At 37.3% G+C, this 510,639-nt stretch overlaps 1 protein-coding gene across 5 annotated transcripts; it reads left to right on the top strand.

Annotated features, from left to right (window-relative positions):
- The first annotated feature begins 178,059 nt into the window (after nt 1-178,059).
- Nucleotides 178,060-486,747, top strand: LOC108699497 (type II inositol 3,4-bisphosphate 4-phosphatase). Of its 5 annotated transcripts, XM_018231625.2 has the most exons (25): nt 178,061-178,366; nt 178,458-178,682; nt 186,653-186,697; nt 269,622-269,740; nt 284,488-284,604; nt 344,562-344,600; nt 362,952-363,031; nt 380,877-380,988; nt 387,875-387,941; nt 394,546-394,693; nt 403,945-404,075; nt 405,465-405,569; nt 414,716-414,824; nt 417,256-417,433; nt 424,706-424,915; nt 435,344-435,479; nt 437,838-438,010; nt 439,875-439,998; nt 450,736-450,853; nt 452,519-452,659; nt 453,830-453,927; nt 458,951-459,063; nt 465,660-465,814; nt 477,013-477,132; nt 485,319-486,747. In XM_018231625.2, the coding sequence occupies exons 1-25, from the start codon at nt 178,357-178,359 to the stop codon at nt 485,449-485,451; spliced, it is 3,006 nt and encodes a 1,001-aa protein (XP_018087114.2). In that variant the 5' UTR covers nt 178,061-178,356; the 3' UTR covers nt 485,452-486,747. The 5 variants fall into 5 exon arrangements, with proteins under 5 accessions (XP_041445636.1, XP_018087114.2, XP_041445644.1 ...); XM_041589702.1 differs by lacking the exon at nt 284,488-284,604 and having other exon boundaries at nt 178,060-178,366; XM_041589710.1 differs by lacking the exon at nt 477,013-477,132 and having other exon boundaries at nt 178,165-178,366.
- The last annotated feature ends 23,892 nt before the right edge of the window (nt 486,748-510,639 follow it).

The following is a 510,639-nucleotide window of genomic DNA, read 5'->3' on the forward strand; positions in this document are numbered from 1 at the left end:
TTTATCAAGGGTCAAATTGAAAATCTGAATTAGAAATTTGAATTTTCAAATTTTTGTTATGGTCAAAACTGTCAGATTTGACTAGGGAGTTGTGAAAATTTAATTTGAGGGTTTTTTTTTGAAAAATTCGATTTTGATTTTCAAGATTTATCATACTTTGGGCCTTTAAGAACTCGAATTCAACTATTCACCACCTAAAACCTGCCGAATTGCTGTTTAAGTCAATGGAAGACGGATCAATTTGGTCAATTTGTAGTTGTAAAAACAATAAAGCTTACAAAATGCAGCCCAATGAAAAAATGTCAGTCTCTTAGATTATTTCTTGCCGACCCCTTCACAGTCTCTCAACTGTACATGAATCCAAAATCGAATATATATAAACCCCCAAAAGAGGGAATACGTATAGGGAGCGATCAGCGCCTGTGGCAACAGAAATAAAAAACAACAAAAATAGCGCAATACGTTTGCAATGTAGAATATCACCCCGTGCTTGCACTGGATGTTAAGTGGATGTGTTTTCCCCTTTTCCTTCAGGTGGCTATTAGTGAGTGAAAGTGGCAATTCAAGTGAACAGAGGGGCGGAAGAGTGCTTTTCCTGTAAAAATAGAGTATGTTCCAAGGATGCAGGTGCCTCCACCTTCTATATAAAATGCCTACTTACAAACCACTGGCGTGGTATAATGCGTTTAATATGAAGCTCTCTCGGGTTTTCTCCTCCAGTGTTCGACTCCGTCCAGGTTCCCAAAGTAGGAATACAAACCGATTATTTAAAACATAATTAAAAGCAATTAAAATTTACACTCACATTTCCCTTGCGGGTTTTTGCGCATTGAGTCCAACAAACAGTTTTTCTGGGGTCCCCAGAGGCAGTCCTGCCAGCTCGCTCCAAAAATCTTTTCTGCTCGCTCCAGGTGCCTTGGTCCAGGTTGTTGCGTCCCCCAAACTATGCCTAACGCGTTTCGCTGGATGCTACCAGCTTCCTCGAGTTCTTAAAGGCCCAAAGTATGATAAATCTTGAAAATCAAAATCGAATTTTTCAAAAAAAAACCCTCAAATTAAATTTTCACAACTCCCTAGTCAAATCTGACAGTTTTGACCATAACAAAAATTTGAAAATTCAAATTTCTAATTCAGATTTTCAATTTGACCCTTGATAAATCTGCCCCTAAGTGACTATTCCAAAGTCAATTCTGTTACTATTATACTGAAGAGTCATATGCTCTCTTTGAATTTACATAACTGATTCACTTTCTTATGTAGCAATACAATAATAAAAGTACCAGTAGAATGGAAATGCAGTCTACGTTGTATTGATATCATTAATTCTTAGAGCAGACAAAGTAATCAGTTTTGTTATACAGTTTAAATCCAAAAATTCAATGGAAGGCTCTGCTCAGCCAATAGTAAACATGCTTTTCTTAGTACATTGTAACTGTTCATTGATTTTTCAAATGTTTATTTTGTAACAAATACCATCTCATTTATATGACTGTAGCTGCAAAATAAGCTGATCTGTGTGTTGGCCAGAGCTGACAACATATTTATTACCTAACTTTTTTATCTAGTTCTCAGATGCCAAGATAGTATATTATGCCATAATCAATTTTTTTTTGTTCCGAACAGTTAGTCTCCAACTGTACAAGGTTGCAGAGCTAAATAAGAAACCCGCTTGCCTCCACACATACAAGCACAAAGCACGTGTGGTGATGCAATGTACGGGTTTGCACATTATTGTAATAAATAATACCTCTGTGTTTCATCACAACAATTACCAGCTGCCTCAAAAGGCCAAGAAACGCGTTAGGCATAGTTTGGGGGACGCAACAACCTGGACCAAGGCACCTGGAGCGAGCAGAAAAGATTTTTGGAGCGAGCTGGCAGGACTGCCTCTGGGGACCCCAGAAAAACTGTTTGTTGGACTCAATGCGCAAAAACCCGCAAGGGAAATGTGAGTGTAAATTTTAATTGCTTTTAATTATGTTTTAAATAATCGGTTTGTATTCCTACTTTGGGAACCTGGACGGAGTCGAACACTGGAGGAGAAAACCCGAGAGAGCTTCATATTAAACGCATTATACCACGCCAGTGGTTTGTAAGTAGGCATTTTATATAGAAGGTGGAGGCACCTGCATCCTTGGAACATACTCTATTTTTACAGGAAAAGCACTCTTCCGCCCCTCTGTTCACTTGAATTGCCACTTTCACTCACTAATAGCCACCTGAAGGAAAAGGGGAAAACCCATCCACTTAACATCCAGTGCAAGCACGGGGTGATATTCTACATTGCAAACGTATTGCGCTATTTTTGTTGTTTTTTATTTCTGTTGCCACAGGCGCTGATCGCTCCTTATACGTATTCCCTCTTTTGGGGGTTTATATATATTCGATTTTCAATTTGTAGTTGGTTGCAGCCTTTGCAGGTAAATTTTGACTTGTTAAATTTCAAATTTATGGGAGTTTTTAAAAACTCACATGAATTTGAAATTTGACCATTAATGTGCCCACTCATTAGAATTGTAATCCCCCTATTCAAATGTAAATTTCAATCTGAGATTTATCACACCTCAACCATGGAAACAATCCTACTCCTAATTCGAAAATATTCACCACCTTAAACCTGCCGAGTTCATGTACATGTCAATGGCAGTGGTCCGTTGAGCCATTTGGAGATGTTAATAGCCTTCCTAACATTCAAGTTTATTTTTCGGAGAAAAACTTGATTTGTACGATTCGAATATGATTCGAAAACTATTCCAATTTCCAAAATAGACATTGAAATTGTTTTCTTAAATAACCTCCCAGTCGAATTGTGAGTAAATTTGAATTTATTAGAGTAAAAAAATCCACATGAATTCGAAATTCGACCTTTGATAAATCGGCCTCTTGGTGTCTGGCCATTGGTTGCATACAGTGTCTTGGCCAACAGATGCATTCCGTAAATCAATAATAGGCTTTCGATCTAAAGATTAAATACTGCAGAAACCTTGGAGCAATGGCATGTGCTGGGCCAGATTCAATTTGATAAGCAACATAACGTAATTAAATTCCAGATTTCCCCATAGACTTCTATTGAGTTTTCATGAGATAAGTTTTTCTCATCAAATGAAATCTGAACCATTGTATTATTTCTCAATATTTTGCTCTGTAAAGAAAAGCAAACAAAGCACAAAAATGTGTGTAATGCATTCCATTACATGGGGATCACAACATTTATGGCACACATGCAATGGGCAGGATGCAAGAACAAGGCAGTCAGGAATGATTCAAAGGCTGTGGTTCATGCTGTTTTGGGGCACTACAGTTTTCCCTAGTTTAGCCACAAGTTAGTATATATATAGTATATCTCTATCTATCGATCGATCGATCTATCTATCTATCGAAAGGTGGGTACAGGCTGCACACCTTAAAGTACACAAAATGACCTGGGTGCTCTGGTTAGATAATAGATAAGAGCTGCACGTGGTACCGGCAATCACAGTATTTACATGAAAAATCAAACGTTTGATATAGTGAAATAAAAGAATGAGGTTTATTGAATCCGCCGTTTCGGTTCCTCACAGAAACCTTTCTCAAGGGCAAACAGTGCTCAACAGGAAGTGACAGTTTAAATACACAAAAAGGCGCCAAACAAGTTGCTAAGCAACCCTCAACTCCACCCCCACCCCCAATAGTTGTTGTAGAACCCTAATGTAACAATTCTATGTGAACCGAAGATAGTATATAAATATAGAAAAATAGAGAAAAATAGAGTGTAAATAATTAGAATATAAACAGTGGGATAAAAAACATGCACACTGGTCATAGCAACGGGCCTTGTGGTATGCGACTTTGATTGTAGGCCCATTCAAGCATAAAATTCAACGGCCAAAGCAAACCTTCTGGTGGATTCCTGGAAACGTACTACTTGTTCAAAGTATTGTTAAGGCTGCAACACTGGGCCTAGCCCTGGTACTGTAGCGGTGGGTGGGCCATTCATTCGAACTAGCCCAGGGTATAGGCAGTATACTCTATCTTAATTAGCTGTCTGCGTGTCCACCGCAGAAGCTTGTCAGACCACAGCCATATGTCTGCAATATATGAACAAACAATCCCTGTTTTATTTAAAGGGTAAGGCATTTTTCAGTAGCAGTATGCACAAAATGTCGCTGTCTTAAATATATTGATAATGGGTTGAGTGCAGAGGACTCTTGTATTTGACTATATGTATTTTGTGGTCACAGCCTCATTGCACCCCCGCCTAATGGTTTTAAAAAATAGTGGTGAGCACAACTTTCCCTTGTTTCCCTTGTTTCCCATTTGGACTACCTACTTTCAAGTGCATGGCAATCGACAACCAGCCACCCCTTTCCAGGGGTGGTGACCGTGACCATGCCCTCTTATGAAGGGAAGCTTGTTGGATCCACAGATTGAACACTTTGTCCCCTAGGGGACTGAATGAGTCCCTACCACTGGGTTGCTTTTATTGACTTATCTACCATACTATGCATTGTGGACACTGGAACGACATATTTGTTCTGTTGTAAGGTTTTTGCATTTGCCCTGGTTCACTAGCAGTTTACTTATTGTTTTTAATTGATGTTTGTACTTGCATACTCCACATCTCCATATGCCCAACGACTGTCTCGGACACATGTAAGTGGTCTCTGGTAAATATGCTAGGACTAGGCACTCAACGCACGGGATACGCTCACAATGACCTCTCTGGCAGTGATTGTTTCGTTCAACACAGTGGGTACTGGTATGTGGGTAGAGGTAGATGGCATGAATACTTTATCTTAAATCCCCATACCCCGTTATGTGCCACAAAGAGCAAACACGTGCCAATCCCGGCATTGTGGACTCAGGTGTTGCTGGTCCAGACCTGGCCCTTAGCTTTTGCGATGGTAGGCATTGGATGCTTAACACCTACTCAGGACAGTGGCCAAGGGGTAGGCAAATGGGAGACATATGGCTGTGGTCTGACAAGCTTCTGCGGTGGACACGCAGACAGCTAATTAAGACAGCGTATACTGCCTATACCCGGGGCTAGTTCGAATGAATGGCCCACCCACCTCTACAGTACCAGGGCTAGGCCCAGTGTTGCAGCCTTAACAATAATTTGAACAAGTAGTACGTTTCCAGGAATCCACAAGAAGGTTTGCTTTGGCCGTTGAATTTTATGCTAGAATGGGCCTACAATCAAAGTCGCATACCACAAGGCCCCTTTTTATGACCAGTGTGCATGTTTTTTATCCCACTGTTTATATTCTAATTATTTACACTCTATTTTTCTATATTTTTCTATTTTTCTATATTTATATACTATCTTCAGTTCACATAGAATTGTTACATTAGGGTTCTACAACTATTGGGGGTGGGGGTGGAGTTGAGGGTTGCCTAGCAACTTGTTTGGCACCTTTTTGTGTATTTAAACTGTCACTTCCTGTTGAGCACTGTTTGCCCTTGAGAAAGGTTCCTGTGAGGAACCGAAACGTCGGATTCAATAAACCTCATTCTTTTATTTCACTATATCAAACGTTTGATTTTTCATGTAAATCCTGTGAGTTCTGGTACCACGTGCAGCTCTATATATATAGTATATATCTATCTATATATATATATATGTATATAGGCTTTTTGCCCAAGAATGGAACCATATTAATGCAGGATTTAGTGAGTGGGTTAACTATGTCTTGTCATAGGTCCCTCTCAGCTCAGGGCTATTTAGCTAAGCAGTCTTGGGCACCACCTATGAGTGTAAGAGTGTCATTGTTGCCTAGAAAGGGAACCAGTGTGCAGGTTCTAGGAGATAACCTAACAGATTTTTTATATTCAATTTTGAAATCTGACATGGGGCTAGACATTTTGTCAATTTCCCAGCTGCCCCTGGTCATGTGACTTATGCCTGCACTTTAGGAGAGAAATGCTTTCTGGCAGGCTGCTGTTTTTCCTTCTAAATGTAACTGAATGTGTCTCAGTGGGACGTGGGTTTTTACTATTGAGTGTTGTTCTTAGATCTACCAGGCAGCTGTTATCTTGTGTTAGGGAGCTTTTATCTGGTTACCTTCCCATTGTTCTTTTGTTTGGCTGCTGGGGGGAAAAGGGAGGGGGGGTGATATCACTCCAACTTGCAGTACAGCAATAAAGAGTGACTGAAGTTTATCAGAGCACATGTCACATGACTTGGGGCAGCTGGGAAATTGACAAAATGTCTAGCCCCATGTCAAATTTCAAAATTGAATGTAAAAAAATCTGTTTGCTCTTTAGAGAAATGGATTTCAGCGCAGAATTCTGCTGGAGCAGCACTATTAACTGATTCATATTGGAATTTTTTTTTTTTTCCATCACAGTATCCCTTTCAGTTATAAGAACCACTGGCGCCCGTTCTTGTGAGATACATTGAGTCTCACCCAGAGCAGTTTAGGGTAAAGCTTTTGGGCAAGGGTGCAGCTTCATTTACTGTAGCTTTACATTGGAATTATGGGGGATTCTGCAGTGTGTTTCTGCACCTAGTGATTTACACGTTTGCACTACTGTGTGTCTTTGTAGTTCAAGCTCTTTGGAGTTTGAACCCTCTTTGAAATGTTCCAATCTCTAAAAATGACAAGCTCCACTCAACATACTTTCTCAGCGCTCAAAATGCATCCTGTGTTCAAAATTGTCTTTTATATAGGCATACAGTACATCACCATGAGCAGTGAAGGTTTTTCTTTAATATGTTGGTCTCTTCAGACTACATCAAGTCATTTAAGCATCTCTACAATAGTACAGACTACTGTAAAACACAGTGGAGTGATCTCTGCACTTTTCTGACTTTCCTTTCCTTTAAAATTGCCTATTGAAAATTGAATTTTAAGCATTACTATAAAATAGTATAATACCATCTTGATATTCTTGACATAGTTTTTATTTATCTGAGATTTAATCTAGACTGATATGCAGTACCCAGTTCAGAGCTGCTCATCTACAGTATTTTACAGTTCACCTATCAAGGTGTCTTTGTTTTCAATGTTAATCCATTGCTGCTAATTCTTTGCCCAGTATTTTAGCAGCACAGCACATGGGGCAACTGGGCCAGCACAGCATTTTTGTTGTTGCTTCTGGGAGGCCAATTTTTTTTTTAATCTGTTCTTACTGACATCTCCAATGAAGGTCACAAATATTGGGTTAAAAGTGAGAAAATAAATGTAACCATTTCCCAATTCTATATAATAACCCTAGTTTAGATATAAATGGTAATGGTTGCCACAACCTTTATTTAAAACCCCCCTTTAGTTTATAATGTTTCTTTTAAACTAGGCTGCCCTCAAATTCTTTTATTTAATGGGGAAATTTAAGTGAGTCTGTCTAGCCTGTGCTTTGCTGAAATCCTTGAATAATCATTATCTACATAGGACTAAACTAATATAAGTTGCTTTAATTATTAAAACGGCAGTACTGCACTTTAAGCTGTTAAAATGTAGAATAAAAATAACACTGTGGTAATTAAAATAACTGAAAACAGGAGGAACTCGGGCAATTTCAGTTTTTATCCTGTGGACATTTCAAAACTGTACTGGTACCTTGCATGCCTTTTTTTCTCAGAGTTTGTAACAGTTCTAATGTTTTTTTTCTAAAGCTTCTTGCACGTTGTCTGATTTTGCTATGACTCTTATCACCTTTTCTTGGCAGGTTGGATACTGTGTTGGCAGTTCTGCTTTCATATGGGAGTCTCACACATATCTCAGGGCAGCACTGGTACAGGGCTGTTATCAGGCTAAAGTCTCTCCATGGTGCTTTCAGAACTTCTGGATAACAGAAAATATATTTTAAAGACCCAGGAAGGCAGAAGCAAAGCTGCATTAGGGGATTTGGCTTCTAAAGAATTCCTTCCCTCTGGTTTCCTGAAATAGTTGGCTGATAATGCTTTTTAAGTGTGCTGCATCAGTGAATTTTTCTGCTGCTAGAACATCACTATTGAGTTAGTAACAAATACTGTTACAGCTTTGGGTTGGCTCTATTCGCATCTTAATGTTCTGCTTCCTACCACCTCCAGTATCAGCCTATATGTGGATTTATTTTGTTTCTAAATCAACTCAAAGTACTGTGGCTTGATTCATTTTTCTCAAAGTCACTCTAATTTGATTCTGTAATTTTAGGACAATGCAGATGCAGTTCTTATTGAAAAAATATGGCACCATGCAAGTTGAAAACGCTTACAGCAGAAAATGTATGAATAATAATAAAGGATTTAAAATGTATTTCAATAAAGGAATAGTTTTTGCATACATATAATATTAAAAACATTTAGATCAAAAGGCTAATGGCCAATTTTAGCCCATCCTGTGGTACAGTATAATTGTATATTTTTGAATTTTTAATTTTTCATTCCTTTTTTATGTTTTAGTAACTAATATGCAATAGTTATAAAGTTATGGTGGGGACAAGCCCAGCTGAAGGTTTTCAGTTGGGCTTGTTGTGGCGGTAGGACCTTGCCAGAGTACTGCACAGGAAATTTAAGAAGAGGGAGAAAGGAGGTTCTCTCCTGTGACTGCAAAGTGGATTGATTGATACAGACACTACTACTGCTTGTGCTAGGTGTCAGCCGCTTGGATTTCCTATAACTGAGACGCCCGCCGACAAAATGCACATGACAAGCCGGATGGAGTCGCACGTGTGAATATATAATTGACTGAATGACGAGTCGGAGTTAACAATTACACTGTCCGACTGTCGGATGAAGAAGCTGCTTTCTTCGTTCACATCCGACAGTCGTGTCGCGTCAGATGTAATGTAGTTGTTACTTCCCGACTTTTTCAGTCCAATTATATCTTCACGTGCGCAACTTCATTCAACTTCATTCAACTTGTTGCGTGCGCTTTGTCAGCAGGCGTCGATCTGACCAAAAAAACTTGTGGAATACAGCCCTAAGTGTAACATGTTAGTAAGGCATTTCTAATATACATAGCACAAAGAAGACCATCGTTGTACATTTTATTTTCACACACGTATCTTCATGCCTCAAGGGCACAGAACTGCAGGCTCATAGCTATGTATTCATATTTTGATTAATTCGTAATAGCATGGGCTGACAGTTGGACCTCGAAAGATCTTTTTGCTCCGATGTAATGTGCAGCAAAAAAACTTCTGGGTCCACAGCTGTGATGGATACTCTGTGTTTGCCTAATTGCAACTGTGGCGGCATCTGGTATTAGCACACATTGTTTAATTGCTTTAGGCTGGTCGCACCTTTATTCATATATTAGCATAATATATCAGCTGCTATAAACAGCTCTAAAATCTAAACCTTAATCATAGCGACACATTGTCTTCACCCAGTTGTTTCTTACTGTGAAATTTGCCATATTTGGTTTCTGAATTCTTGACCTACTGGAAAATAAGACATTTTGAATAATATCAGCAAAGTATCCTGCAGAACGTCTTATGTTTTCGAGATAGGATTTTTGTATCTAAACAAAACTCCTATCTGTCTGAAAGGGTATTTAAAATAATTGATGTCAGACCATGTCAAGGCAATTTAAAAAGCAAGAACAGAATTTGCTAAAAGCAGCAGTCAAGCAGAGTGAAAGCAGGTTTGAAGAACACGGCAGATCTTACAAGCAAAGAGCCCCACATCTACAACTAAAGAACAAAATCCATGACAGAAATGCTCAGTTTAATAAACATCATGCTCTTGCTTTGAAAATTAAGAAAGGCAGCATAGGTGAGCTGTTGGTATAAGACACTGTAATGTGCTTTATTCGTCAAAAAGAAATACTAATCCACTTGACATTATACACATTCAAGCACTCGTATTATACAAACATCTAATGATTACAGCTTCACAGAGTGCATTCTTAGAATTTCAAGGATTATATATGTTGCAATGCAATGCAAAAAAATTATTATTTAGAGCTTTTAAACACGAAATGGCCTTAAATGGAGATTTATTGACACAAAATATACCTTCATGTACATATAAGATTAAGGGGTCCCTCCATCATCTATTCTGTCCTTCAATGCATCCAATTCTTTCTATTAGAAATCTCTCTTGAAACTTGGCAAGTCAGGTTCTGAATATTTATTCTTAAGGTGTAGAGAACAGGCATCCTTCTGTTCCTAAGAAATGGTTCCCCCGAAAAAGTTAAAATGTGGAACTTTATGTTCAGTTGAGTGTTTCTCTGGGGAAGAAGAATGGGAGAGCTATCAGTTATGTTTATATCATGTGACACCTATGTCCTCCCAGTATACGAAGGAATGGGATTATATATATTAAATAACAGCAAAAGGTCAAATCACTGAGGGTTTAAATCACCAAAATCTTAGGCATTCCCATCATTCTAATTGCTTACCTGATACCCTAGGATGATGGTCCTGTCAGGAGAAAACTGCACAGTAGTGCATTTGTGGGTGGGGGCTGCGTCAAGCTCTTCTTCCTGCTCTCCCCGCCGCCACCTTGCACTGCCTGCTTCCGACTTCGAGTTTTATAGCAGCGCCTAGCATCTAGGTGCTTCTTCAGAAATACCCTGTGCTGGTGCTCCTATTCACTAAAAACTTTATTGGCCTGGGGTGGGGGGTGCATAATGGTTTTGTACCAGGCCAGACTGGCAATCTGTGGGTTCTGGCAAATGCCAGAGGGGCTGCTATAAGGTGCTATAGAAAGTCAGTATGTAATGGGCTGGTGGGGGGCTGGTGGGCCTCTGTGGGCTGATTGGGCCTCTGTGTACTTGCAATGCCAGGGCCTATTTTGACTCTCAGTCCAGACCTGTTTGTTACCCCTTTGTAATCTTACAGTTTGTTAGATTGGACATATTAGTGCTTTTTATTTATATAAATACCTATTTATAAAGCTTCAACTAACGCAGAGCATTCCCTTTGATATAAACCCCTGCTGATGCACTATTTATACAGTTACTATTTATACATATGTCACCCCTTTTTGGCCAACCCCCCCGTGCCAAAGGTTATACATCACATATTTCTTACCAATGCAGGTCCTGAGTCCCCTTTGCTAAGTGAAAGGGTACTGGGAATTACCTCTCATGGCAGTGCCCCCACCTAATTGGATCTGGGAATACACCTACGGGTGGCTCCATTAGCAAAACATTCAAACACACAAATTGCTGTGTAACAAATATAACTTTATGTAATATTAAAGGCAGGGTAAAATACTGTATATTACATAGCATGGCCAACTACCCTGGGGAACCTGTGACAGTCCCATCCTGGCACCTCCCTGCCAGCCAAAGTTTGCACTACTCCTTTGGGGGACAAAGATTCTCAGTCCCTTTTAGCCCAAAGAACACCATTGTCCTCAGGTAGCGCTACCTGCCCAAATACCTTTCCTGCTGAAGGTATTTGCTCCCACATAGCAGGCACACAAGCAAAGCATGTTTCACAACAGAAGACATGCTGGATACTTTGTTTTTCTACCCTCCCTTGGGCACCACTCACCCTGAGGATTCACTCAGATGGGCAGGCTCATCCAGAGCTGGAAAAGGCATCCACAGCAATGAAATTCATTCAGTAAAGCACAAGCAGCTTGCTTTAAATCTTCAGGGTATTGCTCCCAACACTATCAACAGTGTGAGCAAGACAAACCCCCTTTTTTCCTTAAAACACAGCTCCCTGCACTCTCCAGAATACGAACACAAAGTCTTCCTCTACTGAACTACAGCTCCCAGCACTCTCCATAGTGCGAGCACATAAAAAGGCACCAAAGTTCTAAACCTGCATGGTTGAGCTTACCAGGATCTTTATTACTCTACCCTATCAAACTCCTTTTAGCCCCTACAAGTTTGCAGCAATTTCTGTCCACCCTCTCTCATTGAAAGTAAAAGCAGCAAAGGCTGTGTGCACGTGGCTCTGCCTATATCAGAACAGTTACACAGCAGCGACATCTTCTGGCACCCTTCGTTATCTGCCAGACACGTTGCACAGGGACAAGGGTTCCTGCCCCTCCCAAGACTCTAGGTAGACCCTTTAGCAGGAGAAGCAGGGGATTTCCACCATGTGGTTTCAGACCACAAGGGAATTAACCCTACGGGTCCCTATACATACATACATACACCAGAATTATGCCAAAATAAAGTTCTTAGAACTGTATGGGATAAATCAGGTGCAGGTCTAATAACTTTGCATTAAAATTGGCTGAGTTAGTAAAACTGTTTAAGTTCTGTATCTGTATGACATGGGCAAGCAAAGGTACATTTAATCTTTTTTACTCTTCTGGTTAGTACTCGGCAGTTTTCTTTTATATAAATGTAACCCTATGCTGATACTGTAGGAAATCTAGTACTTATTTTCTTCCTTGTGGCGCAATAGGAGTCTCCGCTACAGGGGAAAGCAGGGACACTATAAAATGGCATGCCTCCACCCAGGGCCAGGACAGACTGGGCGTAATACCCTTCCCTGGGAACTTCCCTGATCCACAATCACACACACAAAGGAAAGGTTAATAGGCTTATTTCAGGACACTGTACCTTTAAATAACCGTGATACATACAGCCTTGCAGCCAGGAGCAACTTTACATAATATTTAACATGGCTTTACCTTTGAACTGCTGGGGCGGGCTTCCACTTCCTTCAGAGTCCTGAGAAGGACTCCCTTTGGTTTTCTGTGTCCTGAGAAGAGAATGCTTTGTTCTTCAGAGCCCTAACAGGGACCCCCTTTCCTTCTGCATCCTTAATAGAGAGTGCTTTTCTACCACTGGGGTTGACTATGAGTGAAATGAGCTATCTGTTAAATAAAGTCATCTGAAATATTTTAAAACAATATCATATGGCGTTTGTGTGTTTATATTTCTTAATTGCCCATTGTTCATTAAGCTACCATTTCACAAACATTTATATTGCCATTTTCTTGCTGCTGCATGTTAATTATTCATATCTGCGAGCATAAATAAATAATGCAATATGTAAAACTAAGCCTGTTTACACAAATAATAGAAATATTTACAGTGTTTATTTTTAGTGGAATAACTAACCCGGACCCCCATGCTGCATGGAACCTACAAATTGCTTTTTTTTTGTAGGACCAGCAGATCAGGAGAGGGGGGCCCACCAGGTTTTTTCCCAGTGCCCCGTTGGTCCAGTCCGATCCTGAATATGTCTACCTATGACTGGTTAGTAGGGAAATGAAGAATACAATTACCTTGAAATAATGTAGACGTGGTTCTTCAGTCATGCAAAAGTCTAAGCTCCAAAGGATCTTCTTTTTGCTATTTTGAATAATAAATTCCAAATTTCCATGTATAGATTGGAATCTGGAAGATTTACTAAAACACTTACCCACAAAATTTGAGTTTTCAATGGTAATTTTTTTTAGTCTAAACTTGAATTTTTGGGTAAAAAAATCCTCACATTCTTCAAGGTTTTTTTAAAATTTTTTAATGATTTATTATACCCCTGAGCTGGAAATAGCTCAAATCCAAAAATACTCCAGCTTAAAATGGTCGAGGTCATGTAGAGGTCAATGGCAGAGGTCCCTTGAACCATTTGAAGATGTTTGTAGTCTTCATGATGTTCAAGTTTTTTCTGGTGGGTTTTGCTCGAAAACTCAATTAATTCAAGTATTCAAGTTTTAAAATTATTCAAATTTTTTCCATTTGAGGTTTTTTTTATAATGAGAAAACATTTGAGTTGTGAGTTTATTCAAGGTATAAAAAGCATCACAAACCTCTAAAATGTGACCTTTGATAAATAACCCCCTTAATGAAGATAAAACCAGTAAAACAAATGAATTGGACCACTTTCATGCTTCTAAATGGGAACTAACAAAACATTTCAAGAGTAGGCTGATCTAATCAGTAGCATAACTACTAATCAAGGGTCGAATTTTGAATTCATGTGAGTTTTTTAAAACTCACATAAACTCCCATGAACTCGAAATTCGACCAATCAAAATGTATTAAAAAAAATCAAATTTTCTAAACTCGGTTTAATAGGATCAACCCGAAAACTCGAATCGAATTCGAATTGAATTCGATTTGAGTTTTAGAAACTCAATTCAAGCTTTTTTTCCGAAAAAAAACTCAAATGTCAGGAAGGCAACAACTTCAAATTGATCCCTGGACGTCTCCCACTGAGTAAAACAGCAATTTCGGCAGGTTTTAGGTGGTGAATATTGTAATTTGAGTTCTTAAAGGGCCAGAATATGATAATTCTTAACAATTTAATTTGAATTTCTAAAAAATCTGGAATTGAATATTAAAAATTCCCTAGTCAATTTGACAGTTTTGGCCATAATAAAACTCGAAAATTCTAATTCAAAATTAGAATTTTCAATTTGCCTCTTAGACTCACTCATAGGGACATAGAGTCTACTCTGGGGTCTTAACACAGCACTTCTAAAAGAGGGGTCAGGAACCACTAATTGAGGCCAAGCCATCTATTATTCATATGTACAGATATTGGATCCATTATCCAGAAACCCATTATATAGAAAGATCGGAATTACAGAATACACATCTTTCCCAGGCTACAAAAATAAACAGTTTTTCATCTGTAATAGTACCTTGTCTTCGATCCCAACTAAGAAAGCATTAATCTTTTTTGTAGGCAAAACAATCCAATGGATTTAATTAATGATTTAATGTTTTTTTAGTGGATGTAAGGTATGAAGATCTAAATTAAGGAAAGATCCCTTATCAGGAAAACCTCAGGTCTCGAGCATTCTGGATAACAGCTTCCCTACCTGTATTTATAAAGTGCCAAAATGAGAATTTTCATCCCGAACACTGGCGTCGGCATCGAACACTGGCGACTTTTCGTTAGCGTTACTTCAGCTGTGTGAGCATTTCATATAGAAGATGCGCTAGCATTCATTTGTGCCTAGCAAAACTTCGCTAGTGATCTTGCGCTTAGGTCAATTCGCATAGGGCGGGAAATTTAAAGTTGTATGGACGTCTTTATTATAAATGCTGCTGCAAATGGTTTAAGTTACCGGTTTATATTACACATGTCCAGTGAACCTTAATAAAGACAAGAAAGTTAATATAATGCCCTACACATGAGCCCACTTAACTAAAAAAAGTAAGTTAGAACTTTTGCAGCCAAAGTCGCCAGCGTTTTTCGAACTTAATGCATTTTCAGCACATAGGATATGATGAAAGTGACAGAAGATTGAGGAAGATAGCTGCTTTATAGCACTTCGTCTGGTCTGAGGTGGCAAAGGCAACTCGAAAGAGCTAACATTCAGTAAAATCCGCATTTTAGTGAATTTGCAGAGTAACGTCCGTTCGCTGGTGCGAAAAGTCGCCTGGAGATAAAGTGCGAATGACCACTAGTGACGGTCCCGTTCACTAGCGAATTGACGCCTGCGCCTGTTAGTGAATTGGCGATGTCCCTGTGAGTGGCAACTCTTTAGTAAATCTGCCCCCTAGTTTCCTTTCAAGGAAATTTCTGGTGACTGCAAAAAGCCAAAGTGCTGTGTATTAATTCACCACCAGTGATTTGAATGTTAGGCAAAAGTCCCATGTGCCATTATTGTAACTGAATGAGCCAAGGAAACAGTTCATATAGTTTACCACTTGCATCCATGGACAGTAAGAAACAGTTCGGGAATATTGTTAATTTAATAAAAAATAAAAAATAATCAGTTGTAGTACAGTAGTTAAGAAGTGTACAAGTAATGTACAACACTTAGTACATATACAGTAGCTGATGTGTGAATAAAGTAAAGCACTTTATGTAGGTAAAACAGTTCAACAACACTTGAAACTGGAAAAGTATTTGATTCCTAGAAATATCTTTTTTAAGGAGTGCATCACGGTCACTTAGATTATGTTCTTCCTTTATGTCTCTCTCGGTATTTATAAAGACACTTTCACTTAAGTCTGAAGCTATTGAATTGCTCGCTCTTCTCTTTTTAATACTGCCCAACACACACCTGGCAGAATGTACCAGCTTCCCTTGCACCACCTGTCTATTACCATACCTATAATCTTTCCCCTGGCATGAATCCTCTTGGAACACTGTAAATAAGTGACACATACACACACACACACACATTTATACTCATACCATATTGTATTTGTATTTCCCACTTCTATTAGTAATAAAATACAGATCTGTTCAACTGGTGGCCCATGGGACAGATGTGGATGTTGAGGAGATTTTAATGGCTCCCAGCATTTCCATAGACCTCTTTGCATGCTATCATTGTTTATAATAATTGTCCCATAGCATGGAAAATCTTGTATAGCCCTGCTTAAATAGCTAAGAACGCAATCTTGAGCTATATGGGGTGAGCATATGACAAAGAGCAACACAATTCTTCTGTGTTACATCATTTTATTGTACTTTAGGCATGTTCAATGCAGTATTCAATGCAAATACTATTTTTACATAAAAGCATACATAAGAGAAGATTACAGTCCATGGCTTTTGCCTTATAATAATCGACTTTATAATGAATTTGCTGAAGTGTTAAAAATATTAAAACCAAGTTAGCCTAAATAATTCATAGGAACTTCAGGTTAAATATTCCTCTTCTGCATATTTTATGTGATCCTGCTATAATTTAAATGTAAATTTTGCTTTTCCATTATTGAGTATTAGGGGAGGATTATTAAAGCATAATGCTGTAGAATCAATGTGAATAATTCTAACTTTTTTCTTAAAAATAATGTTTTGATGGTCCTATTACTAGTATCAAAATTTAATAACCAGACATTCTGAGTTGGTTATGTCAATGCTCATTACTGATGAGACACAATTACTGCTAGTTTCATAGTCATGGTTTCAGTCTCCTTCTGTTTCCCACGTTTGTCACTGGCACAAGGATGGTTTTGCCATTCTATTGCACATGAAAGATCAGAGATCAAGAAAAATGGGCCCAAACCAAAATCTTGAAATGTAATTAAAAAAATGCATCTGTTACCACCATGACTAAAGAATATGAAGCTTTCTAGAAGGTAGTTTTCATGTAAATACTATATTTCATATTATGATATATAATGTGATCAATGGAGTAGTTTCATCAAATCTTGAAAAGTACACACAATTATTCATCATTTCACATGACCTGAAAAATTTGTTTTTCTTCATGTAGGCCTACATCTGGTGAGAGAATATTTTTATTGGATGTGGAATGATCTGCTGTTAAGCGGATTTGTCATTTTCTATTTCAACTGATCATTAAGGCAGCCATTTAAAATTTTTAAAATACACAAAGCTGTTTTAATTTGAGTTGTATTCATCCCAGTTTGTTTTTCTTAGAATGAAAATCACATTTGTACTAAAAAAGTTAAGTAATCACTGGGGTTTTTATTTTTAATGGAAACTCAATTTATAGGCATATAAATTGTTTGCAAAAATAACCACGTAGCTATTCTTCTGCAAAGCATTCCCCGGGAAAATATATAGTTCTTATGTGACTCCTCTCACAAGTAATTAATTACAGGAGCTCAATTCCAACTTGTTCCCTTAGACTTACTCCTCTGGAAATTATCAGTAAATATATTGGATGTGTGGCGCTGCATCTTTCATAGACATTCATTTGTTTGTGTGGCAATGCAGAAGACAAGCTTATCAAATGAAAACAACATGAAAGAGAAACCTGATTTTTTCTTTTACAGAGAAATATCAGTGCCCACAAGGCAGGCTTGGATAAAGAGAAAGCTTGTTCCACATACAGTGGGACATACAGGACTGTCTAACTGAATGGCCAAATGTGATCCCCAAACAGTGGCTTGTGAGTATCATGTTGCTCACCAACTACTTGGATGCAGAGCCGGGCCAACCCGGCCAGGCGTCCTAGGCAGCCTGGCGGGCCAAGGCGCTGGCTCCGCGCGCGCTCGACTGCGCATGCGCGAAATGTGTGCGTGCATGCGCAGAAGCGCATTTTCGCGGAAGCTGCCAGTGCCAGCCGAGTAGAGACGGGACCGGACACGGGGTAGGCAACAGAGCAGGTACGTGCCTGGCGCCCCCTCAGCTTTGCGCCCTAGGCACGTGCCTACTCTGCCTACCCCTAGTTCCGGCCCTGCTTGGATGTTGCTCCGAGTGACCTCAAAGCAGGTGGTTATTTTTGAATGCCAGGCTTGGTTGCATAAAATCTAGTGATGAGCTAATCTGTCCCGTTTCGCTTTGCAGGAAAAGTCAACAAACAATTTGCCAATAGGCATTTTTTCTTATGGCGACTTTTTTTGTCCTAATGCTTTCAAGTCAATGGGCATTTTTTCTTATGGTGACTTTTTTTGTCCTAATGCATTAAATAAATTTTTTTTTTTTCTAATAGCAAATTTTTTTGTCTTAATGCATTAATGTCAAACGGCATTTTTTCTTATGGCAACTTTTTTTCTCCAAATACATTAAAGTCAATGGGCGTTTTTTCTCATGGGTGTTTTTTCGCGCAGTTTCATGAAAAAATTCGCACATGGAATTTTGCAGTGAATCCATGACTGGCAAATAAATTCGGTCATCACTAATAAAAAACTGGTATACTGCCAAATATAGAGCCTTTTGTGGGCTACCACACCACATAGGGGCTACCAAATAGCCAATCACAGCCCTTATTTGGCACCCCATGGACATTTTTCATGCTTGTGTTGCTCCTCAACTCTTTTTGCTTTTGAATATGGCTCACAGCTAAAAAAAAAGGTTGGGGACCCCTGGTATACTATTTAGAGCATGATGAACAAGCCTAATGTTATAAGTCCAAGAAAGGGTTCATACATAAGTATGTTTTTGTAACTCTTACTAGTGATGTGTGGGCCGACCTAAAGCCCATGGGATCGGTGGTTGTACCTGCGGATCAGTTGAGTTTGGGTCAACTTCCACACAAAGTTTGCGGGCTGCTAGTGACCTCCTAGTGCCCCACTTCCACTGGATACAAATCCTTTTTATATTATCACATGCCTCGCCCCCTTCCATGCAGCGCTGGCCCGCACCACCCCTCACGGGTGCACAAAAGCACCGGAGCACTGGGGAGCTGCGCATCCCTGGTGCTTCCCACAGAGCGGCTGGATGGCATGCCACCCCTAATAATCTGCCACCCTAGGCCATCCAGGATGTCACTGTGGGCCAGGGGCACAGGTATATAAATGGGAGCACATGGTGGGAGTCAGATGCGAGTCAGATGCGAGTTCTTGGGGGGAGGATTAGGGTCGAGTTTTTCTCAACCCGCACATCGCTAACTCTTACAATAGACCCCTAAACCATATGCATATGTATTGAGTTAAGTTCTAGCTAGTCCACACTAAGCCTGACCTCTTCTCTGTTTGTCTTCATATACACTGAGTTGTGCTGTGACATTGGTTTTCTTTAAAGGCAGATGATATACCACAGGGTAGAAAAGAATTATATATACTTTGAGTGAAAGTCTTAGTCGGGAATGGAGAGGATAAAATGTGCAAGTTATAAAGGCACAAATGAGAGACCTCTGAATCTATGATCGTACGATTTGTCTTATTCTATTTAGAAATTTGGATACTGTTGGAAAAAGAGACTAAAACATTTGAATAAACAGCAAATTAATTGTATATAGGGGGTAGTTGGTGCTACCAGCACTTATCCCTGGGACAATAAAACATTCTTTATTCTGTTTCTTACTGGTTGTTTTTTGTTGAAATACCAAATAACATTCTGTTACATACTTTGATCAAGTGCTTTTAGAGCATGGCTACAGATGAACTAAATAATGTCTTAAATAAAGGATTTTCTTTTTTACTATTATTGTTGTAGCCTCTGTGGATTTCTAGATCGCCCTTTACAGATTTCCATTACCCTGGCTGGGGCTGGTGCACTAGGACTACCTCTCTGTTTTGGGTTTCTACTTTGGTACGTTTCTTCTTTTTGCCACAGCAATCTGCACTAGGAAAAAGACAGAGGTCTTCCCCTCATGCCCACATTATATGTATTGACGGATAATTACATCAAATCTATGTAAAAATACATGATTTGGCTTGTGCTATTCACATATCTGATTAATTTGGGGTTATATTTGTATATATTAGTAATTCAGAATCATTTTTCTCCCTTTTCAAGTTTCTAATGGTGTACCTTTGAAATGTGTTTATGTTATGTAGAGACAGGGTTATCGTATGAGTTTTTAAGGCTTTTGAATGTTTGCTTTTTATCTTTTCTAACCTTGAACTTGTTATGTACAAGTTAGATTTTACCTTGTGTGACTTATCACATTTTTTCATCTTGGTTTACATCAATGGTGAAAACAGTATTAATAATGAAACATAGTTTATTCCATTGAACAATTCCCTTAGGTGAAAGTTACTAGCTTTTATCCTCAAAAAAAACAAATATACCTGACAGGCCTATTTCTGACTACAAAGAATAGGACCATGTATGAAAAATTTGCAAAAGCAACAGCTTTATTAAACATATAAGTATTGAAATTGTGTTTTCACCAGTGCCAGAAAAAACACAGATGCCATTATTATGCATCCTTGCCTTCAACATCAACCAACAGAATCAGAGCCTTTGCCAGCCCTCCCTCTGTCTAAGAAGCTGTTGGGGTGCTGTGAGAAAAAGAACAGTAGTAGCATAGTGGAAAGGAACAAGGTAATGGCAAAGTAATTGGTATTGCAAAGTTTAAAAAACCTGAACTGCAATATTATCTCACTTTCCCATTGACCCAATGCATTGGCAAAGTTTGGGGAAAATACAGTTTTGTGAAATTCCTGATGATACGGAATGGACCAGTTTTGATTATCACTAGCGACATGTTATCTATGCACCCTAAAAAATCAGATACGTAATATGTGAACATATATCCCTATCAGGTCTGAATCACCTAACCACCCAGAAGCCCTCAGTCTGATGCAGGGGATTCTTCTTATGTGAGCACTGTTTATATACAAAGTGCAAGTATAGAGGAGCATTTACAGATGCAAGTATCTTTATGAATAGCATTTGGCAGGCATGGATTCACGCCAACTTTTCATTTGGTCTTTATTATTTATATTTATAGTTTTTAAATTGTTTGCCTTCTTCTTCTGACTCTATCCAGCTTTTAAATGGGGGCCACTGACCCCATTTAAAAAAATAAATGCTCCGTAAGGCTACAAATTTATTGTTATTGCTTCTTTTGATAACTCATTGTCAGGAGGCCTATCGGCTCCCAGCGGAAGAAGTCCGGACCAAGGAGGAAGCCTAGTGGCTAAAGTCCAATATGTGGTACAAAAGGAATCATGAATAAGCGTAATCAGGATTTCAAGCAAAAGTTCAGAAGGCAGGCTGCAATAATCAAAGTCCAGAGTTCAGGCAAGGATCAAATGTCCAAGAATAGCAAAAACAGGAATTTAGGAAACCCAGGAATACGAAGTAGCAATTCCTATAATCGGGCATCGAACCCGTGACCTGGAAGTTGTTTCATTTTCAAAGTTCGCACCAGCGTCGGTCCACGTGTAGCATTGGCGCCGCCATCTTGGATAGGATGCCCTCTCCTATTCATATTCAAGTCTCTTATTAAAATCAGTGCATGGTTACTAAGGTAATTTGGACAATAGCAACCAGATTACTCAACTCACAAACTGGAGAGCCGCTGAATAAAAAGCTAAACCATACAAAAACCACAAATAAAAAAATGAAAACCAATTGCAAATTGTCTCAGAATATCACTCTCTGCATCATACTAAAAGTTAACTCAACGGTGAACAACCACTTTAAGAAAGGCTTGGATATCTTCTTGGAAAAGCAAATAGTTATAGCCTCCACCTTCCAATACAGCTGAATTCTAATTTTAGTTTTACATCAACATTATTAAAAATGTAGTTTCACATACTGTACTATGTACTCTGTAAAATGGTCATATGTGTATTTATTTATACAAATATGAAAGAACACAGAGGTGCATATTATTTATGTGGTATAAAAAAAACGCGGGATAATAATGCACCACACATCACCAGGCTTCGCAGTGTAAAAAAGGGTGTAAATATTTGTATGCATCTTTAGAGTGACTTCTACCAGAAGCAATGTAAAATAACGGCTGCAAATCTGGCGTTCGCATGGCACAAAATTAAATACACCATGATAAATTTGCCATGTATTTTACACAGCTTTTTACGCCATTTTTTCTGCAATTTCATTTTACACAGAATAATAAATATGACCCAGAATGTTTATGCGGTTACAAACAAACAGAGGAATAGGAGCAGATTTATGTTATTCTGACATGTTCCAAATATTTCATATAGCATTTAGATTTATAATGCAAATAAACAATACATTTATTTTAATCGGTATATAGTAATTGTACAAAATGCCAAACCTTGACTGTGCTCCGTTAATTCCTGTTTTCATACAATATGGTATTTATACAATATCAGTACATGACAAATGGGGTCATATGGCAACATTATAACATTTCAATAAAATTTTAACGAGTAAAGGAAGGTAATGAAAACCGCAGTCAGTTTTCTTCCTTAAAGGGTAACTATTGTGAAAATTAAAATTTATTATAAGCTTCATCATACGGAAATATCAAACTTTCTAAATACAATCAACTAAATATTCTGCACGGTTTCTGAAATAATCACGTTTATGTTCACTATCCCTCTCTCGGTATCTTATTCTCTTCATTCTGTCTTTATGCATCAGTTGGGTATCAGATATTAATTGACAGTGAGATCCAATATATCTTATAGGGGGGCATTTCCGTAAGAGAATGGTGCATCATTACTATAGGAATATGCATGCCTTTTACTGCCTTTTGCAGAGATTCTGCATGAAGAATCTGGTGATTTTAATAGAGTGAGCTCTAATACATCTTCTAGGCAAAAGGAACCCCCCTATAAGATATATTGGATCATTCATCTGACACCCAACTGCTGCATGAAGAGAGAATGAAGAGAAACAGATGCTGAGAGAGGGATAGTGAAGCTAAACTTGATTATTTTAGAAACAATACAGAATTTTTAATTGATTGTATTCAGAAAGTTTGTTATTTCAGTATGCTGAAGCCTATATAAAATTAAAATTTTCCCGATAGTTCCCCTTTAAGTTGTACATGCCATCAAAAATAACTTAATGATGAATCAATGAAGGTGATCAGTTATACTGTGCTTTAATCATTAGTTTGATCCTAATGTGCCAGTTGGTTACAACTATTCTGGCATCTCCTGGCATATTTTGAAGGCCATTTTCTCCATGGTGACAGATGAGCTACACTGGCTATGTTGGACTATGTTTAAGTCTATTTTTTTCTATCCATCGAGCTGTAATTGCATTACATTGCCAGTCTCCTGCTGGGTGTACTGATCTTCTTCCAACTTTTCTTTTGATCTGCTGATGAGGGATTAATAATGACTTCTAACATCAAAATAATGTCCTTTCAGAATCTGCTCCAATTTGAGTATATTGTTCGTTTCATAGACTTTGGAGATATTTGAACCAGCAAACAGTAGCCAAGAAATTGTTTTCAACAGCACAATTATATATTATTTGTTTAATCTGCACTTAAATAATTACCTGTCACTCATTAAAAAGCCCTCAATATATTTTAAGAGAGTGCCAGTCATGCATTACAATACTGATGTGCACCACATACAGTATAACCCTCTAGGCAGGATTTTCCTTTCTTTTCTGATTATTATTGTCAAAATATAAGTGAAATACTTCAATTCTGTTTTAACAGTTATTGTGAGATTTTAGTACTGTCTGTGTCGAATAATTCCAAAAAAAAAACCTTATCCACTAGTGCATTTTTTCTCTAGAAGTTATTTTTTATCCTTAGTAGTGTTTCCAAAAATCTTCTACCTTCAAATTTCCTTCCAGTTCTTCAAAAGATGGGAAAAGTTTGACAGAGAAAGCCAGTTCAGCAGGACTCCTTTTGCTTGGCCCTGCCAACACCAGTCTCACTGGCACACTTTGGGGCCCTGGAATTTTCTGCTGGGGGATTTACAAGGATCTTACACAAGGCAGAGATTGAACCAAAAATGCAGTACAGACTGAGGTCAAACAGAAGTGTGGTTGAGGTCAAGCAGAGGGTCTAGGCAGACAGCAAAGGTTCATGGTTAGAATCAGGCACAATGTCAAAAAACAGTGAAGCAGCAGAAGAACAAATGGATTCAACAAGGTGTGAGGATTCAGAGCCAGCTTGGGCAAGTAATACAGGCAGAAAGAGGCTTTTTACTTCAAATTTGTTGCCAAAGTGATATCACGGCATAGTGCTGTGCATGCACAGTTGGGAGGCTGCAGTAACCACATTCTCTTTATTGTTCACAGTCAGCTACAACGACAGATACTTATATGCAGGGCTCTATCCCTCAACCCTTCTTTTGCCCTCGCTCCTTACTAGTCACACTTTGTTAGGGGAATATTTGCTCCTCCACTCAGGCACCCCTCTTGGGTTATGACTGGATCTGTCCAGCTGAGCCTGACCTCCTGACAGGCAGGATTCGCACTTTACACACTGTGCCCACTACCTCCTTGTAGGGGCCACAGCTGCCCATGCAATCGCCTGTCTAACTTACACCCACTGTCTAGGCACAGTATCTTCTATGGAGGATGACTCAACTGCCCTTATGATGGCTGCCCTCACTTCTTCCCATGGCACATCTCAATTTTTTGGCTTGCAATTTCCTCTTTTATTATGTCCCTTTCTCCAGCCACTGGGGACTACAATCTAGCTCCCCCTTGTGGTTAACCTGAAAATACTTGTATTAAAGGACCAGTAACATCTCCTGAAGAGGAGAGCAAGCAGAGATTCAGTAAGATATTTCTATATAAAGACTTTGCGATTTTAAAGTTTCATTTGTGTTGGTGTTTTTTTTCGACCTATACAAACGTTTTTTTTTTTTTTAAATGATGTTACTGGTCCTTTAATACAAGTATTTTCAGGGGGCGCTAGATCGTAACTGTTGCTAGGGAAAGTCCCCAGTGGGTGGAGAAAGGGATGTATTAAAAGGGGAAGTTGCAAGCAAAAAAATTGAGATGTGCCATGGGAAGAAGCGAGGGCAGCCTCCTCAAGGACAGTTGAGTCATCCTCCATAGAAGATACTGTGCCTGGTCTTCAAGGACCCCTAGCGGTGTTGCGCATATTAAAGCTATACAGTTTTCATTAACAAAAACATTTATTTTTTCATCTAGAAATCAGTGGGCTTGTTCTTGGCTCCATGACCACAGTAAATGCACAGTTTTAAAGATAGCTAGAATTGCCATAAAGTATTCTAGGATTGAAAAAAAAAACAATCCCTTTACTATTCAATAAAAAAATTGTATATCACATGCCTTAAATTTGAGGTAACAGACATTTTTCAACCATCATGATTTTTGCACTTTTTGGAGATTTATGGCAGGAGGTAAGGATGGGGATCTGCACAATTTTGCTGGGTTTGTAATCCAGCCCAAGGTGCAGAGCACAGATTTCCTCTGGGGGCAAACCATAGTTTAATACACACATACATTTGTGTTTAAAAAGAATACATAAAGAAATGGCATATAATGCATATTGAAAATGGCAGTGTATTTGTGAGTAGTAAAGAAAAAAAACACATAAAAAATAATTAGTATGGGTAACTGTATTTCTCCCACATTAATAAAATAACTAACTTCCACATAATTGGAAAATAGACTGAGATTAAAACCTCAGTAGGAAAGCTGTAATGTAAATGTAAAATGTAAAAATTTTGTAGGTATAGATTTCCTTTTAGATCTAAGAGTCCTATGATTTTAATATTGGCTTGTTTATCTTCTGCTCCCAAGAATAGGAGATATTAACTGTTCACATCTGATTATTTGTTGGTTAGCTGATTATAGGCTGAAAACTGGCAGTAAGCTATTCTTAATTATGATGGCTTAGTGGGTCAAAAGAATCTTTATTTTTCTTCAAAGAATTAAGGAAATGCTTATCTGTGGCCAAGAACTTTAATTATTACTGGAAATTGAAACTATTAATATGTTTCCTTATCATTTTTAGCAGTCAGCATGTAGTTGAAGGAATTTGTAAAGCAGGGGCATTTTTCTGAAATAAGTTTATCATTAACAGTGCAATTGAATTCCGCTTAAAGGGATAGTGTCAATGGGAAATAATTATTGTATGCCAACAAAAGAGCATAGATAGGGCACCACTGCAGTATCTATATTCAGATGCCAATACCAATTTTAGAAAGTAGTGCTGCTTAAATGGTGATCTTTATGACTTTGTACTTGATTTAAGGTAAAATTGGCAGTATATAGAAAGAAACATCCATTAGTGTATATACAATTACAGATTTTGTGTGATGCGGATTCACCTAAAAACAAAAGAAGTTGAAAATTGGATTCAGCTGGAATATAATAATCCTCAACCCTTGCCCTAAACATCCGCGTATATGAGCTCACCAGGGGGTATACTTAGGGGGTTATTTAATCAGCTCCGAATACCCGAAATTCCCCGAAATTCCCGAAATCAGAAAAATTCGTGATTTTTTGTGTTATAATAGGCTTTTAAAAAAATCACAAATTTATTAAACCCCGAGGGCTAAAAAGCCCGAATATAAAAACACGGCATCTCAAACCTGTTGAGGATGTATAAAAGTCAATGGGAATAGGGGAATAGTCCCATTGATTTTTGTTTGTGTCGGGGGTTTCGGGCAATTTCACGATGTTTTCGGAGCTTTCGGGTGAAAACTCCGAAAAATGCAGAGTTTTCGGGGAAAATTGTCAAAAAAATCGTGAAAACCAGAGCTTTTCCCTCTAAGGCGATTTTCGGGAAAATGTAATAATAAATACGTGTTAAAAACCAGAGCGGCTTAGATCGGAGTTTGTAGCAGCCGATATTGAGATAAATTCAGACCTTGATAAATAACCCCCATAGTAGATAAGCTAGAACTTTATACGGTCAAGATATTTACAGGATTTCGTGTTACTTCATTCACATTTAAAGCATAGCAGCGTTCCCCTTCTTAAAGGACACTATAATAACAAATACATTTCTATTTTTATCTATACTTACTTACATTTGTGTCTTAATCAATATGAAATAATTGACAAATACATTATACTCATTTGTGTGCATCTGAATGGGTTATTCTCCTCCTTTCTCTGCTTTGTTATGCCTTATAAATGACAATCTAAAGGACAGACAGACAGACTGTATCAATAGCTAACACATTTAGAAATAACTTAAAAATTGCTGAATATGATTGAATATGAACAATTGTATATGTGAAAGTTTTCTGTACTATAGAAAATTAAATGTTTCGCTATATTCAAGTGGAGTTTGACATTAAGCTACTACTAAGGCATCCAGTTGTGTACTGTCACTACTACATTAATCTAAAAGGACAACAAAAGCACCCATTTCGGTTAGTGCTTAATTTAAATGCAGTGTAATTTCTCCTACCGCACACCTGTCAGGATGATGAAGGGTGGGTGTTTCCTCCCCGAAACGTTAATGTTTGGTGACTAAATAAAAGGGGATACTCCCCGACTGCATTAATCCGAGTATGTGCAGATCCGTCTTTCTATACATATAATTTAAATGCAGTACATTGCAAAGTTTATTCATCAAATTTCAAATTTGTGAATTTAGGAGTTTTCTTCCTATTCGAATAAACTTGAAATTTCACCAAACACGAATGAACTAAACAGTGGAAAAAAAACTTGAATGCATTGAATTCATATTCTACCCATCACTTTCAATGGGTCAACAAACTCTCAATAAAACGCTAAAAGTTTGTAAAACAGAGACAACCTTTGACTCCTACATGGACTTGCAAGCTTTTAGATACAGAGGTTTTATATTCGAGTTTTTCAGAATTTGTTTTACTTAATTAATTTTAGGCAAATATTGCTTAATTAATATTAATTAATTACAACATCGTTTTTTAACCATAATTTGAATTGTGGGGCAGCTTTATCAAAATGTGAGTTTAGATTTAAATAAATAAAAACTCACCCATGTTTTATTCATTACTGTGGCATTTTTAGAAGCGTATTTATCAAATGGTTCTTACTTTCATCCATTCATAAATACAATTCTAAAAATCCCAGAAGAATGAATAGAATGTGGGTGAGTTTTTATTTATTAAAATAAAAACTTACATTATGATAAATCCTGACCCTTAGGAGTTTTTGTGCAAAAAGATCCCCAAATTGTGGAAATAATTTAATCATCCCCTTAGTCTGTGAGAGCCCCATGAATATTGAGTTTTGAAGGGATAACTCCTATTTTAAAAGCTGTTTGATACCGCAGTCTTGTGTTTATGTGCAAATTCATGACAGATATTGCTTCTTGTTACTCCAGATGAAACTGAGCTTGGCTGTCTCCACTCACCCCTGGTCATTTGAGTATTCTTTTTATTATGTGCTGATCAGAATTAATTTACTTCTAATGGCAAGCGAATCTGCCCCGTTTCGCCAAAAAATTTGCCTAACTGATGAAAAATTTGCAAAATGGCGAACATTTTAGCAAAATACAACTTTTTTGTCACTGCAACTTCTTGTAGCAACTATATTGGAGTCTATGTGCAACTTTTTTTGTAGCAAAATATATTAGAGTTTATTAGAGTTTCTAGGTCACTTTATTTCTTTTTTTTTACTTTTTTTAAGTAAATGGGTGTTTTTTTCTGCAAATTTCTTTAGCCGTGAATCCATGCATGGAAAAAAATGTGTTCATCACTATTTGCTTCCCCTTAAATATACCGTTAAGGCAGCCACGAAAATATGCTGTGAATAGCTTGCTTAAAATATATTTTTTAAACCTTTTTTTAATTTTACACTTATTTTAGGTTCTTGAATTTCCTTGAAAAGTCCCTTTATGTACCTTTTGTAAAGGCACAACCTGCAGTGCCCAGCAGGCTGTCACTCAGGCCACCATTTAACAATGGAGCATTTGCAGCAGAGATTTTAGTTGCTTCACAGAAATATGTCAAGTAAAGTTTAATGCTTTCAGTGTGAATCACTACTATTATGCTTTTGGCAGATTTTTTGCATGTTTTGTTCATAATCATCAATAAATAAAAAAAAGGGCATGGGTAAAGAGCATTGTGTGTTTATGTGGGTAAGAAAATGACTAAAGGCTGAATTCGTTTTGGATAGTTTCCTACAAGAGTGACAAGTTATTGCTGGGTGCATCCTCTCATATAAGAAAGAGCTCAAAAAAGAAAACTCCTGTTACTCCATGACATTTAAATACAATAACACGAAATGCCAATATATTCTTTCCATATGCATCCATATTTATTTGACTTTATATATCTATTTAAAAGTATTGACAATCATCCTAGGGCTAAACTACACGGGTGCCACTGTTGTGCTTAATACCAGTCTAGCAGGTTTCTAAAAGAAGGTGGATTGGAAGCAATTGCTGAGAAATGACTGAAAACTGACATTCTAAATCAAATGCTGAATGCTGGGATGAAGTTACAGAGAATGTAAGGATGTTAGGAGAAAGGTACAGCAACTGCATCCTCTATTAGCTCCTAGGAAATGAAACCATCGGACCTAGAACTAACAATATCCTCTGCCAAATTTGCTGGGGTGATGTAGCCACAACAGCTGGACCTATCTTCGCATTTATAAGCAGTAGAAACAAAAATAGTATGCTCATGCAAATGATCATGTGTGTGTGTTGTCATGTCAGACCCAATTGAGGACCTGATTACTCATCCCCTTAAATTAAAGATTTGCTAGCATAGCATTGTGTGTTCAGAAGATGGAACCAAGGATAATGTGAAAAGTAAGGACAGACCAAGCAAATTCAACATATTATCATCATAAACTATAGACCAGTGATCCCCAACCAGTAGCTCGTGATCAACATGTTGCTCTCCAACCCCTTGGATGTTGCTCCCAGTGGCCTCAGCAGGAGCTTATTTTTGAATTCCAGGCTTGAAGGCAAGTTTTGGTTTTATAAAAACCAGGTGCACTGCCCAACAGAGTCTCAGTGTTGGTTGACAATCCACATAGGGGCTACTAAATAAAAAGGGTTTCACTAACTTTCTTTATTAAATTGTTTCGTAAAACTACAGTACACACAAGGGTAAAATTAATCGTAGAAGGGAGAAGAGAGGAAAGAACCTTGCTTTGTGACTGCAAATTGCCTTCAACGGTTAAAACCAACCCTCACCTCTGTAGACCATGTATTGATTCTTTCAGCGACCAACTTTTTCATTCACCATTCAGTTAGTGGAAATACATAAAATTCCTCAACTTATACCGAAAACGTAAAGTGCAGTGCTTAAATAAATACAACCAATAAAAAATCGATTGTCGCTACACCGACTCTGTGTATATTTTATCAATTGTTGATGCTAAGAAAACTCTAATGCTAGTTAATTTAACAATTCCTAGTATTTATATTAAAAAGGAGAGAATTATAATTCATTGATATACTTTGTAAAGTGCCTGTGCTCCACTAATTGATAACGGACCTCTTACATCATTTGTATCGTGATAATTGAGGTAGTAATATAAAAAAAGTGACTGGTGCTATTAATAAATTAATAATGATTGAGTAGATTTAAAACAGTGCTACTCAGTTGCAAATTAACCCAACCGCTCCTTGAGGATAAGAGAGGAATTGTGAAAAAAGATAGTTGGTGGAGTTGCTCCCAAGATTTCTAGTTATATTTTTTCTAAGTCCCTAGGAGCACCACAAAGTGGGAGAAGGCAGAAACTGAAGGGCTGCGGTCTCGTTGGTTAATCTTTTCTGTCTAAAAAGAGAGGCTATTTAACCCTAAAAAACCGCAGACCATTCAGTTCGTGGAGAGAAAACAGATTTAAGAAACAGTTAAGGAAGAGTTCCTATTCGTTTAAAAAGTGCAATATTCGTTCACCAAGGTGAAGTAATTAAAAGAAGATCAAGACTCTTATTAGAATTATAATTCTCTCCTTTTTAATATAGGAATTGTTAAATTAACTAGCATTAGAGTTTTCTTAGAATCAACAATTGATAAAATATACACAGAGTCGGTGTAGCGACAATCAATTTTTTATTGGTTGTATTTATTTAAGCACTGCACTTTACGTTTTCGGTATAAGTTGAGGAATTTTATGTACTTCCACTAACTGAATGGTGAATGAAAAAGTTGGTCGCTGAAAGAATCAATACATGGTCTACAGAGGTGAGGGTTGGTTTTAACCGTTGAAGGCAATTTGCGGTCACAAAGCAAGGTTCTTTCCTCTCTTCTCCCTTCTAGGGGCTACTAAATGTCCAATCACAGAACTTATTTGGCATCCCAAGAACATTTTTCATGCTAGTGTTGCTCCCCAACTCCTTTTACTTCTGAATGTTGCTCACAAAAGGTACAAAAGGTTGGGGATCCCTGCTATAGACTATCATTATAAAACTGGAATGGTAGGACAATTTAAAAAGAGGCACTCGTTTCTCAGTACAAAGCTCACCCCTGTATATCTGTATTCACCTATATTCAACAATATTTTTATGTGTAGTAGGACTAAATAAAAATGAAGTAGCCAGGGCTTTATCAGTAGGTCAGCGACTTGCTCTGTGTATATAGACATGAAAAATGAAGAAAAAAGGTGGAGACAACAGCAATGGCCTCAGAATAACCAGCACTTACAAAAGCAATAGGATAAAACAAGCCTGTGCATTACATCATGGGGCAAATTTATCAAGGGTCGAATTTCGAGGGTTAATAAACCCTCAAATTCGACCCTCGAAGTAAAATCCTTCAAATTCAAGGGTTTCAGCGCAAAAGCTTTGATCGAACGATCGAATAAAAATCGTTTGATCGAACAATAAAATCATTCGAAACGAACGATTTTAAGCGATCGATCGAAGGATTTTTATTTGACCAAAAAAAGCTTAGAAAAGTGCTGGGAAAGGTCCCCATAGGCTAACATTAGACTTCGGTAGGTTTAAAGTGGCGAAGTATGAAGTTGAAGTTTTTTTTAAAGAGACAGTACTTCGATTATCGAATGGTCTAATAGTCGAACGTTTTTTTCCTTGAATCGTTCAAATCATTCAATTCAATCGAATTCGATCGAATTTGACCAATCCGATGGTCGAAGTACCCAAAAAATTACTTCAAAATTCGAATATTTTTTATTCGAATTATTCACTCGAGTTTAGTAAATCTGCCCCCATGTGTTGAGGTGATACAGTATATGTCCCTGTTATACTAGAATCAATATACAATACTATAGAAGATAACAAAATAGACTAGAATAGACTGGAATCTGTTGACTTTAGCAGTAGCGAAACATGTTGGGCAGACAGTATAATTTAGCTTATTTAGTACAACTTTGGAAGTAAACAATATGACAGCTCTTATCTAGGGCTGTTTATAAGTGCGTTCTGCAGCAAACTGATTAAAGAGTTCAATTAAACAAGTCTTTATCACAATCTTACCACGACAACTTCACTAAATAATTAGCTTTTTGGAATCTTAATCACTTCTCTTTAACATGCAGAGGAAATTAAAAATGGGCAGTGTTTCCTCTACTCGAAGGCAAATCAATAATCTTTGCTATACATTCCTAAAATATTTTGGCTTTAATTACAGATGTGTTATGAAAATGGTTTGATTTAATTCATTCTGATCTAAAAAAAAATACATATACTTTCTTACAGTAGTAAATATTTTTAACAACGTGATATAATGCTGCATTTATACACATCTACATAGAGAATCCAGTTACTTTGCCCTACTTAGTTTTCACCACGGCAAACCCATCGTAACCAATGGAAAACCATTAGCAAGTAGTATTTACTGGCAAGCCATCAATTAGATGTGGTGCAGGCTTACATTCCATTAGGCCAAAGTTTTAAATGGAGGGTATACACCCATTTTCAACATGAACTCAATTAATAGGGTTTGAGTTGAACATACTTTTTGCCAATTGTTATTTATGACATTAAACAAGAATATGTTTTTATCCAGTTTACTTTTATCCAATACTTACTGTCACGTCCTGATCATACAGAACTTCAGGAGCTGATAAAACTAATTACCAGTCCTCTGAGAAGTCCCTGATAATGAGCTGCTTTAAAGCTGCTGCTTACAGAAGCGAGGGGTTTATTTGTTTATTTGTATAGGGAGCTCTGAAAAATTGCACTGTTTAAGTTTAAGAGAGTTTAAGTTCTATAACAATAGGTAGAAGAATTCACTGGCACACGTAGCAAATGCAAGCCCTTGCAATTGATTTGTGAAAAAAAAACACCCCTTTGTAAAACATGGCCATGGTGTGTGGGTTTTGGATACATTTTGTGTTCAATAAAAATAGCCCATATTTCAAATTAGTGCTTTATAATGGCACACAAAATATAAAAATAAGGATTTTTTAAAAAAAGAATGTAATTATAACACATGTCCTGTTTAATGTGCTCATTTAAGGTGTACGCTGCTCCTTTAAATTATGCCTTTTTAGAAACTGCCTGCATCTCTATTTAAGTCAAGAAAATTTGAATTCACTATGTTCAAGCCTAAGCAAGAATCCCTGGGTATTCGAAGTAAGATTGTGGCTTGACCCTTCCTTGATCCCCGGGGCCATGAATTTTAAACTCTTTCATTCTCACTTTCACATCTCAAGAGCTTATATTAACTCCTTTGCTAATTTCTGTTTGGAGACAAGTCCCTTTAGTACCACCAATTTAAGACACATGAATTCAGTCATTACATATTCACTCGTAGTAGTTCTACTACCCTACTAATTAGGAATGCACTGAATCCACTATTTTGGATTCGGCCGAACCCCCGAATCCTTCTCGAAAGATTCGACCGAATACCGAACCAAATCTGAATCATAATTTGAATATGTAAATTAGGGGTGGGAAGGGGGAAAATTTTTTACTTCCTTGTTTTGTGACAAAAAGTCATGCAATTTCCCCTCCCCGCCCTAATTTGCATATGCAAATTAGGATTTGGATTTGGATTCGGTTCAGCCGGGCAGAAGGATTTGGCTGAATCCGAATCCTGCTTAAAAAGGCCGAATCCTGGCCGAATCCCCAACCGAATCCTGGATTCGGTGCATCCCTACTACTAATTGCAAAGTGAAGAATGTGCAGAATTCAGAGCAGAGAAATACATCTTGTTTTTCATTTTTTAAGTCTATAGTTTATATAATGGATGTGAATATGTGAATATTTTATATAGCTGGATATTTATGTAGCATCGATATCCCTTTCTATTTTCCGAGAATTTAAAAATTATATTAAATGCAATTTAATTAATTTATGTAGCTGCAATGTAGTGAAAACAATCCCATTCCCCAAGCAAGTTCAAAGCCTACTTTCACCACTAAATCCCACAACATCTAGTACTTCATCTGTAACTAGTAATTCTAAATCGTGAAATGCAAATTAGATAATAGAGTGTGTGACCTTCTTCCTTGTACCCTCTTAGAGGTTTTCTGGCTTTGTGCTCTAGCTTAGACAGTGCTTCAAAAGCTGTGTTAATGCAGCATGCCTAAGCCTAAGGGATCCATGTTAAGTGGAAAGAAGCACAAAGGTGATATCCTGAGAGTGTTAAGTTGCATGTACTTTAGTAGAAGCACTGCATGCTGTGGGACATTATGGAAAACCAGCTTTGAACATGCTTGGGACGTGGGGACGCATTACTAAGTATATTTCTTCCTAGCTGTGTAATAAACAGGGGAAGGCATGTCATGACTGTTTTCCTTGCCATAACTGATGTCTGCACCTGGTTTTGAAATAAATGCAAATTGTAATGTTGGTATAAAACAGGCACGCACTTCTATTTATTACAGCAAAGGAAAAGGCATTATTTGTGTCTTTATTATAAAGTTACATTATAAGGGAAATTTGCAGTGAGGTTTTTTTTTTGAATGATATATCTACCTTTCTCCGTATGAAGTGAAGCTTATTTTTAGATTATTCATATTTCTGTCAATATGGCTATTTTTCAAGCTTGGCAATGACCACAGAGACACAAGAACCAAAGGCTGTATCCATTATTATTAAGTTGCCATTGATTGTATTGATATTGACACTTTGGTATTGCACATTACATTTCATTCTGTATAAAATTGGACAATGAGAATATATGGGGCGAAGTGAATGCTATAATACAGGTGTGGGATCCGTCATCCGGAAACCTGTTTCCAGAAAGTTCAGAATTACGCAAAGGCCAACTTCCATAGACACAAAATTCAAGACTTCTTTCTGCTTATATATTCCAAAAAAGGGGTTTACATAAACTGATAAGAGGTGCTCAATGTTAGCTCTGCTGCAGATAAGAGCTTCTGTAAAGTACACACAAAAATAGGAACAAAAGCACACTCATTTCAATGCTTCTGCAAAATTCCACGTTTTTTTTTTTTAATTTATGGTGAGATCTCAGCAAACGTTTCAGGCCTGTTTGCTTAGATCTCGCTATTAAAAAAAAGAAAAAACTTGGAGTTTTTGCAGAAGCATTGAAGTGAGTGTGCCTTTGTTCCTATTTTTTTGTGCATCTTCCATAGACTCCATTATAATTAAATAATCCAAATTTTACAAAGGATTTCCTTTTTTCTGTAATAATAAAACAGTACCTTCTACTTGATCCCAACTACGATGTAATAAATCCTTATTGGAAGCAAAACCAGCCTATTGGATTTATTTAATGTTTACATGTTTTTCTGGTAGACTTAAGGTATGAAATTATGGAAAGATTCGCTATCCGGAAAACCCCAGGTCCCGAGCATTCTGGATAACAGGTCCCATACCTGCACTTGTTTAGAAGCTGCAATGGAATGGTTCTCTACACATATTTTTTCACCCACCAGCCCAGACCTGTTCCCCCGCCTGGACCATACTTTCTCCTTTCCCACTGGCAAGACCATATCAGGGAAAGAGGGTAGTGTGCACCACCATAGCTCATGTGGGGGGTAGGTCTGGGACCGATGCAAGGCTAGGCACCAGTATGAGGCCCTTTAGTTTTCAGGGAGGGCCCTGACAGTCCCCCTCCTGGTGGGCCCCAGATGCATCAGTCCAACCCTACTCAAGTGCCACAAACAGGGCTATGGCCTTACAACACTGGCTGCTATTGACAGCAAGTAGTCTTATCTAGTGATGAGCAAATCTGTCCTTTTTGCTCCACCGAAAAACTTGTTGAACTGGAAAGATTTACAAAACAGCTAAAAATTCTCTTTACCGGCTGCTAAAGAGACAAAGACCAGTGATTAGACGGAAAACCACAATAACAAATACATATTACCCATAATCACCTGAGAGATAAAGACAAGAGGAGAGGTTTATAAAAGTAAATGCCAGAAGCAGAGAACAGTCCCACATTATCAAACACTAAAGGACAGGCAAAATGGAATGTCAATAAAAAGAGAGTAGTTGCACATTTGTCCAAAACCGGCCATACACGGGCAGATCTAAGGTGTCAATTGGGCCTGTTAAAAAGTCATCATCTTATCTGTCTGTACGGCTCTCCCTGACTTCCTCCCCTACAAATATCAGGCCAAAAATCAGCCAGGTATCTATTAGACAGCTTTGAAAATCCCATTGAGTAAAGAAGGCATCAAAGAGTTGATGTTGTGCTCTCCTGTCAAACCTGCATTGGCCTCTGCTATGATACAATCGTTGGCTCTGGGGTCAAACAATAATTAGATCAGCCTAATTTGGCCCAGCACGTAAGTGATCAAATCGGGCAAAGATCTACTCATCTGGTGATCTTGCCAAATAATGAGATCTTAAAGTGTATGGTCATCTTAATAGAAGGAGAGTAAGCAATAATTACCAATATTAAAGATGAAAAGGGACAGCAATGAATTGCATATTGGGAGAAAGACAAGAAGCTGTACTGCCAGAAAGCAGATGCTCATAATGAAGTTCCAGTGTAGGAAAGAACAGGTTTAAGACCTCACAGAAACAATGAACAATTACAATTAGCAGCTATTGAGCACAGTCATACACCATTAGCTACCATTTGCATGCGTAATGAAGATGCATGAACAATTTAAGCAATGATTTCTGGTGATACAATTGTCTTTAATATATCATCAGGGCAGTATACTCACTTTTCAACATGAGTGCAATGAACAGGACCTGTGCTGAACATACTTGATTGCTGATAATAATAATAATAATAATCTACCTTAAAAGGACCAAATATAAACCAATGGTTTTCCTGTCTGCCATATTTAGCTTAAGAAATAGAATTTTGGTGATTAAAACAGCAAGTGGTGCACTACTCTCTGTGCATGTTCATGCTCAAGAATAGAATATTGCTTTATTACCACCTTCATTTTCTCAGGAACAAGCCATGGTTTCAATTGTAGAGCATGCTGTATCTATACATTCCAAGTACGCTGCAGGCATGTACTCTCATTCCCATGTACTTAGTGTGTTAACAGGCAACAGAGTCAGTGACGAAGCATAATTGAGAATTGGCATTTTTTTTTGATAAATTCTCACTGGTAGAAATTTCCTATTGCTAGCTAATGATGATCACACTGAATTCAGCTCATAGTCTCCAGATCAGGTAACTGCTGCGTTATTGTTTAATGACAAAGCACAGCTAAACTGTGCAAGTGTTTATGCATCATATAGGAAAACCTTAAATGGGAAAACATGTTTTTACAAAATGCATCCCTTAATAGCACTCCTCCAGCAAAATCCTGTTTTTTTTAAAAATATATTTAATTTTAAAATTTGGCGAGGGGCTAGACATGTTGTTAGTTTCCCAGGTGCCCTCAGTCATTGTGCTCTGATAAACTTCAGTCACTTTTTACAGCTGCGCTGCGAGTTGGATTGATATCACCCCCTCCCTCCCTCCCCAGCAGCCAATCAACAGAACAATGTGAAGGTAATGTGGGAGGCACATTTATCAAGGGCCGAATATCGAATTTATGTGAGTTTTTTTTAAATTTGAATCGATTTTGACCAAATTCGATATCAAGTTTTTTCTCTGAAAAAAACCTTGAATGTCAGGAAGGCTACTAACATCTTCAAATTGGTCACTGGAATAGTCAAATTCAAATTCTTTAAAAAAAAAATATTTAAAAAAAATTTGAATTGCATTTGGATCATTCACTAGTCGAATTTGACAGTTTAGAACATAAAAAAATAAATCTGCCCCTTATTGTTTCAAGAACAACATTTGAAATGGTAGATTGAATTACTTACAATGTACACAGTGTAATTTAGTAATAAAAATTATGCCATAAAAATCATGACAGAATCCCTTTAATCAAGTTGAAACCTACCCTGTACCTGCTACTCCCTTTTGGTTTTCTCAAGTCAGCATATGACATTACAGTATCTCCAATGGATCTGCCAGGTGTTACCCATGCTAGCAACCAGAATTGCTATGTACTTTTTCTGTGTACCAAATGACTAGGGGCTTAGGTGAATATAATTAATATCTACCCCCCCAGGTGGGCCCTTGTAACTTAGTAGTATGGGGCCCTGTAATTCCCGATGGCTGCCCTGCACACTATGAGCAAATAGACCTTTACATGTAGACAAATTAAAGACCAACGTATTTAAGATACTGTATGTTTTGATTTTCAGCAAAGAAGGAGTTATATTCTAGCATTTCTGAATGTCACTATAAATCTAAAATGCAATTATATAGCCAACATTTATTTTTACACCCTCTCATCACTACGGTGTTAAATAATATAATTACTGTAGCAATGTGGCACATACTTGGGAGCAGATGTAGACATCAACATATCTGCCAAAGTAAAGGGCACACGAAAAACCAGCTTAACAAGCAGTAAACAGTTTCAAGCACATTCAAATAAATTCTATAAGTGTCTTTTCTCTGAAACTGCACTGGAAGGATAAACAACCATTATTTAATGAAGTTAGGGGATCTGAACCAAGGTGCAATGCTTAGAACCTCAGTATCTGCTTGTAACAGTAGCACTGGTTGCCTTTCACATTTGACATGCTTATTGTGCTTCTGCAATGGCCTGAAAAGCTGCTAAATATAGAACACAGAAGGGTAGGGGCTTGTATAGTTAGGAAAGTTAATACTGAATATAAGAGAAAATTTGTAAAAACACAAAGATCAAGACAGGTTCCAAGGATAAAAGCCAAAGTTACCACCTTAGTCTAGAGCAGGGTCCTTAATCTTTTTTACCTGTGAGCCACATTCAAATATAAAAAAAGTTGGGGAGCAACACACACATGAAAACATCCCTTGGGATGCCAAATAAGGGCTGTAATTGGCAATTTGGTAGTCCCTATGTGGATTGGCAGCCTACGGGAGGCTCTACTTGGCACTATACGTAATGTTATTCAATTAAACCCTGCTTTCAAGCCTGGAATTCAAAAATAGGCACCTGCTTTGAGGACCCTGCGAGCAACATCCAAGGGGTTTAAGAACAACGTGTTGCTCACAAGTTACTGGTTGGGGATCACTGGTCTAGAGGTTTATGATAACAACTAGAATGGAAGAACAACAATGGAACCAAAGCAGGAACAGGATTGAAACAGGACAAAAGAGCAGAAGGTGGTGGAACAACTGGTGTACAAAATTAGGGAAATCAAATCCTAATAGGGACTGTTACTGTGAGCAAGAAAGTGTTAAAGTGTGGCAGAGAGGTGCCACTCCATAGGAAACTGCCACTAGCACCCACTGTCCCCCATTTTGATATCCTATATACAATAGGCTGTTTTTGGGACATATTTTTTACATTTTTTGAAATAATATTTTATTTTGTTGAGACTCCAATACCAATGTAATAATTGGTCAGTCATTGCTGGTTGGTTTTATATGTATGAAAATCATTGCTTGACCTGACCCCTGGATCTTATTTTTTAATGCCTGCTCTTTGTCTGACTCTTTCTGGTTCTTGTGGGATAGGGATCCAAAAAAGGTGGATGAGTGCACACTGGTGCTTGTAGAACTCTCACAGGACAAGTAGCTGCAGTCTAAATCTAGTTATGTTACCTAGTACGTTACAGGAATGTTACAGGAAGAATTTATGTTAAGCATGATATTCTTTTATAATGAAGAAAATCAAATAACAAATCAACCTGAACCGTGAGGGAAAAAAGCACCTTTGCTATGAAAGTTTTCCACCATTCCCGAACCATCCTATTCTTTGCTCAGTTTTAATCACAAAATGGAACATATTTAAATAGTATTTATTGATGGCAGTTTGAACTGACTGTACTGTATCAAATGCTGGCTCTTTATATAATAACACAGAGGGAATGTGGGAGCACTTTGAGGCAATTTATGTAAGATGGAAGTAGCACTGATCTGAAAAAATTCTACCTGAACCCATGTTTATCAGTAACTCATTCTCTGAAAGTGCATATATTTCAAAAACAGGGATTTTGAATCACAAGATCTGTACCTCTGACACAGGTAGGAATACGGAGTGTGCAGAGGCTAAAATAGGCTTCTTCTTCTTTATAAAACTGGGGTATCAGGACCCTGTGATTAAGGATTAGTTATTAAAAGTAGCCCATGTCATAGTATAGCCCAGGGGTATAGAGATAGACAGGTTTAGCGAGCAAGGGCCACCCAGTGCCCAGTTTAGGAGAAATAGTTGGGTTAGTGTTCCCAAGACAATACTTGCAAAGTGCAGAGACCACAAGGGAAGGTGACCTAGGGTATCCTATATTATTCTCTGAATCTGAGTCAGGTTCTACACTCTTTGATGTGTTTTTTTTCTATAGTAAGTTTGTTAATTTGTACTGTTGTCCCTTCTGCTAACATTACACATTCAGCTGCATAAAGACTTCAAAGGATAACTTTATTATTATTTATGCTAAATCCTGATGTTGAATTTCCTCTTTAAAGGAGAATTCAACACTAACATTAAAAAAACCCTACCCCCCTACCCTACATAGACCCCCATCCCCCCAGCCTAAGTGTTACCCCGGGCATATGCCCCTAACATTTTACTTACCCCGCGGTGCAGATTCAAGCATCCAAGTTGACGGGCGCCATCTTCTTCTCTTCAAAAATCTTTAGAATGAGGCCGGTGTGGTGGCTCACGAAAATTGCTGAAGCACCGGTCTCATTCTGAAGATTACCGAAGAGCCTGAAAATGGTGCCCATGAACTCCAATGCCTGAATCTGCCCTGAGGCGTAAGTAAAACGTTAGGGGCATTTGTCCAAGGTAACACTTAGGCTGGGGGGAGGAGAGAGGGGTCTATGTAGGGTAGGTTGGTAGGATTTTTTAACGTTAGGGTTGAATTCTCCTTTAAAAGAGAACTAAAGCCTAACTAAAGAAGTAGCCTAGAAATGTTGCACACTATGTTTTTGGCTTCTGTACCAGCCCAAGGCAACCACAACCCTTTAGCAGTAAAGATCTGTGTCTTCAAAGATGCCCCAGTAGCTCCCCAACTTCTTTTCTGCTGATTCACTGCACATGCTCTGTGCTGCTGTCACTTACTGAGCTTAGGGATCCACTCACAATATACTGTGCACATAGAATAGAAATGTCACTATATAAGGCTGATTAGTAATTAATACAGATAATTACTACATGGCAGCACAGAAACCAGTGCAATTGGCATCAGAATTTAATAATCAGCCCTGTAGCATCAGCTTATATTACAGACCAACCTCATTTTCTGCTGGATAATTTGTGACGACCCCTAAGTTTAGCTTCTCAACAGCTGCTCAGAGTCCACTGAGCATGTGAGTGTCACAGACACTTTCCAAGATGGTGACCCCTGTGACAAGTTTGAAGTCCTGGATCATTGCTGCTATTGACAAGCTGAAACTTTAGGCTGGTGCAATAAGCTCATTATGTAAAATATGACATATTAATTTTTAGGGTTTAGTTCTCCTTTAAGGACCACTGCTGCCCAATTGTCTGTGTTTTATATGAGAGTCATAGTTAATTACATTACCCTCCCTCAACCATATAGCGAGGGCTCATCTGAGTACAAGACTTGTAAGTAATGCATGCTCTGCAAGGAGATGCCCCTCTCCAGGATGGGTTGAGGGCAGGTAAAGGTTAAAAAAAACAGTGCCCTTAGAGTCGAGCAGAATATTGGACTACATAAACAATGTGTTTTGATTATGTAAATGTTAGTACAGGTATAGGATCCCTTATCCGGAAACCCGGTATCCAGAAAGCTCCGGATTACGGATAGACTCCATTTTATCCAAATAATCCAAATTTCTAAGATTTTAAAATTTTTCTTTTTCTCTGTAATAATAAAGCAGTAGCTTGTACTTGATCCTAACTTAGATATAATTAAGCCTTACTTGAAACAAAACCAGCCTATTGGGTTTATTTAATGTTTAAATGAATTTCTAGTAGACTTAAGGCATGAAGACCCAAATTGCGGAAAGATCTGTTATCCGGAAAACCCAGGTCCCGAGCATTCTGGATAACAGGTCCCATACCTGTAGATGTTGTTATAGTATGAAAACAGTCAATTTATATGAACACTTGATCCTGTTTTACAACCCACCATTGTTTCCAACTTCTAAACTAGCCCTAACCATTAGAGTTATAAATAGAACCGTTTTCCAGAAATATCAATCATATATTGATTACATTGCAGTCCATCCTTAATGAATTGATCAAATCTGTTATGGATAGATCATTGTGTTTATAAATCGTAATGATTTTATTTAAAGTAACAGGTTTACTTAGTTTGGGTTTAGAAAAACATAAAAACTGTCAAAAAGCCTGGTATTAGCAGGAAATGCATAAATAATTGGAATCACTCATTCTGACCTTGAAAAAGACTTGCTGAGCTAAAAGCCTGGTATTGGCAGTCTAAAATTGTCTAAAGATGCTGATATCTCAAAAACCACTTAAAATAGAAATTGCAGAAGTGCTCAGAGAAAAACTAAGGGGCCAATTTACTAAGCTGCAACTTTTTCGGGTCGGGCTATTTGTTGTAAAAAAAACACTTATTTTCCGGGATTTATTAAGGGAAAACGATACCCCCAAACAATGTAGGTCTCTATTAAAAGATATTGCATAAAACAGCTCATATGTAAAACTTTGCTTCATGTAAAAAAAACATTTTCATAATAATATACTTTTCTAGTAGTATGTGCCATTGGGTAAACATAAATAGAAAATTGCCATTTTAAAAAATAAGGGCCAAACAAACTATACTTGTTAGGTCACATGAGCCAATTAACAGACAGAGTTCTATTTTTTGCTTCCACACTTCTTCCTGTTACAGTTAGAGTCGTAGTATTTCTGGTCAGGTGATCTCTGAGGCAGCACACAGAACATCACAAAATGGTGGCTCAATGCAAGAGATGTAAAAGGGCAATATTTACTTAAATATATAGACCAGTTTGGTAAGATTCTTTAATATGTCACTGAGGGGCACATTTTCTTTGCTCGAGTGAAGGATTAGAATAAAAAAAACTTTGAATTTCTAATGGTTTTTTTTGCTACTTCAACCATCGAATTGGCTACCTCGACCTTCGACTTCGACTTCTAATCGAACGATTCAACTAAAAATTGTTCGAATATTCGACCATTCGATAGTCGAAGTACTGTCTCTTTAAAAAAAACTTCGACCCCCTACTTCGTTTTTGGGGTGCTTTTGATGCCAGCTCTTGTGTTACAATTCAAAAAAGACGTAAGTTGTGCTTTTCACAAATTTTCTGTTACTTTTTCCCGTTTGTGCTTTTACAGTTTTGCTAATGAAGGTGAATTGCCCTTTAAGCTGTGAGACTAACTTTTCCCAAGGGACGTTATCTCATATTGTTACAATTACTTATTTGCTTATCTCAAAATTGTTACAAAAGTATCTGCTACTATGGCTGTTCTGGGCTCTCTGCCAAAAGCCAATTAAGTTAGAAACCTTGTTTTTTTTTCTGGCTGTTCAGTGCAGAGAAAAACTGTATTTTCCAGTACAAACGAGGGACTGCGGGTTGAGCTGTCAAAAGAGGGACTGCCCCTCTAAAAACGGGACAGTTGGGAGGTATGCCCCCAGTGTTATTTTGTTTGTTACTAAAGAACACACAGGGTTGCAGATACAGAAGGCAAGAAAAATTCTTTTTATTTGGAATTTAACACATTGTAGAAAGCAAATTCTCAATTTTGACAGTGTCTAGAGATAGAGGGCTGTGACCTCCATGCCTAGGGAAAGGAACAAATTGCTTTATTATCACGGCAAGGAATACACCTGGGTCCATGGATCTTGGGCTGTTGTCTAGATTTCACTCTGGAATATTGTTCCCAAAAGCATTGTAACAATACAAAATAAACTGTGCCACATCACTTGCTGTTTTGGATTCTGCATTCTTTGGGGGGTTTTTTTAACCATCCATTGCCGCACAGCTACAGACTTATTGGAATTCTACAAAATTCCCTTACAAGGACGATGCTACACATGTGCAATGTGGCAAAAAGATCATTTGAGGATACAGTATATGCTGAAAACTGTCCAGAAAGAGAGATTCTTTAAAGCCTTATTAGAGTTTGTTTGACTGCAAGAAGCACACTTTTATTTTCTCATTGTTCTGTCCTTTGAGACTTACCTTATTAGAGCTAATTGGTTTCTGAGTGCACACTGAACATTTAAAAGATGCAGCAAGCTGAAATGGCCTGTTTTCTGTACTCCAGACAGTAGCTTTCTTTTATGCCATGTTGCAGGATCATTTTTAGCTGTCACATAACTCCCTGTTTGAATTGGTAAAGCTGGAATTATTTGATTCTGCAGCTCATGTAAGCAGTTGAAGTATTATAAATGACAGCCGGCTGAATCCATCGCTTGGACATTTCCTGACTAAATGTGGTATATATTGCTGCTCTTTACTGCTTGCTCTTAGGCAGTTAATACATTATGTATTAAATCAGACATAATAACCTGACTTTGCTGCAAGTATTTACTTTGGGCTTCATGCCTTGTTGATCGGTGAAGTTATTAGTGACAGCAATTTGTTTTGCAACTATAATGGTAATTGTTTCACTCGTCTTGCATAATCCATTAACCCCAAAATAAATTTCCTTTGATCACTTTCCAGTTTGGGTGTGTGTGAGGAGAGTGTGCCACCAGTGTTATCATGCACTGATTTGTCTAGGAAGTTGTTTATTCATGAAATCTAAGGACTAAACATGAAATAATTTAATGCTGCAATAAACTGAAGATTAAATCTGAATTTAATCAAAAAACAAATACCCATTTTAGATAAGAACACCTGCCTTAATCACCAAATACGTGTTTATCTTCCTGTGGGTTTTGTTAATCCTGGCAGCTATAACCCATTTTTCTTTGTCTTGTTTATGTACCGGCATTAAAGAGAAATGTGTGTCAAAAACATACCTATGCCTAGATTATTTGGAACCACAGGGCAGCGCTTAACTCAATCAAACAAACAAAGAAAGTAAACAATACAAATCAAGGAGGAATTATTTTAGTTTCTCACTAATCAAACTTCCAGTCTTTAGTAGATACAGATATGGGATTCTGTGCAGAAATCTGTTTACCAGACTGTTCTGAATTACAGGAAGGCCATCTCCCATAGACCCCATTATGAGTAGATAATTCAATTTTTTAAAAATGATTTTCTCTTTAATAATAAGACAGTGCCTTGTACTTGATCCTAACAAAGTTACAATTAATCATTATTGAATGCAGAATAATTACATTGGGTTTAATGAATGTTTAAATGAGTTTTCAGTAGACTTAGATATAGAGATCCAAATTACAAAAAGATCCCTTACCCAGAAATTCCCATGTTCTGAGCATTCTGGATAACAGGTCCCATACCTGTAATGTAATAGCAACCCATAACAGCTAGGGATGCACCGAATCCACTATTTTGGATTCGGCCGAACCCCCGAATCCTTTGCAAAAGATTTGACAGAATACTGAACCGAATCCGAATTTGCATATGCAAATTAGGGGTGGGAAGAGGTATACTATTTTTACTTGTTTTGTGGCAAAAAGTCAAGCAATTTCCCTGCCCGTCCCTAATTTGCATATGCAAATTAGAGGTCTGATTCGGTTCAACCTCAGAAGGATTCAGCCGAATCCAAATCCTGCTGAAAAAGGCCGAATCCTGGCCGAATCTCGAATCGAATCCTGGATTCGGTGCATCCCTAATAACAATCAGGTAGCTGTTTCAATCACTAGACCTGGTGCAAAATTTGTGTAATTTGTTTGGTCGGTACATACTAGTGATGTGCAGGTCCAGAATTTCTGAACCCTTACCCAACCCGCACCAACCTGGCTCGGCTCCTCCATTTACAGACCCGCCTGCACCCTGAATGAGGCGCTGCAGGCGCAAATCTATAAATGGAGGAGCCAGACAAAAACATGTTCCTCTATGTGAGTTGTGGCTCAATTGTTGCAAAATCATAATTTGCTTAATCTAAGGTTAATCTAAGGTTAAAGGGGAGGTTGTTACTGACCAGGGTCGGACTGTTGCTCCTGCCTCTGACCTCCCTCTCTGGCCCTCTCTGCTTTAGTTGCATAAAAACCAGGCGTGCTGCCAAATAGAGCCTCCTGTAGGCTGCCAGTCCACTACCAAATAGCCATGCTTATGTTACTCTCCAACTTCTTTTACACTTGAATCTTACTTTAAAAATTTGGAGATCCCTGCAGTAGAAGATTAACAAATAAGTGCTGTTAATGAGATGTAACCACTAATAATGGGGCACAAAAGTAATTCAGCTTCATGTAGGGTTGCCACCTTTTCTCAACGGTAATATCAGCCTTCGAGTTGGGGGCAGCCTTGGGTGCGGGTAATGATGTTATAGCGTGCGGAAATGGGTGGGCTGGATATGGAAATGGTCATGGTGGTTGGGGAGATGGGTGGGATAGAGTTTGGCTTCTTCTTTTTAATGAGTGACCAACAGCAGAGAGAAGAGAGACAGGGCAGGACTTAAGGAGACCATACACACAGGGGCAGATTTACATAGGGTCAAATATCGAGGGTAAATTAACCCTTTATATTCGACTGCCGAATGTAAATCCTTCGACTTCGATATTCGAAGGATTTACCGCAAATAGTTGATCGAACGATTAAATCCTTCCAATCGTTCGATTCGAAGGATTTTAATCCATCGATCGAACGATTTTTCTTCTACCAAAAAAACATTAGAAAGCCTATGGGGACCTTCCCCATAGGCTAACATTGCACTTCGGTAGGTTTTAGGTAGCGAAGTAGGGGGTCGAAGTTTTTTTTAAAGAGACAGTACTTCGACTATCGAATGGTTGAATAATCGAACGATTTTTAGTTCGAAACGTTCGATTCGAAGTCGTATTCGAAGTAGCTAATTTGATGGTCAAAGTAGCCAAAAAAAACATTTGAAATTCTAAGGTTTTTTTTATTCTATTCCTTCACTCGAGCTAAGTAAATGGGCCCCTTAGAGATCTGCTCATTTGGTGATGTTGCCAAACGAGCGGATCTCTCCATGATATGCCCACCTTGAGGTGGGTGATATCGCGCTGATCCGATTGTGGGCCCTCGAATAACGAAGGGTAAACAGGCAGTCAGTGCGTAATCCGACTGTCCGATCGACATCTGCCCGACATTCAGCCAGATATCAATCGGAGAAGCCTGTTGGAGGGCCCAATACACGGCCAATAAGACCCAGTCTGTCAGCAGCTTTTATCGGCCCGTGTATGGCCGCCTTTAGTCAGGCTGGGAGCAGAGAGAGATGGATGGTAAAGTTAGTTAGGCTGGGAGAAGAGAGACACAGGGGAGGGACTTGGGCTGCTATTGCACAGTTCTGCTTGTCACTCAATGATCACCAAGTTATGCTAATGAGGAAGTGTCATGGACTCTCCTCCCAGACACTGCTAAAATCTGCACTTATTTAATTTTTTCTAACATGTAAAGTGATATTAGGGTAGGTGGAAATAAAAAATCAATACTTTATGTCCCTTTATGTCCTAATGTATCGCATTCCCTTATATATTTCAAGAGTGTAAATACAGTAGCAGTGTACTTGTGCTTGACATCAAGTGATGTTTTTACTCCAGCTGATTACGGAGACTATCATGAAGTCAGCATTGTATAGTGTTTGACTACACCACTATCTATCGGTGCAACAAATTGCTGGCACCCCTCTTTCAGGGTTTAGTTACTGATCGTGTGGGTGAATAAATTCACCAGGCATGGATTCACAGCGAATTTCGCCGCCCACAAATACATTAGCGAAACTGTGGCAAACAATTTTTCGGCAAAGGGACAGATTCACTAGTTACTGATGGTGGGGTAGGGTGCAATGTGCAAAAACCTTAAAGGAAAACTATACCCCCCAAACAATGTAGGTCTCTATTAAAAGATACTGAGTAAAACAGCTCATGTGTAAAACCCTGCTTCATGTAAATGAACCATTATCATAATAATATACTTTTTTAGTAGTATGTGCCATTGGGTAATCATAAATAGAAAATTGCCATTTTAAAAAATAAGGGCTCCCAGAGATCGTAAGATTCACTGTGCACACATACAAATCACATGTAAGGTCACATGAGCCAATTAACAGACAGAGTTCTGCCTTTTGCTTCCTCACTTCTTCCTGTTACAGTTAGCATTGTAGTATTTCTGGTCAGGTGATCTCTGAGGCAGCACAGATAGAGTCACGAAATGGTGGTTCACGGCAAGTGATGTAAAAGGGCAATATTTATGTAAATATATATTCCAGTTTGGTAAGATTCTTTAATATGTCATTCAATTTGATATAAACTATCTGTTGCTCAAGTATTCATTTTGGGGGTATAGTTTTCCTTTAATAGTGCTGCATGTTGCCAGCAAATGTATGGTATATCAAAAGCCATCTGGAAATCTGTGGTGCAGGCGAAATGTTTTTTTTCTGCAGTTGCTGTAGATTTTAAATTTATTGGCAATAAAGAGATGGCATGTGGATGAAAGCACCGTCCCCTTTTGTAGAATGTATATACTGGTTTCATTAACAACAGGTAAGTACATGTCCCAAGTTCTCATTTCTAACCAGCATCACTGCTGGGCAGTTCCAACATAGACATTATTTTCTTTTGTTTCTGAACAATGAAAGTAACGGCAGTAAGTAATCCGACATCTCCCTAAACCACGACCATTGATCAATTAATTCAGAATACAGATTTCTGTAAAACATGGTCTCCTTTTGAAAAGGCTTTGCTTTGGTCTTGCAGCATAGTTCAAAATATTGCAAAATTCATTACATTAAACCCTTTACTGTATATTGTTGCTAGGAAATTCAATGGCCAGAAAATGCCTTTGTAGAAAAGCTGATACAATACTTTTTTTTTTCATTTGAACAAAGAAGTATAATAGATTTGAGAATCCCTTGAGCAAATAATACAAACCTGCTCAAAAGATTCTGGGAAAGTCTGCAGGGGAAATTGCTTCGGATTGCATATATTTTTCGTAAATGGATAGACATGGATTTCTGAGTGTGTCCAATCATGTTTAAGCTTTACTTCATCACATAAGGTTGGAAATTTAAATAAATCAAAGAGTAATATAAACGCGTCGAAAAATGTATTGCTGATTGTTAAATCCAGTTCATTTTCAGATTAACTTGCAAATAGTATGCATATGTTTTATTGTGCTAAATTCGCTTTCCACCATTTTACACAATAACTCTTCATACCTCTCTATATATAAAATGAAGGGCTTACATCGATGTGCAACCTAATGTTTTATTCATACAGTAAATAGGCAACATTAAGTGCATTAACGAATCAGACATTTTGTCTCATCCACAATCTCAGATTCAATTACATTCTCATTCCCCTCTGTGTCATATGGTTCGATATATGCTAATAAAAGGAATATACTGCTTGGAAGGTGGGAAAAAAATGGTTGCAAGCAATATAAGCTCAAATATGACTCTCTCTTTTCCCCTTGAGCTGCTGATCATCACTGATCCTATATTATAAAATCAAGATATTGGGGGGAATTTACTAAAGAGAGTGGCCCTCGCTAGCGAAAATTTGCCAAAAATCCAATCCGCAGTGCTAATTGACTACCAGGTGTAGAGGACAATTAGCTAGTAAAAGAGTTAATCGCTAATGAAGTTTCGTGCCCTTTCACCAGAAGAATTTTTGCTCCGACTAACAACCATTACTCTTACCCTTGCCCCTTAATTTCATGGTTTTCAGAAATATTTTCCATAAAGGGGGAAAATGCTACTGTATGCTCCTACATGATACATTCCTAAAAAAGTGATAGAAAAATCCATCTCTTTGTGATAATAAAAGTCCATAAATATGACTAGAAAAACAGCATACGCATAAAATATAGTGAATGCTCATAAATTGGTTAATGGCAGAAGTGTTGTTTCTTTTTAAGACTCTGAAGACAATTTCCACCAATTTGTGCCATGCAAATGCCTCAGGAAAAATGTAGCAACAACAGCCCTCTAACGGCTCCTAATTTCAGATATGTGAATGTTTTGTTTTGTAATGACATGTACATCTCCTGTATTATACAGATTGTAGCCATGATTACCCTTAAGAACCAGGGTTCTATCAATAGGTGCAATTTTGTTCCACAGGTGGTTATTTGATTAGACCACTCAAGATAATCTCAATTACAGGATTGCAATTTATAAAGGATGAAAACTAGTAGCAATGTAGCCAACATGCAAAATAAAACATACCTAGATTTCGGGGCAGATTTATCAAGGGTCGAAGTGAATTTGAGGGAATTTTCGAAGTAAAAAACTTTTTGGATACTTCGACCATCGAATAGGCTACTACGACTTCGACGTAAAATAATTCAAATATTCGACTATTCGATAATCGAAGTACTGTCGATTTCGACTTCAATACTTCGCCAAATTAAACCTGCCGAAGTGCTATGTTAGTACTTCTAGAGCAGTTTTCTAAGTTTTTGTAAGTCGAAGAAAAATCGTTTGATCGATCGCTGAAATCCTTCGAATGGTTCAATTCGATTTTACTTCGACCACAAATTGCCAAATTCGATAGTAAGTAATTCAATTCGATGGTCGAATTTTGAAGTATTTTCAACTTCGAAATTCGACCCTTGATAAATCTGCCCCTTAAAGTAGAATGTTTCCTCGACCTGAAACCAACATTTTTTTTATCTTCTATCAAGGCAGTAACTTCTTCTTACCAGAATTGATAAAGATGCACCTTAAAACTGACTCAGAGAAATAATTTCTTCTAGGCAGCCATGACAGCTGACAGCTTTTTAACACAGCAAGTATAAATGCTTACAAGAATTCATTTAATCAAAGATAAAATGTTTGACCAGAGAGAAATTCAATTGTTATATTGGATACGGGAAGTAATTGGTTTCCCTCCTGAGGCAACATTGATTATAGCTTTAATGAGGCTTATTTGTAACATACTTCTGGATAAATAAAAAAGGGGTCTCTGCGACAAGGTAGACTTAATTGATGTTCACCATAATATTTTAGCCTTTAGAAATAATTAGACTTGAATACAATTCATTTATGCAGAATGTATTTATCTTAACTTCTAGCTGAAATATTGTAGCATAAAGTTGTATAAATATAGTGTATTGGAGAGGGGTTTAAAAGGTTTAAAGATATGTAAGAACACTTACACCGTGTAGAAAGATGTTGAGTAACAAGAAAGGCAGGGACCAGGGGGTTTAAAAGATTTGAAAAGGAAAGTGTCAGTGGCTAGGTTGGAATGTAGAATCCCTAAAGGCATTTCATTAGATATTGTCATCTAATGGCTTGATTTACTGACACTGATTGCTCTCTTCTTTCCTGGCAACTACATGTTAATACAGATTGGTCTAGTTATGGAAACTATGAATGGTCTTTTGGCAATGGCCTATTCCTTAGTCTCTTGGGAAATCAGACACACCCTTTTAAGGACATCTGCTCTGGAAGAATTATGTTATCATATTGAAAACATCTTTATTTAACTGTGGGGTTTAGGTATAGGTTATACTGTGAGGTTAGATTAATTACCATCTCTCATTTTATATGTTTAACACCACAATTAGCTATACAATACTGATTTATTCATTTAAATCTCAACTAAGATATTTTTATGGACAATTTGCTTTATAAAAATACCAGCCTCATTCTGACTGAATTGGTACTAAAGTAAAAGAAGAGCATTGAAATAACACTTATTGCTGACATCCTACTAGTTATGTCTAAAATACTGCCTGGAAGCACATTAAGGGGCAGATTTATCAATGGTCGAAGTGAAAATTCGAATTATGAATTCGAATTTCAAATTTAAGAATTCAAATTTTAGAGTTTATTTTAGTGTAATTAGACTAGGGAATAGTTAAAATTCAATTCGAGTTTTTAAAAAAATTAGAATTTGAATTTCAAAATGTATCATCTACTGGTCCATCATCCCTTTGAGAATTCAAATTCGACTATTCTCCACCTTAAACCTGCCGAATTGCTGTTTTAGCCTATGGGGGGTGTCCTGGAATCAATTTGGAGTTGTTTGCAGACATCCTTAAAATCAGGGTTTTTTTTGAGAAATTCGATTTGAATTCTATTCAAATTTGATTCAAATTAAATTTTGCGGGTCGATTTCCATTCACCCAAATTTGAAAAATGATAATTTGTTGAAAAATTCCGATTGGACGTTTTTTTTTTAAAATTTGAGTTCATGGGAGTTTATGGGAGTTTTTACAAACTCCCATGAACTCGCAATTTGACCCTTGATAAATCTACCCCTAATTATATGCAATATTGGTGACCATTTCTAAATTAATATATGAACACCAAATTGGGAAACCAAGCAAGTGTAATTATTGCACTAAACAATCACCTACCAAAATGGTTTCATGGATCTCTCCTGTTCTTTAACCATCACTTTTATCATACATGCATTTGAAAGATTGCTGATAAATGTGAATTACAACCAGTCTCAGACTGGGTTGCCAGTGACCCACCAAAACTCATAACACAGGCACACTCTGCACATTATTGTATCCCACTCCTCACTAAACTTCTCTCTCTCAGTTTCTTTTCTTTACCTACTATAATGTCTTGTTCTCTACATTGTTCTTCTTTTTTATAATACAGATTGCCATGGTATAGGCTAAAGTCAAATGGCTGGGTGAGGAAGAAAGCTATCTGACTCATGGGCCCACCAGGGAGCTTTCCTAGTATCCTGGTGGGCCAGTCAAATATTGACTACAACTCTTGCCATGGAAGGTTTGTATATATGTATATAGCAGCTTAAGATACTGTACAGAGATACACCTGTGACAATGTAGAGTTGGCTACAGACAACAGCTTCTACATTTACCCAACTGATCTGGACACCAACTGACTAAACTGTGCAAAATGATTTGATGGCTCTGCCCTGCACTTTATCATTTAGCTCACACACAATATTGTCACTGAATTGAAGTGAAAACACTCATCATGAATGATCGCATCTGTCCTGTGGTCAAAGCGCCGGTCTCTAAAGGCAGCCACTTGAATTGGAAATGAGATTTCTATGGCAGACAGTTCTTCCAGTACGAGGATTTTGCCTGGGAACATAAAAATCTTAAGGATAGTCATGGAATTCACAAATGCCTTTGTGCCATGAGACTTAAACCTATTCCATTAAACAGACTCAAAGAACCTCGATTTAAAATAAGCAAACAGAAGCAGCTATTTTTTTTTCTTTTTAAATCTTGGAACGTAACCTCTGAGCCCTTTATGTCCTAAAAACTACCAAACAACTACATTTATTTATAAATCATTTTTGTTGGTGTGTCTTTTTCCAGTTACAAAATGAAGTGTGAGCCAGAGATTGATGTAAGTCATAGTTACTGCCTCTCTAGTAATAAAATTGGAAGATTTATGCTGTATATCCTCACTCGCAGAAGGACAATGCGGTAAAGGAAAACATTGCAACCTTTACATGCAGAACAATATAAGACAAGGATATCGAATTACATTATTTTTCCTAGAGCAATATCATCCAGCAAGTGCGATGAAAATGTATGGCTAAACCTACAGTTCTGAACAATAAAACAAGTGACAGGCAGCAACAGCACCTTTGCATTAGGTAGGCTAGAAGAACAATGCATGGTGTTCAAATACATCAAGAAGGCAACTACAAATACAAGGGGGGTTATATAATATCAGTCGCATAGTTTGTTTCAAGAATGATTTGTACTATGCCCCTAGATATGCCTTCTATCTAATGAATAAACATGAACTAGAACAGCATAGCACATTTGCTATATGTTAAATATTATGGAGGGGAAACTCACATAGCGGGACCCTGTCCAAATATTCAGTAATAATTATATATCAGCTCCATTACAATGTACATCGTATGAATATGACAAATATATATTGTTGATTTGAAAAGAATGATGAAGAATTCGCCGCAAATTCGCCCATCACTATATATGATAATATTGCTGACAAATATTGGATTAATGAAGAAACTGTGAAGCTTGTAGTCTGTAGCCCACATATTGTATTAGCAAGTTTTCACTGAAAAGCTTTCAGAAGAAAAGTGCTTTACTTTTCTTACTCATAGACTTGTTATTTTAAGCATTTTTCCGACCTAATAAAAAAAAAAGGTTGTCTATCAAAAAGCATGCAGATAAAAGCAATTTTCCAGTAAAACTACATAACAGAAATGCTTAGAAATTATATTGTACTTTGTTCAATTAACATAGCCTTTAAACCTTTACTGTGTTATCTGAGTATCAAGCAGTGTTCTCATTGGATAAAAAAAGTTTATTTATTAAGTCATCAGTCAGACAATCATTCTGCATTTAATGTATAATGAATCTCCCAATTCCTTGAAAATGAGAGATCTACTTTCAGCTGAATGACCTATCATTTTCTTGGCAACTTTGTAAACAATATGCTCAGTTATCATGATTTATTGTAATTAGTTGCTGTAAAACCTTACCGTTAGATTTGTTTAAAGATTGGGGTCACATCCTAGACGTGTTGTGCCCTTTCTCCTTTAGGGTCAATTCCCATTCATATGAAGGCTCTCCTTATAGCAAATGTCAGAGGGGGTCATTGGAGAAATGAATCTTTTAAGATTACTGCATTTGATTGTTATTTCATTTGTACATTGTTAAAGTCATTATTGAGGAATTGAGTATGCTGCCATTTTATAGAAACATATAAATGCATTTTAATTAAAATTTAGTTTTTGGGCAAGCATTGTACTGGCGTGATTGAATATGGCAGCCATAAGCCTCCCATACAATATGAAGTGTTAACAGCGCTGATTGAATGTCTGCATATGAAATCTCATTGTGTGGTACGAAAACCCCATTATTTCTACCATCTGGGGAGCAAATTCACTCTATTCTTAATGACAATAATACAGGACTAATTGTGTTCTGTCAGTAGCCTCCCATTTCATTTGAAAAGGTCCTAATTTTAAGGGGGTGCTAGGAGCTAACTCATTTTTTCTATACTAATCTGTAAACACATATGCCCAAATGCTTATAGCAATGCTGCCATCAATATAATTTATAGAAATGTTCAAGTCAATGTATATTGTATTCAGTAATGATGAGCTATATCGTCAACTAGCACAGAATCATCTTCTTTTTCCTGTGTTAGGAAAAGTGTGCTTATGGCTTGACAAAGGGCCTGCGTTGCCCGAAACGTTGCCTATGGCATTTAAGTAAAGGTTTACAAATTTTTCAAAAATACCGGAGTGCTGCTGCTTTATTTACTACATGAAAAGTGTGCTTATGTTTCAGTGAATGCACTTGGAAAACTATTCTGAGATAATGGAATATCTCACTTAAAGGGATTCTGTGACAGGAAAACGTGTTTTCTTTTCAAAATGCATCAGTCAATTGTGCTGCTTCAGCAGAATTCTGCACTGAAATCTGTTTTTCAAAAGAGCAAACAGATTTCTTTATATTTAATGTTGATAAATCTGACATGGGGCTTGACGTTGTTAGTTTCCAAGGTGCCCCCAGTCATGTTGTGATAAACTTCATTTACTCTTTACTGCAGCACTGCAAGTTGGAGTGCTAACCCTCTTCCCTTTCCCCGCATTAGCTGAACAATGGGATTGTAACAAAATAACATCTCCCTGACGCAAGAAAACAGATCCTTTGTACATAAAATATCAATAGTAAAACCCAAGTCCCAGTGCAACTCCTTCAGTTACATTGAGTTGGAAAAATAGCTCAAATGAAAGCAGTTCCATCATGAAGTGCTGACTCTTTCTGAAAGCACAAGATCAGACAAAATGACCTGAGATGGCTGCCTACACACCAATATTACATCTATTTACTTGTTGGTTGTAATTAAGAAACAAAAACTACACCATAAAATCATAACAGAAACCCTATGTACCACCAATGTTTCAATCTGTTCGATCCATCTGTATCTGGCATATAATATATCTCTAAGGCTCATGGCACTTTACAAAAGTAAAGATCAGTTTCAGTAAAGCTCTTGCTTCTTCCACATTTTACAAACCAAGTCTTGAACATTACCATTTAGAAGCTGCTCTCAGCATGTTATATACACAATGTAATGAATATATTTTGGCATGGATCATATAAATATTTTTATTAAGTTAATATTTGCTGTTGAGAGTTGAGAATTTTAATCTTTTTATTCATTTTCAGTGGTTGCTAATTCACAGAAACAAAATTTCAGGCAATGGCTTATTCTTCTCTGATCTAGTAATAGGTGGTGTACATTGAACATAACTCATTATACATATAGTGCCTCTGTAGACTACAAGCTATCACAGGATATATGCATATGAACTATTGCACTTTCCAGCAAGTTATTTAACTTGTACATACTATTCTGCATCTGCTTTGATTTAATGAACATCTAATGGCTCCAAGTAAGACTCCCAGTGAGCAGTTACTGCGGACAGTAATTGAGTCTTAATTGATTAATGTGTTCTGGCTGAGGTCATATTTGACTGTTAACCCGGAGCACTGAAAGTCTACCTTTGCTTTATTCTATGTGCTAATCATTTAATAACCATTTTGGTTAAATGAATGTATTTACATCATTTATATTCTCAGTTGAAGCTGTTCCACAGTTTTTTTTAATGTAGTCAGCCTCAAGAAAATGAAGGATTATTATCTGATATGGATACAATGATTTTTAACATTCCAATTATTTTGACAGACCAAGCCACAGTTGAAACAACAATGCAAATAAGGTAAAGGTCTACATAGAGAATTTCAAGATGGTTGGCTGAAGATGCTGGAACTTCCATTTAATAACAGTTGTAAACCTAAACAACAGACATAATTGATCAAGAAAGCTAGGAAAACCAGTATGGTTACATTTGTACAAAAAGTTGTTTCTATAGGGGTGATTATTAATGTCATCATATAATTATAATTTAAATGAAATAATTTGATATGAATGTGGTTATTAATGTGAAGCCTCTCCAAACTATTAATTCATTTCTGTTTGATACTTTTATGGAGATTAATTATACATGAGCATTTTAGACCACATGGTGTGGTAATCTCTTTCCACCACAACTAATGGCTTTTGGTTTGCTGTGTTCTTCTTTAGGATACTTTAGGGGAAAAATTTTTACCTCTTTATTATGTGGGTCTATACGTGGGTCAAGGAGAACATCTGGGCCAATTTGATATATTGCCCTCACATTGAGTTGTGAGGGACGACATATGGATGATGTGATTATGGTATGGAGTGGACCTGAAGATCTTTTGAGGGAATGTTTGATATGCTGAATTCATCTCTTTTCCCCTAAGTTTTGTATGGAATTTAGTTCTGAAAAGATCTTTTTTTGTGTCTTAAAATTGAGATTCCTATATTAATTATGGGAGTTGTCATCGCCATCCGTGTATAGATAATATGCCCCTTGGGCAGTTTCTTAGTGTTAGAAAGAGCTGCTTAAAGGACAGTAATTTTGACAATGTAAAATTGTCTTTGTAGTTCATAGACAAGTTATCCAAAACAATGCATAAAAAAGGCTAAAGCTAAAGAAATTGTAGAAGAGGGTAAATATTTAAACCTTATCTACTTTAGTAGGAATGTTTAGATGGAAGCTATGGAGATGGAAATTGTATTCAAGAACTTATAACTGTAATGTAAACCATTCTTTGTAGTATATGGAGTGTGCTGTACATGCAACCTATACTATTTTGTATATAACTGTTAGACCATTTATGGTAAATCTGCCACAATGGCACAGAAATTTTTTCTCATTTCCAGTGTTTGACTTCAAATTGATGTGTGCCCCTGTTCTTTAGCTGCAAGCCCACAAGTGCACTGTGCCTGTTGACTCTGAGTGCAGAGGGAGCCTTGTAGCTACCACCTGGCCAGGAAGTAGTGGTAGCTCTGTGGTTCTTCTGCATCAAAGGGCGCCTTGCAGTGTCTGCAAATACAATTATACACAAGAAGTGCATTTTGACCCAAATACCTTTAATTTATGGGGTTTTACACAAAACTGATTGAGGGAAAATTTGTACAAACAACTGACCTTGCGGTCATACATGATCCCTTTAAGTAATAGGTATTTCATTCTAAATTCCCATGTTCCACAATGTATTCATTGCCAGACTGAATATTTGTACTTAATTCACCTTTAACTAGCCAGCATGAAATTACATTTTATTCTAGCCTATTTTACTTGAAAATATATGCCTTTATGAGGTTCCTGTTCCAAAACTTCCATGCCAGTATCAGTATTCCATCTTTTTTTTAGTAATTTTTGACATTTTCTTTTAAAATAGGAATCACCCGTAGCACTCAAATGGTTAATGTAGCACAAAAGTTTAGCCTACAGAGAAGGGAACCAGAATGGTTGAATGAACCAATCAATCAGTGAACAAAGGCTCAATTTGTGCTACCTGCAGTAATAATATTGAGCTACTGTAATGTTGACATTACTTTAATGAGTGCCATGCTGATACGTCAGGTTGGTGTACCTAAATATAACTAATAGTACATAGTAATTTCTTCCAGTATGCGATTTTTCTATTTCATGCTCAATACCAAATAATTACTTTACTATCCAATTATAGATCATTCTTATGACAAGGTAAATTGGATATCTGGTAATATGTATATTTATATATATATATATATATATATATATATATATATATATATGGGTCCTGTGGGTATCAGCACTCGATACTTGTATGAGTTTGAGGTGCAGGATCAAATTAATGATACAGGTGATACAAGGATCAGCACACTCATTTGTAGAAAAGCAAAGTGTATTTTATTTCAACACAGCATTGTGTCCTTTGGACACAATGCTGTGTTGAAATAAAATACACTTTGCTTTTCTACAAATGAGTGTGCTGATCCTTGTATCACCTATATATATATATATATATATATATATATATATATATATATATATATATATATATAGCTGGCCAACTACGTCAACGTCATCCCTGTGTTTTACGTGTACTATTTATAAATATTATGTCACAAAACTGTTTTTCCACTTTTGACCCTTTTTAAAAAATTTTGCCCAAAATCTTTAAACGTTATTTTCCATTTCTGCCAAAAAGTGTGCTTTTTTGAGAGTTTTAAGTGTTTTATAACAAGGACCTTTCTAAAAATTGCCTACATGCAAACCATTTCTGTTAGGTACAGCAAAAGATATTTTGGGGGAATGGAGTCTGAGAACTATCCCCTATAAAAGAATAGTCTCAGGCAGAATATCATAGAATGTAAATTAAACAATTACAATTAACTACCTTCATTTTATCAAATTAGAATCAAAGCTCAAATGAATATGCACACTTTTACCTAAAATTATCTGCTAAGCCCAATAAAAATATTTTTTTATAAGTTCTAGAAATACATTAAGCTTTCTAAACTAACACCAGATCAGGTCCAGGTGGTAGAAAAAGATATACTAGTTGAAGAGGTTTCTTTTTGCATAAAACATTTAGATATTAATAAAACTCCATCTTGTATGGCATCTGTAATATTTTTACAAGACATTTACTCCAGAATTTAAATGGCATTTAACAATTCTCACATGGGGTGAATTTTTACACCCTGAAATGTTGATTATCAAACACAGATTTACAAAACTGTAAAAAGTACCAGCCCATCTTAAAATGATATGGAAGATCTTGACCTTGAGAATACCCTCGACCATGATTATGCATAAGGGTATAAGACAATCAGATGCTTTATAATTCTTGTGAAAGTAACAAATTTAGTCTATGGTTCTTTAACTTGATATATGCAAGGTGTTTGATTTCCTTTATTGAGATTATATGTATTATGTGATATGGTCCTTGGCATTAATCTTCTTCTTTGTTTTAACCCTTAAGCTCGAGTTAATATGTATGTTTTCTCCTTAAATGCCTTCTACAGCTATCCCAGCACTAGGCAAGGTTGTCCACTGCCTCCTACCTTATTTGATTTGGCTATTGAGCCACTAGTTATGTCAAAAAGACCGAATCCCTACTGGGGACACCCATCATAACATTTTATGTAGATGACCTAATATAAATTATGTTTTTTCCCATATATAACCCATGATTTCCTGACATATATTTAAAGCTGACAAAAGGTAGTGATGAGCGAATCTGTCCTGTTTCCCTTGTTGAAAAATTTGCGAAACTAAATGCATTAAAATCATTGGGCATTTTTCTTGAGCTGACTTTTTTATCTTGGCAACTTTTTGTCCAAATGCATTAAAGTCAATTGGTGTTTTTTATTGGGGTGACTTTTTTGTCTCTGTGACCTCTTTGTCGTGGTGACTGTAACAACATCCCTCCCTGGTGGTCCAGTGGTGCGGCGGGGATGCTCGCCTCGCCGTCTTTCTTCCCCTGGATGCGCTGTTTACTAGGGCGTGCGTGGCGCGCCTCTCCTGTACTTATGGGCTCATACGCGTCAGGTGCGCTGGTGTTCTGATTTTCATTGCCCGTTATAGGATCTTGTTCCTGGTGCTTCTGTGCTGTTTTGCTGTTAATCTAATTCCCTGTTGTGACCCCTGCCTGCTTCTGACAATCCTGACCTTTGCCTGGTAACTGGCTTCGCTTATTCCGAATCCCTTCTGATTGATTTCCTGGTTTGACCCTTGCCTGTCTGACTCCGTTTGAACTCTGCCTGGCCCAACCTGGCCTGATCTGATTATTTCTGTCTATGCCTTGTACCGTGACCTTCTGCCCAAAAGACTTTGCATTACCGTCGTGCCCCTCGTTCAGAATACTTTGCTTTGCACCTCTCTTAATATGACCTGGCGGCATCCGATTAGCCGAGGGCTCCTCCCGAGGTGAAAGGCTGCTGTTAAAGGCGGAAGCAAGAGCCAAGAACAGGGTGCTTAGCATTGGTTCTGAATTCAGGGTGCCGACCGTGACAGTGACTTTTTCTGCACGGCAAATTTTTGTTGCAGTTTCATGAAAAAATTTAGCAGATGTCGGAATGGGGAATTTTGCCGCAAATCCATGCCTGGCAAAAAAATTTGCTCATCATAAGTGGCTAGTTGTCTAGTTATCTAGTCCCATCTCATATTGCTGGCTTCTTCCTCTCTGGACCCTGGGTGCTGTAGTAGTGCAGAGGAAAATGAAACTGTTTTATGGATGGTGAAAATGCCTTAGTGTTAAGATGTTTTGGATAAGAATATATAACTTAGAATGTTCAGTGTTTGGTATAGCAATTCCTAGATATCCTAGTACTGCATAATTATAACCTGATGAACTGAACATTACAGATAATGGGTCAGATTCAATTCTGAGAAAAAGTCATATCACAGTTTATAAGTGAAAACTCAGGTAAGAGATTCAATTTGTGTAGAAACCTTTCTCCAAATTCAGTTCCAGTTTTTGCACATAGACTTTTGTACTGGTCAGATTGTTAATATGTGTTTGATTTTGGCTGTCATAGGTGCCCTTTAAGTCACTGGGCATTTTTGTGTTTTTGGCACCGAATGCATTGGAGTGAATGAGCATTTTTTATCACATCAAATACATTGGAGTAAATTCCTGTGTGGAAAAACACTCTTTTTTCACGTGGCAAAATTACAACACAGGTTTGTGAACTTTTTTGGTACTCATGAAAATGTGAATTTCAATTATGAATCTGTATCGAGCAACATAATTTGTTCATCCATAGTTCTTATTGCTAAAATTGATTATTTAGGCAATGTGCACTTGTTAAAGATGTATTAACAAAAAGGTGGACGTCACCTTTATCTGGCATATTTATAAAGCTGTCTAAAAACCCAACCTGTACTGTGTTATGTTAATTGAAGGGGGTAAAAGTTGGCTTAAAACAGGACAGATTTTCCCATCACAATAAAATTGATTGATGATTAACTGCTTCAATTTGTCCTGTTGATTTGCCCAAGATTAGTTTTGATAAGATTATTTGTGTTTTAGAGCAGTGAAAATTATTACAGTATTTTCTGTGTTAAATTTAAGGACAACGCATCAATTATTATCTACTGCAGTTTCATTTGCATTTACACATTCTTGAAGCATGGCTTTAATTCATGTAATTGCTACAAGAGACTTTTTTAAAATATGCACTATGTACTACAATTCATGCTCTGTCTTTTAGGTATATAATTGTTTACACAGCTTGATAAATATGTCCTATATGATTGTTCATTTGAATGAATCTGTTACATAATATATGCATCTTAAATTTCAGTTGTAGTAAGCACCAGCACACACATATAATGCAGCATTTAGGTGGAAATTACAGAACAGATATCCTGTATTTCCTTTGTGCTCAACCAGTTGCCAAAGGAATGTCTGCCTGTCTTTATGTATCTCATGCATGAAATAATGTCAGCCACAGGAAGAACCATGTGAGTATGCTGCACTCTGCAAATTAAAAGCTGTCTGCCAGATAATAAATCAGAGATTTGGTATAAAGCATGGCTCCAGAAAAGATTTGCTCACAAATAAGATACATGCATAATTAAATCTGTATTGGGGAAATGTAATAAAAGCTGATAATGGAAAAACATATGCTGTGTATGAATATTTTTTCCTTTGTGCAACCAATTTATCTTTTGCACAAATGTAATAACCCCTAAAGTACAGTACTTAGCAATCTATTTGCCTGTAAAAAAAAAAAGTAAAACATATTTTTATCAAAAAGTCACCTTTATGGAGGTCTTAAAAATATCTTCTGACGCACGGCAAATTGCTCTACCAAGATACTGGCTATCACTTATATGCCATCCCCTTCTCCATGTTTCTGCTAGAGCATCTATTCACCTCTCTCTCTGCATTCCCTCCATTCCCTCTTTGCATGATTTCAATGCAACCGTAGACCACAAGTCTGCTGCTCTGAGTAACTGGATGGAAATAGTTGGTTTGTTAGAACTTTGGAGATGGCACTGGTAAGTTTTGATTTTAAACAATATGTTCAATCAATTGAATACCTTATTAGACCACTCGCCCTTACACTCCATGAACAAATTAGGTAGCATCACAGCTGCTGGTATCTCAGCCTACTATGATAATCTAATACACAAGTGCTAGAACATAGCCAGCAGGAATATAAAAAATACTTGGAGACTAATTCTCAGTCTCAGTCTCCACTGCTGCCCTCTGGGATGCCTCTATAGCTTTATCGCTAACACAATTCTCTAGAAATTATATATGCCACCCCTAGATATAAGGGAAACCAGTGTTACCCAAGGAGTGACAAACTGGTCTCATGCCTTTATTAATTTAACTGTGTACCTTAAAAATCCCAGAAGTGGCTGTAAAACATTCCATCATTAGAACTAGATGACTGGGAGAAGGCAACAGTTGTCTTATATGCATTTTTGATCTCTACTAGCCTTAATCAATTTAAATTCATTCAGCAATTATCTCACAAAATAATCTCACAATAATCTCATACCTGTCAAATTTAGAACATTTAGCTGAACTACTAACTGTGGTTGCCCTTAAAGGAATTGTACAGTGTAAAAATAAAAACTGGGTAAATAGATAGATGTATAAAGGCTGGAGTGATTTGATGTATAACATGTCAGTCTTAACACTACTTCCTGCTTTTCAGCTCTCTTGGTTTACACTGACTGGTTACCCTGGCAACCAGGCAGTAACAAATCAGAGACTTGAGGGGGGGCCACATGGGTCATATCTGTTGCTTTTGAATCTGAGCTGAATGCTGAGGATCAATTGCAAACTCACTGAACAGAAATGTACCATGTGGCCCCCCTTCAAGTCGCTGACTAGCTCAGAGTTATAGAGCTGAAAAGCAGGAAGTTGGATTCTGGCTGATTTATTAGACATCCAGTCACTCCAGCCTTTATATATTACATTTTTGGCTAACTAACTATATTAGAAACATTTTTTATTTTGCACAGCCTATTTACCCAGTTTTTATTTTCACACTGAACTGTTCCTTTAATGTCAGCACTCAGAAACCACATTCTACTGCATGGTCTGGGGATACCCACTGATCTTGAAATAGTGGATGGAAGTGGTAGATTATCTAAAGCAGGGGTCTTCAACCTTTTTTTTTACCTGGAGCCACATTCAAATGTAATAAGAGTTGGGGGAGCAACACAAGCATGAAAAAGTCTCTTGGGGTGCCAAATAAGGGTTGTGGTTGGCTATTTGGTGGCCCCTAATTGCTTCCAAGCCTGGAATTCAAAAATGGTACTGGTGAGGACATGAAGAGCAACATCCAAGGGGTTGGAGAGCAACAAGTTGCTCACAAGCTACTGGTTGGGGATCACTGCTCTAAAGGAAATTTTGGCCTTCCCTGGGGCCTTTAAACAAAGAGTGTTTACTGGGGTGGTTGAACATGTACTCATATTTGTTAATTGTAGAATTCTTATTAAAACTGCTCTCTTCTATGCTAAAAAATGATTACAATGAAATGGTGCTACCCAGGCCCCAATGATTCTTCATTGGCTAACTCTGATAAATAGTGTCTTATCTAAAATAAAACTGACATACAAAGAGGATGCCCAGCCAAATTTGAAAAGGTTTGGTCCCCGTGGCTGGAGATAAGCCCAGGATATGATCCCTGATTAATTGTTGATTATTCTCTGTTTGCCTCTCTTGACAATTGCTTCTACTTGACTTTTGTGGACTGCTACAGTATATACAATTTAATCACATGAACCATGGGCAACGCTAAGATAATGTTCACTTAATTTTGCTTTGTAATTACTTTGTTATTACTTTTTTCCCCTCCAGGCCTGGAATGGTAATTTGTCTGTTCAGGCACATGCCCAAGGGACCACTCAATTTATGATTAATGGGAGCAGAAGCAGAAGTCGATAAACGTGAGCCGAAGTGGGAGCTGAAGCCACCAAAAAGAGCAGAAGAATAAGCTGTAGAGAGCCCTGACCACCAATTTTTTATTTTTTTACTTTGATGGGGGACCCAATGTTGCATATTTACAGTATATGTGGGCTGCTTTGATTTTTTTGCAAGGGCTGCTTTTTACACCAATCAGGCCCTGCTTCAGTACATGGGAGGGGAAAATTGTTGTTTTGGTGTAGAGCATAGATTTCCCTCTTTTAGAGATGCCCAAAGCAGTTTGTAGTATAGTATTTGTGATATCTTAAACAACTGGTGTTATAGCCATGGGCACTTGCATCATCATATCCTGAAGTAGGTATGCTCCGAAGGGGACGGGAGAGGGTGGTTTGCTGGGGAGGGAGGACTGCGACTGGGGAGGAGGGCCCTTGGGGACTGGTACGGGGCCCTGATGTGGCTGCCCCAGTGGGACCCCCCAGTCTGACCCTGATTGTATCTGATGCACTGGCTCACCTGCTAATATGTGTGTGCCCAAGGCATGGTTTTGCTTGGAAAGTGGATAAAGATGGCTATATGGCAAAATATCCTTAACGTTAGGGACCAAATTAGGCAGTTCTGACTATTTTTGAGTTCTTCCTGTCTTGACTTTGACCACAGCCTTTGCATAAGTAATTGAACAGCACTATCTGACTCCTGCCTGCATCTACCTTCTTTTTGCCTGTTCCCCAGTACCTACTTTCTCCACAGTCCTCACTTCTGAACTCCAAGCGGCCTTGATAAGTATTTGTTTTTGGTCTAGACTCTGAAAGGTTAAGTATATATTTAAAGATATGGGGGTTATGCAATTAAAGGCACTATATCTGTCCAGGAGCATTAACCCATAGCAACAAATCAGCAGGTACAATTTACAGGTCACATGTTTAAAAGCAAGCATCTTATCATCCTATGGCTTACTGCCCTTGGGCAAACTTAGTGCGTTTTATTACATATGGGGGTATGTTTTTAACAAGGCTGTTATGGCCAGTTTTAAACTATTTTTTTCTAAACTGTTTTTCCAATTTACCTTCGGGTTTATGTATTCATATTAATATCCAGTTTGACAAAATGACAAAATACACAGTGTTAGTCAATGAAGATCATAACGCTTTGCAAATCGCTTTTATTGCCTGTAGATTTTATATTAAGGAATATAGCCAGACGTGATCTGCAAATACTTTCAGAGCCAAACCTAATCTCTGCTAGGAAAAGAAACATTTTCATTTTGGGTTTTCTACCCACCAGAAACGTGCTTTATGAAAAGAAATAATGATTTTAAATTTTTTCTGTATAATTCTATGAGGTAAAATGAATATTTGAAGAATGTCAAGTCATGTTTTCTTCTACTTCATATACAGTACTCCGTGTTCTGTCTTTGTGTCTCATTCGAAAAAAAGGTATGTAAGATTAGGAATTAATCTAATTCTCCACTACTAGCTCCAGGATAAGTGCGGAGAAATCTTCGTGTTTAGCTCTTCAATGAAGCTTCAAAATAGCTCCTGACATACTGTGGCGCTTGCTAATTTGATATTCAGTGAACACATATTAGAAAAGACTGGAAAGTATCATTTATTGTGTCCATGTAGAAGATGGAAAGGTTATTTATCACAAAATCATTTCACCGAAGCCAGCTCTTTTGTAGAGAGTAAGGGTGGCTAATGTAGAAATCACTTTGAAATAAACAAAAGAAAAGTTTTATTGTACCAGAACTTCCAAGTTGCAGTTAGACATTTTATACTGATTATATGGTTGGGGGTTTACCAATAAAACTGTTTTGCAGCATAAGCTCAAAAGGAGCTAATGAAGTCATTTGATTAACCTTGGCACAAACTGTACTTGCTGGCTACAAGTCTCTTGTAAAATGCAATTGGACTTGATTATTGCCTGCTAAAAGATTATTACAGCATTCCTGTAAACGAACAAGGTCTTCCCCATCAATCGTATTGAAACAACAATGATGAGTGTTATTGATTTTATTGTATAGCCTTATTAGGGATTGTTTCCCCACTCCCATTTCTAACTGCTTGAAAGTGAAGCTATAAACTAGTCTTTTAGGGCTGCTTAGAGCTCGAGCTTCTAATGGTTCCTTTACTTGCTGATTCCTAGCACATATTGGCTGTATGGTGGATCCCCATAGTGCAGTAATATGAAGCTCACAATAATATGTTGGAATTGAAGATAATGCTAACATTTGCAATATCCAGATTTCCTTACAAAACTAAATATGGCTGTTAAAAACCATTAATGTAATTAGTATTACAATGCTTGGTAACTACATTAACAAGTTTAGGCAAAATTATGATGGGAAATCATGGAAGAATAAAATAGGAAACAAAGAATGCAACATTTTCTAAGATAATAAGAAAGCAGAAAGCTCTAGAATGGTAGAATGGAGGGAGCTTAAACAGAGCTTAAATTGATCGCACTGTATATCAAGGTAGGGGATGCCAGTTAGACTGTGAAGAATAATATCAAATAAAACACAGAGGGAAATTGGATATGCAAAGTAATGGCTGCTGTGAATGAACTGCCTGAGGTTATCATTTTAATCTCATTATTGTACTTACACACCAATTTATTCTTACAATGTACTCATCACCCATCAACATTTCAACATAACTTTGAATAACAGTGAAAGATAAAAATGTAGAAAATACAAGAAATTCTGGATTTAAATAGTGCATCTTTAAAGGGATACTAGCATTTTTACAATCATTTACAGGAATGGGACCTGTTATCCAGAATGCTCAGGACCTGGGGTTTTCTAGATAATGGATCTTTCCGTAATTTGGATCTTCATGCCTGCCTAGTTTTCAGGGACTGTCAGGGCCCTCCCTGAAAACTAAAGGGCCTCATACTGGTGCCTAGTCTTGCATCGGTCCCAGACCTACCCCCCACATGAGCTATGGTGGTGCACACTACCCTCTTTCCCTGATATGGTCTTGCCAGGGGAAAGGAGAAAGTATGGTCCAGGCGGGGAAACAGGTCTGGGCTGGTGGGGCCCATGAAGATCGGGGTCCCCCAAGTTTTTTTTTCCGGTGTCCCGTCGGCCCAGTCCGATGCTGTTAGATGGATTGTGAGTACGCTATGGAACACACTGCCTATTCATCAGACACAAAATATTATGGACACTTCCAGTGCCAGAAATGGAAAGATGACCCCAGACAGTGGGTGAAAAAAATGTGTAGAGAACCATTCCATTGCAGCTTCTAAACAAGTACAAGTATGGGACCTGTTATCCAGAATGCTCGGGACCTGGGGTTTTCCGGATAGCGAATCTTTCCATAATTTGGATCTTCATACCTTAAGTCTACTAGAAAATCATATAAACATTAAGTAAACCCAATAGGCTGGTTTTGCTTCCAATAAGGATTAATTATATCTTAGTTGGGATCAAGTACAAGGTACTGTTTTATTATTACCAAGAAAAAGGAAATTATTTTAAAAAATTTGGATTATTTGATTATAATGGAGTCTATGGGAGACGGCCTTTCTGTAATTCGGAGCTTTCTGGATAATGGGTTTCCAGATGACGGATCCCATACCTGTACCAGTTTTTATGTGGATGACACTGTTCACTTTACCCTATGCATGTGTAAAAATGCAGGCATTTATAAAAAAAAACAGGAGGTCTCATTTACTAAAGTGTGAATAAAACACTGTCGGCATTCATCATCTTTTTTTAATCTGGGGCAGGGGGGTGTGTGACACATGGGTGATTTGAGCACTTGCATCTGGGGTCTTAGTAAATGACCCTTAAACTGTCATCTGACCGAAATCAAGTCCTGAGGATGATTTTCTATTTTTTAAAAATGGTAATGTTAACACATAGAAAGCATGAGCATAAAAATTCATAGAAATCATTAGTCAGATTATTAGTTATTATTCATACTTCTACTACTACTACTACTACTAAAAATAATAATAATAATAATAATAACAATTAATAATGATGAAATAATCTCCTAACATTGACAACAGTCACTGGCAGTGCCACTTTTCAAAACAGTCCTGCCGTAAGAAAACTGTGGATATTATTTATATTGATCTACAAGTGATGAACCAGAGATATATTTGAATCCAGGAGATTTGCATCTGGCACTCTATCATTGATTTGCTATATATCTCTGGATGCTCGGGTCCATCACTTAGCTAGCAGTGGTGTTCTACATAATATCTACAGTATGTGACTCACAAGAAATTTATGGTCATCCAAGCAAAGTACAGTAAGAATTATGAAGGAACCTTAAATAGTCTATAATTTATGTACTTGGCTATCCTTTATATGGACAAACATTAAAGCTGCATGTGACTCTTACCAGAATGTGTAAATGGAAACGCACAATACAATGTTGCAGGTATTATTCATGATAAAATTCATATGTAGTGCAGCTGCTTGTATGCTTTATTTTAACTGTTTATCATATGTAATTCTGTAGTTCCAACGTGAAATAAGAAAAGAAGGTTCTTTCATTCTAACAAACCCTTATCCTATTTTCCTCTTGACTACCTTCATTGACTACCTGATGCCTATGCCCATGCACTGGCTATATAATTAGATGGTGAGGAGGGAAGTGAAATGTGGAGAGTGCAGTGACATCTTGCAAGTGCAGTATTAAAAAAAGTGAAAGTAATTGTTGGCCGTGCCTCTTTTGCCTGTCCTTCCTCTGTGTCTAAGGCAATATATGATTGACAGCTGAGAATTTAAATGAGTTTACGATGTTTTCCTCTTGACTACCTTCATGACATGTGCAGAAAATTCTAATTAAAACATCCCCCTCTCTTCTTTCCTTGCTCTGACGTTAATCATCAACAAAATACATAATGAATGGTTTTCTTTGCAAGGCTGCAAACATAAAAAACGGAAGAAATGCAACATACAAGTCTAGGTGCAACACCAAGAAGAAAATACGCACATGTCTATGCAGTGATATAGTGGAACATGTTTATTGTTTTATGTACAGTAAAATTCTCATTTTATACTGACCACACATATTGACTTAAACATAGGGATGGGCGAATTTTTTCGCCTCGTTTCGCCGAAAAAATGACGCCCATAGACTCGTATGGCAGCGTGCGTCAAAAAAAAAGACGCGCGTCAAAACAGTTTCGCCGCGCGACAAATATTTTTTGACGCCCATAGACTTTAATGGGCGTCTGCGACATTTCGCCGGCGGCGAATTTTTGGCGAAGCGAAACGGGTCAAATTCGCCCATCCCTGCACATTTAAATGTGCATAATATTGTGTAAGTTATTGGAATGAGTAGCAGGGGAAGATTTGTATTACAAATCATTAAAGGGGACCTGCCTCACTAAGAAATAATTCCAAATCCTATTTTATGATGTTAGTCAAGAAATATAAACTTTACTTACATTATATAAATTGTTTAAATCTTGTTTTGTTCGGCCTTGGAATTCACAATTACATCAAGCAGGCAGCCACCATTTTGTTAACACTGTTATTAAGGCAAGCTTTGTAACATGCCAACATCTTGCTTATGTGCCAGAATGGGGCACCTGATGCCTATGCCCATGCACTGGCTATATAATTAGATGGTGAGGAGGGAAGGGAAATGTGGACAGTGCAGTGATATCTTGCAAGTGCAGTATAAAAAAAAGTAATTGTTGGCCGTGCCTCTTTTGCCTGTCCTTCCTCTATGTCTAATGCAATATATGATTGACAGCTGAGAATTTAAATTAGTTTACGATGTTTCTGTTAAAAAAATAATTGGGGGTTTGTGTTTAATTTGAAAAGGACATTTCATTTATTAGACAGCTTTTTATGTCTGAGTGACAGGTCCCCTTTAAAGAATACTAAAAACACAAATTTATTTTCACCATAGTAAGCGTGCTCTATTTCTTTCATATAATTTACTGCAAGCAAAAGCATTGAATGAGGCTGTCAGGTAAGATCTTGGCCAAGAGGTTTAAGAGTCTGGGCTTTTAGCCAAAGCATTGAGGCTTCACTATTTTATGGATTTTAGATCTCTCTTGCACATATTCAAACACACACACACCAACACACATATAACCCTATAACTAGGCATTACAAAATGGAAAACTATCTTTCCAAATATAACAGAACAAAGTATACCTGCTTGCTCTAGAAGGGACCAAATGAATAACAGTAGTATGTATGTATGTATGAATATTTTTATTTGTATAGCGCTCTTTGAGGGCATAACACTGTACAGCAAAACAATACATTTGGGGCAGATGTATCAAGGGTGGAAAATCGAGGGTTAATTAACCCTCAATATTCGACTGGCGAATTAAAATCCTTCGACTTCGAATTTGATCAATTCAAGTTTTTTTCGACGGAAAACTTGATTGATTTGAGTTTTAGGGTTGTGGGACTTGAACTCGCACATTCAGACTTTTGCCATTTCTTTTTTTTTCTTAAATAATGTACCATTCGAGTTTCAAGGTCATTCAAGTTCATTTGAGATTAAAAAAAACTCATAACACTCAACATTTGAGAAATCAGCACCTTAGTAAACACCAAATTACTGTATGTCCACATTAGAAAAATAAGGACTATTAAACACAAATATAAGCAAACAGCTGTCTCCTCACCTAATAATCATAAATGAGAAATCATAAATAGCACAATGGGATATCATTACAATACATTTATTGCTTTAACAGGTATTTTCAAGCAATAAAAGGCAGTGTTCACCTTAAAGGAGAATTAAACCCTTGATAAAAAAAACCCTACCCCCTACCCTACATAGACCCCCCCCCCCCTCCCTTCTCCCCCAGCCTAGCTGCTACCCGGCAAATGCCCCTAACTCTTTACTTACCCCTCCGTGAAGATTCTGTCCAGCGGATTTCACGGGCCAGCGCTTCAGCAATTTTTTGTGAGTTTTGGCACATGCGCAATTGTCGTGAACAGGAAGATTGCTCCAACTGCGCATGTCTCATTCTGAAGGTTAGCGAAGAGAATAAGATGGCACCCGTGAATTCAGCTGGACAGAATCTGCACCGAGAGGTAAGTAAATACTTAGGGGTATTTGCCCGGGGAAGCAGCTAGGCTGGGGGGGGGGTCTATGTAGGGTAGGGTTTTTTTTTATTAAGGGTTTGTTTCTCCTTTAAACTTCTTACTAACTGTTATAATATTTTTGTCAGAATTACTCTCATTAAACTATCCGTTAATTTGTGTTCTTCAGAGTTGGGTTCTTTATATTTCTCTGGGGTAGTTCTCCACCAGCTGTTCTTACTGCCTTGTTCAGTGTGGGCTGACTATAATTTGGACTCTATAGCTATCATCTATTTGTACGATAGGATCTGTGCGTCTATGGCCATCTTATACTTCACCAGTAAGGAGGTGAATTACTTATACAAATGTTCCGGTCTTATTTTTACAGATAAAAAGCAATCCTGTAAAAATTGAAGAATTGCTTGGTTAAATAAGACACTATGGCATATGGCAGTGTCGTATATCTGGACTTAACCAATAATATATCCCATAAATATCATGTGTTCACCACAGTTTGGATGCATGTTTTTTATCAATAACAGTACCCTTTATCTCTAAGCAGCCCAGTACAAAGGGTAGAAAATGAACATTCCTACTCAAAATAACAAAGTAAATTAAAAGAGTTTTTATTCCAATTCTTTACATTTCTTTGATCACACATTTCAAAATATGCAGTCAGGGCCGGAACTAGGGGTAGGCAGAGTAGGCACGTGCCAAGGGCGCAAAGCTGGAGGGGCGCCAGGCACGTACCTTCTCTGCCTCTGCTATCCCCTAGTCCGGTCCCTGCTCTGGCTGACATGCGTGTTTGCGTGAGTGCGCATGCGCGAAAAATACTAGTGCGCATTCACGAAAAACAAAAGTGCGCATGCGCACTCGTATTTTTTCGCGCATGCTCACTTGTGTCTTTTCGCGCATGCACACTCGCGGCACTGTATGCAGTATTTGTATACCTTGTGCCATAACTAGTAATTTCCATATTGTTTTTACAATTTATAGTTTTCAATAGAAGCTAAAATTAACTGTTTCAAATGACTTTCCTGCACCTTTAGGGGGTTATTTACTAAACTATGAATGCAAAAATCACGAAAAATTTATGATTTTTTTTTTTATAAAATTGGAGTTTTAAAAAATCGTGAATTTTCTGTATTTATTAAACCCCGAGGATGGAAAGTCAGAAAATCTGCCATCTGAGACCTGTCGAGGTTGCATATAAGTCAATGGGAGAAGTCCCAATGATTTTTTGCACTGGGTTTCATGCAATACCGCAAAGGTTTCAGGGTTTTTGGGCAGAGAAAAAAAAAGAAATTTGAGTTTTCGGATGAAAAATCGTGAAAATCTGATTTTTATCTGCAAAGCAAAGCAAATCTGTAAAGACTCTGGTGGTTCTCTCTCCATCTTGAATGAAATGACCAGGCTCCTCCAAAGTTTTCAGCAATGGTTTATTTCATGGTGGTAGCTTAAAGTGTCTGTTTGTAGTGATGGGCGAATTTGCGCCGTTTCGCTTCGTGGAAAAATTCGCGAATTTCGCGAAACTGCAAAAAATTTGCAATTTTTGACGCCGGCGCCCGTTTTTTTGACGCCGGCGCCCGTTTTTGACGCCGAATTTTTGCAGCGAATTCTCGCGGGCGTTTTGCGAATTTATTCGCTGGCGGCGAATCACGCAAATTCACAGCGAATTCGCGCCTGGCGAATAAATTCACCCATCACTATCTGTTTGTATTAGGATTATGCTTAAAAATACCTACAATGAACCATGGACCATGAACTATGAAGAACCTCATGGTCCATCACAGTAAATGAAGTACTATGAATGAAACGTTGGATTTTCAATAAAAACATTTTTGTTTTGTTGCTAAGACCTGTGAGTGCAGCATTCTTTGTTAATTGTTTACAATTCTTAACCAGCACCCATGCATTTGAATTCTCTAGGTGTGCTCTCCTTTGCCTTTTATATAGATATAATATAAATTTAATTGATGGACTATCCCAAATGAATATCTTAGGGTGGTGGCACATGGGGAGATTAGTCGCTCAGCGACAAATCTTGTCTACTGCGGGTGACTAATCTCCCCAAATGTCTTCCCACCAGTAAGAATGCGAATCGCCGGCAGGATGGCATAGGTATTGCTTCAGTTTTTCAAAGTCGCCCAAAGTTTTGCTCGTGAGGAAACTTGTACCAAAACTTGTACCAAATATTGATGTTCTTATTAAGTGACCCCATTCAAGCATAAATATAGGAGAAACTACAAGAGGCGCAACTTGGGCAAGAATTACCAAAACTCATTGCACAAAAATTTTTGTTGTGACTCATTTATGATGGAATTCTGGGGGAAAAGCTTTATTTTGAGTAAAATCATGGTTATTTGCAGCCAAAAAAACTGCACTTTGCATAATGTGCTATGTTCCTAATTAAAGCCCAATATATGATTATGATAATATAATAATAATAATTATAAGGTATGGGACCTGTTATCCAGAATGCTCAGGACATGGGGTTTTCCGGATAACAGATCTTTCTGTAATTCGGATCTTTATACTGACATGGGAAAACATGTTTTTTCCCAAAACGCATCAGTTAATAGTGCTGCTCCAGCAGAATTCTGCACTGAAATCCATTTCTCAAAAGAGCAAACAGATTTTTTTTATATTTAATTTTGAAATCTGACATGGGGCTAGACATATTGTCAGTTGACATATTGGCCAGCTGCCCCAGTCATGTGACTTGTGCCTGCACTTTAGGATGGAACTATTTCTGGCAGGCTGTTATTTCTCCTACTTAATGGAACTGAATCAGTCTCAGTGGGACTTGGCTTTTACTATTGAGTGTTGTTTTTATATCTACCAGGCAGCTGTTATCTTGTGTTAGGGAGTTGCTATCTCGTTACCTTCCCATTGTTCTGTTGTTAGGCTCCTGGGGGTGATATCACTACAACTTGCAGTACAGCAGTAAAGAGTGACTGAAGTTTATCAGAGTACAAGTCACATAACTGGGGGGCAGCTGGGAAATTGACAATATGTCTAGCCCCATGTCAGATTTCAAAATTGAATATAAAAAAATCTGTTTGCTCTTTTGAAAATGGATTTCAGTGCAGAATTCTGATGGAGCAGCACTATTAACTGATGCATTTTGAAAAATCATGTTTTCCCATGACAGTTTCGCTTTAAGTCTACTAGAAATCCATGTAAACATTAAATAAAGCCAATTGGCTGGTTCTGCTTCCAATAAGGATTAATTATATCTTGCTTTGGATCAAGTACAAGCTACTGTCTTATTATTACAGAGAAAAAGGAAATCTTTTTAAAAAATTCAGATTATTTGGATATAATAGCGTCTATGGGAGATGGTCTTTCCGTAATTTGGAGCTTTCTGGATAAAGGGTTTCTGGATAATGGATCCCATACCTGTAATATAATAAGCAGCAAAAAGGGAATATGTATCAACAGGGACAAGTGCAAAGCTTTAGTATACACTGGCGCAAAGGGGAGCAGAACTTGTATTCAGTGCCTTGTCAAAGGCGTGTGGGATGCTACGATTTCTAAATGCTTTAAAGTATCGCTTCCTGCACATTTGTATTTAGGGCAAATATTTATATATGTGTGTGTGTGTATATAGCCCCTCTGTAATTACTTCTATTGTGTAATTTTCTATTCTCTCCTTACACTGAGATGTAATGAAGGCCAAGTAATTACTGTGAGGCAACACTATGTACAACTGCCTCATACAACAGCAAATCACCTGCATAAAATATTAATATCTACTAATTAGCTTTGTCACTGTCAGTAGATAATCCACTGAAACACTAGGAAATGGAACAGACGTCATCCATATAAATAAAATCTTATATTATGTTGCCATTCTGTCTTATAATATAATTTGATGCCTGCATGAAGAGTGGAGCCGGCAACTGTAAAATAGAAATAGAAATGTGGGAGAAATCAAGGCAGCTGCTGAGTACACCATAACTTGATAGCCATGCAAACACACAAAAAACAAATACAGTATTGTAATTGTGATTAGAAGTGAGCAAAACATCCTCTTTTCGATTTGTCAGTTTCTTCCAAACAGTGTCTGGACAGCTCCTTAGATTAGATAGAGCGGGGAGGGCTCCGATAACATTGGTGCATAATGTGTTTTTTCTGTGGTGCAACAGACTGTGTTTTTTTTTTGTCCAAAACCAAATCGTGAACATTTTCGCTGCTGACGAAACCATTAATTCCTAAAAGATAAACTACACAGGAGAGTTTCATCAGTTTTTATCTGCTGTCGAAACCATTAATTCCTAAAAGATAATCGACACAGGAGATTTTCATCAGATTTTATCTGAACCACAAAATCAGCACAAAATGTTGTAGGATCCTACATTATCTGATCCCATAGCCTATAGGCTAGGGCTACATTACATGGATTTCTCACAGATGGAGAATCCACTGCCTCACTGCTCCCCTCCTCTTCTGCAGACACACCGTGTGATTTTTGCTTAAATCTGTGTGCCTACAGCTGAGAAGCATAGCATTCATCCAAGATGCTTCAAAAGCAGTTTTTAACGTAAGGTGTCCCAAAACTCAGAACTAACTTCACGATCCTGGGCACGGCTCACACTTCTGGCCTCTGCCTTTCGCTTCTGGAGGAGCCCTCCACTACAGTCCTGCACAGGTCCAATTGGAAGGACCCTGCCCAAACCAGACCCGCTTACCCCTAAACGGACCCACACCCAACACATCCCCAACCCAGAGCCTCTACCTGACCCGGACCTTATCAAGTTAAACTTCCCTTCTGACCCAGGACCCGCAAAACAAGAGGGGAAGTCATAGTAAACCAGAAGTGGCATCACTCTGGCACCAAATCATTAGGAAAGGTATTGAAAAAAAAATACCTACAATTCAAGGGAGAGTGGGTGGGACCAGTCCTGCACATTCGTCAGGTACCCGGGTGGGTTACTCACGAACTGTTCTCATGGTCAGGGAATCAGGGATTACCCAGAACCCTACCACTGGTACCTGACTCATGTAAAGGACTCTACCCTCTGCTACCTGGATGGTATCTTAAAGTGAGAGGACCAAGGGAAGAATTTTGGGCAGACAAGGGAACTGAACGTGTAAGGAAAGGACAGTAATCAAGGAGTGTAGTTGATAAAAATGTTAAATCTGGTTTTGGCTGTACATGACTTTGTTAAACTTAAGAACTGCTACATATACTGTACACAGCAGATTTTGCTTCGAGAATGCAACACTTCAATTTGTATTTCTAAAGATGGCTATTAATACACAATGCCTTGTAGTAGCTGAGCATGCTTATTTGTCAGTTTGATAGCAGGTCTGCAGGGAAGGCTGTTTAGGGGTTTTGCTTATATAGCATACACTTTGCCTGAAATTGATGTATAAAACTCTGCTGGAAATGAGTTTGTGTATTATTTGATTTTCTCATTTCAACATCTCTGTGCACATTGGGATATGCTCACATTTCCTTTTAGTCTATTTGTTACCTCATTGCCGTTTTGCAATACATTCTATATTGTGGCCTTCAGATTTTATATATCAGATGTTTAATCATTTTTCAGTTTTCTTAGATCCTTTTTTCAACTGTTTATTATGCCTGTAGCCATTGAGTATATACTTAAGTTACATGCACAGCAAGTTGCAGAACAAACATCATTATTCACACTTATTGAATCAGGTAGATACTACCAGTGTAGTCTGCAAGCGTACGAGTTTCTTTTAAAATGTACACAAGGACAGACTTACTATAATAGAGCAATATTCCAAGTCAAGGACATATCAAATATGACATCATTTTAGAGATGGATAAGTGCCATCTCTCACAGTTATTGCATGTGTGCCATTAAATATAATGCTGGGCTAGGTATCTGTAGTATGTCCCAGGGGTAGAGCAGAATGCTACAGAATTGGAGGTCCTGGTGTCTTCAGCTTCACAATTTTCACAATCACAGGGCAAGAATCTTTAAAGGAATCAGGCTTAATCAAATGCAACATTTCAGCTTTAGGATGTTATGTAAGTCTTAAGCAGAAATTGACAAAAATTACTGTTCAATGCAATTTTTTAAGACCAGCTTGAATTGTCCATAAAGCCATTTACTACATGTTAAATCTGCACTCATCACTCTGCACTCCTGCACTCTTAGGGACATTCATGTATTTGGGGGGTCTATCACTGGGTAACTATATATATATATATATATATGTACTAATACCATTGTGAATATGTGATGGAGCAATAGCTGCACAGTAAGCCTAGATATTGCTGGTTAGTGCAATGCATTTCATTAAAAGTTCCATGCAGCAGGCAGAGAGAATGGCAGGATCGTTGGTGCAGATATCAACTGATTGGCATCAAGTGAAATGAACCTAATTTGTTTTCTCTCCACCAGACCAACATGCCACTCATGCTTACTCATGTGTCATATTTAAAAGAAGATCTCTTTACATTAACGGATAATTCTTCTCATCAGGCTGCACTGACAACTTAAGTATACCTTGTGTGTCCCTTGTGTCATACTTCCCCCTTCTCTATTTCCTTTTAGTGCCTGCCAGAATGTCATTCTATAGGGCTCATATTTGATGAGCAAAAGCACATGTAAGCAGACTTGTGCACCCTTTACAGCTCAAGTACATAGCACTTGCATCACTGTTCCCCCTCCATGCGGCATCATTCTGCGCTTTATGCCAGGTTGAAAGACCTCACAACTTGGTCAAGGACACAAGGAAGCTCTGTATTGAACAGCTGCTGTTTTAAGAACAGCCTTGTATTTAAAAGAGCTACACAGCTTAGGTGTTCTGAATAAGGCTGTTTTGGGGACACCCATTTACCATTTACTTTCTACCTCTCCTGTATGCAGCACATACATTGCAAACAGAAGTGCAATTCTTTTTAAACTTTTTAAGGCTATCATCAAGGGGGGTACAGGTAGAACTGAGATGCCATTGTAGCACAGGAGGGCCCCCAGAGGTGAAAGTGGGCAAAGTGGGTGAAGCTTGTAGGAAACTGGGGAGGGCATAGGCAGATCATGGGTGGCAGTTTTGCATAATGAGGAGTGGGAGTTGGATCAGTGAAGGGACCATGCATGTTTCTTTATTGGTGCAGCATTCAACTTGTTAGCAGGGCCCAGGTAACTGGTGGGATAATAATTGGGTTTCCTGGGGAAGGCAACACAAGCAGAAATTAGAGATAAAACATTAGAATGGCCATTAGAATGAGTAGTGTCTGTATTGTATTCCTGACACGACTATGCCAAGGCAAGTAGCATATAATAATGGTGAACGTTGCTTAACACAAGCAAAAGCATCAGTAAAAAGACTGTGTGACTGTGGTCTTTGAACACTAAAGCTAGCCTAACACAGTGTCGGACTGGCCCACTGGGATACCAGGAAAACTCCCGGTGGGCCCAGGTGTTAGTGGGCCCTCTTGTTTCTAAATATTTGGCCTATTTCATGGTCATTCCCTATTTATTTATGGGGAAAAATGCTTAATAATGGGAGAATATATGAAAGACTAGGAGAATAAAGAGGTTGTGTGAGTAGAGGAGGAATAATAATTTGGAAAGGTCCACTGTCTATGGTTTTCTGGTGGGCCCAAGGTCTAAGGCTTTCTGGTGAGCCCCTGGCCTCCCAGTCCGACACTGGCCTAACACAACACAATATTGCCTGCTGATTCCAGGAAATGCTTAATCCCAGGCCCTGCAGGCATATTACTGGTCTGTAACAAAGGTTCTAGCAGGAACACATTTTTTACTATAGAATACAACACCACATCAATGTCATTTTAAAGCTGAGCTCCAGAAATGACTTCAAAAATTGTCACTGTAATTTTGTGCATTTTGATGCAGCAGGTGCAATTTCGTCAGCTGCAGTTCCCTTTACACTCACTATTATTATTGATGGGTGAATAAATACGCCAGGTGCGAATTCCCAGCGATTTGTGAGTTTCGCCTGAGGCAAATAAACTCACGAAACTGCCACAAAAATTCGTCCTCATCGAAAAATTTTGGACATGCGTCGGAAAAGTTGCTCGCGTCAAAACCGCGTCAACATTATGTGGATGCCCATTGACTTTAACGTCCGTGTCAAAAATTGACGCAAGCAAATTGACCTGTAAATGCTACCTGCTGACTGCTATTATTGGTTCGTTACTTTGTTTTATGCATTTTTGTTTGGATAATCATGAACATGACCTGAAAAAAGCTAAGCACATACCCAATTCTAAGAGGGAATGTTGCATCATATGAATAGTTATTCAGCTGTGACATAATGACTTTAACACATTTCATTTTATTTATGCAATGGTCGTAATAGCTTTCATAAAAACCCGATAAAAACTCAATAAAAAGAAAAACTCATGAAACAAAAAAGAAAAAAAAAAGATATGAGACATTTTGATGGCAGCCATTGTACAATCTCAGGTCAATATTTAATTATGTAGACTGGAAACGAATATCTCTCAAGCAACACATTTCATGCTAACTAATGTTATCGAGAAATGCGTTGCCTCAGAGACGTTAAAATTACCTAAAATTACCTTGAGTAGTACAGAAAGGTGAAGGCTTTTTTTGCAAAATACAGAATGCTTTTACAACTATGTAAGATCCCTTCTGTGCAGTCTATAATAATTGTTTATTGTTACAGTAAATATAAAAGAATCTTTTCCTATTTCTTGCCCATAAGGAAACAGTGAATATTATGTCCTTGAAATGTTAAATACTATTGTCCCTTAAACTTGTTTTTCATACAACGTCCTCTTCTTGTCAACTTTTAAATTGATCTTTATTTTTTTATATAGTTTATTGAATTATTTGTCTTCTTCTGCCTCCTTTTAGCTTTCAAATAGGGATCACTTACACAGGCAGCCAAAAACCTATTGCTCTATAAACCTACAATGTTATACAAAGATAATGCTGCTTTTTATTTCTTGTCTTTTTTTTCAAAGGCTCTCCTATTAATTTCCAGTCTCTCATGTAATCCACTGAATGGTTGCTAGGGTCATTTGTATCATGGTAACTGCTGTAGATGTTGGAATTCAAGCCTGTTAAACAACGAGCTAAATAAAAATCAATATAAAAAGAGCATTTCCAAATTGTCACCGAGTTTCATTCTCTACATGTGCTGTCCAACTTCTGTGGTACCAAGGACTGGAATTTTTCTGGCCTACTTGGTGGAAAGCCAGTGTTGACCACTCCCTGTTTTTAAACCACACCGCTTTAAACCACACCCAGGGCCATAACTACAGAGGAAGCAGACCTTGTGGCTGCAGGGGGGTCCAGAAGGTATAGGGGCCCCATGAGGCCCTAATACATATAGAAGTTAAATACATGTTGGTAAAACAGGTCAACCTCTACACAATTTCGGGGCCTGAAAAATAATTTGCTGTGGGGCCCATTAATATCTAGTTATGCCACTGACTACACCCATATTACCACAAGAACTTTTAAGACTATTTGCCCATGAGTTGTGGTAGCACACCAAAAAGCAAATGGTTGCTGCTCACTGCAGGGATATTACTTATCACTCTTATGAGAAACAAGTTTATTAAACCATATTAAGACATGCCCTTAAATCCATATGCCTCATCCTCCCCTGTGGATAATACATCAGTGGCAACAGTTGATTAAACATCTTGGGGACCCCTAACAAGTATTTCCAAATGCTAACAAACCCCCACCAGGTTCACCTCCCACAAGCAGAGTATGGTACACACAGGCAGCATAGGGCAGGTAGAGTATGGCACACATAGGAAGCATAGGGCAGACAGAGTATGACACACACATGGTGAATGGGGCAGGCAGAGTATGGCACATACAGGAAGTATAGGGCAGACAGAGTATGGCACACATAGGAAGGATAGGACAGACAGAGTATGGCACACAGGGTGAGTGGGGCAGGCAGAGTATGACACAAACAGGGAGCATTAGGCAGGCAGAGTATGGAAAACACAGGGAGAATGGGGCAGGCAGATTATGGCACATACAGAGAGCATATGACAGGTAGAGTATGTCATACACAGGGAGCATAGGGTAGGCACACACAACACTGATACCTTTTAATGATTACACAAAGGTAAGCAGTCACAGCAGGCAGACTTTCATGTGGGGGGCCACACAAGGGGCCAGTCCGTGGGTCGCCAGTTGGACAGCACTGCTCTACATCATACAAAAAGTTAAATGTGAACTACCACTTTAAAAGAGGACTCATTGCCATGTTCTTCAGTCATTTCTATTTCTTAACATAATATAATAGATGCACCTTTGAGTGATGGGCCATTACTTCACATTGCAGGTATATTTCATTTCAATTGGCTAGTGATGGGCGAAACTGACCCATTTTGCTTTACCAAAAATTAACGAAATGGTGAAAATTTGCCAAATGCATTGAAGTCAATGGGCACTTTTTCCAAACAGAGCAACTTTTTCAAAACTATAAATTAGTGTCTGTGGGAGTTTTTCTGCAGTGAAAGCTGGCAAAAATGTCACTCATCACTATGACTTTTATCAGAAGATGAACTCTTTGCAAGAAGCATTTGAACTGCTTTAAAATAAAAGGTAAAAAACAACAACATTTTGTTGCAAGTTGCCTGCTAAACAAGAAGAAAATAAACATATCCACCTTTTAATATTACACTGCAAAGAGAATAAATGGACTAAACTGTAGTCTCTGCTTTGACAATTACAAAGAGGGGAACAGTGTGTAAGATTCTCAAACATTGTAAGATTTCTGCTTTTCCCTGTTGTGCATTGTTACAAGAACAGTTAAGAGCAAGCTTAATGACCCTGCAGCCATTACCCAATTACCCAATGACTTCTAGATGTGGTAGGGTAGGGGAGTCACAAGCACGGCTATCTTCCTTGTGATCTTTGGCTATATAACCATGCAACAGGTATGAGCGTAGCCTAGGTTCAGTAAAACAACCAACCATCAAATTATCCCTGTTACGGAATTAGAAATGCCCACGCAGAAGTTTACAAGGTTGAGAAGAGGTTGCTTATATGTGTGCCTGACAGCACCCCTAATGTCCCCAAATCCTGACCTTAGTGGCCCAATTCATATATCTTTCATCGGAAGTCCTACTCCCCACCACACATCGGGCTTTTGACATGAGTTCTGTCTGCCATCTCCCCCTCTCTGTTTATATCCCTGGCTGAAAATGTGTATTCTACAATTACTCTCTCATTTAATATAAAGGAATACAGTCTAAGTTCATTACAACCAGAATGTCCCTTTGATAAACATTAAAAATAAAAATAAGAGAATTAATTATAATAATAATGAATGATATTTCAGGTAAAACGGAAATACTTAATTATACAGGTGTAGGACCTGTTATCCAGAATGTGACCTGGGGTTTTCCGTATAAGAAATCTTTCCATAATTTGGATCTTCATACCTTCAATAAGGATTAATAATATCTTAGTTAGAATCCAGTACAAGGTACTGTTTTCTCATTACAGAAAAAAAGTTTTTTTTAAAATTTTTAATTATTTTATTAAATTGGGCTCTATGGGACATGTAGGAGATGGGCTTCCTGTAATTTGGAGATTTCTGGATAATGAGTTTCCAGATAACTGATCCCATACCTATATGATTAAGCCAGTATTAAGACAGTAGATGACACATAAGTCACATATTACAATATAAATACATTTATATATATATAATATATAGAAATAAATCATCCCTTGGTTACTTTTTCAAACCATGCAGATTCACTTTAAATGGTAAGAAATGAGGCACCTGTTTCTAAACCCCACCTATCCACTTAAAGGGATCCTGTCATCGGAAAACATGTTTTTTTCAAAATGAATCAGTTAATAGTGCTACTCCAGCAGAATTCTGCACTGAAATCCATTTCTTAAAAGAGAAAACTGATTTTTTTATATTCAATTTTGAAATCTGACATGGGGCTAGACATTTTGTCAATTTCCCAGCTGCCCCTGGTCATGTGACTTGTGCCTGCACTTTAGGAGAGAGATGCTTTCTGGCAGGCTGCTGTTTTTCCTTCTCAATGTAACTGAATGTGTCTCAGTGGGACATGGGTTTTTACTATTGAGTGCTGTTCTTAGATCTACCAGGCAGCTCTTATCTTGTGTTAGGGAGCTGTTATCTGGTTACCTTCCCATTGTTCTGTTGTTTGGCTGCTGGGGGGAAAAAGGGAGGGGTGTGATATCACTCTAACTTGCAGTACAGCAGTAAAGAGTGATTGAAGTTTATCAGAGCACAAGTCACATGACTTGGGGCAGCTGGGAAATTGACAATATGTCTAGCCCCATGTCAGATTTCAAAATTGAATATAAAAAAATCTGTTTGCTCTTTTGAGAAATGGATTTCAGTGGAGCAGCACTATTAACTGATTCATTTTGGAAAAAAAAATGTTTTCCCATGACAGTATCCCTTTAAGCATTTATTAAAAGGAAAGAGTATACATTTTTAAATTGCTAAACACCAGCTTGCTGATATTGGTTATAATCCAGATACAGATCTTTGTATTATATTGTGTAAAAACTACTGCGGTCCGTAGCTTTGAATTTGTCCATATCTCAAAATAAAACCTTTCTATCGGTCAGTAATTTTCCTGACGAAAGAAATGCAACAGTTATTTAATTAACTTTTCTACAGAAATATCCAGAAATATCCAGTGACAAATCTCAGGACATTCCATGCAGATTAAAGGTAAACACACATTTAGTATGCTGGAAATTAAACTGAGAATATCCAGAATCATGTTAAAAATCCAGTGTAACTGAATATTATTGTGATAATTCATATGAGATATTTGTAGTGCTTTTTGTAACGTTGTAAATATTTGCAGTTTATAAAGAAACCTTAATCATAAATAATTATTGTACTATGTTGATTCAATTTGAATGTGAATTCCACATTAATATCAGACTAGAATTATAATAATAATAATTGTCTAATCTAGAGATTATGACAGATATAATAAGCAAAGACAAAGTCCCAGAAGAAGGACAGGACAAGGGGTCTGAGACTTCTACGAGAACAGAGTACTATCGTATGCCCCTTCTTAGCCTGAAAATGACAATAATAATAAAAGGAGAAACTCCCCTTAAATCAGAGGGATGAATCTGGAGACAGCTGTGTCAGCTTCTATCATTTTACCCTGTTTATAGAAATGTTCTTGTTTCTGACAATAGGAGGTTACTGTAGCCATTTGGTATCCAGTTATGTTAAATAGTCCTTAAAAATAATAGTAATTCACAGAAAATAAATACTGCATGCTACACAACTGGCTACAAATTTTAAGAGCAGAAAATGCAACTGCAATAATTCATTAGATTTAAATGCTAACATATGACATTTACTTTCCAAAAACTGGTTGTGACACACACTGGATGCCTGACAATTACCTGAAGCCTCTGGATCTACAGTAAGGGGGTTATTTACTAAACTCTGAATGCAAAAAATCACATAAAATCCGGCATCTCAGACCTGTCGAGGTTGCATATAAGTTAATGGGAGAAGTCCCAATGATTTTTTGATGTGTGCTGGGTTTCGTGCAATACCCTGAAGTTTTCAGGCAAAAATCTGAGTTTTTGGGTGAAAAATCTGAAAAAATCGTGAAAACCAGATGAAAAATCGGAAAAAATCGTGAAAACCAGATGAAAAATCGGAAAAAATCGTGAAAATCAGATTTTTTTCCTGCAAAGCAAATTTCCGGGAAAATGTAATAATAAATAAGCGTAAAAAACCCGAGCGGATTTGATCAGAGTTTGTAGTAGAAAATATTGAGATAAATTCGGACTTTGATAAACAACCCTCTAAGAGTGAATGACTAAATAATTAAAAGTAAATGGAAAATGTATGGTTAAAATGCTTACTCATATTTCTGTTATCTTCATTTCTAATATTCAATTGCAGATCTATGAAAAGATTGCACTGGGGATGGATTCTGGGGAGTTCCATTTCTTCTTCCCATTCACTAAAGTGTTAAAGAATTGACACATTTGTCATAATATTATTATTATTATTATTATTATTATTATTAATAATAATAATAATAATAATAATAACATATATTTTTATAGCACCAACATATTGCACAGATAATAAATGTGTTTAGCTGCTTTGTTAGTGGAGTGTTAGTGCTCAGCACAGTACAGCAACGAGCATTAACACCCATCTCAATTCCTAATGGAAATTGCACATGGGATGATTAGAATTACCAAAATCTGTTCTTTTCTCTCAAGCAACCACTAAGAAACTACCTGTTCCACTACGCTAGAATGCCCCAGCTCTCACCTAAGAAAGAAGCTGTCCCTGCAGGCTCAACAATTGCAGGAAGAAAAAATGGGTGTTGAACCTGGAGAACTAGAATATATAGAGGAGGCACTGTTAATGGTACACTTTCCAATTTACTTATCAGATTTATATTTCTAAATTGGCAACATCAGTATGGCTTGTATATAAATACACTGCAATAGCTTGCGGCAACCCATTATACATTCACTTTGTAAATTGCACTAGATTAATGAAAGCTGATTGCTTGCTATGGGTTACTGCATTGCAGCAGTTTATAAAGGTATTTTACCAGTTGCTCGCTGAACATCAGCACAGAATATACCAGTTCTTGGGTATTGTAGGTTCATTTTGATTTACTTGAGCAAAACATTTTGTAAGACTTGGCTCTAAATGGCTCAAAATGCAAAGGTGCACTTTATGAAGTATTTTGAGTTTATTTATTACCCAAGTTAATAAAGTTAGCTTCGGATAGGAGTGTATTTGGATTTTTTTTCTCCTTATGTAAAACACAATATGATAGAGACGTTGGACGGATGAGGCGCTTGCTGGGAGAGATTCTGATGCAGTCGAGTAGCTGCTGACAGCTACAACCTTTTCTGCTTGGCTCAAGAGTTTTGTTTTGATGCCGCTCTGTTGGCTCTCTTCACATATAAGATTTAGGATTGTTGTTTCTTAAGAGCGTCAACATTTCATTTTTGGATGTGATTCATCTTTTCTGTCAAACTTAGCACACCAGATTTTGTCAGGTTATTGTGATCCTAATGTATACCACCTGCCACAGGTTCTGTTTAAGTTGCAAAAAGCTTTTGTCTTGTTTTATGACTTTTTAAAGTAAAACATGTATTGCCCATTACAGCATGCTGGCCATATTATATATGTGTGTAGGGTTTTTGGGGCAATAATATACTACAGGTATGGGATCCGTTATTCAAAAATCCATTATCCGAAAAGCTCTCATCGGGGCAAATTCACTAAAGTGCGAAGTGACTAACACTAATTCGCTAGCGAAGAGCGTTACTTTGCACTCTAACGCCAGGTGAATTTTCTCTCTGGCAAACGGACATAACTACGCTAATTCACTAAAATGCTAATTTTTCTAAACGTTACGTCTTGCGCCAGAGTTTACTTTGCCAGCTCAGACCAGGCGAAGCGCAATAGAGTAGATAGGAGTTTGTTCAAAAATTGTTGAAAATTTTACTTTTTACAGGGTGATAGGCTGAAAACATATGGCACCTAAACTATACACTGGGCACATGTGTAGGGGAAAATAACAACTCTATTTTATTTTATTAAAGGGACACTGTCATGGGAAAAAATTCCTTTTTCAAAATGAATCAGTTAATAGTGCTGCTCCAGCAGAATTCTGCACTGAAATCCATTTCTCAAAAGAGCAAACAGATTTTTTTATATTCAATTTTGAAATCTGACATGAGGCTAGACATTTTGTCAATTTCCCAGCTGCCCCTGGTCATGTGAGAGAAATGCTTTCTGGCAGGCTGCTGTTTTTCCTTCTCAATGTAACTGAATGTGTCTCAGTGGGACATGGGTTTTTACTATTAAGTGCTGTACTTAGATCTTAGGCAGCTGTTATCTTGTGTTAGGGAGCTGTTATCTGGTTACCTTCACATTGTTCTTTTGTTTGGCTAATGCGGGGGGGGGGGGGGAAGGGAGGGGGTGATATCACTCCACCTTGCAGTACAGCAGTAAAGAGTGATTGAAGTTTATCAGAGCACAAGTCACATGACTTGGAGCAGCCGGGAAATTGACAAAATGTCTAGCCCCATGTCAAATTTCAAAATTGAATATAAAAAAATCTGTTTGCTCTTTTGAGAAATGGATTTTGTGACGAATTCTGCTGGAGCAGCACTATTGCCTGATTCATTTTGAAAACATTTTTTTTCCCATGACAGTATCCCTTTAAGGTTCCCTGGGCTTGTGTAATGTAATGTATTTGCTGCATATAACATATACGTCCATTGTGCTAATTAGGCATCGCTAGCGTAACTTCGAACTGCTTATCGTATTATCGCTAGCGCAACTTCACTAGCTTTCAGAAAACCCTGGACGCAACTTCGGATTGAATTTGCATTGTCCTGGCGAATCTACACCTGGGAAGTGTTGTGATGTGAGCAAAGCCGTCGCTGGCGAATTTCCGCAGGTTAGTGAATTATCACTTATTAGGAAAACCCCAGGTCCCAAGCATTCTGGATAATAGGACCCATACCTGAATGGTAATTGTGCGATTTCGAATACACTTAGGGGGTTATTTATTAAAGTCAGATTTTATTACAATATTTTCTCAAAAAAAACTCTGACCAAATCCACATGGGTTTTTTCACCTTATTTATGAATACACTTTCCCGAAAATTTTGTTTGCATATTTTTGCCAGAAAACCCCAAAAACCCCACGAAACCTAACGCAGATCAAAAAATATTTTGGACTTCTCCTATTGACTTATATGCAACCTCAGCAGGTCTGAGATGCCATATTTTCAGATTCTGACTTAAACACTATTCACAAAGGTACTTTGTCTATAAATGCTCCTTACAACTTACACTTTGATGAACTCCAGATAACCATGCAGGCACAAGGAGCCCTGGAATCATTATTTGCCATAGGGAGAGTAAATATTAGAATTAGATATTATGCCTAAAATAAAACTAAAGTTCCATTATTGAGACCACTGAATGAGCCAACATAAGCACACACATTGGCAATGAATGGTAAACCTTCACTCAATGCATCAGTGCGGATGCTATTTCGCTCCTTCATTAGTTCATACAGTTTTTTGGTTATTACATTGGAATTTTGGGAGAAATGCTGCACTGTGGATAAAAAAATTAAGATTTGCGTGCCTTTATGTGACTAGTAAATTACCACTTTTGTGTGCAAAGCTGTATATTAAAAGTGCATCATAAATATGCTGCTTTGACATGGCAGAGAGGAGTAGATACTGTAAATAAATACAAATGTAGTCAAATATATAATTGTTGCCAACTTGTAAAGGTGGTAGGGTTGCACATCACCCCGAACACAAATGGAATACACAGCCTGCATCACTAATTAGCAATTCATTTGGATGCATGCTGCAGACTGAACTGATTTAGGGTAGAACTACATGGACGATTTAGGTCCGATCCTATGCCACGCGACTAAACGAATATAAGGTTAGTTGTAGGAATGTCAGATGTCAGACTGTCGGATGCAGACGCTGCAACTTCTTCCGACATTTCTATTTCTTACCTTATGTCCGGCGCATCCGACTTGATGCCAGCATTTCGTTGCGTGGCATCGGAACGGACCTAAATCGCCCATTTAGTTCTACCCTTATGTGCAGCCATGCATCCTGCATCTAAGGGTAGGACTACATGGCCGACTTCGATGCATTTCCGTCGGATCCGACGCTGGGCAACAAAACGCATGCGTCAAGTTGAGTGCGACATGAACAAAGTAAGTAATATAAAGTCGGATGGTGTCACAACTGTGATCTGATGTGACATGACTGTCGGATGCAGACGCAGTTTGCAGCATTTGCATCCGACAGTCGTGTTGCATCGGATCACCGTTGCGACTCCATCCAACTTTATATTACTTACCTTGTTCCTGTCGCATCCAACTTGAAGCGTGCGTTTTGTCGCCCATAGTCAGATCCGACAGAAAAACATCGAAGTCGGCCTTGACCATGCCCATTTTACGGCCACAACTCCTAAGTACCACATCCATTTTACAAAATTTGGCAGGTTATCGAAGGTTTGAATACATTTCTGGGGGTTTTAGGGTCAGGTTTTATGTGTTATTACAGTTTAGCTAATGAAGGTGAATTGCCCTTTAAAAGGGGGTTTACCTTCAAACAACTAGTTGTTTTCAGATAGATCACCAGAAATGATGACCTTTTCCAAGGACTTTCCATTTTATATGTGTGACTGTTTTTCTAATATTAAGTCTAAAGTGTAATTTTTAACCTTCTGAAGCCGCTCTGGGCGGGGTCGCCGACCCTGTAAACTGTTCTAAATTGATACATTTAGTTGATACATTCCTTATCTTTGTTCCTGCTGAGCAGAATCTCTGAGTTTCATTACAAGCAGATGTTAGAATTGATACAATAGTTACTAATACTCCAGAGATACTGCTGAGAAATGTATCAATTAAATGTTGCAAAATTGTAACCGTTCAGAATTACTGAGCTGCCAGACTGAAACACCAGAGACAGGAACATTCAACTTTAAACTTAGATTTTGGAAAAACAGTAAAAAATAAATAATGGAAAGTAATTGAAAAAAGTCGTTATTTCTGGGGAACAATCTAAAAACAACTGAATTGAAAAAAGTGTTTGAAAGGTGAACAACCCCTTTAAAGGGGTTGTTACAAAGAGTGATATTGTGAGTCAATTTCCAAATTACTCTACCAACCATGCATTGATATGAATAAGAGACTGGAATATGAATAGGAGAGGGTCTGAATAGAAAGGTGAGCAATAAGAAATAGCATTAACAATACATTTTTTAGCCTTAGAGAGCATTTGTTTTTTAGATGGGATCGGTGACCCCCATTTATTAGCTGGAAAGAGTCAAAAGAAAAAGGAAATCATTCAAAATCTAAAAAAAAAAAAAATGAAGGCCAACTGAAAAGTTACCACCCCTTTAAGCTGCAAGTGACAGTTTCCCCAAGACACCTACTTATCTTAAATAGTTACAATTGTATCTTTGCTTATCCTAAATAGTTACGAATGTATCAAAGTGCAGGCGCTGAGTTTTCTGGGCTCTCTGCCAAAAGCCTCTTATTTAATTTCATTTTCATAAACCGGGACTCTGAACTGAGCTGTCAAAATCGGGACTGTCGATCAAAAAAACGGAACAGTTGTGAGGTATGGCTGAGTTTATAGCTCCAGGGCTTTCTTTTTCGCTAAATATGCAAAAAAGGGGGAGGAGGGGATGTTTCTACCTGCTCAGAAGATAAGGAAGTGAACTGCTTCTTCCCCTGGCATCACGTCCCTCTCTTTCTCCACCCCCAGCTCAGCTTTCCCCTGCCCTAACTCATTCCTTCTCACCCAGTCTCACCCAGTCACAGCTACATCTGATTCTGCCAGTCTTTGAACATAAACCAGTCTAATATGACTGCTGGCTGTATTTCTAATAATGCACTTATCGTTACTTATTGTTGCAGTGGCCCCTTGTTTGTTACGACTAATTTATTGTTTTGCTGTACAGTGTTTTTACCTCAAGGAGCGCTATACAAATAAAAATATACATAAATACTTACATATATGTTTTACGTTAGGTGATGACACTATTGTAACAGTTGATCAGTAGTTTTCACTCTTTGTATGTATTAAAAATGATGAGTTAGGAATAAGAGCAGCATCAGAGGATTCCAGCTAATGGTCTTCAGTCGGTCAAGGAATTCAGAGCAGTGTCCTTCTGTCTGGAATGCATTGTCAGTATTGGAAGACATAGCCTACCAAGTCAATATTGTCTGTACATTTAATTTTCATAATGTTACTGTATTTAGTTTCAGAGCACACAGTCATGGCGCCTCTTATAATCAAACTATTCACCTTATATAACCTTCTACTACTTCCAGTATCATTAATGTAAGAGTGACTACATACCATGAATTTTATAACAATAATTTTCACATAAACACCATACCTGTATATGTCTTCCATTATTCACATAATTGATTGCTGCTGAAGACTTCTAGACTTTTCTCATTGTTCAATAGAGTAAAGAGCGCAGACAAGCAGAGAACTGTTGGTGTCTTCAACTTCAGACACATTAAAGCATTTTTCTTATATTCCAGAATTCTTCAGTTAGAATAGATGTAAATGAGGTCTGAATATATATGCTGCAACACAGATGCGCTGGATGCCAGTGGTTATTAAATGCATACAGAGTTGCTCTACAGGAAGAATGGCTAAACTTCCATGGGGTTGTAGCACCCCACACCCACCCATCTATTTTATGGTGGCCTTATGTCTTTAAATATTGCTGGTGGTCTGGGTTATCTCTATCTTTAAGGAGAACTAAACCCCCTTTAGGCAAAAGTCCAGGGAATGTGCATTGATCAGCCCCCTCTCTTGTATGTTAGTAAATAAATACAATAACTCATTGTAGCCATGTGGGATCCAGAACAGATTCCCCTTAAAAGGATTATGAAAGCCATTTATAAATTACTAGACATTAACCCCCTAATGTAATAAAAGGCTCTAAGTTTGCCCAGGGGCAGTAACCCATAACAACCAATAAGATCGTCACTTTTAAACAGGTGACCAGTAAATGCTGCCTGCTGATTGGTTGCTATGCGTTACTGCCCATGGGCAAACGTAGTGCCTTTTATTACATTACCCCCTAAGCCCGTTAAATTAACTGGCGCTAGATGGTCCGTGGGGCACATGCGCAGTAGCGCAATCCCACGGACACAGGGACTGGACGCAGAGACACTTCAACTTTATTATATAGGATACTTCCCTGCCAGAGGCTCCTATCTTAAACCACAACACAAACTAGACAGAGTAGAGCTGCAGGATTGGTGGGGCTGTTTGATGTCTTGTCCTTATCTCTTTGGCAGACAGGAGCATGTGCAGTTGATATAGTACTGACTTTAGCTGTGCATGTTCCTGGCAGGCAATCAACATTAGAGACCTGGAGAAAATATATAAATCAGCCAGACTAGGCAGTCACCAAACCTGTTGCACCACTTTGCCTTTGATTGACGCTTATGTGCATAGGTGTGTGGGTAGTCCAGTTAGGGTGGGGGGGTGACCTTGTTTGAAAGCAATGTATTTTATTACAGGAGAACTCCTTGCTATTCTTACAGTGCTGGTTCTGATTCTTGAAACATAGCAGAAGAGTAACACCTCTATGAAGAAGAAATTTTGTATGTTTAGAGGAGAACCGACTTGTGTAACACTGACTCAAGAGGCAGAACTAGCAGTACAGACAGTGCAAGACAATCAAATACTGCAGTTACAATCTATTGCAATTACATTTACAAACAACTTTACAATCACTCACATTTTCTTTGATAAAGCAAACATTTACTTTTGGGTTTATATCCCCTTTAAGTTTCCTGTATTACCACATGTGCTGCACTCTTCAGGTACTGTATGGGATCCCTTATCCGGAAAACCGTTATCCAGAAAAAGCGGGTGAATTATTTTGAATCAAATAATTAATTTTTTTTTTAAAAATATTTCCTTTTTTTCTGTCATAATAAAACAGTACCTTGTATTTGATCCCAACTAAGCTATAATTAATCCTTATTGGAGTCAAAACAAGCCTATTTAATGTTTAAATAAGTCTTTTAGTACAGGTATGGGACATGTTATCCAGAATGCTCAGGACCTGGGGTTTTCCGGATAATGGATCTTTCTTTAATTTGGATCTTAATACCTTAAGTCTACTAGAAAATGATGTAGACCCAACAGGCTGGTTTTGCCTCAAATAAGATTAATTATATCTTAGTTGGGATAAAGTACAAGGTACTGTTTTATTATTACAGAGGGAAAGGAAATCATTTTTAAAAATATGGATTATTTGGATAAAATAGAATCTATGGGAGACGGACATTCTGTAATTTGGAGCTTCATGGATAACGGGTTTCCGGATTATGAATGCCATACCTGTAGTCATAATATATGGAGATCCAAATTACAGAAAGAACCTTTATCCAGATAACAGGTCCCTGTATATGGCACATACCATTTTCTGTCACACACAAACATTTGCGGCTGGCAGTTGTTGGGCACAAATACAGAGGAACAAAGTGCATTGTGCTAAACAAAAAAGGACTTTTGTGCATTTATTTGCACTTTACTCACATTTACTAAATGAGTCCAATAATCTTCAATACATCAATTTTCAGCATTTTGGTGTCTTATTGTGCTTCAGTAAATAGATTTTTAAGTTGGAACTTAATTGGTTTTCTGTCACTCCGAGGCCTCATCTAACAATAGACATAAAGATCTGTAAAAGCGGGATAGCAGAATATTGACACATGGAAAAAATGTATGACTAAACAGAACCCAGAGAAGGAATTCTGCAGTTCTTTAGAAATGCATTTCACAGGAATGGATGTTGAACAATGGTACCCGTGTGATCTGAATGCATTAATAGAAAGCCCTTTGACTTGACCATCTGTTTAGCTGTAGGCACAGTTAAAAGGTGAGTTTATCTTACACCTCTGCTTTAATCCAAGCCCTGTCTTCCTCTGCAATTGCCAATTACAAGTATTATATTGTCAGCATAATGCTACATGCCGGTGGCAAATGTACTCTGTGGTTTAATGAAGGCTAGGGCTGAATAAGATATACAGAATAAAACATTATTCTAAAAGGCCACAGTTTTTAAAGAAATTGGTAAGGACATTTGGGTTCCAAAAAATAAAGTTCTCAGCAAGACAGATTAAGGATGTTATTTATTAAAGAGATGTGTTTTCCAGAAACATTTGAGTTTTTCTAGGGTTCACTAAAAAACTAAAATTTTTCAGGATAAAAATAAAAAAATCAAATATTTGAGATTTATTATGCCCCGAAGTTCAAATCTGAAAATACTCTGGCTAAAACCTGCCGAGGTCATGTAGAAGTAAATGGCAGAGGTCCCTTTAACCATTTCAAGATGTTTTTTGACATCATGATTTTCAGGGTTTTTTACTGTGGTTTGCACTTGAAAACTCAATAAATTTGAGGTATTCAAGGTTTTTTAGCCTATAACCCGATGAATTAGAGATATTTGAGTTTTCCCCTGATTGCACTCAAGCTTTTTACATTCTGTTTTTTCATAAATAAGCGAGCATTCGACTTGTGAGTTTATTTAAGTTAGAAAAAACCTCACAAACCTCACAATCTCAACCTTTGAAAAATAACCTCCGAACTGTTGAATGCTGTGATTTCTTTTTTGAGGTAAATAATAATAATTAACAAGTATATGTACACATACATTGTCATTCAGAGAATTATTTTGGATCTGCTATTTTTTTTCTGATCAAGAAATAAATTAGCAGTAGATCGAACAGAGGATTACATATTTATTCTCCCTATATATATATGATCAATCTGATGAGAAGGCTGTGTTCTACAATGTAATGTTAGAGTTAACAAATTCCCTTAATACCTCTAAGAAGGTATCTTCTTGGATTGCAAATATATGGGGCTAATGAGTATTATTTTCCCTTCATAATAGCTTATCCTTTCTCACAAACAACTACTTAAAGGAGAAGGAAACCTAGTCGGCGCAAAAACCCTCCCCCCCTCCCGTGTGCTGCCCACCCTCCCTCCTCCCCTCTGGCCTACCCGTCCCGCTGGGCAAATGCCCCTAACTTGTTACTTACCCTTCTGCGCAGGTCCAGTCTACGGAGTTCACCGACGCCATCTTCTTCCAAGCGATCTTCTTCCTGCTTTGACCGGCGCATGCGCAGTAGGAGCATTTCGCCGGTACGATCTACTGCGCATGCGCCAAAAGTCACGAAGTGAAATAGGAAAACTTTGTGACTTTTGGCGCATGCGCAGTAGATCCATACCGGCAAAATGCTCCTACTGCGTATGCGCCAAAACGCCGTTCAAAGCAGGAAGAAGATCGCGTGGAAGAAGATGGTGCCTGTGAACTCCGTGGACTGGACCTGCGCAGAAGGGTAAGTAACAAGTTAGGGGCATTTGCCCAGCGGGACGTGTAGGCCAGGGGGGAGGAGGGAGGGTGGGCAGCACACGGGAGGGGGGGAGGGTTTTTGCGCCGACTAGATGTCCTTCTCCTTTAAACAGTTGTTCATTGCCCTTAATGGTCAAATCCATTATGGAAAAGAACCTTGGAGTCCTTATAGATTATAAACTTGGCTGTAGCAAGCAATGCCAGTCAAGGGAACATAAGGTCTTGAGCTGTATTAAAAGGGGCATAGAGTCAAGGGAGGAGGGGGTCATTCTTCCACTGTATAGAGCACTGGTAAGGCCCCATTTAGAATATGCTGTACACTTTTGGTCTCCATCACTCAAACAGGCTATTAGAGAGGGTGCAGAGAAGGGCAACTAAGCTGGTAAAGGGAAAATCTTAGCTATGAGGAAAGACTGGCCAAGTTGGGGTTGTTCACACTAGAGAAGAGGCGTTTAAGGGGTGATATGATAACTATGTATAAATATATAAGGGGACCATATAACAATCTCTCTAATGCTTTATTTACCAGTAGGTCTTTCTACCTGACACAAGGTCACCCATTCCAATTAGAAGAAAAGAGGTTCCTTTAAATATTTGGGAAAGAGTTTTTTTTACAGTGGAAGTTGTGAAGATGTGGAATTCTCTCCCTGAATCAGTTGTACAGGCTGATACATTAGATAGCTTTAAGAAGGAGTTGGATTGCTTTTTAGCAAGTGAGGGAATACAGGGATATGGGAGATAGCTCATAGTCCAAGTTGATCCAGGGACTAGTCAGATTGCCATCTTGGAGTCAGGAAGGTTTTTTTCTCCCTCTGAGACAAATTGGAGAGGCTTCTAATGGGGTTTTTGCCTTCTTCTGGATCAACTAGCAGTTAGGCATAGTGACGAGTGAATCTGTCTGGCGTGACAATTTTTCTTGCTCCAAAAGCATAAAAGTCAATGGGAGTTTTCTATTATGGCAACTTTTTTGTATTTTAGTGTGTGTGTGTGTGTATATGTGTGTGTGTGTGTGTGTGTGTGTGTGTGTGTATATATATATACATACATACATATATCTATATATATATTTATATATATTTATATATATGTATATATGTATATATAGATATATGTATATATAGATATATGTATATATATATAATTTAATATACATCACGAGCAACAATTGCCAAGCGATTGTACAAGTGCTTTCAGGTGAAGACCATAGAAGGCAGTGGGGTCAATTGCATTTGCATCACCTTCTGAGCTCGTAAACTACAGGTATCAAAGTTTCTGAAATCCATCTGTATGTCATTGTCCAAAAGACACATTTATAGCACATATAGTTATTTTAGCAGCTTTAGATAAACTGCAGCAGCAGTAATAAAAAGATATTGTTCCAAAGTGGTTTAGTCTCCAATTAAACTATTTATGTATACTTATTGTTTGTTATATTTACAGTATATATAGCTACAGTAATTTACAAATACACAAGTATTTGCACACATGTATATACTATATATTAAAAACTTATGACATATAAGACTTAGACAAGTCTACAGAGATGTATTGTTCTTAAGTTGGCAAATGACTAAATATCAGACAGGTGCTCTTATAAAATGCCTTTTTTTAAACTCTATTTTTCAACACAGGAGATTTAACAGTCCATTGCTGATTCTCACCATGACTTGAAATAGAGGACACTGTCATTATTCTTGAAAACCATCAAAGATAACACCCAACTGTGCCAACAAAGCATGAGCAGCCAACAAGCAACAGACAGCAGCTCAGAGATGGTACACAATCCATGAAGATGACACATTCACATTTTCTCTGATTAGCCTTACAGGGGGCCAGCAACAGACATAAACACAAATTCTGTAAGACCACAAGTCATTTGATGTGGTGACCCCAAACCATCTGCCGTGAAAGGCAATTAATATTTTCTTACTCGCAAATTTGTGTCACCTTTATTTTATGTCTTAAATTGATTAGTGATTAATTTAAATTCCCTATTTAATCCCACATGGCAGGGGTTTGGGATCTATTATTCCGAATGATTGGGACCTGGTCTTTTTTAGATAAGGATTTTTTTCATAATTTGGAGCTCCGTACCTTAAGGCTGCAAAAAAATCATTTACATTTTAAATAAACCCAATAGCAATGGGGTAACTAACTGGACACCTGGGTCCCTCTCCTACCTGCAACATAGTGGCGTGGATTGGGAAGTGCACCACAAGTGGACTGGGAAGGGGGGCAGGGAGGAGAGACTGTTTGTGTCAGGCCAGCGCATCTACTGCCCAGTAGGTTTGTTTTCCATCAAAAAGGAAATGGACTTTCTGTAATTCAGAGCTTTCTGGATCTTTTGTTGAACACTAAAAGGGAAATTCAATTAAAGAAGCTTACTATTAATTGAGTCACCAATTACAGCTAATCATTGAGAAGCATTTGCTGGACAGCAAGTTTATTGGTTGCTATGGGTTTCTGCACCTGTGCAAACTGTGTGCCTTTTATTAAATATAGAGGTTATAATTCATTTGTCTGAACATCACACCTTGATGAATGGGAAAATAATACACGTGGTACAGAAGTAACAAGAAGTTTGCCTCAGTGGGTCCTATACAGGTATAGGATCCATTATCCGGAACCCCATTATTCAGAAAGCTACGAATTATGGGAATGTAATCTCCCATAGACTCCATTTTAATAAAATATTTGTAGTATGATTCCCTTGTTCTCTAAAATAATAAAACAGTAGCTTGTTCTTGATCCTGCTAAGATATAATTAATCCTTATTGGAAGCAAAACCAGCCTATTGGATTTAATGTTTACATGATTTTCTAGTAGACTTAAGGTATGAAGATCCAAATTACAGGAAGAACCATTATCCGGAAAACCACAGGTTCAGAGCATTCCATACCTGTAGTGTATATGGCAAGAGTAGTAAGATAGGTTAACTATGTATATGTTTAAATATGTATTTTGAAGCATTATGGAGAATTAAGCACCATTCTCAATGAGTGAATCATTAAAGAGTTATTACAAAAGCATATCTACTATCCAGCACCAGTTCAGCTAGGAAGTTTTGCTAGGAATATCAGTACAGTATGCACACAGGTTTTCTTTTTGTATAACCTCATCAAATGAAACAAAGATAGGCACACATTATGGCCAACCTGTTACTGTTCTGATTTCTGCAGCCTCCTCATTCCACCATCTTACTTTGTGATTTTTGATTAATTGGTTAAACAATCAGGCCCTGCATCAGTTCACTATTATTAATCACTCTTAATAATGTTGTGAAATTATTAAATGCCAAGGACAAGATATATTTGATAATATGTAATATTTGAGAATATCTCTGTAAAGTGATATCACAAGCTAATAAGACATGATGACACAGAACTGTCTTATGATGTCACAATCTTCTCTAGTAGACAGTTTATGGAGAGTCCATTTGTTAACTCTAAGGGTCTTCATTTTATTCCTCACTTACAGTATGTATTTCGCTTGCAATACATTTTGTATTATCTTGGGAAAGGAGTAAAATGTCACGGACAAGATAGAGGTGACATCATATTTGAGAATATTTCTGTAAAGTGAAGTCGCAAGCTAATAACACATGACACAAGACCATCTTTTTTTTTTTTACAATTTTGTAGACAATGGATACAACTTATTACCATTAGCTAAACCTAAGGGGCACATTTACTAAGCTCGAGTGAAGGATTAGAAGTAAAAAAACTTCAAATTTTCGAGGTATTTTTTGGGTACTTCGACCATCAAATAGGCTACTACGACCTTCGACTTCGATTCAAGTAAAAATCGTTCGACTATTCGACCATTCAATAGTCGAAGTACTTTCTCTTTAAAAAAAACTTGGACTACAATGTTAGCCTATGGGGACCTTCCCCATTACTTTTCTAAGGTTTTTTTGATCGAACAAAAAATAGTTCGAACGATTTGGATGAAATCCTTTGAATCGAATGGTTCGAAGGATTTCGACTTCTATTCGAACGATTCGAAGTAAAAATCGTTCGACTATTCGACCATTCGATAGTCGAAGTACTTTCTCTTTAAAAAAAACTTTGACTACAATGTTAGCCTATGGGGACCTTCCCCATTACTTTTCTTAGGTTTTTTTGATCGAAGGAAAAATAGTTCGAACGATTTGGATGAAATCCTTTGAATCGAACGGTTCGAAGGATTTTAATCCATCGATCTAAGGATTATGGATCGATCGATGGATTAAAATCCTTCGAACCGTTCGATTCAAAGGATTTCATCCAAATCGTTCAAACTATTTTTCCTTCGTTCGTAGGATTTGCGGTAAGTCCTACGAATTCGATATTCGAATTTTTCTTCGAGGGGCGAATTCGAGGGTTTATTAACCCTCGATATTCGACCCTTAGTAAATGTGCCCCCCAGTGTCTTCATTTTAGTATTCGCTTATGTATTCCTTCCTCTTTACCCTCTGAATCAGCTACAATAACCCTCATCGTCTCCAATAACTCTGCTTCTACTATAGCTCCCCCCTCTAGTTTTCATTCATATTATCACCACTTCCCCCATCTAATTACACCATTAGCTTAGTGCCTTCCCTCTCTCAACAAAAACGTCCATCCTGTATGTCATTATCCTCAAGATGAATCCATATTTATCCCATGGCAGGCTACTTATATAGAAAGGGCAATTTATCTAATGTCATATAATCTGACCCATCAGAGTGTTATTAACACAATTGATATTGATGATAAACTGGAATATAGAATACTCAGGGTATTGTACAGAAGAACTAAACCTTTAATTCAAAATGTGTTATGAAATAATGTATGTGCAAACGCTCCAGGAACTGATCACATCTATACATGCCTGAGCAAAGGCTTTGATCAAGCATAAGACTATTTTTACCCCATAATGCCAAAAAAGAAGAATGATTTTGTTGCTAAGTATTCTTTCTAGCTGATTTTTTATACAGTATCTAGTCTGACACATGTGGAATATTATGTCTAAAGGCTAGGCTAGATGGATTTTGATTTTATGATTCTGGATAAGTGGCATTGGTAATATTTACAATTATAAATTATGTTGTTTGTGTGTGGTTAAAATTACATAAAGGCACACAAAAATCCAGGTTTGGATCCCTGATCTATTTTGTCTTTCAGCAGCAATTTCTGAGATATTCTTTCAAATTCAGAGAGGATTGTTATTTATCCTATGTTCTGTTAGTTCTCATAAGCCATTATTTCTTTAACATTCTGAGGGGGTAATAGCATTCCTTTTTACTGAAATCCCAAAGTACACTCAACAAATCTCTTCTTGAGTAAAGAAAAGAATCAAAGAAACGCTATTTTTCTGGAATAAATTGGTGCATACAAATATCTGAGGTCATGATGGAATATATCATACGCATCACAGACCCCAATAAAGAGAGAAAGAGAATGTTTTTCACATTAGAATGGAATGGACTCATCTGTGAGTGCATTTTATGAAGACTTCTATATTTAGCTGGATACTGGTAAATCTTTAACTGGCTCCCACAGGATTGCTAAATCAGGTGGATAATAAATCAAATACAAATACAGGCCAAATTCTGGCTGTGTGATATTGTTGCAGAAAAGGAACAATGGTTTATTCCTTCTATGAACAAATAACACATGCTCAGGCATTCATCTTGTGTTGTCATTTACCCTCTGTGTATTTTTTTCCTATCAAGGGAGAGGGAAAAACTGACAAAATGTGTTAATAAGAGCACACAGTATTACACAATTATAAGGTGGCTGTAATCACATCAGGTGGTGCTAATATTAAAATACATTTATAATAAGAAAATATCAAACCTTAGTCCTTAAATAAGATACAACATATGTGAGAAAGAGAACCAACAGATTCATTTTGCAAGCATTAAGGTATAGCAGGCATACTGCTTCTGTATACATAGTATGTCAGTACACATTGTTCATTTAGAATGAATGATTTTATTAAATAAAGGAACAAAGTGCACCAGCAAATGTCATTCACTATAGTTTCTTGGTCAGAGACATTGGTCTCTGGTACCAACACAGGCCATACAATATGATTAGCTGCTAGTGTTTCATTTACAACATGCCAGTCACACTCTTATCCTGGGGCTGATCTGTCAAATCTAATCCTACTATATCCGTATTTATTTTAGAAAGCCTTATATACTCATTTTGGTGTGGAGATTACATTTCATTATGTAACATTATTTAGAATATTTTCTTCTTCCAAAGATTTTCCATTCTGAAAATGTTAACCCCTTTGATTTAAAAATATGAGCCCCCTGTTAATTGGGTCCTGTCAGAAAATCACCAATCCCCTTTGACCAAGCAACTAGTTGGAGAATTCTAGAATCTGATAGCACCTGACTAAACTATGCAGAAAAGTTCTAGAAATCAGGGAGCCCCAGGCTTGAGCAGAGTACACAAAAAGTACGTGTTTTCCCACTGGCTCAAAAAAACTGATTTTTATTTTACACTAAAGTAAGAAATGCAATAGGGCACATTTATGTCCACAATTTCAAGCACATTCTCCGTTTTTTTCCCCACAATACAGTGTTCTTTTTCCAGAATTCCATCATTATTGCAGTCGCAAGGGGGCAATTTGCTTGCATCAATTGCACCTACTGTAATTAAAGGAAAACTATACACCCAAAATGAATACTTAAGCAACAGATAGTTTATATCAAATTGAATGACATATTAAAGAATCTTACCAAACTGGAATATATATTTACATAAATATTGCCCTTTTACATCTCTTGCCTTGAACCACCATTTCGTGACTATCGTGCTGCCTCAGAGATCACCTGACCAGAAATACTACAACACTAACTGTAACAGGAAGAAGTTAATTGGCTCATGTGACCTTACATGTGGTTTGTATGTGTGCACAGTGAATCTTATGATCTCAGGGGGCGGCCCCTATTTTTTAAAATGGCAATTTTATATTTATGATTACCCAATGGCACATACTACTAAAAAAGTATATTATTATGATAATGGTTCATTTACATGAAGCAGGGTTTTATACATGAGCTGTTTTACTGTGCCGATTGATGCTGGGGGCTAAGGGAACCCTGGATCTGCCCAGGGTTGGATTGGGCTGGTGGGAAAAAAACCCGGAGGGCTCCGTTATCCCAGACCTGTTCCCAGCCAGACACTTGTGACACCTGTGTGCTTCCCCCACCCTGGTTGCGGCCATGAGAAGAGCAAACAAGGTAAATATTTTGAAGGCGGGGCAACGGGGGTTTTAATTAGGGCGGTAGCCCCTTTGACAGCAGCCCCGGTGAGCCCCCAATGCTGAATCTACTGCCTGGTCCTGAGTTTTAAGTAGCAAACGGGTTCACCTGCATCAATACATGAGCCCTCATATGTTTGAACAAACAAATATTTACACAACACAGGCAAACAAGGGCTGATAAAAATGTATAAACATTTTGGTACAGAGTATAAAAGACATTTTGAGCTCTATTACCAATATATTTGTCTGAGGGCTTAAGACTAATCAGAATTAAAATTGTTACTGCATTTCTATCATTATTAAAGCACTTCAAATTAAGAATAATAAAACAAATGAGATCTTGCTATGCTAGCCTAACAAGGCAGGTGACCTTCTGGGGGTTTTATTAACATTTAAGATCAAGAGAAAGTGGGTTTCACATACACCTAAAAATATAACCAGGATGTAAATCTTTCACGTCACTATTTTACCTAGATGTATGTGCATGTCAATAACTGAATGTCTTGCCATTAATATACCTGACACACAGAATGCAAAGCAGGAGCCTATAGACCTGACTTATGACTCATAACGTGTATATCTAATAGATATCTTGACTCATAAAGTGTACAACTAATAATAAAGGATAACCACCCAGAAACCAACACTATATAATGGGGGGCTACAAAATTGTAAATCTTGTTCTTAATCATATATGCAGTATATATATATATATATATATATATATATATATATATATATATATATATATATATATATATATTTATACACTCTATATATTTATACACTATATATATATATACTGTACAAACAAGGGAAAGTTGTGATCACCACTAATTTTTAAAACCATTAGGCGGGGGTGCAATGAGGCTGTGACCACAAAATACATATAGACAAATACAAGATTCCTCTGCACTCAACCCATTATCAATATATTTAAGACAGAGAAATTTTGTGCATACTGCTACTGAAAAATGCCTTACCCTTTAAATAAAACAGGGATTGTTTGTTCATATATTGCAATATATTTAAGCTGGCCAACTACGTCAAAGTCATCCCATATCTGGCCAGTCCTATGCTCACTTTTCATCTGATTCATTAAGAATTCTATTGCTTCATTATACATTTTACAAAGGGACTAAGTTCTACCTGCAACTTACTAGCTGCTTTCAAAGTAAAACTCCCAAACTTGGCTGCCCTTTTATTAGACACCAGTGGGATCACCTGACTATAGTTGGGAAGGGTTATAGTTATACAGGAGCAGTGACCAGCTCCATGTTGTAGCTCCAACCCTTCCCAACTATAGTCATATGTAAAAATAAAGCAAGATTATTTTTCCAGTTTGATATTGCTTTTTGATTCTGAAAAAACATGGAATACAGTTTGTAAGAAAAATAGACTATTGAATGTAAAATCATAGATAATCACAAGTAGACTTGCTTTCATTCTACAATACCCATTTGGCTTTAGTTTGTTTCACTAGCATTCCAAAAACCCTAAGTTGAATTGCCTGGTGTTCATCAACGACTGAAAATTCATTAAGTAAAATTACTTAAGTATAATCACAACTAACTTAGTACTGTACAGAATGTAGTATGATAAGTAACCTTATTGGAAGAATAAAAAATGTACAGGTATGGGACCTGTTGTCCAGAATTCTTGGGACCTGCGGTTTCCCGGATGAGGGATCTTTCCATAATTTGGATATCCATATCTTAAATCTGCTAAAAAATATTTAAACATTAATTAAACCCAACTGGATTGTTTTGCCTGCGATAAGGATTAATTATATCTTAGCTGGGATCAAGTATATTGAACTGTTTTATTGTTACAGAGAAGAAGGAAATACTTTAACATATTTGAATTATTTGAATAAAATGGAGTCTATGGGAGATGACCTTCTTGTAATTTGGAACTTTCTGGATAAAGGGTTTCCGGATAACAGAATTAAAACATGTCCCATAATTACATGGGATCGAAGTATTAAAAGGCTTTTTGTAATATGGTTGGCCTCTTTTTTGCCTGTAACTTGGGTAAAGCCAAACTAAATCACTACTGAATCTAAAGCCATAGACAAAAAATGGGTAGTTAGAGGTTAGAAATAACTTCAAGATTTTGTCACAATTAACTGAATTTACCGCAAATAAAAATCACACAAACTTATTATATTTGTGGGATTTTGTTGGAACAAGTTTCTTGCATGCTGGAACAAGAATTGTTTTAGAAGCACCTTTTACAGCAGCATGCAAACGATGTAACCTTTTTTTTTTGTGCTTTTTCTCTTTACAAGTAAATGGGTATTGCAGTGTAATAACATAAGGCATTTTCCATCATTCCTATTCAAAGTAAATGTTTATTCGTTACACAGATTTAAATAGAAAATGTACCAGCTTCTTTAGCGGCTCCAGACACTCAAAAACAAATATGATCTATATCAGGCAAGTGTAGTGCTTCCCTTGATTACAGTTTTGTCATTTCATTTGTAAACACATTTCTCATTATCTTTATGTGTGCCAAGCTGTGCCTCTTATATATCATGTAGATTACAAAAAGTCCCAAAATAATGGGGGTTGTCTATCTCTGTCTAAGTGTTAGAATGCAATTCTTGGCTCTTATTATGATCATTTTTTTTTAATGAACTGAGCCATCTGTGTGGAATAAGCACTTTCTCTATTCCAAGGCTCATTGGCCAAGAGTTCACGAGGGGCCTAGAGTAGAAATGTAGTTGCTAGTCCCTCGTATACTATCTAGAGAACAATATGCAACCACTGCTGATTTTGTCCTGTTCTGCTACAGTGGTTTCCTAACTGCAGGTGTTGACTGTCATGCACTGGCAGAGTAACAAACATTCGGAGGCATTTCAGAAGTGACATAATGCTGATGTGGCCTGCTTGTTGGAACAAAATGTTACCTTAGGGACATGCCAACCTTTAAAACCAACCTGTGTAACTGCTAAGAGCCTAATGATGTATAACTGCTTTGGTGACAGTTCTGTCATACTGAAACAGTGACTAAGTGCTTAGGTGTCCCTAGGTTGGAGTGAGAAATGGAAAATCCATCAATGGCTAACTCCAAGTTTTACTGCGCTGCTAAAATAGCCCATGCCTTCATTGCACATTCTCTACCTTAGAATAACCTCCTTGTATAGCTTAGTAAAAAAGGATGATGATAATAGTAACAAAGAAAAATAAAAGTTATGGCAGCAAAATAATTCAAGCTTAGAATTCCCACCAATATCTGATTTGCTGCTGTTACAAAAAAATTATACTCATTACACAATTAGTTGACAGGGGACTGAGTCATAGTAACAACAAGAAACAAGAGAAATATCCTTAACCTTGAAGGGTTAATATGACCATACACTAATTGATACGTACAAGTGACTGAGTGGGTCTTTGTCCATTTTGCCACTCATATGCCAACTGTATTTTACCAGCCTGGCCAGCAAAAATTATATTTGATGCCAATTTGCTGCTTATCTTCACAACATCATTATATTTAGCTCAGATTAGAAGTTTCATCTTGTCCACTTAGACAAAGTCCTTTGTGCCATAGGACTATAGAATTGTAAAGGCAGTACAAGAACCCCATGTTCCTAAGACTAAAAAATAAGTTAAATCTCTCTTAGGACTGGAAGGTTATTACCACCATTGTATCCCAAATTTCTCTGACTTAGCTCATCTCAGTGATCTTACTAGAAAAACCAAAAGTAATGATGTTGAAGGACACCAGAGTGTGACAAAGCATTTAAAATTCTAAAATAAAAACTCAGCTCCGCTTTTGAGTAACCTAAACTTGTCACTCCTGTTTCAATTGCAGGTTGATGAATCAGAGTGAGATATAGGCGCTATTCTTTGCCAAGTACAAGAGGAGGAGGAAGAACACCCCATTTTATTTATCAGTAGAAAGTTGTTCCCTAGAAAACAGAAATATCCCACCATTGAAAGGGAATGTTTGGCCATTAAGTGGGCCGTAGAGAGTTTATGTTATTATCTTATTCATTTTGCTTTCTGATCATCACCCACTATATTGATTGAACCAAATGAGAAATAATAATGCTCGTTTAGCAAGGTGGTACCTGGCTTTACAAACTTACCAGTACAGTACAAACCAGTGAGTCAGCATAAATATGTTGATCATTTATTTCAGTTTAGTGCTCAAGTTCAGGAAGAGGCTTTGGAAGAACAAGCTGCTTCCACTTAAGCTGGGGGTATATTAGGATATGTATAGTGATTTATTGTGTCTGGCTTTATGTGTGGCATACATGCTTTTTCCCCTTTCTCTGTTGCTGGCCAGCAAACCTCTTTTTTTGTCCACTTTTCCCCTCTACAGACAAAATAATAAACTATGCTTTCCACATTTTACCTAGCATTACAAAAATCCCCAAAAATGTTACTTACCAAGTGTATCTGTTTCCGTTCGGTATAATAAGAGCTTATTAATAAAAGCTTAGCACTGGGTGTGTGCAAGATACATGCACTGAGCTTAATTAGCAATTGGTAAAATTTGCAACAGGTCACAGTCAAACAAAATGTGTTTTTCTTATATGTTGATGATGTTGATTTGTGTTGTGATTACGAAGATTAAAAGCTCTTTTTATAGGGAGATATAAACCAAAATGTATTTTTTGTTAATAGTTTCAACTTTGTTGTAATTAAAAGTGCCTTTAAGGGCTGGTAAAGGCAGACTCACATACTTACTAAGTAACATACAAAATGTTGTTCATTAGAACTCAGAGCCAGTAGGGTGCAGGATGGCTGCAAATAGGTAGTTGAATAAACTATTGTTTTATATGGAGTTGGGACATTGCTTTCTGTGAAAAGTTAGCAAAAATATTTTTCTTTTGATTTTCTTTTGATCTGCAAATAAAGTTACCTTTCAACAACTGTTAGCTCCTGATCTTTGATGAATGCAGAAGAACTCACACCTCAACTCACATATGAATATAATGAAGCTGTGGTGTTCTCTGATATATATACAACATTCAGCTCATAGATCAAATGACCAACAAAAAGCTATGGGCTGGGTGTTGTATATATATCAGAGAACACCACAGCTTCATTATATTCAGCTTGAAAAAGGAACTAAAATGTTCTGAAAGCTTGCTATGATTATTTTATTTAGCCAATGAAGGTATCACCTTAATACCACCTTTTTGTTATTTTTATGCTGAGTAAAAACAGCAGGATAATACACATCCCCAGACTTTGCAATGTAAAATATGGCATAAAAAACTGAGTAACATTGTTACATGTTTTTTTTCTTAGAGTGACTTCTGCCGGAAGCAAAGTAAAATAACGACGGCAAATCTGGTGTTCAGTTCAGTTCAGTTCAGTTAAAATTAAAAACACCTTGAAAAATTAACACAGCTTTTTACATCGGTTTTTCAGAGAATTATGTTTTATACAGCATAATAAATATGGCCCTGAGGGACACACTCTTGCACAACCTTTGGGCTCTTTTACTTCTTCCCTGGGACTTTGTAAATAACCCCTAAAATGTTGTAGTAATAATGGACCTTCATTTTTCCACTGCTGTAGGCTAAATGCCAAACTAAATTATGGAGTGTCAAAATTCACACATTCTCATTTTTTCTGAAATAACCTCCCAGTCGTATAGGGAGTATATTCGAATTTAAAAAAAAATCACTTAATTCGAAATTCGACCTTTGATAAATGAGCCTCCTAGAGTTGTGTATTTTTAAAATCATAATAATCCTGATTTCTCTAGAATTCCATGGTTTATTCTGTACAGAGGGGCAAATTCACTAAGATGCGAAGTTGCGCCAGGCGCAACTTCGCCGCACTTCGCCGCACTTCGCCAGGCGTAGTTTCGCCAGCGCTTCGCAAATTCACTAAAATCCGAAGTTGCGCACAGGGGTAGCGTAAGGTTGCGGAGTTGCGCTAGCGTTGTTTCGCTATATAAAGGGAAGTTGCACTAGCGAAGGCTAATTTGCATACGGCGCGGAATTCAAATTTCAATGGAGGAACACGTATCTGCACTACAAATGCCTAGAAAACCTTCAAATCTGCAAATAAAAATTTTATTTTGCCCTACACATGTGCCCACTGTCTAGGTAAGTTGCCATGAGTCAGGAAATGTAGGGGGGAGGAAGGGGAGCCCCAAAAAATTTTCGATCTTTTTCAGCCTATCAGCCATCATGTAGAAAACACGCCAGCGTTTTGACTTTTTGACTTTTGACTTTTTTTTAAACAATCCCTATCTACTCTATTGCGCTTCGCCAGGTCTGAGGTGGTGAAGGAAGTCTAGCGTAAAAGGTAGCGTTCGCTACACTGCGCAAGTTAGTGAATTTGCGTAGTTTCATCGCTAGCGAAGATTTGCCTGGCGTAAGGTTGCGAAGTAACACTAGCGAAACTACGCCAGCGTTCGTTAGTGAATTTGCACAGTAGCGAAAATGCCCAACGCTAGCGAATTAACGCTAGCGTTCGGCGCTTCGCGCGTTAGTGAATTTGCCCCAGAGGGTTTTAAGGCAAGGCAAAAGTGTCAAATATACTGTACAGTAAAGGTTTTTATTAAAGCTAAATTATTCATTTTTTACAAAAATGTTGATGCACTGGGTGGCTGTAGGTTTTGCTCAGTCTTTATTTAATATCTTTGCTCCTTTTAGAGTTATTACTTTAAATAAAGTAATGGAAAATGATGTCAGGTAAACCATTGTTTAATTGAATTTGATAAAACTTAATAGAAATATATTGTGGCAGATTAACAAAGTGGTATTCATATGGCATTGCTGGAATGTAAATGAGTGAATCACTATTTATTACTTTATCATATAATTACCTTAGTAAATGGGTCATTAAGCCAGGTAATATAAGGACTGCTGCTGTTTCAGCTAACATCACTTAGTAAAAACCTGACTTAATGGCCTCTAATGAAGTCAAGCCCTGATATGAACAGAAACAGAAGTGACTGCTGGTAGGTATATTTAAGCTGTTCATAGACAGAAATGGGCTACAGTTCTCATCTGAATTAGTATCAGTAAAATCATCCAGGTGCTATGAGCTACAATGCCCAGCGTCCCTGTTCCAAAAAGTATTTATTGCCCTATTTAAACTTAAAGTGGACCTGCCATCCAGACACAAAAATCTGTGTAATTAAAATCCTTTTCAAATTAAACATGAAATCCAATTTCTATTTTTTATTAAAGCATTCATAGCTGTTGGAAGCTCATTTAAAAATTTCAGCTGTCAATCAAATATTGTCTGCCCCTCCTCTATGCCAGTGGCATAGAGGCGGGGCAAACAATTACTTTCACTTTCCATTCAGCACTTCCTAGATTTCACTGCTCTCCACACATTCCCCACGTTCTCTTTACCGTTTACATGTGTAGCCAGGGCAAGGAAATGGACATCAGGTCCCCCATTCTGGTGCACAAACAAGATTCTGTGATGATGCAAGGTTTGCCTTAATTAAACTGTCCACAAAATGGCTGCTTCCTGCTTGCTATAATTATGAATTCCCAGACTGAAGGAAACAAGATTCAAATAATTTATATAGTGTAATTAAAGTTAATTTTGCTTGACTAATGTGATAAAATAGGATTTGGAATGTTTTTATTTGGGTGACGGGTCCCCTTTAACTAAATGAAAAAGTTTCATTATTTTGTTTCAAACCATCATTATCTGTTTGCGTTATTTAGTTTAAAGCTGATTGTTACTGTCTATGGCTTGGGAGGCTCAAAGATTTGCACTTTTTTAGTAGAAATACATGCAGCATAAGGTCTTCTGAAAACAGAAGTTATTTACTTGCCTTGTGCTATATACATAGCACTAACTTAATACCAAAAATCAGAGTGTAACTCTCACATAAGGCATTATGGGCGGAGACATGCAAATCACTACTTTATTTACCTTTGGCCAATTCTGCACCCAGAACCGCTGGTTTAATAGCACAGATACAGCATAATAGTTGAAATACACTCATTCACTCAGAAAAAACTGAAGTAGAAAAAAAGCTTTTTTTAATTACACAAATATCTAATACAAAAAGGGCTAATGGAGTCTAAAAAGACAGAGTAGTTTACAAGCTTCTGAGCATAGTCCCTATTGGAGTAATATAATAATTGTTATACAAGTTTGCAACAACTCATAGAAAAACAAATTTGTGCATTTTCCAGGATATTGAGCAGGGCCGGATTTGGCTCACGGGCGGTCCTAGGCCTCGCAGTCTTAGTGGCCGCCCGAGGTGCGACCGCGCGGTCCTAGCGCCCACCACCCACACCACCTGTACGAGCTGCGCATCCCCAGTGCTCCTCAGCAAGCGGCCTGCGGCATGCAACCCCTAATAATTTGCCTAGCCACAAATCTGGGTCTGATTTTGAGTAACAGTTCCAATGTGAAGATGTCTTTTAAAAGCTTTACCAATATCTCATTCCAAATCAGCCCCAATAATGTAGAACCAATTTTTTTATACTCTTTAAAAGATTCTGTTGTTAGGCTGGCAAGGGAAGGGGGTGATATCACTCCAACTTGCAGTGCAGCAGTAAAGAGTGAATGAAGTGTATCAGAGCACAAGTCACATGACTGGGGGCAGCAGGAAAACTGACAATATGTCTAGACCCATGTCAGATTTCAAAATTAAGTATAAAAAAATTAGTTTGCTCTTTTGAGAAACACGTCAGTGCAGCATTATGCTGGAGCAGCAGTATTAACCGATGCATTTTGATACAATTGTATCTTTGCGTATCTTAAATTACAATTGTATATAAGCGCAGGTGTTACCTATTCTGAGCTCTTTACCAAAAAGCCTTTTATTTAATTACATTTTAGAAACATTGTATCTTTTTCTGGCATCAGAGCAGGAGATCAAAGAGAAACTGGGGACATTTCAGTAAGAAACAGGATTGCTGGCTGAGCTGTCAAAATCAGGTCTGTCCCGCAAAAAACGGGATGTTTGGGAGCTATTTGTTATCTCATGAGTTGAATGGGTCAACTCATGAGTTGAACATAGAACACTCAGACAGTACTGTTTATGAGTAACAGGCATGTACTCCCCCTGACAAAACAATGTGACATCACAAGTACAGGTGCATGTCACTTACCCTACTATACTCTGAGGCCCTTTCTTTTAAAAGTGTATTCAGTTATTTACACTCCAAGGACCTCCCCCCCCCCAACAAGAGAGGCCCTTGGGTGCCTTTATATAGATACACCCTGATGAGTAAGTATACATTTGAAACAAGATAATATGCCATGCTCCCTAAGCGCAGATTTGTCACAGTTAAAGAGATTCTGTCAACAATAAATTGTTGCTAAAATCTCTGAAGTATTAATGTATGGTTATATTTCTTTCAGCTATACTTAGATGTTTTATTGCACAAATAAACCAAAAAACAGGCAGCCAACAATTAAAGGTATCTAGGTGGGTTGTTTGTAGAAGAAATAACAAGATATTAAACTTTACAAGTAATAAGTGGGGTAAAATAATCAATTATTAGCTCTTTTTTAAATCAGATATTTTTTTAAATTTTCCTTGCATATATTTAGGTTTGTGGGGTTTATTGTATTGGGGTGGTGGAGATGGTGATAACTCAGGCCTGGATTTGTGGAAAGGCCACCTAGGCCCGGGCCTAGGGCGGCAGGATTTTAGGGGGGCGGCATGCTGCCCAACCACACCCACGTTGGAATGTGCTGGAGATACAATAATTTTTTACATTTCCTATTGATGATGAACATTTGCACGAATAAAGGGGAGGGGTCAGGGGCGACGAAAGGCAGTGGGCCACTATGTAAATCCGGCCCTGTGATAACTACATACTGTATGTAGATTTACGCCTTGTGTAAATGTGTAGTTCAGTATTATCCATGGAATTTTTATGGAATTACTGTTCCCTTTTAAAACTGGATCAGACTGCTTGTCCAAATGACAAACATGTAAAATTGTGGAATGCTGCAGTTTTGGGGCCACATGACATTTTCACAGATCATATTGTATTTCAGCCAATGTGAGACTAAAATGGGGAACATCTAGGGGTAGATTTATCAAGGGTCAAAGTGAGAATTCGAATTTAAATATTTGAATTTTCAATTTTTTTAGTGTAGTTCGTCTAGGGAATAGTTAAAATTAGATTTGAGTTTTTTAAAAAAAAATGTAATTTGAATTTCGAAATTTATCATGTACTCGCCCTTTAAGAATTTGAATTCGACTATTTGCTGCCTTAAACCTGCCGAATTGCTGTTTTACCCTATGGGGGGATATCCTGGAATCAATTTGGAGTTGTTTGGCGACATCCTGAAAATTGAGTTATTTTTGGTGAGAAAACTCGAATCTAATTCGAGTTGAGGGTCGATCCCATTCACCCGAATTTGACAGATTTGATATTTTTGAAAAGTTTTGATTGGTCATTTTTTACGAATTTCGAGTTCATGGGAGTTCATGGGAGTTTATGGGAGTTTTTACAAACTCCCATGAACTCGAAATTCGTAAAAAAAAATTACCAATCGAAATTTTTCAAAAAAATCAAATCTTTCAAATTCAAATATCTGCCCCCTAGAGTAATCAAACTACTATACACAGATGACAACCTCCATTCTTTCATACAATAGCATAATGTCTTGTATACCGACCAATTTAACCTCCCGAGTCCCTCTATTGTACAATCAGATGTGCTGCCAGGAAATGAAATGACCAAATTAAACTCATTTGTCTTATTTATAATGACTGGTACTATGGACAGCCTGAGATTTCCAGATCTATTACTGAATTGTAACTCAGTATCAGAACACCTGTGAATGAGCAATCTTATCTGTAAAACACAAACTAATTTAAAGGAGAACTAAAGATCAACAAAGAATTAGGCTAGAATTGTCACAGTTTTATTTTTACATCTGTCCCAACCCAAACCTAAGATGCCCACTGTAGCTCCCCAAATTTTCTGCAGATTCAGAAGTTCTAAAACCAATGCAGTAAGCTCTATACACAAAATACAGCATTTTGTAGCCTTACTTTTTAGGCTTTAGTTCTCCTTTAAAGTGCATCTCAAACCACACTTTTAGTAATATACTTGAAAGCACAATTGATTTAAACAAGCACTTGAAAAATCATGAAGATTCATCTCTGCCAGTTTTCATCAATCCCTTAAATAATCCATGAACTTGCTTGGGAGAATATTGACTTCATAACCGCATGTCTGGTGACCAATTCTTCCTGCCTTGCATTGGTTATTACAGATCTGATGTTATGTTTTGGAACCATAGACAAAGAGCTTAATACAGTGATACAATGAAAATAAAATGTATCTGGCATCCACAACCCCACAAAGACAATATATATATGTATGTGTGTGTGTGTGTGTGTGTGTATATATATATATATATACAGTATATATAAATAACGAGAAAAAAAAAGATGCACACCAGGATTTGTGTACAAAAAATTAAAATTCCATGTTTATTAATTTACATTAAAAATTTGGCCAACGTTTCGGTCTGCTCCTAAGACCTTTATCAAGACCATATTCTTGATAAATCCACCATGTTTAAATAGCTAAAAACACGTCACTCACCCAGTCGTGCACACCCCCGCGATCATGTGACTGTGAGGAAACCCAGCACCAAGTAGATAAAACAAATTTGTGTTGTTGCTACAAAGTATAAGAAAACCTTGTTACACAAAAATTGACACAGAATAAAACAAAACATACAGTCAAATCATTGTGTAAACGTTTTAGAGCTTAATGGCAACTATGTAGCTAGTAGATCCTGATTATCGCTGATTTAAAAAGCATAAAAAAGAACAGTATTCATTCAATCCTGCAGGGGCAACAGTGTTAAGTTTACGGATCCGGTTTTCTTATACAATTTTTGTGTAACAAGGTTTTCTTATACTTTTTAGCAACAACACAAATTTGTTTTATCTACTTGGTGCTGGGTTTCCTCACAGTCACATGATCGCGGGGGTGTGCACGACTGGGTGACTGACATGTTTTTAGCTAATTAAACATGGTGGATTTACTAAGAATATGGTCTTGATAAAGGTCTTAGGAGCAGACCGAAACGTTGCCGAATTTTTAATGTAAATTAATAAACATGGAATTTTAATTTTTTGTACACAAATCCTGGTGTGCATCATATATATATATATATATATACTTAGTTCAGCCAGCACTCACGTAAAATGGTACAAATTATGCCTGGGTGCAGTATCAAAATATAATGCTAAACTGTTGGAATGGAACCGCACTCACAGGTCTTATACAAAATCAAACATATTTATTTAAAAAAATGGACTAATGTTTCAGCTACCAATCTAATCTTTCTCAAAGGGACAAAGATTAAAACCACAAAGCCTAATAAACCCACCATGGCAGGAAAGAAAGGGGAGTGGCGTCATAACAGCGTCACTTCTGTGAGACAAAACACATGCATAATACAAAATCAACACAAATGATACTAACATATATAACACCAGTAGTCCATTTTTTGAATAAATATGTTTGATTTTGTATAAGACCTGTGAGTGAGTTTCCATTACAACAGTTTATATATTTTTTTTTTTCCAGTGACATCCAGTAACATGAAGTTGCTTAATCATTTCACGGGTTCATCAAAGTATTATTAAATTAGCAATAGCATACATTTTTGGTACAAGAACCTTTATTTTTCTCACTGAGCATTTTTCCCATTAAAGGTCAGTATACTCCCTTGTTCAACATAAGGGCTTGTACTAAACATACTTTTGGCTCATTGTTGTAATTACAGAAAATCTACGGTTTGTTATTTCTTGAACAAAACAGGACAAACTGCAGCTACTCCATGTTTGCTCCTTGCTAGGTAGATAATAAGAAGAATAAGAATACAACACCCACCATTCACCTTTGTTGTGGCTGTTTTGTTAGCAGGAGTCCATTGTACAGGGGGATTATCTGTAAACTGGTAAACTAGTTATCGACATCTCAAAGACCAAACATGGAGTAACTTCAATTTTTTTAGCTCAAGAAATAAGAAAAACCATTGGTTTTTCATGATTAAATCAACAAGCAAAAAAATACTGTATGTTCAATTCAGAACAAGAAGGTATACTGGTCCTTTAATGATTTGACTATGATCCCACAAATAGAGTCCTGGCACAACCAGATTTCTGGAATAAGAACTTTTTAATTGCATACAGTGAAGTGTTTTCATGTTAACAATTACTACAGAGAACCTCTGTTTTAAATTTAACAACAGCTTTAGGACTGCTTACCTAATTACTATATCAATTAAGATTTACGTTAAGGTAGCATATTTCCAATCAGCAGTGCTTTTTTAAATCAGTCTGCTTAATGTACCATGACTTAATCACCTATGGGGGGTGGGGACTCATGTTTGATAGCTTTATCATCATTTGGAACATAACTAAATTGCCTCATTTACATAAAAGGGGGTCTGTCCCCTTGTGAGTGCTTTCCTTCATTGGAGAGAGTTGGGAGAAATAAACACTTGCACATCATCTCATTCATCTGATAATTTTAAGAGGGATCCACTTATCTTTAAAATTGTTTAGCAGAATTGATATTAAATTGATAGGATTTAATTCCCACCATCTTAAAATGCAGATATTTGCAGCATCTGTCAGATTTAGCAGAGTAGCAGTCATTAGACATTGGATAAGGTATGCCAGGTATATCAAACCCATAGCCATCTGCTAACTTTGTGTGGGAGCTGAGGGTGTTTTTGTATGTTAATGTTAGACTTGTTATGGATGGATACGCATATGCTGTTCTAAATATTAATGCATGCTAGAATCTCAGATTTTCCCCTGAACCTAAAAAAGGAACTATAGCGAAAATAAAAATGTAATATATGCTTTCATACTGAAATAAGAAAACTTCTAAATACAATCAATAAACATGATGTACTGTCTCTGAAATAATCATGTTTATCTTCACTATTCCTCTCTCAGCATCTGTTTCTCTTCATTCTGCAGGAGTTGTGTGTCTGATAATCATTAACAGTTAGATCCAATATATCTTCTAGGGGGGCTCCATTTGCCTAGAAGATGTATTAGAGCTCACTATATCAAAATCACCAGAAATTCTGTCTCTCTACATGCAGAATTTGTGCAAAAGGCAGTTATTTTGTTAGATTTTGTTTGTACTGGAATCAGTTATTTGAATAAGCTCTAATACATCTGCTAGGGAAGTAAGCCCTCCATATTAGTTATATTGGATTTAATTGTCAATGAATATCTGACACCCAACTCCTGCATGAAGAAAGAATGAAGAGAAACAGATGTTGAGAAAAGGATAGTGAACATAAACTTGATTATTTCAGAAATGATGCAGAATATTTAATTTATTGTGTTTATTTTAGTATGCTGAAGCTTATATTAAATTTTAATTTTCACTGTAGTTCCCCTTTAAAAGTATCTTTCATTCTAATATATCCTTTATATCTGTCTGAACTTCTTGGAACATTTATACATCTACCTGAAGCTTTAAGCCAAATACCCAGAAGCAACAGCCTCTGTAAAGGTAAAAACAATATTTGGTTTGAGAATGGGATGATCCTTATTCAGTTCTGTGACTACAACCACATTATACTCTTTGGCATAAAATGATCATTATGTGCACCACTTACAGTATATGAGTGTGGAGCAAAATTTAAAAACCATAAAACAACTCACGATAATTTGAAGACTCGTGGTATCAGTAATGAGATGTTCAGAAAGAGTTTGTCAAATGTGTGAAATTTTGCTACTCCTAGTTTTTGTACTGTTCCTTCTGTTGAATTTCCATTGTAACTATGACTTAGGTCTGATGAACTATTTGACATATTGGGACAGATTCAATGAGAAAATGTCATTTTATGGTTTATCACTTGAAAACGTATGGGCAAGATTTAATTTGAGGTGACACAACTTTTCTCCTAATGCAGGTCCTGTTTTTCCATAGACTTCAAATAGTTTTCATGTGATGAACAGCGACATAAGTTTTTCTCTATGAATGGGAACATCTGGAATTTAATTAGGATGTAAGCTTTTCGCATCAAATTGAAAACAAAGAAGATTTAGGGATATGTGTATCCTCACCACAAATAGATCATCTTCTTTGTATACATACAGTATAACATTATACATGTTTCAATAGAAAGCCGTCTATTAGCAGCCTCTCCAACCAAAAATGTCACCCTCCTCCCTGGTCTAAGTCCTTACTGATTCAGAGGGGAAGCTGATAAATCCTAAATAATAAATCAATATGATTTTTTTCCAGATCATTTTAAATCAATTGTGATAGGCGACAGTGATTAAAATGAAGTTTTATACATTTATAGTTAATAATTGAAGTCTACAGAGCAACAAAGCAATACCCAGCAGAAACATCAAAACTAGTTGTGATCATTTTTGGATTTTTTGCTTTGCAAGAAGCAAATCTGATTTGTTTGCGTGAATTACTGCACCAGTACAAATTTGCCAATTTTGTGAAAGTCACCTTACATATTAATATTATCAGACAGCACTACAGGAACATCAATACATAAGCGCCATGAAAATATGTTTCTCCCATTCTGCATGCAAAGGACATGTACTGTAAGGCAAAATGATTTTGCTAAAAACACATGAGTACAAGTACCAACTTACCACATACCACACTTAGGGGCACATTTAATATGGGTCGAATATCGAGGATTAATTAACCCTCGATATTCGACCATCGAAGTTAGATCCTATGACTTAGAATTTCGAAGTCGAAGGATTTACCGCATTTCGTTCGATCGAACAATTAAATCCTTCTAATCGAGCAATTGAAGGATTTTAATCCATCGATCGAACGATTTTCCTTCGATCAGAAATTACTTAGAAAGCCTAAGGGGAAGGTCGCCATAGGCTAACAATGGTCGACTAGTCGAATGATTTTTAGTTCGAATCGTTCGATTCGAAGTCGTAGTAGCCAATTCGATGGTCGAAGTAGCCAAAAAAAAACTTCAAATTCGAAGTATTTTTCATTCTAATCCTTCACTCGAGCTAAGCAAATGTGTCCCTTAATTGTACATTACATCAATTATATAACATTACAAGGCTTCATGCTTTTATACAGGGCATGGAACTCCAAGATGACTTCTATTTTTCAACAGGGGAAAATTATTATAATAATACACAAGTTTCAGTGAGTCATGTAACCAATGATATCATTAAGCACCCCTGATTACATCATTAAGCATTGTTTATAAGGATATAATTCATAGAATATTCACGGATCTTGTATAATATTGCTTTGCAATAATGAAATCTAAGACTGCAGTGGACAGGTGTAAAGCTTAATATATACTATTTTATAGTGATACAGAATAAAGAAAACCCTCAAAGTCAAACGATCAAGAATTTAAAGTGTGTGTTTAGGGAGGATTGAGAATATGAGGCAGAAATATTGTAAATTTGAAAAATTTGCTGCAGGTCATATGTTGGATAGATAGTTTACATAACTTACACAAAATAATATAAGAGCTGTTCAAAAGGAAAGCTTTGGGCGATAAAAGTTTCTAACTCACTGCAATGAGCTCAGGGTGTTTAGTAAAAAAAACATTAAGTTATATGGAGATAGAGGCAATGAACAGCCAAACATTTAGTTAAAACATTTTGCTCTAAAGCTATCTAGTTTTTAATTTCCTTGTTTTCATTTTACTGTGCTTCTGTACTAATTACCGTTTATTTTCTGCAAGGCATGTACTGTATAAGAGTATAAAAGTACAGCAGTGGTATTTGCAAAAGGTGCAGTAACAGACTGTACAAACAACCAAGTTGTAAATTCAGTTCACATCCTGAGCTTATAATTTTCAAGATTTATTCCACAAGACAGAGGTTGGATGTAGTAAAAGTCACAATACTTGCACCAGGTCTTGTTACACGACATTCGCATTCATTGGGCTTTGAAGGCAAAAGATAATTTGTTGGATTTTTTGCAAACAGGTCATCTTTTATTACATTAGGCCATGGATGTGGTAAATGCATATTGGCTACATTAATATCTATAAATTAATGTCTATTCAAACTCTTAAGATTTAATTTTACTTGAGGAGCTTGTCCGAGGGTACCTAAAATGCATGTGATGCAACCTGTTATTTTTTTTCATTTCATCAGATGTCTTGGTAAATTGATAAAATACTATAACTCTTGATATTGACATCAGTACAACACCTGCTAAACATAACAACAATTGTTGTTCCAGATTTACATAAAACCAACCAATAACACAGCACCTGTTGACTTTCTATACCCTATTTAATTGTTTTTTTTTTCAATAAAATCCTACAGTGCATCTAATTTAATCAAATTTCCAAACTGAATCGCTGTACTCCTCAAAAAAGGTTTTTTGAGCGGAAAAAAACTGAAAAATGAATACAGTGTAGTAAACGTAATTAGTATGGCACCAAACACGTGTTTAGTGTTATTTGATTAGTGCACCCCAAAGAGTCTCATTAATTGTGGTTCATTACGGGTGATAGAGAAGGTCTAGTCGATACCCATACTATAATCCACAGTGATCCCAGTGGTCTATTATACTCACAGACAGTAATTGGTTAAAAGCGCGTATCAAAGAGATATTCCATCCCTTCTTCCAATTCTCCCTTTCTCCTTCATGAGCAATAAAAGGTAGCATGTGTAGAAGCATAAAATATCTTTTAATAAATAAATAAAATTGCACTCACAAGCATATGGTTTAGGTTCACATTAAAATCAATAAGTAGCAGCTCTGTGGCGGTTCAGTGTCTCTTTTTCGTCTCTCCAAGAGCCATCCCACTAAATCATTTACCATGTAACCTGTACTCCGACCTTTTAAAATATTGAGAACTTCGATTTGTTGTCTATTTAAAAATACGAACCTCCGACAGTCAATTGACCAATACCAATATTGTCCTATTATGAAAATCTTTAAGAGTCAATTTAGGGATTCACCAGATCCAGGATTTGGAGTGGGACTCAGCTAAATCTTAGCACATTTTGCAGAAATCAGAATCTGTTAAATAGTAAGGGCAAGATTTAGCAAAATGTTAGATTAGAGCTCACCACAGTAAAATGCCACCGCTTTCTATTCATTCCTATGCGATTTTTAGATGCATACTTAACAACTGCCATGCCCTCTTATTTTTACATTTTGAGAAAATCTGGCTCAAACCAAATCTGGCCAGGATACTTATACTATCTATGTACAAATGAATGCAACAAAGGTTTTGTTCTCACATGATGCAATTTTTATTGTTTTCATAACCAAATATGCAAATGATGGTTCAGTATTTGGTTAAATCTTTCGCAGAGGATTTCTGTATCAGTGCAGCACTAATTTGCACTTGTGGTCAGAATAAGGATAAAAGACGGACTTACAGAGCTGCTAGCAATCCATGATTGAAGAAATTTAAGACAGCGACATTTTGTGCATACTGCTACTGAAAAATGCCTTACCCTTTAAACAAAACAGGGATTGTTTGTCCATATATTGCAATATATTTAAGCTGACCAACTACGTCAAAGTCATCCCATATCTGGCCAGTCCTATGCTCACTTTTCATCTGATTCATTAAGAATTATATTACTTCATTATACATTTTACAAAAGGGACTAGTTTTACCTGCAACTTACTAGCTGCTTTCAAAGTAAAACTCCCAATCTTGGCTGCCCTTTTATTAGCCACCAGACTATAGCTGGGAAGGGCAATATATTTTTTTCTTTCTTTAAAAGAGGGCAGTTTATGCACTTTTTGCATCCCTACTTTAATTATACATGTAATAATTGCATTATTAAAATAAATTATATTTATTTTTTATCTTCAGCTTTTAATCGAATCTAGCCAAAGATTCCACATAAAAAGATCTGTAAGACTACATACATACTATTATTAAAACTGCACTTGTAAAATGCATTTAAGGGACATAGGGGCAAATTCACTAACCTGAGGAAATTCGCCAGCTCCAGCTTCGCTCACATCGCCACACTTTGCCAGGCGAAAATTCACCAGGACAACGCTAATTCACTAAAATGTTCCATCCAGGGCGCCAAACAATAGCGAAGTTTCGATAGCGTTAGTTTGGCAAGCAAAGCCAAGTTGCGCTAGCGTTGCTTAATTTGCATACGGCGGGAAGTTAAATTTCAATGCACATATATGTTGCACAAATACATTACATTACACAAGCCCAGGGAACCTTAATAAAATAAAATAAAGTTGTTATAATGCTCTACACATGAGCCCAGTGTATAGTTTAGTTGCCATATGTTAGGAAATGTAAGGGGGGAAGACGTGTACCCTGCAAAAAATTCACAATCTTTTGCAGCCTGTCACCCTGAAAAACTGAAAAGACGCCAGTTAATTTTCAATTTTTTTTGAGGAATTCCTATCTACTCTATTGCACTTCACCTGGTCTGAGGTGGCAAAGGCAAGTCTGGTGCAAGAGGTAACGTTCAGTAAAATGCGCATCTTAGTGGATTTGCAAGAGCAAAAATTGGCCAGAGCAAAAATTTGCCTGGCATTAGAGTGCGAAGTAGCGATACAATCTCCTTCGCTAGTGAATTTACACCAGCGTTAGTCACTTCACCCTTTAGTAAATTTGCACCATTGTGTTTGAGTGTCGCTTGATTGTACCACAAACTGCTTATTGAAGGAACAATAACACCAAAAAATGTAAGTGTTTTAAAGTAATGAAAAAAAATAAAAATAAATAATATATATATATATATATATATATGTTTGCTTCAGAAACACTACTATAGTTCATATAAACAAGCTGCTGTGGAGCAATGGCGGAAATTGAAAAACGGCTAAATGGCACAGGTTAACAAATAGATAACAGATAACACCATTAGACAGACAGAGCTTATCTGCTATCTGCTGTGTAACTTGAATGAACTTTTTCTCCTTTGAATGGCTGCCCCCATTGCTACACAGCAGCTTATTTATATAAACAATAGTAGTGTTTCTGAAGCAAACACAACAGTTTTACCAGTGCAGGGCAACATTGCATTATATTTTCATTACTTTAAAACACTTTTATTGTTTGACGTTACTGTTCCTTTAAGCGAGACAGAGCTCTTGAGGCCAATCTTCATTCCCCATAACAAGTATAGGCCCCACATCCACCAAATGCAGTGTATTTTGAATGTATATTACAAGTGCAATATAATGCAGGTAGCCTGGAAATATTTGCAGAGGTTCTGCCACAGAACAATCCTTGAAAATAATGAATGGAATAGGATAAAATCTTCACCATAGCAGTGAAAAGCTTGAGCTGGGTAGAGGTTAAGATATCTCAGTTTGCAGCCTTAGGATTTCAGACGAGATGCAAACAGAAAGCTATGGGAGGGAGATTAAGCAAGCAATACACTTTCTTACATAAATGGGATCATTTATTATTGCTTTGAACCACTTTAAGAAAAAAACACATACAGTACTTCACAGACAGAAAATACAGGGGGGGGGGTAAGCAAAATAACAAAAAAGTCAATTTAAATCAAGGCTTGTGGTTTGAAGTATATAAATTACAGGTCTGTACTTAATTATAGAATGACTTTCTGCTAACATGCAGTACGTTATATCTGTTAGAGGAGAGTTAGAGGGCACTGATACTTTATTACTAGTGGTTGATAAGTGCTTTTTCCCCACAATACTGTTTCCCCAGAATTTCAGCATAACTGCAGCAATTGAACATGGTGCAAAACATGCAATAATACCAATGCAAAAATTGCATCTGTTTGTTAATGGAATCATTATGTTTGTTGGGTGGAGGACATGGATATTCACTTACACACCCCTTTATCTTACTAGTTTTTTCGGGGGGTGCAGTGTGTAAAGAGATCCTGATATTTGCCCCCTGGTTACTTGCAGGATTTCTTTGCAAGAACTTACAGTAATAGTCCAAATGTATATAATAACTTTATTATATACAATTCATCTTTGTTGGTTGAAAACAAATTAAATGTTTTTTCATTTTATAGATCCACCAATTTTCCCTTTTAAGGATCTTTTTCATGGTATCATTTCTCCAGCATGGTTGCATGGTTTTTAGTCCATATTTCTACAAACTTCCATTTGGAGTGTTTTGTTCATACATGACCCCTGTCCAACATGGCTCTGTTTGTTCTATTCCATAGCATTTGACCCCATCATGATTCTTGTCATGTACCAGCTTGAGATTGTTTTTACCAAACCATTCCTAATATAGGCTATATGTTTTCCTAACCCACCACTAATACATACTGTAGATGACACCATTGGCTTTATATTTGATACACGACTTTTCATCTGTTGTTTTAAAGCCCGGGTCTTAAACTTGTATGATTTACATAGTACAGAGGGATAATAGCACTTCAGGCTGTTTCCCACTGTTCTCCTTTTTGGGAGTGGGATACGCTATTAAATAACTTCTGTTTTAAAAAGCTTTTTTTAAATATAGCCTCTGTCTATTCTGGCAGTCCAGTACTTAACTCCTTATCTGCACTTAGCACATTCCAGTGTTTTTGTATAATTGTATTAATTTTATGAGCCTGTGGATTATATTCTGCCACAAAGCTAATCTTTCTTTCATATATTTCTTCCGATTCCCTATATGTTAACCACTCTCTTCCAACTGAGCTGCTTTCTCTTTAGCTACTTGTATAATTTCTTTATTCTACGTTCTTTCTTGATATTTCAGTCTTAATATTTTGTGCTCGTTCTTCAAATGCTTCACTATACCTCCCCCTTATATTGACTGTAGGGTATATTTTAATAAATGGAAGGACAATTTCCGTGTCTCAAGGTTTTGTGATATAGGTACGGCATCTGTTTTGTGGGAACCCATTATCAGGAAATCTGCAAAATATTGCAGGACCCGCAGTATCCAATTAACATTTTCATTTTTGACTCATTTGCTGTTCCATCAAGTGTCTTTCTACTCTTTAATCAGACACAACTAAGGTAAAAGTACTAGTGCCACTGCAACCATTGATCTTTGACCCTGACTTTCCTTTGCAGTTTTATTTAATCATATATATCATAATATTGGAAGTGAGGCAACTGATAAAGCCAATATGCATCAGAGGCATGATAGAACAGTTAGACAGAGCGACCAGTGACCAGTAATAGTGACATTATAAACACTTCACAACTGTTAGCAGCCCACATGCTCGGCACCTTGCTATACACGTACACGTAACCTGCTATACAAATAATGGATTACTAAAAAATGTTTGAGGTTACCTAATTCCCCTCTAAAATAAATATACGATCAGAAAATTGCTTGTTGTTTTGGTAATGAAATGTTACATTCTGTATTTAAACTTGTTTTATTAGCTATGCTGGCTTACTCCTTTCAGCTGGCTAGGAAATAAATAGTAAGCACTAGAGTAAATTAACAATCCATTTGTCACAATTAAACAGCAAAGTGTTTTTTTTATACATTTAGCCTTTTCTAACATTAATCTTTCATTTTGCTTCTCACTTCCAATCCATAGCTAATTTATAAAAGCACTTCTGTAGCCTGCGTTTATTGATTCTAGAGCAACCCTGTCTGTTGGAAGGCACAGTTTCCTGATTCCTCCTCCATCAGCCTTAGACATTTATAAACTATTATAACAGGTATTGAATGCAAATTATATAACCACTATTGACATTCATTTTACTTTTGGTTGCAGATAATGATATTATTGACGGCACTATACACCGGGGATACACGATATTCTGCTCCCCAGCTGTTGCAGGAACTGCATTTCCACAATGCTCTGAATATGAATTGTAACCTAACAATCCAACAGAAGTGCAGCTATTTTACTAAGTTCCTATCTGCTATTTAACATTATCTATTTAAAGTGTAAATCTAATGCCACACTGGGGTATCCCTGGCAGTCCCATCCATGAATTGATTTTTCATGGCTCTAGTGAGCCCCAATCTATGCCAACATCTGCCACAGGCAGAGAAGTTTCCATTCTTTTGATTAGGAAGCCATGATATGTCCTGTTTTGACTGCCAATGTCATATTACTTGGTCTGGCAAAGAACAGTGTAACTGGTTTATCAAATGACCTACGGCTGGCCATGAAGGGTAAATGTTTTTAAAATGATTCTCTACCATTTATATTTATATATCAGCAGACAAGTGAATGATAATGAGTTGCCTTTATTAATCATTCAAAATATAATCTTTATTATGTAATTCTGAAAATGCTGCATTGTGGGGAAGAACATGGTTAATCTCCTTGGTCATATCCACTTGGTATAAGTCTGTTTCTGTCTGCATGCTAAAATAAAGGTGAAATTAACTTTTTAAAGACAAAATTATTTAGATAATGAAATGATCACTGTTTTATCTGTATCATTGTGTGCTTTATGCAAGGATTACTCATCCAGCCTGCAGTAGAGATCCAAATGAACACTGTTGTATCGGCATCATTCAATGTGTGCTTAAAGGGCATGTAAAGTCTAAAATAGAATAATGCTAGAAATGCTGTATTTTGTATACTAAATATAAACATGAACTTACTGCACCACAAGCCTAATCAAACAAATAATTTATGCTTTCAAAGTTGGCTACAGGGGGTCACTTTGTTAAACATCTTTGCAAGACTAAGACTGTGCACATGCTCAGTGTGGTCTGGGCTGCTTAGGGATCGTCATAAACAAAGCTGCTTGAGTTCTGCATGGCTGGGAAGTAAGGCGAGGGCTCTCCCTGCTGTTCATAAGTATGATTGTTTTCCTGCTCAGCAGTTAGGGACCATCTGACAATTTCTATCCACAGCAGTAAATGATGGGAGAATTTCACTGCATGCAGTCAGAGTTCTTATAAAAATAGTACTCATTTTTTAATTAAAGTATATTAGAGATAGGTTTCTTTTTCATTAAAGAAAGTAAAAACGGGATTTTATTTTTTTGCCTTAACATGCCCTTTAATGCAAGGATTACACACCTGCAGTGGAGATCCAAATCCCATCCTCGTCACCATTTGTTGTATTTGCATCATTTAGGGGCAGATTTACTATGGGTCGAATATCGAGGGTTAATTAACCCTCGATATTCGACTGGGAATTAAAATCCTTCGACTTCGAATATCGAAGTCGAAGGATTTAGCGCAAATTCTGCGCTCGTACAATCGAAGGATTATTCCTTCGATCGAACTATTAAATCCTTCGAATCGAACGATTCGAAGGATTTAAATCCAACGATAGAAGGAATATCCTTCGATCAAAAAAACTTAGGCAAGCCTATGGGGACCTTCCCCATAGGCTAACATTGACTTCGGTAGCTTTTAGCTGCCGAAGTAGGGGGTCGAATTTTTTTTAAAGAGACAGTACTTCGACTATCGAATGGTCGACTAGTCGAACGATTTTTAGTTCGAATCCTTCGATAGTCGTAGTCGAAGGTCGAAGTAGCCCATTCGATGGTCGAAGTAGCCCAAAAAACACTTCGAAATTCGAAGTTTTTTACATTCGAATCCTTCATTCGAGCTTAGTAAATCTGCCCCTTAGTGTGTGCTTAATTCAAGGATTACACATCCAGCCTGCAGTGGAGATCCAATTTTTATTCATTGTACAGTTCTCATTCCTTCCACTGCTTACTCTCTCATGCCATACTCACACTTCCTGTTCCTGTCTCCAACCCAGTCTGCCTCTCTGCCTTAAGGGTACACTGTAACTTAAACAAGTGGAAAATGGAAATTATCACTGGGTTGCTCCAGGTTACATAGATACCATTATATTACTTGGGATTGCATTGTACAACTCCATGGGGTTCACATGCAGTAAAAATAGTTTAAGTATCTTGGCACACAGGCCTAATTTGTTTTTTGCATGTAATGTGAATGTGACTTGTACTTTTTCCTGGTTCTAGTTCAAGGAATCGAGGGCTCAACCATGTTCAAAAGGAATATATATAAGTAATGTTCAAATCAGATCCAGTCATTTCTGCAGCAATCATAAATGGGGCCGTATCCTTAACTGTGAAGATAAAGTTTGCCAAAAACATTAAAGACAGGTTGATAGATTATTCTGATTGTCTAATGATACTGGCCAAAGGCACTGCACACAGATATAAACTGTGCTATGTAGTACATAAATAATTAGTATAAAACATAGGTGCTTTCCAGGGGCACATTGTCCCAGAGCTGGTGATTCACTTGAGTCATTCTCTAGTAGGCATATTAGATCCTTAACTTCCTACAGGTCAAGATCGAGCTCCGAATTACGGAAAGGCTGTCTCCCATTTTATCCAAATAATCTAAATGTTTAAAAATGATTTCCTTTGTCTCTGTAATAATAAAACTGTACCTTGTACTTGATCCCAACTAAGATATAATTAATCTTTATTGGAACTAAAACTGGCCTGTTAGGTTTATTTAATGTTTACATGATTTTCTAGTAGACTTAAGGTATGAAGATTCAAATTATCTGGAAAGATCCAGACCCATTATCTGGAAAACCCCAGGTCCTATACCTGTATATCTTATAGAGTGAGGGCAGACAGAAAGAATTGATCTCTGAACAGACAAGCATAACTTATGTGCAAAACTCTCACCGGGACAGTTGGCAACATTAGCAATGTAAATGATAAAATTGTTGCCAAAAAAGGTAGCAAAGGTGGCCTGCAATTATTGCCAAAAATGTGGGTTATGGGCTACTCATGGTGGTCCCTGACCAAATGCTACAATAAAATAACCCTTTTAAATTCAGGTTTGCTGTAGTGTGGTGACAAAGGCAATGTCAGGTGTGGGAGCAGGTAAATAGTGTTTTCAGGCTATTTTATTTTTGAGCATTTTATCGATGGCATTCATTCACTCTAAACTTAATCTTAAGATGTTCAAATAAATCCATGATTAACACTATTTGGAATAGTACCACTTCAGGTGTACAGCATTAAGAATGGCATTAGCCTATTCATTTGGCACAAATCAGTTGCAGCTCTTGGCACAGCCTGACAGGTCCAAGCCCCAGTAATTGCAGGGTTCCCTTGAATCAGTCCATGCACTGCATGCTGAAGGGGAGCATTGGTGCTAGTTGCAAGTTGAAAGGTACAGCTTTGCTTTGTCTGTGATCTTTGCAAATTGCTAATGAGGTTTGAAATGTTTTTTAAATGAACGAATGTGCACCATTGTAGTTAACAGTTTCCTAATAAAACTAACTCTCTCGGGGCTTCTGGTTTAGTGAATATGTAGGTACATAAAATTCATCTGTTCCTTTGGGATTGTAGAATTGGCATAGGAAAGAAGCTGTTTCTCTCTAGTGCAACAAAGGTTCCTATAGGTCTGTAGGTCTCCTACAGCTTAGCAATGAGGTCTATTTAGCACCCTGACATCAAGCAATATACTCACTTAGGGGTATATTTATCAAAGAGTGAAGTTAATAGTGAAGTTCCGCCACTAGAGTGAAATTCCGCCACTCTCCATTCATTTCTATGGGATTTTTAAAGGCGTATTTATCAAAGGGTGAACTTTCACTTCACCCATTGATAAATACGCCTTTCAAAATCCCATAGAAATGAATTGAGAGCTGCGGAATTTCACTCTAGTGGCAGAACTTCACTCTTTGATAAATTTACCCCTTAGAGCCTCCATTTAGCAAAAAGGGAGACTCGTTCTGGGATAAACAAAGCAGCTCTTTTCTTCTGTCCATCAGCACAGCTCTAGAATTCCAAGGAGACACTGCCTGCATATTCAGATAGGTGCCAGTTTAGCAGTAGTTAACTTCTAATATTAATAATACAGTGCAAAATATAAAAATTAGCCCAACCGTGAGCATGTTTAGTTCACATATACTGCTGGGCATTAAATTACCTTTAAACCATCCTGTCTAATACTTCTAGATGGTATTAACTAATTCATAAATAGTTTTATTTTTATGAACCAATCCCTTTTATTGCTGGAAGAAAGTATAACCCTTTTAAACTCTGGCCATAATGATTTATATCTTCAACCACAAAACAGTATCTACAGTCACTGTTAGAATTAGACACTGTTGAAATTTACTGTAAACTGCTGCAGCTACTAATCAGTTTTCTTCCGAAGGAAACAAGAGCGTTTATGATATTCCATCATTGATTGATACATTTTGGCAGTTCTGCAAACTCCTGGTGGCAGTTATGAGATTACCTGCCATTATAATACGCATCCACATGGATGTTTTTCTAATGACTTAGCTCTGCTTCCTAACCCCCTAGACTTTTTACCCAATTTGACCCTTGTTGTTTGTTATAATCTTCTGCGGAGACCTGGCCTTATACCACAGTGCTGTAACTCTCAGCTCAGCACATGTTCATGCTCTGCTATTTTCTATCTTTATCTTACAGGCAACCAGACAGTAAGATAAATCACCTTTGTGAAATCGACTACATTTTAATTCAGTTATCCTCAAACAAACTCCACATCAAACTTACTTTCAAGCATAAAAGGGCATTTACTAGGTACATAGTTACAGGAGTGAGTTTAGGGAACAAATGCAGGCCTTATAATTGATCATATAGAGGAAAGTATGTACTGTACTAGAAGGCAATCACATGACATATTCCATGTGTTGTGAATGTATTGGCTTCTAATACGTCAAAGGGAAGATTTAAAGATATACTGCATTCAATAGTGAACTAGGGCCTCGCGTTGGCACAGGGATCGGTGCTAGGACTGTGTGGCCACGGTAGGGCAGACACGCATAGCATTGGGCGCTGGCCTAGGGGCGCCGCTCGCATAAATCTGGCCCTGCACATCAGTCCAAACATCCTGATATTGCTAGCAGTAAAAGTTGTTTTTTTTTTTTTTGAAAAGAAGACTGTGAATAGGGATGGGCGAATTTTTTCGCCTTGTTTAGCCGCGGAAATGATGGCCATAGACTTGTATGGCACTGTGCGTTAAAAAAATGTCACCATGCGTCAAAAAAATTTTGACGCCGATAGACTTTAATGGGCGCCGGCAACATTTCATCGGTGACGAAAGGGGTCAAATTTGCCCATCCCTAACTGTGAGATCTTAAAGGGATTGTTAACCATAAAATTTATTTTTAGTATGATGTAGAGAGTTGTACTGAGACAATTTGCAATTGGTTTTCATTTTTTTGGGGGGGTTTTCTGAGTTATTTAGCCTTTTATTCAGCAGTTCTCATTTTGCAATTTCTGCAATCTGGTTGCTAGTGTTCGAATTACTCTAGCAACCATGCATTGGTTTGAATAAGAGACTGGAATATGAATAGGAGAGGGTCTGAATAGAAAGATGAATAATAAAAATTAACAATAACAATACATTTGTAGCCTTACAGAGCTTTTATTTTTAGATGGTGTCAGTGACCCCTATTTAACAGTTGGCAAAAGTCAGAAGAATAAGGCAAATAATTCAAAAACTATAAAACAGAAATCATGAAGATCAATTGAAAAGTTTCTTAGAATTAAGTGGAACCTGCCACCTTGAGAAATAATTCCAAATCCTATTTTATGATGTTAGTCAAGCAAAATAAACTTCACTTACAAATACACTATAAAACTATTAAAATCTTGGGTTTTTTTTCACAATCATAACAAGCAGGCTGGTGCCATTTTGTGTTATTAATGCAAGCTTTGCATCATGCCAAAATCTTGTTTATGAGCCAGAAAGGTGGAATCTGATGGCCATCCATGCACTGGCTACACAATTAGATGGTGAGGGTGTGGGGTGAGCAGGGACATCTAGAAAGAGCAGAAGGGAAAGTGAAAGTAACTCACTGCCTGCCTTTATGCATAAGACATAGAAGAGGGACAGGGAATATATGATTGATAGGTTTTTTTAAGAGTTTGTAACAGATATGGATGTTTTATTTATAAAAAAAGAATTTGGGTTTAATTTTTAATTTGAAAAGAACGTTTACTATACAGTTTTTTTTGTCTGGCTGACAGGTCCCATTTAACCATTTGATAATGTATTAAAAGTTAATTTAAAGGTGAACTACCCCTTTAAGATTCTTATAAGACAGGTTCCCTTAATGAATGCAACTACCATTTCAGGACTTAGAAAGTCAATGACTTTATCAGATATGATACATACATTTACAACCTTTTTGTTGTTCAGGCTGATGAGATTAAGCTTGAAGATCTCCATTAGTGATGGGCGAATTTATTCGCCAGGCGCGAATCGCGGCAGGCGAATAAATTTGCGAAACGCCCGCGAAAATTCGCCGAAAAAATTCGCCGGCGTCAAAAATGTTTTTTCGAAAAAAAACAGACGCCGGCGTCAAAAACGGGACAAAGCGAAACGGCGCAAATTCGCCCATCACTAATCTCCATCCATAATCTGTTTCGCCTTCCTCTGAATCATAGTAACATAATAAGTTAGGTTGAAAAAAAAGACACACATCCATCAGGTTCAACCTTTTATGTCAATGTAACCTGTCTAATCAATGTAACTGCTAATCAAGGAGAAGTTAGGAAGGGAATATTGCTCATTAGGATGCTTTTTAATCAACCACACACTATTGGGGTTATTTATCAAGGTCTGAATTTATCTCATTATCGGCTGCTACAAACTCCGATCTAAGCCACTCCGGTTTTTAATGCTTATTTATTATTACATTTTCCCGAAATTACCGTTGCGGGAAAATCTCAGATTTTCATGATTTTTCCTTTAATTTTCCCCGAAACCTCAGATTTTTCATGATTTTTCACTCGAAGGCTCTGAAAACATTGTGAAATTGCCCGAAACCCCCGACACAACCAAAAATCAATGGGACTGTTCCCATTGACTTTTATGCAACCTTGACAGGTTTGAGATGCCGTGTTTTTATATTTTCTGGCTTTTTAGCCCTCGGGGTTTAATAAATTCCGAAAAATTTGTGTTTTTTTTAAAAGCCTATTATAACACAAAAAATCACAAATTTTTCAGACTTCCGGTATTTTTGGGTATTCAGAGTTTAAAAACCCCCTATGTAACTTTTAAAACAAAAAAAAATTAAAACATTAAAACAAAGAAATCATATTTTTTTAAATTGCATATATAAAGACTTGGGTGTGAAAATAGGTTCAACAGTACATCAAAAATCCAATCCAGTGTTAGAGAGGGTCAAACAGGTGGTCTGCTGGTGGAGCTTGATTTAGCAGTTGGCGATAATTCTTCACAGTTGCCTTTGGTTGGTAGAACCACCTAAAAACTGAAGCAAAACAACCCAAGCAAAGAAGTCAGTGTACATTTAGGGGCAGATTCATTAAGGGTCGAATTTCGAAGTTAAAAATACTTCGAAATTCGACCCTCGAATTGAAATCCTTCGACTTCGAATATCGAAGTCGAAGGATTTAGCGCTAATCCTGCGATCGATCGATCGAAGGATTTTTCGTTCGATCGAACGATTAAATCCTTCGAATCGAACGATTCGAACGATTTTAATCCAACGATCGAAGGAAAATCCTTCGATCAAAAAATCACAGGCAAGCCTATGGGGACCTTCCCCATAGGCTAACATTGACTTCGGTAGGTTTTACCTGCCGAAGTAGGGGGTCGAAGTTTTTTTTAAAGGGAAAGTACTTCGACTATCGAATGGTCGAATAGTCGAACGATTTTTACTTCGATTCGCTCGATTTCGTTCGAATTCGAACGAATTTAACCAATTCGATGGTCGAAGTACCAAAAAAATACTTCGAAATTCGAATTTTTTTCATTCGAATCCTTCACTCGAGCTTAGTGAATCGGCCCCTTAGTCAAGTAAAACCTTGTCATGTAAGGATGCTTTCATGTTAGTTATCAAACAAGACAGAATTATTTTTGAATAAGGCATTTGTTTTGTATAGATTTCAACCAGAGAAACCCCCAAGTCTTTATTGATCGTGCACGCTCTGTCTTGAAGCGAAATGACTAAACAATGGTAATGATTACAGAACAAGTTCAAAACAAGACTAGGTATTTCTCTTGGGACGCTCTCAGGCTACTTTTATCATTGTCCTGAATTCAGTCTTAGCCGAAGGCTACATTCAATTTGTTCATGTGAATTGTAAATAGGGCCATTAAGCACCTTGATACAAGAGAAGAAAAATGAGCAAACAATCACGCCAAGATGAGTCATTTTATAGAATGAATAAAAGGATCCTATTCTATTCATTTCAGATGTCTCTGTGCGTACTCTCCGAGGTTCTCAAGGGACATCAATTGGATGATAATGGCAACTTATTAGTTTACTCTGAACATTGTCAAATAATACAAAAAAAGACACTGGAGATTAAAAAAAAATTAATTAAATTCTTATCTTTGACTACAAATTTCCCTTTCAAAGACAGATTAACTCAGCATCATCTGTAACCACGGGACGATTACATCATTTCTAATTTGAACATGAAATGCATCAGCATACAGAATATAGAAAACTTAATGAGTCAGAGCCTGTGATGTCTGTATTAGAAATGTCCTACAGAAGCAATTCCACAATCAAAGCCACTCTAAATTGTGTAACAGCATATGGTGTTTAGATGTGTCGCTGCTTTGCATTTCATGGTGATCAACCTCATTGACATTCTTAACCATCTCCAACTGTCTAAGTAGATAATAAGACGCTCGTTTCAGCTTGCCAACAGGCACACAGTGAAATATTATTTGTACTCTCAGCTATTAATACCTGATATCTTGTTACAACCTCTTTCATTATTGAGAGGCTGAATAATCTGTCAATTACCACTTTTAACGCATAAATATATTTTGGTAGTTCTTTTATTTCACTGCCGCAATCATATTGGTTTCCCCTAATGAATAATAGTATATGGAATGAGTAAATTGTGTAGTGGAAATTGGGTAACCAGCAACCAGCCTTTAATAAGAGCCACATTAAAAAATGATTAATGCATAGCTGCTTTGAAATCGTTATAGCTTTCTCTTAGAAGTTTTGTAAATTTGGTCCCTTATTAAAAGTAAAGATAGGTTATAGGGTATTAAGTTGCAATAGGAGCTTCACCTGGAGTAATAAATGAGCACAAAATCTGTTAATACGTGCTATTTCTTAACTCTTTTTCCCTCTAAGCCTGGGAATACTTTTCTTTAAAAAACAAAAACATGTCTTCTGAAACCACAAGCTTTATCAAAATACAGACAATATATTTAGACCAAATCATAATAATGGACAAGGCTAACTTGGACTAAGTTGGAGGCATCCAACCTTTTTTTTAATAGGAGAGTTTTTTGTGGTGGATCCTTTCTCAGATGAAGTCTGTGGAATGAATTCACCATGAATTTGCCAACAGTTGCCATCAAATTAGTGATTGAGCCTTGTCTATTATATACGATTCGGAACTACAAAGCATAGAGCAGCTATGGACAATGTTGCACCAGTAGGTAGACAAAAAAAAAAAGACAAAATAAAATATATGAGTTGATTGTGAATACCCTGTTGCATAATTTCCCCCTCTTATAATATTTCTGTATCCTTGGATGATCGCTGAATTTGTGTAGTTTTTGAAAACACAAATAAACACATTTTCTCTAAAACAAGGAATACCATAAAAGTTATTAAAAGATTTGAATATAAAAAACACAAGTTGGAAAAAGCTGAATGATCCACAGAAAAGTACAAAAACCTTGAAGACAATTAGTTGCATAAAATGTTATAATGTTATACACTTTATAAATTTATAATTTTTAGAGAAAGTTATAATACATGATTTTTCAGAGAAAAACATTTGATTTGTGAACAAAATAGAAATGTGAATGTTAGTAAATATGCCACTTAGCATTTAGAAAAGTTTGTAAAGGTGCCCAATCACAAGCTGATAAAAGCTGCTGACTAGGTCCCTCCTGTACGATAAAGGGTCCAGGTTTGATAATTCCATAGTAAGAGGTTCCTATAATCCAATGGTTCTCCATAGGCCCCAGTGACAATGATCCTCCACAGCCCCCAGGGCAAAGGATCGGATCAACCTGATGTATGTCAGTGGGCAGTAGATGAAAATGCTATAATCTCTAGTCTATTAGAAAAAAAATAGACCACAGTGTCATGCTGGGCAACAGGGGAGTGGCTGGCAGGTGGAAGCCTAAGTGCTTGGTAACATGGTGACTCCATGTTTGGTGTTAGAAGAACCAGAATACAGAAATGTGCTCAGAACATGGTTTAATAGGAAACTTGAACAGATGACACTAAAGAGGCAGAAGACAAATGAGAATAGAAGATAAATTAGCATAAGAAACCAGAGGTCGGAGGCAGGCTCACAGGAACAAAGGACTAACAGGAATGAAGTGAAGAAAGAGCAGGAACAGGGTAAATCAGGAACATGGGCATAGGGGGCTAGAACACGGACAGGAGTCAAAGATACAGCAGGACGGATCTGGTTTATATATGGCCTTGATGACAAGATTACTGACACCTGGCCTTAACAAGATTAGAGATGGACACATAGAGAATAGCAGAGGCAGCAGCAGTCTATATGGACAGTCAGGAACTGTGAACTGTAAATGCCTCTATTGGCTCAACAGGAAAGTACACAGATTGACTGCCATGCAGGCCAGAGTTCAAATGAGATTCCTAACACACAGGGGCACATTTAGTATTTTTTTGGCTACTTTGACCATCGAATTGGCTACTTCGACCTTCGACTACGACTTCGAATCGAATGATTCGAACTAAAAATCGGTCGACTATTCGACCATTCGATAGTCGAAGTACTGTCTCTTTAGAAAAAACTTCGACCCCCTACTGCGCCACCTAAAACCTACCGAACCTCAATGTTAGCCTATGGGGAAGGTCCCCATAGGCTTTCTAGCCAATTTGTGATCTAAGGAAAATCGCTCGATCGAACAAATAGCGCTAAATCCTTTAACTTCGATATTCGAAGTCGAAGGATTTAACTTTGACAGTCGAATATCGAGGTTTAATTTTGACCCATAGGAAATGTGCCCCACAGTATGCAATGTCTTGATTATAAGCCTCAAGATTTCAAACTGGACATTACTATTGTATGTATAGTAGAAATAATGGAATGATAAGATTTCCATGTCTGTTTGTATATATTTCTTCTCATACTTCAGGATGCCACCCTGGGTATGATGTTAAGGCCTTCTACAAACTTGGTTCTTTCCTTAATAAAACTGTCGTCTGAAGAGTATGTCACAGAAACACTGTGTCTCTATGCTGAGTCGTTTTAATGTGAAATCAGAAACTCAACCATTTAACCAGACTACAAAACTGTGGTAGCTGTAGCTGCCAAGAGAGCGAAAGACAAAAACATTACACACAAAGCATGGGGGAGTTAAATTTGATGCTTTGTTATTCTGTTTAGGTGCAAACTCTGTGAGAATAAAATGCTTTGTATTTTTTTCTGCTATAAACAACCATATGGCAGGCATTTTCAGCTTTAGAACTCACATTTGGCAACGTGCCTTCTTAACAGTTAGGTATTCGTATTTTTATTAGTATTTTAAAACACTGGGATTGGGAAGGTACTTCTAAAATTGAGAACAATCATAGGAAGATGCTCTTGCCAAGGATATAGGGGTAGATTTATCAAAGAGTGAAGTTAGAGATCTCCACAGTCCGCAGAGTGAAATACCGCCTCTCTCCATTTATTTCTATGGGATTTTTAAAGGCGTATTTATCAAATCACCCTTTGATAAATACACCTTTAAAAATCCCATAGAAATGAACCGAGAGAGGCGGTATTTCACTCTGCGGACTGTGCAGATCTCTAACCTCACTCTTTGATAAATCTATCCCATAGTGTTCAGCTGATTGACCTCTGTTCTGCAGTTCTTCAGATCTACTCTTTTGGGTTAAATCTCAGTATATTGGATGATTTGCAGAGAGAGAAATAATGTACCAACTGAATTATTCACACCTTAGGTTATTTCTCAAATTAGGGTGATAAAGTTATTAAAACTGTTTTATGATTTTCCCTTATAGCTGCAAATCTTAGTAATACAGCAACCTTCTATTCTGTGTCCAAGGTAATTTTTACATATGTTAAAAGAACCATAATACCAAAAATTAATGAGAATATCATATACTTTTGCGCTGCACTGGTACAACTGGTGTATTTGCTTCAGATACTCTATATGACAGGTTCCCACAGAGTAAGCATCAGGACAGCAAACGTCTCTTAAAGAGAAATGGCTTTTATTTCAGCTGGCAGCATCAGGTACAACATAAAGGCAGTTTTCTTTCCAAACAACAAAAAATAGCTTTTGGCAGCAGTATTAATTCAATAATAACAAAAGGCAGTGCAATTACAGACCTTCCATGCGGTGACTGTGTGTGCAGAGACACATAGGAGCCTTTGTGTCAAGATCCCAGACACGGTCTTTTTGTCTCTCTCAGTCAGATATCTTGAGAGACTGACCAGCCTGGGTTTTAAGGAATACTGATTAGCCACATGAGGCTAATCAGACCTACCTGGTCAGTCAGTAGCACGTCACTCTGCTACACTCTACAATAGTTTATATAAACAAGCTGCTGTGTAACCATCGGGGCAGCAATTCAAAGCTGAAAAAGGAGAAAAGGCACAGGATACACAGTTGATAACAGATAAGCCCTGTAGTATACAATGGGATTCTTCAGAATGTATCTGTTATCTACTGGGTATCCTGTTCATGAATGGCTGCCCCCATTGCTATACAATGTTTATATAAACTATAATTGTGTTTGTGAAGCAAATACACAAGTTTTACCAGGGAGGGCAACAGTACATAATTTGTCATTCCATTAAACACTTTCATTTTTTGGTGTTACTTAGCATCAGTAAGATTCTTAATGTAAAATGTATTATTTAGTTGACCCCCCCTTTTCAATGAGCATATACCTACTTATTTACTGAATGCTCGTTGTCAAGTGGAAGTATATGAACTACAAGTGCTTCAGCATAAATCATGGGGATTCATGAAATGTAAAATGAGCTGCATCATTATTTGTGTGATTTTGCAAAGATTTACACCATGGTTAAGCCAAAGTTCATCCAAAAACTGGTGTCTTAACTGAAACGATTGCATATGTTTGGTATATTTAAATTTTAAGATTTAAATATACCAAATGTTTAAGGTTTTACTTTTTTTCTTTATGAAAAAGGAGAGTGTCGATTAGTATCGACTGGTGGAGAGTTGAAGATATTTTGGATAACATTAATCATCATACCCAGTTTTCATCTGTGTGAATCCTATAATTGAATACATTATGAGAAGCTGTTGGCAAGTTACTTACCATGAATGTTATTCTACACTGTAACTGACTATTTTATTATTTTAAAATATTAGATTTTATGGCATGGCAGGATGACCTGTGTTAGAAGAATCATGTGGAAAATAACCCAGACCACTGTTTTCTGTGATTCTTTGGGCATGCTGTACTATTTTAAATCTGAAAAATGGACATTATACAAATAATGACATAGTGCGCTAGTTTAGTTTCAAGTTTTGCAATATACAGACAAATCCATGTTTTACAGGGAGATTTATTTTCTTAGCAGCTTTTTGCACAATATGTCTTGAGGGCAGATCTTTTATAGTTTAAACTGGCGAATAAAGAAGGATCCTTAGAAATTTTGTTAAGATTTATCAAAAATTTCCTGACAGCCACAAATGTTTTTAATGAACTGACACATATATTAAAGCAGATACCTAAGTCAATGTTTCAAAATGACTGCTTTGAACATTGGAACGCCATTTTGAGCTGGGGTGGTAATACTCAGCTGAGCACTCTCACCTATCTGAAACCTTGCTCCCCGATGTGAGTAGAAAGGATTCAGAGAGTTATTGGTCAGATTGCCATTTCATTGGGGAAAATATCATTAAATCATCATCTGCGAATAATGTTATATATATATTATAACTACTTCATACAACTTATCAGTACTTAATAAATCAGCCCGTAAAGTTCTTTGATAGTTGAGTTCAAAGAATTTTTTTTCTGTCTGTATAAATTTTGCTGTCTCACCTTCATAGCTCCCCTCATTTATAATTTTTTCTAGTTTTGTCAATACTTGTAATGGGGGTGGAAATAAGGCCAAAATATGCATTTCCATGAGTGTAGTAATTTATGTGAATCTGCACTGTGATTTTTTTTTTTTGCAGGAAAACAAACTGAGAAAAATGCCAATCCACTACAATGCATTTAGCATAAGAAAAAATGCACATTAATGTCAATGAATTTGGTGCGAAAAAACTTCAGTGCATTTGGTGCAAGAAAAAAGTCCATTGACTGCAATGCTTCTGGCAAAAATGGCGCATTTCTTTGCTGTTTCATTATTTTTGTTTTCAAAATATGTGTGCATTTTATTATTAATAATAACAATACAAATAATAATAATAGTCTGTGCCAAACTATGGATAGAAATATACAGAAAAATGTTGTTGACTTACATGTTACATTTGTGTTACTTTTATCTGCAGCCAATCTGAATTTATTTAAACTGTCTTTAACGGTGTTATTTTATTTACGGCATCGCCACTTAAGCATTCTAACGGATCAGATGGAAATTGCATTAAGGTTACACTAGTAACTTAGTAAATAATCAGAAGGGCAACATGACTGCTCGCTGCTGAAAGTAAATACTTCATTCTCCATATTATATGATTGTGTGTTGATAGCTTTCAATTATTGTATAGGAATAAATTATAATATGTAACAATCCTTGGGTGCTATAATCAGAGCCTTTTCTCATACTGATGTATTTATAGAAGTAGCATACAAAATATGGAAAAAATATAAATATACTGCATAGCCACTTATTGTCTTTTGTATTGCCTTTCATATTTTATACCCATTTTACTGTATGAGAAATAGGGCCGTTGGTTAAATGTTGGAACATCACTGTATAAACAAGTACATTATAATTAACACTAAAATCCGGAGATTGTTTCTTAATTGACCTCTGAGTTTAGTTTATTGTTAGTCCACATAATCTGACAATGTACAATACCCTACTGACCCATAAGATCAATAATGTGCAGAAGACTCACAATACAGTTAAGAATTATGAAGCCTGGACTGCTATTTATTTACTGCATTGGAAGACAGATCCTAATTATAATACATTTAATTTAAACAATACAAGCAGTGGCACAGACAGCTACAAGTGGCAAGTGTATGGACTAAAAGGGGTGCAACTTTGTGTAACTCATAAATAAACGAGATTTCACATATGTTTTACTAATTAAAATGGTGGTTTTACCATTGTGCTTAGTTTAGCTTTAAAGTATATATATATAAGACATAAACTGACTCTTCTAAGCAAGTGCTTGAATGGGGATGGGGGCGAGAGGTAAATACAGGGTTCCCTGGCACATCTGGCTTCTGTGTTCTAAATGAAGCAAAGCAAGAATGTGTGGTAGGGGAAGTCCATGTGCCACCCACCTCCCCTTAAGGCACTACTTAAAGTTAGAAATTTGATAATCTTATACCGTTGCAACACAGGCACCATAGTGCTCTAATATTCAGATCATTTCAATCAATTTTTAGTGGGCAGTGGGGTTTGAAAAGTAGTCCCATTGCCCCTCGTGAATAAAGAGCTGTAAGGGAGCATTTAGCAAGTGTAGGGCAGGGTGCAAAGTGCAAAAAGTGTGAACTTGCTTAGAAAAATGAACTGCAGGGACCTTCATGTGCCCCACTAATACAGTGTGTCTGTCTTTGGCAGAGTTTTATTCATGGGTAGTGATGGGCGAATAAATTCACCTGGCACAAATTTCTGCGTTTCACCGCCGGCGAATACATTTGTGAAAATACCGCAAAAATTTGCCGGCATCAAAATATTTTTGACTCGCATCGACACTTTCCGGACACCCATTGACTTTAACGCCGCCGTTGAGTTTCACGATTTCGCTGGAAATGTGCACATTTTTTGGCAAAACGGGAGGGGCTAAGGGAGAAGCACATAGGCACTCTTACTACGTTCTCCACTTATGTCTGGGTTAATAGTAAATGACTCCTACATTATTCCTTAAACCATGTTTCTGATGATGCATTTTTTTAAAAAAAAATTTTTTAGCGGTGAACACTGCTGCTTCAGTTGTTTTCACATTGCCCCCATGATATTAAGCGGCTGTAAATATATTCCATATTCTCACTGTGTTGGTTGAGAGAGTGTTACGGCTATAAGGCAAATCAGAAAATCACAGCCCTCTTTATCCCTTTCAATTATCCATCCCTCCTGTTCCATTACAAAGCTTTTACATTATATATAAAAGCATAACTGTACGAATTGCCATAAAACAGCAGTCACCTGCTTCAGAGTCTGTGCTTGTTGCATTCTCCTTCCTATGATTGTGCTTAATAATTAAAGAGCCCTAACTACACTCGCTGTCTTACACATTCAAGTGAGCAAGGAAACATTTTGATGTGAATTTTGGAAGTAGGCAATTAAACTGACAAATGCTCTTGGAATTATATCAATTTTACATGGAAAAGCCAAATAAGCTACTATGCAGAACTGCCAATGGACAAGTAAGTAGCGCAAATCATGTCAGTTGTTCCAAATCGCTGCATCCCAAAGCGGAAAGTAATTGATAAATAAAGCTAGTTAGGGAATTCTTTTAACAAGCAGTGTGTATTCTATTACAATCCATAATTCCTTATAGAGCTATTTCCTTATAGTGATAGCATCAATAAAACACAGAGGGAATGTAATATATCCACTGGGTTGGAAGTTGCAATTTCAAAATCTGCACCTAAAAAATGAAATTGCGAGTGATGTCATTACTCACATTTGATGTACAGGCATGGGATCCGTTATCAGGAAACCCATTATCTAGAATGCTCCCAATTTATGGGAAGGCCGTCTGTCTCCCATAGACTCCAAAGTTGTAAAAATATTTCCTTTTTCTCTGTAATAATAAAATTATATCTTGAACTTGATCCCAACTAAGATATAATGAACCTCTTCTTGGAAGCAAAACCAGCCAATTGGGTTTATATATGATTTCAGGTATGAAGTTCCAAATTCAAGGAAGATCCATTATCGACAAACCCCAGGTCCCGAGCATTTAGGTTAACAGGTCCCATACTTATATAAAGTAATAAAGCAGGGTGTTTTATCCATCTTGTGTACCAATACGATTGCCTTTAATCTAACAAATCTAACTTGTTGTTGCTAGAAGCCAACAAAGTAGGGTTTCTTAAAAAATGCAAAATAGTTGCTCAGTAACAGAGCAACTGACCCTTTAAAAATTCCTCAGTATTAGTCTAATGAAGTATAAATAATTAATGGTGTAACTATTTTACTTTTGTTTTGTTTCCTCTAGCTAAAAGGTGACTGGCTTAACTTGCAGTTTTAGTTTGCCTGGACTTTGACTATTCTCTTGTTTAACCCCTCGGATACCACAATCTTGGACTCTTGTTCCTGGCTTCCTCCTTGGTCCGGACTACTCCTTTTGGGAGCCGCTAGGCCCCCTGACAGTTTGCTAACTTCAAAACTTAAAGGGGTCCCCCACCTCAAACTACTTTTGCACAGCAAAAGAAAATGTAACTTAAATGAACTTTCTAATATACATTAAATACAAACCGTAATTGGTTCCAAAGTTGTTTGTAAATGTAAGGAAGAGGAATTACATGGTGCGTCTCAAGAGTACATGTTGGGGAGGGGGGATTCTCAAAGGTGTGGGGGGCCTCTATGGCTATATTGGTGGGCCTGGAGGTCACTGCCCCTGTGGGACCCATACACCCAGTCTGACACTGAACACTAGAGAAAGCTATTTAATAGATACCCCATGAGGGCAATACAGTGGGACTGGGATAAGGAAAAGTACAGATGAAGAGGTTATAAAAAGGGAATGTTTTGGTGGAGTAAGGAGACTGAAGAAATATGGAAAGAAAGAAGGTTAGGAGGAGGAAAGAGTAACAAGATAGAATGCTTAGGTATAATACAGTTGACTAGGTGAGAGGACTAATAGAAAGGATGATGCTTCAAAAATCTCATACATCCAAATATCTCTATTTTATGTTCTGTCTCCATTTCTTTCTTACTGCATTAAACACAAATTAAAAGCAGATAAAGGTTTCAGCTCATGATATATCCTTCAGTGATTAAACGTGCTATCAATCACCCTTTTTCATGAAAGCACATACATATTGCAGCAATCTGGAGTAGAATCTGCTCAAGTCAGAGTTCGACTTGGTCAGCGATGTAAAACTATTTAAATTGTGAATGAAAATGTTTGAATTACTGGCTAGCTAAGAATGATGTTCCACCTGACATCACTGAGAGTGCACATACTTAACATGAAAGAGCAATATTTTTCCTGTACAGAAATCCCTGTAGTTATACATGTCCCATGATTCATCATCCTTGGTTAGAGAAACCAAAGCTGATGGGGAGTCATTCCACAGCAAAAGGGTAAGGGAGCCTGGAGCAGCAAGAGCTGTCCATGGCTGTCCATCAAACTGTGACAGTGAGTGGGGCTTATTGAGTAGCCAAGCAGTTTTTATTTGCCCTATGTCGCTTGTAAGTACGAGTATCTTACTAACTGGATATTTAATACATACTGAAATTGAGTCAGTTATGAGCCTCAAATTAGTGAATGCATTACCCAATCTAATTTTCATTCTACTGCACAGTATTCAGCATTTACCACCCCCTTTGTGTCATGAGACTAAGCCAACCCTCCACTGGTCAACCAGTTTGCCAATTTTCCCACTGAAGACTGAACTAAAACAGAAATTCACCCACAATATAAGAGCAGAGCTAAACTGCTAGTTAGGACCTCCATATGGGATTTCCCTTCATGTAGTATTGTGGCTTGGCAATAGTGATGGGCGGATTTGCGCCGTTTCGCCGAAAAATGCGCGAATTTTGCGAAACGGCGAAAAATTCTCGAAACGGCGCCGGCGTCTCGTTTTTGACGCCGGCGCCCGTTTTTTCGAAAAAAAATTTTGACGCCGGCGAATTTTTTCCGCGAATTTTTGCGGGCGTTTCGCGAATTTATTCGCCTGCCGCGAATCGCGCAAATTCGCCGCAAATTCGCGCCTGCCGAATAAATTCGCCCATCACTACTTGGCAATTTGATGTTTAGAAACTTACTATAAACCCTTGATGGTGAAAATACATGCACTTGCACAGGATGAATTAAACATGCAGCCAGGGGATGTACATTGTTCAATCCCCTCCTTTTGTATGTTTTAGGATTCATTTACTGTTGTAGGTGCAAATACTGTATGATTTAGTGACCAATGAATTTGTATTAGTAATGTTCTATAACTATAACCTCTGTGTATTTACCAGCTAATGTCCTGTTGAAATAATTACATCAGGGATTTTCATAAAGGTTTTACATACATTTTCCATTTTCAGTTTAAGGAGTCTCATGTGCATCTGGGGTTAATCAGGCGGTCTTGCTGTGTAAAATATAGACTTTGCTCCTTTTATTATTTCATTAGTTCTATAAGCAACTACAATTATAATAAAGCAAGAGATGGCCTTGGAGAGAAGAATGAAATCCAAAGGCAAAGCATTTCCTTTATTTTACAGACTTACACAACAATGCTTGCACTATACAAGGCAATGTGAATATGTATACATTTATTACATTTATACAATATATATCCAGAAAAAAGTGTACATTAATGTAAGTCTAGGCAGCTTATTTTTCCAGTTGTTGAAAAGGCTTCCTAGATTTAACTGCATTGCCAGTATAGTTGCCTGATTTTTGCTATAACATAATATATCTATTTATCAAACACTAAGGGGGTTATTTGTCAAGTTCAAGCTTGTGAGGTTTGTGAGTTTTTTTTCTATCTCAAATAAACTCACAACTCGAATGTTTGCTTATTTATGATTCGAAAAAGTTGCTGAGTAAAAACTGAGTAAAAACGCCCGTTGATTTCAATGTATTTTGCAATTTTTTCAGCAAAGCGAAACGGGACAGATTCATTGATTACTATTTATTGGTTATTGGACTGAAGTGCATTTTTCTGTTTATTCAGCACTGTTTGAGTCTATTGAAATATTGTCACCATTGTTTTGTCTTTAACGTCTTTGTGGGTCCTGACCAAAGCTGGTGTTTAAATTCCCTGTCTATTCTGCACAGTAAGCTCTGAAAAGCTCTAAAAGCTATTTTAAGAGCTGTACTTACTGCATGCTTAATAAATGTATTTGCTTGATAATTCTGAATCCCAGATGTCTTGGCTGCATACTCTGGAAATGAAAGTGACGTGAAATCAAGCTGCCCGACTGTACCATTAGCAGGCAGTTCTGCACCATTACACTGTCTAACTGTTCCTGGTGCTTCAAAACACACATAAATGCTACAGATTAGATGCTCCTAGCGCATTCACAAATAGTCACATCAGCCTTTGCTGCTTCCTTCATATCTCACACAATATTTCTGTAGGAGAAAGCCTGGAGTGGGTACAGTAATAAAAAAAGCAATTAGAAATCTAAGAGGCATTTACTAGTACTATAGTTCCCGGGCATTTCCTTCTAATTACTCATAAGGAAGTAGACAGTGTAAAGATAAAGAAGAAAAATAGCAATGCTTGCCATTGGTGAAAAACATATACAATATCAGTGTGCTAATAGTGTTCTTGAAAAGGACAATTGTGAACTCCGTGCCACCCTAAAGCAGCTTTTGTGATGCCATCTCCCATTTCCCTTGTTTGTTATAGTTATACAGGAGCAGTGGCCAGCTCCATGTTGTAGCTCCCACCCTTCCCAGCTATAGTCAGATGATCCCCCTGGTGGCTAATAAAAGGGCTACCAAATTTGGGAGTTTTAACCTTGAAAGCAGCAAGTAAGTTGCAGCTAAAACTTAGTCCCTGTGTAAAATGTATAATGAAGCAATAGAATACTTAATGAATCAGATGAAAGTTGAGTGTAGGACTGGTCAGATAGGGATGACTTTGACGTAGTTGGCCAGCAATATATATATATATATTGCAATAGTTACATAGTTACATATTTACATGATCCGATGGACTGAATCTTGCCAGCCAATGGAATTGAAGATATGCAAATGAAGCAGGAGAGAGAGGGCAAGAGTCAGTCCTTTACTTCCTTATTCGGCAGCCTGTATCTCTTAAAGGAGAATTCAACCTGTTCCGAAAAAAACCTGTACCCCCGACCCCAGGTAGACCCCCCTCCCTCCTCCCCCCAGGCTAACTACCCCCCGGGGAAATGCCCCATACTCCATACTTACCCCTCGGCGCAGATTCTTCCAGCAGAATCTTCCGCGATCTCTGTAAGCTGACTGAAAAGATGTTTCCAATAAAGACTGTTAGTTTCAATAAACACGTGTAGAGCTGAATCGGATATACAGAGAGACACAATAGAATTCTACCTGTATCTGATGAGTGAGCACTTACAATTGGTGATGTTTGGGTGCCTTAAAAGGCACCCAATCAAAGTTTTCCGTCCAGCCCGATCAATGAGCCGACCGATATCCAAGTCTTCTGCCGATATCGGTTGACTTGTTTCCCACCATACACACAATGAATATAGTACGAAAATTTGTTTCATACAATATTATCTGTGCGTCTATGGGCACCTTTACACAGAGTGTGTCATCGATCAGAGGAGAGAACTGAAAGAGTTTTTGCAGAGATGATCCATAGATTCTGTGGTATGTATCTCTGAAAGCAAACGTTTTAAGTAATAAAAATAGATTACAAAAATGTTTTTTTATGGCATGGGCTGTTAAATTAGCTCTATTGTCCAAAAGGTGAACCTCCCCTTCCCCCCCCCCTCCCAAAATGTATTTGTGTCATGTTGCTTTGCGCTGATTTCCTTCCTTCTCCTTAAAGGGATACTGTCATAGGAAAAAACTTTTTTTTTCAAAATGAATCTGTTAATAGTGCTGCTTCAGCAGAATTCTGCACTGAAATCCATTTCTCAAAAGAGCAAACAGATTTTTTTATAATCAATTTTGAAATCTGACATGGGGCTAGACATATTGTCAATTTCCCAGCTGCCCCGAGTCATGTGACTTGTGCTCTGATAAACTTCAATCACTCTTTACTGCTGTACTGCAAGTTGGAGTGATATTACCCTCTTCCTTTTCCCCCCAGCAGCCAAACAAAAGAACAATGGGAAGGTAACCAGATAGCAGCTCCCTAACACAAGATACCAGCTGCTTGGTAGATCTAAGAACAACACTCAGTAGTAAAAACCCATGTCCCACTGAGACACATTCAGTTACATTGAGAAGGAAAAACAGCAGCCTGCCAGAAAGCATTTCTCTCCTAAAGTGCAGGCACAAGTCACATGACCAGGAGCAGCTGGGAAATTGACAAAATGTCTAGCCCCATGTCAGATTGAATATAAAAAAATCTGTTTGCTCTTTTGAGAAATGGATTTCAGTGCATAATTCTGCTGGAGTAGCACTATTAATTGATGCGCTTTGAAAAAAACATGTTTTCTGATGACAGGATCCCTTTAATGCTGAGAGGACAACTGATTGGGGGAGTGGCCTGGGCCAGTGGGTCCCATGAGGGCCAAGGTCCAATGGGTTTTATCCCAGTGTCCCGTCGGGCCAGATGGACGCTGTCTTAAACTTACCAGGAACAGATTTCTGCCTCCCCTGGTAGCTTGTGGGGTGCTGTCATATGTTGCCTCATGTCAGGAGCACCCCTTGTGCTTGACCATGCCATCATTATGCTGGTCTATGCCCTGTATATGAAACAGAAAGCTTTCCATAGGGACGTTCAGTCTCTGTGTGTATTGAAACAGTGTAGTGGATTAAGTCTTGAAATGAATCATAACACCCCTTTGTATAGTAAAATTGTATTTCTGTGTATATTACATTAATAATAATTAATGTAATATACATTAATTTACATTAATTATGGCATCTACAATCCTTGACAATTAGTGTTAATAATATCATATAGGTATATTTTGACAGGCAGGCAACACTGCTACTTATTGTAACATTTTCAGGGTTTCACAATGCAAAACCACTTCTTTCTGTCATAGGAATTGTTCTATATTTAAGATTCTTCTATATATTTCTATAAACCTTCAATGTCCCATGCATGTAAAACAACCACAAGAACCTCCTTTTATTTACATATGGTTTGGGAGCTTTAGAAGAATTGTCACTCACGCTATATATGGGGTAAGAGGTCTATGTATTCAGCTGCAGAGTAATTGGGGACCAACACAAACATGAAAAAAGTTCCTTGGTGGTGCCTAATAAGGCCTGTGCCTTTTGGGCGTCAATTCTCTGAGAATGCCCTTATTTAGTTGGGTAACCTATTTTTACAGTGTATGCCTATGATATTAAAGGGGTTGTTCACATTTAAATTAACTTTTAGTATGATGTAGAGAGTGATATTCTGTGACAATTTGCAGTTGGGTTTCATTTTGTGGTTTTTTAGTTATTTAGCTGATAATAAGAGCCTGGAATATGAATAGGAGAGGCCTGAATAGAAAGATGAGTAATAAAAAGTAGCAATAACTATAAATGTATAGCCTTACAGAGCATTTGTTTTTTAGATGGGGGTCAGTCACCTCCATTTGAAAGTTGGAAAGAGTCAGAAGAAGAAGGCAATTAATTAAAAAACTATAAAAAACTATAAAAAATAAACAATGAAGGCCAACTGAAAAGATGCTTAGTATTGACAATTTTATAACATACTAAAAGTTAACATAAAGGTGAACCACCCCTTTAAAGACTATAATGCTTACATTACAATCTAGAATCCCTGCACATGGTTTTACTTCACTGAGAAAAAAAGCTGAATATCAAAAAATAAATAAAAATAAAATTATATATATATATATATATATATATATATATATATATATATATATATATATATATATATACTTTATATATACATCCTGTAGAAATGGGGAAGCTTCAAAGGAATTGTTAATTTTTAAATTAACATTTTTTTAAATATTTTTTTGGGTTTTAACATGGCACAAAACAAACATTCAGTTCTGAGGTCTGAGTAGAAAGATGAATAATAAATGAGATGAGTAATAAAAAGTAGCAATCACAAAACATTTGTAGCCTTACAGAGCATTTGTTTTTAGCTGGGGTCAGCACATGGTCATTTGAAAACTGGAAAGAGTCAGAAGAAGACAAACTATAAAAAAAATAAAGACCAGTTGAAAAGTTGCTTAGAATTAGCCATTCTATGATATACTAAGGGGCCGATTCACTACGGGTCGAATATCGAGGGTTAATTAACCCTCGATATTCGACTAGGAATTAAAATCCTTCGACTTCGAATATCGAAGACGAAGGATTTAGCGCAGATAGTTCGATCAAACGATTCAAAGGATTTTAATCCAACGATCGAAGGAATATCCTTCGATCAAAAAAAGTTAGCCAAGCCTATGAGGACCTTCCCCATAGGCTAACATTGACTTTGGTAGCTTTTAGATGGCGAACTAGGGGGTCGAAGTTTTTTTTAAAGAGACAGTACTTCCACTATCGAATGGTCGAATAGTCGAACGATTTTTACTATGAATCTTTCGATTTGAAGCCGTAGTCGAAGGTTGAAGTAGCCCATTCGATGGTCGAAGTAGCCCAAAAAAAACTTCGAAATTCGAAGTTTTTTACCTTCGAATTCTTCACTCGAAGTTAGTGAAAAGTTAACTTAAAGGTGATCCAGCCTTTTACTAACTGCTGCCCCTAGTAATTAAGGGAATAAACTAGAATAAACTACGTAGATTGTACAACCGTATTCATTTTTAAACATACTAGACAGTTTTTTTAATTGTTTTCATTTCTTAAAGGAAAGTTCACCTTTATATTAACTTTTGGTGTGTTATAGATATCAGTTTTATTATCTTTCCTGTTCTGGCCCTGTGCACTCTTGTCCCTTTTCTCTTTTAAGGCATCCTTTGTAGAAGTGGGTAAATTGGAGTAAAATGTTCACTTATGGCAGGTAATCATTAAACAATAAATTCCACTCAAAAAGTTGGAGTAAAGCAATTTCTTCAGTTTACCCCCATCTTACTGAATTTTATGCTACTACCTCCAGCATAATGGGGTTAATAACGTCTTTCCCTTTTCTTTTATTCTGTTTCTTATGGCATTATGTACCATTCCTTTTTTGTTTCATTGCAATTCAACCCCCACCCCCAAATACATTTAAATATAAAAAATAAATAAGATGTTAATAACGCCAAACAACTTACACCAACATACACCGTGTTGTATTCCACATTTGTATGAATAAACTAAGCTCTCTAAATTCACTTAAGTAGTGTTCTGGAACAACAATTTAATGCCAAAATGTACAAAACCACAAGATTCACGAAATGTAATAAGGTTTTTCTTTAAATTTCACGTACTTTCAACTCCGATATTCTTTTACTCCAATTTTAGTTTAAGCCACTGTTTTGAATCCCCTCACCCCCAGTAGAGTTAATTCATTCTTAGCACTAGAAATGATCTGCTCTATTTGGTAAGACCATTTTTTTGAGAGCAGAAATTGTCCATCAATGAGACCATTGTCCTTTTCCCACTTGTATCTTAAAGCAGCCCTGAAGGTCTTTCTTTACAATCCTACTCCAGCCCAATATCAGGGGTATTTCATGTTAATGTCCAGGATTTCTATTGTAAGAGCAATGGTGGAAGGAGATCAGACAGCTATGTTCAATGTACGTGACTACTGAAGAAAAAACAGTGAGTTTTCAATAAATACATTCAAGACATTACATGTTATTTTAAAGTATGATTTTCTAGTATATTGCAAAACTATACATATTATTTTAAAGTATGATTTCCAGTATATTGCTGCAATAAAAACACACATACCTACCTTTCTCAAGCAAACCGCTATAGTACAATATAACCGTAATATTGCCAAAGATGGGCGTTTAACAGGTGTACATATATGTCTATTGATTGCCGCCAGCAGGTGCAACAGTATAATCCCCCATGCCTATGTACCAATTGCAAAAGAAACACAGCGGAATAAAATATAGTTTATAAAACTATAAAACATATCCACAAGATAAAATTACAAAGCCATTGGCTGGCAAAGCTTGTTTTGCATTCACTCTGTGCTTTCCACTATGTGAAATCGTTCCCATAATCACTTATAAGTCCTTAAATAATATTTATATTCCCTATAGAGGGCAACATTAATTTTATCAATAAAAGTCCCCCAGAGGGTGATAGTTATTACTTCTGATAAAGAGGTCAAACAACTGCAAAACCAATTGAACTTCTTTCATACGCAAGTGCTTTATCCTTGTTTCATTTTATATTCCTTTCATGTGATACAGTATTTTACAATATCACATTTTCTTTTTATACAAGACTGACTGTCCAGCCATTGCCTGGAGCCTGTGAAGTGATGAATCACTGGCAGGGTACTTCTGGTGTTGAATTTGCTGCTGGGTCTCATTCAGTTGTTTGTTTGTGAGTACCCAGGCTTTGCAACTTTGTGTATATAGCTCTTATATAAAAGCATTTTGGGTGTCTAACAATTTTTGTAGTGTATTTATAATTGGTTAAAGGACAGGACTTGAAAGGGAATATCATTATTTACAAGATTCTATTATACAGATGGTTATATGTAATGATTTCGTTGGCTCAAACTGTAAAAATTATTATATTCATTTTATCAATTAAATCTTGTCAGCAAGATGGGGGTAAACTGAAGAAATTGTTTTACTCCAACTTTTTGATGTAAAAAAAGTGGAATTTATTGTTTACAGGGCATGTAAAGGCAAAAAAACAAAATCCCATTTTTACTTTCTTTAATGAAAAAGAAACCTATCTCCAATATACTTTAATTAAAAAATGTGTACTGTTTTTATAAGAAACCTGACTGTATGCAGTGAAATTCCCCCTTCGTTTTACTTGCTCTGACAGCTGCAGATAGACGGTCCCTAATTGCTCTGCAGGGAAACAATCATACTTTCAAATGGCACCTTACTTCCCAGCTTTGTTTGTTTCCCTATAAAGCAGCCGGACACTGTGTAGAGATTTGTATCTACAGACCTATTGTAGTCTGCATATTCTGATTATTAATCAGTCTTGCTGTATCGGCTTCTTTGGCAGAAATTATTTGACTTGTGCTGTTTTAATAATTTATGATGATCCCTAAACTTAACCTCCCAACTGGAGCCCAAACCACACTGAGCATGTGCGTAGTCTTGGTCTTTCAAAGATGTTTAACAAAGTTACAAGATGACAGCCCTCTGCTGCCAACTTTGAAAACATAAATCATTTGTTTAATTAGGCTTGTGGTGCAGTAAATTTATGTTTAGTATACAAAATACAGCATTTCTAGCATTATTCTATTTTAGACTTTAGTTCCACTTTAAAGGAGAAGGAAAGTCTGTTTGCATTTGCAGGTGCCAAATGTTAGGTACCCCCAATTGATCGCATTGACTTACCTGAAACCCTGGGCCAGTGCTCCTATCAGCAGAAAACTGCACTGGCCCGGGATTATACCAGTGAGCACCATGGATATTTTTCCTGCTTCCTATTTCTTCATGCGGTTGTGCATGCACAGTAGAATGAAAAGCTGAACTTGAACTAAAAAGTCGGCTATTTCGTTCTACTGTGCATGCGTTTGCCCGGGGAAATTTGAAGAAAGAAGACGCCGGAAGAGGAACGCTCCGTGGTGCTCGCTAGAAAAACCCTGGGCTGATGCAGTTTTCTGCCAGGGGTTTCATGTAAGTCAATACAATCACTTGGGGGTGCCTAACATTTGGCAACACCAAGTGCAAACAGACTTTCCTTCTCCTTTAAGCCTGCTTTTTGCTACCTCTGGTGCTGGGTGATTACGGTCCAAGCTGCAGTCCAACATGCTGTTCCATTCCTGCTTTGGATTTCCTGGTTCTAACCGCTGCCCCATGTACTGGCTGCTTCCTCTGTCTGTCACTTAAAGTGGACCTGTCATCCAGACACAAAAAGCTGTAAAATAAAAGTCCTTTTCAAATTAAACATGAAATCCAATTTATATTTTTTATTAAAGCATTCATAGCTGTTGTAAGCTCATTTAAAAATCTCAGCTGTCAATCAAATATTGTCTGCCCCTCCTCTATGCCAGTGGCAAAAAGACGGGGCAGACAATTACTTTCACTTTCCATTCAGCACTTCCTAGATGTCACTGCTCTCCACACCTTCCCCTGTTCTCTTTATCATTTAATTGTGTAGCCAGTGCATGGGGATGGACATCAGGTCTCCCATTCTGGTGCACAAACAAGATTCTGAGATGATGCTAGAATTGCCTTAATAAAACTGTCCAAAAAATGTCTGGAGCTTGTTATAATTATGAATTCCCAGACTGAAGGAAACAAGATTCAAATAATTTATATAGTGTAATTAAAGTTCATTTTGCTTGACTAATGAGATAAAATAGGATTTGGAATGGTTTTTTTTTTTTTGGTTACTGGTCCCCTTTAACTTGACTTCTGACCTATGTGATGGATTTTTTCTCTTCCTGTCACTTTCCTGTGCCTCAGGTGTGTGCATTAGATTCTTCCTCTGCAGCTACTTTCCTTGAACTCTGAATTATTTCTACCTATGATTTTTATTCTCTCCACTTTCAGTAGATTTTCTTGGCCCCATTTACCAGTGTTATCCAGCATATGGGCTCCAACCTGTCTATACACACAGCCTTCATGTCAAATCATGTAACCACCAAGCTCCTCTATTGGTCCTATGCTGTCACATGTCATGGCACAGTTTGTGTTTTTGATTGCTGCTACTCATAGTTTAACATGTTTATCAGCTGCTGATGACTGCTTCTTCATCAAAAAGATGTGACACGTCACCCTTCACAGTGCATTATAGCCCAAAAACACAAAGTGATGGTGGTAAGAGGGCATTTTGAATCAATGCTACAATTAGCAACAGTGTAAACACTTCTTGTGCAAATGTTTCAACACATTAATACAGTATGTGCTGGAGTTAATCAAGTTAAAGTGCCAATTTTTACAAAGCAATCAATAAATCTCAAGAAATGAATGTGTTCTAAAGTAATAAATATATAATGCAAATACAAGAGTTTTCTGCACTCAACCCATTATCAATATATTTAAGACAGAGACATTTTATGCATACTGCTACTAAAAAATGCCTTACCCTTTAAACAACACAGGGATTGTTTGTCCATATATTGCAATATATTTAAACTGGCCAACTACGTCAAAGTCATCCCATATCTGGCCAGTCCTACACTTAATTTTCATCTGATTCATTAAGAATTCTATTGCTTCATTATACATTTACAAAGTTTTACCTGCACTTTACTAGCTGCTTTCAAAGTAAAACTCCCAAACTTGGCCACCCTTTTATTAGACACCAGTGGGATCACATGACTATAGTTGGGAAGGTTGGGAGCTACAACATGGAGCTGGTCACTGCTCCTGTATAACTATAACAAACAAGGGAAAGTTATTATAAATATATAATGCAGTGTTGCCCAACACTGGTAAACCTGCTGTTTGCTTCAGAAACACTACTATTGTTTATATAAATAAGCTGTTGTGTAGCAATGGGGGCAGCCATTCAAGGGAGAAAAGGTTCAAGTTACACAGCAGATAAGCTGTGTAGAACATAATGGTGTTATCTGTCATCCACTATTTAACCTGTGCCATATAGCCATTTTTCAATTTCCTCCATTGCTACATAGCAGTTTGTTTATATGAACTATAGTAGTGTTTCTGATGCAAACAGATCAGTTTTATTTTGATTACTTTAAAACACTTTAATTTTTTGGTGTTACTGTTCCTTTAAGGCACCCATACACAATCTTATTATAGGGTTATCCAGATAGATTCTCAGTGAACTGATCTGCTCTTTTGGTTAATTATAGAAGATGGTGTGGTCCATATCTCTTGGAAACTTCTAAAGGCATTGCACAACCTGTTCATGTTGGCAAGGTCAAACTGCTGAGCTAAATCTGCGTGTAAATGAATAATTCTCTCACAACTTATTTTATCTGTCCTATTCTGATAGAACAGATATTGGGAGCAAGCTGTTCATTAAAAAAAGTTCAGAATTTTATGAATTTTGACATAGTATTTATTTTACTTTTAAAGTTTTTTTTTTCTTTTTCAGTAGACACACTGTTATCTATGGCTATTTATATCCCTGCTTCTAAAACGAATACAGCATAAGGACACAGGGAACATCTAATGGAAAGTTTGAACTTCCCCTGCTGCAGGTCGCTGCATTAGCCACTTTATGCACATTTTGAGATGCTGGTCTACGTTACACAGGCCTTGACTCAAATGCTCTGCACAATATCAGTATATTGTCTGATCTTTTCTCAGATTTGTTATGCTAAGTGATGGTGTCTGATTTTGGATATTTAGAATATGAATGTAAACCACTAAGTCCAGGATGTTGTTAAAATCAGGGTCTACCTTTCAACCAGGGATCTGTAAATTCCAAATATGAAATTACAATTCCCATATTGAATGGGCAAATTTTTATTTAGGGTCATGAATAAGTATTATTGAAAAACTCCTTTGAACTCACTGAAACTCCAGCATTTCACCCCTTGCCTGTAGTAGGTCTCATTCTGTAAATTCCTGGGTGTGCACTGGTCTTAATTCCTTGTCCCAATTCTGTTCTTGCCATGTAGCTGTCCCTATTGGTGATCCTTCCTGTGTCCTGGTCTGCCCTTGCCATCCTTTTCCCTTTGTCTCTTTTGTGGTGTTTACCTTGTTGCGTTTTCTGTTGTTTAACACATGGGGGCAGATTTATTATGTGGTATAAAAATTAATTGTTTTACCCTTTTTTTTCTGCTGGAAGCAATGTAGAATAAAGGCAGCAAATTTGGCGTTCGCATGGCATAAAATAAAACCCACCTTGATAAACTCACTATTTATTTTACACAGCTTTTTACATTCTTTGTTTTTTCTCTGCGAATTTTGTTTTACACAGCATAAGAAATATGCCCCTTGCTGTATACTGCTACCTGGTCCATTCTTTCCTTGCATAAAAATGAAGCACAGGGTTCCTAGGCTGCTTACAAGGGTAGGCAAGGTTGCCTGCTATGGTGGCTTGCTATATTGATGCATTGTAATAATGATAACTGCTAATATCCTATTAACCCTAGAATAGGGATATACCGAAATTGCATCCCTTTTCTTTGTTGCAAAAGTCATTCCTAATGGTAGGAGTTCAGTTAAAACACAGCAGCAAATTCCTATGTAGCAAAAGGGTTATCTTAGAATCCCATCTCAAAACACAAATGTAGAAATCAGAGAAATGGGCATTAAAGATGTGGTTTGTAAGCCTTCACTTCCTTGAAGGATATAAGAATGGATATAACAAGACAATAGAAAGCAACTGACTAAAGAGACAAACACAAATATTTTAGCTCAATCTTTCCACAGAATTCCAGTTTAAGCAGATTTCTTTTTTTAGTGTCACAGATGTATTTGTGCTGGTAAAAAGCATAGAATTATGTGGTCCCTTCATAATGGCTCCCACTGAGCATCTGAGATATAGAATCACTAATCTTGTCATAACTCTTGCGGCCATGCTGTGTTATAAAGATATCTAGGATCCCAGTAGTATAGTATCACATGGCTGCTATATTTTTATACTTTTATAGGCAATCTCCACCTAACATGATGAATCAGAGAGATACTTTCCCGTACCAGCCAAAATAAAAATATACATTTTAAAAAAATCTCCTAATCATTTTTAATCTCAGCCCTTGATTCAAGGAACTTTTTTAGACTTTTTATTTTTATACAGATGATAGAAAGGCATCACACTGTAAAATTGAAGAAACAAATGTTAGATGTATGCAGGGACTGCCTGGATTGGCAATTGAATAACAGACAAACAACACTTACTTTAAATATTGTGGTTGCTTTAGATGATGCATTATGAAATTCATTTTATTTTCACCATCTGTGAAATGCAGTCACGTGAAAATGGAACAGTTGTGAGTGCAAGCTGCAGTTGAAAATTCCTAAAGTTAAGTGACAGCAGAGAACTTTAAGATCAATTGTCTCATTAGTCTCAGTTCTAGGACTTGTAATATGGTTATTGGAAGGCAGTAGTGGAACTCAATATCAGAACAAATCTGGGGAGGGAGAAGATAAGAGCCGGATAATTAGTACCATTAAGAATACCTTCTCATTTGCTAATTCAAATGTGTAAAGAGAGTAACACACAGATATTCATAAAAGGTATATTAAAAGCACTAGCATTTCTACAATTTTTAAACACTTTTAAGTAGTGAGAATAAAAACAGTGTACTTTTATCCTTAACGGATACTTTTGCTGTGTCCCATTGCTTTGCATTTGTTTTATATAAATATTAACAAATTCATGTATAATTCACCCCTAGCTCTCTGAAGAGGTTACTGCTATTTTATTTTAGCCTGGCTTGAACTGGCATTATCTCCTCCTTAGCTGCCCAAATAAAATCTTCTTTATTTACTACAATGACCATCTCATGGTGGAATAATTCCTCATGCCAAAATAGAGGGTTTGTGACCTATAAGCCTTTGGGTTGTAACCTGCCATAACTGGGATTGGAGCGATAAATAGTATCTCTTGCAACTTTTTGCTTTAAGCCCCCCTTTGCGAGGACTAGGTAACAGAAATAGGAAAACATTGAACATATCAGCCACAATTTCAAAACTATTGGACAGCAAGTAAGTGTTGTTCTCACCATAACTGACCTTCTAGCTGGTCTTTCAGATAGTAGGTCAGATAGGAGAGCTAATAGACATTATCTCTGAATCTCACCCTAATTGTCCTTCATCCTAAACCCCTTTGGTTCCCCAGGAGGGGCAGCCTTACAGTTTGTATACCCCTGCTTTAACTCTTCGAGAGCTAGCAATTCTGTACATTTGTGTTGGTTAAAGGAGAAGGAAATGGGGGAGATATGAAGAGGTTGGCTTAAGTAGGCCCTTGTTAAAAAAAATGACAACACCTGGCCTTAAAGGAGACCTAAACCTCTGTCTACAACCCAGCCCCCATTACAACTAGCCTCCCTCCCTGCTACCTCTCTGCACAGTTTAGTCCTTTCAAATGTTCCTACTTGTAAACCTGTCATACACATGCACAGGTGCACTGCAGAGTTATTCATTGTGGCAGTACATAGATTATCTGGAATGCAGTGGGACTTCAAGCCATAGAATCCATCACTTCAACATGGAACAAGGCCAGGGAGTGGATAAATGACAACTTCAGGGGAGGTAATTTTTAAAGAAATTCAGACAGTGAACGAATCACAAAGGAGGGGATGGCTATACTTTACCTTTAAGGATGTCATCAGTGTAATGCAAGGTTCACGATCCACAGTGAAATTGAAGGTATGTTATGAAAACAATCAAAAGGTCATTAGACAGCAGTTAACAGTTTGATATGCTAGAGGTTTTGCTGCCTACTTAGGGCGCTCAGGTTCAGTAAAAAAAAAAAAAAATATTACGTATTCAATGTACTAACACAAACCTTTACCAAATTTTTTTTATATATTATTATTATTATAATATTATTTATTTATTTTTATATATTTATATAGTACCAGACAGCAGACATTCTTTATCATTCACATCTGGCCTTGCCCCAGTCAGTTTTAAAATAAACAGTCCCTATAACATTATTTCACTTATTCAAAGCCAATTAAGCTAATAGTATGGTTTTGGAGGGGAACTAGAGTACCCTGAGGTAATCTATGAGGGAGCAAACCAGGTAGAGAATGAAAACTCATTTCTCATATTGTCTTGGAATCAAACCAAGGATCTCAGTGCTGTCGGGCTAAACATAGTGCCACCATGCTGATCAATTGCCTTGCTATATTGCATTTTGAACATATATATGCATTCTGGACATCTCTGTGCTATATTGTTATTAGCATAAACACCCATCTGTTAACCTATGGTTATTCTTTTATATCCTCTATGTCGGTATGAAAACATTATGACAGCATTTTATACTGTACAAGCAAGAGTTGGCTTGGTTCATTGCTGTGTGTCTGAGTAAAGTCACTTGTGGACCCTTACTTTAATTTATGCTTATAAATCACTTTCTTCACAGTCTCGTGTTCAGCATAAAAGCAGTTGTCCTTGTAGCTAAATGGTAAGGGGAATAAATATTGCCTATACAACACAATACTCACATGCCTTCTGTGAATATTGTGTTGTATAGGCAACATACAGTATATTGCCCCAGGGTCAGACTGGGCCCTGGTCCTCATGGGCCCCCACCAGCCCAGATCTGCTCCTCGAATGGCTTTGAACAAAAAAAATGTGCAGCACAGTGTGCTCGCCATTTTTGCATGTGCACCCAGCGTCCCTGCGTGTGCTCCCAGCATCCCGGTAAGCGCACAGTGTGCCCACCATTCACATGCGCTAGACGCACCATCTTATGCGCATGGGGCCCCTGAGGTTCGGAACCCTGTGGGCCCCAACTGCACCAGTCCGACCCTGTATTGCCTATACAACACAACTTTCAAAGAAGGCATGCTTTGCATACTATAACATCCCCTTGATAACTTTTCTCTGTTGCACCCCTGTTTTGCCATCCAATGCATAGTGGTACCCTGGGTATAATATAAATAATTTCCACACTCATTGCTTGCCAGAGATCTCCATTTGAAATGTCGGTGCTCCAGAACACCCAAGTCTGGCCACTGTCCAACATCAGTACCTACAAGATTCGGGTGCTCCAACCCAAAAAAATGTTATTACATAGTACAGAAAGTGCATAGCATGCACAATAAGGGTGGTGGTGCCTTTTCTGAAGCATTCTTCACACCATACTGTATTTATTGTAACTTCTGATTTTCTAATATCACGCTACAATATATATATATATATATATATATATATATATATATATATATATTTTTTTTTTTTTTAATAAAGAAATGTCTTATGCAGGTGCAGATCATAGACACAATGTTTCGCAATTGAGGTGGCAAGTGTTAGAAGAAGTTAGCCCTAGACATATCAATTCTGATAAAAAACTATTACAGCGGCAATGTTTCTGGATATGGAAGCTGGGGACCCTAGCCCCCAAGGGCTGAACGAGAGTTGGGGTCTTAACTGTTTTCTTTAAGCCTATAACAGGGTGTTAGTAGTGTTAATCTTTCAGTGCTATTATTAATTTGTTTATATTTTCCTTTCAGCCTTAAAATAAGGAACATCTACAATAAGAAGTGAGATGTATGCATCTTCCAGCTAATTGTACTATAGTCAGTGAGTAACAAGCATCAGTACGTTTTTGAAACTATGATGTTGTAAAGTGTAAATAGTGTTTTTGTAAGCATGGATTATATCACTCAGGTTGATTAATAATGGGTTAATGTTACCATTGGTAAAATAGAGAATAATAATTCACGTCCACATGATATAAGGAGGGTTTTAGTAATTTTAATCAAATTGTATGGTATTTATAAAGATAGCCACATTGTTAAACAGGTTGCGAAATTGATTTTGATACTTTGTTATGCTTGTAACATTGTTGCACTACTATTTAAATAATTTTAAAGTTTTTTGTATCGACCACCACAAGAGGTCGCTGTTGAAATGTCTATAAATATGCACACGCTCTATGGTTGGGTATCACTGAGGAAGGGCCATGCGGTCCCGAAACGTTTGATCAATTGTAAAGTGTCTGGAAGCACCTTGAATAAATGTGGGAGCACCCCGTTGAAAGCAAACACAGGTATTGGCAATTTTTTTCTTGGCAGTAGATCAATGCCATTCTTTAGTGTCCTAGAGATCAATTCTTCCAAAGATACTATTGTGTGTTCAGTAATAGAATAACGTTGTTACTAAACTACTGTATGCAATTCAGCATTTAAGAATTATTGTTTCTGACAGTGAACAAAAAACTTTTGCAGCCAATTTATTCCAGCTCCATGGGAGTCTGCTTGCTAAACTGAAGACAAACAGTAAAATATCTGCAATACCTTCCATCATTTATTGCATCATAAGAACAAACAACAAGGTTGGCACAGAAAAAAAGACAGATAGAACTCAAGAATAATAATAGAAAAACAAACCCTATATAAAAATGAATAGGGAGGACAGACCACTGGGGGGAAAAAATGAAAAAATCACTTTAGCATCTAGAACTGAGAAGCAAGTAGCTTAATGCATGCTGATTATTTTAGTCCCCTGGTAATTTTGTTCCTGTGTTTTCTTTTTTTGCGTGTTTAACTCCTCTGCAATCCACTCTCCATGCCTCTTCTACTAATTAGATGTGCATATATGCAAGAACTACTCAGCAGTATGTTTCTCGTCTACCTAGCAGCCCAATCTCACTCACCATGAAGGAAAAGCACTTACTTTGCTTTTACCCAGCATGGAACAAGCAGCCAACAGATAGGCCAGGGCTAGCAATGAACTAGAAAATAAACAGCTTATTAGAAGAAATAAACAACTGTCAAATTTTCTAATAAAGCTACTGGTAATTAAATAAAGGAGCAGCTACTTGTCACTTGGTGCTGACTGGCAGGAAGGTACAGGAGATGAGGAAGGAACACCAGGAGAATTGGCTTCCACAAATCTGAGATGCCCCAGAACCTCAACAAAGACTCGGCTGTCGGAATGAATCAAAAAGGGAGTAAAGTACTTGAATGTTGGGCCCAGAGCTAGATCCATTCTATGCAAATTTAGGGTCCTAGTGGGGAGTAGATCATTATGCATCCAGTTATTCCCATTACCAGCAGATATATGTTCCCAATGTTTCTAAATTCTTGCAGGTAATCACTATTGACAATCCTTAAATTATAGAGCCTTATTTCACTTAAGGTAAAGTCATTTGTATACTGGGTTACCAAGGTTCCCTGCCCTGAGCCTGCAGCTTATGGAGTATATGAATCAAATTTCAGTCATGGCAGGCACTCCCCAGACCAGATATTTGTAATCTCTTTTGTTCATAGAATATTTGTGATACAATTATTTCACTCATTCACAAAAATGGGATCTGTATTTATGAGCATGGAAAATGTATCAATGGACTAAACAGACAATTGTAAGTTCCCAGGACTTTTTTTTATAATACACAGACTTGTTATATCATGTATATTCCATTTAGTATGGTTGGAAAAATAGTGATTGGTTCACTGGGAATGTTGGTGAACTAGATGTGGTTGCGTCACACACATATGATTGTATATGACATCATATGCCATATTATTATTTTATTAACATGTATTTATATAGCGCCAACATATTGCGTAGCACTGTAATTTGGGTAGCACATTTGCATGTGATGTCAATGCCAATTCACACTGGATGGGTGGGTTCTTTTGGGTATGTAAGGGGTGCTATTTGTAAAAAAAAAAAAGTTGTTTGCTTTATACCACTGAGGAAGGGGGTGAGAAACCCCAGAAATGTTTGGTTGTTAAACACTCTGTATTTTTAAACTGATTTTTGAGTACGAATGCGTCCTTCCACTATTTTTGCTATTTTAAATCACCCCAAACCAGACATATAAAATGATATGCCTGTGATGAGTAAAAGCTGAGTATAGCACCGAATGTGCAAGCTTATGCTTTAGTTTCTAGAATAAATCATCTTTGATTTTACAAGTCTGGTCTGAGGTTGATATCTTGGAGTGCCTGCCATAATTGAAATTCAGTTCACTAATAAAAATGCCTGTTTGCTGCCAAGAAGTTGTTTTGGAAGAAAACTGTGGTTCTGTTGCTTTGGACTGCTGTATAGTGAACATCAACATTTCTGGAATGAGAATTTTGAACTGTATCCCAGGTGGTTCGTCCCTCTGTAGTTGACACAAGCAGGTGTTTATCATTCAACACTTTAAACAGATGTATAAATGAATTAGAAAAATCACGTTAAAGAAATAATAAATGTCCGACATCATAGGTGCATCTGGGAATTCTGAGAATCATTTAGTGAGATTATTATGTGATGCTATACTTGCAATTTATATACTGGTCAGGGCACATAATGGTCAGTCTCTGGTGAATAACTCTGTCTCTCTTGGATGTCTTCCAATTCCTCAGACTCAAATCAACAGGGTTATGACAAGGTGCAATGGCCAAGCATAGCATTTATTATATTTCTTTTGTTCATATGTAGGATTATTTCTTTTCTTTTTTTTTTAAAACTGTCAGTGGCTACTCGGTGTGCCTAATGCATTAAGAATATTTGCAGCACATGTGCTTTTACACTTGAATAGCAATTTACAGGGATGCGCAGACACGTAGCATGCCTACCCGCTCTAATTAATGAAATACTCATCCAGAAGCATAGTAAAAGAATGACAAGGTTAGGAAAGGGGAAATGTTTTTGAAATGTGCAACTATTTGATGCAATTAAGGCAATTTATAACTAGAATTGTTTGCATGCTATAATTGTATAAATGTATCTGATATTGAAGAATGCTATTTAAAAATTAAAGGTCACGCTTAGATGAAAAAAACACAAAGGACACAACACTGTTATATAAATGCTATATTAATGCTGTGACGAATGTGACTACCTGCACCAAACTTTGAGTGAGTGCTGTAGGCTACAAACTCTTTTGAGCTAGACCATTCACCTATATTAACACTATGCAAGGTTTCCAATGTGTACCTGTAGTAAGATGTCATTGTATGTAGTGTTAATGCTAAATTGTCTTGTGTTTGTATCCCTTGCTGCAGGAAAACGATGGTGCAATTCAGTGTATATTTAATACATATTGAGGTTAGCAACATGTGCATCAAAGCTAGAAAAAACAAGTTCAAAAAAACATTTACAAATTACAATTTCAGGTCAGGACTAAAAACAAAGGGGAAAGTATGACTTTTTAGTGGCAAAGAAAACAAAAAATGTAATCCAATGATCTGCGCAATGTTTGCCCACCTTATGTGCAGAAAGGATCAATATCACCAGTGTGCTGCTCAGCTTTGATGATTAGAGCTCATTCAATCCATGCAAAACATTAAAAAGTAGCCAAGCATGTAGCATCAATGCATAGCTTGCAGTCTTTCCAGCCGATGGTTTATTTACAGGTGCTATAGGAGTACAGGTATGGGATTCAGATACCCGTTATCCAGAAAGCTCCAAATCACGGAATGAACATCTCCGATAGAATCCATTATTATCAAACAATCCAGATTTTTAAAAATGATTTCCTTTTTCTCTGTAATAATAAAACAGTGCCTTGTACTTGATCTCAACTAAGATAAAATGAATCCTCATTGGAAGCAGAACCAGCCCATTTGGGTATATTAAGGGGCACATTTACTAAGCTTGAGTGAAGGATTCGAATTAAAAAAAAATTTGAATTTTGAAGTTTTTTTTTGGGTACTTCGACCATCGAATAGGCTACTTCAACCTTCAACTACGATTTCGACTTTGAATCGAACGTTTCAAACTAAAAATCATTCGACTACCGAGCATCAAGGTTAGCCTATGCTTTTTTTGATAGAAGGAAAATCGTTTGATCGATGGATTAAAATCCTTCGAATTGTTCAAACTTTTTTTCCTTCGATCATTCGATCGAAATATTTGCGATATTCGAAGTCAAAGGATTTTACTTCGATGGTCGAATATCAAGGGTTGATTAACCCTCGATATTCGACCCTTCGTAAATGTGCCCCTTAATGTTTACATGATTTTCTAGTAGACATAGGGGCAGATTCACTAAGGGTCGAATTTTGAAGTTAAAAATACTTCGAAATTCGACCCTCGAATTGAAATCCTTCGACTTCGAATATCGAAGTCGAAGGATTTAGCGCTAAACGTTCGTTCGATCGATCGAAGGATTTTTCGTTTCGAACGATTAAATCCTTCGAATCGAACGATTCGAAGGATTTTAATCCAACGATCGAAGGAAAATCCTTCGATCAAAAAAAGTTTAGCAAGCCTATGGGGACCTTCCCCATAGGCTAACATTGACTTCGGTAGGTTTTATCTGCCGAAGTAGGGGGTCGAAGTTTTTTTTTAAAGGGAAAGTACTTCGACTATCGAATGGTCGAATAGTCGAACGATTTTTCGTTCGATTCGTTCGATTTCGTTCGAATTCGAACGAATTTAACCAATTCGATGGTCGAAGTACCCAAAAAATACTTCGAAATTCGAATTTTTTTCATTCGAATCCTTCACTCGAGCTTGATGAATCGGCCCCATAAAGTATGAAGAACCAGGTAATAGAAAGATCCATTATCTGGAAAACCCGGGTCTCGAGTATTCTGGATAACAGGTCCCGTACCTGTATATAGTATAGTGTATTTGGTATAGTAAATAACGATTGTTTGTGCTACCATATGCAGGAAAGGTATCCAGCTCCCTCTTCAATCCTTCCATCAGAGACATGACAAGCACATGTAATTTCACGATCAAGGATACACACTTGTTAATTCTGTCTATCCTGTCCACCATCTACTACTAAAGCTTACATACAGTATATGAAAAAAATGTATAATTAGATAGATATAGATTACACAATAGCCATGAATATTCTGCAAATTATACCTTTATAGACAGTGCTTAGAGATGTAATGAGTTAAATCTGGTGCTTAGTGATTTGTTATGTGGCTCGCTAAAACTTGTATATTAGAAATATGTAACATCAGCTATAAAACATCAACAAATAAGAAGATAACTCGAGTTCCATTTTTACCCACATTGCAGCACTCAAAATTCCAGTGTGAATGTGGTTGTGAGGGGGAGATGTGCTTGACACAATTGCTCTGATGTGTCAAAATGTGCATTGACAATTCAGGATCTGGATTGAGTCATTTCAGGTGTTTGCCTGCTTAAGCAAGTGCACTGCAGCTATTAATGCAGGACACAGTGAGAACCTTGGAGCTACTGCCACCTTTGAGGGTTTTATGGTTTCCCAGCATCACCAAACGCATTTGCACACAATTTATAACAGATTGCAGCTATGTGTTTGTTCAAGAAGAGACTGTGGGTGTAACTTCAGCTATGGCTTTGTGTCATAAATGAGTCTTTTTTTTCTGAACTTCATTAATGTGTTTTATTTTTGAATTATAATAATCGTAAAAACATTTTTCAATCCCCTCTCACCCTTAGGGCAGAGACAGACTTGGAGATTCAGGGAGATTTAGTCGCCTGGCAACTAATCGCCTCTTCTACAGGAGACTATTCTCCCCGAAAAGCCTATGTGCTGGCTAGAATCTAGATCGCCAGCGAGATGGCACTCAAAGCGTTTCATTTTCCGAAGTTGCCTCATGAGGAAACTTCAGGCGACTTCGGGACACAAAGCGCTCCTAGTGCCATCCTGCCGGGTCACTAAATCTCCTTGAATCTTTGCATGTGCCCTTACCCTTAGGCTTGCAGTGTCATGCATCTGCTCCCTCAACTTGTTCAATTGTGATAGATTCTAGGACTTGAAATCTCTCTACTTTCCAGAGAATCTGTACCCTACCCACTATGGAATACAGAGGGACTAGAATCCATCACTTCACAAAGGAACAAGGTGAGGAAGGGGTTTCGCAACACTGTTAGCCTAAGGGGGTTGGGAATGAGTTCATGAGTATTTTATAGTATCTTTTAATTTACAGTAGTTCAATTAGAGTTTATGAGCCATTTCTACCGAAGCCCAGCTGAATGTGCTCATATCAATAAGGGGGGCACATTACTCTTTAAAAACCATAAAAACAACTATTAAAACTGCATTAAAGGCCAACACAGGAATATTAAAGGGAGAAGAATAGTGAGGTTGCAAGATAACCTCTATCTTTCTATTACGAATAGCTCTTCTTATGTAGTCTTAATGTATGATTTGCATTCCCTGCTGCTTTACTGCATTACCTACATATTATTATTGCATTTCAAAAACAGAAACCTTTTTTGCATTAATGCTGTTTTAGTTTGTGGAGTTGACCACCTCCTGAGGTGGTTATTCTAAATGGGCTGGATAACAGAAGCTACAATACGGTAGTGTCTAATTCTGATAAATGTCCATTCTTTATTGATTTCAAGAGCTCTAGATAACTGACCTGCAGTACTTTTTCTGTTTTTTAGGTGTGGGGAAAATAACCATTTAATAGTGATACCACTGCTTTATTTACCCTTGCAGAGAGTTAAGTTTCGGAATACTTGCCATTATTATTCTATTAATTTTTGCACCATATGCATTGGTAGCTCGGATCTGAAAAAAGTTAGTAATCATTGGGTTATGATTCAACAGAATAGTAGAGTGGAACCTAAAGGAGTACAACCCAACCTGCTAGCAAACACCGAAACCCAGTGCTTTAAAAGAGGTCACAACGTGTCCATAATTAGGCACCATGCTAAGAAATGATCCCAATGACCAGCCAAATTTCACTGGTTTATAGTGATTGGCGAATTTGCGCCATTTTGCTTTGCTGAAAAATTTGCGAAATGGCGCTGGCGTCTCGTTTTTGATGCCGGCATCCGTTTTCGATGCCGGCATCCGTTTTTTTTTATGCCCGCAAAAATGCGCCGGCATTTGACGCCAGCGAATTTTCGCGTCCGTTTCGCGTCAAATCGCACAAATTCACAGCAAATTTGCACCTGGTGAATAAATTCACCCATCACTACTGGTTTCTATTTAAAGACTGGCAAAATCATATGTAGATGTGAGTGAGTGAGAAGGAATGAGCTAAGGCAGGGAAATGCCAGGCAGGGGGAGGAGAAAGACAGGGATGTGATGTCAGGGAAAGAAGCAGTTCACTTCCTTATCTTCTGAGCAGGTACAAACATCCCACCCACCCTCCCCTTTTTTGCATATTTTGTGAAATGTCAGGAGTTTCTCTTTATGTTCTAATATTATCTATTAATAAGCAAATGTGACTGTATTTCTGCATGTATTGTTATATTGTGGTTTTGGTACAGTTATACAGTATAAACATGAGAGAGTTTGCATGTTATTATTCATGTTAAATGAATGTCAATTGCTTGATCCAGGGAATGTTTCCGAACGCCATTCGGGGCAGGAAGGAATTTTTTCCCTCTTGAGGCATAATTGGCAGTGGCTTCAGGCTGGGTTTTTTTCCTTTCTCTGGATCAAATCAGTGGATAAATGATAATCAATTTTAAGTTTTATTTGTTACAGTGTTGGTAGGACCTTGCTAGAGTACTGTACAGGTAAATTTAGAAGAGGGAAAAAGGAGGTTCTCTCCTGTGACTGTACAGTGGGTTGATTGATACAGACGCTACTAATGCTTATGCTTGGATTTCCTATCATTAACACACTGCAGATTCAGGGCCAACAGCAGGGCTGCTGAACTTCACTCATGGTGTGAGATGCAGCTCCTGCTCATAGCAGAGTTTGGGGCCATCCTCTCTGTAGGTAGCGGCAGCCTAATACTCAGTGGTGGATATCATGACATAGTGCTGATCTCAAGTGAGGAGCGGCAGAGCATATAGCAATCCCTTATGGAATTCTGGCTTTGAATATTGCCTTGGGGTGAGGCTGGCAAGGTCCTATTTATTTGATAAAATGTGATTAAATGCTGTCGCCATTTTCACCATTTCTGGCTCCTGGTGTCTCATTACAGTATGACACAATGGGGTTCAATGGGATAGCTGAAGGCAAAGGATCAATTGAGAAGTCCCCTTGTCATGTATTAAATGATTCCATGCAGTGAGTCTGTTTCTATTGTGAATTCTTGCTGCATTCTTCACCAGAAGCAAGAGCCTGTGGCGCAATTGCTCCAGTATGTAGATTGATGTACAAGAGAACTTGAAGTATCCCACACTCTTTGTTTCAAAGAAAGATCTTGCATACACAAACTCTCTGTGTAGACAATTTATATACAAAATACTTGGTATAAACTGTTTTCTCTGGTTACGCTAGGAGCCGAGATGCAGGCATTCCCTTAGCAATAGGCATATTGTGCTTGTTCCTAATTCTTGTAAGCAAATATCTGTTTCCCCATTTAACCCCACAGGGAGCCCTGTAATTGCAGTCTAACTAGTGAGGGACAAGCCCCAGATATTACAGAATGTGGTGCTAAGCCTACAGATAGGGCTGCCTCTGGTTTACTGTACTGTGGTCCAATTATACATCTTTACAAAAATGCCTACAATTTATATTGTATATATATGTGTTTTATTATAACCGCATGCTATTTATACGCAGTAATCAGTATGGGGATGTCAAACAGGATAAATGTTCATTTAGATTCCTGTTTGGTAAATACAGCATCTTGTTCCATTTCTTTTCCATGGAGATCACACCAAACAAACTTGACCTGGAATCTGCAAACCATTCTATTGTTGTATCAATCTGACATTGATTTTTTTTAAACAAGACTAGAATACTTGATTTCTAGTATTTTTCTAGGGATAGGGCCATCATACTGGAAAAGGGATTTTGTGAAATATAGGCACACTACCAGGTACCAGCCAATGCAATGTGAACCTGAACCCTATTTGAAATGTAAACTAGGCTAATGAGGGGAAAAGAGAACCGCACAAGATAAAAACATTTTTGACTTCTTTGTTTGTGTTATGAAAAGTCAAATGTTTTTTTGGATTAGATTGCACAGGCACTTGTAGTAGCCCAAATCTGACCTGCTGAATAAGGCCAAATCTTGGCCCAATCCCAAACTGAATTCTTGGATTCAGCGCATCCCTATTTTTTATTAAGACGGAACCTCTCTGGTGCCAATCAAGTGTAGGGGACATCAGGAATCCTTCCCCTTTTTGTCTGCCTGTGACATCATCCAGCCCAGTTGCATGCTGGATAGCTATCCGATTGGCTGGGAACCCCAGTGCATCCTTGGGAGAAAGGGTGTGCCTGACTTTGGAGCCAAATGCATGGGGTCTCCCAGAGAGAGAGAGAGCTGAGAGAGCCAGCATGAGTAACTGTAAAACTGTAAGGTAAAGCGAAGCTGTTGAATCTCGGGAGATTGAGCCCAGCCTTTCCCCTGCCAAGCGTCTAGAATCTCAGAAGGAGAAAGGTGACACTAGTGAGATTGATTCTGCTGCAGAGCTGAGTGTGATCTCCAGTGTGAATCCCTCTGAGAGCACTCCGGCGAGAGAGCCACCCAAGGGAGGATCTTGGCATGGATACAAGTGTGGGGCCCCACAGTAAAGACAGGTCTTAACCATTTACCTGCTACGAGGGAGCTGCTGCCAACTTCAAAAAGGAGAGGTACTTTTGGGGAATAAGGTAGCGCTACCTGGGGAATAAGAGCTCTGGGGAAGGGACAATCATTTGAACTGTGTGGTTATTAACCCCTTCCGGAGGATTGGGACTGTGATATTTACCAAAGACTGTGTAAAAGCAACAGTTAAACACCTAATAGTGGTTTAGGTAGTGCCCCACATATCCCCAGTGTAGGAGTGAAGTGTGTATTAGTTGCCCAATGTTAAACTGTTTATATGAAGTTTATATTTGTTCATCTGCCAACGATGTGTTTTATTATTCCTAGTGGAACCCCCTGAGGTGTGTTCCTCAGTGTTCACTAGGTGGAGGCACTGTGCTGTAATTCCCAGTTCCCAGTACTTTTCATACACAAAAGGGACCCAGGGCCCCTGGATTGCAAAGAGTAAATTGCTATTTGAAGAGACAGTAACCAAATTAGTGTTATACAAGTATTTCACCACCTTAGTGTTAGGTGTCTTAATGCAATGGGACAAGTATCTAAACAGTTAACAGCATTACCCCTGCAATACATGTAGGGTAAAAAAGCAAAGTTATACAAACCACTACATTTTAAACTATTGGGCAGAGGTGTAACGAGGCTGTGACCACAAAATGTATACAGACAAAGACTCACCCATCATCAATATCTACAGTCATATACAAGTTTGGGAACCCCTCTCAGCCTGCATAATCATTTACTCCACTTTCAACAAAAAAGATAACAGTGGTACAGTATGTCTTTCATTTCCCAGGAACATCTGAGTACTTTTAGTGAAGCAGTATTCAGTTGTATGAAATTAAATCAAATGTGAAAAACTGGCTGTGCAAAAATGTGGGTACCCTTGTAATTTTGCTAATTTGAATGCATGTAACTGTTCAATTCTGATTACTGGAAACACCAAATTGGTTGGATTAGCTTAAGCCTTGATCTTCATATGCAGGTGTGCCCAATCATGAAAAAATTTAAGGTGGCCGATTGCAAGTTGTGCTTCAGTTTGACTCTCCTCTGAAGAGTGACAGCATGGGATCCTCAAAGTAACTCTCAAAAGATCTGAAAACAAAGATTGTTCAGTATCATGGTTTAGAGGAAGGCTACAAAAAGCTATCTCAGAGGTTTAAACTGTCAGTTTCAACTGTAAGGAATGTAATCAGCAAATGGAAGGCCACAGGCACAGTTGCTGTAAAACCCAGGTCTGACAGGCCAAGAAAAAATACAGGAGTGGCATATGCAGAGGATTGTGAGAATGGTTACAGACAACCCAAAGATCACCTCCAAAGACCTGCAAGAACATCTTGCTGCAGATGGTGTATCTGTACATCGTTCAACAATTCAGCACAATTTACATAAAGCTGTATGGCAGGGTGATGAGAAAGAAGCCCTTTCTGCCCTCACGCCACAAACAGTCACTTGTTGTATGCAAAAGCTCATTTAGACAAGCCACAGTCATTTTGGAACAAAGTGCTTCGGACTGATGAGACAAAAATGTAGTTATTTGGTCATAAAAAAATGGTTTGCATAGTGGAAGAAGAACACCACATTTAAAAAAACACCTGCTACCTACTGTCAAATTTGGTGGAGGTTCCATCATGCTGTGGGGCTAGTTCAGGGACTTCGGCCCTTGTTAAAGGACCAGTAACACCAAAAACTGAAAGTGTTTTAAAGAAATGAAAATATCATGTAGTGTTGCCCTGCACTGGTAAAACTGATGCGTTTGCTTCAGAAACACTACTATAGTTCATATCAACAAGCTGCTGAGTAGCAATGGCGGAAATTGAAAAACAGCTATATGGCACAGGATAAATAATGGATAACAGATAGCATTATGTTCTACAGAGCTTATCTGCTATCTGCTGTGTAACTTGAGCCTTTTCTGCTTTGAATGGCTGCCCCCATTGCTACACAGCAGCTTATTTATATAAACAATAGTAGTGGTTCTGAAGCAAAAACAGTAGTTTTACTAGTGCAGGGCAACACTTCATTATATTTTTATTACTTTAAAAGAATTTCATTTTTTGATGTTACTGGTCCTTTAAAGTCGAGGGTCGGATGAATTCAACCCAATATCAACAAATTCTTCAGGATAATGTTCAAGCATCAGTCACAGTTGAAGTTACGCAGGGGTTGGATATTCCAACAAGACAATGACCCTAACACACTTTGAAATCTACAAAGACATTTATGCAGAGGGAGAAGAACAATATTTTGGAATGGCCATCACAGTCCCCCGACTTGAATATCATGGAAAATCTATGGGATTATTTGAAGCAGGCTGTCCATTCCAAATTTAACTGAGATTTTGTATGGACGAATGGTCAGAAATACTGCCATCCAGAATCCAGACACTCATCAAAGGCTATAGGAGGTGTCTAGAGGCTGTTACATTTGCAAAAGGAGGCTCAACTAAGTATTGATGTAATATCTCTGTTGGGGTGCCCATATGTATGCACCTGTTTAATTTTGTTATAATGCTTATTGCATATTTTATGTTAATCCAATGCATTTATGTAATGCTAATTTGAGCTAGGCAGACCAAAAGGGGTTATTGTCCAGCTAGTGTTTAGAGCATGGGTTATATGTGACTTTAACACTTCAGGCTAGGGCCTTCGCTAAATGGAAGAATAAAGGTGTGGTGTAGTGTACTGTGCAATAAAATAGGAAATAATGGACACCAGGAGGTTCTTGCAGTGAAAACAAAGAGTAACAGTTTATTTGTTCAAGACAAATGAGCCCAGGATTACTTACAAGCAATGAGGATAGTAGGCAAGTAGTAAGGCAGACCTCCAGGCAGATATACCTTGAAGTAGTGTGGATCCCACTCAGCGGAGTGGTCAGGGAGAAATCTAAGCCTGACACCCTAGCCACTGTGGTCCCTTCACTAAAGGCTACTCCCTACTACAATCCATGATGGAGCACAAAGATACTCTTTATATCCTTCCTCTCTATCTATAACAAAGATTATACTATCTCTAGCTGGCCTCGTTCACAGGGTCCCCGAACCAGACACTAGAGGTACTGATCCCTCTATGGCTAAAGGGCTTTACTGGGCCTTGGTGTACCCAGTCTCAGTGAGAACATCCAGTTGGTAAGGACACCAGAAGCCACAGAGTAAGACCAACCCCTTTCCATACTCTATGTTAAAGTGTGGCAGGAAGTGGTCATTACACCTCTTGGCCAATAACTTGGGATACTGTATGTAGTAGTGATGTGCGGGCCAGCCCGATACCCATGGGTTTACCCCACCTTAATTTTTTAAAGACGCGCGCCTGCTCACCCTGCCCCTTTTGTGATGTCATCGGTGGGGAAGGTTGAAGCGGGTCTAAAAATGGTAGGGATGTACCGAATCTAGGATTCAGTTCGGGATTCGACCAGGATTCTGCCTTTTTCAGCAGGATTCGGATTCGAATCCTTGTGCCCGGCCGAACCAAATCCTAATTTGCATATGCAAATTAGGGACGGGGAGGGAAATCGAGTGACTTTTTGTCAGAAAACAAGGAAGTAAAAAATGTTTTCCCCTTCCCACCCCTAATTTGCATATGCAAATTAGGGTTTGGATTCGGTTCGGTATTCGCTCGAATCCAAAATAGTGGATTCGGGGGTTCGGCCGAATCCAAAGTAGTGGATTCGGTGCATCCCTAAAAAATGGAAGCAGGAAGTCGGGCGGGTTAGGGTCTGGTCATCACTAATATGTAGATTAATACTAGATACATCGGCTTTTGCCCAGCAACTAGAGAAAAGGAGGAAGGATAGGGAATTAAAGCCATAGGGGCATATTAACCCGATGGGTCCCTACATTTATGTCACTGCTGAAATACTACTGTTTCCATAAGGCATGTTATATTTTAAAAGGAAGCTCAGCCAATAATAAACAAAACTCCAAAGAATTAAGAGGGGTTCCCAAACTTTTTCATATGACTGTATAGTTTATTAAGACATTTTATGCATTAAAGAATGCCCTCTCCTTTAAACAAGTGTGATTGATTGTCCATATATCGCAATATATTCAAGCTGGCCAACTAAGTTCAAAGTCATGCCTTGTCAAGCCAATCCTACGCTCACTTTCATCTGATTCATTAAAAATTCTACTGCTTCATTATACATTTTACACAGGGGCTAAGTTTTACCTGAAACTTACTGTACTTGCTTTCAAGGTTAAAACTCCCAACCACGATTGAACTTTTATTAGCCACGACTGGGATCACCTGACTAAAGCTGGATAGAGTGGGAGCTACAACATGAGATGATTAGATAATCACCAGATGCAAGTTACTTTTGAAATCATCAGTCTTGCAAAAACCTGTAATATTTGGGAATATTTTTAAACCCACAATGACTGATTTAGAAAGTAGAGATTGTGAATCACAGTTGATGGTGTTCATTTCCAATTTATAAAACTTCAAAAAATATATTGAGAGAAGTGAACAGTTGTTTAAGTAGTGATGGAAGCACTGTTAAAGTTGTAAAATGTCATTGAAATCTCATCTTTTCAGTAGCGTTTTAACGACTTTGGAAAGATTATTGCCAGGTAGCAATATACCAGAGCCTTCTTGTCTAATCATGCCAAATAGAAAATATTCCTCCTCCAATAGAAATAATGGGACTTTGCCAGGTTTTAGCTGTGAAGTAGTTTCTATATCTTGGTGGATATCCAAATCTTTATAAACAGGGTTAAGTAAAACTACAAATTTAAAGCTGTGCCACTCTAGTATTGAAATAATGCATTTCTGTTAAAGATTTATGAGGCATGTAAAAAATGTCTTGTCATTTAAAAGATCAACAGATCGGAAGAATGTTGCCTAAGCAGTTAAGTCAAAATTACCCTATATCCTAGTGGAGGCTTAACTTTAGGTTTCATTACCAATCCTGATCAGACTTTCAGAGATATGATGAGATTATGATTGTATCCAGTCTAAAGCTGGCCATAGACGTAAAGATCCAATCGTACGAATCCTCGATTTGTGCGATTTTCGGATCGTGTGTGGAGTGTCCTGACATCTGTCGTACCATGCCGTATCGGTTGTTCAGTCGATCGGACAGGTTAGAATATTTCTGTCGGCTGCCGATAATATCTCTGTATTGCTGATCTGACGATCTTCAGTGGGAGACTGTCACCAACTTTTGTTGGACATAACTTTCGTACGATTGCTGTCCGGGCAGAACATCGGCTGATCTGTTCTTTTTTTACTTTATTCGATCTGAAAGGTTAGTGGCAGGTCTGGAGATGGGGAAGTCCGATCGCTCGAGTATTCGAATGATCGGATCTTTGCATCTATGGCCAGCTTAACTCACTAGGCCTACTGGTTTAAGTGAGCTATGAACTTTAGGATCACAATTTTACATAGACTACTAGGTTTTACTGAGGTAGGGTTCAAATAATAGGGGCCATTAGCATAGACGCATGTTTGCTGCACTGTGCACTGTCACGGGGCACTATTTTGGGTTGTATCTTGGTGAGAGTCTTATGGCCACTTATCTGATATTGGCAGTTAGAGGTAGCTCCGTCCAGCCAGAGCCCAGTTAAAAGGAGGCTACTGATTGTATAAGCATTTTGCATATGAAATAAACCCCTCTGTAACCAGCCTTAATCTAAGATTACTTGCAGCAGTGAATGAAAGTCCACCTACCCTACAAATTGCTGCTAAAAATTGAAAGGAAAGTGTCCAGAAGATAAATACTATTCGAAGCTGAATTTATAGTATATCTGTAATGCACTGATTTTTCATCTAAAGGAGTTCACCTATATAAGGAAACAATTTGATACTGGAATCTATTTTGGGTAGGATAAGATACTGTAAGCATTTATCTGCCCTCTGTAAAAAAAAACATTGGACAATACTTTCTCTGTTTATCAGCTATGGGATGCTTACCCATGATGTATCTAAAAAAGAATGGCTTACTGCAGTTTGCACAGTAGGCAAAACGCCTGCACATTATGAGCTCTTCAATTTTTAATGCACTGGCCACTTTAATGAGACTGTCAAAATCCCCTATTAAGTGACCACGGGAGAGAAAGGCAAAGAAAGGGAGAGACTGCCATTGTCTGTATCAGAAGTGCATGATGTGAAAGCCAGCTGTATCCCTAAGTGATATGCCACTACTAATCTCCAACTGGCTAAATACACTGTGCTGGACTGGATCCAATATTCTTCCTTGAAATCAAGCTACTTAGACTCTAGACTCATGTTAGAAATATTTATAATGCATATTTACATACAAATGGCTTTGCAGGTTTGTGTTTGATGGGCATGGGGGAGCGTGCGAAAGGCAGGCATATCTATAAGCATTTATTCTAAAAGATTTTGTACAGTATGCAAATGATCACTTTTAGCTAGTACTGGAAATTGTTTATACCAAGCATTATTTTTTAGTGAGGAAAGAACCTGCATACATATAGGTAGGTCTACATATATTAGCATGCACTGAAATTGGAAAATGCTAAATTATTTCATAGAGGATTGTCCATTTACATATTCTCTTCCCTACTTTTAGATTACATTAGTAATATGCCTTGGTCTCCGGGCAAATGACAAGCCGGCCACAGTGACATTATAGTTTCTTGAGCCATTCACTTACATGCTAGATCCATAAAAGAGAAACCTGTCCAGTTTGTAATCAGGGCATATCCTGATTTCATTTCCCCTATATATGTAGTAATGTATAAATGTTGGCTTATTCTCCTTTTTGAAGCTTTGCATTTACCCAAATGTGCAGAATTTTCTTTTTGTTTTGGTCTTGGTTGAGCCATGCTATATAGACAGCACTAGGAATACAACACTGCTGCTGTTGTTATAAACTATAAAGAATTCATTGGCACAAGCAAGCAATATGGCAGCTCATATTTCCTTGTATATGTTCATACATATACAGGAGTTCTTCTCCTTGAATGGAATTGAGAAGCACTAGCTCCACATATAGACCCCGATAATACACATTTTTCAAGTGCTTAATAAGTCTCATTGATTTAGCAATAAAGAGAACCCATTTTTAAAAAAATGTTACTTCCTGAGTTTTCAGTAGAGCTTAGAAAAGTCTTCCCAGAAGGTCTGTCATGAAAACAATTAGGACCTTTATCAGTCATAATAGCAACCGACACCATGGGCAGTAATGAGGTCTGCAGATCCCACATTTACAACCTGTTGCCTACTGACTAAGAAGCTGTGTCATCCTAAATTATTTCCACAAACTGATGAGCTGCGCTGTGGCATGGATAGAAGGAAGCCTTAGCATAAAAGACAAGTCTAATAGAGGAGATGATGGACACCTTCCCCTCAGTGAGTCCCACTGGTCCCTTTGTCAGATTGCTGACTGCTGCCATGGCTAACGTATTGAATTCTTGTTAAACTTTGCAGCCTCAGTAGCTGCCAGCTGGGCTGCGAGATCCATACTAGAGAAGGATTTCACGTTTCAGTTTGCTAATTCTGCCACCTAGTTTTTCAATGCATTAATTGCTTTGGGAGCTTTGCTGTGGAGCTTGGACTTTGCAGCACACTGAACGGGAAGCAACAGGGGATTGATTCTGGAGAGGTGTTCGAGGTGTGTGCGCTCCACTGACAGGGAAGATAAATGTATAATGGTCTGTATTAAGCACAGCATCACTTCTGATGTGATATCCTACTGCCCTTTCACTGTTTAGGTAGCTGAAACTGTATTGCTGTTTCCTGCAGATTTTTTCAGTGAAGAGGAAGATCTTTACCTTGAAGCAACACAGACGGTAGACTGTGAATCTCGGGCAGCGGCACTCAATCAAGCAAACTCTGAAATATTGTGCGGGGGAATTACACTGGTCAGAGCATTAATAATGGAAATGAAAGAGGAAAGAGCCTTGGATGTAGCCCAGAATCTAATTTTACCTGCTGAAGGGGGGAATCCTTTGGGGCAAGACACAGCAAGTAAGTGCAAGATCTTAGCAGCATGTCATTCCCTGAATGTGATGATGTATGTGTGTTCTTGTACTTGTAAACTGCACCTTTAACCTGTCTCAGATAAATGATCTTTAGTGCATTGTGATTCTAATCTGCCTTGGCATCTTCCTGGTTAAACTGATGATCAGCGTAACCTTGATTGCTTTCTGCTTGCCACATAGCACATTATTTGAATGGGGATAAAAACAGCTTGCGCTGTCACAAACATACACAGCACACCTTTTGTGTGGAATAAAAACTGCTCGTTTCAGTGGATACAAGTCTACAGAGAGAAGTTCTTGCAAAGGATGATCAGACATTGCAGGGGAGAACTGCAGGGACCCCTACAAAGTTTCTCATTGGCTTTTTTTCTGGGACCCAAGATGCTCTCATGTTCTTCCCTAATCTGGGGCTTTACACTTTTAGGGGCAAAATCAGCAGGGCTTGTATAAAGTAATAATGCCTCCACTTAAACCAAAGAGAAATCTCAAAATATATAAGAATTCCATCTAAACCATCTCATCATCCATTGTATTGTCTTACAGCCACCTACGCCTCTTATTTCCAGGCAGTGTAATATCTAAATTTCACTGCAGCCAGAACAAGATTTTACAGGAAGCTGCCTCCCAATCGGCAGAATAGCGCAGGTAGTAATCCAATAAAGCCTTACGGTACTTTAGCTCATTCCGGATACAAAGCATAATGCAGCGTCTGGGCTACACATCTTCTGCTGTGTGTTCAGAAAAACCACATTTGTCACAGCTCGGAACAGAGTTGATTCCTGTGACCTTTTCTAACCTGATTAGCAATAGAATCCTCATCCAGGGAGGCACATTTTCAAAAGGGAGGGCTTCAAAGTGGACATAGTACTAATCCGTTTTTCTTTTTCTCCCCTGTGTGTTGACTACACTGGCTGTATAGAATCTGGCAGCTTTTCAGCCTTGGCATATATTTATTTTATGACAAGTTTAGCCCAGGCAAGCATATGCGTGACTAAATTAAGGTAATTATTTCCTTCCCCACGTTTACTGTATCTTTCCCCTGCACATTTTGTTTTAATTCTGTCTTCGCTACTTCTTATCCGGTGTCCATAGCAACACACTTTGGCAGCCGGAGACAGACATCAAGCTAAAGGGTCCAATCTCATTGTATCCAGTATCTACAGTACACAACTTGTCTGACGGTTTTGTGTAATTGCAATCTGTTATTAAATCTGTATGCCGTGAGGCATTTTGCAACCCAGTTCAGCAGCATTTTGCCTCCTTCATGCACGTAATTTGTACGGATGAGGGGATACAGAGCCTGAGATAGAAAAGACTGCTTGTAAATCAGGAGCAATTGTGTAGTCAGAAATATTGTTAAAAACACTTAGTCATGTCGTTGAGTGTATGTTTGAAAATAAATAGCACCTGTTTTATAGATACTTCTTTACTTCATCCTTCCAGTGGTTCTGTGTATGTTGGTTGGTAACATAGTAAGTTAGGTTGGAAAAAGATACATGTCCATCAAGTTCAGCCTTTCATGTCTATATATCTTGCCTAACTATTATTTGATCCAGAGGAAGGCAAAAAAAAACCCTCTGAAGCCTCTCCAATTTGTCTCAGGGGAAAAAAAACTTTCCTGACTCCAAGATGGCAATCGGACCAGTTCCTGGGTTGTAAACCTCTTTCTTTTCTTAAAATCTCTTTCTGTTCACACTTGCATATTAGACACATATTTGCTAACACCTAAAAACAAAGTGTAATAATTATAAAGTACTGTGGAGTTGAAAAAATATATGTAATTTGCTTTGCTTGTAGAAAGTGTTAGCACTTTTTATGTTTGCATGAGGGTGCATAAATTATCCTTATCTGAAAGGCACATTTACTACAAAGGTAGTGTGAGAGTGGAAGAGAATAACAAACCAACTGCTGAAGTTTTAAAATACACCGATACATAAAGGCTGATCACTAACGTGAAAAATAAAGTTTGCTTGATTTATAAAACAAATTTCGGAAATACATGGCGACTGTATGCCTTTAACCTTCCCAGATCAATTTCTATGTGCCTGACATTTTATATATACATATATACCCCATGAACCTGCATCACTATACTCTGTAAATATCATTGTTTAATTATTTATAAAGTTCTCATCTGTTTGGGTTTGTGCAGCCGACTCCCCAGTAGCCTTGTTAATAATCCAGAAGACAGGGATAAATAGTTGGTTTTTGGAAGATGTTTTTTTCCATGGATAGTTATCATTTCTTTTAGTTTAGGTTAGTTTTCTTTACTTTCTTCAATAATTATCATTGTTCTTTATATAAAGGCAACGTATTGCCTTGCAGTTTATAGAAATTATTCATCATTCACATAAGTCACTGCCCCAGTCATATTCACACATATACATACAATGGACAGTTTTATCAAGAAACAATTATACTGAGTATATATTTATATTCCAATCTTGGTGTTTAGCACACTGAAAGCCATAAAATCTGTACAAATGACAGGACAAAATAGTATATCCAGCCATTCATTGTTTCATGTGGTTTGTGATTAAGAAACATGAAGATCCTGGGAAAAGGCTTATACTTTTTGGCATTGCACCTGCAGAAACATCTTGTGTAAAGGGAATGTAACCTCATTTCACAATTTCATGATTTATTCTTTAAGTCAGAAGTGCCCATTCCTGCTTTATCGAATACACAAACAGTCTACAGATAGAACATGAGGGCCTCATCACTTTATCAAGTGCAAATAAGTAAAGCTCTCTATTTGTTGTTGAAATGCAGCCCTCATCACCCCCAGAGAGCTGTTCTCCATAGTTTCTACCTCATTTACAATCTGTTGAGTTTTTAAAGAGACGTTTGTCAGCTTTGTTTATTTAAAGAATGGCACAGAGATTATTTATTTCATAGTATTCATCCTTGATTCATCCTTGATGCTGACCAGCACTGAGTCATTCTGTGCAATGTATTCTTGCCAACAGAAGTGGGTGCTATTTCTGCAAACTCCAGTAAAGAATCAGATTTACACTTTCATTATTTACTATATTTTCATTATACGTCAGTTTAGTTTAATACAACAACCATGTATTATGGCTTTCCTGACCAATGTTAAAGGGATTCTGTCATGATTTTTATGGTTTACTTTTTGTTTTTAAATTAAACAGTTTACATTGCAAATAATTCACTCTACTATTTAAAATGTTATTCTTGAACCAACAATTTTTAGCTGTAATATTGATGTGGGGGTGATCCTGAGCTTTGAGAAGGAGCCAGCACTTCAGGATGGAACTGCTTTGAGACAGCTATTGTTTTTCCTGTTCCCATTGTATTATACCACAACATGGGTTGTGGTAAACATAAGAATAGCCCCCCAAGCAGAGGTTTTCCTGCTTTGGTGCTATTCTCATATCAACCACTACCACTTGGGGACAATGTTAGCATTGCAATCAAATCCTTCAGCAATTTTCTGGCGTTTCTGGCTCAATGCCTTATCCATTGGGCCAGGTGAGCAGCATGTAGGGTTGCTCACTATATGTTTCCTGGCCTCTGCAGCCCCAGCCCAGCCTGATTGGTTGCAGTCAGCCAATAAGGGCTGACTCTGTCCTTTATTAGACTAGCCCTCCAAACACTCCTTGCCGAAGCATTGTTTCCCAGACTAGCTAAAGGTTTCAGCTCTAGCATCCTTGCCTTGTCCTGTCCTGTTCTGCCTCCAGTCCAACCTTTACCTCTACATTGCCTTTAACCTATTTCTGCCTTGACCTTGATCTGACATTGCCTTGTCTGTTCCTACTTCCTGTTCTGAATTGTAACCTTGCCCTGCTTTCCTTGCTACTCTGTATCTTGATCTGCTTCTCACTACAAACCTTTCCCTGCCTTGACCTTGCCTTGCCTTTTCCTGATTTTTGCTTCCTGTCCCTGCCTTGTACCTTGTAACCCCTCATCTCGCTCTGCATCTTTCCCTGCCTTTTCCTCCCTCTCCTTTTGCTCTAGTCCTCCCGCCATCTCCTTCTGCTCCAGTCTCCTTCTGTATCCTGTCCCCCAGATCTATGCCCGCACCGTCCTGTCCTATCCAGTCTGTTCCAGTCCTGACCTTCGCCCTCTCTGTCTTGTTCCCCCTTCACCCGTTCCAGTCTGAATAGTCTCATCCTTTCAGTCTGTCCCTGATCTACACCCTCATCATCCTGTCCTATCCAGTCTGTTCCAGTCCAGACCTTCACCCTCTCCATCCTGTTTCCCCTTCACCCGTTCCAGTCTGAATAGTCTCATCCTTTCAGTCTGTCCCCGATCTACACCCTCATCATCCTGTCCTATCCAGTCTGTTCCAGTCCTGACCTTCACCCTCTCCATCCTGTTTCCCCTTCACCCGTTCCAGTCTGAATAGTTGCCCTCTCCAACCTGTTCCTGCCTTCTCTTTATGTTTTCCCTAGGCACATTTAGCCCCTGCCTCAAGGACAATCAGTCTCCACAGCGCCCCCTACCTAATCCTTGACATGGTGTCAGCTGCTATCTGGTTAGCTGCCAACTGTTCTTTTGATAGGCTGTTGATGGGTTGCTGGGGAGGGAAGGTAGGGGGTGATAGATCACTCCAAATTAAAGTGTAGCAGTTAAGAGTGAATGAAGTTTATCAGAGCACAATTCACATGACCTGAGGGCTCCTGGGAAACTGACAATATGTCTAGCCCCATGCCAAATTTCAAAATTAAACATAAACAAATCTGGTTGTTGCTTTAAAAAAAGGATTTCAGTGCAGAATTCTACTGGAGCAGCACTATTAATTAGTGGGATTGAAAAAACATGATTTCCCACGACAATATCCCTTTAAGAGTCTTTTTAGGAACTTTCCTCTTTTCTTGAGAATAGTCACCATGGCAATAGGAAAATAATTAATTAGACTGTTGTCCTTTGGGTACATCCCAGTAAACTCATTATTATGCCAGGGCACTACCTTAGAATGTGGATAATCATTATGGGAGTAGATGGGAATAATTTAATTCCACTTCCTGCTTCTTCCACTGTGTAATGAACTTCTGCCTTATATATAATGGCTGTAAAGAAGGCAATACAAAAATAGGAGGAGTTGTTGTTCAACATTGTAACACTTCAAATTATTTGTCCCACAGTTTCTGTAAATGATAGGTAACTAGGCCATTTGACATACAGGAACAAAACACCCCCCAGAATTTAGTATTCACTTTAGTTTGTCATCCTGCCATACAATACATATTAAAAGTGTATCTGTGGTTATCTGTGTGGCAAGGTAATGATTGATGGCTACCAGTGTGGGTCTTTTCGGTATTTGCACATGGACTTGTCTGAATGTGAACAGAAGCACTTCTGGGCCGGTAGCCACAAAACGCTGATATCAAAATACCATGTGCCGTAATCCCAATTAAAACTGCCAAAAGGAGACGCTGATAACATCACACAACACATCGTGAGGTGGGAATGATGACATCACTCTGTGGCATCTTTACTTAAAGCAATTGTACACAGAGGGAAAGTGGGGTGCTATCTGCCTGGAAGGTTATTTCATTGCATCTTTGGCATTACCATCTTTTCATTAATGATCAGTATAAGTGATATTTTTTATAATTAATACTATCCTTATTATTTTAACTACAATTTAACTTTTTGCCTCCTTTAAAGGTTATCATAACATGGTAATGAAACCTGTTTAGCTACTAGCTGATACTAACTTCTAGTTGATGTAGAGGGAGAAAAAAACCTCTGAAGTCATGTTTAATTCTCATCAGAGTGGAAAAATATTCTTCCTAACTCCGAGAGCTATCAGTCCCTGTAGCCTTCATTACAGGGGAAAGAAACCCACAAGCCAACATTTCTACCCAATAATAATCTTCTACACAAAATGCTAAAACACCTATATTGATTTCCATTAAACTTTAATTTAAAGCTGCATGTACACATAGAAATGTTGGTTCTGTCACCATTCCAGTTTGCTTGTCCCTTCCTTTTGTGAATGTACAGACATTACGTCCATGACATGACGTCCATCTAGATGTGATGGCAATATATCTATAGCAATAAGTCAAAATCAACTGGAGTTGCTGTATTTTTTTGCTCTTTTTGCTCTTGAAGACGTTTAGCTAGTCATCCAACTGTCTTTGTCAATTCAGAAGTCTATTACTATAGATAAATTGTGACCTGGATGAATGCTAACCTTCACAGACATGATGGAGACATGAATCTCAATATCAGAGGGATGGTATATTCGGGGGAAAGCATGGAGAGGTTGCCAAGTGTTTTGCCTGGGGGAAGGGTGAAATTAAGAATCAGCTGAAGGCTGGCATCACCCAAATCTGATGTATTACTGCATTCCTGCCCTTTCTTTCTTAACAGGGAAATAATTCTGTTTTGCATTTAGTTCAAATGGGAGTGCTTTCAAATCAGGGTTCTTCGGATATAATTTTCCTTCTCTTTAATTGCAGAAATGTTATATATACTTGATAAAATGGCATTTATAAACCCTTAAAATTAAACCTCCACTCCAATTTATGATCAGGTCCACTGGAAAGACCTACTACCTAGAAGCACTAAAGTTTATTGTATTATCCCCTTATATATTTATATATATCTATCATATTATTCCGCCTTAAGCACTTCTTCAACTCCAACTTGGCCAGTCTTTCTTCATACCTGAGACTTTCCATAGTCTTTACTATCTTAGAATACCAAACGAAAAAGGTTGGCACAAACTGGATCACTCTCCACGATGTAGTTAAAAAATATATTTATTTAGAACAACAACATCCCAAATGCCTTACGCGTTTCGTGCCTTTTGGGCACTTAATCATAGCCTATGATTAAGTGCCCAAAAGGCACAAAACGCGTAAGGCATTTGGGATGTTGTTGTTCTAAATAAATACATTTTTTAACTACATCGTGGAGAGTGATCCAGTTTGTGCCAACCTTTTTCATTTGATATTCTGTCACAGTGCCTTCCTGCGCTGAAGGCTTAAGGTATGAGCACCTGGATCCCCCAATGCATTGGGTAAGTTAAACCCTCAAAAAATGTACAATTTGGAGCTTGAAGCACTATACAAATTATTTATGTATATAATCTCTTTACTATCTTAGTTGCCATTCTCTGGACTCTCTGTAAGTTAGTAATATCCCATTGAAGAAATGAAAACCATAATTGGATGGTAAATATATGATGGAACCTTACAAGTATGTTGTAAGAATTACCCTCTCCTCCCATGGATCTATTTCCCTTTAAATACATTACAGAACAACCAGTTGCAGACCCTTCCTGCTGCTGAATACATCATAGCTCTTTAACGGCAAGCATATAATGTAAAAAGAATACCTTAGTACACAGAATACAAAACGGACCCCCTGCTGACTATTGTTGATGTATAAAGGTGCTATTAGACTTTTATTTTGTTTCATACAATATGAAATGTATGGTTGTATACTTTCAGTTATTCTTTTTGGCAAATTTACATTAAAAAGATGATTTTGCAAAAAAAAAAGTAATAGAAAAATAGATATTCTTTTTTTTCACCACAGGGGGCTTCTTTTCATGTTTTTGTAAAATACCTCTTTGCAGAAGAACTCATGTTAAAAAAAAAAATAATGTATGTCTTTCTGTTCTGTAGTGCTGTCAGTATATGCTGCCCAGAAGGTAAAATGCATTCACAATTATTATCTAATTTTGGACACAGCAGTCTCTATTAAAATAAAAAAGACAGTCATGTGTTCAATATGCTGTCAGAGGCTGAAGGTAGTCTTGTACTTCAGGCATTACTACAAAGGCAGCTCCGTTTCTCTTCCTTTTAGAAGTTATATATATGAGCGAAATTTCCTCCTTTAACCTGCTCAGCCAGAAAATGAAATATGAATGTATGTCTAACAAAAATTTATACAGTGAGACTAATAAGATGCTCCTCAGTGAAATCTCTATTTTTAATTACTAAATTGCTGTTTTCTTTTCTTTGCTGTCCACAGGGATTCAGAAAACTTTGGCTGACCCAAAGCTTGAGTTCGCTCTTGGTAAGAACTTTGTTGACTCTACTCTGACTTACTGTATGCAAATGAGATTTAGACCATGATTAGTGATGGGCGAATTTATTCGCCAGGCGTGAATTCACGGCGAATTTGTGCGAATCGCCGCCAGCGAATAAATTCGCAAAACGCCCGCGAAAATTCGCGGCAAAAAAACGGGCGCCGGCGTCGAAAACCGGCACCGGCATCGGAAAAACGGGCGCCGCCGTCCAAAACGGACGCCGGCACGATTTCGCTAATTTTTCGACGTTTCGCGAATTTCGCGCGAAATTCGCAAATTTTTCGGCGAAGCGAAACTGCGCAAATTCGCCCATCACTAACCATGATCTGTTCTGAATGTAAAATTTGCAGTGAAGTTCCACGTTTCGCCGCAAGTGAACGAATTCACAAAAATTGTTGTGCGCATAAAAATTGTCGATTTCATCAAAATTGATGCGTGTCAAAATTATTTTGACTCCAATTGGCTTCAATGTGTTTTGCGTTTTTTTTCGCCGTTACACGGCACAGATTTGCTCATCCCTAGTGAGTTGTGTATAGGTGGAATGGCACTGGAAAAAGATGATCAGTTCATTACAACTCCCGAAATACAATGCTGCCCTTCTAGAGACTAAAGTTGGCTTGTTAATTCTGGGATGAGATTTTGTTTTTTACTTGTGTGTCTAACCCCCCCCAAAGGAAATAATTACTTTATTATATTTTCTTGTATTTGATACGCTTACTCCCCCCCCCCCAAAAAAAAATATAGTGACCCACGCAGTACTGGGAATGATGTCTATAAGTGTTAATAGGCTCTTGTGCACAAAATAACTTTATATCATTAATACAGGTATAGGATCCCTTATCTGGAAACCCAATATCCAGAAAGCTCCAAATTACGGAATGGCTGTCTCCCATAGACTCCATTTTATCCAAATAATCCAAATTTTTAAAAATGATTTCCTTTTTCTGTGTAATAATAAAACAGTAGCTTGTTTTTGATCCCAACTAAGATATAATTAATCCTTATTGGAATCAAAACCAGCCTATTGGTTTTATTTAATGTTTAAATGAATTTCTCATAGACATAAGGCACGAAGAACCATATTACGGAAATACCCATTATCTGGAAAACCCCGGGTCCCGAGCATTCTGGATAACAGGTTCCATACCTGTACGTGAAAAAAAATACTGTTAATTGTATATACTGCTAAAATGCCATCCTATGTATTATTCAAACAATCAAATGTTTCTTCTGAAAAACTGAAAATTCCTCAACTTTACAGCCCTCACATAATTTTTTTTTAACCTTAAAATGAATCGTAATTTGTTTTAAGCTCTGTGTGGATATGCACGCAATATACATTTGTGTAAAAACATAATATCACTGTAAATAATTTTACCTTTGCCACAGTTATTTAATTGTATTTATGTTATTAATCTTCCATACCATTTACTAAGTTACTTAAAAAATTCTTCTATGGACTCTATTTTAGTGATGTCATGTACTACGTACATTCTTGAAGGGACCTGTGAATCTATATTTCTTTCACTACAATATCTGGGTGACCGTTGGTATTGCTGACTTGTCATTGATTTCCTTTTAAACATGTATAATATGAACATACACCAATGTCTTTCTTGATGAAGAATACGGATAATTTTAAAACCTAAGTTCATAACGTTGAATCTAATTAGCTCCTTGTCACTGTGATTTATTTGCTCAGCTGAAAGAATTTAGGCAAATGATCATAGGCGATAATGGTTTCATAACCTTAGAGCTTCCAAATACTTTGAGAAAATTTACATTGTACCATTTCATTACTTTGAGTAAAGATGTAGTAGATTAGCCATATGCCCTGTCCTGTGTTAACTGACAATTTATTTAGTCTGTGCGTTTTGTACTACAATCTGAACATGTTTGCATTTTCAAAGTCCCCTAAAACTATACTATTTCTATTTATTGAGGGTTCTCACTTTTTACTTGCATTGTTTTACTAGTAAACTACAGGTATGGGACCTGTTATACAGAATGCTTGGGACCTAGGGTTTTCTGCATAACAGGATTAATGTGATTCCATAAATAGTAATGGTAAAAGAAGTGAAAGGCCAGGTTTTGGTGGGAAGACCATGAGTTTAATTTTCACTAAGATCACTAGGTCGCAGATAGAGCAGGTCTGAGTGTCAAAGGTTAATTAAGAGGTGTCTAGATATATTTTGATATCATCTGCATATTTGTGATATTTAAGGCTAAATTAAGTCTCCTAAAGAATGTGTGTACAGGAAGAAAAGCAGAGGACCAAATAAAGAGCCCTGAGGCACCACACCATTAATCTTAACCAGGGAAGAAAATTGATCCCAGATGCCGAGAGAATAGAGAATTTGCTTTAAACTGGAATGGTCAATCATATCAAAAGCAAAGGATTAGTCCAGCAGAATACTAATAGAGTAGTGTCATTTGGCCTTTGCAGTTTGGGTGCAGGCAAAAAACCAGACTGCATAGGATCCAGCATGGATATTCAGTTGTGACAAAGTTCTATTGTATTTAGGGATGCACCGAATCCAGTATACGGTTCAGGATTCGGCCAGGATTCGGCCTTTTTGAGCAGGATTCGGGTTTGGGTGAACCTTTGTGCCTGGCCGAACTGAATCCAAATTTGCATATGTAAATTAGGGGCGGGTAGGTACATCACGTGACCTTTCGTCACAAAAGAAGTTTTCCACTTTTTCATTTTCTGCCACTAATTTGCATATGCAAATTAGGATTCAGATTCGGTACGGTATACAGTCAAATCTTTCACCAAGGATTCGGGGATTCGGCTGAATCCAAAATAGTGGATTCGGTGCATCCCTAATTGTATTTTACTATTAGTTCCTTGGACTTCTACAGAGCGGTATTTCAAATTGCATATATTATAATCAATCCCAAAATGTACAGTAGAAATATGAGTACATAAATCTTTGCTTTTCTAAGGTTTGTTGGTGTTCGTGGTACTATTTCTACATGGTTAAAAGATTATATACAGAAAGAAAGCTAAATGGTACATTTTCTAACTTGGTTAGTGGAGTACCTATGATCAAATGGTATGGCCCATTCTTGAATCAGTCCAATTTGACGTCCTCCTTTGAGTTGATTGAATTAATCACATGTGAACTCACCAGCTTTAGACTTCTGAAGAGCAGAACTCTAGGTTAAAGTGGGTCAGTGTTTGGGCTGATGTGAGGTTGATTTTCTAGGATCATTCTATGATTCTGTGAACTAGTATTTATATAAATCAAAGTTAACATCTTAACATGATCCTGCAGTAGTGCTTAAATTCTACAAGATCTAATTCTATCATAGGTTCCAAATGAGTTTCAAATCCAGGGTTCTTCAAAAGCTGTAGCTATCCATCTATGCTGCATTTTTTTCTGCAAATTCTGGTACAGGTATGGGAACTGTTATCCAGAATGCTTAGGATTTTTGTGGATAACATATCTTTCCATAATTTAGATCTTCATACCCTAAGTCTACTAGAAAATGTAAATATTAAATAACCCCAATAGGCTGTTTTTTCTTCCAATAAAGATTAATATCTTGGTTTGGATCAAGTACAAGGAACTCTTTTATTATTACAGAGAGAAAGGAAATCATTTTATAAAAATTGGATTCTTTGGATAAAATGCAGTTTATGGGAGGTGGCTTTTCCATAATTTGGAGCTTTCTGGATAACAGGTTTCCGGATAACAAATCCCATACCTGTATTAGTATGTAATTGTTAATTACAAAAGGAAAAGTGACCCAAATGGGTGGGTGTAGGTAATAGATAGGCCATAAGTAATAGCCATGTTTATAATGGGTACAATTAAATGAGCCTATATTATATTACAATACATTGCAGGCATTTATTAAAGGTTATTTCATATTATGCCATCTATAATTTTCAAAACCCAATTAAATATTTTTTTAAATGAATGATATACTGTTGCTGGGAAAATTTTTGTATAAGTCAGTATTTCTGTAGTATTTGCCTTGTATCCCTATTCTTTACAGTGTTTGTTAACCAACGCAAGGTTATGGAAACCAATACAAGGTTAGGCCGGAAGCTTTCAGCTTTTCTAAAAAGCAATCAAATAAAAGCACCATGTTATTTTCCTGTGTAATTTTGTTCAGAATAAATTGGTTCATTTTATGTACATGAAAGTTACAGTCCAGAACATGTTGTAACTTCGTTTATGCGCGTTTGTGCTGCAGTGAGAGCCACTGCTTTTATTAATGTATATATAAAGGCAGAATTTAATATCAGGCTTCTTGTTCAGTTTAATAACACTCATGGTTTTAAAATGAGTTCAGATGGGGTGAGCTGCAATGTTTCAGTTAGTCACTGAGGAAGATCTGGTGCTTGGATGCTCTGAACATTTTATAGATTTGTTAGGTTACAGTGTTTGGTCCTTTTGTGGTTGTGTACAGAACAGTGTAATAAGCTTTTTAAGTTAATCACAAGTTATATAGAAGACATAATACAATTACTAGGCATGAATGAACCACAAGTAAGGGTTGTCCATGCCATACCTTGTGTTGTGTCTGTTGTTGGCATTGCCAGTATTACAGTCAGGAGCAGCTTCAATTACCTGTTGGGAGACAATTGTGACAAAAAACCCATGGTGCTTTGCTTTGGTTTTAGCGCTGTTAAACTTGATCCAGGTTTGTATATTTTCCCTTTAAAAATTGGGTCTAGTACTTACCTAATATACACGCCTTGTATTTCATTTTGATTGAATCATCATGCAAACTTTCAGCCATCTACAAATCTGATGCAATTCATTTATACTATTGCACAAGGCTTTGATGCCATTCAGCTGGATACTCCCCTTTAAATCCCAGTTTAAATATAAATGTATACAGTATCGGACTGGGTAGTCTGGGGCGCTCTGGGACTACTACCTCTGGGGCCTCCCCAGCCACAACCCCCCTTCACTTACCTTTTCTTATTGTAGCCATTATTGGCACAAGGGCAAGGGTGCAGCACTCAAGGCAGGGAGCAGGTCTGGGGTAGCAGGGCCCACAAGGGCCAGACCCATGATGTTTTTTCCCAGTGTCCTGCTAGTTGAGTACGACCCTGATTGTATATAGATATAATCTTAGTTGTGACTGCATAGAAACAAATCTGACTTGTTGCTCGTCAGTATAACTCTTAAGGTTGATTCCAATCCAGTCCTAGCAGTCCGCTTTTTCATTAAATGTAAATGTGAAATATGTTCTTTAAATTTTAGGACTGTATTATTATCTACTTTTTAACATGGAGTAAGTTGAAGTCTCTAAAAAACTTGCTGCTCCTTCATCTGTCCCTCAAAGTCATATAATATGATATTGCCTAGTGTGAACTGATGCAGTTGATTACCATAGACACTACTGATTGGCTGGCTGATCATAGACATTACTGATTGGCTGGCTGACCATAGACATTACTGATTGACTGGCTTACTGACTTGATTCTACCACAATAAAAAGTTGGCAGGGGAAACAATGTCAAAGTAGAAAGAATTAAGTTGCCTCAGGCTTGGGCATGTGTGTATTGGAGTTGATATCACAATGTATTCATTTTTCTAGTATGTATGAGCAGATAATAAATTGTAGGTGAATTTTTGGCGAAACGAAACGGGTAAAATTTGCCCACGCCCAACGTGGTATTAAAGAGATCAACACAAAATACCTGGATTACAAATATAAGAAAATCTAAAAAGAAAAAGCACCATACTTAGAGACAACAATTGCTCTAATACATAACTTTCCAATACTTCCAATTGAGGTCTGTAACTGCTGAAAATTACCTAATGCAGAACATTAAATCAATTTTAAATCAACATGCCACTGGTTAAATATTAAGGCTGTTGGCCACAGCAAATCCTCAGTTAAATGGATTATTGACTACTACTGTTGTGCTGCACAATGCTTGTACATGATATGCACAGTAGCAGAGCATTAAGAAAATGCACCTTTCATTTGTTTTTTTTCTCCATGTCTGGAACAGCACAAAAAGCAATATTTTTTTTCCTCATTATTTCCTGCACTGATGTATATTCATTTTGCAGACGTGATTTTTAATACATGGTTAGCTCCATGAACTGGTGGATTTATTAGCCATCTGAGTCATCATCATACATTTGTAAATGCTTTACTGCCCCATCACACTAAGTTAATAACCTATATTGCTATTTTAATGTGGCACAAACTAGAGTTTTTGTAAAGTCTAAGCAGAAAATCCAGTAACGAGGTCTAGCTAAAGGGCAATCAGCGCAATCTCTATCATAATTTTAGAAATAATTTAATTTGCTCTATTTTTATTGCATTTCTTTTACAATCACATTGCAATTATGTCCCATTTATTCAGCACTGCTTTAGCCCCCACTTCAAGCAAAAATCTTTCCAGCAGAAAGTGTCTGAATCAGTCACCAGATTAAAAAAGATACTTTGAAATAAAGAGTAGAGCCCAAACACGTAGTGTGATTAAAAGTATTGCAGTTTAACCTGCGAGTGCCTGGCTCTACTCTTTTATATTGATGAATCAACCTTATATGGACAAAGCAAAGCTACAGGTATGCACAAGGCATAATTGGAAACAGTATTCTACACAAGAAAATACTTCTTGTCTTTGTTAATTTTTTTAAATTTCTTAGCGACTTTTAAATCCCTTGAGTGCAGTGCGACTATTTCTAGTGATGAGTGAACTGCCTCATTTCACTTTGCCAAAATACAGTATATGTGAAATGGGGACATTTTGTGAAATGAGTCATTAGGTTTTTCACCTTATTTATTTCTTGCACCAAATGCACTGGAGTCAATGGGTCTTTCTTGCACTTGGCCATATTCAATTCAGTGAGAAAAAGGTTTATCATGATAAAACTCGTGGACGAGATTCAATTTGAGTTGCATTTCAATTCAGGAAAAATATTTCACAGTTTATCATGTGAAAACTCTATTGAAGTCTATGGGGAAAAAAACAGAACTGAATTAGAAGTTTCTTCTCTTTCAATTGAATCTGGCCCAGTACCGGTTTTTCTCATGTTTTTACTTGTGCCAAATGCATTTAAGTCATTGGGTATTTTTTATCCCCATTTTCTCTTGTGCCAAAAGAAGGGATGCACAGAATTCAAGATTCCTTTTGGGATTCGATTTGGCCTTTTTCAGCAGGATTTGGATTGGCTGAATCCAAGTGCCTGCCCAAACTGAATTAACTGACTTTTTGTTACACAAACAAGAAAGTAAAAACATTTTTAGCAGTTCTTTCTCCTTTCATAGCCCTAATATGCATATGTTAATTATGGTTCGAATTCAGATTGGTCTTCGGTAGTGATGAGTGAATAAATTCACCAGTCATGGATTTGCTGCGAATTTCCACATTTCGCTGCCATCGAATACATGAAACTGCAGCAAAAATTTGCTGGCGAAAAATCCACCACAACAAAAAAAAAATTGTCCAATGAATAAATATTGTCGCACGTCAAAAATATTTTGACGCCCATTGACTTCAATGCGGATTATGCGGTTCACACATTTTTTGCTGTTTTGCACATTTTTCAGTAAATTCGCAAATTTTTCTGAGAAGCAAAACACCACATATTTGCCTATCACTAGTCTTCAGCTAAATTTTTCATAAAGGTTTTGGGATTCACACAAATCCTAAAATAGTGGATTTAGTGTATCCCTAGCCAAAAGCATATGATTCAATGGGTGTTTTGGGGTGAAAAAAACACATTTTATTTTTTCAGCAAAACATGAGATATGACAAAATTCTAGCACAAATTCTTAAAAATTATTGCCATCCATAAAAATTCATGAATTTCATCTGTACCAGGCAAAAAAATGTGCTCATCTCTATGTGGTACCTTTCTATTCTTCTTGTATAAAGCCATGACTGCAACATTTCTATTATATTTATATAATATAGTACAGTACATGTTTTTAATGCAGAATGTTCCACTACAATATAAACATAAATCTGAGAAAAATAACACCAAGTATAATCATGGACCGTGGAGATAAAACACATTATGAGAGAAATTGAGGGAAGTGACATTTCAATCTCTCAGAAAAACTGTGCCTCTCTTAAGGAGACTGAAGATTTCCTCCTTTGAGAATACCACTTCCTTATTAGAGTCCAGCAGTATGTTTTTATCTTCTGCAACCATTTCTCTTAGTGTAGGACTGCCAGTGCTTTCCCACTGATTAATTTAATATACAGGAATGAATAAGGTTACATACACTAATTTGTCAAATAGAGGCCACAAGGGTCCTTCTACACCCAAAGCAATAAATAATAATATAACATGCATACTAGAAAATGACCTTAAACTGGCCATGGACGTGCAGATTTACCTGCAATATCAGACAAACGAATGGACGTCCCCATCTCCCGATCTGCCACTAACCTTCAGTTTAAATAAAGTAGTAAAAGAACAGATCAGACGATGTTCTGCCCTGACAGCAATCGTATGAAAGTTTATGTCAGACAAAAGATGGTCACAGTCTACCACTGAAAATCGTCCGATCAGCAATACATGCAGAGATATTATCGGCAGCCGATAGTCCAAATGACCGATATCCATGGGACGAAAAAATGTTGGGACTCTCCACACATGGTCCGAAAATCGTATGAATGATCGGATCTTTGTGTCTAGCCAGCTTTATCTTTGACACAGGAAGTCCACCAGTGTAAACTAGAAAAATAGGCAGTACCTAACACACTGAGTATATTAAGCTATTCTTCTAAAAAGTTTTAACTCTGAGGTTGAAAATGCAAAATAAATAGGTCAATACCATCAGCAATACCATCAGAAATATTGGGATCCTGGCCATTAAGAAATGTTAATTTTTTATAACAAATATGTGGCTGAATCAAACCCAGTTAAAATCTCTCTCTAGAGAGAGAGAACAACTCTATTATTTAGAAGTGCTTCTAACGTACCAACAGATCCGATAGCACAACTCTACTATAGTTATTTTGGTTGTATCAGGAAAAGTTACTTAGATTGGGTTTAACAGAACTCCTAGTATCGCCCAATAATTTCTGTATTTATATCCAAACATTTAGAAAGAAGTCACTTCCATGTGAGATAAATATAAATATCAGACCGATTGTGCATATTAACAGTATTACACTTAATTGCACTACTTATTGATCCAGTAGAGCATTTACAGGCAAAAAAATTCAGATTAAGCCACAGCAGATTATATATACGAGCCAAAAAATGCTGTTAATTAGAGATGTCGCGAACTGTTCGCCGGCGAACTTGTTCGCGCGAACATCGGGTGTTCGCACTCGCCGGAAGTTCGCGAACGTCGCGCGACGTTCGCCATTTTGGGTTCGCCATTGTTGGCGCTTTTTTTTGCCCTCTCACCCCAGACCAGCAGGTACATGGCAGCCAATCAGGAAGCTCTCCCCTGGACCACTCCCCTTCCCTATAAAAACCGAAGCCCTGCAGCGTTTTTTCACTCTGCCTGTGTGTGCTGAAGAGATAGTGTAGGGAGAGAGCTGCTGCCTGTTAGTGATTTCAGGGACAGTTGAAAGTTTGCTGGCTAGTAATCGTTTTGATACTGCTCTGTTATTGGAGGGACAGAAGTCTGCAGGGGTTTGAGGGACATTTTAGCTTAGGTAGCTTTGCTGGCTAGTAATCTACCTTCTACTGCAGTGCTCTGTATGTAGCTGCAGTGGGCAGCTGTCCTGCTTCTGATCTCATCTGCTGACTGCTGCAATAACAGTAGTCCTTGTAAGGACTGCTTTTATTTATTTTTTTGTTGTTTTACTACTACTACTACTACTACTACTATAAGAGCCCAGTGCTATTAGTCTAGCAGTGTTGGGGAGTGGGACTGGTGTGCTAATCTGCTGCTCCTAGTAGTTCAGCAGCACCAACTTTAATTTTTTTTTTTTAATATTCATTTTTTTTTATTTTACTTTTTTTATTTTACTACCGCTGTAGTAGTGTATAAGTTGACCTTTAGGCATTATTTGCCCTGTAGGCATTATTTGCACACTGTTTTCTTCAACCCGCCATCGAGCTGTGTGACCTTGTTCCCATTCTGTCTAAATATCCATAATATTACCGTCTCCAGAAAAAACACCGGAGTCACTTTTTTCAAGCAGCCATAATATATTTTACGTAATCCGTATCCACCGCTGTAGTAGTGTATACGTTGGCCTTGTAGGCATTATTTGCACACTGTTTTCTTCAACCCGCCATCGAGCTGTGTGACCTTGTTCCCATTCTGTCTAAATATCCATAATATTACCGTCTCCAGAAAAAACACCGGAGTCACTTTTTTCAAGCAGCCATAATATATTTTACGTAATCCGTATCCACCGCTGTAGTAGTGTATACGTTGGCCTTGTAGGCATTATTTGCACACTGTTTTCTTCAACCCGCCATCGAGCTGTGTGACCTTGTTCCCATTCTGTCTAAATATCCATAATATTACCGTCTCCAGAAAAAACACCGGAGTCACTTTTTTCAAGCAGCCATAATATATTTTACGTAATCCGTATCCACCGCTGTAGTAGTGTATACGTTGGCCTTGTAGGCATTATTTGCACACTGTTTTCTTCAACCCGCCATCGAGCTGTGTGACCTTGTTCCCATTCTGTCTAAATATCCATAATATTACCGTCTCCAGAAAAAACACCGGAGTCACTTTTTTCAAGCAGCCATAATATATTTTACGTAATCCGTATCCACCGCTGTAGTAGTGTATACGTTGGCCTTGTAGGCATTATTTGCACACTGTTTTCTTCAACCCGCCATCGAGCTGTGTGACCTTGTTCCCATTCTGTCTAAATATCCATAATATTACCGTCTCCAGAAAAAACACCGGAGTCACTTTTTTCAAGCAGCCATAATATATTTTACGTAATCCGTATCCACCGCTGTAGTAGTGTATACGTTGGCCTTGTAGGCATTATTTGCACACTGTTTTCTTCAACCCGCCATCGAGCTGTGTGACCTTGTTCCCATGCTGTCTAAATATCCATAATATTACCGTCTCCAGAAAAAACACCGGAGTCACTTTTTTCAAGCAGCCATAATATATTTTACGTAATCCGTATCCACCGCTGTAGTAGTGTATACGTTGGCCTTGTAGGCATTATTTGCACACTGTTTTCTTCAACCCGCCATCGAGCTGTGTGACCTTGTTCCCATTCTGTCTAAATATCCATAATATTACCGTCTCCAGAAAAAACACCGGAGTCACTTTTTTCAAGCAGCCATAATATATTTTACGTAATCCGTATCCACCGCTGTAGTAGTGTATACGTTGGCCTTGTAGGCATTATTTGCACACTGTTTTCTTCAACCCGCCATCGAGCTGTGTGACCTTGTTCCCATTCTGTCTAAATATCCATAATATTACCGTCTCCAGAAAAAACACCGGAGTCACTTTTTTCAAGCAGCCATAATATATTTTACGTAATCCGTATCCACCGCTGTAGTAGTGTATACGTTGGCCTTGTAGGCATTATTTGCACACTGTTTTCTTCAACCCGCCATCGAGCTGTGTGACCTTGTTCCCATTCTGTCTAAATATCCATAATATTACCGTCTCCAGAAAAAACACCGGAGTCACTTTTTTCAAGCAGCCATAATATATTTTACGTAATCCGTATCCACCGCTGTAGTAGTGTATACGTTGGCCTTGTAGGCATTATTTGCACACTGTTTTCTTCAACCCGCCATCGAGCTGTGTGACCTTGTTCCCATTCTGTCTAAATATCCATAATATTACCGTCTCCAGAAAAAACACCGGAGTCACTTTTTTCAAGCAGCCATAATATATTTTACGTAATCCGTATCCACCGCTGTAGTAGTGTATACGTTGGCCTTGTAGGCATTATTTGCACACTGTTTTCTTCAACCCGCCATCGAGCTGTGTGAGCTTGTTCACATTTTGTCTAAATATTGATAATATTATCGTCTCTAGAAAAACCACTTGAGTTACTTTTTTTCAAGCAGCATTCATATATTTTACGTAATCCGTATCCACCGCTGTAGTAGTGTATACGTTGACCTTGTAGGCATTATTTGCACACTGTTTTCTTCAACCCGCCATCGAGCTGTGTGACCTTGTTCACATTTTGTCTAAATATTGATAATATTATCGTCTCTAGAAAAACCACTTGAGTTACTTTTTTTCAAGCAGCATTCATATATTTTACGTAATCCGTATCCACCGCTGTAGTAGTGTATACGTTGACCTTGTAGGCATTATTTGCACAGTGTTTTCTTCAACCCGCCATCGAGCTGTGTGACCTTGTTCACATTTTGTCTAAATATTGATAATATTATCGTCTCTAGAAAAACCACTTGAGTTACTTTTTTTCAAGCAGCATTCATATATTTTACGTAATCCGTATCCACCGCTGTAGTAGTGTATACGTTGACTTTGTAGGCATTATTTGCACAGTGTTTTCTTCAACCCGCCATCTAGCTGTGTGTATTATCGTTTTCAGAAAAACCAACTGAGTTTTTGTTGTTGTTGTTGTTTTTTTAAAAATAATGCCAGGCAAAGGCAGGCCGCCACGCAGAGGCCGTGCTAGGGGCCGTGCTGCTATGCAATCCTGTGGCCCTAGCAAATTGCCCAGTTTTAAAAAGCCAATGACCCTGAACTCCCAAAATGCTGAAGAGGTAGTTGACTGGCTTACACAGCACACCCCATCCTCTACCGTTTCTAACTTTACCACAACATCCTCCTCATCCTCCACTGCTATGGCCACCCCACGTAACACTTCCTCCACCACCGGTGCCCCTTCTTCACTGGGGTCAGAGGAGTTATTTTCCAATGAGTTTCTTGAACTGAGTAATGCGCAACCATTATTGCCAGAAGAAGATGAAGGAGATGAGGACCTTACACCAGATTTAATTCTGGCAGAGAACACGATAGAGATGGACATAATGAGTGATGAGGAGGAGGTCCCCGCTGCTGCTTCCTTCTGTGATGTGTCAGAAGAAATTGATGCATCTGAGGAGAATGATGATGAGGAGATTGATGTTTTGTGGGTGCCTAGTAGAAGAGAGCAAGAGGAGGGTAGTTCAGATGGAGAGACGGAGAGTCAGAGAGGCAGTAGGAGAATAAGACTTAGAAGAAGCAGGGAGGACAGCCCGCAGGGATCAGCAGGGCAACAACATGTATCGGCACCTGTGTTCAGCCGGCCAACGCACCCGCCATTGCCGCCAATACCGCAAACTCCGCCAACTTCTACTGTTACCGCCAGATCGCACACTTCCAAAAAGTCAGCAGTGTGGGATTTTTTTAATGTGTGTGCCTCTGACAAAAGCATTGTAATTTGCAATGAGTGCAGTCAGAAACTGAGCCTTGGTAAGCCCAACAGCCACATAGGTACAACTTCTATGCGAAGGCACATGAGCGGCAAGCACAAAGCACTTTGGGAGCAACACCTCAAAGGCAACAGGCAAACTAAAAGCCACACTCCTTCTGGTCCAGCATCTTACTGCTCTACCTCTGCTCTCCTTGACCCGTCTGAACCACCCTCCACTCCGCCTTCCACCTTGACCACCTGTTCCCATTCCCAGTCATCTGCCACCAGCCAAGTTTCTGTGAAGGCCATGTTTGAGCGTAAGAAGCCAATGTCTGACTGTCACCCCCTTGCCCGGCGTCTGACAGCTGGCTTGTCTGCACTCTTAGCCCGCCAGCTTTTACCATACCAGCTGGTGGACTCTGAGGCCTTCCGCAAATTTGTAGCAATTGGGACACCGCAGTGGAAGGTACCCAGCCGCAATTTTTTTTCTAAAAAGGGAATACCACACCTGTACCAACATGTGCAGAGCCAAGTTACCGCATCTCTGTCACTTAGTGTTGGGCCAAAGGTCCATATGACTACTGACGCATGGTCCTCCAAGCATGGTCAGGGCAGGTATGTCACCTACACTGCCCACTGGGTGAACTTGGTAATGGCTGGGAAGCAGGGAATGGGTAGCTCAACAACAACAGTGGAGTTGGTGTCACCGCCACGGATTGCACGCGGTTCTGCCACCACCTCTACTCCTCCATCGCTCTCTACCTCGTCTTCTTCTTCTTCTTACTCTGCTGCTGGGTCCTCCTTCTCCTCCTCCACACCTGTGCACCCCCAGCTCCCCCTAGGCTATTCGACGTGCCAGGTACGCCGTTGTCACGCTGTCTTGGGGATGACGTGCCTGGAAAGCAAAAACCATACCGGATCTGTACTCCTGTCATCTCTGCAGTCACAGGCCGATCGGTGGCTGACCCCACACCAACTGCAGATCGGAAAAGTGGTGTGTGACAATGGAAGCAATCTGTTGGCAGCGTTGAGACTAGGCAATTTAACACATGTGCCCTGCATGGCACATGTGTTAAATTTAATAGTCCAACGTTTTGTCTCCAAGTACCCAGGATTCCAGGACGTTCTCACCCAGTCCAGAAAGGTGTCGGCCCATTTCAGACGTTCCTACACAGCCATGGCACGCCTTGCTGACATTCAGCAGCGCTACAACATGCCAGTCAGGCGTTTGATTTCTGACAGCCAGACTCGCTGGAATTCAACGCTCCTTATGTTGGAACGTCTGCTGCAACAACAAAGGGCCGTCAACGAGTACCTTTTTGAACTGGGTGGTAGGACTGGATCTGCACAGCTGGGGATTTTTTTCCCCCGTTACTGGGTGCTTATGCGCGATGCCTGCAGGCTCATGCGACCTTTTGAAGAGGTGACAAATATGGTCAGTCGCACCGAAGGCACCATCAGCGACCTAATACCCTTCGCTTTCTTCCTGGAGCGTGCCGTGCGACGAGTGACAGATGAGGCTGTAGACCAGCGTGACGAGGAGCTGGAAGCGCGCGATTTCTGGTCGGAATCACCAGAACGAACCCAGGCACCTGCTGCAACGCAGGGAGAGGTGCCAGAAGTGGAGTCAGAGGAGGAAGGTGGCTTTGTGGAGGAGGAGGAGGAGGACCAACAGGAGCAGGCTTCCCAGGGGGCTAGTGGTGACCTTTTGGGGACCCCTGGTCTTGTACGTGGCTGGGGGGAGGAGACCGTGGATGATGCAGTCCTTGATAATGAGGAAGCGGAGATGGATAGCTCTGCATCCAACCTTGTGAGAATGGGGTCTTTCATGCTGTCATGCCTGTTGAAGGACCCCCGTATCAAGAGGCTTAAGGAGAAGGACCTGTACTGGGTCGCAACGCTACTAGACCCTCGGTACAAGCATAAAGTGTCAGAAATGTTACCAACATACCACAAGTCCGAAAAGATGCGGCATTTACAAACCAGCCTGCAAAACATGTTGTACAATGCTTTTAAGGGTGATGTCACTTCAGGAACTCATCAACATTCCAGGGGCAGAGGTGCCAGTAATCCTGCCACGAGCACACCTGCAAGGACAAAGCCCTTTGGCCAGTCTGTAACGTCAGACATGCAAATGTTTTTCTGTCCAAGGCAGCGCCACAACCCTTCTGGATCCACCCTCAAAGAACGCCTCGACCGGCAGGTAGCGGACTACCTGGCATTAACTGCAGATATCGACACTCTGAGGAGCGATGAACCCCTGGACTACTGGGTGCGCAGGCTTGATCTGTGGCCAGAGCTGTCACAATTTGCCATGAACCTCTTGTCTTGCCCAGCCTCAAGTGTGCTCTCAGAAAGGACCTTCAGTGCAGCAGGAGGGATTGTAACTGAGAAGAGAACTCGCCTAGGTCACAAAAGTGTCGATTACCTGACCTTTATTAAAATGAATGAGGGGTGGATCTCGGAGGGTTACTGCACGCCGGAAGACTTGTTCTGACTTCTATGCAGCTGTCCTTCTCTTCAAGCCTCATGACTCCACACACAGCTGTCCTTTAGCGTCCTCCTCCTCCCTCCGCCACCGTTACAAACTAGGGTGCAAACCCTACTGGTTTAATTTTTTCTGGCCTCTGTGCTTCAGTGGCTGCGACCAAAAAAATGCCTATTTTCTGCATTTATATGACATAATTTTTCTGGCCTCTGTGCTTCAGTGGCTGCAACCAAAAAAATTTATATTTTCAGCATTTATATGGCATAATTTTTCTGTCAACTGTGCTTCAGTGGCTGCGACCAAACAAATGCATATTTTCTGCATTTATATGGCATAATTTTTCTGGCCTCTGTGCTTCAGTGGCTGCAACCAAAAAAACTGGGCAAACAATGTCTACAAGGTCAACGTATGGCGAAAAATTACTATTTTCAGCATTTATATGGCATATTTTTTCTGGCAACTGTGCTTCAGTGGCTGCGTCCAAAAAAACTGGGCAAACAATGTCTACAAGGTCAACGTATGGCGAAAAATGACTATTTTCAGCATTTATATGGCATATTTTTTCTGGCAACTGTGCTTCAGTGGCTGCGTCCAAAAAAACTGGGCAAACAATGCCTACAAGGTCAACGTATGGCAGTTGTTTAAAGAGAACAGTAGATTACTAGCCAGCAAAGCTACCTAAGCTAAAATGTCCCTCAAATCCCTGCAGACTTCTGTCCCTCCAATACAGAGCAGTATCAAGCAGATTACTAGCCAGCAAACTTACTATCATCTGTCCCTGAAATCACTAACAGCTCTCCCCCTACACTATCTCTTCCAAGCACACACAGGCAGATTTTTCAGATACATTTTTGCCCTTGATCCCCCTCTGGCATGCCACTGTCCAGGTCGTTGCACCCTTTAAACAACTTTAAAATCATTTTTCTGGCCAGAAATGTCTTTTCTAGATGTTAAAGTTCGCCTTCCCATTGAAGTCTATGGGGTTCGCGAACCGTTCGCGAACCGCTCGCATTTTTGCGCAAGTTCGCGAATATGTTCGCGAACTTTTTTTCCGACGTTCGCTACATCCCTACTGTTAATCTCCTCTTAGAAGTTTTAATAATGTGTATGATATTTCAATGCTAATCACTGAATATGTCACAGCATCAGGAATAGTTTGATTTGACACTCTGCAATTTTCCAGTCTTTTTCCCTTCATGCTTTCATTGACTTCTTAAACATTTTCAATATTCGTGATTTTGACAACTTAATACATGAAAGTTATTGCTTAAAAAGATTGAACTTACTGATGATTTAATTAATGAACCCAGTGTACTTTCCTTTGCTTTACTCTGGTAGATTTAAACAAAAGAGTCTCAAAACGACAGAGATGACTATGGTTTCTAGTGATACAATGTGGACTGTACCCTATTAGCTAATGTTTTGCACAAGAGGAAAGCGATTGCAGTATGTTGGGGTGCTGCTCAAACCCTTAATTTACAGTTTGCTCTTGTAATAATCTGTTTTTTTTTTTTTTTTTTATGCTGGCCATGCATGCGGCCATAATATCTGTTTCATAAGATTTTTATGTGTATTCAATCCTTTCCAAAAACAATCGATATCCATGTACTATATATCGGTTGGTTTATGACATAAAAATGTTTACATGACAACTGTATAACATGTGCCATTTTGTAGTGAAGTCATATAGTTTCTTTATATAGTTATTTTATTTTTAAATGGATTTGTGTAAATATTGTTGCCTTGTTATATCTGAAGACTTGCCTAAAATAACATAAATCTAGGAGCTGAAATACACCAACTACTAACCAACTGCTCCCAAATCCGCATCCATTAAATAATGAGTTGAGGGACAGGAGACTCAGCTGTGTGCATGAAGTATGTCTGGTGCACATGTATAAAAGTTAATAAGTAACGTAGTAGCTATGAAACATGTCAAATTTATGGTGTGTTTAGACTATGCCATAAATGAACTATTACCCCATACTAAGCACAAAGCAGCATGAATATTTTTAGTCATTTGCCAAAGCAGAACAAGTCATGGTATAAAATTGTCGGCATGACATTATAATGGTCTTGTATTGCATTAGGGCTAGCAGTATGTTTACTTTGCTGGGGGGGCATGGATTAACAAAACACTATAATAAAAGCCAATACATGATTGGTATGAACTGTTGGGAGGTAACAATATATGTGTTAGAAGACATACTGTAAGCAAACACAAAATGCCAAGATAATTCTTGTGTGAAGGAAATCGAATAGGAAGAAACCTGCATTTAGTGTGACATTATGTGTATAATGATAGTCTTCAGACATAAGTGCTTATCTTCTCTTTTTTTGGGCTGGCAGGGATCCAGCAGACAAACCTTTGTCTCGTGTTTCACAGTTCCCTATGTGCATATTATTTTTGTCCTTTTTCTTAATGTGTGCAGTCACAACTTTGGCATGGTGTTATTCTGTGGCATTCTGGGATTGTGGCCCAGATTAATATATGTATTTCCGTTTCTATTTCACAGTTGGCAGAACAGTGTGTTTTATTTATACAAGTCGGTATAAATATATACAGGACAGTGCATGCAGATGGAGCAAGCTTTATTGGTTATTGCTCAGTGGGTAGAACTTGATGCAAAAGAAAACCATGTCTACAAAAGTAAAAAAATGTGTCTCATGTTATACAATGTTCAGCCAAATGCACCATTAAAGTCTGTTCCATCTGTGCATCTGTCAGTCTCCTTAATGAAAATACCTCTGCTCATCTTCTGCTACATATAGATTTGCACAACCACTAGATTCATTAGCGGGGCACTGTAATGATGTTGCTGCACTATATAACACCTATATACTTCTAGATATCCTACTCTGAGCAGATTTTGATGCCATTGATTACCCTCTCCTCTTCAGCAGCGTCTGACTGTTTATTTGCCTGCCACCTCAAGGGCCACCACACCCCCTCAGAATCCCCCACCCTAGTTGTCAGCTTCTTCAGGCACAATACCAGCCACCCTCTTTCCCTCCGTGCATACCTTTTACTGCTTGAAAAATCTGTGAGGAATCGGAGGGAGCACACGCAGTTTCCAGTTGGCAGCAGGTCTGGGCCAATGGGCCCTACCAGGTATTTTCCCGGTGTCCTGCTGGCCCAGCTAGACATTGTCCTCCATTCCCTCCATCCTCTTGGGTCTTCATGACACAGCCCTTTCCTGGTTTTCCCTTTTACCTTACAAAAAACATAAAGAAGTATGGTAACTGGGCAGAAACTGAATAATGATATGAAAGACCTTTATTGAATATCAATGTAGAGCATAGCTGAGAATAATAGACAAGTTATATTGTGTGAGATTAAAAAGGATAAGAATGAACGAACAGTGGTGGAAGATCAGTTTGGAAACTGCCACCTCCTCTGTACATCTGCAGACTATATTTTGTCAATTCTGTGAAATATATTCTATAATGTACTATCATTTTAGTAAAATTTTCAAGTATGCTTTTAATTAACAAATTATTTTGAGTGTGATTCCACATTATAAATGCAGTAATATTTTCTTTACCTATTCAAATTAGGAATAACTTTAACACAGATAAAGGCACCCAGATTGGGCTCTTTATCCTTTCTTTGGCCTTAGACTACATTATTCTTTGAAGAGTCACATATGCATACAAAAATAATCATTGCAACGATTATAGTGGATGGTGCAAGAAAGGAGAGTTCACTGTGGAATATTAATTATCGGCATTCCCTTACATGATGAAATCACCAAACTGTCCTTTTTCTAAAAATTAAGAATTTCAGATTTAAATGCATTAGATACATTAGTATGTTAACATATACAAGCTTAGTTGAAATCCGAAAGCAGACTCAGTCTACAGTACAGTATATCCATCATTTATAAGAGTATGGCAGAACAGGGCCTAGCTCTCAACAATGCAAATAGAAGGCCCCAGTCATATTCATTTATTATTTTCTGATTCCTTTTTTTAAAGCTCTTGCAGGCAATGTCACATGCTACAAACAGAAGGCAAGGGAAACATGGAAGCATATCTTTAGATAAAATTGCTCCTTAAGTTTTCTCATGGTCTAAGTTATACATAAAACATCCACAAAAGACCGACCTATAGAGAGTCATTCTCGGGATATACTATACAATGTGCATCTGTACTAGTACTGTATTAAGAGAGAAGTCAACAGCGTTTACAAGTTATATATTTCTGTCACTAGATGGCAGATCTTGTTAATAAAGTTCAGTGTAGCATAAAGGTTATTCTGGAATTTAAGAGCTAGTTAAATGATGATGGAAAGAATGGAAATGGTCTGCAACTAATTATCCAGAATGCCAGGATTTGGCCAATTTCCAACCCAGACTGCGCTTTTGATTTGGCATTGTAGAAAGACTTCATTGTTTTATGATAACTTGCCCCAACCTTCCATACTTCCTACTAAGGGTTAGTCCACAAGAGCAGATTCGGGGAGATTAGTCACCCCAGCGACAAATCTCCTCTTCTTTGGTGCAATCTCCCTGAACTGCCTTCCCCCTGCTCCGCGCCGGCTAAAATGAAAATCGCCTGCGGCAATCCGAAGTCGCCCATAGTTTCCTCTCCCTGAATCTGCTTGTGTGGACTGACCCTTAAGCCATCCTGCTGTGTAATAATCCCAAAGGGGCATGTTCTAATGCTGAAAGTGGATGGCAGTGCCAGGCAAAAAAAAAGTAGGTTCCTGATTCATGAGGATTCATGTCTCTTCACTAGAACCTGGTCACATATTCTCTATGACACTGGTTGGGTTATCTTCTTTGGTTGGCAATGTTTTTTGCCCTGTGTGTGTGTAAATGTAAGGGAGTTAATTATAATTTCAATTGGAGAGCCATGCCCTAACCAATATGAGGTTGCAAGGAAGAGGGAAAATCTTAGCAAGAAGCATCAGTCTTCAACCCACCCGCTCCTCTTACAGAATTCCCTTGAGATTTATTTATTTTATGAGCCTCTCCCATAGTATTGGGAGTTACTGTTATATGTGCTTTCCCAGCAATTAAGAGTTGGCATTCAGAAAGTCAATAATGACACTGGGTAATAACCCCTGCCACTGGCTATGGGGTGGGGGTTAGGGCTATGTATTGAACATTATCATCTTAAATTAATCCTTGGTTGGGGTATCTAATATACGTTAAAGCCTTATTTTCTACATCACAGGCAGTTTAAGGGAAAAAAAACACTGGGTCACATTATTGAATATTTATATCTCTGCCTCCATTATTCACAGTGGGATGAAGGGGAATGAATAAATAAATAGAACCATTGTAAGATTCCCACTGTTCTTGGAAGAGATAAACGTTATACATATTGCTTATAAGAAGGTTTAGACAAATGTTATCATATGACTTGTTCATGTTTTATTGTAAGGTCCAATGAGGGAGTTTTACTTATGCTCTCTAGCATAAAAGTAATTCGTTTCTTATGCTATTATGTATCTGCTTCTTTCTGGATATTCTATTTTCTGATATGTGTGTAACTATTTTGGCTAGAAACCAAGCAAAATGTTTCCCTACCAAATATTCAATGCACGAGTTCTTAAGGTCTAGCAAGGTGTTCTAAACTATCCCTTTCCATCACACACATCAAATTCCTGCCAATTCTTCTATCTAACTACAGTATTTGAAAGGTCACACCTTTAAAAGTATTGAAGGAATAAGAAAACCCCATCTACGTACAGTATGTCCCTGATATCTATCCAACATCCTATCAGTGTGGGGTAAGCATATATCTAATTCTCATTTAGCTGAGCATCCTAAAAACCAAATACCAATATTATAAGAAATAAAAAAAAATCAAAAAGAACAGAAAAAGAACACCCAAACGCAACAGATAGAAATATTCTAGAAAAAAAACCCAAAACTATACCGTATATACCCGAGTATAAGCCGAGTTTTTCAGCATCCAAAATGTGCTGAAAAAGTCTACCTTGGCTTATACTCGGCTTGTACACTTGGGGAGAGACTGCAATATCCCACAATGCCCTCTGTTGGTTATATGAAAGAATAACAGTGCGCCCTCTGTTGGTTATATGAAAGAATAACAGTGACTGCAATATCACACAGCGCCATCTGTTGGTTGTATGAAAGAATAACAGTGCGCCCTCTGTTGGTTATATGAAAGAATAACAGTGACTGCAATATCACACAGCGCCATCTGTTGGTTATATGGAAGAATAACAGTGACTGCAATATCACACAGTGCCCTCTGTTGGTTATATGAAAGAATAACAGTGATGGCAATATCACACAGCGCCCTCTGTTGGTTATACGAAAGATTAACAGTGATGGCAATATCAAACAGCACCCTCTGCACATGGTAGTGGGACAGTGGGACAATGCACACAGTAATCCGTTTGGCAATTCGCTGTCACCATCAACTTTGCAAAGAAGTCCGGTTGATCGCTGGGGGGGTCGCTTTGGCAGAATGTGCGCTGCTGGGAGACAGGGCTGTAGTTGTGTCTAGGCTTATACTAGAGTCAATAAGTTTTCCCAGTTTTCGTAGGTAAAATTAGGTACCTCGGCTTATACTCGGGTCGGCTTATACTCGAGTATATACAGTATGGTATATATAATGTAGTTTCAGTGTGCGCACTCGTACCAGGTCAAAATTACGAAGATGGGTGCGTTGGTCAAGTCATATCCGCACTCCTCTTATCGTGAAAATAAATGTGCTTTATTTATAATGCATATCCAATGTTTCGCCCCCATTAGGGCCTTTATCAAGGACCTATTTGCAAAGATATATATATATATATATATATATATATATATATATATATATATATATAAAACAAAAAGGGACAGGTTAATGAGATTTTAAAAAGACATGATGGCTTCTCTTTTGTGAAATGTGTAGTTTGTCTTTTTTAATAAATGTTTAGTTTAGCTCTCATGTGTCTGTCGTTGAAATATATAATCCGAAAGAGAAGCATAAATTGATTGATGCCCTAGGGCCTGATTCAGTCTGATGAGATCATGTTCAAGAGGCATGTTTTGGAGACCATTCAAATTCAGCTGGTTATGAAGCCTATTATTGCTTGTGTGTTTTTGACAATTATTCATATTCCTTAGATGCCGATGAACTTCAGAGAACAAAGGCCCTTAAAAAGAACTTGAGATTCATTTAGCTATGAATTTAGCTATCTCGGTTCCCCTGCACAGCTAGAAGAATCCCATTGCTTCCCTTCTTTACACTTCAATTAAAGTGGAATGAATGCAAGCAGATTTATCCAGGAAAGTTGTGGCTTAATTGAAGACTTTTACGGTCCTTGGGGTCATCTGACTTCTATGTGGACAGTGCTTAATGCTAATGAGCTTGTGTCACTGCAAGAGGGTATAGATTGTTGTCCATTCTTAATTCCTGAGCACTAAATTAAAATCTATCTTCTGACCCCTACCCATTCCAAGGCATTTCAGCAGAAGGTTCAATATAAACTAGTATTCTGTCTCTTACAGTATGTGTTTTGTGAGTTTTCTTGAATTCTGCTCAGTTGAACTGTGTTTAATATTTCATGAATGTTTTCAGCAGTTGTTCAGAAAGAGCGGATTTATTTTCCTTTTGTTACTGAGCTGACAGCATTACACTTTGCATTTACTATCATAATACATATCCTAATGCAACGCATTTATACAATGTTGTAATTTATTTCATATCAGGTTCATCAGTAACAGCATCAGCCTGTAATAACCTAATTAAATAATGATCAGAATGCTGTAGTTAGTTTTTCAGGACTTCTGATTCTAGATACTAATGTCTGAAATGAGATTTCTTTTCCTCTACTCTTGTAATGGGACCTAAGTGGTTGCTCTTCAATTCAAACCTTTCCCATAAGAGAGACGGGAATGTGAGTAGGAGAGGGCCTGAACAGAAACATAAGTGATAAAAAACAATAGTAGATTCATAATCTTACAGGGCATGTTTATGGGCTACAGCAGTCAGTGACCCCCATATAAAAGCTGGAAAGACTCGGAAGAAGGAAATTAATTCAAAACCTAGAAAAAGTAGAAAATGAAGACCAACTGAAAAGTTGCTGATAATTGGGAATTGTATATAAAGTGAACCGCCCCTTTTACTATGGAACTATATATGTAATTATCTCTGTATGACAACATTAAAACAATGTAGCACAGATAGCAACTTAATGTCCCCAAATAATGCTCAAACCTCATGTCTGGATAGGCGACATCTGTGCTGTGCAATTCAGTGTCACTGAAGAAGGCAAAGAGCTGTCCATGTGCAAGTACATGCTGTAGGCTTTCTTAGTCATTTATGTAGAGAGTACAAACACTGACTGACAAAGAGAATATTACAGCCCCTCACTTGCACGTGGTTTAGTAGCACAGGGGATGGAATTACTGTTTCTATTGTAAAGTAATGCAGTGGTATTGTCAGACGAAATGACAATATGCCTATAATTACTTTTAATTACCTTGGAATAGTTGTGCACAATGATCCAAATCAATTTTAGACAGTCTGGACAGAGTTAAGAAAGAAATCGCTTATTGAGCGCCAGGGACAGACTAATTGAAGCCAATTCATCAGGTCTATTTTACTGCTCTATTTGATGGGGAGATGACAGTCAGTGTCTTGCTCAGGCTTGTCCTGCAGATCTGGCTTCGTCTAATCATATGACATGGTAATGTCAAATCATCTTCTTTATCGCTAATTACAAATTCTTTTTATCGAAATCTGCAAACGGCAACTGCAGCACAGCCGCACATGGTCTTTTTTTTTATTTACTTTAAATTGATTTCATATGGTTCTTTCAATGCTTTAAATGCCAGCAGATGTGCAATTTTGTCTTTCTATCATTAAGCGCTCGGTTAGTTTGCAGCGGTGAAATTCGCAGGAGTGAGGGCAATCCACAACGGACAAATTGCACTAATAAATAACGAAAACATCTCCACCGTGTCAATCTGTTTTAGACTGTCTGAAAATATGAAACAACTTATTAACGTAAATAGTTAATGTTTTCATATACAGTATTCTCATTACTTTGGGCCTTCTTTCATCTTTTCATCATTTGCACTAAGTTCCATGGGGATATTTTAAAAGTTTGAAATATGGATGAATATTATATAAACACAAGTTGCTATATGAGGTTTATAAACTTCTTTCACTTAAAATTGACAGATGAGTATACTGCAAAAGAAGTCTGGATCACATGGAGGAAGAAATGTATTGTTCACGTTTACACTCCGCTAGCCTAGCAACACAATTCTCTGTTGATTGTCTAAAAAAAAATCTCTTCTGCTGAAAGGGAATATAGGGGCCGCAACCCTTGTATAATATCCATTGTATAGAGAAGTGTTGCTTTCAAATGCACATTCAGTATCACGGTTTAATCTGCATGTATGTGTTATGGTGTGAATTCAGATGCCAAATGCATCCAGGTCATCCAGTGATTGTATTGCCAACTTATTCACACACTTGTGCTTCCAGCAATCACGATTCACATAAGATTTTGAAAGTGTGTATGACATGGAAGGGCTACATAGTAACATAATACAGTGGGTTAGGTTGAAAAAAGACACACATCTATCAAGTTTAACCTTTTATGCCTATTTACTGTATATGTTGCCTAACTGCTGGTTGATCCAGAAAAAGGCAAAAAAAAACCCCTTCTGAAACCGCATAGTTACGCACACAATCGGGTTGCCTGGGGGCGTCTGTCTAACTTGGCCTGGCCCTGGAGAACACAACCCATTTTTTTATACAAATAAAGATAACATGATTCTAAACAACTTCATAATACCTTAAGAAATCATTTTCAACAGTTGTTTGAACATTTAATTGGAATTATTTGTTCATTTTGAGACATTCCCCCACTGATCCACCCGTTCTGCTGATCAGAAAGCTATGCTGGTAATGTCTGTGGGTAGGTTAAGCATGTATAGTAACTACATATTAAGCATATATTAGTCAACTAATTCCATGCCATTAGGATGATAATCTGGTCCTAATGCATCATTACTCTAAACGGTAACATTAAATAAGGTCTCAAAACTGCCCTGATCATTATCACCCTACTGATACAGGGTTAGTTGACATCTCTGTGTGACCTTTGTGTATAAAGCAGGTAAGGGATCCATTATCCAGAAACTAGTTTTCCAGAAAGCTCAGAATTAAAGGCCATCTCCCATAAACTCCATTTTAATAAAAAATTCACATTTTAAAAAACAATTTCCTTTTTTCTCTGTAATAATAAAACATAACTTTGTATTTGATCTTATTGGAGGCAAAACAAGCCTATTGCATTTGCTTAATATTAAAATGATTGTTTAGTAGCCTTAAGGTATGGAGATCCAAACCACAGGTCCAGAGCATTCTAGATATCAGGTCCCTTACCTGAATACACATGCAACAGCTAAACAATTAATCAAATCATTAATTACATGAATGTGCAGATTCCCTTGTGCTAAAACCCTCAGGGTAGAACTACATGGGCGATTTAGGTCCGAACCAGCACCACTCGACGAAACGATGGCGTCAAGTTGGATGCGCCAGAAATAAGGTAAGAAATAGAAATGTTGGATGAAGTCGCAGCATGCATCTGACACCACACGTCTGTCGGATGCAGACGCAGCATGCATTCGACATGCATCCGACATTTCTACAACTTACATTATTTCCGGCGAATTTAACTAGATGCCATCGTTTCGTCGCGTGGCGTCGGACCTAAATCGGCCATGTAGTTTAACCCTCAGGAAAAGAAATAAATCATTGCTTCCAATTGGTATATGCTGTGCAGGATATATTTAAGTTGATTTCAAGGGGCGCTTTTGAACATCTTTCAATGAGTGGAAAAAGTGAAATTCTTCAAGGTACTATTGGCTTCTAGCAGTGAAATTGACATTTTTGAAGGCAGTACGAAGCAGTTGGAGAGAATGGATAGCCAGCAGCATTTGAGCCTTCACTCATGGGTGATCCTATGTGGCGGCATCAAAAGAAAGGGTCTTGTTAATAGGTCACTCATCTTTCTTTCATTGTGTTTTCATATTTGTTCAATGGGAATTGTAAGAGGGGTTATTTTCCTTTATTCCCCTCCCCCACCCAAGCCTGTTATAAAGCCTTTACTGACTTTACTGATGCATTTCTATAATGGTATGTTATTTTTATTATGGACATCTGGCAGAAGTGTGTCTGTTTGCACCTATGTCATGCTTGAAACAGACATGACTATTAGTCTAATACAGAAGTGCATGCTCAGCATGAGAGCGAGAGGTTCGTTAGCCCAGAGCAGATGGGCTGTTGTTAATGCCATAAGTGCCCAGTATTACAGAAAGTACTTTTCATAGAAATATTTCCTTTGTAAAATGGCATGATGAAAATGAGCTTTCCCTTTTTTTGCATTTGGAAATTCATTTTTATTGCATAGTTTCATTTCTGCTAAAGATGAACTAATAGCTGAGGGAAAAGTGGATCTCTAAGTCTGAAAAGCTATTTAACAGCTGAAAGGATACTGCTGGGATTGGACTATTTTAAGGGATAGTGGTTTTATGACTGCTGTTCTGAAATGCTGCAGCAGATAATGGGGCTGATGGCTGGCTATGCTGAGCAGAGAATGAAAGCTTGTTTAGGCTGCCTTCTGACTACAGGTGACTGATTGCTTGTTTCATTTTGAAAGTGCAAGGCACAAACTGCCTTTTAAGTGTAAATATTTTATAGCCGTTCTGTTTTTGCTGTGCCCTGACAATTCATTGAACTATATCAAAAACAAGCAGACGCTATTGTTAAATTAATGAAAGGAAATTTGTTAAAAGAGAAGAAAGTACAATAAAAAAAAGTATCTATTTTTAGTTGTGTGCTCATTCAAACCTGACATGTTGTAGTTTGCACTCTTGGTTATTTGTATTCCCTCAAGGAATGTATTTGTGCAGGGTTTGCTGAATGCTTGGCAGCCATACGTTTGTCTTTCACAAATACTTTGTTTTTTCTCTTACAATTATATATGTGTGTGTTACAATTTATGTTTGTGAGTTCTTAAAGGAACATTTCAGTTTAAATAGGCTGTGCAAACTAAAAAATGTTTCTAATATGGTTAGTTAGCCAAAAATGTAATGTATAAAGGCTGGAGTGACTGAATGTGTAACATAATAGCCAGAACATTACTTCCTGCTTTACAGCTCTCTAACTCTGAGTTAGTCAGTGACTTGAAGGGGGTCCACATGGGACATTTCTGTTCAGTGAGTTTGCAATTGATCCTTAGCATGCAGCTCAGATTCAAAATGATGACCCATGTGCCCCCCCCCTCAAGTCACTGATTGGTTACTACCTGGTAATCAATCAGTGTAAAGCAAGAGAGCTACAAAGCAGGAAGTAGTGTTCTGGCTATTATGTTAGACATCCAGTCACTCCAGCCTTTATACATTACATTTTTGGCTAACTAACTATTTTAGAAACATTTTTTATTTTGCACAGCCTATCTATTTACCCAGTTTTTATTTTTACACTGAGCAATTCCTTTAAGGCCCTCAACCTAAAATTTTTATGATTGAAAATAACATACTCATCCCGTGAGTCACTGGCAGATTTGCAATGCAGCACTGCAGTTGAAAAAATATTATTTGAAATAAACGCACTAATAAACCATTTATATCTCAAAAACTATGACTCATAAATAAAACCTTAAAGGGATTCTGTAATGGAAAAACATGTTTTTTTTTAAAAAAAAAAATGCATCAGTTTAGAGCTCCTCCAGCAGAATCCTGCATTGAAATTTGTTTCAAACTGATTTTATTTATATTTCATTTTGAAATCTGACATGCGGCAAGACATGCTGTTAGTTTCCCAGGTGCCCTCAATCATGTGACTTGTGCTCTGATAAACATCAGTCACTCTTTACTGCTTCACTGCAAGTTGGAGCAATATCAACACCCTCCATTTCCCCACAGCAGTCTATAAGCAGAACAATGGGAAGGTAACCAGATAGCTCCCTGTCACCCGCATTGCTAAAAATGCTCCCATGAGCATGAGAACAGCACTCAACAGTGAAATTCCACATTTCGCTATCTGAAATTTCTTTTGCGAACCGTGCCGCAGCAATAATTTGCCATGACAAAAAAGTTGCAGAGAAAAAATGCCCATAAGAAAAAAAAACGCCCATTGATTTTAATGCATTTGGACAAACAAATAGCCATAAGTAAAAAAAACGCCCCTTGACTAATGCATTTGGAGTGAGAAACATTGTCATGCGCCTAAAATAATTTTGACGCCAATTGACTTCAATGCATTTTCCAATCGTTTTTCGCATCTAGGGACTGTATAGTCCCTTCATAAGCGATATGTCTTCATAGACCCAGGTTGGGAAGTCTGTTTTTGGCAGAGCAAGATAGGGGCAGTTGTTCAAAATTAAAGAAAGGGAGCACTCACTGATCCATTAGGGATGTTTCTCTGTGCTACTACATGACACCGCCCCCGTAGCGTGATAAGTCCAGACAAATTTTTTTCATCCACGGAGCACTAGCTGGATTAAAACCATCCTTTTATTGAAAAATATTAAAAAACATGAAGCACACCATAATCTACACATCCGCTTTTTCAAAAGCAAGTTAGGGGCAGGTTAGCTTTCTGCAGAGGTTAGTCGTAGCTATGTTAGTTTACAAGGGCAGCTATATAGCTTTATATCAAGTAGGTTCATGTGTGGGGTAGGTTACAAAGGAAATTGTGTGCCAGTTAAGGACACGGTGTATGTTAATGGGAGTTTATGGAACTGCTAGGAAGAGCAGATGAGAATAAATGTACACTATGGTGCTGGACAGGATAGAGACTGCAGTGGGAGGTAGTGCCTCAACAGGGTGGACTTTCATCACCTTTTGGGCACCTCTACAGCTGTATCCAGGTCACAGGGTAGTACAGACATGTAAAGTTACACTCATTTAGTGCTACCAGTGTTTTGGACTTTTTATCCACCAATGTGGAGGACTCCAACTTTAAATGTTCTACAGCTGGTTCACTGTATCTTTGTACAATGTCTTCCTACAGAAAAGGCCTACTAAAACATCTTTGCTCTAAGCAACTTGCCCCGTTCATGTAGCACCCATTTACAATATGTGTGGCCTAAGATTTTCCATTCTGCACTTTGGTGCATTGAGTCTCGAGATTCTGGTGCTTGCCCTGAAGTTGAGGAAGGTCATGAAGGATGACAGTTTAAGATTTGTTAAACTTGTGAATACTTAAGTTGAGTGTGTGCTTGCTCTTATCTGGTCCCTAATATACAATTTTCTCTACATTTATCTTGGATTATTTTAGTTTAGCTACTAGGGGATGGCTTGAGGTTGCAGTTTCACAGCTGCAGGGTTGTAAGTTGGACTTCCCTGATACAGAAAGAACCACATGGATATTTGCAAAGGTGGTTTTCAATCCATGAATTGTAACTTCACATAGGGTCTTAAACAGATAATCATGGGGTCACAGAACACAACAAGTGATGTTGCTTATTATGTTAATGTTGCTTATCGTTCTGCTGTCTGTATTTTAATTTGTGGCAGAGCTGTAGGTGTAACGCAACAGTCTTTTTCTAATCAATTTGTCGATCAATAGTCTTGTTATTTCTGTACTAATAATGTGCAAGGGGGATTGTCAGGTCACGGTATAAAAGGAACAGAAAAATAGAGCCCTGGCCCTAGAAGAGACACCACTGAATGAAAGTACTATTGACGTGTGCACAGATACAGTTTCTACAGCCATGCTATTTTGATTATTATTAAAGAAAGAAAAAAATCACTGTCCTTCAGAAGTTTGTGCTTATGAAGAGGCTCATCATTACTCGAGAGATACGTGATTTTGCTTGGTGGGCTTTAATCAGAGAATGATTGTGTCTGTATCATGTAGGGAGTGCGTACATCAGAGCATAATGTGCAGCTCACAGAGAATAAGGGAAGAAAGCTTATTAACGCACATTAAATGGCACGGTCACATAGGCCATTTTGTCTTACCAGTTAAAAGAAAATCTTTTGTTGCAGCTTTTTCACAGTTAATATCAATGCAATGGATTGCACAGAATATTTATTATGCTACCATGGGCTTTGGATGTTGCAGGCTGGATAATTTTGTTATAGAGAAAATGAGCCCTCTTTATAAAGCAATTGTTGAATTATTGAGAAACGTTTACTACTGTGACTACATTTCCATTACTACAATGACAATTGCTGTACTTGGGCATTCTCCAACTGTTGCAAGACTTATAATTAGATACAGTCAACATTAATGAAAACTGCTGATGTGCTTTGAAGTAGTAAATGTTACCAAGACTTCATAAATAGGCACTAATGTGCTATTCTAGTAATTGTTGAGATGTTTTTCTGCCATTGTACACTGATATATTTTAGACTTTTGTGAAGTTTTGGTCAGCCTACTAGGCTTGATTTTTTTGTTGCTATTTCCTACCTTACCATGACAAAATCCCTATACTGGCTCTTTTGGCTGTCTAAGGAGAAAGAGGTAGAGAGTACGAGAAGTATAAAAAGACCTAAAGGTTTCCTTTCTAGAGACAAACTCTATTTGTACAAATGCTATATTGATGCAGCTAAAATTCTTTCTTCAACCAAAACATTCAGCGTTATTCTACCAGAGAACCATTTCATTTATGATGGGACATCTTATACTGCACTATGCGGTATTTGTCCAATGTTTATGACTGCAGCAACTACTGTGAAAAGTTCATCTTTTTCCTCAATTATCCAAAACCCAATATGTTCAGCTATTGGGGTGGGAGTATAAAAGTCACATCGTCCCAAAGGTTTTGGGCCCTACAAAAAGATTTTGCTGTAGGTACTGTACCAGTCACTTATGATCACAGTGTACATTTAAATCTAGGCTCAGATTGATGGGGATCGCTACTACCTGTCACACAAATAGGTTGTATTATATAAGAATCTACTATATTTCAATCGTTTTGGCTTTTTAATATTGCATTATAGGCTTCTGCACTCTAGTTTGGCTTCAGGCAGAATGTATCCTAAATAATGTGCAACTAAGTCCTCTATAAACAGCTACAAGCCAGTAATAGCGCATAAATATTTGACATGGTACACTGCAGATGTATGCCCCATTAGCAGATAGTCAATAGTGAGAATGAAACAAGTTCTGCTTTTAGCTGGCTAATTTTATCCCTTTCTAAAGTATATATTATTGCGTTTGTGTCCCTATTGGTTCAATGAGATTTCCCTAGAGCTGAAGAAATAGCTTCAAGTCTTGTTTCAGCAAAACATTTAGGCGGTTATTTATCAAAGTCCGATTTTTTTTCTCTCAACATTTTCTGCTACAAAACTCCGCTATGGTTTTTTTACGCTTATTTATTATTACATTTTCCCAAAAATTTGCTTTGCAGAAAGAAAATCTGATTTTCACAAATTTTTCACCCAGAAACTTTCTGGAAACTTTTCTTAAGCTTTTTTGCTAAAATTGTTGGGGTATTGCAAGAAATCCATCAAAAAGTCAATAAATATGCAACCTCGACAGGTCTGAGATGCCGGATTTTCTGATTCTGATTTTTTCATCCTCATGGTTTAATAAATTCTGAAAAATTTGTGATTTTTTTAAAAAAAGTCTGATTTTATTAAAAATAAAATCTAAAATTTTTCAGGATTTTTGCATTCGGAGTTAAGTAACTAACCCCCTTAGTTTCATGAAAATGTTAACTCAAATACCTGGCTTTGCCAATAAAGGTTTAAAAATTTGTTCTTAAACTGGATATTATTTTTTCATGTTTGCTACTCTCAAAAGATCATTATGCTTATTTATTATTACTAACATGAATATATAAAGATGCAACTTATTCTGCAGCGCTGTGTAATAAATGAGTGTATACATTGAACATACAGAGGTAAAAGGGACCATGCTAAACAGGACTTATTGAAGCACATACCCAGATTTAAGCCTTCCCCATGAAATATAAGCTGAATGATGCACAATATGACAGGAGAAAAACACTTTCCACAGTATATTCTATGCACTGATCTAGTGCTAATAATAGGTCTGCAGGTGAATAGATATAATCATTCTTCCAGCACATTCTCATTTTCTATTTTTCACTGTCGATATGATTATTTCCATGATTGATCTCTTTCTAGAGTGGGCCACAGAAAAATGCTGCAAAGTTATCCTTTATCTTGATAAGTTTTCCATTATACGCAGGAAAACAGGATATAGGGAGTTTTCTTTTGAAAGCACTGAAAGCTTCCTGATACTCTGGAGCCCAGATCACAATGCAAAGCTTATTTTTTATTGATTAATTAAAAGCTTGGTCCCAGTTCACAGTAAAAGTGACACCTTATGCATTATAACTTTAATATTTTAATTTTAATACTTTTTTTTTATTCTAACGTACCAGAAAAGCAAGTTTTTTTAGTAGTCCCCTAATTTTAAAGAAATTCTACTTTTAATTCTTGGTGTAATTTTAAAGAGCATCTACTCTACTAACAAGGTGTTTTTCTGCATAATGTAATATAGCTAGAATTGTAGTAAGGGATTTTCTCCCAGGTTAGACTGAAGATGAAACAGAGTTATGGCGTGTTCAAAAGGATTACATTCATACAAGATCTTTCTCTGCACCAAAAAAAAATGATCCGTGTTTCTATCCTCAACATTAGTTCACAGCAGGTCGAGAATGGCAATCTGTGGGTTCTGACAAATGCCAGAGGGGCTGCTGTAAGATGCTATAGAAAGTAACAATTTACTTTTGATGAGGTTTGGGCCTCTGTGTACATGAAATGGCAGGGCCAGTTTGGTCCTAGTTCACAATCATATTATATCAATAACAAATGTAAAACCAGCATCCCGTTTATAATCACCAACTCTTGAAATTATTTTGGCAGAATTTCTGCAAAGCATCAGTGATCCAAAGGACAGCATGTACTAGGTGCTTATGGGGGAATGTAATAAGTCGGTAACGGAAAAAATGTTCGCACTGCGAAAAGTTATACCTCTGTGCGAACAATTTTTCCTTTGCACGAATTTAATATAGCTTTTGCGAACCCGGAAACCATTTAGCGAACACTTCTGACAGTGGAAGAAGGTTTGCAAATTTTATAGTTTGCACCAGTGTGCAGGGTATGTAATAAAACTTCTTACTGAAAACGTTTACCTTTGCTCTTTGTGACGTTTGAAAAAGTCACAAACAGCAAAACATTTCACAATGCAATACTCTTCTTTGAGCTATTATTCCATTGCAAATTTTGATTGGGCATTGCTAATATTAATTGCGCATTGCCCACTATAAAAAGAAGTGCTTGAAGGTGTCGTTATAGTTTGGAGCATGCTTTTTCAGTAAAAAGTTTTATTACATTCACTGCACACTGGCGCTAACTATGAAATTCACACACCTTCTTCCACTGTCGGAAGTGGTCGCTAAACAGTTTCCGGGTTCGCAAAACCTATATTAAATTCGTGCAAAGGCAAATTTGTTCGCACAAAGGCATAACTTTTCGCATTGCAGATATTTTTCCATTACCGACTTTTATTACATTCCCCCAAATGACACCTTAAAGCACTTCTTAAAAGTAGGCAATGCGCAATGAAAATTCACATTGAGCAATAAAAATTCACAATGCAATAACAGTTTAAGGAAGCATATTAAACTGTAAAATGCTAATTTTTATTCTTATTTGTGCAAATTGTTTTGCACTTTGCGACTTTTATTGCATTCCACCATTAGGCGCCCATTCACTAAGTTCGACTGAAGGAATAGAGGAAAAATAGTTCGAATTTCCAATGTTTTTTTTGGCTATTTCGACCATCTAATTGGCTACTTCGACCTTCGAATCGTACGATTCGAACTAAAATTTGTTCGACTATTCAATAGTCGAAGTACTGACTCTTTAAAAATTTATTCGACCCCCTAGTTCCCCACCTAAAACCTACCGAGGCCAATGTTAGCCGATGGGGAAGGTCCCCATAGGCTTGCTAACAATTTTCTGATCGAAGGATAATCCTTTGATCAATTGATTAAAATCCTTTGATTCGAAGGATTTAATCGTTCGATTGAACAATTATTCCTTTGATCGTTCGATCGAATGAATTGTGCAAAATCCTTCGACTTCGATATTCGAAGTCGAAGTATTTTAATTCGGCAGTCGAATATCGAGTGTTAATTAACCCTCGATATTCGACCCTTGATACATCTGCCCCATAGTGTTAACTATTTTTTTACATGCCCCAGGATTCATTCAAGACATATTCTTGTAAAGGAGAGAAAATGTATTGTATTTTAAAATTGTATTTGTTTTGTATTTTTAAATTGCCTGTGTTGTTGTAGGTGAGATTTCAGTATTTAAAAACGTAACCTGGTGATGTACCAATAGTTGTAACCAAAAAGCACAATGAAGAAAGCCTCATTACAATATCTCTTCCATTTTTAAATAATCTTTGTTTCAGCATAGTCAGCCATTAATCAAGAATATGTCTGTGGGAAATATATTGGCCACCTCAATGATCTTTAGTGGGTCATCTTTCAAAAAGCTTAGAGAGATGTATGATTTATTTGGTGTGCAGACTATTTCTCACACAGTTTTATAAATGTTAACGTTGTCTTCTATTTCCAGCCATTGATTACCACTGGAATATTGAACAGCAGGACATCTGTAGAGCTATAGGAACAAAGGCAGTTGTTTTAGCTGGTGACAATTCAATAGTCCAGGCCATAATGCTAAGTACTGTGTTTCTGCAGTGGTAGATACTGTTTACCTTCAGAAAAGTCAATTTTACAATTGTACAGTTAGTATGGCAGAGGGAGCTTTTCAGGCACGCTTAGATGTCCTGATACATCAACAATAATCACAGTGCCCATGGTCAGAAATGTTGGTATTTATTAGTTAATGAAGTGTACGTATCTAAAGTTGCAGCACAAGTTCAATGGGTGTCATTCATTTAAATGGATCACAGAAAAACTACTAATGTGGAGTTGAAAACATGAGTGTCAAGTAGTGGCCAAATTAATTGTACATGTCCCTAACAACTGTAGTGGATTCAGTCAAGACATATTAAATTGTGTTTTGAGGAGAGAAAATACATTGTATTTTAAAATTCTCTGTGTGTCAAGTAGCAGCCAAGTGGATTACTCCTATTAAAGGAGTGCACAGATGTGAACATCAGTAACAAATTCATCTTGATAAAGGGAATGTTTTTGATGTGCATGTTTTCCCACTACTAAAGAACTATAAAATATGCTATTGTGGTAGAATACGGAAAAAGGCTACAAGGCTGAAACTACACATTCTGCATTTTGTAGTATAGTTAATGTTTTCATAAATATTATAAATAATATATAATATAATTATAATATTATAAAAATGTGTTTCACTTCTGGCAGAAAAAATAGAGTTGCATTTTATGATATATAATTTCTGTGAATAGCTAGTTAATGGAATATAATATTATTTTGGGCGCCCTCATTGTTTGTATAGGACATGTGAAAATCTTTACACAGAGAGCCCTTGCTGGATATTGGAGGAGGTATCAAATGCTTCACATTTATACACAATTATGGTTATTAGTGGTTCTTAATATGAATTTATGTATTAACAAAAATAAGGTGCAACAGTATAATCAATATCTTCTATATCCAAACTGGTCAAAGATTTTGTACAGTACTTCAATGTAGTACTTGCACTTGAGTGCCAACCACAGTGTACATAGCCCTTCAAGGCATTTTCCAGTACCCTGTACCTTTACACATTTGAGTCCCTGTACTGGTGTAACACACCAAGGGCACACACTGTTTTGCTCCCTGGAAGATTGGATCTAGTTCTATGCTAGAGAGATGGCCTCTACTTTTTCTTAGGACATCTCTTACCCCAAGGCTTTGCCTCCATTGGGCCCTACAGTTTTGGACCCCCATCCACATAGTAAGTTAGGTTGAAAAAAGACATATGTCCATCAAGTTCAACCTTTTAACTTTTTTTAACCTGCCTAGCTGCCAGTTGATCCAGAGGAAGGCAAAAAACCCCATCTAAAGCCTCTCCAATTTGCCTCAGAGGGGAGAATTTTTTTTTTCCTGACTCCAAAATGGCAATCAGACTAGTCCCTGGATCAACTTGTTCTATGAGCTATCTTCCATAACCCTGTATTCCCTCACTTGCTAAAAAGACATCCACACCCTTCTTAAAGCTATCTAATGTATCAGCCTGTACAACTGATTCAGGGAGAGAATTCCACATCTTCACAGCTCTCACTGTAAAAAAAACCTTTCCGAATATTTAGGCGGAACCTCTTTTCTTCTAATCGGAATGGGTGACCTTGTGTCAGTTGGAAAGACCTACTGGTAAATAAAGCATTGGAGAGATTATTATATGATCCCCTTATATATTTATACATAGTCATCATATCACCCCTTAAGTGCCTCTTCTCCAGCGTGAACATCTCCAATTTGGCCAGCCTTTCCTCATAGCTAAGATTTTCCATACCTTTTGCCAGCTTAGTTGCCCTTCTCTGTACCCTCTCTAATACAATAATGTCCTGTTTGAGTGATGGAGACCAAAACTGTACGGCATATTCTAGATGGGGCCTTACGTGCTTATGTGCTCTATACAGTGGAAGAATGACCCCTCCTACTGTGAATCTATGCCACCCTCCTCCTTCCTTCTCCCCTTCCTTTTATACAATCTGAGGGAACCAACTGGCATTCCTGTAACAATGGGACTGCCATCCAGCTCACAAGATAGATAGATCTGTTGAATGTCCTTTTTTTTCCTAACATAAACTTTTAACTTCAAACTACCCACTGTACCCAGACATAGCTGACATGAATGGGTAAAATGATCTTCAAATGATATAAAAACAATGTTTCAATAAAAGCACATATGCAATTATCAATTTAAAAAAATAATAATATATGCCCTATATATTCTATTTCATTGGCAATTAATGTGCAGATTTTGGATTTAAATTGTTGTGTTTTTTTAATCACATTCAAGTTTTTTTTTTGTTTTTTTTTACCAGAATCTTTGTGTAATAATCAGCCACAACTTGCATGAAATTTAGCAATAAGTAGTCATATACATGTATGTTTGGTATAGTATTATCAAAGCACTCTCTTTTTTTTGTTTTTTTTAGCCATTTGTAATTGACCCCTACTGACTTTTTTCCAGTGTATTAATGCTACCGCATATTGAATATTTAGTTTTTCATAGTGTCTTGTCTTAACCATTTCAGTTACTGTATGTCTGGGATACCTCATTGGTATTTTCCATTTCTCCTTTTCACAGGTTTGCCTTTGTGATGTACTGTTGCAGGTGCTTCTTATTTTAGTATCTAAACATCTTCACATTGACAAATGCAATGTTCTGGGAACTGAGGAAAGGGGAAATGGCAAAGATGCACAGGAAAATCCTTTTCTGGACTGGAAATTGCACGGTTTCCTTTCAGATACACAGTTCATGCCAGAGGTGATGATTTAAGTGCTGTAACTTTATTTGCTTTACTGAATGCAAGGCTGGAGTTAGAAGTGGCCTTCTAGCAATGCAAAAAGGCAGGAGCCTTATCTGGGATGAATGGGGTGGGGGGGGGGGTTATAATAAACAGTCATATACCAGTCCAGTTGGATGGCTGCAGTTTAGTCATCTCTCTAATACATAATATGAAAATAATTAGCAATATACACAAAATCCCTTGTTCTTGCTGTTGGTCTGCTTTGTGCTGAAAACCCCAGAGAGTCCTGTATTAATCAGAAGGCCAACAAAATGGGGCAGCAGGTATTCTCTTTAAACTGTGATCATATACACTGTACATTGGTTTATGTAAAGAGCAGAAATTTAATTTTCCCAGGGCAATTGACCTATGTTTGGGGAGGGGATGGGCTTGATGAAAGAAATTCCTTACTATTACCTGTGTATCAGTAGTTCAATAATTCTTAGTATTCATGTAAGAAGGGTCCATCCTGGGTATATAATTTTCTCATTTGGGGGCCCTAAACTTGAGCGTGTGTTTGTGCGATGATTGGGGTAGGTGTACATAAGAAAAATATAAAGTCATGTGGCATTAAAGGAAAAGTTTTATTACACCTTTAATCCTCAAGGTCCTTTTGAGGATAACAATTAATAGAATAAATCATTTAAAAGGTGTAATTAAAAACCAAGTTGATATGAAAATATAATAATTTTAGTAATCCGTAAAAATCTCTTAGTCAATTAATTAAAAACCTGGCCGGCCAGGAACCAAAATGAATCAATGTAAATTTATAAAATAATATTTATTTATAAATCTCAGTGATAAAAGATTCCTTATCGATTTCCTTTCAAATTAGATTACAGCTGGATGATCCCCCCCAATCTCCAAGAGGGATTTATGCAAGGCAGAGTTTTTATGTGTGAGTTACAGTTCTCCAAAAAAGATTAGAAAATATAGTGAGAGGTGCTCCGGACCTTCTCACACCAAATTGTCAAATTAGTGATTTAGAATCACCAGCAATGCTATTCAGAATTTTGAAGTGACACACCACCTCTATACTGCGAAGCGTTTCGCCTCTATAAGGCTTTATCAAACAGTTAGAAACCTAACCTGGTGTGAGAAGGTCCGGAGACTTGCGTTCCGCAGAAGAACGCACACGCTAAACAGCAGCTAGTGTCATCTTAGATTGGCAGAGAGAGGCATCCTAAAGTGGTGGCTCTACTAAGCGCATAGTTGTACTGGCACAAAGTGAACTTGTACAGAGAAAGGTGCCCTATCTTGCCATAAGAAAAACCAGATCTGGTCCATTTTTTGGGAGCACATGTATGGAGAAAAAAAAGGGTGGTGGGGGACCCCAGTTACACTAATTGCTCTGTGAATATTTTCTTACACATCCCCAGTATACAACAACAATTGAGACCCCGCTCTAGGAAGAACACCTCACTTTATTTTCCAATCTTTAAGAGATTGTGTGACTTTTTTGGAGAACTATAACACATAAAAACTCTGCCTTGCATAAATCCCATTTGGAGATCGGGGGGGGGGGGAGATCATCCAGTTGTAGGTGTAAATAAGTAAAAACTTTTTGTGTCAGTTGTTTCTTACAAAAGACATGTTTTGGGGCTTTAAATCATTGCACACACTTTCAAAACAAAAATCTGTGTAGGTGTCATGAACAGTAAATCAAGCCACAAGTAGCATTTATATCTGTCTTTAGAAACGCCAAAAAATTACACAGAACATACATTATAATATTAGTGCCAGAAGCAGCCCAACTTGAGGTAAGTGATATGTCTGTAATTGACAGTGTGAATGTTCTCCTTACTGGTAGAAGGTGGCCATAGATGCACCAATTATATTGTACGCAACAAATTTTTGTATGATATTTGATGCATTTATGGTGGGAGACGCGCCACCAATATCAGCTGAAGACTTGGAAATCTATCGGCTTGTCGATCAGGCTGGTCTGAAAGTTTTGATTGGATGCCTTTGAAGGCACCTAAACATTGACCATTATTAGTTCTGAATAGTCAGATACATGTAGTTTATTGTTTCTACCTGTTTATCTGACGATTCAGCTCTACACGTTTTGAAACGAACAATCTTTCTTAGAAAAATCTTTTTTGTATCGTCTATGGCCACCTTTACCATTGTAACTTGCAACTAAACATTTGATAACCAAGCAGGAGATGAGTGGCCAAAACATTGTTATTGCAGATTATAGAAACACTTTAACAGATTTTTACTGATTCAAAGGCATAGGTTTTAAATGCCATTGATTAGGCAATATGTTGGGAAATAATGGGTGACCATGATTTTAATATATTCTCTACTACATAAAAAATATATATTTTAGTTGTAGACAATAGTAAATAAAAGAATGATGAAACCAATTGCAAGGCTGAAGGTGGTAACATCCTGAAAACATGTAATAAATATTGATATACATGTATTGGATCTGTTATCCAGAATGCTCGGGACCTGGGGATTTCCTGATGAGATTTTTACATAATTTTAATCTCCATACATTAATTCTACTAAAAAATTATTTTAACATTAAATAAACCCTATAGGATTTCAGTGCCTCCAATAAGGATTAAATATATCTTAGTTTGGATCAAGTACAAGGTACTGTCTTAATATTAAAGGGAAATAATTGTAAATATTGAAATTAATTTATTAGAACGGGGTCTATGGGAGATGACTTTCCCGTAATTTGGATTTGGATTTTTTAGATAACCGGTTTATGGATAATGGATCCCATACCTGTACATGCACACCCTTTCATGCATGGCTCCTGGCACAAGACACGATGCATAGCTTACAATGCACTATGGGTAGGCACCAAATTTGCAACCTGAAAGCACAGCAGCACTTGCCCCTACAATACAAGCCTAATGTACAGGTATGGGATCTCTTATAGAGAAAGCTCTGAATTATGAGGTGGCCATCTCCCATAAAAAAGTTAATTTTAGGAATATAAACTAAATATTTTTTAAATTATTTTATTTTTCTCTGTATTAAATAAAACAGAAGCTTGTAGTTGATGGTAAATTCATATTGTTGATGGAACAATTCTATTTCATTTATTAAATATGTAAATGTTTTTAGCAGGTTCTAAGCATTTTGGATAATAGATCTCATACCTATATATACTCTTGTCATATAGAACACACTTCTTCACCTTCCACTTGATTATGCGACATTACCAAAGCTCTCAACTGTTAGGAGATGAGAGAGAAGCTGCATGTCATTTGCCTTTACAATCATTGTTTTTGTTGAATGAGATTAGAGCTCTGCTGAAGGCAAAACAGAGCATCTGTGAGTGCCTGTGGGTGTATGTCCCCCTTGGGCTGGAATCATAAGTGCTACTAACATAGGCTATTGCCTCATTTTATGTCAATTGCCACTTGGCTCTTTTTATACAATACATTAAGGCTGTGCTATATTACCCTGGGGAGCACTGTTTGCTCACTCTGTTTGTATTGTTTTATGTGCTACAGGTGGTGACTGAAGATACTTTCTAATAGGCACTGGATTTCCCTTCCAGCCCTGTAACCGATTTGATTTGATATCAGTTGTTCGAATTTTAGCACTGAAATGATGGTTTGTTGTGTTTCTTCTCTTTCTTCTCACATGGCAAACTTAACATTGTCTAAAATGGAAAACAAAAGCACTTTTAGGAAGTTACCGGTTGAAATTATTTCTATTCAAGGGAAACTATAGCTATAATACAAGGTGCTTCTTAGGAAAATGATGGATATAATGCAGCTTTGTCTAAATATTCTCATTATACAAACAAAAAGGGAAAATACGTAATAAAGAGAGCAAACGTCTTTTTTTTTTTACCTAAGTTAGGACCATTGGACAGGCCTAACTTGGCCTACCTGTTCCCAAAAAGCACTACAGCAGAATTGGAGTGTGCCATATTGTGTTTAAGAACACTGAGCGTTTGGTTGAGGCTGCTTCTGGGCCAAAACTAGGGGTCTGCAGAAGATGCACGTGCCTAGGGCACAACGGTTTGGGGTTTCGGGGAACCTCTTCTGCGGCTTAGTTCCTTACTCTCCTAGGTAGTGTTAGCGAGAACCCATTAGTGAGCTCATGCGTATTGATGGACAAATAAATTCGCAGGCATGAATTTGCGACGAATTTCAGCATTTTGTTGGCGAATAAATTTGCGTAACTGAGAAAAAATTTGACCGCGAAAAATTTGATGGGTTTGGATGCGTGTAACAATAGTCACGCACAAAAAAAATTGTCGCACATCAAAATTATTTGGAAGCCCATTGACATTAATGCATTTGGGCAAAATAGGCACACGTATAAAAATTGGCGCTGGCACTGAAATTTACGTGTGACAAAATTATCTTGATGTTCATTGACTTTAATGCGTTTTGCAAATTTTTTGCCGTTTATTAGCAAATCTTGCGAAATGGGACAAATTCGCAAATTACTACTCATGCGCACAGTGGAGGGGGAATGACACTGTCTGCCAGGTTGCTTAGGGTGACCAACTAGATTGTCCTGGCCCTGCAGACCATGTTCAGCTGTGCAGAGTGTGCAGAGAAGATTAATGGGTGTCTGATGGTACATGTCATTTTTAGGAACAGATGTTGGTCATACAGTACTGTGTTCGGTAATGGGGAACTGTGGTCTGGTTAAAGGGGGGGGGGTTAGCCTCTTTTTCGGGTCATGATTTTAAGTACTTTTTTCCTCCAACACTTTCTTTTTTCTCCTCCTTATATGTAGTTGTTACTGTCTTGCAGGTTTAGTCCTGCTTAATTGTGGCCACAATTTTATAACATACCATAACTGTTTAGTAGTTTAATAACCCCCTTTTTAACAATCGCCAGGTATGTTATGATAAATATTCCAAACATAGCTTTAGTTTATCATAGAGAGAAACACCATAAAACTATGGCAGCATTGTTTTTTTAATGTGCTAAACACAACTCAGCAGGAGATGTTATATATATTGACACTTTATATATACTATACTATATACTAACAATTAACTGCTAATGGCCTTATAAAAGGCTACTGCAGAAGAAAAAAACTTTTTTCTAAAAGACCATAAGGTTAATTAGGTATGAGATCTATTATCTGGACCAGAAGTGGTCCCTGCAGATGGCATAATTTCAGAATTTGTTAACCATTTCTTAAGGCTAATAAACAGCAATTAATAATTGAAATACACAATAGGATTATTTTGCCATCAGCATGGATGTCTCTTTACCATCAAGTATAATGTGCTGCATTATTACAGAGAAAAAAAGAGATCTGAATTACTTGCTTAAATAGGAAATGAAAGTAAACCCTATGGAAATTTGCATTTCTGAGTTCTTTGGTTAATGGGTTTCCATGTCTGCATTGCTGTGTTCCAAGTAATTTAGAAACAGGAATGTTATTATCTTAAGTGTTGTAAAGGCATCAAATCTTTCTTAAATACATTTTCATGGTTGTTAAAAAATACATGAAACCCTTACTTGAGCTGTAGCTTCCCTTTCAAAGGTCATATTATTGTCCTGTTAAATATTCTACTTAAACACCCTTCTTAACCTTTCTTCAATTTTGACATGCTGAATGTAATTTCCCCTCCGGCCTTACATGTTTTTTTTTTGGCAAGCATATGAGCTGCATTATTTCTCTTTTCTGGGTCAAGTATCAGCTGTTTGTCTGGGAGTACACTTTCTATCTGATGCTTCTAGCAATGTGCTATTTAAGGACCCAAAAATAAGTATAATTCTCCGAGCAATTTAATTACATTTCAAAAGAAACATAAGAGCAGGAATACAAATGGGAGGGAAGTAAGCAGCCAGCAGTTATTGGAAACAATGTAAAAGAAGGTTCACTTGCATTGTGTCAGAACTGAAGAGCACCAGCAGTTTCTATGTTAAAGAATATTGCATCTCAGCCCAGCAATATGTATGATTTTGTAAATGGACAGTGCAACTGGTAAAATTAAGGTGACCGCAACAAAAATCCCCTTTGCTGTAAAACAGAGTAAAAGGCTTCATTACACAAAATTCGTGGCTGCATATCAGATATCATTCTAGCAGTAGTCAAAGCAGCCGGATAATGACTGCCATAATCCCTGAAATTAAGATTATTCCATTGTGTTGAAAGACAGATCTAGGTTGGTAACCGAACAAATACACACTGTAACTGATGATAATTTCATAATTAAACCATTACAAGCCATGGCACACACATACTAACAATCATCTGCATTGGTCATGCTTTATACTTTCTACAAACATGCTGACCAGTGCTATGGCATTAGTCTGCTAAACCAGATCCCCAATGTTGCTCTAGGCAGAACTAACTGAAGCATTGTGCACAGAGATGAATGTCAATGCTGGAGCATATGCTCTAATCCACCAGCTTTCCGGCTTTTGCCATTCAAGCTCCTGCTGGAGGACCATTGTTTGTTCAGGCTCCCCATTAGCTCATAACAAGGTTACAAATATATAAAAACATTGCTGGATCAGCCAGCAGTTCCAATAATATATACTGTACGTTTCAGAACAGTGCTTAGCCCCAAATCCCACTTAATTCTAAACTTCCAGGAGTATCTAAGAAACAGGGAGGTATTATGCCCCACATCCAAAGTGGGACCAGCGTACACAGCAAATGATGGCGTACACAAGAATTTTGTGTGAAAACAAAAAATATTGCATTTATTCTAAAAATGCTTTTGCAAGGTTTAAATGTGTGCACATAGCTGAGATGGAATTGACCCCATCACGTTTGACTTCAGCTTGAGCCACCCAGTTACTCCCCTGGTGTGCCAGTCCCACAGTTTAGCACTAATTGGACTAAACTGGCCATAGACATGCAGATTTCTGATACTAACCATTCCGATCAAATAAAGTAGTAAAAATAACAAATCAGATGATGTTCTGGCCATTAATTGACAGATCGTAGGAAGTTATGTCCTACAAATAGTACTGACAATCTCCCACTGATATCGTCAGGCAATACACGGATCATTAGCCGACAGATATCTTCTAACCTGTCCGATCGACTAAACGACTGATCGCCATGGTACAAAAAATGGCGGGACGTTCAACGAATCTTCTCTTCATACGACTATACTGCATCTTTGTTTCTATGGCCTGCTTTAGGCTTAAAGTGGTGGGTCATAGGGTCCTGAATTGAATCCACGTTTGTGTATTCTTTTTATTAATACATTTATTAATAATGGAGGAGGGCATATAAAACAAAATGTGGCAGCACAGATGAATTCATCTAGTGTGTACTGTCTTTGCTGTTTGTGAACTGGTGATCTGAAGGGCTGATGGTTAGGGATGGGCGAATTTTTTCGCCACGTTTCGCCGCAGAAATACTGATGGTTTTTGTTTTTTTCTGATTTCACTCAGCTTATTACTCCTAACCAGTTCCCCTAACACTACATGGTGATTTCATTACTTCCTGTGTGCGTCCTGGCCTGTCTTCCTCCCTGCTGCCCTACTGAGCTGTTATTTTTTTCCTAGTCAATTTTCAGTTATTGTTTTCCTTAAACAGTGTGAACAAGTAGATCTAATAACCAGAAGTGTATATATAAAGTATTAAGTGATGGACAAATCTGGCAAAAATTTGTGAAATAGTGAAAGTTTGCAATGAATTCAATGGGTGTTTTTGAACAACTTTTCCCAAACCACAACATTTTGTTTTACTATAAATCAGTCTATGGGCCTTTTTTTGCTGGCCAATTTTTTCCCATCACTAAAAGATATGTATGGATATATTTAATCAATGTCAAATAATTTTGATACTGCAATTTGCTCCAGTGCATTTTCAGTTCATAACTGCAGGTCTAGACCTAGACGAGCAGGTCCACTTTGCCATCATTTGAAAGCATCCCCAAGTGAACTGTGATGTTTCTGTTGAGGCTACAAGAACTGACAACCAAAACGTCTTTGTGGAATAGCCTTTTAGAACCATAAAATCAACAATACATGTATGGGATCTGTTATCGTTATCCAGAATTACCAAAAGGCCGTCTCCCATAGACTCCAATTTATACAATAAATCAGATTTTTTTTTTAAATGATTTCCTTTTTTCTCTGTAATAATAAAACAGTACATTGTACTTGATCCCAACTAAGATATACTGTAATTAATCCTTATTGGAAGCAAAAACAGCCTATTGGGTTTATTTAATGTTTACGTGGTTTTCTAGTAGAAATACGGTATTCGTTATCTGGAAAACCCCAGGTTCTGGATATACTCCAAGCCCCGTATGTGGAGATCGAGAGGCCAGGTGTGCGTGTGCAATTCTTTGCAAAATCTGGATAACAGGTCCCATACCTGTACAAATTCTTAGATGTCAAACCCTGTATTTATTTGAGAAATTGAGTCTGATAGCAATAAAAATAATTAACCCCCCCACCCAATGAAGTTGTAGGATGCTGTTAATCCTGAATTTGCCACTCCTGTTTAATTTAGTTGCAGAAATCTTTATTTTGAGTGCAAAATTATAAAGCTTCAAAGTCGTTAATATTTAAGAATTTAGTATTATAACCATAGTTACTTTTCAATTTAACCATTATTTAAATGTAAGGAGTTTGGGGATAGACTCACTAGGATAGTTCTGGTACAGGATGTTTTGAAGTTCTGCTTATCTCAGCTTGGTGTACTCTCTTATTCACTAATGAATCTCTGCAGCTTTGTTGCTATTTCAGTTTTTAATGACACGCTGTCAGTATGAGGGCTGCATGCAAAATATTAATAAGTGACTAAGGCTCTCCTCTTAATGATCACTTGTACCTGTGCTAAAGGTCATTCGGATGTTGTTTACGGCTTTAATCTCTTTTCTATTAAAATCTTATTTGCATTGACGTCCTGCTTGGGAGTGCCAATAATCAGACACAAGTGACAGACTAAATGAACACCTTTTGGTGTATTGGAGCTCTGTCTGGGCTAAAGGCATTGCTGTCAATAAAGAAAAGGTCATTTTTTGGTGCAGATTTTTAAACAGCATGCATGGCATGTATGAATTATATTCCTTTAATTCCTTTTAAAGGGGTTGTTTACCTTTAAATTAACTTCTAGCATGATATACTGATTGATATTCTGTGACAATATCCAATTGTTTTTCATTTTATATTATTTGTGGTTTTTGAGATTTTCTGCAATAGGGTCAAAATTACCCTAGCAACCATGCACTGATTTGAATTAGAGACTGGAATATGAATATGAGTAATAAAAAGCAGCAATAAACTAGAATGTGGTCGGACCATTCCATGATCGCCCTAACACTACAGACACCCCTTCCATCTCCAAAACATAATGTCTGGCGTCTCAACGAATCCCTTCTTAGAGACGACAACATTATAAGTGATCTATACATCAAATAACAAGCTACTTCACAGAAAATTCCACCCCAGACATGACCCCTCTAACTTGTTGGGAAGCCCATAAATGTGTCATTAGAGGACATCTTATAAAACATGGAGCCAGACACAAAAAAGACAAGGAAAAAACCAGGCTAGACTTATTAACAAAATCCAACTCCTAGAACGTAGCCATAAAACAACCCAGAACTGACTGAATCCAGAAAAATCCGCTCAACATATTTTAATTTCTTCACTCACAAAGCTATTACAGTATTCCGACACAGACTATATGAACATGGAGACAAATGTGGCCGCCTACTCGCTAGAGTCCTAAGGCATAGGCAAAGCAGGAATTTCATTCCCTCTATTAAAAAACCCAATGGTGATCTGGTCCATACACCAGACCTCATATAAGAGACCTTTGAAACATTCTATAAAGATCTCTATCAACTTCCTGATAACTCACGGGAAGACCAACCAGAATACGGAAAGCTTTTACAGGAATTTTTAAAATCCTCTAAAATAAATAGTCTATCAGAAACTAACTCAGACCTCTTAGATACAATTATAACCCTTGCTGAACTAGAGGCAGTCCTTCAGAATACCCCTACAGGGAAAGCACCCGGACCAGATGGGTTTATTACACTTTATTACAAGACGTTCAAAGACAAACTTTTACCTAACTTACTCATAACTTTTACGGCATTACAGCATGGATTCCAATTTAGCCAACAATCACTAGAAGCCCACATAAGCCTTCTGCTGAAACCTGGGAAAAATCCAAACGAACCGGGCAGCTATAGGCCTATTTAACTAATAAATGGAGATATTAAATTACTGGCAAAAATTATTTCTAACAGACTAAATTCTGTCCTACATAAAATAATTGACCCGGATCAGGTGGGCTTCGTTTCAGGCAGAGAATGCCGAGACAAAACCAACAGACTGATAAACATTTTGCATTGGACTAAACTGCAAAATATTCCATTTATGCTACTAGTTCTTTCATTAAACTTTGTGCTGCAATAGTTTTTTTAAAAAGTTGAAACGTATATAAAAGCATACCCATGCTGCAGTCCAGAAATCAGGCTCAATAGGGCACACGCATGCGCAATAGTTCCCAGCAGTGCCCTGCGCATGCGCACGATGATCTTGTAGGTTCCCTGTCAAGCAATGACGTTGCGACCACGTGATGCAGCCATTCGTCTTTGCTGACCTCTCTGCCGCACCTCACTAAATCAAGCTCCAATCGCGCTCCTGCTTCCACATAGCTTGGAAACAAAGGGAAGCTTTGAAGCTACTGCGCTCGCTCTGGTTTAATTTACAGTTTGTCAGCGAGCGAGCGCAGGAGCTGGGGAGCAAAGCTAAACCATATATCAAGCAAGCCACCATTCGGGTCTGCCTGACTGAGGTCTGTAGTAATGCCGATTAATAAAGGAAAATACGCATGCCTTTATTTTAAATGGATACTTTGTCCTGTTTTTTTTTTTTTCTTTCAACATCATCATCTGCCTAACCGGAAGTGATGCGCCTATTTGAAAATGGCGGCACCGAACTTTAAACAGCAGGGAAACTTCAAGACACCTGTGCACAAAAGACCATATTTAATGTGGCGTTTGAGGAGGGGGCCTGATGCCAGACCTAATGAACTAGGTTTTATTTTTTTTGTTTCCTTCTCCTTTAAATAACTCTAAATCCACAGCCCTGAACATATCCCTACCCCCACAAACTATACAGGCCCTATCATATAACTTCCCATATAAATTGTCTTCCCATCACCTAACATATCTAGGCATCAAAATTTCTAAAAAATTACAATGACTGGACATTTAATAATTTAAAAGAATTACTAACGAATCTTAAAAAAGACTTAGACAGTTGGCTTGATAAATCCCTCTCGTGGTTTGGCCGCATGAACGTGATAAAATGAATGTTATCCCATGGATATTATATGTTTTCCAAGCTATTCCTCTACATGTGCCTGAACACATTTTGGATATGTTGCAAGATGCAATTACAAAATTTATCTGGCAAAATAAAAAACCTAGACTGAGCCATAAAACCTAGACTGAGCCATAAAACACTGATTAAGGTCAAAAAATAAGAAGGGTTGTCACTTCCAGATTGCAGACTCTACTACTATGCATCAGGGTTGGGGCGCATTGTGGATTGGTCCCACCACGTTGACTCTAAACTATGGGTGGAAATCGAACAACAAGCAACATTTAGCTACCTACTGCATTTGCCATGGCTGGATAGGAGATATAGGAGAATCAACCACCCACTTCTCACCCTCTCGATCTGGGATAAATGCCGCACCCGCAATAAATGAACACAATTTCCTTCTCCCCTCACACCAATAATCAATAACCCAGCCTTTCCAGCTGGACAACATTTGAAATACTTTTCCCATTGGCTGATAGAAGATCATCTGCAAATCTTCCATTTCCTAGATGAGGGTGAGTTCATAGAAAAATTCCAAATGGTTAGACCCTTTTCACAGGCAGACCACTTCAAATTTACACAAATAAAACACTTCTTCCAAAGTTTGGGAGGTCCCTCAATTTTGGGACAAGAAAAGACCCCCTTAGAAACTCTCTGTTCCACTGAATCCACCCCCAGACATACAATTTCACAAATATATAGACTTCTACGACAACCAGACTTACATATTAGACCTTCATACCTAGAACATTGGGCCACAGACTTAGACATTCAGTTCCAAGACGACCAATTCGATAACTTTATGAACAAGTTTTTCAAAAGCACCAGGTGCTGTAGAATACAGGAAACAAACTATAAAATTGCTTCCAGATGTTATCTTACCCCTTCCAGACTAAAACTCGTATACAAACATAAGAGTGATAGATGCTGGACATGTGGCATAGATAAAGGTACCCTTATACATATTTTTTGGTCATGCTCACAAATTAAACCATACTGGCAAGACATTAGACAGGCAATCTACCACATCTTAAATTTTAACATCCCTGACGACCCAGCATATATCCTATTGTTCCATATGGATAAGTCACTTACCAACTTCCTTTTAACAATCGAACCTCATTTATTGAATGCAGCCAAGACCCTGATCCCATTGAAATGGAAACAAGTGGTAGCCCTGACCATACAAAAATAGTATAAAAAAGTAGAGGAAATACACACATTTGAGGAACTTACCCTCTTCTCAAAAGACCTAAATTCCAGCTATAGCTCAACATGGCATAGATGGCTCTCTTTCAAGGAGTCAGACTACTATAAGCAAACATCCCCTATTATCTGGTATTGTTATAACAATTTATTGTGAAATACGATTTACTCGTCAATGATCTACCTTTATAAATGACCAGTTGCTATTTATATGACTGATGTGGCATTATAAATATATTTCATTGTATGTAAGAGTTACCGTAAAGGAGGTTCCCCTCATTATTCTCTACTTCCCCCCTCCCTTTCTTTCTGTACCCCCCTCCCCCCTTTTTCCCTTTTTTGTTCTCTGAAACAAAATTAATAAAAATTAGATTTAAAAAAAAAAAATTAAAAAAATGCAGCAATAACTATAAATATGCAGAGCTTTTGATTTTTAGATGCGGTCAGTGACCCTCATTTGAAAGCTGGAACATGCTGGAAGAAGAAAGCAAATATTAAAATAAAACTATATGAAAAAAGAAATAACGAAGACCAATTGAAAAGTTACTTAGAAATGGCCATTCTATAGCATAATGCAAGTTAAAGTAAAGGTGAACCATACTTTTAGAGTAGGCTTGGCTTACCTTACAAATCAAATAGACTTGATTGTCCTGGAAGATGCCAATTTATATACGTTTCCATTTTACTAAAACAATTTAGGATTGCTAGATACTAGAGTTTGAGTTTATTTAATCATACAGTTTCGGCATTTCTGTCCAGTTTGCACAGTTATTGGCTCATTTAGACTGCCAACAAGCTTTCTGGCCATTCAGATGTTGTTGTAATTACACCACAACTAGTTGATAGAGAAATCCCCATTTCTGTGTGTATACAGGGCAAGTAACCAACTGATGAGAATTTACTTCTACACAGCAGTGGTCATTACATTGTGCCTATTTATTTCACCTGTAATAAATGCATGTTGGTGTATCACTCTTCTCTGCCTTCTGCTTCTTGACCATATGATCACTCACAATAAACCTCCTGTGACCTCACTTTATTTTCATCCTCAGTTCCAGTTTTTATTGTATTTCTAACCTTTTAAAAAGGGTAGATATTTTACATGTAAATCAGTGGATATGTACTGCCATACTCAAAGGTTTGCTGACAACTTAATAGAGTCTGCATCATTTAACATCTTATTGCCTATGATAACCTGGTTCTAAGCTTCCAGCAGTGCCTAGAATCAAATTACCAAACAGTGTATAATTTTCTGTAGTGTTTCTAAGTCTTCAAGATGAATCCACAAACTTGTGCGCTATGGACAATAATAATTTGAACCAAACGTGTGCATAGATGATAATCCTGGGGTGACAGGACAACAGTACAACACAATAAAATTAATTAAACTCTGAAGACAAGTGTCTATTCATAATGTGTAGCAGGGGAATTTAGGTCAGAATTTTCAGATGGACTTGAAGACCTCATAAACTGCTCTACATTTTGCAGGCGATACCCATGCTTGTACTGGATTCATACTTTAAAATTTATGAGCCCTACTCACTAAATTCATTTGGTTAGGTAAAACACCCGGGGTGAGCTGGAAAATACTGAATAGACCATGTCAAAAATGAGGTACATGCATGGGACCTATTATCCAGAATGCTCAGGACCTGGGGTTTTCCGGATTTAGGGATCTTTCTGGAATTTGGAACTTCATACCTTAAGTCTACTAGAAAATCAAGTAAACATTAAATAAAGTGAATAGGCTTCCAGAAAGGATTAATTATATCTAAGTTGGGATCAAATACAAGGTATTGTTTTATCACAGAGAAAAAGGAAATACATTTGAAAATGTTTGATTATTTGGATAAAATAGAGTCTATGGGAGACAGCCTTTCTGTATTTCAGAGCATTCTGGATAATAAGTTTCTTGATAACAGATCCAATACCTGTACAAGTCTCCAGAATATTCAACACTACCACTATGCAGAAATACTTAATCACATAACAGACTGGTTGCACCACATTGAAAACAAATTGTGGGTAGAATTAGAGCAACAGACCACCAGTACCCACTTAATAAATCTCCCTTGGATAGACAAAATAAATACAAAATATTGCACAAAGACCATCCCCTGGTATTGCATACACTTCAGATCTGGGATAAACTCAAAACATCCTATTCCTTAACTAAACATCCTTCACTGCTAATACCATTGTTAAATAACCTAGCATTCCTGGTGAGTCTTGAACAGGGATATTTCCACAAGTGGCTAACACATGGAAATTTACAATTATTGCACTTTATGGAAAAGAGCGAATTCATAAGCGAATAAAAAAATGCAACGTTTTAAACCCTTTGAGCCTGTAGGATCATCTTAACATTCTCACAAGATACACATTATTACCACGCACTAGGGGGAACAGCAACTTTATCCATGCCTCCATTCTGATGACTTATCGAACCTGCTCATGGAGCACAGATTTAGTACTTACACTCACAGAGGACCAGATTGGTTTTATATAAAAACTCCTATACAGTTCTAGGTGCAGTCGACTCCAGCAACTGAACTATAAAACCCTTACAAAGTGGTGTAGGACTCCTGCCAAACTTAAGAATCAATTCCCACAAATGTCAGACATATGCTGGAGAAGCCTAAGGGGCAATAGGCACTATGTTACACATTTTTTTGGGAGTGTACGCAGATGAAGTCTTATTGGGAACAGATAATCTCTCTGTCTGAAGAAATTCTCTGTCTGACGTACATCCTGCATACTACCTGTTCCACATGGAGAAAAATGTATTTCCGCCTTTAAAAATTCCTTACTTGCTAAACCCTGCAAAATAAATAATTCTTCTTCACTGGAATCACAGCATTTACCAACGATAAAGGGCTGGTTCTCAAAAAACGTAAAGAAAGGGATCGGTATAAATCTCATCTAAATTAATACTATATTGAAGGCACCACCTATCTTAAACTTGAACAACTCTCCCAAGTCTGGCAATTTTTAATACCTTTGTATATAACGTAACAGATGCTGGAGTGCATTTCGCTGTTGGTTTAACTAAGGGAGTTTTATGTTTGGTGTGTGGTGACCATGTTCACAGCCAAGTCTCTGCAATTAGCTCTTTCCTTCACAATAAGGAATCACTTAAAGCTATACTCGATAATTAACCATTCTTAATGACTTCTTACATGCTAGCATATACATGATAATATTCAGCAAGCTGTCTTTCTACCTGCTAATGTACTGTTAAAATGAATTCAATAAAAAGAAATATGTGAATTTAAGCAACACTTTGGTGTTCAGGTGATTGTTTGGTGAATTTAGCCTATGTTTTAGCTGGTATCTCATCAGCCACTGAGGTGCACAGTAGTTTTAGGTATTTAGCAGGGAGAACAGCCTTTGATTTCATATTTAGTAGGAATCCCTGAGTAGCTGTATTGTCTGTTAATAGAAATGGATTGAAATTCTGCTTGGAAGATGATGCGCTTTGAAAGCTTTGTATAAAACTGTAATTCTTCCCCGGTGTGTTTTTGGATGTAAATAGTAAGGGGGATGGTGAAGAAGTGCTTAGTTTGCTATAGAAAACAATATTTTATACACTTTTCTAATGGTGCAATATACATGCCATGATGCCTAATGTTACGTATGCAAAACAGCAGGTGTTGCTAGTATTTATGTAATGATGCTGGATATGGATCATTTAACATTGTATGATGTGCAGTAATAGATCATGGATACTGTGTTTATTTAAAATAAATGGGTGCAGATACAGGTGCATAACACACAATAAGAAAAGAAAGAGGCAAAAGCAATTTTGGTATTAGAAATTGGATAATATGCTGGAAGAGGTTTAAATGTAAAAAGAATTATAATACAATAAAGACAAAGATCACAATGACCAATACAGAAGTATCTTGGCTAGCCAGTGCTTATTTTCCTTAATGTCTCTGTGGAAATCCCTTTTATGCACTTTTGCTGCCAAGATTACTCTTAGTGCACAGATTATCCAGGTAATAATGGGAGAGAGTTAAATGTGTGCAGACATTAGTATTTATATTGCTTGCCTGCCAGCTGTTTGATATTTCCCAGGACAGTCCTGAATTTCAAAATGCAAAAGGGATTATTTTTTTATTAGCCTTTATTTATATAGCATCAACACTTTTAATTCAGCATTTTATGGAGAATATTCATCATTTACATCAGTACCTGCCCCAGTGGAGGTTACAATTCAAGGTCACACAACACACTAGGGTCAGGTTCATCAAGAACCAGTTAACCTGCATGTATGTTTTTGGAGTGTTGGAGGAAACTGGAGTATATAGAAGCCTATGAAGACTTGGGTAAAATACACACATTCCTTGCAGATGGTGTCCAGGTTGGAATCAAACTCAGAATTGCTTAACATGTGTCTTACAGTGGATGGAGTTATTGGCCATATGATATAAAAATATAGAGCAGAAAAATCATTTTATATTTAACTATGTTCTGTAATATTGCTCAACTTTAGTCTGTCAAGGCTATAGTAACAACTGTGTTGAGATATATTTATGTAGTGCTGTATAGATTGAACAATAACCCCTGCCTGAAAATGATCTCTGGCTTAATAATACTATCATGTATTTATGTAGGGGATGTGCAGATGTTCACCTTCTCCTAATGAGTACATTTAACCTATGCCCTGTGGAAATATGTGCTAGTGGAAAATCAAGGACCCTAAGGTTGGCTGGATTCCTTACTGGAAGTCAGGGAATGGGACACCATGAATGTGGGGTTCAAGTAAATGGGATGCGGGCTCGCTTGCACATAGTGTCCAGATCAGAATCTACTTCAGGCCCCTAGTGCTGCAAGGTAGAATGCTGTCAGGACTTACCAGTATAATCCAGACGTAGAAGAGGCTGGAGCAGAGGTTAATGAACCCACAAGCGCCTCACACAACCGCTACCCACCTGGAGTGGAACAGGGAGCAGGGTTGTGGAGAGTAGCCAGTGAGACGATCAGTGAAGTACAAGGGATGAGGCAAAAGTCGTAGTCAGGAGATCCGAGGTCAAAGGCAGGCAGAAATATTCGTAGTCGATAAACAGGCAAGAAGGTCGAGACAGGCGGCAGTAATCAAAGTCCGGGTTCAGGCAAGGGTCAATAATCGGGAATCCAAAGTTCAGAGTCGCTAGGGTTTCTGTCGAAATAACCTAATAACCAGGCAATGCATGTTAATCTGGTTTGGGTTTAAATACAAGAGTTTTGGCGCCAAACTGGCGTCATTACGCTGACGTCGCGGAGCTGACGCCAGCACGTCCGTCACAGGCGTTTCCGCCTACGTCCTTGCGCCCGCGACCGTCGCCGGCGCCTCCGCGTCCGTCGCCAGCGTCCCGCGTCAGACGCCGACGCGCATTAGCGCGTCCGCGCCGGACAGGACGCAAACGTGCGTTCTCACATTGCCCCCCATCAAGGAGCGGCCTCAGGACGCGACCACCAGAAGGCTTACCAGGGTGAGTTCTATGGAATTTCTCCAGCAACTCAGGAGCGTGGATATTCGACGTTGGTTCCCAGGAATTTTCTTCCAGACCGTAACCCTTCCATCTCACCAGGTACTGGAGCCGCTTGCCTCTTAGTCTGGAATTCAGGATCTCCTCAACCTCAAATTCTTCCTGACCGTTGATCACCACAGGTAGCGGAGGAGGAGCCGAACGCCCAGGAAATCGGAAAGTTGAGGCTGGTTTTAGAAGAGCAGCATGAAACACTGGGTGGATGTGCCAGGAAGCTGGAAGTTTGAGTTGAAAGGCCACAGAATTGACTTGGCGAATAATAGGGAAGGGACCCAGGAAACGCTGACCCAACTTCCTACTGGGACAAGAAAGCTTAAGGTTAACAGTTGATAACCAAACACGGTCACCCACCTTGAACTCTGGATCCACTCTCCGTCTCCGATCGGCATACATCTTGAAATTTTGTTGGGCCTGCTTCGTGTTTTCCTGGATCTTTTGAAAATTATTGGATAAGAAGGTCAATCGGTCTTTGACAGCAGGAACTAAAATGTCAGAAACAATGGCAGAGGGAAAAGTTACTGGATGAAAACCATAGTTTGCGAAGAAGGGGGACTGATTGATTGAAGAATGATGGGAATTATTATAAGTGAACTCGGCTAAGGGAAGAAGATTCACCCAGTCATCTTGGAGGTATGAAGAATAACATCTTAGATATTGCTCGAGAGTCTGATTAGTTCGTTCGGTCTGACCATTGGACTGGGGATGAAAGGCAGAGGAAAGAGACACCGAAATCTTGAGTGCTCCACACAACGATCTCCAAAACTGAGAAGTGAATTGTGGTCCTCGATCCGACACCACCTCATCCGGAAGACCATGGAGCCTTACCACTTCCTTAATGAAGGTATCAGCAGTCTCAGAAGCAGAAGGAAGTCTAGGTAACGACTTGAAATGAGCCATTTTTGTTAAACGATCCACAACAACGACAATCGTGGAACAATCACAAGACAATGGCAAATCAGAAATGAAATCCAAAGAAACCGAACCCCATGGACGAGAAGGCACCGGCAGAGGTTGTAGAAGACCAATAGGCCGAGAATGAGAGTCCTTGGACCTAGAGCAGACTTCACAAGACGAAACAAATTAAAAACAGTCCTTAGCCAACCCTGGCCACCAAAATAGTCTCTTAGCCAGGATAATAGTTTTCTTGATACCTGGATGACCTGCCAATTTTGAATCATGAACATTCTTGAGGATCTCTAAGCGCATAGGTTCAGGAACAAAAATTTTACCTTGATGAAGAAGACCCTCCTTGGAAACTAACGATGGTTCAGAGAGATTTAAGGAAGCGTCTTTAATTCCATCAACCAGGGTAGACTGTAGCAGGAGAAAATTATTAGAGTTTAAAATTGTTTCAGGAACCAAGGACGGCTCGTCTTCAGAAGAAAACATACGGGACAAAGCATCTGCTTTAACATTCTTAGACCCAGGTCGATATGTAAGATGAAAATTGAATCTCATGAAGAATAAAGCCCACCTTGCTTGTCTGGGTCTCAACCTCTTGGCCGAACGTAAGTACTCCAGATTCCTATGATCAGTAAAGATGAGGATTGGATGTTTAGATCCTTCAAGGAGATACCTCCACTCTTCAAGTGCTAATTTAATGGCAAGTAATTCACGATCCGCAACATCATAGTTACATTCGCTCTTGGCCAGTTTACGAGAAAAAAAAGCGACAGGATGCAGATCCTCCTGAAACCCAGCTCTTTGCGATAACACAGCACCCACCGCAAGCTCTGAAGCGTCAACTTCCAGGATGAAGGGAAGGGAAACGTCAGGATGATGAAGAATTGGGCCTGAAGTGAAGAGTGCCTTCAATTTCTCAAAGGCCGCCTGAGCTTGTGGTGACCAACAAAACTTTTGATTGTTACGAGTCAACTCAGTAATTGGAAGAATAACCTGGGAATTTTTTTTATAAATTTCCTATAAAAATTTGCAAAACCAATAAAACGTTGGACAGCTTTCTTGGAAGAAGGAATTGGCCAGTCAAGAATTGCGGAGATCTTCCTGGAGTCCATCTGAATTCCCTGCGGAGAAAGGAGAAAACCCAAAAAGTCCACAGATGTTTGTTCAAAGACACATTTCTCAATCTTAGCATAAAGCTGATGAATACGTAGACGAGCCAGCACCTTTTTTAAATGTGATCTGTGTTCCTCCAAAGAATTAGAAAAAACAAGGATATCATCCAAATATATGATAACGAATATGTCGAGGAAGTCTCTGAAAACATCATTGACAAAATGTTGAAACGTTGCAGGAGCGTTGCAAAGACCAAAGGGCATGACCAGGTATTCAAAATGCCCATAACGAGTACGAAAAGCCGTCTTCCACTCATCACCTTCTCTTATTCTGACGAGATTGTATGCGCCACGGAGATCCAGTTTAGAAAAGATCTTAGCCTCCGCCAAACGTTGAAAAAGTTCAGGAATAAGAGGAAGTGGATAACGATTCTTAACAGTGATCTTGTTCAGATCCCGGTAATCAATACACGGCCTTAAAGAATGATCTTTTTTTTCAACAAAGAAATCCCAGCTCCTGCTGGAGAAGAAGATTGTCGAATGAAGCCTTTGGCTAGATTCTCATCTAAATAAGAACGAAGTTCCGATAGTTCAGACTCGGACAACGGATAAACTCGTCCAAAAGGAATCTGAGCCCCTGGGAGAAGATTAATAGGGCAATCATAAATACGATGAGGAGGCAACTTGTCTGCCCCTTTCTTATTGAAAACGTCCGTAAATTCCCAGTAAGCTTGAGGAAGAAGATTATGAATTTCGGAAGCAGGAGATAAAGAACAGACTCTATTGAAAGAGAAGATGCATTGAGAGGAACAAAAATTTGAAAGAAAGTTCACTTCACCGGTAGTCCAGTTGATGGACGGGTTGTGTTTCTGCAACCAGGGTAGACCCAGAATGACGGGAAATAGAGGCGAAGAAACCACATCAAAGTTCATGACTTCAGTATGCCCTTTATTTAACACAACAAAAAGTGAGACGGTCTCTTGCACCACAGGGCCCGAGGTAATCAGAGAACCATCTGCCACACGGAGGGCTATGGGGTTCTTTTTGGACTGGAGTGGGATCTGGAACTGTAGCGCCACTTTATTGTCCAGGAAACACCCGCTGGCCCCAGAATCAAGGATTGCTTGAAGCTCCACCCGCTTGTCTCCCCACTGCAAAGATAAAGAGACAGTCAGGAGAGGCACGGGAACATGGCAACTGGAAAAGTCTCTTTCGAAAATCCTCTTACCCGTTGGACGAATCGGACAACCCCGAAGCAAGTGACCTGCCTGTCCACAATAAAGGCAGAGGTTGAGTCTGCGACGTCTGATCCATTCCTCTGGAGTTAACGCAGATCTAATGGCTCCAATCTGCATCGGCTCTGGGGCTGCACTGAAGACGGGTGGTGGAACAGCTGGAGGAAAAGTGGAAGGCATTCGGATAGGAGGTGGAGCGGTTGGTAACATCCAAGACTGAGGTGGAAGACCTGCTCTTTCTGCCTCTTCTTCCTCTCTGCACTCCCTGAGCCTCCGATCGAGTTGGATGGCCAGACAGATGAGATCTTCCAGACTGTTGGGAATGCCAGTACGGGCCAATTCATTTTTTAGTTCAGAAGAGAGGCCGAAGCGATACTGGTTCTTAAGCGCAGCCGGATTCCACTCCATGTCATCTGCCCATTGCCGGAATTCCAGGGTGTAGTCTTCCGCTGGACGGTTACTTCAGCAGTAGTGGCTCTGTGCGGATCGTCAAAAAGAACTGCCATGGCATCAAAGAAGGAGTCAACTGTGGACAATGCAGGACTATGGCGATCCATAAGACGAAAGGCCCACGTCTGTGGTTCTCCCGTCAGAAAAGAGATAATCACCCCGACCCGGGTCTGCTCAGAGGGATAGGTGTGAGGCTTGAGTGTAAACAGTAGCTTACAATTGCTCCTAAAATTCCGGAACAACTTCCGATCACCCGCAAACTTCTCCGGGAAGGCCACCTTAGGTTCCGAAATCTCAGAAGTGATTACCTGGACTTCCGCTGGAGCCGGAGGAGTTGCAGCTGCCGAGGAAGGGAGAACAACCGGTGGTTGGGTCCTAATGTGCTCCTGTAGCTGAGCATAGCCACTTTGCAGCTCCCGGACGGCTTGCGTAAGAGAAGATAGTTGTTGCGTCAGGACTGCAAACGGGGACGCCCCTTCAGCTGGATCCATCTTTGGCCTGGTTATACTGTCAGGACTTACCAGTATAATCCAGACGTAGAAGAGGCTGGAGCAGAGGTTAATGAACCCACAAGCGCCTCACACAACCGCTACCCACCTGGAGTGGAACAGGGAGCAGGGTTGTGGAGAGTAGCCAGTGAGACGATCAGCGAAGTACAAGGGATGAGGAAAAAGTCGTAGTCAGGAGATCCGAGGTCAAAGGCAGGCAGAAATATTCGTAGTCGATAAACAGGCAAGAAGGTCGAGACAGGCGGCAGTAATCAAAGTCCGGGTTCAGGCAAGGGTCAATAATCGGGAATCCAAAGTTCAGAGTCGCTAGGGTTTCAGTCGAAATAACCTAATAGCCAGGCAATGCATGTTAATCTGGTTTGGGTTTAAATACAGGAGTTTTGGCGCCAAACTGGCGTCATTACGCTGACGTCGCGGAGCTGACGCCAGCACGTCCGTCACAGGCGTTTCCGCCTACGTCCTTGCGCCCGCGACCGTCGCCTCCGCGACCGTCGCCAGCGTCCCGCGTCAGATGCCGACGCGCAATAGCGCGTCCGCGCCTGCGCCGGACAGGACGCAATCGTGCGTTCTCACAGAATGCTAACTACAGAACCAACATAATAACTCTTAGGGACCTATATATCTAAATTGTCCCACCAAGTAGTACAGCTGGCCCTTTGTAATCAAAATTGAAATACAACATTCCTTTACTAGGGACCACTAGCCAGATGAGCCGAGACCAAAGTAATGTACCAAGCATATAACAAAGATTGCAGCATATTGGACTGCAACACTGGATGAGAAAGCAGGGACACATAATGGAACACTTGTAAATGAGCACTGAAAAATGCTATTTATTATTTGTCTCAATTCCTTGTTAGGTACTGTAATTTATAATGTAGGGGGATCTTTTTATCAAGAATTTTAAGTCTCAAGACACCTAATTGTTAATGACTTATAACCTACTTATTAGATTTTGTTTGCAGTGGAAGTTTTTGGGGAGGGTTCTGTGGGTTAAACATTTCTGTCTTAAAGCCCTGAAAGTAGTTGCGGGATATTGTTTTATAAAAAGGCTGCCCAACCAACTAGGGAATGTTTGGACAACCACTGCCTAACTATATGTGGGTATATACTGTCTGCTGGTATGTGTGAGTCAGACGTTGTCTGCTGGTATGTGTGAGTCAGATGTGTCAGTGGAACGGTTGCCTCAATCAATTGGTTTCTATGGGCCTTGTAAAGCAGTTTTGCCAACTAAAGAGAGAAGTTGTCCCATGAATGTGTACTTCCACTGAGACAGATAATTTGGGGGATACCTCTCCTCTTAAACTTGGAGGGGTTTCCAAAGGGGCTAGTCATAATCAAACACAGCGGGAGTACTGCCAATTAAACATGCTTGTCATAGTCTTATCAATGTACATTTACATCCTGTATTGTATAGGTGCACATTGCTCATTAAAGTGCATGGCTGCTTTCAAAACTAGAATATTTTTGCAATCATGTCTGCTTCACATCATCAGAGAGAAAAAGACAATTAAAATGATTACTGTGCTGTCAAACTAATGGAAAGAATATGAACACACTATTATAAAGTAATAACTTTCAGTGATTTGTATAATCAAGCATATAGCTCTTTTTTTCCTATTCTCTCAAAATAATAATTTAAAAATATGTATATGTGGATGGTAATTGCTTTAAAAGTGGGTGTTGGGCATGTAGTTATTATAAAAGTAAAGTGGAAATTCTCTAAGTAAAGGGGCAGCCAGACTGTATAGAAATCTGATACCATAGAATGTCGATCCTAATTGTCTATTGTCCAGACTACTGGTGTGCCCCAATAAACTTATGCTCATGAAGGCTGATACACCAATTTTATGTAGAGTTGTTGCTTCACGACTCTATGAACGATGGTGTTATCCAGTGGCTTATTCTGAAAAATGGTAGAATTTTTGCAGAGATTTTAACAGCAGTGACCTTTGAAATAAGCATGTTGTAGACATGGAAATATCCCCATTCTGGTCAACAAGACCCAAAAAGTATTGCACTTATCTCCGACTTTAATATAATACCTACAGTCTGTCACTCCGGGGAGAACAAAACTAATCAAAATGCATCCTTTTATACTTTTTAGGAATTGCATGACCCAGGAATATGTATTGCACCCTGAAACACCACTCATAGAACATCTAGAATGAAGAGGACAGGTCTGTTTGAATTAGGAATTACTGCATAAAGTTATGGACAGGAGGTCATCAGTACAAGGGTGTCTCCTGGAAAGCATTGTGCATATACATGATTCAGATAAAGCAAGCTGGGGAGTGCGTTACAGTGCAAATGCGGTCTCTTTGGGCTCAAAGAAGTGCAATTGTTTTCCGAGTGCAAGTGCTCTTAGTATAGGACCTAAGAAGTGCAGTTTTTGTCTATTGTGGATCCAGCACTTGACTGTGTTCCAATGGTAAACAAGCCCCTTTTTGTGAAATAAACATAGGAGCTTTATGTAGATTTCATTGGCAGGTCACTTTTTAGGCTTGCTTTGGTTTTCTTGTGCTTGGTGTATTGTTTGCAACCTCCACATACCCTGCATTGTTAATAAATTTACTCACTACATTAATAATATAAATACTATTTTAAACACTTACATTGGTTCCTTTTAAAATATGCAACTTAAGGCCAAAAGTGACAGACTGTAAGAAGTTGTGGTAGCATCTTCAATAAAACTTTTCTTTCCCATATTTGTTGTGATAGATCATTAAAAGCCTTGTTTATTTGCATATCTACGTTGATTATTCATATCAGCAGGTACAACCATTTTGGTTTCTTTCGAAATCCAATGTAAACTCTAAATAATGGCTTGCCCAAAATCTTCAGTTGGTGATTAGTAGATCTGAAACAAGGCTTTTAATTTTTCACAAGTTGAGTGCCCCGTTTCTCTTTATACTTTCTGTACTACTTGGTGATTTTACAGGTGACCCCTGCAGTGAACACCAACTTTAATATTAATGTATCAAGGGTGTGCGCTTCCAACTACTATACTGACCTAGCTAAAGCATCTGGAACCTTTGTATTATGACACATAAAAATTGACTTGATTTCAGTTGTAGAAAATTCCAGAAAAAGTAATCAAACATATTCCTTTTGCCACTATATAGATTGAATATAAGAGTAGCAACTTTCTCGGCCAGGCCTACATATAAGTTCTGTACACACAGTGTCGGACTGGCCCACCGGTATACCAGGAAAAGCCCCGGGGCCCCATGTGTCGGTGCGCCCTCATGCTGCTAAACATTTGGCCTATTTCATGGCCATTCCCTATTTCTATGAGAACAAAGAGGCTAAATAGATTGAAAAACAGAGTATAGTATGTAAAGAAAAGAGACTAGGAGAATAGAGGTTGAGTGAAGAGAGTAAGAAAAATAGTACTAAGAGTGGGCCCCTTGTCTAAGATTAATTGGTGGGCCCCTGGTCAAAGGTTTTTTGGTGGGCCCCTGGTGTCCCAGTCTGACACTGTGTACACACAATACAAGTCCAAAGTTTTTCGAGATCAAGCCCCTCAAGTAAAAATAAAAGTGCAAATGTCTTATAAGGTGAAATACCATTTTTTCCTTCAAGAAGCAATACAAACCAGTCATTTTTAGTGTTTACAATTTTTTGGAATAATGTACTACTTTGGGGACAAAGTTGTGTGTGATATCTCTTCCTAACCCCCTCAGTCTAAACTGACAGATGTTCTATTGCACTATAGCCAGCGCAGTGTCATTCTAGCTCCCAATAAAACTGAAAACCAGCACAGTTAAAGTAATAACTTTATTCAGTAATAAGAATTGGATTTCAAGCTTTCGAGAACACGTCAGTCTTATGTTTCCGCTAGCTTCCTTGAAAGCTGATACTCTAATCTCTTCTACTCTGTTTATTCCTAACTTGTTCCAAAAAAAATCATTTTGGCACCTTACTGGGAAGCTCATTTCTCTCGATGCAATGTATTTTGCCTGGCTATCTTGGTTTTTGGTTTTTCAGAAATCCAAAAATGAAAAAAAAATCATGCTTTTAATGCCAAATCCTAAAGCATGCTTGGACTAGCATGTGTCTGTTCCATGTTCTTACTAAAAACCCTCAAACTTTGTTCAAGTATAATAACCTTTGCAATGCTGTTTTGAGACTGGACTGTTAATTATTGCCTTTTCCTTAAGAGCAACGCTGATTTGTGACGTGTCGCAAGCAAGTGACCAGCAACTACATGTAGAGAATAACTCACATACTGTAGGACACTTTTCCTCAGGTGGGCCCTTGCTGAAGTAGTGGAGGAAGGGTGATGTAGCTGAACTGTAACTTAACTTTTCTTAACCATGATCATATTAACTGAACAGACAATTCATTGTGTGAAAACTAAGTCCAGTCAAAGAATAACCAGTAGACTCAATGAACTCAGGCAATTTGAGGTAGTAAAGGGATGCCTGAGAAGATTTAGCCTCACCACATGTACGACCCTTCAGTGTACTGAATAACCTCAGTGGATGCCTTCCAGGGAGGAGATCAATAGGCTTTGAGCCCTAGGTCCTTTTACAAAGCAGGTGATGCACTTTTGGAGTATGCTATTACAGTTTCTCATCTCTCACTATTAATCAGCATTCACTGGCTCCTGCCCCTGAACTCACCAAGTTAAGTGCTGAAACAGCTTAATTTCTTCTCCAGTTCTGAGGCCTCCCTTAACCTCAGGCCCTCTAGCTGTCCTGGATGGAGTCCAGAGAGGAAGAGCTATGGGCGTCCTCCCCTTATATTGGCTAGAGAACCAGAAAAATGCAATCGCCCCACAGGCATAGGTCACTCCTATGGGACTTCCGGGAAGGTATGGAAAAGTTAAAGGAGATTTTATCTCTAAAAATGATTATGGCTGGAAATGACATTTTTTATATACTGAATTTACTCCACCAGCCTAAAGATTCAGCATCTCTATAAAAGTAATAGTTCAGGCCTACAATGTCATACACAGAAGTCACCATCTTGGATTTTGGAGGAGAATGAGTAACATACACTTGTTTACTGTGCTCTGGGCAGCTGTTAAGAATATAAGCTTAGTAGTGATGTGTGGGTCGACAAAAAAACGACCCAAATCCTTCTAACCCGAACCCTACCGGATCCAGTACAACCACTATATTTATAGACCCCCCAACTCTGATGTGACAAAAGGGGTGGGGCAGGTGTGTGCCTTTAAATACTTCTGGAGGTGGAAGCCGACAGAGAAAGGTCACAGACTGGGAGAGCAGAAGGAAGAGCTCAACCTGAACCTGCCCATGACCTGGCAATCTTGTGCAGAACTTGGCCTGTAACCTGCCCAACCCATGGGTAAACCCGCCTATCCCATGGATTTTGGGCTGGCTCACACATCACTAAAGCTTAGGGGTCATTATTACTGACAGTAGCACTGATTATGAACTCTGAATCAGGAGAAGATGGAGAGCTATTGTTAACATCTTCAGAGGAACAGATTTTCACTGCTATAGGACTGTGGTCACCATTGGGCTAGTGCAGAACCCAAAAAAATACAGCTTACATCATTAAGTGTTATTTCTTTAAATATGTCACATTTTTACAGTTTGTAATGCCACTCCAAAAGGTTTCTTTTCTCCAATTACATAGCATTATTTCTTGGCATTGTCTTCTCTTAGAAAAATGCTTCCGGGAGGCAGATCCGCACCTGTACATAACGGCAGTCATTAGGACAAATGTGCCAGAAATAGGAAAATACATCAGATTTCAAGAAATGTTACAGTGGAAAGCTTGCAGAAACCAAAAAAATGCTGCTTAAAGACTTAATAAATAAGACAGCTCATTAATGAGAAGTTAATTTTTCTTTCATTTGTACTACAATATTAATATGCCTTCCACTAATTCTGCCATAAATAAGAGTTATGTCTGTACTGAGCAGAGCATCTTTGTGACATATTCATGGACTAAAAGACTGCAGATTCCTGCACCTCTTCATGTAAGCTGTCAGTTATAATTCCATAGCAGTACAGTATGGAAGCATGAGTAAAGGAAGGCTCACAATAAAATATTCAGCATCAGAGCTATCTATGGTTTTCATTTGAACAGATATAGCATTTTGACAAATGCCTTGAATTATTCTATTAAATTAGTATAATCTAAATAAAATACTCATATGCTTGCATTACTTTACCTGAACACAATTTACTAATAGGTTCTATATATTATCACAGTAGAACATGATTAGTTTTACCTTAATCTTAAAGGGACCCTGGCACTCTAAGAAATGATTCCAAATTATTTTCTATTGTTTTTATCAAGAAACCTAAACTTTACTTAAAGGGATACGGTCATATAAAAAATATATTTTTCAAAATGCATCAGTTATCAGTGCTGCTCCAGCAAAATTCTGCACTGAAATACATTTTTTAAAAGAGCAAACATATTTTTTTATATTTAATTTTTAAATCTGACATGGTGCTAGTCATATTGTCAGTTTCCCAGCTGCCCCCAGTCATGTGACTTGTGCTCTGATAAATGTCAGTCACTTTTTACTGCTGTACTGCAATAGTAAAAATGCAGGTCCCACTGAGACACATTCAGTTACATTGAGTAGGAGAAACAACAGCCTGTCAGAAAGCAATTCCATCCTAAAGTGCTGGCTCTTTCTGAAAGCACATGTCTAGACAAAATAACCTGAGATGGCTGCCTACATACCAATATTAGAACTAAAAAAATACACTTGCTGGTTCAGGAATAACATTTTATATGGTAGAGTGAATTATTTGCAGTGTAAACATTGTTATTTTGAAATAAAAATGACATCATAGAAATCATGACAGAATCCTTTTAATCTATACAAACAATTTAAATCTTGTTTACTTCAGTCTTGGAAATTCACTGTCCCAGAAAACTGTCAGGAGCCATTTTATGGCCACTGTTATTAAGACAAGCTTTGCATCATGCCAAATTCTTGTCTTATGTGCCAAACAATATTTGACGGCTTAAATACTATTATAACAGTTATGGGTATGTTAATAAAAAAAAGTTTTAATACGAAAAGGACGTTTATTATACAGTGACAGGTCCCCTTTAAGGATGATGGTACTTAAGCAGATTTTTGGGCACTTTGCATTTTTCTGTGCTAGTGCTTTGTGACAGTGACATCACATTTTCTGGGAGAATAAAAATGCCAAGCAAATGCCACAAATCTCCTTATGTGCATTTGCACTAAAGGCTCAAAGCTCATTTTTATAAGTATCACTTATCTGAAAAGTTTTTATGACCTCTAAATTGTATGTCTGCCATTTGGGTTCATGCTCCCTGAAAAATATGGGACTGATTCTCACTTCAGGAGTAGTGAGTGGGGAAACACAAATCTCTTGCATATTTCAGAACAAAACAGATGGGTCTCTAGGGAGCTTTTAAAGTTTAGGCATAAAGTGAAGGTCATGGCAGATACAATTCCAAAAACACTGTCAGCCTGTAAAGGGATTTGCATAGAACAAAAACTGATAAGGAGCAATAAGAAATACATGTGCTGAGCACTTAGAACAGACTGAAGTGGTGAAAGCTTGTAAAGTGAGATTCCTAGGAGTCCATGTGGTGGAACAAATGGTGACATTGTTAACTAGGAGTGAAATCTGAAGGACTTGGGAGCATAATGGGGTAAATACAATAAAATCCAGTTTAGAGAAGTTGAGTTTTAAGTAGCATTTTTACATCTGGGGAAGCATGGCGAAACGTGTAAATTCACCATGAATCCATGCCTGGCAAATTTATTCGCCCATCACTATCCAGGTGTTTTTATTATAAAAAGGATTCAATCCATTTTTCTAATATTTAAGGGCATATTTATTAAGGGTCGAATTGAAGATTTGAATTTTCAATTTTGTTTTATAGTCAAAACTGTCAAATTTGACTAGGGAATTATCCAAACTCGATTCGAGTTGTTTTAAAAATTCAAATTCGAGTTTCAAGATTTATCATACTCTTGCCCTTTAAGAATTCAAATTCGACTATTCATCACTTGAAACCTTCCGAATTCATGTATAAGTCAATGGGAGAGGTCATGGGATAAATTTGGAGACATTTGTAGCCTTCCTGACATTCAAGTTTTTTTCTGAGAAAAAAATTGCATCAAGTTTTGTATAATTAGATTTGAGTTTTTGGATTGGTAAAATTTGTCAGTTTTAACACTTAGGGGCAGATTTATCAAGGGTCGAATTTCGAAGTGGAAAATACTTTGAAATGCGACCATCGAATAGAATCCTCCGACATTCGAATTCGAAGTCGGAGGATTTTATTCATCGTACGATCGTAGTACGATCGTACTTCTAATCGTACAATTCGAACGATTTTATCGTACGATTTTCCTTCGATACTCAAAAACTTAGAAATATGCTCTGGCAGGTCCCCATTGGCTAACATAGCACTTCAGCAGGTTTAAGTTGGCGAAGTATTGAAGTCAAAGTTTTTTTAAAGAGACAATATTTTGACTATCGAATGGTTGAATATTCAAACGATTTTTACTTCGAATCGAAGTCGAAGTAAATTCAGAGTTGTAGTATCCTATTCGATGCTCGAAGTATCCAAAAAATTACTTCGAAATTCGAACTTTTTGTACTTCGAAAATTCACTCGAACTTAGTAAATCTGCCCCTTTTTTCATTAAAATTCCCCCAATCAAATTTCGAATTCAATCAAATTTAAGGGAGTTAAAACTCACATGAATTCGAAATTCGACCATTGATAAATGTGCCTCCCACGTGTAGAGTGAGAAACCAGGCAGCCTAAGCTGGAGCCTTGAGGAAGCTTAATAAACAGGGGAATAGAACCAGAATAAACAACATTAAAAGAAACTAAAAGATTTGCATCTGGGCAGTAATCCAGGGCAAGCATTTGGAAATGTGCTTTTTGTTATACCTGCAGCTGGCTGGAAAAATCTAATCACGGATTGGTTACTATGGGTTACTGCCCAGATGCCCAGTTTTTATAAATGAGCCCCTGTGAAGCTAGAAATACATATGTAGCAGTGCTTTAATACTCATGATGCCTGAGAGTGCTGCGCCAATACCTATATGTGCATACTGTGTGTCAGTACTGTGTTAAGCATGTGATCTGAGTGGGAGATAAGACAAGACCCAAGAAGCTATTCAATCGTGTTCCATTTCTATTTTAGGAGGAAACAGAAATAATTAGATCATAAATGAACTATAGGAACCTAGATCATTTTCCTACCTATCGCTATTTTTTGCAATCCATATGTCAACACAACCTACTGTGCATGTTAATAAAAGTGATAAACCATACATGTAGCATAAGTAATTAATCTTTGTCTTTTTTCAGGTTCTAATTAACCTCACAGCTCACTTACAATCATATATGCACACATTTAACAAGCAAAAAAAAAAAAAAGCACATTTAAAAACTTGTACATGTTTTGCCAGGGAAATATTTCCCCCCTCCTCGAATGGGGAATAGTGAAAACGGATGTGGAACTTGTAGTCCATAAAAAGCTTTGACTTTCAAGTTGACAAACAGTAAATAAACCCTCCCAATGCAAATATTGAAAGTTGCTTTGATCTATTCTAATGTAACTTGAACAAACCTAGGAAAGGAATATTCTGAAGATCTTTTTTTACAAAATTATCGTAAATTCAGTGGGAATTGAATGATCGTGCATCTAACGATTTTTCGTCCGACATCGGCCAGGTTAGAAAATTTTCTAAATTAGACAGACTGTAAAATCTTTCCTTATTAATGCTTTTGTTTGCAATTCCTTAATGTTCCTCTTTTAAAGATGGTCCTGTTTCACCTAAGAATTTGCAAAGCCGTGGAAAAATTTGGAAAATGGCGGAAGCTTGCCAAATGCTTTGCAGTCAGTGGATGTCTTTTTCTCTTTCTTTTTCTAGCATCAAATGCATTGTAGGTAATGGCCATTTTTTTTTTAGCATCCTAAGTTTTTCTTGTGTTTTCTAGCACCAAAGGCATTGAAGTCAGCTGAAGTTCTTTCCCTCTCCAAATGCATTCAAGTCAGTGGGCTTTTCTTTTTTCGTCAAATACATTGACAATTTTTTTTCTGTTCTTTTACCACATAAAAAAATGTTCTGGCAAACTAACACACAATTCTAGCTCACGTTTACAAAAAATACGTGCCACTTGTGAAATCAGTATCAGACAAAAAAATGCTCATTGCTAATGGGCACCCAAGTATGCACCCACTTTTCCATGGTGGTACCAATGATTTCTCCAGTGAAAGCATTTTGCCCATGTCTGCTTAATTGTATGCTAGCCAAAGCTAATAGCTCTTGTAGCAGCTGACTGAAGATGAACATTGCTTTTTGTGAAATCTATATATACAGGTATGGGATACGTTATCCGGAAATCTGTTATCCACAAAGCTCCACATTACGAGACGACAATCTCCCATACACTCCATTTTAAACAACTAATTAACATTTTTCAAAATGATTTCCTTTTTCTGTAATAAAAAATGGCTTATAATGGATATAATTAATCCTTACTGGATGCAAAACAATCCTACTCGGTTTATTTACTGTTTAAATTAGATTTTAGCAGATTTAAGGTATGGACATCCAAATTACAGAAAGATCCCTTATCCAGAAAACCTGAGGTCCCGAGCATTCTGCATAACGAATCCCATACCTGTGTCTGTTTGTGTGTGTGTGGGTGTGTGTGTGTGTGTGTGTATATATATATATATATCTATATCCTATATAATAAAGTTGAAGTGTCTCTGCGTCCAGTCCCTGTGTCCGTGGGATTGCGCTACTGCGCATGTGCCCCATGGACTGTCTCTGGCAAATTTTTTTTAGACTAGAACAATTCTGTTTTTATAAATGTTTGACTACATATGTTCTAGCGCCCGTTAACGGGCTTAATGTCTAGTATAGTATATATAACACACAAAAGCCATGAATATCTTGTAAATTATATCCTTATAAACGGTGAGTTCTGATGTCATCATTTATAAACGGTGAGTTCTGATGTCATTTCTGTCACATCACTCACTGAAACTTGTGTATTATAATAAAGGACCCCCAGTTGCAAAATATGAGGATATTAGAAGTTACCTCGGCCTCTGGTTTTTATATGGTCATGAAACTCCTCGGTAACTTTTAATATCCTTATCATTTACAAGAGGGGGTACTTTATTCAATATATATATATCTTGATAAAGGTCCGTGTGTGGACCGAAACGTCGATAATAAAATAAGTTTTATTTTGATAAATCCCAGTGTGCGTCAGCTTTCTACATGAATATATATATAATATAAATCAGTATATATCTACTATTTTTCGTAAATCCTGAATTCAAAGGAATACAGTATTCATTCATAGCATAACTAGCACAGCACACCAATAGCACAGCCATTAAAACCAATAAAACGCTGAGGTACAACACCTCACTATGTAATGAAATATAGCTAAGTTGGCAAATATGCTGCAAATTATTGGCATTAGCAGATTTATAACTACTGTGGCTACAATTTTCCAGGTTCACAGTGACAGGACTGTTCAGGAATTTCAGCAGCTCTGACCTTTATGAAAAACTGAAGCACAGTGTAAGTTATCCAAGAAAAAAATGCTAAACTTTCTTTATATGTGTCACATTGCAATGTTATAATTTAATCCTACAAGAAAAAAATACCGCTGCAGCACCTCTTTGTTGCAAAAAGTGAAAACAACCAGCAGGGGCATATTTATATACTAGATATATACTAGACCGGCACGTTTTGGGGGGTGGGGGCGGCCCATGGGTGCCTATAAATGTATTTTTAATTAATTTATCCATAGGAATCCGGTGAGAGCTGAGGGGGTGAGGGATATGGGGCAAGGCTGGTTGGCGGAAGTGACGTCACACACGCACATTGCGTGATGCCACTTCCGCAACATGCATGCATGTGACTTCACACGCGTCACATAGGGGGCGTGTTTAGGTCCGGTGCCTAGGTCGGACCTAAATACAGTCCTGACAACCAGGCAACGTTCCTGATTGCTTTGCACCAACCTACACGGTTATATAAGGTGGTTGAAGCACACAATATTTTCTATTAAGAATTAAATTCTAGGAATATGAAAGCTTTACATAAAGAAGGAATCTGCCATGTGATGGCACAAACAAGAAAAGCATTTAGAAAGTACAGAGTACTCTGAACAAATCCTGAAAAAAGAGAGAAATTTGAAAGAATGAATTTATATAAAGATAAGTAATGCTTGTTATTCTCAATAAGAATACTCCACTTTGAACTGCCAATGTATACTTAAAATTCTGCCAGTATTGGGAGATTCTTACACTGATATATCTCTGCAATTTCTATATATCCTTTACAAAACAACGCTCTGCTGAGAATGCCAAGTGGGTAAGGAATGGGCAGGGGATGTAACAATCGCTGATCTCAGCCCACTCTTATGACTTCCAGGTCCCTGCTACAGCAAATTCAATCGTATAATCTCTTTGCCCTTTACCCTAATAGTGAAGCTTATTTGCAGCTACAGGATTATTCGAACGCTTTCAGTGTTATCATTTTTACTGTAGATTCTGTAGATGCAGCCACTTTCCTGTGACTCCATTTAGCCACAGGCAAGTTGTCGCTTCTTCCATTTTTCTTGTCCTCTATGGAACCACTTGTGATAAATGAGTATGAATGAGCCCTTATCCCTTTTGGAAAATGAAATATTAGATAGAAGCTAAAAAATCTACCACATCTTAAAGAAAAAAAACAGAGTTATAGCTTGTATTGTAGTAACTTCGAGAGCATTATTAAAGGATCTGCTGCGTAGCCATGGGGCAGCCATTTCAACTGAAATAGTACAACAGGGTACACGTTTACATTGCAAGTAACAGATGAGCTTTGTAGAACACATAACAGGGGTCAAATGTTATTCAAGTCTTTTGTATACAATAGGACTTTTGTTGCCAAGAGCTAGTATGTTTGAAAGCACTCATTGGGCAGATGCATACTTTTTCACAACATGAGTTTATCACTTTGAAGTCAATGGATTAAGTCAAGCCTTTGAAAGCGTAGCATTTTCTGTGCTAGTATGGTGCTAAAGAAAGCCCACACCTTCATAAATACATGAGCTAGCTCTTTGTAATGGATTCTTTTTATTTCATCTATTGCAAACGTAGGGGACTGATAAATAGTTTCCTAATTTATATTCTCCTAAAGTTTGGGCCCCTTATCTTATACAGGAGCTATGCTCCTCTTTCTAGACCCCTAGAGATCTATAATTATCTATATATTATATTAATCTATATATATATATATATACAAACAATGAGCATGCTCTAGTATATGTAAGCTGAGCGCACATGTGCTCAGGTTCCATTTTGCCAGTACCCTTACCTGAGCAGGCAGGAAGGGTGCAAGGAAACCTAGACAGATCATGTCTAGTCAGAATAAGCTCACTACCTTGGAGTGATAGTCAGGGCTATTTAGCCAAGCAGCACAGGCTCCATCAAGCAGTGTTCGGGACTAGGATCACCCTGGGTGCTAGTTGCCCAGAAGTAAGGACTAAGGGGGTTATTTATCAAAGGTCAAATTTTAGAGCTATGTTAGCTTTTTTATACCTCGAATGAACTTACAACTCAAATGGTTTCTAATTTAAGAAAAAACTCGAATGGAATACACTTGAATCAGCGAAGGCTATTAACATCTTTAAATAGTTCAATGGGTCACAGCCATTGACTTCTACATGACCTCGACAGATTTAAGATGGTGTGTTTTCAGATCCAAGCTATTTCCAGGGTCAGGGTTAAATAAACCTTGAAAAGTTTGTTTTTTTCTGAAAAAAAGATTTTTCATTTAAAAATAACCTTGAAAACTCGAATCTTTTGTGGAAAACACAATTCGCACCTTAATAAATCTTCCCCCTAAATGTCAGAGCTAGGGTTTTGAGAGATTCCCTTGGGGCTCCACTTAGGGTTAAGGCTGAAAACTGGAAGTGCCTCTGTGTATTCTCTCTCTACCCTATATATGCTGACTATTAGTGCTGTGAGTATATGCATATCCATGAATGTTCCTTTTACCTGCTTATTTCTGATAAGCTCCTAAGTGGACTATGTTATTAATAAATACGTTCTATGGTTAGGTTATAAGAATCACTGACGCCCATTTATTGTGTACTACATATAATTATAGTTGAACACCAAGCCTCCACGCCGATGCGAGGCCTCGCTCCTGTAAAGAGTCTCATCTGGGCAGATTTATGGTAAAGCCTATAGCCCAGGAAAATAGGGCTGCTCTAGTTTACTATAGCCTTACACAATGAATGGCTTTATATCTCCTGTCGAGACCACAACTGAGCTTTATAAAAAGACCATGTATTTACACCAAATTTGGTGCAAAGTATTTTATATACTTTTATAAATACAGGTATGGGACCTGTTATCCAGAATGCTCAGGACCTGGGGTTTTCCGGATAACTGATCTTTCCGTAATTTGGGTCTTCATGCTTTAAGTCTGCTAGAAATTCATTTAAACATGAAATAAACCCAATAGGCTGGTTTTGCTTCCAATAAGGATTAATTATATCTTAGTTGGGATCAAGTACAAGCTACTGTTGTATTATTACAGAGAAAAAGGAAATCATTTTTAAAAATTTGGATTATTTGAATAAAATGGAGTCTATGGGAGACCGTAATTCGGAGCTTTCTGGATATCGGGTTTCTGGATAAGAGATCCTATACCTGTATATATAAATTGACATGGTTTCAACTCTCAGCAAAGTAAAGGGAAAAGATATAGCTCTGAGACATAATACAGATAATGGTGTTGATATGAAGGAATGACTGTGTAATGGCTGATTTGTTTTATATAGCCAGTGCTTATAAAAGCTTTCTATTCCATTTCACAGATTATTTTGGCTTTCATACTCATTTTAATTGTTAATCCACTCTGTACGGAAACTGTGAGAGCAACATGGCATTGTCATTAACCTAAAAAGATTGCCATATGGGAGTTTCATTGGGAAATACTAACCTTCCTGAAGGCATTATTAATCAGTAACTAGTAAACCATAAATCTGCCAGCTGGCAGAACACAGATTTACTGTAATTACAGCTCAAATTGCAGGAGTTCTAACAGGCCAGGAGCAATTTAAGTAGCCCGTAAGACATACCTCCCAACATTTTGGAAGTAAAAAGACGGACAAACATTTTTTTCACACACAGAGCAGAGCATTTTTGACCACGCCCCTTTATGCGGCCACACCCCCTAATTACCATGTTCATTTTACAAAATTTGGCAGGTTATGAAAGTTTGAAAATATTTCTCTTTATCTAAACTGTTTTTTTGTGTCTCAAAATTGTTACAAAGTATCTTATTTGCACCTGTTAACTGTTCTCTACTCTCTGCTAAAAGCCAATTAAGTGAGAAACTTTGTTTCTTATTCTGGCTGTTCAGTGCAGAGAAAATAGGGACTTTCCAGTACAAATGAGGGACTGCAGGTTGAGCTGTCAAAAGAGGGACTGTCCCTCGAAAAAGGGACAGTTGGGAGGTATGCGTAAGAGTTGAGAAAAGTCTTTGCTAAAATGGAATGTAAACCATACATGGGAGAAGGACTTTCCGTAATTCAAAACTTTCTGGATAATGGTTTTTCGGATAACAGATCCCACACCTGTAGTTTTTTTTCCCACTTCAAGATTAGCATCTTTTTTAATAATTAGCTTGTTTACAAATCGTTTCCCATTTCCTCCTCTTGCAAGCCAGCGGCATTCGGTAATTCTGTATGCTTCCAGCCTGGCATTGACTATGAACAGAAGCAAGAGGATAGAAAATACTTTAAATAGCATTTATACAAGCTTTTTATAGATTTTCTCCGTTTATTTATATTGTGATATTGTGACGCAGTCATTTGTAGTTGCGGCATAACTATAGTGGGGGGGGGGCATGAGGTGACCTGCGATTTCATGCATGACCCACTTTGGGCCCAGGAAAATAATTGTGGGGTTGTGGGCAGAGTTATGCCACTGATTTGTAGGCTCCCTGATTCCCTGAACACAAGATGACACATGTTAAGTTGCTTGCAGAATTCATGGGAACCCTGAAACCCAAAGCATAGCGCAGGGATGCAAAGTATGCAAGAATAGGATCGTAGCCCCCTTTCCATGATTCTTATTGGCAAATTCAACTTTCTCATAGTTACATAGTTAGTTACATAGTTAAATTGGGTTGAAAAAAGACAAAGTCCATCACGTTCAACCCCTCCAAATGAAAACCCAGCATCCATACACACACCCTCCCTACTTTTAATTAAATTCTATATACCCATACCTATACTAACTATAGAGCTTAGTATCACAATAGCCTTTGATATTATGTCTGTCCAAAAAATCATCCAAGCCATTCTTAAAGGCATTAACTGAATCAGGTGGGATAGGGATTGGTTGGCCATTAATGAAGTTTACCACATTAATTCTCAAATGGGTAGAAGGAATTTAAATGGGTACTTCAAAAAGAGAGTGGTTAACTGGGAGGACCTGTGTCCTGGGACTAGAGAAAAAGGAGTACACGGGAGGGGGGAGGGGGGTTAGCGCCGACGAGGTTTCCTTCCCCTTTAAAGAACTAAACCCTAAATATGAATATGGCTAAAAATGCCTTGTTTTATATACTAAACTTATTGTACCAGCCTAACGTTTCAGCTTCTCAATAGCAGCAATGATCCAGGACTTCAAACATGTCACAGGGGGTCACCATCTTGGAAAGTGTCTGCAACACTCACATGCTAGTAGGGTTGCCACCTTTTCTCTATTAATTACATTGGGATCAACCGGCATTTTTACCGGCCAGGCCAGCCAGGTGGCAACCCCACATGCTAGGTGGACTCTGAGCAGTGGTTAAGAAGCTAAGCTTAGAGATTGTTGCAAATTGTTAAGCAGAAAATGAGGTTGGCCTGTAATAAAAGCTGCAAATCAGCAAGAGAAAAAGAATATGGGGAGCTACTGGGATATTTTCAGAGGCACAGATCTTCCTTGCTGAAGGAATGTGTGCAGGGCCGGAACTAGGGGTAGGCAGAAGAGGCACATGCCTAGGGCGAAAGGTAGAGGGGCGCCAGGCACGTACTTCTTCTAACGCCTTCCCCTAGTTCGGACCGTTGAGTGGCAGCTTTCGTCTAAAAGCGAGCGTGCGCATTAGCGCTTCTAAGGCGCATGAGCATTATCATTTCCCCGGCGCTTGCGCTCTTCCTTGCATGCGCACCCGCACTGACTCTGCGACTGCTCTTCTGTGTATGCGCAAGCAGTGGTGGGGCGACGTTGTCGGCTAGGTTGCCTAGGGCACCCAGATGACTTTGCCTGGCACTGGATGTGTGGTACAGAAAACATAATGTACAACATTTGTAGCCTACTTCTCTAGTTCAGCTTTAGTTCTAGAGAAGTGTTGGAATTGCTTTCCTACTGTTTAATGTTTGTTATACATATAGTTCTGTTACAATAATTAGTGGATGGTTACATATATCAACTTATGTTAAACATTGTTGTTAATTATCATAAGCCACCTTCTTTTCCAAGTTCCAACTTCCAAGTGAGTTACTAGGGGAGGTGTAGGGGGTTTAGGGGATTCATCAGATCTCAATGCTGCACGTCATGGACACCACAGAGATAAGGAACATCTGTGGAATGGAAAAAAGAATTATAATCCATCTGTTATAAGAGAAAACCTGAATGGATCCATCCTGCTTGTTATTATGTGAGGTGGTAGTGAAGCCAATACAGCTGCACTGCAAATGTTCATTTGTACGTTTTTCAGGTTGCAATTCCAGAGGAAGCTGCAGGGTCATGACTGGACGACCCTTTGCACATAATTACACAGTGTTACTCACTCAGGGAAGGGGGTGTGGGAAGACAAATGCATTAAAATCTAATTTATGTGCACTTTCCTCAATAAAAACAGAACCTTTTAAGGCAGTGATCCCCAACCAGTAGCTCGTGAGCAACATGTTGCTCCCCAACCCCTTGGATGTTGCTCTCAGTGGCCTCAAATCAGGTGATTATTTTTAAATTCCAGGCTTGGAGGCAGGTTTTGGTTGTATAAAAACCAGATGTACTGCCAAACAGAGACTCCTGTAGGCTGCCAGTCTACATGGGGGCTACCAATAGCCAATCACAGCCCTTATTTAGCACCTCCTAGGAACTTGTGTTGCTCCCCAACTCTTTTTACATCTGAATGTTGCTCACGGATGAAAAAGGTTGGGGACCCCTGTTTTAAGGCAATGGTACATGTCACAACTATGAGTATTTTTCCTCCTTAACATTTAAAAATCTATGGGCAAGTGTGAAAACACCTGGAATCATTGCCTATTGATTTTAAGTGAAAACACACAGACCCAGAAGTGAACTTGCAGGTCAGGAGATTGTCGCTACAGGCCTCTATAATACAACAGCACCACCATTTGTTTTTCTGAGGTCATATGTACAATACTAGGGAATGGCTATGTATGCTTGTGTCGACAGGGTTTTGCACAATACGTTTGGCAATAATGTAGCCAGCGGCAGATTCATATTAATTGATGTCCTAGGAACCTCCATAAGCCTGATCCCTTTGCTCAGGGCCGGAACTAGGGGAAGGCAGAAGAGACACCTGCCTAGGGTGCAACAATGAGGGTGCTCTGGGCAGGTACCTGTTGAAGGGTCCTCTGCCTACCTCTAGTTCAGGTGTGCATGCTCCCTCGTTCTCCGGTTTGCCCCTCTAGCTTCTTTTTTGTGTGTCCCTCCTCCGCGTGTAACTTCACTGTACACATTTGCATGAATGCACAGAAGGGAATAAGGTGCCCGATCGTCTTGGCTGGCCCCTGTCAATTGGTACATAGTAAGTGCTGTTAGTGAAGATATGTAGGCAGTACCAGATGAACATGAGTTCAATGAATAGGGCTTATGCTGACCATCATTTTTGGCTATTATAATAATCATGAATCATCTATGGTTTTTTAGTTCTTTAGCTAAACTATGCAAACAAGGAGATTGAGGCTACTCCATGTTTGGTCCTTGCAAGGAAGAAATTAAATTTCCAGTCCACAGATAATCTCCAGGCATAATGGACTGTTGCTTATTTGTAAAACAAAGCAATCACAACAAAGAGATAAATGGGAGGGGGTTCATATACTGGTAATCTAATGATATACCTATTAAAGGAGAACTAAGCACCCAAACTAATGAAAACCCCTACCCTCCACAGTCCCCCTCCCTGTTCCCCACCGGCAAAGGTGTTAATTACCCCTCACAGGCGCCATCTTCACCACGTCGGGAGTCTTCAGTAAGTAAGCGGCGTATTGGTGCATGCGCAGTTGTAGCAAATTTCTGGTCCCTAACAACTGCGCATTTGCTACAACAACCACAGAAATTGCCGAACAGACCCAAAGTTTCCTGAAGCGGTGAAGATGGTGCCTGTGAGCTCTGCTGCGCTGACTCTGCATCAAGGAGTAAATAAATACCTAGGGGCATTTACAGGTATTAACACCTGTGTGGGGGAACAGGGAGGGGGAACTATGGAGGGTAGGGGTTTTCATTAGTTTGGGGGTTTAGTTCTCCTTTAAGGAACCAACATGGAGTAGCTTCACTTTCCCTGTTTAGTTTAGGAAAGGAGAAACCAGAGATTTTCATGATTAAAACAAGCAAATAATTTATTCAGCACAAGTCATATTCATTAAACTCATGTTAAACATCACATTTATATCAGTGGATGTTCTGGGCACTCCCGTTTGCTCTCCTTCTCAGCCCCACCACCGGATTAAAGAAAAACTATAGCTTTAACCAACGGATAATTGACCCAAAGACACGCTTCCCTAGACACGTGCCTGGGTTGAACCTAAACAGGGCTAGAACACAAAATCCAGAGTATTCTGAAGAATGCACACTATTTCAAAGTTCACTGAACTGGAACCATAGCAAAATAAGACTACACAGTCATCTTATTTCATTGAGATTATCTGCATTTATTGATGAAATGCATAATTATTAATTATATGCTCCCTTTATTTTTAGCACTTTATGCAATGTGTCACTATATAAAGAAATTATCATGTTATACAAAGTAGTCTATAAAACCGCTGGGAAGGCCGTGGTCTGATGAATGGGAAGTGCGCCTGAGCCCATCCAACAATCCATAGTAATACATATCAATAGGAAATGTAGTTATGCCAAGCAGTACTTATACACTAATAATTATGTGTGTGTGTTTTTGCGTTATTAAAACCTACTTTTCAGGGCTGGGTTGGTCATATTTATTTGTAATAATAAGGTCAGTCTATATTTTAGATGTAGAGACACTGAGGGTTAAGAGTTTACTTAACCTATATAATTGGACACCTAAGTGATCCTTTGATCTACCCCTTCCTGGGTCCACTTTAATATGATCTACTGTAGCTTTTTGTTGCTCAGTAGGGGGCAGTATTTAAAAGAAAGAGCACACATGTTCAGGGCCATTCCTGGGACCTCACCTCTCTGGGAGGTTGTTACAGGCCCAGGGTTACAATTGTGGTCAAGATTTAGAAAAGGTCATTTAGTGCTAGTTACTGTTGTCATAGTTACTCTAAGAGCAAGAGGAAGGCTCAAGGAAGATAATAAGCAGCTTCCTCTCCAACCAGGAGGAATAGTGGGGTTAGGACCCCTATGGAGTGTAAACCACTAGTGCAGGGATCTTAGTAGGTATGTTGAGGACCAAGTAGGGTGCCAAGATACAAGACCCCAGGCTGAGGATCCCAAGCCCAGTGTTCTGCCCTCAGGGAGGAATTGCCTCAGGAGAGTGGTAATAAATACCTTGGCTTACTTTGCCTCTGGGAGGGACTTGCCATTATTGTGTAAATTTGCCTAAAGGAGTGACTGCTCATTTTATTCATTGGACTGTTCTATGGTTAATAAACAAGTTATGTGTTGCAAGAAACACACTGCATATAGGGTGTTGGAAGTTGCCGGTAGTTGCAGGAACACAAGTGGGTCAAGGGCACCAGGCAAGCACCATAGACCTGTTCTTACACTATAAACTGACACTGTTAAAGCATACCCAAGGGTGGGCTATATTAATGTTAGGATCAGAATCCAGAGACCTCTACACATTTGGTATACTTTAATAATAAGGCATATGGAACTTCAACAAGCAGTTCATTTACCAGATATAAACTAAAATGGTGTCACCTTATTCTGTATCAGATTAAATAGTAGAAATACACAATTGTCATAAATGTGGAACAGTTATAGGGTAAGTACCCTTGGCTTTTTAACACTTGTTTGTTGTGTGGTGCCCTTAAGTTCAGATAAATGTAGACAAAAGTAAATAAGATATAGAAAGATCAATAGATCTTATCAATATACAGTATATCTTATTTACTTTTATCTACTAGCAGTAGCAACCTCCGGCCCCCGCTGTTAACTCTCAGCATTCCTTAAACAGCTGATGGCTGCTGATGGGATGCAGGGAGATGTAGTTCATTAACAGCCAGTGTAAAAAACATAATCTTTATTGTTTTCAGAGCTCAGCCTTTTTGCATTGCCAGGGAACCCCTTCTCCTGTATCTTCAGAAAAATTATCTGTTAAATTTAATTTTTTGCTGTTGCTAAAATCTGTTGAATCTTTAGGAATTATTTTAGTTACATCTAATAACTCTAAATAAAAGCAGTCGTTAGCTCTAGATTAAAATATAAATAATTTTTAGGAAGGAAAATGTTTGGTTTTCAATGATAAGACATCTGTGGGGAACTGGCCAGGTTTAGTTTTGACCTAATTGGTTCCTAATTGTCCCATGCATGGGGTACCCTCCTGGGGGGATCACAATCCAGTGAAGTTATTTGGGGAAACCTTTGGCCCCCATATGGCTGTACTTCTGTACCGATTAGACTGCTAGCTGTGCAGGCATATACATCAGAACCTGCATAAGTTTAAGTCAGTTGTCAAAGAATAATGTTTGAGCTGAACTTTACAGCACAAGATCTCAGGGCTAAGCTGTGAGAACGCTGGTAACTCATTTCATTTTAACATAAAATACTTGTGCATTATTTATTTTCTAGGCATGTATTCATTTCCTTCATCATGGTGAGCTGGGGAATAAAAATGTTCTCTGATTGAATGCATATTTTAAAACCTTGTGCATCAATCCTTTGTGATACCGCTTGTAATCAGTAATTTAAAAAAAGCCATTTCTTTCATTTAAGATGCCATAACCTCTGCACAGGGAATATAGAGTGCTGCTGTGAATGATGAGATCTTTAAAGTGAATTAGGTCAGAGCATATGTAGCTATTGTGCATTAAGAGTGCTGGTGTATTTGTCTGTGTGTGTTGCTTTGGATTAGCTTGCAATCATACACCAATGCTGTGCCTGGGGCAGGCGAGCTGGAGCTGTTAGTGGAAATTAATTCTCAGCTACAGCATGTGACTTCCTATGTCTGTAAAGGTAACTCTAAGAGACTTCCTCTGCTAAACAGCTCTGTCTCCAGAGATGTAATTCAGAGCTCCAGCTCCGGCTGTGCAGCTCAGTGACGGATTTCACCAGCATTTGTTTGACTCTTTTGTCTTTTTTCTGTTTTTCCCCCGTGGCATCTTGCAGCGTGCAAGGATCTCCTCACTGCTGCCCGTGACCGAAAACTCAACACATTTGTGCAGATATCAGTGGCACATCCAACAGAGCAAAGTTTAACAAGATATGCAAACACTGAAGTGGTGGAGGTGAGTTCAATGTTTTCTTCTTCTCGCGTTGAGACAAGTTAGAACACTTCACATTGTATTGCTAAGCTGAAAGGTATGCTAGCACGTGCCGCCAGAAGGTGGGTTATACCGTCAGCTTTCTCTTTTCTTTTCCCTGTTATTTATTTAGCTCAGCACAGAAGCAATTCCTGCAGAAATATAGTTCCCAAGCACAAACAATGCCCTCTCTGATACCAACTGCCTGCAGGTAATTTAGCAAATGTAGGAACTTTCTCTGCATCTCCTTGTTCTGTTTCAATTTGTTAGGATTATTTCTGGAAGGAAATGTGAGACTGGCACATGTGTTTGTTAATTCTTTATGGCAGGAATGTGACACATTGTTGGGAGCAGGAACAAGGAAGTCTGGCACTGCAGTGGTACTAGCCAGGAAGGGGGTTGTTTGTAATGGCCATAGTGGTATTCTAGATGCTGTGGTACTGTGTGTGTGCACTTTGCACAACTTGTTTTTACGAAGGTTATTGCCTTTTCTGTATTAGTGAATCTTAAAGTGTTCACAGTGGAATGTATTTGCTCAGTGTGCTTGCTATGGACTCTCGTTTCCAGCTGACTGCTAATCTGGTTGGCAGCATCTGAACCTTAAGCTCTTGTGCATGTGAATGGTATAAACAGGCTGCCACAGATCTGAGTGCTTCAGCTCTTAAGTGTCTGGCTCCCTTCACTAGCAAACAAATACACGATTAAGAGATTCATTTCCTGCTCGGGCAACAACCAAGATTTTTTTTTTTTTTTGCAAACCAGATCAGTTAAATTCATATGCTACACCATTCTTAGCAGCTAAGGAAAATTGAGTCCATTTAAAGAAAATAATTCATTTTTTTTTTTAAATTATTCCTTCTTATAATAAAACAGTATGTTATTCTTGTTGTTAACTAAACTGCATTGATCTATATTGGTGGTAAAGCAATCCTATTGGCTTTATTTGATGTTTACATGATTTTACTCCTTATTAAGAGATCCCAGGTCCCAAGCATTATGGATAATAGATAATATATCCCGTACCTGAATATACACACACTCACAAATATATAGATCCAACAAGCCACAAGAGTCCACTCTTGCAGGTCTTGCGTAGAAACACTTAAGCCATTTTAATAGAGGAGCCTTTTTCAAAGACTTTCAGGTTATGTATCTAATATTTTAATATAGACGCTGGTCTTCCTAGCATACCTCCATTGTCAAAAACATATTGGTTGAAAATAAAGAGAAAGATCTAAGGATATGTGCTGAGTGTTGATAAATAGCCTAAGCTTGACTGGGACTTGACTCAGGGTATTATTAGTTTTCACTGTCCTGTCAGTTAGAGGACACAAAATCCCTTAGCTTCCGGCTGTCACTTCCCTTTCAAGTGAAAGGGAAACATACTGTATTCTATGGAACACTTTGCTATTAAATAAATAGCACTCAAGACTGACTTTACATTTTCAAGTGATACTGGCAAAACAGTGTGTAACAGAGTGACTGATTTCCCATTCCACAGAATGCAAAACGGTTCCTGCAGGAAAGGGAATTTTGATCATTGTTGGTGTCCCTGAATGGACTTGGCCTATTAAAATTTTCAGGGTCTACATTAAAGTTAAACAAATTAAAGTTACCAGATTATGAAAGGCCTCCCTCAATGCTGCCCTGTTTTAATTAATTGTGCAAAAAAAAAAAAAGAAAAGCTCAATTGTGCAGCAGGGTTTGCTTGTTCCTAGACATGGAGCATCTGCTACGGTCAGCTTCAGCTCATCACTTGTGATCACAGTGTCTGTGATCACTTGCAAAAGAAAGTTACGTTGCACAAGATGGCACCCATCAACCCTGCTACGCTACTCTGGTTTTTTTCTTGTACAGTATTGGGATGGTGCCATGGTGTGGTTCAGGACAAAAAGGGAGGCCTCTCCAGGCCTGGTTAATTCAATTAAGCCTTTTGTTCTCCTTCAGGGAAGACACACAGTCAATTGATTTCTTTTTCATATGGATTATTAGTTGGCCTGGCTTCAAGCTTTTGACTTTCAAGTCAAAGATTATTACCCAAAAGAAAAGTGAGAAAAAGTATTGGCTTCTCATTCAAATCTATGTGTATATAACATAGGCTGACCTGGAGAAGATGCAATTTGACCATACGTGTGTGGGGGGCTTTACTGTAAAAGCTTTGCAGGTCTTGTATTTGGCACTTCAAGTTTTTTCAAAGCTGTTCCCCAGTCAAATAACAAATGTTGTTAGGCGAGTTTGTTCTATTTCTAATGGTGGTCACCTTGAGCACTGGTTTGTTTTTCTTGCAAAATGTGCATTTCTGCTGCTAAATAATGATGGGTGAATCTGACCCATTTTTCGAAGCAAAAAAAGTCACCTAACGCATTAAAGTCAATAGGTGTTTTTAAGAGACTGGGATATGAATAGGGGAGGGCCAGAACTGAAAGATGAGTAATAAAAAGTAGCAATAACAATACAAATGAAGCCTTACAGAGCATTTGTTTTAAGGATGGGGATAGTGACCCCCATTTGAAAGCTGAAAAAGTCAGAAGTAAGTTTAACTTAAAGCTAAACCACTACTTTAAATAATTCATAACCAGAACATTTTCATTTTACAAGTAATATAGCAGCAGCTGATTTTGTTTAATTTATTCTTTGTTTTTGTTTTTTTTTCTCCTTTGTCTGTTCAGAAATACATTTATTAAGAAGTTTAATGTTATGGCACACATCATCTTTATGTTCTGTTACTTGTGTCTAGTAAAGGGTATAAATTTTACAAAATGAGAACTTGCTTTAAAACGGAAAAATTATCTCATCTCTGAACATTTACTGAAGTTTTTGACACTAAACACAATTTAGCCACAGGAAGTTGTGACAACCACTTTAGAGGGCATATATATATTTATATATATAAAGATATGTGTGTGTGTGTGTGTGTTTGGGTGGGTGTGTGTGTGTGTATATATAAAATGTATATATTTAGCTTGCTGTGAAGAACAAGTTTAAAAAATATATATATATATATATATATATATATATATATATATATATATATATATATATATATATACACATACAAATACAAGATTCCTCTGCACTCAACCCATTATCAATATATTTAAGACAGAGACATTTTGTGCATACTGCTACTGAAAAATGCCTTACCCTTTAAACAAAACAGGGATTGTTTGTCCATATATTGCAATATATTTAAGCTGGCCAACTACGTCAAAGTCATCCCATATCTGGCCAGTCCTATGCTCAATTTTCATCTGATTCATTAAGAATTCTATGGTTTCATTATACATTTTATAAAAGGGACGAATACGTTTTACCTGCAACTTACTAGCTGCTCTCAAAGTAAAACTCCCAAACTTGGCTGCCCTTTTATTAGCCACCAGTGGGATCACCTGACTATAGTTGGAGGGGGTGGGAGCTACAACATGGAGCTGGTCACTGCTCTTGTAGAACTATAACAAACAAGGGAAAGTTGTGCTCACCACTAGTTTTTAAAATCATTAGGCGGGGGTGCAATGAGGGTGTGACCACAAAATACATATAGACAAATACAAGATTCCTCTGCACTCAACCCATTATCAATATATTTAAGACAGAGACATTTTGTGCATACTGCTACTGAAAAATGCCTTACCCTTTAAACAAAACAGGGATTATTTGTCCATATATTGCAATATATTTAAGATGGCCAACTACGTCAAAGTCATCCCATATCTGGCCAGTCCTATGCTCAATTTTCATCTGATTCATTAAGAATTCTATGGTTTAATTATACATTTTATAAAAGGGACGAATACGTTTTACCTGCAACTTACTAGCTGCTTTCAAAGTAAAACTCCCAAACTTGGCTGCCCTTTTATTAGACACCAGTGGGATCACCTGACTATAGTTGGAGGGGGTGGGAGCTACAACATGGAGCTGGTCACTGCTCTTGTAGAACTATAACAAACAAGGGAAAGTTGTGCTCACCACTAGTTTTTAAAATCATTAGGCGGGGGTGCAATGAGGGTGTGACCACAAAATACATATAGACAAATACAAGATTCCTCTGCACTCAACCCATTATCAATATATTTAAGATATATATATATATTGGGTGTACAAAACTGATGTAAGTGAGCACATTTGTAATAAAATGTACAAGCAAGCATTACTTATCACGAATAGAGGAGACCTTAGAAGAAAAACACTGTAAAAAGCAAGCAAGCATTTTTGTAGGTTATGGGTCTTAGGAAATAACGAGAAACTCAATTTTAAATTACTAATTGTTTTCAAAAATAAATGAATAACCTTGAAATTCCTCATAACTTTTTTTTTACCTAAAATGTATTTAGTTCTATTATTTTTAATTAAAAATCAGGTATGCAGTAGAATGCATGCCAAATCCACTCCAGAGGAACTCATGACAAAATGCTTGTGCGTAAGAGCCCTAATAGCATCAACATTTACTAGATTTTAGAGATAATGGATATTTGGTAGCATGTTTTTAGTCTGACGTCAACTACGGCTTAATTCTATCCTTTTATACGTCTTATTAAGATAGAGAGGTCTCAGTAAATCCACTAGCTGTGCTGGGCATTGAAATAATAGTAACGCTATTTTAGCTTAAAAAGTCAAATATCAACAATTAGAGTAGAGCATGGGCTACATTGGATTCTCTTTCAGCAGGTTGGGCCTTGGTGGAAGGAGCATGTGAGGGTGTTGCTGAACTACATCTCTATACTAGATGGCACCACTGAAGGAATAGCACGGGGAGCTGAAAGTACTTACCTTCCAGGTTGCCAGTAGCTCATGTGGTCCGGATCCCTACCGAAGACATGGAACAGGGTTAGAACAATAACCTGTTTCCCTTGTCAGTACTGCGGTCCATTCACTACAGGCAAGCAGAGCCTGGGGGAGAGCTACTCCTGTCTATCCTCCTTGGTGAAGCTTGAAGCTGCTCTTGATAACTAATGCTCAACAACTCACTCTTCCTAGAGAGTGCTATAACGGTGGCTTTTATGCACACTAGCTTCACCTTGTTCATGGGGTCCCTGTACTCCAACTTCTCTAAAGGGTTGTCCCTTAAGGGCCTAACACTTTTGGGGCCTTGTTGACTCCATGCTCAATGGAATATCCACCCAGATAAACTGCTGGAGGCCAAAGAGGAATGACCTCCCCCTGCAAAGCACTTTGTTACAGTGATGCAACCTGAGAGCCAATGAAATGGATATGTAAATAAGTACAAATGGTTACATGGGTTTTAACACAGCAACAAGCCATTAAACCTATGGATCCCTACAGAATGGAGTGCTTTGCCAAGCCTCTATTGTCTGACTGCCATTAGTCTACATACACTGAGAGACTGGAACATATGGATGATTGACCATGGTCCAGAACTCTCAGTAGATGCACTTAAAAATTGCTCACCTTTTGGCATTAAATAGGGAGCAGCCCCGCTACTGTAAGTCATGTTGCTAAAACAGATTTGCAATACTCTTTCACCAAGGAATCCCACATGTATACTCTCAATATACAGATTAGAACTAATCTGGGCTAAAAAATGTTATTCTTGAGCAGGGAGTATGGATCTCAAGTCAACAGAAACCCTTATTTCAAATCCCAGTGAAGTGGCCAGATACCTTAATGTAAGTCATATTTTAAATAATTTTCACTAAAAAGGTACATTTCCATTGGTTTGAAGTTCTATCATCTGTTAGGTAGCATTTAACCTGTGGCCTCAAGCCTTCATTGATTCCAGACTGACATCTTGTCAGCTTAATATATGTAAAATGGGGATATATTAAAAATGATGCATACGTAATGTCAGCATTGTAAGATGGTAATAATTATATGTGGCATATGCAACCCACACTAAATTGCTGGAAGTAATATGTCACATAGGAATGTTTTGGATTCCCTTTTCAACATAATGCTAATTATTATTTCTGAGCTTCATTGGAGAAAACAATTTGAGCATGTGATCTAACATGAGCTACTCTGATAGCTCATAAATATTTGGTTATATAACAGCCTTCAAATAGTGGGGATTATGCTGCAAATAAAAGGAAATAATTTTCTCATTTGTTTTGTGCATCATTTTTACTTTACCAACTTAAATAATTAAAATTTTCGTATAGTGATACAATCAGTATGCAGTTGCTGTCTGCTATCAACTTGTTCTTTAGGTCTGAAAAAAAACCTAAATTCTTACCTTGTTGAACAATAGCATAATGAGCACTAGAGCACTAGGACACTACCTTGTATATGTTTGTTCTTTATCATCATCTACTCTCTGTGCAGAACAAAAAAGGAAGAAGACCATTCATGGAAGACTTGACTATTGCCCTTTTCCCATCACATCAATAAAAATGTGAGCGTAAAAAAAACATTTTACAAAAAATTGTTCGGTAATGGGCTAACGAAATTTTGATGCGACTACCATTTCACATACTGGAGCTGAGAGCGTTATCAGTGATGGAAACTTCTATGGTAGGATAGTATAGTCTATAGAAGTATACTAGTAAAGTACAGAAAATGCAGTGCATTATTATTGTTGCTGAAAAAAATTACATGAATTAATCATCAGTTGGTAAATTCACTCATACAGATCTCAAATGTGCTTTTATCTCTGGTTTTCTAATATGAGAAACTTTATGCCATGATTTTTCACAATCCAGATCTCATCTCCCTATACACAAAGTGAAAGGTCTGGTATTAACAATCATTCAATTTCTCTTTAACAAACCTTTGGAGATACATTTCTGCCTGCTTGAAACATCATTACAACTGATTTACCTATTCCCAAACCCCATCTAATTTTCCCCAACCTCTGCAACTTTAAAAAAAACATAAGGAAAAGCAATTCATGGAAACTGTAGTAATGGGTTGTTTTCATTTAATTTAATTACCGGTAACTAGGGAATAATGAAGGGATTTTCTTTGTATGAGGAGAGTTTTGCTGTCACGGTGCTTTTGCATACAAAACCAAAAAAAACTGCTGCTACAAAAAAAAAAAACTAAACCCTGAACATGTTCACACTTCCAATATATAAATAATTATTCATCTTACACAGCTATAGACACAGGACAGCATCTTAAAACAATTAAAACCCTCTTGTTCCCAATGTACATGATATCAATAAATGCTTAAAGCAGCTACCTTTCAGCAATGTCTAGTGAACAAATATGCTAGCTGTGGCTACCTAGAGCTAAGATGGCAATTGGTCAGTTGGTCACATGGAGGCATCCAAATGCATGAATAAATTAATGAAACCCCATCTAATACAGTACACCGAAAATAAACCAATGGTTTTGCTGCAATGCCAATGCTGGGAAATTGGTCATCCTTTATACTTATCATTACATCTACCAGGGCTACCCCATGAAACTCAAGCATACATTTAAACATTATAGGATACACCATTGCTCTAAATTGTGCTCCCTCAGAATGTAGTGCTGGCGAACACAGTACTGTATTTAGAGCAAAGCGATGCTCTTTGTACTTCATGCTGATGTGTCAAAAGGCAAAAACCTATGTGGCAACCATTTTGTGCATATTTTTTTTTAAAGGGTACTTCTTAAAGGGCCTGTCGCCCTAAGACATAATTTTAAATTCCTTTCTATTGTGAAGCAAAATAAACTTTACTTTACTATATAAATTATTTAAATCGTGTTTCCTCCCTTCCTGGTATTGACAATCACCGCAAACTGGCTGGCATCATTTTGTAAACACTCTAATTAAGGAATGCTTTGCATCATTCCAGGATGGGGGGCCTGTTGCTCATGCACAGGTTAGTCAGTTAGACTGTGAGGGGGAATGTGAGGAGTGCAGTAACATCAAGTGCAGAATGGAAAGTGAAAGTAATTGCCTGCCCCGCTTATATGCCTAAGGCATAGAGGTATGGCAGGTAATATATGATTGACAGCTGAGATTTTTAAATTTCTGTACTGTATAACAGGTATGGATGTTTTAATAGAAAAACAGAACTTGGGGTTCAAGTTTAATTTGAAAAGGACTTATCCCATACATCAGTGATCCCCAACCAGTAGCTCACGAGCAACATGTTGCTCTCCAAACCCTTGGATGTTGCTCTCAGTGTCCTCAAGCAGGTGCTGATTTTTGAATTCCAGGCTTGGAGGCAAGTTTTATTTGCATAAAAACTAAGTACTGTATAGTGCCAAGTAGAGACTCCTGTAGGCTGCCATTCCACATAGGGGCAACCAAATAACCAATTACAGTCCTAAGGAACTTTTTCATGCTTGTGTTGCTCCCCAACTCTTTTTACATTCAAATTCATGGGTATAAAAGGTTGGTGACCCCTGTTAAACATCTCCTTTAAATTAGGTCTAATGGGTTCTAATAGTGCAAGACATCATTTTGTATCATCTATTATAAATCTTGGTAAACAGCATCATTTATGTCCCAGCAGTCCTAGTTAGAAAAGAGGGGACATTTTTAGTTAGGCCCCACATTACAGCTGTGAGGTATGCATGAAGGATAAAACTAGTGTTGGTTCACATATGGATACTGAGTGGCCTGGCTAATTCCACCCCACAGGGTTTCCACCCTCCACCTGCCCCTTAATCAGGATAAGCTTAGGGTTGGACATGTTGCCTTTGTCTGTTCACTATATAATCATTATGACATGCCTGTCTTTGGGTGTGCTATTTCTCTGCTGTTGGTTGATTGGAAGTGACAAATGTTATATGGATGTATCATTTATGTGAAGCAAATAAAAATATAAGTTACAAAAAAAAAAAAACTAGTGTTGGTTCTTACAAAACTTGGACACTTGATCACGGCAGAGCATATGTTTCATGGGACTCTCTCTGTAGATTGTAGGAAAGTTTAACCATGTTGACATCATACACAGGACAGATCTGTCCAATACCTTTGAAGCATGTGGTTCTAAAAACAAATATTGTACTTAATTTGGTGGTACTGCACTGCTGTTATAATTTTCAGTTCAAATAATTACTTTCCTGGATGGTAATGGGCATAGGAAGTGCATTCATTGCAAATGAGTGCTAGAAAGATGCTTAAAGTAGTGCATTATTCCAGAAATCTCTGGAGTGAGCCTATTTCATAAATTTGTGAGCTCAATTGCTTGAGTCTTTATGTTGTCACATCCCGGGGTACTTACCCCACTGACCTTTTCATTGGAGCCTTTGACTGCTCTAATAACTACTTTAAACCTAACTCTTGTAGAGTGAGCTATTACACAATCGTCCTTGAAACTAGTTACTCCTACTGAGGCCTTCTACCTCAGACAGAAAATAGGGTCCAAAAATCCAGAAGCACATGGTGACTCCCATTTTAAAGACTAGAGTTACCTGCAGGGGCGATCCTGGGCATTTTGCCGCCCGAGGCGGCCTTCCTTTTCCCACCCCCACCCCTCCGAACGGCACTCACCTTTTCAGTCCGGAGTGTGTCAGGGTGGTCCACGTCGTGGCAGAGGGGGTCGGGGGTGATGCGCGTTGCTAGTGCAGAAAACGCAATTACTCTCGCTGCACTAGAAGAACCAAATTTCCGGGTTGAAAAACGTGGGGCACTGCCATCTGAGGCGAGTGTCTCAACTCGCCTCATTGGTGGAGGGCCCCATGCCAATTGCAGAGTTGTCGGGGAGCACTTAAACCTGGAAAGGGAAACAGCTGTTCCTCAAAAAATAAAAACAAAACACTTGGCTGGATTTGCCCTTAAAGTAAAGGGTGGGAAAACATTTACCCTCCAACATCTTAAATACAGTGTAATAAGGAATATCAGTATATAAGAGGATAAAAAGCATTTATATGTGACTTTTGTGGATTGTACCAGTGGTGACTATATACAGTACAAATTCAAGGAATAGAAAACTGGTGAAATATCAGTAAAGTGGATGATGTGCTGTCAGTATGATGTTTCTATATTCTCCCTGTGTTTGTATGCATTTCCTCCCACACTAGAAAACATACAGGTACTGTAGGTTAAAGGGCTCCTGATATAACTGACCATAGCATGAATAGGCATCTGGGTGACTGTGACAGGAAAATTATACTGTGAGCTCAGCTGGGGCATGACTGATATGAATGACTGAACATTTTCTGCAATGCGCTGTAAAATATGTCAGCTCTTTAAATGAAAGAATGATAATAAGATGGAAGATTATAAAATCAGTGAACCTAATGCTATATTATGCATACATTTTGCTGTTTTAATGGATATGCTGGCATGTAGGCTTTGGATTCAGGTGTCAGAATTCCTCAGATGTACAGTAAAAGACCATAGAAAAGATGATATTTGCCATATAAAATATATATATATATATTTGGATAATAATGGATAAGCACTTTGCCTTTTTTCTTTATGAGGCTTCAGCTCTTAAAAAATAAAAAGTGTTCTATAAATGAAAGCTGTGCTAAGTAGCATGCAGAACATGTATGAGCCTGCCTGATATTCAGACTATTACTAATGATCTAAGTTTGGTTCTGCCATCATGGTAAGGTCCCGTAGGTGTGAGTTGATATCTTTAGATTTATAATCCTCTGGGCTATCGTGTTCTGTATCCAGATAGTTATTCAACCCATAAGCTGCTTATTATTTTAGAAGAAAAGGGAAGGTAAAAGGACCAGTAACTCCATAAAGTAAAATTTATTTTCTACATTTAAAGTTTTTGTGTTTCTATCCAGCACCTGTAAATAATTTATTTTCTGACGACTGTCCTATTTTATGAGATTTTCATTCTATCGTTCTGCAGAGCACCATGAGTCACATTTGACTTCTATTTTATACAAACTACAGTAGTCTAATTACACATTTTTATCTTTAAATGTACTAGTATACACAATCCTTTTATTATTGGGGCTACTGGTTCTATAAGAAGCATTACTGCTTGTAAAAATGAAAGCAGTTGGATTGATTTAAAGGGGTTATTTAACTTTTAGTATGATGTAGTGAGTGATATTCTGAGACAATTTGCAATTGGTTTTCATTTTTTTATTATTTTTGGTTTTTTAAATAATTTAGCTTTTTATTCATCAGCTCTCCAGTTTGCAGTCTGGTTGCTAGGGTCCAAATTAACTAGGCACTGATTAGAGCAAGAGATCCGAATATGAATAAGAGAGGACCTGATTAGAAAGATGAGTTATTAAATGTGTAGCCTTACAGAGCATTTGTTTTTAAATGAGGTCAGTGGCCCCCATTTTAAAACTGAAAAGAGTCAGAAGAAAAAAGCAAATCATTTTAAAAACTAGAAATTTAATAAATGAAGACTAATCGAAAAGTTGTTTAGAATTGACCGTTCTATAACATACGCCTTTAACTTTTCACACTATGCATGAACAGAAGCTTCTATTGCGGTCACCTAAAGCCAGACATTTGGCATGCTTTGTCCTGGGTGTCTTTTCTTTTTCTTTTAAATTCTGTGTACCTTTATATTTGTCCAAGGGAAGTGACCTATTTAGTGGCACATTCGGGGGTCAATGCACTTTATCTGCAGAGCTTTCCCATCGCCCCAGGGGCATGCTGGGACTGGGCAGACACTTGGAATTCCGACTTGTGCATTGCAGCGCTTTACATTCTACAAGTAAGAAATGCTGCAATATAAAAGAGTATTTGTGAGGTTAACACCCCTCATTGTCCCCTAACACCCCTGCCATTTTGGTTATAAACCATACAGGGCTGTAGAACATATTTTCATACACCTAGAATTAAGTAGAATACACACAATTATGCTACTTCAGCGCACTTTTTCAGATTGTATCCACACATAAATATTATATCATGCTGGGGCATATTGAAAGGGATACAGATTATTAGCATTTTGATAGAGGTTCAGGCCGCTGCTTTGATACTCACTCACAAAGTACTATTTATCTTCCGAAAGAGAAAGTAGCTTAATATCTATTTATAGCTAAAAAAAATCTCTGCGGTACTGATGTTAATGAAATATGGAGATAACTATAAGGATATTAAGTGCATTTGAAAACAGATGTTCTGGTGGTATATAGGCCAAGGGGGTGTTATAAAATCAGGGGGAACGGATAAAAAGGCAACTGTCAAGAACAAAGTGTAAATTTGTACATGAAACTGACACTAACAGGGTTTGCAGAAACAGATATCATTGTCAGTCGCATTTAATCCCCAAATGCTTCTGTCATTACAGCTGGGTTCATTGGTGTGCCTTAATCAGCATAGTTTCTGGCTGTTTGTAGGAATTACAGCACACATCCCCTTCCAACGAGACACAAAACACACTGACAGCTGGCCCTAAGGAAACACTCTTTAAACCAGAATGACATAGGAAATAAACTGTTTATTGCTGCACAGTAATAACAGCACCGGTGAATGATGACAGAGATATCCATTTGTGTTAATTGCTTAGCTGGTTCAGTTTTGCAAAGTAGCCTATTCAAGCGCAATAATGGATTTATTACTTAGTACTAGAGGTAAAAATTAGCCAAAGTAGGTGACCCTGATAAATAGGTATTTCTACATTGCCATGCCTTTGCACAACCTCAGTGTTCTCATTCAAAGCAACTTTAGTAGACCTTAATTACACATTTGAAGTGGTTTTAAAGTTGTCTATAAATATAGCTGCTAATGGAACAGACATGTGTCTGTCTCATTCTATTATCTTCCCTGGTGGGTTTAACTTTTGAAACGATGAAATATGTAGCCGAAGCCAGGAGGACCATGAAGAAGTATGAAAGGCTGGCTTCCCCTACATTTGCTTCAAGAGCCAGAACCAGTGAAAGTGTTGAAAGGAACAGTAACCCCAAAAAATGAGTGTTTAAACGGAATGAGAAAATAATATACTGTTTCCCTGCACTGGTAAAACTGGTGTGTTTGCTTCAGAAACACTACTAGGGTTTATATAAACAAGCTGCTGTATAGCCATGAGGGCAGCCATTCAAGCACAGTATGCACAGTAGATAACAGATATGTTCTGAAGAATCCCATTGTGTACTACATTGTTTATCTGTTGTCTGTTGTGTATCCTGTGCCTTTTCTCCTTTTTCAACTTTGAATGGTTGTCCTCATGGCCACACAGCAGTTTGTTTTTAAAAACTATTTTAGAGTTTCTGGAGAAAACACACCCATTTTACCAGCTCAGAGCAACAGTACATTATATTGTCATTCTTTTAAGACTTTCATTTTTTGGGGGTTACTGTTCCTTTAATGCATTCATTCAGAAGGATGCTTAGAATTATATTATATTTAAAAGGGTGGGTCACCTTTAAGTTAACTTCTAGTATAGTATGTTATAGAATGGCCAATTCAAAACAACTTCTCAATTGGTCTTCATTAGTTAGTTTTTATCCTTTTTTAAATGATTTGCCTTTTTTCTCCTGACACTTACAAGCTTTCAAAGGTGGGTCACTGACCCCATCTAAAAAGCAAATGCTCTCCAAGGCTACAAATGTATTGTTATTGCTACTTTTTATTACACATCTATTCAGGCCTTAGTCTATTCATATTCCAGTCTCTTCTTTAAATCAATGGCATGATTGCTAGGGTAATTAGCAATTAGATCACTGAAATTGGAGAGCTGCTGAATAAAAAGCTAAATAAAAATAGCTGAGCGGAGCTATAATCAGAAACCACAAATTAATAAAAAATGGAAACCAATTGCAATTTGTCTCAGAATATCACTCTCTACATCATACTAAAAGTTAACTCAAAGGCGAACAACCCCTTTAATTAGGTAAAGCTTTATATTGGAGTTTACATCCCCTTTTATGGTATGTAAAATCCATGGCACAGAGTCTGCTCATCTGTACTTATCCTTACAACAGGAAGCCAGTTGCAGCTCTTCATCCTGAAGAATAAGAAGTGAAGGTTTGAACGGAAATTACCTTCCCTGGGGACACATCTGCATTCGATTACTCTACTCTTTCTCATATACTTTAATTATTTATTTATTTATTTATTCATTGCTTCTTAAAAGCAGAACTGTTGTACATATTGACTCTATACAGAAGTTGCTTGTAGACTAAGGATGCTGGGAGCTGAAGTCACAGCAACTAGAAAGGGCCCTGTGCTGTAAAGATTGTCATGTTCCCTTAACATGTTCCCTGACATAAGACAAAAGAGAAGGTGGCCTTTAGAAAACCATGGAATTTGATAGCTACAGTTCTTAGTATCTCCAGAGAATTTCAGTTCAACCATCCCTGCTTTGATACATGTATATATGTTTTACTTTATTTATATAGCTACTAGTATACGCAAAGCTGTACAGTATTACAATATAGAAATGTACACATAGAGAGGACAAGTATTGCAATAGATACGATAGAGATTATATAATATGGTAAGAGACACTGTATGAAAGACCCCTGCCCTGTACAGCTTACAATCGAAGTCAGTGGATAACACACTGACATAAATAGGAGAACAAAAGTGCATACAATTTTGGTCCTTAAGGGACAACACTGGACCAAATAATGTTTCAGCACTCCAAAAATTTGTCTTGGGGAAAAAAATGCCATAAAATATATACTTTTTTGTATTCTAGCTTGAAAAAAATCCTCTAGTTTTCAGCTTCCTAGAAGTATATAAATATGAAAGCAATAATACAAACTGTTTGTCCTACAACAAGTTTGCTTTTACTAAAGGCTGGCAAGTTTCTTTGTGTGTCCCCTTTAGATAGAACAGGAAACGTTCTCCAGAATGCTTCTGTTTGCCTACTTGTCTGCATGCATGTCTGTCAGTTGCTCTCTGAGCTTCCAACAGCTGCCACCTCTGTGCGCTCAGACTGTCTCCTTGTGCTATACAGGGAACAAGGGACCCACTGTTTCTGACTGGTGTGACGTTTCCTTCGGAGTATCCCATCTACGAGGAAACTAAAATAAAACTAACCGTATATGATGTCAAGGACAAATCCCAAGAAACCGTGAGTATCCGCTGGCTTGCTTAAACCTCTCATTCTTTAACCTGCATCTGTTAAGGACTTTTCTTAAGAATGCTCTCAAAGCTTGCAGTGAGCAGGGTGAGTGCACTAGAATATGGCATTTTGTGTTTTGTCTGCTCCCTGATTACATTTTTAGGTGTTAAGTGGATGGTCTCGAGCCTGAGAGATGCTTTGTTTTCTTTCTCAGGCAGAAGTGACGGAACAGAAGCTCTTTAAAAATGCATGTATTACATTTATATTTGATGAACTCAACCCTATTGCTGTGAATGTGACCCGAGCTGCGTTCCAGCAGTTCTCTTTGCTGGGCTATATATCTTCTGGAAAAGAGGTTAACTAGAGATGTATTTAGAACTCAGTGGAGCAGGTCTCATTCTTTACTGCAGCTCGAGAAAGGGAACAGATGGATTAAATTAAACACTTCAAATAACCTTACAAGAAATATAGCTCACGCAAATGGGCCTCTTCTCAGCAATCTGCTAACCTGTTATATCAATGTTAACAAAACATTTGGCAGAATGTCATTTCATTAAGGGTTTTTTTTTTTTAAATTAAAATTAGCTCTTGCAATTCCGTTGGCAAAGTGGAGAGGTTTGAATAACAGATTCCTTATCAAACTTTATCATCTGTGCTTTGCATTTAATCTACAGCTCTTTGAAGCACACAGGAAACCAAGGATATAAAATGTATTTTCACAAGTATTTACTTACTTTAACCCTTTTGAATGAGATGAGAACAGTTGTTAAAATATTTTTTTTCTTATATTCTTGTTTCTTTACTACGTTAATCCCAACTTGGGTCATTTATGGTTTTCATTTCTAAACGAGTGTATTATGTCATTGCTTTTGTCCTATCTTGATAAAGTGCCGCCCACATTTGTGAAGTTGCAAAAGTAGTGGATGCATTTTCATGCTTAGAAAGTTTGTTCTTTGAGTACAGATAGCTTCCATCTTCTGGCTCAGTCTGTTTAATAGTGAATGTAAACTACAACTAGTAAAAGAATGTAAGCGAGTATAATATTTGTTGGGTGCAAATATTCAAAAGTTTAAAAGAACAAATTGAGTCTGTTTCAGTCATTTGATGTACAGCAACGTTTTGTACTTTATGCCAATCGTATATGGTAAATTTGGCATTGCTCTTCTTGGTCAATCAGAGATGCTTACAGTGAATACTGTAATGTTGTGGGTTTGTTCAGACTGGGAGTTCAAGATATGTGGATATGTGGGTCACAACAAATGCTTGTAGTGCAGAGGTGGGAGAGAGTAGCCATTGCAAATATGCATGAGTTTATGAAAAGAAGAGATGTCAGACACATTGGCACTGGAGTTAAAAACATTATTAAATCAGCTATTGTGGTGTTTCCATTCCAGTAATCATTCTGTTACAGTTTGCATAGTAAAATTGCAGGATTTGGGATGAGCAGAGCCCGCTAGGCTTGTCACTCCTCTATTCTTGCAAGAGATTGAAGGAGACGGGCATCGAGGACCATCAGAGTATGGCTCAGGAGTCCGTCATCGTGATTGAATTTACCTAGAAAAATGTTAGTTGGTGCAGAAATCGAATGCTAACTAATTACATCTCACATATAAAGCTTATAAATGCATTTTCGACAGTGCTGCGATTTAGAAACGACTTTTTAAGGTAAATCACTATCCTCCCAAGTGGGCTCCTGGTTATATCTATATGGATTTTGTGAAGTATTTAAAGGAGTAGTATATGCCTATATTCAGCATGGGTTGAATAAAAATGTCTTGTGGTGGACTTGTATTTTGCCTGTATAATATCTATTTAATATAGTGGATAATGTACCCCCTACTGTAATTTATAAAGATATTATGTCACTGAGGAGTTATGTGACCATATAAAATACAGGTCACATTACTCCGAGGTGACTTCTAATATATTTATAAATTTCAGTAGGGGGTACATTATGCATTATAATCTACATTTTGTGCGAAATGTTGGGAAGGGGTGGGGGGGTCGGCATCCAATTCCGCGTCAAATTTGCCAGCTGGGGACCCCTGTTATAAACGGTGCGTGCTGACATAAGAATGCGCCGTTTATAAGGATATAATTAAGTCTGGTCCCATAGAGAAATTAATGTTATTTTTTGCAATACATTGCAGAGAAGTAGGTGCTTTGATTTAACACTTGATTTTCCTAGCACTTGAAAAGCATTAGTGGGAGGAGGAGTAGGTAGGTAATCAAGGTAACTGTTACTTTTTAAATCTTTCCCCATTATCTTTAAAGGACCCCTATCATAGCAAAATTATTCCTCCCCCACCGGAAATGTGGGCTCATAGAGCTTGCACTCTGGTTGAACAAAACAATAATATTTGGGGCAGAAAATGTTCCTAGCAAACCCTATGAAGCCATTTGGATGGCTATGCTGGGACTCTGCATTTGCATAATAAGGAATGTCCTTGCTCTGTTATTTTGCACTTGCATGTAATTTAGTATCAGTTGACTCCTCCTCCAATCTTACATCACACCCATGTGAATACAGAGTGAGCATGGATATGACCAAACATGGCTGCCTGCACAGACAGCTCCCTTCACTGGAAGTTATTTTCCAGAAATGGGAAAACAAGGTGTGTAAAGCCCTTAACAGTGTTTTTACTTTGCTACATCATTTGGTACTCAGCTCAGTCTCTGCTCCCCGCATTATGGCTTTTTAAATATATCTATGTATTGCACTAAGCAGTGCCAGTTAATCTAAAGTTTAGGAACTGAACCACCCCCTCTGTTCAGAAATCTGCTCTAGATCTGTATCTGACTGCAAACCTTCGGTGACATAAGCAGATTAATCTGAGTATGATTACTTGTCTGTGCAGAGAAATGTTTGTCATGAAAGCCAAAGAATGACACTGGGAAATCTGAATACACAAATTGAAACTCTAACATCAACAAAACTCTTCTGCTGTTCAATTAACTGGGACTATTAAATAAAGCCCTATTTAATTAGCTGCTGCTCAGCTCCCATCAGCCATGTCGATTTGATATGTTCTTTGTGACAGGATTAGAGCTGCTGATTTGAGAATTGGCTGATTCCCCCTTTCCAAAGAAACTTTGATATTGGCATGTTAATGATTTCTAAGTGGTCCTTTGATATTCCTTCTGTATATTAGAAAATATATAGCACATAGAGTATGTGCTGCATCGTAGGCCTGGACTGGCAACCTGGATATTCTGGCAAATGCTAGAAAGGCTGCTATAAGATGCCATAGATCATGACCTATTAGTTGCCTCTGGGGTACTGTTTGGACCTCTGTTTTCTTGAAAGCTGAGCCTATTTTGAATCATAGTCTAGATATGGCTGTATGTATTTCCCTGTTTACACTGAAAGTCATTCCCATCCTCTGTGCTTGCAAATACACTTTTAATAACCCAAAAATACAAATTTGCCTAATGAAAAAAATATATAATGTTAAGCAATTTTCAATTTATGTTAATTTGTAAATGTAATTTCATTTGAAAGCAGTATCTGGCTTTCCTTTTATCTGACTATATGGGTTATTTACAAAGCCCCAAGCAGTGTGCAGATAAAGGGCACAATCGGCCCTGTCCTTACTGCCTGCCTTTGAATAAGGATGGGGCTAGTTGAACCTCCTGGTGCTGTTCTCTTCATTAAGTGCCAGATTTTCCATCTACAATCAGTACAAAGAGCAGCAAACCATGGGGTGCAAGCAATGATTGGGAGGTGCCAGGCACATACCTCTTCTTTCTCCTATCTCTGGTCTGGGCCCATGTTTCCCCACTGCCGCTTGGCTCCGGCACACCTCTGTGCAAACTCCTCCACCTCCTCCATCAAAGCGATAGTTCAAAGAGTGGGGTGGCCCAGGTCTTGGTTCAAGTGCTTTCCCAATGAGCACTAAGGGTGTGCTCTTGTACTTGCTTCTTTTCGTGGTCAGAAATGACCCCTTATATGATTAGAGTTGACACATTTTTAGAATAAACTTGCTGGTCAGCAGGAGGGTGGCGGCAAAAGGGGCAGCACATGACTTAGGAGGGGTGGAGTTATGATAAATGTGTGGGGCTATAACATGATTGACATATTCAGGAGGAAAATAAAGATTCTGCACTTAATATTTAACAATAATGGTAAAACCGTATACTTTCAGCGGCTGAACACTGTTTTATTATATGGGGGAGGGTTAAGTCACACCCAAAGAAATCCATAAGCCCCAGAAGTTCTGGATATCTGTGTATTGTGCAGGCAACCAGTTCTGGTACCTGCAAGTGTTTTTTTTTTATCTCTTGCTGAACAAAGCCTGAGTCAGTATCATTATTAAATAGAATTTTTTTTCTTTTCTTTGTGTATAAATAGAATATCTTATCCAAAGTAAGCCTTGAAAATGGGTACATATAGAAAATCATCATGTTCTGGCTAGGCTTGCCTTTTAATTACTGAATAGCTGTAACAGTGACAATGATGTATAATAAATAATCAGTGATGTCACTTTTGGAAAACCCCAGAAGCATCTGTTCGCAGGTCTCAAATACCTTCTTAAATTTCCCTGGTTATACACAAGCTGTCTTCAAGATTCAGTAGCCGACTTAGCCATATTCTAAGTGCAGCTGTTCCTTACTAGAAAGCCAGACAGATTGTTATCATGAAAGACTGTATCAGGCACTATTCATAATACACAAGCATTATCAGGAATAAGTTATGCATCTTAAAAATGCTGCAATAAATAAAACATGAGTTGGAGTTTAGTAGGACGATATATTATGTTGATGTAGTTCACAGCTTTAAAATTAAAAGTAAAAACTGTATTGGCAATCGTCACAATTGCTGTATCTTTTCTGCTTCTCCTGCCTATACGTCCCTCTTTACAACTACATAAGACAAAGTACAGCAAAAGAAGACTAGAAGCAAGTTAAAGTAGATGAATTAAGTGTAAAACTCAGCAAGCCCTGTGTAACAATGGCTATATAATTTCAAGCTGCTGTAAATCTATTTCTCGCTCATAGACAAAAATATGTGTCATCATGGGGATAACATTTCTCATATAAAAGCAAAACTTTCCCATGTACCATCTTGTAGTAAATCAAAATGCCACGGTGACTGATAGCCAAGAACTTGCAGTGTACCTGATAAATTGCCAGAGCTGCTAGAATGACTTAATTGTGCCATTACATTGATACTAGGGATGCTGAAAGAAGCAAATTCCTTAATGTTAAACGTGTTGGCAATATTCATACTGCCCCCTACATGCCAGGAATAATGCAATAAATATAAATGACTAGCTCTTACACCAAGATAGTTGGTTACTATCTATTCTTAGCATGCGGGACAGCTCTACTACAGGAAGCAAGAGAAACTCAAGCTAACTTACACTAACAGGAATAGTAAGAAGAATGTTTCTATCGGTGTCTATCCTTAGAGTACAAGGCCCTCAAAGTTGTCCTCTTTTTGGGTCTATCTGCTTAAGGGTCTATGCTATTGAGTGATCACTAGGCTGCTAATCCTTCTGCCCTACTTCGTGGATACTCTGGCAACTCAACTGACTACAGTAAGCTTAGCTTTCAGTCCTAGAGTGAGTTCTTATAGAAGCTTTCTCCCATGTACCAGGTCCTACCTTACAGGATATTCTTCTGCTTAGGTTTCCTCAGGCTCTTAGTAAAGCAGTGTTCACACGCATTTCCAGGCCTTCCCTCAGCAATGTAGCCTGGTGCACAGCCCTCTTGGGAGACTGCCCTCCTCTAGATCCAGTGGAACAAAAACGAGGTTCCGGCACACAGAGGCAAATGCCCTGGTTGCATTTGCCTCTGTGTGCCGGCACCTCGTTTTTTGTTCCTCAGACTCCTAGCACCATCCACCCACCTACAGCAAGTTTTATGACTTGTTTTTACAGTAAATGGGCATACTCTACAGCTCTCTGTGCCCCCTCAAAGTCCCTTTTAAAGGCTTTTAGGGTTATCCAAGTGGAGGGCTATGGGTTACTTCTAAGTAATTTTATGGGCCTTTCTACAACATAATTTTATAATAATTAAGAGTGAGAATATGTAGTCCTCTGCATGGAAAAAAATCCCAACTGTTGTAGGTGCTTCTCTTGTCTGCAGTTTAGTGAGGAAGCACAACAAAGGAAAGCTGGGGACATTGTTTAATAGCTCCAGCTGGCTCATTGTGACCTTGATTCATTTAATCTTATTTGACCTTCAGAGGGCATTGTGACAACCAAGTCACAATGAGCTGCTGTTTACCTCTCAGGCACAGAAAGGCTGGTTTTGTGGTTTATTGAACTGGTACCTGAGTGCATTTAAACTGGTGTTTTATGGAAGAGAACCTGATCTTTTTATCCCATTTAAATTTGCTAGACTGCAGCTTTTGGTATTTGCATTGGTCTCTATCCTGTTTATTTGACTGCATTTTACTGCTGAAGAGCTACACCTTCTAGGTACATTGCCTGAAGTAAATGGGACAGAAATCTACAGATGGCAAAAGCTTATTATATCTTTTGTATTTTTATATGCAAGGCAAAGTAACATCTGTGCTAGGCAGCAGTGCAAAACATAATACCTCTCTAGGGCTACACTTACGTGCATCTTATTAGCAGACTCATTATTTTTTCATAATGCAGTAGTGGACACAGCAATTTTATGGTATCTGTTAATGCTGTCAGCTAATCGAATCTGAATATTAGTATAATAAATATATACAACTTTTATATGCATTACTTATAAATAGAGGTCAGTCTTGTTTCTTAAGGTAGCCTTCCACAAAGAAATGATACAATGCTGTAATGAAAAGTATAAATTGTTATCATTCTGCATGGATAGAAAATTAACTTTAAATCACAATGTATTATATGGCATGTACATTTGTTCTTGCATTGTTGTGCATTAAATGGTTACTGCCACTGATATAAACATACTCACAAATTATAGTGGAATCTTAATGAACCCTCTTCATTAATAGGTTTCTGTAGTTAGTTTTTAAGCTATAAATCCATCAGGATTTAATTTTTTTATAATAGTGATGATCCCGTAATAAAACATTTTGATAAATTACAGAAATACTTTCAAGTAGTAGTTTTGAATAGTAAGTCGGAATGATCCAATTAAAGTGCTCTATTGGTTTACTCAAATTGTATTACTTAAACTTATTCTGTAGATGAACTTTATAGGACTTGTCACATATACTGTAACATAATTCTTATTTAGCTTCTACAGTATGTGGCTGACATTGTCTCTAATGTGGCTGACATTGTCTCCAAATTCTACATTATTTTAGAATAGCAAAAATGCAAGTGTATAGACAGGTCGTCATGAAAGGTTTGAAGTGTTCACTGGAGTTCATTTGGAGGGGCTGAATTTGGAGGACTTTTCAAATCAAATCAAATGAGCTTTATTGGCAGGACCAAATATATATAGCATTGTCAAAGCAAGTAGGGGTTAGGAGGTCAGTTTATGGGAATAGGCTAAAATCCTGTCTCTCTCAGTCTATGACAGTCTCTTAGATATTTTGCAGCTATTGTAACAGTCAGTGCCTCCTCTCCCAGTAGATTGTGAAGTTACCTCTCTTATTCTATAGAAGTGAAGTCTGGGATGTGATGGGAGAATCGTTGGAAGTAGGTGCTGAGTATTTAGGACTAGTAATGGGCGAACTTATTCTCCCGCCATGGATTCGCAGTGATTTTCTGCATTTCGCCACCTGCAAATTTTTTTTGCTAAAATCGCTGTCAAAATTCACCACAGAGAAAATTCGCTGTGACAAAAAAGTTGCGCAAGTAAAAATGTACAGGTGTTATAATAATTTTGACATTGTTGACTTTAATGCATTTGGACAAAAAAGTTGTGCGTGTAAAATATGTCACATGCGTAAAATTGACTTCAATGCGTTTTGCAAATTCTTTGCCGTTTCGCAAATTTTTTTTGGAGTTTTGCAAGTTTTTCAGTGAAGAGAAATGGGACGGATTCATCCATCACTATTTGGGACACTTCAGCAGGAATTGAGCCTTATTTTCCACTGCCTCCTGGTCACACCACTGGCACAGTCTGCTCTTCCTGGGCCTGTAGGTCTGTCTGTGCTCTCCCAGTTCAAACTCCAAGCTGTGTTCAATCAGTCGGTAGTGGCACAAGGTAGCCTTTCCAGGTATGCGGCCAGTCTGTATTCCCTCCCCAGTGATTTTTCAACCCAACTTAACTATGTAACTATTGAAATGAAGCAAAGAGATCAAACAGTTTTTTTATATATTGTATATATAACAGATTCAACCTTTAGATAAAAAAATAGGCAATAATTAATTAGACAATATCAAGTTAAATATTCCTTACTATTAAAAAGGTTCACCTTAAACTTAACTTTTAGTATATTCTAAAATAGCCAATTCTACGCAACTATTCCATTGGTCTTCATTATTTCTTTTCTGTGTTTTTTTTTAAATATTTGCCTTATTCTTATGACTGTTTCCAGCTTTCAGATGAGAGTCACTGACCCCAGCTCAAAACAAATGCTCTGAAAAGCTACAAATGTATCGTTATTGCTACTTTTAATTAGTCATCTTTCTATTCAGACCCTCTCCTATTCATATTTCAGTCTTTTATTCAAATTAAGCAAACAAGCAGTCAGCACTATGATTGTCGTTCTATATGAGGGTGGTGCACATTCTTCAGTGGTCACTTTCCACTGATATCACGAATGGGAACGTTTGGAACAGCACCACACAATGTTGTTCTTGTTAAAAAGCCTTTATTAGAGCCTTAGGGCATCACAGCAATGTTTCAGGCTGTGCGGCCTTTTGTCAAGCTTGACAGATGAATAGTTAAAGGCCTGGGTGACATGGGTCACTATTTATGGTTTTAATTCTTTTCTTGAATCTGGAAGTGTCTAGATCAGATAGCGATTGAAATTTAGAGGTAATGGGTGATTCAGCAGCTCTCTTATATATAGAGTACATTTTTCCTGTTGTGTAATACTGCCATGGCACACAGACATGTTGCCAGTTACACTGCTTTTGATGTAGCTGTATGAAAGATAGTTAATGCCATCTCAAGAACTCCACAAAACTTAATTCTTACAAGGAAATGAAAGTGGTGTTGGGCTTTTAGGGTTATGGCCTTAGTGTTGTCTGTCTGTCTCTGAGAATGAGATATGTAGACTTAGGAATAGTGATGGGCGAATTTGCGCAGTTTCGAAAAATTCGCGTTTTTGACGCCGGCATCCGTTTTTTCGACGCGCCGAAAATCTTATATTTGACTCAATGATGTTCACTTGCCCAATTTTGTCACCTTCTGTTGATTTGATTCAATACAAAGTAGCAGATGAACGTAAGAACAAATACTGTACATCAGCATTGTCATGTTATGGTATTTAATATAGCCTTAACATTATTTATTTTATCCTAGATTTTGATTCCTAACTTTTTATTTAAAAATGCCCTTGTCAAAATGAGCCTTCATTTTTTTTAAATATGTTGAATGAATGAGTGTTCTATTGACATTTCCATTTATGTGCACCTTTTAACTTAAAATTCTCATTAGGCAAACCAATCTATATTCCATATCCAATCACCTTCATCAAACTGATTAGGTAGGGTCAGCTTTCCTTCCTAATGGTGTAGCATCTATACTTTGCATGCTTAAACTGCAAAACAACTTGCTGTACTTGATTTGAGTACAAGTATTACTGCACACAGTAGCATGCAATTAAAGTAATCTATGTACATTGCACCCTTCATAACTTGGAAGTTGTTGACAGAGTTCCATTGAAAAATAATTTCTAAAAACCTCAGGCACATCTTTTCAGTTGTGGCTTTTAGTTAGAGCAAATTTCACCCTCCGAACCTTGTCACTATGTAAACTGACAACATTTCACCAGTACTTGTTTCAGTTGGCAGCAAGAGAAAACAAACATGTTTTATTCTAAATTCGTACACACCTAAAAGGTTCACATTTATCGAAATTCAATGTAATGCATCCAAATAACAACTTTGATGACCCTGAATGGAAGACCATAAACAAAAAATGTATGGCACTCCACCTTCTTTATATTACTACTGTATCTCCATCTACAACACCGAAATGTGTGACCACAATCTATGACATTAGGCTTTTTTTATATTCAGTGCCCCTCTTTTCCTTCTTTTCTAAAAAGTATCCAAACTAGTAGCTACTGGAGCTATTTTAAAGCTTTTGTGGCCTTAAAATGCTGTCTAACCAGACATAGGCAAGCAGTTATTTTCTGCTTGATGATATTCAGTGACCCCTAAGCTGAGCTTCTCATCATCTGCTCAAAGCACAGTGAGCATGTGCTTGTCATAGACACTCCTAACAATCCAAGATGGGAAACTCCAATGACAACTTTGTAGACCAGAATCATTACTACTGTAGAAATGCTGAACTTTCAGGATCGCTTGATAAGTTCAGTATATAAAATATGGCATTTCTAGCCATATTCATTTTTAGGGTTTATTACTAAATTCATTAAGTAGTATATATGTAATTCTAAAGTTTTGTATCCAAGTGGACCATAATCTGATCATTCTTGCTTATGATACAATTCTACAGTATGTTTTATCAAATTCTCAATCATGTGGTTTCAGAGGTCACCTGGGACACAATGTAAAGGGGTTGAATATAGAAAAGTGACAATTGACTTCTTTTTAAGGTTTCCCTGGTTTAAGATGAGAAGCAATTTCACATTTTTCTGCATGATTTTGTTTAAAACTCAAATATAATAGATTGCTTGCTTAAAAAGAAAAAATATTAATAGAAGGTATTAGTAAGGTAACTAATATGAATAAAGCAAAGCTAGCATATCAGAGGTAACTAATATGAATAAAGCAAAGCTAGCATATCAGAGGTAGTTTAATAAGGATGAAAATCAAATTAATTGTAGTGGCAACTGGGTCAGTATATAAGTCACAGGTAACTGAGCCACCCAGTGTAGTCCTCTGATGTGGAGAATTCTGGTGAGGGGGTCCATCTGGATCTCACAGGCAGCAGTTCACACAGACTCATATATCACTCCTCCAAATACTCCTGCCAGGGCACGTTCTACAAAGATTTTGTTTGTTCTCCCTGCTTCTTTGTGGCTTCCTGATGAAACTGAGCATAGGGTTGTTTAAACGTAACCTTAGATGGTAAATTAAACTAGGACAGGGACTGATGTGATTGATCAATAATCTCTTTAATGTCACTCCTGTTCACACTGGCACTAGATAATAAAAGGGATTAATAAGGTAATTAGTATGAATAAAACAAAGTTTGCATATCAGAGGTAGTTTAATAAGGATGAAAAGTGCCAACAGGGTCAGTATAAAGGTCACAGATACCTGAGCCACCCAGTGTAGTCCTTTTGATGTGGAGAATTCTGGTGACAGGGTCCATCTGGATCTCACAGGCAGCAGTTCACACAGAACCATATATCACTCAGATTCTGCTTCACACTAAAGTTAATAATGAAAGAAAATATTTTAAAACTGTGGTTTAATTACCCAGCATATATCCTGCCAGAGTATGCATGCAGATCTGCAGTGGTCCACCTCCTGTGTCTTTGTGGCTTTATTGCCTCCTGTTGAAAGGACCATAGTGTTGTTTAAACATAAATTTAGATTGTAAATTCCACTAGGGCAGGGACTGATGTGATTGATCATTAATCTCTTTAACGCCACTTCTGTTCACACTGGTGTTAGAGCCTCTGGCTATTTTAATCCTCAACTCCCCTGGCATCAAAGATCTGCACTTATGGAATGTATATCCCTGTACGCGGATGATGTCCTCTTACACTTAAATTACATATTCAGGGCTCTCAGATAACTGGGAAAAATCCAGCATTTTCCCCCAACACTTCCCCCACCCCACTTGCTTGGGTTCAGTCCTTTAAATACCTAGGGATCTTGATAGACAAAAACAAAGAAAAATATGTAAATCTAAACCTTGTGCCCATAACAAACACTATGCCAAGGAAACTGAAAACATGGGGAACACTTCTGCTGACAATCTAGGGCAGGATTAACCTTCTAAATATTTGTATGTATTACACAACTCTCCAATCAACATTCCCAAAGCCACATTTACACAAATTGAGCAGATTCAAGCTTCATTCATCTGGAGTAAGAAATTCCCCTAGGGCCAAATGAAGGCCTCTGTTGAAAAAGGGGTATTCATGCTCCCAGACCTATACTTCTACTTCCTAGCCTCACAATTGTACTATATTGCTTGGTAGTTCTCACCAGACATTCAGTTCTGGAAACCACACCAAGCATGGGATGTAGCATTACAGATAGGGTGGCACCAGAACCCCATGCTTATCACTGACTTAACTCTATGGGGTAATTTCTATCTGCCCCACTTCTGTCAGCTTCTAGCATTCATGAGGTTGCCCGGGGTGGGAATAAAAACATTAAAGGATGTTGCTCTGGGTGACTGGCTTATTAGCTGGGAACAGCTACAAAGAAACAATCCTTCTGTACAAATCAACCATCTGGTTTATATGCAACTAAAGCATGCCTTTATATCGCTATTCACATTATTCCAAGTAACTTTCACTCAATGGGCCTTTGTTGAGACCCTACATAACCTGACCCCTAAAAAGATGGCTACAAAACTATATGTGAACTTGTCTGCAACCCTCTCCTTTCTCCACATAATATTTGGGTTGGCACTCAGACATACCAACCCTTACCAAGGAGGAGGTTATGCAAAAAGCTTATCAATTTCTGATTGCAGCCAGAGACAGGTTGATACAGTTCAAAACACTGCACCGCCTCCATATCACCCCACTGGGTCGCATGGGTGACGCTGCAAAGTCCAGTTGTTCTAAATGTTCAAACAGGGTGCAAACTACCACCATATGCTGTGGACTTATTATTATTATTATTAGGACAAAGTAATGTCATATATACAGGACAAAACTACATTTCTGAAAATGAATCTATCGGTCTGTGAGGTATTATAGATAAGCTTGTCCTGCAAAATGCAAAAAGGAACCTTTGGCGATCCCTGTTGTTTTATTTGAGAAAGGCAATCCTTATAAAGTGGCTCGATGTGCGCCCCCCCCTCCATCAAATACTGGATAGGTATCATCCGATAAATCAGCCATTGACACAACTAACCTATCTGGGCAGTGGTTGCCCCGATAAATAGGATCAATTGAAACTCTGCCACTTTTAAACAAAACAAAATTTGTGCACAAGGAGGAGGTGTATGGTTTTTCCTGACTGCATGTCTCATGTAACATTATCTTGACAGTTGATCACGCAAGCCTAAGATGACCATGTATTAAATGCTACTACTGATAATGGTGTGCTAATGTACCTTATAAACCCTTCACTACCCTTCCCTCTTCCCTTCTTCTCCCAGTTAAAATGATAAATAAAAACTGATAAAAAAATAAAGACAACAAAACAAGTGAGCAGACATTTTTCAGAATGTCAGAAGCTTCAGGGATAAAATACTCATTAAAGTGTGATTTTTTTTAAATTCCTTGTATTAGTTTTGCCACTTGTGTTCTTTGCGTCAAATGTTGTTACATGGACTGAATTTCCTGATATGATTAAAATTTGGAAACCACTGAAAATGTGAATAATAACTTCTATATAGTAAAGTACAGCACACATTTTTTTGGTGTTGATAGAACACCTAATAACTTTTGAGATAGTAGAGTTATGTGGAAGGGGATATGTGGACCTAAAGCTGGCACTTAAGACATTTTAGCATCATTAGGACTCTAACACAGTGAGCTTCTTAATTTGAACGGTGGCAGCCCAATTCTACAGCATTATAAAGCAATTTGCGACAAACAAAAAAGATTTCTGAATACACATATATTAAGTGCTTTACAATGTATCTGTTATCTTTAGACCCTTAGGGCATACATGTGTGTTAAACTGCAATCATGGATCATAAGCACATACCTACTCTGCTTACTGAAACAAATTAATATCAATTAACATGCATGACCTAGTCACAACCTAACATAAGTCACCCAATGTATATGAAGAGAGCATGAATGTCCTTAATTTACATTCAAAGAAAACTAATTTGTCTTATTAAGCCATTTTGCATTAATGAGCGTCCTACCTCTACTGTAAATTGAAACAAAACTGCAGAATGGGATGATTCTCTAAATGTGTATTTTATTCAGAAAGCTGAAGCTATAGAGTATATGGAAAATGAGTAGCTGAGGTCCCGCGTAGCATGAAGTATCCTTGCAATGCTATTTAAATTGTATTGTACTTACAATCATTACAGTATGTGTATGCATGGTGTAAATTAGTGGTATGTAGCAAAAATAGTGGAATTTATTTTGTAAATCCTACTAGAAAAGTGTGGTGCATTAAACTTAATAATTCAGTATTTCTAAGGTAATCCCTGGGCATGACTATGGATTTTCCCTAATATATTTCCGTAATATAGCCAGGGTCATCTCACTCCCAAGAACACACATGAACGTAAGACTGCAGAACCAGCTAAATGTGTGGATGCAAAGGTAACATTTTATTATTTATTTATCTCTTTGGGTCAGAGGCGTAAAAATCGACAGAGCTGGTCCAGTGGCTGCTGAACCCAGCGGGGGTCCTGAGCATTGCACATTTTCTATATTCAGTATTAAACGTAATTGCATACAGCCACACCTTTCCTCCCTTCGTAATGTGGTGCTCTGTGCCCATTGCTTAAATAAATAAAATAAGGCCTATTATCATTTTGATCAGCCAATTTGTTGATTCCCGACATGTCACCTCCTGAAAGTTGGTATAGTTTATATTTATAGTACCTGAATTTCAATGGGTTACCTCAAATAAAAGAGGATCACTGTGAAAAAAAAAAAAATAGAACTAAAGCTAGTGTTGTGTTAGAAATGATGTAACCCTGTCCATTGTCTGTATGATTTATACCTGCTCAATTATTAGACATGGACAGCCCAAGCCCCAAGCAACTAATTAGATATTGTATTTCTGTAGTCTAAATACACGAGTCAGAGCTAAAAGGTTTGGTATAAGATATCAATACATTCAAAATCATAATGTCTGCCCTAGCTTTGGTACAGCCAATGCACCTAAATCTACTATGAACAAGCCATGCAGTATTTAGATGCATTTAGATTTTAAGTAGTAAAGTGGTAATGTTAATTCAATTTTCCCTATACTGTAAAAGCCTTCCCGTGCATTGCTGGAGGATGGGAGAACAGAGAGGAAGACCACCTCACTTCTTAAGGGCTTCTTGCACACAGAGTTTATTCATGCGTTTGACGTGTGTTTGAAATGCACCTAAACACTAATTTACTCCATTATATTCTGCCTGGTTTAACTTGTGAGCATTCTGAGTTGTGATTTATTGCACTCAAATTTCAGCATGTTGCATTTTCTTGAACCTGACATGTTTAGAGGACAATATCTTAGTGGTTGCATTTGTAATCCTCTGATATTGCACTCTGATATATTAAAAAAATTCTTATAAACACAATGGGGCAAATTTACTTACCTCCGAAGTTGCGCCATCGTTGGCTTCGCCGCACTTCACCAGGTGTAGTTTTGCCAGGGCGCCGCTAATTCACTAAAATCCGAATTTGCGCTCAGGGCGGCGAAAGGTAGCGAAGTTGCGCTAGCGTTAATTCGTCAAGCAAGCAAAGTTAATTTGCATATGGCGCCAAGTACAATGGACATATATGTTGCAGGAAATACATTACACTACACAAGCCTGGGAAAGCTTCATAACATAAAATAGAGTTGTTATTTTGCCCTATACATGTGCTCACTGTATAGTTTAGGTGCCATATGTTAGGAAATGTAGGGGGGAAGGAGCGTTCCCCAAAAAAATTACGATCTTTTTCAGCCTATCACCCTTAAAAATGTAAAAGACGCCATCGTTTTTGGGACTTAGAAAAAATGTAAACTTTTTTTGAAGCAAGCCCTATCTACTCTAGTGCACTTTGCCTGGTCTGAGGTGGCGAAGGCAAGTCTGGCGCAAGAGGTAACGTTCAGTAAAATCCGCAAGTTAGTGAATTAGCATAGTTACGTACCTTCACCTTAGCACAACTTCGCCTGGCGTAAGGGTGCGAAGTAGCGCTAGAGTAGGTCCACTTCGCTAGCGAATTTACGCCAGCACCCGTTAGTAAATCTGCGAAGTAACGAAATGACGTCACGCTGGCGAATTTGCGCTAGCATTGGCCGCTTCACGCTTTAGTGAATTTGCCCCAATATGTTTTTATTGTGCGTTTCTAAATGCAATAAAAAGTCCTTATATCCACACTCACATACCTTCCACATATAAAGGCTGCATAGAATTGAAATCAGATAAAAACTTCATTGCTACATGAATTGCTGTGCAGTCTGCACATTTCCTCCCTTTGAAATGTATAATGTATCTTAGAGCATAAATTGATTGATTTTCATTTTATTCCATTTATCCATTTTATTCCACCCACAAGCGCTCAGATCTGATTTTTAGGGCATTAGCTCTGTTTTCATGTTTTTTACTCACATTTAGAATAAGATCAAGAAATGAATGCTGAGCAGCAAACACATTTAAAGCATTGATATCAACACAATGTATGCATTTTGATGTGTTTCCAGATACAGGTATAGGATCCGTTATCCATAAACCCGTTATCCAGAAAGCTCAGAATTATGGGAGGGCCATCTGCCAAAAATTCCCTTTTAATCGAATAATTCAAAATTGTAAAAATGATTTCCTTTTTCTCTGTAATTATAAAACAGTACCTTGTACTTGATTTTAACTAAGATATAATTAATTCTAAAAGAACCCTATTGGGTTTAATTAATGTTTAAATGATTTTCTAGTAGACTAAAGATATGGAGATCCATATAATGGAAAGACCCCTTATTTGGAGAAACCCAGGCCCCAAGCATTTTGGATAACTGGTCACATACCTGTAAATGTAAATGCCATTTTGTAAGAGCCCTAATTCTACCTCCTAGTTGGTAATTTAGCATGTGCTAATTATAAGTCTTAAGGGGTCAGATGGCAGCTGCAGATTTATGCATTAAAAAGTCCATACCACTGGCAGGGTAAGAGGTAAAACTATACAAACGGAGAGAGTTACTTTGTTCTTTAACTGAAATTTCAAAAGGAATAGTCTGGATCAATGTTTTTCTAATCATAGGAGTTTGCTACACTAACAAGGGCAATTTAATTGTATATGTGGTACACGCTCCACATCCCCCTCTGTTTGTACATAATGTCGATAAAATCTTTTTGGCTATTCACGCTGACCCCCTCCCCTCCAGTTTTATATATATATATATTACCCAATCAAGCTTGAATAAGAAGGCATGATTTAATGTAGTGGGAATTAAATCTAGGGCTTGTTTCATCTTGAATTCAAATTCTAGCACCACTACAATGTGACCTTTAATAAATAAAGTCCTGAAACCCAACCATGAAATATTCCCTTATGCTCATTATTAAGTTGTGAAGACCACATTGAAATGTAAGGGCTTGGAGCAATCAGCCTGTGTTGTTTTCCTGAAATGTTTGTTTGTGAGAGGAAGGCATGTTTCCCAGCATTTCTAAGCCAGTTCTAGGACAGTTGCCCTCCCTAATGAGATTCATTCACATGGTGTAATTCATCTATTGAGATGAGTGTGTCATTTATTTTTTCTTATTTAATTCATTTGCAAAAACCATCTTCAACATTTGGCCTGTTGGTAAAGTAGATAAAGGTTTTTGTTTCTCAGTATCTACAACAAATAAGTTATATTTCCAGCACCTTCACTACTCTTGTTTACAGTAGCAAAAAACTGTAGGATTGTATCCCTGATGACAAAGGATTAGTGAAAATCTCTGCTCCTGTATCTCAGCTCAGAGGGGGATTTGTTGCATTCCTGAATGTAATGCTCTGAGTCAGATGAAGGCAGTTTGTAACCCTTTCCATCATACCCAGAGTCTGACTTTGAGGGATCTGTAATTTTATTCCAACCACCTCTGTCTATTTCTTATCTGCAATGGAAAGACATGTCTGTATATCAAGATGCACATCTCCAAATGCTCCTAGTTTAAGACAAATTTTGTAGACCCAGGGATTGTGAAGGGTCTTGGATGCAGGGATTGGGCTGTGCCTAACCAACTGTGGTCTCTGTAAATGAAGGGTTTAACCTTAAGCGCCTTCAACTTAAATAAGAATTTTGAAGAAATAAAAATATATTTAGGTTTTCTATTATCATTTTTCTGGCATGTTGTATTTTTGCTTGGAGAAGAATAAATTCTTGTAAAGATTAAGTCTGCTTAGAGGTTATTTTACATTTCCCTGTAGATGTGATGGAAGGGACCAAAATCCCCATATTTACACAGAGCTGTAAAACACCTGTTATAACAACTGTTATTTCAGGGGGTTATTTACAAATGCTTGCATTGTTTTCTGTGATTCATATTTTATTGAGCTATTTTGGAATTGTGGATAATGGCTTTAAAAACACAAATTCTATATTTATTTAGCAGAAAAAAAGTAAAAACTTAAATGTAAAACTTTGGCATCTGAAAGTTCATGAGGTCACGTAGAAGTCAGTGGTATCTACCCTAGTCAAAATATAAACAATTTATTTCTTTCAAGTTATTCAAAACCAACTAAAAATCAGTAGAATACAAATTTGAGGTATTCAAGTGTTTCACCGCAATTTTATTCAATCATGTTTTTATATTCAGATTATTTAAGCAAACATTCAAGCTTTTTTAAATGGTGAGTTTATTTAAAGAAAACACCTCTACATTTACACAAATTCAAGTTTTGAACCTCAGTTGGCCTCCCAGAGGTGGCCAACTGAGGTGGCCAAAGAATTACTTGATTGGATGGGTCTCTGTTAATGATGGAGTGAATAAATTTGGCAGGTTCAAATTTGCAGCAAATCCCTGCATTTCGCCACGGGCGAATAAATTCATGAAACGGTGGTGAAAAATTTTGGGTGGTGGCCAAAAATTTGGCCGCGCTTCAGAATTGTTTTTTGCATAAAAAAATGTTGTGCGTCAAAATTATTCAGACACCCATTGACTTTAATGCATTTGGACAAAATAGGCGCGTGCTAATTTTTCTGTAGCATTGTCCCTTCCTATGTTTGTGGGGGAACCAAGGGGACATATAATCTGCTGTCAAAATGTATGTTGTTTTTATGTTTCATTCATTGAAACCATGGATTTAAAAAGGAGATATGCAAATGAAATGCCAATGTATTACCAAGTCACATGGATATAAATCAAGACTACAGCATAACAATAAAATTGCTAGCTGCTTTATTGAGCACAAATACTCTTTGAAAGCCCATATTAACAAAGTGTTGTGATTGGTGTGAGGTCAGATGCTTTAATAACAGACAGTAAATATCCAAGCACATCATTTTGGCTGCTGGAATAATTGTTCTTCCCATAAAGGCCTGCAATAGAGAAATTAAGCTGGTGTCAAACAGGCAATTCATCCTTTACTTGTCATATGCCTAATTATATGTTTGTTACATCATTGAAATAAGTGAATTTTTCAGTGAGTTTGTGTGCAGCAAAGTGGCAGAAGTTATGTCAATCAAAACTCTGTGCAAATTATGTAGTGCTATGTAAGATTACAAAAAAAAAAGATATTATCTTTGCTATTGGTCTTTTGTGTATAGATATTATGTAAGAGGATTACTGAGTCACAAAAGGAAGGTAGATCCCCCCATGAATCCTTTATAGAGCAGCACACATGACTGTGAATTTGAGGGTCTGCTCAGGTGTGAGGTCTGATCAGCCTTACCTGTAGTTAAAAGGTGAGATGGGTGTGCCTGCTGCTTATTTTGAATGCTGGAACTACACAATGCGTCTTTTTGAGATCCGACACGCTGAGAGGAAGTGCGCGCAAGGAGACAGAAGCAGCGAATATAAGGTAAGTAATAGAAATGTTGGACCTTGTCGCTGCATGCATCCGACACGACTGTCGGATGAAGACGCAACATGCAGCGTTCGCGTCGGACAGTTGTGTTGTGTCGGATGCACGCAGCAACAAAGTCCGACATTTCCATTACTCACCTGATATTCGCCGCATCCGTTTAATCTCAGCGTGTCTCAGAAGACGCATCACGTAGTTCCAACCTAAGACAAAGGCGAGAAACTGGAGCTGTTCTGGGGAACGGAGAAAACACTTCAAGGAACAATAAGTTAGAGGAAAAGTTCTGTTTTTGTTGGACAAATAATTGCTTCTTAATTTGTTTCTAAAAGTCACTGGTATGCAGTACAGTTATGGGACTTGTTATCCAGAATGCTCGGGGTTTTCCAGATAAGGGTTAACGTACTTTTAGTCTACTAAAAAAATCACTTAAACAGTAATTCAGCTCAACAGGATTGTTTTGCCTTATTAAGGTTTATTTATTAAACCCAATAGGCTGGGTTTGCTTACAATAACGATTAATTATATATTAGTTGGGATCAAGTACAAGGTACTGTTTTATTATTACAGAGATAAAGGAAATATTTTAATTTAAATTTGAATTGTTTGTTTAAAATAGACTCTATTGGATATGGCCTTCCCACTTTCTGGATAATGGATCTTATACCTTTATAAGCTGCTGTTGAGAGACTAGAGGGCAGAACCAAAGCCACTGTGAGTGTAATTCTCATTTGGTTGTAATGAATTTGAAGTGTGATTTGGGCTTACAATTATAGAAAATATCAAATGTTCCTTGGGCAGAAGTTCTTCCAACCAAGAGAGCTGATAGGGGCTTTTATGCAGAAATAAATGACCTACAGTAAGTTAAAAAATGTAGTTACAGACCCTTAGAATGGCTCCCTGGGTTTAATGGGAAATTACAAATGTAATGTAAGGCAGTAGTTTATTTGGTACCTACTGTATTTGTAATGTAGCCTTAGTACTAACAAACTATGAAGGGATGTTATATACTGTACAAGGAAAGCTACAACTATAACTATGTGCCAATGTTTACAGTGATACAGATCTTTATGAAAGTATAATACACAAAAGCCATGAATATCCTGTAAATTATATCCTTATAAACGGTGAGTTCTGATGTCATCAGTTATAAACGGTGAGTTCTGATGTCATTTCTGTCACATGACTCATTGAAATGTGTGCATTATAATAAATAAAGTACCCCCAGTTGTAAAATATGAGGATATTAGAAGTTACCTCGGAGTTCCATGACCTGCATAAGGCCTCGTGTTTTTATATGGTCATGAAACTCCTCGGTAACTTATAATATCCCTATATTTTACAAAATGGGGTACTTTATTCACTATATCTATGCCCTATCATGGAAAACTTTGTTGCAAAAAGCCTTTAATGGGAATTGTGTAAGAAGGCTGGATCATCTGCACATATGTCTGAAGCCGGCCACCTGTGAAGAAGCGTGTGAGGTTGGCCCGAACCTGCCTGATCCGCGGGCATGGGGTCGGCCCACACATCACTAACATGGGACATAATTGTTAAGTGAGTTTGCAATTGATTATCAGCATTCAGGTCAGATTCAAAAGCAACAGTTATGACCCACGTGCCCCCCCCCTGAAATCACTGATTGGTTACTGCTTGGTAACCAGGGTAACCAGTCAGTGGAAACCAAGAGAGCTGAAAAGTAGGAAGTAGTGTTTTGGCTATTATGTTACACATCCAATCACTCCAGCCTTTATTAGAAACATTTTTTATTTTGCACAGCGCATCTATTTACCCAGTTTTTATTTTTATACTGAACAATTCATTTAAGCCCTGAGAGTGCAAATTCCTTCTATCCTCTCTCTCTCTCTCTCCAATGAGATAAAAAAAACATTCTAAGTTAAAAAGCACAAAAGTGTAACTAGTGTAAAATTCTAAGCCTGGTTCTGTTATCCTGGTTGGTGAGATTTGAGCATTTGACCACACCCCTCTGCTGAAGAAACCACCTGCTACTTCCCAAGTTTTAGGCACAATATCTGAAGAAATGCCGCATCAGCAGTGAAGTAGATATTACATGATTGTGTTCTTCTTTAAATCTATTATATATCCATTGTAACATTTCAGGATTCTTGTGTTCCAGTGAGGTTCACTCAAGCTCATGCTGTATTTGCAACAAAACCAATTATTTCCGCCATATTTGCAATTATTCCTTGAAGGAAAACTCTCCATCTAGTCCTTAATTCACTGATTCAGTCTAGCAGGGATTTGAACTTGATGTCTTAATACATGTCAGCTTTCTCTGCGTCAGAAGATGCTGACACCGAAGCACTGTGCAGCAGTGTAAACTCTCATTTAAAACCCTTCAAGCTTTTATCCTGAAGGCTTCTTGTCATAAATCTTCTCATTGTTACATGAATTGTCTTTGATGTTAGCTCAAAACACACAGAGGTGTGAAAGCTAAAATGTTCACTTTATGGAGACATACTATGGAGAGGAGTTTGGTTTTAGAAATAACAAAAATGGAGTTGTTTATTAAATTGAAGTCTTGCCTTCCATGAACATGTAAAAAAAGATATATATATATATATATATATATATATATGTAGGGATGTGAAAATCTTAGACACCCTTACATTTTACAGACAGGCACATCCATAGTAATATGGACACCTTAGTGGGTCCTTATGGGGACCTTGTGCTTATGTAACCCCTGCAGTTCACACAGTGTACACTAGTGGCACTGTGCCAGAGTATAAAAGGTTTAGGAACCATGTGCTCTGGGTCCATTGCTTTAGCCCAACCAAGCAGGCTGGAAGGGAATGGGTAGTGCTGACCCTAGGCGCCTTGGCCCTAGTAATTAGATAGCTATACTCGTTTTATAGATCACTCTAAGAGTGATAGAGAGTTTAATTAGTTGAGCAGCTCAAGGCTCCGCCGAGGAGATTAGAGGGATTAAGATCCCAGGGTATTACTGACCCAGAGTAGGGAACCAAGTGTTGAGATAGGGATGTCAGGAGTTCCCCTAGTCTGCCACTGGAAGATATCCTGAAAACTGGGGAATACCCATCACATGCTGTCAACTTACTCTCTGCTGTATATTCCCTAGCCTGTGGGGATTCAGCCTATACGTGCTGTGAGTATATGCTTCCTTTATGCTGCTGTGTATGTTCTATACTCCATTGTGGATCAATGTGCTAAATGGTCTCTGTGCTATTGTTCAATAAATATTGTTCTTGGTTCAACTGTTAAAGAGCTACTGGCGCCCATCATTGTGCTATCGCAATCAGGTTACAGTTACACTACACCCTTGCCTCCACCCCGCTGCGAGGGCTTACCCCTGAGAAAGAGAGCTCATCGTGGTCTCAACCCACCAAGGAAAGTAGAGTAAACGGCCCTAGCACAAGTCAGTTTACTATAGCGCTACATATATATATATATATATATATATATATATATATATATATATATATATATATATATATATATATATATATATATATATATATATATTATATATATATACATTGTATATAGTTTGGTTTAGCTTCACAGTTACACTAAAAACTGACGGTGACTCAGAGAACCTCTTATTTATATAAAATCCATTGGGTTTATTTAATGTTTATATAATTCATTTAAGGTATGGAGATTGAAATTATGAAACAGACCCCTTATCCGGAAAAACCCAGGTCCTAAGCATTCTAGATAACAGGCCCCATACCTGTATCACTGTGCAAGATATAAGGTAGAACAGGTTAAGGTTCAGAGCTTTACACTTAAACCAAATGTTCTAGAGCTGGATGCCAAACAGAAAGTACTAATGGATTATGAAACTAAATATTGCTGTGCAGTAATTTTTTTCATGCAAATGAATAAATACAAGTATGAAATGGAGTTCTAATCTGCTGTTCATTGCCACTGTCACTGATTCAGCTCTATTGAAAACAGTAAATAGAGAAACTGCCACTTTATACTCCATTATTTACTAACACTTAATTTTGAGCTATACTTACTATGTTTCTGAGTATCACCCTATTGCCAAAAAGTCACATGTGGGTGATATTTATAAACACTGGGCAAATTTGTTCATTTGTTACTGGGCAGTAACTGATGGCAACCAATAAACCAATTCCATGTAACTATTTGGAAGGGCTTTTTTTTTTACAGTGAGAGCTGTGAAGATGTGGAATTCTTTCCCTGAATCAGTCGTACAGACTGATACATTAGATAGCTTTAAGAAGGGGTTAGATGGCTTTTTAGCAAGTGAGGGAATACAGGGTTATGGAATATACAGTAGCTCAAAGTACAAGTTGATCCAGGGACTGGTCCGATTGACCTCTTGGAGTCAGGAAGGATTTTTTTCCCCTCTGTGGCAAATTGGTGAGGAGTCAAATTGCCTTCCTCTGGATCAACTGACAGACAGTTTATATATTAACCCCTATATGTAATAAAAAGCACTGTTTGCCCAGGAGCAGTAACCTATAGCAACCAATAAGATGTTTGCTTTTAAACAGTAAATGTTGTCTGCTGGCTGGTTGCTATGGGTTACTGCACCTGGGCAAACTCAGTGTCTTATATTACATAACCCCAATAGACTTAAAAGGGTGAACTTGATGGGCGTGTCTTTTTTTAACCTAACTTACTATGTTACTATGTAATCAGATGTTTGCTTTCTGCAGCTGGCTGAAACAAAAGCTAATCACTGGTTGCTGTGGGTTACTACCCCAAATGCCAATTTGCCTAGTGTGTACAAATGGGCCCTAATACTTTTAACTTCTTACTGACTGGTGTTGAATAATGCACATTTATTTCAAATGTCCAAATTTCATGAATTGTTTACTTAGCTTTAGCTCCAAGCATACTGTACTTCAGATAAATAAAAGACTGCATTGGAAAATATCCCTTTATCCTAATTAACATACTTAATTGCAATTCTCTGTAAATGTGTTTTTTCCTGTGATGATCTATTTATTCACACAGTGGTAGTCATGGGCGAATTTGGGGCGTTCGCTTGGCAAAAAATTCGTGAAATTCCTGCGAAATTCGCGAAAAGGTGAAAAATTGGCAAAAAGCATCCATTTTATTTTTGAAGCTGGCGAATCGCGTGAATTCGCCGCAAATTCGCGCCTGGCGAATAAATTCACCCATCACTACACAGTGGCATTGTTTGATAGAAATCCTTTAACAAACCCAAAAGAACTTAACCTTTGCCAACAGAATGATGTTATTTTGGGTCATGGGCACTCTTGCTACTGCCTGACCAATTCTACAGCCACATAGAATTTGCATTCACTTAAATTACCTAATTATTTCATGCATGTTCAGATTATGTAATCTGACTTGAATAGTCAGAGAGTGTCCTAGTGAAGTCACCCCTAGAAATGGGTATAAAACAGAACTCCAGTAACTGGTTGATATAACCTATCATGTATGTGTGCCCTTGGTTTGTGTGCACCGTGAACCATACAATCCCAGGGGACATACCTTAATACAGGTATGGGAGCTGTCATCCAGAATGCTCGGGACCTGGAGTTTTCCGGATAATGGATCTTTCCGTAATTTGGATTGTCATACCTTAAACCTACTAGAAAATCATGTAAACATTAAATCAACCCAATAGGCTGGGTTTGCTTCCAATAACGATTAATTATATATTAGTCGGGATCAAGTACAAGCTACTGTTTTATTATTACAGAGAAAAAGGAAATCCTTTTTAAAAATGTGGATTATTTGATTAAAATGGAGTCTATTGGGAGATGGCCTTTCTGTAATTGAGAGCTTTCTGAATAACTGGTTTCCAGATAACGAATCCCATACCTTTACTTAAAATGGCAATTTTCTATTTAGGATTACCCAATGGCACATGCAACTAAAACTTATTTTTTTTTTTTATGACCATGGTTTATTTATGGTTTTACATATGGGCTATTTTATACAATATATTTTTATAATGATCTACTTTGTTCCGGGGTCTAGTTTTTCTTTAATGAACTGGACTTTCACATCTCTACAGTCTTTCCCCAATATGCACTTTATAATAGCAACAATGCACCTTGTTCACTGAACACTATGTAGGGCTGATGATGGATTTAGAAATGCATTATATAGAAAAAGCTGTCAGTATAGAAGTTATCATTTATAAGCTTATATGACTCGGTTTACTTTTCTGTTAAATTATTTGCCTGACCATAGATGCTGTAGACTTGATGAACGTCTAAAGCCAAAAGAGTATGCCTGCAATGTAGAAATCACAGGCCATTTTAAATATACTGGCCTAGAATATCTAATCCATGTATGGTGGCTCTATAATTTTGTAGTAGCTGAGGGCTAGAAGCCCTATGAATGGGTGAGATGAGATAACTGATATGACACTGGGAGAGAACTTGCAAGGAACCAGTAGACTGCATTATCTTTATTGTCATCTTCATGTATCATATTATTGGAAGTACAAAGCTATCTATGCAGTTTATCTTGGGTACTACAGTATACTGTATATGTTTCTGGAATAGATCAGTGTGAGTGAGTAATTTGGATAATCATCAGATTAGCTGTTGAGTGAATTCCCCATGAAAGAACTTATTTGAATTCATTTCAGTTTTGCTTGGTTCACAAATAGATTTTTGCTTAATTGTCCAAAGTCAGAATTTTGGAGAAAAATACACATACCTATATTTCTAGCATAAAGGTAAAACACTACTTGCATGAGACAGAGACAAGATTCTGGGGCATGGGAATCAGGGAGATGAGAAGTGATGGGAGCAAAGGAAAGGAGGCAATGCAACAGTGAGTAATTTTACTGCCATCCAGGTAGACGTGATTAAACAGGCAAAGGTCTCTTAAATCATTTTAGTTGGGTGATTTAAACACAGTACAATGAATGAAATGCAGCTTTATTCAGAGAATTGTTAAACAACCAGTTAGTGTTAGCTTCTCAAAAGTATCTATTCCTAGAAAATTAGAGGCTGCCCCAAGTTGATGCCATTCAATAGTCTTTTTAAGTTATGGTGAAATAATTGCTCTTTTGTCAGCATATGCTCAGTGGTGACTAACACACAGGGTTTCTTATAGGTATTGTAGTTGCTTTTGGTAGTTTCACTGGTGGCTGACTAGACCCTCCAGCATGAGGTGGACCTCTACACCTCTTCTCCTGCATTAGCTCTGCAGCAGTGCCGGGGAAGGTATGTCAGTTGCCCCAGGCAACCCAGCTGGCCGTTGCCAAATTGGGTCCCCGCCACAGGTGTGCGCAATGGACTAGTGTGCGTAACCACGCGCAACTAGGACGCGCGTGCGTAATCGTGCGTAACAGAGGACGCGCGTGCGTAATCGTGCGTAACAGAGGACGCGCGTGCGTAATCGTGCGTAACAGAGGACGCGCGTGCGTAATCGTGCGTAACAGAGGACGCGCGTGCGTAATCGTGCGCAACCGAGGGCGCGCGTGCAAGGTTGCGCGCAAAGCACTTCGACTTCACAGAGCGCACCCAATTTTAAAGAAAAATAAAAATGTTGACAATCTTAAATTCTCATTAACTCAACGCAGACAAAAGAGCATTTTGTGTTTTAGGATTATTAGGCAGGTTACTTATTTAACTGAACAATCCTATCACAAAACCACTACACAGTGCTAACATAACATAGGCCATTAAATCCTAACCATAAATATTAATATATATATATATATTATATATATATATATATACACACATACAAATATAGGAATTACGTATTTTGCAGTATGGTTAGGGTATGAAGTTTTCTTGTTCTATAGCATAGCAATGCACTTGGTAATTCATTCAGTCTGATCTTTGGTCTGTACCAGTGGAACCAGAGATTAATGCTAAATGCAGCAAAAAGGCAGAAGCATAAAATGCACTACAAGGCAAATACGATTTCAGAATTGGTATATACCTTAAGCCATTCATACAGTTACGTGGTCTGTTCTATGTGTCGCATGCATTTGAATTTACACAAATTTGCCCATAAGACATGTATCCCTAAAACCCAAGATTTCTTAACTGTATGAAGAGAAATGGATAGAAAATAATTTAAATAATGATATATTGCATCTTGAAGAGCTGTGCTAAAATTTGAGCAGCCCTTTATCAGGTTTTCATTAGAATCTTCTTCTTCAAAGGGGAATGTTTGATGGAGTACAGTGCTGCATGGATTTTAGTACAACAATTTCCTTATTAATATAGTGTAATAAAAAGCTCTCATCCTGGTGGTCCAGTGGTGCAGTGGGGACGCCCGCCATGCTGCTCCTTGTTTGCCACCATCTTGGGTTCTTAGGACGCCCGCGTCTCGTTTGTTATATGGACGCGGACGCGCTGGCGTAATGACGCAGGCGCGCGTTGGCACGAAAATTGATCCCTATATAAGACCCATTTGGGCTTTCAGACCTTGCCCGTTATAGGATCTTGTTCCTGGTGCTTCTGTGCTATTGAGCTTCTGATTAATCTGTGTTTTTGATTCCTGTTGTGACCCTTGCCTGGCTATTTGACTATCCTGACTTCTGAATCCTGACCCTTGCCTGATTACCGACTTTGATTCTGCTTAACCCCTCTGATTGACTTCCTGTTTTGACCCTTGCCTGCCTGACTACGATTATTCTCTGACTGCCCCGACCCGGCCTGATCTGACTACTTCTCTGACTACTCTATTGCCTAATGCCTTGTACCACGACCTTCTGCCACAGAATTTGCTTACAGTTGTGCCCCTCTGCCTGTCTAGAACCCCTCGCCTTGCACCTCTCGTTTTAAGGCCTGGCGGCATCTGTGTAGCTGAGGGCTCTTCCCGAGGCTAAAGGCGGCTGCTACATACAGGATGCTTGGCATCGGTTCTAGACTTAGGGTGCCAACCGTTACATATAGCTCCTAAAATAGTGCCCCAAAATCAACTCTCTTAAAGCTGCTAAGGTGTCTTCAACTATCCACAGTAGCTAATAACTGGGCAACTGACCCTGCTTGGCATTTTGTTAGTTGCCACTTGTTCATTTAATTCTTTAAAATGGGTATCTGTGTATGAAATCTGTTCCAAGTTGTGGAAGTGCTTTCCATTACTAGTAAAAAGTGTTGGTCAAAAAGGTACACAAGAAATTCAGTTGGCACTGGAAAAGCTTACCCAACAGTGTTTAATGCAGTAGCTTGGGAACTTGGGAACTTGCTAGCTAGGATTCAGCAGTTTCCCAGTAAGTTACTGATTGTTAGGCCATACATTGTTATGTATGGAGGCAAAACAAGACATATTCACATATCTTCTTGCCATAGCCATCACAGAGTGACTACTTTGTTTCATGTTTTCATTGGGTGGACCTATTTTTAGTTAATTGAGGTTTATTGAGTGGTGGTGGCTATACACAGCTATGTATATAACAGAATAGAGTCAGGGCTGGGTTTCTAAACTGGGTGCTCCTGGCCAGCGGCAACCAACAATCCCACCCACCCTACCCCAGCCCATGTGCTGTTTGATTAGTTCATCCTGCTATTGCTGACTGGTAGAATAGAAAGGCCTCTATTAGTTTGAAACTATATAGAAATAACTGTCTTCCTAAGAAGGGTTTTTGGATTTCATTTCTATTTTTGAGATCCAACATCTTGTCCTGGACTAGATTCAAGGTGGGGTTTTGAATTGCAATTGGCGCCATAAGGATTGAGCTTCCATGTGAACAACACTGTTTTTCTTGTGCTTATATAGCAACAAGCATTGTGAGCAGATGGTGTTCTTTTCATTTAATCTGTATTAATAAACAAGTGACACTATGATGTTTTATTTTTGTCCTATGAGCCTGACAATATTGACTGTTTTGGGATACAGTGGAAACTTACTGCATTGAGAATATGGTGTTCTGTACCCACCTTGATCAGGCTATAAATTGTGCCTGCAGTGTTATTGACGAAGACTGACAATATTTATTATAAAGCATGTGTACTATCCTTTTAGTGGTTTATTATGCACTGGGTCAGGCTTCTCTGCATCTCTTCTTTTAAGAGCTACTTGGACTACTGCATGTAAAGGGTTAAGTTTGGGAGAAGGGTAATTCTATTCTACTGTGATATTTTGGTTTAAATGTTTTAAGCTTATTCCAATGGTGTATGTGTGGACCCAGACAGGGTTAGCTTTGCATTGCCTTGTTTCTATATTATGCATACCATGTACTTCTACCTTTTCAATGCTATTGACAACAATATAGGGCTTGTTGGTACAGATTAGCCTAATACAGAATTTATGGTTACCAAAGATAACCAAAGATTATAAGAATTTGGCTTATTCTTAGTACAGGTATGGGATCCGTTATCCAGAAACCCATTATCCAGAAAGCTCAGAATTCTGGAAAGCCATCTCCAGTAGACTCCATTTTATTCAAATAATCCAAATTTTTGAAAATGATTTTCTATTTCCTCTGTAATAATAAAACCGTACTTTGTACTTGATCCAAACTAAGATATAATTTATCCTTATTGGAGGCAAAATCAGCCTATTGGGTTTATTTAATGTTTAAATGGTTTTCTAGTAGACTTAAGGTATGAAGATACAAATTACTGAAAGGTCAGTTATCCGAAAAACCCCAGGTCCCAAGCATTCTGGATAACTGGTCCCATACCTGTAGCACAAAACGTCTCTAGAGCTATTACTATTCCACTGTAATCTCTAGATTCCCAGTTACAGCTGGTTGTACAGATCTTTTTTTTCTTTTTGATTGTTAATAATCAGTATCTCCCAGCAGGAAATGATTAAACAGCCATTTCTGTGTGTAATAAATGCACAAGGAAGCTGATGACTGGCTTTTCTATGCAACCAAGCAAGTTAATATTAGAATGGACAATATCTTGGTTCTAGGTAAACTCATCAGTAAGGCGTCAGACATAGTGAAGCTATTTCATCATCATTGTGTATTTATATAGCACCGACAAGTTATGCAGTGCTTTATATAGCTATTTGAACCAGTGGACTTATACAGAGATCTGAAACTACAATAAAGACCTGTTTCTCTAGCTCCCCTGGATGCCTACTCCACCAAGTAAAATCTGGGAGATATGCACTGTACTGGGACCCTTGCCCTTATGACGCTATGCCCTCCCTTTTTGTGCCAATAGGCCTCTAGGATTACAGTGATGACCATTCCTTTTTATTAACTTCTTTGTTGTCCTAAAAATGTACCTTAAAGAGGACCCGTCACCCAAATAAGTTATTCAAAATCCTATTTTATCATATTAGTCAAGCAAAAGGAACTTTAATTACACTATATAAATTATCTGAATCTTGTTTCCTTCAGTCTGGGAATTCATAATTATAGAAAGCATCTCAGAATCTTGTTTGTGCACCAGAATGGGGGACCCCATGTCCATCCCCATGCACTGGCTACACAATTAAATGGTGAACAGAATGGGAGAATGTGAGGAGAGCAGTGACAACTAGGAAGTGCTGAATGGAAAGTGAAAGTAATTGTCTGCCCAGTCTCTATGCCTAAGTTATAGAGGAGGAGCAGGCAATATTTGATTGACAGCTGAGATTTTTAAATCAGCCTACACCAGCTATGAATGCTTTAATAAAAAATAGAAATTGGATTTCATGTTTAAATTGACTTTTATTATGCAGCTTTTTGTGTCTGGGTGACAAGTCCACTTTAACTTTATTTTTAAATATAATAGCAAAATGTATTCATCAGTCATCTAACTAAGTCTATTTGAACTTCAACTATATCGACATTGAGAGGACATTTGGAGTCAAATGTTAGCCATCTAACATTTCTCCCATAAGAAAAGCACGATCAGGCATGAGAACCAGAATGCTTGTTGGATTAAACCAGCTGCTTGAGAAATGTATTGAAATCAACAGGTGCCTTTTACAAAGCATCTAGAACAATTTGTATTTCTAGTCAGCTAAAACTGCAGGCGTAAATGATTTGTAAATGACCCACTGTGGCATTTGTTATTACATTCTTTACATTTTCCTCTTTCAGCATTTCAACAGGCATTGAGTTTTTGGAGTAATACCCAGCAACCTCAGGCAGTTTTATTATTGCTGCTGATTTATAAAACAGCCTTGTTTTTGACAGTGCTGTACCATACGCTGGGAAAATATTAACAATGACAAAATTACATAGAGACTATGATTTGTGGATAGAGGGCATTGCCCTTTTATACCTTTCTCCTTATTTATGGGGATGCCCATAGTCCACAGTAGTATCAGGATTTATAATGGTCAATAGCAGATGGTTTCCTTTATTCCTATCATTCTTATTATTCATTCCAATGTATTTCTGGTATGGTGAGTCTTTAAAGTTTAAAACTGATTGCCTGAGGCACATTGAGAGAATTTCTACTATATGACAAGAAAAGCGTGATCACAGAGCTTCAGTGATTTATCCAAAGAGCTATCCCTGGTTGTATATATATTTATATTTATTTGTTTTAGTATTTATCCTTTTTAATGAACTCCAACTAATCTTTGGTTCATGTGCAACTATAGTCTGTATATTGTATAGCTACTTTATAAAGGCAGGTGTGGCAGCAGTTAGGCAGTGAAAGGTTAACTGGCAGATACCCTTTCATCACGTTAAATCTCTGTCACAAGATAAACAATTCAGCAGGCATGCTGAAGAATATATGGCTGTACTAAGAGGTCCACATGCCCTGCGGCAGTTGTTGACACGACCCAAGCAGTGCTTCTCTCCAGGCTCCTCAATACACAGCTGCCGTATGATACAGTACATTACTATTCCTGCACATAAGATGTTATGGCAATAGGATTCCTGCTCAGACCAAATGTGCAACACTTGAAAGAGACGGGCTAGTCCCTTTCATCATCAAGGGAGGATGGAGTAAGGAAAGGAAGCATTTGGCTGAAACGAGACGAATAAGAAAAGGTGAGCTTGATTTCCTGTGGGAATTGTGTTACGTATGAAATGCTGTGGGTAGATCTATTATAGAGACATACAACTGTCAGAAACGGAGATCAATAGCACACACATATAACCATGCTGGGATCTATTATGTACTCTTGCTAATGTTTAACCAGATGGATTTTCGTAGTTAATCACTAAAACAGTCAGGATATCTTGTTTAAAATGACTGTCTACAGGCAGCGAGGATAAACTACAGTGTATATTACAGTAAATGAATGATTTATATCCAATGCATAAGTCAGCAGTAGGTGACCCGGCCATACAGTAGTGTCTTTCACTTAATCAAAGCTTGATCCTCCCTGATTCAGAGACAAAATAAAGCTTTGTTTGGCTGTGTTGTATCTCAAGATATGTCTCTGGCAAGATCTAACTGTACAGTAATGTCTGTATTATGCACTGTAGTGTTTATTATACAGTATGTGTGTGTAAATACTGTATATATATATATATATATATATATATATATATATATATATATATATATATATATATATAATTTTATTGCACTTCTGCATTTAAGGAAACATTTCCTGCAGCCGACTGTTTACGTTTAGTGTTTAGTTTTCCATTAACTCTACAGTGCTCAGGAGCAGAGGGTTAGCCTCTCTGTTGTACAGGAGAGGTCAAACCCATGACACGGCACCTCATTCATCTACCGCAGGCTCTGATGTCACCTTCACTTTAAATAGTTTCCAAACCTGCTGTGTCTACTAGAAAACAATGCTTTTTGTTAACAATGCAGGTTTTCCCTTAGTATGTATCTATACTGGATAATCTGGTTTAGGGATGTTTAGCTGTTGTTGGGTTACAGAACAGATATGGGACCTGTTATCCAGAATTCTTAGGGCCTAGGGATTTCCAGATAATGTTTTTTTCTGTATTTTGGAACTCCATACCTTAAGTCTTCTAAAAACTTTGAAAGTTTAATTAAACCCAATAGGCTTTTGTTTCCTCTAACAAGGATAGTGGATTCTGGATAATGGGATTTCAGATAACAGATTCCTTGCCTGTACCACTATCCGTTAAAGATGAAAGTTGTGGCAGTTTTCTTGGAGATGTAGTTTATAAATAGTTGGAATACATAATTACTTTTTGTTTAATGAGAGCATTGTTGAGTAATTAAAGTTAATAGTTAGCAGGCTAAACTCCGTTTGGAGATGTAGAGAGGACAGAGCAAGGATATATAAGATATGACTTTTGTAATTTCTGTTCTAAGCCTTTCCTTGTTTTTTATAAGACCTCTGTTACTTTTGTCAGTTTTATTCTATTTTTAATGTTGATAGTGCCTTCAGTTTCAGACATTTTAAAGCAGACTACAATAATACAGAGAAGACAGGGAGGTAGTTAAAACAGTGGGAGAAGCAGGAACCCATACTGTGATGTATGGAATATAATTTTGCATTCTGCATTTATGATAGGGCTTAAGCTGTATAGGAACATTACGCATTAAAATGTGAATGTAAATTAATTAAAGTAGAGCTGCTATATGAGACATAGAACAGTGGAGCAATACCTCATAAACAGATAACAATGCACACAAGCTTTAAGGGGAAAAGGGAAGGGAAGTGTCTACAGGTACTGACCAAGAATCTATTTTTTCTATTAAGACCTGGCACATGAATTTACAGAATAGTAGTCTTACTGCATTTTTAACTGTGGGATCTGATAATTTCTCTGCAATTAAAATAGCTTTAGAAACCCCAAAGGTAACAGAGACAGAGACCTTTTCCAAGTTCTGCCCAAACTCAGGGCCCCACTGCTGCAAGGCAGTAATGCAAACCTATGCAACGCATGATTTCTCAGGTTAGCAACTTGAGAAGATGAGTTCCATCTTCACCATGAACACAATAGTCAGTATCGTGCACGTTTCCCTGCTAGATGGACTCTTTATATGTGGGATTCCTACAACAGTTTTCACTAGTGGAAATTCATAGAGCGCCATGTTTGCCAGACTAAATTGTATAGCGCTCTATTCTCTTGCATGGGATGTTAGGTTACATTTATCAAAGGTGAAAATAGAGCATAATCCATTTTACCCTTTGACATATATGTCCCTAAAAATCATACACCAGTGAAAAAAAAGACGGGAAATCTATTATTACTTTTAATAATAAATATGCCACCATGTGGGGAATTCTAGCAACACTTTTAATGCTGGAGATTCTCATGCATTTACAAATCAAATACAAGCACAGTTGTATAGAGTATTACTTTAGAAAGATGTTTGTCAAGGGATGATACCCTAGTTTATAACATTTGCCACGTAAATTCATATCTGACCATGAAATGTCTTTGTTTCATGTACAAATGTTTATTATCTATGCAGTGCTCTAATGTGTCTCTATAAAACAATGGTTATTGATTAGTCCCTTTCTTACAATAGCAGCTTTGTTTATGCTCACGTGATTACTATGAATGTAATGGTACTGTCCTACATGTTCCAAGACGAGGTTGCGATACCTATCTCCATCCCATTGTGTCTGCATAACAAACAATGACAGCTGCAGCATCTGGTATTAATATATTCTGAAAGTCACAATATTTATAATGTAATGCAATGCATATTCTGGTGAAGGTCACCTCCAGTATTGACCAAACCTGTGAAATGTCATGCAGTTCTAACACTCCTTCTTCCCAGTTGGTATTATGATCCCAAGGTAATACACCTAAATGCTATGTCCCAATTTGCACATTTGTGAAAACTAGCATAAGTGGCTTTTAAGAGAAACTCACCTTGTAGGCATTTAATCTGCAATGAAAAGGGTTGTCACCTAATGCATGGTATGAAGTTTTAGTCATATTATAACTGTGTTTGTAAATGTGTCTGGACAAATTACATGTATGAATTGGTTAGCTGGGCTTGAACTGTAGCTATTATGCTATATCAGTATCTTCTAGAAGTCTCCTCTAGCAGGAATTTAAGCCATCGCAAATTTAACATAACATAAACTTAACTGAGCACATTTTTACAGAAAACTGACATAGTCCTGCTTTTGTATATTATTGATCACGTGATCATTAACCTTGTCAATCCAGCACACTGTCTGGGGTTTAATCTTTGACTTTGCCCTTTTCTTCTCTAATCATGTTAAAAGCCATGGTCAAAAATCTCATCACTTTTACTAACCAACAAAAGCCAATATTAGTGGTCCTGGGGTATACTGATTGCCACTTTTGACTGCCACTGCCTTCTGTTTTTTACGAACAGTAGACATGGAAATGGTGATCTCTGTTTGTCACCGCTTCTAATGTTTATAAACGACGAGACCCCATCTGATGCACAGCGAGTGGTGCCAGGTGAATCCCCGCAAGAAGATTGGTCTTTGTCCACCACTGAATGGCAGAGGTGGATAAAATGGCTCATATGCCATTACCCTGACACACTCATTTATGCCCTCATCCTACCCCACATAGATTATTGCAACAACTACAAACTAGAATTCCTAAACTCTGCTGCTCAAATCCCCTTCCTCTCTTCTGAAAGAACAATTCCCTCTGCAGTTAAAAACCTTTATCATGGCTTTTCCATTAAGCAAAGTCTTCTGACTTTCAGTATCCTTCATTTCTTTGCACCTGACTACTGTTCATGTTTTCTCTTCCTTTGCTTTCCTGGTTGCTTTCAGAGCCATCTGTACCCTTTCTCTTGCTACTCCTTCTCTTTGCAGTTCCATAGCTGATTTTCACTGTAGCAAATTCACTAAATGGCTAGCTCGTAGACCACTGGCATAACATCTGAATCAGTCTCGGCACTTATGAGGCAATGCTTCAAGTACTGTAAATTGCAGCACTTAGATTTTTTTTTGTGTATCTGTAACTTACCCACTCAGATTGTAAGCTTAACAGTTTAGTGATCTCCTCCTTCTTTTCCGTTCCTTGAAACACTTTCAACTGAATCTTGAATGTAATAACACTTTTGTATTTATATTCTATTATTGCACTGCTCCCAGTCTGTTCTATTTTTGTATTTCAAAACACCTTTGATAAACTAGTCCTGAGTTTTCCAAATTGCTTAAATTGTAGTTATATATACGCTAGCACAGTGGAGTTGGTGATGGAAAATCTTGACCGTAGAACTTTATTGGGGTTTGCAGACAGTGTATATTTAAGCACAACTTGGCTCTTGCCTCTAAATGAAAAAAGGCAATACATTTGTCAAGGTACTGTAATGCATAGCAATAGGATGCTTTTTGGGTTGTGTTTAAACAGGTGACCCATAAATTATAAATCAGAATGTGTACTTCATATTTACCACACCAATTAATGTTAATTATTGCCTGAAAAATAATGTAGTATAGGTATGGAACCTGTTAACCAGAATACTCGGGATCTGGGGTTTTTCCAGATAATGGCTCTTTACGTAATTTGGATCTTCATACCTTAACTCTACTAGAAAATCATGTAAACATTAAGGGGCAGATTTACTAAGGGTCAAAGTGAATTTTTGAAGTTAAAAACTTCGAATTTCGAAGTTTTTTTGGGTACTTCGACCATCGAATAGGCCAAAATCGACTTCGACTTTGATTCAAAGTAAAAAATTAGACTTCGAAAATCTAAGTACTGTCTCTTTAAAAAAAGTTTGACTTCGACACTTCGCCACTTTGCCACTTTAAACCTGCCGAATTGCAATGTTAGCCTATGGGGACCTTCTAGAACCTATAGCCAAGATTTGGCTAAGTTTTTAGAAGTCAAAGTAGAATCGTTCAATCGATCGATGAAATCGTTTAAATCGTTTCATTTTAAGGATTTCATTGTACGATCGAACGATTTGACCTCGACTGAAAACGACCAAATTCGATAAAAAAAATTGACATTCGAAGTCGAAGTAATCCAATTCTATGGTTGAATTTCGAAGTATTTTCCACTTCGAAATTCGACCCTTGATAAATCTGCCCCTAAATAAACTTAATAGGCTGGTTTTGCTTCCAATAAGGATTCATTATACAGTATCTTAGTTTGGATCAAGTACAAGCTACTGTTTTATTATTACAGAGAAAAAAATAAATCCTATTTAAAAAATTGGATTATTTGGATAAAAGTGGGTCTATTAATGTGTTAATATGGAGTAGAGGACACAAATTTTGGAGGCTAAAAAGTCTTTGCTGTAGGCACAAAAACTTTATGTTAAGCCACTGTAAATGTCTATGGTTTTAAAAAAGGTCTAAAAAAGCTCAGTATCTGTGCAGCTGTAGTTTTCTGTTTTGCTGCAAAATGCATTTTGCCTCAATTTTGCTGATTTCGATTTTAAAGTTACAGCTTTGCCCTTGCTCTTCTCTGAAGTAAACAATGCAGTAAACTACAGTACATCAAGGCAATAATGTTAAACAAAGAACATTATTATGTAAAGGAAGGAAAAACTGAAGAGGGGGTAAGTAAAGAAGATGACTGTTTAAAACATAACCAATTTGAAGGGAAAACAAAAACAAAAATTATTGATGAGCTCTTTTGTCTAGTGTTATCATTAAGGGCCATAGATAAAGTATGTGATAAGATAAAATCAGAATATGATTCACCAGCTGAGCTAAGAAAAGAAGAAAAATGAATCAGTGAAGATGGATGTATCTTTATGTTGTATTGTTGGTGCTGCTCATTCTGCTAATTAGCCTGCTTTTTTTTACTGAAATCACAAGAAAGGCAAGTAAAGATCAATATCAATAGGTGAACATGTTTTGGTAAAAAGGGTACTGATCTAAATAAGTCCTATATGAGTATAACAACCCTAAAAAAACAATATTATGTAATAATAATGATGTAAAAATATACACTAAATATGCGCAGGTGTAGTAACCCATAGCAGCCAGTAAGGAAGTAAATGGGAAGTGTATAATAAATGTTTAAGCATTGATAATTGCATTTTGTCTGCAATTTCTTGAAAATTAAAGGAAAATGTGAATAGTGATGCTTACAATTAGATACAACCACACTGTGAGGTCTCACCTCCCTGGTGGTCCAGTGGTTCAAGGGGGTCAGCGGGGACGCCTACCGCCTCAGAAATCCTCTTCAGTGCAGGTTTCCTAGTTTTTGTAGGCGCACTCACGCTGGGGTGATGACGCCGGTGCACAGTGGCGCGAAATTCAAACATATTTAAAGTGCTAGATTGTATTTGTCAGTGCCTGTGATAGGATTTGTTCCTGGTGCTTAGCTTGTGCTATTCTGATTCTGAAAACATGTTATTTACTACCTGTTGTGACCCCTGCCTGTTCTTGACAATTCTACTTTCTGTATCCTGACCCCTTGCCTGATATCCGACGCCAATTCTGCCTTTTGACTTCCTGGTTTGACCCTTGCATGCCTGACTGCGTTTGTTCTCTGCCTGCCCCGACCCAGCCTGATCTGATTACGATTTTGTCTCACGCCTTGTACTGTGACCTTCAGCCCAAAGACTCTTGCCTTACAGTTGTGCCCCTCTGCTTGTCTAGAACCCCTTGCCTTGCACCTCTTGTTTTAAGACCTGGCGGCATCTGAGTAGCTAAGGGCTCCTCCCGAGGCCAAAGGCGGCTGCTACAGGTGGAAGCACGAGCCAAGACCAGGGTGCTTGGCACCGGTTCTAGATTTAGGGTGCCAACTGTTACACACACTCTTAAAAGAGAACTAAATCCTCTTGCCAAACCCCAGCCCCCCTCCACTGGCCTCCATCAATCTCCCTCCTCACAGCATCTATTTCATTGAAAAGTTTTCCAGTGTGTCTGTTTACCATAAACTGCAGAGTTGAATAGCAGAATTTAAAGACGCCATGTTGTCCAGCCTTTGGATCTTGCAGGAGCATGCACACTTGAGTCTAGGTCCTAAATCAGCTTAAACTGCGCATACTCCTGCAAGATATATTTTGTAGGTGAATCAACAAAGGTGGATGGAGAGGGCTGAATTTAGGGTGGGTTTAGTTCTCCTTTAATATGTAAGTACGTACACATTTCCATATTATCAGGATAAAAGAGAAGATATGCCCTATTTATAAGTAAAGTGTATTTAATAATTATGTAGCCATAACTTTGTTTCACTGGCTATTGAAGAACATCTTTGCTTAGACAAGTAATATTTTTGTTTCAGATACAGAGGTGGAAAGCTACAAAAATTCTAACTTCACTCTATAGAAATGGAAGCTAAAACCTATTTATAGGAAAAGGAAAGGCATTTTCTACTTTGGGGAGCCAAAAGTTAGGCAAAAGTTATTCTATTTACTTACCCAACACCCCGGGCCAGTTCTTGTATCAGCAGAAAACTTGATTGTCAGGGAGGCTAACAACATCTTCAAATTGATCACTGGACATCTCCCATTGACTTATACATGAACTGGTCAGGATTAAGGTGGCACGTAGTCGAATTTGAATTATTCCCAGGGTATAGGTTTGATAAATCTTGTAATTTGAATTCAAATTCAATTTCTAATCGAGTTTGGATAATTCACAATTCAAATTTGAGAGTTTTGGCCAAAAAAAAAAAATTTAAAATTTGAATTTCCAATTCAACCGTTAATAAATCTGCCCCTTAATGTAAATCTATAGTGAATATTAATGGAAGTATTCGTGGAAGGGATCTGCTTCCTTCCTCGAATGTCAGCATGAAAATGCATACTTTTACATTTCTACATGTCTGTGCACTAACAGTCCAATGCCATGCCTTGGAAGTTGATTTGTTTTTCTCCCCTGTGTAGATACACTGGTAGAGAAAGCACCTCATCTGAACCTTATTGTAGTGTTATCTTCTTTGTTAGATCTGTGCATAACATTCAATTTTTCACTAACAGAGCGAAAAAGTGGTATTAGCATTTTTATAATATAGGTAAAAAATTTGGTGCACAAAGGTACTGTGATAACTGTTATTCTGCACAGTAGATCCCCCATTTAAGTTTTTCAGGGAACCAAGAAAAAATGGTGTAAAACAGGAAAATCTATTATACATTTGGGGTTATGTAATAAGAGGCACTAAGTTTGTCTAGGAGCAGTAACCCATAGCAATCAATCAGGTCACCTTTTTAAAAGCAAACTGCTACCTGGCACCTTTTATTATATATTTGTGGGACCACAAAATTCAATTTAGGAACAATTGAAAATCAGGGTATGTAAAATTGAAATCTCCCTATGTAATGCCCATCCCCACCTCCTCAGTACTGTGACTGTATTCTTTTAGTGATACTGAGAAATGTTTTTATTCTTTTTGTAACTACTTGGGTTTCCCTCATGGTTAACACTGTGTAACTTTCAAGCAGTTATGATCATTACTTCAGCAAGTTTGCCCATCTCTGAAATTAATGAACAAAATAAAGAGAAAATGTTTAAAGTAAATTTGGCTTAAAGTGTATAAAGTCAACATTTTCTTTAAACTGTAATGTAAATTTCACTTAATATGAATTGAAGATGGCAAAAGCTCACATAAAGAGTGGCTTTCATATTTTCTCCAGGAACAGTGGAATGATCTGACGGAGTTCGTTACTTTAAAGGCTAGGTCAAGAGTTTAAGCTTTGTAATATGATGAAAGCTAGAGTGCATGATGTTAACTTGATTATGGGTATGAAAAGGAGTGCCATTTCCCTCCGTTCAGAGATTGTTCAGCAATTAAGGAACTCTTGGTCAAAAGTTACAGATAGAGCTTTTGACCCAAACCCAATGGTTGAATATAGTTAAAACTCATTTAAAGTGATATCCAAAAAAATATAGTTAAATGTTACTCTGCACAGGTGAAAACTGCATGTTTGCTTCAGCAGTGGTACACAGTTTATATAACTAAGCTGCAGTGTTAGCAATGGGGACATTCAAATGAAACAGGCCATAAAGGTACATGTTTACACAGACAATGACAGATAAGCTTTGTAGAATATAATGGATTTAGTTTTTACACAGGAACATATACGGGTCAAATGCCATTTATTGCTTTCTAGTATCTACATAAATACAGAATGAAAACCTTTCTCATATGAAATTGAACATTTGTTGCCAATAAGTAGTTTATTTATAGGTGTTGGATGAACGGAACAAAATTTTAATACAAAAGAAAGAAATTCACATTATTATATTATGGATCCTTTAAAGCTAATAATCTTCCTGGATCCCTTGAATAAAGTGTATATTTTTATAAATATACACAATTTTAAAATCCGGCAATGAAACTACTAAATAACAATTATTTATAAATAGGGCCCTAATGTGTGTCTAAAAGGGCACTATACCCCATTGTACAACATAAGTTCAATGAATAGGCTTGTGCTGAACATATATTTTCCCTATTTCATCTCAAAATGTTTTTTTGTTATTTCTTGAGCTAAATAGCTACTTGGAGTGGTAAAACTAGCTAAAATAAAGGATTATTTACACAGCAAGAAGTGGGGAAGTGCTTGCCTTTCCTGTGAAATTTTGTTGAGCTAAACAGGGACATTGAGCTACTCCATGTTTGGTCCTTGCAAGATCAATGATTAGATTACTAGTGCACAGATAACCCCCTGTATAATAGACTGCCTTCAAAACAGTCACAACAAAGGGGTAATGGGAGGTAGAGGTATATTGGTATTGGTATCTAATTAACTACCTTGCAAGGACTAAGTGTACTTTATACAAACTCTGATTTTCCACTGTGTGGGATATAAGCATGCATGTATTGCGGTACTGGGGCTTTGGAGCATGGGACTATGGGGCAAATTCACTAACCTAAGAAAATTCGGCAAGTGTCGGCTTCGCTCACATCGCAACACTTCTCCAGGTGTAGATTAGACGGGACAACTATAATTCACTAATATCCGAAGTTGCGTCCGGGGCGCCGAACGCTGGAGAAGTTTCACTAGCATTATTACGGCAAGCAAAGCGAAGTTGCGATAGCGTTGGATAATTTGCATACGGCGGGAAGTTAAAGTTGAATGATGTATATGTTGCAGCAAATACATTACATTACACAAGCCCAGGAAACCTTAATAAAATAGAGTTGTTATATTGCCCTACACATGAGCCCAGTGTATAGTTTATGTGCCATATGTTAGGAAATGTAGGGGGAAAGCTGGGTACCCCAGAAAAAATTTAGATTTTTTGCAGCCTATCACCCTGAAAAATTAAAAGTCACCAGCGTTTTTTGGGACTTAGAAAAATTTTCAACTATTTTTTGAGGTCCTATCTACTCTATTGCACTTTAGCTGGTCTGAGGTGGCGAAGGCAAGTCTGACGCAAGAGGTAACGTTCAGTAAAATCCGCATCTTAGTGAATTTGCTAAGTAACGGTCTTTCGCCAGATCGAAACTTCGCCTGGTGTAACAGTGCGAAGTAGCGCTAGAGTTTATCTCATTCGCTAGCAAAGTTATGCCAGCGACCGTTAGTAAATCGACGAAGTACCAAAATGACATCACTCTGGCGAATTTTTGCCAGTGTTAGTCACTTCGCCCTTTAGTAGATTTGACTGAACATGTTTGGTCCTTGCAAGGTAGATCATTACATTACTAGTGCACTGATAATCTCCCTCCATAATGGACTTCTGCTCATAATACTGTCACAGAAAAAGGGGGGTTATATATTGGTAATCTAATTACCTCCCAGACATGGAGAAGCTTCAGTTTTTCTGTTTTCAGTTTTCTGTTTTTCAGTTTTCAATAAATAACAAAAACTATTTTAAACAATAGGCAAAAGAACAAGATGGAATACTGCCCCTTCAAGTGAAAGAGCCCCCCTTTAAGCCTTCTTAGAACTTCTTTAACTTAGAATACACTTATTTTGATGTATGATGATGAACCCATAAGCAATTTAAATTAGTTTGAAAGTGTATTTTTCACATAGATTACAAACAGATAAATGATGATGTTTATGTGGAAGAACTCCTACCGTTTCAAGTAATCAGTCTCAACAAGGATACCGATACAGCATCTGAACATGCGTTTTTACACGTGAGCTGTTTGATAAATAGATGATTTGCTGAAGTGCTAAGTTCTGAAATTAGTTTAGGAACATTTCAATTTGCCTGCTTGCTATGTCTGGCTCCTTGTACAAAAATGCACTGGACAAAAAAAAACAATAGCTTGAACTGTACAGTGTTATTACATGCGGAGTATGGTAATTTAAACTGGCTGTTTTTATATACACAAACCAATCTGTCACCTTTGTCAGCTGAGGATATTGTTTGCTGAAAAATCATTTGTTCTGCTGCAGAGTATTAGGGCCAAAATATATTCATATATTATGTATTGATAGCATGATACTACTTATTGTGAAAAAATATGAATCACACAAAAAAAAAAATAAGAATTAAGGTATCCTACTGAAACATGAACTGTTTTTCTTTATATTCAAATTAGTTTCTGACATTGGGTTATACTGATATACTTCCTTAATTATAACTAGAAACCCTACTGCAGAACAGTTAATCATATTTCTTGTTCGTATGTCATCTTCCCATTCACATTTCCCCCCTCTCCTTCTTAATTTGCTTTTTCTTCCCCCATTTTCTAAACTGGAACCGGTTGACTTTCCTCTAAACTCAGAAAGTTCCTAATGGTTATCTGCCTGTTAAACAGACTGTCTACTATAATTTTATTTATGGGGACATGATGGGGCAGTATTATGAATGATAATGGCCTTATGTCAGATTTAATTTTATCATTCCTTTTTGTTTTCAAATGTATTTTCCAGACAATTTATTTATATATGATGATGATCTCAAGAACCTGAGTTCTGTGCCTTTACTTTCTTATTGATCTGTAGATCTGTGTAATGGTGGCCAGTACTATGATTTAGACTTGTGAACCAAACAGACAAATACTGTATGGCCATAAACTGATTGCTACCTTTCCTTTATACTATTCGTACAAGCACAAACAATTTCAACAACAGCGGGAAGTGAAAGTGTAGTTATGAATTCTACATACACTTCCTCTAAGCATCTTGCGTTTTAGTTTAGAAAACTTGGGGAAAAAAACAGTTTTTAACACCATTTGTCAATATGGTGGCAGGTACAATAATTAATTCTGTGGAAATACTTCGGGTTGAATTTTTCAAATTTTGTGTGTTCTTATCTTACTATTAATGCCAAAAATATTGGATTTATGAAGATGTTTTTGTGTCAAGTTTGATATTATTATATATTTGTATTGGTGGAGCTTATGACAGTGTTCCAGATGAAAGGTCCACAGCTGTGTCCTCTTCTGGAAAATAATCTGTGCTTTCGCCCTTCACCCTGTGAACATTTCTATAACATGAAATGTCCAATAACTACAGAGGAGTTCATCTGACTAGAATATTGGGATTGTGAATCAATGTGAAAATAAATTATGTGATAAGAAACCCCAAAATAATCCGGTATTGATTTCCATCTATACTACCTTTTACTTTTTGAGAGAAAGCCCATTACAGAAGCAAATAATATTTTATGGCTTGAACCAAATGGGTTTTGCAAAGAAGTCAAATAACCATTTCTGCAAACACACCTCTTAACAATTCAAGACAGACAACTTGGTGTCTGTCCTAATCCAATAGTTTTTTAGTTCTGATGCTGTTTGCTTGGATGGATAATGCAGGAGTACCCTAAAACCATGGTTATTCCTAGTGTTAAAGATGAAAATATCAAGACATATTACTGAAAGACCCAGACATGAAAAGTGCTTGTTTTACTATGTAATCTACTGTCCAATCAATCTGCCTACACTTGTGGAAAAGAAACATATGCTACTTCAAGATTCATCACATACAAATATATTTAACTGAATCACCAAACCAATATTTTACCAATGTTTGGCCAAAAAGTAAACCTCCCAAACATTCCATTATTGTCAAGTAGATGTTGCTGTCCATCTTCTCTGACCCAAAGTAATATTATGCAAGGAAGTTGTCAATAGCAAAAACTTGGTCTAGAGAGAACAAGAGTTTGCAGTGTTGATTGTGTGAACCCAGAATGTGTCCAGCATAGACCAACTTGTTCCGTTCTTGGCATCAAAGGTCCGGTTAATTAAGCAGCCTGGTATCCAGAGAGGAGATGGCATTAATGGATTGCAATACTTCATGTTATTGGTTATTAAAAGCTCTCTTGTGTTCTTTATTTTATTATGCCAGATATTGATTGCCACTAAAATATTGAAGAACAGTTTGAGTATACTCTACAAACCTTCTGGCCATGGCTTCATACTCCACTGGCTATTAAAAATGCAGCATAACATCTGCAAAATGACAGTAATTAGCTGTATACTGTTGTAATTTTGGAAATGATGGAGTTCCAGTTTAAATTCTCCTTCAATTGTTTGTTCAGCATTATGAATGTTGCCCTTGGTATATACTAGTCTCATAGCAAACCCCTGCCTCTGGCATTTTCTGCAGGAGAAATGCAATTTACCTATGGAAGACAAAGCTGCATATACTGTGTTATTTTTTATCTGGGCCATGCCTCATTCAGTGAACTTCAAGGGGTAGTTTAACTCTAAATTAACATTTAGTACAATTTAGACAATTTGCAAGTAATCTTCATTTTCATTTTTTAGTTATTTAGCTTTCTGTCCAGCAGCTCTCCAGTTTACTATTTCAGCATTCTGATTGTTAGGGTCTTATTTACCCTAACAGCCAGGATTTGAAAGAGAGACTGAAATATGAAAAGCAGGAGGACTGATTAGAAGGATAAGTAATAATAAGTAACAATAAATTTGAAGTCTTACAGAGCCATGTTTTTTCAGTGAATCTCATTTAATTAAAAAACCCATAAAAAAGAAATCATGAAGACCAATTGCAAAGTTGCCAAGAATAGGACATTTTACAACATAGTAAAAGTCAACTTGAATGTGAACCATCCCTTTTAAGATTGAGTGATTTGTCCTTGAATGCACAGAAGTCAATTTCTGTACAATCTAGCTATATTTCCAGTTACTAGGCCTAGGTTTTATTCAGCAGTCAGGGGAACTCTGAATCTGCCTAGTAGAAGTTGCCATTGCAAGGAGTCACTTCCACAGTACTAATGCTAATGTAGCTGTGATAGTCTTCAACCATCAGGTTTATCAATTCTTCAATTGCCAGCAGCCGCTAAAGGTTGTGGTTGGCATATTTTCATGCCAAGGCAGATTACACTGGTGATGGAAGCAGGAGCATGCAATCCACCTTCTCCATCACTGGAAGTGACACTGCTGATGTTCCTCATGGACTGAAAGTTATGGTCCTCCTATTTGTTTTATTGGCCTTGCATCTGCTGGCTCTGTTTTTTTGCTAGTTTTGCTGTTTAGTTGTACTTCTTTGGTAGTGTACTTTGGTAGTAGTGTTGAATGAATCTGCCCCTTTTCCAAAACCATAGAAAAATTTGCGAAACAACTTTGTGAATGCGCATCAATGGGCGTTTTTTTTCTCATACCAAAAATGGTATAGTAAGGGTGCCAATCCAGCACTTTGTTTTTTTAACTTAATTAGAAATTATAATACAGAAATGCTGAAGATGTGTTGCAATGTAAATGCACAATGACTGATAAATGTAGGTCCTGCTTTTCAGTTCAGAGAGGTGATGAATAGATGGAGATGGAAGAATAGTGGTGTGTAAATGGCACACAAACAGGGCAGGAAAATACATGAACCTGACCTTAGTGATAAACAATTATTTCCATACTTCTTTCTCAAGATATATTTTGTGTACTATAAAAATGATATTAACGTAACTAATGGTGTGTTGTTGATGCAATGGCTGCCATTGGAAGGTACCCAGCTTCAGTGAACAATAGCTCTGGCCGTCAGAGACAAATTCAGGCATAACCAGCATGTAACAATAACTTAAGCAGCTGTGATATGTGAGTCTGACTGAATGGTATAATACATCTTATAAAATAACCTAGCTATATGTGGGAGTGAGAAATCTAAACATGCACTTGTAAAAGGTGTTGGGTTTTCTATTGCTTTGTGCTAAGTAATTGAAATGATCATAAAGGTACTTGTACCTTGTAGAATAAACTCAACATTCCATACTGAATTTCTATAATGCCACAGAGAAACGATGGACAGGTTTCACTTCTTACATGGTATTTGTAATTCAATATTTTCATTTATCCTTTGAAAGAACACATGAAAGTAGTACTGGCTCATGCTTTTCTTCTGTGTTGTTTTGTCTCTTCTGTTTGTTTCATTCTTGTTTTGTTTTTACATCCTTCTCCAAGTATTGTAGGTTTTATACAAAATTAGCAGGACCATGATTGTACTTGCTGAGATTGATAGTGCCCCTGTCAGTGCTCCATGGGGCATGTACAGTCATCCTGCTGATACTGTCAGAAAAGATAATTCTGGTGGAACAGCTCCTATTGTTGAAGTGTTATAATGAAGACAAAGGCTTGGTAGAACTTATTTTAAGCAAAGGATATGGACAGACACATTGTGCAAATTCAGCTGAAACTATGAACATCTCCATTGTTCCCCATTCAAGCTTCTTAAAATGGCTTTCTCCTGTTTATCTGGGTTTTTTTGTACTTCAATCTCCTGAGCACTTTGTTAACATGTTTCTTATGATGGAGACCTAAGCACTGAAAATGAGACACAGCAGTTGTTCTATTGACTATTTTGCAGGCTATACGCTTGAATCAGTTTGGAAAAATAAAGGGACACTGTTGTTCCCAAATCAAACTAAAATTTGTGATAAGCTCCAAGTTTATAAGTGATACAAGCTAACTTCTGGGTAGTAAAGAACAGCCAGGATGGTAGCTGATCACATTCCAAATACATTCTGTGTTTGCCCCTTAATTGGGCTTATCTATGTTGTACAGGGTTTTCTGATTCACCAGGGCTGTTGCTGGAAGACATATACAGGTATTGGACCTATTATCCAGAATGCTCAGGACCTGGGGTTCCCAGATAACAGATCTTTCTGTAGGTTGGATCTCCATACCTTACATTCAACGAAACAGCTCAGACTCACCCTTGCTTCCATCACTGATTATCATAGATGGACTGCAGTGGATTCAGTGCGTCCGCAACCTTTCAGAGATACTCAAGCTGCGATTATACAAGGCCAAAAAAGACAATATTGGAGGGAAAACAACGCCCCATAAAGTAAAAACCAATGTTTATTATAACTAAAAACGGGTGTCTGCTGTGTAATGGACGCCTAATGTGTTTTGGGAACCCCCCATAATCCTTAGCAACAACTTGGCAATATGACCCTAGTCTGTATGAGCAGCTTTTTGGTACTCTAAACTACAGATTAGTTAGGCCTTTTAATTATATTGAACATACTTTTTGAGGCACAATTACCACTGGTACAGTACATGCATGGGTGCTAAATAAAGCATTTTAGACATGACATGGGACATTTGTACTCTCTGCCCCCTTCTGGAGGGGATTAGTACAAGTCTCCCTTAGACAAAGAGTTCTCTCACATTCCTTCTTGTACCAAGTAGAGGCATGCCATGGGATGCCAACTTCCTACCCATGCATTATTTGAATTGCCCCATTCTCCAAGCAGATGTTTTGGCAAATATTGTTCAAGGTAGAAATATTAATGAGCAGATAAAATGGTGAATGCATATTGAGCATATATTGACCATTTCAGGTGCAGTTTTCCTTATATAGGAACACAAAGAAGCAATTCAACTGTATCATCCAATCATGTGTATACCGCAGAGCTCAAAATGTAGACGAGGATGGATCAAGCTCCTTGCTACCTCACTATGCATTATGCATTTTTTAAAAAGCAATTTCTGAAACTATATAAGCAGGGCATTTATTGTGTTGAGAAAACAGCCATGTCTTAAAACAAACAAAACAGGTTTAAGGTTAGAACTGTTTTCCATCTAAACTTCCAGAACCCATATACAGAAGTACCTTAAGAGTATTGTCTGGGATCTGCAAAATGAATCCATAAATTATAAGATATCTTTAAAAAGTAATATTTCATTACTGAATAGCAGATTCAGATTCAAAAACATTGTTTAAAATGAATTTAGAGGCCTAAGATTAACACAGATCGTTTTCAATTTTTTCTTTTTAATTAATAAATTACAAGTATTTAGAGATTTGTTTTCTTATTCCTGAATCAAATAACACAGAGGGGCACATTTACTAAGGGTCGAATATCGAGGATTAATAAACCCTCGAATTCGACCCTCGAGGTAAAATCCTATGAATTCGAATATATTGAATTCGTAGGATTTACTGCAAATCCTACGATCAAAGGAAAAATCGTTCGATCAAAGGATTTTAATCAATCGATCGAAGGATTTTCCTTCGATCAAAAAAACTTAGAAAACTGATGGGGAAGGTCCCCATAGACTAACATTGCAGCTCGGTAGGTTTAAAGTGGCAAAGTATGTAGTCAAAGTTTTTTTTAAAGAGACAGTACTTTGACTATCGAATAGTCGAACGATTTTTAGTTCGTATCAAAGTCGTAGTCGAAGGTCGTAGTAGCCTATTCGATGGTTGAAGTGCCCAAAAAAAACCTTTGAAATTCGAAGTTTTTTTACTTTGAATCCTTCCTTCGAGCTTACTGTGCCCCAGACAGTAGGGATTATTACTGATGAGCCACACATTTTGTAAAAAAAGAAAAGGTGCAATCTTAATTTCTTTAGATTCTCACAAGGAAACTATTTCTTATAGTAACTAAACTAATCTGTTCCAGAGGTAGATTATCCCTTCCTATCCTTGTTTTCTTCCTGTAGAGTCTTGCAATAGGGGATGCATATAGTATTTATAATTATTTTAATTAAATTTTTATAAGGCGTAGACGTTTGTGATTATTTATAAAGTTGCCTCTCATTTCTATTTTATAATCTAGGTTACCTTGGCAATAGAACTTTGGACTGACCTTGTAAATCACATATGCAAAGGAAGAACATACATAACTGAGGAATGTTGATGGATATAATTTATTAAGGCTGGAATTTGAAATGTGTGTTTTAATACATAAAAAGTATTACAAAACACAGATCTACAAAATACCATTTCCCCAAATGTTTTGTAGTGAATGGTGAAATAGCTCTCTGCACAGTAAACTGTATTATCAATCAAAATTCTAGGTTATTAAAAGCCAACTGCCATTTTAGTGTGCCAGGTTTTAGCACCTGAAGAACAAAAAAATATGAAGATTGCAGAGGGGTCTAGTATACCCCCTTGAATATTTATTTGTGAAAAGAGAACAGAAATCATTGGTTCTCTTACTGCTAGCTTGTGCACATGCCTGTGTCAGAATTCTAGCAATGCATAGACTATTGCATCCAAAGGACAACCTTTTACAAAGAATCAATAGAGACCTAAAAGGGCAAAAAATACACAATATATCTAAGATATAAAGAAGGTTTTAAAAGGGACTTGTTTGCAAAGAACAATATCTTACTTTTTTATAAAAAGGTATTATTGAAAAAGCTATTTTAGACCCAACAGCCAAGTAAGGGTTGCTGAGTCTAAAATAACTTTTTCAATAATACCTTTTTATAACAAAGTAAGAAAGGTATGGAGAGGAGGCCAGTATTTTAAAAAAAAAATGTTTTAACATTCCTTATGAATCCCTTTCTCAGTGGCATCCCAATGCCAGAATGCTTGATTTATAGCCCAGAAAGTCTTGCTAGTTCCTACAATCTGTACAGAATGCTTTATACACGTGCTTTCTTTAAAAATTCCATAATCATATTTGATAGTTCAACATTTCAAATCACTGTTAATGGTAGGGGACGTTGCTAAGAAAAATTACATACAACTCTGTCACTGGTTTTATTTTCAAAACTATCACAAATATATTAAATATTCTTCAGAGTAAAAAGATTCTTATTTGGCAATGTAAATACTGTATATATATCTATATATATCTGGTCTCAGCCATGATCAAAACCCAATATTTTCAAACATATTTAAAATATTATGGATTTTAGAACAATATTTGTTATCTATTATATATGGGATCTATTATCCTGATGTGTGTATCCTGGGTGTATCAAAATAAGGCATTGTTCTATAATTTGGGTCACCGTGCCATAAGTCTACTAAAAAAAACAACAGGATTGTTCTGCCATCAAAGTACTGTTTTATTATTGCAAAGAAAAAAGAAAATAAATGTCATTGATTAGAATTCTCAAAATTCTGAGCTTTCTGAGTAACAGGTTTCCATATAAAAGATCCCATCCCTGTAACTGTTATTTATACAATCAGCAGTGAAATATCCTCTGAGTTTTGTATTTGACTGTGTTCGGAAAGCATTTTTGAGCTTTATAATGTTAATAGTTGTTCTTTCCTCTTGGTCACTACAGACATAATAAACACATATATATGAATATAATGGGTGGCACTCCTCTTCCCAACTTGACCCAGTTGCATGGGTAAAGTTTAGCGAATTTGTCCCGTTTCGCTTTGTCATGAAATTAGCCAATTTCACTGGAAATTCGCGAATTTCATGGCGAATCAAAACGGGACAAACGGGCGAAAAAATTGCGTAACACGAATTTTGACACTGCCGTCAATTCACGGGCATCAAAATTGACACTGACGTCAATTCTGATGCCGGCAACATTTGACGAGCATTAAAGTCGATGGGGGTCCATTTAATTGATGCAGGAAAATGCAAATCTGAAAATACACCATCTAAAACCTGTCTAGTTCATGTAGTAGTCAATGGTAGAGGTCCCTTGAACCCTCTTTAAATCTGGCCCTTGCTTTAGTCATTATACCTATATTCAATGTATATAACCATGCTTTATACTATCAACCAAAATGCTGAGGGATGAAAAGGATAACAACCAAAAACAAGGATAACATTTTGTATGGTGTCAGAATTGATAATGTGCAACTGTTAAAAATGGCAGATATATTAATATACAAAATGCAGCTCATTTTAAGATATTGTAAAAAGCATGTCAGGGTAACCTTTATTGTTCGGGCTTGTTCGGGCTATGGGGAACCACATAGCTGGATGCCTGGATCAAAAAAATGTAAAACTTTTTTTGTGTATTTAAAAATATATTTGTTTCAGGTTTGTTTTAGGTTCACTTGTGCCTTTTTAAATGAAACTTTCAATACCTGTGTATTAAGCCCAACTTAAGGTTGATGAGATTACTGATGAGTGATGACCCTAAAATAGTCCCAAATACATCTGATAAACTATTTTGCAACGTATTTATTGTAACAGTCATTTAACAGCCATTGCTAGCGAAAGACTTTTAAAAGTATAAACATTTCCAATGCTTGTTTCAAATAGCATTTCAATCTCGGTTATTATATATAAGATAGTTTTAAAGTGCATCTGGAAAGCAATAGCAGATCTACTTTATGTGTATGATTTTAGATTGTTATCCTTTTCAAGGTCAGTGGCGCAGAGTTTTTACCTCTGTTGAGGAGAAGAAAAATTATCGAAATGTCCTTAAAGGAAAACTATACCCCCAAAATGAACACTTAAGCAACAGATAGTTTATATCATATTAAGTCGCATATTAAAGAATCTTACCAAACTGGAATATATATTAAAGTAAATATTGTCCGTTTACATCTCTTGCCTTGAACCCCCATTTCGTTATGGTCTGTGTGCTGCCTCAGAGATCACCTGACCAGAAATACTACAACTCTAACTGTAATAGGAAGAAGTGTGGAAGCAAAAGACAGAATTCTGTTAATTGGCTCATTTGACATAACAAGTATAGTTTGTTTGGTATGTTTGTGTGCACAGTGAATCGTACGATCCCAGGGGGCGGCCCTTATTTTTTATAATGGCAATTTTCTATTTATGATTACCCAATGGCACATACTACTAGAAAAGTATATTATTATGTAAATGGTTTATTTACATGAAGCAGGGTTTTACACATGAGCTGTTTTATGCAATATCTTTTTATAGAGACCTACATTGTTTGGGGGTATAGTTTTCCTTTAACCTACGGCAAAAGCTTCCCATTTAGTAGAGCAGAGCAGGTGCTGTCCATGGCACACCATATTAACACTTGAGCAAGCAAAACTTAAGATCATAACCTAAAGTCAAGTTACAATCAAGGTTATCAATAAGAGGCACTATATTCTGCTGTAGGCTGTTTTATTTTACATTAAAGGAAATACTAGAAAAGATCACTATTTGATCATTTCAGGATGAGGATCTCAATGATCAAACTGACCAGAATCCATTGCCCTAGATTTTTTTTTATCATTTTTGTTCCTGCTATACACAAACTTTAATATTCTCCAAGTAAAATTATTAGATTTTATTAATACCCTTTATTAAATGCTATTAGAAAAAACACACCTAACTGGTAAATATTCATTGTTGTTATGTCGTACAGGTATGGGATCTGTACATGTTATATAAACAGTATTTTTTTTCAAGGTCTAAATTGGTTTTAAATTATACAATATTTATATTATAAGTACAGATTTGGGACCTGGAATGCTCTGGACCTGGGGCTTTCCAGATAAGGGATTGTGCCATAATTAGGATCATTTTGGATAATTTAGGATCATTATTTGGATCATTTATTAAACCCTGAATTTTCTGGTCGAGTTTTTTAAAGTAAAAACTCACATTTTTAGAGATTTATTATACCCCCAAAGCTGTTAAAAATCCGAATTCGAAAATACTCCATCTCAAACTTGTCGAGGTCATTTAGAAGTCAGTGGCAGATGTCCCTGAACTCGTTCTTGACATTGTGATCTGCTCTGGATAATCTGATAAAGTCATATTTTTATCCGATAAAGTCAAACTTTTGCAAAGACAATTCGATAAAATTGAGTTTCCGGAAAAGTAAATAGCTGGATATGAATTAATGCTAGATTTTGTTGTGACGTTTGTCAGCTCTGATTTTTTTAAGAAAAAATATTGATAAATTACCGGTAGCTCAATTCGTGGAAGGGAGTTTTTATTAAAACATTTGATTAATTTGAGTTTTAATAAATGACCCCCTAAGTCTACTAAAAAATAATTCAAACATTAAGGTGATTATTTATCAAAGCTCATATTTTAGAACTTTTTTAGACTTCAAATGAACTCACAACTCAAATGGTTTCTAATTTAAGGAAAAACTTGAATGTAAAAAAACTCGAATACATGAAGTCGGGGGTTAGCAATCCAAAAACGCAAATTAATCGAGTTTTCAATGGGACAAAACTTGAATTGCTCGAATTGATCGATTTTGTGAGCGAAACCCACCAAAAAAACTCAAACCTCATGAAGGCTATTAACATCTTTAAATTGTTCAAGGGACCTCTGCTACTGACTTCTACACAACCTCATCAGGTTTTAGATGGTGTATTTTCAGATTCCAGCTATTTCCAGGGACTGGGTATAATAAATCCCCAAAAAATTGCGTTTTTAAAAACAAAACACTCAAAAGTTTTTTTTTAACCCGGAAAATCTTTTTTTGACTCAAAAATACCCTCGAAAACTAATTTTTTTTCATGGAAAATACAACTCAACCCTTAATAAATCTGCCCCTTAATAAACCCAATAGATAGAGAAAAAGGACATTTTTTTTTAAAAAAAAAAAATCTCCATTATTTGTTTAAAATTGAGTCTATGGGAGATTGCCTCCATGTAATTTGGAGCTTTCTGGAAAATGAATCCCATAACTGTATTGTATTTTTTCTTTTCCAAAGCTGTTATTTAAACCGTTCTTGTTTTTTTTTTAAATTATTTTGGAGGGGGGTTTTTGTTACTTTTTTTTCCCGACTTTCCTTTTTAATTTCCATTCAAAGTGCTACTTGGTTCTTAGGTTTATTTGCGATAAGTTAAATGAATTGAAAGCATGCATGCACAAAAGTAATTTTCATAGTTAGATTACCGCAGTTTGCAATTAAGTAAATGTCATCTTTAGGAGCGCTTCCCTTTATAAGACTATATTTTCGGTTTGTTAAAAAACTGTTTTATTTTATGCAGGTGTAAACCTAATTTGGCTTAAATAGAGAAATACCAACTAGCGGGGTAGAGCATGGGCTACACTGGACCCTCTTTCACCAGGAAGGGCTATCGCTAAGTGGAAAGAGCATGTGAGGGTGTTGTTAGACTACACCTCTATACTGCCAAAAGTGTAAAAGAATAGAAAAAGGATGCCAGGGGTTCTTTGCAAAACAATAGAACAGGATTTATTAAATTATAAAGTGCCACAAGGTTGATAATACTCACAGCACATGAGGTAGATCAATATAAATTCCAGCTACAATCAAGGATGTAGCAGACACAGCATAAATGGAATCACTGAAGGAATAGCACGGGGAGTTGAAATATACACCTTGCAGGTTGTCAGTACCTCATGTGGACCGGATCCCCTATAGTAGATGTGGAACAGGGATAGAACAATAACCTGTTTCCCTCGTCAGTACTGTGGTCCCTTCACTATAGGCAAGCAGAGCCTGGGGAGACCTGTCTATCCTCCTTGGTGGAGCTTGAAGCTGCTCATACTAACTAAAGCTCACTAACTCACTCTCTCTAGAGAAAACTATAACAGTGGCTATCCTGCCCACTAGCTTCATCTTGTTCACGGGGTCCCTGTACCCCAACTTCTCTAAAAGGATTGCCCCTTTAGGTGTAATGACTAGGTTTGTGCCAATGCCATACAAATAGCCTAAGAGGTTTTACTCACAGTTCACCTCAGTCCCAAGGTGCAAGTCCAGAACAATATTTCAATAGAGAGATGTGAGGACCTTCAAAAGTAAGACACGATCAGTTAAAAAAAAATAATTATTAGGACATGATGAGACCTAACGCGTTTTGTGCCTGTTGGGGCACTTACTCATAGGAAGTTCTGGGGACTTGTTGACTCCAGGCTCAATGGAACATCCACCCAGATCAACTGCTGCAGGCCAAAGAGGAAGGACCTCCCCCTGCAAAACACTTTGTTACAGTGATGCAGGAAATGGTCATCAACCTAAAGGCCAATGAAATAGGTATGCAAAATAGGTACAAAGTGTTATATGGGTGTTAACCCAGCAACAGGGAAATGAGGCACTGTTAGGGGCATGAAGCCATAAGGGCCATTATACTTATGGGTCCCTACACAGACTTTCATGTAAACAGTTGAGATTCATGTATAATATTTGAAGTGACATATTTACAGGTGACCATTAAATGATACCTGTCAGTTTGAGAATCTATACAATGTCTAGCATAAATATGCCCTGAAAACTCAGTTATGGACAGCAATTTTAAAGTTATTCTGGCACTTTAAAGGGCAGATTTATCAATGGTCGAATTTAAAACTCCCATGAACTCCCTTGAACTTGAAACTTGACCAGCTGCAATTTAATAAAAAATTTGAATTTTTAAAACTCATGTGAATGGAATTGACCCACAAACTCGAATCTAATTCGATTCGACTTTTAAAAAACTAGATTTTCAGGAAGGCCACAAACAACTCCAAATTGATTCCAGGACGCCCATAGGCTAAAACAGAAATTGGCAGGTTTAAGGTGGCGAATAGTCTAATTTGAATTAAAGGGCCAGTGTTTGACAGATTTCAAAAATCAAATTTGAATCTGTAAAAGAACTTGAATCAAATGGTAACAATTCCCTAGTCAGATTTGACAGTTTTGGCCATAAAAAACTTGACCTTTTCACTTTGACTAGTGATGGGCGAAATTGTCCCAACAAGTCGCCAGCGTCAAAATGGGCGTCAAAGCTGACGCCGGCACCCATTAAAGTCAATGGGCGTCCATTTAGCATCAGCATCTAAATTTTCGCTGCAAATTTGCGCCTGGCTAATTCAACTGTAATTAACCATCTAATTCTATGCAAAAAGAGCAGTTGATTTTTTGATTTCCACAAAGACCATTTTGGGAGATAACAAACCTATTTAAGCGTGCGTGACTTGTATGATGTACTGTATGTATGAAAATAAATATTTCAAATGCTGTTCTGCAGGTGGAGGAAGCAATTAGTCTTTGTCTTAATCACTTTGAGAGCTTGAAAGATAATTTCTAAATATAGTGTGCTATGGATGTGCAGAGAAAACAAAAGATTTAAAGCACCCTGCCTGGAATATCATCACTTCAACAACTGCTCATTTAGTCTGGATCAGTCTGAAAGATATGAAACAAATATTATATCCCGTCTGTTGCCTTTGCTTAACCAATTATTGTTCATATGAGAACAATACTGAAGCAAAAACTATAAACGAATCTTGAGTATCCATAAGATGGTTTTTGTCCCCTAATAATATGGAATAATTATTAATTATTGAACTGGGGCATTTTGCCAGCTATCAAGATTAAAACAAAACAGCCAGGAAAGTGTTTTACTGAACGAACATATTTATTTAAAAAAGACTGTTTTAAGCTGTTGAATATTATTCTGCACTTTAGAGCTCAGGGTTGCCACCTTCCCCAAGTGGTAATTCCGGACAGAGCCTTTACATGACTGGAGGGACCGATTGCGTGGTGGGGCTGGCCAATGACTTATTCCCATTATTCAAAGCTTTCTGGATAATGGGTTTCCAAATAAGGGATCCCATAGATGTACTATATGTTTTTACTAATTTAAAAATCGAAACACACACAAATACACTATGGGGGTTAATGTATTTACTAAACTCTGAAAAATTTGTGATTTTTTTTTTTTTTATAAAATCGGACTCTTCCAGAAGTTTTTGGGTGAAAAATCCAAAAATATCTTTAAAATCGTATGAAAAATCTGAAGAGGATTTGAAAATCGTATGAAAAATCCGAAAGAATCTTCAAAATCTGATTTTTTTCCAGCAAAGCAAATTTACAGGAAAATATAATAATAAATAAGTGTAAAAAACCTGAGCAGATTTGATCGGAGTTTGTAGCAGAAAATATTGAGATAAATTTGGACTTTGATAAATAACCCCCTATATGTTAACAGTTCCTTTTTTAATTTTCTGTATATGTTGACCTGTTTCTATTGGACCTAGCTTTGTAACTGCGTAGTTAAACTCACTTTGCAATTGCATGAACAACATTGAGTTCTGGACTCATGAGAAGGAGTGGTTTGTCTTGAATTACAGTATGTACAGTATGTACTTCAGGTAAAGCACTTTGAAATTATAATTCAGTTGACAGATTTCAAAGTATTCATTTTTTTGAGTAATGAAAAATAGGGTATTTGGAATCATGTTAAGCATGAATTGACTGTTATGGTTGATATGTTTTCCTTTGAGTACATACAAAGTCTGCGTGAATAATCTCAACAGGCACTGAAACTTTAGATGGACGTCAAGTCGACAGTTGTGGAGTTATGGTAGTTTATACTGTACGGTCTTGGCTTGTTTTTTTGTGACTCTCTACTACTTTCTGATCATAGAAACAAACTTACATAGAAAGGAATCAGTTGGTTTATCAAGTATGTCAGTTGCTTAGTTATGCTTGTCTTCCAAATGTCATAGGATATTTACAGCTGCAGATGTTAAAGATGTCTAGACATAAAAGAACAAAGTACTAACTGAGGTCAATTTCTGACCCATAGTACATTATTGGTGATTTCTAAAGCAAGAAATGAATCTATGTTTAGAGCTCAGCCTGAAATTCTTTGGAGCATTCTAAAGTTTATCAAGCAAATGACGAGAAACACAGGTCACAGAAAATAAATCTGTCTATCCATTTCTAAAAGCCTTTATTGGGGTTGTGAGATTATTTAAGAGTAAACTGAATGATTAAGAACAACGCACATTCACATTTAAATGCTTCATTTCCTCCTTAAAGTGAAAATATCAAACTTAAGACTTGCAACTTGAATTTAATAACTTTCATTATTATCAACATAAAGAAAACAAAACAGTAATAAAAAACATAAAATTAGTCCGCAGAGGATTGCAATTTTGCAAAGGCAAAATGTGCAACTTCATTCTCTCAATGTAATAATACATTTTCACTATAAATGTACGCACCAGTGAAGGGGAGCTTAATTATTAATGAGCAAGGCCTTCAATTCACAGAGGAATATGTACCCTGCACTGGAGTCTTTATGCAAGAGTTTATTTCAGTAATATGGACAGTATCTGTGCTGGGATGTACCTCTGTGACTCTCTCTCTTGTTACCAAGGGAAGCCGGGTAATTCAGTCCTAATGAACTATTCATTCTCATCCATTTTGCAGAGTTATCGATTTTTTTTTTTTTTTTGCTTCTTCATCTTCAGAATGAAAAGGCAGTGGACTATGTTTAGGAAGCACTCATGATTTTAGCTTAGGAATGACCAGAATAACACATCAGGTGCCAATTAGCGCATGTTATGATCACTTAATTCATGTGGAGAAAGCCTATTGAGAGCTGAAACAAGGTCACAACTAGCCCATAAAATTCAGGGAGCATTATCTGGTCAATGAAATGTGCATGAAAGCTACAGAAGACCATTGATTCTTATATATTTGTGCTTTTTTTAAAGAACTTTTGTTTTGATTTCCCATAGGTTCTTCCAGAAGCCAGTGATCCAAGAACAAACAGAGGGGTAAGCATGCTGCACTTGTAACCACACATCCATTCCCTAAGCCTGAAAATGGAATATTTGTCCAACTGTTCAGATGATTGATGGTTATATGAAAGTTTTATTCTTATAATTTGTGATAGATCTTGGGGAAAAGATCTTCACTAAGCTCCAGGAAGTGATTGTTACCCCTCTTGAGGCACAATAAGCAAGAGCTCCATGTGTTTTCTTATTTTTCTTGTATTTATTGTATTGTTAGTATGTTGTATTAATGGACTAGACTGACGTGTCTTCAGCCCAAAAAAAGGTTTCAGTATGATATTATGCTCATCTAACAAAATGAAAACTAACCAATATCCACAGTGCTAAAAGGCCCCTTTGTAACAGAAAAGTACAAAGAATATTCCCACAGAACCCTGCATCCATTGAGTTAATGTAAGTGTGTACACATACAGCCTACAGTGTACACAGTCCTAAGACCATCATAAATATACAAGATTGTTTATATGCACATGATAAACTTTTTCTAAATGTTGGGTTTTATTATGTGTCAGGTTTGGCCACAGAGTGGCTGGCAGTGTGGAGCCTATATGCTGTGTAACGTGGGCAATACAAAACTGAAACTTGATGAAAGGCAGATGACATGGTCAGAGGCTGAGGTCAGGGGCAGGCTGAAGGCAGAGAGTAGTCCAAAAAATAGGCCAAGGTCAGTATCAGGAGGTCGACAGTAATCATTAATGGGGCACCGGAACTAGGCAAGGATTAGGAGCTCAGAATCCTGGAGCAGGGCTCAGGACAGGAACAAACAGGAAACCAAGCAGGAACAACATGGTAACAGGTTGGATCAGGCTCAGGCTTCAATAATCGAGCACCCATGATTGATTGAATTAATTGGGAATACTGGAGGTCAATGAGGTGGGCGAAGTTGAGTGTGCAGCAGGGAGATGTAACACAACCATCAAGAAGACTAACCCACATCAACTTAGAAAGCCCCCCAGTGGCTCAGTGGATTAATGCAGGTACGGCCCAAGACATAGTCCAGACTTCCATTCCAGACCATATCTGATATTCTGTTCAGTTAGGCTCTTGGATTCTAGCTGGTTTCCTCAGTGCATTTATTCTTAAAAAAAAGTATTTGAAATTGCCATTTATTTGTTTATATAACAGTAAATTGCTGCAACTGTTAAGAAGCATCTCTTTTCTTCAAACCTATACTTAATGCAGTGCACGTATATTCATGTTTTTGATGTATACTCTTTTTTCCTAGGCACAGTAGTTAACCTTACAACAGGCATCTGGGAACTCTAGTGTTTCTAATACTCTGTTTCAATGAGAAATATATAGATTTAAGGTTACTTTAACTTGTTTGGCACTTGCATTTATATTAAGGTGCAAAAGTGAGCTTTTTTAACACAACTCATGTGTTATCATGCCTAAATATATAGTACCAACCATGCACCAATCAATGTGACACCTTCCTGAATGTTCCAATATTGCCATTAGTCTTCAGTGAGCACCAAAAAGCATACTGCTCATCAAACATATTTCTTACTTTGCAAATAATCAATGTGAATTCATAAGCTTTTGGCACAACAGTACCTGGAACAAAGGTTTGTTTGGAAGTTTATACCAATCAGGAGCGGTATTTCAACTTGAGTTTAGAATCATGGAGCAAAAGCTAGCATAGATATTTGCATGGAACAGGCACCATTCTGTTCGGGATTTAAGAACATATGCTGTTCCCTGTAGTCCATTTTCAGGTGCACAGAATGCAGACAATGATGCATGTGATGAGTATCCAAATTGAATTGTCCGAGGATGGGTCTTGATGGGCTCTTGAAACTTTCCTGGTAAGCTAAAAATTAAAATAATTTGGAACTAGTATTGTATTCTGAGGTTCTGCAACTGGAGGATAGTACACCGTATGTGGCCCTCCAAGAGCTTTTCATGGGTACCCAACGAAGAAGACTACAGAAGCCTTTTATGTCATCGGCATAATTTTAATGCATCACAGAATGAGTTAAATTAAATTATAGGCTTGCAAATTTATTGAAGATAGGCGGTTTAGAATCAAACCATTCAAAGAGTTTATTTTGCAGCTATTATGGAAGGGATTGAGAATCCAGGAACCCGTTACCAAAGTCATAAGCAGCTGATCTGGGATTTTGAAACAGTCTGCAGCTTACACAGATACACAGGCTGTAGATGGGCTAAATGTTGGTTTAGGGTAATTTAGTTTTAGTTGTATAATGAGAGAATAGGAAAAAAGCTTAACTTTGCATGTTTCCTATCGGAATCTTTTGGCGAAGCATTGTGTAATATTTCCGTGTTACTTGTTTTTTAATTGTTCTTAAAATCAATTAAATTATGCCATTACAGTCTTTACTGTACACAAAACAAATTGTAAATGTATTTAAAATGTCTCACAATGTATATATCCTATACATGAGTCTGCACTAGCAATTTTTTAATCCCAGGTGAATTTCTGAAATCGTCTCTAAATAAAACACTACATGGTAGACCAGTCTCCGTAAATGTTACCATCTTCAAAATTTTGATGACGAGACTCTGGGACAAAAATATTGACCAAAATATAAATGCCAGTTTCCAACAAATCAATAATTTCATGCACATCTTTTTACTTAAATACTGAAAAATTTCAGAAAGAATTTTTAGAAATAAAGGATATTTAAAGGACAAGGCAACCCAATTTTTAAATTATTCCCCATCTGTTTACCTTGTCCTCTCCCTAATGGTAAAAGTTGTTTAAGCAATACAATGCATACTTGCTCTGTGTACAGTCTCTAAAGTACTCTGAATTTGCAGTCACCATATTGCCCTCCATTAGGTATTAAAGATGGCCGTGTAGCTATTCATGTGCATGCACAAAAAGAACCGAACGGAATCCCTCTTACTGAATTATAATGAGCATCAAGTAGGAGATGCTAGAGAAGACAGAAGTTAGACTGATCCAGCATGGGAAAAATAATGAAAAGTTACAGTTCCAAAATAAGAATGAGCACGTTGCTATATCAAACATAGCTAAAGGTCGCTACTCGCTGAATTACACAGAGTTGGTATTCCGGAGATCTCAGGATGCTCTTCTGCGCATGCTCCACTGTGCTGATTGGTTGTAATTCGCATAAGCATGGTCTTGGTCTCAGAGACCACTAGATTATGGGAGTTCGGAGTTAGACAGCATTATTGAAGGCATCAATATAAGGTTTTTATATGTTCTAAATATGATTATATGTTCCTCTTGGCTTTCCTTGTCCTTTAAGGGCATTACTTTCTATATAACCACCTTGAGGCTCTTTTCCCCATCTTATATATATATCAATTATCTTCAAACCAGCACTCCCTTTAAAAACTTGATCATTTTATTGTCGCAGTATCAAAAGTGCATTTGATACTGCGACAATAATATTATCAAGTTTTTAAAGGGAGTGCTGATTTGAAGATAATTGATACATACATAATTACCGTGCACCCCGCCATTAGCAACAGCCTTGGAGTGCGGATACTCATTGGAAAGTATATATATATATATATATATATATATATATATATATATATATATATATAATTTTTTTCTTTTTCTTTTCGATTAGAGGAATATAGACAAATCCCTGAATCATGACACAAGATTATTGACATATTGGCACATCCATGATAGATTCCTTGCTGGGGTGCGATCCATCTCTGCTGAAAGCTATGCCAGTAATATGTATGCTGTAACAAACTATGGCTTAACCTATAGAATCATTATTATAAGTATCTAACAGGTAGAAGCACTGTATAAATCCAGTAAACAGCTATAATATAACAGTGAGCCCATACAGTACATACTAAAAAAGTGAGTGCCATAAATACTGTATGTATGCATGTATTAAGAGAGGACCCTGACCACATGTTGCGTGCAAAGAACTTGAGTCTAAAACTTTCTACTATATATACTGCTAAATTAAATGCCAAAAGTATTCAGTACCCCGCAATAGCAAACCTACACTATCTTGTGAAGCTTTATGCAAATGTAAGGCTATAGTAAAATGGAGTGGCATTTTTTTCTCCTGAGCTATAAGCTTTACCATAAATCTGCCCGGAGGAGACTCTTTACACTCAGGAGTGAGCCCTCGCGTTGGTGTGGAGGCAGGGTGTTGGGCAACTACAATTATATGCAGTACACAATAAATGGGAACCAGTGGTTCATATACTGTAACAGCTATAAAACTTGTTTGTTAAAGAACACAGCCCACATAGGATTTTTCAGAAATAAAGCAGTAACATTCATGGATATACTCAAAGTAACTATGTTAAGTATATATCCCCAAAGGGTATGAGAGAGAGAATACACAGCATAGACAGAGGCACTCCCAGCTTTCAGCCTTAACCCTAAGTGGAGCTCGAAGGGGGTCTCTAAAATCCCTACTTCTAGGCAATTAGTACCCGGGATCCTAGTCCCATTAACACTCCTCGGTGGAGCCTGTGCTGCTTTACTAAATAGCCCTGACTATCATTCCTAGAATGATCTATTAAAGTGAGCAGCCTATTTTTTTTAGACCTGACCTGTTTTGGTTCCATTGCAAATCCTTCCTGCCTGCTCAGGCAAGGCGACTGGCAAACTGCACGTGTGGTCATCTTATATACCAGGGTTGTCCAAATTTTTGGCTCGCTGGGCCACATTGGAAAAATAAAAATTGTCTGGGGCCACACATGAAATACACAAACACGTTTGATTTGTAAAAGTAAAGGAAATACACAGAAAAGAACTACAATGCCATTTGGATAACCAGATGGAGCTATACACTGGAATATGGGACACCTGGATATTAAATAGACTTATTATTATATTATTATTACTAACTGGGCAATGGGCAGAGTCCCCCCACCTCCTATATCCTTTGCGACATGACGTTTCCTCGGGAACCAAGCGTTTCAAAGATGGGCCGCATTCATATGCATCCTGGGTGGCATGTGGCCCTCAGGCCGCAGTTTGGACACCCCTACTATAGCATGCTGCCACCTAGTGACCAAACTATAGAACTATAGAAATCATGCTTTGACCCAGGAAGAGAAGCTTCTCTTATAAACTATGGGGTCCTTCAGTGGCCAAACTTTAGGAGATTGCAATATTAATGGGAAACCATTTATCAGTCCCCTACACAATGTATACAGTAATAGAGGGTTATTTTGTTTAGGATAGGTTTATGTTTCTCTGTAATGGGGGTAAGTACATTTTAAACAATGTCAAAAAAGATGATAAGACTCATTTAGAGCTCATTGTGAACTCCTTGATCAATATTGTACAGTATCTCATATAAGGGTTAAACATTCTTACATTCTTTAAATAGGCAGTGTTAAAACATAAAATTGAGAACTGAAGTCTTCTATGCCTAGTGCAATGCTCCCTGACTTTCTTTGTCTTTGCTCCTCCTCCTTGCTCCCCCTCATGAAAACAACACTGCAGGCAATGCAATGTTTATGGGATTTATGTATAAGACCTGTGAAAAATTCAAAAAAGTGCAGGGGATGACACACAATTTAAGGCATGGGAGGTGGGTAAGGCTATGTACATCTACCCTCTCTGTGTTAATGGGGCACATACAGCTCCTGTATTTTTGCACCCTGTCCTGCACTTTGAAAATGCCAACTGTATCCTCAGGCAAAGCAACAACAGCTGAGAACCTTTTACTGAATTTTTAAAGATGGAATGGGTATAAAGTGAATAATCTGTTAATCTGCAAAAGGCATGTCTTGATTCCATTAAATTATAAAAGATTTGTTTAACCTCGTGCCACAATTATAGGTGAATGGGAAGTACTATTCAATGAAGAGGTTGATTTGTTTCAATCATCATCATACTTGAAGCATAAACCTATGAAAAAGAATTAAGCTGTTCTATTTACACTTTTTGTTTCATGCTTGAATTATAAATTCTTCATAAATACACAGCAGTGCACGATTGTTACTGCATTGCTTGCCAGAAGTTAATTTATATGTCAGAACATTGACGGTTATTAAACATAACTCAGTGTGATAGAAGCTGGAATTTCACTTGAAGGAAACATGCATTTTTTTTCTGTTGTTTCTCCCACCACCCTTGACAATCCTTATCTATTTTGAGTCTGTGAAATACTTTTTTTTTATTCTTTAGTCAAATGTCTTTGTCAGAATGAAATCCTGATATATGAAAAACAACGAAAAGGAAAAATGAATAAGATAAGAAAAAGAGTAACTGCAAGGACAGAGAGTAAAAAAAAAAATAGAAGGAAGAGGCAGTTGTTAGACAGAACCTGTACAGCAAATCCTATACTTGTACAGGTATGGGATCAGTTATCTGCAAACCCATTATCCAGAAATCTCAGAATTACAGAAAGGTGGTCTCCCGCAGACTCCATTTTATCCAAATAATCTAAAAATTAAAAATGATCTAAATTTTCTCTGTAATAATAAAACAGTACCTTGTATTCAATCCAAATTAAGATATAATTAATCCTTATTGGAAGTAAAAGCAGCCTATTGGATTTATTTAATGTTTACATGATTTTCTAGTAGACGCAAGGTATGAAAATCCAAATTATGAAAAGATGTGGAAAACCCCAGGTCCCGAAAATTCTGTATAGCATAACATTTTTAGGAAGATGTTTTAACGTCATCAGGTGAATGAAGGGGACAGCACAATACATGCTGAGTTATACAAATGTCTGGATACCCACTGTAATTTCAGGCAGAGCTGGCTGAGTGTCAGGAACTCTCTGGTTTGGAACCTGTTATGCACTGGCCGCTATTCCTCATGCTTGACCCAGAGGAGGCAGTGTATTTAGGGATAATTGCATAATAACAATGACTTATTGCCCTATCAGTGTTCCCTGGTAACCACTCCCATGATCCAGCTGCAGGCAATAGCCCAGTTAAAGGTCTATTGAAATCAGCCTCTTCCATATCCTTGTGTTGGATCATTAGCCCTTTTGCTATCCTGAGTTCCTGTCCTGTAAGTCTGTTCCTGCTCTACTCTGGTCTTCTCTGATTCTGACTCCCAGTTTTGACCATTGACTCGTGACCTGTTATTGGATTTCCGCTTGACTGCTGCTTTTAGTTTAGTCAAAATAAATTTTCACTGAATGTTAAATGAGGTACAGTATTCTGCAGCCTGATCTCTTTATTGGACTTGTAATTTCCATACCCTTTTTGTTACAAAATTTCCTAAAAAGATCATAATTAATGAAGAATTGTAAAATAATAAATAACCTGTCTAGGTGGATGTATAGTAACATATACCCTGCTGACAGGTTTGCGTCATAAATTGGAACATGGTAGCAAATGGGTCTACAAAGTGCAGTGTCAGACAAAGTTAAGCTTTTCAGCTTAGTAGTCATTTATAAACCTGTCTGTTGACCAGATAACCAAGCCATGAGTATCCTAAATAGTAAATAACATGAATATAATAGGAACTCTACATAATGGCTTCTTATGAAAGTGATATATGTTAGATATGGCTGCCATTTAAAAGAAAATAGATATTTGTTGTATGAATCTCTCCTTGCCTTGTCCATCCATCCACAACAGTAACTGAAGATGGCTGATTCAAAGTTAGGTATTAAACATTTTTTTTATTCTGAGCAAGATAATTTCTGCACAGAGTTTGTATATGCTTTCTATGTATTTGGGGTTTTGCTCTGGGTGCTTGAGTGTCTACCCACAATTCTTAAAGGCAAAGTACTTGGCTTCTAATAAAACTGACCCTAGTGTGAATATGTGTGTGTATGCCTTTGTTAGGAAATATATATTGTATGCATGAATGATGAATAATATATTGCAAGTTAGAATAGTTAGGTGTTCAGGTCTTGATGCCCTACTAGGCACTATTACTGCTATGTAAATAAATGATGATGGTTTCTGGTGTCTGCCAGCCACTTAGGCGAGCATAAATATTCAGTATTTCTGCACTAAGGAGATAATGTATGTGACATTTACTGAATAATCGAGAATTGGTTTGCCATGTCTATAAACTGGAATGAGAGATGTTGTTCATAAAAATTCATAATTTTCAACTGTTTGACGATATGCTAGAAATGTTTTTCCAATATGCAAGAAATGTTTTTCCAAATCTCTCCAGGATATATTTTTCCATAAACTATTTTAGGTGTTATCACGCTTTGTTTCTGTAAGAATGTTTTCATTTTAAACTTTTATGGTAGCTGCTGTGTGGCTTCACATTTAGGGTCTTTAAAGTTGTAGTGAACACACTAAAGTTGTAGTAAAAAAACTGACTGAACTGCATGGTTGTGCGCAATGTTTTAAAAAATAAATATAATTAACAGATTATTTGTTGAACATCTTCCATTTCCTATTACTCAAACTTTTGGTCATAGTTTGAAAATTCAGATTTTTTTTTTATTAAACTCTTTTAAAACAGTAGAAATTAGAAAAAAAATAAAAAATATTTTAAGACCTTAAATTGCTGCTTTATTGGCAAAATAAACCATTATTACTGATGCCCATGAACCTCTTTAAAAGTCTTAAAGGGCGATTCTGTTATTCTGACTCTTTGCAGAACTGTTCCATGGCAGGCACACCCTTTAAATAGTATATATTAACCAAAGTAAACATATTGAGTAAGCCCAATGCCTTACAGTGCTCTTTTATTTGAATTTTCTTGCAAGCTGCAGGTCATATGTTTTCATTAAACTTTCATAAGCCATTATTGAACTAGGCTGAGTTGCAGAGCATTGACATATATCACTTCTACTTCCAAGATTTGCAAAAGCTATGGTCATGCTTCATGGAACAGATTTTTCTTGTTATATATCAATACACTATAAGTCAACACCACCTGCTAATGTACTATGTTCAATCCCACATAACTGCGTATTGTTTCCAACCACCCACCTTGCAATTCTAATATCCACCTCCTCCTTTTAGATTGTATGCTCTAATGAGCAGGCCCTTTACCTTCCTTTACTTGTATTTGTATGTAATCTTATATTTTAATAATTACTCAAAGAGAGTTGTCTTAATTTTTGCCTTGCCTGAGTAGTTCCTTATTGTTTCAGTGGTGCATCTTGTAAACATAAATGTGTATGGACAATGCCACACAACAGGTGAATGGTAATGTATCCCATTGTTACGTGGAAATGCAAGTATGGAGATGACATTTAATCATTTGTGCTTACAGTAGATTAGTTCACAATCTGATGCTATGGTTCAGTGGTCTAGGTTCTTAATCCCTGCATCAGTTGCTAGGTGAAATCCCACAAGTGTGAATTTCAGAATATATCTTTCACTTTAAAGCAAGATCCCCGTAGATAAATTCCAACTCCTATAAATTATTATCATTTTTATGAACCTCTCCTAATGGAAACAAGCCCTATAGAGTTCAGTTCATCTGCAGTTTTTGCATCATTTGTAGAATTAGGATAAAGAAAAATACATTTTTGAGCTGGTTATGAATTCATATTATTTAGGGTTCACTGAACACAGGGGTGTAACTATAGAGGAAGCTGACCCAGTGGCTGCAGAGGGACCCAGGTATGTAGGGGACACAGAAAGACCCTAATTAATGAGCAATTTCTTTTATATAGTTCTTTTTTTATCAACAGTTTTAGAAATACAAGATGGATATCACAGTAAGAAATATGCATTATTATTTCCAACAATCCATTTGAAGAAAATTTCAATATCTCTTGGCAGAATAGGTGAACTTACCGATGTTTTGGAGCCATTGATTGAATTTGCTGTTTGCCCAGTAACATCTAGTTATACCACTGCACATTAGATCAGATTAGGCTTTGTTTAGATGACTAATAAAATGTGGCAAAACTCAGAGAGAAGACAGCATGCTGCTGTACTTTAGCTGAGACAGAGAGCACTGACAGATGAACCTCTTCCACCGGGCTATAGCACAGGTCAAAAGGCCCCATGTATCCAAGCCGATTGATGGTACAGTTCCTTTAAAGTATGAATATTAAATCTAAATTCAGTGAGCTTTGTGTGAAAAAATACATTCTTCCTCGGAGAAAATGTATTCTTAAATCATTAAAATAAAATGAAAAATCATTTATAATGTTGACATCCAAATAAATGCAGGCTGGTTGATTTAGAACAGGGATGGCAAATTCACTGTCTTTCAGATGTTATGAATTTAAACTCACTGCAAAAGCTCCATCATCATAATTTCAAGACTTAAAGTTTAATATAATTGATTCAGAAGTTCCTAAAGTGTTCTTGGATGTATTGATGGTGTTCAGTGCATGGGGAAATGTAGTCTGTGTATTAAAGAATTTGTCTTTCATTGTACATGAATTCATTTACTAAATATAAAAAAATAAATAAAACTTGGTGCCAAGTTGATGGACATTAAGCAAACATTCACACGTGGGACTTGTGAGATTCATATGTAAGGACTAGTGAGATCTGTAACAGGAGAAGCAGATCAATGATTACTTGTGGGTGGCCCAAGAATATAGAGGGCTCACTGAGTCCTAACTGTTTTTTTTTTTTTTTTTGTAGATTTGCAAACATGGATCCTACAAAGATCTTGCTATGGATCCCAGTAATACTAGTTTATGGTAGTAATAAAGAAATAGAGCTTTGTGGGGTGGGGAGCTATAAGGGGAAATATAAAATAACTGATGTACTCCCATTTGGGGTGGGGGGGGGCTAAATTGAAGAAATACTAGAACCACTGGTGCATTCCAATATTTGTAGAACTAATAGTTTTTGTCCTGGGCAAAATGCAGTGCATTTCAGTGTTTTCCTTCTCACATTGGTTCTAGTGGAATCTGTACCGAAATGGAAGGAGACCCGCAGTGACTGCAGATTAAAATGCACCTTTTTTTATACTTTTTATCAGCTGTCTTTGTTCCTTTGGGTACCGAGCTTTAGAGATAAATGGACTCAATTAACATATGAAATCAGCAGGGCACATTACTCTGCGTCAAAATGCAACTTCAACTGTTTTGTGACTGAAGAAGTGAGGAGTATAACTTAGTCATCATTTTTGTTTTAAAAATGTACACAAAATTACTTTTCTCGAAAAGGTACATGTGTGACAGCTACATTGTGAGTAATTAATAAAACCTAATACAGCTATGGGATTTACTATGCAGATTGTTTGAAGTTTTCTGGAAAAGGAGAAATTTTCATAATTTGGATCACCATAAAACTTTTAATTACAAACTTTAAAACCTTAGTTAGGTTAGGTCAAGTACAAGGTGTTGTTTAATTTTACAGAGAAACAGGAAACAATTAAAAAAAATAGACTTATTTGATTAAAATAGACTTTATAGGAAATGGCCTTCCCATAATTTGGAGATATTTGGATGTCAGGTTTCCTGTATTACATAATACAGGTATGGGATTTTTCATACCTCTTATCCAAAATGCTCAGAATCATCTCCCATAGACTAGATTTTTAATGTAAAATCTAAAATTTTAAAAATGAATTATGTTTTCTCTATAATAATAAAACAGTATCTTGTACTTGATGGTAGCTAAGTTGCATGAATCCATATTGATGGAAATCCTGTTGTATTTATTTAATATTTAAATGGTATTAAGAAGATTAAGGTATGGTAATCCAAATTACTGTATGATCTTGGAAACCCCAGGTCCTAAGCATTCCTGATATTTGAATATACGTTGAATGATTTGACTAAAATGGAGTAAAAAAAAAAGAACTTTTTTTCCAGATAATAGATCCCATACTTGTAGTAAAATATGAAAATGTTTGCCACATGCATGGTGACAGATGAGAGTAAATGATTGAAAATAAAGAAACCCTCTCCATGTAAAAATACCATCCAAAGCAGAGTATGTAACATTTAGCACTTAATGGAAGTCTTTCTAAAGTAAATGTAATGCTGATGGAACCCATGCAGATGTAGGGCTCATAACACTGGCAATCCAAAAAACATGCTTTATAGAATCAGACAAAACAAAAAGCATTTAACTGGGGCTGCAGTAAGCGCATATATTGCCCTTCTCAGCATGGATGGGAATTTGCTTTCAGTAAAGACTATTTACAGATAGCTATAATTGCTGGCACTTTCCTACTCTTTACGTGAATACCCATTAACTGTCTAATAGTCACCAACCATTTGTGTGTAACTCCCACAATGCATATGCTTGTATTGCTGCTGCCAGGTAAAACAGAGAGATGCTGGGAGACTTCCCAGGATTTAATAATTGCTTAGTTATATAGAAAACTGTATTTATTTATCTGTGGGTAAATGAAACCCTTGTTTTATAGGAAGTTCAAATTCAAATAATCTTTACGGCAGGATATTTTTGGTATATTATTGATTGCTTCAATGCCTTCCTTTATATGGAGGTCAACTGCAGCAATTCTTTGACTATAAGATTTGTTTGAAAGTTTTAACTCAAAAATAACTTTGCCAAAAAGCTGTGATTACTGTTATATAGTATTCATTTTGTAACAAACTTTACAGAATTTCCATTTACTTGTTTCCTGATCCAAATCAGTTACTGCTTACTGTTGCTTGACATAAACCAGGGTAAATTAAATTTTTATAGCCATATACAATGGAAACAAGTCATATATGAAATGCAGATGGATTTTAAGCTATTCCTATTCTTGCTGGCTTAATGATCATCTTGATAGTAACTATGTTTTCATTATAAAACCATTTTTTTCTTTTACACACATCTATCAAAGTGTTCTGTTAATGTTATTAATCACATTTTTACATATTTGACCCCCAAATATGCAAACTGAGTGCTTTGTTCAGACATCTCACATAGCTCCACAGTATGTCACAATATTAATTTCAAGGGGAAAACGATACGATGTTGATCTCTTCAAATGAACAGAAATGTGGAGCTAAATGTCTAGAAACCTTTTCTCTATTTGTAGCATTTACTATATACCATTGTGCTACAAAATTATTTATGCTATTGTCCCAGAAAACTGGCGGACATAAAAATATTAAGGACTCAACACTGTATACATTTTAGGAGTAATATGGCTGCTATCTGGCATGATGTGATGCCTGCAAAGATATCTAATCCCTACACATCTGATGGTGTCCTGTGTAACAGATGTCTCTAGATGTGAGGTTTGCTTTCTAGTGGTGGCTCTAAATAGAGAATAGGGGACCTAGTCTGAAAGTTGCATATTGATTTGCTGCCCTGCATACCCTTAGACCAGTCGCAAACTGGCAATCTGCGGGTTTTGGCTAATCCCAGAGGGGCTGATGTAAGATGCCATACACAGTCACGATTTATTGAGTCTATGAAGACTGTTTGGGCCCCTGTGTACATGGAATGGCAGGGCTTATCCCAGTCAGGGCCTGACAGCAATGATGATTGTTATGAGAGTAATACCATATATCTATAAACTTCTGAGCTAAAAGAGTCAAAATTATGATAATGATATTATTGACAGCAGTCTAAGGAGCCCACAGGTGTTCATACAAATAGCACAGCAGGCCACAAACAGCCCCTGGGCCTCCAATTGGAAATCTATAGGTTAAATCAGATACCTTGGATATCTACACCAAGTAAAAATTTAAATCTTTGGTCTTGAGCCTAAAACAATAATGGTAGAATATAGAATGAAATTAAACAATTATGGCGTGTATCAACAAACAGGAAGTAAACTGCTTTTGTTCTTTCTGGAAAAAAACAAAAACTAAAATGCTTTAAATATTTGTGTAATATTATTTTTCAATATCTTAACAGTCTTAAAGCTGGATAAAGTGGAAGAAGTATGAAATATGTAAAGCACACGAAAAAAGTCTATAACATCTCTTTAAAGTGTTAGCATTATTGGCGAAAGCATTGTTTACTTTGCTCCTCTGACTATGTTTTCTTTCATTTCACTTTAGTTAAAAATATCCTCCAAGGAGGAGTAAAGTGACCTTGCCTTTCGCCGTAGAAAATTGCCTTCTTGGTTTGATTTAAAATAAGGAAGAATTTAACTTAAATTTGTAGAAGCTATCTTATATCTCCTACACATTAATTTGCAGAGACAAACTTGAATTTGTGCCATTTGGTATTCTATTACATTTCAGTCCTCTAGCTTTTATTGCATACTTTAAAGATTTAAAATGACTATATAAAACATGCAATTACAAGCTATTGCTGGTACTGGTATTGCTTACTCCATATATGATCATGTTGTTCTTTTTTTTTTAAATCAGTGTCTTGAGTTTTGTAGAGTTCAAACTTTAAAAATGCAAAACAGATGTGGATATGAATGTGTTACTGTGTGGTTAGTTTTCCACAGTCTGATAGTTATTAACCTAGTGCCATTCAAACAAATGATGAACCATTAATGGAACTTTATTTCATACTCTCCCACATGCAGCAGGTTAAACACAGATCGTTATGCAATGGCATACAAAGTTAAATATAGGGGGGAAATCACAACTCCAGGGTATTTCTTCTCTAGAATTGTAAACCACAGAAAAAAGATGAGCCCTGATTGGTTAGCTACAGAAAGATTAAAGAAAACACATCTACGTGGATTACAACTCTAGGTTAAAATGGTACATATTTTGTGAATTCCCCCCTCCATACACACATACATTATCATATGAAAATATTCTATATTCTAGTTCAATAGCTTTTTATGCAAAACACACAGCAACCCAAATATTAACATTAATATGATCTTAATAGTTAGGCGGTTGTACAGATACAGAATAAGTCATAAAAAGTAGCAACTAGTGAGTTGAATTTAGAAACAGCTGGAGTTACAGGACAGTCAATGAGTATACTGACATCACTGACAACTAGGAAATAAAGAATACAGAATATATGGGAAAAAGCCAGACAATTACTGACTGAGGGAAACATTGCTGGACACCAGTGCTGCTAATTGATTTGTCTCTTTTTCTAAGTTATAATCATAATAAATAATGTAGTGTTACAAAAAATGCTGAATAGGAAATCAAGAGGTTAGCTTTTGTCTTCGGAAGCAAATTATAATATTCAGTAATTTTCATATCAGGAATTCTTATGAACTTATAGAGAGAATTTTCTGTGGGGGTTTATCAATAAGTAGCTATTAAAGGCATAATAAATAGCAGGTTTTCTTTTTGAGGATACAAATCCTTTCATTATCAGCCTATGTAGTATACAATTTACGATTCTGAGAGACATCTGGGGCAAATTCACTAAGATTCGTAGTTGCGCCAGGCGTAGTTTCGCTAGCGCTCCGCAAATTCACTAGAATCCGAAGTTGCGCTCATGGGTAGCGTAAGGTTGCGAAGTTGCGCTAGCGTTGATTCGCTAAGCGAAGCGAAGTTACGCTAGTGATGGTTAATTTGCATACGGCGCCAAATTCAAATTTCAATGGAGGAATATGTAGCAGCACTACAAATGCCTGGGAAACCTTCAAAACATCAAATAAAATTTTTATTTTGCCCTACACATGTGCCCACTGTATAGTTAAGTTGCCATGAGTTAGAAAATGTAGGGGGGAAGGAGGGGAAGTTTTCAATCTTTTTCAGCCTATCACCCATAATATAGAAAAAACGCCAGCGTTTTTTGGGACTTAGAAAAAATTTGAACTTTTTTTGAAGCAATCCCTATCTACTCTATTGCGATTCGCCTGGTCTGAGGTGGCGAAGGAAGTCTAGCGTAAAAGGTAGCGTTCAGTACAATGAGTGCATTAAAGAATTTGCGTAGTTACGTCTGTTGCGCAAATTCGCCAGGCGTAAGGGTGCGAAGTAACACTAGCGAATGTACACCAGCGTTCGTAACGAAAATGACCAACGCTAGCGAATTGACGCTAGCGTTAGGCGCTTCGGCGCTTAGTGAATTTGCCCCAGAGTCCCTGTATAGGAAGGAGTCATGCAATGGATCTAGGTTTTTATGATGTTAAGTCTGTTTCAATCCAACCACAAACTGACGTAAGAAAAAATGTCCAGATGACAGATCGCACTAAGCAAATCCAAGATACAAGCTGGTGTATGTTTTAATGCAGCAGATTGACTCACCATGCAAATCTCATTTCTGCAGAATGAAAAATCCATTTGCAGAAAAGATTCACAAATCAATTTGCAACTTTGCAGTATCAAAATGAATCCAGGGGTTACGAAAATCAGAATTTACCATGTGTACTTGACACAGATTATTATTGATGTCTGAATTTTCCAGGAATTTCTGGTTATCTGCAAATATTTGTACAGATGTAGATACATCCAAATCAATTACTTAATCTCTGTTCACGCAAAGGAGAAATAATTATACGCAGAAAAAATTAGTTATAAAGCATTGGATGGGTATATGAGTTCTGAATTAGAATTACCATACAAAGATGGATGAGACAAAAGGTGAATTTAAATATATAACAGAGAAAAGGAGCAAGATTTTAAAAAATAAAGTAGAATAGAAATTGCTTTAGCTCTCTGTGTTATTCAGTGAGAGTTGCCTCCATGTAATTCTGCTTCAACTGTTGCCTAATTATAATTATTTTTTCAGTAAACTCTGTCCAAGGAAAGCTTGACCTTTGACCTCTGTGCCTTAGAAAGTCTTATATGCCCAGAAGGCATGCACTGAATCCACTATTTTGGATTCTCAAACCATGTTAGCACATGCCATTTAAGGCAAGTAAGGGTTAAAATTAAAGCAAAAATTTTGCTATTTCCTTGTTCATGCGAAGGTCACATGATTTTAAGGATTTTTAAGGATTTTCAAGGGTTTGAATTCAGTTTAGCCAGGCACCTAAATTAACTGAACGCTAGGGATGCACAAAACCCAAATTCATCTATTTAAGTCTGGACCTCATGTTGGTATTTCTCTTGGGTTTAAACTTAATATAAAGGGCCTTTTGACTGGCCATATACTACCAGACAAAGTGACTTGACACATTTACATTAAATTATGTCCCTTCCATAAAAACGACATCCATGCCCTCTTTGCAACATCACCTCTTTATTATGCCACCTTTGACCTGAGTTCCAAACACCTGGTTTATGATAGATCATTGTATTACATAAATAGCCATGATTTACTGTCATATTAATTTTGATGCTGCTAGCTGTAGATTAATTTGTATCATTTATTTAAATACTTTTCCATATAGATGTTGTTTTAGAAAAGGCAGAAGACAAGGGTGTGTGTGTGTGTGTTTCTAAAATAAATTGCTCAAAATGCTCTAACCTGTAATCAGCCAATCACTAAAATTTTGAATACAAAATGGTAAAAGTTTCATAAACCAAAAATGTTCTCACTGTTAGTAAGTATAGTCCCATTGATAGAGATGTGTTGGTAAGAAAGCTGTATTTTGCTGGAGGTGTAAAGTTTTTGATGTTTTACAAATCTGGTACAATATGGCAAAATGCATATTCTACAGACAGATCACTGATATCATGCATTTACATAATAGACATTGGGGTTTGGGTTCTGGCACAACAATAAACTTAATGCATATCTAGAATATTTCTGTATCTAAAGAGCTACACTTTGCCTGCTTTTGGTATGTGTTTTGAAGATGTAACCCTTATAATTCTGAGACATTTGTAAGTCGCACCCAGTATGTGGTAGAAAATACGAGGTTTGGCAAGCACATAAATACTCTTAATATATATTTTTATAGATGCTAAAATGTGCACTTCAGGACAATCTAGAGCTATGCAGCCTTCTACTGCAGAAATATTGCTGTTTAATGCATTTAATTAAATGTTTTCCCCCCATATTTTAGGGCTGTTTTGCAGAGTAGTTTGTATTACTTGATTTAGCACATTGTGAAAAATTGTTGGATAAATCTGGATCTTTCTGCAAATGCCATTTAGTTTGCCTCATAAAACGTGCTAAATATAGATTTCATTACGAACCATTAATTAATAATATGGTAATTACAGCATAATCTTTTACACATTTTTAAGGAAATGTAATAAAAGTCCCAAAGAGAAAAACTATTTGCACCGACATCTCACAATGTATTATTCTATTATTCTTCCTTAAACTGTTATTGCATTGCAAATTTTAATTGCGCACTTTTAAGAAGGTGCTTGAAGGTGTCGTAATTTTTTGGAGCAAGCATAACTTTTTCATACTTGCGCTTTGGCGCAAACTTCCTTCCACTGTCGGAAGCAGTCGCTTAACATTTTCCAGGTTTGCAAAAGCTATATTAAATTTGCGCAAAGGAAAATTTGTCCGCGTAAAGGCACTTTTTGCATTGCAAATAGTTTTTCAGTTACTGACTTTTATTACTACTTCAGTGTTTCTCAGGCTGCTTTTAAATTTCTCAAGTACATGTACTATTTAAAAAAGTAATCTGTGCAGAATTGGTATTAAATATTCCCAAGACTTTCATTCACAGCTTCATTTACGCGCACATTTACATATTGTTAGCATAGCAACTCCATCATTTGGAAATTAAGCGTTTCTTTCTCTTGTCTCTAGAAAAGTCTCCTGGGCTGCAGTACTTTTAAAGTAAGGGATCTGGTGAAATCAAAGGAGCAACAACTGTCCTTAAATCTCAAGTAGGTTTTGTATTTATTTATTTAAGAAGTTTTACTTGCCTACTTTGCGTGTCGAATGGCCAGTTTCTTTTGTAATATCAATAAATGTATGTTTATTAGTATAATGTAGAGCTATCATACTATTTGCTCTTATGGAAATCTTAGCCATCATGTATATATAGTAATTTTTATTTTGCTTGGCTAACATCATAAATAGGATTTGGAATTATTTCTTAGAGTGACAGGTCCTAATGAGTTAATTTAATTAATTCAAAAGAATCTATGTATTGCAGAAAAATCTGTGTATCTATATACACTAGTAATCACCTTCATTGGCATCAGGATTTGGACACATCATTTTTGCAGATTAAGTAGATAAAGAACTACTGTAATCATATTCTGTAAATTGCATATCAGTTCTCATTGCATATCAAATCTATTTTTACCTTGGAAGAGTTAACTACAAGGTAAAAAAAAAATCTTTCTCTAAAAACTAATTTAAATCCAGATTTGAAACTATTTGCATTGCAAGGGAATATTGTAGATAATTAGGTAAGTAGGAGTTTAGTGTTTATTAAACAATATTTTGTTTGAGAAGGCTAAAAAAGTTATGGTAAATTAATTTTAAAAACTATTGCATGAAGATGTGGTCATTAGTAAATCTTGCTACACAGAACCCGTTTATTGCCCTGCACAAAATGTAAAATTTAAGGGGGAGAAAAGGATTCATATGTTTAGTGGTGCTAGGTTGTGAAAGGTTATAGACTCTTTCATATCATCCCCTATGGTAACACAGCAGTAAAGCTAAAGCTCAAGAGGGCTTTCAAGATTTCAGTAGAAGAAAGGAAGATTCATTGCAGTGCTCTTGAAATCATCTATTGCTCATTAAATCAGCCTTTTCCTTTTTTCTTCCATTTGAAAGAAAACTTTTTCGAGGGCTAAGAAGCAGTTCCTACTTTAACCATTAGTGTACAACCTAAATAGATGCCAGGTCAAGCTACAAATCCTTTTGGGAACAGCAGCATCTCAGGAGTAAAGTCTGTGTAAATAAGATTAAAGAAATGTCAGGGGAGCAAATGCACTGTAATAAGAAAGATTGTCAAATTTAATGGACATGTATTTTTTAAGAGTTTTGTCTTTTCAAATTCTGTTTGTGCATAACCAATAAGATTTTATGTTTGATTATTTGTATTATGCTTGATATATAGCATGTGACATGTTACACAAAACTTTACAGATATTGTTCATTACTCACATAGGGCCCTTCCCACAGTCTAAGGTATGAAATCCGTTATCCAGAAAATTATCCAAATATCCAAATTTTGAAAAATAATTACTCTATAATAATAAAACAGTAGCTTGTACTTGATTCAAACTAAGATATAATTAATCCTTATTGGAAGCAAAACCAGTCTATTGGGTTTATTTAGCATTTACATGATTTTCTAGTAGACTCAAGGTATGATGAACCAAATTGTGGAAAGGTTCAAGTTATTTAATATGGAATATACTCAGGAGGTTAAGGCAATTAAATGTATTGCTCGGTGCATAATTATTTTTATTTTCTTGCTGGTTGCATGTGGGACTTTCACATAGCTTCCCTGGAATTACACTGCAGTGTAATCTTATGACTGAACGGAGGTATGCTGTAGATCTGTAATCTTTCCTGGACCAATACCCAAGTGGTAACTCTATGCAATGTCGCTAACTCATAAACAGGACCTCAAAGCCATTAAGTGACATACAGTAGTTAACCATGTCGCCTTGGTGTACGGGAGCGCAATAATTCCTTTCTTTCTTTTGATGAGTGGCATAACGTTTTTAGCAATGAAACTTTGCTGTAGATATACAGTAGGTACAGTATATAAGTAATTCTAAAATGTTAATACTTCATCATACACAGCAAAATATGTTGCTGATCATCTCTATGAAGTAGCACCTGGAATTAAAATATAAACTTCATAAAAGGCTTTAGATGTAGGGTAAATGTGCCTTCTTTATTTTAGTTTTATTAAAGTACAAGGAAAGGTTTTTGTCATCAGTAGCACAGACTGAAGGTCTTATGTTAATACAACATATTTGCTCACAGAGCTACTCTGTACTCACATCCAACCTCGTAAACGTACCCCCCCCCCCGGTAAACTTACTTCCCAATGGCTTAGACTAAGGAATCACCACTGTAAGCCACAATGGCTGCTTGCAATTTCTTCCATTATGTGGCAAACTGGTGATCTGCAGATCACATTACCATCCTAGGTGTCATCACTGACCCCAAAAGTAACTCCCAGGGAAACAAGCTTGCTAACCTGAAATTAAGTATTGTTTTTCCATAGCGCTAAGCAAGAACAGTGCTACTTACTAGTGTCAATTTATAACACAATTAAATATTATATATGTAAGTGACAGAAGATTGAGAAAAATGTAGCTTCTTTATAGCACTTCGCCTGGTCTGAGGTGGCAAAGTCAACTCTGGTAAAAGAGGGAACGTTCAGTAAAATTCACACTTTACTGAATTTGCAGAGTAACAACCTTTCACCAGAGCAAAAGTCGGCGATAGAGTGCGAACGAATGCTTGCGACAGTCTGTTTTGCTAGTGAATTGGCGCCTACACCTATTAGTGAATTGCCAATGTCACTGTGGATAGTAACGCAGGCGAAAAGTTGCTAGCATTTGCCACTTCGCCCTTTAGTGAATCTGCCCCTTAGATGGGTCCAGGCAATAGTTAGAATCTGAGACAAATTAGGATGCTTGTCCTGCATGAATCATTTTTTAGTAAAAAACTGAAAAGTAAAGAAGATATGAAGTTTAGCACATCATAGACTGATGTTTGAATCTTGCAAAAGAAAAGCTATGTGCCTTATGTCAACCACCAAAGGAGTGGAAAAGCTAACAATGATCTGAAGGAGAAAATCTGGCATACTGGGCATTCTAGAGTTCTGAGAGCTGGTATTTTGCCCGAAGAAACAAACCTCTAAAGCCACATGAAATATTCTTTAAAGGAACAATGATACTAGGCTGTAGTGCTGTTCCACTGCCCTTTTTGGATGTACCTCTATTGGCAACACATAGTAGTTTGTCACAAAGCTGTCTTCTGTATAGTTGTGTTAAGCAACTCCTTAAAGAAAACAATATTTACACAATTTTCTGTTTTCAACAATGGTGGCTATATTCAACCAGTTCTTTATATGCTAGCATTACAAATTTATTTTTTTAACTATAAACCAAAAGAGAGAAACTATCAGTGTCCCTTTGGTGCTCATACACATGGGCGTTTCTTGAATTTGAGACACAGGTTTAAGTACACCAAAGCACATGAGATAATTGATTCAATTTTATTCTGTCTGGCTCCAAATCTGGAAATCTGCATTTTAGCATAGATACATTACATTGCATTTTTTAAATATGCTGCATTTTTCTGCTTTCAACATGTGCTAATAGTACAATAAAATAGAGAAATGTGGAGGTGTGTTAAAATCAAATGCAAATTAACTCAACTTATGCTTTTTTATATGCTCAGCATACATTTTAGACTGACAAAAAAATTCTGATAATAAACAGTACATTAATCTATAGGCCAATAATTCTTATGGTATGCAGTATTCATTTTGTAAGGGGCACACATTAAAGGTGGCCAATCCATGAAATGTTCAAAATGCATTGGTTCTAGGGGTGGCATAACACTACTAAACCAGTGGCCATGTTTTTTGTATGTATTGGGGGAATGTTTTTTTTTCAGATCAAAGTATTTACCTGGCAGTTCAGTAACTAACTGGTCAGGGGGTGTTGGGGTTCCCTAGTCTTGAAAATGGGAATCCACCACATATTCGGTCTCTTTGGTACCAGTAAGTAGGCTTTCAAAAAGGTGTTACATACATTGCCATATAAAACAAAGACAAAAATATTGCTTAGTGCAACAGTTAGCTACTAGTGATTTGTGTGGAATATGCCTTGGTATGTGGCAACATTGGTACAGCATAAATGCAGAAAAAAAATTAATTTTGGTTTGAAATCAACAGTTTCAATGAACAAATTCCAGCGAAGCTTGCATCTGAATGTATCGTTAGTCGAGCAGCCAGCTTTAGGATTTCACGTGTGCCTTAGTTTGAATGAATGTCCTTGGATTGTGGCTGGGGGTGTTAATTTACTGGCATGTTTTAAGAGATAAATCAAGATATTGGGAGACCTTCTCCTTTTACCATTCAAATAAGTAGTGGAGTTTTGATCATTACTACAAGCAGAGATGATAATAAGTGTTGCATGTTTCATAGTCATTAGTGACAAAAGCATATACTTTAAAATTAGATAAGGACCATCAAAAACAGGTGTAAAACAGTGACCATCTGGCTTTCATTTGTCCCCATGCTATTTTATATTTATAGATTTGCATGCATGATATTTTAAAAGGAAAACTAAATACTTTCATAAGCTCCCAGTTTACTTTATCATAGATAATTAATAAAGATGATCATGCAAATATTTCTCGTCCATGCTTAGTGCTCTACGACTCTTTCTGAAAGTAGCATGGCCATGGGAACTAATTAAAAACCCTTTCAGATCTGCATTAATAATCAAAATGGTATGTGGGGATAAAAAGATGTTGGCACTTTCTAACCATTAATATCATCTACATTTACGCATTAAATTCAGGTCATGGGATCATGGAGAGATTCTGATTCAAGCTTTCCTTGGATTATTCACATAGGGTCCTTACAAAGGCATTTAAATGTGCATCAATTGGAGCTCTCACTGAAGGCCTGTAAACTTCTTGCAAGACGCAACATAAGCACTATCTATCTCTCTGAAATGTGCATTTTCTTGTTTGCTTTCCACCAAACCAAAGTGAGCCGTATCATATCTGAGGGACTTTGCTGTCTGTGAGACCATAGTGTGCTTCATGAGGAAGAAGCTTTGCTAGTAGCACCTGTTATTATTAAGCAACAATTACTATTTGCATTACTTGTGAGAGAATTTTATTATCACAAAACAAGGTTTTACTTCTGGCATGAAGTTATCGTTGTTAGGACCAGTAGACATTCGAAAAATTCAAAGGGATTGGTTCACCTTAAAATGTAACTTTTAGTATGTTATAGAATGGATTTTTCTAAGTAACGTCTCACCCTGTTTGTGTTTCAAGCAAACTAGCTATTGCTTGACAAAGCCGTAGCCTTTACAATCTGATACTGGGGCTTTATACTCCACTTTAGTGATGGGCGCATTTATTCGGCAGGTGCGAATTCACAGCGAATTTCTGCTTTTCCCTGCCGGCGAATAAATTCGCAAAATTGCTGCTGGCGTTTTTTTGATGCTGTCGACAATTTAGACACCCGCGACAATTAAACAGACACCCATTGACTTTAATGCACGTCGAATGTCGCCCATCTCACAAATATTGCAGTGAAGTGAAATGGAAATTCGCCCATCATTACTCCTCTTATTTTACTGTCACTGCACCCAGCTAAAGTAGTTTCATATTTAAATCCATCTGATACAGGCTGATACATTAGCTAGCTTTAATAAGGGGTTGGATGGCTTTTTAACAAGTGAGGGAATACAGGGTTATGGAAGATAGCTCATAGTACAAGTTGATCCAGGGACTGATCTGGTTGCCAATTTGGAGTCAGGAAGGACATTTTTCCCCATCTGAGGCAAAATTGAGGGACTTCAGATGGGTTTTTTGCCTTCCTCTGGATCAACTAGCAGTTAGGCAGGTTAAAATAGAGTTGAAAGGTTGAACTGGATGGACGTGTGTCTTTTATCAATTAACTTACTATGTATGTTACTATGTCACATACAAGTGCTTGTAGGATGACAAATTGCAGCACATGACATGTGGGATAAGAGCATTAAAACCATCTGATTATACAGTATATAAGATTTGTTTTAATGTGGTTTTAAGAAATGCATGCAACTGAAGCAGAACAACCTAATACCCTTGCAGTCATGACATCCTGGTCCACCCTACATAAATAAATAAATGCTGGAAGAATCAGTGCATAAAAAAAGAAAAATACAACATGCATGATCCAATTTTGGCAAGCAGTCATAAGAGGAATGAAGTAACTGAGCAGAAAATGCTGCATTAGAAATTCCTGTTATAAGCTATTGGCAATGCCAGATTCAGAAGAACTAAAACAACTATAGTAGAGGAGATTACTGGACCATGCCATATGTCATGTATCACTAGAACATTTCTAAATGCATACTTAAGCCTTTTTCTTGTAGCAGTTGCACCACAGAGACACTTAATCCCTATCTATATACCAATCCATTTCAGTCAGAAGCAACTTAAGTGCCTTGCTTGATGGCTAATTACCATTTAGGCAATATCTGATACTATAATTGTGCTGCTTTCACTGAAATGGCTAATTTGTCATTAACATAGCCCTTTTTGTATATAGCGCAATCATATCAATTACAAATGCACAGAAAAAAGGCAAAATGGATCTGTGACAATGTTTGAGCTGCAAGCTAATTTAAATATGAACTTGAAATAAATGTTGGCATTTTCTAAATATTGCAAAGTTGGGAAAATGTCAAAATGTAATTAAAATAATTTTTTTTTTTACTTTTATGAATAGTTTGTTGTTTGACCAATTTACCATTTTGACATATTATAAATAGAGGCCAGTGACAACAAAAATAAAAGAAATATAAGGCTCTGTCTTGAGTTGTATTTTATGTTTGTGCAGTTTAGAAATAAGTACAGTAAGGGGAAACCAGGTACAATAATAACAGATAGAGACATGATGAGTAAATCTATCCTGTTTGGCCATTATCTCGAAACTAAGATAATTTGCAAAAATGCTTTGAAGTAAATTGTTTTTTTTTCACAGTGACTGTTTTCTGCAGTGCTTTTTTTTCCGCATATACTTTTTCTGAGCACAATACATTGGTGGGGAATTTTTGGGCCTTTTTTTTGTTGCACATAAAAAATTCTTACCTGGAGAAAAAATTTGATTATCACTAACAGAGACTTTTCAGTGGCTGAACTGTACGTTCCTCTACTGTAAGCATATATTTCTACCACTCTTGTATAAACGCTGGGTTGCAAATCTACCAGAGAACCGCACATATATGGGGCAAATTCACTAAGCGCCGAAGCGCCGAACGCTAGCGTTACTTCGCTAGCGTTTGTCATTTTCGTTACTGCGCAAATTCACTAACGAACGCTGGCGTAGTTTCGCTAGTGTTACTTCGCACCCTTACGCCTGGCGAAGTTTCGCTAGCGACGTAACTACGCAAATTCACGCGCGCAGTGTACTGAACGCTACCTTTTACGCTAGACTTCCTTCGCCACCTCAGACCTGGCGAAGCGCAATAGAGTAGATAGGGATTGTTTCAAAAAAAGTCAAAAAATTTTCTAAGTCCCAAAAACGCTGGCGTGTTTTCTACATTATGGGTGATAGGCTGAAAAAGATCGAAAAAATTTTTGGGGCTCCCCTCCTTCCCCCCTACATTTCCTGACTCATGGCAACTTACCTAGACAGTGGGCACATGTGTAGGGCAAAATAAAATTTTTATTTGATGATTTGAAGGTTTTCTAGCCATTTGTAGTGCTGATACGTATTGAAATTTGAATTTCGCGCCGTATGCAAATTAGCCTTCGCTAGCGTAACTTCGCTTTACTTAGCGAATCAACGCTAGCGCAACTTCGCAACCTTATGCTACCCCTGAGCGCAACTTCGGATTTTAGTGAATTTGTGAAGCGCTGGCGAAACTACGCCTGGCGAAGTGCGGCGAAGTTACGCCTGGCGCAACTACGAATCTTAGTGAATTTGCCCCAGAGGGTGCACAATAGGCTCTAAGTACAAAGGAAATGCAGATGGTAATTTTTGTGCAATGACAATATTTGGATTTTAACTGTAAAGTCCATCCACAAAGTAGAAGGAAATGACAATTTCAATATTAAATATGAAGTCAAGCCTTGATTCTTTAATATGGTCTACAAAAAAATGTATATTAAAACTTAAATCGAGTTCCTCCATTGGATTTGAGATAAGAGTAGATTGAAAGGGATCACTGTTGATGCACAATTTAAAAAAAAAAAGAAGCTTTTTATTTGTTTACATTTTGGAAGTGCAAGAAGAGAAAACAAGAAAAATAGAACATAAAGTCTCAAGAGGATCAAACCGACACATTAATATACAACACGTGTCCAATAAAAACAAGTGCACAATTATTACAGGGTTGTTATTGACATCCATGTACTGTTAACAAGCTTTTTTTCAGAACTCTCTAGAGGGAATCGTAGAATTGTATCCAGGGTCAGACTGTACATTGGGGGCCCACTGGGTTTCAAACCTCCGGGGTCCCCTGCACGCAAACTCGAGCGGTGCAGTGCCGCAAAAAAATTTTTTTGGGGGGGCTGTGGCAGATCAGGGAAGGGAGGGTCTGGGCCGGCGGGGTCCCATGAGGACTGCGGCCCACTGGGTTTTTTCCCGGTGTTCCGCAGTCCAGTCTGACCCTGAGTGTATCGCTTTCTTAGCATAAAATGCTGTAGATAACATAGTACAGTATGAGTGGCAAGTGTGAGATCCGTTAACACACTAAAGAGGTATAGGAGAGGAGAACGGATGTTTGGAAAATGAAGGCTTTCAGCAAGATATTTCAATTTCAACACCCCCCCAAAAAAAACCCTCAAGTTCAGAGATATCCCTTTTTCCATTTTTGTTTAACCTTATCTAATGGGTTGGGGCCCGCTAATGCTAACAGGGTATAACACATAGCGAGTGGCTTATGCAGACCTGGTTGGAGTAGATAGACTTCTAGGGTTGTTTCTTTGAGGTGTACTGGTCTAGAAGGGAATTGTGTTTGAAATGCATGTTTAAATTATAAAACTCCTGCGTATTACATTATATCTTTTATGGTTTTGATATCATGATTGGCCCAGTAACTTACATCAGAGATCAGCTGCAAGTGGGGCAGGTTGGCATTTCTCCTTAGTGGAGTCCCTACTGACCAAATTTTAGAGTTACCTAAGGCCATTTTCAAGGTTTTTGGAAAGGAGTGAACCACAGTAAGTGTAAGTAAGTAAGTACAGTTTTCGGTCCGGCAGAGCAATTCTGCCTACCTTTGTTGGGGCACAGAGTGTCTTAAAGGCTATTCTCGGATTACCTCATGCCCATAAGATGTTCCTGTAGAACTTCTCGACATGTTTAAACCAGGTGGTTTGATGGGTGACATTGGAGTCTATGGGTGTCATTTTCACGGCAAATCTTAAAGAAACTTTTTGCTCATCACCAGTGCTAGTAGAGTAGTGCTAGAAGGTGAATAAAGAAAATAAAAAAATGTAAGTACCAGCTCTACTGGGAGAATGGAATACTTCAGGGCTGAGACACCTGTGTGTGAGAAAACATACAACTAGAACAAAACTAGCAGAAAAATGCATGTTGAGTAATGAGTGGTAAATTGTATATGTAAACAAATTCTGCTGAAAGAAATCTGTTATATACAGTACAATCAAGTCTGAAAGGATATGATGCATATAATACAGTAAATACTCGTCCTAGGGTCTCAGATTTAAGTTCATATCCGGTAATATAAATCACTCTCTATTGTTCTCTGACAAAGGCTAAAAAAAAACCTATAAGGTAGCACTAGCTTTTATACTGAAAATTGGACAATTGAATTTTGTTCAGTGAAATATAAGAGAAATACTCCTCATTCAGTGTTTCCCTGTGTGATGCATTCTATACCAGGTGACTGAACATGTTCACATCTTAATGCCATATTGTACTTTTTGTTTTCTTCTTCCAAAGTCCAATATAATTTCAGTATGGCCCAGAAATGTTTGATTTCCAAAAAGGATCTAACATGGTGGATCTTTAAGTTCTGCTACAACGTACAAAATGTACAGTAATATCCGCCTTTTTCCAGGTGCTGTATACGTTATCAGTCCTGGAGTATAGATTGTCTTTAATTTCATTGCTTGCTTAAACAGCATGTTGGGCACAACCTGATAACTAAACAAGGTGACTTTGTCTGGTGGGAAAAAAAAGGAATTTAGAGTTGTAGTGTAAGAAATGGCTTCCTTAAAAAGACAGTAACACCGAAAAAATAAGTGTTTTAATTGAATTAAAATATGTACTGTTGCCCTGCACTGAACTGATCTGTTTTCTTTAGAAAGACTACTATAGTTTATATAAAATAAGCTGCTGTGTAGCCATGGGGAGCCATTCAGTCTGAAAAAAGGAGAAAAGGCACAGGTTATAGAGGAGATAACAGAAAAGTTCCATGGAACTCTATAGCATTCTAATGAGCTTATCTGCTGTCTGCTAAGTAAACCTGTGCCTTTTCTCCTTTTACAACTTTGAATGGCTGCCCTCATGGCTACACAGCAACAGCCTGTTTATATAAACAATAGTAGTGTTTCTGAGGCAAACACAGCTTGTTGTACCAGTGTAGGGCACCACTACATTATCATTTAATTACATTAACACTACCAATTGATGATGTTACTATTCATTTATTATGCATTGGAAAAAACCCTGAAATACATATTTAGTATGCAAAAGGTTAAGCAATCCAATCGGAATTATGTTTTTAGGATCCATTGTTGCATCATTACAGTTTTTTTTCTGTCTAGTTATCCATAGTTTGGAAACTAAGTGATAGTTTTTTCTTTAAATTAAGGGTCTTTACAGAACTTTATTTTCTGTTCCCTACTCATTCTGTTGTGTGATAAACATAGCACTGTCATCTTATATCTAATAAATGCAGTGCCGTGGATTATCTGCACAGACAGGTCTACAGAAATGCTTAATATTCATCAGACTTTGCCCTCAATAGAATGAGACATTTCATCCGTGACAGGTGCCACAATATAGTGCAAATCCCAAGTACGGATTTTTAGCTGAGAGGTTTACCTTTGCTAAATCATCTATTTATATGGCATTTCAGATCTCCCATTTTGTTTGGCTAAATTGTTTCCTCTCAAGCTACATAAACACAGCAGGACTTCCAGATAAGTGCAGCATATCGAAAATTAGTTTTTCTGGGCCTCAGAAATAAATAATAAAAACACGAACTGTATTAAGCCAGCTTTAAAAAAAAATGCCCCTCTTTCAGTTTTCATCCTTTTTTAGCGGTGCATCTTTTCACTGCGGGCAGTACAAACAGGACATTTATCTTGGATCCTAATGTTTTGTATATGTTTTAAATGCAAGGCATTGTCGTTGTGATAGCTGTACTAGCCCAGTATTACTTTACATTCACAACATCAGGCATAGCTAATGATGGCAGTTCCCTTGACATTTATGGAGCTGTTTGTTGATTTGTGTGTTGGCAGCTTTCACAAGCTTAAAATTAATTTCCTCTCTCCAGATTAATACTTTCAGATACTTCTGGTGAATATTTCCAAATTGGGGTCAAATATCAAAGTTTAACATAAAACCTAAAATGGCCCTTATAACAAAAATTGGATTGCTTAGCTGAAAAGTTTCTGGCACTTGCAAAAAGGAATTTTCATGGGACAGGGATACGTGCATCTACTAATATACAGAAGGATGTGACAGTCATACTAATATTCAAGCACAAAGAGAATAGTAATCAATGCTAGTTTAGCAAGATGAATAAAACAAATTGAGATCTTTGACATATTTGCAATTAAATTCTGTTAAATTGTATGTGACAGTTTTTTTCCTTTCCTAACATTTATTTAATTAATCCAACAATTACTATAGACTGGATCAATTATGGCTTTGGTTGTTTATATATTTAGGTAAGCTAATGGCTCTCAAATCACTCTTGTACTGGTCTTTTCTCCTCCACTAAATCTTCTTAGATGTTTTCTCTTTTTCTAAACTAAACTTAGACAGAAAGAACTGGTCTTATTTCCAACCACACATACATGTCTTGTCTTGGAGTCATATTTGATTCTGCACACTTGTTCTTCCTCATATGCAATCCCTTGCACAATCTTGGCTGATAAAATAATGTGCAATATTGCAAGAATATGCCCTCCTTTTCAGTCATGAAATTATAAAAATTCTAGTCTACTGATGGGTCTCATACCTGTAATTCAGTGTTAAAACTTCCAAATGGGTTGCCTCTCTATTGGCCGCCATTGGGATCACCTGACTATAGCTGGAAAGGATGGGAGCTACAGCATGAAGCTGGCCACTGCTCCTGTATAAACTATAACAAAACGGAAAGTTGTGCCCACCACTAAATTAGGGTGGGGGCATTGAGGCGGTGACCACAACATTCATGTAGACAAAAACAAGTGGTCCTCTGCACTTATTGCCCATTACTGCAACTTACTTGGCCCGTCACTCACTCATGTTTGTGTTCAAGTTGAATCAAAAGTCTGTCTCTATCATTTCCTCATGGTGATGTGAAAGGCAATCCATGGCCATGGAATGAAGGCCTACCAAAGTGTGGGTGTTTTTTCTTCAACAGCAGATTTTCAGCAACAGCGTTAATCCACAGGACAAGACATTTAACAAAGGGTTTTTTAAAACTGCTGAGCTTCAATATAACATCCATCTAAACAATGCACCTTGGTATCTGAGAACTACTTGTTATAATAAATTAGCAATGAAAATCCCTATAAATGGTGCCTAGTGATGTCTTCAGTTATACTTAGTCCTAAGTGGTGTAATTTGTGTCTCATAGCTCTTTGCTCATAGCAACTTGTGTGTTATAAAAAGTAATATTCCAAATAATCATATAAAGACACAATGTAATTTCTTATATCCATATGTTTTTCATCAGGAGGTACATTATTCGATATATAACCTAACAATATTATTTACAGAATATTAGACTATATGTGGCACGGTAGCTGAGAAGACGTGAAAGAAAAGAAATATTTCTTACAGAATACTCTGAGACTGTACAAATGTAGGGAACTAACAGGGGCTATGTTCATTGAGGCTGGAACAGCTTGGGATGGATGAATTATCACTGTAGAGCTACAGTAATTTTAGTGCACCCTTCTCTTTCTATGAGCTCCACTCCCAAAATTGTGCTCCTGATGAGACCTTAAATCTTAGGAGTAAGCCCTTGCAAACAGTGTGGAGGCAGAGTGTAGTGTAACTCTAACTTGATGCAGGGTGCAATAATTGGGCTCCAGTGGTTCTGTAACTTGATGCAGGGTGCAATAATTGGGCTCCAGTGGTTCTTATATCTTAACCATGAACATATTTACTAAACAATATAATCCTCCATGGAGTGTTCAATAGAACAAACAGGATCATACATCAACAGTGGATAGGCTTATACTCACAGCACCTTTGGCCAATATTAGTCCCCACAGGGAAGAGAACATACACAGCAGCAATTATGGTACACCCAGCTTTCTGCCTTTTCCTTAAGTGGAACCTAGGGGAATCACTTCCTCCCTAAGTCTATGCACTTAGTCCCTACTTCTGGGCAATTAGTACCCGGGATCTTAATCTCTCTGACTCTCCTCGTCAGAGCCTAAAGCTGCTTAGCTAAATAACCTGTCTATCTGTCACTCCTAGAATGACCGCTTAAGGTGAGTAACCTATCCTTACTAGACCTGACCTGTCTAGTTTCCACCTGAGAGCATGGCTGCAAAGGGTTTTATACTTTAGCACAGTGCCATCTACTGGTCACTATTGAGAATCTCAGGGGCATAGGATAAAGCAGAGCATTGACACAAGTCCCCATTAGGACCCATTTAGGTGTCTAGAACACTAAGGATTTGCCTGCCTGCTTAACTATGTACACATCCCTACATCAGCTATAAAAAAGAGGATCAATATGCCCTAAAAGTGGGTGAGGCATGAACCAAGAGCAGTTTTCTTATATACAGACTTCCAGTGTAGAGATGTCGCGAACTGTTCGCCGGCGAACTTGTTCGCGCGAACATCGGGTGTTCGCGCTCGCCGGAAGTTCGCGAACGTCGCGCGACGTTCGCCATTTTGGGTTCGCCATTGTTGGCGCTTTTTTTTGCCCTCTCACCCCAGACCAGCAGGTACATGGCAGCCAATCAGGAAGCTCTCCCCTGGACCACTCCCCTTCCCTATAAAAACCGAAGCCCTGCAGCGTTTTTTCACTCTGCCTGTGTGTGCTGAAGAGATAGTGTAGGGAGAGAGCTGCTGCCTGTTAGTGATTTCAGGGACAGTTGAAAGTTTGCTGGCTAGTAATCGTTTTGATACTGCTCTGTTATTGGAGGGACAGAAGTCTGCAGGGGTTTGAGGGACATTTTAGCTTAGGTAGCTTTGCTGGCTAGTAATCTACCTTCTACTGCAGTGCTCTGTATGTAGCTGCAGTGGGCAGCTGTCCTGCTTCTGATCTCATCTGCTGACTGCTGCAATAACAGTAGTCCTTGTAAGGACTGCTTTTATTTATTTTTTTGTTGTTTTACTACTACTACTACTACTACTACTATAAGAGCCCAGTGCTATTAGTCTAGCAGTGTTGGGGAGTGGGACTGACTCAACGTATATGGCAAAAAATGACTATTTTCAGCATTTATGTGGCATATTTTTTCTGGCAACTGTGCTTCAGTGGCTGCAACCAAAAAAACTGGGCAAACAATGTCTACAAGGTCAACGTATGGCGAAAAATTACTATTTTCAGCATTTATTATTATTATTATTAACATGTATTTATATAGCGCTAACATATTGCGTAGCACTGTAAAGTAAATGTGATTATACAACAACATCACATGAATTACATACATAGAATATATGGAGTAACAAACATCACAGTCAATACAGGTACAAAAAGGTGAGGAAGGCCCTATGCATAGGCATACAGTCTAAAGGGAAGGGAGTAATACACAAGGTGTGGGAGTGGGCAAGATCGAATTAAGTGGGTGAGAAATGTGGTATTGCGTTTGGTAGTTAAGCAGAGTGAGGGTAGGCTTCTCGAAAAAAAGTGCGTTTTCAGAGATTTCTTGAAAGTAGAAAGGTTGGGAGAAAGTCGGACAGACCGTGGGAGAGCGTTCCAGAGGAGGGGTGCAGCCCTTGCAAAGTCTTGAATGCGAGCATGTGAGGAGGTAATGAGAGAAGAGTTGAGTAGCAGGTCAGTAGAAGAGCGTAGTAAGCGAGTGGGTGAGTATATAGAGATGAGTTCAGAGATGTAGGGTGGGGCAGAGTTTTGAAGTGCTTTGAAAGTCAGTGTCATTAATTTGAATTTGATTCTGAAAGGTAATGGAAGCCAGTGCAGGGATTGACAGAATGGCGAGGCAGAGGAGGAGCGGTTGCTGAGGTGTATGAGCCTCGCAGCAGTGTTCATTATGGACTGGAGAGGTGACAGTCTCTGGAGGGGGAGGCCAATTAAAAGAGAGTTACAGTAGTCTAGACGCGATATGATGAGAGAGTGAATAAGAATTTTGGCAGCGTCTTGGGTGATAAATGATCGTATTTTGGATATGTTCCTTAGGTGGAAGTGACAAGATTTAATAAGTGACTGGATATGAGGAGTGAATGACAGGGCAGAATCTAGGATAACCCCAAGGCACCGGGCCTGGGGAGATGGGGTGATAGTGGAATTGTTAACTATGATGGATACTTCGGGGATGCTACATATAAATATGCCATTTATATGGCATATTTTTTCTGGCAACTGTGCTTCAGTGGCTGCGTCCAAAAAAACTGGGCAAACAATGTCTACAAGGTCAACGTATGGCGAAAAATGACTATTTTCAGCATTTATATGGCATATTTTTTCTGGCAACTGTGCTTCAGTGGCTGCGTCCAAAAAAACTGGGCAAACAATGCCTACAAGGTCAACGTATGGCAGTTGTTTAAAGAGAACAGTAGATTACTAGCCAGCAAAGCTACCTAAGCTAAAATGTCCCTCAAATCCCTGCAGACTTCTGTCCCTCCAATACAGAGCAGTATCAAGCAGATTACTAGCCAGCAAGCTTACTATCATCTGTCCCTGAAATCACTAACAGCTCTCCCCCTACACTATCTCTTCCAAGCACACACAGGCAGATTTTTCAGATACATTTTTGCCCTTGATCCCCCTCTGGCATGCCACTGTCCAGGTCGTTGCACCCTTTAAACAACTTTAAAATCATTTTTCTGGCCAGAAATGTCTTTTCTAGATGTTAAAGTTCGCCTTCCCATTGAAGTCTATGGGGTTCGCGAACCGTTCGCGAACCGCTCGCATTTTTGCGCAAGTTCGCGAATATGTTCGCAAACTTTTTTTCCGACGTTCGCTACATCCCTATTCCAGTGGACTACTGTATTTAGGTTTGAGATAACTGAACAATGTTTTTGATATATATGGGCAGAGTTATCAAGGTTCAAAGTGAAAATTAGCTTTTCAAGTTTTTTTATGGCCAAAACTGTCAAATTCAACTAGGGGCTTGCTAAAATTCAAAAAGGTTTTTTTTTTCAAAATTCAAATTTGATTTTTGAGATTTATCATACTCTGGACCTTAAGAACTCAAATTCGACTACACGCCACCTAAATCCTGCCAAAATGCTGTTTTAGTCAATGGGAGACGTCCTAGGATCAATTTGGAGTTGTTTGCTGCCTTCCTGACAATCGAGTTTTCGATCCTATCCACCTGAGTTTAGAAAATACGATTTTTTTAATATATTTCGATCGAATTTCGAGTTCATGGGAGTCTTAAAAAACTCAAATTAATACGACCCTTGATAAATCTGCCCCATATTGTGCATAATTTAAATAGGCCAAATTATCATTTGAACCATTTGAGTGAATTCCAACACATTGCTGTATTACACACATATTATGCATATATTCTGTATAGTTAATGTGTATATGCATAACATACAAACACTTATGTATTTATTTCTAAACCCTTTCTATATATCACATGAACTGAATGTTTTATGGACTTACGGAACAAAATTATATTATATTATTATTATTTAAATAATTATATTATTTGTGTTTAGGTAAAATTGGCAGGTTTATTCAGTTCCAGGCCTATATAAAGATGGACAATACATGATAATTGTACTGCAGTGACATGTGGTTCATTTTTGTTTAATCATTATTGTATTTTTATTTTTTTAACATTGCTGTTAAATGTAAAGAATATATAACAAGTCCAAAATTCTGCTGGTCTGGCAGAACTACTAATTTAAGTAAGAAAAATACTTTTCAAGGAGAAGCATTTATGTCCCCCGTTTCTAACAGTACATAAATGTGCAAGGTCTGTAAGTAAAACCTTGTTCCCAGTGCACAGCACTGACCTTCAACTGACAGCAGGCACATAAATAGTAGGAAGAAAATAGCAGCAGCTGATGATGTCACACAGTTGATCTTTGTGTAAAGAAAGATACATGACTGAAGTAAACTCTAATGTGCAGGTTGTTATTTTCATCCCCGGATGCACATAACTTCTTTCTCACCTCCGCCCTTCAGAATAAATAGAACACACAGCTCGCAGCAAGCACAGGCATTGCCGTAGAAAAAAAAAATCCTTTAATATGATCATTAACCCACAGTTTAAGTCCTGTACACCGCAGCCACATGTCATTTCATGTGTAGGATATATTTATAACAGTGTATGAGAATGTCAGTTAAAAAGGGTTACAATATCAGCACAATATCTAGAATGTAGCAGTGCAACACAGACAGGACATTTAGAGGATTGCAGCAACATCAGACGCCAGAATTGTTATTGCTAAGTGTGGTTTTAGCTCGGTTTTGTAAAGGGATAATCCTGTAAATAACAAATGAGTCAGTCTTTCATAACCCTGATATGTTTTGTCATTCCATAAGCATCACAATAACTCTGTGTGCTATGGTTACATATAATGATACTCCAGGACGTCAGATTGAATCCTGCCATTAACAACACAAAAAGTAAACGCCCCAGAGCAATTTAGGCTCGCGTTTTTAACTGTGTGCAGATCTGAATACACATTGCTTATTCTCTTGTTCTTGTGCTCTTGTGTTGCAGGACCCTAAATGGTGGAAAGAAAATTGGTAATATTGAAGTCAGTCTGGTGAAGATGGGAGAGCTAGAGAATGGGGAGGCAGATCGCATCACAACAGATGTGCATGGACAGAAGGTACCATTGAATTGCCTGTTCCAATTAAGAAGAAGTGAATCTGAATTCCACAGTTTGTGTTTATACCTTGTAAAGCACTGTGCACATTTGTGGTGTTGTATGTAGTAAATATAGAGCCCTCTTTTGTAAAATATAAGGATACTATAAGTTACCAAGGAGTTCCATGACCATATAAAAACACAAGGCCAAAAGCCAAGTGTTTTTATACAGGTCATAGAACTCTGAAGTGACTTCCAATATCATATTTTGCAACAGGGATACTTTATTTATTATAATACACAAATTTCAGTGAGTCATGTGACAGAAATTACATCACTAAGCTCTGATTATAACCAATGACACCACTAAGCACCGCTTATAAAGATATAATTTACAGGCTATTCATGGCTCTTGTGTATTATAAATAGATTCACACATGCATGGTTTTACTTATTAGTTACTCCCAGAGAAAAGAAGGAGGGAATTCTAGGTAAAGTAGTCTACCCGCCATCTAGATGCACCTTGGATGAGCAGTAATTTACTTGGCAAAAAAACTTTTTTTTTCTTAAACCTTATTTAGCCTTCATCTCACCTCTCAGTCTTACTGTACCTGTGGAACAGTCTAAAGGATCTGTATTAGAAAATATACTATTAGTAATAGTAAAAAAAAGATAAAGTAGAAATACCCAGCCTAACCAACCACTCACCTGTCCAATTGGTGAGGAAAAGTCTGAATGCCTGTGCCCACTGGATAAAGTGTTAACTCACCCCCACTCAGCCACAACAACAACAAGCCAAATACCAGCTTGAAGTTATCCAGGGTGTTGTTGTTTCTTACTTTAAAAAAAATGCACAATGCAAATACATCCTTGTGAATATTTTTAGTTTGTTAATATTTAAGATATGTTTTGTGCACATATTGTGATTTCAGACAAAAAATTACTGGAGAGAGAGCAGTTGCACACAAATCATTTCATGTGCAACGCTGAAGTAATTTCACTGCCATTTCGCTCTGGAGTAGTGAAAAGACATTCTCTGTAGTGATGAATTTCACTTCATGATCTGCCTGGGTTTGACTACCTATCTGAATGTGTGATGTCTAGGATAAAATTTGTTATAGAAGGCATTTTAATCTGGGGATGTTTCTCATAGTTTGGGCTAGGGCCTCTGGTTCCAGTGAAAGTAAACCTTAATGCTACAGCATGCAATGACAATCTGGTCAATACTGTGCTTTCTACTTTGTTGCAACCATTTGGGGAAGGCCCTTTCTTGCTTCAGAACAATGATTGCACCATGCACATAGTGAAGCAACACAGAATTGGTTTTATGTAATGGGAGAAGATGAACTGCACAGAACTCAACCCTGTGGGATGAAGTGGAATGCTGTCTTTGTGCCAATCCAATTAGCTTTCTTGTACCAACATGAAAGCAAATCCCACTAACAATGTTCCAGCATCTGGTGAAAAACCTTTCCAGAAGAGTAGAAGCTGCTATGTCAACTTAATATTAATACCATTAGCTTTAGAATGAGATGTTGGACCAGCAGGTATCCAGACACTTTTGTCTGTACATGATCCTGCACCTTCTTTGCATCTGCTATTTGTGCACAGATGGTCAGCAAGTTGTCCCAAAACTGGTTAAACATCCTTTTCAAATCTGTGATTTTAAAAAAGTCACTTTAAGGTAATATCTGATTTATCTGTGTAGCTTTATATTCCCAGCATATTTAAAATAAAACTTTTAATCAAACAGATGTCATTAAACAAGGTGTTATTTTCTTTTCTCTTTGTAAAACATTAAAATAAATGTATCCTGGCCAAGAGGCAGGGAACCAATTCAATCTATCGTATGGCTGCTAAGAATATATTAATGTATTGGGACTTTTAAGATGCCTTGGCACCAACTTCCTAAGGGTGATTATTAGTGGGCCAAAGTGTTAGTTGGAGTCACGTGCACATGTCGGGACCATCCAATCAGTATAGCTGCAGATCCACATTGAAGTATATTGATGAAATTTATGAAACCAGTGTATACATTGTAAATCACATGCCCAGCATTCTTTCTGTTATATAAATTTGGTTGCTGAATGTCATTATATTTTTATTACGGTAGTCTCTGATTAAATGGACAATTTTTAATCAGCCATAGAAATATTGCCAAAACATAGATTAATAGCCCGAGATGTCCAAGTCTAAAAATAAGACTATGACACTATTCAGTCACTTGTCAAAAAAAATCTACATGCCAATGCCCATGGAGGCATAGGAATCCAATTTACTACAAAACTATTTTTTGTACTGTTTTATTTACGACTGCACTGAATAACCTTTTATTGATCATCTTACAAAACAGCATTTCTGCGTTTTTCTTTGGTTGTCTGGGCCTGTACAGTCCTTGCTTTATGCAGAAGAAAAGAGTAATGCAATAGTTAAAGGGATCATATCAAACATAAAAAAGTGTATATTTTACCAGAAGCCGATACTGATGTTCTAAAAGAGTACAACTGAAAAATGTATTTTCCTTCATCTTGAAAGAAATTCTAGCTGTTTTATGATTGCACATTTTCTGGTATACCTGGTTTCCTGTTGTGATTCTAGCTCAGTCTCGAGGAGCGTCTGTTTGATGGGCAAGATGAAACCAGAGCTAGCGTTCCAAAAGCTATTGACTTTGTCTTCTGCTTCCCATCCTCATTTTCGATGTGTGTTTTACCCTATGCCCAGCAGAAAGAATTCTGGGAAGGAAACCCAGTATTGCTCCAAAGAATTTTCAGGGAATGCTCTGTAGGCAAAATCTCACCTACAAAGAACAACAGTTCTAAACAAATCCCAACTACAGACCAGTTTTACCCTTGGTTTTCCTTCCATCTGCATGCCATTAGTTGAGGGTCTCCTCACTGAAAATACTTTTCTTGTGGACCCTAAGTCTATTAACCAAATCAAATCAATAAGGTGCCACACTTACACTAAATCGCCTTTTGCAGCGTCGGGTGCACAGCTGTGTTTCTCTCTGCCCAAGGAAAAGTTTCACTGTAAAGCAATAATTCCAGCAGCACTCCGATATGTGAATCAAAGATTATTTATTCATGCCATTAGCAGAGCGACGTTTCGGGCTATTCCAGCCCTTTATCAAGCTAAGTCTATTAACCATTATGCTCCAAACATACTGTACCACCCCACGTCACTCATGGATGTATAATGGCAAACGGTATTTAGGGTAAGGTGAATGACTTTGGATTTGTTTTTCTTGGGGATTTTCCAGAGAAAGTTGTCAGGTCAACAAAGAAACGTCTATCAAGTAACACTTGCTTTAATCTTCAGAGATATATTTTACTGATTAATCATATAGACATTGTATTGACATACATGAGTGTAGGTGCAAGCGGTAAAGCAACAAGGGGCTTGTGTGTGCATTTGCTTTTTACCCTTATTGGGTCTATATCAGTTAATGCTGCTAGAAATCTGGCAGTGATATGAGGTTTTCATTTGTTTTGGTAATTTAGCTTGGTATTTATCTTTATTGGCATTTATTTATTTTCTTTCCTCCTGTTTTTACAATTTTATTTAGTACAATATATAATTTAGTATCTCTAAAAATGTTACGCTACGTGGTGACATACCCCACTTATAAAACTGTAATAAAAGTTGCAAATCTTGCACAAGGGGTGGTAAACCACAGCAACCAATCATATTTTTGCATTAAAGGAACTGTAACACCAAAAAAATTGGGTTACTAGACCTGGTGCAAGCCTTGTATTTTTTCTAACTTTAGGGGTGATCTCCATGCATTTGTAATTTTACCTTCCAATCATCTCCTGGCAGTGTCTTAAAAAGCAAAGTTATTCTGCTTATAATATTTATTTCAACTATTATTTTAATATACTGTCTAAAAATGGTTTCAAAAGTGATAAAATAAGTCTGGAATCTCTGTGAATGATACACCAGTGAGAATAGTTAAAATTGTGCTACAGCTGTGTTTTTATCAACAGGTAAAATGTTCTTCATGTTCCATACCATTAAAATCTCTTACTTTTTTGCAGATCCAATTTGCATAGTAATTATGGATCTGAAAGAAAAATTATGAAACCTAACATTTTGCTACACCTGCGTTCTATGAGATAGCCCAGTATCATAACCGTTCATCTTTCTTTACTAAATGCATTTCCACTGACAGTGAGTGTTGGGTTTCAAATTTTGAAAACATAGTTTGGTTCTTACAACAATGTGTAAAGTATATTTAGGTTAAAGAAAATGCTAATTGTTAATTTCTAAGTTATTTCATCCACTTTGTGCACATGGTTAATCCTGTTTGACTAGGATGTTATAATGAACGCTGAAATAACATCCAAAACTCATCCCAACCAAACAATCCAATTTCCCTTTTCTGACAACCATTTAATTATCACAATTAAATATAATTTGATAATTTGGTGGGGCAAAAAAAGTACTCACTTTTTCTTAGCTCAGTTCATTTTCTCCGCCTGGGGAGTAAACTCTTGAAATTACAGTTGTGCATTATGGTTAAGCTTTCTTTCCACCGGTCAGTAAACACAGCGCAATCTTGATGAACCAAACAGACAAATACACAATAATGAAACCACACTGCACTGTATATCATCAGCATCTAAAAAAATAATTTCCACCCTTTACATTGATACTACTCAATTTTTTATCAAATAAAAAGTATTTCTCTTACTGAGTGGCATCCAGCTAAGATTACTGATGTTTTGATTGGTGGTGAAAATCAAAATGGCTAACTGCCATTAGATAGTTAAGCACTAATGGATGATAACAGCAATATTCCCATCCCACATAAACACAAAGTAGCCCAAAACCTTCATCTCTCTCTGACTCTCATTGAGTGTTGTGGCTGATTTCCTTCCCATAATAATCATCAACCAATTAGTAATAGATATTACTTGTGTTCCAGTGACATCATTGTGCAGTTTTGTCATTGGACTGATATTAATCAATGCTATTAAACTGGTAGAAATAACAAGGTTTTTTTTCGAACACACAGTTGCATTTAAATGCTGTTTGGTTCTTATGATGAAGTAATTAGGATAATTTTGTTTCAGTGCACTAATAGAAACTGGATGTGCTTGTTCGTTATTTAGAATAGTTTGTGCTAAATATGAGATATTCCATTTTAAAAAATATTTTGCCCAATTGATCTATCCTTTGGCCCTCCTGATGCTGCAGTATCCAGCAACGATCTTCCAACAACTTCTACAGACACTTTTATCACTATTTAAATGTAATGAATGTAGCTGTAGTTGCTTTTCTTGTATGTATTATAATATTTAATGTGCTGTGGTTACCAATGTCTACTCTATAAAGTACCTTAACTTTTAATTATTGTGTTATCCCTGCATGATGTATAGTAGCTGCTAGTAAATATTGCTGTGTATTTTAATTTGTTAGGGCTTCACAAAGCCACTTCGTTGTTGCACCAGGTACAGCAACCCTTGTTCTCAATGTATAGTAGCCAGTGACTAGCAGCCAATATGTTCTTGGGTAAGGATTGCCAATACCCAAAATTCCAAGCTATACCTTTAAGCTAGGATTAGAGACTTTGATGTCATAGATCTGTGAAGGGAGCCCAGGAGAATTTAAGGAGAATCCCAGATACTCAGAAGGCAGTGAGTCCTTCAGGCAAGAGAAAGCAATGGCTCAGAGGGCCCTAGGAGACAGACTGGAACAAAGCGGAGCAGACAAAGAATAGATATAAACAGATGGAGCAGGCAAATGTCTGGAGAGACTGGAAAAGGACAGACAGGTAAAGATTATTAAACAGAATAATCTGAAACAGGATGGAGTGAGTGAAAATTAGGACTAGGTAGGAACACAAATAGTTGTTGACTAAACAGGCAGCAACTAGGCAAAGAAACATAAGAATGCAGTTAAATTAAGCAAGGCAGGTGTTACAGGGCAGACTGAGCTGGAATATAGACTATAATGGGATACCAGGTTAGGACAAGGAGAGGCGAGATATAGTAAGATAGACTTGAATCTGATACACAAATTGGGGAAGGCAAATGATTCACCACAAACTTCTTGGCTGCTTTCCTTGTCTAGTGGTTAGGGAGAGGCATCCAGATTGTGGGAGATCACTTATTCAAAAGTAGTACCTTAGATTTGAACTTTTAGTAAGCATATGGTCTGACCATTGGTGTTTATTATGGAATCTTATTAAAAAAAATTTTTACATTTGCAATAGTGTTTTTAGCTTTTTGAATGGGAAATGTGATGTACTCATAAGCTTATAAAGTGATTGTATTAAACATATTAGCAAGTAAAGGTGCAAGGCATAAGCCTTTTTTGAGCCTTTTCAAAATAAAATTGTCTCTATGCCTTGCACCTGAACCTTTTGTGCAGTCTAGTCTAGTAAGGTTTTGCTTTTTGCGTTGACTACATAGCAAATATTTTTTGTGGAGACCTAGCAATTCTAGCATTTCTTTGCTAATGTGTGTTCATGGCTACTGTTAAACTCACCTATTTTCCAGGGCTGAATATGTTCTGATCTCTTGCACAGTGAACACATTCCATCAATGGCAGATGTGTACGTAGATTCTGGAATAATATCCCAGTATAGCATATTTAAATAGTAACCTATCTTATGAATATTTGGTGTAACTTACTGATTAGTAAATAATCAAACAGATAGGCATGGTATGACATGAATTTATTTTTAACACATTTGTAATTTGATTATTGTGGTAAATTTGCACAAATAAATGTTTAATAACCATCATTTATTCAAGTTATCTCAATATTTTCTGCTATAAAAACCAATTACAAATGTGTATTCAGCATAATCAAAACAAATAGTTAGCAGTTTGCACCCAAAGTTAATGTACATTTAAAAAGTCAAAAGCCTTAATTTTAATGTAATTTTCTTGTTTTTGCAGTGTTCTTTGGTTTGCGAATGCTCTTCACCAGAAGCAATCAGTGGAAAGGACAGTTTATTAAATGCAGGTACAGTCTCTCTTTCAGGTTTAAGTACATCATTTATAGACATTTTCATCAATGTGTTCATAATTGTCATTAATAAATAAAACAGAATATGGTTTTCAGTCAGCACTGGAATGATTTATTTTATAAATTGTGATTTAGCTACTAAACTCCACTTTAAGTACTTAATGTATTTTGTCAGAAGGTCTGTTATTTGCCTAGTTACATTAAAAATGTACAGTTTCTGGTGCTATCATTGTTTTCTTAATTGCATGGGCTTAGGAACTCTCAAAATATGTAACAGGGGCTGATCAGCTGTAGCAGAGTTAAGTACTTCATTTCAAGTTCTCTTTGAAGTAAAATATATGTGATGGTTTAATTAGTATTACCAGTGCAGGTAGATATAAAGTTAACCCTTTGTTTTTCTTAAGCTTGTGAAAGCAAATACCACTGTGCTTAAATACTGAATATCCTATTTCATCATTTAAAGTCTGTGTGTAGGAGGCATAATTATGGGTTGGAATAGTGCCACAAGTCTTGCTAGGTTACACAGCACAGTCTTTTTACTAGCTCATTCATATGGCTTTAATCATTTGTATGTAAATGACATTCAAATATATATAAACATTATGCCACTAACCCCATATTTTCAGACTCCAATCGCTAACACCCACCTGGTTATCACCTCCATGATAAATGAATGCCATCTGAAACAGGGTACATGAAAAACTAGACTTATAGTCTTTGCACCTAAACTTTCTGCTTTTTGCCAACCAATGGAAATTTTCTGTCCGGACAAGTAATCCTTGATCCACCAAGATCCCCTAAGTTGCCAAACATGCCAGATGGTAAGACAGTATGGTAGAATTTGGCCAAACTGCCCAACCAAATCTGTGAGGCAAGCTTTAAATTATATGTTTGGTTGGAGTGCTCTAATATATAGTCTTTTTTTTCCTCTCCTATGTTTGTTTAACGAGTGAGTTTTTGGTTTAAGGACACTTTCATAAACCAGGGACTGGACCCAATGCATTCATTTGTGAAACGCAACTTTACAAACAGCTAGGGCTCATTTATAAGCACTGGGCAATATTGTATCTCAAAAGTAACCCATTGCAACCAATCATACCATTGCTTTTAGTGATCAAACTGCAGCTGGCTAAAAAAAGCTAATTACTCATCAGTTACTGCCTGGGGTCAACTTTGCCCAGTGTTTTTAAATGAGCCTCAATGGGTTTTAGGTTCACCACAGATCTGACACGGGTCCATACTTTTTTGTGTGTCAGGGGACTGAATTCCATTGTTGCATATGGCAGCTAGTTGAATGCACCTATCAATAAATTTTAACACAGATCACCATAGCCTATAGGCCCACCCCTTGACATTACATTGCACAAACAACAGTCTACATGATGAATATGTGGAGCTGAACAAAAATATGTTTTAATATTTTATATAATATTAATATAAATCAAAATGCACTCGTTATATCAGTATTGTAAAAGCTGCTGATATCATGAAAACTAAAACAAATCTAAAAAAATTGCTATTTTACATTGATTTGTTTCAGGGTGTTAAAGGGGCCTGTCACTATGAAAATAATTCCAAATTCTTTTCTGCGTTTTTAAAGCAAAATAAACGTACACTATATAAATACATTTAAATCTTATTTTCTTGTGTCTTGGAATTCACAATCAAAGCAAGCAGAGGATGCCATGTTGTGAACACTGTTATTAATGCAAACTTCACTTTATTACAAAATCTTGTTTATGCACTAGAATGATGCCCATGCACAGACTACACAATTATAGACTGTGAAGATGGGGGATCCAAGGAGTGCAGAGACAACTTGGATCTGCAGAATGGAAAATGAAAATAATTGCATGCCCTGTCTCTATGCCTGAGTCAAAAAGAGTTTGGGTTTTGGGTTTAATTTGAAAAGGACTTTTTATTTATTCAGATTTATATCTGGGTGACAGGTCCAGTTTAAATTCCTCTAATGATATAATGTCACTTGTGGGGCAATGGTATAAAAGAAACATTTGACCAATTTATAAATAAGGTATACTTATTACTTTTAGAGACTAAAAATAGTCATGCCCAGGGAATCTTGCTTATTTTAATGCTTATGGTATTAATGTAGGAGCTAGGAAAATCATTTTCTTAGGGTTCGGCGGATTAGGATGCATTTAAAATTTGGCTTGACATCTTTTATCATTCTAACTGATCATCACATCTACATTCTATCTAAACTAGACTTATACATTTGTTAGGATCCCAAGTTATAAACAATGCACTCACTAAATATCCTGCACACTGTATTAACATCCTAAACTGCATAAATCAGAGCCTGTTTAAATATCATTAAAAGTTATTCCCATGAAGATGTAACAGTCTTGGTTTGACAACACAATAAATCCTATAGAATCTCTATTATTTAATCTAATTACTGAAAATGGGTCTGAATGGTAACACACAGCAATTAATTTATAGCCTCTCCACTTTGTGAGGCATCAGCTGTCAGAGCACTCGTGACAAATCTACTCCGCTTCATCTGCACATGAAAACTGAATGTTTTAATGCCATCTCCTTTTTCATTATACATTCAGTTCATGCTATTTTTTATGTTTAAAAACTGAAATGAGTTGTGAGTATTTTGTTCTGCTGCTCTTCACTGGAAACTGCTTCAAACTGAATGCAGCTGCCATAACTCAGCAGTTTTATGAGGAATAAAGAACTTCATGTAGTGCTTCCTGGAAGTTTTTTAATGGTTACTTAAATAAAGGCTTTTATGTGAAGGTCGTTGAGCCCACATATCTGGCATAAACACACCATAATTGTGGCACTTACTATATCCCTTGTTATAAATCAGGCAGAAATACTGCAAGTGCTTTTTATTATTTCATTTTAATACTTTAGACTAAATAAATCACATTTATGTGCATGAGTAGTGGCTGGGTGTGAACATTATTTGCTACAGGGAAAAGTTCACAGGGCTATTTCCTGAGCAGGTTATTCGGTTAATGTGGCCTCACTGAGCATAGAGCCAAAAACTTCCTTTGAGCTTTGCAGGATGTGCTTGTTGCCATTAGCAACACCTGTGGCAGGAAGTTCCTGTCCTCTGGCACATGTGAGAGGGAGAGTTAGCAGTCCACTATAAGGATGCTAAATCCACTTCAAAAGAACACTTGATTTTTTTATTTACTCCATTTATTAACTACCATTTTCTAAAATGTACAAACACACAAAAATGCTTGTCTTGTACAAAGTTTATGTTAAATTACAGCATATATGTTACATGTTAAATTTTAATATGCAAATTTTGGTTCATATTTTGTTCAGTATTTCAGCAAATCTTTACAGGGTTTTGCAAATGTGTCTGAATTTGTGTAGCGAGATGATTGAGTTACACTGGTTAACAGGTGCAGCATTAAAAAATAATGCAATTATGAAATTACACAAACAAAGTTGTGGCATTACATGTTTGACACTGCCCACACAAGAAACCATGGCACAACAAAGACACCATGGCACAGCAGCTCATTCCATTAATTTCAGAGTCATATTAATATATTTAAACTGATTGATTATGGTTAGACATGGTGAGCAAAAGTTCTAGATAAAAATGGCTCCATTGGTACATTTGTGCTCTCCAGGTGATGCTTAATTGAGCACATTCTCTCATTTACATTTCTGTATTGTTTCTGACAAAACAAGGGGGTTTAAACATTTCAAAAAAAAAAAAAAAAACTGAACTGAAACAAACTGAAAACTAAATACATAATGATTTTATGTGTTTGATCAAAACATGCCAATGGTAAATATATATATAACCTCAGCATTCTCCTTGCATAAACAGTGACTCATTTTAATTGCTTTATCTTTAAGGGTATTCTGATGTGTGCATTGTTTTATAATTAAGACACTCGTAATAAACCAATAAACTGATGCTCCCTTACATTTGTCTACAAGGGAATGATTTGAATTATTATTCAAATACAGTTGGAGGGTTGGCTATCACTGAGTTACATTCACCAAGTAAATTCTGTGTGGATCAGTTTCTAAACATTAGTAACATCAACACATTTCACTACCTGTATCTCACCCCATTATAATGCATGCTATGTAGCCACTGTTATCCGCAATCTATTTATGCCACCAGGCAAAAGTCTCCTAGCTGAAGGAACATGATGATAAAGTAAACTATAAAATCCTTAATTAGAATGCTCTGCACATCTATGAAGATATATGTCTTCAGTGTCTCATTCCCCTACATGTGTGTGGAACACCCAGGCACTAAGCATAATGATTTTTTATTGATTTGCAGTGTTTATTCCACATATCAGGACATGTTCAAGGACTTTATACTGAGATAGAATGCTGCTCAACTTTGGCATTTTATAGCTAAATTAAGCTTGCAGGAATTGATTTACCAAAATAAAATAAAATGTATTAAGGGGCAGATTTATCAAGGGTCGAATTTCGAAGTAAAAAATACTAATACTAATTGACCATCTAATTAAAATACTTCAAATATCGAATTCGAACTTTTTTCACTGAATTTGGGTATTCTGCGGTCGAAGTAAAATCGTACGATCGAACTATTAAATCATTCAAAATCTAACGATTCGAACGATTTTAACGTACGATTGAACGATTTTACTTCAACTTCAAAAAACTGCTGTTCGACTTCAGAAAAATGCTGCAGAAGGTCCCAATAGGCTAACATAGCACTTCGGCGGGTTTAATTTGGCGAAGTATTAAAGTCGACGTTTTTTTAAAGAGACTTTGATTATCGAATGGTCGAATATTCAAACTATTTTACTTTGAATCTAATTAGAAGTAAATTCGAAGTCGTAGTATCCTATTTGATGGTCGAAGTATCCAAAAAATTGCTTTGAATTTTTTTACTTCGAAAATTCCCTAGACCCATAGACCTTTGACTACGAAACGAACGATTCAAAGTAAAAATCGTTCGACTATTTGACCATTCGATAGTCGAAGTACTGTCTCTTTAAAAAAAAACTTCAACCCCTACTTCGGCAAGTAAAACCTACTGTGGCCAATGTCAAGGTCCACATAGGCTTCCTAACAATTTTCTGATCGAAGGAAAATCCTTCGGTCGATGGATTAAAATCCTTCGAATCGTTTGATTCGAAGGATTTAATCGTTCGCTAGAACAATTTTTTCCTTCAATCGTACGATCGTAGGAAATGCGCTAAATCCTTCGACTTCGATATTCGCCAGTCGAATAGCGAGGGTTAATTAACCCTCGATATTCGACCATAAGTAAATTTGCCCCTAAGTGTAACATTATTGTGAATTTGTTGCTTGCTTTAAATCTTTTTTTTACCTCCAATTATGTTGCCATATTGCTGCAATTGTATAAAAATAGAAATCTTGAGGCATTCAAGCAATGGATTTGTCATTCTTGTGACTTTTTATATATATGTTTTCCATATACCATTAGCCAATATCCTTGCCACAAAGCATTAAAAGTAGATATAATCCAACAACTCTGCTGACAGGAAAATGTTTGACTATTCAAAAAAGTTTTAAAATTGCTAACATATTTATATTATTTGAGAAGGTGCTTTACAGCTTTGAGAAGTTGAACATCTCTTTCTGTTCAATGAGATCATAGTGCTCAGTGTTATTCAGTAGCAGCTATCACCCATCTAAACTCTTAAACCCTGATGGAAAATGCATCACAGGCTGGTATGAATTGTTCCAGTCTCAAAAATTGAAAACTCTTTAAAATGTTATATGAGCATAAACAGTCTTTTTTTTTTTTTTTGCTTAAAGGTTACTTACGTGCCCACTACAAAATTGATCTACTTGCTTGCTAGAGAACTGCAGTTTTTTTTATTAACCATTTACTGGACACAAGACTAGTTTTTATTTTTTTTAGATGGGAAACACATATTTCATTGTACTAAGTGCACAGTATGCATTTTTAATTATTTTCATAAGGCTCTGTGTAAATACCCCTGCATATACTTCTCTGAGCAGACATTACAGTGTAATTGCCTGCCCCTTTTTAAATATCTGCACTCATGTTATCTGATCTAAATTAAAGATATGGAAAAAGATTAATGCATATGAACATGTGCTTAAGAGGATATAGCAAGGCAGGTATTTTTATTTTATTTTGATAATTTATGGTCACTGACGTCTGTCACTATAGACAAGATTACTGTAAAAACTTAATAGATATATATTATTTAATAGACAAAGGGTTCTATAAGACTCTAAGGACTCTTACATGGCTGTTATTACCTGTGTTCCACTGCAAGGGAAGGGAAAAACAAATCCAGCGCAGTCTATTCTATTATTTTATAATAATAAAGAGACACAGGTATGCACCAAATGCAGGTGCAAGTTGCATTTCACCTGCATTCAGAGATTGCTTATGCCCCAGCCTATTATTAAGGGTCATTCCTCAAAATGTGTCAGGCCTTGTGTTGTATTTATAACTATAAAATAAAAGTTTTTTTATTTTTGAAAAAGGGGTGAGGACTTTTTCCCCCTCTTTTCATCTATACCCCAGTAAATACAAACTATTACATATACTGGGCCTATTAGAGAGATTATATAGTATATCTTTAATTTCTTGATATTATTTTAACAGTTTTCAGGAATCCCATCTACAAGTTTTACAGATTCCCATCATCAGAAAACAAATGGATGTGTGTCCGTGAACAGATGGCAGAGAGCAGCATGTCATTTCATATCCCAAAACAACTGCTCTCCCTATACTTAAAAGAAGATACCAGAAGGTAATATAGCAGAAAATGTTATTTTGTTAGTGTTATTTGGAGTCTCAGAACTATCACAATGTTTTATCTTGATTGTAAGCATGCCATTCAGATGCCAAAAGTGTTAATTATGCTGTAATTTACTAATATAGTACAGATATTCTGTAGTACTGTACAAGATATATTGTTACACCACACCAGTGGCGAAACTAGATGTTACTGGGCCCACAGCAAATTCAATTTAGGTAAGTTGTCATTTTCGAAATATACAAATATTGAAACTTGTTTACTTATTAGGACCTGACTGGGCCATCTACACTTCTGGGCCCCCCTGCAGGGTCTGCTTTCTCTCTTGTTACGCCCCTCCACCTTGCATACAAGTGAACCATAAACAAAGCAAATAAAGGGTTCTCCTCTTAAAAGGTTACACAGCATCAGTATAAAAAGCTACAATGAACATAGACTTCAATAATGTACCGAGATGCATTAAAGTGGCAGGGGTAGTCAGGCTGACACAATTGATGCACTTTCCACTGAGTAGTTAAATGCACTACCAGCATTTTTATGGTCCCAGTTATGTTTACATTATTACATTAGGTTTCTGTAAGAGGTCTCTAATTTTAGAATGGAGAATAGTGTCGATACCTCTCTAGTGCCACAGTCCATGCTAAAAGATCACCATTTCCAGGATTCTCAGAATGCCCCAGGCTAAGATATATAGCCAGATAGCAAGCATTTCACTACTGGTTTTTCATTGATGACTGTGACTGACTGATTATATCTGGGAAGTTATATAAATTCAAGAGAACTTGAAACTACCAATTGCATGTGAATCAATAATGGAATGTTTGAAACATTTTGCAGCCTCCCTCATACTGTCATACTGTCAATTTTGGTTTTTCTTAAATGATTTATTTAATACTATTTTGAGTTATTTTATGTATGTTTTTAATCCTAAAAGGTATGACTGTTTATTGATATATTATGCCATTATAGGGCAAATATAGTGAATGCTAACATGAACATGAAAGCTCTGTTAAATACCTTGGAAAATACTATTCCAGCAATGACCTCAGAATGATAACCATTATTCTCAGCATTTACTCTCTATAGCTATATTATTATTTACATAAATGTCTTAATTCGAGTCTGTGCGTAATATGCAGTTAGGCTACAGCTTAGACAAGACTCAATGCGCCCCAAAAAACCTATGTTCCTTATGGCAGTCGAAGAAAGGTGCTTTGGTGTACCCATGAACACCATGAAACTGCACCTCACAAAGGGGGAAACCCTAAGGGGCGCATTTACTAAGGGTCGAATTTTGAAGTTAAAAAACTTCGAAATTCAACCATCGAATTTACAGGTGTGTGGGACATGTTATCCAGAATGCGTGAGACCTCGGCTAAAGGGTCTTTTTGTAATTTGGATCATTATACTTTTGTCTGCTAAAAAATTATTTAAACGTTAAATAAACCAAGTAGGATTGGTTAGCCTCCAATAAGGATTAATCTTAGTTGGAATCAAGTACAAGTACAGTTTTATTATTACAGAGAAAAAGGAATTTTGAATTATTTAATTATAATGTAGTCTATGGGAGATGACCTTCCTGCAATTCGGAACTTTCTGGATAAAGGGTTTCCGGATAACGGTCCCATACCTGTAGTGGCATTGGATTACAACATGTATCGCCAGAGACCATATCCCATTGGTATAATAGCCTTAAACAACACAATTATTGCCTAAAAATTCTGGTGTTAAAGCTACTTGAGGAAGTACTCTTAAGGAAGCCTGATGAAATCAGAAATATGGGTTACCTCTCATCCCTAGTATGCCCCTGCTTAGATTCCTGGAGTATGCCCTTATTGTCTATATGAGTATATGATCTGATTCATCATGCTTGGTCATGTCACCCCATCATTGTTTGTATGGCTGTTTTTATGTCTTGTGAACATAGGAGGGCTGATGAATGCCCGAATGGAAATATACCTTAAGACTGTCTAGAACCACTTAATATTTAGCAGACATTTGTGTAGTGATGGTATTGTCTCTTTCTGTTGTCACATTTTATGTGGCTTGAATCACTTCTTTATTCAGCCTCTTATATTTCAGCATGGTGGTTTTATTTTCCACCAGGGTTTCAGACCCCTCTGTGCTCTATATATCAGCATACTTCTGAACAGAAGAGCAGCATTTAATATAGACAGACTTAGACAATTATTCACGTTCACAAGGCAGCTAAGCCTCTGCATCAGGGTAGATACAGTTAATGTTATGACTGCCGTGAATATTTCTTTTTTTTCCACAAAAAGTAAAAATATGATTTATTCTTAATAAACTGCAAAATTTTGTTGCATTCTACCTTTCATTTGCTTTAAAAGGTTGATTTTCCCTGAAGGTAACAATGAATCACTTCATCTTAATTGTTTCTTGTGCTCTGGAGCAGATAATGTATTACTGCTGAACACGATGGCTCAGTTTTGTAATTTTCTTTATGCAGAGATACATTTAGTCATATTTACTTTATCTGTAATGAGCACAAATGCTTTTAGTACATTTTTCACAAACGATTCCAATTTTTGTAGCCTATCCATCAAGCTATGAATGTTTCAGTGAAAAATTCTTAAATAATTGCCTGCATTTTCACAAGATAAGATTCCCGTCACGTGCCCCACTGTTATCCAAGTAATAAAAATAATTTGGCCTGGAATATGTTGTCATATCAGTTGAAGGGAACCAAAACCCTCAGCTTTGTTAAGACGAGATGTTTTTAGGAGGACAACATTAAATTTAAAAGAGACATATAGCATTGCTAAGAACCCATGCTAATATTGCAGCCATTATTGAATTAAAGTGCTGGTTTCCCTTTGGTTGCCCAAAACCTGACCCCATGCAGGGTTACACCACTTTTTTAAGGACAATCCTTCTTCTTTATTTTTTATTATTCTTCTATATTTTTTAAAAGAACATAATGCACTGGCACATTCTTGCTTTTAAATAATATGTCTCCTTTAACAATATTATTTTATATAGCCACCTTACAAAGAACAATTAATCTTCTCAGTCCATGTAATATATTAAAAGCTGCAACATTTGCACGTGGCTGTGTTTTTATTATTATTTTCATACTAAGGACAGGACCATTTTATTTGTGATGGGGCCTGAAACAAAGCAGAATTTTTATGCCCACTTTGCCAATATAGGGCTGTCTAACCTATGGCCCATCTGAACTACTGGTTTCATTGCTAGAAGATATTGAGATAAACTGGGAAAATCTTTCAGGTTATTTCAACAACCAAGATTATTATTGGTTTATACAACATTTTATGCTTGTAGTTATATATTGTTTGTACTCAGATTTTATGCTTTTGCCTTTTGCCTTGCAATCTTTGGTGCCGTAGGCACAAATAAATAAGCTGGCTCACCTAAAGTCAAGAGGATTTGACTCAAGAAACTGCCAAGCCTCCCTACTGTACTTCAAAGCAAATTATGTAACCTGAATGAGAGCCAGCTTCTCTCTAGGAAATGCCAGTTAAAGGCATTGGAGTACTGATCTAAAGTAAAGAACCCTTGATTTTGCTGTCATATATCCAGTACGGTGACAGATAAAAAAAAATAATCTTCAGTCTAGATTTAATGAAATGCAATGATTAATACCAATGATAATTGTTTTGTCATTGTACGGCCCTGCAGTTCCATTACTAGCAAATATGCATCATACCTCCCCAGCAGTCAATAAAATTGTTCCATTTTGGGTTTTAGAGGAAACACAGTACAGAAACCATACTTGTTTGCATGTTGAATGACTTGCTGATGGCAAAAGACAAAGAAGAGTGCTCCATCCTAATACTTCTTGATCTCTGCTGCATTTTACACTCTAGACAATAACATCTTAACAGAGTATTTAAAAACATTCTGTGGTGCAGAAGATACAGTGCTCAACTGGTCTCAATCCTTTTTGTCAGGCAGGTCACAAAAGGTCAAAACCAGAATAAAGTCATCAATATCCTTCCCATTACCTTATAGGGATTCTCAGGGCTAAATCTTATAATCAATACCATTTGCCATACAGATACAGTATATATATATATATAATATATATATATATATATATATATATATATATATTGTGAACAGGATCAGATGAACAGACAGGTCTTTAACAGGGCAAAGTCCATTTATTGTTCACATATACAGACTCTGTGAGCAAAGCAGTATAAAACAAAATAAAACAAAATAAAATCCTTGCCACACTTGGGCTCTAACTAATACACAGGGTGGTTTCCCTCTCTACTGCTGGTCCCGTACTGGGAGTCCCGGCCAAACACACAAGTACAACTCCACAGAGTCACAGTACCTTTACAGTGTCCTTTTATTGTGGGAAAAACAAATAGCTGCTTCCAATGGCTACCCTCAGATCCCAGGTCTCAGTCTGTAGCTCAATCAAACACCGACCTCCCCTCTCTAGCAGCTAGCTGATCTAGCCTACTAATTATTCCCCAGGTGAGACTTTCTAGGGGAATTAACCCACTCAGAACTGCTGTACATATGGGAGTAAGACATGAACCTTGGGGAACTATATCTCCCTTCACACTGTGCTCCAGTTACCGGTTCACAAGATATATATATATTTATGCTGCCACTTGCATAAATTAGTGTTTGACATGTAATAAGCCATCCTATGCCATTATGCTTTTTTGTTTAAGGGAAAATTAAAGGGATTATGTCATGATATTTATGGTGTCGTTTTTATTTCTAAATTACACTGTTTACGCTGCAAATAATTCTCTACCATATAACATTTGATTCCTGAATCAGCAAGTGTATTTTTTTTAGTTGTAATATTGGTGTGTAGACAGCCATCTCAGGTCATTTTGCCTGGTCATGGGCTTTCAGAATGAGCCAGGTTAGAACTGCTTTCTGGCAGGCTGTTGTTTCTCCTACTCAATGTAACTGAATGTGTCGCAGTGGATCTGAATTTTTACTATTGAGTGCTGTTCTTAGATCTACCTGGCAGCTGTTATCTTGTGTTAGGGAGCTGCTATCTGGTTACCTTCTATTGCTCTGCTGAAGGGCTGCTGGGGGGGGGAGGGGTTGATATCACTCCAACTTGCAGTGTAGCAGTAAAGAATGACTGAAATTTATCAGAGCACAAGTCACATGACTGGAGGCAGCTGGGAAACTGACAATATGTCTAGCCCCATGTCAAATTTAAAAATTAAATATAAAAAAAATCTGTTTGCTCTTTTGAGAAACAGATTTCAATGCAGAATTCTTCTGGAGCAGTACTATGAACTGCTACGTTTTAAGAAAAAAAATGTATTTTCCCATGACCCCCTATCCCTTTAATGAATGATAACCCCTTTTTATGTAATATATATATATATATATATATATATATATAATATATATATATATATATTTATATATATATATATATATATATATATATATATATATATATATACACACATATATAAATATACAATTAATATTTATATATTTTAATTTAATTGTATAAACAGGCTGTAAATACTGTAGGGCAGCAATGACAGATCTCAGCCCACTATGCCCATCTGTTCTTCTGGATTCTCTTACCATAATGTTGTTCTAACATAGCTAAAAACTCAGTTGCATTTTACTTGTGCATTCTTAAGCCCTATAGCTACTGTTCAGAACTCTACCCACACCCCCCAACATCACCACAACATCTCAATATGGTAATGGCATTTTTACAATTGTCCTAAAACTACAGGTATCTATAGTTTATATTCAGTCTACTATCTCAGGCAGCATTTCAGTAATATACTTGCTAAATAAAAATGCAGAACCCAATTTTCTGATGCATGCATGGATAGCTATTGGATTTTTTCCAGGGTGTGTGTTTATATCTTTCTATTTTTTCTTGAGTGGTTCATTGAAAGCAACCACTGGTTATATGTAGTATATATTTTCCATTTATTTTATTTTCAGTAGACCTTAGGGAGAGGGAGCAATACTTATTGCATGAATAGAACAGTTCTCTGCCATTTTGAATGTATACATACAAGTGGGAATACCATATTGTTGGTCACAGTAAATACATGCTTCATAGACCTCAATAGAACATTAAACACTATATAAATGAGTGAGTGAAGCTGTGCACATTGCCCAAGACAAACATTATGGCTGTTTCCACTTAAAAATTGTACCAATAGGCAGAGAAGAATTGTGCCCTTTGTATTTTTTAAGGGAAATGCTAAAAATTACCTGTTAATAAATTTCTATCAATTAGATTTGTCTAAGTCTACATACATGCAAACAAGCATGTATATTGTAATATGTATTCAGTGTGTCTTTGTTTAAGTGTGCTTTGAGTGTGTTTGTAATGGTGGCATATTGCAGGCTACAGATGGCAGGTTCATTGTAGACATACTATACATCTTGCAGTTAAGGACATCAGGGAATTATTTTTTAATGCGTTTACAACACACCCGACCTCCATTATATACACCACACAAGTCCGGCACATTTTTAAGCAGACCTTGAACAAATATTGCAAATTGCAGTGTATCTTTTATATGTATGTAACCTAATGCAGAATTTCTAGCTAATTATCTAGATGGATTTAAACATGCAAAGGTGTCAAATGTCTAATAAAGCACTCTTGTAATGTTTTGGCAGTATTCATATCTAAAAAAAAAAAAAGTGAAGCTGGCCACATATTGGTCCATAAAAGTGGCTGACTTGTCCCCTCCAGACTCTGTTGGTTGCTTATTGGCTCTTGTATGGGGAAGCCAGCAGGCCTACACTACCAATATCTGGCTGAAGGTTGCCCAGATATCTTTCAGGCAGATTTAAAAATGTTGTCACGCACCAATATCTCTGCAGAGCCACTGTATTTTCTGAACAGTTGCTCCAGGGCCAACAATTGGATTAGCCCAATTTGGCCTAGTATTACTTTCTAGTGAGTGTTTTAGAGCAATGGTGACTTCTAAAGATTGTTACTACTAGGTCTCCATATATATGAAAAAATATATGTAAATTATGTTGCCTGATATAAAGTCTACTATTTTGTAAAAGCAACACTATTATATTTATATGATTGCCATTTGTTATATGTGTTGCCAGTACAGTATTAGTACAGCATAGAAGTATATACGGTATGTTTACTCAGTTTAGGAACTTTTACATGATGCACCAGTTTCCATGTGCCGGATTAAGAGAATGTTCCTGTTGTCTTTCAGCTCCCTGCAATAAATGGAATTACTTCTCTCTTACCCTACCCTCTCACTCATTCAATTCATTTTCTTACGTGCAACAATACTTCTAAGTGAATAAGAGAGGTTCTTATTTTCCTGTTTCATTATGTGGCTCAATTACTAATGGGGGCTTAATTCAAAGTATTACAATATATTTTATACATTGCAGCATTATTCCCAGAACTCTAATTTAATTGAGCCATTTGAAAGCTAATTTATAAAATATTGAATGGGGTGGGGAAAAGCACCAGCAATGGGAACCATGTACTTTATGCCTTATAACACTAAGCCTTGCGCTTGATACGCTAGTCAAAAAAACTGCCTCTAGGCACTACATACTGTATAATATTAGTAGGTAGTTTCTATATGGCATTTTAATGTGTTTCTGTGTCTAGAGTCCCCATTTCTCAAGTGTTTAGCAAGACAGAGAAAAAAGAAATTGCTTGTTTTGGGTTATAAAAGGAAAATATATCTGATCTTGCATCCATACTCTAAAATTTTATTTTTTTCCTAACAGAGCAAACCTTAAGTGTCTCAATACATCATACACTGGACAGTCATAATAGTCTCAATAGTTTTCCAATATGAATTTCCAGTTTGTATGAAAGGCACAAATGGATTTATATTTCTAAATCTTTATTAAGGCCCTAACATTCTTACTAATCATTATTGTTGGGAATAACAATCTGTGATACTGCTCAAATATTTTATGAAGCTGCAATAAACCATCCCAAATTACAAACATTGTTTTTTTAACATTTATTTCTTTAGCAAGATTATTTCCCAAAGGGTTTCAATTTGATTTATTTCCAGCTACTGATTCAAAACTGCAGTTGTTCTGCAGATTGCTGTTGTAGTGGTCTATTTACTCCTTGGTATAATGTATATCCATACAGCAGGGTCTTTGGGTTCAGGTATTCAAATATTTGTTACTCAGGGGGTGAAAATGGTATCAGTATGATAGTTTGAATTTAGCAATCAGTTGGGTTTTATCAGTTTTCCATGCTAGAGCTATTCATGCACAGAAAGTAATTGTAAGAATTCTTTCTTCTGCATGCATTAACCATTGGGGAGCTAGGATTCAAAGGGTCAATAGAGTTTGACGTTCAACTGCTCAAAACTTTCTGGCAAACTAAGTATAAACTTTAATAGAATTGAAAATTTATTACAAACAATAGAAACATTTTGTAAAATTTACTGCTGTAAATTCTTCAAGATTCTCCAATTCAGGATTTTAGAAACTAGCCTTTCAGTTAACTTACTGTATGTCTCACTGCTGTGAAGCCCATTTTACTAGCAACTCCTCCTGCTCAGACAAATACTGTCCACCAGTAAGTACCACTTTTGTACACTGCTGAGGATTGATTTTCACCTATTCTTCAGGCACCTTCACTCCAAGCAGGTTAGTTGCACAGCACATTCACAAATAGACTGAGATCAGGATTTTGAAAAATATTTACCATTCTGTTTTTGAGCTACTCCAAGGGTCTTATGGTGTTGTGAATGTAATGTATATTATACAGTTCAGTTCCTTCCTAGAGTAATACATGTATAAGCTTTTATAGGTGTTTCCTACTTAGCCAGTTCATGACTTTGTCCTGCTTGTAGAACTAAAGCCTTTAAAATAATATGGCTAGAAATAGCATATTTTATATACTGTACTCAAGTAGGTTTGATACCTAAATGATACGATTGTATTAGAGAAATTTATGAAAATCAAATGCATCAGTTTTTAAGTTATTAATCCATAAATATACAGTACGGGTATAGTAAGTTGCTATAAAATATAAATAACAGATATTTGAAATATTTGTTTTATTAAATTTTTTTTTTTGCAAGACAAGCTTCCTTGAGATGCAGTGTTTTCCTCTTTCCTAGCAGTATGAAGATAATTGTGTCCATGTTAGCAGTTTTAAAAAGTCACAGCATAATACAATGTGAAGAACACATTTACTGTACTTCTGTGTTAGATGTGTAAGTGGATTTATGTAATCTAATATCTAATCTACAAAAATTGTTTTCTCCTTCAATCAGAATTGAACAGCTAAAAGAGCTTGGTGACCTTTCTCCACACTGGGACAACTTGCGTCAGAATGTTCTAGCTCATTATGAAGAGATGGTCTCTGTCTATCAGGAAAGTCTTGCAGAGCTAGAGAAACATACAGGTACAAGTTATTTCTTATTAAAGGACCAGTAACATCAAAAAATTAAATTGGTTTAAAGTAAAACTGATGTGTTTGCTTCAGAAACACTACTATTGGTTATATAAATAAGTTGCTGTGTAGCCATGGGGGCAGCCATTCAAAGGAGAAAAGGCTCAAGTTACACAGCAGATAGCAGATAAGCTCTGTAGAACATAATGGTGTTATCTGTTATCGGCTATTTAACCTGTGCCATATAGCCATTTTTCAGTTTCCGCCATTGCTACACAGCAGCTTGTTTATATGAAATATAGTAGTGTTTCTGAAGCAAACAATCACCATTTTTTTCCAAATTATTATTTTACTTTAATCCTGACAAATCACATTGTACAGTAGGCTGTTTGGATTTTAAGTCTGGTTTGTGTGTCTTCAGTTTTCAGCAAGTGTTGTCTTCATGATACACAAGAGTTATTGATCAACTATGTCCCAAAGCTGTATGCATTATTTCAGAATTTATAGTAAGCAAAACATTTAATGACAATCATTTAAGAATTAGTAGTTTGTATTTAATAATGAATTTGGTGGCAAAACAAAATGATCAATCAGTTTATAATCCACAGTTAAAAAAATGTATTATTATTAATACATAGGTCCCTTTTATGATATGATTGTTGGCTTTGGGGCCAAATGAGCAGATCCTGAAAATTAGTCCCACATCTACCTGAATGAATATCTGCTCATCTAGTTCTGAGTAGGATGTTTATATCATCAAGGATGTGCCGATATTGTATGTTGAAAATATCTTGAAATTAACATCCTTTGAGATTCTATGCTGAATGAACAGGCTGCACTTGCTGTTGTGGAGTTTTGCCAAATATCTTGCAGCTACACAGTTTCGTTACAGTTTGAAATATAATTTGATAAAATTGTTACATCACTAAAAGAAACAGAACAGAGTAATATACAGGCAAGAAAAAAATGGAGGACAGAATGTGGCTGTCGTAATTCTTTTCTGACAAGTCAATAAAATAAATTGTGCTTCAGCTTTTGGCTTTCTATATTGCTGTATTTTAAGTGCAGCCAAAACATAATGTTTGATGAATGTGACATCATTTTCACCATGCTGTGTCGCTGTTATAGACAGCAGGCAATGTCTGTCACTTAAAATCCATTACCATTTCTGCACATTAACTACTGTTCTATAGAGGACTAAGAAAGTCCATGCTGAGTGCAGCTATAAAATTCTTTCCATTTCGTAAAACTAGATACACAGCAAAATCAAAAGAAGAGCTGGAATGCGAAAATATTTGCATGTTGCTCTAAACAAAAAGAAAACAAAGAAAAAAAAATATACCATCTGCTTGCTGCATAGTACAATTCCTAAAGTGCTCAATTTTGTCTTTTTTTCCTCAGGGTCTTCTTTCAAATCAAGCTGCAGTAAAGGAGAAAAAAGCCTAGAGTTTGTTCCAATTAACCTGCACTTACAACGAATGCGAGTCCATAGCCAAAAGTTAAAAGGTAAATTTGTTGGAGGATTTTTAAGTGGTAAATGATAACCCTTGTAATGAAAATAACAATTTTTTAATTGTTTTACTGTGAGGATTTAAGTATTTTAATAGGCTTGTTTCGATTCTGCTTATTGTTATCATCACTTTAAAATGTCTATCAATATTCTCGTGATACAAGAAAAGTTCCATAATCTTATATTAGTTGATGTGTCACTTTATACAACTTAATCAGTAAAGACTTAAGACTCTGCAGCAGAGAAAGTGTGCAGCTGGGCACCTGTACTGGAGAAATGCAAGACTGAACCATGAAATTGGAGAATGCTTTCTTGAGACACTAGACTTTATGAGGGACATTACACAGCGTGCACTTTGGTAAACAATACCTTACCAACATGAAAGCCTCCAATAAAGAATGCAATCTATCATTACCAGAGAGGAGAAACGGATGCCCTCTTAGCCAAAAAATCTGAGCTTGAACCAGAAACAGACAGCAGAAGGGTACTGTGAAATTTGAGAAAGAAAAGGTGAAAAATCTAGTGATTCTGTCAACCTTGTATGGACTTCAAACTGGAAACATACAGTAAGGGGCAGATGTATCAAGGGTCGAATATCGAGGGTTAATTAACCCTCGATATTCTACTGGCGAATATCGAAGGATTTTGAGCAATTCCTTTGATCGAACGATGGAAGGAATAATTGTTCGATCGAACGATTAAATCCTATGGGAACCTTCCCCATAGGCTAACATTGGCCTCGGTAGGTTTTAGGTGGCGAACTGGGGGTCGAAGAACGATTTTTAGTTCGAATCGTTCGATTCCAAGGTCGTAGTCGAAGGTCGAAGTAGCCAATTCGATGGTCGAAGTAGCCAAAAAAACTATTTTTCCTCTATTCCTTCACTCAAATTTAGTGAATGGGCCCCTAAATGTGCAGCAAGAAACTTATAAGACACCATGAACATAAATACATATATGGGTGGAAGTCATCATATTTCATCATATTTCATCCCCAGCCAGTGAACCTGTGAGCATCATGTTGCTCACCACCCCATTTCATGATGTTCTTCAAGGCTGCACAGCAGGTGCTTACTTTTGATGTACCAGGAGCACAGTAGGAATTTATTCTGTTGAAATATGCAAAGAAAGATACAAGTCTACAGCCAATCTAAGGGTACTCCTGCCTGGTATTCCACATGCGACAAATCAAAAGCCTATCATAGCCCTTTTTTGGCAATACTTGAATACTTCAAGCTTAAATGGCTCCCCAGCACTTTCTTTATTTGAATGTGGCTCAATAGTACAGACGGATGGGGACCCGAATAATCATTACTATATAATACAATATATAATGATATATGGATCTCCTTATGAAACAGTGACCATTGTAGGACATTTTTTCCTACCAATACGTTCTCTACAGGAGTCTTATTTACTTCAAATTCTATAAATCTACTTTATAGCTACTTTATAAATCAATGACTGGGCTTTGTAGTGTTTATAAATAGAAATCTTACCAATATGGCAATTCTGGGGAAATATCAGCGAAAAATAAACAAACATTTTTACGCACGCAACTATTTTTCTCACTCCAAATGCATTAAAATCAATTTGTTTTCTTCTTGTGGCAACTGTTTTTTTTAAAGTCAATGGGCGTTATTTCTTATGGTGACCTTTTTGTCCAAATGCATGTAAAGTGTTTTTTTTTTCCAATTTAGAATTCATATATTTGTGGCTGAAATTTCATTGACCACTTTACAATCAATAAATTAAATAAATATCAAAAATCTGTATATTACCTCCTTTAAAACATATTAAGAAACCAGCCAATTCATTCAGTTCAATTCATACACAGAAAGGAACTCAAAACTCATAGTTACACTAAAAATCAATAACTTAAGAAATCACAATCAGCAATCAAATTCATTCAAGTAATATTAAAATGTTAAATGACCTTTACCAGTTCACAAAACCAAAATAAAAAGTCTCAATGCTTCCATTAATCACATAGGGGCACATTTACTAAGGGTTGAATTTCGAAAGTGAAAAAAAACTTTGAAATTCGACCATCGAATTGCAGTAATACGATTTTGGAAATCGAAGTCAAAGTTTTTTTTGATAGAATAAGGCCATATGTGATCGAAGTAAATCGTTTGTTCGATCGTTCGATTAAATGCTTCGATTTGAATGATTTAATCGACCAATCGAACGATTTTCAAAAAAAAAACAACTTTGATTTCTTAAAACTTAGCCAAATGTTGGCTATAGGTTCTAGGAGGTCCCCATAGCCTAACATAGCAATTCAGCAGGTTTAAGGTGGCGAAGTGTCGAAGTCGAAGTTTTTTAAAGAGACAGTACTTCAATTTTTGAATGGTCGAATATTCAAAGCTTTTCCAATTTAAGTCGAATTTGGCCTATTCGATGATCAAAGTACCCAAAAAATTACTTTGAAATTCGAAGTTTTTGAATTCAAAAATTCACTTCGAATTAACTTCGACCCTTAGTAAATGGGCCCCATAATTTTGCCCAATTTCACTGTCTGTCACAATTCGGGATCTTCCATATATTGGTGTCTACAAAGCAATTTAAAAAGGAAGAATGTGTCAAAGGTATTTGGAATAAGCAGGTCTCCCAAGGAGCTTTAATATAGCTACAGCTTTTCTCCAATTGATTGTGATCAAAAGTCCACAATGGCAAATACTCCAGACACTATTAAGGCAATGTATAATTCGGGGCTACCCCCACTACCCTCCTTTTACTGGCACTTAATTCCCCCAATACTGGATTGCTCACACCAAAACTAGTATGGATTCTGGACTGAACAGGTGATCTCTCTCACAATCTACTTTGCAGCTTTCTTAAGCACTGCTACACATAAAGGTTGCAGTGGCGTCACCTTGTAGCACAGCATGCATTCCACAGTGGAACACATTTACCCACTGCTGCACAGTTATGAAATAGGTTTATGCGGAAAGATCAAACATGTGTTTGTTGAACTTATACTGAAAGGTTTAAAGTGTTCCACAAGCACTGCAACGCGTTTCACCTTTTGGTAGCAGCTATAATCAGGAAGCTACAATTTAAACTTCCCTATATATCTCCGCACTTAAAGGGGAGGCCTAATGTCTTACATACATATTCATTATACCATATGATGAACATCCCACATTTTAAACAGCAATAAAATTTCACTTGTATCTTTTACACTAAACCAAAATTCACTCTAAAATGAAGCAAGTTCAGAGTTACTATTTAAACCCCTAGGTCTCAAAGTATTTAGCTTAAAGATCCAATCATGTTCTTTGCAACATAATGATCTGTGCCTATTACCCCCTCTTTTATTTATAGGTAGGTACCCAATCATATTTCCTTTATGCACAGATTGTAAAATGTTGAAATGTTCAAGTAGGAAGATTCACCTTTCTCCTCTCTTTTTCCTCTCCTTATATTTCCCAAGTGTTCACCAATCCTAGATTTTAAAGAACAAATAATTTTCCTATATATTGTACCTAGATTGTGTGTACATTGAATTAAGTAAATAGCATGTGTTAACAAAATAATTTTTCAAAAAATTTTTTTTCTTAAAGTCTGTCTGAGCTTCAACATAAACCCATTTCTTAGCCAACTTACATCTTAAACAGTGACCACAGGGGAACATACCCTTAAATTTCAGGAAAGCATATCCCTCAGATGTACCTTTTTTCTTTTCACTTTTTATTTGTCTAGTAGCAAAGGGGACCCTTCACCCAAAAAATTATTCCTAATCCTATTTTATCACATCAGTCAAGCAAAATGAACTTTAATTACACTATATAAATTATTTGAATCTTGTTTCCTCCAGTCTGGAAATTTATTATTATAGCGAGCAGGCAGGAGCCATTTTATTGACACTGTTATTAAGGCAAGCCTTGCATCATCTCAGAATCTTGTTTGTGCACCAGAATGGGGGACCCGATGTCCATCCCCATGCACTGGCTACACAATTAAACTGTGAAGAGAATGGGGGAATGTGGGGAGAGCAGCGATTTCTTGGAAGTGCTGAATGGAAATTGAAAGTAATTGTCTGCCCCGCCTCTATGCCAGGGCATATAGGAGGGGCAGACAATATTTGATTGACAGCTCATATGTTTAAATGAGCGTACAACAGCTTTGAATGCTTTAATAAAAAATAGAAATTGGATTTCATGTTTAATTTGAAAAGGACTTTTATTAAACAGCTTTTTGCGTCTGGGTGACAGGTAACACTTTACTTAGTACCTTATCCTCTAAAAGGATGTGACAATGTTTCTTAATCACGTTAAAAACTTTCTAGCTTTCCCCACTAACACAAGGTCCTTTATTACTCCTATTCTTTATTTTCTTAGGGCTAACAGCATCTTTCTATCTAGAGTTCTCTTTCTCTATATCTGTTTCTAATTTATCCTCCACATAATCCTTCTCTAAAAATCTATTTTTTATAACCACCACCTGGCCTTCCAAATCTTGCACCCTACTACAATTTTTCTCACCCTCATGAATTGACCATATGGAACCCCCTCTACCCATGCCTTCTGGTGGCAACTATCAACAGGTAAGTAGGAGTTGACATCCACTTCCTTAAAGTGAGTAGTAGTGCAAATAGCACCATCTATATATGAAATCATCAAGTCAAAAAAACAAATTGATGTCTACTAATACTAGAAGTCACAACAATGTTCTTATCATTCGAGTTCAAATGATTAATCAGTTGATTAATCAACAGAGATTCATGACCTTTCCATGTCATATGGATATTGCCTATGTAACGCCTCCCAAAAAGTATATGGGGGCAGTACATAGAGTCCACCCAAACAGATTGTTCCTTCCAAGAGGCCCATAAATAACCCTGCATAGCTTGGTGCAAAATTTGTACCCATGGCCGTCCAGCCAGTCTGTATATAAAAAAAACCCTTCAAACAGAAAATAAAATTTAAAAAAAAGAATCCAGTTAATTAGCATCATTAAAAATAGATTAGTCATATCTGCAGTCATTATTGTATACATTGTACAGGTATGGTCGGGACCTGGAGTTTTCTGGATAAGGAATCTTTATATAATTTGGATTTCCATACATTAAACCTGATTAAAATAGATGTAAACATTAATTAATCCCAATAAAATTGTTTTACCTCCAGTAAGGATTAATTATATCTTAGTTTGGATCAAGTTCAAGGTACTGTTTCTTTATTAAAGAGAAAAAAGTAAAACATTTTAAAAATCTGAATTTCATTAAAAGGAAGTCTAAGGGAGATGGCCTTCATGGCCATAATACGGATCTTTCTGGATAAAAGAATTTAATTTGTTCCAATGCTTCTTATATAAAGTGCTTTTGTACTGTTTTGTTTTGACAAATGTTATATATGGTCAACCTCTGATTTCTGGAATCAGTAGACCTCTACATTTACTGGAACTGTGTTGAGTATACTGCATGGTTTACAAAATATTTCCCACATTTATTACCATATATTTAGCCAGATATAAGCATGGTTATAAAGAAGTCAGCAACGTAATGATACATTAGTCACTACAGGGAGTCCTGGAGTTACATACACCCGACTTACACAACTCACAAACAGAGGCTATTACAGTAAAATACTGTAGTTTGCTTGGCCTTTATTAGCATTTAGATTTAATAAAGCATCTGCCCCAATACCCTCCGGCATGTGTTGTCTACTGCAGAGCACAGAAAGGTAAAAATAAATACATTGTTAAGACAGAAATCTGTCTAAGTTGCACTTAATAAGTAAATGTATATGTTTCAACTTACATACAAATTCAGCTTAAAGGAACAGTTCAGTGTGAAAATAAAAACTGGGTAAATAGATAGGCTGTGCAAAATAAAAAATATTTCTAATATAGTTAGTTAGCCAAAAATGTAATGTATAAAGGCTGGAGTGAACAGAAGTCTAATAAAACAGCCAGAATCCAACTTCCTGCTTTTCAGCTCTATAACTCTGAGTTAGTCAGCGACTTGAAGGGGGGCCACATGGTACATTTCTGTTAAGTGAGTTTGCAATTGATCTCAGCATTCAGCTCAGATTCAAAAGCAATAGATATGACCCATGTGGCCCCCCCTTAAGTCTCTGATTGGTTACTGCCTGGTAACCAGGGTAACCAGTCAGTGTAAACCAAGAGAGCTGAAAAGCAGGAAGTAGAGCCCTGACTGACTTGTTATACATCAAATCACTTCAGCCTTTATACATAACATATTTGGCTAACTAACTATATTAGAAACATTTTTTATTTTGCACAGTCTATCTATTTACCCAGTTTTTATTTTTACACTGAACAATTCCTTTAAAACAAACCTACAGACCCTATCTCGTACTTAACCTCGTACTTAACCTTTTTCTGCAGACTGATCCCTGTAGTTCTGGGGGCACAGTGTAACCTGCTGTAAACAAAAACTGAACCTGACATGAAAGGAGTCAGCTCAGTCTATGATGCAGTATTGTTTTTTCTTTTGATGTTCAGTCATATAATGTGATAAACAAGATTTATCTCTGAAAAAATATAGGTGGAGCGGTCAGCAGGGAAATGTGACACATCTCATAGTAAATGATTCTGCCCTTGGCAGCTATATGGAAAGACTATTTGTTGTCCTGCTTTACTCTAAGGCCTTGAAACGATGCTTCATTTTTATGTAGTCATCTCTTCCAATCCGCTTGTTCTGAAGAATAAATATGAAATAAATAAGCCTTTGTGATGCAACAGCAGACAAATAACATTCTAAATAAAGGCCCTTTCTGTGTTACTTTACAATATTTTCCATAAGTTTAATCCATGCCTGAACGAAAAGAGCGAGAACATTCAACAAAGACTAAAATGACAGCAGCACAACTCTTTCCAAATCCATAATAAAGAAATCTCCAGTAAAAGAAATAGGCTTATGTTGTTTTGTTCCCTACTGACAACAAAATAACCTCCAGTTAGCTTAGTGTGGCTTTTATTGTCCTTTTTTTATATATTTATGCTTTATGCAAATTACAGGAAACAGAGGACTAGCTCTCAGTGTCATAGAGATATGATCGCTTTATGCGGTACGTAAGCGCATTTCGCTAGGAGAAGAAAGTACCTGTCAAACCGAAGATAGTATATTTTACAGAGTTATATAATGCATGCCAAAAGTAGTTGATTGTTTCATTACCTTATAGACAGTGCATTATAAATTGTAGTTATTTGTTCATAGTTGCTCATACTCATACTGTAACATTCAGTCCATTGTTTTACACTGTCTTACAGTAAAAAGCAAATGCACCTCTACCTATATCAAATAAACTTGCTACCCCCGGCCTTCTAAGTGATAAGAGCATTGATTTTATCCAGGACAGGATTAGCAGTGGAGCTGATAAGTACCAGCTGCAGAACCAGGCCCCTTTGCAAAAATAGGCTAGCAGTGATTATGCAAAGTATGCCTCTACTGAGGTGTGCAATTGCAGATGTATTATGCTGTGAATTTTCCTAGTAAAATATCCCTACAACGCAGAGCACAGTCTCATAGAATCAATTGCAGAATTACAGGAACCTTTGTTTCCATAATAATGTCAGTAGGCCCAAGCCAAATCTCACTTTGTAGAAAAACTACTATACATTTACTGTGCTAAGGCAGGATCCACTCTGCTTACAAAATTGGCTTATTAGTTTTGTTGAGACACTTTGCAAAAAAAAAAAAAGATAAAGGTATATTTTAATACTGATTTCAGCAGCGATAGTGTTTTTTCCATACAAGAGAGTTGGAGTATATGCCTCTAGTGTATGGGATTTGTGGTATTATGATGTGGTCTAAAAAATTACAATATTAGTTGCAGTTTCAGGATGTTTGAAGATGGCAGTACACAGTACAAGTACACCCATTAGACCCAAATCTAACATGCAATTAATCTGTGATAACATCATACTAATGTGTATCAATGCCAAACTATACCACTGAGAGGCTTATTCAATTCAATCTATTTCTATCTGTATGCAGTTCATATTGTTCTAATAAAATGAGGCCCAAGATGAGTTGGTTGCAACTTCTCTGATAGCTATAACCATCTGTCCTGAATGAAGCTTGCCTCTACAATTGATATAAAGGCAGAATGTAATTTTTTTGCAAAGAATTCTGCTAGATTTTCCTGACAAACACAAGATTTCAGCCCAGTGCTCTGAATCTGAAGTTCAACTTTGTGCAAGACATTGAAAAGCGCAGCCCTTTCATTTTTTCCTGCTTCGTGGCATGTAGTACTTCTAAGTCTGTCTGCTGGGCAGAAACCTGCCACAGTTACAAAACTGATTGAGTGCAAAATGTCAAGCTGCAAAGTTGATTAAAAATGAAAACAAACCTTTGCAAATATAGGTATGGAATCCATTCGGGTATATAAAAAAATTACAAATATATATTACATGACGAAAACAAATTAATTTGAGCTAGTGATATAGTTGCTGAGTCTGGGTCCTTTTTCTACAGAACTCTAGCTACTGCAGATGCAAAAACCATAGCCAAGAGGGAAAAGAACATGTTTACAGATCACTAGAGCTAATGTGTAAATATTTAAACCTCAGGTTATCTCCAGTTTATAGGTAGTAAAAGAACTGCAAAGACACTTGTTCAATAACAAAGAGCCAGTCGGCTGCAACACATCTAAGGCACATGTAGACCGCAATCCTATTCAATCCTTATACAATACTGTCTTAACTTCTGCAATTGCAAGGTATTTTTGAAAATTGGGCAACTTGGACTTAAGTTAAGTTGATCTTTCTCATTTGTGTTTTGAGATAAAGTAATTTTGTAACACTGCTGTAATTAGGGCTATTCTGTTGAATCAAATGTGCAGCTTTACATTTTTGATAGATGGATATCATTTTTAATTAATCCCTGTTTTAAACCATGATACCATATTTTAGTGAAAGTGATAGCGAAAATAATAACATATTGGTTCACACTGTGCTCCATTGTTAAATTGCAAACTGGGATTTTCTGCCCATTAAAAACAAGTTAGTTGCGCAGGTATACGTGTGGGAAAATTAAACTGGCTTTCTCTACGAATTAAAGCTCGTTAGCTTATATTAATTAATCATATGATAATTGCATAAATAAAATTACCATTATATGGGCTCAGATGTTTCCCACTATGCTTAATTGCTTATGTTTTCTTTCCTACAGATGCCCTTTATGATGTAATCACCATTGGAGCTCCTGCAGCACATTCTCAGGGATTTAAAAATGGTGGCCTCAGGAGGCTCCTCAGTAGATTTGAGGCAGAAAAGAAAAAGTATGTTATCGTAAAGTAGAAGTAATTAACCCTAAAACCAAAATGTGATATTTTTATTTTTAATTCTTCACTTTGTGTGAAATTGATGTATGGTGATATGTTTAGACCCTTAGGAATTACTAACTACTGTACACATCAGTGAAAAAATAACTGTACTTATGAATGCATAACACTGCAGGATACGAAGTGCTGTGCAGTTTTACAATATAAAATAGCATGACACACAGGGAGGACAGCATACTAAATAAGTATAAATATACAGGAATTTAAGAAATTAAGGGACGTGGTAAGAAACACAGTAGGAAGGAGATCCCTACCTCATAGAGCTGACAATCTAGGTGGATTTCTCATATTTTTATATTCTAGAATTCTGAATTTCTAATCCGCATTTTCTGTATTTTTCCCTGTCTCTATATTAGTTTGATTCTTTCTCTTGGGTTAAATATAACATTTTCTATTTGAGAAACTATAAAAACACTATACTTTCATTTACTGCATAAGGCATACGTCTACTCACCAACAGTACAGATTCATTACTATGGAAAGTTAAAAGGATCTCTCCATCTCCATTCCCAAAGAAGTGGGGTCTGTAGAGGGAGGAGTTGAAAAAGGCAACTCAACCTCTCTATGGAGACTCTTTAACAGCAGGATCGCCATCACAAATATTGGGGCCCCATATAGCCTACACCTCAAGGTCCTCTCCAAGGGCAAAAGACTCCTTTTGATCTATAATCTTTTTACCATCCTTGAATTCACAACCAAGACACGCGGCTGATTTAAATAATATCTAACTGGGGAATTCTGAAGTATTCCCAGCAGTTCAATATTTTCCCCATTTATCAAAACGAATAGACGCATTTATCAAACTTAATATCTGTGTCATCAGAAGTGCTGAACATTATTATCTTTCAGAATCTTTGTACCCCAATATTACAGGTGGGAAGAAAGGATTTCCATGCTGCAAATCATTCCAAAGCAGAAAATTGTTAAATCTAAAACTCTTTATAATGTTTCAATGAGTGATAGCTATCATTATGGCTCAGTAAAAATTACTAAATGTTGATCAGCCGCATTGTATTACTGGTACATTAAACTTGCAAAATGATTAAAAAAAGCAAGCCAAAGGCAGAAAAAGGAATGGCAACCATGGAAACATATTTAATAAAAGCATTATCTTTCATCGCAGAAAACTGCAACGCTATCTAAGAATTCTCAACCAGCATTTGTTAAACTCACTGAAAGTCTTCTCCCACAGCACCACTATTATAGATAACATAGATGTTGTGGAGAAATGTCCTGTGACAGAGCAACACATTTCTCTCCTCTTATAACCCTTGCAGTTGTTTGACTAATGCTACAAATTTTCCAACTGCGCATTTTGGGATATGCATTCCCTGTTTATTTCCCCATTACATATTTAGGGAAATAAATATTATGTATAGGCATAATGTGCTGCTGTGCAATATTATTATAGCAATCACTTTCATCTTTTATGAAAATGAAACTTATGTTGGAACCTCCCCATCCCTGTTTTGGCCCCCTGGAGCAGGCAGCTCTGCTATCCAAGTGCACATACAAATAGGCTTATGCTTATGAATGACGTGGTGAACTTCAGTAGCATGGATGATAAATGCTTGTTGTATCCTAAGGATGGTGAATACCACCATCTATGCATGCCCTAAATACAGGTGTACATGAAAACTAGTGCCAGCTGGCACTGAGCAACAATTGTCTCTTATAAACAGATTGTTACTGTCTTACAAATAGAGATTGTTTATTGTGCATGTATTGTTATAATCCAACCCCCCGCCTTTTTCACAAATATGCATTATACTTAAGATTTCTTCTTTGTCCATTCCACTGTATTGACCAATGTGATTGCTATCAAGCAAAAGATTATAGAAAAGGGAAAGTGGAAATAATATGACGTTAATCGTGTACTCAGTTGTTAATTATCCCTTTTTACATTTTTTTTTTTCAAAAATAACTTTTCAATATATCTGGGGTTGACTTCCATGATGCCTGCCAAGCAGCTGTATTCCTCTGCTCTAATGGGCTGCTGCTGAGGTTGCCTCACAGTCAGATGGGTTACTTAACAGAGAGCATGTTGATGTTATAGCTTTTGGAGAGAAGTACTCTGCAATCTATCTGAAATCCAAATTCAACCCAGCACTCTGACCTGAGCTAACAGTGAACAGAATACTTGTTTCCGATAGTTATAGTATCAGCGTGCGGTAGCTAAGCAATCAATCCAGCATAGTTCTATGGTCTGTGCCTGTTCCTGTATAACTTTTCAGAACTGCTGGTAATTAAAGTTTAGTTCACATTCATTAAGTACAGTAACATTTTTACATTTACATGTTTATTTTCCAGTAAACACGTTTCCCATAAACACTTTTGTTAGCAGTAATATTGCAATTATGTTTTTCAGTACCGGGTACCAGTGTATTTACTATTCACCTGAGAACACAGCTAAGGCAAAAGAAATTCTAAGTAGTGTCAATCACCTGCAGCCTCTTATATCAAGCCATACGGATCTCCTGCTTAATTCAGCAAAACTGCAATCTGCAGAGAGCCTAAAGAATTCTTTAAAGACACTCTCAGAAACGGTAAGGTTCAAAGCTTTGGACCGGGGAACAAAATAAATGTGCTTTTCCAGTCTGAAAGAAAAAGCTTAAAATGAGCACAAAATTCTATGTTGCTAAATAGTCATCATCAAAAAAAAAAAGGTTCACCATGCCTTAGTTCAATCACCATGCCTTAGAACAATCATTTAAATTTTAAATAAAGCCAGTCAGATTGTTTTGCCACAAATATGGATTCATTCATCTTAGTTACCATCAAGTACAAGGAACTGTTTTATTATTTCAGATAAAAAGGAAATCATTTTAAAAATGTGTTGGCTTAAAATGGATTCTATGGGAGATTGCTTCCAGTACTTTAGAGCTTTCTGGATAATGGATCCCATAACTGTACTCTATACTTAATTTACCCATTAAACACACAAACATTAATATGTACATGCATATTCATTAGATTCAAATTATAACCCTCCATAATTCCCTTTCATCTATAAAATAGTTTTCTTTTTCAGAAGAAAATCCTGTTTTCACATTATTGATATTATTTGACTTAAGCTATTAATTGCCTGTGTGTCTATCTGTATTTTATTAGATAAATAATTAAAAAAACATTTGCTATACTATTTATGTAGTGACATTTTTATGCTTCAATTATTAAATGAGTCCCAGCTCTGCTGGAATTGAACATTTTTGTGGATCACTACTGTGAACATTTTTCTACAGTTGTTAATGATTACCATGGCAACTCCAGAAACCTTTATCTTAGGCTAAAAAGTACATAAAAAGACATAATGCAGCATCCAAATTCAATAACAGGTTTAATGAAATAATCTTTAAAGTTGTTCTAGAATAATCTCAATATCAGGATTTGTAGAAATGTTCCACTACTTGATTAACAAGTGGTGAGAATATGAATCCAATATTTTCCCAAGAAAATATCCTAATTACTCAGATCATCTAGAAGGAAGAGGGGAAAAGAAAAATAGAATACTATAGTGTATAAAATAGAATAAAAATGTATTTTGGGAAGTCTTGCTATTTACCATGTTGTCAAAGGTGGAATTCTTGGAGAAGTTGCACCCCACCTTACCCTTAATGAATGGAGCTTCCATGCTGTGATACAGTCTGGCACAGATGTTATTGAAATATATTGTGTTCTTTTGTAAGAATGTAAGTTTACAGTGATGCCTGCAAGCATAGTAAAGTTCCACATCTGTGGCCTCAATATTTACCTAAGCATAAGCATGTAAATTATGTAAAACCTACAAGAGTAAGGAATTACTAATGGTGAAGTATCTGCACTCTGAATCACGAGTTCAGTTCCACTGCTAGTGACACCTCTTTGCTCAACTGCTTTACACCCTGGGTAAGCAACACAGTTATTTAGGTACAGGTATGGGAATTATTATCCGGAATCCTTGGGGCCTGGTATTTTCTGGATAAAGGGTTTTTCTGTAATTTGAAGTAAAATGCCATATATATATATATATATATATATATATATATATATATATATACAGTATCTATATATATATAATCCAAAATTACAAACCGCACTCCAAGGTCTTGAAATGGTTAAAAAAGTGAAAAGTTTATTTCAACGTTTCGGCCCACCAACTCGGGCCGTCTTCAGGAAGTGAAAACCATACAACACAGGTGCCAAATTTATACATGTAAAATGGCGCCACCCTTGTGGATGTGACGTCATCAGTGAGTTACCTTTGTTAATATTTTGGACTATATGCATTAACATTATTAGCCATCAGTGACATATGAGTGCATATGTAGTTTGCTAGTGAGGGTATAGTGACCAGTGAGTAATGTTAAAAGATTAAAAACACTCTCCAGAGCAACACCTCGTTGCATTCTATCTGTACTGTACTGCAAACAAGGGTTACGGAGCCCCAAGGAGACGCACATAGCCCAAGTAGATGCGCAAAGACAGGGACCGATGGCTGCTACACACTCCCTAGACAATGCAATAAAGGAGTGAGTTCCGCGATCCGATGGGTCACCATGGCAACCGACGCATCAGCAGCGAGATAGCAGCGGATAATGGGTCTATCGTAAGGGATATATGTACCACGGACCGGTCACTGTACCTGACATGCGAACAGCATAATCTGGGCGAAAGTTTGAAGGGCTTGCCCTCCTCTGTCTCTGACTGGGGTAAGTCTAAACGTACAGTACAGTACAGATAGAATGCAAGGAGGTGTTGCTCTGGAGAGTGTTTTTAATCTTTTAACATTACTCACTGGTCACTATACCCTCACTAGCAAACTACATATGCACTCATATGTCACTGATGGCTAATAATGTTAATGCATATAGTCCAATATATTAACAAGGGCACTCACTGATGATGTCACATCCACGAGGGTGGCGCCATTTTACATGTATAAATTTGGCACCTGTGTTGTATGGTTTTCACTTCCTGAAGACGGCCCGAGTTGGTGGGCCAAAACGTTGAAATAAACTTTTCACTTTTTTCACCATTTCAAGACCTTGGAGTGCGGTTTGTAATTTTGGATTCTTATGCTATGCTATAACCAGCACCCAGGCGGTTGCCTATATTGAGAGTACACCACTATAGACTGTATATATATATATATATATATATATATATTATGCCTAATATATATGGTTTTTAATTTGGATAACCATACCGTAGATCTACCAACATTAAACCCAGTTGGAAAATTCTGCCACCAATATGGATTTCTGCAGTGTAGTTATCATCAAGTACAAGATGTTTTATTATTACAGAGAAAGTGGATTTACAATGAACAAGCGCAATCTCTGCCCCAATGGAGATTACAATCACCTAGACGGAACATATAAACTCCTTATAGACAGTGCCCAAGCCAGAATTGAATATAGCGCCACAGCACCACAGGGCAGAAGTGCTGCCCACTAAGCAACCATGCTCAGCTCAAGAAGCCTTTGAATGGGTTAAAACAAAAAACAAGGCAACTGTTATTTTTTTATTGCAAAAGTACCCTAACCTTTCTAATTGGTTATACTTATTCCCTTGTATGGCATTTTTAGGGATGGCTTTATCAAAGAGTGAAACTCATACTGATACTACGTCTATAACCATTTATTGAAGTTGCTTTTTCTTCAGCTCTTGTCTAACCCCCTCATTTCACGTGAAATCAAGGGTCATCTGTGATTTTGTGAGTATCATGGGTCTCCCACCAGCCCCACCATTGTCAGTGCTCCTGCTGTCCTTACACACACTGATAAAAGATATCTGGGCTAGTAGAGATTGTCATTTGGTTGGTATTTAACTGGCCTAGCTGGTTAAAATGAAGCAATACACCAATGTTAGGAAATAGAACAGAAATAGGATGGCAGATATTTCTAGAAAGGGTGGCAACTGTATGTAATACCTAGAGGTTATAAGAACAGCATGTTAGAAATATATTTATGCTGATATTGAGAGAGTCTCTGAATGGCTATTATGCTGTACTTGATCTTATTATGTGTCTAATGAGTTTACTGATACTCCCAGGTAAATGGGGAATTATTATTTATTAAGTTCTGCTAATTAAAGCGCAGGCTTTATTAAATTAATTAGTACTGTGTGTAGCAGAGCATAATTCTGGTGAAAGATAATCAATAAGCTTAATTTATTATGGCTTTTTTCCTTAATATGGCATTAATTGCATTAACAATATTAACTGCCTAATGGAATTTGCTGAATCTTAACCTGAGAGATCGTTGCTTCTTTTCAGCATCCCAGTTTGGCTGAATGCAACTATTCAGCTAAATCTCTGTGGGACACAAGCATCTCTAAACAGTAAGAGTAATACTGTAGGCAGTGATGTTGATTTATTTCACTATCCACTTTATAAATCATTAAAAATAACATGCATTTGGGATTCAGCTGATAAAAGGGAGACTGACATTTTATATCTGTGGAAACTATGAAAGTTCTTACAATCCTGTCTGGATAGTAAAAATGTTAAGTGATTTGTGAATGGCAGCCTTAAAACCAAAATGATTTTATTGGTTTTCTTATGCAATTCGAGGGCTGTGTCCCCATCATAACATAACATGTTGAGTTTTTTTGTTTAATTCTTTGTCTGAACGGCGCTTCAATTCATTTGAGAGCCGTGGTCCCAGATAGTCATGAATGTCATAAATGGGGTTGTTTACAGGTTAGGTTTAAATCCATTTACTGTATGTAATAGGTGGCAGTATATTTTTGTGAGAGACACGGGCAGTGGGACTAATACAGCAGCAGATTTAACTCACACAGATAGCTAGAGGATAAAAGGCACACAAAAAAAGTTTTGCATGGGTTGGCCTGTTATTTTCTGCCATCAGGTACGTAGGAGTATGTGCATGTGATTTTTATATCCAGATGCCCTCACAGTAAAATTATAGCACTGTCACTATTAAAATCACGTGCCACAAAAGATGCTGATTGGCATCCATATTGGTGTATCACTCAAGTTTCAAAGGAGGCTATATAGCAGATAACCGCTATTCACTGGAATTCTGGGGGAAAGAATGCACTAGTAGCAAAAGAATGTCTATCTGCACCCCATTATTGCATTTTGCACTGTTTGTAAATGAGCCCTACTAACTTGATGCTCAGCATTTTATGCTTGTATATTGAAATCTTGAAGTCTTTTCTGCTACTAGTGTATGCTACTTTATTTCTTCAAGTAACACGGTTTATGAAGCAAAAGCAGCTCCTCAGTAAGACCTTTAAAACATAAAGGAGCTGAATTATTAAACTTTTTTTTTTACTACTCAGTGTTTTTTATATTTAAGAATTTGTTTTCCACATCATTCGAGGGCAAAAAAAAGTGTCACTGGGCTCTTAAAATCCTATATAGCAGAATGGTGGTTTGCTCAAAGCAATCCTCAAATGTGATAAAATTCCAAATGCTGACATACTTTAGTGTTGTTCAGGACAAAGATAAAATGTAAGGATATTTACAGCTGATCCATAACTATGTAAAGTACTGAAGCCATACAAGTACCATTTTATGGAAGCCCAAGGTGATTAAATATTTGTATTGTAAAGTGGTACACATGCACACATGTATACCTGTTTATTTTAAAAGCTAGGTGGCTAAATCCAGAAAGGTACAATACATAAAATAAAGGTGGTCTGTACTCTAATAGCCTTGTTTCTTAAAGGAATTGTTCAGTGTAAAAATAAAAACTGGGTAAATAGATAGGCTGTGCAAAATAAAAAATGTTTCTAATATAGTTAGTTAGCCAAAAATGTAATGAATAAAGGCTGGAGTGATTTGATGTATAACATGTCAGTCTGAACACTACTTCCTGCTTTTCAGCTCTCTTGGTTTACACTGACTGGTTACCCTGGTTACCAGGCAGTAACCAATCAAAGACTTGAGGGGGGCCACATGGGTCATATATGTTGCTTTTGAATCTGAGCTGAATGCTGAGGATCAATTACAAACTCACTGAACCGAAATGTACCATGTGGCCCCCCTTCAAGTCGCTGACTAACTCAGACTTATAGAGCTGAAAAGCAGGAAGTTGGATTCTGGCTGTTTTATTAGACATCTGTTCACTCCAGCCTTTATATATTACATTTTTGGCTAACTAACTATATTAGAAACATTTTTTATTTTGCACAGCCTATCTATTTACACAGTTTTTATTTTCACACTGAACTATTCCTTTAAGGTGTATATGTCTTACATTTCCATTACAATCACTTTGGCTCTTGCTTGGGCCTGGATATTGGAGCACATAGGGGGGGAATGTAATTTAAGTCGCAAAGAGAAAAACCATTCGCACCAATAAGAATAAAAATCCACCTCTCGCAATGTAATATTGTTCCTTAAACTGTTATTGCATTGCAATTTCTAATTGCGCACTCTTAAAAACTAGGACTAATCCATAATTCATGGCTGGAAAAACTCCATAGTACCCATTTAGGGGCAATTTTAATCATGCACTGTTAAGAAGTGCTTGAAGGTGTCGTAATCTTTTGGAGCAAACATAACAACTTTTTTAGTAAGAAGTTTTATTACATTTACTGCACATTGGCACAAACTATAAAATTCGCAAATGGTCTTCCACTGTCGGAAGTGGTTGGTAAACAGTTTCCAGGTTCGCAAAAGTTATATTAAATTCACGCAGAGCCAAATTTGTTCACGCAAAGGCTTAACTTTTCGCATTGTGTATAGTTTTTCCATTACCGACTTTTATTAGATACCCCCAAAAGTTTTTTTTGTATGTGTATATAGAAGAGTTTGAGGGTAGGTGTATTTCTCTCCTACTCCCTTATGTATTGTGGCCCTGGGATGTTCACATTGGTGTATGATAATAAGCAGGTAGTAATCTGCAAGCACAGCGGGGAAGGGGGGGTTAGGATTTTTGAGAGCTGCGTGGAAATAGAGCAGCAGAGTGGAGCTGGCTTCTAAAGAAAAAATGCGGATGAATGTGCTAAAAGTCGGTAATGGAAAAACTATTCACAATGCAAAAATGTATGCCTTGTGCAAGCAAATTTTCTTATGCACAAATTTAATATATTTTTTTTACGAGCCTGGAAACTGTTTAGCAACCACTTTGGACAGTGGTAGAAAGATTGCAAATTTTATAGTTTGCAACAGTGCACAGTGAGTGTAATAACATTTCTTACAGAAAAAGTTGTTATGTTTGCTCCAAAAGATTATGACACCTTCAAACACTTCTTAACGGTGCACAATTAAAATTGCCCCTAAATGGGTACTATGGAGTTTTTCCAGCCATGAATTAAATTATGGAGTAGTCCTAGAGAGGGAAATATCTTGTGTTTAGTTAGAGCCTAAATGTGGCTAGGTTTTTGTTTTGCTTATTCATCTGAACTTGTCAGAGACTGAAAGTTATATAAAAAAGAAGACATGTCCATCTCATCGGGTTAAGATTAGAGTATCTCTTATCTTAACCCAATATCTAGAAGCTCCGAATTATGGGAAGACACTCTATCATAGAGTTCATTTTAAACAAATAATTATATTGGTTCTTAATATTTCCTTTTTTCTGTAATAATATAACAGTAAATCCATACTGATGGCATTTTCCAACTGGGTTTAATTTTGGTAGATCTAAGGTATGGTTATCCAAAAAGTATTAGGGATAATAGATAATATATATATATATATATATATATATATATATATATATATACAGACAATATATATATATATATATGTAATAAGGATAGAATTTACTAGCTATTTGTGTGCAGTATATTGTATACTAAACGTTTGCTTTTAAAGTCATGTTTTAAGATGATGTTCAAAGTATACTATTATGTTTTTCTAGACAGAGCAATTTGTTCGTTCATTTAAGGATCAGCTTGTCAGCAATGCTCTTTTGGCACTATCCACAGCAAGACCAAGCTGTGCTAACAAAAAGCTTACTGATCCTCTGAACAATACAGAAGATGATAAGACACATGAGCAGGATAACGTGCACCAAATAACAAGGCAAGATTCCATACCTCACCTTTCGGATTATGATGAGGAAGAATGGGTAAATATTTCTTATTCGTTATTTTGCAAGTTGATTAAAAACAAAGTGTTATTTCTAAATGAAGCAAGGGCTTCAGGTGTATTAAATAAAATGAAGATGGTACTTTGCATACAGAAGTATGATACTCTGGTTACGTTTGGCTGGGTTTTTTAAACAAGTGCAGCTAACAAAACTTTGGAAGTGTTTTATTTTTATAGAGGCAAAACAAGGATGGCTGGAAGAAACACTTTGGTTAAAGGTTTATAGCAAGCTGTTGTTATGCTATTGTCTGCCATTATACGGCTCATTCAAAAAACTGGTGATGATAATGTGATTGAATGGACCTTGAAAAAAATCAAGGGAAAACATTTGTGTTGGTTGGGCAATATGTTTATAAAATCTTCTAAATTCCTTTTTACTTTGACAAATGTAGAGAGTTTCAGTCCCAAGGCACACAGATGATAACCACAAGTTTTACTTTTTCTCCAATCGCTGCATTATTTCCACTTAAAGTGATACTGCCACTAAAAAATAATTATTCAAAATATTAATTTACATCAAAAGTTACCTATAGCTCATGTTGATCATTTTTCACTCATAGGGCTGCTTTTGTAAGTAATTGTTACTTGAAGTTCCTAAACCTGACTGTTTTGCCAACCTGACTGTCCCTTCTCAACATGTCAGTTACAGTTTCTAATGCTAAAAGACTGCTGAAGCTCATATATGGCAGCCCCCTCAGAGAGGAACATGGGGGGATCAGATGGGTAATATTATGATAGATGTAAAAAAAGGTTTAATTTCTGGTGTCAGTATATCTTGAATCTGTTTTTGATCTGACACCAGCATAGGGTAAAATCACCTTAAAAAAAACCTTAAATGACAGTCAAGTGGACTACATTATTCTTCTTTTGAAACAAACCTAAACATTTCAGTTGTACCATGATCCTCCCTCTTTCTTGTACCTGCACATTGAGATTTCATATATTCTGTCACAGAGGTCAGATGACACTGATTATTTATAACAATTTTATCATTTTAAAAAATGAAGTGATCATCATATGTGGGCAGACTTTCTAAGCCACTTGTTGGATCATACATCATGGTATGATTGCATCACAATTATTGGTCAAAAGGTGAATTGAGTTAGTTGATGACCAAATTTACTGGGTTCATCAGTCAACCAGGAACTGTATGGGTCAATGTTCATAATTCTGAATTGTTGTAATAAGAGAGCTTTTTAAGAAAGTTTTTACAATTTTTTAAAGAAATTGTAACATCATTATGATATATTAAAGAGTTAGACTACTCTGACCCTATCATTAAGACAAAGGAACACTTTTCTAAAATATGAGGCAAATAAGCTTTCTTAGTATATACAGTATCCTCCATAAACTATTATTACATATATTTATAAAATACCAACATATTCCATAGCCCTCTACGTAATGGAAATCAGTAACTGATAAATGAGGTTATTAGGGTTCTGCTGCAAGGGTTACAATCAATAGGGGTGGGGAAAAGTGAAATACAAAGTATTGAATTATGTAGCTGGAGGGAAGTATATGTTATAGAAATATTGTCTGTGTGAAGGGGATGTGTTATGAGAAGCAATGACTTGTTGACTTGTGTAAAGGAGTTAGAAGTTGTTAGGCTACTGTGTAAGATTCATGGAAGAGGTGAGTTTTAAGGGGACATTTATATTCTGCAGGGAAGGGCAATGTTTTATGTTGTGGGATAATAAATTCCACAGGTGGGAAGTTGTTCTGGTAAAATTTTTTAGGCATATATGTGAGCGGTTTACTAGTCTGAGGTCATAAGAGGAGAAAACTGGTCAATTTAGAGTTTACAAAAGTATTGTATGGAGTGTATCTGGAGAGGAGGTTTGAAATGTAAAGTAGGTCATGAGCAAATAAATGGCAATCTTGGAGACGGTTGTAATAGTCTAGGCAGAAGATGATTAATAAACAGTATTTTTGTGGTTTCCTGATTGATAATTGGAATATATTTTTAGTATATTTGTAGTTGGCAAGTTTTTGCGAGACACTGTATGTGAGGAGTGAAGTATGAAACATATGTCCATCAGAGCTGAGCATTAAAACAGAGAATGAAATGTTTAACACAAGTATTGTATGTTGTTTGGCTCAATCTCAAATTGTGTATATGGGTAATCTTGGCCTTTTTCCTAGTCAATTAGTCAGTTATAACACAAAATACTACTATGCTTATCAGTACATTTCTCCTGACTACTTGGTTTATTACAACATAATCAGTTTATGTTTTTATTTCAATTTCAAACTCTATTCTTCCTCTGCCTTCACAAAAGATAATTTATCTTCAGTGTGTACTTGTGTTGAACATTTGGTGATCAGTGGGTACATTACAATAGGTGCTGCAAAGGAATCTGGCCTTTGGGTCCCTTAGGCTATGCACCAACTTGTAGCAAACAGATTTGGGCAAGGGTGTTCCTGCAATGTGGGGATTCAAAAACATTTCCAAAGGCAGAGGGTAGTTTAAAAATGGTAGCCATGTGAACAAGATTTTACTAATATCTTTTGGGGTTTTATTGGGGTTATTAAATCAGGGTTGACAAGCTCGTGGCAATACAGCTTTGTAACAACTGTTATTCCCAGCACTTTCATTTCCCAAATACCTAGTGTGCTATGAGACTGACATCCCTGATTTAAAAAACAATTGTTTCACATACTGAATAGCCTATGTAAGTTGCAGCTTAAATTGAATTGGAACAACTGAAACGCCTGTTTAAATCATGCACAATGGTGGGAAATAATAATAATAATAATACCTTAGAGGAAGATTGTTTTAAAGAGCAGCATGAATGTGGGAGAACTAATTTTAGTGCTAGCAGTTGATGTTGGTATGATTCATTAGTGCTTCTGATGTGGAGGTAAACCACACTGGGATATTTTCACTGCAGCTTTTCTTGCCATTGTTATGTTATGTACTGACGTGGCATACTTTTTTGCTGAAGAAAAAGAACAATTCCATTTAATTGACATTTTTATTTATATATTGTCGTTTACAAGATAATTTATTGTTTATTCTTTTCTGTTTTGTTTGCCTTTGCATATCAGTCTTAGTAGGTGTATTTATCACACACAAGATCTGTAAAATGCCTTTGTAATTAGGTCTAGTGAAGCAATGACTGCATAAATCATTATAGTTTAGTCCCCAACTAAGGCCAAAATGCATGGGTCCCATTGAACACTTGCAATGCTTAGACTTTTGACATGAGTGTGCATTTATGTACAGTATGGGGCAGATTTACATACGGTCGAATATCGAGGGTTAATTAACCCTCGATATTCGACTGCCGAATGTAATCCTTCGAATATCTAATCGTTCGATACAAAGGATTTTAATACATCGATCGAACGATTATTCTTCGCCCTAAAAATTGTTAGAAAGCCTATGTGGACCTTCCCCATAGGCTAACATTGCACCTCGGTGGGTTTCGATTTTTAGTTTGAATCGTTCGATTCAAAGTCGTAGTCGAAAGTTGAAGTAGCCAATTCGATGGTCGAAGTAGCCAAAAAAACAAAACGAAATTCAAAGTTTTTTTTATTCTATTCCTTCACACGAGCAAAAGATGGGCCCCCAAGTGTGTATATTAATTCATAAAGACAAAGGGTTCCGTGGAATAGTGTATCTAAGTACAATGCAACATGTTGCAGTGGTACAATGTAAATTACAATGGGAAAAATTTGCACTAAATGGAAAGCAACATTACAGCCTGCTTTGTTCATATAGAATCCATTTAAGGTCAAGTTCTGCTTAACCTGTTCTGCCTTTACAAAGGGGTGCAGCACATATAAAGCAAACATACATGAATTTTCAAAATAAATTGAGTGGTTTATTCTGATAAATAATAATTATTTCCGTTCACACTGGGAACAGTAGAAGGATATTGTCCACAATTCTGCATTTTATCTACTAGAAAATTTCTTAAAGTCATTGGTAAAAAAAAAAAAACTACTACCAGTTGGATGCCTATCTGGTTCATCTGTTGAAATTAATTTAATGACCATGACTTCAAAATTGATTTCTCCCCTATAAACGTATCTAACTAATGTTTAATCTCCAATTAATCACTCATTACCACTTTGCTTGGCAAGAAACACCATAGCTTGGCTGGCTTTTCTGTTGGTGAATTGTCCTTTCTTCCAGCATCAGTGCATGTCCTCTTGTCACCTTTTCAGTTTCCGGATATGTTAAAGGGGAACGCCACACAAACATAACTTAAAGTAAACATAATTTCAAACAACTTTCCAATATCAGTTTAAAAATATTCAGACTTTTCATGATTTTTTATGGTTTGGAACAGTTCCCTAAGCCTAGCCTCCTGCTCTCCTGCTGATGTGTCTGACTACTTTGCTAAGCTAACTGACTACTGTTACTTTACTTTGTTACAATGTATCAGCAGTCATCTGTCCTTAGCCTGCATCCTCCAAACCCTACAAGCCCCTGCACACTGGATTTCAATAAGGAACAGAACATCATAGTGCAATGCATTGTGGGTTATGTAGTTCCTGCATGCTATCTGTAAGCTGTGGAGAAGTTGTGACAATTTGTAACATAAGTGTTTAGTCCCTCCTTACCTTGATTTCAGCATAGAAAATGGCATTTATTCATGCTTTTTGAAGAAACTGAAACTGTGATGGTATATTAGGGGTTTCTGTGTAATGTGGACCTCCTTATTAAATTTTGGTTTGGAAGACAGAGTTCCCCTTTAATCACACAAAAATGTGTGTTCACTTCGACTGTATGTGTAGGTAATGTTTTCACAATTTCAAAGGCATGATTTTTCTAATATAAAAAATAAATTCATACAAGTGAGCATTTTTTGAGTTTGGTATAACAAAAGCACAATAGGTTGCACACAAGGAGCCCTCTTGCATTAATTTTTATTATAAGCAAATATAAAGTGCACATTTACAGTGGGTCTTTAAAGTATCCAGATATGGTAAAAAATTGACTGAACAACACAATCTTATCCTCCTCTCACAAGTACCAACAAGGCAGAATCAAATGTAAAATGAATTTGCTTCATCACTGTGCTTCATTTTTTTAGGGAATAAAAATCATTACAAAAACTGATAAGTGACTAAAATATTAATTTAGGTATATAGGGACAGTTTAGGCTGTGATAGAATGTGTGCTCCTATTAGTTTACAGTAACCCTTTTACAGCCACCACCTCCATGTTAATATGACATTTTTAATATCTAAGCATTGTTGTTTTCGTTTTGCTTCATGTGAAAAACTGTATCCAGCCATGCTTACATAAAAGTGAACCTGACCCCCCCCCCATGGTTTAATGTAATGAAAGGTGTAAAGATTGCTTGTAGCAACCAGTCATATGCTTGCCTTCAAACAGGTGACTAGGACATTCTACCTTTTAATTGATTGCATTTAGTTACTAGAATTAATGAAAGATTCTCAGAAATGATGATGGTTCTATTTTTTAAGTTACTCTGTGGGGTTATTTATTCAAATTTCTTTCTCTAGAAAACTCAAATTTAAATTTTGAAGATTTATTATACCCCAATGCTACAAAAAAACTGAATCCAAAAATCCGCCATCTCAGGTTGAGGTCCTGTATAACTCAATGGAAGAGGCACCTATCTCAATTTGAAGTTTTCATAGTCTGTGCTTGGTTTAGCAGAAAATCAGAATTTTTCAGGGACTTCGAGCAAAAACACGAATTCGGGATAAAACGCCCAAAAAAATCAAGTAAATCTGGAAATAGCCAGTAAAAATTTGAGTGATTCCGGTTTTTGCTACATATTACAGTTTTTCTATGATCGGATTGAATGGAATTTTTTTATTAATAAATAGGCTAAAATCGGGCATTAGAGTTTGGTCATGGTTTTTTTAAAAAAAAAAATTAGATAAATTCGGATTTTAGTAAATAACCCCCTGTACCTCTGTTTCATGTTTTGTCTTCTCATATGCCAACTGACACAAGATTGTGTTTACCAATGGTTTATTGGGAATTTTAAAACTGAATCTGACAGAGAATAGCATGTGTAAGTTAAACATGGCTGTGATTGGAATGAGAGCTATTTTACCTTTACCCATTTTGTGGTCCGTGAAACAACTACTATATACGTGACCATAGTTATTAGGGATATAGCGAACTGCCGATTTGGTGTTCGCGAACGCCGTTCGCGAACACCGGCAAAAAATGCAAACGTTCGCGAACAGTTCGCGAACTTCGAACACCGCTAAAATCGTTCGATTCGAACGATCAAAGGATTTTAATCGTTCGATCGAAGGATTTTCATTTGAATCGAACGATCAAAGCCATTCGATCGAATGCTTTTCATTGGATCCAATGCTTACAATCGTTCGAACGAATGGAAATCGTTCGATTTTTAGCGGTCGAAGGAATTCGAATGGTCGAACGATCGAACGCGAACTCAAACTGCGAACGTTCCCAAACGTTCGCGAACATTCGGCGGACGCGAACGGTCGATGTTCGCGCGAACTAGTTCGCGGGCGAACAGTGCGCTACATCCCTAATAGTTATGGATATTAATCACACGCTATTGTTGATAGTAAGGAAAATGTAGAAAAATTCTTAGGTTCTTCTAGAACTCACCAGTTTTGAAGGGAGGCCCAATTGCACCGCCCTGAACTCTCAGCTTAGAGAGCGGACCACCATATAAAGAAAAATGGCAGGCACTAGCAGAGACCAGTGTTCCAGGCAGGCTTGTCAAAATATATAGTAGTTTATTGTAGAACTCAAGGATACAACCTCACCAGATTACGCGTTTCATTTCTCTCAGATACTTAATCATATTCTTAGAGCCTATGATTAAGTATCTGTGAGATATGAAACGCGTAAGGTGGTGAGGTTGTAACCTTGAGTTCTACAATAAACTACTATATGTTTTGACAAGCCTGCCTGGAACATTGGTCTCTGCTAGTGCCTGCCCTTTATCTTTATACCATAGTTATGGATAGTTAAATAGCCTTAAGTTTCAAATATTAAAACTCACGTTTTATATCTTTTCAAAGGTTTATTTAGTGATCCTTTATATATTCATTAGCAGATACCTTTCTGCAGTGAAATTGCACCACAGCCAGCTCTGTTGGTCAGTCTCAGTGCTTTAATGATTGATGTTTGTATAAAAACATTTGATAGCCTCATATTTTTGTAATTCAGAGACAATTTTCTTTTACCCACACTTACTACGTTCAGGTCAGCTTTTGCATTTTTAAGCATGAGATACTGTTACTCTAAACAATCCATATAAAATACAAACATTAAAATCAAAATTGGCACAATATATCACCTGTAATTGAACTGGCAGGGAAATAATTATCAGTGAAATTCATCTGAACTGTATCTTAATATTAGAGAATACAGTTGTACTTTGCAAATTTCCTTTTAGAAAATGTGAACTTATAGAGTCATAATGACTGAGTTTAATTAGGGGTATTAATTAGTTGATTCAGATTCACCTGCACCCCATATGTAGAACAAGACCTTTTCTTTTAATGGACTGTGTATCATTTGTCACATGAGAGACTTCTGTAACCTTATAATGTATTCATTTATACCAAATAAGGTTGCCTTAATAGCATGGTAGTTGTTAGCAAGGTCATTAATCTTATCTTACTTATTAATCATTATGATTAATCTGTAGCTACACAATGTGGGGCAAAATAAAATTGCAAGAGCCACAAAATATTGTGCAATTCTGTTTTACTCTATCTGTGCAGTGTCTCCTAGATAATAAGAAGTATCCCTATACAAAATAATGATTTTCTTGTTTTTAATAATCTCGCCAATACCCTGAATGCTTTTCCCCCTGCACAACAATCCACTGAACACATTTGTCTTTTTTAACTTTCAAATACAACAGTTCTGCTGGCTAAACAAAATAAAAGTGTGTATGAGTAGCTAGGTCTGTATGGAATTAATATATCTGCTTGTGGGCCGTCCTTCTGTACAGTCTCCTCCCAATTTATACTATATTTTGACCAAAATACACTTCTACATTAATATATTAAGATATATCATTGATCAGAGTAAGTGTGCTATACAGTAATGTTTTTGGAGGAGTTAACTGAAATGGAAACATCTCCATTTTGGTAAAACAAAACAAAAAAACACACTTTGGCTTAATATTGATGAGAATAAATATACTTGAAATTTAATAAAAATGGCCTCTCATAGTTCCACTACCTCAAGAAGCTTGGTATATTAGAAGTTGTGGCATAAATTTATTCTTTTAAAGATTACCTCCATTACCACCCAAAATAAAAAAAAAATTGTGATCACAGGGTCACAGCCACTCCCTGGTGTAAATTTATCAAAGAGCGAAGTTCCGCCACTAGAGTGAAATTCCGCAGCTCTCGATTCATTTCTATGGGATTTTGAAAGGCGTATTTATCAATGGGAGAAAGTGAAAGTTCACCCTTTGATAAATACACCTATAAAAATCCCATAGAAATGAATGGAGAGTGGCGGAATTTCACTCTAGTGGCGGAACTTCACTATTAACTTCACTCTTTGATAAATATACCCCCCCTGTGTATTGTAGAGAATAAGGGCCACAAGATCTCTACTTAAGTATTGTGGAAAAGCCCATATTATGCAATTTTATCATTATATTACGAATGTTAAAACCATGCACAATGTTCTCCTTACAAAAAGTAAATGATCTTCAGCTTTATACAAACTGGCAGCTGGTATGACATTAGAGACTGAAAAAACTAAACTGCCATGGCCCACTGTATCATTCCCCAATGCACTGCACCAGTGTATCAGTTACTTCTTATCCCTAAAATTAGGCATTCACCGAATCCAGGATCCATTTTGGGATTTGGCCAAGACTCGACACTTAACAGATTGACATAAACAAGGAAGTCATATTTTTTTTACTAGTTTTTACTCTCTTTTCCCTTTGTTTCCCTAATTACATACAGTATGCAAATTAATGTTTGGATTTGGTTCGGTTTTCGGCTGAAACTTTTCACAAAGGATGCGGGATTATCTGGGAAATCATGACTGATCCCAACCATAATGAGCTGTCATCAAAAATCTATCTGTATCTGATTTATTTGAAGGCTGATAAACTGGCTTCTATTCAGTAGAAAGGTTCCTCAACCCTAAACAATTCTGTAAAAGAAAATGACTAAGGGCTTAAACCTATGGTTATAAGAGTTTGGTGGGAATGGCAGTGATCTCCGATTATTGGTTACTTTTATAAAAAGTATTCATGAAATAGATGCCTTTAAATTCTTTTTTTATGTTGTCTATATATTTATGTATTGCATATTGGTGTTTATTGAATCCATCCTGTTTATGTTAAAAAAAAAAAAGCACAAAACTGTGTAAAAATTTTAAAAATTTGAAATTTTGCAAAACACATTGAAGTCAATGGGTGTTTTTTCACTATGATTCAACATATCTATAGACTCTTTCTAGCTGTGACTTTTTTCACTTTTTTTCTATGGGCGCTTTTTCAATGCAAAATTTTGCGTCTGTTTTGTGAAAATGATAATGACATGCGGAATTTCACCCTGAATCCAAATCTGGTGAAACATTTCACACATCACTATTGTCTATGCATCTATTTAATTACATGCAATAAGGAAGGTGCTGTCCTGGATTTACTATAAGATGTTTGTAATGTTTTTGTTACATTTTTCATTTATTATTTGTTTAATAGTAGTGTCAGCGGTGCTTAGCCCTCCAGATTTTGCAAGCTTTCACCGCCCTCTTTTTTTTTTTTTTGCAAATTGCTACATATGGGCTGTTTTGTAGTGTGAATCAATCATGAATCAAAAAATCATATCATTTGTATAGTAATCTACAATGGGGTTTCCACTTTTTAGAGAATAAACAGGGCCTTCCCATATTTTTGTATTTTTTTGTTATTAATAACATTGGCATGAAGAATCATTTTCCCTGGCCAAGTGGCAGCCATATCAAACAATCATGTTAATTAAAATTTTGATGCATTCATGATGCTCCAGCTGCAGAGCAGAGGTTGGTTACGGCCAACTGCATCAATATGTTCATGGTACCATCTTAATTCTTAAAGTGATAGTAATTCAGGGTTTGGCTTTTAGTCTTGTCTCAAACAAATGCACGCTACAAAATTATTTTGATATTAAGATTGTCAGATGCAATGTTGGAGACCTTTTACTGGATATTTGCATGTTCTGTTCTGTTAGGTATTATAAATAATGATGTACATGTGCACACAATTTTTTATAAGAAAAAGCTCAGTATAACTTTAAAACTTGCTTTATTCCTTTCACATAATACAATTCCAGCCATACCATGATAGAAAAGGTTTTAAGTCATTCACAATGGGACACTATACTTTATGTTGATGCATATCTGTCTTGCTTCTATTCATTATGAGGGTATTCTGTTTGGTATATGTTGTGATACTGATGTTCCTTTCAGGATAGGGTGTGGGCCAATGTGGGAAAAAGTTTAAACTGCATTATTGCCATGACAGACAGACTACTTGAACAAGGCAATAGCACAAGAGAAAACAAAACTGAGTGTTCGTCTGAAGACCTCACGTCAGAACACAACGGTAAGATATCTTTTCCATTGTGTGCAAGCTATACTGCTACGGTGTCTTGATAGAAATTAAAAAATGAAGAAAGAGCAAACAATGGACTTTCCTAGAATAAGTGCTGACAGAGATATCTGAGCAGCCATGTGTTTCCCTGATAGAAAGCTATTCATCAAATTGTATCGCCCTTTTATTGCCAGAAATGCTACCTAGACTCGTTTTTGTTGAGCTTCAAACAAGAACGATGTTTGCTTTTCAATCTTAGTCACTGAGTCATAGTTTAATGTACAAAACATATTGTTCTGGCAGTAGAGTTAAAGAATACAGTGAAGCTTCTCTGTGTTAAATTGGTGTTAAAAATAGCATGCTCCAAAGCTCTCAAAGTTCTCTGCCTTTTGCAATAAAAATTGCATAATAGAATTTTGACATACTGCTCATACACAAAAACAATTCATATCTAAAAATCCATAACCTTAAAAAGTTATATTAGGTACAGGTATGGCATCTGTTATCTGGAAACCAATTATCCAGAAATCCCCAAATTACAGAAAGGCCATCTCCCACTGACTCAGTTTTAATCAAATAATGCTAAAAATAATGCTAAAACAGTACCTTGTACTTGATCCCAGCTAAGATATAATTGATCCTTATTGGAGGCTAAATACTTCTAGTGGGTTTATTTAATATTTGAATTTTTAAACCATGACTCTATTGACTCCTTATATATAAAAAAAAAAATTATAGTTTGCTCAATGAGATGCTTTTAAACCCTGTATCAGGGGAAATGTATGATAGATGATACTGTATGTATAATTTCACATTTAAGTTTATTTATGTGTATAAAAGAAATGCATTTCTAGAACTCCATATAGTCTATGATCCCTTCCACTAATAGGGTTAACGTGAACACCTTTCTCATGTTGAGCAGGACCGTTGAATAATTACTGATAATGAATGTAACAAAAATGACAGACCTCTCATTTCACCTGGAAAAAGGCTAAACTGAACTATTTTTTATAAATAGCATATACGATTTTTTTTATAAATATGATAATGCATATCTATCACTTTCATTTCGGGGAGGTTTAGAATGCAGCCACATAGGGTGCTTTATTGGATCTTAACTAAATATAAAAAGCCAAGCCACATAGAAGAGAATTATGCCTGCTGCACATTTAAAGCACACAGTGGTGTTTTCCAAATAAAATAGCCTGTTAAACAAATACAAATAGTACAATTAAACTCTGCCATTCAAAATCATTGCAATGCTCCAGAATTCAAAGGAGTTACTTCTTGAAAAACCTTGGAATTGTGAATTATAGTTCAGCGCCATCTATTGGTTTTTCCTAGGAGTTACCTCATACTAAATATCTCTATTTTCTACTTGTTTGGTATCAATGCTGTAGCTTGCTTAATCAGTGTGAAAAGAAGACATTTTAAGATGTCGGCAAAGCTTCAAATTCATATTAATATTACTGTGTTAAGCAGCAGGACAAACAATAGGTAAATGTTAGTTTGCCTTTGATAAAAATCATTGTAAAATTTTCTTAGAATTCAGTGGAATGGATCATGTCATCATTGCCCAGGGTTGGACTGGGCTCAGTGGCCCACGGCCCTTGTGGGCACTGCCGGCCCAGACCTACTATTGACGCTGCCCCTGACCAATTGCATCCGACTCAACTGTCGGATGAAGACGCAACATGTAGCGTTCGCATCTGACAGTCATGTCGGATGCAAGCAGCTTCTAAGTGCAACATTTGTATTACTTACATTAGATTCAGCACATCCGACGTGGTGCCTGTGATTAGTCTCATTGTCCTCGGAATGGAATGTATCGCAAGTAAAATCGCCCGTGGAGTTCTACCCTTAAACTGAAACAGTTGTGTATCAGTATGGGCAGTATGGGTAGTATGGGTATCATTCTTATGATCCAGTAACACATAGCAGCCAATCAGCATATAGATTTTACTGTATATTGCAGTTAGAATAATGAAAACAAACTGCTGGTGGATTGGTATGGTTTTCCTAACCAAACCAATTGTTTTCCATGTTACTGCCTAATCCAGTTTCCGGCTTGGTGTTAGAAATGGCTTGGTCAGTAAGTGGTCCAGTGGTCACACCTGCTGCTGAATAAGAAACATATTTAGTGAGCAACTATCATATTATAAGTGTGTCAATATTCGGTAATAATGTGTGGAACTGTAAGGAGTTGCAACATCTAATGAATTCCACAGGCTGCAGATAATTTCATTTTAAGTGAGGTGGTTTGCATAATATCTTTATGCATTCAGTGTTGTCTCAGCACGGCTCCAGACACTGCTTTCATGATGCCTCTTTTCTACATGCTTTGATCACTATCTTTTTTCTGTCATGCAGGAGACTGGTATGAACAGCTGCACCCTCTGATAATTACACTAAAGGACTGCGTGGAAGAAGTGGTAGATCGAGCAAAGAAATCAATGACTTTTGTTGTTTTTCAAGAGCTTGCATGTGGCTTGCCTCAGTGTTTGCAGCTCACTTTTAGAAGAGATGTTGTTTTCAGCCAAGCAGTAAGTTCCCAGTATAAACTAAGAGTACATGTTCCTAAGCATTTGATCAAACAGACAGTCTGTAAGATTCACCATATTTAATAGTCCTCCTTATTGTTCCAGTACTTGGTAAAATGAAGTAAAATGAAAAGAGAGGAAGAGAAAACTGTGTGCAGTTTTGGAATTACCTGTTACTTCTTATAATTTAATATTTTATTGCATGCATGTATTTGAATATGAATTATGTATAGGATATTTAACCTTTTCAAAAAGGCTCCAGGTATGCAGCTATTTTTAAGTTTTATGCTTTATGCAGCATTTGATAGGATTTGCCATCGGTGAGCTACAACCAGTCAAATTTTGAGTGTTTTAGTGTGTATGTATTCAAAAGAGTTCACACCTAAACTCAAGCTTCAGTTGTTTATTACATGCCATTTTCCACAGTGAAATGGTGTGACACAAACACTTGTATAAATAATGCAAGAATCAATAATATACAGTTACATCATTAAATTGGGTTAGAAAAAGACCAATGCTCATCAAGTTTAACCCCTCCAAATGATCTCCAGTGCACATACAGTATATATACACATACTTATACAGACCTACATATCATCTCAAATATATACCTATTCCTATAGCAACTAACTGTAGATATTAGTATCGCAAGAGGGTTACTAAGCTGAAATAATTTGCTGTAAAAAATAAAAGTACACTTTTTCAAATGTGAAAATGACTTAACAGTGTATACACAATAATCTACTTTACACCGAGACCCTGCCAAGTTTTATACAGACACTGTGAATTGTAAGGGATTAAGTTGCTCATGTGATTTTCCCTGTTAGACAAGTTGACTTTAACTACCTGTATGGTTTGAACAGTGTATTATATGTGTAACATGAAAGGGTCTCTTTGCCTTGATTTGTGTTTCCGAATTGTTTTTCTCTAATGTATATATTATTGAGTGAAAGAATAATATAATTTGTAGATTTTCTTCCAACCAACATCTATGAAAGTGTTACTGTCCCAATTTATAGCTTTTTTATGTCTTTCCTACATGCCAGTATCTAGATAGCTAGCCACAACCCTTATTGTACCATTTCAAATCTATCCTGTTCTGTTCTACTTAAATTAAAATACATAAAAAATGGATAGTGCTTTTCATGATTAAGGGATTGACCAGTTGAGCAGGGCTTTAAATAGAAGTTCCAGTAGTATAGGCACAACTATCTTGGTTACCTAGCCTGCATAGGCATGTTAATTATTTTACTGTACTAGCTTAATTAAACCAGAACATTGATTTCAGAAAGAAACAAACATTTGTACAAGAACAGAAGGAATTATAAATACATAACCGTTTTAGTTTGTGCATTCATGGACTGTGAATTGAAATATACAGTAGAAAGTTCTAGAAATGTATCCTAATAAAACCTTTAACCTTCCTTGCTGGTATTATTTTCTATGACAAATGAAGGTTTACACATACATGGAATTTGAGAAATACATTACTATGTGACTTAAGAAATCATTTTCTTGTTAATAGTATCTTTAATTGTATGTGATTAACATAATTATGTAGTTAGGGATAAAGGGCGCACAACAAAACCGGTGAATAAACAGAACTGCAATTAAGTCTATATTAAATATGTAGACATCTGTTTTCAATTATGTACCAAATATATGAGCTAAGTAGAATAAAGTCATGTGATTTATGTCCTTTTTAAGCCATACACCTACTGTTGCTTTTTTATACCAGCCACTTAATCTTATTCAGTGTAATATTGTTCCGCAGTTCTGCATAACATGTTTAATTATCACCACCCTAGTCTGAACACAAAATGAATATTATTACATTTCAGCCAAATTTCACTCTCTTTATTTTCAGCTTTCAGGACTGACCTGTGGTTTTATAATCAAGCTACATTCAAGTTTACACAATGAAGCCTTTCTGCATCAGCTTCATACTGTGGGGTTACTTGTCCAATATGAAGGTCTACTGAGTACATACAGTAAGTGTAGCAGCTTGCACCTGCATCTTATTGTGTATATTTGTATTCCTATTGTATAGAAAGTATTAAAGCCTGCATGATTATAAATGTTTTTTTATTATTATTTTTAATATCAAGTATTACAGCAATGCTCAATAATAGGGAAAAAACAACTACAGAAAAGAAAAAAAAAACAGAAAAGTACATATTGAAGAGTGCAGTACCAGTTAGGATTAGAGAAAAAACTAATTTTGAGGTAAAAAAGAGACACTGGTTTCGAGGAGATGAGTTTGACCCCTTTTCTTCTAGTCTTGAAGTTGACAAGTCACTTAAAGAAGAACTAAAGCTAAACTAAAGAAGTATGGTATAAATGTTGTGCATTGTGTTTTAAACTTTTGTACCAGCCCAAGGCAACCACATCCCATAGCAGTAAAGATCTGTCTCTCCAAAGATGCCCCAGTAGCTCCCCATCTTCTTTTCTGCTGACTCACTGCACATGCTCTGTGCTGCTGTCACTCACTGAGCTTAGGGACCCACACATAGGCGGATGGTGATTTTTTTGTTTTGGTAGGCTAAAAAATGGTAAGTATCTACAGCCATATGAAAAAGTTTTGGAACCCCTATTAGCCTGCAAAATAATTTACTCCACTTTCAACGAAAAAGATAACAGAGGTATGTCTTTCATTTCCCAGAAACTGGGGTGTTTTCTTTAGTGAAGCAGTATTCATTTGTTTGAAATTAAATCAAATGTGAAAAACTGGCTCTGCAAAAATGTGGGTACCCTTGTAATTTTGTTAATTTGAATGCATGTAACTGCTCAATTCTGATTACTGGCAACACCAAATTGGTTGGGTTAGCTCCTTAAAGGAACAGTAACAGTAAGTGTTTCAAAGTTATGCAAATATCACGTACTGTTGCCCTGCACTGGTAAAACTGATCTGTTTGCTTCAGAAACACTACTATAGTTCATATAAACAAGCTGCTGTGGAGCAATGGCGGAAATTGAAAAACGGCTATATGGTACATTTTAAACTAATGGATAACAGATAACACCATTAGGCAAACAGAGCTTATTTGCTATATGCTGTGTAACCTGTGCCTTTTCTCCTTTGAATGGCTGCCCCCATTGTACACAGCAGCTTATTTATATAAACAATAGTAGTGTTTCTTTAGCAAACACAACAGTTTTACCAGTGCAGGGCAACACATAATATTGCATTATATTTTCATTACTTTAAAACACTTTTATTTGTTGATGTTACTATTCCTTTAAGCTTTGAACTTCATAGGCAGGAGTGTCCAATCAAAAGAAAAGTGACCAACTGCAAGTTGTGCTTCTGTTTGACTCTGAAGAGTGACAGCATGGGATCCTCAAAGCAACTCTCAAAAGATCTGAAAACAAAGATTGTTCAGTATCATGGTTTAGGGGATGGCTACAAAAAGCTGTCTCAGAGGTTTAAACTGACAGTTTCAACTGTAAGGAATGTAATCAGGAAAGGAAAGTGCTTTGGACTGCTGAGACAACAATGGAGTTATTTGGCTATAACAAAAAGAGCTTTGCATGGCGGAAGAAGAACACGGCATTCCACGAAAAACACCTGCTACCTACTGTCACATTTGGTGGAGGTCCCATCATTCTGTGGGGCTGTGTGGCTAGTTCAGGGACTACTAGGGCCCATGTTAAAATCCAGGGTCGGATGAATTCAATGAATGAATTCAGGATGAATTCAACCCAATATCGACAAATTCTACAGGATAATGTTCAAGCATCAGTCACAAAGTTGAAGTTCTGCTGCAGGGGTTGGATATTCCAACAAGACAATGACCCTAAACACACTGGGAAATCTACAAAGACATTTATGCAGAGGGACAAGTACAATATTCTGGAGTCCCCCGACTTGAATATCATGGAAAATCTATGGGATGATTGAAGCAGACTCTCCATGCTCGGCAGCCATCAAATTTAACTGAACTGGAGAGATTTTGTATGGACCAATGGTCAAAAATACTGCCATCCAGAATCCAGGCACTCATCAAAGTATAGGAGGTGTCTAGAGGCTGTTATATTTGTAACTAAGTATTGATGTAATATCTCTGTTGGGGTGCCCAAATTTATGCACCTGTCTCATTTTGTTATGATGCATATTTTCTGTTAATCCAATAAACGTTATGTCACTGCTGAAATACTGCCATAAGGCATGTTATATATTAAAAGGAAGTTGCTATGACAAAACAAAAAAATGACAAACAAAACTCCAAAGAATTAAGAGGGGTTCCCAAACTTTTTCATATGACTGTATCTGCAATGACCATCAATACTATAGACTTACCAACAATGTTTTTTTGTCACACACATGTTGATAACTCAGTGCAGGGTAACAGAAAAAAAACAATTTTTTAAAACAAATTATGTGGTCTTTTAAGGTTGAATTTTTTTTCCACTCTATTCAGTCATGTTAGATGGATTCCATATCTTATCTTACTTTCAACTCCCAATATGTATTTTTTTGTCCCCACACTTGTTTTGTTTTTTCTATTACATGCTAGCATGCCCAGCCCTTGGCAGCATTAGCCCCCAGCAAAAACCTCTCCAGCAAGGCAGTTCCCTTACTACCCAGCAGAATTATATCTCTTACACAATAAACACAAACTATCATTCCCTGGTAATATAAACCCATACAGCCCCAAAGGATCTTGATCCCAGACTTTTCACACACCTTCACTTCTCTTCATGGGATCCCCAGTTCAGTGATTTCTCCGTGTAGCTCCGCCCACTGCTGGCTGGTCTAAACTTACACTGGGAAGCAGGGCAGGCAAGTGCAGCAGAGTCTGAGAGTAAGGATTTAACTCATCTACCAGCAAGGTGGAGTACATTATGGATAGATTATTACAGTCTAACCCTTGCATCTGTTCACATGTTAACGCTGCTTATTGAAGTTGACAGTGCCACGATAATGTAAGTTTTTCACCTGCTGACTCCCTGAGTTTTTTAGTTAGTTACTTGTGTAGCATAATGCTTATGTTTGGGGTGGCTTAGCCTTCCCCAGCCTTCATTAAAATCCGCCTATGGACCCACAATATAGAGTAGATAATATAAATGTCAAAATATAAGGCTCATTAGTAATTAATACAGATAATTACTACATGGCAGCAAAGAAATCAGTGCAACTAGCATTATAATTTAATATCAGCTTTGTAGCATCAGTTTATATTTTAGACCAACCTAATTTTTTGCTTGATAATTTGCGACAGCACTTAAGCTTAGCTCCTCAACAGCTGCCCAGAGCCCACTAAACATGTGAGTGTCACAGACACTAACCAGATGGTGACCCCCTGTGACAAGTTTTAAGTCCTGGATCATTGTTGCGATAAGTTCAGTATATAAAATGTGGCATTTCTGGCTATATAAATTTTTTGGGTTTAGTTCTCCTTTAAAAGAGTTGATCACCTTTTAAGTTAACTTTTAGCATGATGTACAGAGAGTGATATTCTGAAACAATTTGCAATTGGTCTTGATTTTTTTATTTGTGTTTTTTTAATTAACACTGTTCAGCAGTTCAGCAACAATCTGGTTGCTAGGGTCCAAATTACCTTAGCAACCAGGGAGTGGTTTGAATGAGAGTCTGGTATATTAACACTAGAGGGCCTGAATGAAAAAAAAGTTATAAATAAGCAATAAATAGTAACACTAATAACACAAATAGTTTTTTTGGTTGCTGAGGCAGATGTAGAAGGCAAATAATTCAAAAACTATAAAGAAGACCAATTGAAAAGTTGCTTGGAATCTGCCATACTTTAGTATATAGAAATTTAATGTAAAGGTGAACAACCCCTTTAATTTTCCCATTAGTAGATTCATTAATTAGTAAACATAGATGCATTAATATAAATTTTAGATACTGAATTATATGAAGTCTACTGAAAGTGATACACACAAAATTAAAGAATGATGAGTGCGTTGTAAATGTTAATGAGATTATGTTGGGAGGAATTAGGGAAATAATAGATCATTGCTTGAATTGTCAACTTTCTGGACTTCTAACTGCGTGGCCTGCAGGTTAGTCTTTTTACACTGTATAGTGCATCATCATACAAAACAGGAACAAATAGTGTAAAATCAAATAAAACATCCTAAATACAATGCAATATTGCATTCACGTACAAAACCCATATTGTACATACACGAACAGTCCAGCTTCATTTGAACTCCAAACTTTTGACTGTTCACTGTATAGATAGGAAGCTGAAAAGTGAGCTTCTAGGACATCATTAATGATGTCCCCTGTTGCTTGCCATAGTAGGATAGAAAAGTATTTTATTGTCTGCAAAGCACATTGCACTGTCCACAAACCACATTTGGCTGGTAAATATTTCAAGCAAGTTGCAGTTTGCACTGCAAAGTACAGTCAGGCTACAATTTCCACTGGGACATTGAAGCAATTTAATACAAACTAATTTTTAAAGTAAAATACCAAAACAAACTTTTTTTTTTATAGTAAAGTAGCATCCTGTGTATTGCAGGTGATTTCCATGTACAAGTGATTACTCTGCAACTCCATAGAGGTGAATAAGTGTCTCCATTGTCTGATCCTCTGCTCATACTGTATAAAATGTTTCAGCTTACATTTGCACATGAAATCTTCAGGGAAAATAGTAAATGGCCATAGAGGGAAAAATGGTTCCATGCATGCAAACATTGTACTTTGCTTTCACAGTGTACAGTCATTTTGACTGGAATATTTAAATGAGGGTACAACATTTTAACTCTTAATAGTACCATGTTTGAATGTTACGCATTGGTTGCACTTAGCTTGTAGAGGCAGTGGCATATCTACAGAGGGTGTAGATATGTGCGGTGGGGGGCCCATGACAAAGGGGAACACAGGTGACCTGCACCGGGCAAAACCATGTATGCCATGGGTCACAAATGATTTAATTTGGAAAGGGGGTGTGTGAAAATTACATTTGGGGGGGGGGCATAGGCTACCTAACTTGCTCCACTGGTCAATGTAATATATTTTGCCTTTTTGCAACTGTAACCACCTCCTTGGTTGCCTGTATTTCACTATAGCCAAGTGCACAATGATTTGTTTTCCTCTTGAGATCATTTAATCTCATCTGAAGTCTATGGGTTTTTGTAGAATTGTATTTATCAGTGGATGAAAGTTAGTAAGGAAGAGTTCACTCTTTGATAAATACACTTCTAAAAATCCCAAAGGAATGCATTTTCTGTGGTAAACTCACATTTTGAGAAATCTGCTTTATGTAGATTTTTATGTAAAATTCGGCCAGATTAACAGGACTTTGGAAAAGGTGAACATCCCCATTAATTTATTTCCTGCCTTAGTATTTCACAAGCCACTTAGAAAGTTATTGTCATAGAGAATATCATGAACTGCAATACAAAGTTTCCTGACATAGTCATGAGCACCAGTCCCCATGGACCACATAGAACTTTGTTGCTCACTCTAATAGAAGTATATTTTTTTGCAGTAAGGAAGATTGAGAGCTCTACACATATGATATACCTATTAGACTTCTTCTGTTTTTATCCTCTCATGCATGCAAGTGCATCAAGTGCTGTTTTCATTGATAGTACTCCATAGGTGTATTCATCTTCAGCAACATAAAGGGTTCTTCAATGTGACAGCGGTAAAATTATAAAAATTCTCTGAAAGATGAGGTGGTAATAGCAGGTTCCCATAATGCCTTCAGAAATCCTTCTTGGAAAGTAAGATAGACATGGTTTATACAAGGGGAATGTATGATAAAGTGTTTTCCTCAGACTAAATTAGGCTGACAGCCACTTCATATGATTCTGGTATTTTATGAACCATAAGGGCTCTTACAGACAAGCGTTTTTAGCTGCACTTCCCTGCGTTCCGCCGCAGGGGAGCGCAGGAGTAGACGGACTGAATTCTTTTCAATGGTGCTGTACTCACACAGACGGACCTAAGTGCCAAACGCAGGTTGGGACGCAGCATGTTGCATTTTTCTTGCATTTGGCGCTTACATGCGTCTGTGTGAGTACAGCCCCATTGAAAAGAATTCAGTGAGTCTACTCCCGTGCTCCCCTGCGGCTGAATGCATGAAACCGGAACGCAGGGGAACTAAAGTAAAAATGCTCGTCTGTAAGAGCCCTTAGCTTCTTATGCAAGAAAGGGGAAACTCTGCGCTCAACCTTTTCCTTAAATCTGTTACCTTAAATAGCCGCCCACACCAGAGGTGCAGGTTAATTGATCCCAAATAATAAGTGAGTGCTGCAACTTGCTCATTATGTGCATGTGTGTGAAGTCAGATTGAGAGGTGCCTACATCAGAAGCTCATTATACACATGCATGCTACACAACATGGCTACTCACACCAAGAGCTCCCTCCCAGTGCGGGTTCTTGAACTAAACAGAACAAACATGGAAATTGATCCTGCTCAATATTTTGTCTTTCTGAGGTAGAGAATTCCCAGTTACGTAGAGGATCCTAGTGCACAGACAAACAGAAGTCCATTATGCAGGGGAATTATCTTAGCTCTGGTAATCACCCACCGTGTAAGGACCAAACATAGAGTAGTTTCAATTTTCCTGCTTTCCCTGTTTAACTAAAAAAAAAAAATGTATTTGTGATGAAAAAAAAATTGGCACAAGCCCTATTCATTGAACTCATGCTGAAAAGAGGGTATACTGCCCTTTATTTTTAAATCAATTATAGCCATTAAGGAGAAAATTACATAGTATTCCCACTCAATAAAAATGGCAAAGAAATAGCTTTTGAAATGTAGCCTTTACCATCCCTTGTCTATAGGCTTGTCAATATGTTTGAAAGTAATTTAAAGTGGACCTGTCACCCAGACACTAAAATCTGTATAATAAAAGTCCTTTTCAAATTAAACATTAAATCCAATTTCTATTTTTTATTAAAACATTCATAGCTGTTGTACGCTCATTTATAAATCTCAACTGTCAATCAAATATTGTCTGCCCCTCCTCTATGCCCTGGGCATAGAGGCGGGGCAGACAATTACTTTCACTTTCCATTCACCACTTACTAGATATCACTGCTCTCCACACATTCCCCTGTTCTCTTCACCATTTTATTGTGTAGCCAGGGCATGGGGTTGGACATCGGGTACCTCATTCTGGTGCACAAACAAGATTCTGAGATGATACAAGGCTTGCCTTAATAGCAGTGTCCACAAAATGGCTCCTGCCTGCTTGTTTTAATTATGAATTCCCAGACTGAAAGAAGAAAGATTCAAATAGTTTATATAGTGTAATTTAAGTTCATTATGCTTGACTAATGTGATAAAATAGGATTTTGAATATTTTTTTTGGGTGACAGGTCCACTTTAAGTACAATGCTTTAAGTCTAATGACGTATATATACAGTATGCACAGTGTGAACATGCATGTAGCTTGCAAATACATTGCTGGCTATGTTTGTATGATACAGCCTGAATTTAATTAACATTTCCTGAGAAAATGATGATGCGATACAGGCCTTAACATAAAGCTTAATACTGACATGTCTCACACACTGAGGATGAAGATATTAGCATTAGTAATGAACAAATCTTTAATGACTGACTTTAAGGCTAAGTTAATTAACCGTGCAAAATGCCAATTTTTCCCTGTTGGTTTTGGTAATCAGTAAGTGATAATCTCATAACTGCTCACAACATACTAAGTAATTCCTTTCCCCCAATAATTATCATGGCTGTCTCGCTTCAGAAACGATGCAAAGCCACTTAGGACAAGGATGCCTAATTTACCCGATTCTTACACCTGCTTAAAGCTAATGCAGCTGCGATTTACCCACTCAGCCAGCAGCTAGGAAAAACTCTCATCAACCTTGAGAGGCTGTAAGTCAGTCAGCTGAAATGTGTCCATCCAGTTAAAATTCTGCATGTCTCCCACGTTACATTAACAGCAATGTTAATGAATGATAAATACAAGCATTTCTTAATACTTACGAGGCTCATTTCCTCACCACAGTGAGACTGAATAGTTAGTAAAAAGGTTTGTTTCTACATCTCAAACAGCATTGAGTACTCACACATGCTGGATAGTTTTCTTTTTTAATTTTTGTAATGGAAAATAGAACCACCAGTAATGGATTTAGAAGGCTGCAATTATTTGTAAATTGTCACAAGCAGTTGGTATTACATTCCCCCACTAAAAAAATACATTCAGTTGTATAGGAAGCTGGGATTCTCACAGAATAACTTGTGGCCAGATATTTTGCAGAATACAGGTATGGGACCTGTTATCAAGAATGACTGGGACCTGAGGTTTTCCGTAACTTGGCTCTTCATACCTTAAGGGCTCTTACAGACGAGTGTTTTTTTTACCTGCGCTCCCCTGCATTCTGGATTCATGTGTTCAGCCGCAGGGGAGCACAGGAGTAAACACACTGAATTCTTTTCAATTGGGCTGTACTCACACAGATGCATGTAAGCGAGGAACACAGCAACATGCTGCGCCCCAACCTGCGTTTGACGCTTACATACGTCTGTGTGAGCACAGCCCCATCGAAAATAATTCAGTGTGTCTACTCCTGCGCTCTCCTGCGGCTGAACTCATGAAGCGTTTACAATCTTTTGCAACCTATCACCCTGAAAAACTGAAAAGTCACCAGTGTTTTTTGGGACTTAGAAAAATGTTCAACTTTTTTTTGAGGAACTCCTATTTACTTTATTGCACTTCACCTGGTCTGAGGTGGCGAAGGCAAGTCTGGCGCAAGAGGTAACGTTCAGTAAAATCCGCATCTTAGTGAATTTGCGTAGTGACGCCCATTCGATAGAGCGAAAATTCGTCTGACGTTAGAGTGTGAAGTTGCGCTACAGTCTATCTGCTTCCCAAGCGAATTTTCGCCAGCGTTAGTCACTTCGCCCTTTAGTAAATTTGCCTCTATGGGAGATGGTTATTCTGAGCTTTCTGGATAACGAGTTTCCGGATAACAGATCCCATACCTGTATTTACACGTATTTACCATTATAAAAAAATAGAAAAATAATACTTTGTATATTTAGTAAAGTACAGGCAGTGTGTAACAACATGGGGGAAGGCCCCCCCATGAAAAAAAAAATCATAGTAGGGGCCCAAATAGTGTGTAGTGGGCATCCAGGAAACTGCCCCCTAAGACCACAAGAGCTGCTTCCTCTATAGTTACACCACTGAGTACAAGAAGGTACTTGTGCATACTTAGCTCACCATAATGCACACAAAGTAAATTCTACATTTTGGTACATTTAACATTTTAATATATCATTATGAATTCTCAAGTTTAACAGTTTCAGTTTTGATATGAAAAAGACTGTATACATTCCATTTCAGCTGTATAAGTAAAATAACTACTGTAATACATATTTGTCATATAGGCATGGGACCTGTTATCCAAAATGTTTGGGACCTGGGTTTTTTTTTGGAAAAGGGTCTCCATACTCCAAACTCGAGTTTATCTCTTTTTTTTTTTTTTTTAATTAAAACTCATTTATCAATAATATTCTTGGAAAAAGTCAGAGCGAAAAACTTCACAACAAATTCATGCTTCAATTCGAATTGTACGATTGACGCTCCGAAAACACAACTTTATCGAACTGTCGCCTCAAAAACTCATATTTATTGGTTTATTGTGCAAAAGCCAGTGCGGGTCACAATGTTAAAAAACATTTTCAGGCACATCTGCCATTGACTTCTACACAACCTCAACAGGTTTGAGATGGAGTATTTTTGGATTCAGATTTTTAGCAGGTTTGGAGTATAATAAATAGCTAAAAATTTTAGGTTTTTTTCCTCTAAAAATTTGTGCTTTCCCCTCTAAAAACTTGACCAGAAAAATGTAAGGTTTATTAAATGGTCCCCTTAGTCTATTTATTTATCATTTCAACATTAAATTAACCCAGTAGAATTGTTTTGCCTCCAATAGGGATTAATTATATATTAGTTATGATACAGTACAAGTTACAGTTGTATTATTACAGAGGAAATAGAAAATAATTTTTAAAAATTTGGATTATTTGGATAAAACAGGAGTCTATAGGAGATGATCTTTTTCTAATTCTGAACTTTCTGAATAACAGGTTTCCGGACGATGGATCCATTCCCATACCTATATTACACATTTATTGTATTGTAAGAAAAACACTCCAATGGGCATGTAAGCCTGTGGATTCTTTTTACAAAACTAATTATGATGAAATCACATCTCTGTTGAGATCAATAGTCATTTAATCTGTATTTTGCTGCATTTAATATTATTATCCTTTATTTATATAGCACTGACAATTTTGGCAGCACTGTATAGATTATACATCATTCCTTATCCCAGTGGAGCTCACAATCTAAGATCTCTATCATATACACTATGGTCAATTTTATCAGGAGCCAATACATTTTGCTTTTTTGTGTAGGAAGCACCCAGAGGAAAACCGCACATGCATGGTTAAAAAAATCAACTTGTTGCAGATTTCACATGGGCTACAATTGCATTTTTAAAACATTAAATATTCTGTTTGCTGTATATCAGATAAATCACATCAGCAGCCTATGGTTGCAGAATGAATGAATATATGTGTGTAAATATATATCTATATATCTATCTATATATATCTATCTATATATATATATATATATATATATATATATATATATATATATATATATATATATATATATATATATATATAGATAGATATATATATATTGCCTTTATATTGTCAGATTGGTATTTCTTTCATGCTTGCTTTCTCTTTGCCATTCATAGGTGAGGAAGTGGGGATGCTGGAAGATATGAGCACTGGCATATCAGATTTAAGACATGTAGCATTTAAGATCACAGAAGCCAAATCAGAAGATTTTCTGCCAGTTGTTACTGGAAGACGGTGAGCACTTTCCCTGCACCAGATATCGCATCTGTTGTTTGTTTGTTTTTTTCTATTCTCTAAATAATATACATGAGTGTTGTGATGAATTGTTGTTTTTATACTGTCACAATAAATTATGTAACAAGTAAATTACAGTGCAGAGCACATGTTTGATGTGTAGCACAAAGTTGTAGAATGAAGTGCTGTATGAGTTCTGCTTTGAAGCAGTGCTAGTTTTATTGAAGCAACAATACAGTCCAAATATTTAAAGGCAACTAAAGCTCTGGGACAATTATGCTTTAGTGTGCACATATTAGGACACTGTGTTGCCGTAGCAGATCTCATATGCATTGTTTTGCTTATCTATGGTTATTAACACCACTGCCTGTTTAGTGGGTCCTTAGCAACCAGATATGTTGTAAATTTCAAACTGAAGATAGTCAGGATACATTGATTATATTGCACAATAAATGGTTGTATACACTGAACATACACGTTTCATGGAAAAATACATCCAATATAATAACAAGAGTTAGAGGCAGCCATGCTAAATAGAGCTTGCAATATAAAAGATATGGGGGCAGATTCACTAAGCTCGAGTGAAGGATTCGAATGAAAAATACTTCGAATTTCGAAGTATTTTTTTGGTACTTCGACCATCGAATTGGTTAAATTCGTTCGAATTCGAACGAAATCGAACGAATCGAACGAAAAATCGTTCGACTATTCGACCATTCGATAGTCGAAGTACTTGCCCTTTAAAAAAAACTTCGACCCCCTACTTCGGCAGGTAAAACCTACCGAAGTCAATGTTAGCCTATGGGGAAGGTCCCCATAGGCTTGCTAACCTTTTTTTGATCGATGGATTTTCTAGCTAAGTAAATGGGCCCCTCTGTGTTTGAATTACACCACAACTTTGGTGGTAGAGAATATATTTGCAAAACAGTTTTGCAAATTGTGAATGTAAGTTGCCGCCAAAGCTATTTTCGCGCACAAAAACCTCACACAGTGGTTCCCAATATCCCAATGCAAATAATTGCCAGGAATCCAAATAAGGATTGGAGATATATATAGGATACACTTGCTGCATAGAGTTCTGATGAGATGACTTGCAATTTCTTGATTACAGACTGGGAGCGTGGGATTAAATCTAATCTTTATCTTAAAACAGTTTTGACAGGTGCAGTAAAATTGAAAAAGGTGCTTATGAAATTAACTGAAATGTATGCTAGAAAATCAATTTATATTAAGTGGTTAGAAGACCCTTCTTCAAAATGTTGATAAATGATGGATTGATTATAGTAGTGTTATGTCAAATATATGAATACAATGGCAAGGACCCAGTAGTGAAGAACAATCTAGAGATGTGACATGCTTTGATCATGCCAATAGGCATTTGTCTTAAAATATGTACAGCTGTGACCTGTCTTTTGATTTTGGCAAACTAAATAACCTGCAGTCTCACATCTTTGTCTATCAAGGAGTTGGATGCTGTTGTTTGCCAAAAGACAAAGAGCTTCCCTGATAGATATTGATAGGGATTGATGATAGGTTGATGTGTTGGTATGAGCTTGTTGTTTATAGATCAATGAAGAATATAAATTGGGAGAATTGGATTGTTCCATGTGTGAATCAAACTGTTTGTTGCTGTATCACTGCATATTTGCTTCATCCCAATTCTAGAGAGAGCTTCATGGTAGAAGTCAAGCTTCCAACCAAAATGTTTGAGTTACTTCCCCAAGAAATTAAAGATGGAAAATTGCTCTGTGTTCATCCGGTGTTTTTTAATGTCGGAATTAATGAACAACAAACGATTGCAGAGAGGTGAGAAAACACTTCACTTTTTCAGTTTTGCATTAAGATAAAACCACTGTAAAGCCCTGGATTTACATTCTACTTGTGCTTCAAAAAATATATGCAAGACATTTGAGAAAAATGGTTTCGAATTACGTACCTCTAATTTTAATTGGATAGTTGGCTCTATGGGAAATAAGAGATTAACTGAGACTTTAGTTCTTTGTAAGGCTACAGTTATTAGACACAACTGCAGGAATCAATGCTAATCTGCTTCATTCTGAAGCCCAAAGGAGACAGCTTCAGGCCTTGAGCAATGAGGTTATCAGACAACAATCTTGGATATGCTTCATAAAGATATTATCTTAACAGTCAATGTTTGTATTCTGCCAACTGTAGCTTTCTCTGTAAAAAGAGGGCTGAAGGGTTTCTGATATCAAACAATAAGAAACGGTTAATACATTTGTAAAAACAAAATGCTCACACTCTTTCCATCTTGTGAATGCAGTGTTTTTATTGGTAACACAGCATTATATCCATAGAGACAAACTATGTGCCTTTAATTACATATGGAGATTAGACTCCATATGTACATTTATTGTTTTAATCCAAAAACTAATTTTGGTAATTTGGTAAGCACTTGAGATGGGTCATATTCCTTTCCTTCCTCTGAATAAAGCTAGTTAATGAAGCTAGGAATTATACGAGTCACAGTTTCAGATCTCTCTCTCTCTTTTTTTTTTTTTTTACCTCAGCCACTAACTATATAACTATGTGCTTAGTCATAGCGACTGTGTACCCTAAACCTTTACCTTAACAGTGTAACATTACTACACACTCATACAGGAACAAAGTATGTGTACAATATACAGTTACTAGAGTAAAAAAATAAAAAACATTATATATATATATATATATATATATATATATATATATATATATATATATATATATATATATATATACTTCAGTTTCCAGGTGATCCTCGGGTGCATGGTGAAAAGTTCAAACATGCATAATTGTGCCTCCCTTTTAGCATTTTGTGCTATTGTTGTAAAGCTCTATAGCATTGTCCATGATAGCCTTTACTTTAACTATTTACAACAGTATCACATCATTAAAACAGTATCATCATTACCAATGATGCCAAAGTGTATCAGGGATACTACAGAATGTAACGTTTAATTTTCACATTTGCAGATTTGGTGATACGTCTTTGCAAGAAAGCATTAATCAAGAAAATGTAGAACATTTGGAAGAATACTATAGAATGTGTATTGAGAAAGTTCCTTCAGAGTGTAAGTATATCATCCAACATAGGGGCAGGTTAATTACACAGTGAAACAGGGCTCACCACAGTTCTGCTGAGTGACATTTGTATTTTTTGGAATTTTTAGGCACATATTTATGAAAGGATTAAAGTGAGAATTTCCCCTTTTGTTAAATATTTCCCTAAAATTTTAATACAAGTGAATGGGCCACAGTGTAATTTATCTCGTCTGAGCTCTATTTTGCCTTTTGATAAATATGCATCTTAGAGAAAAGTAACTCACATCTACATTTCTTTTGTATGTAATCAAATTATATGTTGTCATAATCACCATCCAGTGTGTACCTAGTCCATACAAGGATACTGGGGTCGGGTGCCAAATTATGGTTTATCGAATTATTTTTCTCTCTTTTTGGTATTCATTTAGCAATGCATTGGTTGTGCATTGAACCCTCAGGAGGTTCAGGATTTTTAAAATATAAAACAATTTGAAAACATAATTATTTGTATTACTTGCACAGATATTTGGAGCACAATAATTTAACACCTAATAGAATATACTACTCTGAACCCTTATGAAGATCACATGGATAAAAAAATATAGATTTTATTTGTATGTGTTAAATGGAAATAACAAAAGGAGAAATCTGTTCTGAACAAAAAAATCTACTCTACAAATTTCTCTACTGTCCACCAATTGTAACTCCCACATGCCATATGTGCTCATATTCATCCCTACAGATCTCTGTCGTTTCCACCTGCTCCCTTAACATTTGTGTAATTCTTCATAAGCTTTTTTACATTACTCAGAAAATGCAAGTAATATCTGTTTTACTATAAACCCAGGTTAATGTCATACTAACATCAAACAATTTTTAGGTCATTGCCTTAGAATAAAATTTGGGCAGTTTTGTGCATTTTGCACTCATCTGCCAACCAAAACACTCAAAATCACTTATATTGACATTGCCCTTAGGGCTATGAGAATGGAATATTACTCTGCTTCCATACTGCTGTTCTAGAAGTGCTGAATGTACTCCCTGCGAACTCCCATTGGCACCAAAGGGAACAAATTGACACCTCTTCTACAAGCAGTTATTATGTATTATTAACCTTTATTTATATAGTTAATATTACATCATTCTCATTAGTCTCCTTGCCTCCTAAGTCCATATACACTCACACATAGAGGTGAATTAAGGTGAATTTCTTTAGAAGGCAAGAAATATTGTGCCTGTATGTCTGATTGGAAACTGAAGTACCCAGGAGAAACCCACACTTACACAGGAAGAAAATTTGCCAGAATCAAGGCCATGGCACTGCAACCGATTATGCTGTCCCTAGAACCACCAATCCTGGCACTTCTTCCTCAGCACATTTTAGCTTCCGAAGAAGACACTCAGTGTGCCATCTAAATTAAACTGTACATATAGTTCAAATATTTAATGTGAAAGTTATAGCTCTTTTTTAGTTTGTGCATAAATGTAATATACTGTGTATATACCGTATATACCTAATACTATTATAAAATTGATTAATTGATATTACAGTATCCTTTAAAACTTTGTTTAAACTAGTTCCATTGTATATATACAATTACAATTATTTTTAATTATGTTTGTAATTTTCTTTTAATATGCTTCACTGAACAGGTTGGGTTAGTTTAGGTTAAAGTTGCAGTTGTGTATTAATGGAATAGCCTCTAAGCTGTGCAAACAAATGCAGTCAGATAATAAAACAGCATAATAGATGCTGCTAAAACAAGGCCAATGGCAGTATAAAATCCTGAAAGTAGGTAAAAATCGAACGTTAGGTCATGATAACATTAAGTTCTTGTATAAATAACTATATACTGCAATGCTTTGGCTAACAATGTTAAGAAGATTTACTGGCCATTTCTGCTCCACGGGATTCATTACTTTTAATAAAAGTCTGCCAGACGTGACTGCTGTTTTAAAGGCCTGACATGAAGTAAAAAGAAAGTGTAAAATAAAATGCAAGTTCAATACCAACAGTGGAATAAACAGCTACTGTAGTACTTGTTTATAGCTTGTATCTATAAACCCATTTATGTGTAATAAATAAAGGCATGCATTATGTTTTAATATCAACAACAAGCCTTATGGGCTGATCGTTTCCTTATAAAATGTACTTTTTCTTAGATCCCACTCCTTTGTGCTTTAAGGATTAGCCACAGAGGAAAGAATAAACAATATTTCATCACACTTAAAAAAAAAAAAAAAAAGAAAGAAAAAGGGGTGGCGGGTATTCATTCATCAATTTACGGTGGTTAAATATAATTCAAGTGAATGGCAAACAGTACAGCAGCCAGTAATATCAATCAGTAAAACATGTTCCTGTCCAAATAGTGTCCAGATTATGGAATTCTGAAAACTTGATCTTTTAACATGTGGTCATCCACCTTAAGAGACTGGTAAAGGAGTCTGCACAAAAAAGAATTTTTAAACCTTATCACCTTTTACAAGTGATGTTATCATTAGCCTTGGAGCAGTGTTCCCTCTAAGCCAGGGGTTTTCAAGCTTTTTTAGTTTGCTACTTTGATGCCCAATGTTAGTTCATTGCCTCTCTTAACCAATATTAACAGGCTTGGGCTGGAATTCAAAAAAGCCCTGGCATTTTAAATACACATAATCCCAAAAAGCCCCCCACCAACCCAATAAATAGTGACTGTCCATGGCATCTTACAGCAGCCCCTCTAGCATTTTCCAGAAACCACAGATTTCCAGTCTGGGCCTGCAAACAAGATTAAACATATGTGAAAACACATATCTATCAAATAATTGTTCTTCCCAAATTTCATCCTGACTACTTTAGCCCTTTTAGCTGGGATATCCCCAAAGTTTGGGAATCACTGCTGTGCACTATATTATGCCAATACAAGTTGGAATAATAGGCCAATATTGCCTCTAAATAAAAAGACCATGCTCCACACCCAAACACGAGATCTTCTAAAACCCCATCTAATTCATTGCATAGCCCCTTTGGAGTCTGCGGATCTGGGCCAAAAAGAGGTGCGTCTCTCCAAGCCAGGACTGTTAATAAATATATTGAATATTTAGTATTTATACTGCCAAACAGGAAATGACCACTAAATGTACAGGCAATATATCTGTAGGCACATCAAAATAGAAACATTGCGCCCTTTACTTACAGTGAATATCGGTTTTATCTCACCCACACTATCTCAGAAGCATCTAATTTAACTTCTGCTTTAATCTCTATTCCATACCCTACAGTGTTACTCAAGTAAGCATCTACATTAACCCTACAGCAGGGTATCAAACAACTGCAGATATGCACAAAATAAATTAAACAGAAACAAAATACTGCAAAGCAGATGCTGCACAATAGCCTGAAGTGTTAATATCAAAGAGAACCAGGGGTTAGCTACTCAAAAAAAATCAACAAAATACATTTTCCCCAGAGCACAGGCATAACGATGAAGTTATAAGGACTCTTCATCCCAAAAACCTCAGATGTATACGTAAAAATAATTCTTCCATTCTTCACATTACTTGTTAACAGCATTGATCTTGAAAGCATTAGTTTCTTTGGTTTGCTTTAGTTTGTTTTATTCTATTTTTTTTAGTATGAGGAATAGGGGTTATTCATTGCCATTCACAGGGGCAGGGGCAGTGTTCCAGGGCAAGGTGCATAGCACAGCGATGTTGCTTCCAAAGTTGAGGTTAGGGATGCGTATGTGCCCCAGCATACCTCTCCTGAATACAGGGCTCCCGCATTGATGAGGTTGACCTCATGCCTGTGATCTGTGGAGAACAGTGACCTGTAGAGATACATTTAGTAGTGTGCCAGGTAGCAAAGTGCAAAAACATTGTTCCCTTTATTTGCACTTTACATCCTGCCTAGCATGTCATAAATTACCCCTGTTTTTGTAGTTACAGTAGGTGTACCATATATTGCCACTATCAGGAGAAACTGGAAGGAGTCCAATATTATCAGCAAGACTTTTTCAGAAGTATACAGTGTATTTCAGTTTTTTATTTGTTTTTTCAAACTATTAGCACCTTTTCTTTAGTTTTGGGCTGTTATTAAAAGTATCCTGTATGCAGAAACATGGAGCACCACAGGAATGAAGTCGAGTATTATAATAAAAATCCAAAAATGTATTAATCCATTAAAAACAGCACATCATGATAGGAACATTTACAGAACCATAGGCTTAACGCGTTTCTTGGCTATCTTTTGAGAAAGTGGCTGGATAGCCATGAAACGCGCTAAGCCTATGGTTCTTTAAATGTTCCTACCATGATGTGCTGTTTTTAATGGATTAATAAATATTTGGATTTTTATTATAATACTCTACTTCATTCCTGTGGTGCTCTGTATTGCTGCATACAAGTTTGACTATGAAATTTTGTCCGGGGTACTTTTCCTAAACGTGATGCACACAGAGGAGAAATCATACACCGTGGTGCTCCCAGGTAATTAATTTTATGAACTGTTATTAAAAGTATCGACTGATATTTTATGAATTGATATATATTGTGTTTTGGGTTTTTTTGTGTATATTTACATTTGCATTTTGTTATTACATAGTCATGATTAAAGTATTTGCACCTATGGCTAATATTACGTTGACTTTATAGCATAGGCACTAAATTCTACCAATTGTCCGTAGCAACCAGTTTTTACATGCACATTTTATCTTGTAGTTGACTGATAAAACGAATTATGATTGAGTGCTATGATTAAATATGCTAGTGTAATTCAGCACTTCTGTTTGCTTTCTTTAAATACTATACCACTTTTAACTACAGTTCAGCATCTATAATATATTATTATTTTGCTTAATTTTTGGAAGAAAGACCTTTTTTTCATATTTTCATGTGGGGTGGTTTGAGTATTGATTGTATTTATTGACAGCAAAGTGCATTCTTCCTATTTGTAGTGAGTATATACTGTACATGATAGAGAGAAAGACATATGAAATGAACAAGCAGTTGAATGAATCTGAAAAAAATGACTAAAACAAGGGCAGAGGAATTATAATTTGCATTCATTTTTCTTAGGTCCACAGTTAATGCAGGACCAGAGTGACTTGAAGGAGCTCCTTGAAAACCTACACCAAAATACACAAGCCAAAAAGAGGAAGAATGTAGAAATCATGTGGTTGGCAGCTACAGTAAGTCTGATTTTAAAAATGGCCATAGTTCCTTTAAAGGCAATTATAACTGTGCCTGAACCCATGTGTAACATATATGAGAGAAGTACTGGGAAAATGGATTTACTTAACATAATTATAATATTTATTACTCTTGTGCTTTGTGGAGGAGGTTCTTTAGGGGTAATTTTTTAATCCCCAGTGATGGTGTCCATAGCTAACAATTGGATCTTTGCTTTTGTTTTCTAACTTGTAGATGACTGTTCAATTTGAATTGCTGATTGGTTGCTATGGGCAACATCACCGGTGATGTCTGTCTGTAATGTTAATAAATACTCACCTAAGTGTAGAACCAGAGCACTACAATTTATATTTATTTTACATTTTAGGCATGGGTATTGAATCTATTATTTAGAAACCCACCCCTCAAAAAAACACCAGATAAATAATTTTTGCCTGATTTGACTTGTCCCATATAATAATAACATGGTACATTGTACTTGATGTTAAAATACCAGGTCCCACACATTATAAATAGGAGATTATATTCCTGTTCTATTAACAAAGATCACTGTAACCAAACCAAATGTTAAAAGGAGCATGTCACCTCTAATGAACACGAATTTACTTTTTAAGATAAATGGGCTGTCAAATTAATTATATAGATATGTTTGTGTTTTGTCTGAGATGCTTAGTTTAAAAGTTATTTGCAGACACAGAAACAGTTTTTCATTTTCACTTCTCAATTATTTGGATGTTTGAAAAGTGCCAGTAGTGCTACAAACATTAATATGCAATGTAATTAACTAATTTGACCTTGACTAACTTGACATAATATATATATACAATTACAAATCACTTTTATAAAAGTCATTTGAGTGGGTTTGCTAATGTGCAGTTAAGCTCTTGAAACTGAATAACTTTCTCAATTTGGGGGTGCACAGTACAAACTAGTCATCTTATGTATATTTGGTATATTAGTGTATTCAGGAACAAACTACATTAGGGGGTTTGAACCCCATTTTTTAGTCCATGCAGGAGTGCTCAAATGTGATTACAAAATATATCAATTAATATATAATATATTGTAGTCTCCCTAGTAAATAAGGGGTCTTTAAATCACCCCATTTGTAGTTTAACCTGTACCATACTGTAAGAAGAATGTGTTTACCTGTTAACTCTGCTAAAAATAACCAAGGTGTGATTACTTTGCTAGGGAGTGGTTCTACCAGGATATAAACACCAGGATGGATATTGGTTTCTGTAACTCTTCCGTGTCCTGGTAATGAGAGTGAGTTACAGAACCTTAACAAAGTCAATCATAGAGAATGCGATATATATCAATACATTGATATGGTTGCAGGAAAATTATATTCCCAAAATGAATACTTAAGCAAAAGATATTTCATATCATATTAAGTGGCATATTAAAGAATCTTACCAACCTGGAATATATATTTAAGTAAATATTGCCCTTTTACATCTCTTACCTTGAACCACCATTTTTTTATATTCTCTGTGATCCCTCAGAGATCACCTGACCAGAAATACTACAGCTCTAACTGTAACAGGAACTAGTGTGGAAGCAAAAGACAGAACTCTGTCCGTTAAGTAGCTCATGTGATCGAACATGTATAGTTTGTTTCTGTGCACCGTAAATCATAGGATCCCAGGGGGTGGCCCTTAGTTCTTAAAATGGTAATTTTCTATTTAGGATTACCAATTGGCACAAACAACTAAAAAATATATTATAATGAAAATTGTTTATTTACGTGAAGCAGGGTTTTACATATGAGCTGTGTTATGCAATACATTTTTATAGAGACCTACATTGTTTGGGGATATAGCTTTCTTTTAATACCCAAGTTAATCATCCTCAAGAACAGGGTCCCCAAATATAAATTATTATATGCAGTGCCATCAGTGTTATTAATCTTCTCTGTTATACACTCATGTTACCTGTAGTTTGCTCTGTGTTTAAAAACCACATACCTGTACCCAACAAGTGATATGCACCACACAGATTCATTATGGCACAATCCGCATACTATAATGGCTTCCTTAAAGGGTCTGACTTTGTGAATATACAAAAGCATTTCTGGTTAAAAAAAAAAAAATCCCATTGTTAGGTTGCTTTTCTTTTAAAAATAATGCCATAAAGTAACAAATTGTCAAGGCCCGACAATGGCCTTAATAGGTTGTCAGGAACAATGAGGAAGCAGAATTCAAAAAGTCTGATTTGCAGTATCCAAGGGGCTAAAGGAGAACTAAGCCCCCACAGTCAAAAGCCCCACATGGGCCCCCTCCCCGCCTCCGTTCTGCACTGAAAGCAGAATTGTGGCTCATTAGAAATATTGACCGCACAGATCCTATTCTTGCCATTCGGTAATTTGCGGAGCTTTCAGGCTCCAAATGCACATGCGCATAGACATGTCGGCGCTCGCTTAATGAAGAAGCTGAGAGTGACTAAAATGGCCCCCCTGTGCTCCGCTGCACTGTCCTGCATGTGCGGTCAGTATTTCTAAATGGGACACAATTCTGCTGTAACACTGTGCAGGGGGAAGGCGGGGAGGGGGCCAGTGGGGACTTTTGACTGTGGGGTTTTAATTCTACTTTAAGAGAGCTCAAATTCATATTCAGGAAAGAGGCAGGCAGAAAAAAAGTAGTCAGAATTCAAGCAGAAAATCAGGAACCAGGAGATCAAGCCAAAATAGTAATTTAAACATACCCAGGAACTTTACAGAGAGAGAGACCTATATTCAGGCATTAAACCCAGGTCTTTGGCGTATGTTTATTTAGAATTTTCATACCAAGCATGGGGAGATGGTGTCACATGCTGACACAGTTACATAACCACGCTGATGCGTCTTCCTATGCAACAGCTATCGATGCAACCATTTTGGACATGGAGCTGAAGAGCAATCCAACCATAATCTGTACAAGATTTGCAAGAAATAAGTTTTAATGATTGTGGATGTTTCCATACATTTTTTTGACATTGCTACATGATCATAAATCATTTTTGTTCAGAAAAAAGGGAATTCTGTATTTCAACACTCCATGCTTGCCCAGCACACTGCTACGAATGTCAACGTTTGCATCATAGCTTGTCTTGCATAGCAATTCAATAGGTTACGGTGAAAAAATAACTAACCCTAAGTTGTCTCTCTGATTCTACTGGCCTGTTTTGATGTAGTTTGTTTGATAGTTCAAATGTTGCTGTGCTAAACAAACAGCTTTTGTGATGTATAGAGCTCAAACCATAAAGATAAAACATTGCCTTTAGACTGACCTGTAGAACTGGCATCAAATAGGAGACTGAAGTTGTTAGTAATCTTTAATAAAGTGCCCCACAGAGTCAGCAGCCCGTTCCATTTTATACAAAGCCTTCAGTCCTCATGTAAACTGGACAACACAGATTGCATTCTTTACAGAAACTGACCTTCTAGAGTTCAGACTCAATGGGGAAAACTCTACAGTACTGGCAGAAAATGAAGGCACTTGCTTCAACAATAAATAACTTCTGTTAAGAATAAAATCTCAAAAATAAACAGATACGAATGAATTGCACTGAAATATAGCCATGGCATAGCTGAGTAGATAGTTAAGGCCATGACATTTCTGAATTATGTTTAACATATTAGTTGGCATAACTTTAGAACTTGACTGACAACTGATTCCAATATGCCTCATTCCAGTAGCAAATATGTTAGAGTCCTGCAGCGGGTCGGGTACCCGTGGGTACCCGCGGGTTACCCGCAAAAACCTGCAGTACCATGCGGGTTTTTCGTTGAAGTTCAAGGTGCGGGTATACCCGCGGGTCGGCGGTTCTGCGGGTTTGCGGGTTGCGGGTCGGGCTGCGGATCTTCTCAATATAAATATTTGCTCCTTTTTTCTGGTCACGCCCACTTCCGATGATGTCATTTCCGGTACACAATGACAGCACTTCCGGGTTTACTCCCTTTTTTCTGATCATATCTACTTCCGATGATGTCACTTCCGGTTTATAATGACAGCACTTCCTGATTCTTGATGGTCAGCGGGTCGCGGGTCCGGGTTGCAGAGAAGGTACTTGCGGGTCGGGTCGGGTTGCGGGTCCAATCGGGTAAGAATGCGGGTTGCGGGTGCGGGTTGCGGATTGCAGGTTGCGGGGTCGGGTTCGGGTCCCAAAAAATGGACCCGCGCAGGACTCTAAAATATGTTACCATTCCACATGTTTCCATAGTAGCTAAAGTAAAAGTATAATGCAAGTATTGTCTAAATTTTTCCAGATAAAGAGACAAATATCTATTCGGAAATCAAAATCTACTAAAACTCAACAATTTATACAATTGACTGAACTGCTTACCTGGCTACAGAAACATTTTAGCAGAAAATAGTCCTCCCCAGAAATTTGCTGCCCTAAGACTTTAATTCACACAATGCCTTGGGTGTTTTTTATTTTCCTTTTTCTCCAAGCTTTTATTCATATTCACTAAACATGCCCCCAGATATGACCTAGTATGGCGAGACTTGAACCCATTACCACTTGTACTTGTATATGAATAGTGAGGCACCTGATTAATGCACTTGTATACTGATGTACGGAAAATCATATTTCATACTTGTTGTTGTTAACATGCAAATGCAAAATGCAAAAATAAAAACCTTTAAAAAAAATGGAAAATATGCCCAGGTGGGATACAGCAAAAAAATCACAAAAATAGAAAACCACCAAATCGGATTCAAATTCTCCAGCCAAGTTACCTAGCTACCATACTAACCTATTAAAACTCATGGTGTTAAACTATACTAACCTACTAAAACCCAAGGGAAGGTGCATAAAGCAATATTTTGTTTATAGCTTGAAAATCAGAATATGTAACACTATCTAAAATTGTGCCAGCATAGTATTTCTATGCTACATATGTTTGGCTTGTGTATGTACTAATCATAATTTTCTAAAAAAGAGTGTAGTTATCCAAGGAACCAGAAAGTTCACTGCTTTGGTACAGTTCAGAGCATAATTTCCATTCCAAGGGACTATTTATGTTTTAGAATATAACACTAAATGCAATCTTTTAATAAGAATTCAAATTAGCTCCCTGTAATTAACATTGAAATTACTGAACATGATTTTTCTTGCAGTAATCTTCTTATTTCATAATGTATGTGACTGCTCAGCACTAATGGTGGAAATATAATTTTGAAAAATTATTTTTAACAATGTCTGAGCTAAACTGTTTGAACCTTTAAGGGTAGGCGTGTCAAGAACCTGTGCTTCCTATTTGCTATAAATATCATGAATTTGTACGAATAGTGTCAATGCTCAAATTGGTAAATGCTGATTTGGTTGCACTAAAAATATCTGGCGTGGCACAGACAACATACCTTCTGTGTTCCATAAATGACCTTGTACATTTTGGGGCACATTTACTATTGGTCGAATATCGAGGGTTAATTAACCATCGATATTCGACCGTTAAAGTAAAATCCTTCGAAGTTGAAGGATTTACCGCATTTCCTTCGATCGAACGACCAAAGGAAAAATTGTTAGATCGAACGATTAAATCCTTCGAATCAAACGATTCCCCATAGGCTAACATTGGTGCTCGGTAGGTTTTAGGTGATGAAGTAGTGGTCAAAGTTTTTTTTCATGAGACAGTACTTCGACTATCGAATGGTCGAATAGTCGAACGGTTTTGAGTTCGAATCGTTCAATTCGAAGTCGTAGTCGAAGGTCAAAGTAGCCAATACGATGGTCCAAGTAACCAAAAAAATACTTTGAAATTCAAAGTATTTTTTATTCTAATCCTTCATTCGAGCTAAGTAAATGTGCCCCTTTATGTGGCATTAACAAATATTTCCTTAGGCAAGCAATATTATTACAAATTAAAAAAAAGAGAGAATTTTAGACAGGGATTCATGACCAAAACTGAGTTCTCATGATATTTAAAGTAGGTTCTCATGATGTCCTTTAAATAAGATTAATAATAGAACATACACTAAAACAAGGTGCAAATCTGGTTCTAAGTAAATTTCTGGGTAACAAAGATAATTTTGCTACTTGACCTCTGAAAAGAGAAACACTAATTTAAGGAATATACTGTATAAAGATGCTCTCACCCCTTCTTTTTTTTCCCCTGAAAATGTAACTTTCTTTGTGCATGCTCCCTGACACTCTACAGTAATTTTAAAAAACACTGATGGGTAGTGATGGGTGAATTTCTCCCGTTTTAGCTTCGCCAAAAAATCTGAGAATTTCCCGCGAAATTCGTGAAACGGCGTAAAATTAGTGAACCGCGAATTTTGACTCCGGCGTCAATTTTTTTGACACAGGTGACAATTCCGATGCTGGCAACAATTCTGATGCCAGTGACAATTCTGACATTAAAGTCAACGCGCGTCTATTAATTGTCACTGGTGTCAAAAAAAGCTTTTGATTTTAGAAATTCATTCGCCTGTCGATGAAATGTGGAAATTCACACCTGCCAAATAAATTCGCCCATCTTTACTGGTGGGCAGTGACAAATATTTAGACTTCTGATATGGGCGATGCTCCTCTATTTTACTGGTTACAGAATATAATTCTTTGTGTCAGCCATTATTTCTAATTTGACACTCTTTTATACTCTCAGATATGCCGTAAAATGAATGGGGTTCGTTTCACATGCTGTAAAAGTGCCAAAGACAGGACCTCAATGTCGGTGACCTTGGAGCAGTGCCAGATATTAAGAGATGAACATGACCTACACAAGGACTTCTTTGTCCGGGCCCTTGACTGCATGAGGAGGTATGTTTAAAAGAAGTTTGAAAGAATATGGCTAGAGAAAGCAATCATTTAGCTGCATCACACCTCCATCCCATCCAAACTCTTTTTACAAATTTCAATTATGGAACATACTATCTTGAATCCAGGGGGCTTGGGTTGAGTCTAATGGGTTCTTGTGATCAGTGAGAATAGATATGTGTTTAGCAGAATTCTTCAGCAGATGGTCATCCTTCCAAAGTTTAATTTCCAACAACTCTCAGTTGCCAGTTGTGGTATTTATACAAAGGGCCTGTAGGTGTCACTTTGCACAAGGGTTATACTGTGTATACATAGTACTTTCTATACTGCTTAAAAGTATTACAGTTGAAGATACTGTTGAAGTGTAATGGCTGCATGAACCTGCTAATAAAGCATTGTTATACTCTACTCATCCTTGGCTTCCAAAACATAACAATAGATAAAAATAGATCTCCCACTAGCAGTCTAGGTATAATGCCCTCTAATGTAATTATACATAGTAATCATGTCCCCTCGCAAACGTCTTTTCTCCGGAGAAAACAACCCCAACCGTGACAACCTACCCTCAAAGTTTAAATCTTCCATCCCCTTAACCAGTTTACTTGCACGCCTCTGCACTCTCGCCTGCTCATTTATATCCTTTATAAGGACCACAGCCCAAAACTACACTGCCCACTCAAGGTGAGATCTTACCAGGGACCTCTAAAGAGGCATAATTATGTTTTCATACCGTTAATGCCCTTTTTATGCAAGACAGAACTTTATTTGCTTTAGAAGCCACAGAATGACACTGTCCGGAATTATACAACTTGTTTTCTATAAAACTCCCTAGATACTTCTCAATTAAGGAAACTCCCAACACACTGCCATTTAGTGTATAACTTGTATTAATATTGTTTCTGCCAAAGTGCATAACCTTACATTTATCAACATTGAACCTCATTTTCCAGTTTGCTGCCCAGTTTTCAAATTAGCAATTTGCTAGTCTCTCTGCACCATGCCAGACCTCAATGGGAAATCAGAGTATCATCATAGCCCACAACACAGCATTGGAAAAGGCTCCAAACATTACATTAGTAAAGTTGGAAAACAGCAGAAGCATTGCATATTTCAAAGGACATGACTAAATATTCATATTGCCAATCTGGAGTGTTAAAAGTTGTCTTCCATTCGTCACCATAACCATGAAAGTACCAAAATTATGGCAGTAGCAGGGCCCTTGATGGTTAAAAGCAAAGTTGAATGTAGACAGCCAACTTGGCAGAAGAAGAATAGTGGTAGCAGAAATTAAAAGACTTGTAGTAATGGGTGTGCCATCCATCACTCTAGCAGAAAGCAGAACCTTGAAATTTGACAGTCCATGAGTATGGCCAGATCATACAATATGTGACTTGTTTGACCCAAGGCAATCTGCCCAGATAAATGTGTGATCTTGTTTATTGTTTCTCTTTACAAGATTAATATACTATGCTACTTGCCCTGTATTCTTTTGGTGTGTTTATTAGTTTCTGTCCCCAAGGAGAATTATTTCAACAGTAGCTGCTCCTATGTAAATATAAAGGCAGCTTATAAGATACAGTTAAGATCCAGAATAAATAAAACATAATAATCAATAAGAAGGTCAAAGCAAAAGGAAAGGGTTACAGTACAGTACATAACATAATACAGAGGGGCATCAAAATGCCAGTAGGAAACTACATGAAAGTGTAAGAAATGCAAAGAAGGCAGGAAATGTATTCAGAATAACAATGGGTGGCATTAAGCAACAGACAAGGGCAACCTGGAGGGACTAATGATTAATAGGTGCAGCAACTAGCATGCAGACATAATTTATAACAAATAAAATCATCTTCTAAAAGAGTAGCACACTAAAATGAATAAAAACAGAATTCATTATAATTGCTCATATGAACTAAATAGTAGAAACAGAATATGTAGTATTCTGGTATGGCTGTAGTAATGTGTTTGTAGCTTCAAAGACACTGAAGGGAAAGAAAAAGAAAGCCACATCTTATTTTATCTAAATATAAGTCAGACTGACATCATGTAATTACTCACTTTTATTATAATACCATACAATTTAATTTTAGCTTTAATAGTTCTGTTATTTGTTTACATGGTAGCAGATTTAACATAGTTTATAAGTTACATGGATCCATTCGCTTTTCCTCAGGTAAGCCTCCCTAATTCTTTCATTGTTAAATCAGCCACACTTATCCCAAGCAGCAATGTAGTAAATGTTAATGAGTCATTCAGATAAAGGATTTCAATCCTCTTGTGGGATTCTATGGGAATACCTAGAAACCATTCCATAATGCAACATAGGGCTTCTGGTTTTTGTCTGAAAGGAAATTGTCATACAATTGTCACAGTCAGCACAAGGAGATAGATTCTGTTGTGAAAACATAAAGGGTGTTATATATTAAAGGTCAAGTTGTGTTTTCCGGAAAAATTCAAGTTTTTCAAGAGTAGTTTCAGTAAAAAAAAAACTAGAATTTTTCAAGATTTATTATGTCCCGAAGCTGCTGAAAGCTCGAATTGGAAAATACTCCAGCTAAAACCTGTTGAGGTCATGTAGAAGTCAATGGCAGAGGTCGTGATTTTCAGGTTTTCTATGTTGGTTTGCACTCAAAAACCTGATAAATGTATTCCAGTTTTTTTAGCCTATAAACAAATACATTTGAGGGATTTAAGTTTTTTCCCCGATTCAATTCAATCAAGTTTTTTCATTTGGATTTTTTCATAAATAAGCAAACATTCGAGTTGTGAGTTTACTCGAGGTAGACAAAACCTCACAAACCTCACAAACTTGACCTTTGATAAATAATCCCCAAAATGTTTCCAAAATTAAACTACTTTATACAATATTGCATTGTTTTTTGGGAAATATAAAACATTTTATTTCTGACAGTAGTATTCCTACAAAATAAACAAGGGCTGCTCACTTGTTGTCACAAGTCTTGACATAAAATCAATCCAGATATGGCCTACTTTATGGTTACCGATAATAACACATCAGTAGAGGCTAGACGTGGAAACTGGAAGGAACTGATTTTTAACAGATAGGTTTTCATAATAGGATATTACAACATATATATACACATATATATTGCCTTTATCATTTTGCATGTGCTTATGCAGTCATGCAAACCTTTTTAACTACAGTATATAATGAATTGTCACTATATAATGAAATCATTGTCACAATTTTTTTGATAGTCCCTATAATAGATAAGAATAGGGGACCATTTTTTTTTTTGCTTTAAATACAAAATCACTTTGTGGTGCACTGATCTCATACAGACTTTTGCTCAGTATTATATTCTCTTGTATTAACTATAGGTTGCCAACATGTTTAGGGACCCTTATAGGCATATTCTAAAGGGCTATTAGGGCCGGATTTGGTTTCAATTATATGAATTCTCAATTCCTATTGCAGGTGTCAAAAACACAAAGCAAAAATGTGTACATTGGTTCAAAATTGTTTCATTAGTCCTAGCTGGCTTCACACTTTTATTTACCTGAAACCTGTGCTTTTTAATGGAAAGATAATAAATGATTCATAATATTGATATTGTACTAAGGTTTTGCGCAATCTGATTGCTTTACTTACACATTCTTTCTTGTAACATGTTCTTTCTTGATATTTGAATTAGTTGTGTAATGAAATGTAGGTGTCATTTCCATTATTAGATGAACTATATGTTTTGATGATAAATTATTTGCCTTCACAAATTTTTTTGCATGTAGACTCAAGGTTCTGTCTAAAAATATCCCTTTCCATTGGCAGGGGCGGATTAACGCCTTGGCTAGCCTAGGCTATAGCCTAGGGGTCCATTGGTGGTAGGGGCCCATGGGTTTTTTTTACTGATTTTTTTTTTTTAATTCACGGGTCCGGGTCCAGGTCGGGCCCCCCATGTCCAGGTCGCCCCCCCCCCCGCTTGCTGCCTGTGACTGGGAGAAGTCAGAGAACATATTCGTCAGCAAGGCACAGTAGGAACTGAAGGCATGCAGGTTCCGTGTGCAGCGTGACAGTGCGTCTCTCTGCGTGAGTGCTGTGCAAGTGCAACCAATCTCGACTCCAAGCCTGACCGGATGACTATCTTCTTTGGAAGGCGTCACTGGTCTGCACCGATTCTTAAAAGAGTTGAGCACAGCGCACTTTTGCATACACACGGTCAAAGACTCAGGCAGAGCAGACACGTAGTCTGACTGTCTGCCTTCTTTGTCGTTTTGACTCATCAGTTGTCACCACTTGCTACCCACCAAGCCAGTTAGAGCAAGGCACGGGGGTGGGGGCCAGGCCAGCCAGCGTAGTGGACTGTAGCAGACTAGCAATAGCACCCCTGGTCCTGCAGCAGTCAGTGCCACTGTGCCAGTGGGCAGAGAATTTTGTTTTTTTAATTAAAAACTTCAGATGAGGGGTTGGGTCGGCCAGCAGCAGGGAGGGTGCAGGGGGCACCCAGCTGGGCCCAGTAACAGCTGTAGTGGCAGAACTAGCCTGCGCCTAAAAGTGAAACAGTCTGAAATAAATTCTGCAAACAGTAAAATAATTTTTGTAGCCTGCAGACAGTGAAATAATTTCTGCAGACACAGTGATATAATTTTTGTTATTTTTGTTTCGCCGCGTAAATATGCTAGAGTCATGTGCCATTGCCTAAGCTTGAAGCTGCTAGTGTATTTAAACAGCGGTCGGCTTTTTTTAAAAACACATGGAGCGTACCATGCCGAAATAAAGCCCTACCCTATAAGGGGGTCCTGTGGAAAGTGTAGCCTAGGGGCCTCACATGTCCTTAATCCGCCACTGTCCATTGGTCTCATTGTGATTTGACTGGTCAAATCACCTGCAATTCAAGATTTCAAGTGAAATCTGGAAAAGCGAACTTCACCATGAACTTGTGCACATTCATCTGCTTATTAAAACATGTTGGGCACATGTCCAAAATTAGCCCTAGTGCCCTGTTCGTTACTTAATATTCTATGTTGCAAAACATGGAGGACACATGGACAAACGTGCCGTTCTGAATTATATGAACAGTATATTGTATCCTATAATACAGCTAATACTTATACAGATATAGTATCTTTCATTTGATTTCCAAAAAGCTCCAAATTACGGTACGGCCATCTATCAACCGTCTATTTTAAACAAATTAGTTGTTTTTTGTGTTAATAAAACAGTGTTTGCATTTGATGATTTCTAAGATGCATTAATCTATAATGGTTGTAAAATTGGGTTTATTTAATGCTTAAAAGTTTTTTGAAGTAGGTAGGTATAGCGATCCAAGTTATGGAAACACCCTTTAGCCAGAAAACCCTAGGTCCCAAGCATTCTATATAACTATGATCCCATACATGTATATCCTCCTGCTTGCTAATAACACTCAATAGCCAACTGTCTGGCACCTCTCATTTTTACTGCTACTGATAATTTTGAGTTTAACATTGCAATTCCATATACTTTTAAAGTATTCCAATATCATGACTTCTTCCCTATTTTTTACTTTGCATACCCAGCATTATTTTATTCCAATTAACATATCGCCTATGATTCATCAAAACTGTGATCACATACTGTACCTCCACTTTTGACAATTTTTTTTGGAGATCGATTTTAAAATAGCCTTATTCTAATAGACCACTTACAGGTTCTGTTACACAGATTACAATAAAGGAGTGGTTCACCTTTAAGTTAACGTAGTATGTTATAGAATGACCCTCCCATATCCATATTCCAGTCTCTTATTTAAATCAACGCATGGTAATTTGGGCCCTAGCAACCAGACTGCTGAAACTGGAAACTGGAAAGCCGCTGAATAAAAACCAAATGTCTCAAAAACTACAAATGATAAAAAATGAAAACCAACTGCAAATTGTCTCAGAATATCACTCTCTACATCCTAGTAAAAATTAACCCAAATGTGAACAACCCCTTTAAGGAATGTAATATAGTGGGTGGGCACTAATAGAAAGAATTATGTTTAAAGCATCTTTCATCTCTTTGCCTTGTGCGAGCCACACGGTGGTTAGAATAAAACCAAGCATATGCAGGATACAGTTAAAAGTACACTTTTGTATTTTTAACATGGATCAATAAAGTTAACTTATTTTCCTCAAGTTTGTTTTCCCCGATTTCTGATCCGGTGATCTCATCCCTGCTATCAAATTTGTTCTACAGTTAAAAGTAAATGGTGACCCTTAATAGCTTGGCAAAAGTTTATGATTTATGTTTCCCTGTCAACTTAATTAATTGTGATTGCCAGGACTGATAAAGGCACTGAACAAACTCTGCACAATGAGTACGACAGTATGTTAAGTTCTGATATAAGATTGCCTTTTTTTGAGTATTATTAATAATTTTAATAGTTGCATTTTAACGTTCTTTCAACATAATGCACAAGATAAATGAATTCCATATATTTAAGGCAGAGACTAACCCTGCTTTCTAATTGAGCTGAACATTTCTCTAGAACACCATGTTCCCTTTTGAAGTGCTCTACAAGGAAGTATTTAAAGACACTTCATAAATAAGATTGTCTTCTTCCAAACCTTAATAAAGTCCACCCTGTGTTTTTGTGCACTTAAATATTTTAAGGTTTGATTTGACCGTGTAAGTTGTTAAGTCCAGCAATAGTCCAGCAATATACAGTTTAATAAAAAAAATCATTGCTTAGGTCTTTAAGGTGAAATAATGCTCTATCCTGTGAACCTTAGCAGGCATGCTAATCAATATAATTACAAAGAAACGCCATGAATTACTGTGAAAACAGGATTAGTGGTTTCTGCTACCTGAGCATAGCTGAACAGTAGGGTGCAACTATAGCTTGGAGCATGCTAATGTACTGCATAGCATTATCAAAGAATTGTCTCTGTTGTCTGCTGTGCTTCTGCTGCCAAAAACTGAAAATGCTGTTGCATTCCAATTTTACATTCATTTGAAACTTAAAAGGGAACTATTGTGAAAATGAAATTTTAATATAAGCTTTATCACACTGAAATAAGAAACTTGACATTAGTTGGGTGTCAGATTTTCATTGATGGGGTTATTTATTAAAGGTTTCATTGAATTTTTACCCGAAAAATGCAAGTTTTTTTGTCAAAACTAAAATTTTCTGGTTTAAAAAAAACTCGAATTTATTGAAATTTATTATACCCTGAAGCTGGAAATAGCTTGAATCCAAAAAATACGCCAGTGAAAACCTGTTGAGGTCACGTAGAAGTGTATATGTATATATATATATATATATATATATATATATATATATATAAACGTTGAAAGTAGCGACACTCACAGGTTTTGTAGAAGTTTTGAAAACAAAAGTGTTGTTTATTGAAGCTCAACGTTTCGATCCCCCACAGGGATCTTCGTCAGGAGAACACAAACAAACATTCAGAAATCCCAAAATGTCCCAGTATTTAAACCCCAAACACAGGAAATGGCGCCAGACCTTGTTGCCTGGCAACCGTGCAAGCTGTCCATCAACCGCTGTACAGCTGTGCGCAGATGCGTGAAGTGTGAGGGAGAACAGAAGGGAGGAAGGGACACAAATTGTGGAGTGCGGGAGTAAGTAGAGGTAATAAAAACATATAGGCGTGTAAATATGTGAGCCCAGGTTCCGAAGTTGCTATCTTTTGTGCCTGAAGAACCCACACTGTTGTGTAGAGCCGCCCCCACCCTGTCCGATTTGCTGTATGTTAAAGGATCAGTAAGGGAGCGTCCAATCAACATCGTTGTGAGACCAGTTTGCTCCAATTATATGTCTAGTAGAGGTGGGTGTGCGCACATGCGTACTGGACAACAGTATAGCCGCCCGTAGCCTGGTATACTCACTTAGCAACCAGGGAATTAGCATATTGGCGCTGGACACAGAAGTCGCGGCTCCCCGCGGCTCCTGCGCCACTGCCCAGAAGGGGGCCGTGCCTTGTCATAACAGTTCCCCGTTGCCGGTAGTAACGACCCGCACACGGTAGCATGTACTCTCAAGGCATATGGATTAAAGGGATTCGGTTGCGTCTGGGGTAGATACGTTCTACACTAGGAGTGAACGATCGGCTGGCAGGCATACATTTATCCGTCCCCACATATTAGATAGTCACAATGCAAGCAATATACAGGTGCAGCGTCAAAGGGTACAGGGCAGCCCCACCACGGTGGTACTCAGGCATCAGATAGTCTTGGAAACAAGGGTTAAAAACAGCGTAGGAGAAACAGGTAAGTATAGGAGGAAGAATACAGCGTGTATACAAATATAAACAGTTTCGAAACCTGTCAAATTTCTGCTAATAGAAACATTATATCAACCAGCAGCAGCTATGAAACAATGTTGTAACTACATAGTAACAGAACAACATCTCAAGGAGCAACCAAGTTCACAGAAAGCATCCTAATGGGAGTATCTCATTGAGCCCACGTGGGGTAACAGTATTCAAACGGTATATCCATTTCGTTTCCTTTCTGAGTAGGGCCAGGTCCCGGTCACCCCCTCTAGAGAGAGGAGGTTGGTGGTCAATGGCCATACACCGAAATGTAGGGAGTCCATGGCCCAATTGCAGGAAATGTCTTGCTACTGGTTGTTTTGCTGCTTGTTCCTTCAATGCTCTGCTGATCGCAGACCTGTGGTTGGCAATCCTTTCTTTTAGTTGAGTGGTTGTCTTGCCCACGTAGTAGAGCCCACATGGGCAAGTGACAATATATACAACAAAGGTAGATGTACAGGTAAGTCTATGTTGAATTTTGAAACGTTTACCCGTATGGGGAAACGGTGTGCACCTTCAGACGACAGTTATATATATATATATATATATGTGTATATATACATATTTTATATACAGTGTATGTATGTGTATATATATATATATATATATATACACTGTATATATTAGGAGCCTATAATATTTAAGAATACAAACAAATGGCTCTGTAGTGTCATACATTTGCAGGACCTCAATTTAAATGAATATTGGTGAACGGTATGAGTTGCAGGTGTTGTGTGTTTTTTTTGATACAGTGCATTCTTCATCTCTATATTCATTTCAAATTCATTTAGATCTGTAACTAGACAAATGTTGCAGGTCATACATGCTGAGACCTTGCATTCTATATGTGGATTTCTGTGGTGCGAAAGCTATTCTTCATTATGTTATACATTTTTATTATATAACACACCAAATTGTTTTTCTGTGCAAGGTTTTATATGTTAGCAATTTACATGATAAGGGTTACATTCTAATACCTTCTTTCTACATAAAACCATTGTTTTATGCATTTGTTTGTTTTTCTTACAATAAGATCAAAAATCACACTAAAAAAAGTTGAAGAGAAGTCAAAAAGTTCCCCAGAGAGAGAGAGAAACTTTTACTATGCACTGCAAAATGAGTTAGCAGTGAATGCAGATACTGTGAGCAACATAAATTGATTATAATTTAAAGTGCTTATACCTGCTGCCCAACATTTTATATATCCCCTGATACTGTGTTTCAGCTAAAATAAAACACGGAAAGCTTCAATTTCCTTAGTGTGCCATATCCTTGTGAAATTATTGCATTGTACCTAGGCACAGTAATAGTTTTTCTTTAACAAAAATCAATTAAAAGCAGACATTGGTGACACCCATTCTAACATCATTTTGTGCTAAATATGGTGCTACTCCCAACCTATAATTAGCAGGGTATTAAAAGGTATAATTCTACAGCTAGTTTTGCTCCTAGTAACATGACTCACTCCCACAGAAAATACAGTATGACTGATTAATCAAAGATAGCTTGCCATACAGTAATTAGAATTGGTGGAATTATTATATTTCATGGCTTAGTCAAAATGCTTTTAGGTACATTCTCACAGGATTACAAACAAAGAAAAAAACCCAAGTTTGTACCCCCATTAGGTTCATATAAAAGCTTTTCAAGAGAGCAGAGTGAAAAATTGGTAAAACTTAACTCTGAATAATATATTCTAAAAAGTACTGATCCATATGTTATCATATAAAAACAAGGCAGATTCCCATGGAGTTGTTGCTGCAGCCAAACAGAATGTCCCTGGTATATTTAGCAGCTTATATGATGCGTAATATAAAGCTGGCAAATGCTCCCAAAACTCTATCCATACTTCTAGCTAGCAAAGTCTTTATTATTTCAATATAATTGAATGTTGAGTGGACAGTGGATCAGTCTATCTATCTTCTATCTAGATCCATTGCCGAGCTAATGCTCCCTAAAAATACACAATACTGCTTTGCAGTCTACCCAATAAAATGCCACACGATGCATCACACCTAATTGCTCTTGTTTGTAAAACTGTGCAGGTTACATTAACTTTGGTGCATGTGGCACAAGGTGATGCGTGCTGGGATCCCAGTATTTAATACCAGCTTTGTTTTGGTTGCTTCATTTGCATTTAGGGCCCGATTTAAGAATGCTCATGCCTTCAGGCTTGATCATTCAGGTCCGAAAACTACGTAAGGCTTGGGGAAAAAATAACTCAGTTGGCAGGTAGCTGACATACTGTATTTGAATAAAGAAACCACATGAGTTTAGGAACGCTTGTGGTTTTTTTACTCAAAGGCTCAAGCATTCTTAAATCAGGCTTGCTTTTCGGGCAATAGAAGTGCATGCAGCTGAAGGGTGTGTAAGTGTACACCCTAAGTGACAAATCAAAATGACCTGACCAATACTTTCACTATATGAAACAGCAGCCCCATCCTATAATGGCTTGGCTGATGGCCCTATACACACATGGGTCTGTGAAGCAGTGAGAAAAATTATCACTTCAGGTTACAAGACATTCAAAATGAGTATGGTTAGAGCATTATTTTGTCACCGTAGTGGATAGTTAACAAGCTGAGAACATATCTGTACAAAAAAATTCTTCCTTCGCGAGGATCACATTACTGATCACATTATAACAAATTGTCCGGAATCCAGATTGCAACAAAGAAAACCGTGTATTTGGTTGAATTCCAAAGCTTATCCTGGAATCAGTGCCTCTTTAGTTTAAGTACCAGAATGGGAGATGTAATTTGTGTAAGATACATGTACCTATTAGGTGGCTGGTGGGAGGTCTTAGTGGAAGAAAAGCTTTTCTTTTTCTCTGAACTCTCTGCATGCTTTTTGTGAATCCTCTTCAGTACTAATATTTCAGAATGTGTTCTAACCTGCTCTTCATAACACTGTTCTGTTTGTTCCTAACTTCTTCTGTCTAACAGCGGACAAGCCCAGGGAGTACTGAATGAGTCGGATGACCCAGAGAAAGGCTGTATAACAGATAACAAGCCAACTTCTCGTCACTTCTATCCTGTCGCCTTGCTTCTTGTCAGCTCTCACTTGTTAGTTGTGTGGCTTATTCTGAGTCTTGCGTTGCTATTAGCCAAATATCAATGATATGCACTTAGTACTATTATATTTTTTTTCTACAAATGGCTATGTTCCTTGATTTGTAAAATAACTGTGTATGCATTTCTTTATATTCCAAACCTCAAAAGACACCCCTTTTACCCATGTCTAAAGCAAAAAATATATTATTTTGTGTTTCTTCCTTCTAATTCTGTATATGGCTGCTGTTTGTTCATATTGATAAGAAAAAAATATCTGTTTAGAAGATTCAACATAATTATATGGCAAATTTGTTCTCCATTTTATTATTCCTTTGTTGTCCTAAGCCGGTCATACACAGGCAGGTCTGCTCATTTTGTGGGTCTTTACTTCGTCTTGCCACCCAAGTGGTGGAACAAATCTGACTGATCTGATTATTGTCCCTGTACTAATGATCAAATCACATAGCAGTCTGGTGCAGACCTATTGGACCGCATCCACAGTACAACAGTGTCCTTGTCTCTTTGGAGAGAAGAGTACTTCAGTTGGCAGCCATTGACAGCCTGTGTATGGCCAGCTTTAGTTGAGCTAAACACCACCAGAGATTTAAGACAAGGCATCTTTTGTAAGTGGCAAAATACAGACTTCTGAATTATTGTCTCCATTTGTAACCAAATGCACTCTTTCAAAACCAATTTTTAATAGACGGTTGGATGGCTAACATCTTTGAATATATTCATTTTTTATTTATAAAATGATTTATTTATATTAAAACTACAACTTGTACATCCAGTTAAAGGAATTTAAAGCATTCTTGTAACAGGATTTCATAATACTAAAATGTAAAAAGAAATCTAATGGGACTGTCATTTTGTATCATAACTATCTTAAAGTAGACACCCAGGATAGAATGACCTTTCCCTAGCTTACCTAGCAACTTCTGCAAGGACCTAATACCATTATCCATAAACCCATTAACCCAATACCATAAACTACTGTAGATCAATTACATTTTATAAACAAACATAAAAGGATACCCTGAGCTTTTGTAAGCTGAATTAAAATGTAGTCCAATCAAAAAAATTATAGAGATAAAATGGGGAAATCTGCAATGCAATGAAATAATGGAAACCGGATCCTCTGTAAACAGATCAAAATACTTACTTAGTAAAACTAAATGTAGGCTACATAACTCAAAGAAAATTACACTGTGTGGATTTTAACAATATGGCGACATTTACTACTGCAGGTGCAATTGTGGTCATGCTAAGTTACGAAAATCATACGAAATGAATTTTCGTGCGGCTTTATCTTTCCGTCTATGGCCAGCTTTAATTGTTTTTTTTAATGTCTATTCAGATACAATTTAGGTTAAAGCCCCCAATACTGATTGCTGATCTAAACTACTTCAGTCGTAGTATAAGAATAAAATGTGAGATTCACAATGTAATAATGTCCCCTGCACAGTTTATTGTTTGACAGATTTGAACATTGCACATACTTAGTACCTGCTTGAAGTGGCACAAAATAACTGCTTTTTAGTAAGGAGTTTTAATTATATCTCTGCACACTAGCATACACATCAAAATGCACAATTTTTTTTCCATGAATGGTTGACTGGAAATGTAGAGAAAAAGACTCACAAGTCCATACCGTGGCCACTCTTTCGTTGTGTTCAGTCCCAATGGTGTGCTGGTTCCCTCTTACTGGTCTCCAATCCAGTGGACATCATATGTAGGGGTTTTAGTGGGCGAGAAAGCCATTCCACACACATAGGGTAAAAAATCACTGTCAAGCTTTAGAAAAAATTAAAACAACAAACAGGCATCCTTAGCAGATGTACTCCTACCCTATGACATGTTAGATCACAGTTTATTGTTTGACAGATTTGAACATTGCACATACTTAGTACCTGCTTGAAGTGGCACAAAATAACTGCTTTTTAGTAAGGAGTTTTAATTATATCACTAGCATACACATCAAAATGCACAATTTTTTTCCCATGAATGGTTGACTGGAAATGTAGGCACAACACACGTCTTAACTGTGCACAGGGGAAGATTTTTCACACTGCACATTATTTCCCTAACACACTTTACTACATATCAGGGTTCATGTACTGAGCATCTACTGTTTTCCAATAGATAGTGACCTACAGTATTAAAGTCTTAATGCAAAAGCTTCCACTTCCAAAGAAGGCAATAGTTTAAATAGTTTAAATAAAAAGAGAAGAGCATTGATTCAGATATCCAAGCCATTATATTCTATACAGTAGCAATGCTGTCAAAATGATTCTGGAGAAAAGCTGGTTTTATAGATTGTGGCAACTGAAGCAACATACAATTATGATATTATAAAGCAACAAAGACTTCATCAGCTAACCATCATGTCATTCAGAAATACTTAGTTCTAAAGGTGACCACTTATAGAGCTATTAAATGGTGACTAAATATTTAATGGAAGTTGATTATTTTATGAATTTTGTAATACAGGTATGGTATCTGTTATACAGAACGCTTGGGACCTGTGGTTTACCAGATAAGGGATCTTTCTGATATTGTAATTTGGATCACCATACCTTAAGTCTACAAGAAAATCATTAAAACATTAAGGGGCAGACTTATCAAGGGTCGAATATCGAAGTAATGGGAGTTTTTTTGAACTCCCATAATTTCGAAATTCAAATAAAAAAAAAAAAACAACGGAAATTTATTAAAAAAACCAAAGTTTTTTTCTGCGGATGAATAGGCTGTATTCGATCGTTCAAATCGAAGTAAGATCGAATTCGATTCAAAGTGTTTTCGAAAAAAACTTTGATTTTTCAAAGTCCACTAATTGATTCCAAATGGGATCTAGGAAATCCCCCATAGGTTAAAACAGCAATTCAACAGGTTTCAGATGGTGAATGGTCGAAGTTTTATAGAGACAGTACATGATAAATTTCGATATTCGAATTTTCTAATTTTTTTAAAATTTGGACTAGTCCCTAGTCGAAATACACAAAAATAGCTTAAAATTTGATTTTTTTTTTACTTCGAATTTTCAATTCGACCCTTGATAAATCTGCCCCTGACTAAACTCATTAGGAGTGTTTTGCCTCCAATAAGGTTTAATTATATCTGTTTGGATCAAGTACAAGTTACTATTTTATTATTACAGAGAAAAAGGAAATCATTTTTTAAAATTGTAATTACTTGATTAAAATGGAGTCAATGGCATATTACCTCCTTGTAATTTGGAGCTTTCTGGATAATGGGTTTCTGGATAATGGATCCCATACCTCTAGTCACAAATATGTATGTAAAACATCACCATATCTGAAGATGTTTAATACTGTATGTGTGTGCCATTGCTGTCAAGTTATTAGTCATATCAGGCTAGGAGAGATTCAGTACAGTGGGCCTTGCAAATGACAAGAATTCTGATGTGGATAGCAGAAGAGCTTTATTCATAGAAAAGACATTACGTTAGTTATAGCATTTTTCATTTTATTTGCTATATTCAAAGGACTAAGAAAGGTTAAGTAATGCAAAGCAGGCTAATACCAGAGTGCCTCAGATATACAGTATGTAAAGTGACAGAGGGTGGGAACTAAAAAACACATATAATACTATTTTAAAATGTCAATAGTTTAACTACTATAAATACAGAACCCTGGATTAAACTCATGTTGTCTTTATATTAGATATAAACTTGTTATCCCTTAAAGATGTTGTTCACCATCCAACACTTTTTCCAGCTCAGTTGGTTTCAGATAGATCACCAGAAATAACGACTTTTTCCAATTGCTTTCTATTTCCTATGTGTGACTGTATTTCTAATATTGAAGTGTAAAATGTCCTTTTTCACCTTCTAAAGCAGTTCTGGGAGGGGGGTCGCCGACCCTGTAAACTAAATTGATACATTTAGTTGATACATTTCTTACCTTTGAGCAGAATCCCTGAGTTTTATTAAAGGCAGCTGTTAGAATTGATACAATAGTTGCTAATACTCCAGAGATACTGCTGAGAAATGTAACAACTAAATGTTGTGAAATTGTAACATTATGTAACATTACTGAGCTGCCAGACTCAAACACTAGAGACAAGAACATTAAACTTAGATTTTGAAAAAAAATAGTAAAAAATAAAAAATGGAAAGTAATTGAAAAAAGTCTTTATTTCTGGGGAACAATCTGAAAACAATTGAACTTTAAAAAGTGTTTGGACAGTTAAAACCCCCTTTAAAATGCCCCCACCATACATTACAGTACAGTATGGTCTCTTTGATCTGTGAAGCCCTGTGTTTCTACTGGCAAGATGCATTGGTTCAAGATCACACACAAAAGGTTAATATCTCACTGCCATCATTCCAATGTGTCTACCTTTTGCATGCCAGGCTGATGCTGAAACAAGTAACGGATCTGTTACTTTTAGACATTGTGCAGAGCGTTTAAGAAAGTGAATATGTTAGATAAAAAGTCAATATTTCCATAAACCCCACAGTCTACATTTATATAGAATAGACAATCCATATACAGCAACCAGAGTTGAAACCTGCCAAGAACTGATTCCTACAAGCAATATTAATGGGTATATAATGCCCAATCCGATAATGCCATCTAACATGCATATTGCCGCCTTCAATGTTCAGTAACAGTCCTTGCACAGACTGTAAATATTTTTAATTTTCCCCCTTATTGAGCTGATTAGTAAACACACTGCATATGTGTTTGCACTTCCACAACACTTTGCATTCTGTATACTGAGTAGAACATTTGCAGAGCAGTAAAGCAGGACGCGGTCTCACACGGCCAAGGTTTTGACCTTGGAGAAGTAGATAAATTAAAAAGCAGCATTGATTTTATTTCTTTCTTATATTCATATATTCTGTTCCATCCAATACCAAACACTTGCCTCCAAGCAAAGCTGGCGAGAGGTGCAACTGCTGCTAACACAGTGTAGGCATTTATACCATCTTGTTTCAGCAATAATTCTGGTGCATCTCCCAAAAATAGCAGACCTGTGCTTTTAGTTTGGTTAAAGAAGTCTCCATGTTTACTACTCAGATGCCACCAACTGGCTGGGTTTACAAGTTAGTCAACATCTGACTCCATTTTTGGTCAGATGATTGGAAGTGAGAAGAATTATAGGATAACATTTCCTATAGGTGGCAAGGGTTGAGGCTGTGCATCCCTCCTCTGTATCACTGTCACATTCATTACCTGTTAAAGGGACACTCTCACCAATAATAAAGTGTTTGTTTTTGCCAGAAAACATTGTTTATGGTTGAGTGAATGAGTGGCATTGGGAAAAAAACTTTTTTAAAAAGTTTCGGCCAAATTTGTGCTTGATTTTTCTTTTCCTCGTACATACAAACATAACCCTTTTTTATGTTGTTATTCTACCTCAGGTCCAGGTAAAAAAAAAGTCAGTAGTCTGAATTTTCAGTGGGCGAAATAAGAAAACAGTATATGGTTATAGTATATCTTGTTTCCCTGCTTGCAAAATCATTATTAGTGATTTAGATAAGGCCTTGTAATTATGTCTGTACAGATATGTAGAATACAGTGGCTGAAAGGGCACAGTATAAAATAAATTCCCTTATGCATATAGAAACATTTAAATAAACCTTTGTCATAGGGTTCACGTGTAAATAAAGTCACAACTTTTAAGATGTTACTCTCACTTCCAGAATGAACATGTCACCCCTTCATGGGGCAGATTTATTAAAGGTCGAGTTGTATTTAACCCGGAAAAAAAAAGAGTTTTCGAGGATATTTTTCAGTCAAAATTCTAACTTTCGGGTTTAAAAAAACTCAAATTTTTCGAGGCTTTTTTTTTTTAAACTCAAATTTTTTGAGATTGAATCTGAAAGTACTCCAGTTAAAACCTGTCAAGGTTATGTAGGAGCCAATGGCAGAGGTCCATTGAACCATTTGAAGATGTCAATAGCCTTCATGATGTTTGAATCTTTTGGATGGGTTTTGCTCGAAAACTTGATTAATTCAAGCAATTTGAGGGTTTGTTTTTTTCAAGTATTCTAGTATTTTATCTTGACACTGATTCGAGTTTTTTAGATTTGTCTTTTTTCATAAATTAAATAAGTTGTGTGTTCAGTTGAGGTATAAAAAAAAACCTCACAAACCTCTAAAACTCAACCTTTGATAAATAACCCCCTATACACATGTGCATAGTCACACCTACTTTAAATGGAAGTAGGATGAAAGAAAACACTTTTACTACTAGTGGAATAACGCCCCACTCCTTCACCTGCATGCTAAATACCCAGCAGTTCCTGAACCCTTGCACGATCCCTATGGGATTAATGTTGAACTTGGTAAGAATTCTAACATCTCTATTACTTACCTTCTAACAGATGGAAGAAAATAGCTTTGGGTCTGTAACGACTGTCTAATCAGCTATGAATTTTCTTGCATTTGAGGGTTTTTGTATTTTTTTTGCTCTCTGCCCAAGTATTTTTCAGCCATGTTGGTTATATTTTAAAAACAAAGATTAGCAATGAGTATTTTTTTCAAATGAGCTTGTTCAGCCTCTTCCACAAGCCCCCTGGATTCAGCAGTAAAATGATATTTCTGAGTTGATACAGCCTCTTGGCTGTAAGATTACTGTACAGAATGCTTGCTTATTCTTTCCTGCTTTTTATACTTTCTTTCCATCCAACGTACCAACCAACCAACCAACCAACCATTAATGTTCTCTTTCTAGTGGGGGATAATTTTGAGCCTTACCAAGATGGAAGCACTTAGATTAAACCTCTGGTATATCCTATAGTCATTGTGGTTTCTTAATCTCTGCACCTGAATTATGTGTACCCTCTATACACTATGTAAGAGGTTATTGAATATATTGTTCATTTGGAACCACAGATTATAGTGCACTCTGCACTGAGCGCCAGATAAAAAAATCTGGCACTTACTGACGAGCACTGCTTGGTCCCGTCCCTGTCCTTAACACCAATACAGACTGCACCTCCCGCTACTCCATACCTTGCACGCCTGAATGATGCGCAAATTATGGGATGGGAGGCGGGATGTCTACATTCCTCTGTGTACCCGTCTCTATTGAAATAAGAGCTGCCTAATGCAGCATCACTCAATGCAAAGCTCAGTTTGCAGGCCTTTTGTGCAGCTATTTGTACAATACCCTAGTGGGTAAAGTGCAAAAAATGTCGGATTGTAGCCTTTTATCTCTGTGGCAAGTACTAAATGTGTACTTATGCCAGGTTTTGATTTAGGATAAAAACTAGCCTTTTATGTTATTTTCAGTTGCTCTGTCCAGTGTGCTTATTTGTGCTTGTTTCCTATTTATTATCCTGCTTTTAATCCATCTCTTTGAGAGAAGGCAATCTTTTTTGTACTTCGTGTGTATGCACTATTTGTAAAATAATCGAAAACACAGAAAACAGGATATTTAATAAAAGCAGTTTTTATCTTGCTTTAGGGTAAACTGATCAGGAAGAAAATAGTGATTATAAAATAATTCATAGATCTTTATGGCCAGGTGAAAATAAATGCCTTATTCTTGTGTATAGGATGTAAATATCTGGTATCTAAGGTTAAGAGTATAAATAGAAATCTATGGTTAGATTTATCAAATCAAATCTAAATAGAAATATGAATGGACAAATGTATTTAATAAGACGCTTGATTGCCTACGCACAGGGCCGGAGTTAGAGAAGATGTGGCTGCTTCAATGGCACAAAATTGCAGCCCCCATCTGAGAAGGGGAGAATTACATAAATTAGGGATGTCCAGCCTATGGCCCTCAAGCTGTTGAACTGCAACTCCCAGAGCCTAATTGAGGCTGCAGTTCAAGAGCTTGAAAGCCTGCATATTGGATATCCCTGGTATATATACAGAAAATATCAATTGTTACCTTTATCTACACCACCCCCCCCCCTGGGGGCCCAGGGCAAATGCCCTAAAACCGGCCCTGGTTAAACATGATGTGTGATGTTTCTGAAGGTATTTACTATTTTTTCCTGACCTTTGGATTAAAACCTGTAAGATGTATCATCACTTGGGAAAACACAACAACATGTATAGTTGGAACCTTGTTATTTTTACTGAAAAACTGCAACACAGCAATGAACAAATAAAAGATATTTCTGTATAATTTGTTTCATGCCGTTGTCCTTTTTTCTCTCTCTCTTTCTCTCCCTTTCTCTCTCTCTTTTTCTCTCTCTATGTACTTACCAGAGAAGGATGCCGCATAGAGAATGTTCTGAAGAATATCAAATGCAGAAAATATGCATTCAACACCATACAGCTGCTGGCTTTCCCCAAGTACTACAGGCCTCCCGATGGCACATATGGAAAAGTTACCAATTAATTCCATTGACGGGATACATGAAAATATGAGCAGCTGTAAGGCACATTCCACAGACAGTGAGCTATTAGAGCTGGTGCTGTAACTAAGTAGCATTAGACCAGTGTTTCCCACATACTGGACAATTGGGCACAATTATATCTATTGCTGAACTGCAGGTCCTTTCAAAACTAACAGCTAAGAGCTGCCAGAGGGAGTTACTCGCACCCGCCTGCACAGGTAGCGGCCTATTCAAGGTTCCAACAGTGATAGTTAAAGTAACAAAGCCCATCATCATACCTTGTCAACTGCTGTGAAATTAGCAATGTATGCCACATTCAGAATACAATGTACAATTCTTGTGGATAGCTGGTCATTAACAAGCAACCCCTGACTGTCAAGCACTGTTTAAAAAAAAAATCTTTTTGTCTTGAGAATCATGCTGACATTCAGAGGCAAGAGAGCCATTTTTATTTCCCTAACAACCAGCCTGATAAAATGCTTTGGGTTACGCTGTAATCAGCATGGAAAGGAGAATTTCAGAGGAAAGATGATAGCTTTCACTCATCCATTCCATGCAAATGAAACTGCTCTTTGTAGAGCTTTTCTATCTCACACCATGACAAAAGGAAGGAAAGAGGTTGATAAAGTGTCTCAAGGGTTAGACCCTAAACAACTGTATTCCTTATAGCACAATAATGTGCCACAGCCTCTTCAACAGCCGTTGGCCGGTCACTCATGGGACAAGTCTGCTCTAAAGCAAACAGGGAGTCACTTCACAGCTGTAAATAAAAAGTATTTATTTGTAAAAGTTGCATTCATAAACTGACAAGTATTATTACAATCCATTTCTGTTTCATGTGATGACCTTTGCCCAAACTGTCAGTCAAAAACGGAGGTGTTATAGTTCATAACTTAGGGAGACACCATTCAAACATTAATCTTATTTATTCTGTACTTTACTAAGCACAATAACAACAGACAGCTGGAGCATTTGGTTTGTCTATACAGACAATGTGACAGTAAATTGGGTTAGAAGTCAGCATCATAGCTTAGCAATATGCCCATTGTCTTGATTTCTGTTACCTTCCTATTACAATGGTTTTCATTTTTTTTTTTTTTTTTTTATACAAGAGTTTAATTTTGATTTTTCATGTCCATTAAATATTTTTTCTCAGCAGAAAACAAGTTTGTACATGTATCATAATATGGGTACTCTAGCTGGGTCATTATCCTTGTTTTCTTGTGTGTGTTACCATACCCATTGTACACCATGTGTATACTTTTTTTTTATTTGAATAAAAATAATTTTATTTATTATTCCTGGCGTTTTTGTTTACTCGTATAAACCATACATATGAAAAATGAGGAGCAAAGCATTTCATCAGGTAATTGCTACTAAATCTCTTGAAAAAAAAAAAGGTGGAGTAATAAATGGCACTTTTTTGAGACTTTGCTAAATACCATTTGGGATAAAATCCTTCCTACCAACAGATTCATTTATGTGTTAATAATCAGTGCCCCATGTAGGTAAGTGTGTAATTGTGTTTTTTATTTTACTACCCTATTTCTGGGTTGCAATTTATTGTGAAAGTAAAATATCATTAAACACTAGCACATTAACATAGTTTTAACTTTGAGGTAGGAAAAACATATGCTGCCTGCAGGAGAGGTACAAGCAATAGTATTGGATGGTTGGGTAAATCTCTTCCAGGCAATAAACTGGTGGAGTTTCCTTTATTTCCTTGGCAGCAAGTAGAGATGATATCACTATAGAGAAGTAACAGTCACACTAAGCAGGTCCCATGCTGAATATTCACAGCTCTAGCTGTTAAAGTCTTTGCCCTGAGATTTCTGCAGATCTACTGTATCAAGGCATTTATTTGTGGAAAAAATGTTCACAAATAAAGACAAAGTTCAACCAGTAGGATACCAATGCAAGCTTCAAGAGAACCTCTACATGGAAAGTGCTATCAGCCGAACTGGAATTCCAATACAGCAAGGCAGTCGTGCTAACTACTGTCCCACCAAGTTACCTAAGGTAATCCTACCCTTTTATTTATAGTGGCACTTTACAGAGGGTGTGTCCTGGAGTACCAGTAGAAAACCCACACAGACACATGGAGAATATACTAAATAAAAGGGGTATAAAAGAAGTGTTTGTATTGTTGAATGCCCCTGTGTAGTATGCTCTTTGCAGCAAAGGGTATCTGTTTATAGTTTCCCCAGAACCTTATGATTTTTCTTGCGAACCAATTGATCCATTTTAATGCTAATGGTACTATTAGGAATTGCAGTAATGTGTCAAAGAAATAAACACCCGCACACTAGGACTTATGGGATTGATTCCCACCCTACCTATCCTGGATAGGTTTCTTACTTTCAAGTCCTGGATGGAATTCCCTTGAAAGTCCTGGGTGGGATTCTATAACAATGCTACACAAGCTCTTTTCTTCTCTAACTCTCAGTCACATCGCAATCTAACGCCACCTACGCAGGCTGAAAACAGCGTGTGTGTCCATAGCCTTAAAAAAACTGGAATATACTCATCACCCTGTCTCCTCCCATTCATTCCAGTCAGCTGAGTGTGAGAGTGAGCATTCTGCCATAGCTTTTACAAATAAATTACACTGTTTAGCTCAAAGGAGAATATTGTAACTGAAAACAGCTATTATAAATGCAGATAAAGTGATTGATTCAATGGTAAATAGGTTAAATATAAACTCTTCCAAAGAACATGAGTTTCTGTATGAGGACCTCATACTGACTAATCTCTCTCTCTCTCTCTCTCTCTCTCTCTCTCTCTCTCTCTCTCTCTCTCTCTCTATATATATATCTATATATATATATATATATATGTATATATGCATTACTGAAAACACCCGCATAAAGACTTATTTTGGAGAAGCCATTAATGTGTTTAATTAATTATATTATATTGTCATTTTCACTTTACACTGATTTACTATCTGTTTGGAAACTAAACTGTATTCATAAACTCAACATTAAACATGTATGTAACTGGTTTTTTGACAACAGTCTACTTACTGGTAGAGTATGTGTTACATGGACTCTCAGATGGGATCGAGTTACTCTTGGAGGAAGGGTTATCCACACTGGTGCCAGTGGTTTTAATAACCCTGTGAAACTCTTCATTGGCTGAAAGGTTCACAGTCTCATTGGTAGGTGATGAAATGACGGGACAAGCTCAATCAATTTACAGTTACTTCAAATACTTCCATCACTCAGATATTGCTCTTAAGTACCAACTTTCCAGAGGTAATACTCAGTGCCTTGGTGAAACAGTTCCCTTTACAAGGCAAAGATCACTGTGGTCCCATGCTCTAGGCATCTCCTATACCTATCATCTTGAGCCCCTATACTGGTGGCCTTGTCACCATAGGCAGTGATCCCCAGTGTCTCATGTTCAAGACCAAAAAGAACCAGCTGTACTGTAGAGTCGAGCCTCCAGTAGGCTGCCAGTCGATTTACGAGCACGAATAGCCAATCACAGCCCTTCTTTGTCATCCCTAGTGGCTTTATCATACCTGTATTCCTCCCCAACCCTTTTTACATTTAAATGTGGCTCACAGGTAAAAAAGGTTGGGGATCCCTGCCGTAGGGTAACTATTCCTGGCATTTCCATTGAGTATCTAGCTGCTCTTCTAACTACCCTGATCCTTCTTCTCACTCCTAGAGCAAGCTATTACAAATCTTCCTGACACTTAGGGGCAGATGTATGAAGGGTCGAATATCGAGGGTTAATTAACCCTCGATATTCGACTAGGAACTAAAATACTTCGACTTCGAATATCGAAGGATTTAGCGCAAATCCTACGATCGAACGATCGAAGGATTATTCCTTCGATCGAACGATTAAATCCTTCGAATCGAACGATTCGAAGGATTTTAATACAACGATCGAAGGAATATCCTTCGATCAAAAAAACCTTCCCCATAGGCTAACATTGACTTCGGTAGCTTTTAGCTGCCGAAGTAGGGGGTCGAAGTTTTTTTTAAAGAGGCAGTACTTCGACTATCGAATGGTCGAATAGTCGAACGATTTTTAGTTCGAATCGTTCGATTCGTAGTCGTAGTCGAAGGTCGAAGTAGCCCATTCGATGGTCGAAGTAGCCCAAAAAACACTTCGAAATTCGAAGTTTTTTTAATTCGAATCCTTCACTCGAGCTTCATGAATCGGCCCCTAAGTATTCCTTCTAGACCTACCTCTGTCCCAGGCCCTTTAACACCATTTCCTCTAGCAACTGAGGACCAAAAGAAGCTGGGTACATATACTATATGGTCAAAAGTATGCGAACACTTGTCTGTTCACATTTCATTCCAAATCCAAGGGTATATGTGTATCTGAGGTATACTTTTTCATATGAAGTTGTCCCTATCTTTTCTGCTAAAACTTAAGTCTTAAGCCTCTTCTCTTCTGGGAAGATATTCCACTTTATGTTGAAATCGTTCAATTCATTTAGCAAGTGAGTTGAGCTCAAGGCTTTGTGCAAGCAGGTAAAGTTTCTCCTTTCCCATCTCTGCAAACCAATTCTGTATGGACTTTACTTTGTGTATGAGGTTATTCTCCTTATGAATCAACAGAGCCTTCCCCAAAGTGTTGCCACAAAGTAAGATATAGGAATTGTGCAGCATTTTGTGATATAGTGGCATGTGTGTCAGCACCAATAGCTAAAATATCCAATTCCACTAATTAGAAGATGCGGCACCAGACATTTTGCCATAGAGTGTCCAGTAAAGACACAAGAGCTAGAGCAGATTAAGTGGATATTTGTTTCATTGCTTCGTTGTTTTTATGGCAGTCGGTGTTTATTATGGGATGTGTGGCTGAACTCATACTCATAAAGCATTATACACCAATTTATATGCCATTTTTTCTTTGATCTATCTGCAGCTCCCAATAGATGTTTTTCTGCTCTCTCTCTCTCTCTCTCTCTCTCTCTCTTAGCTTTTAATCTATTTACTCTTCCCATAAGTTATTAATGTTCTGAGACCAAACAAAATAATCACTCTGATATTTATTTTGCAGAGACAGACATTTTTATTGGATGTTTTGCCATTTGCATTATTTTCCCTGAAATTGCTATCATTACCTTTCCAGGTCTTGCTGACATTTCTCCTGGCTTTATGAGCTATACATCATGGGGCCACTGCAATGTGTAACAATGTAAGAGCCTGAATCAAGATTTATTGTTTGCTTCCAATAAAAATGGAAGCTCCCTAGCTTGTTTAGCTACATTCTGCACCAGGGTTAAGCTGTATTTGTTTCCTTTATGCTTTCAAGGGATATTATCTTTATCTTTCATTAAACAAAATATATTTTGCATTGGATTGCTGGTCGTATCAGCTGTGTAGCCTTAGCAATAAAAATTGAACACATCCATTTTGTTCTGTGTCACTTGTAAAGCACAGCAAGAAGCCGTTTTTTGTTTTTCTGAATCCAATCCATCATCTGAAGTGATGAATACCTGAATATATTCAGATGTGTTCTTTACAATAAACTAAACTGCTGACTGCCAGTACAAAGCAATGTGCTATCAATGGGAAATTTTTATGTAATCTGTTTATCTGCCATATCTATTCAGGCAATGCTATCAGTAAATAACACTCTTACAAGAGGAGAGTAGAGTGACACCAGCAACCATATAGTTGGTTGAATGTTAGAAAACAGGGGAAGGCAAAAATTGCATCTCATGGCTAAAAAACATTATAGGGCACCCGTTAGTTAGTGATTATGGACAGTTTTTGACCCGGACAGCACAACCTTTTGAGGTGCTGTCCGGGTGGAAACTGCCTGCCGGTTTTCCAAAGAAGACCGATCGCCGTGTCCTTTATTATAGCTTTATTATGCTTTATTAAAGCAGCCGTAACACATTCCAAAGAACATTTTTTTTATCGGAAGCAAATTCTACTATAAGAATTTTGTCCCTTTAAAGAAACAGTTGCACCAAAGCATTAAAGTGTTTTAAAATAATGAAAATATTAATGTACTGTTGCCCCCACTGGTAAATCTGGTGTGTTTGCTTCAGAAAGACTATTGGAGTTTATAAAAACAAGCTGCTTTGTGGGCATGGGACAATCATTAAAGATGGAAAAACAGTGGAAAAAACACACATAGCACAGCAGATATAGCTCTGCAGAATACAAATGGTTTAGTTCTTACGCAGAAATGTAAATGGGTCAAATACCATTCATCTCTACAGGACTGCAGACAGTTCTCATTTAATATAGGACATTTATTGCCAAGAAATCATTTATTTGTAGGTTCTGGATCAACAGATACAAACTTTCAATGTACATTATTTATGTAGAAATAGGAAAACCATACATTCATTTCCAGAACTCGATGGATAAGCTGTGAACTACTTACTTAATATGAATTGAGCAACATTTGTTGCAAGAACAAAGGATGGACTTTAACTAGATAAGAATCGGTGCTACAGTTCCCAATGCATTTGGTTTATCTGGGACAAAATGTGGTCTGTTGCATTATTTAGTTGTCATTATTATTCACCCCTTGCCTTGTTTATCTAAGGAGCTGTCCAAGCACTGTGTTTGGAACAAATTGGCAACATGGGAGCCTTGTAAAATAGCATAGTGCATAGTAGCACTTCTAAAGTATTTTAAAGTAATTAAATATAATGTAGTGTGGTATAATAATAAATATATAAAAAATATAATAAATATAAATATAAAATGTGGGTGTGGTTCTTTTTTCACATAGCCTCTCTTTGGCTATAAATTGTGTACTCTGTTACTGCACTGTGTTTCCTTGAAAAAGGTCCTTGTGTGGGACCGAAACGTTGGATCAATAAACTTTTATATATATATTTCCAAAATGGACCAGTACACCAAGTTTCTTGAATTTGTGAACTTTTATTTAATCATCACTTGTGCATCCAAAGTTTTGGCCCACATTGGGGCAGATTGCAGAAACATTCTGGACTATTTATATATATATAGTGCATAATGTACCCCTACTGTAATGTTGCAGCAAATACATTACATTACACAAGCCCAGGGAAGCTTCATAAAATAAAATAGAGTTGTTATATTGCCCTACACATGAGCCCAGTGTATAGTTTATGTGCCATATGTTCGGAAATGTAGGAGGGAAGCCTGTTACCCCAAAAAATTTTTACATTCTTTCGCAACACATCACCCTGAAAAAAGGAAAAGACTGCAGCCTTTTTTTGGGACTTTTTAACTAAAAAATTTTAACTACATTTTTAGGAAGTCCTATCTTCTCTATTGCACTTCGTCTGGTCTGAGCTGGCGAAGGCGAGTCTGGCGCAAGAGGTAACATTCAGTAAAATCTGCATCTTAGTGAATTTGCGCAGTTACGTCCCTTTCGCCAGAGTGCAACTTCGCCTGGGCGATTAAGTGCGAATGAGCGTCAGCGTCAGTCACTTTAGCTGCTTATTTAGTGAATAAATTACCCCCTCTTGTAAATTATAAGGATATTATAAGTTACGGAGGAGTTTCATGACCCTAGGCCGAGTGTTTTTATACAAGTCATGGAACTCCAAGGTAACTTCTAATATCCTCATATTTTGCAACTGGGGTACTTTATTTATTATAAAACACAAGTTTCAGTGAGTCATGTGACAGAAATGACATCACTACTCACCGTTTATAACTGATGACATCAGAACTCACCGTTTTTAACTGATGACATCAGATATATAAGGATATTCATGGCTTTTGTGTATTATAAGGATATAATTTACACTCTGGTCCCATAGCAAATTGACCAATCGGTAAATTATATATTTAAGTAATCTAGTATCTCTGCAAGTGCATGTATTTTCAAAACAGGGGTTTTTAGTTACAAACTTATGATCATAAAATTGGTAAGCCACCTTACAACGTCAAGGTAAACCCCATAAGGTGGTTCCTAACTGTTTACCTCAGGTCATTCAGTTTTTAAAGGTTGGCAACTCCCTGCATGATAGCATTTCTTGGGATAAGTGTCTCCTGACCTAGACATTCATTTCAGTCAGAGGGCTTAGTCCTCCCAAACCATTAGCTTTTATTAGAGAGAGATAGTCAAGGCCACAGCATTGGTTCCACTGTTCTCTCTGTTACATGTGCACACTGGCAATGTTCTTAAAATATTTCTGTTTTTTTGTGGGGGGGGTTAACTATTTTGAGCTGAAGCCAAATGTTTATTCTAGCTAGCTGGGAACTGTGATAGAACACTACATGTACGTTAGTCACATCCTAAATATACTGCACCTATTTCCCCAAATCACCTGATCAATTGCTGCCTTTTGCAATCATATCTATTGAAAAAAGGTAAAAAGTAAAGTGCGCTATTACATTTATGAGTGTCTATATGCATATATATATATATATATATATAATACAGTATATTGTGTCTTGCAGGAAAGTGCCCTGGAAAGCATGTGTTTAAGCTGCATGATAGGTGTTGCAGAGGATACCCAGCACAGGTAGGGTTAATATTCCCTCTCAAGTAATCAAGTTGCAGCTTTGAGAGGAGCTAGCTAGGAAAGGTAAAAGGCCTGTGTTACCACACCTGGGAGCTCTCCAGATACCTCCTAGAGTGGAGGGAAGTGTGGTACTGCTGGGAGAGACAGTGCCTGGAAAAAAGTGTCTTGTGGCTAGCAAGAGTGTGGCAGAGGCTGGTGAGCCTGAGTCCCAGAAGGGGAAGCCTGCAGGGCTGAGTGAGAAGCCCAAAGGCTCTGAAGTTCCAGAGGGTGAGAGTTTCCCTTGATGGTGAGCGACCAGAGGGGAGAGAACCCTGAAGGTTTTTGTTTTGAAGTTGTTGAACTGTACCCTGCATGTTCTATATTGAAGTTGCTTACATGGGGTTTTGTTGCCTTTTGTTGGGAATGCCCAGTGCTTAATAAACTTGCGTTTTGTCCGAAGCCTTGGTGTCCCTGTCTCTAAGCTCCAAATCCTATGCTACCTGCCTACCAAATGCTAATTCCCCCATAAAAATGCACGTGCAGGCCAGTGGCATGTCACTATATATATATATATATATATATATATATATATATATATATATATATATATACAGTCCTTGAGTGTCTAATCCTCAAAAAAAGGTGCACACCAGGATTTGTTACAAAAGATTAAAAATCCATATTTTTATTTAGTACATTAAAAAGCAGCCGCTCTTTTCAACAAATCCCGGTGTGCACCACTTTTTTGAGGATTATATATATATGTTGCCATAACAACCACACAGTCCAGGCTAATAAGTACGTGTCATTCCATTTTTCAGTAGAAGCACCAGAGCTCTTAACCTCCCTACTCATAAAACTGTGTACTCCCAAAGAGTTTTTAGTAAACCGATAAACCAATGCAATATAAACTTAGATAAATATTTTGGTTGCTTTTATTTTTCTGTTCTGCTTAACACAAAATAATCAATACAGATGACGAGGTGATGGAAACCGATCCTTCCCAACCAATGCCCAGAAACAAAAGGCTCAGGAGCAGAATTCGTCTCCTAAAATAAAGATTCCATACATATTGGTTGGGATTAGAAGTCTCCAGAGACCTACAATAAAAACTTGAGAAATAGAAAAAGGCCCTTTAGATGAATGGGTAAAAATAGCCTCTCTGGTATCCAGAGTTTGGGGGCCCATTTATTAAACTTCAATTTTTTTCTGGTCAAGGTTTTTAGAAGGGAAACGGTAATTTATTACAGATTTATCATACCCCCAAAGCTGCTAAAATGTGAATCTGAAAATACTCCATCTCAAATCTGTCGAGGTCATGTAGTAGTCAATGGCAGATGTCCATGAAGATAAAATCGACTTTTCAGAGTGTCAATCCTACGATACAAAGTGACGCTCTATTCTGTCTCTGAATGAATGATAGAGTTCAATTAGTGGAAGGGAGTTTGGTCAACTTTGTTTTCATATAAAACTGAAATTAATTAAAATTTTAGTATATAACCCCCTTAATGTTTATTAAAGTTACATTAACAGGGTGTTTTCATGTTTATGTGGAATGCCATTTGCTATTTGCATTTGACATTCCACAAATGATTAGGTTACAAGGCATAGTTTTATCTTGTAGGGCACCATAGGATCTTGCGAAAGGTGCCAGGGACTGTGGGGGAGGTGTTCAGTGGGGAAGGGATTTCTGGGGACTGGACCTTTGTGGATTTGGTGGTAGCACAGGGGAGGGCCGGTTAATTAAGGAAAGGGAACATCTTACCAACTTCCTTTTTTCCTCAGGAATGTGGAGCTAACCCTACCCACACTCCTATCAGTTCTGGTAATTTGCTTATATTACACTTTTGTGTATTTGTCATTATTTTTGTTTTAAACTTCTTACAATTGTATTTATTTTCAGGTGTTAAGTATTTGGTACAGTTTTGTTACTGTCACAGCATTTGGGCCGGTATAAAGTTTATCCTTACCACTTGGTATATGCTACATGCCCATCACAGCTGCGGTGGCATTTGGAAAAAATGTATTGTTTATGTAATGGGAAGGGCTGTTTACTTGGATAATAAATAGCTTTGGCCGACCTCCACCCATTAAAAGGAAGCTATCTGCTCAACGTTTTCCTTTATCACTGTGGTTTTGTTTTTGAAATGCTATGAGAGTTAATGCATTAACTACAGAAATCATGCATGCCTCCCCACAGTCTCTCCAGGACACTGTGACTCTGCTTTCACTGCAGGGGTAAAATCATTTACATAAATTATGTATAGGTTTCAAATTATGTGTAGAACGTTAAGGGGTAAGTATTCTTTCTGCAAGCCAACTTACTAAACATGCCTTAATATAGTAGGAAATAGTATACCTGATTATGATGAATTAAAGGGTTCAGACAAGATCCTTCTGTGTGAACTTGCATAGAACATGTGATGTTTGGCTGATTTCACACAGTAGGTATGTAGTAGTTCATTTTTAAGAGACCATATTGGGACATTCAGGTGTTTGCCATCCCAAGCCAGTGATGCCAATAGTTGTTTAACTCATATACAGACATAAAAGCACAATTAATAGCACAACAGCACTCCACCCCCATCTTAATGCATTATGTCAAGACAGGGGTATTTCCCTTGACTGGTAAACTAAACTCACAAAAACCACAAGCTGTTATGGGTCATTACGATACTGAGCTACTGTATGTTCCCATTATGCAGAGTTAATGTACCTAAATGTGAATTCAGAGTTCTTTCACTACTACTTCCCAGCTGACTAACAATAATCTCTTTTATAAATGTACCATTTCTATTTTTTCCTGTTCCTTCATTATGGGAGATATGGTCTTGAGCGAGTCATATACAGTTCTTTACAATTCATAAGGTCTGTTCGCTCCTGGCACATGCGTTATTGCTTGTTTTTCCTGAGAATAGTCTGATAAAATTGTTTTAACTTTCCTTTCTCAACAAAGAAGCCATTATGAGATGGAAGTGGTAAAAGAAGGGCATAGAATAAGAATGTAGGAGACACAAATATGGTATGTTATTCCCAGTAGGTCAGTTCACTTTCACTTTTCATTTCTCTCTTACTCATAGACCTTGCTATCTCAGCACCTCATGTTATTGGCTCAGACATCTAGAGGGTTTGTTAATCAAATGGTAAGTGCAGTGCTAGGAAGAATAATGGGCACAAAATGAGGCCCATTCATATTGTATGCACCATATTTGCTTGATTTCTCTGGGATATGAAATTCTATCAACAAATTCTTCCTACTGTGTCATCTGAACAAACTGACATCTCATTCCCGGGCCATCTTTAAGGGCACATTACAGTAAGATATTCTTGCTGAAGTATACTTAAAGGAAACCTATTCCCTGAAACAATGTAGGTCTTTATAAAAAAAAATATTGCATAAAACAGCTCGTATGTAAAAACTATTCTTCATATAAATAAACCGTTATCATAAAGATTTTAGTTTTTTTTTAGTAGTATGTGCCATTAGGTAATCCTAAAAAGAAAATTGCCCTTTTGAGAACTAAAGCCCACACCCTGTGATCCTATGATTCACTGTGCACACAAACAAATCAAACATGTTATGTTACATGAGCCAATTAACAGACAGAGTTCTGTCTTTTGCTTCCACACTTCTTCCTGTTACAGTTAGAGTTGAAGTATTTCTGGTCAGGTGATCTCTGCACACAGGCCATGGTGACTTAAGGGAAAAGATATTAAAGGGCAATAATTCCAGTGTAACTATGTCCCCAAAAAAGCACCTGCATGTGCATAGGGTTGCCATATTTTAGATCATGCCGTACCGGCAAGTGACATATTGGTTGGCGGTGGGCCAGAGAGGGGCGGAGTTGTCATTTTGGGGGTGGAGTTATGACATTTCAGGGCGGAGTCAGAGTTTGCCAGGAAGGGACTGCAGCCCTTGTATTAGGTGAGTAAGGGAGCGGAGGAAAGGGGCGGATCTGAGGCAGGCCAGGGGCAGAACAAAAGGAATTACAAATTTACGAGCAAATACATTGACGGTAAATTTATAATGCTGGCCCGGCTAGGTCAGTGAAATACCGGCCAGGTTGCAACACTACGTGTGCATGAGAATATATACACCTTTGTTTTGCAAACAGCGAGGCCAGCTTTCTATTTAAATGCACTCGTTGTACTGGGAACATGAATCCTTCAGAAAATCATTTTATCCAAAAGCTCAATAAAGGGTTATATTTAGATCAATTAACATTATTTTACATGGCAGCATTCGATGTGCGTCAAAATGTGGTAAGGCTATGATAACCGCTTTTGAAATGTGGCATAATGCAATATTTCATCTGGTCAACAAGAAAATGTTAAACTAGATTCCTCCCATCTCTTCTAATGCATTGATTTGAGAACATGATAATATTTTGTGCATATGTTATACATTTCAGTCACTGTGTTCTCAGCCTGACTGGAATATGTTGACTTTATGATTAGCTGCTCAGCTGTATCCCCTTTATTATTGTTCATACTATGCTGAGTAGGTTTGTGCTTTTGTAGTTGTAGCTACTGTATGTGCATATGCAGGGCTTCTGCTTTGTTATATGCAATAACCCAGTGCAGGGTGAATGTACACACATTATTATAGCTATTGGGTTTGCACACTCACAAAAACTGCATATACACAGTGGTATGAATCATAAAAAATCTTTATATATATTCTTCAATTAATACATTGCACAAATGTGTTACTCATTTATCTATCAAAGACATATATATGTACAGCAATGTCATCAAGCAAAAATACATACCACCCTTTGTGTGAAAAAAGGCAATAAGGAAAAAAACACAGACAGCGGGTACACTTGCCAGCAATGAGAAGTAGCCCAAATGTTTTGGCGTAATAGCCTTTGTCAAGGGGAATTCTGTTAAAGGATTACCCCAGGTATAAATACCCTATTCAATCAAACACCAAGCCTCCGTGTTCGCATACTTTCTATTCCCTGGTTTGTGACGTCACATCCGATTAGGTCACTAACCTGGTGACGCGGATTTCCCTATGCTTATGACTATATCCTGAGCAGACACGGAAGTTGAGCCGCATCTAGAGCTCGTATCTTAGCAACCCACCCAAGCAAAGAAAGGGGAAAAAACACTAATATATATATATATATATATATATATATATATATATATATATATATTAGTGTTTTTTATATATATATATATATATATATATATATATATATATATATATATAAATCTCCTAAATGAGGAAAACATTTGTGCAATGTATTAATTGAAGAATATATATAAAGATTTTTTTATGATTCATACCACTGTGTATTTGCAGTGATAATAGCCAATAGCTATACTATTGTGTATTTTCGTTCCTCTGTGGCCCTCTCTTGATCTGTATTCTTGAATGCACACACATGCCAGACTGCAGGGTAGAAGTCAGCTTTATTCCTGGCTGCTCTCTCCACACTGTTCGCTCCTCCCCCTTCACTTCCCCTTCCTGTGTCCATAACCTTTGTCTTGCTCCACCCAGTGCTAAAATGCTAAGGAATATTTTAATGAAAACATAACATCACAGGAATGGATGGAACAATATTACATTATACAGGTATGAGACCTGTTATTCAGAATGCTTGGGAACTGGGGTTTTCCATCATTGGGATCTCCATACCTTAAATCTGTTAAAAAGTCTCTTAAACAATAAATAAATTAAATTGGATTGTTTTGCATTCAATAAGGATTAATTATATCTTATTTGAAATCACAAACAAGCTATGGTTTTCTTATTACAGAGAAAAATTAAATAAATGAGTAGGCATGGATTCACGGTGATTTTCCCCAATTTCACCACCTGCAAATTCACTGGCGGAAAAATTGCTGCAATAAAAAAAGTCACACATGTAAAAATTGCCACGTGTCAAAATAATTTTGACGCCCATTGACTTTAATGCATGTAGACAAAAAAGTGGCATGTGTAAAAATTGTTGCACACATAAGAATTGTTGCACATCAAAATTATTTTTATGCTGTTGACTTTAATTCATTTGGACAAAAAAGTCAGGCATGTAAAAATTGTCTCACATCAAAATAATTTTGACGCCCATTGACTTCAATGCATTTTGCAAATTTTTTGTCGTTTCGCAAATTTTTCAGCAAATCGAAATGGAACAAATTCCCCAATCACTAGACATGAGTCTATGGGAGATTTCCTTTCCGGAATTCAGAACTTCCCGGATAATGAGAACTGATCCTGTACTTTAAAAAGCACATAAATATTCCACTATAAACAATGTTGCCCCTCAATTTGCACAATTTGATGATTGGTTGCTGATGATTACTGGATAGAGGCAAATTTTGTCTGTTAATAAGAGATATATACTTTTCCTGATTTTAGAAATGATTCCTATGAATGTAAAAATAAATAAATAAAATTTAACACATCTGTGTATGAAGCCTAACGTGTGGAGTTGGACGCCTACATTGCTTAGAAATGTGCTATTTTTGATGTCTATTGTGTAGCCAATAGAGTTCAATTTATATAAAAACTGCATCAGAGTGATAAAGGACTCATACAGACCCGCAGAGCAGTTTATAAAAGCTGAAAGAGGAGAGAATAGAAAATACATGATTGATGGAAAGGTTTTACTGTTTCAGAAGGACTTTTCTCACAGGCCACTCAGTACCATTAATCATTTGGGTGACCTTTATTATAACTTGGCACATCTTCAAAATACTCTCTGTCCACTGGTATAAAGAGAGCTGTGAAATATTGTTTTTGGATCAAGAAAGTCTTTTCTACCATAGAAATCTTTTAGTCTGACCTCATGGGCAATTATAGGGAAGTCAGGAGAGCAAACAGGAAAAGTCAAGCATAAACATTAACAAGAACTAACACAGCTTATATATATCTAGACAAAGACAAGAAATATCTCTCTGCAGAAATCTGCACTCACCCATATCATTATATCTAGGACAATAGGAAATTTTGCAATCAAAAAACACCCTCCATATATGTCCATGTATTGCAATATATTCAAGCTTGGCAATTCTGTCAGTCATCCCTGGTTTGACCAGTCCTACACTTAATTTCATCTGTTGTATTATGAATTCTAGTATTTCTTTAGGCAATTTCTACAGAGAATAAGGGGGCTATTTATCAATTTGTCAATTTGTTTTTTCCACAAATAAAATCGAGTTTTAAGGGTATTTTTCAGTCAAAACTTGAATTTCTGGGTTAAAAAAAATTATACCCCTAAGCTGGAAATAGTTCAAGTTCAAAAATACACCAGCTAAAACCTGTGGAGATCATGTAGAAGTCAATGGCAGAGGTCCACTGAACCATATAAAGATGTTCAATTATTTTCAGAGGGTCTAGCACGAAAACTATTAATTTGAGCGTTTCAATGTTTTTTTTTTGCCAAAAAAATCGTCCAATTCGAGTATTCAAGTTTTTCAAACCGACTACACTGATTCAAGTGTTTTACATTCAAAGTTTTTCTCAGTTCCCAGGCGTGAGCCCTCACTAGTAGTGGAGGTGGGGTGTTTTCCGACCTCAAACATCAGGTAATACACAAAATTGGGTGCCAGTGGTTCTTGTAACCACTGCAATATAGGTTGCAAACATTGGACAATCAACATATACTCATGAACAGCAATGTGAAAGGAATGTTCACCTCTATGGAACACTTACAGAGGAACAATTCAAAGTACTTAGAGTTATCTCATCTTGGAACTCGTCTTGGAGTTAAAACCCAGGTTGAGACTTCTAGCCCCTAAGGCCTATTTACTGGTTCCCTCTCTGGTCATGCCACTGGGAACCTAGTACCTTGATCACTCCTTGGTGGATCCCTAAATTGCTCCGCTAAATAGCCCTGGGCCTAACTGTCTCACCTGAAGAGACCTATCACAGAAATTACTCCCCACTCACTAGGTCTTGCAATTACTAAGGATGCACTGAATCCACTATTTTGGATTCGGGAAACCCCCTGAATCCTTTGTAAATGGTATGGCTGAACACCCGAATCCTTTGTGGAAGATTCGGCCACATACAAACTGAATCTGAATCCTAATTTGCATATGCAAATTAGAAATGGGAATGGATAAGGAGAGCCGGCGAGCTGCATGTTAATTTAAAAATGTTTTCACTTGTTTGTTTTATGACAAAAAATCACTTGATTTTAAGGATTCAGTTTTCTGACAGACACAAGGTTTCGACCAAATCCTGCTGAAAAAGACCAAATCCTGCCCGAATACCTAACCGGATCCTGGATTTGGTGTATCCTTAGCAATTATTTAGGGTTCCACTCTTGACTCCCATCCACTCTTAGGGGAGACTCTGGTCAAAAAGTGCTGAAACCTTGTGGGCTCAAAATATATATTCTCAAACACTGCCACCTTGTTGCTCCTTTATACTCTATGGGGGCTCTTAGTGGACAAACTTTGGGGGACTGCTCAAATAAAGGGAAAACTATTTACCAGTCCCCTACACTAAGTTTTACTTACTTTAAAGGAGAATTCAACTTGCTTTAAAGGAGAATTCAACCCCTTTTATGAAATACCCCTACCCCAAATAGACCCCCCTCCCTCCTCCCCCCCAGCCTACCTGGTACCCCAGGCAAATGCCCCTAACCTTTTACTTACCCCTCCGTACAGATTCTGTCCTCGGGAGTTCAAGAACGCCATATTCTTCTCTTCTGTAATCTTCGTGTAGTGAGCAGAGTTTCGGCACATGCGCAGTTGGAGTAATATTCCGGTCTCGAACAACTGCACATGTGCCGAAAGTCACAAAAATTATATATATATATATATATATATATATATATATATATATATATATATATATATATATATATATATATATACATATATATATATATATATGTGTGTGTGTGTGTGTGTGTGTGTGTGGATATATCCTGAAAACAAAAAGTGAATGTGTATATCTGCTTCCCAGGAGTAATTATTATAATTTCCATCCTATATAATTAGTGGCGGGAGAATAGATGTTGGATGTATAAGCTGACAACGGACAATAAATAAGTGGTTCTTAAGTTCTAGGAAGTCGTCAGATAATATTATTTTTTTTGTGAAGTTTGCTCATATAAGACATCAATTTTAACTTTATCAATCCTCTGCATTTGTCATGGGATGGTAATTGTGCCTGCAAAAGAGAACGGCATTGAGACTTAATAAATGCCCTAATCAATGCTCGTGAAAGTCATTCATCTAAACAATTCTAAAAGAACATTAAATTAATCTTTTGCCGTAATTAACTTAAGTGCTTCTGGCAACTAGTCAAAGAGAACTGCTTAAATCGGTGTTCACTTTCAAACGTTCTTATGTTTTTGTTGTGTCCCTTGTTTCTCTGGCAATCATTATCATGTCGTCTGTAGCGCAAACAGAAGAAATGGAGTCATGTGGTTGTGAAGTTCTTTATGTCTAGAAATAATCTTCTCACAGTAGGTGTATCTTTAACATTTTTAGTGGCTGTACAGTGGGCTGTATGTGAGGAGTGTGTGGCATTGACTCCTGCTCATTAATGAAAGCTGTACAGGATAGTTGTGATTTACAACACGTTTTCAGTTGCTTGGAAAACCATCAGAGGAAACACACTTAATAAGATTAATATACTTGTATGATTGTTTGACTAAGAGAGCACTTGAAACCTAGCTTATGACTGCCTAATTGCCTTTAGATGTTTTAAAATGATTTCAAGATTTATGATGAGCAGCAGTTTGTTATTATGTAAGCGAGGCAGCTTCTTATTAGGTAGAAAATTCTTGTTTCATATGCGTTTCTCTTTGTGAGCAGGTGCTTTGCTTTTTCCTGTCCCTGGGATGCCAATGTTATCTTCTGCTACACCTAATTCTCCCTGCTTATTAGCTTCACATATATTCATTTTAAACAGATGTCTCCAGAGCAGTCACTGATAGACATATTCCCTTTGATATTCATTATTATTATGCGTCCCAACTTGTTTAGTCTCTACAGTCCATGAGAAAGCTACCAACAGATTGAGATAGATTGCTTAACAGTAAGCAATCATCACTAATTATATAAACACACCCTTTCTGAAAGGAATAAGATAAAACAGTCTCCTTTAGACCATAATCAATAGACAGCAAAGCTAGCTGTGATGATTCTAAGCCCCCTCAGCAGTATCTGTTCATTATAACTGCATGACAGCCAGCTTCTGATCTGAAAGCCTGTTGGATCCAGATAGCATTGAATCCTTTCTGCTGTCCTCACGTTTGTAATGATGTGGAGGAAGGAACTGCTTCAAAGTCATTTCCTTAAAAGTCATGTTTTTTTGAAGAATAAGCAAAAAAAAAAAAAAAATTCTGTCCCTTAAAAATAAATTAACCTTTTGGATGTTTTTGCAGCAGTGAATCACAAAAAACGGTGTGTGTTGTAAGTTAGTAATAGTCTGAACACCCACTTCCAAAGTAAAGGATTTAAAGGGAAATAAAAGAAAATGTAATTCTAAGCAACTTTACAATTTACAAAAAAATGTTCAATGGTTATAAAGTTAATTGTAAATGTAATTGTTATTAGAATACCGTATGTGTCTGGCTGTTTACATTCTCTGCATTACTGACTCTGACTCAGATGGAAACGATGTAGCAGAAGCCAGATGATTAATAGACCTGGAAGGGAATGAATGTATACAGCATCTTTTCCAGAGTCTGGAGCATAGAACCGTTAGGGAAAACTGCTTTTTTAATGGCATTTTGTGGCTAGCAGCTAGATGCAAGACATCTTAAATGGGACTGTCACAAATTCAGTCATAAAGCATGGAACAAGATTTGTCTATCCTGCAGGAATTTTGGTAAACCTTTAGGGAGATCATTTAGAAGCCTGTCTACAAAGGTCACGCCTTGGGGAGGACTTGAACCATCATCTTGCCACCTCAGGGAGCTGACCTTAATGGTGCAGAGACAATTAAACTTTTCCAGGAAAATTCTCTCATCCCATAGTTAGAAGGTGTATCATCAAAAAATCAGTCTAGAAATTCAAAAACCTGTGATAAAGGGAATGCATGTAGCTTTTCCTTCATTTGATGAGTGCAAAGAAAGTATTAATGCATATTAAAAGACTTTGAAATCATTTGTGAAGATTATGAAGTTCCTGAAGCCGAATGAATGAAAATTCTAGTGGCCAAACTTATTGGCAAGGCAAGTGAAGTTTACCGGGACATGCCGTACCAACAATGAATTGATTATAAGGAGGTAAAACACATACTCTAAACTGTGCTTTATCAACCAAAACCAGAGTGCAGGCTCTTGAGGACCTCTGTCAGCTTTGTTTAATGAAGCAGTTTCTAGATCAATGTTCCCCTTAAATGGGTTTGGGATAGGTCCCCCCACTCATCTTAGAAGAAGCTTCTAGCCTTGCAGAGAAGTACTGTATATGGAAGGCTCTATGAAGTTACTGCAGGGACAACCACTTCTACCAGGCTATTTTACTAGAGCCTACACAACAATGCTATGTACCGCTCAATCACCCAAAGTGAACTGCAACATAGTACTAACAGGCTTACTATGTTACTATGTAAATCTTGGTCAGAATGGCAACTTTTTGTGGAGCTGAGTTTAAGTTAATTTAAAGGGCGAGATACAGGAAACATATATGTGTCAATTGCCCCTGTAACAAGAATATACAGACTTAATAGGAATCCTGTAGGATTTTTAAACCTCTCCCTACTGAAGGGAGCCCCATTAATGCACATGAGTGTGTGACGGATATATAAAAAAGCACTGGGAGAGAGAAAGGGATTCCTACATTTCAGTTCCTCCTCTTCAGCTATCTGTTCCACCATGGTTTACTGGAGTATTCTTTGGATAGTGTGTATACTTTTGTGGGACTTCAACAGTGATGGACCAAACTGGTCGGGTGCCCTAGGCAACTTAGCTGGCCATGCAGTCCACCCCCCCCATACATGTGTGTATGCACAGATGGACGGTCCTGCACACATGAGTGCACGTTGTCTACTGGGTGAAAGGTAAAAGGAAAGCGCCGTGTGGTGGGGCCAAGGGCAGATACTAGGGGCAGACAAAAGATGAGGTATGAGTCTAGCACCCCCAATAGTTGTGTTCTATTTATGTGGCTCTTTTACCTACCCTTTGTTCCAACCCTGGACTTTTAGAACTACCTATCCATAGACATATTGATGCTGCTGTTGTTTTACTATTACATATTGCAAAATAAAGTAACTGTGCCACATGGTTTCAATCCTCTGGAATGCTTCAGTTACATCATTGCCATAACAACTTGGGCTGAACATACTTTTTGCTTATTGTTTCATTCAGACAAATCTATTGGTTATTTTTTTTTAATTAAACAGGGCTAATGGTAACATTAAAGCTATACTTGGTCTTTGCAAATTATCTACCCTGCAAGGACCAACTAACAATTCAACTAACAATTATTTACAAAAACAAACCTCTTGGCAAAAAACGATCGGCATGACCTATAATTAACTTTTAATGTACATTCGTATTTTAAAAAGTAGTTTTTTTAGTGTCAGTATCATTTTAAGGAAGGCTGCTGCCAATTTAATTAGTTTAGTATTTGTCACTAAATCTGTGTAATCCATATTAGGTATAAAGTCAAATAAACAAATATGGTAGTTTAGAAAGATTTAAAACAAGAGGATTAGTACCGGTTCACTGCAATGGAAATCATTATAGCACACTTGGTGCTTTTTAGCCCAGCGCTGTTTAAATACAATTTCTACATTAATTGGCTTGCTATAGTTGTCTCTGCACTTTAGTTGTACCTGTGCAAACCCCTTAAACGCTGATATAATGATTGGCCAGTAAGGAACATGTTCATAATGCATAAAGCTTCCATTTGGGCAGCTCACAGGAGAATTGGATACAGCCTGTAAACTGTAAATCAATTTAATTCTCAGAGTGACAGGACTGTATTGAGAAGTGTACTAATTACTAAAATGACATGAAACTCATATGAAATGTAATTAAAACAAAGCAGTGTTAATTTTGCCATCAATAGATTAAAATTAGATGTTTGTTATTGTTCATTTACAGTGTGACTTGCTGGTCATATCCCCTTTGATTAAATCTAATATATAAATCAGTTAAAAATGAGCTGCATACAAATGAGAAGTGAGGATTTTGGTGATTTATGAACAAAGACAATGCTTCTTAACTTTAACTCACTAGATGTTGTTGGATTTCAACTCCCATCATTATTCAATTTATATTTGATCAAGTCCCTATAGATTCTGCATCATTCCTGGACTTGTGGGAGAGGCCGTTACAAATAACCCTTAGGGGCAGATTTACTATGGGTTGAAGTGAATTTTCAAAGTTAAAAACTTCAAATTTCAAACTATTTTTGGGTACTTCGACCATCGAATAGACCTAAATTCGACTTTGATTCGAAGTAAAAAAGTTCGACTTCAAAAATCAAAGTACTGTCTCTTTAAAAAAGTTCGACTTCAACACTTCACCATCTTAAACCTGCCAAATTGCTATGTTAGCCTATGGGGATCTCCTAGAACCCATAGCCAACATTTGGCTAAGTCTTTAGAAGTCGAAGGAAAATCATTCGCTCGATCGATGAAATAGTTCGATTCGAAGGATTTTAATTGTACGATCGAATGGCCAAATTCAATTTAAAAAAACTTTGACTTCGAAGTCGAAGTAATCCAATTCGATGGTCGAATTTCGAAGTATTTTCCACTTTGAAATTCGACCCTTGATAAATCTGCCCCTAAATGTATGCCCAAATTATATAATATCCAAAACGTGTTTTTTTCCGGTGGTTCCACACAATGTTATTTGTGACTTATACAGGAAATATGGGGGATTAGGATCACAAGAAAGAAATCAAGGCATTCCCAAAATGGAGGGTGTCTTAATAATGAGGAATATATGGTCTCTGAATGAAGTAAACCAACCAGCAAAATAAGTGGTGGGGGGTGACAATGAGACCAAGCTCAAGGAGCACCTATCAATGGCAAGGGCTACCAGAATGTCCTTCAGAGTAATCATGGGAAGCCTAAAGAATGGACAAAAGCAGCATTCATAAAATTCCTTCTACATCTTGCCTTGACAGAATACAGTAATGGGCAGCGGCAGTTTTAGGAACTCGAGTGGTAGCCTCTCATTTATACAAGTGCTGAAGCTCTTATGTGGGCACATGGAAATGAAATGTCCACTAGTGTTGCAGTGTAGAAGCTGCAATATAGACATGGACCAGAGCTGGGGAACAAGGAGGATTTGTGGGTTCTATTGGGGACGATCTTGAGCCCTCCTGGAAGCTGGAATCTTTTCTCATTCTGCATGTAGAGATCAGTCAAGACTTCAGTAGCTGAGAGAAGCTAATGTGCAGAGTGCAGAAATTGATAGCATTTTCTTCAGATCATGTAGAGCTCCTGAAGTCATTGATTAAGTCTGCGAAGTTGTTTACAATTGGCACCTCAGCTCAGAAGGAGACATCATGAAGAAGTGAATAGATGGAGGCAAAGAAACAAGAGGTGCAACAGACATTATCAAATGCATGGTATGAAGTTGTGCAGGAAGCATGGGCAAAAGGTGAACTTACTGTATTAGCTTCTTGAGACTCCATACACTTGAGAATAGTCTCCATAAACAGTTCTGTTCATCTATATCCTTAGCATGGACTGGCACCTAAAATGCCTACTCAATGCTAGATCTTACCTTACTTAACTATAAAGAGGCCGAATTGCACTTTCACCCCTTGAGCCAGTATTTCTTTGCAGTACTGTGTTAATTTTAGTAGATACTGATACTATCTACTAGCTAATATATAAATAGCATATTGGGTTTTTATATACAAATGCAAAACCTTGCATACAGTATATCAACTTTGAACTTAATTTGCCATTTACCTGCCCAGTTCTCCAAATTATTCAAATTGCTCTGCAATGTGGAAACATGTTGCATGAAACTTAGTTTTGCCAATATAATATCTCCAGTAAACACAGAGACCATACTTACAGTTCCAACCTAAGGTAACTTGTAAATAACTTAAAAAGCAGCCGTCCAAGGACAGACCCCTCAGGTGCTCCACTAATGACACTGGTCTAGATAGAAATGCTCCACTTGTCAACAATTTTATAAAATCTATATTTCAGCTAGTACTCTATCCAAGTATAGCTAATTAGTAACCATCTGTGCAAAAGCTTTGGGAAACCTTGTGATGTAAATACCTGCAGCAGTGGCAAGTGGATTTCCTTCCAAAAATTGCCTGATTAAGTAGTTATGAGCAGAGGTCTAATTACCAGTGCTATGTGGACTTTATTGATCAGCTTTGCCATAATTTAATAGGGTAAATGGTTACAGGCAGAGGAAAGCATTTTGACTAGATGGCAGTATCTGGCAAGCCTACCTGTGTGTCATTAGCCTAAGGAAGGATAGTTCTGCAGTACGAAGAGACCAATGTTGTTTCTGAGATCCTATTCTCAGTCAGGTAAATGTTGACCAATTGTTTTCTACCTTATGGCAGTGGTCTTTTATACTGCGATAAACTGGATTTAATGTTTGTTCACAAGATCATTTGGATGCACTTTTTATATGGGTGTGAGTGTCAATTTTTTTTTGGGGTCTTTTATTTCCATTTAAACAGTTATTTTTCTTTAATAATCCCAGCTATATAATGATTATTCCCCATATGCTCAGGATTGCACAAGTGTGATCATGTCATCATAACCATTAAATATGTCCAAAAAGGTCCAAAAGACTATCTTTGTTGGTTGAAAACGGGGTCGCACTGGACATTAGTGGCCCAGCGGACAAAGTAAAGCCGAGCTGCAGCCCCGTAATTTTTTTTTTGAGGGGGGTGGCCTGGCAGATCAGGGTTTGTTGCCTTTTAAACAGGTTAACCAGTAAATGCTATGGCTTACTGCACCTGGGCATACTTGTGGGTGTGTTTTATTATATAACCCCAATTGAGTAAAAAAGTTATTCACAAACATGTGGGATTTCTTTTGGTTCCCCATTACTCCAGTCAATACATGGAAAAGGCTGTTTGTTGATGGACTTCCTGTAGAATGGTTTTAACACTGAATATTTGGGAACTGACATTTACATGATATTTATATTCAAATATCTATTAGTGTTTTTATTATAAGGCAAGACAAGGTAACTGACTTGAATTTAAGAATTATCCTTGTAGGGTACTTGGTTTCACTATTGGAGCAAGTTTATTGTTGAGATTTGTATACATTCTGAATGTCCAAGATGCTACTCAAGCTTTACTTTATGGGCTAATGAATTAAATAATTATAACCAGTGGAATTTGATCAATTGTATTTTATGAAGGTTAGGGGGGTATTTACTAAAACTTGAATGTATCTAATTTTTTTACTAAAACAAACTCCCATCCATGAATTTAACTAATTTATCAGTAATTCTTCTTGAGAAAGGCGGTGCAAAAAACACTGCCACAAATTTGTGATTTAATTCAAATTGCCCAACTTTTCTGAATTGAAGCTCCGAAGACTCGACTTTATCGTATTGTCACAGCGAAAACTCAAATTTATTAAAATATCAGACAAAAATCATCTTAGATGACGATATCAAGAAACAACTTCAGGGACATCTGCTATTGACTTCTACATGACCTCGACACGCTTGAGATTGTACAGTAATTTCAGATTCAGATTTTTAGAAACTTTGGGGTATAATAAATCTCTAATAATTATTTTTTAATATTTTTTTTCCTCTAAAAATTCCAGTTTTCCCCTTTAAAAGCTTGACCAGAAAAATTTGAGGTTTAATAAATAGGCACC

The sequence above is a fragment of the Xenopus laevis genome, chromosome 1L (genome assembly GCF_017654675.1).
Source record: "Xenopus laevis strain J_2021 chromosome 1L, Xenopus_laevis_v10.1, whole genome shotgun sequence".
In the NCBI taxonomy this organism is placed as follows: domain Eukaryota; kingdom Metazoa; phylum Chordata; class Amphibia; order Anura; family Pipidae; genus Xenopus; species Xenopus laevis.

What these genes read in the sequence shown, in the direction of transcription:
- LOC108699497 (XM_018231625.2), top strand. An exon ending in AGGACAAATCCCAAGAAACC is followed by an intron (nt 284,605 to 344,561) that starts GTGAGTATCCGC and finishes GATTTCCCATAG; the next exon opens with GTTCTTCCAGAAGCCAGTGA. An exon ending in TGAGAAAGTTCCTTCAGAGT is followed by an intron (nt 453,928 to 458,950) that starts GTAAGTATATCA and finishes CATTTTTCTTAG; the next exon opens with GTCCACAGTTAATGCAGGAC.